Source organism: Cricetulus griseus, chromosome 4, assembly GCF_003668045.3.
Source record: "Cricetulus griseus strain 17A/GY chromosome 4, alternate assembly CriGri-PICRH-1.0, whole genome shotgun sequence".
NCBI lineage: Eukaryota > Metazoa > Chordata > Mammalia > Rodentia > Cricetidae > Cricetulus > Cricetulus griseus.
In genome coordinates, this window is record NC_048597.1 from 211,663,861 (window position 1) to 212,240,576 (window position 576,716).

A 576,716-nucleotide genomic window follows, 5' to 3' on the forward strand; every position below is an offset into this window, starting at 1 on the left:
AACCCTGATAAAGACAACAGGTGACTGATGCAAGGGGGCAGGGCTATGATTGGTTCAGATCACACCCTTTAATGACTGTCATTGGTGTGGAAGAGGTGCTGGCCGCCAGACAGGAGGTCCTGATGGCTCACACTGGCTTTGAGTCTCCCAAACTGGGTTCCAAACACCTTGGAGATCCTCACTTGCATGGTGATTTGCAGCCCCAAGTTTTAGCCTCCTGGACCATATGTTTTGTCAAAGTCTTAAAAACAAGATAGCTTGTATTCCTTTCTTTAAAAAAAATTACATTTATTTATTAACTTCGTTTGTGTGGTGGTAGTTGGGGCATGACACAACGTGCTTGTGTGCAAGTCACAGGACAACTTGTAGGAGGCAATTTTCTCCTTTCACCACGTGAATCCCAGAGACTGAACTCAGCTTGTTAGTCTTGGCAGCAGGTGCCATTACCAGCTGAGCTGTCTCATGGGTCCTTAATAAAAAACAAAGCAAAATGAAACAAAAAACCAACAACCAGTGCCCCAAGTTATATAAGCTGTGGGCTTGTTCCCTGTCTGGGAACTCAATGATGGGAGACAACTTTTCCTGATTTTCTTTGGAGACAGGGTCTCATGTTTCCCAGGCTGGCCTGGAACTCAATATGTAGCCTAGGCTGACCATGGTGATTTGAATAAAAATGGCCCCATAGGCCCATTGGGAGTGGCACTATTAGGAGGTGTGGCCTTGTTGGAGAAAGTGTGTCACTGGGGTGGACTTGGAGGTTTCAGAAGCTCAAACCAGACCTAGTTGTAACATGATAAATAAAAGACCAAGAGACAGATATTGGGGTTCAAGCTTCAAGCTGAAGATCAGAAAAACAAAGCAGCCAGGGCACTAGCTTTTACTGTACCTCATACTGAAAGGTGATCCTGGCTCTACCAAACCTCTGCAGCCTCTCCTCAGCGAGGCTGGAGAATCCTGAAACTTCAATGTCTTCCTCTCTGCAATGTGGCTAGAGAATGAATGCCAGCTCTGAGACCTTGCTCTGTCTTATATATCTCCCTAATGCTGGGATTAAAGGTGTGTGATCCAAGGTGCTGGGATCAAAGGCATGAACTCTTGCTACTCTTCACTACTGTGTAGGCCATGGTGGCCTTGAACTAAGAGATCTGTCTACCTCTGAATCCTGAGTCCAGAAATTAAAGGTGTGTACTACCACTGCCGGATCTCTATAGCTTGAGGCTGGCTTTGCTTTCTGAATCCTCAGGCAAGCTTTAATAAATCATAAATAATATATCACCTCACCTAGTGGCTCATTGACTCTTCCTGCTGCCTGTGGATCCAGATGTAGAACCCTCAAATACTCCAGCACCATGTTGCCTGCATGCTGCCATGCTCCCTACTGTGATGACAATGGACTAAACCTCTGAAACGGTAAGCCAGCCCCAATTAAACGCTTTCCTTTATAAGACTTGCTGTGGTCATGGTGTCTCTTCAAAACAATAGAAACTCAAACTAAGACACTGACCTTAGAATCAGAACTCCTGATTCTCTTGCTCTTACCTGTACTGAAATTACCGTCTTGTGCCACAATGCTCAGTTAATAACAGGCTGTTTTAAATTCTCTGCCCACTGCTGCTGTTTCTTTTTCTTCCACCTCTTCCTCTTCTTCCTCTTCCTCCTTTTTTCCTCCCCCTCCTCTTTTTTACTTCTTTATGGTTGCACAAACAGCACCACAAGTATTCAGGAGAACCAGCTCTGGGTTTGTATGGGTTAGGTTATTTTTATCAATCTGACACAAGCTATACTGGAGAAGACGGAATCTCAATTGTGAAAAGGCCCTATTGGACTGTAGGCAAACTTGTGGGTGGTTTGACTGACGACTGATATAACAGGGCCCAGCCCACTGAGGTCAGTGCCATCCTTGGGCAGGTGGTCCTGGGTATATAAGAAAGCAATCTGAGCAAGCCATGAGCAGCAAGCTAGTAAGCAATGTTATTTCGTGGCCTCTGCGTCAGTTCCTGCCTCTGGGTTCCTGCCCTGACATCCATTCATGATGGACTACAAGCCTAAGCTGAAACAAACCCTCTCCTTACCACAATGCTTGTGATCATTGGGTTTTTTTTTCCCACAGCAATAGAAACTTTAACTAGAGAGCCGGGCGTTGGTGGCACATGCCTTTAATCCCAGCACTCGGGAGGCAGAGGCAGGTGGATTTCTGTGAGTTCAACGCCAGCCTGGTCTACAAGAGCTAGTTCCAGGACAGCCTCCAAAGCCACAGAGAAACCCTGTCTCAAAAAACCAAAATAAATAAATAAAAGAAACCTTAACTAGGCTTCAAATTACCAGGGGGATAGATCTTCCAGTGACAAAATTGAGCCCTGAAGCTCCTCTGGCTATTCCTGTTATACTTAGCTTTTTCATATCTATAGATTTCCCATTTATCCCTACACAGAGGCTTTTAGTGCCTTATTATACAGGCATGTTCAACCTGTAGACCACAGGACGCATGAGCCCCAGGGTAGCTATGAATGCAGCCCAACACACAACTGAAAACTTAATTAAAACATTGAGGCTTTTTTGTTGTATATTCTTTGGTTACTCGATTCTTATTTTTTTTTCAAGCATTAACTTTGTAGATGACAATGTTATGATCCAGTGTCAAAAGGTTGGGCATGCAAGAGAGGGTATATCTGGAAGTGGTTTTATTTCTAGTGGCACATGCCACAATGGTGCATCCTGCAAACACTGATGCCTTGTGTTGCATGTACATATTATATCATAAGGCCCAGGTTCTCCTGGCCCTAAGATAAGGTTATATTCCATTAAATGCATCCGCAATGAGAATACCGGAGGTAAAAATGCACGGGATAACATTATCTATGGAATGTCATAGTTCATCAACACAGCAAACTATAACCCTCATAACCAAGTAGCTGATTTGAACTATGGCTTGCTATCTTGGCCCACCATTGGGAAAGACAATCTTGTCACATTTTGTTAGCCATGGAAAAGATAAAAAATTTTAAATATAAACATAGCTTCCATTGAATTTGTATGACTTCCAAATCACTGTAAAGTACAAATCTCAGTCAAACCATGGGAAGTCAGGGACAGTCTGTATTCAGGTTAGGACCAGGTGAGACCTGCAAGCTTGTTGTAGAGTTTGGACAATATTGTTCCCTGGAAGTCTTATATTCTGGAGATATTAGCTCCCTGTGTTAATCAATGTTCTATTTCTGTGAAAAGACCATGACCGTGGCAACTCTTATAAAGGAAAACATTTAATTGAGGCTGGCATATAGTTTCAAAGGTTTAGTCCATTATCATTATGGCAGGAAGCATGGTGGTGTGCAGGCAGACATGGTTGCTGGAAGTAGTTGAGAGTTGTACATCCAGATTGGGAGTCAGAAGGAAGACAGAGAGACACTGGGCCTGCCTTGAGCATTTGAAACCTCAAAGCCCTCCCTCCAGTGATACACTTCCTCCAATGAGGTTACACCTACTCCAACATGGCCCCACTTCCTAATAGTGCCACTCCCTGGTGACCATGATTTCAAATCTATGAGCCTATGGGGGGCATTCCTATTCAAACTACCACACTTACTGACAGGGAGTTTTTCTTTTTTTTCTTTGTTTCTTTCTTCCCTTTTTCTTTTTTGTTTAGGCAGGGTTTCTCTGTGTAGCCCTGACTATCCTGGAACACTCTCTGTAGACCAAGCTAGCCTTGATGTCCACCTGCCTCTGCCTCCTAAGTGCTGGGATTTGTTATGATAAATCTTTACTCCATCTGCCCGAGCCCCGCCGCCATGTGGGTGCTTTCTGCCAGGCAGCCCGAGTTCTGCCCGATGCCACATTAAGGTCCCAAGTAACACACAGAGACTTATATTAGGTGCAAATGCTGCTTGGCCAAAAGACTAGGATTTCTTATATGCTAGCTCAGTCTTAATTATCATAAATCTATATATTTTATAATACTTATTAAGGATGCCTTCTGCTGTTGTCCTCTTCCCAGGATCACATGGTGGCTCCGTAGAGAAGAGAGCAGGAGGAAGAGAGGAGGAGCAAGAGGACGACTTCCTGTTTGTCCCTGCTTATATATGAGTCTGCCTGCTCTGTCACTTCCTGCCTCTATCACAAGACTTCTTCTTACTACATTTCCCAGAATCCTCTTTGACTCCTAGTCCCGCCTAACTTGCTGCCTCATTAGCCAAACAGTGCTTTATTCAACAATCAATAAGATAAACATACACAGAAGGACATTCACCATCAGGGATTAAAGGCGTGCTCCACCACTGGCTCACTCCAACCTCTTTTGCTTTAGTTGATTCAGTTCCCACACCCCAGAGTTTGTCTAGTTAGGAGATTAAGGAGAAACAGAGAGTATTGCGTGATAAGGGAAACCTGTCATGGGTAACTCAAGAGCTCCCCATTGGGAGAACTCCCTCCAAAAGAGCTAGTTACTAGAAGTAGGGAGGGACAGATTGTCTAAACTAAGTAGGAAGTTCATGAAACTTTTGCAATAGCCACTGGCCAGGAGTTTCAAGAGAGACTTTTCACACATAACCCTACATATATGACTTCAATATGCCCATATGACCATATGCCAGCCCTTTAAACCCACTGTCCATCTTATCCTCTATTCAGCTTGTATTTGTAATACCAAATGTGTAGCCATAAGTCACATGTAGCTACTGAGCTCTTGAAATGATTACTTGAGAAGCAGAGGAACAAAATCTTAAACATCACTTAATTTGTGTTTAGTTGAACTTTGATTTTAAAACTTAAGTGCTGTAAAATGAATGAGAATACTTGAGAAATCTCTGTTCTTATTGAAAAATGGAGAGGTGATTCCCAGTACCCCTTTGAACATGATGTTAATAACACTGGACAAAGAATCAATGAATTTATTGAACTTGTAGGTGTGTGGCTTTGAAATGAATATTGTACCAGGCTTTTTTTGGGGGTTTGGGGCACCAACCAGCTCCCAAATCATGACATGGAGACTTATTATTAGTTATGGATGCTCAGCCTTAGCTCTTATTTCTTGCTAGCTCTTTTAACTTAAATTATCTTGTTTTTCTTTATCTACATTTTTGCCTTGGGACTTTTTACCTTTCCCTCCTCTATAACTTACTTTTCCTGCTTCTTCCATGTCTGTTTGCCTGGCAGCTGCCTGCCTAACTAACCCCGGATGTCTCTTTCTCTTTCTTATGAAAGACCCCTGCCCCTTAGCCCTTTCTTTCTCAAGTTTGTCTCCTCTTCCTCCTGTCGGCGGCTTCCCCGATCCCCACCCCCGGCGGCTTCCACTTCCCCCGCCACCCGCCGCGCCCAGCCCGAGAACGAGCACCAGGTGGGCCGGCACGAGAACAAACACCAAGTGAGCCGGCCTGGAGCCCTGCCCCTGAGCCCCCGCCCGATGAGAAACACTCCGTCCCAAGGTCTCCGCCCCCAAGGTCAGCCATCTGGACACGGAGGGAGGGGGAATTGAGTCTGTTGTACCAGACACCAGACCTTGAGAATATGCTGATCTGGAATGGCTCTGTGTCTCATTTGAACCATCCAATAGAAATGATTCTGTATTTCGCCTCATTTGAAAGACTCTATGTTTCACCTCATTTGAATAACTCTGTACTTTGCCTCATTTGAATAACCCTGTATAGCGCCTCATATACATTGACCAATGGGAATAGCTCTGTACAATGCCTCATTAGAATTATCCAATCGAATCCCTGCTCCTAGCTTGCGCCTTTTTCCCTATATAAGGACCCCTCTCCCTTGGCTCGGGGCGCTTGGCCTCACAGAAGCTAAGTCGCCCGGGTACCCGTATCTCCAATAAAGCCTCTTGCGGTTTTGCATCCAAGCTCGTGGTCTCGCTGATTCCTGGGTGCGGGTCTCCTTCTACGAAAGTACCTCTTCGGGGGGTCTTTCACTTCTTCATTCTATTCTCTCTTCTTCTTGAGCCCAGATTTCTTCTCCCAGTTATTCTCTCTGCCCCCCAACCCCACCTATCCCTCTCCTGCCTAGGTATTGGCTGTTCAGCTTCTTATTAGACCAAATAGGTGCCTTAGGCGGGCAAGGTGAAACAGCAACACATCTTTACATAATTAAACAAATGCAGCATAAACAGATGTAATACAGCTGAAGCAATATTTCTATTCCACACCACAAACAAATGTAACACATCTTGACATAGTTAAATATCCCAGAACATTCTTTTGCTTTCAAAGTCAGATGAACTCTGCTAAAACAGGTGAAGCAGTTATGGGAAATTTTATTTTTAAAGATTCATTTTTATTCTTTTAAATTATGTATATGTGTGTGTATTCCCATGTGGACACGTGCATGTGAGATCAGGTGGCCCAAGAAGCCAGGGGCGTCAGATCCCCAAGAGCTGGAGTTGCAGATGATTGTGAGCTGCCTGACGTGGGTGCTGAGAACTGAACCCTGTCCTCTGAAAGACAGCAAGTGCCCTTAACTGCTAAGCCATCTCTCTAGCCCCCACTTATATCAATATAGATATGAAGACAGAAAACAAGTTTGGGATTCTGTGTTAAGCCTCGAAATATTTTTGAAACAACTTGAATATGTACATTTCTTCCCAAGTAAAAGTTTTATGTGATCTAAATATATACAGATCAAGTAGTTCTGGGAAGGATTCAGTACCCAAATTGAGATAGGCCATCAGGGTAATATGCAAGTCAGATTTGAAGTCTTTGTACCAAGAAAATACTGCAAAATACCACACTGGAGTGCATTGTATGAAAATTCCCAAATAATTAATATAAATGTTAAGTTGGGAAAAAAATTCAAGGGGAATTGACTAAAAAACAATTAAAATATTGGTTACATCATAAATGATAGGAGTTTAAATATATGGCGATCATTCAAATGTGACCAAAATTAATTTCACCTTCTTAACTCACCTCTCCCCCCATTAGAGAATTTAAAGTTATCCATGTAGCTTGCATTCTGTTTCTGTTGGACCATGCTAGAGTAAAGGCGGGTCTGCATTCTGAACATACCGTATTGTTGGTACCTAACACGAGTAGACATGTACCAGGGGCTGTGTAAATCTTTGTGGAGGAAGATAATGTAATCTGGGAGGGAGGAACTACTTACTACTTAGCAGGGTGGTTGCTCATGTGAACTGCTAACCCTCATTTCCTCAGACTATGTAAATCTACAACAATGCTTCCCCAGGACAACTTAGTATCCCAGTAGCTTATCTTGTCTTCTCTGGGTCACCAGAAGTGAAATGACAGGGAGCTATTAGGTTATGGATTTCCTGCCCCCTTTGCTTTGTTTCCTTCTCAAAGCACCCAAAGCACTGCTAAGCGTCTAAAATTTGCAACCTCTTGTTTCATTATCTCAGGTTTGCAAAGTAGGCTGGCTGTTCAGCTTTGGATTATGAGCTTTATTCTCACATTGTTTGTTTGTTTGTTTTGCTTGTTTGGTGTTAATGAGAACTTCAGCTGCAACAATAACAGCAACAACAACAACAACAACAACAACAACAACACCACACACACACACACACACACACACACACACACACACACACACACACAAACTTGCCTGTCCACCTTGTAAAGCTGGCTCTCCTAATAGGCAGCGTGGCTTTTGTGTGGGATGGAGAATTATGCAAAGAGCCTGACTCCCCATGGTGTGAATTACCTTCTGCTCATAGGAAGAGAAAAGAATGCCTCCTCTGGAGCATGATAGGGAAAATTGCATTTTCTGTTGACTGCACAGATCTGTCTATGCTGAGATCCTGTTCAACCTTTTGTTCAAAATAACCAGCCTATATGATCTAATTAAGCCAGTGCCTCCGGCTTCAAAAATAGCTTGCTTTACTGCTTCGCTCCTCCAGCAGGTTGATCTCTGGACCTGCTTCCCTAATTCCTGTGTTGGGGTATCTGGTTATACATCCTAGCTAACCTTCCATGTGTCACTTGAGGTCAGATAACCTTGTGGGGAGCATGAACCATGGAGTACTTCTGCCTGATAGTTTTTAGGGCTGTTAGATAAGCTTATAAATAGTTATTGTAATCACAAGTATGTTGATGTGATTACATGGAGGCTAGAGGCATTGGATCTTATGCAGATAGAGTTAGAGCCACTTGGTATGGAATCCAACTAGGATCCTCTGGATCCTCTTAACACCCGAGCTGTCTTTCCAGTCCCCACTTTCAGATATTATTTTTTGTTGTTGTTGTTGTTAAGACACTATTTGGTATTTGGGCAGTGGTGATGGACACCTTTAGCTCCAGCACTCAGGAGGCAAAGGCAGGCAGATCTCTGAGTTTGAGGTCAGCCTGGTCTATAGAGTTGAGTTCCAGGACAGAGAAACCCTGTTTTGACCTTCCTCCCAAAGACTATCTTGTGCAAACGGGGTGTGGTGATACACGTTTATAATCCCACTACTTGGCGGGTGGAGGGAGGCAGGGGTTCAGGTCATCCTCAGTTACATATCAAGCTTGATATCAGTCTGGGTTACTTGAGACCCTGAGTCAAAAACCAAAACCAAATCAAATCAACAGCCGTAGCAAAAATAAAAAGAACACTGGTATGGTGGTGCATGCCTTTAATCACAGCAATCTGAAGACAAGTGGCTCTCTGTGAGTTCTAGGCCAGATTGGTCTACATAGCAAGTTCTAGGCTAGCCAGGGATACATAGTAAGACCCTGTTTAAAAAAAGAAATGAAGCTGGGCAGTGATGGCACATGCCTTTAACCCCAGCACTTGGGAGGCAGAGGCAGGACGATCTCTGTGAGTTCGAGACCAGCTTGGTCTCCAGAGAGAGTTCCAGGATAGGCTCCAAAGCTACACAGAGAAACCCTGTCTCGAAAAACCAAAAAAAAAAAAAAAAAAAAAAAAAAAGTAAAAAAATCCTTCTACTACGATATGTGTGGCATACTTAAAAACAAACTGGTTTTGTGACAAATTAACCCAAACAGTTTACATTTTTGTTTGCCAGTGGCAACCTTTTATAAGATTCTTTATTTTCACCCAAAGAGGCAATCTACTGGGGCAGAAAGATGGCTCAGCAGGTAAAAGTACTTGCCACCAAATCTAATGACCTAAGTTTGATCCTTAGGATCAACATGGCAGAAGGAAAGATCCAGCTTCTGGAAGTTGTCCTCTGGCCGACACCTGCACCATGCCATGCTCCTCCCAAGAACCAACCAAATGTAATGAAATAAAAACAGGTGACCTGATGGGGGAAGTCCTTCTGTATGTATGTTTCTCTATTGGTTGGTGAATAAAACATTGTTTGGCCAATGAGGCAGGAAGATAGGAGGGACTAGGAGATGAGGAGAATTCTGGGAAAGGTAAGTGGAGAGAGCCTGCCAAACAAGTAACAGGTCTGGGCATTCTCCGGTAAACCAAGACCATGTGGAAATACATAGATTTATAGAAATGGATTAATAATTAAGACAGAGCTAGCCAATAAGAAGCCCTAGCCACCTGCCAACAATTTTATAATTAATATAGCGTCTGTGTTTTTATTTGGGGCTGAGAAGGGCAGCGGGATCTAGCAGGACAAGAAACTTTCATCAACAATGACCCAAGGACTTACTGAAGAACATGGGTATGAGATTTTAAACAAAGACAAGTGTGGTGCTGGGTGCTGTTTGCTGAATCCTGTTGTTGAAAAAGAACTGAAATCACACCTGAATATCTGTTTTTATGCCTTTGATGACAAAATGAATTCAGGGGAGGAGCCCTCAAATGTAAAATGCCATTTTGCTTTGTTAATTCCTTGCTTTGCTGATTCTTTTACAGGCACATTGAATTCCCCACCAAGACTGTCAACCCACAAAGGCAGCAATGTTCTTTTTTATTGGTGTCCTCTAAATCTGCCAAAACATTTGAGCATCGGTCCATGCTCCAAAGCATTGCCAGTAACCTTGAAGTAAAATTCAAGGACAATGCCATCAAAGGATGTGGGGTCCCAAAACCAATGATGTTCCAGCAACCTCATGGGCAGGGGGTGGGGGGGGTGGGGTGGGGGTGTGCACCTGAGTCCAGTGCAGTTGAGTTGCACGGTGTGGAAAGAGAGCTCCAGAACAAATGCTTGTCACCAGCAGCAGCAGCAGCAGCCTCCCCCTCCACCTGTCAGGGAACCACTGCCAATGGGTAATTGTACCATGGTGTTTTGAGAGGAAGCCTGACTTTAAAAAGGAGTTGGCAGCATCCAGGGGCCAGCAGGGCCTCTTCATACCTGCTAATGAAGCCTCGTTAGAAGCAGTAGGAGTCTGTGCTAGGAGCTGGAAGCCGCAGTCAGTCATGGCTCTCCCTGCCAAAAGGTGACTAACTAATTGACTTGCAGCACCTGCTCTGAGCTTGCTGGGCAGGAGAGTCTGAAGTGCGCAGACCCACGCAGTGTGCTTCTGGGAGAAACTCACAGAGTTGCACACATAGACTCCCCCTGCCTGCCAGCGGCTGGGCCGGCTTCCAGATTCTGCACAAAACGCATGGGGTCCTCACCTTCCAGGTCTCAGACTGTGTTGAGGTTGGGAACTGAGATGTTGGTTTGGAGGCAATAATTAATGATAATAAGAAAGAAAGGAAGCCTACCACAGGACCTGCGGCATCCAACATAGTCGAGACAGCTGCACGGTCTTCCTGAGTGGCTCTTGTACCCAGGAGCTGTCTGTAGTATGCAGCTCCAGAGGAAATGGATGGTTGGCTGAAATGGAGCATAAGTGGCAGTCGTGCCTATTTCTGTACTTCACAAATGAACTGAATTATGTAAAGATACTGTGCAGAGTCTAAGTAGCTGGTCTTCTGGGAGACTCATGAATTCAGTTTCTTTGGTCCTGTAGGCTAGCAGGGAAATCCATCTGATACAGTTCCAACAGGACAGCTTGCTTCTTTTTAAAGCTTAAGGGTTTTGTTTTGTTTGTCTGTTTTTAAATAAACAATGTTTATTTGCCTTTTTGGAACATACAAAGGTCTTCAAATGTTCCTACACTGGATGGATGGATCCCCTCTCTTGGGGTGAGCAGCTCACAGTGACAAAGGGGACAAAGGTAACAAAGATTCAACATATATTTTTTGGTCTAATTTGGGATAGCAGGTAGGTGACGGAAACAGAAGTGTGTATTCTTGTGGTGGTGGTGTGTGGTTTTAGAAGCACTGAGGGCCTGTGGTAGGACACAGGTGGTGGTTTCAATTTTAATCTCAAGGCAGGAGAGTCTTGCCTGCATAGGAAGCAGATGCATGAACTATATTTGGCTGGCCCAAGCCTTGAGAGGGCTGGTGTGAGGATCCTGAGGAGAAATTTTGAGGCTACAAGTGTGTGAACAACCACAACTTAATTAGTCCCCCATGGGCTGAAACTGATGGAGGGGTGCTGTGCCATGGGTAAATGAGTTGTGTGTTCATATCAATATGCATACAGGTCATTCACTAGGTCAGAATGCCCTCGATGCCTGTAATTACGGTGTGTTCAACAAAGCAACGGGCTAATCCCTGTTCTGCCAAGTGTGTGTGCATGTGCATGCGTGTATATGTGTGTAAATGTGTGTGTGTGTGTGTGTGTGTGTGTGTGTGTGTGTGTACATCTTTGTGTTACCAGGGCACCTGTCAAAAGCAGAACTTTTGAGTGAACAGCACCTGTGTGCCGATACACCCCAGAAGAGTTGACCCTGAGGCAATGGTGAGACAGGTGTTAATCATTCAAGGTTCCTTCCAGAAGTAATTAAAAATGGTATGGGAGAGTAGCATAGTGACAGGGTATATAAATAGCATGCATGAGGCCCTGGGTTCCATCTCATGAACCAACAAAATAAACACACACACACACACACACACACACACACACACACACTACCAGTGAAAATCCTCAAAGAGCCCTGAGATATGCAGCTAGAACTGCTTTGTCTCTGTACCAACAAGTTAAACACAAAATGGCAGACTAGGAGCTGCACGCAAAGCATTTATTTGGAGAGGCCTAGGTTGTTCCAGCTACAGACTACTTAAATGAGAGCAGAAGGGCCTTCTCCACTCCCAGGAAGTGTTTACGCTCCATCTGAGTCAGTCAGGGAATCCAGCAGCTACAGAAGTTCCTCAAGCATCATCACTGGTGGGCTGCTGAAGAAAGTAGTTTTCTGGGTGGAAGGAGGAAGTTGTTTTTGGTTTACCCGTCAGCTGAAAAGAGACACAGGTGAATCAGAAGCAAGAGAGCCAGATACCAGAAAAGACACCAGGCAGGATTGTGGGAAAGGGAGCTGCGTTACGAGAAAGAATTTGGCTTTTAGAAGAAGACAGTGCCAAGGTTCAGTCCCTATTTTGAGGTTTGATGGATTTGGGGCAAATAACTTCCAGAACTCCGGGATGTGTGTCATGTCAGTAACTAGGGATGTGTGACATTTTGGTGGGCACAGGAAGGAATGGAGGCAGCCAGGGGTGAGGGAGGGCCCGATCTCTGGAGAACGGCCACGCAGCAGGGGCTTATTTCTTGAACTTCACTCCCCCGCCCTCACACCTCCGTGTTTAATTGAAACGGCTTTGTATGTTTACTCAGATGTGATTAGGAATCTGAAAGATTTAGTTTTGTTAGGAACATTTGGCTTTCACATTCCTCAGAAAGCAACTGGACAAAAGAACATGGGGGAGGGGCCTGGAAGGTTTGCAGGTGACTCTCTGGTCATTCCTCAAACGGGATGCTATGCTCTCTGGGAGAGGGCCCAGAAGCCTGGTCTCAGAGTTGTTTCAACCTCCATGTGTGACCACAGACAAATCCCTCCCCACTTGGGCCTTCCCATTCTCTCTTGAGAAGGACTATGTGACCCCTAAGTTGGCTTTTGTAGTTTATTAAATAAAAAATAAATAAAATTTGGTTTTATACACACACACACACACACACACACACACACACACACACACACACACACGAATGCACAGCCCATGTATCCAAACTGGAGAACATTTCATGAAATCAATTCTCCCCTACTTTTCTGTAGATTCTGGGGGTTGAACTCAGGGTGTTAGGCTTGTGCAACAAGTGCCTTTACCTGCTGATCCATCTCACCAGCCCCCTAAGTTTTCTTAGAGTTGCTGTCCTTTTCTTCTTAAAAATTTTATTTATTTGTTTATTTAGTGTATATGTGTATTTTGTGTGCATCATATGCATGCCTGGTGCCCATGAAGGCCAGAAGAGAGTGTCAGATCTCTTGGGCCTGGAGTTATGGATGTTGTGAGCCACCTTGTGGATTCTGGGAATTGAACCCAGGTCCTCTGGGAAAGCAGCCAGTACCCTTAACTGCTGAGCCCTTTCTTCAGCCCTTACTGTCCAATTCCTAATTCAATGTGCCATAGAGGAGAACTTGGATGGAGGTATGAAGATAGAGAAAATGAAGAAAAATAAAGATTTGGATTTAAGGAAAGAATGCACAATGGCACTAAGCCCCACTGCTGATGCATATGTCTCTGCATGGGCCTATTGGTTAGAGAAGACCTGCATACATGCTCCCAAGTCCGTGTGTGTGTGTGTGTGTGTGTGTGTGTGTGTGTGTGTGTGTGTGTGTGTGTGTGATTTTGGCAGACATGGCTGGCCAACTCCATTGTCATTCCCAACACCTTGCTTGCCTCCTCTATAGAGTCCAAATTAAACAATATTTTCTCAGCATCCCTTATAGGCAGGTATGATCAGTCAGTCAGATAAAAGAAAGTCAACATGAAGCCTCCTAAAAATGTTTGAGAGCTGGGCTAGAGAGACCACTGGCAGTTAAGAGCTCTGGCTGGGACCTGGGTTCAATCCCCAGTACCCACGTGGCAGCTCACAGCTGTCTGACTCCAGTCCCCTTTTCTGATATCCATGGGCACTGCACACAGGTGGTGCATAGACTCACAACCAGGTGGAACACCCATGTACATAAAAGAAACAAATAAAAACGTCAACTTTTTTAAAGTTTAAGAGTCACTCAAGAAAAAGGCTTTTGTCACTCCTTCTTCCCTCCCTCTGGTCTTGAATGAAATGTGACGTGTGGGGTCATCGTGAAGAGTTCTTTGCACTGCTGGGGCTTGAACCCAGGGCTTTGTGTATTCTAGGCCAGCTCTGTACCCACCCAGCCCCACCCCACTCTCCATGTGCATCCTTCCCGAAGATAAAGCAGAACTGGGCCTACTTACTTGCCCTCCTCTCTGTCCAGCAGGGCATGGTAGGACGCCACATCCTTCTGCAGCTGGCTCTTGCATGCCAACAGGTGTGCCCGCTCCTGCTGCTGCTGCTCCGTCTCCGAGCGGATCTCTGCCAGCTCTGCCTCCAGCCTGCCCACAACAGCACCCAGGTTCTGCAGTTCCATGTCATGCCAATGCTTAGAGTCATGCAAGGTGTTTTCCAGGCCTCGTTTCTACAAAAGAGTGAAGGTCGTTGGGCTGGGCCCTCCAGATAGGAAATGGACAACTGACTAGCTCTGCCCATTTTCTTTTTTTGGGGGTGGGGGGGGGGGGGGGACGACAATGATGTACTAGCTCTAGGGAAACGTAAGAAGGTGAAGCTCTGCCTCATGGACTTTTTGTGTGACAGGCAGGAGGGAATGGGCAGGAGGGAGGTGAAATGGATGTGTATGACCTTTACCACTCAGCATTTTTTTTCTGTGGGGTTTGGAAATGCATCTTTGCCCAGCCCTGTCCCTCTGCTGCTTGGTGGCTTCCCACTGTCCCATCCGGAGCTAGAGATCCTCGGGCAGGGACTCTGGGTCTGCATGGCTGATGACCTCCTCACTCAGGTTGCTAGCAGTCATGACTCCTGCACTGGTACCAATAGCACAGCTCTCTCCCTCAGCTATGGGCCTGCTGCTGAAAGTCTTATTAGGAGCATATACAGAGACCTTCAAAACGGGGCCACTGGCTTCCTTTGAACCCTTGGCCTCTCCTCTTTGGTATATCATCTGGAGAAACCAGGGGAAGATGTGTCCTGGATGTCCCCTTCAGTCATCACTGTCACTTATGGATTCTGAGTCCTGCCTCTTACATCTCCTTTGAGGTTTTCTGGGTTTTCCCATTCACGGTCACTTTTCTTCTCCCAACACCATGGCCTGGGACTGGATATTTATCCCCTGAGGTCAGCTCAGTAACCTCTTTGCTCATCACCCTGATTTTAGTTTCCGCCCTTCCTATACTTCTCACACAGCTCCTAAGGTGCCTTGGCTGAAGCACACATCTGAGCTTCTATCTCCTCTACTTAAACCTCACAACAGTGGCTCCCAAGGACCCCTAGTACGGTTCCCATGGCGACTTTCCATTCATCTCCTACTCTGCACTAGTGTCAACATTTCTGGTCATAGAAGCTTATTGGATTCATACTGTTTCTCTTCCTCCTTCCTTCCTTCCACCCACCTGCTGGGATTAAAGGTGTACACCACTATGCACGGCCTCATATTGTTTCTTATGGCTGGAGCCTTCTCAGTTGCTTCATTCCTATTCATCCCCAAGTTCAAGTTCAGGGGTCACTTCTCTGGTAAGCCTTCCTTGATGCACCTTAGTCCTTACTACAAACAAGTTGGGTTAGGAGCTCCCTTGTGTTTCTATGGCTCCCCAAGCACATGCATGTGTTTGAACTCACCACCTGGTGAGTGCCTATCCGACAAGATGGTGAGACCTGGAGAGAAACTTGTCCCTGTATCCTCAGTACCAGGAAAGGGTCTGTGCAGACCCAGAAACATGTGTTGCCTGGGTGAAGGGCGTCTGCTCCATGGTTACATTTATTGTCCCACTGATCTCTTTTCCCAGCAGTTAAAAATGGTTCTCAAACAAAGGGTAGAGACCCCTCGAGGGATTGCATATCATATATCCTGCAGATAAGATATTTAAATTATGATTCATAACAGCAGCAAAATTACAATTATGAAATAGCAACAAAATAATCTTATAGTTGGGAAACACCATAAACAACTGTATTAAAGGGTTCACAGGGTTAGGAAGGTTGAGAACCATTGAGTTAGACTGCAAACATCTCTCTTCTCATCTTCCTGTGTACTGTGCCCTGAAAGATAGCGTCGGCCAGTAAAAAACTAAACATCAATGTGCCCATGTTTAATAGTTTCAGGTATGGTGGCCTATAATCTAGTACCTAGCTTTGAAGAGATTTATCTCTTTATTTTTATTATTTATTTTATTTTATGCATATATGCATATTTAAGTGTATGTCCATCACATGTGTGCAGAATCCCCGAGAGGTCAGAAGAGGCACCCGATCCCCTGGAACTGATGTTACGGACAGTGGTGAGCTGCCCTGTGGGTGTTGGGAACAGAACCTGGGTCCTCTACAAGAGAAGTAAGTCCTCTTGATTCCTAAGCCATCTCTCCAGCCAACATTTTGTTGTTTTTAATTTATGAATTCATGTGTGTCTGCATGTATGTCTGCATGACCTGTGGAGGTCAGATGATCCCCTGGAGCTGGAGTGACAGATGACTGTAAGTCACCTGACATGGGTTTCAGTAACTGAACTTGGGTCTTCTGCAAGAGTAGCATAAACTCGTAACTGCTGAGCCAATTCTCCATTTCTGCAGCCTCAGTACATGTTTGTTTTTTTTTTGGGGGGGGGTCCTCACCATATAGCTTTGGCTGTCCTGGAACTCATTATGTAGGCCAGGCTGACCTTGAACTCACAGAGAGAGCCTGCCTCTGCCTCCCTCTGGTCTCAGTTGCTATTTGGCCAGTAGGATCTAAGACCCTTTTACAATGGTGAACATGCAGAAATGGCTTAGACTCTGAGAATCATTTGTTCCCACCTTGGGTTTTCTCTTTTGTTTTTGTTTTTTTAAAATAGGAATTAGATTTTTGTCTTGAACAGACTTCTAAACCTGTGTTCCCTTTGTGAGTTGCTGTTGACACTGGATCTGTAACATCTGTGATTTAGAGAAACACTTCACAGGACATACTTGGACTGTCTGTCTATAGCTTTTGGCCCACTTTCTAGTCCTATGGACCTTCTATCCCACCCTTAGAGTCATGTCCAGCCTGTTCACCTAAGTTCCTGACATTCATTCTTTACTCCTTCCTCCACATCAGAGTCTCATCATATATATAGTCCTGATGATCCTGAAACTCGTGTAGACCAGGCTGACCTCAAAGCCACAGAGATCTACCTGTTTCTGCCTCCCAAGGGCTGGGTTTAAAGGTGTGTGCCACTGTGCAGAGCCAAGCTCCTGACACTCTAGAAGGACATGCTTGCTTCTTCCTAGAGCCTGAGCAGCTACGGCCAGGCCTATGTTATATAGCTTCTTTAGTCCTAGGGACATTGGCAGCACCAGTCACACCCTGAGACCACAGAGGCTCATGGTTCCTCCAGGTATCTGAAGACTGGAAAGAACTTTCTTGGATTGCAAACTCCCCCAGAAAGCAAGATAATTATTTTTGGCAAATTCTGGGCTTGGATTCCACTCAATATAGAGTTCAGTAGGCTTAATGGTATCTGGCTTCCAATATAAACAGTGCCCAAGTGGCAAACGGGGCTGACCATCTGGCCAGCAAAGCTGTCTGACTTGCAAGAGGGATGGGCACTGTGTACACACAGGTTGTTATGACTCAGGCTAGCTGCATGAACTATCCCCCTCCCCCGTTCTCAGTCTGTGCTCCTCATCTTGGCTGTAAGGCATAGTGATGGGAATGTTAATCTATTGGAACCCACAGGGGACAGAGCTAGCCCATCTTGAGTCATGAGCATAGGTAGAATGCCATTACTCTGAAGTCTTCTGGTTGGCGTCAGTTCTTTTTCCATTTGTCCCAACAGTTAGGAGCATGGGGTTGAAGTGAGGTGACCAGGTGGCTGATGATGCCAACTTTGGGGCTTTTGAGTTGGTGGCTATAGTTTTGCACGATAAGTTACAATAGATGCCAATTGCTGACTGCTTGCCTATGTCAGGCACAGTGTAAAAGGCTTGACATACATTATCTCATTAGTCATCCCAGTGACTTTCTGAGGTCAGTTCTATTCTGATCTTAGGATAGATCACATTTCCAAAGGCAGCTGCAACAATTGTCACCACCCCACATGGTCCTTCTCAATGTGACCTTGCTAAGAGTTGGGCCTCATTGGATCTCACTGCCCTTGTGATTGCTTTGGCCAACAGAGTAAGATATATGTGATGTTCAGAAACTCTAAAGCTAAGAGGTCAGGGGGCTGATAGATTTCTGCTCACTCTACAGTGGAAGCAAAGCTCCACATCAGAAGTCTGACTGCAATAATAATACCACCACAGTACAAGGAAACCCAAGCTAGCTATGTGGAGAGGTTTCAGAGCAGAACACAGACTCACAATTGAGGCATCTCCCGTGTGAGTTGAAGAAGCCTCTTGTGGGTGTCCCAACCCCAGCAGACATCATGAGGGATAGGGAAACCTGTCCCTGATGACCTTTGCCTAAATCATAGGACAATGGAGCGCCAGTATTAAGCCAACAAGACAGCAGGTAAATAGGACAACTAAAATAGATCCTTACTAGACAAATGAGAAAATAGAAGTTTAGAGGGCCATGTGACCAGTGAAGAGATAAACCTGGGATTCAAGATCACAGTCTAAGAAACACTTCCCAATTTCCCAGGACTGCTGTGCCTAGGAGAAGAGTAGAGGCAGATGTAAACTTGATGGTGGGTGGGATTTTTCTATACTCTGCCCTGACTCTGCCCTTCTCCATACCCACCAAAAAGTAAACATATTGACTCCCATTGTGGGGCTGGTCTCCCTCTTGTCACTCCCTCACATGCTGAGCCTTGTTAATGTGACATCAATTCCTCTACAGAAGTCGCTGATTCCCTGGAGGGTAAAGGCCGTGTCTAATTAGTCTTATGTCCCCAAAGCTCTTGGTATAGCTCCTGGAACATGGTGAGTTCTTGTGAGTGATATATAGAAGCATGCTAACGCTCGCGCGCGCGCGCGCGCGCGCACACACACACACACACACACACACACACACTCACACTCACACAGGGTCCAACAATGCTTTGTAGTTAGAATGTTGAAGGAGATGTCATATCTCAATAGAGTTCAGTCCCACCCAGACCGAAAGGTGGAGCTTAATTCAGTCTACTTAGGAGCTTGTGTCAGGTGGTTTCAGGATGCTGTGCATACCTAAACTGACAGATGCAAATCTCTTACAGAAAAGTGATATAATATGCACATATAACTGACCCAATCCTCCTGCATATTTCCTTAAATCTCAGTGAAGTATCTCTAGATGACTTTTATGTGATACAATGTACAGCTCTATAGATGACCGGGCTGTTGTTTAGGGAACAATGATAAGAAATAAAGGCTGCGCAAATGCAGAGCAGGTGCAATGTTTTTCCTGAATATTTCCAGTCCAAAGTTGATTGAATCCACAGATGGAGAAACCATGGATACAGAGGGCTGACTGTAATTATTTTAATTACTAATAATTAGTAGTTTCCAAGCACCTGCTTGCAAACCACAGTGAGTCTGAGCTTACTAGGTGTTTGAGGTTGAGGCAAGGATCCTGGAGCTTATACCCAATTGCAGGATTACTGTCAGGAAAAGAGGGATTGATCAGGACAAAGGAGACAGGGCAGGGATGATGCTAAGCAAGGAAGTAGCCTCTCTGAAAACTAGCTCCTGCCTGATCCTATGGAGAGCTCTGTACAGCTGTTTCCACTGTGAAGTTAGCAGGCTGGGCTTTCAAAAACATCAGTCTGTCACTGTCTGGGGCAGGGGCATGGCCTGACTTCTTGGATCAGGAGTCCTCTGTTTGGCTGATGGCAATTGTCTGAAGAAACGGGGCAGCTGAGACAGGGCAGCTGCAAGTGTTAGCGGCCGACTGGCATTCTCAGCAGTGGCAGGCAAGGGGTATTTCTACAGGCCCTGCTGTGTCCACCATACTTGTTAGGTCTGAGTCAGTATCTGGTAATCCTCAGAGGTCAGAAGACACTTCAGGCGCCAAACCACACCCTGTGAGAAGGAAGCCCTTTGTGAAGTATGAACTGTGAAACTTCAGACTGACAGTTGAGAGTTAAACATAAAACCGTCAAGGCCTTTTTTTTTTTTTTTTTTTTTTTTTTTTTTTTTTTTTTTTTTTTTTGGCACACTCACCAGAGCTCGTAAAGATTCCATCTCAGCCTGGAGACTTTGGACTTGGCATGAAGCGTCGTGTAACTCTACGCTGAGGGCAGCGGCCAGCTTTTCTTCTTGGGTCTGAGATACATGGGCCACTTCTGTCTGTTGCTGTAAAGAGTCAGGTCTTAGGGTGAGCGGGATGAGTTAAAATCCTGAACCCACCCTTTCTCCTTGGCCCCTTCTAAACTGACTCTCTGCCACACTAAAAACATACACCTTTTTATAAACCTGCTAACCAATTCATATACCAAAAACTGTTTTGAACCTTTGATGCCTACAACTAAAATAACATTCAAAAGATGTACTAAAGGCTTAGCTCAGTGGTAAATACTTGCTTAGTATGCATGTGAACCTGGGTTCGATCTGAGCACACACTCTCTCCTCTCTCTCCCTCCTTTCCTCCCTATGGTCTAATCACACCGTTTTCCTGTTTCTAGTTTCTTATATCTCCTTTCAGAAATATTTCATGCACTGATTAATGGCATGGAGCGTGTCTGAGATCTGTAAGGGTATTTTTGCTGTTATGTGAACATTGCAGAAATGTGCCCACACAAGTGAAGGTGGCTGTGATATCACTAGGCAATGAAATCTCACAGGCCCAATGTTGCATATTTAATCTGTCATTGACCATGACATCCGTTTTTAGTGCACAGTTGCATTTGTAAATACATAGTAGTTACTGTCTTCTCTTGTTTGCTACAGTACTTCCTATATGTTAGAAACCGGTTTCTGCTGGGTGATTGTAGTCTTCGAGCAGCTACATAGCATTGCCTTGATTGGAGGTACTATGATTCATTTAGAAATTCCCTATTGGTGGACACTTCAATTGTGTCCAGATTTTCCCTATTTCAAAAAATAACCCTTGATGCTTCATTTTTCCATCCAAGAGGGCATCTCCGAGGGATACATACTTTAGACAAACTATGTATGTAGGTAAAGACAGGATCTTCTCATGTACCCCTGAACTCTCAGTCTTCCTGCTTCAGCCTCCAAGTGGTGAGATGACACACCTGCCCGGAACTTAGGATACTCACAAATTATCCTTTGGAGATTTGTAACTCTTTCAACACTGGGAGACAGTACCAGGTCCCCACACTGTCCTCACACAAGGGGTTACATTTATTCATTTTATTTTTATGTGTGTTTTTCTGGCATATAAGTATGAGTACCATGTGCATGCTTGATGCCCGTGGAGGTCAGAAGACAGTATTGAATCCCCTGAAAATGGAGTTACCAATGGCTGTGAACCAACATGTACCTGGGAAATGTGCCTGGGTCCTCTGCAAGAGCAACAAGTGCTCTTAACTGCCAAGCCATCTCTCCTGCCACAAGTTTTCTATCTGGATCTCTACAGCTGACAGTCCTTCTCTCCTTTAAAATTAAAAAAAAAAATCCCTTTATATATTTGTATGTGGGGGGGCATATTTGTGTGAGTGGACACCTGCTGTGGCTCATTTGGGTATGTGTTTCATGGCTCATGTGATGGTCAGAGGACATTCTACAGGAGCCAGTTTTCCTTCTACCATGTGGGCTCCAGGGACTGAACTCAGGTCACCAGGCTTGGTGGCAAGTGCCTTCACCTGCTGGGCCATCTCTCTGGCCCCAGTCCCCTTTACGTTGTACAAACCAGTACAGATGCAATTGTGACTATAAGGGGGCAGTCTGTGTTCTGAACCTCTTTTTCTGGAGGGCGATAGGTGGGCTCTGATTCCTCCTAATGCATTCTGGGGAGCAGGTCCCCTGCTGGTGGATGATAAAATGAGGCCACCCTCTTTTTTCTTTTCTTTCTTTCTTTTTTTTTTTCTTTTTCAGTATCTTCTGATGTGGTTGTCTCTGAGCCAATGCTGTAAGCAGAAAGGTTGAGGAAGCCTCTGTTTTCTCTGCAGATTCCTACCTTCTTGAAAGGGTCATTTGGAGCCATGTATGAACATTTACAGAGGCATGCACAGAATCTTCCAACCTAATTGTCTGCCTAAGAAGCCCCCACCAAGATGCTCCCATCAGTAGCAGGAACACTAATCTTTGGGAGACTCTATACCATGTGAGCTCTGGGGATTGGACTTGGAGGGGTAAAGTTTGACAGAAGTACCACCTGCTGAGTCACCCCTATCGTTTTTATATATAAATGGGGCTGTAGCTCAAAGGGAAGGCACTTGCCTAGAATGTACAAAGTCTTGGGTTTGATCTTCGCTAGCACAAAAAAGTAATAACTACCAAGAAATGAGTTTGCAAAATCCACTATGTGTTGAATACAACAACAGCTACTGCTATTACTATGAGTAATTAATATGCATTAGGCTCTTATTCTATGCCATGGATAACTCTAAGTCCATTATCTCACGGTCTCTTTACAACTTTGTGAAATTACATGTCATTATTATCCTCAGTTGATACAAGGAAATGGAGCCTAAGCAATTTGCTCATGATCATGTGACCTCTGAGAGTCTGAAGCAGCTGTATACCCACGACATGCTTTCAGCCCTGTTAATGCAGCTGTCTCTGCCAGCCTGTTGACTTAAGACCTTTGATACTTGGAGGTGCCTCCCTCAGATTTTCTTGGATCACCTCATTTTAATACATTAATAGGCTTCAGTATCACCCGGGAATTTGAAAATGGAGGCTGTGATGCGGGAGACCCCGAATGGAGCTTGGGAGTCTGCATTGCTCAGTCTCAGGGATGCTTGGTCCATGGAATCAGAGCTGTAGGCTGCTAAAGGAACTGATAAAACATCCTCACTCACCTTACACAAAAGATGACTGGAACATTCATAAAACAAGAACAAAGTAATATTAGTCAATTCTGTTGCCTGTTGCCTGCCTGGCGGCTGAGTTTCACAGCCTGGCTTTCTGCTGAAAGGGAAGATTACCAAGTACTGCAGAGGTTAGAAAGATCATCCAGCACTAGCCAGAGGTTTCTTTCTGGTTGGAGGTTGGAAGAGAAAAATAGAATATTATTCGATCACTGTGTATTCCTGCATCATTTACTGTTGTAACCCTGCCCTTCAAATCACAGCACATGAGATGCTCACAGCCAAATGCTTAACTCCTAAAATTATTACATGTTCTTCTCCAATGGCTCCGTAGGATTCTGTTTTCTGGCAACTGTAATAATTCTGTTTCCACTTCAACCCCATGCCTGCATATTTCTCCTTACAGACTGAACAAATGGTCTTGGGATCCCAGTCACCAAGAGGGTAGGATTTGGTATATTTGTTTAGGGTATGTGGTAGGTTTCAAATATATTGGTACCCATGCTCTGATCTAGAAGAGAAGGGCACAGCACTTTGCTTTAGAACAGTGATCCTCAACCTATGGGTCATGACTCCCTGGGGAGTTGAACGACCCTTTCACAGGGGTCTCCTAAGACATCAGAAAACATAGATGTGTACATTACAATTCATAACAGTGGCAAAATTACAGTTATGAAGTAGCAACAAGAATAATTTTAGGTTGGGTGTCACCACAACATGAGGAACTGTATTAAAGGGTCACAACATTAGGAAGATTGAGAACCACTGGTCTAGAAACATCCTGACAGAGGCCCAGCATATCTTTAACCCCAGCATAGATGCCCCATCTCACAGCCTATAAGATGTTCCTGGCTCATTTTTTTTTTCTTAATGCAGGGTTTCTCTCTGTAATAGCCCAGACTGTCCTGGAACTGACTCTGTAGACCAGGTTGGCCTCAAACTCACAAAGATCTGCCTGCCTCTGCCTCTGCCTCTGCCTCCAGAGTGCTGGGATTAAAGGAGTGCACTACCCCTGCCCAGCATCCCTTGCTCATTCTTAAGGAAGTGAATCACAGTCTGTCTCCCATCTATGATCTGTCTGTCCATCTGAGTCTAGCAGTTATATGTTAATCCTGACCTGGCTATGGTGCCACACATCTGTAATCCCAGCACTTGGGTACAGAGACAGGAGGAATGGGAGTTTAATGTCATCCTCATCGCCACAGTCTCTCCAAGGCCAGCTTGGTCTACAGGGGACCGTATCTCAAAACAAAAGTAGAAAAGAAGCAACAGAGTGTCGATCCTGTCACTAGACTGGTTCTGCTCCACTCTACATGAACGGTCTTAGGTATTACTCATATCAGGATGGATTGAGAGCTTATCTGTCCAATTCTTGGAGCAGTCTCTGTCACCTGGTAACCCTCAGGAAATGATCTTTCCTGGCAGGTCTCATCTTGCTGTGTGGAATGGTGGCCTGTCTTTTGCTTCCCACCCACCCCATCCTCACTAGATGGTAGGAACTGGGTATGCAGTGATTACCTCTTATCCCTTCTGGGTAGCTTAATAGCTCTTCACAGCCAGGGCACACTCAGCAACCTTCACAAAGGTCAACAATGTGGGCCCAACACACTCTTGGGACTTGAGGAAGAAGTTCTCTTGTGAATGGGACTAGATCAGATCTTTCCTCCATTAGGAAGACCAGCTACTATAATTATAAGCCTTATAAAACACTTAGTCATGTGGTACCATGTGTTACTTAGCTGTGGAGAGCTTTTGACAGGCAGGCCATGCATTCTTGACTTGGCCCCTCCCTCTTTCGTGCAGGATTTATTTGGGAGATGTCTGGATGCTATTCAGCCTGTCTCAGTGACACAGGGCTTCCTTATGGGTATATTAAAAAGTAGTGTGACTCTCAGTGAAACTTCAATATGAGCAGAATGCTGGTCTGGTGAGGCAGGGTCACATTGCTCCTAGAGAGGACATAAGAGCTGCCTGGCTTCTGAAGTTTTTCCCCTGAGGTGGAGGACCCATTCCAAGACCATGTGGAAGCTGCCAAAAGAAACATCTGAGGTAATGGCCTCGTGGACTTGCAGACCCACTCCTTTCTTGGATGTAATTAAGCGTACTATACTGCTAGAAGCGGCAGAAGAAACTTACCAATGGGCCTAGGGAGGAAAAATAGGTTTTTCTTAATTATCAGAGAAGTCTAAATTATAGTATTTTTGTCTTTGTTTATTAGGATCATCCTATTCTTAAGGGATTTGTTTGTTTGTTTCCTAGGAGACAGCTATGTGTGGAATATGAGTGACAGTGCCTTAATTCTCTAGGGATGGTTTGAGTTGTTTCATCTTTGAAAATCTCCTATTTTAGGAATGGGATCTTTATATCTTTTATGGGAACAGCCAATTAAAAGTATCTATGGGATGCTTTGAGGTCAGACAAACCAGGTAGTCAGGGACAGGCATCCTTCTGAGGCAGGGACTGTGCACAGAATCAACCAAAGCCTCAGACCTGTCGGGAACTCTACCTGTGGGCTGTGAATGCTTGAGTGAGTGGGAATCCTGCAACGGACAGTGAGAAGGCAGTCAGCTATTCAACTGCTGGTTGTCGACCACTGGAGGGCTTGAAAACATGATGAGCCTGAGCTTGACCTTTTCAATGTCTGTTTTTTTCTTCACTGAGGAATCAAAGGGCAGGAGGGAACTACTCCACAAGAAGTCTCTATTTTCTCTTCCAGAAGCTACTCTGATTATCTTCCCCTACCAAGCAGTGCCACAAATGTAGCATGCAATAGGAGCTCAGTGCTGGAACACACACACACACACACACACACACACACACACACACACACACACACTCCCTTACATCACAGGCACAGACACACGCACAGACATACACTCAGACACAGACACACCTTACATTGCAGACACACACCTTATATCACAGACACAGACATACACACATACTTTACATCACAGACACACACACACACACACACTTACATCCCACAGACAGGACTGACTTATCTTCTTTCTGTTTGGCAAGGTCTCACTCCATAGCTCAGGTGGGCCTTGAACTTGCAGGGATCCTGCTGCCCCAACCTCCTGAGTGAAGTGATTATAGTCAACCAGGCATGGTGGTACATGCCTGGTTGACAGACTAGTTTCTGTGATATAAAAAGAGCCACAATAAAACAAAGCAAAAAGTCCAAAACATATGTGAAAATGGCAAAGGCACGATCTGCCAGTACATGGAAAAGCAAATTTGTATGAAATCCAGTATATTGAGAGAATCTCTGCCTCCTTAAAACATGAGAAATGTAAATTAGAACTGCACTGAAGAATAATTTTCTTACCTAAAATACTGAGCACACACGATCAGTGAGGATGTGGGGAAAAGGGTGTTCTCAGATATATTTTTGACAGGAATATAAATTCTTGTTCTACTCTCTAATTTCTCAGTTTTGAGACTATTACCATCCAGAACCCTCACAATTTGTTTCCATCTACCCACATCTTTTCATTCTTGATAGTGTGTCCAGTCTGTCATCCCAACTGTGAAAGGCATGATGGTGGTGGCCATTTAGAGAAAGCTGCCTGAGGCAGGTGTGGACCTCTTGTCTGAGCACAGCAGGGGAAAGATCTGCTTGTTAAGGGGCTGAAGCCCCAGGGACCAAGTCCTCTCTCACCCACATGGCTCCTAGTATGGAGTGGTGGGAATGGAACAAGTCTTAGTTTCTGCACACTGTTCAGAGGTGGAGAGCAAAGGAAGGGCTGAGACTTCAGGAGACTGGGCTGTGCAGCTGGCTTTGGGCAGAAGGAACATCTCAGGGAGGAGGGTAAGATGAAAGGACAGAGCTGGATAAACAGAGAAGACTGCACACCTAGCTCGGGATAAGGGAGCAAAGGCCTGCCGGTGGCCAGGCTGGGACCATGGATACAGAAGAGAGGAGCTCTCTTCCCCAGTGGGAGGTAGGCTGAAGGTGGTAAGAGGCAGACGATGGACAATTTCCTCTCTGCTTCCGTGGTAGTGGAGTGGAGGGTGGGGTTCTTAGAAGGCCTCTACTGTCTCTGCCCTCTGAAATCAGCTTATGACTAGTTGTCTTGGTTTGGGTTTTTATTGCTATGAAGAGACACCGTGACCATGGCAACTCTTATAAAGGAAACCATTTCATTGAGGCAATAGCTTACAGTTTCAGAGGTTTAATTCATTATCATCATGGCGGGGGAACACGGTGCTGGAGGAGGAGCCACTACATGCTGATAAGCAGGCAACAGGAAGTAGACTGACACGCTGGGTGGTGCCTTGAGACTAGAAGACCTCAGAGGCACACTTCCTCCAACAAGGCTACACCCACTCCAACAATGCCACCCCTCCTAATAGTGCCACTCCCTTTGACTCCGGCATTTGTTTTTCCCCCAAACCACCACTAAGGGCCTAAAACAGATGCTTTTCTTCTGTTGGCTTAAAAGGGCACTGTGTTTTTTTAATTGATTAATTTTATTATACGTATGGGTATTTTTCCTATATGTATATGCACCATGTGCATGCCTGGTACTCTTGGAGGTCAAAAGAAGGCAACTGGTCTCTTACAGCTGGATTTACAGACAGTTGTGAGCTGCCATGTGAGTGCTGGTAACAGCCTTCTACAAGAGCAGCAAGTGCTTTCAACTGCTGAGCAATCTCTCTAGCCCCCCAAAACACAGTACTTTTGAAAGTGTGTTTTGGGCTGCCCAGAGCATCATTTTTATGTTGCTCAAAGAGCACCACTGAAATGATCACATTCTGTGATAGAAAAGCGTACACAAAATTAGGGAAACCAGTGGATTCTCCCTCTTTCTTCCCTCCCTTCCACGTCCTCCCCCATCCTTTCCAACAAATATATCTGTGAAATCCGAGTGGTTGTGATCTGAGTGTGAACTGCCCTGCACAAACTCATGTGTTTGAATGCTTGGTCCCCAGTTTGGGCTCCTTTTGGAGGTGGAGGGTCTCACCACAGTATCTGTGGATTACAGACCAGCCCTGCTTTTGTGTTAGCATTCTGCTTCCTGGTCTGGTTTGGAACTAGGGGAATGACAGCAGGCATGTCAACAGTTTATCAAGGTGGCCTTCATAAGGTCATTTGGATGCAGATTGGAGAATATACTCCATTGTATGATCTTGTGACATAATGAAATATATTTTATATTTTTGGTCTTTGTCTCCGGCTCCCAGCCAGAGCTCTTAAAAACCCTGGCAACTTCCTAGATGATGAGAGCTGAAGGAGCATTCTCAGTTCTGATTAGTTTTTGTTTCTAGATCCTGAAATAGCTCCACAGTGAAAAAAAATAAAAGGAATGTGTTTTTCTATCATTGTTAACAAACCTCTTTCAACAACACCCAAGTTTATGTTAAAGAGATGTCTTTGGTAAGACCCTAAGGGGTGTCGGGGTTGGTGGCTACTTACCCGACCACTCCCCTGTGATTAGAAGATAGAGCTTTTACCCTCCCTCAGGGAGGGGAGAGGGGCTGAATCAATGAGAGCTGACTTAATTGCTAATGGTGATTTAATCAATTATGTCTAAAAGGAAGGTAGCATGAAGCCCAGAAGGCCAAGCAAGGACTGGGGAGCTTCCAGGCTGGGAGGCAGTGGAGGTGTGGGGAGGGAGCATGATGGGCCAGGAGAGGACACAGCTCTGCAGCTCCATCACACATCTGGGCTCAGGCATCTCTCCTCTGGACTGTTCTGAGTTGTCCACCATAGGGAATGGGAGAAGACAAGGGAACAATTTCCTTGGGTTCTACTTGCTGTTCTGGCAACTAATGGAGTCTGAGGATCGGATTATCGTACCTCCCAGCACTAATGGTTGGTCAGAATTGGGGGGGGGGCAGACTTGATTGGCCTCTGTAGTCAAGGGAGGTCTTGTAGAACTGTCCCCTTAACCTATATATAGAATCTGGTGAAAACCTCAGGTATACAGAACCAAATCAAATTGTAGGACATGTGGTTTGATATTTGAAGAATTTCTTGGTGTGGAAGAGATGTAGACATTTAGTGTATTTTAAAAAAAAAATACATAGCTTGGTGTGGTGACAAATACCTATGCCCAGGAACTTAGAAGGCACAAGCTGAAGGTCTATGAGTTGGAGCCCAGACTGGGCTATATAGCAAGAACCTGACTCAATAAGAAGCAAATAAATAAGATTAAAATTCAAAAAGATAAAAAGTATAAGCCACTGTTTTCAAACAAGTTCCTTTGGAAGGCCTCAGCATACCAGAAGAAATAAAATAAAAATGGTGTCATTTTTGCTCAAAATTCCACCCTATGGAGTGAAACTCAGCTCATAGTCTGACTATGAGAAATCAAGGTTAACCACATCACTGCCAAATCTCCAGGCTACTGTTAATTGGATGACGATGATGCTCTTTAGAGTTAATCCAGAAACACATCAAAAGTTAACCTTGACCTATCCAATCAGTTGTTGCTCTCTTGTTCTGTCTCCCTGTCCTCAGTTTGCAAGTCAAGTGACCTTGAAGTGACTGATCCTTCTGTCTTTTGTTCGAGCTGTCTCCAATCCTGTTCTGTAAAAGCAGTCTCCTCTGCTCATTGCAACTCATTGCACTGTTCTAGAACTGAATAAAGGAGGCTGTACTAGGGATGTCTGCACTGCTGCAAGCAGATGCCTGATGTGGACCCTGGTTTCAGAGGGCCAGTCCCCACTACAAACACAGAAAGAGGGCTATGGTGATAGCAGTAAAGTGTTTGCCCTGAAAGCATGAGGGCTTCAATCCCCAGAACCCACGTCAAAAACAAACACACCCACAAAGCCAGGTGCTGCACACTTGTAATCCCAGTGCTAGGGAGACAGAGGAAGAGTGGACTCCCTTGGGGCTTGCTGGCCTGCCTGTGTAGTCTAATTAGTACATTCCAGGGCAGTGAGAGACACTGACTCAAGCAAACAAACAAAAACCCCAAAACAAACAAACAAAAAAACCCCAAATACCCCCAGCAGGGTAGATGGCATTCCTCAGGTAGTTGAGCTTGTCCTCTGCAAAACACATACACACATACATACATACACACACACACACACACACACACACACACACACACACACGTTCCTATATATATATAGGACATCTGAACACATACCTGTACACACACACACCTGTACACACACACACATATATTCCTTTATATATGTACACATACCTGTACACACACACACTCCTGTATACACACACACACAGACACTCCTGTATATACACACACACATCTGAACACTTACCTGTACACACACACCTGTACACACACACACACCTGTACACACACACAGAGACACACACACACACATACTCCTGTACACACATAACAGACAAATACACACACACACACTCCTGTACACACACAACAGACACACACACGCGTGTGCCTGTACACACACAGACACACAGACACAGACACACACAGACACAGACACACACACACACACACACCAACAACCAACAAACACCAGAAAGAGCTGGGCCTGTAGTTACCTCAGATGCTCATGGCCTGTCTTCACCCTCAGGCCTTCCAAGTTTTGTGTTCCCAGCTCCCCACTGCCCAGCTCTGCATCTATGCCTGAGCTTGCCCTGAAGCTTTGGACAGGTCACTTGGCTAGCAGATAGCTGCAGCTCCCTTGCCTCCTTCCTTCTGCAAGCTGCACCATTTCTCAGCATCCCTCTGAGCTTCTGCTCCAATCTCAGCTGCTCTCAAAGACAGTCTTTGTTGTTCCCTTCTCTGCTTCTGCTTTATGCTTCTCCCACCCCTGACTCACCCACTAATTCCAAATAAATCACCGCCACTCCAATATTTATCTCTAGATCTGCTTCTAGGGAAGCATAAACTAAGACATAAATTAATCATGTTAATTAATTTTCAGCCTCCTTGGGCCAAAAGGTAATTAAATGCGTGTTTTTCTTCCCTTTCTGGAGGCCTTTGGAAGCAGTACTGAGCCATTCCCACTTGGCTTTGCTGCCAAGTAACAGACATGAGATGCTCAGGGCAGGCAAATGTCAACCCCCGAGGGCACAGCCACAGCCGACAAAGCTATTTATTGCAGGAATTCTGGCTGTCAGTTCTGATCTTTGTTGACAATCAGAGGAATTCACTCGTTCTGCAAATATTTTCTGAGTTCTGCATCTCTGCAAGAGGCCCAGGCAGCACTGGCCAAATGAAAACAAATCCTGTGTGTCTTCTGTGAGATGTGGCTTTCAGATCGCTCTGTTAAAAACACTAATGGATCTGTTTGGAATTACTGTTTGAGCTGATGATGATTATCAGATGAGGGATGAATGGTAATTGCCAGTTTTGTGGTTTTTTTTTTTAATTTTCACACTAGGCAGGATTTATTTTTTTGACAACTATAATGACCCCGTCCATTTTAAAAGAGACAGTCATTCAGTGTGGTGTGCACTCCGGCAGTGATCAGTGGGGAGGTCAGGCTGCAAACTGCTGGGGTTTCCTGGGGTTTAGTTTTGGAAACAGAGCTAGGAAAGACACAGCCAGCCAGGTGTGGTGGTGCACACCTGTTATCTTTTTTCAATCTCGCATAATCTCAGTGGTAACTAACGCTATCCTTTTTTCTGTTATTCCTCACTCTTGCATTGCATGTTGACAGCAGTTTCCTTCACTTGACTCTCCCCAGTCCTCCTCCCCACCCCTCCTTTCCTCCATATCCACTCCTCCCTTCAAAAAAAGAGTCCTTCCAGGGATATCAAACAAACAGGCATAACAAGTCATAGTGAGACTAGGCACCAACTCTCATATCAAGGATGGATGAGGCAATCTAGTAGGAGGAAAAGGGTCCCAAGCTTAGGCAAAAGAGTCAGAGACAACCCCCCACCCCCAGCTCCCGTCCAGCTACACAACTGTCTTTGTTAGGGTTTCCATTGCTGTGAAGAGACACCATGACCACAACAACTCTTCTAAAGGAAAACATTTAATTGGTTTCAGAGATTTAGTCCATTATCATCATGGTGAGACATGGTGGTTTGCAAGCAGATATGGTGCTATAAAAGGAGCTGAGAGTGGAGAGGAAGTTCATCTTGATCCCATAGGCAACAGGAAGTGGTCTGAGATACTGGATATGGCTTGAGCATATATGAGATCTCAAAGCCAGTTTCCTCAGTGACACACTTTCTCCAACAAGGCTGTATCTACTCCAACAAACCACACCTCCCAATAGCACCATTTCTCTTAAGCTTATGGGGCCAATTACATTCAAGCTACCATAACAACCATAAGGTATACAGGCAGAGGACCTAGCGGGTCCGAGATTGTTGCTTCAGGTTCTGTGAGTCTGTAGAAGCCCTGCTTAGTTGATTCTGTGGTCTGATGTTTTTGTGGCACAGTTTTCATCTTAGCACACAGGAAGCTGAAACAGGAGGCTGGGGAGGTCAAGTACAGCCTGGGCTACACAGGGAGACCGCATTTCCAACAAGCAAATGGACAAGGTGGGTGTGGTGGTGAACACCTGTCATCCTAGCACTGAGGAGGCGGAAGCAGGAGTTTCAAGAGTTCAAGGTTGGCCCTGGAGGGATGGCTCAGTGGCTAAGGGTACTCACTGCTCTTGTAGAAGACCTGCTGTTGTGGAAGACCATGTGGGTTCCCAGTACCTACGTGGTAGCTCACAACCGCCTGTAATTCCAGTTTCCGGGGTTTTGATGCCCTCTTCTGGTGTTCTCTGGCACCATGCATGCGGTGCACATACACACAGGTGCACATGCATACACATAAATAAATAACAAATAAATAACGAAGAGCTCACCATTGGCTACATATGGGGTTTGAGGTCAGCTTATGATATATGAGACCCTGTTTTAAAAACTTTAAAAAAGGAAGGATAATTAATAATAATAACAATAATAATAACAATAATAATGAATAAACATGTTGATGTTAGAGGAGGAAGCTGCTCGTGGACTGGGAGCCAGCGGAGTAGAGCCTGGTGCCAGCAATCAGCAGAATGACCTTGGGCACTCACTTAACTCTCTGGGTCTCAGTTTCCTCATCTCTTCAATACAACTCAGTACTTGAGGGAATGTTTTTAGATGGTCCCCAAGGATCATACAGTATTCACAAATCTCTTTTCAGAAGAGGCAGACTCAGAGCCGTGGTTTGACTTCTCGTTACTCTGTGTAGTAATATCTCTCAACAGAGAGGGTGGAGGTAGAAATGGAGAAATAGGGGTGGGGTAGAAGTGAACATTCGAGGGATGCAGAATTTGTGAAGATCCTGCTGGAGTGGTCCTGTTGGTCATTGGGGATTGAGGGTCAAGGAGAGGCAAGTGGTGAAGGGGCCTCCTTTTGTCTTTGGCAGCTCTTAGGACTGTCATGGTCCTCAAGGCTGATGGAAGGTCAGAGCTGTACAAAGAACTTTAAAAACATGACTTACTTCAGTATTTGTGTGTCCATGTGTATGTGTGCATGTGTGCACGTGTGTGTGTGTGTGTGTGTGTGTGTGTGTGTGTGTGTGTGTACCTGTGGATGCAAGTGCATCAGAGATCAGAAGAGGATGTTGTGTTCCCTGGAACAGGAGTTACAGCTGGTTGTGAGTGGTCTGAAATGGGTGCAGTATGTGTTTTTTTTTTTTTTTTTTTTTTTTTTTGAGACAGGGTTTCCCTGTGTAGCCTTGGCTGTCCTGGAACTCACAGAAATCATCAGGCTTCCCAAGTCTAAAGCACTCACTATTTAATTAAACAAGGCAAAACAAAACACAACAACAACAACCTTCTTGTCACTCCCTGGTATATACCATCCTGTAATTGCTTTCCTTCCATTTTACCTTCCATGGGCTTTTCCCTGTGGTTTTACAATTACTTCATAAGTATCATTTCTAATAACAGGTTTCATTGCACATAACATAGTCAAGTGGAGCTATAGTTTTTCTCTTATGGTGAGACATTTATATATTTTTACCACCTTTTTATTCAACCCTTAGAATGCTTCAGGGAGTATGTTTAGACACAAACTCCCCCCATCTCCCTCCATCTCCCCCTGCTTCTTTTTTCTTTCTCTCTCTTCACTCTTTCACTGAGCTGCATTCTTACCTCTTGTATTCCTATTTTTTTTTTTTAAGGATGCTGTTCAGATTGTTCAGCCAATGGGTAGCAGGTAGTGGCTAGTAGGTAGGTAGGAGCAGAAAATAAAAGCCCTTAGTAAAAGATTGGACAGCAACTTATGCCTTACATCTTTGATGGTGCAGCAGAAAATCCTTTACACGTTTGCCAGGATTAAACATTGTCATTTTAAACATTTTCTTATTTCAGAGAGGCAAACAAGCATTATTACTTTCATTTGCCTTTCTCCTCTTTATGCAGGGACCAAGCTTGTTGCTAAATGGCTGCTTTTCTTCTACATGCTGGCTGCCTCCATCTTGCTTGGCCTCCTTCTTTCCAGGCCCCGGGGAAAGATGCTGTCCTGTCCCTTACCTTAGCTTGGAGCAAGGCTCCTGCTTCTGCTCGGTTCTTTTCCACATCTCTCTCCCACTGAATTCGGATTGTCTCAAGGACATCATCCAGACCAGTGCCCATGGGAACATCTGTTTGCTCCAGCTCAGATCCTGCCAACTGTTTGTACAGAATCTTCACATCCTGAAAGCAACAGTGGACACCTTAGGTAAGCTCCAGGGGGGAAAGAACAGATGTACAATTCTAGCCAGCAGCACTGGCTTGTGGTGCTACTCTGCATCTCTGTCTGTCTGTCTGTCTATCTATCATTTTCTATATCATCTATCTATCCAATCTATCTTTCTGTCTATCTTATCTGTCATCTGTTTATCCACGTATCTATTCTATCTTTCCTATCTATCCTCTCTCTCTCTCTCTCTCTCTCTCTCTCTCTCTCTCTCTCTCATCTATTTATCTACCTACATACCTATGTGTGTGTTTATTTTGCACCATGGATGAGCATCACAGAGACTGGCAAAGTCCAAGATCTTCTAGGTGTAGGTATCATTTTCTTTTCCCAAGGACACATTTCTTAGATCTTTGCAAGCCCATTCCCATGCCCAAAGCAAAAAACTAAATGAACACATAATCAAAAGTAATTATACAGTAGAATAACATACAGTAAGTAACTCCAACAAGTGGAAGTTGGGCAAAAATCAGGATATACTAAAGGAGATTGAAGCTAACTCTGGAGTCTAAGGGGTTCCTGCTGGAGCGTGGTCTTCAGGAACTGAACCAGAAACTCGAAGGAGTGTCTATATAGTCACTGTCTGCTTCAGGCTGGACACTGGAGGGACTTGCCAGTGTGAGCATGGTTCAGTGAGGTGTGATGCTCAGCTTGAAGCACCCTGTACCATGAGTCAGGGAGTGATGTGTGTGTGTGGTGGCTTAATGTTTCCTGTAGGTGATGAGACCACATCCCTGCTGGAGGTGTCCTCTGGTCCTGACACTTAAAGATGTAGCCTTCTTTTGCTAATGAGTGTATGGTAACTTCAGCGTGGGTCTGTCTTAGAATTATACAGTGTATCCTGTTCATGTAGTATTGAAAAAAAATCTGAAATACAACACTTTAGGGAGACTTCCCCCAGTTCCAAGTAGTCCTAACAGTCGCTTCCACTTATATACTACCCTGGTCCTTGAAGGCTTTTGAGTTTGAGACTTTTGCAGGGGGTAATCTGACCCATGACAAAGACTTCAAGGTCCTTTACTAACATTTTCCCTGTTGGCCTGTGTGAGTAACAAAGGGAAGAGTCCCCAACACCTGTGTTAGGAGATTACAACCTCACAGGTGAGCACCTTGCTTTGGGGGGAGGCAGCCTAGCACCCCTAGCCCCACCTACCTCTTCATAGCTCCTTTTCAGAAAGCCCATTTCTTCTTTCAGGCTTTCTATTTGATGCTCCAGATCTGTCTTTGTCAAATTAGCTTCATCAATGACTTTGTACAGGGAGCTTATTTCCTCTTCCGCGGCTTTCCGGAACGGCTGCTCATTTTCATATCTGCAGACAAAGGAACTTAATCAGCATAGCTGGGTAGTCCCCAAAGGGGAAACAAACCAGATTGTAGACACTACCCAAAGGCCCCCATGTGATAGGCAAAGAATGCTGAAAGCTAGTGTTCCAGTAGCTTTGGGGACACTGTTACTGCTACTGCTGCAGGAGTATTAGCATGAACACATTAGCTTCTGGGAACACAGCTTCGTGCAGCCTTTGGAGCCAGGCACTCTCAGGAGTTTCTTAGCACTGAAAGGCAATATCACATCTTTGTCACTACACTGAGCAGTCCTCTTCCTTATCAAGGATCGTTTACCATCGTTTACCTGCTGGGGATCCAGAAATGAGCAACATACTGCAATTCTTGACAGTGGCTGCAAACTCAAGTAGGTAGTGTAAAGGAGGAGCCACGACAAGGAATGGGCACAGATTATTCCTATCAGAGTCCATACTTCACTTAACCTACAGGGGGCACTGCTGCCTAGCTCCGCCCATATCAATTGTGTAGCAAGGTGCATCTGGCTTGGCCTAGCTCTCTTCAGGGGAAGAGAGCTTTATCTATCCAGAGATTTAAATGACAGATCAGTAGTAGAACACTCTCCTTGCTTGTAAGGGGCCTGAGTTGAATACCCACATCACAAACAAATACAACTAACCAACCAACCAACCAACCAAACAACAGAAAGCAAACGGCTTCTAAAATAATGAATATGTGTGTGACATGTTTGTATCAAAACTGTCCATGCTGAGTTTTAGCCCTCAGACATCAGATGTCACTACCTGACATCCCTGCTGATTTTTCCTGGTGCCCTTTCCTCATACAGTGGTCGTACCACTCAGCCGAATTTCCAATCTTGCCTCCATACATCCACAGGAGGGCAAATCCACGTCCCTGTTCCAGGAAGTGCCTTCAGGTTTTAGAGTTATAAGTCTTCACTTAAAGGTGTGTGTGTGTGTGTGTGTGTGTGTGTGTGTGTGTGTGGTGTGTGGTGGTGGTGGTGGGGCAAGGCACTGCGGATCGAGCAGGCCAAGCAAGCACTGTCTCCTGAGCTGCAGCACCAATCTCTGTAATGGATTTTTTAAGAGATTTATTTATTTATTATGTGTACAGCTTTCTGTCTGCATGTATCCATGCAAGCCAGAAGAGGGCACAAAATCTCATTATAAACGGTTGTAAGCCACTATGTGGGTGCTGGGAATTGAACTTTGAACCTCTGGAAGAGCAGCCAGTGCTCTTAACTTCTCAGCCATCTCTCCAGCCCCTGTAATGGATTTTAATATTCAGAATTCCCAGGGACATCCTTTGAAGACATTTGTGACGGCTGAGTTTGTTGGAGCCTCTACTTGTATGTTCTGGGTGCTGGGGAACTCATTCCCTCTCAAGGCCAATGGTCCATTGTTCTAACAGTTGCTTATTTCTTTGTATAAAAGCTTAAACCTATAGTCCTACAAAAAGGTGAGTTTGACCTTGGGAATACCCAAAGTCACTCACTACTTTGGTAGTCCTACAAAGCATATAGAGTGAGGGTTCAGGGCTATTCTGGCCCGTAGAGTGAAATCCCATCTCAAAATAAACCAAGCATGGCAGACCATGCCTAGAGTCACCACACTTGGAAGTTGGAGGTAGAAGGATCAGTTGTTCAAGGTTGTCTTTGGCTACATAGTGACTTCAAGGCCAACCTTAACTCCATGAGACCTTATCTTAAATAACAACAACAACAACAAAATAACCCCCAAACTAAAGGAAACAAACCAAATTTTAAAAGGGCTGGCAAGATGTCTCAGTATGCAAAGAGGCTTGCTGCCAAGCCTGAGTACCTGAGTGCAATCCCTGGTAGGAGAGAAGCAACTCTCACATGTTGTATTCTGACTTCCACATGTGTGCCATGGTAAATGTATACACACACACACACACACACACACACACACACACACACACACACACACACACACACTAATAATAAACAATTTTTCTTTAAAAAGACCCTTTCTAAAGCAAGTGATACTGGGCATAGTCTTTGAACCCCTAAGTCCTGATTTTCTGTGGCTCTGGGTTCTCCTGGAGTTTCTCTTGTCTCAGGCCACCTTTCTATTGTGAAAGAAGGGACTTGTGTGTACTCTGGGGCAGCATTATCTGTGAGGGTCTGGAGTTGGGGTAAGCAGGGAGGGAGGACCCCTTGCTGCAGAGTGTTACCTCTCTTTAAAGTCATCGGCACCAGCTTGGATTGTCTCCATCTGCAGCATAAGCCGAGCATTTTCCAAGACAGCCTCTCCCACCTGAAACAAAGAGAAGAGAGTGCTTAGCAGTGGCTTGTGTGAGGCCCAGAGCTCTGGAGAACTGGATGAAGCTTCATAGAAGCTTGTCTTTTCAGGGTGCGTCTCCCTCTCTGAAGGTAAGGAGGAGGAAAAGATAAGAAGGCATAAATCTGGGTGTCTTTAAGAGTGAAATTTAGAGTAAGATTTTAGGGATAAAATGGTGATTCAAAAGCAGACAAGTTCATAACACTGCCACAGCCCGGAGCTCTCAACTCATCCAGGAAAGTGCTTTAGCTCCTTCAGTGATGCCTCACTGGCTTTGTATAGCAGGTGTGTGTGTGTGTGTGTGTGTGTGTGTGTGTGTGTGTGTGTGTGTGTACATGCACATTCATATATAATACACACACACGTTCAAGGTTATTTTTAGGAATAGTTGTTAATGGGGCTGGAGAGATGCTCAGCAGCTAAGAGCATTGGCTGTACCTCCTGAGGACCTGAGTTTGATTTCCGGTACCCACATGGTAGCTCACAACAGTCTGTAACTCCAAACCCAGGGAATCTGACATCTCCTGGCCTCTTCGAGCACCAGATATGCATGTGGTACACAGACATATACACAGGCAAAATACCAATACACACAAAAATAATAAAAAGAACCTAAAAGAACCTGTACTTATTTATTTTGTTTTTGAGACAGGATCTCGCTGTATAGTGCAGGGTAGCCTCAAACTTATGATCTCCGCCCCACTAGCCCAGGGATCGCAGTCATGTTCCCCCACATCTAGCCAAGAATTTTAATTTTTAGTTGGCAATAGCTGCATATTTATAGAGTACCATCTGAGGTTTTAATGTAGGCTTTACATTGTGGAATGATTATATCAAGCTAATTAGCATGCTCAGCATCACTGATCATCAGGGGAATGCAAATGAAAACCACAGCAAGGTATCACCTCCTACCAGGAAGGTACATGCTCTCCAGAAGCTGCATAGTAACAAGTTCTGGCAAGGATGTGGAGTGATTGCACATCATTGTGGCAAGGGGAATTAATGCAGCTGTTATGGAAAGCAATGTGGAGGTTCCTCAGAAAACCATAGGAACAACAACAAGAAGCCCCATGAAACTAAAAATAGGAGCAACCACCCTATAGTTTAGCTAAATATACACTACTGGGTATATAGGTTTCATAAATACACACTGCTGGGCATAAAGTTTTCAGTTCTTTATTGAGTAGGAGGTGAAAGACAGGAATATGGTTAGAAGATGAGAAATTCATGGGCAAGAAGACAGTCTACTTCATCTGTTGGCCAGTGTGCTCAAGGGCCAGCTCAAGACCAGAAAATTTGATCTTTGCTAGTGGGAAATTCAATGAAATGGAACGAAATTGGATGGTCATATCGGGATAAGGGAGTATAATCATTGCTTCTCCCACAAATGCAACTTGGTGACCCAGAGAGATGGGCTGGCAGTTAGGAGTGTTTGTGGATCTTCCAGAGGACCTGAGTTCTGTTTCCAGAAATCCAGTGTCTCACAACTGCCTGTAACTCCAGCTCCAGGGTATCTGATGCCCTCTGCCTCTCTCCCTCACCTCTTCCTCTCCCTCCCCCTCTCCTTCCTCTCTCTCTCTCTCTCTCTCTCTCTCTCTCTCCTCTCTCTCTCTCTCTCTCTCTCTCTCTCACACACACACACACACACAAAACACACACACCCCAAAATAAATCTTAAAAAAAAGGACTTTCTCTCATTAACCCACACTCTCTTGTCCCACTAGTTTAAGATGCCCCTCCCCCTCCCCCAAGTGTCAGCTTCTTGTTTATTGCTGTGTCTCCAAGGCTGGGCTGGGACTTACAATTTTTCCCCCTCAGTGCTGAAGATTGAATCCAGGGACTTATGCATGCTAGGCAAGTGCTCTACCACTATGTATCTCCAGATTGTTTGGTACATTTTATTTCGAGATAGGGTTCCCTAAGTTGTACAGGCTGTCCCTGAATTCATTCTGTAGCCCAGGAAGGCCTTGGCATCGGAGTTCTCCTGCCTCCACATCCTGAGCAGCCAGGATTACAGGTCTCTGCCAGTAGGCCGACATTCTTCACTTCTACTTTTGTGAGACAGGGAACTCCCCTCAAGGCCAGGCAGGCTCTGAACTTTTTGAAGTCCCCCCTGCCTCTGCCTGAGTGTTGGCATTACAGGCATGTGCCACCTTGTCCAGGCTGGCTGCCATGCTTAAAAATTTGTTGAATGAATGCATGAATAAATGAATGGTGTGACTACAGGGGACAGGTCTCAGGCATTCCCTGGCTCTGGTTTGAATTTCATTAAGAAGGGAGTTTCCAAATGTTCCTGGGATTTTTTTTTCCATGTTGGTCCTTGGGTTCAAGTTTGCATCATCAGGCTTGGGTGGCAAGCATTTTATGCATCTAGCCATCTCACCGGCTCTTTACTTCTGTTTTGAGACTAGGTCTCACAATGTTGCTCAGGCTTGTATTGAACTCACTGTACAGTTCAAACAGGTCTTGAACTTTTTTTTTTTTCTCGAGACAGGGTTTCTCTGTGTAGCTTTGGAGCCTATCCTGGCACTCACTCTGGAGACCAGGCTGGCCTTGAACTCACAGAGATCCGCCTGCCTCTGCCTCTGCCTCCCAAGTGCTGGGATTAAAGGTGTGGGCCACCAATGCCTGGCGCTTTTAAATTTTTGTATAGCAAATTTTATCTAAAAAAGAAAGGAAAAAGTCAAAGAAACAAGCCAAGTATATGTGTGAGTATGTATGTGCTTGTGTGTGTGTATGTGTGTGTGTATGTGTGAGTGTCTAGGTATGTGCATATGTGTGAATCGCGTGTTCCCTTGCAGAGAGTTACTTTTTGGTCCAGCCAACAAGATTTAAGGCAAAGGCTCTCGTTCTCTCTCTCCTCTATCTCTCTGAGTGTGTGTGTGTGTGTGTGTGTGTGTGTGTGTGTAGAGGGCAAGATACATACAGTTGGTGGAACCATGGCTATTTCAAGTCTTCCCAGGCAGAACTTACAATGGGCTTTGTAAGACAAGCTTATGATCCCAACAGCTTTTCTTTACTTTGCTACAACACTGTGAGGCACATGGCTTTGTGACCTTTCCCATCCATTACAAATTCCTCATATTAATTAATTCAAAGATGCTCAAAGCCATGTCCAAAGACACCAGGTAAAAAGGTAGAGTTCTCAGAGGTGAGACAAGGCTGGCGACCTTGTTTTACTCCTTGGTGGCCTTTGAGTTTTCATTCTGGGCTGAGAATGGGAATAATTTGGATGTTGCCTGCCAGGTTGATGGGGTGGCTGTGTCCAAATCTCTATCTTTGGAAGCTGTGCTGGCCCAGGGCTGCAGGAGTCTGGAGGCCTTCCTGCTTTTTGCTGTTGTTTAGTAACAATCAAGGGTTTATTCCACCCTCAAGTGGAGGCTAATTATAGCCCCTGGCTTGCCAAAGTACAGTCTGTTGGTCCCACTTTCCCACTCCCTTCCCTGACTGAGATTCTAAAATAAACTAAGTCTCCACTCTCACCACTGAGGGCTCTGTGGACCCATCGATGCCTTCCCTAACCAGGCACAGACATCTCCATCTCTGGGGTTGGTGGCTCCGGAGCATCCACAGCTTGGGGGTGGGGGGAGGCCAGTTATGTGGTATGAGGAGGGCTGTAATCTTTGCTGGGGTTTAGCACAGACTCAGACCCGGTATGGTGGCCCAGAGGGGTCCTGAACAAAGGCAAAGAAGGGAGCCTGAAGGAAAAACCTTCAGGAAAATTCCCCAGAGCTGAAGAAAGGAAGAAGGAAGGGAAGTTGTGTTTATTGACTGCCTAAGTGTGTGCCTGAGCTGGATTATTCTGACTGTGAAAGTGAATCATTAAATATTTTAGAAGTTCTGTGAGGTGGTTGTTAAACACAACATCATGAAAAGTTAAATTAAATGAGCTGGCAATGAAGCAATTTCAAAACAAAGGCAACACATACTCAGAATAAAAAGGCAGTTAACACTGGCCCCCCAAATGTGGTCTGAATGTTATATCTGATTTTGAGGCTATCTGCTTTGACTGTGTCTGGATGGTGGAAATGCTATATTATAGTACCCTGAATCCCTTTCCAGCCCTGCATTTACTGAGATGCTGATAGCTTGATATTGTTCAAGGTCAAGAGTATTTACACCAGGGAAATTGGCAAACACTATAAGCCACAGGGCTTATTTGTGAGGTAACAATTGTTCACACTGATGATGTACCACCTTGACATCAATACTGGGTGCTCACAACTTCATTAAATGTATGTGGCACCCTTTTAAAGCTCTTAACACATTCGATTCACCAATGACAATAATAGTGCTCAGAGAGCTGAAGTTTCCCCAAAGTATTAGAGCCAGAATGCCACTGAAAGTCAGCATGCCTCAAAAGGGTGTGTGTGTGTGTGTGTGTGTGTGTGTGTGTGTGTGTGTGTGTGTGCATATGAGTGTGTGTATGTATGTATGCATGGGCAGATAAACCTGTGTGTGCTTGTGCACATAAGTCTGCGTCTGTGTATGTATATTATATGAGTGTGTGTATATGTGCGTGTGTGTGTGTGTGTGTGTGTGTGTGTGTGTGTGTGTGTGTGTGTGTGTTATAAGCTAAAAGACTCATCAGAATTTAGAGGTCCTTCTAGACTGCTTCCTCCCTGGTTCCCCGCCATGCAGACAGCTAGGACTCCTGCTTCCTCTTTGGGTTGTGTCATGAAGCTAAAGAGATCTCTTTCCCGCAGATTCTGAGATCACTAGGCCAACCCCACTAACTCAATCATCTCTCATTTCACACCCCCACCCCTAGCCTTCCTTTCAGATCCCCATGAGTGGATAAGGTCTGGGGGAAGAGCTATGTATATACCCAGGGAACTTCTCTGCTGAGCATTTTTCCTGGAGAAGAAGGAGCGTTTCTATTTTAAGCAATGTACATTAATTATCTGGTCCTCACTGATTTATGGCTGAAGAGGATGCAAATTAGCATAGCTTCTCCGATCAACTCTTTTCTAGGGGAGAAGGTAAAGAAAATACCAAATGTCACAGTATACAGCCATTGGGAGGATGCTATGTCCACAAGAATAGCTACCCATGACCCTGGAACCACGAGGCCCTACGCTCTAGGAGAAAACTGTAGAAATGAATGAATAGTGGTCTTCAGAAGCAACATTGAAAGGTAGGCAGGCTGGCAGCTTGCTACAGGGAGTGCTGGGAGGACCTGAGCTGTCATTGTCACTATCACATATCACTATCACATATGCCATATCAAAGCTACGTTTTAATGCCAGGTTCCTTGCTAAGAGACTGCACGTGATGGTTTCAATATATAATGCCTCCCCACTCAGTGTTATAGCCTTGGTCCTTGGCTGGTGGTACTATTTTGGAAGGTATTAGAAGCTGAAGGAGATTGGAGCCTAGTTAAGAAGTAGTCCCCTGGGGTATATTCTTGAGGTTATATCTTCCCCTGACTTTCCCTTGTCTCCACTTCCTGGCTGTCTTGAGGTTAGCAACTTTCCCTTCCATCATGATGCCCTGCCTCACAACAGCCCAGAAAACAATGAAGCTGGCTGACTGGACCGAGAGCCCTCAAACTGAGACCCCCAAAGAAGCATTTCTTCCATTTAAGTTGATCATTTAGGTATTTGGATACAGCAACTCAAGCCTGACTAACTCACTCAATCAGAGCAGCACCAGTGTGAACTGATTGTTGGGATTGGTGGTCTTGAGAGAAGGGACTCGGAACCTGTAAGTGCTGATGGAGGGAGAAACCAGAGCTCTTTTCAGAGAGGACATCTTGGATGAGTTCCAGTGATGGGCAGTGAGGGGCTGTGGTGGGTTATAGATTAAGTTCTGAGAGGCTGGTGCAGCATGGAGGAAGTAGGGACACTCGGCCATTGAGGGAGGGATGGCTGTCAGGGAAGGGTGGGTGTCAGAAGGATTTTTCCTCTGACCCTCCTCATGGAAATGTCCTTAGGGTACCTTATCCAGTGGTTCTTCAAGAGTAATCCCTAGCATCCCAAGGAGCAGAGGGAAATTCAAATGATCATACCCTGCCTCAAGGTAAGAATCAGGATTTCTGAGTCTGGCTCACAAACAACTTAGGTTTTATCCACCCATCTCTCCCTCGTGTGAAATGCTTTGCACAAAGAGGTAATCACGGCCATCATATAATGACTACCATTCATGGTCTCCTCAGTCTGTGCCAGGCAGCCTGCTGGACTGGGGCTTCCACACACACACAGCTTCGAGAATCAGTGTTTTCTAGAGCATTGCCCCCAGCATGCCCTTGCTCTTATTCATGTGGTTGCCTAGGACACCAGGAAAACCTGCGATACCTCACAGCCCTGGCTGTCTAAGAAATCCCACTCTAATGTTTAGTTCATAATGGCTTTCTCTGTATAGCCTTCTTCATTCTTGCCTTTGTCTCTTCTGCAGATGATTATTGGTTACCCGACATCAGGTTCTGCACATGTTGGAGCATGAGCAGCTATTATGGGAGATGAGGTTTAAAAGGCAAGCAAAGGCCATCTACGGCAAAGGCCTCAGAGATGATGGGAAGGGGTGGGGATTTCCTGGGAAGCCATAGGAGGATTTTTGAGCATGGTACCGATGTGATCTGGGTTATGAGAGAAGGGTAGATCACAGGACCTAGAGAGGATGCTTGGGAAGACTGCTGAAGCTAGAGAGGATGCTGAGGACCAGAGGAGGCTCTTGTGCTTGTATGGGTCATTTATCTTCCTAATGATGAATGATGGTGGCATTGACAAAGTTGGTTGTGGAGGGTAAAGAGAAGAGTGGACATAGTAGACACTTCTTGATGATGGAATAGTCTTTGTAGGCTGAGCTACTGAAAGCCTGGGATGAATGTTGCTGACTCTGTTCCTCTTCCCATGGGAGTCACTCCACCCCCATTCAATATAAATAGCCTGTAGGCAACGGCACAATTCTCTTACTCTTACACCTAGCGTTTCTCCTCATCACAGAGTGAGAACTCTAAGATTTGATTTCCTCATCCACAGTAACGCTTCCTCCCTGGGTTAGTTGTGAGAATCCAATGACTCAACGGGTGGAAACCACTCAGCAGTCTGCCTGGCACAGGGAGAGTATTCCACACCTGGTGGTCATTATTATCATGGTTATTTGTCTTTTGTTCAAAGCAACTGTTCAACGAGTGTGGGATGAATTAGATTGGTTTGTGCATTCAGCCATTGCTCCCACTCCATCTGTTCTTTGTTTTTGTGCTGGGGATTGAACCCAAGGTCTCACACATGCTAGGCACTCACTCTACCACTGAGCTACACTCTGGCCTTGTGTCTTTTTCTAATGCACAGGCAGTTGAATGAAGGCTTCCATCTAGTGGCTTGATACATTTTTTTTCCTACAGTTTCTCCTGTCTGTGGTCCTTGGGTAAACTCCAGTCTTGCTTACTCCGACATTCTGAATTTTATCTCTTCCTGTTGTTGCTTCACTGGGGACATAGTTATTAAAATAAATGGAGCTGGTGGTGGCAGGTGAGGGATTGAACCATGATTGTGATTTTTTAAAAAGGCAAAGACAAGCAGCATTTTAAAACAGGCCATCATGTGAGCCCAACAGTACCATTAATACTTTATTTAGAGTTAAAGATATTGGCGTTCCAGCAGCCAGAACTGCAGGTTTAAGGAGGAATTGGGCAAGAATGGACTCCTGGGAAATTAACTCAGTTGGCACAGTGATGCGAGATTCCCTTGGAAACATCTTCGCTTTTATTTGACTTCATGTAAGGGTGGATGCTCAGCGTGACTTGCTTCTAGCAACAAATGAACAAGAAGCCAAAATCTATCCCAAGCTCCCCAGCCATACATAACGTTGAAGACAGCCGTCTTGCCAAGCCCCCACTCTAAGGTGTCATGAAGGATGCACTCTTGCCCCTTGGCTTCCATGACACTCCTCTCCTGCCCTTCCTGTCATGTTGATTAGTTCTCTGTTGTCAGAGCTCTAAAGCTGCTGGTTCTCAGGGTTGGGTCTCGGGGCTTCTTTTCATCGGGAATCGATCTCATCTATCCCCAGGGATTTATATGAAATGAAATTGTGTGTGCTACTGGTGTCCTTATCCGTTTATTTACTTACTTTATTTTACTTTTGAAATAGGATTTCCCTGTATAGACCAGGCTGGCCTCACAGAGATCTGCCTGCCTCTGCCTCTTGAGTGCTGGGATTAAAGGTGTGTGCCATCATGCCCGGCTGACTTCCACATTTATACCTTCAGTTCTGGAATTCCCTTTCAACTCCAGCCAAGCACACCCACTTTCTCTTTACGTGGCAGCTGCACGGACATCGCAAACTTAACATCTTGACCTCTCATCTCCCACATTTAATCCTACACTAAGTCTGGTCCATTCTACCCCCATGAGGCCCCTCTGTCTGTCTCTATTTCTCCCACGTCCATTGTGCACATCACTGCCCTCCTAGGTGATCTCACCCAGTGTTTGCTTCTTCAGTGTGCTTTTATTTTGATGGTGGTGATGGCAATTGGAAGCGAGTACAGGCAAGTTGTCTAGCACTGAGCTATACCTTAAACGTTCTTTCTATGCTGTCTATATATTCTGCTTCCAGAGTGTTCTTAAAACCCCCAGATGAGATCATATCACTCCAACTTCACTGAATCAAACTCTTCAAAGGTGCCTCTTATATTAGTGTCCTGATTAGGGTTACTATTGCTGTGATGGAACACCATGACTAAAAGCACCGTGGGGAGGAAAGGGATGACTCACTCACAATTCCACATAACAGTGCATTATCCAAAGCAGTGAGGGCAGGAACTCCAGCACAGCAGGAACCTGGGTGCAGGATGCCATGGAGGGGTGCTGCTTACTGGCTTGCTCACATAGCTTGCTCAGCCTGCTTTCTTATAGAACCCAGTACCACCAACCCACAGGTGGCCCTTCTTCTGGCCCTCTCATGTCAATCACTAAGTAAGAAAATGCCCTACTGGCTTGCCTACAGCCCTATATTATGGAGGCATTTTCTCAAGGCTCCTTCCTCTCCAATGACTCTAGCTTGTGCCAAGTTGACATAAATGTAGCCAGCACAATTAGGAATAAAGCTTGAGTCCAAGACAGTGCCCTTCAAGGCACTACATGCTTGTTTGTATTCCAGTTGTTCACAGGTTCAGTCACTCTGGGTCTGGTTATTCTAGGTCACACTGGTCTATATGGATCACACTGGTCTACATGAATCACACTGGCCTGCCTTTCTGGGTCACACTGGTCTATATGGATCACACTGGTCTATGTGGATTACACTGGTCTATATGGATCACACTGGTCTATGTGGATTACACTGGTCTATATGGATCACACTGGTCTGTCTTTTTGGATCACACTGGACTTTCTGTACCACACTGGTCTTCCTTTCTGCCTCTGCCTGGATCTCTCCTCATCTGGACCACCTCACCTCAGGTGGAACTTGCTCTTCTCTGCTCAACTCTGCCTAGTTGCTTTCTCTGAATCATTTATTATGGTTTGTGATGACGATCAAGGTTTTGTTTCCAGATAGAATCTTACTATGTAGCCCAGGCTAGCCTAGAACTTGCATGTTTCCTGCCTCAGCCTGCAGAATACTGGGATCAGTATTCTTATATTGCTCTTACTGGTTCTTGCTGCTGACTGGCTAGGGAAACCCCCTATTATTGGCTGTGTGGGGTCTGGTACAGTAGACATCAGCTGAGTTGACAGGCTGCCAATACTCATTTGTGGAGGACCAAAGCTGGGCTTGCTTCCTAAACTCAGAGATGTCAGAGGCCCCACCTGAGTCCAACCTTGGAATCACTCTCATCACTTCCTCATCTGAATGGCTCCTAAGAAATCTGTGTTGAGCACCTGGCACATCAAGACCCAGTGGCCTTGGGGACTCTGTTGGGTAGCCAACTGAACTCCCTCTTACTGTCCATTTCTGCTTTCCAACCCCTGTCCCTTCTACTTGACCAGTGCTTCTTAACCTTTCTAATGCTGTGACTCTTTCCTACAGTTCCTCATGCGGTGGTGACCCCAATCATAAAACTATCTCCATTGCTACTTCATAACTGTAGTTTTGCTGTTATGAATAATAACATAAATATCTGATATGCAGGACATCTGATACGCAACCCTTGTGAAAGGGTCAGTTGATCCCCAATGGGGTTGTGACCCATAGGTTGAGAAGCACTGCCCTAGACTATCCTGAGGTGTGCTCCTGAGAAACCCTCCCTCTCTAACTGGCTGTACAAGGCCCCTTATAACTTGTCCTTACTCATGTCTAGCTTTACCTCTTCTGATCAGTGATGGAACTGTTTTTGGCTAGCTCATTTAGATTCCAGCTCTTGCCTTACTCTAACTCCCTAGAGATGTCATGGGCAAACCTTACCCAGCCCTGCCTGTATACTTCCTTTTGCTAGGTGAGCTCCTATCCATCCCTTAAAGCTCATCCCAGGGTGCCCTGGGCATCTCTGCAGCGGGCATGCCATTTTGTATCCTCCTCTTTTTCCATCTTTCTTCACCACTGGCCTTTGCGCCCCTCTACCAGTGACTGTCTTTCATTCCTGCCTCAGCATCCAGTTTAGTGCTGAGATGACAGCCTCAGGCTTCCTCAACTGGCTCTTCTGTTTTTACCAACAACAGTTTTAAAAAGCAAACATATATATTATGGAAAGTTTAAATACATATAATGATGCAGTGATATAGAGAGATCAAAATTAAAACTTCCCGTATGTGTTTCAGCACTTAAAATCCTATGTCTGATTAAAAAAAAAAAAAATGCTCTGCTGTCATCAGCGTCTGTCCTCACTTCAGATGTCACTCTGCACACCTCATTTGGAATATCTGTCAGCATTTCATTGATCTTTGTTGTTTTTATATTTCAGTTTTTAAGATTGTCAAGATACCACATACAGCTAGGCATGGTGGTACATATACTATGGTCACACATGGTGGTATACAGTACTTGGGAGACTGAGACAGGAGGATCACAAGTTTATGGTGGGCTACAGTAACAAGGGCTTGTCTTGAAACAAAACAAAAAAGGAGGGAAAATACCCATAAAAATGTCCCTGACACGTGGGCACACATATACATTTGACTTAGAATTCAACAGCCCCAAAGACTTCATGATGCGGCATTCTCCTGCCTGAGTGCTTTCCCCCTGACTGACACCCCCTTCAGCAGCCTCTGATTTTCTTTGGTCCGATTCCTGTCTCATCCCTCCATCTTTTTGAATGTCATAATTTCCAGCCTCTAACATTGTGTTCGGACTTCCAGGCTGACTATCTGTTTGTCACAGGCCACCTTCCTTCCTTTTTACTGGCTATTTTGGTGTCTATAAATAGCCCCATTTCTTGTTGTATCAGCTAAGGACAGTTCTCTTCTCATATACTGCCCCCTATTATAATCACAGGTATTTTATTTTTCTAAGGTCAAAAGGCAGGACAGAAAAACTGGTTTAATCACCAGACGACTGTATTATGGGTGCCAGCATGAAATAGAGTTCCTTTCTGCTGAGAATTACGATGTAGGTGCCCCTGGCTGTCAGACACTTTGGGCAGACGGCCAGCTTGTTGTTTTACTTCCCAGATGAGCATCCTCAGCCTGCAAAAATGCTTCCAGCTAGTTGGTTATTTTTCATCGTGCTCCCTCTCCAGGGCAGGCCATCAAAATCTACGCTCAGACATTTGCCTTTCCACCGTTATTAAACCACAGTCCTAACATCAAATAGTACTGCCTCACTTCTCTTCTTATGAAACAGGGCAGCTTTATCTCAGCAGTACCAGGGGCATGCTAATCTATTAATAAATATCTAGTATATCGATGAATAAGTGATATATATTTAGAGAGTCAAGCATGTGAGACAGGGAGAAATCAGTTCACAAACACTGGGCCAAGGCCAAAGAGAATAGTGAGAGGAGCATATGAAGAAGGCAGAATTTTTCCTGACGGTACTGTGGTTCTGTTTGCATACTGCCCACTGCAGGCCTAGAACTTTGCTATCAATGGCCAGATGAGATGTATTTCAGGCTTCATGGGTCATGTATCTTTGCTGCAATGCACAATTCCACCCCTCTTGGTGTGGAAGAAGTTGGAGATGGGAAGGACTGTGTTTTAATAAAATGTGATTCACAGGGCTGGAGAGTTGGCTCGGTGGGTAAAGTGCAAGCACGAGGATCTAGGTTCGGATCCCAGATCGTATGTAAAACAGCTGGGCATGGAGGCATACCCCTGGAGCTTACCTGCCAGCTTAGCCAGAGCAGTGAGTTCCAGGTTCAATGAGAGACCCTGTCTCAAAAAATAAGGTAGAGAGTCACTGAGGTAGACAATGTGATGGTCAAGTCTGTATGTTGCTTGGCTGGGTTGTAGTGCCTGGGTGTTTGGTTGATCATTATTCTGGATGTTCCTATGAGGTTAATTTTAGGTAAGATTAACATGGACATGGTGCTTGCTTGTTATTCTAACTGCTTTGTAGTCTGAGAAAGGAGGATGGCAGACTCAAGGCATGCCTGAACTATAGGATAAGTTCAAGGCTAGGCCTGAGGATTTTAGTGAGACCCCGTCTTAAAATAGAAAGTAAAGAGGCTGGGGTTGCAGAGTACCTGACTAATGTGTGCCAGGTCCCAGGTTCTATCTCAGCATCACCACAACACTGGTGGTGATGATAACGATGATGTCCACATCGTTATTATATTATTGTTATTATTTGTAGTTTTTTCAAGACAGAGTTTCTCGTGTAGCCCTTGGCTGACCTGGAACTCGCTCTGTAGACCAGGTTGGCCTCTGACTCAGATCCACCTGCCTTTGTCTCCTCAGTGCTGGGATTAAAGGTGTGTGCCACCACTGCCTGGTCATTATTATATACATTATATTAATATAATATATATATTACTTTCTGTAATGTGAATGAGCACCCTCCAGTTAGCTATATGATTGGATAAAATAGACACCAGCATTCCCTGAAAAAACTGGACCCTGCAGACACTATGCAGATTGAATTGCAACTTCAGCTTTTCCATGCACAAGGGGGTTTCAATTATATCTAAACTCTTTGAGAAGCTTTGCTTAAAACAAAGTGTGGCATATTTAACATTGAGGGTTGACATTCTGGGTGCCCTTTTCATATTGAAATATTTCATAATTAAGAAAAAATGAGGTGACATACACAACGTCAACTAGAAAAAAATAGTAATTGGTTCAGTGGTCAACACATTATGGTACTTACCAGTTGGTCCAGGCTGCCTGGCCAGGGATCCTTGTGTCTCCTAAACTCTGAAATTGCGAGCATGTATTGGGGCCATGCCAGGGAGATGGCTCTGCAGGTAAAAGTACTTGCTAAGGAAGCCTGATGACCTGAGTTTCGTACTCACAATAAGCCATATGTATCACCATGTTGTTTTTAGTTACTAGTGATCAGATAAAAATCATGACACCACTTGTATTTCCACTCAATGTCAGCAACAGTGTGTGTCTTCCACTGAGTGGGTTAAAAAGGAACCAGGGAGAGGTCCTTGTGTTTTGACCACACCTCTGGAGTCCTTCCTGGTCCATATACAGTTGACATCTGACGCATGCCCAGCACTGTGCTGGCACATCACAATGTGCTTGGACCAGTGTGTGAATGTATGTGTTGATTCATCATTCTTCCTGGACTCTAGGGCCCAGGGTGTAAGACTCTGACTCTTTAATATGTGAATTCTCATAGTGCCTGGCACATGGCAGACTGCATTCAAAGCCTCAGAAATGAACAGAATAAAAGGGAATCTGTGACAGCCCCATAGTAACTACTGTGATAAATGCTACACTGTCAGGCTGCTGCAAGGAAGGAGGCAGGGCCAGTGCACGCCACCATTGTGAAAGATTCTGTACTTAAGTGTGACGCTAATTACACACACAGGCTGAGAAGTGGTATTCTAATCTGACACTGACAAAGCCTCCCTCCCTCCCGCTATATTCCTTTAAGCTTCAGAAGGGCCACCGCCATGATGGCAGCTGCAATTATCTCCTTCCTCTTCAGAGGGGGAGGCGAAGGTGGGCGGTACTAAGAACCTGGGAAAATATGTGAAACACAGGATTCAGACCTTGAACTCTGCCGCTAAATTCAAGCTCTGGCCTGAACCCCAAAAGCAACACAAAATGAAACTCAGAGAGTGAAGGAGTTTCTTCTGTCCCAAACAGCCACAGCAGAGAACAGGGACAGACGTACCGGCTGTGCAAAGTCTCAGACAGATGGAGATTTTACGGCTGAATTTGAATTTGTAAGAAATCGAGACCTGTAGTGGAGATTCCGTTGTGATCGGATTGGCTAGAGTGTGGCATGGATTGTGCGGCTGGCCCCCCAAATCAAGGTGGCTCTAATAGAGAGATGGATGACTCTACGAGTCTAGGATTTGACACACAAGGGACATTGTGCAAGAGGAAAGAGGATGGAGATGCTCAATTTGCAAGACTGCTCCCAGAGCAGCCGGAAGGTGGCGCCACTTGCTAAGAGGCAACAGCTCAGGACTTTCCCCCCAACCCCCACCCCATCTCATGGATGATCTCCTTCAGCTCTGAGGCCACTCTGGGATTGCTGGCCACAAAGAGACACTAGGGGCCCATCCCTATGTATACATCTATCCATGTATACTATCTCTACTCCTTCCCCCATGAAGTCTGCTGGGCAGATGGGCTAGAAGGGCTATGCAATGTTCACTTATTATTATTTAACATTCACAAATGATGGCACCCATTACTCAAAGTTAATTTGAATGCTTGTTGCCTCCAGGCAATAAAGGCTTGAGATAAATTAAGTTCCACAACAACTGTGTGGTATGAATACTACCTTGGTTTTACAGATCACAATGTTGCATTCAGAGAGCTTAAGGTTATGAGGTCACAAAGTCAGTCAATGGCAAAGCCAGGATGTGAACTCAGCTCTTTGGGGATCTGTGGTGTGCACTACAAGCTGCTGCCATGTATTGACTCATCTTCCTTCCTGCCTGACTTCTGCTTTGTCTTCCCTTGTCTTCCTGTCTTCCTTCAGTCCTTTCCTGTTTCCTGGAATCATGCCATTGTTGCAAAACACAAGGAAGACCATACCACAGTCTGATATTGGGGATTCTCAGTGTTCCCAGCAGGCTCCTCCATGGGGGAACCAGGGTTGGGATGGTCATGTATAGAGGAGGATAAGGTCAGCTCATGAATATTCATTGCCACCTACATGCAGGCACAATGCTAGGGCTGGCCAACCCAGGAATCCCAGCTGTGTACTGGCTTAATTTAGTCTGGGTTTGTGTGACCTCTCATCATGTATGGACTTTGCTTGCTCTCATTTACTCCATAGACAAGTTTATCTGGCAACACCTGAGAGATATCTTGGCAGGTATGTGAGGTTAACAAAACACATGTTTCATCACTTCTGGGGGGCACAGGTCACCATCAGAATCTTAGGAATGAAAGGACCACACGTGCTAAACATTCCCAGTCTGGCCAGCCACTAAGGCAGATTTCAATGAACTGGGTGGGGTGTGTGTGTGTGGGTGTCCTCTTCCTCTTAGGTTTTGACCACAGCACAGAAGGCAGAATGGTCTGTCATGTGAGGCTTGGGAGGTCAGGGAATTCTGCCCTCTGATTTTACAAATGGGCCTCTGAGGAAAAGGGATTTTTTTTTTTTTTTTTTTTTTGATGGGCTCAAAGCCAGGTAGCAGCCAGAAGGAGGGTCAAGTGGAACTCGTCCCTTCAGGCCCATGAAGAGGACCCTGTCATTTGCCTTCCAGAGTCATCAACTGGAATCTGGCTTACTTCCTGATAACCAGGGGAGCCTGGTTCCTCACTTAACAGTTGAGAAAAGGATTCAGAGAGATGGTGTAACTTGGCCTAGTCACACAGTAACTATGTCCCCTGCACAATGAACAGCTCTTTCCTGGGCAGTCTGCACCACAGTTTGCCCTAGGGAATCCCAACCCCCACGTGATTTGATAGAAGACAGAGTATCATTTCAAATGGAAAAATAAGTAGGTTATATATGAAAATATCAGTAGTTGTGAAATTTTGAAGTGGCATTTGGAGAACTAGAACAGAATGTGCAAAATGAGGAGTATATGATAAAAGAAAAAAAAAAAAAAAACCCCAAATCAAACCAACCAATAGTGACAGTTACGGCTTGCATCATAGACTACCTCGAAGATTCAGTGAAATCCTAACCCTAAGACTTTCTTTGAGATATGTTTTTTGCAGATGTAATAAGTTATGATGATGTCTTTGGGGCAGGACTTGATCTGATTTGAGTGATTTGTGACGTCCTTCATGACAAGGGAGATCTGTGTATAGACATCCAGGGAAAGAGGGCAGGGACTGAGTGATGCAGCTACAAGCCAAGAACAGTCAGCCAGCTCCAGGAACTAGGAGAGTATTTCCTTCAGAGCAAACCCTTACCCTCCCCCCCAACCCCAGCACAGGCTCTCCAGGTTCCTCCTTCAAACACACCAGGTCTTCCCAGAATGCTCCTTTGTGGCAATATGCGCATGTGGTATCATGTTCATGGTCTTGTCCCCTGTGAGAGTATTCTCTGTCATCTTTGGTGGCTTTCAACAGGCTTTCAACATGTCTCACTCCTAGTCTGAGAACCTTGGGGGCCACCATCTAGGCTCCAACACTTGGTGTGACCTCTCACTGCTTTCAAAGAGCCCTCAGCTCTCCAGATTGGCATGAAACTCAGTGTTAGGGAGAAGCAGTCACCCTTAGAGGCCCCAGAACCCATACAGCAATCTTTGGAACCCCCCCCAGCAGGTTCATCTTAAGCAGAAGCCTCCCTCCCACACAAGCTGCTGCCCACCTCCCGTGGAACAGTGGCTTGCTGCAGATGGGACCACGCACCCCAGGGACCCTCTGAATTCCAGTGAGATGAAAGTGTCCTGCCTCGAGGGCTGAGTGCTCGGTACATTATTTCTTTCTGAGCCTGAACGTCATTGAAAAAGACAAAAAGAATCCCAAGGGAGGCCTCGCCATTCCCGGCAAGCAAAGCTATTAAACTTTCACGTCAGCCCGGAGCTGACTGAAGAGCTGGAAGGTGCCCCAGCCGCCTGCGTCCCAGTTACAGCCCTTAGTTCTAGCTGGGGCTGTGCCTGTGCCTGCGGGAAGATCAATCTACCCTTTGTGACATGGACTTCTCGATGAAAAGAGACAGAAAAGGAGAGAGCAGCATAGATGTGTCCCAGAGGTTAAGCACCTCACAGAGGAGAACCCTTGTGGGCACTGCTCCATTTTAAAGGGCCCAGGGTTTTCAAAGCAGACAGTGGGGTTCTAGATAGGTCCCTCTGGATTTATAAATGAAGGTGCCAGGGAGCTTTTTGTAATGCCTTGTGGGGTTTGGAGGCAAACAACATTGAACTGATCCTGCCTGGAATACAAATTCACTGAGGAGTGAATCTCTACAGGCCTCTGCTTTCTTTTATAAATTAGGGGTCAGGAGCTGGAGTGGGAGGATCATGAGTTTGAGACTCCTATTTCAAGAAACCAAATATGATAAACTGGAAATACAATTCAGTTGGAGGTTATGGTCTGAACTGATTCTCCTTGACCCATATGGTGAAGTTCTAATGGATCAGTACCTCAGAATGGGGCCATTTGTGGAGCTAGGATCTTTAAAATGAAGACTGGGCTCAAATGAGGCCACGAAGGTGGCCCAATACAGCAGAAGAATCGTGGACACAGACATGCAGTCATGTGAGGGGTCAGGAAGCAGATGGCTCCTGTCAGGAGAAACACCCTCGCTGACACTTCGGTCTCAGACTTCTGGCCTCCAGGACAGTGAGAAAACGCATTGCTTGGTGGAGCAGCCACTGAGGCTGAGACCTTCATTCTGGCTCTGGGTGATCCTCTCTCTCCAGGGGACTCTATCCACCACCGAGGATCCAAGGAGATATGAAAGAGAGGTCCTGTGAATCAGGGTCCTACTCAAGGCTGTCACCCACAGGAGTCTTATCAAGACACTTGGCTTTGCTACAAAACATTGTGGGGGGACCCTTAGTCCCCAGAGCACCTATGTCCTCCCCACACTAGTCACTGACTGGATAGGAAATGTCCTTGGGAATTCTGGGTCTGTCAAGGCTTTCCCCTGGTTCCTGTCCTGCTCTGGCCTGTGTGTGAGGGGTCTACACTGGAGACCCACAGCTGGGTGCTTCTTTAGCAACTGCAGCTGTGAGAAACACCAGTCAGATTGACTCCCCATGCAGGATTCCTTAGTCACCTCTGGGAACCCTCACAGTGAGTGCCTGAGAGGCCCCAGGGCCTTGCTCTCCTTGTCTGCTTCATTCCTTATAGGAATGGCTACCCATGAGAGACAAGACTGGTTGAAGAACACTATCCCTCAGAGCCAAACAATCACCACCATGGTTCAGCTGTGCTGCCTGCAAAAAATCATCCCAGCTGGGCTTGTTGACGGCTATCACAGAGGGGTGTGGAAGATGATAGGACCCTCACCTGGGCATTCAGCTATTCCCTATCATCCATTGTGTGCAACATTGCCTAATTGCACGTGGTCTCAGGGAGGAGCTAGAGTATACAAGGAGATATGAAAGAGAGGTCCTGTGAATCAGGGTCCTACTCAAGGCTGTCACCCACAGGAGTCTTATCAAGACACTTGGCTTTGCTACAAAACATTGTGGGGGGACTAGGGGTGTGTGGTGTCCATCTTGGTGGTCCTGGGAAAGTCATATCTCTTCTGGGTGAAGCATCCACATTCCAGTAAGTAACCCCTCATCTGGGCTCTGTAAGGAAGCCGGATAAATTCAATAGTCCCTCCCGCCAGTTAAATTGGGGTGTCATTTTGACCATAGGGGGAGGGATAGGCATTGCTTATGTTTCCCCCGGGAAGGAATTTTAGTAAGAGAGTTTCATCTCAATATGCAGATAAATAACCACGGTTCTTGTAAAGACATGCTGGATGCTCCGGTTTCACCGCAAATGAACAATTAAAAAAATGTCACTTGCTAGTTAGTATTGTTCAGAGTTGCCCCTGAGGGGGGTGAGAGGGAAGCTAATGAAAATGTGAAATTTAAGATAGGGGGTGATACCTGGAAAGGCTCTGGCCAGGATGGGACTGGCTGGAGGAACTGGGGAGGAGGGTGAAGGGAGGGAGGACTCAGCCAGTGCTGGACCAGGCAAGTATAGGCAGTTAGTGTTCAGACAGTATCGTGCCCTCTGTACAGTGTCTCCAGAGTCTGCCTAACTCCATTTCTCTCTGCCCTGCAGTGTCTCCTCTGAGACTCACAATTACTCATTGGCCCCGAAATAAATAGATCCATCAATAAATAAAGTGTAAGTTGTTTTTCAGTAGCCAGCCAGTGTGAAAGGGAAGTCCTCCGCAGCGGCTTTTCATTACCACCCGCTAACAGCCAAAGTAACTCCTCATTTCTGCTGAATAATGCGTTTGTGATCGCCAGGCTTGCTCGTTTACAGCAGATAAACGAGTCTTTCTGTGCAGTTCCCCAGGCAGACAAGGATGAACGAGGTTTCATTTGCCTAATGGAGTCCTCAGCTTCAGTGACTCGGCCTCACCCCCAGGGACAGCCGGGGGTGGGGTGGGGGGGAACCCTTGCCACTTTATGCCTACCTCCGTCACTCTCTCAATCTCCCAGAAAGACCTGCCACATTTCTCCTCGGTACTTGTGCCAGCTGCCTGGATTAAGTTTTAATTTAGTTTTTCTGGAGAATTCGGTCTATTAGCAGGTCCCTCTTACTGCTCTTAAATATGGATGTAGGGCTTTTGCTTCCAGAGGAGCCTGTTGAGATAGGCTGGTTCTTCTCCTATGAGGACATATCCATGGATATGTGAGGTTTAGAGAACTTGCCTGCTCTGACTTGGAAGGAGGTAGATTCCTAATAAGCCTTTGTATTTTATAAGGTAAAACATTTTTTTTTTCCTGGTGTTGGGGATTAAGCCTAGGCTTTGCACATGCTAGGCAGGTGCTGGACCTCTGAGCCATCACCCTTAGTCCTAAGGTTATATTCTAACAATGGTAAAGCATACACAGTTGGAAGAAAGCCCATTGCTAAGACAGGTGGGGGAACACCACAACACCCACCAAAAGTCGAGTAAGTTCTGGGCTCTTTACCCATTGTCCTTTAAAAGCAAACTTTTGTAGGGTTGGTTGTAAACTGTTTGGGCCACAAGAATGTCCACAGCTGAAAAGTTCCTTATGTAAACAAAGTGAAAACTAGTGGAATTCAAGAGGGCCATGGAAGCAACAAGTAAAGACAAGGAGGGGGAATGGGGCTGTAGAAAAGTCCCTACAAGGTCTCCCGTTTTATTTGCTCTTGGTTTGGGAGGTCATAGAGCTGGGCAACACATTATTAACATTCCATTGGCTCCTTTATAGGTGACAGCTCCAACGTGTGGGCTAGACTAGTTGCCCATATTCACATTCCTTTGAGGAACTTGAAGGCTGCTTTGCTAAAATGCTGTGTAGTTGAGCCTGTAGTTAACAGATGGAAGCCTGACACCCCTTGCCTTCTTATGCTTGTTTATTGTGGTAGGGATGGAACCCAGGCCTTGGTTCTGCCACTTACTACCTTCCTAGTTCCTTGGTGTTTTGAGGGTGACTTCAACTCACAATCCTCCAGCCTCTGAGTACACAGATTACAGGCTTTTGCCACTGTGCCCTGCTAATTATGAAACTTTATGATATGTTTAAATATCTGCTGCCCCCTTTATTTCCCTCTTGCTCTCCTTTTATATTTTTCTTTTCTGGCTCTTTTTGCCTTTTTGTTTCTACAAATAACACTGATGGTCAACTTACCTAGCTAAAGGTTAGAGAAACTGGAATGAGAATTAGAATTGCAATAAATTTATAAATTAACTCAGGAAGGCTGCTGTCTTTAAGTTATTGGGTCTTTCAATTTAGGTACATGACATTTCATTTGTTCAAGACTTTAGGTTTTTTTCATTGTTTCATTATGGAATTTGGATATTTTTAAAGTTTCTTCAGAGGCATATTAGAGTATGATAAATGAATTTATCACTTCAGATATATACATACGTACATACATACATATATGAACAGCATTTTTTTGGTGGAATTCTACAACCCGTGACTTAATTAAAACTTATTGTTGTACAATTTTTATACTGAGTACTCTGGGTTTTCTAGAAATAACCAACATTTTTCTTTCTAATTCTTATGCTTGTCTCTTCTATTCTGATTGCATAGGCCATCATCTCTGACTGGCGTTACATTGTAGGAGATTAAGCAATACCCTTTCCTCAATTCTAATTTCCCAAGTGGGCCTCTAGTGCATCCCTTTTAGAGACACTTTATCATGTCAAAGACAGCTCCGAAATGCCTCATTATTATGAGAAACTGAGATACACAGACATCCTTGTAGAAGCTGGCTCTAGGCCATGCAGTGGCAAATGGCAGGTTCTGAGCTTGACCTTGGGATTGGTTTAAAAGTTCTCAGTCTTTGTACCACTTCCGTTTTTCATTACGTGGACTGATGTGTCCTCTCATTCTTCAGTGTGAGCCTCTCATTGCATAGTTTCACAAGAGATTTAAGAGGGAGTGGGGTGTATGAGAAGGGCTTGGAGAGAGGTGCTTGAGCAACAGGCTTGTCTTTTCTGTGCTGTCTTCAGCCATTCTCCCAAGGTATACTCTATGTAGCAAAACAAGAGCTCTTAGGAAACCAGAAGTTCCCCTTCTTAGGGAACGACTGACTACCTTCAAGTAGTAGCCTCCTGCTTCCTTTCCTTCCCCCACTTAACTCTTCTTCCAATCTTATTCACCCCTGTCCCTAAGAATTTTCCTGAATCCAACCACATTGTAGTGTCCTACAAAGCTTAGTTGACCGTCACTGCCTCACAGTCTAGCCTGCCAGACAAATTACATTTTATAAGAAATAGATGGATTGATCAAGGTGTGGTGGTGCAGGTCTATATTCTTAGCACCTGGGATTCTGAGACAGGGGGATTCCTTCAAGTTTGAGGCCAGTCTGGGCTTACATAGTAATTGCCCCTCTAGCCAGGACTCTTATTAACAAACACACAGTGCACACATGCACACACACAAGTGTGCACAGTAAACAAGAAAAGGAAAAGCAATGGACTTTCTTTTTTTGGGAAATATATTTGGGCTTTGGTAGCCATTGAAACAGCCAGGCTTCTGTCCTGACCCTCTTGACAACTTTCAGAGACAACAGGTTGTCTGTCAGTCTCCATGTTGATCCCATTGCCCTTTTTCATCCAGTAGGTGGTGTCCCTTCTCAGTGTGGTTGTAATGCTAGGCCCACAGTTTCCATGGTGAGAGAATGGACCCTGAATTGTACCCTCAGGCTTCTAGCAGTTTCTCCAAACAGAAAAATCTCCATCCTATTTGCTGTCTCTCCAAAGGAGAGAAAATAGGGCCATGACAAGCCCATTTACTAGCCCGATTCTCAGGCCTTTCAATAATTTTGATTTCTGTTTGCCTTCTTTCTCCCTGTGGAGAGCCCAGTACCCTCCCTTCTTCATATATAGCTCTAGAGCTCCACACCCGCCTCTCTCCCCAGGCAGTTTCGTTCTCACCCAGGCTTGACTCCCTCCTTTGTACTGACATTCACTACACCAATGCTGCTCTTGGCTGTTTTTTTCTGCAGCTGGGCACAGGAGGTCATTCAGTGCAAAGCTTATGTTTGGCTATTGAGGAGAAAGGGATCTGCAGGACTAGTTCTTGGCATCACCTACATGACAGGAAAAGTCAGGCGCTCAGAGCAAGGAAGCACAGAGCCTTCTCCTGCTGGACCAGGAGTTGGGTTTCCTGTGTCATCTTTGGTCTCAGAGGACACCGCCTGGGGATTTTTCCACTTGCTTTAACTGCTTAGCAGCAGAGGGGCCTGAGTAGTTCTGAGGCTGAGGAGTTAAGAGAGTGAAGCTAAAGATCAAGGAAGAGAACGGGGAGGAGGGGAAGCGTCTGTTCATGTCTATGCTTTCACAGATGCTTTAGAGGAAAATGGCTGCCATTTCGGACTTTGACCACCAGGAGCCAGAAACCTTGGTGTCCATCTGTTCTTCATAGATCTTCTGTTGAGGCATTTTATAGCTGTCTAGTCCATAGGTTATAGAGTTGCTGAATTCTGTAGACATTATTAAATCCAGTTTATAGATGAGAAACGGAGGCTCATGCATTGTAGAAGTGTTTTTTGTTTGTTTGTTTGTTTTTCAAGACAGGGTTTCTCTCTGTAGTTTTGGAGCCTATCCTGGCACTCGCTCTGGAGACCAGGCTGGCCTCCCTCCAGAGTGCTGAGATTAAAGGCGTGCACCACCAGCGCCCCTATAGAAGTTTTTGTAAAACTTCTTTTGTAAAAAGAACAACTTTTTTCTCTTCTGTCTGCATAGCACCGTCTGGCACTATGAAAGCTATCATGCCAATTTCATGGCTGAACTTTCTAACCACGATACTGAGATGTTGGTTCCTTCCTGGCACGTGGGTATCATACCGTCCAGTAGATGCTGCTGAGGTTGGAATATCTGGGATGTTCTAGGGGTTAATATGTCATACAATATTTAAGACTCAGATAGTTTTGTGGATTCCCTGAGGGGTGGCTACCTCTTGGACAGGTTGTGAGGCCCTCCCTGGATGTTTGAGAACAGCTGCACCAGCCAGAAAGATGGTATTGCACCCTCCTTCTCTAGGGGAGGGTGAGGGTGCTGAGAACAGTGAGATGAAATGGGGATTCTGTGTATGCCCCAGGCATCAGCCAACAGTACAGTTTGTAACCTCTCAGGCTGCATGCCTGACTCCAGGGAGCAAATGGGACCAGGATTTGGCTGCTTCTGGCTGGGATAAGAGACTGGTTTAGTGTGCAGGGATCCCAAGGCCAGCATTTGGGGAGAAAGGGGAGAGAGAAGTCGGCTACCCACGGAGTGACCAGCTGAGATAAGCAATGCCAATAGGATTCTAGCCCCGAGGACCACAGCTTACAGGCAGAATTGATGGATGAGCTTGGAGCACTGCAGAAATTGTCTCAGAGAACACGACACAGCCCTGACCAGGTGAGGAAAAGGAGCCCTCTGCATCCCTGCCCAGAAAGATGACTGTCTACTGTACACAGTGATCAGAAGGAATAAAATCCAAGTAACACAAAAAATATCAAGTTCTCAGTCTCATAGCCATAGCCCAAGGACTCGGTTGCCACAGAGGGTGTTGCATAGCTATTTTCTGAATTGTAGTCCCTCTGGGAGGAGATGGTTCCTAAGGTCCAGGAAACTTACAGAGCTTAGGAAGTTGTAAGATTCACCACCCCCAATTATATATGTGATAAACCCTTGTTGGGGAAGGGAGACTTGCATAGGGCTGCCTGCAAATTGGGCAGGGAGCTGCTCCAGGGGTGCAGCTTTCATGAGCATCCCCCATGTGCCTTGATTCTTCCTTTGATTCTGTTATTCTCCTGTAATTAACCCCAATAAACTCATTGGTCCCCAAGCTAGACTTTGGTAGAATCTTTGATCTGTTGATGGTGCCCTGTCTGGGGTGAAAGTACTGGCTCATGTCTGTGCAAGAGGAGTCACACAATAGGTGGCCAATACTGTAAAATGTTTCCATCCACCATCCAGAAAGTTCTATTTAAATCTCCACTGTTGGGCTGGCACTTTTATATTGATTTCATGTTGAAATAATTTTTGCTATCTTGATTTAAATAAGATAATATTAATGCCAACTTCATTTGTGTTTACACATACATACACACACACACACACACACACACACACACACACACACACACGCGCGCGCACAGGCACGCATGTAATAGGAAATTGAAAATTACCAGTATGGTCCATATTCACACTGATACCATGTATGTGGGTACAGGAGCACACCTTCACTTAGTCATCATTTAAAAAAACACATCCATTCAGTGGTATTTGGTTCTATGGTGGCCTGAAAACCTTTTAAGTAACTGTGACAGAGGCAGTCCCAGATAATAGGACCAATGCAACTTTGGAGGAAGGAAAATCCAGGTTAGATAGTGACTGCCCCTCTCTGTTACAGTGGTTCTCAACCTTCTAATGCTGTGACCCTTTAATACAGTTCCTCATGTTGTGGTGGCCCCCAGCCATAAAATTATTTCATTGCTACTTCATAACTGTAATTTGGCCACTGATATGAGTTGTAATGTAAATACCTGATATGCAGGATATCTGCAAAGAAACCCCCAAAGGGGTTACCACCTGCAGGTTGAGAACTGCTACTCTATTAGCTTGTGGACTTGGACCGTGTTACACAGGTTTTCTTATTTGAAAGGTGTATGCCGTGCTAGTTTGGTCACAGAGCACTACTGGAATGTTTTGGGGGTGGTGCATGTGCACCTAGAGGGGTCCTGGCCCCTAGTCAGCCCCAGTGAATGGCAGCCAATGTTACCATTAGACCACCAGCAGTTTTGGTACGAAAGGGGTGAGCTCTCCCGGCCTCAGACTACTCACCACTGTTGCTGTAGCCTCCAACACCCCCTCTCAGGACACTAGCAAGCCTTTAGATGAACAGCTGGAGGACTTACCTGCTGGTAGCTGCTGGCCCAGGAGGCCCGGAGGGCATCCCAGCCTCCAGAGCGTTTGGCCTTGCTCTCCAGGTGAGCCCGCAGCTGTGTTTCCAGCTCCTGGCTGACTTGTTCAAGAGCATGCACTTTGGTCATATATTCCACTAGGCAGCTCCCCAGGTCTTCAACAGCAGTGTGATCCCTTTCTGGGCCTGGAGCAGGGACAGTGGTAAGGCCTGAACTCCGTAGACCTTGCAGGAAGACACTGCTGATGCCCAGAGCCCGACGGGTCACTCGGGCACTGAGGCCACCTATGCACCCACTGGGTGCTACTCCTACATAGACCCCAGGTGCACGGATGAGGCTACCCAGTGCACTGGTCCTGGATGCTGGGGGGCTCTCAAGGGAGGATGGAGACCGTGTCCCCCTGAGGGACACCCTGTGCCTCTGCAGGGGCATGCTGGAGTTGGCTCCAGGGGGCAAGTCCGCTGCCACTCTCCTCTCACTCATCATTCTCTCTGCCTCTGTGGTGCCTGGCAGGTTTACAGAGTTCAGTGGCTTTTGGTTGCTAGTCCCAGCATCCCCATGGCCTGGTCACGGGCCTCTCTGGAAGCTCCTCTGTCCCCGTGTTCTTTGTCTACTGCCTTCCATGAGCTTCTGTTGTTCATTGAGCCAGAAGAGAACCACCCCGCCAGCCTGTGAGAGGCACACAGGCGTTCTCTGATGCTGGGTCATGTGCCCAACCAATCCAGACTTTTCTGCTGGGGTGAGGGTGCTGGAGCAGTGCAGGTTGTGGGAACGGATCCTCTAGATTTGTCTTATTTCTTTTTAGACAGGGTGTCTGAGTCTGGCCTTAAAATCTCTATGTAGCCAGGATGAGCTTGAACTTCTGATCTTTTGCCTCTAATCCCTGCAATAGAATCCAGGGTCTCATGCATACTAGGTGAATACTCTGCGACCTCTATATCCCCAGCCCGTGGGTTTGTGTATGTTACTGCCATAGAGAGAGTCGGGCAGGCAATAAGTGGTTCTGTTTCACCGGTAAGGAAACAGGCTTGAGGACCTTGGGTGACAAGTGTACTGATCACTTTATATCTCACAGCACAAGCTGGGACTCATTGTAGTGGCCTCAGGACCGATTGCAGGACTTTCCACACCCCTTGACGTGCTGAGGTAGGGGTGTGCACATGCGTGTTCATGTTGTACATCCACATAGGATCAGAGGATGGATGTGGATGTGAGCCAGCCATGGACAAAGGTGCAGCCCAGGAGACCCAAGGGAAACAAAGCAACCTGCTGCCCTCAGGTCTGGCAGCCGTTCCAGGCCCCTTCCAGCTTCTCTCTCCCCCCCTCATGTCTGCCCTCTGACACAATGCTTGTCAGCTGCTGGCCCTGGCCATGTTTCTCCTCCTCTAGACCTTGCCGTACATCTGCCTGATTGCTAATTCTGACACATCAGATGCTCTGGAGCCAGTTTAGGACCTGAACTTCTGGGAAGCTGTTTGTTAGGCTCTGCTCTTTTCCACCTCTGTGTCTTCCTCTAATAAGACTAGGAAGTTGAAAACAACAAAACAATTTCTGGAAAGCACTCATGGGTGCTACAAGTTAGGGTTGCTGGGCACCTCAGGTTTTAATCGTTGCTTTTGGCATACTCCAAGTCACACTTTCAACGGTCACATCCCAGTCACTTCTTGGGGGCTTAGAATGGTCCCTCCAGCCTGGGAATGTGCTCAGGTTGTAGTGTATTGGAACTAAGCATCCCAGGTCTAGAGATGGACATACTCCTTGACCCTATAATGTGAGGATGGACCTGAGTCAAGAGACGGGAACGGGAGTCACCTTCTGGTAGGTACTGAGTATACTCAAATTCTGAGCACAGTTCCACTCTTTACCTCACTGACTTTTCAATCCAACTTTAGAAGGCAGGAAAACACAGGGCTGACAAGTACTGCTGTTTGGGTGCACACTGTACAATCCCAGAAGTATTATAGATACCATTACTCCCCTTTGTGACAGGTGACTCTGAGATCCCATGTCCGGAACTTAGCAGAGCTAAGGAAGCCTCTCTGTTCTGGGGACTTACATAGGTTGTCTCTAGCACCTGTCAATCGCCAGGGTCACACAGGTTCTACTCATCTGCTGGAGCACTGTGTGCACTTTTATTGTCTATTTATGAAATCTGCGATCTTTCCCTTCTACTTTGTTTACTTGAGACAATGTGGGGGGCACTTGGTTACTTTTGTGTGTACATGTGGAGGCCAGAGATCAACTTCAGGGGCATCCTTGGGGGCTATCCACCTTATTTTTTCAGGTAGGGTCTCTTACTGGCGTGGAACCCACCAGTTAGGCTAGACTTGCTGGCCAGTGAGCCCCAGGGATCTGCTTGGCTCTGCCTACCCAGTGCTGGGATTGGAGGCATGTGTCACTTCACCCAGGTATTTCACGTGGGTTCTAGGTCTCAAACCTGAATCTTCATGACTGTAAGGCATTTTACTGAGGTGTTTCCCCCACCTTCCAGGAGACACTTCATTAAATTCCAGTGTTGGTTATTTGATTGACAGATTAAGGAGCCAACTGAATCAAGCAAAGGACAGTAGTTTATAGGCCTTAGCTTGCATAGATGTGGTACTCTTCCTATGAATACATCTCCGTGGCTCCCATGGTGCACTGGTAACAGCCTCCTAATACAAGTGGCACAGCTGGGCCCCATGAAACTGCCTTTCAGTCAGTTCCAGGATGTATTGTCCAAGGTTAAATGAAGGGTTCAAGCTGACTGTAAAGGTGTTTTGTGGCCTTAGGCACTGTTACTGCTCAGGGAATGGAAATGTTCAGTGGTTTTAGACACTCTCAGACCCAAAGACATTTATTTCAAATCTTCCCTGTCCCTGGAGATGGGGACAGGCAATGGGAGGCACCTCAATGGACACTAATGTTTCAAAGATCTGAAGGGAGTCTGAATAGACTCTCCCTTGGAAAACCCACCCTCTTGTTCTAAAAGAAATTTTACCAAATGATAACTTGATGACCCTGTTACCTCATCACACTTATAAAATTCAATATAATGTTCAATTAGATAAAAAAGTACACATGGAAATGAGAACCTTATGGGTACCATCAAAGTGGGGGACTTAAATGTCTTTTTTTTTAAAATAAAAAGAATGCAACATATACTAGCAACTTGATCCTCTGGGTAATAAAATAAGTTTATTTATATATACATGGTAGCTGAATTCTGTGGATACGGAAAAATAAGTCATACATCCACAAATGTATATATAACATATGTGACTTTGACATATATTATATATAAATTGTACTTTACAAACAAGTTTTCTCTATACATACTCACACACATTGGTATATTCAATGCAATAGCTAACAGAAATATTAGATAAGGTTAAGGTCAGACAGCAACATGTGAGCGAGGGAAGTCTCGGCACAACATTTAACCTGCTGCTTTTGTGGGTTGAAGTCTTTGAGAAGAGACGAGCAGACTCATGTTAAGTAGGGCCACACAACATTGAGAACACGTGGTAGTTTTGAAGGCCGCCTTCCTTTTTGAAAGGAGAATGGAGGAGGAGAGGAAGTCGTGGTAAGAGGACCACAGCAACAACACAGACATCGAAATCAACAGTCAAGTTCAAGTCCCGATCTGACAATAAGAACATCTATATTCAAAATATACTATCAAACTATTTTTCTTTTAGAGGGGGGGGTGGAAGAAGTTAAATTTCCTAGCCACGGTGGGTGGGTTAGGAAAGGAACAGAGAAAGCTACTGCCTCCAGAATTCCCCCTTGGGTCTCTGAGAGTCTGCTTCCTATTGGCCACACTGGCTGCAGTGTGGGCTGGGAATGCAGCTGGACCTGGACTGGGGGAATGAGAGAGGGGAGGCAGGGGACAGTGAAAGCTGATGGCGAGTTCATGGGCAGGTCTGCAATGCTTCTGCTTCTAGACAGAATGGCACTTCTCTCGAGTGATTCATTTGGCAATTTTCTTTTCTTTAAAGATTTAATGGGGAAGGTTAGAAAAAAAATACTTCTATGCCACAAGGCTTTCTAGATAGACCTGTTTCTGGGGGGGGGGCGCAATATCATTGCCTTCCAAGAAAGCAATATAGAATCCTAATAAACACTTGATTGGCCCTTGAACATGGGCAGGCAAGTATGGCACATTCCCAAGTCCGAAATCTGCATCTGTTCTCCCAGGAAGTGAGGCCTGGGGTGGGGGTGGGGAGTGCATTGGAAAGGGATGCAGGGAAGTGTTTCTAGGGAACACTTTCCTGCCAGACGAAGGCAGCCCTGTTTGTTCTAGCATAGTGGGAGCACCCTGTGGGGTGATATCTGGGGGCTGGAACCCCATGATGCCTTGATGTCTTCTATAGATCCATTAAATTTGACATTCAATGGTGGCAAGTTCCCTTCCGTTTTGTACACTTGCCTGTGTCTTCTGCCTTGGTGCACCAGTTCCCTCCTCTAGTATACATACAAGGAGACAGGAAATGCGTATATATTGAGTCAAGGGAACCATAGCTTCAAGGACAAAGGACCACTCACTTGGCTATCATGACATTAAGCTTCCATGGGAGACTGGTCTCTTTCCTCACCTGCCCAGGGCTCCTGGGACCCCTACATGCCCAGAACAGTCAAGAGAAGCAATCAATGCAACTGCTTTGCTTAGAAATACCTTTATTTTATAAAGCCATGGGTCATTCTGTAAATTTTTTTTTAAACCACACTTGTAAAAAAGATGTTGACAATTCTTAAGAAAAAAAGCTGAAAATGTTTCTTATTAAGTCAGGGTTACACAAAGGTTATATTTATAATATATATATTTGTATATTTATAATTTAGAGACAAAAAATAGGGAGTGGCAACGCGGAGGCTGCTGCATCTAGATCTCAGAGACTTGATCGTTTCCCACGAACAGTGTTTCCTGGCAGAAGGGGTTCACAAGGACCATCCCAGTGTCTCGATAGTCGCCATTGGCTGGGGAGCGGGGTTCTGAGAGCTGGTCCTGGGGAGAGAGGGAGGAAGATGGTGTGAGTTGGGGATGGAAGAAGGCTGACAGCTCTTCAAGAAATGCACTAGTATTAGCTGGGTGTGGTAGCACACACTACTCCAGCATATAGGAGGATGACAAGTTCAAGGCCAACCTGGGCTACATAGTGAGAGACTGCTTCAACAAATCAAACAAATAAGCACACATGCACGCACACTCACCACAATACACATCCACTCTACACACAGACACACAGACTACACTCTACACACAGACACACACCCCACAAACACTACATATACCCTTCACACCACACACACACACACACACACACACACACACCCCTTACTGCCTTAGTGAGCAACACTTGATGCCCTTGGACTCCAGACTCCACTTCCTGCCTCTTCCTCAGGCAAATTCTCAGCTTTTCCTTTTCAAATACACCTATGGGTATCACTTATCCCATAACTACCCTTCAGAGTCTCACAGGCCCACCAGTCTTCAAAACCCAGCGTATCCTCCTCTTACCCCTCTCCCCACCTCCTGCCTGGTGAGAATCACTGCCCCCTTTCTTGTAGCAACACAAGCACCCACATGGACAGACCAGATCTCTGTGCAGCATTATGCTATGCAGTAAGTGAAAACAAGAAAAACAACAAAAACACACCTGCCCCCCAAACTTCAACCTGTCTGTTAAGCCCCAGGGTGGACAAGCCTTTAAATGGGCACTCCACACTGCTCAAGAGGGAATCGGGAGGCTTCCAGAGGGTTTTCATCTCGGCTGCCAAGGGACTACAAGCATTTGTGGGCTACTGATGGCAGTTGTTCCCAGATCCAGGTGTTAACTTAGGGGGAAGACAGACCAGCCAGTGCCTGAGTAAACACCAAACAGCCAAAGTCCCAGAACTTGCAGGCCATTTCAAGGCCCTGTATATGCTTGCCTGGGCTAGACTTCTCAGAAATGGCCTCTTTTTGAAGCCACAATTCATTCCCTGAAGTTTCTCTTTAAACAAGAGACAGTTCCTAAGGAAGAGGACCAGCTGCTTTATGGGTGGCCCAGAGAAGAGGAAACTCTGTTATTGATGTCTTTTCAGGAGACAGGCATATCCCTCAAGGGCTGACCTGACCAAGTCCCACCAGGAGGGTGCATGGAAGCCTGGCCTTTCTAACGAGAAGAGACAGAAGTCCTTTACTGTGCTCTTGGGCTGAGCTGTTGTGAGGGGTTTGGAGGTTGAAGTCTGGCTTTTGTATAGGTCTATGGTTTTAGGTATGGACTAGTGGTGAACCTGGATAGGGGGAATATATGGGGCACTGCATGAAAACAGAAAGGCATTTAGGAAACAAGACAATGGAGGGGGAAGAAGACGGGAGCGAGGAAAGGGAAGAAAAGTATCCAAGCTCCCTTGGGCTCTGTGATCTGCCATTTCATCATCATAGCAGCAAAGAGTAGGGCACAGAGACACTTTCTTAGGCAAGGCATGTGGGGGTGTCTGGACGGTAGGCACATCTTAGGCAGGGCATGTGGGGGCGTCTGGACGGTAGGCACATCTTAGGCAGGGCATGTGGGGGCATCTGGGCAGTAGGCACATCGTAGGCAAGGCATCTGGGGGCGTCTGGACGGTAGGCGCATGTCTCAGGGTGCAGAAGGAAGGAGGATGGGACCATTCTGTGGGTGGTCTACAGGGCATGGATGACCCCAGCAGTTTCCATCCTGGCTCCGAGCGACCTACATTTTGACCTCACACAGCACAAGTTTAGTGCTTTGGAACAGATTATAGTCCTTTTATAAATACAGCAGAACGGAGGGAGTAGATTGGTGGGGGCGGGTGTGTGTGTGTGGGGGTAAGGTACTATTTGAAGCCAAATCTGGCATACTTCCTGCTGTGGCTTTTGTGGTGCCTTCTGTTCTGGAGACTGTGGCTAGGTGGCCCTTCTCCTGGGAGTCCCCTAGTCTGGTGCCACCTGTAGACCAGGAGCCCGGCCCCCAGCCCTTTGGTTCCACAAGTAGAATACCATAGTGTTCTCCAAGCGGAACTTTTCTATCGCGTGTTTATGGGCTCTGCTCTTCAGTGGCCACTTCCCCATTTACAGAGAAAATGCAAGAAATTTAGGCTTCACTGCCCAGATTCAAACCTTTCTCAGGTTTTCCACTTACTTTGTAAGAAAAATATGTGCTGGTTTCTCACCTAAATGAAAGCCTGTCTTACTACCTGCTCTTTGGTTGTTAGCTTTTACTGAGTGGCTACTGTGGTAGGCTCTGAACTGAGTAGGGTGAGTCATGGTGGTTTTGTTCATGCATGGTTCATTCATCTACTGTATGTTTGCTGCAGACCACCATGGGCCATGTCAGGCACAGTTCTAGATGCTGCAAATGGAGAAGAGTGAATTCGATAAACAAGGCTCCTGGCCCCAGACCCTTTTGTTTTAGCAAGGAGAGGGAAATGAATGTGTCAAGAGAGCAGCAGGCGGGCATTCTCCTAGTGAGCAGGGCTGTAAGGAGAAAGCAAGCAGGGCCAGGGATGGATGATGAGGATGTGGCTCTAATGGGCTTAGGGCAGTCTAGGAAGGGCTCCTTAGGGAGACCTACAGGAAGTGTGAGGATCTAGGCATTAGAGGGAGAGGTCCAGTTAAGCTTAAGAGCAAAGCTCTTGTGGGTCAAGGGCTTTCTGTGCAGAGCAGAGAGCCCAGGGTGGCTAGGAGAGACTGGGGGTTGGTAGGGGACTGAGAGACCAGCTCATGAAGGGACTGGAAAGAGGAACTGTGCTGTGTGTGTGTGCATGCGTGCATACATGCATACAATCAACCTGTGTTGTGTAAGAAGTCAGCCTCAGGTGCTTGAAACAGGATCTCTCACTGGGAACTGGAGTTTGTTGATTAGGCTGGCTGGCCAGCAAGTCCCAGGAATCCTCCTGCCTCTACTGGCAAGCTTGTGCACCCTCACACTAGGATTTTTACATGGCTCCTGGGGATTACTCTCTTACTCTTTTCCTTTGTCTCCCCCTCCCATTCTTCCTTTCCCCCCACCGTGTGTGTGTGTGTGTGTGTGTGTGTGTGTGTGTGTGTGTGTGTGTGTGTCTCATGTATGGGAACTGGGATCCATAGCTAGTGGGGTCACACTTTGGAGAGATCATCTGGCTCCTGTCCTCATCAACTGCAGGAGGTGCAGGGGAACGGAAAGGGCATCCTCGGAGCCATCTGCAGCCATCAGAGTGTTAGAGAGGAGAAGGGCCATGTGCAGGCATGAGAGCGGCTCATGCTAAGGGAGAACCAATAGACTCTGCCAACAGACATGCAAGTTGGGGTTGGTGGCTAGAAGTGTCATGTATGCCACGGGGAACAACAGGTGAGCTTGGAGCTGGGGCCAGGAATGGGCATCAAGGGTTCCATATTGGGTCAATGAGACTCTATGAGGCCGGTATGTGGCTGAGTTCAGGGGAGACATCAGAGCTGCAGACAGAGATGTGGCACAACAGCGACTATGTCCTACACCTAAGAGAAACTAGAGGAGCCTCGAGTGGCTGAGCCTGGGACTCAGTGATGGCAGGTCTGACAGCATAGGAATTAAAACCCCCAAACTGAGAAGAAGCTGCCAGGAGTAGGGCCATCAAGCAGGTGGCCCAAGAAGAGGGAGCATGATATTGAGTTAACATCGGGCTGGAACTCTCAAAGTAGCTAAGTAAATAGGCACACAGTACATACCAGGATGGGAAAGCAGGGGTTGTGGGGGAGGGTGGGGGTGGGGAGGGATGCCGAGATGCTCTGGCAAGAGAGCCACATCCAGCCTGGCAGGTTACACCGTGACTTGCAAAGCGGTGTTCTGAAAGTGGGTTAGAGAGGGTGAGCTGGGTGCTTGCTTTGGCAGTACATATACTAGAATTGGAGCAATACAGAGAAGATTAGCATGGCCCCTGTGCAAGATTAAAAAAAAAAAAAAAAAGGTGAGCTGGGGAGGGAGAGAGGACTGTAGGAGAGGGGACAGTTCACACACACAGACTTGTGAGGGGCGCCATGGAGGAAAGAAATATCTGCCATAGATTAATGGAGTTTGCCAAATGAGGAAAAAGGGGTAGGTATCATATGAGGCCACCTTAACCCTTAAGTGGGAAGCTCACCTGGGTTTTGAACAAGGGAACAAAATATTCAGCTACCAAAGCTCACCCTAGATGCCCAGGGAATGGAGGTATGGGGAAGGCAAGGGAACTGTCACAATAACTCGGCTGCTTCTCATCTCCTGGACCATCTCTCCAAGGTATCTGTCTTCCTCTGAGGGCAGACCTAGTGAAACCCAGAAAATCTTCCCTGTGCCTCTTGCAGGGGGGTGGGGGTGGGGCTTTCTCCCCGGGTTTCCGTGGGGCTTCATCTATTACTAGTCTCAATTTGTTTTGCTTTTGAATGACACCAAGCTTCATCTCCCAGCCACAGCTCAGAATTGGAAGTCCCCTGAGAGCAAGCTGTCATCTTCAGTCCTCAGAGACCGCTTGCCTCCAAACAAGTCCTTAACAAACATTTGTTACTTATTCCCAGACTGAGAACAGCTTCCCCACACTTCAGTGTGAAGAAAGTACCCCAGGGGCTCTAGTTTCAGAATCAGATCCCCAGTGCAGTTGGGCTGGGGCCGGGGGAGAAGCTCCTGGCCCACAGAGCACTCTGGAGGAGCAGGCCCTCAGGGCTGAGCAGGCACTCTGCAGCTCTTTCTGTGGAGCGTGGGCGTGGAGGTGTGGGGCTGCTACCTCTGAGGTCTCCAGGGACTGGATCTCCCTTGGCAGCTCCACTGCATGGCGGTTAAAGTAGTCCATGGTGATGGCATTGTTCCAGTAGCTCAGGTTGTTCTCAGGGTTGGCTGTCTTCTTCCTCCTTCTCATGCAGCACACTGTCAACAGGACGGCTGTGGAGAGACTCCCAGTCAGAGAAGCAGAGTTGGAGGGGGACAATTGCCTAAGTCCCAGTGGGGTGCCGAGGAGGTGGTACTGTCCCCACTCACTTATCCCATTCGTTCAGTTAAAAAAAAAAATGGACTCACGTATCCCAAGCTAGCCTTGAATTCACTATGTATCTGAGGATGTCCTGACTTCCTGAGTTCTGGGATCGCAGGTCTGTGTCACCAGGCCTGGTTGTTGCAGGGCTAGCACTGAAACCAGAGCTTTGCTCATGTAAGACAAGCATTCCAATAACTGTGCTAGCCTCCACTTATTTAGTTGATTTTTCAACCACTGCCTTTATGTTGAGTACCTACTGTGTGCTAGAAACTGTTAGTCATCGCTGTTTTTCCTAAACATCCATCCTACTGCGTGCTTGCAGAAAGAGGTCAGGTGATACATGGGTAATAAAATGAATCGGGTGATTTCCATAGGGATGACTATCCAGTGAAGACAAAATGGCCGAGAGAGGCTGCTTTAGTCCTGGTGGTGGCTCATAGCAAGGGAACTGGCATTACAGGGAGGATCTGGCCCCATGCAGAACGGGCAGTATGTTCCAGGGTTTGGGACCAGCACATGCAAAGAAGGGACCAAAGTGTGGACAGCCCAGGAGTGTGTGAGAATATGGCAGAGAGCATGTGGGGAGGTCAGGAGGGGGAGGCCAGGGCAGTGTTAAGAGGCATACCCCAGGGCTTGGGGAAGGGAGGCTGCATGCATTTGGGGGACATTTGTGGTTGTTGCAGTGCTGTGTTTCTAGTGTGAGTCAAGCAAGGGCTTTGCTGGTCTGGTGGAGAGCTCCCCAGAGCCTGCTGCAAAGACCAGTGTGTGCGCCCAGAGCCTTGCTCTTTGGGAAGGTATCAGTATGAGGGTGACAGACACATTAGACAAAACCCCCAGGCTCATTTAGAGAGATCTGAACACTCAGTCATACAGGTCTTACATTCCAGGGACACTGATACTGATTGCCTTAAATTTTCCTTTTGACCTCAAAGGGTCAATGTTAAAAAGTCCATACTTTTCAGATAGAGAAGTAGTAATTTTATCAGTAGGCTTAAGAGCAAATCTGAATGTGTGGAATCCAAAGTTTCTGGTCTTTAACCTGGGTTTCTGCCGGAGAGTTACACTAGGGCTCACTCTGCTAATGTGACTGCAGCACGGCTCTTCTCAGCCTGCCCTCATGCTATGTGACCCCTGCCTGTTCAGTCTCTGAGACTGAAGAGTCCTGGAGGAATAAGTGTGGCTGGGCACTGTTGATGAATCAGGTGCAAACAGTGGCTTTAGTACAGGGAGCGTCTGAGGTTGAAGAGGCAGGTTGCCTTGTCCAGACTCACACAGCAGAATGGTGGTACACCATGGGGGGAGCAGCTAGGGAGGGGTGAGTATGTCCTGCCTCGGTTCACCATCACCAGAACCCTCCACAGTGAAGGGGATGGGTGGGGACTGCATGTACCTGACTGACATCCTGAAGGTGCCACTCATCTCCGTGCCTGGGAATGAGGTCTCAGGCTGCTCTGCTCAGAGGCCAGCACCAGGGGGCAGCAGAGAGCCAGCTCCCTCAGAACTGGTCCAAAGGTTTGAGCAATGTAGGGTGGGTATGTTGTCAGGGTGCAGAGCAGCTGTACAAACAGGCACATTTGTGAGAGCTGAGACCTCAGAGCCTCAGAACCCAGAACCCCTGGGGGCTCACCTGAACATTCTGTCACTTTCCTCCCCACCATTGGCACCCTGGAAATCATCTCCAAACAAGGTCAGGAGGCAGCTCCCATTTGCATTTTGCCTCATTTGTTTTGGACAGAAAGTCTTCTTCCCACAGGCCTCTAAAGCACTGTTGAACAGTCCCTGACACGGGGAGGGGACTGCAGAATGGGCTCAAGGGGATTTCAGAGACTGGATGGCATCAGATTGTTCAAATTTTGTGGATCTGTCTTTCCCTTGAATCCTTCTAAAGCCCTTTCCTCACTGCTTGAAAGAAAGGGTCAGCAGGGGCCACAAAGCCCAATGTGGAAACGGCACAGTTAGGCTGCCTTTTCATTCTTCTGGGAGACACCACAGTCCAAAGAACACAGCCGGCTGCCACTGGTCCCTTCTCTCCCTTCCTGTTAGCTTTATTCCTCAGAGCCACCAGTTTCTCTCTGCCTCTGAAACATCAGGGAGAAAACAGCCAGGGCAATTCAAGCCAGTGAAGCCAAACCCCTACAGAAATGGAACGCGTTGGAAGTCAGAGGTTTTCTCAGCTCTGCTAACGCTGGAGCCCAGGGGAAAGGGGAGCGTTGCCAGAGATAAACAGGCACTTTTCTCTCGCTGCCCTTTGAGGGTAACTGACTTCACATTGCACACTTCATTGCCACAGATTGTGAGTGGGGGAAAATGTCCTCAAAAGCCACGTCTCTAAGGAAGGTGGGGCATCCGTGCCTTGGACCCACTGAGTAGTCACAGGCAAGCAAGCAAGATCAAAGAGACAGAGAAGGAAGTCTTAGAGAATTGCCTAGTCTTGTGGCCAGAGGGCTGTAGAAGTTAGAATTAGGACCCGGACATTAACACAATGCTCGCAAACCTGAGTAAGTCATTTGACCTCATGGCCTCAGTGCAGCTTACACGTACATCCTGCACGCAGCAGAATTCTGTCCGGCATCTGGTGACTTTCCCACCCAACAGTCTGAACAGCAGGGAGTAGAAACCCAGAGAGATGAACTTCGCAAGGCCATGTTGCGGACCTGGCAGAACACGCCCATTGCTGTGTCTAAGACGCTATACCACCACTGTCTCTGAACCCCGGGTATTTGCAAAGTGCAGTGAGCCTGTCTGTGGGAGGTCTGGTGGCTTCTATTTCTCTTGGGAACCACCTAGGACTTCTCACGTACCTACTACAAGAGATGTACATAGAAAGACACAGTAGGCTCCACAACTGTGATGGTCTCAGGCTAATGCTCTTGCCGCGTTTAGAACTTTTATTCCAGTGTTCGGACCTCCATCCAAGAGAGAAAAGTACAGATGGGACTTAAGTAATCTAATATGCACTGAGAACTGTGTAGTTTGCAGGCCTTTTCAGCCCACACAGTCACTGTGACAAAGGCATGGTTACTCTTCCCATGTAGGGAAGAGATAACTGAAGGCTGCTGGAGTTAATGCTGATCCAAGGTCACCCAGCCTGAACCCGGGTTTTGGTAACCTTTAAAGTAGATGCTTATTGTCCCCTGTCCCTCTGAACACTGGAGGGAACACAGTGTGGCCTTAGAAGCCCTTTGTAAGCTACACAGTGAGTACAAGGTGTGACCCATGTATCCATTTAGCCAAAGAACCAACTGCTTCATGTCTCCAAAGGCAACAGCCACCAAGGCTCGACAGGGAATGAGTGGCGCTCCTCTGTCCTGCAGGTCTAGAATCCGATGCCTGCACCATGAATGACTCTGGCAGGGGCATCAGAGCATGCTCAGGAGCCCACCACAGCACCAGGACTCCCACTGGCCCAGGTGAAATGCTCTTAGATGCTCCATCATTAGTCCCCATTTTACTTTCCCGTGGCATGAGGCCTGCATTGCTGCCTATGGCTTGCCTTGCTTACTCTAGCTCTTCCTGGATGTTTTATAGCTGCCTTGCATGCCTGATTCCATCTTGGTGCCTCACGCTTAAAGGGACCTGAACATCCTTTAAGCAGGCACCGCTCTCATCCAAGAGAAGAGAAAGCACAGGAACATAGGTTAAGCCCACAGTCAAGAGGTAAGGGCTGGGTGTGTGGGCAGGTGTGTTTGATTCCATAAGCCATTTCTAGCACTGAAGGGCATTCCATGAAGGATTCAAGTGGCAGCAGATGAGGCCTGGATTTAAGGCCACAAGCCTAAGGAAACTTAGGGGCTTAGTGTCTGGCTCTTCATCCTGGTGTGTGGGAATTAAGTGTTTAGGAATCTTACAGGGGACACTACGTTGAAGCCCAGAGATAACTATTTTAGCTTGACAAGGTTATGGGCAGGGTGACAATCCATGGACAATTCTACCTTGCTGTAGCCTTCTCCCATTTGTCCTCAACAAGCCTAGCCACACTTCCTTTGTGTCAGTCTTTTCTGCTTCATAGGAAGAATCTAACCCAAGTTTTCTTTAAGCGGTAATTACAAGGCCAGGTAGTCGTATGAGTAAAACTTTACCTCTCCCGCACACACACGTACAATGCATATAAAGGTATATGTCTGTGTATTATATGCATTCATAGTTAAAGTCACCGAACAATGAACACAGTGAAGTATCATGGGCCTATAACATGTCTTTTCTTGGAATATCTCACTAATGGCCCATAGTCTAGAGGGATACCTGCTCTGGGGCAAGAAGCATTGCCAAGGTCTGGGAGCTGCTCTCCTTGGCCCTGTCAGGCTGAACTTGGATTGGCGGTGCAGCATACCTGCAGAGTCCCTGGCTTCCTTATCTAATCCTCCCCCAAGCTCCAGCTTCTGGAGGCTATGGCTATGGCTGGGGGGGGGGGAAACAAAACAAAACCAAAAAAACACTCCATAGTGTGAGACAGGCCAGGGAGCTCAGCAGAGTCTCCAAATGGTGACAACCCAGAGGGTGAGCAGTGACCAATGGCTGGCCAGAACCTGCTAACAGGAGGCAGCAGGTTCTGTGCATCCTGATGGTGGCAGCAGAGACCAGCTCAGCAGCCACACAGGGCTCCTGGGCCTAGCTCACAGTGGCCTGGAGCCAACCAATTTCAGTTCTCAGAGCATCTGAAACAGAGTTGGCAGAGAGTGTCTGCCAGTGTTCAGGAGACAAAGCACATCTCAGCCCTTGCACACTGATGCCCTTCCAGCTACTGGGAGGGCTTGTGATGTGGAAGGCGGGTGAGCCGCTGACCCTCCAGGCTCAGAATTCATTAATCTCACCCCTGACTTCCACTAGAACTAGGGGAATAAACCTATGACAAGCAAGCATGGGGTGGAGAAAGTATAGCTAGGGTCGAGTCCCTGTGGCAAGCATGGGGTGGAGAAAGCATAGCTAGGGTCGAGTCCCTACTGCTCTACACAACCTGGCTTCTCTCCTAGTCCCTTCCACCAAGGTGATAAATTCTATACTCACACTTTGCTACCAGCCAGACTGCCTGGAACACCTGTGAGGACTGTAGAGTAGCTTTGGGCTACACAGCCACTAGGGGAGGTTGGAACATTGGCCTTCAGGCCTGGAAAGCTCAGTTTGTGTGGTTACTAGATAAGGTGGGACTCTGGAAACAGATAAAAATGTCTATGAGAGCACCTAAGGTTCTGAGACTGGACAGCTAAATATTCCCTGATTGTGGTCAAAGATGGCTCCTAGAAACTCTGCCTCTGACTAAGGCCACAGAGCTGATGTAGAAGCAGCCAAGGCCCAGGTAGAAGTGAGGAGCCACCCGTATAAATGCAGAAACACCAAGAAAATGGGCTCTGCTGTCCCCAGTGTGAACAAAACCAGATCTTTAGAAAGGGTGTCCTACACTCCCACCCCCAGCAGCTGAAGGCGGCTCGTGTAGCTCTGAACTGTCCTTGAGGTACAGTTCCGGCTGTGTCTCTGTCCCTGCCTTGGTTGGTACCAGTTTACTAACTCAATGGTAGAGTGTGGGTGATGATCACTGTCTCCTGGCACCATGGTGCTGTGTATGCTTGTTTATATTTGTTTTCTCTAGATGGCACAGGGATAGAGTAAGACAAACCTGAACTCCAACGGTAAACTAGAGCTTCCAACACACTCGGAAGATTATAAGGCAGTTACTTCCCACATTAATGAATAATTATTTGCTTATCGATTGTGCTACATTTTCTCCATCTTACCCCTCTTTTAGAAGCTTAAACAATACATGTGTTCCTAGCACAGATAACAGAGCTGCTTTCGTGGAGCATGAGGCACCATCAATTTCACATGTTCCCTGAACTGGAGCGGACGTGTCCCATCCAGCCCTGACACGAAATTTGTCAGCCAAGTGGCATTTGCAGTGGATTGAGTGGAAAGCTGGCCATGTGAAGGGGCTAAGCCTTCAGTGCTGACCTGTGACATGAGGGAAGGGTGGCATTCTGGCTTCACAGCCTTCCTGTGGGAAGCCCCGGGGCTTCATTTAAGGCCACGGTTAGCCCATTGGGTGATTTGAAGCCTGTTTAGCCAACAGGGTTGATGCCAGCACAGGCTCTGTTAATGGTGGCTAATGTGTTCCCTGCTGACTTCCTTGGTATGCCTGGGCATGGGTGGAATGCTGCATTTCCTGGGGAGCATGGGTAAAGAGATGGACTATTCAGAAGTGGCAGGTATAGCAGGTTTGGGCAACACATTTCTATGAAGGAGACCCCGAGGGTCACAGATGCGGTCAAGAATATTGCTCCCCGAGAGCCATTCTGATGCCTCTGGGACTGAGGTGGACATGGCTTAGGGACTACAGGGTAAAAATGACAAGGTATATGAGATTCTCAAGAGCACTGGGCAGAACATGAAAGGTCAGAACAGGAGGTCCAGCAGGAGTGAGGAACCCATTTGAGGTAGGATATGGTCAAGTCCAGCAAACATGCTCTGAGAATGGAGTATGACAAGGGAAGCCATAAGGGAGACCTTATAGTTCTGAGAGGCCATGGCGGGTTCTTGAATGTCCCCTGACTCCTCATTCTTAGAGGACAGGTTGCCACAGGTGCTGGTTGCTATGAAGTAGAGAATTACATGGCGCTCACACAACTATGACCGGTAAAGCACACTGGGTGGTATAGGGACGGAGAAAAGCTAAGATCACTGAATTCAGAGGCTTTAGTTCAGCCTGTGCATTAAGAGCTGTGCTTTGGCCAAGGCTGATGGGACTTCCCAGCCCCCGGGAGCTTTAGCTCTTCTTTCTCAGGGGAAGGAGGGAGAGGTAAAGGGGAGAGAAAAAGACAAGATGGAGAAGCAGGAGAGGATGGTGATGACTTTTCCAGCTGTTGCTTGTTAACTCTGGCCAACTGTTATCCATAGTGTTTGGTTCCTTGAGGACTACAGCCCTGCCAACCACTCCCTGCCACCCAAATCCTAGGCAAGCCGAGTCTCTTAGCTAGTTTGGTGTTTCTATAACACGTGTGGCTGGCCAGCTCTGGAAATTGTGGCTTTATGATCCATGGACATTCGAGCTATACTCAGAACCAGGGATGGGCAGGCCATGATTCTGGCCTTGCTGTCTTGTTTGTGGGGAACCTGGGGCTTTCTGCAGCTCACTCAGTGGGGCTCCCTGACTCAAGGGCAGGAGAATCTGAGGGATGAGGAAGGATAGAAGAGAGCAGGGTACTTACAGCAGGAAGAGATGGGGACACTGATGGCCAGGATGACCCAGACAATATCCATCTTGCTCAAGCAGATGGTGGCTCTATGCTGGGGCTTGTCCCCTTCAGCCACATGGGAGATGTTGCCCACTGTTCCTGGCTTCCAGGTCCCAGCAGGGACCAGGCGGTTGAGGAAGTTTCCTGTGGCTGTGGACAGCACTGTGGAAAGAGCTCTGGGCCCCCTGTCGGTGGTTGTGGGGGAGGCCTCAGCCTTCTCCTCAGCTAGAGAAACAGTGCTTTCTGAGACTCCAGAGGGCCAGGTTGGGGCCTGAGGGGTTGCCGATGTTCCCTGAGGGATGCCCTGGGAAGGGACTGAGACACTGGTATCAAAGGCAGCCTGGGTAGGCCCCGTGGCAGCCGTGAAGACCCTGGAACTGGCAGACAGGGGTCTGTCAGTGTCAGGGGTGACAGCAAGCCAAGAGTCACTGTGGCTAGGGCTGTCCTGCACGTCACCATGAGGACTCTGAGAAGGCACTGGGGCAGGCTGTGTACTGGCAGGAGCACCTGAGGCTGCTGTGGCATCCGGCTCCCCTGCTGCGCTGGTAAATGTGGGGCCACTCCCCTGGTTGGCTCTGATAAGGCCTGGCTTGTCCTTTGCAGGTACCAGGGAGGTTGTGGGGGGCACCCACGAGGTGCTTCTGAGTGCTGTGGCTGGAGACACTGTCTGGGGCTGTGGTGAAGAGGAGTAGCCCCAGAGTGGGGTCCTGGGGCTAAGAGCAGAGGGGTCGGGCTCCACAGATCCTGTAAAGTTACCCTTGTAGATCTGGAAGATTTTCCCCAGAGGGCGCTTCTGCCCCAGGTGTGTTGAGCTCTGATTTCGTCCCCTCTGGCCTTCCTTCCTTGCTGAGTGGCCGCTGGGTACAGGGAGGAGAGGGCGGGATGAACCACTAGCCCCCTTCCTGGAAGAGCCTGGGGGCCTGGGGGCCCTACGAGTGGTGGACCGCGGGGACATTGTGGGGCGGCTGGTGGCTCCTGCTGGCTTTGTTGGCAGGATGGTGGGGGTAGCATCTCCTGGGGGGCGGCCCTCTGAGTGAGAGGCTGTGGTTGCCATGGCAGCTGGAGGGGAACCTGTGGGCAGAGGGCTTTCAGGATGGGGGATGGCAGCTGTCACAACAGTGGACACGGTGTCTGTAGGAGGGTACCCTTCTGGATGAGATACTGTTGTTTCCATAGTAGCTGCAGCCTGTGAGGAGGGTCCATCAGGTTTGGGGTTCCGTGTCATCACAGAGAAGGGTCTGGTAGAGCTGTGAGGTGCTGTCACCATGGTGCCTGGGGGGCTGCCTGAGGGAAGGGTCTGCAGAGATTCCCTGGGAGATGGTTCCTGGACAGTGAGTACCAGTGCTTTGGTCAGGGCCAAGGTCAGGAGAAAGCCTGGAGGAGGAGAAAAAGGAGAGAGGTGAGGAAAGAATGTGTTGCACACACCAGGCCATCCTCACCGAGGACTTGGAGAAAGCTCTGGGGATGCAGGGAGGCCATCTGGAGTGTTCCTTAGGCCACCCTGGCACTCTGAGATACAAGAACTGTGTGTGCAGCTGGGGAGAGTCTATACAGAGGGAGAAGGATGCTACCTATCATGACAGTTAGTAGCACCAGGTGACCCTGAGGCAATCAGATCAGCCAATCCCACTTTTCTCCCAATTCCCTAGAATGCCACCAGCCCTCTCAGTTTGTTGTCTTGGAATGTGAGGGGAAGCCTGGGAGACTTGTCACTTCTTCATCATCTGCCACTGGGGAGTAGTCAAGGCCAGCCTGACCCCTGAGCCACTCAGAGCCAACTATGAAAGGCTTGGGTGGGAGAGCTAACCAACTCTCTTCCTTTTCTTGAACAAGAATGAAGTGTCAATGTCAGACCCCTGCTCATTCAGACTCGATTATCCCACACTACCCTTCCTGGCACCCCAGAGTACAAACAGGGCCACTCCCCAGACCCACAGATGACCTCAAGTAAGGCAGAGATGCCCTGGTGTCATAGGAAGGTGATTGGCAGAAGAGAGGGCACATGTCCAGAGAAGGGCAATCGGTTACAGCTCCTCGAACATCACAGTTGGAATCTGGGATAGGAAATGTTGCAGAAAGACCACTGGCGACTGGAGCACCAAGCACTCCACTGTCACCAAGTGCTTGCCTGTGGTTCCTTATGTAGTTGAACTTAGGGAAGTCCTCACTGGTACTGCTTGGTCATTCTGAGTAGGAGGATCCCCTTCTGAACAATAAAACGAGGGCTGCATAATAAGGTATGCCTTATGACTTTATTGAGAAAATGCAAAACCATAAAACTGAGTTTCAAAGCATTCCTAAATATAAATGATTTTATAATCACAGCACCACGTGCCAGTAACCCTACATGTCAACAGGACATATGGGAACCCTAAGATCATGGGCTGTTGCAGCACATGGGTTAGGGAGAGCTGGTCTCTGTTGCTGCTGGGCGGTGGGACACTTTGATAGGGCCCGATTCTGATTTCTCAATACCTCCATGTTTATATGCAATCCTTTGTCATTCTTGGGCTTCTTTTCAACCCTATGTAGACCCCAGAAAGCAGGGAGAGATCTGACAACTCTCTTAGAGTCTTTCTGCACGCCACCATGCTCTAGTAGGCCAAGTGGTCAGTCACACTGGTGTCATGGGCAGGAGTCCCACATGAATTCTGGGATGGGTAGCAAGGCTGCCAGCAGTGGGAGGCTTGGGGTTCATGGGAGTTTGGTGGAGATGGAGAGACTCTGGCCTAGCATTAAGGTAGCAGGGAGAGAGGAACTCCAGTGTGTCTGGAGCACCATTCAGTGTGTGGTAGTTTTTGGAATAACTTGGACCTAACAGTCACAGCTGAGCCAGTACTGGGGAGGTTGGGACCTTGTCTTTATCAGAGGCAACAGTGCCTACTGTCTCGAGGACCAACGGCCACCTTAAGCAAGCGAGTTTTCTCCACGTTCATTCACAAGTCAGCCCACACACGTGTAGTGCATCCTGCTCATTGCAGTCACCCTGCAATCACTCTAACTTTCAACCTAGCAACTGCTTGACAGGGCAGGAAATGAAAGCCCAGGGAGGCAAGGGGACATGTGTGAAGTCACATAGTCTCAGAAGCATGTAGAACCAGGGCTGTCTCTAAAGCATATGTGTTTCCTAGTTAGCTGCCACCAGTGATGGAGAAGGAGGCAGAGACTCATTGACTGTACCCACAGCAGATGCAATCTGCCACTTTGCTCTGATGTGTTCAGGGTTATTATTCCAGCCCCACAAACCCACCCCTTGCAGTTTGGCACCACGGGGGTGGCCACTGGCGGTGGCAACCTTTGTGTGAGAAACACTGTTACAAGTTGGTCTGATGACTGTTAAGAGCTGAACTAGGCTTCCCCCCTGCCAAATGCCAGAATCTCAGAATGTGAGACTATTTGGAGAAAGGTATTCAAAAGGGAGATTGAAATGAGCAGAGGCCAATGGGACAAACCTTAACCCAATTTGACTGGTACCCTAAGAAGAGATGGGGCACAGAGGATCCTCTTGTTGTGAGGGCACAGCAGTAAGAGGGAGGCTGTCAGTGATGCAAGGATAGGGACCCCCCCTTTGATCTTGAAGCGTTGAGGAAATAAGTGTGGTGTAAGCCATTGAGAGAATGTTATTTTGTTACAGCAGCTGAGTACAAGCATTTTGTATCAGAACCCTTTCCAAAGGGGGGCAATGGAGACAAAGGGCATGTGGGTAAGTGGTTTACATTGGGAGATGTGAGGGCCAGCCAAGGGAGCTGAGATTAGTGTCCCAGGGGAAGCTGTAAGCTGATGGAGAAGCACCCCAGTCTTACTGGGAGCACCTCACATCATGTGCCTTAAAGAGACTCCCCCAGACTCTCACCCCTACTGGATGAGGGCTGCTTCTTGGGTATCACAAGGCTGAGTTATTGAGGTCTTCAACCCAGGGGATGGCAAGTCCTAACTATGTCCATTTGGTGGCTGCTGCAGCAGCAAGAGTTAACTTTAGCAGTCCCCTGAGAACTGCTAAGGTGGAACAGAATGTATCTGGTAGTCAGAGCCCTAGAGCTGAAGAGATTTTATTGTTTTAGCTTCAGAGTCAACAGCACAGAGTTTGGGGAGAGACACCAGGGACAAACCCAGGGACAACCACACAGTGGGAAGGAAGGGCTACCTGGTCTCCCGGAGAATATAAACAGACATCCAGAACCAAGACTTATGCTTCTCCAGGATTTAAATGGTTAGGAAAAGAAATTTCCTTCATCTCTCCACTAGAAGCCTACAGAGGCTCTGATCACCCCAGCCATACCCCTTGGCTGGAGTTCCTGTAGCATCTATTGACTGTCCTTGCTGCTCTTCAGGTACCAGACTCTCCAGACTTTCTTCTTCCGTAAGCAGCCTGTATTCTCCATCATGTATTTAATTTATTCCTGGATGCCATGGGGCTTTGAGCTTTGGCTAACATAGTGAGGAACCCTCAAGTTCATCTAAACCAACCTCTTCACTGTATAGAGAGGTGATCAAGTTGTTTAACGGCACGTGGCTGGCTGGGGAGTATGGTGTAGCCGTTTGCTCTGACTTGAAACATGCCCTCGGATTAAAAAAGACTGAGAGCTCATGGGACACTTCCCCAGGTTTATGCAGGTAACAGATGTTTGTCAAGGGATGGGAGACTGTTAGAATCTGGGGGTGCAGCTTGCCATAACTGTCATTTCAGCCGAGGTGTGGGGCCTTTGAATCACCCGAAACACTACCCATCAGTTCACCAAGTTAGGTTTGGGTGGAATCATTTCTCTGGTTTGCTATTGTGTCCTGAATGGGGTGACTAGATGTTTGTTCATGTCTCCCCAGGAAAAGTCACACAACAAGGAGACAGCCTGGATCACAGCCATTATTTCAAAAATAAAAATTTTCATTTGTATCATAAAATAGCTACAAGGGTTGAACTGTCCAACTCCTTCAACCTCACTGTCACCTTGAATATGGAAATGAGACAAGAGCTTACACCCTTTTTCCTTAGCACAAAAGGTTAGCAAGTGAAGAATGTGATGTGTACTGTCACAATGAATGTGCAGGGCCTTCAACCAGGGGCTCCTCTAACACATGCAAATTTTCATTCAAGGCCCTTTGTACTGGTCTACACACTCCCCTCCCCACAATCTGGAGTGACTGCCTCTTTGCATATCATTTGCATGGATTTGCATAATAGACCCTGGAGACCAATTCCAAATATGTAAGAGTCACTAAAACTAAAATCTAGCTTGACATGCTTAAAATGTAGAGCCAAATTTAAAAATGTGTCAAAGTGAGGATAAGTATGGGGGGATGGGGGACAGTGGGAGCCCACAGACTGATGGGTGCCCAGATGTCACAGGAAGGCCTCCTCCTCCCTAGAATTCCCATGCATGTGTCATCTCAAAGGATGGAGAGGGCATCCTCCTTCTGTGTGTTTGGTTCCTATTGGGTACTGGCATTTGCATCTGGCACAGGCAAGGAAGCTGCTGGAAGGGCAATCCTGTGCAGGCACAGCTGTCCTCACAGCATCTGGAGAGGGGTGCTCTTATTAGCTCCATGCTACCACTGATAGAAGGAAGCCAGTGGACCTTGTTGGTGGCCACCCAGCTGAGCAATGGTGAGCTGGCAAAACCTGGCTCTAATCACATTTTCAACCATTGTCACTTAACATAATCTTTTCATCGTTTGTCAGTGCTGAAGATGGATGCCCCAGAGTCTTAGGTGTGCTAAGCAAACTTTACCACTGAGCTATACTCCTCACCCTTAATTTCCCTCTGCTTGGCCCTCCTCCACCCCCATGTTCTGCAGGGTCAAAGGGCATGAATAATTACCATCTCTGAGAATTCATTTTCTAGGTTGAGTATTCCTCTCTTAGGTGAAAATTGTATGTTTAAAAGTTTGTACACACTTGTTATATTGATAGTTCTTACAAGCAGAACCACATTTAATTTCATCATCATTTTAAGTATCTTCGTAAGTGGATTATTCTTAAACATCCAGTTGATAAAACAGAGCATTCTGTCAACTGGCTTTTAAATCCTATCTCAGGCAATCATGGGTGTCAGAGCTATATTCCATCACTGAGCAAGATGGCAACTTAGACATACCAGATGCCTGATGTGGCTAAGTCCTTTTCCACTTAAAAATGACAACTACTTCCTTTTCATTTGAGCCTAGATAGGCATTTGTGACCACTCTGCCTTTCCATGTCAGGGCAGAGAAGGTCTCATGGCTTCTATATTTCTCTTGGTGACAGTGTTAGTCTTGTATTAAGAGTGTGGAGTGCTCTAGCCTCAGTCAGGCACTCACTGTGATAGTGAAGGGATCTGCAGGATGGCCCTGCCCTGGGCTATACCACTTAGATTGCCACCACAAAGGAGAGCCTAATGAGTGCCGCCTAACAGAGCTCCGTTAAGTCTAAGATTCAGGAACAACCAAAGTGAAGTATTTTTTACAGTGTTAAGCCTCTTCACAGGCATTTTTATTTTATTTCTTTATTCCTTTGAGACAGGATCTCATTATGTAGTCCATACTAGCCTTGAACTTGTAATCCTCCTGAGTGTTGGAATCGATGACTCTGTGCTACCAGAGCTGGTGGACATTTTTATTTTTAAGACTAGAACATAGTATAATGGTTTAAAGGGTCTGCCAAAGGTTACGCGTCATTAACTCATAAAGCCACAGTCTTGGGGACCTGGCCCTAAGACAAAGCATTTGAAACTCGAGGATACAGCCTACAGGAATGTAATGGTCACTTTTGAAGGAGTGGGTTCCTTATTCATCAGTACGTAAGGCCCTCCTTTCCCTCGCCTCTTGTCATTCTCTCACAGGACAGCATAGCACGAGGATCCTTGAGGATACCAGCTCTTGACCTTGCATTTCCAGATTTTAGGATGCTGAGGAAACTGTAAGTTCCCACTTGGGGCAGCACAAAGTATACTAGGACATTTGGGGATGCAGTTTTTGCATTTGATGCACACTTTTGTTGTGTTGCTGGTGCCTCTAGAACAGCAGGTCAGGCTCCAGCTGTTTTCTTCATGGGCAACGAGCTACAGCCTTGCCTAGAAATGAACTTGGTAAATCCACAATTTTCTTGTAATCAGAAAGGGATGTCTGGACCATTGTGTCTGACAGATGAGAAGACAAAGACCTCCAAAATAAAATGACTGCCAGTTAACCACAGCCACACAGTGTTAGACAGAGAAGCAACTCAGGCCAACACACTGCCTGGCTAATCCCACTGATGTTCCCAATTCTTTGGGATCGTTTTACACTCAATGTGTTTCCCGGACTCCAGTGTACTCTGCTCTTTGAATTCCAATGACTCCTTTTATTTTAAAAAACCATGTGTAAACTCTACCTCTTTGGAGTGTGGCTTTAACTTAGAATTAAGTATGCATCATGGAGTTCAGGGGGACCGGGTCACTGCTAAGAGGAGGCAACACAGGCCTCTTGACCTTGACTAAGGAGCCTGTAACACAAATCTTTGGTGCTTTCCCTTCTCCAGGCAGTCACACTCCACATGCTCTCACCCATCAAGTTGGGCATCCACTCTCAGGGCTGAAGGGCAGATGCTCTGCTCAGTACTCTGAGCTAACTGGGGCCATCACCTGGTGGGTTCCAGAAATGTCCAGAGATCACCGGTTCAACAGCCGGACTGATGAGAGCCATGATTCCCAGAGCACAGTCTCTGGAACACACAGGCAAGCAAGAAAACCACATGAGTTGGGTCTGTGCACCCTGGCACACCTGTGGCCTTTGGTCCATGTGAGTTTATCTTGCGCTGCAGCTCTGGGAGGCAGACAGATAACAGCTTTTTAGCCAGACATGAGCATGTACATGTAAGCATGCATGCACACGTGTGTGCTCCCACCACATGTTCATGCCCTCTTGTTTCTCCCTGTTCCTCCTGACCTCACACACATAGAACATAGCCCTTGGAACAAGAAACAGACAAGCATGATAAATTTGTAGGTCATGTTTTCCCTATCCTCTCCAAGCTATCGTATGGTTAAACCATTTGTCTAAGGTCCAAAAGGTGCCACACAGCAGTTCAGGAAAACAGACCAGGTTTTGATCCTAGATGCTCAAGAAAACGATCCTTAAGACTGAGGGACTTTTGATTCACGAAAATGTCCTGCATGAACACAGGAATGTAGGATAAAGACAACATTATTACTACTGAGAATACAACTATTGTTATCCATGACCATAATTTAGAACCCTATGCTCTAAATGCAGCAACACATAGGCCAACTCCTCAGCCTTTTATTTTCAGGCTTTGGTTATCTGCCTTAGTTATTCTGATTTAACCCAAACATTTTCTACTGTGCATGCGTGCGTGCGTGCGTGCGTGCGTGAGCACGCTTATAATCTGAGCTCATCTCTTAATGGAAACAGCCAAGGCTTGGTCTACTTCCCATCTGTGCTCTGTCTAAACCGCCTGTTTTGGGTGGTGTCAGGTTCAGTGTTAATAGTCCTCCTGTCTAGCTTAACACCTGAGCTACTTCAAAGTGACTTTGGCATGCCCGTTGAGCGGCAGTCTTTGTTCTTGACTATGACTTCTGAGGCTAGGCATGAAGGGTGTGGTCTTTTTCATGTGTTCTTGGTGTACTTACTCTTAAAGCCAGTGAGCATGCTCTCTGGAAACCTGAGCAGCCCAGAGAAAGGGTCACGTGGAAGGGAACTGAAGCAGAGCCCTGGCCTTCAGTGCTAGTGAAGGCCACATGCTGCTCAGCAGGGAAGAAGTAGTCATAGCCTTAGCCAAACCACCCAGATACAGCTTTGGCAGAGACAAATGACCCTCGTTTCAAACTCCAGTTTAATGAATGGAATGCGGGATAATTACAGTTTTCAGTCCTACATTTGAGAATGGCTTGCTTTGCTAGGAACAGTAGTGAGTGAAATATCACTCCCACGTGGTATTAAGTGATCATCCTGGGTTTCAACACTGTGTGTGTGTGTGTGTGTGTGTGTGTGTGTGTGTAGAAACAGGCTTTTAAATGTCTTCCTTCTGCCTGCATCTCTCTCTCTCCCCCTCCCTCTCCTTTCTTCTTAAATGAAATTTATTTATCCCAACTGCAGTTTTCCCTCCTTCCTTTTCCTCCTCCCCTCCACCCCCGCCCCATGGACATCGACAAAGCATGGCAAGTAGAGGAGGACCAAGCTCTTCCCCCTGCATCAAGGCTGGGCATGGCAACGCAGCTTGGGAACTAGGTTCCCCAAAGCCAGCTCAAGCGCCAGGGACAGGCCCTGATCCACTGCTAGGGGCTCAAGTTACACAACTGTCACATACATGCACAGGGCCTGGGGCAGTCCCATATACTGTCTGCCTCTTTCTATAGCACCATGATTTCTGTGATAGATGCAGGTTTTCTCTCTACCCTCAAAGAAGGGAACATAGTAGGACTGTCACAAAGCTATCACATGGGACAGAACAAAGCTGGAAGAAACTGGTCCCTGCAGACTGAAGGTGTGGCCTCCCACAGGGCTCTGGTCTAGAAGTGAGTAAAAGCCCAGGGAGCATTTACCAGCAAGCGAAGGGGTCCCTGGGAGACTCCCCAGACATAAAGATGGAATGAATGGATGAGAGAAGGTCAAGGCAGGTGTTAATAAGATGACAGGACCATCGCTATTCAGGGGACATCTTGTTGACATTAGAGGAGAGCCCACCTAATGGGGGGTCCTGAGATGCTGGAGAGGCCAGAGTGGATGGAGTCAGTGGGAAGGAGGGGGGAGCTGTCAGAGTTCCAGTGGAACAGCAAAAGCCCTAAGGTCCTACTGGGCAACATGTGGCTATAGTGAATGACACATTTCAAAATCACCAAAAGAAAGGGTTAAAATTCTGGGTGTGCTGGGGCACACCTTTAATCCCAGCACTTGGGAGGCCCAGGTAGGTTGCATAGGGAAATTATCTCATAAATAAAAAAATGTTAAATGTTTTCACCATGAGGAAGGTATAAATTTTCAAGTCAGTCAAAAATGAAGCAAGACAGCCAGGCATGTCTGGTGGATTTGAGTTCTCGGACAACCAGGGCTACACAGTGAAATCTGTTTCAACCCCCCATCCCCAACACAAGCAAGACTTTAGAGAAAATGTTCCATGTCTTAGAGAGCAGAGCTTGAGGGCTTTAGCCAGGAGACCAAAGTCAACACTGCATGTTACAGTCATGACGACAGTTTACACATTGATATGGGAATGGCATATCAATTTTAGATTGTCCCCTGATGCCTATAATCCCAGTGTAATTACAAAGCAAACAAAAAAACAGGAAAGCTCCAAGTCAGGAACAGTTTACCAATGTCTGGCCCATATTCCTCAGAACTGCCAGGGTTGGGCCAATGGGATGGTTCAGTGGGTAAAAGTGCCACACAGCCTGGCAACCTGAACTCTGCTCCTGGAATCCTCAGAAAGGTGGAAGGAGAGAACCAACTCCATAAAGTTGTCCTCTGATGTCCATACAAGTGCCCCCCCCACACAGTAGTAAAAGAAAATGTCATGTCCATGAGGAGCCTGAGAATCATGAAGACTAATTGTAGTTGTGGACTCCTGGAATGGGTGAAATTGAAGGGAAATGTGACGACAGCAGCACTAATAACAGAGCACATTGTTTTATTAACTGTGACAAATATGTCATGGTATAGATAATGTAGAGACAAAAGGCCAAAAATAATGTTTTCACACCCAGACTATGCCTACAAGGGCCCTGACGCCAGTGACCATAGACAGCTAGTTGGACTGTAACTCCTGATGAAGCATGGCACCCTACCCACAGGGTCAGTGTCAAGAAAAAAATATTTCTACTGTAAAATTGTGAACTTACAAGGACAGACATGGGCCCTGATGGGGAATGTACTTCTGTGTATGTTTATCTTATTGATTGTTGAATAAAGTACTGTTTGGCCAACGAGGCAGCAAGTTAGACGGGTCTAGGAGTCAAAGAGGATTCCGGGAAATGTAGTAGAGAAGTGGTGATCCAGGCAGGAAGTGACATAGCAAGGAGACTCATATTTAAGTGAAGGAGAAACAGGAAGGGCCCCTTTTTCCTGTTCGCCTCCTCCAATGGCACAATGTGATCCACCGGCAAGGAGGGACGCCAATAAGGCGTCCGATAAGATAAGTCTTATAACATATATAGATTTATGATAGTTAAGACTGAGCTAATGGATGAGAAATCCTAGTCATTGGCCAAGCAGCATTTGTACCTAATAGAAGTATGTGTATTATTTTGTTCATCTACGTGGCGGGCAGAACTCGGGGGGCTTTGGCAGATTTATCATAACAGGGCCCCACACAGATGTCCCACAAGATAGTCAACCGTCCCCATTACTATGAAAGAGGCATTGAGTACCACGTCATTGGCCTTCCAGGTACTGTCTTGTGTCTTAGGAAACAAAGAATCTAGCAATCTCACTACAGAGATGAAAGCTCCCTTCTTGGCTCAGGACCTAAGCTTTCAGATAGTCATTTTTGTTGGGGGTGGCTGTGTATGGAAAGCTAACAAGGTAACTCCATGAAGGGCCTCCCCCAAAGAAGCAAGGGACAGGTCTATGGGATGTGTCCAAAATGAGGCAGGAAGAGGGAAGCTCCTTGTCCTAGGATCTGGTATGTGTTCCATGCTGGCTGAGAGCCAAGAAACTTCAACACAACTGGCAACATCAGCATTACCCTTGGAGCTAGTGTGTGCTTTCTGTGCTTGGTATTCCCACGTCAATTTGACACACTCTAGTCATGTGGGGGGAGAGAATGCCCCCACCAGATTGTCCTGTGGTACATTTTCTTGATTGATGTGGGAGGGCCTGGCTCACTGTGGGTGGTGATAGCCCAGGGCAGGTGGTCCTGGGTTCTGTAAGAAAATAGGCCAAGGGGTCCATGGGGACCAAGTAAGTAATCAGTATTTCTCCGTGCCTATAGCTTCAGCTCTTGCCTCCAGGTTCTTGGTCTGTTTGGATTCCTATTCTCACTTCCTCAATGATGGGCTGTGATGGGGAACCACAGCTAAAATAAATATACCCTTTCCTCAAGTTGCTTTTGGTCATAGTGTTTTATCATAGCAATAGAAACCCTACCTAAGATACTGTCCTAAAGATACCTCCAACAATATTAAAAACAGTAACATGCTTACTTACAGCCCCCTGTTTCATGGCTTTGAGTTTATATGTACTCCTTTCTCATCTGCAAATCTAGATAACACACCTTATAAAATTGTCTTACAGTATCATTTACAATAAGAATGTTTACAGTAAACTGGCTCGTATATTTTACGTTATTTGTGTGCACACGTGTGTTGTGTATCTGTGTATATGAATGCATGCTACAGTGTGCAGTGGAGGTCAGAGGGCAACCTTGAGTGTGGGTCTTCGCCCTTTACCTTGTTTGGCCCTTACTTTAATAGTAAGTATGCCAGTTTCATTGGCCTGTCAACTTCTGGGGGTTCTGCTGGCTCTACCTTCATATCCTGGCAGAACTCTCAGGTTAGAGATGCTTACACTGTGTGTCTGGCTTTTATGTGGGTTTCGAGATTTTGAACTCAGACCTTCATGTTTACCTACTGAGCCATCTCCATAGCCCCTTCTACTTTAGTTTTAAACTCTACTTACTATTAAAACTTTGCTTTGCCTTTAAATCTCATTGTCAATTACATCCTTTAAATAATGTAACTTAAAAAGCCACAAATCTGCCTGTGTGATGGCTCAGTTGGTAAAGGTTCTTCCACCATACCCGATGACCTGAATTTGATTCCCGAGACTTACATGGTGGAAGGAGGGAGGCTCTTCTCTGGCTTGCACACATGCTCCATGACACAGTGACATTGAATATATATATATATATATATATATATATATATATATATATATATTCACAATAAATGTAAAGGACCACAGTATCACACATACAGTAATTGAAAGAACATTTGAAGTGTGACTGTCTTGAGAAGCCCACACCTATGCTTGTGTCTCACTTTTCCCTATGTATCTCTGTTTCTCCTCAATAGACACATTAACTCTGCTTCCCGTTGCTTCCTCCTGAAATTTCTTTTCTGTGTCACAGAGTTCTAACTTAAGTGAAGGTCCCTAAATCTGAGCGGAGTGTCTGCAGGCTATTGGTGGCAGTGCTGGGCTATGTCTCTCCGCTACTGCTGACTCAAGGACCTGGTTTAACAGGTCAATATGTAAGTTCCCTTAGAGACTACAATCACATCCTGGGATATGGTCCAGTAGGCCCCTCCATGACTCCCAAAGACTTCTTGAAGTCCTAGACCTGTCCCTAGACACTGGTACCTGCCTGTCCCCAGCTTCAATTCTCCAAACACAGAAGGAACGGGAAAAGACACAAAGCATTGGCTTTGCCATGCCGGAGAATACCTTCCCTAAGGCCAACATGGGGACGTTTGCCATAATATCCTCATGAATTGGGCCAGTAATGTGGTAGTGCCTCATCTCAACACCCCTCCCTGTCCTCACCAAAATGCTTGCTGAAGAGAGGGGAGAAGGTTGGCAGCTGGCAGGTTCATGGCAAAGTCCTTGAGGAGGGAACAGGTGGAGGGGAGGTTGGCCTCGGGGGAGAGAGGCTGCTTCATTTCGTTTTGGCCAGCACCAGAGCCTCCCAGGCTTCTCTAGAGTGTTGCTTCACATTCCCACAGGGTTCTTTCAGGCTGGCTGCAAGGCTGTCTGGCTCTGCCTGCCACACCTGCTGAGGTTTCACCGCCTGCTACAGCTTGTCAGGAACAAAGCTGTTCTGTCAACACAGCTGTGTTTCCTTGTGATGGCATGCCATTTCCCACTTCCAGGCAGGACATCCACACCCCAAGGTCTAATTTCTCTTTTGGGCGTGAGCTGGATTCCACAACTGAATTCTAAAACTCAGCTTTCTTTGCTGTGCATTCATGGGAATTAAATCTTCGCTTCATTTTCTCCCCCTTTTACTATTTGTAGGGAGAGACCCTGGATACCTGTACCCCTGACCACACCCTTTTGGGTGTGGTCAAGGTACATAGAGGGGTAGGATAAAGAGAGGAGAGGAGATGCGCTCTCTCTCTCTCTCTAGGTTCAGCCAGCTCTTGGAAGCATCTGGGATCTTGGTGGCTCGGAGTGCCCGTGTGAGTTGTTATCATTTATAATACACCATCAATAACCATATCTTGTGTAGGTTCCTTATCAACTATTCCTTCCCAGACCCTTATGCTGACCAACACGGATGCCATCATTAGTGCTACGTTTCCATTTATGGAGCACCTACTGTGCCTAGCCCTGTACTAAACATTTTCATTAGTCATCTCAATCTTCATAAAATTGTGAGACAAAAATCTTAACCATCTGCCATATGATCATAGAATCTCCTACCTTTCACATATCTCTCTATGGACTACAAATCTGTAGATTTTGGTACCTGAAAAATTCAAGGTGGACTCAGAGGTCACTTTCTGGTGGAAGTAGTAATAAATCACCATGCCTGTGATGAATTGGAGAGACAAGAACACCACACACAGTGAGGAGAGCACAATGAGAGATGGTACCAGAATAATTCGGGAAGTCTGGCTGCTATTCAGTATGAGAGCCACTAGCAACACGGGACTAATCATGCACAATGTAGTTATATGCTATGAGTTATAATCTCCTCAATTTTGAAGAGCTAAAGTAAGAAAAATAAAAGCATATTCCCTCACATTTTGTATTAATGACACACTGAGATACCAACATGTTGGGCATACTGGTACATAGTCATTAAAATACATCACTAAAAAGTAATCTTCCTTCTCATGTATGACTTCAAATAATATTTGTGGTTTGTATTGTGTTTCTACTGGTCAGTGTTGGTCTAAGTACCTGCTGTAAATAACAAGGAGGAGTATAATAAACACCATGATGGAGGTTCATGCTTTGTCATGAAAATGGTTCCAGGTATGGTCACCAACAGTATCAATGGCACCTGGAGACCTATGTACTAAATGCCTTGGTTTTTAATGGGTTGAGTTAGGTGTCCGGCAAACTCCAGGTGGTTCTGCCCTCAGGACTTCAGAACTAGTTTCTGGTCCTGATGGGAAAGATAACTTTGTGCTCTGCAGCTGTGGCCAAGAGAAGACAGGGTTGGGGAGCCACATAGCAGTGACACTCAGAAAAACCTGACAGAAACACGCAAGTGCCCTACAGCCCATTCCTGTCCCACCCTGCTTGGCTCCTTTGGATATGGCTTTCTCTGGGTGCCATGCCCTCTGGCTGGCTCTCCTGCTCTCTGCACCCTTTTTTAATCTAAAGCACGCCAAGAACAAATGGAGTGGAAGACCGTCTGCCCTTGGTAAGATTAATTTGCATTTGTAAAGCATGACCTCAAAAGCCATGCTTATGATTCCTGGTTGGCTGTGTCCAGCTCAGACTGAATGTGGGGCAGCCAGGCAGCTGAGGGCAAGAAACTGTGAGAGGGAAAGCTGCAGAGAGGGAGGCAGTCCCCGACAAGAGGGCGGGTTCCTGATGGACCTGCTTCCTGAGGACATCACACGCCGGGGAGACTTGGCCGAAAGAGTTGATATTCACATAGTTGCTTTCTACTGTGGATTTATGGTCTTGTTTTCTTTGGAGCTCCCAGTCAGTGGATCTATTTCAATTGGTGAAGCCCAAATTTTGCCTTTGGTCTTCAGTGAGGTCACAAAGAGGGACATGAGTTCAGAGAAGAGCGTGCTCTGAGGGATGGATATGACGGTTATGAAGTAAAGGACTTATCAACCTGATATTTGACAAGGGTGCCAAAACTGAGGCTGAAGAAAAGACAGTTTCTTCATGGCGCTGGGTGAGTGGGATGTGGAAGACTGAAACAGTCCCTCACCCTGCACAAAAATCAATTCAAAGCAGACCAAAGACCTAAATATAAGACCTGAAATAGTGAAACTGCTGGAAAAAAATATACAAGAAACACATTGAGATAGGCATAGGCAAAGAATTTCCCAATAGGACTCCAGTGTAGCTTAGGAAATAACACCAAGAACAGACAAATGTGATACTGTCACATGAAAAAAATCCTATTACCTTTTCCTTTGACATGACAAAATACCTAACAAAAACAAGGAAAGGAAGCAGACTATATAAAGAACTCGAAAACATCGCAAGAATAAAAAGTCCAATAAACAGGCAAATGAAGAGACTGTTGCCCATTTAATTAAAAATGACAAGTAGATGAAAATTTTTTTTGGCCACTGGGAAAATGTAAATCAAACTTATGTTAAGGTGTAATAATAATACTAATAAAAAGGAGGAAGAATACTATATAATTTACATTTCATCTTACCCTAGTTACAATGGCCATCATCAAGAGAACACAAAACATTCTGGCGGTGCAGGGATGGAGGACTGATACAGGGACATTTGTATACTGCTCGTAGGAATGTGAATTCATCCAATCACTACAGAAATCGGCAAGGATGTTTCCTCAAAACACGAATAGTGGGACTGCTGTATGATCCATCTATACCACTTCAAAGCCAGCTTATATTAGAGACTCTTGAAGACCCATTTTTATCACAGCACCATTGACAATAGACGAGGTATGGAATCGGGCTAGGTGGTCACTAGCAGATGAAAGGGCTAACAATTGTGAACATACAGGCAATAGGGTAATGCTTATCCTTAAAGGATGAACTCGGATCATTTTCAGGAAAATTAAAGGATCATCGTAGCCTGCAAGACGAGTCAGACGCAGAAAGGCAAGTCATGTACTTTCTTTCATTATGGAATCTCAATTTTAAAAGGACATTAATTAGAAGGCGGGCTACTTGGGAAGAGGAAAGGTAGCAGTAAAGAGACGAGGGACAAGAAAGGACAACGTGGGGGTAGGTAATAAAAACAGAACAAGATTTACTGAGTTCAGGCCACGCTTTCTTCTTGTGAGTGGGAAGGAACCTAGCTACACCAACATGCTCACTGAGGAGGAGGTGTGGCGTCAATGCAGACGCTGCCTTTGCTCTGCACCCCTCATTTTAATTTCAATTTATAGGCATCTCTACTCACAGTAACAGGGCCACTATACCACTTTCATCGCTGTTGTGGTGAACTCCTCTTGGGCATGAAATGACTACCAGCCATCATAAAGCAGAGTTGCTACGGTGACCTACAGAAGACCTTGGCTTGAAGTCACAGCAAAGAAACAGAGCTGTGACAGCTTGGTCTACGGTGGTGGCTATGCTGATCCTATGGAAGTAGAAGGGCAGTGACATGAGACTCTCATCTGAGATTCTGGTCACCACTCACTACTGTTCCCAGCTTGCATTCAGTTTTGTGGGGTGCTAGGGTACACAGGAAACTAAGGCAGACAAGACACGAGGTTGAGATTCTTCAGTAATACAGCTTTTTCTGAGTTGCTTATGCTCCTGCAAGCAACCTCAATAAAAATCATTAGTTTACCAGGTAGGGCTTCGATGACATCCCTCTTTGGTCTCTGGTGCCTATGTGGGGGTGAATAGACACATTAGGTATCCACAGGAAAACTCACGTGACGCTTGGTGTCCAAACAGGGACAAATGAGGGTGTAAATCTCAGAGTGTCCATCTTTTCCCATGTGGCCTGGGAAGACAAGTCTCCTTGCTGTATTGATAGCTGTGTGGCCCCAGCTATGGGCAATGACACTGAAGTGTCTACACAGAAGGAACTGCCCATGCAAAGTAGAAATATCCAAAGGCAGAGTTATGTGAGTGGCAGACCCAAGCTAGTTTCTTGTTTTGTGAGGAGGAGGATGGGATGGAGCTGTTGGGTATTTTTAGGGTACAGGGGGCATAAAGGAAACAAAATTGGTCTGTGCTAAATAGGCCCTTCTGGGATCCAGAAATTTGGGGCCCCTGGGAAGAGTTGGGTAGTAAGGAAGAACCGAAGAGATAAAAATGACAGTGAGGGAACTGGGCATTAGAGAAGTGGTTTTCATAATTCACCAGGCCAGACAGGGCTGTGGTCACTGGAGAGCTAAGGGAGAAGAAAATTCAGTAGTGGCCTTGGGACTGGTATGGAGCCTTGGTGATGAGATAGAATCTTCATGAGGTAGGAGGGGTTCCAACTTAGGCATGTAAAGTGGGTTTGTAAAGTGCTGTAACAGTCTACAGGCAATGAAGAAAAGGGACAGGAGACAGATGGAGGGGCCCGTGTGGGTCACACAAATGCAAACACAACAAGATTTGTGTTGAGGCAGAGTTCCCAGGGAAGAAGAAAAGACAAAATGCTAAATGTGTTGTCTGTGTACCTCTAGAAGGCTATGAGGCCCAATCAACAGTTCACCAAAGGAGTGGCTCTCCATTGAACACCTTGCAATGGAGGGCAATAAGCCTGAGGGGTGGGAATAATTCCACTTGTCCTTCAAGTGAGATGGCCCAAATTGCCTGAGGGAGAGGGTCATGCAGAATGTACAGAGACCCAACACTGAATTATAGTTTTGCTCATGCCTGATTAATGCACAGAATTTTTGGGCTTTGGTGGATGTGGAGCTTAGCATTATTTAATTTATGGCAGCCCCTAAAGGCACCAGGGCTATAGACAAGAGTGTGTAGACATGGAAATGAGCAGGCATGTGAAAGGGACTGAGCATGTCCTGGGTGTGGAAAAGTTCTTTCCCAGTGTATGTGCACATTTCTCAGCGGAAAGAAAAACATAATGAGGGCGGATGTGCAGCGGAAATGTACCCCACTTATCACCAGTGGAGAGCTCTGCCTCAGGGCGCAGACAGTCCCTAGTCCAAGCAAAATGGCAGCCTATAAAAATGAGATGATTTGCTCAGTCCAAAGCCCTTTCAGCAACCTGGCATGGTCAGTAATGAAGCCAGATTGCTAATGGGGAATGACTGGATTAGAGAGTTACATAAAGTAGTGCCCCCATCCATGCCACTGTACTCATCACTGCTATTCTGGAAGAACAAATGATACAAAAGAACAAGTGATGAGAGAGTTTTTGTGCTGTGTTGGGCACTGGTAACGCTTTTCTTTATCTGACTAATTCACATTGACTTGTTGCAGGTGGTAGTGGACCCTCAGAGATCCTGCTCATGACCTGTAAAAAGGTTTTATTGTGAACCTGAGTGTCTTGCAGATTCAGAAGAGAATTTGTAATAGTAAATACAGCAACGGAGTATTTAAATGCAGAAGGCACTCCTGTTGAAAAAAGGCATGCATATAGAGGATCATTATTACTGAATAAAAATCTCAGTCTTGGGGTGGGATATAACCTAACGAATTGCTGGATACAGGGACACTTGAGGCCCCAGCTGAGCCATTACTGTTATGTGCACACCAGACCTGGACAGTAAATTCCTGTTGGTGAAGATACTTCATATTCTGGATGCAGGGCATAGAGAAAGCAGATTTGGAGTGAGTTGGATGCACCTTGCCTACTGTTCATAGTGCTAGAAGGTGCTAGGTAGTTCTCTGAGGGAGAGTGGCTATGCTCAGCTATGGATGGTATACTATCGGCATGATGGTGTAAGTGTTTGCTGGGGTAATAGTTGCATAACTGTTACAATAATGGCATGGCTATTAAGGGTGCAATCAATTACATTCTGCTTGGCTTTAAAGCATAGTCCACTGGAAGGTACCCACATCTGGTACTTTAACCCAGAGGGAAAACTTATGTCTATGAAAAATCACAGATCTTAGTGGAGAAAGTAATGCTTTTTTTCTGTTTTGGTTAAGTGGTTGTATATACTTGTCAAATTGCCTCCTAAACATTTGTGTTTATACATGTAGGTTAGTGCTGCTGTAGGCCACAGTCAAAGAAAACTCTATTTTATAGTAGACAAAAGCTGTGAGACTCATAATTATTCCAACTACTAAGGATAAATGTCTGTTGCTGTGGATGCAAATATTACTATGGCAAATCAGTCAAATGCTCAGGCTGGGGGAACACATATAAAATCATCCTCTTCAAGATTCAGGGAACACTGTGGAAAAGATGAGAAAGAATGTAAGAGGGCTGGGGCTATGGCTCAGTGGGTAAGAGCATTTGCTGTGCAAGGATGAGGGCCTGAGATTTATCTCCAGTTCCCATGAGGAAGCCGGGCCTGGCCACAGGCACCTAGAACTCCAGCACTATCAGGATAGAAATGGGAAGACTCCTGGGCTTGCTGGCTAGCCAGCCTAGGTGTATAAAGATGAGTTCCAGGTTTAGTGAGAGACCCATCTCAAAGGAATGAAGCAGAGAGCAACAGGGAAGGACACCCAATATCCTCCTCTGTTCTTTTCACCCCCACACATGCCATACACAAGAGATAAAACAGAAGAAAAAAAAGAACGTAAGAGTTGGAGAAAGGAGCATGACATGACTACCACCCACAATGAAGCTGGTCCTTAGAAGAGGGCTTTAGCTCAGATTTGTAGTAATGAAACCAGCAGAACAATAAGGCTAATTACTAATCTATGGTAATGGCATCGAGACTGCCAATGTTCTCTTGGGAAAGGAGGGCCATGAGATGCTCACCCGGGATTTCAGTCATTACTCTTCTCTTGCCCCAGCTGACAGGTCTTGAGGATGCTCAAGTGTGCAGGAGATTGAAGGCTGACTAGAGGTTGAGAACCTTTAACAGTGTGTCTTTCCGAGCTGCCTGTTCTTTAGTTAACCCCAGTAAACTCATTTCACCAGGTTGGATTTGGGTTCAGTTTTTTCTTGATCTAGTGTCCTGTCTGGTTCTTTGTATCTTCCCTGGTAAAGTTACCCATTGTGTATTGTGCTCAAACAAACAAAAAACACCTCTTTTGGCCAGCAAGGTTTTCATTACACTGTTTTCTGAAAGTAGCTAAGGCTCTCACTCACCCATGAAAAATCATTTGGCATAGGTGGCATCAGCTGTCTCTGATTTACTGGCAACAGGGAGAACCCTGACCATAGAAGCCATGGCATGAGAGTGCTGGTGGTAGAGACGTCAGGTGAGGATCTTTTGTTTGGTTCTGCTCTGTCCCAGGTACTGTGTTAAGTGCCATAATATAATACTAGGTTATATTTCCCAAACATGCCTGCATCATCTCATCCCTCTGATTCTTCTTACAATGTGATATAGACTCATCGACAGGGTCTGTGTTCCTTCCCCTTGTATCTGTGACTATGGCAGGAGTGAGTCTGAGTTCCAGGGCTCGGCTATGAGCGAAGACATGCATTGAGTCTGAGAGGAGAGATCACATAGAAGTGGCAGGAGAGTCCAGTGAGCACTTTCCTGGAAGGAACTGCCAGATATTCAAGTGTGAAACCTTCAGGTACATCAGTATAGCTGGCTGAACTGTCCTCCTCCACTCAAGCAAATCTGACTTCACTACAGACTGCCCTGTGGCAGATTTCCCATGGAAGTGTAGTTCTGGTCTTCTGGGGTTGGCTTTTATTCTCTAGAGTACCTGTGAACTTTATCTGTTTGCTGTGCGCATCGGTGGCTTGTTCCTTTGTTCCTGTGGAGTAGTATTCTATGGCATGGACATTTGTCTAACCCTCATCTGATGGATAAACACATTTGTGGTGTTTTCAGCTTCCAATGAGGTTGCTGTGGACAAGGTAGGGCTGGTATGCGGAAGGCCACTATGAGCATTTGGTTACAAATCTGTGTGGACATATGCTTTCATATGTAAACACCCAGAGGTAGAATGGCCGGGGCATATGAAACGGGTATATTTGATTTCCAGAGGATTTTAGTATTTAGTATCTATGTTTTAAAATGTAATTGTTGCTTGACAGACGGATTGTTTGGACAATAAGTTATATTAGCATGATCTATACGTCAATATTGAGAAAATGAGTTGGAAACCTCCCTCTGAGTTTCCCTCCTGCAGCATCCCAGTTCCCCACAGACCTTATGCCCACAGAAACTCATACACCCTTTTTGATCTGCTTGGATGAGTGTGTTCTGGATGACATCACTTTGCTCATAACAGGGTGTCCCAGATACCATTAAGGAGCCAGTTCCCCACCATGTGTCCACTCTGAAGAATTATCAGATGTTTCGTTGGAAAAGAGTTTTCAAATCAAGGAGAAATAAAGTGACCCACTGTGGCAACCTCTCAGAGCCCTGAACTAACTGAAGGTTCTGGCAAGTACTGGATTGAGAGGAGTGCACGCCAACCAGGAAGGCAACAGGCTTCTGTGAAGGACCGGGCACTGAACATCACCTGGGCTCGCTGCAGTCACTCAGTTGAGCTGCTGCATCATGCAGCCAAGACAGCCGCGTGAGGTGAACAAATGAGGCTGCCTGTGTTTCAGTAAAGCTGCCGGGGACAGCGCCTGATCTAGAGCATAGCACATTTGAGGAGTGGAATGTTCTAGTTAGCTCCTAGAGTGGGTTTCAAAGGTCCTCCACGTGTGGTGTGCTTTTCTTCCTACATGCCTCCACTCCCTTCTGCCTCAATAAATCTGCCACCACAGGGTTCAGAAGGAGGACAGGGGTGGATAGAAGCAAGGGAGGCTGGAGTGGGGACGCAAGGGAACACAGGTGAGGGTGGGGAGCACCAGAGCAGAGGTCAAGGGCAGTAAAAGCGACAAGCTCAATGAACAACTGTTCCATCAGAAACCACTTCACCCCTTCTCTCCTCCCCCCCCATTTATTCCTGCTCTCCCCCACTCACCCCTTTTCTTCTTCCCTGAGGCCCAAATTGTCCCCCAGGAGTTGAAGAAAGGCATTGTGCTTCACATTGGCATTAAATCAACGTCCCATGCTTGAGTGAGGATTTGGGGTTCTGGGCCCACCTGTGAGACTTGCTACTTAACAGAGAGAGGTCTCTTTCTAGGGCTCAATGACACCTTGGCTGTGCAAGCCGGACCGTCTGAGGAGGAGTTGAGTCGTGGCTGACTTATCTGAACATGTGCTTCCTCTGAACTCCTGTCACTGAATTCTGTTTCCTCATCTCACAGTCAGCTGGTAGGTGGAATAATTTTTTAGGGATATTCTAGTTCTCTGTTTTAAGCAACCGTGTTCCATCAAATATACGCAGCACTATTGTTTTGTGTAACAGCAAGACAAGGAAAAAAATTCCTGCTGATTAAATCTGACACAATTCTTTCTTACAATGATTATTCTCCATTTATGAGAGTGCCTTTTGGCTTGTCTAGACATTTTTATCACCTCCCCTCCCATTACAGCACATGGCCTGTAACTGCCAATCCTCTCTCAAGCATCTTGGGAACAAAACATAGCCCCTGCTCAGCTGTTTTGACAGCACTGTCTTTTCTCTGGTGTCACATGGAACTTGGCGGTTCCTCTGAAGTACTGAGTGGAAACCATTCTTTCTTTGAACATTTGTTCCAAAACCTCACACTCCCATCTTGCCACTCAGCTTGCAGCCCCTCAGCAGACACTTTGTGCTGAGTCATGGGTCTTTGTGAAGAATTTAGACACAAGAATTTGGCAGTGGAGATGGTTCAGTCTGTAACTGCCTGCTGTGTAAGCCTGAGGACCTGAGTTTGGATCCCATCGTCTACATAGAATCCTAGTGTGTTGGAGCACGCTTGTAATCCCAATGTTAGGAAGATAGAGTCATGAAGATCTCCAGAGCTTGCTGGCCAGCCAGCCTAGCCAATCAGCTAGCTCCAGGTTCAGTGAAGAATCTTGTTTCATAGATTGGAGAGGAAGACACTAGATGTTGCCTTCTACTCTCCATGCATGCCCACACACACACACACACACACACACACACACACACACACACACAGAGCGAGAGAGCGAAACACCTACCCCACACACAGAAACACCCACAGAACACTCCCCAACCCCATTAAGCACAGACAGTGCCTCAAGTGGAGCAATGAAGAGGGGAGTAGTTACCACTAGCATTTACCTTCACCCAGAGGGACCTCGACATGCATCCTGGTTTCAGAAACATTGTTTCTTTAGCAACATAGGAACTAGTTTCTGTAGCAACATAAACCCAGATGAACATATGTCCTTAATTAACAAGGTCCTAATTTTGAACTTTAGGGGGTTTGAAGCTAACTAAACCAATGCTTTTGAGTAAACAGAAGCAGCAGTTTTGTACAATCCAAACACTCTGGGGTGACATTCAGAGCCTTTTGGCTGTGGCCGTGCCCTGGAAGTAAGCAGGTCTAACGACAGGATTCTTGCAGGTGCCAACACACAAAGCACATGTCTGCCCTGCCTCCTCCCTTTCTCTAAGCTCAAACGGGGTCTTGGTTTGCATAATGAATTATTCATAGAGTGAGGTGCTGATCATTTTGAAGAAAATCAAAACTGAACCATAACTAGTTTTTAAAAAGCATGTGCTTAGCGTGTATGCCAAATGAATGTGTAAAGAAAAAAAGCCAAATTAGAAATTTTATATCTCTGTAAGAAAAAAAAGATTCTATGACACATAAAGTAAAATCTGACAGGCTCCTGCCACCAGCCAGGGAGGCTGCCTGGCTCCTTAACCACTCTCTGAACTGGGCCTGCCAACGTGTGCTTGAGGGGTCTAGCAGGATGGTTTGGAGGAGGGGAGCACCATGTTATTCATGAGAGCTCCATCTCCACGTCAGAGGTTAATGTTCACTCCCAGGTCCTTTTGGGCCCAACCTCCGTTCATTCTATTTCATACTGGCTCACAGAGGTATGGCTGTATAACCAAGGCTGATCTTGAACCCTAGTCCTTTTGTCTAAAACTCTGGACCACTTCACTGATTTGTGTGCCATCCTTTCTCAGGGCCCATGCTAATCTCTCTATTGTTCCCACTTCAGGGTATGTGATACTCAGGTGAGTACCACCACAGCCTGTCGTTTCACAGCTCAGGTTCTCACTGGCTTTCTTCAGCTCCTAGAGAAATCGGCTCAAGGTCAAGATCACACATAGGTGGGTAAATGTCTATGATGTAAGAGGTATATATCTTGTCTCTGCCTTCTTTTGTGGACGGTCTCAGTATGAGGGCTGGTTGCTGGGAGAAATAACCAAGTGATTCCAGAGCTGGAATTTTTCAGCACTCAACCCTCTACCTCTGCAAGGGAGTTGGGGTGGTGGCTATGGGCATTTGGGAGCAAGCCGAGGATAGGTCTTAGCAGTCAATGTGTGAACTCTTCACGGCCTGACTTCTGCATAGGGTGCCTGCTGGTCTCCCACATGCCATGTACTTACTTAAGCACTTAATAGAGTGGATCTCCAGTCTTTTCTACTGGTAAAAGAGTATAGACTCCATGCTGTATAGAAGGTGGGAAGGAGGCCCAAAGGTAGGGTCAAACTGTGAGTCACAGGAAGGTTATCTCCAGGACCTAGCAATCAAAAAGGACCTTCCTTTGATTGTATAAACCCTTCTATTAAAGGACTAATGCATATGGATTACATCTCACACACATGGTTATAACAGAGGATCATGCGATGGTCCATGCACAGTAAACATAATGCCATATAACTTAGAGAGATGCCAGTCATATAAGTCAAGATGCCAGTCATATAAGTCAAAGATCCATCCCTTCAGGGAACCCTTCCCTTTTTCACTATAATTAATATAACCTGGGCACACTGGATGGTGGTGGTGGCTTTTGAGCCAGGGTAGAGTGTACCGTTTTGTGTTCACTTTCATCTTTAATACATCTATACTTCTGCTACTGCTTTTCTGTGTCTTGTTCAGTCCGTTGAGACATGCAGACCCTGGATACCATACTACCTCCCCTGTAATAGGAAAGCTCAGAAGGCCAGATTTTTCCTAACAGCCGTTCAGCCAAGCCTCTGGCCTCAGCCCCACTTCAGTGCCCATTTCCAGAGGTTCCTGAAATCACAGGCAACTCCTGAGCCCTGGGGAAATCTGCATTGTCAGTGGGGACTGCTTCTAGTCCCAGGTCAGGATCTGAAGTTACCAGGATGGCATGGAAGCTACCCTTCTCGGTTTGCTTTCTAGCTTCTTGAATTTATGCTGATGTGGTTACTGTCCGATTTTCTTTGGTACTACATAGTAGAGTATTAAAGTGTCTGGGGGCGGTCACTGGGTGGGGGTGGACATTGAAGTTTCAGAAGCTCAAGCCAGGCTCAGTGTCATCTTCTTCTGGCTGCTTGCCAATCCAGACGTAGAACTCTCAGCTACCTCTCCATCACCATGTTTGCCTGCATGCAGCCATGTTTCCCGTCACAATAATGGACTAAAATTTTGAACTATAAGCTGCCACCGGTGGTGATATATTATTTATGATCTATTAAAGCATGTCTGAGGATTAGGAAAGCAAAGCCAGCCTCAAGTTAGAAATCAGGTAGTGGTGATACACACCTTTCCCAGCACTAGGAAGGTGGAGACAGGGGGATATGGCTGGGTGTTGAAAGGAATAATGAGGAGGAGATGGAAATTCAGAGCCTTTTGCCATTTCAGCTTGGCAGAGGTAAGATCTACTGGCTTGGCTGCTTTGTTTCTCTGATCTTCAGCTTGAAGCTTGAACCCCAATATCAGTCTCTGGGTCTTTTATTTTTCATGCAACAGCCACCTCGATTAAATGTTTCCTTTTATGAGATGCTGTTGGCCTGGAAGCCAGGAGAGAATGTCAGAGCAAGAGGCTTGGAAGTGGGGGAGAGAGAGAGAGAGAGAGAGAGAGAGAGAGAGAGAGAGAGAGAGAGCATCACAGTCCGAGCAAGAGGCCCTGAAGCACTGGCAGCAGTGGCTTCCAGAAACTATCTTAAGAAGTGCCTCTGGAGACAGTGTCAGCACCGTGGCAGGCTGTGGGGACAGCAGCAGCCACCAGAAACTATCAGACCACCCAAGCCTCAGCCTCGGCCCTGCCTGCACCTGGAGAAGAGATCATCTGGGCCTTGGGCCCATCTACACACCTGGAGGAGCGATCACCAGAGGCTCAGCCCTACCTGCACTTGAAAGGTCAACACAGCCACAGCCTCCAACTACACCAGTTGGAAGCACAGGCTCAACGTGTACTTGGAGGAAGAGATGGGTAGAAAACAAGGTAAGGTAAGAATACACTCAACACAAAGGGCAATACAGCACCACCGGAACTAGTGTTTCTACAAGCAACAAGACTTCAACAGATGAAGCAGAAGAAAAAGACATTGAAAATAACTTTATGAAGCTGATTGAGGCCCTTAAAGAGGAAATGAAAATTTCCCTTAAAGAAAACCAAGAAAAACCAATCAAACAGGTGAAGGAAATGGTTCAAGACTTGAAAACTGAAATAGAGGCAATAATGTAAACATAGATGGAGGGAACTCCAGAAATGGAAAATCTGGGCAAACAATCAGGAACTACAGATGAAAGCATAAACAACAGAGTACAAGTGGTGGAAGAGAGAATCTCGGGTGCCGAAGATACGATAGAGGAAATAGATTCATTGGTCAAAGAAAATATTAAATCCAACAAATTCTTAACACATGCCTTATGGATACTGTCTGTGTTTATTTATCAAGAGTCTCTTACAGGGTGGTGGTGATAGCCTTTAATCCCAGCACTTGGGAGACAGAGGCAGGTGAATCTCTGATTTCCAGGCCAGCCTGGTCTACAGAGCTAGTTCTAGGACAGCCAGGGCTACACAGAAGAAACCCTGTCACAAAACCTAAAGCAACAGCCAGTCCCTTAGAGGTAAAAGCTGGGAAGCCGGGGTGGAGGGCCCCAGGCTCTGGCTTATATGAAGTAGATACACTGGCCTTACTCTTAAGTGGAAATGGATCTGTTGGTGACACTCAAAGACTACCAAGAATGCTGTGTGATCCTCTGCTCTGGGGAAATTCCTATCATCCAAGGTTGGTGTCTGAAGATTCTACAAAGAAGCAGTAAAGACATTTGTAACCTGTGCTTTGCCACATGGACAGTGGCACTCACTTATTCCATGAAACTGTAACATTTGTACGCACAAAGCTGTGCATACTTTCAGAAAAACATGTAAGATAGGGCTGGGAAACTGCCTAGTCTAGATAGTGACTATTTTAGACATTGTGGGCCAGATGGTTTTATCGCTCCACTGAACTCTGCTGGCAGAGTGGGAAAGCACAGAAACACATAAGAGAATGGGCATGGTTGCCTTCCAGGAAAACTCATTTCTGCATCAACAGGAGGTGGCCAAGAACCAAGCCTCGGTCTGATGACAATGGAAATGTTCTGTGTCTGTGTTGCCCAATATGTCAGATAATAGCTCATCTATGATTAAGAGAAATGCGGCTAGTGTGACTGGCAAGCTAAATATTTAACCTACTAAAGTTAAATTTTGCAGGTGCATTGTCTTGTGTGTTCGTGCGCATGTATGCACAAGGCAGAGGGCAAACTTGTGTGGACAGGCTCTAGTGCTGGCCTGGAGATCACCAATTAGGCTAGACTGGATGATCAGGGAACCCCAGGGATCCATTTGTCCCCACCTCTCCAGAAACCGAAATTCTAAGTATACGTCAACATGATTTCTTTCCATAGGTGATAGGATCAAACACACCAATCCCCACACTTGCATGGCAAGCACTTGATTAAACCAAGCTTTCTCCCCAGTCCCAGATGGAAGTTTCAGAGGCACCAGTGGCTACTGATTTTTGAGGGGGCAGCTCTGAAAGTTCTTAAGGTAGCTGTCTTAAAAAAAACAAAAAACAACAAAAAACAAAAAAACAAAGTCACAGGTTCAACAGACTCACCCAGCATGGAGAGGCCCAACATCCACAGACATTGCTATGGTGCTGTGTGTAGCCTTTCACCCCTGATCTTTCATGGGCATGAGGTTTGGGGACTGAGGAGATGGCTGGACAGTATGACAAAGAATCAGGGATTTGACAGAGCCCAGCAGGAGACAGCCGACTCTCCGTCTCAATTTGTCCTCCTGAAGAAGTTTGCCAAAGTGGCTCTAATGGATCACCCACTTTCCTGGCTACAGGAGCCAGCTGTGCAGTGTGAATAATGACAAGAGAGCTTGGGAGACTGATGACAGCTATAGCAGAGTGGCTTCTTAAGGCACAGGGCTTTCCCTTCTCACCCAAGAAAGGTGGTGAAATATGCCAGCCTCTGCCTCAGGAGCATTCACATTTCCCAGTAAGGCTGGGTGCCTTTTATCGACCCTTCGACAGTGAAGGTCCCACCTGAGGTGGGCTCCTCTGGTTACTTTCCTCACTGTTGGTGTTTGTGGCTGTGCATTCCAACTCCCCTAGGTCTCCCTGCACAGTGAGCACATTAATCAGCCCTTAAAGCCCACCCCCGAGGTGGGGATAGACCTGAACTCAGCACCTGGATTCCAGCAAGTTTTCTGATGTTATTTTTTGTTATAGCTGCTGCAGGAGTCATGCATTTGTAGGACATTCCACATCTTCCAACAGAGCCCTTCCTTCTGGAATCCCCAGTCTAACTCTCCTGCTTTCTCAGACCTCTAAGAGGTAACAGGCATCACTGTCATACGCCCCTTCCAGCAGCACATGGGCATGTCTGCCCCCATGAAGGCTCCTGACCTTCATCTAGGGCATCCCCTGATCGAGAGTCTCCAGCCAGGAAATCCAGTTCTGAATTTTAGAACATATTTTTGACATGAACCAACTTCTGGGACTAGCTTCTTGGTTCTCACTTCCCCATCCACTGTCATTAGAATTCCCCTGATGAATATTAATAAGATGGCTTCCAGGTTCTTGAGTTTTAATTAGACTGGTCCCCAAGGAAATAGGGGAAGCCATGCTTGGGGGAAACAGGACAGAAAGGAACTATCTCCAGTAGGGGTGCCGGGAGTCCTGTGGGTCCTGTGGCCATGTTATAGATAGCACAGATATAGTAGCTAAGGGTGGATTCCAGGGGCCTTCTGCTCCCCAGTGTTAGGTCTTAGAAACCCAGGACAAATGGCTGAGGTGCCAATTAAGATATCAAAGGGCACAATGGCCAGCTCTTCCAGCACTTCACACCCTACCCCTACCAGGGCCTGGGTTTCTGCTTTCTTCCCCCCAGCCTGATCCCTATATAACTCAGCCATTTTGGCTACCGAGTCTTTTGGTCTCTAGGCCCCAGGCCCTGCCTCTCTCCTGTCATGTCCGGCTTAGTCAGCCCAGCCTGGACTCTTCCCTTGTATCTCCAATAAAAATTTCCATATTTTAGGAGTAGTCATGCCATCCTCCTTTTATTTCATGTTTCTCCCTACTTACCCAGACCAATAGAGGCAATGCTTTGGCTATTCAACCCAGATCCTGCAGCCTGCTCAGGCTGTTTCTCCACTTCCATTACAGTGTACCATTAGGAGGCTGAATCGGCCATAAAATCAGCAAGGGAGGACCTAGTGTGGACACAATCCATACTCAAGGGTTTAGATTTTGTTGTTTTCTCCATTGATGAGGTGTCGATGAGAGTCAACATCTCCAAATAAACTATCCACTCATACCAACCACCAGCGTCTCTGCCCACTGTGCCTGCCTGCAGCCTATTTCTTTCCAGCCCATCCATATTTAAAGGTTGAAAGACATATGTACAACTGTTTGAAAAAAATATTACACTTATTTTTTTTTCATGTGTGTGTGCATCTGTGTATGAACACGCCATCATGCATATGTTGGGATCAGAGGACAACTTCTCCGAGTCTATTCTCTCCTTTCACCATGTGGGTCCCCAGGATCAAACCCAGAATATCAGTCTTGGTGGCGAGTACCTTAACCATCTCACCGGCCCTCAAATGTTTATTATTTAAACTGTTTTTGTTATGCACGAGTGTAATGCTATTTAATAGTCGACAGAATAACAACACTGTGAACCATACATATACTAGCTACCACGTCTACTCCTAGCCAGTTCTAGTTCATCTAAACCCCATCCACTTCCCCCCTTTCCCATATTGTTTGATGGTAAAATCTGGGCATCATACAATTCTATTGTAAGGTCCACTCTTAACCCAGCTTCCAGGATATGTCATGTCATAAAAACTTTGCACCTCTTAATGTTTTATTTTGAGGTAAATCCTAAATTTGGCTTGTCTGTAAGGGACCCTTTCCTCCCCTTAGTCTGATACTGTCACAGGCGGTTATTTGTTCACTAGACAGAACCTTATGTGAATGAATACATTAAAACAGCTGTGACAGAAAGCACAAACTGGAATCCAGCAAGGTCAACAAGGTAAGCGCCTTCTAGATGACATGGAACGTAGAGCAAAGACATAGCATGCTGCTTTAGCAAAAACAATGAACCAGCAAAAAAGGTGAAGAGAGACACAGGGCACACCCCACCTGACCACACATGCTCCTGCAAAGCCAGCTGGTCTTGGTGACCAAGATCTCCCTCTTTCCAGAAATGTTTGCCCCTAAGAAAATTATCACCCGTAAAGCTTTGTTTGTTTCTCAGTCACTCTCTCTCCCACTTCTCTCCTTTGTTGCTGTTTTTTCTTCCGTCTCTCTTCTGTCTTTTCCTCCCTCCCTTCCCTCACCCTCTCTCACTTACTTAACCTTTTCTTTGGAGGATCAAGACTTTGCCCAAAGCTCTTCCTAGCTCTGCTTCCTCCTGAAGCTGCTCTCCATGGCAACAGAGGCAGCTCACACTGTGAGGCCCAGTAAGGCAGGGGAGGAGGAGCCTGGCAGTGAACAGGTATCCTCTAAAGGCAAAGGACTTACTTCCAGAAGGTCATTTTGGTGAAGGGAACTGACCCAGTGCATTTCTGCGGAGGTGAATAACTGGAGGTGATGATGGCATTTTAATGTTTCTTTCCCTCGAGTTTGTTTTGACGTTTTTCTCCCCCACCCCAAAGCAAAAACTGTCAGTTATAGAGGAAGCAAAGACAGGAGGACTCATTGCTTACATGCACTCCAATGGTAACCCCCTCCAAGCAAATCTCCCCCTGCAATGTTCTCCCCAAGCAGGAGGAATACAACCCAGGCAGCACGAATCCTCCCATATGGCCCCCTAGCTGCCTCCTTGGGGCCCTGGCCACCTGCAGCCTGTCAGGATGTTTAATCAGCAAGGAAGTGGGTACCATACAGTACCTTTCCTTGGGGGGTGTTGTATGAAGAGGGCCATGGACCTTTGCTTTGTAGTTCCCCACCCCCCCCTTCCTCTCTCCTCCTTCCTGCCCTTTGAATTCCTGGAGTCTGTGAGGAAACCGTTGCAACTTTGACTCTGGCTACATAAACACACAGGAAGGAAGGGAGGCAAGTAAAAGGAAGGCTGGAGGCTGGGCAGATGCCTACCTCATAAGCATCAGGAGCTGGGTTTGGATCTCCAGGAACCAAGTAAAAAGCTGGGTGGGGCAGTGCACATCTCCAGTCCCAGTGCTTGGGAGGTGGAGACAGATGGGACTTACCAGAGGGGACAGAGGAGGATACCTCATGCTGACCTTGGCTTGCACACACACACACTGCACTCCCTCCCATGTACACACACACAGAGGCAAGCACACACACACACACTACAGCCCTCTCTGTCACCTCCAGGATGCTGCTTCTGCTCTTCTGTGGTGCTTTTCTTCTTGCCGTCCAGAAAGTCCTGTCTGCAGACACAATAGCTAGCAAAGCTTTTCATTCGCCTGCCATGCTATCACAGGCCTGAGGCACCAATGAATTCATGACCCAATGTGTCACATGCTTGACCAACAGCACAACATCTTTTTTAGGAAAAGAGGCTCCATCTCATCTGCTGGATTCCTTCTGATTTTAGGGAGATGGACGCCAGGAAAATGACGCCAGGCATTGGGGAAGAGTGGGATGCTCTTCCTGCCTACCACTCATACCAGTGGCTGAATTGAACACAGACAGCTTGTGGGGCACTGAATACTCCTAGACTCCTTCACTCAGTAACTCCACTCACCACTCACCGTATTCCAGGCACCATCCTGATGTGGGATGTCCTTCTGTATGCTGTGAATATGTGTTGCAGCATACAGAAGGCCAGGCAGAATAGAACCAGGTGGGAAATAAAAACAAAGATACTGAGAGAAAGAAGGTGGAATCAGGGAGACACCATGTAGTTTGCCCAAGGAGTAAGATTCCAGAACATTACCAGTAAGCCATGGCCACAGGGTTATACACAGATTACTAAGAAATGGGTTAATTTAATTGTGAGAGCTAGTCAGTAATGCTCCTGAGCCATTACTGCAAGATTTTCTAATCCTATCAGTAGGACTTAACAGTCTGGTAGAGACCCTTGGATGCCCACAATTTCACTCACCCCCATGTATACTCAGTGACCTGCACACTGTCTGAACCATCAAGGCTTCAGAAGGACACCCTGCCTCTGTGGTCATCATTAGAGTGGTTATTTGGGAACTAGCGGGCAGGACAAGAAGCCTCCAACTACACCATCCTGCAGTGTGAAAAGCCCAAAGAAGTGTGAAGACAAATAGTAAGTACCCATTCAAAACAGGACTGGTTAAAATGGACAGATTTAGCATAATGAGACTAATACCACCAATCACCTTCCCTAAACCTCTATATTCCCCCTAACTACTTGGGGAACCTATGGCCCCAAGCCCAAAGATTAAGAAGGCATTGCTCTCTCCATTCAGTACAGTGGATCCAGCTTGCTCCAAGCTTGGACTGCAAAGTAAACTGAACAAATAAACAAAAAACCATTGTGCTCTAGAGCTAGGCTGGTACTATCTACAGCTCAGTGATAGTCTGACAGAACTAAGCATTTGAATAGACCTGCACCTGAGGGGAGGACTAGGTATGTTAGGAGCTATCTAGCAGAGAGGAGTCAATTGAAGGAGACAGAAATGGCCTCGCGGCCTTGGAAGGAAGCATGGTTAGAAAACAGCCAGGAAGATGCTGAATAAAGAAGACTCCAATTTTGAAGCATGGAGAGTTTTTAACGCTATTGAAGATCCACCTGGCAGCCATACTAGGTGGACATGTGCAGAGTTGTCCAGGACCCAAGAGAGGCCCAGGGAAAGTATTTCCTAATGCCACTCATGTTCATTTGCATAACTGATATTTTCATGCTGTCTTCATAATACATCTGGCACCATGATGCTCAGGCCAAGGACCTGAGACAACCAAAAAGAAATAATCACATGTTTTAAACAAATATGGTTTATTTCAAATCAGGTCCTTCACTTTGAAGCTATGAATTTGAATTCCTTTTCTCTTGACATTTAGCATTAGTTGGAAGAGTTCATTACAAAAGCAAATGCCTTTCTCTGGGTGACCAACATTTTTCTTCCAAGTAAGGGCAATGTGAGCCCATTCAACATTTTTGCTTGAAGCAGGCAAAGGCAACTTTCCTTCGGGCAAATGGTCCTACATGAAGATACACAGTTTAGGAAGTCCACCTGAGTGCCTTTGTGCTGGGACAAACATATACAACTCTACCCACTGACAGCTCCTGAGGCACCACACTGCAGAGGACCATCTAGTCAAATTCATCTAGTATTATAGCACATGAGTATGATGGCAACACAGCGGGGGCCTGAGCAATTTCTTTCATTAAACCCTCCTGGTGGACATTGTTGCCATCTTGGGTAAGGAGTTCAAACATTTGCTAAAGACTCTGCAGTTGGGAGGTGATGGATATAGAATTTGAGCCCAGGTTTCTCTGATCCCAAAGCCCCAAAGCCATGTTCTTCCTGTTTCACTTGTGGTAGTTAATCCTGCCAACTTGGCATGATATAGAATCACCTAGGAGTCAAAACTCTGGACGTGTCTGTGAGGGAGTTTCTAGACTGGGTAAACTGAGGAAGGCAGATGCTCCCTAAATGTGGGTGGCACAATTCCATGGGCTGAGGTCTTAGGCTGAATAAAAAGGGGAAAACAAGTGGAGTTATAGCAATGCTCTGTCTGCCTCCTAACCATGCATGGCATGTGACTCACACTCCTGCCACTCTGATGTCCCCTCCATGATGCCGTACTCTCAAACTGTGAGCCCAAAGCAAACCTTCCTTCCTGAAGGAGCTTTAGTCAGGGACTTTGTCACAGCAGTAAGATAACTAAGGTATCATTATTCTGGAATCACAAAGAAACAGGCAGTGGTTCCTTTCTTTGGAGCGGGGAGGGGAGGGACACAATCCAGTGGGGGAGGTAGTCAGGGTCCAGGGAAACTAACAGTTCAAAAGAGAACATTTGAGCAAGGATGCAAGCACAAACCTGTCTTCCTGACTCAGTGGTCAGGGAATCTTCAAATAATATATGCGTGGCTGTGACTATTGCTGTAATGGATTTTAAATATCTATACACTTGCCTTTATTCAGGTCTCTTAAGATTTTCATTACTAAAAAAAAAAAAAAATCAATAACAGGCTCCCCAAGAGAGAGAAATAATTTTTTTTCCCAAGTCTTGAGGACCTTGGCACAGGTGTGAACAATATGAGCTTTATGAAAAGTGAGATTTTCTACCTGTACCTTCAGATTTATACATTATATAGATGTCTTATAGAACAACAGATTAAAAACAGACCATGAATTCTTCACAGAAGCTCAATCAACATCAGACCGATTTTGAACAAGCAGGATAAAACCCTGAAGAGCATTAACAAATAGCAACAGCTTGTAACCTTTAGTGTCATCTTGACTAGCAGTGTCACTTGGTGTGGGTTAAAGGGTTTGTTAATATGAATCCGTGCAGCAGCTGACATGATCTAGTTCCTGTGTGGGGAGGTGGCACCAAGGTAGGAGCTGGGGTCACAGCTGTGAGCAGCAAATCAGACTTAAGTCCCTGGCACCTGTAAGACAGCCATGTGAGGGCGAATAAATAGAAGCTGTGTACTTCTATTTTAATGTACTCACACGTGTTACTATAAGTACCACCTCTTTTACCCCCAAAATGTGTCCCTGTGAAAGCTAGAAGAGTTGTGAAGGGTTGTGGTTCAGCCTGAAAAGGGGGGAAGTGCAGACAGAGCCCAGAGTGAGTGGCAGGAGACAGTTCACCTCTGATCATCATGCTCCCAGTAAAGTGGATGGACTGTGGGGGTCTCCCTCCCAAAAATACTCTTAAAGATATAGTCCATGGTGGTGATCTGGTACACGAAAGAAGGGAAATTAAGAAACAAATTGCATTTTAGACTTAAAAAGTAACTTAGAAGGAGTGTTCTTTTGTGCCAGTTAATGCCATAGACTTTCCAGAAGGTGCATTGTGCATTGGGGTGAAGGCCTTGAGAGACACCACACTTGTCCTTTCAACCTTGGTGAAGGTGCAGAGGAGAAACAAAGAGGGAATGAAGGATGTTGTACACTAGTTTAATTGTCCCTTTAAGAGTTTTTCTTAACTCTTAAAAATTTGATGCTGAAGTGTAGCTCTCCACAATTGATGGCTTCTAGCAGGAGTGTGAGTGGGGAAAGACTCAGTTTTCTTTAAAGGGCTGGCCAGCAGGAGTTTGAACATACTCCAGTATGAGTTTATGGGCAACACAAATTGGACATTTTTATTACTCTTTTTAGGGGGGTGGGGAGGTGAACCTGGGAGGACTAGGAAGTCAGTGTGATCAGGGTTCATGGTGTGAAATTCCCAAATAATCAATAAAAATATTATGTTAAGAAAGTTTTTCTTAGACTTCACCATCTGTTATGTGTTATCATCTTCAAAGCCCATGGTATAGATTCGAAAATTTGAAAATAGCTAAATGTCTTGCTAAAAAGCCATGTTAGTTGCAATTCAAGGATTTAAAGCCAGCTCTGATTCCAAAGTCTGTATCTTTAATGTACTCACACGTGTTACTATAAGTACCACCTCTTTTACCCCCCAAATTCTCTCCTAGATGAGGTATCTTCAATAAATCCAGAACATGGGACACTATATCAGAGAAAATGACCTAGTATTTTGAGAGAATAAATTGCAGGAAAAAGAAAGAAAAGGGAGAGAAAACAACCTATTAATTAAAAATTATTTGAGACATTTCAATGTATAGATTTTATTTAGCTCCTTATTCAAATAAACATGGAAAATAGATGGATGATAGATAGATACTGGTTGACTGATAGAAGAAAGAGGAGGAAAGAAGGCTGGATCTAGGAATTTGAATACTAACAAGGTATTTAGTAATATTAAGAATTTTTATCCACATATGTAATACTATAGTGATTAGGTTTTTCAAGAGAGTCCTTTCAAGGTACATACTAACATATTTCTGGAATATATATGCTGCTTGGGATATGAACATAGTCCTAAAAACTAGAAAGAATAAACAAGCTATACATGTCCTCAACTGCTAAAACTAGGTAATAGACTCATGATGATAGCTGGACTTTTCTTCCCATTTTTTACATATGCTAAAACAACAACAAAAATGTAAAAAGTCTGCCCTCAGCTCCCTGAGAAGCTAGTTGCTCTGACCACCCGCATTCTTGCATCCTTCTATTCCCCTGCAGTAGTACGATAGCCTTGACTGTCAAAGCACAAATGCCAGATCCATTGCTGTCTTGGTTCATAGCAATAGCCTAGACATTGGACTCCTGCCCACAGGAGGCTCCAGTCTTGACTCTACAACCTTAACATAAATAGCCCCAAGGCCCACACACCCAGGGACCCAGGAAGCAGTTCCATGTGGCAAGAAGTGGTCTTGAAAAGACTGAAATTCTGAACTTATTGTTACTGGATTCCTCATGCTATGGAGTTCGCTAGCCTGGGGTCTTTGAACATTTTCCAATCACACCAGTATAGCTGTAACAAATTCCCATTCTTTTGGGATCTATCAGCCCTCCCATCCTAGCCATGCTGGTTTTTTCTGGTGTCATTTCTTTCTTCAATTATGCTTAGAAGGCAACTGAGATCAGTTCTTCCTACACGGGGAATGTTTTTTCTATCAACAACTTGAGCCCTTCTTGGGCTTTCTCCTGACTCAGAATCTAGCTTTTCCTGCCTTCCTTTTAGCCAATTATCCTGGATGACCCACTGGCTTATGATTTAGCATCTCTCCCAGATTGCTTTCCCAGATTGCTTTTGGCTTTCTCTGGAGTGTTGTACACTCATCACCTAGAGCCAAGTGTGTTTACCCACAGGCCTGATTCTTCTCTCCAGGAACTTTGCCAGCTGGTTCCTTTGAGGATAGGAGAAAGGCTCTGACTCAGGCTCATCTCTCAGATGTTCTAGCAGTGCTGACACATCTCCATCCATGAAGAGGAGATGCTCACACAGTAAAAGAACTCGCTTCCCTACCTCTGCCCCTCATCTTGCCTGTGTCAGGCCTCTCTAGTTAAAAACTTGGCATTGTGATGTCACTTAAAGCTCAGTATTCTCAGTGGGGTGGAAGTTAACCTAGGGACACAGCTCCCCCAATGATGATCCTACATGGGGAGGCTCTTCAGTGTGTACCTGTATAACCAGCACACATTTTTCTTAAACAGATACTTTGAAAGTGCAATTAAGTTCTGATAAATAAATAGGCAGGAAAGCTATGGAAAGAAAAGCTGAGTGAATACCCCTTTACCTCTTCATGTATATGTTTCTTATTGTTTTCCTTGCTTTGTGTGATTAATGGGATGCCTAGTAACATACAAAAACAGACTGAGATCAGTTGATATTTAGAAGCAGTGCCTGTCTTTGTATTCACTCTCCTCCCTCCCCTTTAGTTATAGGAAAGGCTTTATGTGGTCGCTGGATTTTCACAGTAGGGAGATCGACTTTAGGAATGTGTTGCTGACCAGAACTGTAGAGCATGTGTGTGTGTGCACAGATGAGAGATGCTACTATGTATCCTGTTTCATTCCATGTCAACATGTATTAGAAAAGTGAAATTGTTTTCAAAAGTTCATTTCCTCAAGATTTTTAAGTTTTAAGATTGGTATCTTTGCTGCTTCCTGCGTCTTTATTTCAGAGTGCTTGAGTTTGGTGTAACCAGCACGCAGGGTGAGTGAGACTTCTTGGGGAAGCTGTGAGCCTGGAAGAGGCAGGGACAGAGAATGTGTGTGACTCATGCTCCCACTTGGACTGACTCATCAAATCTGTTTCTGGCAATTACCAGAGGTCCAAGCACTGGTGGGACTTCAGGGTGAAGAGAGCCAAGTGTTTTTTGTTTGTTTGTTTTCCAAGGACAGAGTTTGGTCCAGTCTCATTCCGTATCTCATTTCTGTATGTCCAAATCCTTCCTCATGATGAACAGACTGGGAGGCATCAGGACTTTCCCCAGGGACATGAAACAAGACTCTTAAGGCTTTGAGTGGTTTTCCTGTGTTGCTGGTCACCCGTCAACTACAGTGTCAGCGAAGAATCTCACTCCTACCTTCATCCATCAAAACAAATTATTCTCTACACCTGCACCTTCTTAGACAGGATCCAGGGTTAGGAAAATACTGAGCTCTCATTAAGTACCTCCAGTGAGCCAGGTATTGCTACAAGCACTTGGTCAGTAGTATGTTATTTAGTTCCCACAACCTGTGCTCAAGATTACATTATTACTTCCATGTGACAGTGGGGAAACTGAGGTACAGTAACGTTAAAGAACTTCAAGATTATATAGCAACAATACCGGGGTGCCAAGTATCTCCCTGGAGATACTTCCCAGAGTATTGAGGGCAGGAGGTAAGACAATTCAAGTAGTTATTGTCATAATTATTCCCATCATATCTTTGTTTCCCTATCCCAATAACCATGGGCTAAGACATTTCAAAGGACCTGGCTATACAAACACTAAACTGAATACATGTCCTTGCTCTGAAGATATTTGAGCAGACCCATCCATCCATGCTTCAGCAAGATCGGACTTCATGCTAGATGGTGTAAGCAGGTCCCTACCAGTCACCGACCTCTGTGACTAGGTGAAGAAATGGATCTAGCAATGTACAGTACAGCTGTCTGGTTACCCTGGTGATTGTGGAGAATATTTTATATGGTCAGAGGCAAAAGTGACTGATAATAAGGGGTCCTGATGGAGACCAGTTGTGCATCCACGGTTTCCCAAAGCACACATGTACTTAGGAAAGCATCCAACTAAGAATTGAGAGTAGTCTAGAATTTTCATTCCATCACCAAGATCATCCCAATAATCGCAAAAGTGCTTTTGAAGGCCAGTTACCATCCTGTTTGGTTTTTGCCTTCAATTAGCATTTCCATAATTTAACCACAAATCTGTCATTCTCTATTAACTGGGTGGGAGCTGGAATGCATTTTGGATTTGTCATCCTTACTTTCCTCAGTGATTAAAAAATATTTTTCTCTAAGTATATCCTTTTCAATTAAGTCTCAGTTGTTTCTTTTGGGAAGCTCATTTATCTTGATGGAATGACACAGAAAAAACCCAAAGCTTTGAACATTCCTTGAGGAGCATAGCCCCATCCATTTATGCATGAACAGGGATGACAGGAATCAAATCAGGGAAGCCTTTGACTGCAGATATTAATAGAACGGCGGAAAGGAGTTAATCTATTAGATTACAGTGGATAGGGAAGCTGTCATCCAATTGGTAGCAGGTTTCTCTAATGCTAATCATCTAGGCAGTAGGGAAAAGGCTTAAATACACATTAGAAAGGTCTGCACCCTTTAATGCCATTATAAATGCTGTCTTCACAGGGGGTAGTTATTACTTGTAGTGCTGTGAGCAGAGGCACAGCTCCATGGGGACTCAGAAAAAAGTGTAAACATGCCTGTCCACAAGAAAAGGAGAATATTTACTAACTATAAGGGGAAAGCGACCTCAGTTGGGTGGTGAAAAGAATGAAGCACATGGAACAGATGGATCTGAGGAGGACACACCATCACCTAGTGGCACACCATTCAGGAGGCCCAACATGGACAGAAGCAGGAGGTCATGCCAGACAAAGAAAAAGCAAAGATCATTTTCACACAAGTATTTTAAAAAGTTAATGTTGAAGGAGATTTTCTAAGCATATCTTGAAGACAAGATTTGAGATTTGTTAGTGTTATGAAAGGCCAAGGGGGCATTACAAGAGTGTTGTGAATTATGAATTCAGGTCAACTGAATGACTTATGTGACCTTGGGTTGGAGTCTGCTCAGGAGGAGAGCATACTATCAGGTGCTTTCTACTTGATACAATTAGGATATGGAAAATGAATTAGAGGGAAGCATCATGACAAAGCTAACTCGAGTGATCTTAGTGGGCTACTGTTTTACATAACAGAATACTTCTTATGCAATGTGTATTCAAGTATTTAAAGGCAAAAGGCATGATAATGGGTAATTCATTCTTGAATAGTTTAGAAATAATTAAATGTTAGCACACCATAAACATCAATGCGGGTAGGGTAAATCCTGCATGGTTCTCCCTACGTGAGGAGTTTTAAGATACTGAGACTCCTAGAACTGGAGGGACCAGGGTTTTCCAGGGGGTTAGGGGAGGCGAGGATGAGAGTTGCTATGTGTCTCTGTGTACCTGCAATGGGAAGTTTGATGGCCTGTAATTTATACTTTAATGAAGTTGTTTACAAAGTCAATAGAAATAGGTTTAGGGGGAAAATGCTATAGATGTCTGCAGATTATCATATGATGGTGGCTTAATGAGGTCTGTCAACTGCTGCTTTGGAAGGAGACAGTTGCAGCCCATTTGTGGCATCAGCTGATGGACTGATGATCACATACATTTTCCTGTCTCCTTTTCTTCCACTACCATCCAACTCAGTCATGTTGGCAAACAATAATTTTGGTTGGATAGTCCCATTTTTCAGATTTGGGCTCAGAAAAGTTGTTAGACTGGTAGAGCTCCACTAATGTGGCTAGAAAGAGCCTAAGCTCATATTGTGACACCTTCTGGAAACAGGAGCTTCCACGTGGCTATGTTGGGTTATGTAACCACAAAGCTGGCAAAAAGCCCCATGCCAGCTATGGTTATAAAGTTACAAACTACACAGACAGAAAACAGTGTTCCAATTTCCTGCTTAGGCAAGAAGAAAATTGTGGCCACACTATCCTAGAACCATTTTTAAAATTCAAACTTGAGGTTCTTCTGTATATTTTTCTCTTATTGGTTGATGAATAAAACACTGATTGGCCAGTAGAGGCAGGAAGATAGGCAGGACTAGGAGAAGAGGAGAATGCTGGGGAGAGAGGCAAAGAGGCACCTTGAGGAGAACCCATGTAGCCAAGGAAGGAGTAACAGGTCCAGACCCTTCTCTAGTAAGATAATACCACATGGAAAAACTTAGATGAATAGAAATGGGTTAACAATTAAGAGAGAGCTAGCTTAATAAGAAGCCTAAGCCATTGGCCAATGGGTTTATAATTAATATAATGTCAATATGTTTATTGGGGCAAAGCAGCCATGGAACCAGTCTGGAAAGAAACTCTAGCTACAAACCTCCATTTTCACCAACTTATAAAAGCACATCAAAACAATAAGTTAAAGTGGAATTGATTTGATTTTGCCTATGATAGCAGAAAGGTTTCCAAAGTGAACTGCCACACAATTTCATGTGATCTTCATCAATCCACACTGGGTTAGTCATTTAACAGTAATCATTTTAAGTGTGTGTGCATGTTTTATGGCCAAGTTGGAATCTCACACGAAGACTGTAAATGTGTTAAGAATGAGCAGTGGGGCTCTGCTGGCCTGACCCCTACCATGGTGAGTGTACCTTCTGCTCCTGCCCTACTCCTACCCAACTTCCCATTCACCCCGCATCGCTCTGTGCCTGTGCCTGCTAAGAGTGGACCCACCCAGGCAGGGAGGAGCTCCCTGAGTCTGGAAACACACCACTCTTCCTTCCCCTTTCTGCCACTGGCCCGACCCTTACCAAGTGAGGAGACTACCATGAGAGGCAAGATCATCCAGAGTTGCAGACATTGAAGTCTTGGCCCCCACACACCACCGGGTGACGAGAGGAGATAGAGAGACCCCACCTGCACCCACTGGAAGAAGACATGGGAAGAAGACTGAATAAGAACACAACAACAGAAAACCCAATATGACTCCACACCAGCAAGATCTGAAAAGCCCAATACAGAGGATGAAGAAGAGATGGACCTCAACAATTATCTTAGGAAGATGATAGAGACCTTTAAAGAGGAAACAAGAAAATCCCTTAAAGAAATAGAATAAAAAACAAGCAAAAAATTACATGAAGTAGAGGAAAAGACAAACCAAAAAAGTCAAGAAATAAATAAATCTCTTAAAGAATCTAAAGAAAGCCAAGAAAACAACCAAACAGTGAAGGAAGCACTCGGAACAGTTCAAGGCATGAAAGCCGAAATAGAAACAATAAAGAAAACACAGAATGAGGCGATGCTGGAAATAGAAAGGCTGGATAAACGATCAGGAACTAAAGATGTGAGTATAACCAATAGAATTCAAGAGATGGAAGAGAGAATCTCAGTTGTTGAAGACTCTCTAGAGGATATAGAGTCATCGACCAAAGAAAATATCAAGCCCAACAAATCCCTAACACAAAATATCCAGGAAATATGGGACACCATGAAAAGGCCGAACCTAAGAATAATAGGTATAGATGAAGGTGAAGAAATACAGCTCAAAGGTACAGAAAACATATTCAACAAAATCATAGAAGAAAACTTCCCCAACCTACAAAAGGGTATGCCTATGAAAGTACAAGAAGCTTACAGAACACCAAACAGACTGGACCACAAAAAGAAGTCCCCTCGACACATAATAATCAAAACACCAAACCTACAGAATAAAGAGAAAATATTAAGAGCAGCAAAGGAAAAAGGCCAAGTTACATATAAAGGCAGACCTATCAGAGTCACTTCCGACTTCTCAATGGAAACTTTGAAAGCCAGAAGGTCCTACAGAGATATCCTACAAACATTAAGGAAGCATGGGTGACAACCCAGACTACTGTACCCAGCAAAACTTTCAATCAATATAGATGGAGAAAACGAGATATTCCATGACAAAACCAGACTTAAACAATACATATCCAGAAATCCAGCACTACAGAAAGTTCTGGAAGGAAAACTCCAACCCAATGAAGATAACTACACTCACAAAAACATAGGCAATAGATAATCCAATTTTACCAAACATGAAAAGAAACAGGAGGGTGAAATCCACAAACAATGACACCGCCACCAATAAATCCAAAACAAACAAGAACCAACAATCAATGGACATTAATATCCCTCAATGTCAATGGTCTTAACCTGCCTATAAAAACACACCTCAACTTCAAAAACAGGCGTTACATCAGAGTAAAGGGTTGGGAAAAGATTTTCCAATCAAACAGGCCCAAGAAACAAGCTGGTGTAGCAATCCTAATATCTAACAAATTAGACCTCAAACTAAAATCAATCAAAAGAGATGAAGAAGGGCATTTCATACTCATCACAGGAAAAAATCCATCAAGATGAAGTCTCAATCCTGAACATCTATGCCCCAAATACAAAGGCACCCATATTTGTAAAAGAAACATTACTAAAGCTCAAACCACACACACTTATAATAGGAGACTTTAACACCCTGTTTTCACCACTAGACAGGACCACCAGGCAGAAACTTAACAAAGAAACAAAGGATCTAACAGAAGCTATGACCCAACTGGGTTTAACAGATATCTATAAAACATTCCATCCAAACACAAAAGAATATACCGTCTTCTCGGTGCCACATGGAACCTTCTCTAAAATTGACCCATAGTTGGCAACAAAGTAAACCTCCACAGATACAAAAAAATTGAAATAACCCCCTGTATCTTATAAGATCACCATGCTTTAAAGTTAGAATTCAACAGCAATACAAATTGCAGAAAACCTACAAACTCGTGGAAATTGAATAACACTCAATTGCACCATTCCTGGGTTGAGGAAGAAATAAAAAAAGAAATTAAAGACTTCCTAGAATTTAATGAGAATGTAGACACAACATACCCAAACTTATGGGACACTCTGAAAGCAGTGCTAAGAGGGAAGTTCATAGCACTAAGTGTCCACATGAAGAAACTAGAGAATAGTCACACTAGAGAATTGACAGAACAACTGAAAGCTTTAGGGCAAAAAGAAGCAAACTCACCCTGGAGGAGTAGACACCAGGAAATAATCAAACTGAGGGCTGAAATCAATAAAGTAGAAACTAGGAAAACATTACAAAAATCAATGAAACAAAGAGTTGGTACTTTGAGAAGATCAACAAGATAGACAAACCTCTAGCCAAACTAACCAAAAGGCAGAGAGAGAGAGCACGCTAATTAACAAAATCAGAAATGAAAAGGGGGATATAACAACAGACACTGAGGAAATCCAGAGAATCATCAGGTCATACTTTGAAAACCTGTACTCCACAAAATTCGAAAATCAAAAGGAAATGGACAATTTTCTGGATAGATATCACTTACCAAAATTAAGCCAAGAACAGATAAGCAGTTTAAATCAACCTATAACCCCTAATGAAATAGAAGAGTCATCAAAAGCCTCCCAACCAAAAAAAAAAAAAAGCCCAGGGCCAGATGGCTTCACTGCAGAATTCTACCAGAAATTCAAACAAGAGCTAATACCAGTACTCCTCAAATTGTTCCACACAATAGAAGCAGAAGGGACATTGCCAAACTCTTTTTATGAGGCTACAATCACTTTGATACCCAAGCCACACAAAGATACAACTAAAAAAGAGAACTACAGACCAGTATCCCTCATGAACATTGATGCAAAAATACTCAACAAAATATTGGCAAATTGAATCCAAGAACACATTAGAAAAATCATTCACCATGATCAAGTAGGCTTCATCCCAGGGATTCAAGGATGGTTCAACATATGAAAATCCATCAATGTAATCCACCATATAAACAAACTGAAAAAGAAAAATCACATGATCGTCTCACTAGATGCTGAAAAAGCCTTTGACAAAATCCAACATCCCTTCATGATAAAGATCTTGGAGATAACAGGAATAACAGGAACATATCTAAACATGATAAAAACAATATAGACCAAGCCAACAGCCAACATCAAACTAAATGGAGAGAAACTCAAAGTGATTCCTCTAAAATCAGGAACAAGGCAAGGCTGTCCACTCTCTCCATATCTCTTCAATATTTTACTTGAAGTTCTAGCTAGAGCAATAAGAGAAGAAAAGGAGATCAAAGGGATACAAATTGGAAAGGAAGAAGTCCAACTTTCACTATTTGCAGATGATATGATAGTCTACATAAGTGACCCGAAAAACTCTACCAGGGAACTCCTACAGCTGATAAACACCTTCAGCAAGGTAGCAGGATACAAAATTAACTAAAAAAATCAGTAGCCCTACTATATACAGATGATAAATGCAATGAGAAAGAAATCAGAGAAACATCACTCTTCACCATATCCACAAGCAACATAAAATATCTTGGAGTAACTCTAACCAAAAAAGTGAAAGACCTACACAGTAAGAACTTTGAGTCTTTAAGAAAGAAGTTAAAGAAGACACCAGAAAATGGAAAGATCTCCCATGCTCTTGGATAGGTAGAATCAACATAGTAAAAACGGCAATCTTGCCAAAAGTAATCTACAGATTCAACGGAATCCCCATCAAAATCCCAACACAGTTCTTCACAGAAATTGAAAGAACAATATTCAACTTTATATGGAAAAACAAAAAACCCAGGATAGCCAAAACAACTCTGTACAATAATGGGTCTTCTGGAGGCATCACCATCCCTGACTTCAAGCTCTATTATAGAGCCATAGTTCTGGAAACAGCTTGGTATTGGCACAAAAATAGACAGGTAGACCAATGGAATCGAATTGACCATATTAACTCACACACCTACGAACACCTTATTTTTGACAAAGATGCTAAATATATACAATGGAAAAAAGATAGCATCTTCAACAAATGGTGCTGGCACAACTGGATTCAGACATGCAGAAGATTGCAGATAGATCCATATCTGTCACCATGCACAAAACTTAAGTGCAAATGGATCAAAGATCTCAACATAAATCCAGCCACACTGAATCTTCTAGAAGAGAAAGTGGGAGTTACCCTTGAACAAATTGGCACAGGAGACTGCTTCCTGAACATTACACCAGTAGCACAGACATTGAGATCTGTAATTAATAAATGGGACCTCCTGAAACTGAGAAGCTTCTGTAAGGCAAAGGACACAGTCAGTAAGACAAATCAACAGCCCACAGAATGGGAAAAGATCTTCACCAACCCCACATCTGACAGAGGGCTAATTTCCAAAATATACAATGAACTCAAGAAGCTACCCACCAAAACGCCAAACAATGAAATTAAAAAGTGGGGTGCAGACCTAAATAGAGAATTCTCAACAGAGGAATCTGAAATAGCTGAAAGACACTTAAGAAAGTGCTCAAAATCCTTGGACATCAGAGAAATGCAACTCAAAACAACTCCGAGATACCATCTTACACCAGCCAGAAAGGCTAAAATCAAAAACACCAATGACAATCTATGATGGACAGGATGTGGAGAAAAAGGAACACTCCTCCATTGCTGGTGGGAGTGAAAACTTATAAGACCAATTTGGAAATCAGTATGGCAGTTGCTCAGAAAAATGGGAATTAGTCTACTTCAAGATCCAGAAATTCCTCTCTTGGGCACATACCCAAATAATGCACGTTCATACAACAAGGACATATGTTCAACCACGTTCATAACAGCATTGTTTGTATTAGCCAGAACCCAGAGGCAACCTAGATGCCCCTCAACTGAAGAATGGATAGAGAAAATGGGGTACATTTATACAATGGAGTACTACTCAGCAGAAAAAAGCAATGGAATCTTGAAATTCGAAGGCAAATGGATGAAACTAGAAGAAATCATCCTGAGTGTGGTAACCCAGTCACAAAAAGACAAACATGCTATGTACTCACTCATATATGAATTTTAGACATAGAACAAAGGATTACCAGCCTACAATCCTCTTCACCAAAGAAACTAGGAAAAAAGAAGGCCTCTAAGGGAAAAATGCATGGACCCCTGAGAATGGGAAGGGGCAGGATCTCCTGAGCTAATTGGGAGCATGAGGGTAGGGGAGAGGGAGCTGCCAGAATGAGAGGAGGAGAAGAGGAGGGGAGAGGAGGAAATGGAATAGCAGAAATGTTGAGTTTTGTGAAGAATAGAGGAGAGCAGGATGAGAGATACCATATCAGAGGGAGCCATTATAGGTCCTAGGAGAGATCTGGCACTAGGGAGATTTCCAGAGATCTACAAGGATGACACAAACTGACAATCTAGGCAATGGTGGAGAGGATAGCCTGAATGCCCTTCCCCTATGATGAGACTGATGACTGCTTTTTATGCCATCCTAGAGCCCTCATCCAGTGGCTGATGGAAGCAGAGGAAGACACCCACAGATGTACACTGAACTGAACTCTGGAACCTAGTTGCAGAGAGGGAGGAATGAAGATCAAAGGGGTCAGTATCAGGCTGGTGAAACCCACAGAATCAGGTGGTCTGAACAAGGGGGAGCACATCAACCCCAGACTGCTGTCTGGGAGGCCAGCATGGGACTGATCCAGACCCCTGAACATGGATGCCAATGAGGAGGCCTCTGCACTCTAGGGGGCCCGTTAGTGGATTAATATTTTTCCCTGGTGTAAGAAGGGACTTTGACAGCCCATCCCACATCTTGGCCTGGACACATGGGGGAGGGCCTAGGCCCGGCCCAGGATGAAGTGATGGACTTTGGGGAGCCCCCGTCGAGGGCCCTACCCAGCCTGGGGAGTGGAGGGTGGATGGGATGAGGGGCAAGGTAGGAGGTTGGGGGGGAGGGTTGGGAGAGGGAGCAGGGATTGACATGTGAAGCAAGCTTGTTCCTAATTTGAACTAATAAAAAATTACAAAAAAAAGAATGAGCAATGGGTAAATATGTGCTTGCTTTGGTGCATAAGTTTCTTGATTTTTAGGATATTTATAAGCTATTTTTACATACTTTCTACCCACGGTGAAATGCTTAGGGAGGCACCAGATAAACGTTGTTTATGGAAGGAAGGCTTCCATCAGACTCAGTGTCCATGGGATGTGTCACCTGTTATGAAACACTCTCTCTCAGAGGTCCAAAACATGCCCACTTGCCTCTTCTGCACAGATGGCTGTTCCCTGTGGGAACCCTGACTGACAATGCTGCTGTGTGACAGAGGGTGTCGCATGAAAATAAAGCAGAAGGGGACTATTTGGGAAGGGTTTGGAAGAGGAAGGGGTTATGAGGGGGTGAATATAATAAAAGCACATTACATACTCGCTTGAAAAGATCATAATGAGACCACTATATACATAGATCTAATATATCCTAATAAAAGTTTTCAAATCTCTGGTTATCACTATAATATATGGGATGTGATTTGGAAATGACAATTCTAAATAATAGATGACTACATACAGCAATTATTCTAGCACTCTGGGCTGCCACTGCTAGCCTTGAAGAATATCTATATAAACTCAGAGGTAAATTTTATGTAAAGATCCCTCACAGAACAGCTTTATTCTGAAATACTCTAAGTTCTGACTATATTTCTTGGACCATTTCAGCAAAACTCAGCAGGAGACAACTGACAGCTGGACAGGGGAGATGAGGGCCATGGCTCTATATAAAACATTTCTTCTGACTTGGGGGTAGTCCACCAAGGAGGGAAATGAGGGGTGCTAAAGGCTTGTTACTTCCCACACTTGAAAGCAAGCACTGTGCATATGTGGAGTATACTGGATATCCAAAGAACCTGGAGGTGAAGACTGGAGTGTCATATTAAACATAGATCAGAAAACTTAGATTTCTAGCTGGTGGTTTTGGAATGTGTTTCTGGGCTTGTAAGGACATGAAAAGTCAGTATGCAGTATGTGTTCAGGCATAGTCTTTTGGTCCCCACCAACATGTCACTTGGGGTTTTAGTGAGATAAGCACAATGATGCCTGAAATCACACATTAGAGCTTCAGACAGTGAAGGTGGCAGGCTCTCAAGTTAATTCCAGTAAGATGCAGGATCTTTAGCAGTTCCTCATCTATCTTCTTTCTCAGCCATCCCACAGCTGTGAATGCAGACTGGAGATGGCAGTAGCATTCTTGGCGGTCATCTGTCACAGCAGATGTAGAGGAAGAGCAGAGCCAGGGTCTCCTATCCCAGGGGGTGGGGAGAATCTCAAGTTACTTTTTCAGTGGCCCTTCCTACTTTGTGCAAATAAAGATACCAGAGGACCACATGGAAGAACAGATAAGGCAGATCCTCCCACATGGTTCTGCCCAACATGCGTTTCTGCCAGGCTCCGAACATCAGAGCTGTGACATCACAGGCAATGAAATTGATGAAGTTAGCTGCATGGGCTTGCAGAGACTATGGAATTGAGAATTCTCAATTACTTGTCTTCTTTCATAATCCCATCCAAACCATCATGCTCATCTCCTAAATATGCATTGTCAAGAATCCCCCAAAGTAATTATTAACACGCAAGCCAGCCGGCACTTGTAAACCATCTTACAAATACAAAGGAAGGCTTTGTAAATGTTTACTCTCATTAACTGAGACTAATTTGCCAACGGCTCGATGCAATGGTCCCACATAACAGTTTCTGGGTGATGCTTACTGTGCATGATGGGAAACAGCATGGAAACACTGTGGTGCGCTCCTGAACACTTGGGTGCCTGGGAGGAGAGCCAATGAGAATGCATCTCTATGTTTCCAAACAGAGACTACAAAAAGGACCAGTTGGGGTCCTGTGCTGTGCTGTCATTCTTTCAAGCCTGTGTTTTGTGGACTGCATGCTGCTACAATACAAAGCACTTCCGTGTTCTTTAGGTCCTGAGGATGAATCTTGAAAGACGAATGGCTCTTCCAGGTGAGGCACCTTGCTTGATGTCAGAACAGATTATAGAGGCTTGCTTGTCATGTGCCTCATATCAAAGGGACAAGAAAAGGGGACATCCTTCTAATGCTGATCTTTACGGCTTCTACATGCTTAGCAAAAACCAGCCCCTGAAACACAGACGTCTCCAATATGAGAGATTTTGCTTGTGTGAATGATAGTCTATGTGTAAAGCCTTCTTTCTCTATACCCATGCTCTGACATCTTGGGTGTCTGAATTTGGGTGGGGCTGTCTTTCCCAGGGTGAGCTTCCTAGACAGCAACTGTATCTATGAACACAGAAAGCATCTTAACAAATCAATCCTTAGTTGATAACTCTATACTCAACTATTTTCCCCAGCTTCTGTAGCATAGTTCACTATCCCTTGATAACCACAATCACTCCACAGTTGGGTACCAGTAATCCAGACCATCTTCACTGCTTAGAGCCCACTAATGTTTCATATTACCTGTCTCCATGACTTACATAGATTTCCCCCATTCTTTCTCATGAAAACCCCAATAACAGCTCTGACATGTACTTCCTCCTCATCAGCCCTGGTACTTTTCAAGTGGCCTGTGGCATCTCCGGCTTCTAGAGATGTGGATGACTTCATGACTTCATGACAAGGCATTTCCTTGTCTGCATGTCTTATGTACCGCACAATTATAATTAAAACATGCCAGGCATGTTTTTCAAAATGGACCAGCAAACAAGACCAATGGTGTGACAATGGTTCTTCTGAACACCCCATTTCCTTGTTTGTACATTCCATTTCACCAGGCCTGCCTGTATGTTGATAGCCAACCCTACCAACTATATATACTGCAAGTAGGCCTGAGGTATTAATCTGTTTCAGACCTTATTAACTTAGGTATTTATTATATATTACCAAAATGTGTATAGACTCAGGATTGGTTAGTTCAAGCACTATGGGTTTGCTCGTAGGCAAGTTTACTATCTAGGAATCAGCTTACTCTGGGCTTTTAGTGTATGTATATGGAGGGCTACATGGGTATGGAGGCCAAAGAAACCACCTTGGGTGTTATCTCGAAAACACCATCTACCTCCTTAGACACAGGTTCTCTCTTTGGCCTGGAGCTTGCTAAGGAGGACAGGCTAGTTGGCCCTCGAGTCTCGGGGATCCTTCTGTCTCCACCCCTCCAGCAATGACATGATAAGTGCCTGCCCTTATACCTGGCATTTTATGTGGGTTCTGGAGGTGGGCCTCAGGCCCTCACGCTTGCGAGGCATGCACTCGGCAGACTGAGCTATCCACCCAGTCCCTTTGGAACGCTCTTTTGAGGATTATAATGACTTGATAAACATCCAGTGAGCTAATGAGCAAGGGGGAAGTGCAGACCTGGGAGGTGGGTTGCTCCTAACCGGGCCCTTAATACAAGGCCCGTCCCTCACTGCAGTTTCCCTGACTGTGCTGGAGGGGAGATCATGTAGTTCTGTCTTCTCACTATGACCACTGCATTCAGAGTCATTATTACCATGTGGCAGGAAGACTTTTAATAAAACCTGCTAATGGAATATGATAATTACATATATAATTAGGGAAGATGGAGAACAGATGTATAACGAGGCGGGGCAGCCACTGGGAAAGTTTGTGTTGGGCTTAAGAGGTATGTTGGTTTGGCTTGCCCAACTGAAGCCATCTTCATTGTTTTCCACTATGCTGTCATCCTGGGCAAGGAGGAAGAGGGGCCCTGGGTAAGATATGAGAAAGAGCAAAGAAATGCTCTGTGAGCCACTATGGTCTCTGATTTTGGCACAATGTCACAACAACAACAACAACAACAACAAAACCCTTAGGTAGCACCCAGCTGATGCTGTCATGAGCCAAGAGAGAGGGGCACCACACCCATCAGCTTCTCAACTGGTATGGTTAAGACAGTCAACTTGGCAGGATCCAGAATCACTTAAGACAGACAGGTCTCAGTGTGTCTTTGAGGGGCCATCTAGATCACATTAACTCTGGCAGGAAGACCACCAGACCACTGGGCTGAATAAAAAGGAGAAGATGTGGGGAACAGAAAGCATTCTCCTCTCTCTGCTTCCTGACTGGATGCAATGTGGCCAGCTGCCTCAAGCCCCTGCCAGATCAACCTCCCCAATATGACAAACCATAGCCTGAAATTCCGAGCAAACACTAACCCTCCCTTCCTCAAGCTGGTTGGGTATTTTATCACAGCAGCAGGAACTTTCAGGTCAAACTGTCCCAGAAGCAAACTGTATGCACAGCTCAAGACATATGGCCCCCACCAATCCTGCCAGCCAAAAGCTGCCCAAAGAAACCCTGGAGAGTAGGACTTGACCTCCAAACCAACTACCTATAGGTTGTCAATACTTGGGCTGAGAGAGGAAGACTAAGAGAGTTATTCTGTTTTCACATCTCCCCCAAAGAAATATAAATACTTGTTTTTGTTTGTTTTGTTTTGTTTTGTTTAGTGTGGCTTTATGGCTGCCAGCCCAGCCAGGAGTTTCAAACTGAGCTCTGGGAGGCACTGTTATTAGCCTAAAATCACCACTATACCTTAAGAGCTATCGTTTACCCTTATTACTTCATTTCGTGGGCACACTGGCTGGGGACCAAATGCTAACACCCTCATGAGAAATGTCCTTATCTGCACTATACTTCAGGCTTTTCCAGTGGGGATTGTAAGAACGGTCACCCCCATCTGTCAGCTCAAAATGGGGAGTGGGGCAGGCAGCTCTCTGGAATATGTAAACGACCCAAAATAATATAAGAGTTACGTGCATAAGACATCCTTTGTGATTGTACTCCAAAAAACTTTATGAGTAGGCTGAATCAGAAAAAGTAGAAAGCTACTTAAGGAACACTGACTGCCAGGGAATGCTGTACACACAGTGAAATAAGTAACTGCAGTAAAGAAAGGGGGAATCCCACCTGCATGAACCCCATCAGCAAGCCCAACTCCCTCTCTTCTTCTGCTGTTGATGTCTTAGCAGTCTCAACAGGAGGCTGTGGCCTCCCTTAAGGGAAAGCACTCTGGACCCAAGGGTCTGTGTGCACAAGGGATTTTTAGTTAACTGGATCATTTGAAGCGGTAAGATCCACCTTAAATCTGGTCCACACCTGGTGGCAGCCTGTATAAAAGAGATGGAAGAAGGAAGCTTTTGCTCTTTGACTTCCTTGCTCACTCCATTACAGCCCACTTCTTCGGGACTCCAGCATATACTGAAGACCAGCTGGCACATCCAGCCTTGTGATGGGTTCTTGGGATTGTCCATCAGTAAAGAGCCATTGTTGGCCTAGCTGGACCACAGCCTGTAAGCCATTCTAATAAATCCCCTTTTATGCACATGGATTCATTCTATCAGTTCAGTTCCTCCAGAGAACCCTGACTAATATGACCTTTTACCTCTCAACCACTATTTTCTTCTTTACCCGACTTGCTCTGTCTTCACTTATTCTCTCCAGTTTCCGTCCCTCACTTTAACAACAAAAATGAAAACCTCTGTCAAATGAAAGGTGGCTGGCAATCTAATGTCACTAATAAACATTCTGGCGCCATTCCAGCGTGATCCCATAGCCGACATCTGTCTCAGTCAGAGGGAAGCACACGCATCTGTCCTGGCAGCCATGGTGGGGCCACAAATGAAACACCCTAAATTAAATTCCAGTGAGCTGCATGTCTAATGAGCATTATTAGCAGATGTGCATGCATTTAAGAAAAAGCTGCTGATGGCCTGATACTGTTCTGACCCTTTCAGAAATACAGAAGACCCAGGAAATGAAGCTGCTATGCAGACCTCTGTCTTGAATGGCTATCTGAGAATCAGCCCTACTGAAGAAGCGGGGACAGCCAATATCCTTACAGGATGGACCACCACCCTCAGGGGTTCTTCCTTGCTATTCTTCCTCCCACTGAAAGAGGAGGTTGGCACTTAGGATTGATGCCTCTGAGTCACTCAGATACACTTTGCATTTAGGTCTTGTTGCTATGGTTATCCTGGACATATCCTCTGGGGTTGCTCTTTCTGTGCTCTCAGCTTAACTGGACACCAATGGCTCCAAGTCACTGCTGCCCTACCCTACTAGCTCTTGACATATGGTTTGTCTTAGTGTAGCCATGTACATCCTCTAAACCTGTACCCTGTCCTGTCCTTTTCCCATGAGCATTGGACAAACACAAGGCTCAATGAAAACATTAGGTTATTATTTTACTTTTCACTACTTTTTTGTTGTTGTTGGTGGGTTTTTGGTTTTGTTTTTGGCAGCCTAGCCACCAGTTATTAATATCTTAATAGTTACATAATATTTCCTGGTGAGTCCAGCTATTTGGTATCTTACATGCTGGAAACACACACAAAAACATGACTCTTTTATGCATAAATACAATTCCTCATGAGGGCTCTAAGCACCCGGTCTCCTGTGTGTATTTCCCACTTAAATGATGCAATGCTTATTTTACATTTAATGAACTCAACAAAGCAAGGGCTTTGGGGGCAGACACTCTAAATCCTGCTTTGCCAACTTTTAATGTATTTTTTTTATTACTAAAGCTTAGTTTGATTTTTAAAGTACCTTTGATATTTTTAACATTCTTTTTGAAATGTAAAACAATAACTATGAGAAAACCAAGAAAGGGAGGACTTGAAACAAAACATAAATGTGGCTCCCACTCAGCCATGCTAGGAACAAGAATGAAGGGATGATGAGAATTTGGGGGAGTCTTGGGCAAAAGTCTTTTTTAGTCTTTCAATTCCAAGTCTAGATTTTTTTATTTTACTGCGGGAGATTCCACTGGACACAGTGTTCAGCCTCTGTTGACAGTACCATGTTTTTACCCAGAGGACCTTGGTGAACCCACTGCACACGGCTTTATTCTCAGTACAGAGCTGTCCCCACGCTCTCCACTCTGCTTCTCTCCATGGGAAGGAGGACCCTATAAGTAATGACTGACATGTCCTGGAGTCAGAGCTTAGTTTTGCTAGGGAATGCTCTGGGGGCAAATCACAGCTCACATCTGTTTTCCTCCTGAAAAGGGAGTAGGGGAATTTTCTAGATAACATTAATACAATGTTAACATTGGGCATGGTAACTCACAAAGGACTTCCAGGATTACTTCATCTCATGCTCACTACTTTCCAGGTTGACAGAGGAGTTATTTCCATCTCTGTGTACACATAAGAAAACGAGGAGCCAAGCAGCTATCTAAGAGACCTGTGGTCACATGACAGGACAGTGGTATTAGAACCTGGACTGGACACGGCTCAGGGCATACCCATCTGTAGCTGTCTTGCTCTTCTCCTTCATGGCTGATTCTGTCTATGGGCTCTAGGCCATCAGACTCTAAGTTATCCGGGGCCACTGATGACAACAGTATGATGGATACACGTTAGCTCAATGGAACCCTCCTCTCCCCTCTCCCTTCATATTCCCTCCTCTCAATGCCCAAGAATCAGACACAGCCTGATTATAAGCACAAATGATGGACTACTCAAGAACTAAACTGACTCAATTGTGAACTAGCCATCCTTGTTAAAGGCAATGGGCTGGCTGATCATGTCTATCAGAATATCACTGTCTCTGTAGTGGCCATTTAACAGATTAAAACATTAACTTCTAATTAGTCTCTATCAATGATATCAGAAGCTTACAAAATAAGGAAAGCTATAAAAACCCATCTTCCTGTTACTTGGTTGAAATTGATTCTATGCTTCTGCAGATAAGGGAATTATCATAGGAGGCCAATCTCCCATCTCCACAAACAATCTTTGGAGCAGTAGTTAAATTAAATTGCTAGCAAATAGTCATATCTGAAGGAAGTAGAGAAAGTATCTTGGGGTGAGTCATCACTGGGGCGATGGCTGTGACATACAGTCATGTGTTTTTGTGTTTTACAATCTTTCTTAGCTTCTTCAAGCTCCTTTTTTTTTTTTTTAAAGCAAAGTAACCAATACAAAAATGGCTCTGTTTTTATCATGACATACCTACAAGACACAGAAAGAATTTTAGAGTAATGTTGCTATCCACTCTAAACAGCTCTGAGGAAGATTTTTATTGGACAATAAAGCTTTCTCCCTCATGTTTGATGCTATTCTTTTTCTTTTTTTTCTGCCAGAAGATACTCTGTATAAAGAGGAGAAACACAAATGCTTATTATCCAACAAAGCAATTCTAGTAAATTAAATTCATTCAGTACACATCAAGTAAGGCATAGAGGACCAACACTTCAGTGAGTGGGAAGCTAATACTCAAACAGGATACATCTGAGACCTTCTGCATCCTACTCAGGTCTATCTTTGGCAAAAGATGGCAACATTCCATCCCAAAGCTTCTCTCCCCAGCGTGTGAAATCTGATTCCACATTGCCAGCCAGTTGTCATTGGAAGCAACTCTAAAATTCACACAGAGCATCTTGTAGCTCTTCTCCTATATTCTGAGCTGACAATTCCCACTTCCAGTCTGAAGTAGACCAGACATTGCTGTAAGATCGGTATTCAGTCACACAAAACTAGCCACATGCTACGTATGCAAGTGCAGAAAGAGGCTGCTCATGTTGTTGGGTTCATGAGCAAAATCATTCAACTGCCAACTCGGGAGCTAAAAATAAGAGTTCTAATTTGTTAGGTGCTTGAAAATTGGCTCTGACTAAACACAGGAAGTTGGCGAGATGAGTCTTTAAGATCCATTCCAATTCCAAGTGAATGTGTGCGGCGCTAATCTTTGGCCTGGAGCATGCATCTAATCCAGTGTTGGCCAGCATCCAACCTTGTTCATTTAATAGCCGTGTGTACCGAGCTGTGTGTTAGGCATGTGTTAGGAGACAGGAAGTGGTAGATTCAAAGGAAGGAGTCTGAAGACCGGCACTATTGACTCTATGTCTTCATGTGTGGGTCTCACTGTTAAAGAAAGTGGCAGGTTGGATGCTCTGATGAGTGGCAGATGGTTTATATGTAAGCTCTATTAAGTGCTCACATTTTCTGAAAGGAGCCACTGCTAAACCAATCTCTGTGACTCAGAAAAAAGCAGCAGTGCACAAGGCTGGATGACAGAAAGTCCTGTTTCCTGTTGTTCTTAAAAAACAAAACCACCACCATTGCTTGTGGCATATAATACTTTTATCAAGACTCCAAAGATCCCATGCTTTATTCCTAGCTATAGAAAGAAAATCAGGTTACTGATGCCAGTTAGCAGGACCAGAAATTGAGATCTAGACCCAGGTTGTCTCGTGGAGCCAGGTGAAGTAAGAAAACAGTACATGAACTAGCACTAGGAGCCAAGCGCTACCTACCCTAAGCTCAGAGTTCCCACAAAGTTTCTCTTGATCAAATTCATGGTAAGAACAAAATTCCACAGCAGGGGAGGTACAGAAAAGAACGAGAAGGCCTTGGCACTTTAAAGTGTGGGAAAGATGCTTGAGAAAATTCTATGGGGGGCCAGGCTAAAAAGCAAAGCCATACAAATCCACTGTGAGTTGCAGAGCATTCTGGGGTGGCTTGGTCCTGCTTGGCATATTTTTAAGCAGTGCAGTTGTGAGTTTCAGCCACACTGTTTATTTTTCTTAAGATGGCAATCAGTGCCAAACAGAGGAACAAGAAGGAGTTGAGTGTGGTGGGAACAAAGGGAAGCTTGGAACCAACCAGTCCAGGGTGATGAACCTAATGAAGTCTGAGCAAGGACCTTGTGACTTGGTTTAGGGTTGAAGCAACAAAGCTACAGGGAGCTAGCTTACCAAGTGAAGCCTTTGTTTGAAGGAGGAGAAGATATTAAAAACACACATTTTTATTTATGTATGTAAGCATACTGTTGTTGTCTGTATATGAATCATGTCCATGCAAAGTTCCTATGGAGGCCAGAAGACGGTGATGGATTCCCCTGGAACTGGGAACCAAACCTGGGTCCTCTGCAAGAGCATCAGGTGCTTTTAGCTATGGAGTCATCTTTGCAACCCTAAGAACACATTTACAAAAGAGCTTCCTCTTCACCTACCCCTTCATACTCGGTATATGTGTGTGTGTGTGGGGGTTATACATTCATGTGGAAGCCAGATGACAACAGTGGGTACAATTCCTCAGGCACCATTCATGTCTGTCTGTCCGTCCATCTGTCCATCTATCCATCCATCTTTCTCATGACAGTGTCTCTCATTGGCCTCAAACTGATCAAGTAGGATAAGCTGTCAGCTAGTCCTCTTGTCTCCACCTCCTCAATGCTGGGATTATAAGTCTGGCTACCACACCTCTTACTTGAGAGCTCTAGGGGTACCAAGATCTCCTGCTTGCCTTGCAAACTCTTTACCAACTGAGCTACTTCTCTGGCTCTTACCAAATGGCTTTTGGAGATCAGTATGAAAACCTGTACTTCCTTGAATTTGTCATCCACATTCCTGTCCCTAGTCTTATAAAAGATACCCCCCAGCCCAAGCATGTGCGACCTAAGTGCACTTCCCTTATGGGCTTGGTGAATCTCAGCTCCCCCTTTAAAGTCCCCTAGCACTTTTTTTTTTTTAAATAAGTCATCAAAGTATCTGTCAAAATACACATTCATGGCTGGGTGGTAGTAGCACACACCTTTAATCTTAGCACTCAGGAGGCTGAAGCAGGTGGATCTCTGTGAGTTCAAGGCCAGCCTGGTCTATAGAGCAAGTTCCAGGACAGCCAGGACTATTACACAGAGAAACCCTGCCTTGAAAAACCAAAACCAAACCAAACCCAAAGAAGAAAAATAAAAACAACACCAAAAAACACTCATGGTCCTCATCTCAAAGCTACTGACCATAGATTTCTGTTGTTACTGAGTGTGGGGGATTCAGATGGTCTGGGGGAAGCTATTGTAGAGCTTGTTCTGCCAAACACCCCCACAGGAGATGATTTACTATGGGACTGTTCCTGAGCTTGCTGGGGTTGGAGGGAGCCAATGATGACAATCTAAGCCTTGGTCAGGAATCCAGAGCTGAGAGAGGATGTTCTGACAGCTGAAGCTGTTCCTGACATGGTAAGAAGCCTGCTTCTGAGCCACAGGAAATGAACTTGATGGCTTCACTAGGGACATAGAAGCCGAGGCACAAAACACAGGAGAGGCTCGCCGTGGACGAACCTTTGTTTTCTCTTGATTGAGGCTCATGGGAGCCCACAGTTCCACAAGGCTGCAGCTTTATGTAAAAATCTCAGTGATGGGTAATTTAAACTTTGTTTTCCACTGATACTTCCATTTATGAGTTTTTTTTTTTTTTTTTTTTTTTTTTTTTTTTTTTTTTTTTTTAAAGGGTGCCGGAAGGAAAACATCCCACTGCTTGTTTTGACTGATAGTTCTAACGGCTTTTAACATTTTCTGTATTGACGCCCTAGTGTTACACATGGCTCAATTAAAAAGAAAAAGAATCCCCTTGTGGCCCTCAACTCACATCTCATAAAGCATCCCATACAGAAGCAAAATATTTCTCCCTGTTACTGTGAGCAGCTGCTGTTCCTGCAGTGTGGATTCCATTTCAGGCCCTAAGCACTCTAGCCGGGGTCATTCAGCATTTCTGCTCACAATAACATGGTATCTTATTTTCATGAGATTCTCAGATCCCTCTTTGTTTCCCACTGCAGCTAAGGTACAGCAGTGGGCTGTCATGCTTTCCTGTCACCTTTGTTACTATGTACTGTAAGTTCAGGGTCTGTTGAATGAAGTGAACAGTGAGAGAATACCGGAGAATTTTTCCTTGCATTAATTATGTAATGCTGACTACTTCTACTGTTGTTTTGTTTTGTTATCAAGCTCTGGTCTTACCAGGCAGCCATCTTAGTGTTGTCTTCCTTGTTTACCTCCCTGCCTGTTATGCGTCTTAGATTGTTCCCAAAGGCCTACTCATCCATGGCAGTATGGGGACATGGTGGAATTTTCAGTAGGTAGGGCCTAGTGGAGAAAGTTAGATTGCTAGTGGTGTGTCATTAATGCATACACTAGGACATGGACCCCTCTTCCTGTTTCTCTCTTTGCTTTCTAACTGCCATGAGGTGAGTAGCTTTGTCCATTGTATGTTTCCCACCACAATATTCTGCTCCACTGTGTGTCCAAAAGCGACAAAGCCAACCAAACATGACTAAAAATGCAAGTCTCTTCTCCTTATGATGACTACCCCAGTGTACTAGTTACTATTCTATTGCTGCAGAGAGAACCACAACGAAAGCAACTCTTATAAAGAAAGCATTTAATTGGAGACTTGCTTACAGTTTTAGAGGGTTAGCCCATGATCTTATGCTGGGAAGCAGACAGACAGGCATGGAGTTTTACATCCTCATCTGTAGGCAGCAGGCAGGCAGGCGCGCGCACACACACACATGCACACACACGCACGCGCACACACACACACACACACACACACACACACACACACACACACACACACACACACACACACACACACACACACACACCCTGGGCCTAGCATGGGCTTTTAAGCCATCAAAGCACACTCCTAGTGACACACTTCCTCCAACAAGACCACAACTCCTAATCTTTATAGTCCTTATCGAACAGTTTCACTCCTGGTAACTGAGCATTCAAGTGGGAGCTGTCTTAGAGTTTCCATTGCTGTGAAGAGACACCACGGCCGCAGCAACTCTTATAAAGGAAACCATCTAATTGGGGCTGACTTACAGTTTCAGAGGTTCAGTCCATTATCATCAGGACAGGGAGCACCGAGGCGTGCAGAACACGTGGTACTTTAATAGTAACTGAAAGTCCTACATCTTGCAGGCAACCAGAAGCCAACTAAGACACTGAGGGGTATCCTGAGCATAGGAAACCTCAAAGTCCATCCCCACAGTGAAGCACTTTCTCCAACAAGGCCAGACCCAGTCCAACAAAGCCACACCTCCTAGTAGTGCCACTGCTTATGAGATTATGGGGGAGGGGCAATGTCATTCAAACTACCACACTCAGATATTCTGTCATAATAACAGAGAGCTGACTGACAAGCTGCTTTACCCATTTCCTGTCTCCTCAGTAGGCTGGCCTCTGTTCTCTTCCAGTGACAATCACACGCTGAATGGGACAGGTTCAAATTCAAGCATCCACAGGGGACAGTGAGTCACAAGGTCCTTGGAGAATTTGTTCTGTATCTTTCTCACCAACATCCAAGGAGGCTCAAGTCCCTTACATAAGATGGAACACTATTTGCATATGAGTCATGAACGTCCGCATGACACTTTAAGTCACTTACAAAATTTAAGTTACTTACACAATTGAATATAGTGTAAATAGTTGTTATCCTGCACTGTTTAATTAAAAATAAGAAAAAAATCTGTACTTAGTGCAGATGTAAATTTCCACTACCTCATCTTTAATTTGTGGTTGACTGAATCCCCTGATGAGGACCCTGTGGATGGTTGTAGAGGGCAGACTATATTTAGCAAACATTTTCCTCATAAGGTACTATGTATTCACCTGCAAGGACAGATGACATTAAAATGTTTATTTCTTAATCATCAGGCAAGCCATGTCAAGTTTAATCTGATTTCTTTGCATAAAGCTCTCTCTCTTATCTCTTTGTACTGCAGATGTTATGGAGTTTTACATAATTAAGTGTATCAGCATAGAGATTATCTGTTGTAGCACAATTATTGAAGAGCCAGGAAAGATCTGTTGAGTGGGGGGAGGTCCAGACTTCCTGAAACTACCCTGAATCATGTTTGAGTGTGAGGGGCACAGATGCCAACCTAGGTTGCTAAATAAGTTATGACATTTACAAATGAACCCAAGAACAAAAAGTAAATGTTTCCTACTAAAATTTCAGGAATGTTCCCCTTCCCTCCTGGGGAGTGATTAAAATGTAACTAAAATTATTCCTATCTTGGATTCCATGGGCCAGTGGCCCCTCCTCTTAGACCCAGCCAAGGGTCTCTGGGGAGCCTAGGATTTTGAGGACATTAAACAGGCCTTTGACTTTTATGTGCAGCAGCAGAACGAGCCATTCAACTTTGTTGAACTTGCTTTCTTTCAAACTGAAGTGATTATCCATGCCCAACAAGGTTAAACAAATTATTGACCTGTGTGTTTGACTTAAGAGTGTGTTTGGCCGAACCATCTGAATGAAAGCCTAACTACAGTCTTGGAGTTTTATTTAGCTCAAGGGTAAAATCTACAATTAAACCATCTATAACCAACATCTGTTTCCTTTAGGTGATGGGCATGTCTTAGATTGGGCAGTTGAATTGAAACCTAATCCACATGCCCTCTCTATAGCATTTATTTTTACTGTCATCTGTCACTAATTATATCATAATTTCCTTGCTTCCTCTTTTCACAGATGATCAGCAATTCCATACAAAGGAGCCAAGGAAAATATTCAGCAAACAGAATGAGCTGGCTGGAAGTGACTCTATTAACCTCCATGACAACTTCCAGAGGACAGGGACCCAGTCAAATCACATTTGTCAACAGCTTGTTCACGGAGCAAACACACACACACACACACACAATCATGCCACACAGCGGGCAACTCAGAGAGCTTTGTTTAAACAGTCTTTACTGGGTTAATGGAATCATAAGGTCACTCCTGACCCTGGATATAGTCAGCTCTGGCTCTTTCTTAAAGGACCTTTATTAAGTAAGATTTTTTGGGGGGGGCGAGGGGATAACTCACTCACTCCATAGAACTGTCAGGAGTGGTGAATTATTAGAAATACCATGGGCCTTCTGGCCAGCCCATTGCAATTCCAGAAGCAGCCACAAGGAGACTAACCTGCTTATTTGTCCAGTTTCTGTCCTTGTTTTTAAAGTAAAGAGGAACAGACCATCCAGTTGTTGAACACATGGGACACTGAAGTATGGGGTTAACTAGAGGCCAATCGGAGGAAAACATTGGATTGGAGAAGGAAACAAAAAATATTATGCAAAGAAAAGAAATATGATCCAGTTCATAATGGCTCTGGGGACAGTAGCTACCTGCACTGGGTACACAGGCAAGCTCAGGACCACAATGCCCCCGAGAGCTCATCACTGCTTCTTTGCTGTTATCCTGAAGCTGATGCAGGTAACAACATACAATGACATCTGGAAGTCCCCTTCATAACCATTGGAAAGCGGAATGTGGCAACTCAGAGATGTCCTGCTACATCTCAGGTTCTTTGTTACATCTTTCATGTAGAGTTCTTCACTATTCACAAAGTCTCTCTGAGGCAGGAAGGGTGTGTGTGTGTGTGTGTGTGTGTGTGTGTGTGTCCATGCTCACCTTTTTACATAGGTGTTAGGATCTGAACTCAAGTCACAGACACAAACTTGGACAAAGTAGCAATGGGTGCTATCACACATTCAGGCAAGCAATTTAGGATAGACCTAGGAAGCTAGTTTGCTTGAGAGAGAGAGGACAATGACACTGGTTCTCACTGACCTCTTGAGATGGTCTTTTCTGTTCATTAACTAACTAGGTTCTGTAACATCTGCACTAGTATAGAGTAGGAAAAGAGGTAGCTGCTGAGATGGGTAGGGAGGAGTTCTAGAGGAGCCAAGCACTGCTGGCATGGCAGTGTCTTATTTAGGACTTCCTGCTGCCTCTCTGGCCAGGAGCAGATAACAGAGGAGACCAAAGGGGAGGATGAGAAAGAAACTCACTTCCAGTCTTTAGACATCACGCTACTTTCCACAGCTCTATGGTCCAAACAATACCATTAGAATCACCTACAACTGAGCCATTTAGAATAGGAACCACCAGGCACATGTGTCTGTGAACTTGGTGTCCAGCTGGTCCACGTGGGCTGGCTGGGAACACTGCCCAGGGCTTCTTTCCTGTGTTCCTTTATCAACAGAGGCTACTGCTGAGGTTTTCTTCTTTTTGGCTCCTGAGATGGTACCAAGTATATGGTAGATGAATTGTAGTTTTCAAAAACACAGAATGCACTATTCAAAATCACTAATAGCTTCATCTTTCTTTGAACTATCCAAAGCCACCTTGGGATTCTACAGTCTCTATTGCAATGGTTCTAAGCACCAGTTGTCAGCAGCTACTACCAGCTACCATAGACACTAATGGTGTGAGAACGACACTTCGTCTGCAGTGACCCCATGGCAGGGCTTGAAAGAGGGTTTCTTGGAAGAGTTCCCTGACTCTGATTCTTATTTGTTTCATCTTCATAAAGCTGCTGGTCATGTGAGCTTCTGGTTGCCCAGATTCGTTCGGGGCGGGAGCTGGGGCATTTTCTTGTAATTAAACAGTAAGAACTAACTATAATTAAACTGTGCTGTCTAGGAGAGATCTGTCACTTCTCAGAGGTAGCTGTGAGGATGAAACTGAAATGTGGGTGTAATTAAGACCTGAGCTGTGAAGGTTTTCAGGGCCCCATGCAGGTTGGAATAGGTGGGTGTTGACTTCCTGCAATCTTTGGCGCCCCTCTCCTCCATCTCCCACCACTGATGGGTCAGAGGGATCATCAGTCTCCCTGCAGAGACGCTGGGCTGCTCATCTGAAGAGGACAGCAAACACCTTTTATTTAATTGCTTATGTCAGTCATATGGGGTACATAACCACAGCACCTTACTTGAGAAATCCCACTGCATTTTTAAATTGCACAAATGACTATATTTTGTTAAGCCCTAAATAGTACAGAAAATGCAAAAACTCTCATTACTTTCCCTAACCTTTAACCACGCAACTGCCACTATTGCTCCCTCTTTGGACCCCCTCCTTGGGCATTTCTCATTCACCTCTCTCTTTTGGAAAGTATTCTAAGTTCACACAGACCATGCTTGATGCTTTTCATTGCCGTGGAGAGTGCCTTTGAATCTGGACCCATTTTATTAAGCCATTTCTTCCACTTTTCAATGTTACAAACAGTACTGCAATGTACCAGCTGTGAATTGAACCTGAAATGTCCCTTGTGGGCTCTTACTTTGAGCACTCATTTCCTTGGCTCTGGTGCTGTGTAGAAGGTCTTTAAGATGGACCGTCTGGCAGTGGAAGTCACCAAGGGTTAGCTTTCAGAGACTGTTCCCACTTCTGATTCTGGCCCGCTGACCTTAGTTCCTGGTTGGCAGTCACATGACATAGCAGAACTTTGGCTCCTGCTACCAAGGACTGTGTGGCTCTCCTTGGCTTTCCCTATCATGGTGGACTGTAACACTCTGAAACCAGATACCAAAGCAACCCTTTCCTTCTTTGTTATTTTTGTCAGGCACTTTGTCATAGTATAAGATAAGTAACTAACACGATATCTCACCAGAGGCAGAAGGTAAGACAGAAGGAACAAGATGGCTATGTTAAGAGCTTGGGTACCTGGTAAGAGATGCCAAGTCTTTGAATCCAGCAGGGAGCACTGTAGCTTTAACCACCAATGGGGAAAACCCAGGAAGAGAGTCTCCTATACCCTGGGAGACCTCCTCTGACTCTTACCTCAAAGAAAAGCAGCAGAAGTTAGGTCCACCAGTAGAAAAGCCAGATAGACCCCAGGACTATATTTTGAAATATCCACCCTTCTGCACTGTCCCTAGTGTATATTATTTAGGTAATCAGTCACCCTTTTTTGGGGTTGTCCGCCCATAATCCAAGTCATGCTACTGAAAGAAACTGTAGGGCTGTTTAAAGCCACCTGCACACTTGGAAGAGCAGACAACTAAGTCACAGAAGTGGCCTTGGGGATGTCACAGAGCTGATTAGTGGACGGGACAAGACTAGGAACGAGGCACCTTGAACTGGCCATTCAATGTACAATGCTTGCTCATCACTACCCAGTGAACTGACTGCTCTGCTGGCTCTGCTGGGGGTGAGGGGGGTGCATTTTTGTGTATCTTTTTCTGAGCCGTGGGACTCAGGAGATTTTGTTTAAATCTCTGTCATTGGTAACTGCAGCAAAAAGATGGCTGGTTGTATCTGCATGCCCCTGTCTGCAGTGCCTCCTCCAAGGTCATTTTTTTAATTCCTCTTGCAAGGGATACCCAGGAAGCATAACTCTCAAACCCTCCCTCCCTCCCTCTCTCCCTCCCTCCTCCCTCTCCTCCCTCCCTCCCTCCCTCCCTCCCTAACTTCCCTGCCCCTGCCCTCACATTCCCTACATCATTCTTCATTTCCCCATCAACACGAGTTCTGTACACTTCAGTGTTCAATAGCCAGACTTTGGCTCTCATGCTTCCTTGCATTTAAACCGGTGAGTCCTTTGATAGCCACTCCCTTTTCTCTCATGCTGGCAATTTAAACATCGTTTACCCTTTCCATTCAGGAACACAACCTTGTGCGGGCCTCTGGGTAGGTTGCGAGATTGGCTTGACTTTTTCCCTGTCCTCTGCAGCACAGCCTTGGAACCATTTCCATTGGCAGCTAAAGTTTTCTGCACCCCCTGAACATGGCCTGGCTTGTGATTTGCTTTGGCCAATAAAGTAAGAAGGAAGGGGAAGAGGCTGGACTCCAAGGCTCTGAGGCCGAACTCCAAGAGGTCTTATATGGTTGCATGTCTTCTCCTGAATACATGCTAAGCCTCAGTGTGAACAAGGCTATATAGCCTGCCAGAGAACGTAGGACACAGAGATCAGAGACAAGTGGTCTCAAATGAGGCCATCTCAAATTAGCTGTCCCTCAATCCCATTTTGGATATGACCAGAGATGCATATGAGAATTTAGCCAGGATCAGAAGTGAAGGGCTCTCTAGCAGGCCCATACATTTCAGGCAGTTTAGCCTTTTCCCCTTCTCTCTCCTTTGCTAAACCATCAGATTACATTCCCTAAGCTAGCCCCCAAGGTCTATTCCCTTATTTGGCCACTGACTCATTCTTGAGACTAAACACCAAGGTCCAACAATCAAAATTCATTATTTGGCTATACTAGCTAACCTGTCCAATCAGGACTTACCAATTCACCCTAACACAGACTCCCCCTTTTTTCTCCTTAAAAACCTACTACTGCAGAAAACACCTGCTGCTTGCTGTCTGCCTTTGTCCGATCCACAGGGACCCTGCTTTGTATTCCTTGGGTAATAAATTACCTTTGTGCTGAGAACTTGGTGTCTGGGGGTGTTCTGAGGTCAACTCAGAGGAGCTACTACTTGTACAGGAAGGACCATGGCAATGATCCCTGTTTTAAGATATTCAGTTTTATACTGTAAGAGATAAAGGATATATTTTCTTAAAAGCAAAGAGGCTATGGCTCTACTCAGTTCTGCCCACTATCTAGGTGAGTAACTGAACTGAAACTGAGAACAGAAATTACTTCCTTAGGGTTGGAGAGATTGCCCAGAGGTTAAAGCACAAGCTGAGTAAGTGTGAAGACCCTAGTTTGAATCCTTAGTACCCATGTAAAAAGACAACTGTGGCAGTAGGGACTTATAATCCCAATGCCAGAGCAGCAAAGACAGGCAGATCTCTGGAGTTTTCTGGCTAGCTAATTGGTGAGCTCCAGGTTCAGTGACAGACATCTTCTCAAAAAATAAGGTGGAAAGTGACTGAGCAAGACTCCTGGTCTTGACCCCTGGCCTCTATGCACAAGCCCGGATAATTCTTATAAAGAAAGCATTTAATTGTGGAGGCTTGCTTACAATTTTAGAGGGAAGCAGACAGACAGGCATGGAGCTGGAGCAGTGGCTGAGAGCTTTATATCTGGTCTGCAGGCAGGCAGGCAGGCAGGCAGGCAGACAGACAGACAGACAGGCACGCACGCACACACACACACACACACACAACACACACACACACACACACACACACACACACACCCACACACATACATCTCCTCAAAGGGGACGCTGGAAGGGCTGATGAATGTCTGGTTTCCATCCTTCCCCTCTCTAAACCCCCCCCCCCAATGCCATAGCCTGTGACAATGATCAGAGTGCACAGAGTGCCCTCAATAATCAACACCAGGCAAGTAAGACAAGAAGGAGAAAACTCCTTTACAAAAGACTGCACAAAGTAATATGCCAGGAAAACCACCCAGGGCCCGGCTTGTCACCCTGTTATTTTTGCCGCCCTGTTTTGCTGCCACTGCCTTAGGGTCTTACCTGTGAGCCTTCCTGTGCCCTTCAAAGAGGCAACATCAAACCCGCCCTGCCACTTTTTGCAGGGCAGGACAGGACCTCCCACCTGGTGCCTGTGACCTGGGCCACTCTAAGCCCTTCAAGGATCTCCATACCAATTTTGAAAGGCTTCTCCCATACTACATTTAGCAGAAACCACTTCCACATCTCATAGTTCAATACAATTTATATGTAACTCTAAGGGTCAAGTGGCCCTTGACTAGTTGAGGCAACACTGTTTCTAGCCCGCTGCTTATACATGCTAGGTCGACTTTACAGCTTGTTTCTAACATTTTGGAACCAATCTTGTTGGTGATGTTCATCTGAAATATCTTCACAGACTGTGCCCACAAGTTCACCTTCTCCTACCCACCCAGTCAGCCAGCAAGCATTTGCTGAGCACTTAATGCCTATAAGGTACTGCAGCGGAAGGCTTCCTGACTTAGTTAGCAGATACTTCAGTGGGCCCTGACAGTGTGCTAAGTGCTAGGAGCATAGGTAACAGCTCCCTAACTCCTGCCTTTGACATCCAGACTTAGCCAACCAAGTTTGGGCTCAAAGTCAAGTAGGTGCAGGCAACTGATAACTAGGAGCCTTTCTTTTGCCCAGCAGAAGGATGTAGGGTCGTGTGAGGGTCACTGCAGCTTTCTATTCTGGTAGCAAATTCCTCCTAGCAGTCGATCTTGGGTTGGGTCCTTACATCGCTTCTCTTAGAACCACTGTGTTTTTATGACAGACACCATGTTTTTCAGGCCAGCTCAGCCTCCAGGACTAAGAGGTGTGCTCCAATGCACAGCTGTTATCCATTTGCAGACAGGCATTTTTTCTCCATGTGCTCAGATCTCTGTGCTGAGGCAGAAGCTGGGGTAGGGTGCCAGCTGATGGCAAGACATAGTTTGTACCTTGAACAGACCACACTGGGAACAACCACACGGTTTCATCTGCCACTCTGAAGGCCCTGCTCTGAGCTGGTTGCTGGGCCTCTCAAAGGTACTGCTTTAAGTATCAACTCAGGGGAGGTGCTTCAGCTCAGAGCTTCACACACTTGCACGGACACCTGATTGAACTGGGAAGGAGGTTCAAACATAGATTCTGTTTCCAGGCTACAGGGAGGCCAATGCTTAACTACCCTGACTACCGCGACTCTCTGATTAGATGGTCTTGCTACCCACAGCTCACCTACAGCCTTCTATTTTGTTCAGTGCACCGACTGGATTAAACATCAGTACTCCCATTTAAGACCCAACAAGTTCAGAGTGGCGTTTTCATCCGAGACTTCTGACCCAACTCCCACATCGTTACAGTTCACTCACGGCCCCAGATGATTTTTCGCTCCACTTTTATCTCCCATGTTTTGCGAGGTCATTCATTTTAAGGTCAAAGTCCTAGGCTCATTTTATCCTTTGCAAATCTTTGAGCCCATAGCTTGACCTTTCTTCTCGTGCTGTTTGGCAGCTGAGAAAGAAAATGATTTTCCAAAGCGTTCTAGGAAGAGCTTGCTGTGATTTGGCCGGAAATGATTATGTCCACGGGGAAGCCAATCCTGCTTGAGAACACTGCTCAGAGTCCTTACACGATCAGGCTTTGTACAGTGGTGGGGGGTGGGGGGGTTGAGATTAGAGGGTTTCAGAAAGGGCAGTGCCTGAGTCTCAATTTGGTATATTTGGTTCCTTGTTTGCCCAGTGAAAACAAAGGACCCTTGGGCCAGCAGGCAGTAGTGCAGTGTTTCCATGGAAACACAAATACATTTGATTGGAGGGATATGGCCTTAGTCTAGTGCTTTGCAACCACCACCACCAATTCTAACAGGAAGGCTGGGAGGCAATAGTACTCCATTTCCAGGATGAGGAGAATGAGGCTCAGCTGAAGAAGTCTTACACAGAACCCCTCACACTCCCTGAAAATGAGTCAGTGAAGGTCTAGGGTGAGAGGCCAAAAGCCACCTCAAGCTGCATCCTGATGGGAGGCAGCATGGACCCTTGTGTCCCCTGTGGCTGTCCTTTTGGAACATCTGGTTTTGGATGGCGTCAGGACACCATTCTTTTCTGTTTTTCTAAAATTAAAATAGTGCAGAAAAAGTTGAAAAAACTTTCTGTGCCCCTTCCAGGCATTTATGAATAGTTAACTAACTTTGCCCCGTTTATGTGCACATGTGCAGGACAACTTTTTTTTTTTTTCCTGAAACATTTGAAATCATAAAGGTAACCTTTCACACTGAAGTTGACACAAAGACATTCTCTTCTCTTCTCTTCTCTTCTCTTCTCTTCTCTTCTCTTCTCTTCTCTTCTCTTCTCTTCTTTTCTCTTCTCTCTGAGACAGGGTTTCTCTGTGTAACCCTAGCTGTCCTGGAACTCTCTCTGTAGACCAAGCTGACCTGGAACTCAGAGATCTGCCTGTCTCTGCCTCCTGTGTCCTGGGATTAAAGGCATGCGCCACCATGCCCAACAAGATTTACAGTGCGAATATTTCCAATCTAAGGAATATTCTTTATCCCGATCCCACCAGCTGTGTTCATAACAGCCTTTCCAGAAACTTATTGTCTGAGCCAGGATTCCAGGCCAACATGAGGCAGGGCTTGCTGTACCCTGTTCATCTCCTATAATCTGGGACAGTTGCCAGGCTGATGGTGGCCCAGCAGCTCCTAAATCACTGTAGTGTATAGGCCATCACAGAAGTCCTTAGGATCTGCAGAATGAGTGGCTACAGTGCTGTTCTCTGTCACATCTGGCCAGCTCTGTTGACATTGAGATGTGTTGTGCCTAAGTGCGGCAGGGGATGCTGGAAAGGCAGCTGCTCAGAGCAACTGAAAGCCACTGCAGATGCAGGCTCATCTGGCTGGGCCAGATGGTTTTGAATACAGCTCTTCCTCTAGGTACCTCTTAATTTCTGAGTCACTCAGAGGAGGAGTTGTGTTCTCAACAAACATACACTACTCCCAACCCTTGTTCATGAAAATCTGATGTTGCTGCCAGGTCACTCTCATTGGCTTTCTCTCTGGAATCCTTGGTGGAGGTCCAGAAGCTTCCAAATCAGAACCCACATGACTGGTTAGTGGCTCATGACCTGAGAAGTTTCCTATGGGCTTCAGGGCAGTGAAGGATGCCTGTTAGACCAGCCTGGGCTCATTAAAGTGTCACCTGCAGTGACCTACCCTATGTGAGGATTGCAATGCCACACGCGGGCTCAATTCTGTGTCCTTACTGTGTCAATTCTGGAGCTAAAGCAGCCAGGTTTCCAGTCTCCTCAACCACCAAGGCAGCTCTGCACTGCCCTGAGCAGACACCATGCAGGACAGCAGCAAAGATCTTTCTTCCAATCCTCCTTGGCAAGCCCCTAGAAAGCGTGTCCTAGTAGCTCAACAGCTTTTGACTTGGAAGAGTTACCCGAGTGAACCCATCAAAGACAGACACCAGGGCATAGCTGACTGCTGATAACTATATCAAATTTGAATGGGGCAGACTAATACTAAATTTTGTTTTTTCTAGTGATCTGGCATCCTGTGTCAGAAGCTAGGTTCCTTGAATCATTCAGCTGCTGTCACTGGTGCGCTTCAAAATAAGGGAGAAGGCTCCATGTTTCATCCATCACTAGCAAGTATATGAATACACTGTTGAATTGGTGCTGGGCCAATTTTTGATGAAATAGCTAAGTAAGTGCCAAAGCTAAGCTCATGCAACTTCCATAGTATGGACCCACAACACTTTATTTATAATTTAAAAAGACAAAATCCTTAAGACAAAAACAAAACAAAACAAAGCCCTGTGAGTTTTCTGTAAGTCAGTAGGCGGCGGCAGCCAGCCTCCACAATGCTATTTAATTGTCTTTGTTTATCTCACTTGGTGTATATTGTTATACTTCTTGCTACAGAAATATTTATTTGTTTGATCATGGGGTGCTATCCCAGAACCTGCCCCCCAAAAGGGGGTTTACACAATGTGTAAACACTGCATTAGCTTTTCAAAATGTGAAAAGTTCTGAATTACCCACCAGACTTTGTAATTTTCAAATAAGGCATCATGGATGAAATAAAACAAATAAGCCAGAAATCAAATTATCATTCTCCTGGCCAATAGACTAGGCATGAGCCAAAAGAGGTGTCCATGCTGCACTTGAATGCTCTGTAAGCATATAATACACATTAGGTTTCAAAAACTTAACATGTGAAAATAATGTAATCTATCAAGTGACATGTTGAAAGGCCGTTTCATATGCACTGGGCCTAATAATTAATTTTAGAAATTAATTTTACTACTAATTAATTTTTAACTACTTAAAAATTTAATTTTAAAATTTCAAAAATTATAAAATTTTACTAAAAATTAATTTTACATGACAACTCATTTTTGATGTGACATGTAGAAAATCTGAAGTTATATTTGTGACTCCTATTTCATTCATTCTGGGAAATACCTAACCAAGGTGCTTTCCCCAGCTAGGGAAATGGGCGAGAACCTGCCTAGGGCATGTGGGCAGTTAGGTCTGAAAGAGGCATCCTCATCTGACTCCTGATGTACTGTCTTTTCCATTTCCCCCCAAGAGATCCATCGGCCATCACGACTTCTAAGGCCAGATTTGGAAGCTGATGCTTTGCTCATGGATTTTGCTATAGGAGCAGGAAAATCAAGACCGCCTTGGTAAGAGTCAGAGAAGCCAATGAAAACGATTATTCATTAAATTTCTATTTGTCATCTCTCAGTAGTTTCAGAGCCCTGGATTTCATGCAGACTTTGATGAAGGCTCCTTTTTCATCTAGAAACTAGTGAGAGATGGAAAAATCACACCTCAAAGGAGGGCGGCTGTGTCTGGACTGTTGGAAAGGGTGCCATATTCAGAGAGAGATTCTCCAGCAAGCCTCTCCTAATGAATGAGCTCCAGGTGAGAGCCCTCCTCTCAAAGAACAAGGTGGTAGGCCACTCCTAAGGGTCAATCCCAGGGTTGTCTTCTAGCCCCCACATACACCTCTCGAGAATACCTACACAAAAGAACTCATGTCCTGTGTCTTCTGCCAGCCTTGATGGGCACTCAGATGATCATATGAGCTGTATCAGCAGGTGGACCTATGCCCATCCCCATCTCAGAAGGGCCAGGACTAAGTGAGTGGGCATTTATAGCTGGGTGGGGGTGGGGGCTGGGTGGTACCTGCTGTATAAGTAAATTCAGAAGTCTGAAGGTACTGGCTGTCTCTGCTCAACATTCCAACTGGCTGAGTGGCTGGGAGCCATCAGGCCAGCAAGGACTTAGTTACTGGGTGCCTGGGTTTGACTCTTTGTCTCAACTGCAAAAGCTAACCTCTTTAAGCCACAGTTTAACAGAGACAAGAAAAACAAGTCCCAGGAGGTCACTGTCAGGAGCAAATGGATAGGAAAGCTCTTGAAGCTCAGCCATTGGTTGAGGCTGAGGGGTCTATACCTGACCATCAGTTTTCTCTCTCTCCTGGGAGTGAGGCTTCTACCTACCTTCCTTTCCTGTCATTTAAAACACGGCAGCAGGGGCATGTTATTCAGCCTTTATTAAGAATAGAAGGACCAGAGTTACTAACATGAGGCATTTTGCTAATTAATGAGTTGCTGAGTCTAAAATGGCTCACTTAGCAAAAAGTTAAAGCCCGGTGTAGGATTTCCAGCCCTTCTAAGATTCAGGACACAGGCGTGCTGCAGGGGCTCTTTGAGCCTAGGAGAGGGGTCCTTGGCAGTGAGCACCCCGAACCCCTCTCCTGTTCAAGTATTGCTAAATGCAGGGCCAGAAAAGAAAGGGAGGGTGCTGGGAGTGGGTCTGGGGGTGTTTGGCTATTGTTAGGAAACCATGGCCATACTTCTCAAGCTATGGATAAAACCTAAGGCTTCTGACTATCAAAGCCTTCTTCTCTGGGGGACATTGTGTCTACTGGATCTGAAAAAAAGAAAACATTTTACCATTCTGTCCACTGGATAGATATAGTGAAGTTTCCTTTAGAAACAAAAACTGTCTGTGATATTCTTTGTTTTTAAAGATTTTATTTATTTATTTATTATGTATACAACATTCTGCTTCCATGTATATCTGCACACCAGAAGAGGCCACCAGATCTCATAACAGATGGTTGTGAGCCACCATGTGGTGTCTGGGAATTGAACTCAGGACCTCTGGAAGAGCAGTCAGTGCTCTTAACCTCTGAGCCATCTCTCCAGCCCCTGTCTGTGATATTCTTATAAAACTGGATTATAGTTACCCAGCATGCCTCTTCAGTGCCTGCCCTAAGTATTAGACACCAAATCAGAGGTCTAGTTAAGATAGAAAACATCCCAGAGGAGGGACTAGTCTGTCTGGTGCTGCTGCTGATAACCTGGGGTCCAAATGGCCTTCAGGGAAACTGAAACTCTGAGCTCAGACATTAAGTCCTTAGCTCCTAGACTTCGAGACCTGGTTTCTAGGTGATCTGATTTTACCAGTGGCTGTTGATGATTTACCAAGCTCCTCCTCGATTCTGAGAATCTGAAGTCTTTGAACACAGCCATCCTTAGGATGTTCTTCTGCTCACTCAGGGAGCAGGGACCCAGAGGGATGGATGCACAGAGACAGGAAGAAGCTGACCAGAAAAGGATAGGACAATTTGGAGGGGCTGGCTTATGACTGTCACATCAAGCTTTGTTCACTCTGGCTCCCAGGGGAGTTGATGGAGTCTGTTAATCTCCTCCTCTCTGCAAATGAGACACTTCCTGAACTCTCACACTAGCCAGGCAGCCCTGTGAAATCCAGCTGAACCATGCTGTTAATGCTTGCTATTTCTCCCTCTCTCTGGTGAGCAGCTTAGAATGGGCAGAAAGATGTAGAAACCACCTGCAATTTTCTCTAGAGATTTAACACCACGTTGGAGATTATTTCCAAGCAATCACTTTTGCAACATGTGCTTTAAATTTTCCTATTGAATAAATGACAGGCCTGCTAATAGAAATGTTTGTGGGCCTTGTAAGAAAGGTTTTGAACACAGTAGTCAGGGTGGGGGAAAAAAGAAAAATCAATACTTTCTAATGACAATGTGACGTAGTTAATTCAACTCCCCAGACTACTTGCTTTTCCAGAGTTTTCAAGCCTATTTTTCAGTCCCCTTCCTGTTTCCTGGTTCTTTGCCTTCTAGGGAAAAAATTTGGTTTTTTTTTTCATTTAAAAATTAATTTTGAAGTGAACATACAAAGTAACGAGTTTCACTATGGCATTTTTCACACATAGGTGTTATTCTATTTATTCTAATAAACCCCTTCTCCCCGACAGCCCTTTCCCATGCCCCACCCGACACTGGTTCCCTTCCTGGCTCCAGATGGCCTCCCATTTTGCTTTCCTGTCTTGGGGATCCTGATGCTCCTAGAGCAAAGTTTTCCAGCTACTTCTTCAACCAGTGACTCAATCCTGCTTGCTTTCTGCAACTGCCTGTGACCCCTTGGGAATGGCAAGGGGTCTGGGCAGGGAGAAAAGACTGGACAGATGTTGGAGGAGGGCTTGGGGATCCTCAGGATAACTATTTGGCTATCTGAAGTAAACAGAGTGGTCAAACCCAAAGCGTCAAATAGCCATGATGGTTCAAAGGTCAAAGTAGTGATTCCATTAAAAGGATGGCTCTGGAAGCTTCAGAGGTCTGAGACTGAACAGGAATCCCCTTGCCCGGGCTACATCAAAGAGAGCTTGGGCTAAGGTTATGACCCCTTTCCTGACAGACTTCAGTGTTGATTTGGGAGCACAAAAGACTGTATATATGTGTGGTGGGGACAGTGTTCTCCAAATAGTCAGTTTATTAAGAATCAGAGAGAAAATCCTGCAGCAGAAATTGGCCTTGATGACCAAGAAAACCAGGTCACAGCCACCTCTGACTGCCAACACCTTCTGAGTGCTGACGGTGCTCACAATACCACCCACTTTTGGACAGGACTCAGAAAATACATCTGCAACTGGGACCAAAAATCCCCAGCCAAAAGGTACAGGCAGGGTGGGAAAGGCAAAAGACTGGATGTCTGGGTTCAAGTGCCAAGTGTTGACTGTGTGTGCAAGTTACTAACCGGAGTTTCACTGTCTGCCACCTATTTCAATAGTATGTATGGAGTGCCTACCACAGGTCAGGCACTTTATGGGGGCCAGGGACACAGTAGTGTACACAGACGACTAAAGGCTTTTTTCTCCTGGAAGGAAGATGATAACAGTAAGTGAATTACATCATCCTGCACAAAGTGACCTGTGACATGAAATGAAACATCTGAGCAAGGTAGGGGACCTGAAAGCTGGTCAGGGGCAGGGGATGGCACAAATTCTTGGACATCTGATTTGTTGACTCTCAGAGAATATCTTCCATAATTTCTTTTTTTTTTAAATTTTATTTTTATTTTACATGTATGGGTGTATGTGTGCCCGTGCCTGCGGAGGCCGGAAGAGGGCACCAGAGCCCCTGAAGTTACAGGCAGTTGTGAGCTGCCTGATGAGGGTACTGGGACCAGAACTCAGGTCCTCTAGAAGATCAGTGGGTACTCTTAACCACTGAGCCATCTCTTCACTCGCTCAAAGAATGTTTTCAAAAGCCAACTTATTTATTTTAGAGAATTTCTTAAAATTAGCACACGAGTATTGGGCTTTACGAGTGCCTTCTCATCATGTGTTATTGTGCTTGTCCAAATTCACTCTCATTATACACTATTGTTCAACGTTCACCAATTCTCCTCTTTCCCCCAAACAGTATCACTTCTTTTTAAAAACCATGGGAGAAGACATGTGATACTGGAGCATTGGGTTTTCCCTTTCTTTCCCATCACTCTTTCTATTGTTCCCCCTCCCTTAAGTCCTTTCCCTGTGACTCGACTGTAAACTTCTAATAAATTAGAGTACGATACTTATTATGATAGCAAAGGAAGAAATTAGAGTTTACCTTTTACAAAACTCGGCAGCAACTTAATTAACGTCTCTTGCCTCATGAACTCATTTCCGTGTGAAGCTAGAGAATGTTATCTTCAGCATTCCCAGAGAGTATGGTGGGAATGATGATGTGGGTGTCCCTGAGGCTCGAGATGGATACTGTACTACAGAGACCCTCTCTGTCCACTCAATTCCAGATATGTCATTTATAGGAGACAGGCAGCTTCGAGACTGACCACCATGGGCTGAGTATTTGCCCACGAGAACCTTGCATTTGCTGGTCAGGTATATGTCCAGCATAGACAGTAGTGGCACCTTTATCTCACTATGAGAAGCCAACCCCAATGGGCCCTACAACTGAACAATGGTACAATGGGGACAATGGCACATTGGGGCTGGAGCACTGAGTCTGGAGAAGGACCAAGCAGAAGAAAGAAGCAGTCTCCCCCTGGCTCTTCCTCTTCTGGATACATCCCAGTGAAGCCATTTAATCTGTAATGAGGTTTGGGGTTGGACGATGTAGTGGGTTGTTTGCAGCCAGCCACCTGTGGTCTTTTGGTGAGTTTATACAAAGTATCTCTCCGAGTTTATACAAAGTATCTCTCCTTTAGTAGCAGAGAGACCAGCGCAAGGAAGGAGAAGAATGAGAGCTGGGCTCTGTCAGGTTTTAAATCCGAAGCCATCAAAGCAGTCAAACATCTCAGGAGGATCTCTGCCTTCTCCATGAATAAAGCTATCTCATGGTAAAGGCTTGTTAGATGTTTTGATGTAGGGTCCTTCCTTCCTTCCTTCCTTCCTTCCTTCCTTCCTTCCTTCCTTCCTTCCTTCCTTCCTTCCTTCCTTCCTCCTTCCCTCCCTCCCTCCCAGCTTTTTTCCCTATCTGTTTCTGTGTGGAGTTGGCTTATCTGAGTCCTGAGATGCAAAAATAATTTATATAATTTTTCTAGCTGCAAAGGGGGAAGGGAGGCATAAACCTGACACTTGAAACATGATGGCAGATGGTACTTGCCAGCCGGCAGGCCAAGAGGACATCACACAATGTGACTGCACTGAAGTGCAAAAACCACTGGACGGGTCTCCTGCTGGCCATAGCACAAATAATGGATTTCCTGGCAAACTTGTGCTGTGACAGGCCCAGGACTTAATTGGCCCCACATCTGATTCCAGAAAAGATAATGCTTGGGAAGGTCACTTGGAAATCAGGAAAATTTCCAGAATGTGTGGAACCTTGTAGTTTTCCAAATTCCTCTACACCTCCTATTGCTTTCCTGGTGTTCCCAATTCTGGAATTTTAAGTATCCTGCTATGTAGGTTCTAAGACAAAAGAAACATGCTGTTTGGAAAATCCTATCAATCTTCACAGTGGGGCAGTAGCAGTTTTCAGTCGGTTTTCCTTGTGGGCATCATTTGTTTACATGGTTATGACTCATAAAAAAAAGGAAGTCTCATTATAAGATCATCTCATATCATTAGCAACAGTGTGTAAATGCCCAATGCTCTTGGGATCCATTCCCTAGATTCTAGTAACACTGTTTACAGGGTCTATGCCAGTTCTGAAGTGGAGGAAGCCCGAGTCAGAAGTAAGGCTCAGTTTCCGGTTTCCTCAGCATCAACATTCAGCATCGTATCCATTGCAGTCTTTACAATGGTATTCCTCAAAAGGAGCCACAGAAATGATGAGATTCAGCACATCTGGGGTGGAACCTGGGATTCCACACACCTGCAAGCTCCCAGATGAGGCCAAAGTTATCTGTTCAGAGGCCACATTTTGAGTAGCCACAGTCTGTATCTTCACAGCCAGCTTCAGGTAGGTTCACATCATCCTGCTGGACGTTCGGTCTGCTTTGCCAGCTCCCCATTCTGCCCAGATCTGACATCACTGATCCCCTTGCTGTTGCTGCAGTGGCTCCCGTAACTGACAGATGAAGGCCCAGCTTCCATGTTTGGACCCTGGGTACCATCTTGACTGGGCCTTGCATCTGCCCAGCTTCTTCTGTCTACCTCAAGCTTTGTATCCTTGTGTGGTGCCCAGCTTCAGCGTCTCCTTAATGGTCTGTGCTTCACACCCCCCCCCCCACTGAACTGGTCTGATCTGTGTAGCTAGTGGAACTTGGATGGTGAGGTGATAAGATGACTTGACTTTCTTTTACTTTGGTGCCTCCTGGATCGCACACTCTGGGAGAAGCCAGATGTATGTCATGTGGGTGTACCTAAGAGGAGACCGCCATGGTAGGGTACCAAGGCCCGCTGTCAATAGACACACCAGTGAGGCATTCTTGAAGCAGACCCTCTACCTCTCATCCAGCCTCTGAGAGCTGCAGGCCCTGCTGGTATCTCCATGGCTGCTGTGTGGGAGTTGCTGAATTAGAACCTCCTGGCTGACTCCTCCCTGAGTTCCTGGTCCTTGGACAGGTGGGCTGTACATTGCCTAAAGGCACTGAGTCTTGAGGATATCTGTTGTGCAGCAGTAACGGATCTGTCTTGTACACAGCGTCATGTACACTTGTCTTGGACACAGCTGACTCTTCTTCTAGGGCACCCCACCCTATTCATCCTTGGAGAATCAGCCCTCTATTCAGTTTCCCGAGGAGGCCTTTAATGCCTTCCACTCTCAAGATTTGGCCAGACGCCACTTCCATAGGCTACCACGATGTGCTGGGCACTTCTCCATCTCCATGTCCGTTATAACATCTAGTCATTATCTATTTGTCTGACAGGTCCACCAGGCGATGCGCTCTCCACAGGCAGGAGGATGAGCCGCTTTGGCATCTTTATGCCAGTCACAGTACCTGGCACACAGCAGGTGCCTCTGCATGCTGGATGAAGAAATGAAGGCAGCTGCCCTGAGATTATGAGAGTGCAGCAACTCATCCATTACCCTGGAGGCTTGGGAGACACCTGCCCCTGCTTGCTCAACCCGCCATCTCATACAGGCCAGCTGAAACCCACATCTTTAACGGTCTCATTTCTGGATTTTGTTCACACCTCTCACTTGTTAACTCACTCCAGGGCCTCTTAGGACAACACTTAGAACCACTTGTGGAGAGTTAACATATCCCAGTCACAAGATGAGCTCCACCTCTCACACGGGCATGCACACACAAGGACAAGGCTGCCTGGGAGAAGAAAATAGGACCTAGGACAGGGGACTGTATGTGAATATATGTTTTTTCAGAGCTTCCTTGGAGTCCAAGGCAAAAACATATCTGGATGGACTGTGTAAATGTCTTTATATAAAAGCAGCACACATAAAGACAGTTTTATTTTTCTTCAGTACTGAATTTTAAGATGCTTTTATTGTATAGGTGCTTCCATTAAGATAACAAACAATATACTGAATGATGTCTTTAATGCTTTTTCTTTTAAAGTACAGAAATGTTTCCTCTACAGCTACTTTTACAAACAGCTAAGAGGCCGGGGAGATGGCTCAGTGGCTAAGAGCTCTCCAGTCCCCAACACCCACAGCCTTCTGTTAACTCCAGTTCCACGGGACCTGATGCTCTCTTCTGACCTCTGTGGGCAATATCATGCATAAGCAGGTAGGCAGGCAGGCAGGCAGGCAGGCAGGCAGGCAGGCAGGCAGGCAGACAGACAGGCAGTCAGGCAGGCAGGCAGGCAGGCAAGCAGCCCCCTCTCTTTAATCTTTTTTCTTTTTTCTGAGACAGGGTTTCTCTGTGTAGCTTTGGAGCCTGTCCTGGAACTCGCTCTGTAGACCAGGCTGTTCTGAACTCATAGAGATCCACCTGCCTCTGACTCCCAAGTGCTGGGATTAAAGGTGTGTGCCACCACCTCACGGCCCTCTCTCTAATCTAAATCCAAAACCCAATGTTAAATTTTAAACTGGGCCTTGTGGTACATGTCCATAATCCTTGTACTTAGGAAGCAGATGCATGGGGAATCAAGAGTTTAAGACATGTCTGAGCTACATGGCAAGATCCTGCCTCACAAACACACACACACAGTGTTAATTCTAGTCTGGAGAAGGCGTTTCTATGACAAGCTCATCAATACAGTGCACAGTTTCCCTGCCACCTGCCCTGAAGTGAGAACTACAGAATCAGGAGAGAAAACAGCAGGGCAGTCCATTCATTTCCAGCTCTCCACAGAAGCTCCCCAGCAGGCAGCTGCCCAACCCCAGCGCCTTACGTGGCAACCGCCACCTGGGGTACCTTCGCTGAACTTCTGCTTGCCAAGGATGGCCAACAGACACTGGAAGAGACAGCCATGATGTAAATGCTAGAACACTGTGTCACAGAGGTTCTTGAACACAGGACTCTGAGGCACTGCAGCCTCAGCCAATGTCAGCCCGCAGTTGGGAGTTCAAGGACAGTTTCTGTTTAAGACAAGGTCTCACTGTCTCAAACATTCTACCTTAAAATTTTGGTAGTTCTAATAAAGTAATTGCATGTGTCTAGTGGCTACCTGGCATACAGCACCCACACTTCTATTAGTGCTGGGAGAATCATCAAGGACACGTCAAGGACAGAATCATCAAGGACAGTTTTTAAAAATGAAATATTCTATAGCTTCAAGGTGGAACATCAAAGCCAGAACGTCGGAGGCGGGAACAGAGAGCTGTCTGGGAAGAGAGGATTTGAAAATGAACATTGTCATCAAAGGACCTGCTCTGCCGCTGTCTGCTGCAATGCTCTTAGCAGCTTTGTGTTAATCCCATCCCTCAGGTGGACGGCATATTTGATTAAAAGTCATCAGAAGGTGTTAAAAAGCCATCATCCTGCTCTTGCTGTTCCTTGTCACTCAAAGGACAACTTTGGGAGCCACAGAAAAGTTGACAATAGGTGCCCATTGGAAGAGGACTGGGATCTGGAGAGTATGCCATGATATCAGCAGTCTGGAAAACTTAGCACGGTTGTAACTTCTATGCACAGATAAGATATGCTGTACTAGTGTCTGCTGTGGTCAGTTTTAATTGTCAACTTGGCACAATCTAGAATCAGCTGGGAATGGAGTCTCAGTGAGGTGCTGTCTACATTAGGGTGGCCTGTGGGCCTATCTGTGGGGCAGTATCTTGATGATGTTAACAGAAGTGAGAAGACCCTCCCACTGTGGGTGGCACCATTCTCTTGGCTGGGTATTCTGGGTTGTAGAAGGGAAAGAGAGCCGACCCTAGCATGCCCTAACTCATTGTTTTCCACTCTTGACTGGGGCTATAATGTGATTAGCTGCTTTAGGTTTCTGCTGCCCTGACTTCCCGATGAGGGTATTCAATGAAAACAACAATAGAAAACCTAAGGTAATTTTAAGCAAAAAAGTTTTCAACAGTGACAGAAATTACTATATAAGCACTGCCCAAAATGGTGGCCACTGGACACTGGATGCTATAGAGCAATTTAAATGTTACTTACATTTTTTAATAAACTAATTTAATTTAAATAATTGCACATATCTAGTGGCTACCATATTGGACAACATAATTCTATCAGCTATGAACTAGTAAATAATAATAAAAAACTCTTCTCTGGCTGGTAGAGGGCATCCCCAAGTAAAGCTGAATATTCCATGGGCAACCTGCTTGTAACCTGTGCTCTGATTTTGGCATTAACATTGGATAAAGGTCAGTTTCGAGACCCCAGCTGGAAAGCAGCTGCTCAGTGTGTTTTTTTGATGTCATTACAAATCATCTGGTAAAAAGATCCCCAAAGAAACAGAAACTGGAGAGCAGGGTGATGCTGCCTAATGTCTGATTATCTAGTGCAACGGTGACTCCCACACACAGGCTGCATCAGGCACCACTGACTTACTTTCCCATTGCGGTGAATAATGATAACTGGGTTTTCCCAGCCTCAATCTCGGTTCCTTCTACACAGAGTATCAAGAAAGCTTAGGGTTGTGTTTCTCAGGTTCTCCTGTGCATTCAGGATGTGTATGCTCCAGGCTGTGGGAGACCTGGCAGGTGAGTGAGAGGCCACTGCCCTGCTTCCACTGTGGCTGGCAGAGCAGGACATGGAGATACGATCAGAATGAGGCAGCCCTAGTTAGCATTGTAGCATCTTGGCTACCACTGCTGGTGGGTGGGTAGAGACCAATGTACTAGGTCTTAGAATCAGGCAGAAGCCATTTCTGGTCTCTGGAATACTACTGTAGGGATGTGTCCTTGGATCCTCCGCAGCCCCTGACCTTACTGTCCTGCTCTGTCCAATGGCTTTGGAAGCATCTAGTTTCTTACATACAATCTGTTTCCACTCCAAATACCTAGGCTGATTTCTATTTCCTGTGCTTATATTTCTGATTGACACATCTGTATTTAATCACACACATCTCATTCAATCACCTTACCTACCCTCAACAATGATAACTTCATCTTTTATTGCTTTGTAGATGACTGTTGGCCCCAGCCCTGAGTCTGTTTGTAGTATGCTCTGGGAAAACCCATCATCTCTCCGTTTCTCCACAAATCCATACCTATGTCATAAATGATTGAAAAAGACGAGGAATGCCCTTTGAATGTCACTGCTTCCTTTTTTGTGATGAGATTATCTCAGACACCGAAAGGAACATAAAATAATGGCATAATGTAGAAGGAATGGTGTTATCTTTGCCAGAAAATGGTAGGGTCACTTGTGAACAAGGTTCAATCCTATGCTAGCTTGCTTCCTGCTGGGGAGATCACAGTTCCAAGTCTGTAGAATGATGTTCTAAGCACAGACACGAGGCTCCAAAGGTGGTTTCTGCTCATGGGCAATCCAGTCAAGTGGATGTGAATGGCTGAAGAGATGTGGACCAACCGGGGAAACAGCTCAAAGGAAAGAGGAGTATTCTCTGCTTTGCCAAAGGGGAACAAGTAAACCTCATGGATTTTCACTTCAGATCCACGATCCTCCTGTGAGACACACACCCATTCCTCCCTTTGCAGAACAAGAAAGGAACCATTCCATAGACAAAACAAATAACCACTCCAAAACAGTTTGTCTTAGGCTTGGGAGAAGAGAGGAAGAATGCCATGCCTTTTTCAGAACTCCTGTTACATACTGTTTGGCAGGTGCTGTGTGCTCTATAGAAAGACAGCAAGACAGACTGACATTCCCTCCCTGTGCTCAATGCTGTCTGCAAGCTTTTAATCCCTGCTGGGTGGTATTGATTTTATGCTCATTCTTCTCCAGCAAATTCTGGACTGCTTGATTATTTAAAAGCCCACCCTTCTTGGGGCTGGGAGGAATGACAAATTAAAACACCAACCCAACCCCTTTGGACTTTTTAGCACCATTAGAATTGCCATGCATTACCACTCCCAAATGCTACCTTTTGCCTTTCTAGTGGCCAAGGAGCAAGAAGGGAATACATTTCATGCTTAAACTTATAAGTCAGATTCTCTAAGAGCCGGAGTGACTCACCCTACTCTCACTGTAATTAGCATAGGATGAAATGAAGAGCATCTCACAGAGCAAATGGTGGCTCATATTTAAGCAGTAGCTTTGCTTCGGAGGTACAGGAGCTCTTTACTTGCTTAATGGAGAAACAGGAAGGAGTGAATTCTTCACCCGTCACTCCAACTCCTTCCCTTTAATTTACCAGTCAGTTCCCAAGAAAGCTGGAGCATGCCCAGCTTCATTACACAGGCTGCCTGGTTCTTGTAAACCCTGTGCCCTCTCCTTCAGCTTGATGACCCCAACAGGCCAGGGTCTTCCCAGGGGCACAAAGCAACCGGTATACAATTCATTAGAAACCATTGCTTATAACCTCTAACAGCAGAGGACTCCCTGCCCCTGAAGGCTTGTTTATTTCCAAGGGAGGCCACCATTTTTGTCTCATTGCCAGGGTATTGATGAAAAACAATTCACGTTATTCCCTAAACCCGAGGACACAGTCTTCTCAAGAGTTCTAAAAAAAAAAAAAAAAATGTCTGGAGAAGATGATTCTATTTGAAAATTCTGTCAAGATTTTTTTTTTCAGAATAACTTGTTTTCTGAAAAAAGGTACAAATACTAGGATGTGAATTCTTTGAAGGCAGCAACTACATCTTCTGCATGTATCCCTAGCATCCAGTAGAATTTGGCACTCAGTGAGGGCTTCCTAAGGTACCATATAAATTGAACTCTCAGGCATCTACTCATGCTACGATACTCTCATCAGTGGAGGCAGTTGATAAATTATGGGCAGCCCCCCCTTCTTCATATTCTGTGTCTTGATTGGTGGGCTCACCACTGAAACCGAAGCTCAGTGCTGCCTGTCTCCCGTTTTTGTCTGAATGATCTTTCTGTTACTATGGTAATGCTTGGTACACAGATGCCCTGTAAATGACAGTGGGAGGAGATCACGAGATACGCACGGTTTGGAGAGGAATCTGCCTGGAGGGCAACCTCCTCAGTAATCTGCAAAGCTTGTGCACATCCCATTTTATAATAATTTCCTTTAAATAAAACATGACAGCATATAGAACAGATGCAATATGCTGAAACTGAGCTCCACCGAGCCCACAGAGACTGTATTAAATATGAGATTAAAAGTGTTTCAAGACATTTGAAAAAAAACTATATGGGGGGAGGGGGAATATGGCCCATAGATAAGACTCTGGTTCATTTAATTCGTAAGATAACAGCAGTAGATTTCAACCCATGACAACGTGAGTCTCCACTGAATAGTGCCTGGAGGAGTACCTGGACATGATTTGAGCAGTGGAGATTAGCTACTGTGAGAGTCGAGGACTTCTTGGTAGAATGGAGACATCTATTTGTAGGACTTGGCCTCTGATATGCAAAACTCTGATGTCATGTATGATCAAGGTAGAGTCAGAGGCAGGGAGGGAACACAACATGGGCATGCCAGGATCTGAGCAAGAAAGTCAAGTTTCTCCACATGGGCTTTGCACTGAGCTGGCCTAAGGCTGGGACAGCATATGACTGCCTGAAGCAGGCACTGTGAACACCATGGGAACCTGCTACCTTGTGGAGAATGTACTGTAGGGACACTTAAAGAAAGCTGCTATGGTTTCTTGATTTGTAGCTTCATTAAAATGTTTGGGATTCAATCCAACATTTATTGGTACTAACAGTTTCTTAAAACGGCAATAGTCAATGATGAGTTAACACAGCTTGGATCTTGGGAAAGGGAAGAACGGAGCACCTCAACACCCCGGGAGCCAGGGATAGTTTCTGCCTCCGGATACTAGTAAGTCTCAGGAATGAATGTGCGGGAAGTAGAGACGTCTGTCTTGGCTTCAAAAACACATTAAGGAAATGGTCTGGATTATTCCTGTGCAAGCCACTCAGAAAGGGCTTATTAAAGGGCTGCCACGTCTATTACAGACATGAACGATGTCCACAGAGACCCAGAAGCTATTAATGAGTGATTCTGACAGCTCCCATGTTCTGAGAGAGTGTCATGGTTTTTACTTTTGATTTCCCACCATTCCTTTGTTTCAACTTCCCCACAATCGTAGATGCTGTGATAGCCAGTCACACCGAGATCACCAAATGTTTACTAATCCCTTTTCATTATAAGCTCAACTAGCGACAAGCACTGTAACTAATGGGGAACTTTGGACCTAAAATCTTTCTGGTTGGGACACCTTTACCCTGATGACTGTGAGGGCTGACTAAACAAGAGCAAATCCCACCCATGGAGGTGGGGGTGGGGGATTTGGCCAAAATGTTTCCTCATCTTCTGAATCATCACCATGACTACCACACTGGTCCAATCATCTCCATGACTACTACACTGGTCCAATCATCTCCATGACTACCACACTGGTCCAAGTTACTGTACCTGACCCCTGGAATCCCCTCCTACTGCTGTCATGACTCTCACCCTCTCTAATCAGTATAATCGTTGCACGAAGCAGCCAGTTATATTTTTGAAATATTATTTCTGTTTATAATTCTCCAGTGACTACAGCAGTAGTCAGACTTGCTGCTACCATGCTGAAATGCTTAACCAAAAAATGACCGAAGGAGGATAGACAGTTCCAGGAGGCTTCAGTTGGTCATGGTGAGGAAAATGTCACGGAGCAGAACAGCCCACCTCATGTGGCCAGAGGACACAGAGATAATGCCTGCAGCGTCTGTAATAATCATAATCCCAAGACAGCCAGAGGCCACACAGGCCCTGTGCTGCCCTGGCGTCCACAGGGGTGGGTGCCACCATGATGAGTAAGTATGTGGTGGAGAGATGGGAGAGAAGGAGAAGCAGAGAGGTTTGTGCAATATGAAGAGGCAGATCTAGAGACACAAGGAAGGAACAGCCCAACATGAGAGGCCTGCACTGCCACCTGAGGCTATGGTGATATCTGGACCAGTTCTGCTGCCAAAGGCCAAATCTGGGTCCATGGCCCTTCTACAGCAGGGGTTTGTGTTGATGTCCATGGCTTGTGTCACCACCAAAGACCATGTGGACCCTCTTGGTCTGGACTTGTGTCTGAGGCCTGAGTACCATGCTGAGCTGGACTTCATCAGCTATCACATGGTGGCGCCAATGTCATGTGGATCCAGGAGAGATGGCCCTGACCCTACCCCTAGCCTGGGCAGCACAGGAGAAGCTGGCTTGGCATGGGAGTAAGAGAGCTGGCCCCAATGGCATGGGTGGGTGCAGGAGAGCATGGGAGAGCTGGCCAGCTGACCAACACAGTTACCACCAGGGGCCCAGAACCAGGGCTTTGGACCTGGCCCACCTCAACACATACCCCCTCTATGAGCTGCTGCAATGAGCGCATGAAGGAGTCAGTCCTGCAGAACCAAAGCCTCAGGATCTATATGACTCAGGGCAACAGCAGGATATCCAAGGGGAGTCTGGGTGAGGGTCCAGTACCAATGGTATAGCAGAAGCTGGCAGAGGCCTTGAAGCAGACCAATGACTCATTTGCAGGTAAAGCTGTTTGGACAAAAGGGTATTCTGTGTGACACACCGTGACACACTGCAGCTCCATAGTGAGATTTTTTTTTAATTTTTATTTTTTGTTTTCTTTTGGGGAAAGGTTATAGGGGCGGAAGGTGGATATGGAAGGGCTGGGAAATGAGTGGGGTTGGGGGTGCATGATATGAAATTTACAAAGAATTGGTTAAAAAATGGGAAAAAGGAACCATAGCCCCACTCCGATGAGCTTTCTCCACTTCCCCTTCTCTTGGACCTGGACTGTCAGTCTATGACATGAGTGAGGTCATGAATTGTCACAGTTGCTCCGTCACAAAGAGTGGAGATGCCCTGCTTTCCCCGGAGATGCGCCAGGGAAATGCTCTGAACTTTTCATGCTGTAGGCAGAACATAAGCGACTGAGAAATTAAACGGCGGTCATGTCTGTTACAGACTTTAACCTAGGTAGTATCCAGAGAGGCGTGACTTTGTGATGATCTGTTTGTGAAGATGTCCACAAGGATACAGGTGTGTCCTAAGTCTTCCTTCCTTAGTGAACTCTTTCTGGAAACATCCAGAGGCAGGCTCTGCTAATGCCCTAGGTCCTTCTCAATCCAATCCAGCTGACAATGAAGAATAGCCACCAGGATGTTCTTTCCTAATCCTGGGCAAGGAAGGCTGCTTTCCGGCATTGGTATTTCAGGCTGACACCATGTGCTCTGGGATGCCTTCCTTGATGACCTGCTATACTGATAACTTTGTCAACTCTCTCCATAGTGGGGTTCTCCTGGTTTAATTTTTAAAATTATTTTCTAGTTCCCCAATAGTTTACAAGCTCCAGAGCTCTTGTTGATCTTAGTAGTCACTAGAATAATGTTGAGCACGCAGTAGGTGTTTCATATTCTTACAGAAAAAAGAAACAAGATCTAAGCAGTTGCAGGTGGGTAGTTTACAAGTAACAGTGAATGCAGTAATGCAGGTTTGTGAACTAGACTAGGTATGAGGCAGATACCCAACAGCCAGCTCAAGGTATACATGAGTGGTTCGGTTGCTGTGTTGTCCTACCTGGTGGGAGCCCCTGAGCTGTCGTGTCCACAAAATCAGTTCTAAGTCTCCTTGACACTGAGCTCAGCAGGTTCTCTCCTGAGCTCTGTCTTGAGGAGTCTAGAACCTTACATGAGAACCCACTTGTTCAGCGCAACCTAGGAGCTGCCTCCCTGTCCTCTGGAGAACTCAGCTCCTGTCAGACCCATTTCTCTGAGGCTTGTGTTGTTTGCAAAAGTCTTATTACTCTCTGGGTACTGAAGACTTTTCTTTGCACCAGTGTTCAAGTGTCTTCCTATGAAGTCACCAAGTCCCACATCAGGACTCAAATAGGCCCTTTCTTTGCAAGACTCACATGTTCTTTTTGGTGACCCATTCCCTATAAGCGCTGACATAGCATAGCCAAAGGAGTCCTGAGCGTGAAGTCAGAGACCATGGGGAAGGTTGATTCTACTGTTCACTTGCAGCCAACTCAACCCCAAGTGTATGACTTGACCTCACTGGGCCTCTGCTTCTTCATCGGCACTGGAATGAGATGCGAAGCTTCTGCTTTCTAAGCATTCTGCACCGAGGAGCTCTGGAGGGAGGCAAGTCCAGAATGTCAGGACTTGCCATTTCTCAGTAGCTTCCTCCACGTTTCCTCTAGTATTTTATAAGGGAGTGATTCTCCTAGAACCTCATAATGGGGGGGTGTTCCACAGCACCATAAGTCTAGTTCTCAGATAGCAAGGGATGGTCTCTCACTCCAGGCTGCAGAAGCATGAGCAGCAAACCAGACATCCCTGTCAGAGCTCCAAGCCATTGCAGCACTGAACTGAGAGGACCCTGACTCAGGAGCAGGCATACATTAAGCAGCAGGCAGGTGCCACTGGAGACAGGGAGTTATGAGTGGGCCTGCTAGCTCATGAGGAAAAAAAAAAAAAACTATGATAAAGCAAAGAGTAAAGTCAGGTCAAATGACATGCATGTGTGGACGTGCCATAAGGAAAGTCATGACTTTGTATGCTTACTTTAAAGGACAAAATACATAAAGGAGAAGGTAAGCAGAAGAGAGCCAAGAAAAAAAGAAACGTGGATAGGAATGTCTGCCAACTCACAGGCAAGTGAGCCTGTCGACACTGAAAATCTGTTATCTTCCTATCACTAGTGCACAAAGAGTGAAATTTCCTTCTCCCAGCCCTACACTTGAATTCTTCTAATGTCTCCCAAGACACACGGAAGTACAGGTCAGCAGACTGCTCCCTTCACAGCAACTCTGAGAACTCTTTTCTCTCCAAATAATTCCTGAAGCAACAAGGTCCCCTGTGATGCTCTGGCCTGTAACTAGCCAGGTTCTATGCTCAATAACAAGCCATGGTACTGCAAAGAAGTTGACTCCAAATTATTGGACACTTGCTACAAAATCTCACGTTCTTCAACAGAATAGGGGAGTCAGAGGAGTGTCGGGGGAGTGGGGGGAGAGAACAGTAAATGTGGGCACCAGATACTCTATACCCCGCTGTGCAGACCTTTGCACTCACTGTTTCACTGGGCATCCCAGATACAGGTATGCCTCTTCCTGTTTAATCATGAAGGAAAGGATAGAAGGTCTCCCTGCTAGGAAACTGTAGTGTCAGGAATGGAAATACATGGTCTTCTGCATCACACGGCCTCCTAGGTTCCTCTTATTGACACTGCTGATACAGTTTATTAGATCTAGGAATCCTAAGAAGGTTTTGGAAGTAGGAAAGGGAGTTCAATTCTCAGACAACTTTATCTGGCAGCTGCACACACTGTCTTCTCACTGTATCATCACAGTGGGAGGGCTGAGGTGGTTTTCTGGGGCTCCTGTAATAAGGGTACTAACCCCCTCATGGTTTACTCACCTCCCAAAGTGCCCTTTTCTTAGTAATGTCACCTCAGGGGTTAAGATTTTTACCAGGTGACTTTGGGAGGGGGCCACAGACATTTAACACATAGCAAGTGTGAGTGGCATTTTCACTATGGGATCCAGAGGCTTGAGACCTGTTCTAGCCATTGCCTTTCCTGTAAGGTCCCTAGGGGAAGATAGGAAAGCAACTGTTCATATAGAAGACCTCTTCCCAACTGGATCCTCCTCCATGTTGGGGTTCTGGTAAAGTCTTCTGGGATCACGGACATCTACAAGAGGGGTGTTGCTCACTGTTGGGTGCCCAGAAGACAGGGTACCACCTTTAAGAGAAGTCCCCACACTTACCTTCTGGATCACATGGTTCTGCCCAGTTTACAGCTTTCTAGTATTGATTTATCCAGTGTAGATAAACAAACCCATCTCATTACTTATGTCTATCTCATGTCAAAGGTTTCTTTATCCAATAAGAGCTCTCAAAGAGAAGAAGGGCAAAGGTAGATCAAGGTTTTTAATCTTCAGCCTAATTTGTCAATGCAAGCTTTAAGATATTATCAAATAAAAGATGGGCAGAGCCAAAGAACAGGAAGGAGAAACAGGATACTTCTTCAGACTTTGTTTCAAGAAGATCAAGTTACTAGAGACACTGTTATTACGAAGCCAGACTCCACTCTTCAAGCAATGTTCCCGAATCAGGCATCAATGTCCTGCTTTCCTAAGGATTATTAATAATACATTTGCAGTGACTCAGAAGCGGGCCATAAACTCTCAGTGACAGAATGAGAATGCAATCTGTCCACGGCAATGGAGACGAATCACTTTGATAAATTCTTGATGCTGCTGCCTCACTTCTCTGGGATGGTTTCTGAGTCTACAGTTAATCCTTCAGTAACCCCACAGCACTTCATTCCTCACCAGAGTGTGACATCTTGGGTCACGAAAGAGGTGCTATTGTCTAACACAGGAACTCTGTAGAAGACCCAGGTCATGAATATTAAGAGACACAGCGTCAAAGGGGCATCAGTAAAGGCTTCCAGTTGCCTCTACCCCTGTAGACAGGTAAGAAGATGCTGTAGGTCTTGCAGGCATTTTGACATCAGGATTGACAGATACAGACATGGTGTCTTTTGTTAGTATTATGTTCAGCCATCCCTCCCACCAGGCTGCAATGCCACAACTGTGGTCACCAGTAAGGTTAACTGAGTGACTTCTGTCTCTCATCCTTTTCTGTTGTTTGCTCTAATGTATGGTTTTATACATTTAGTGGTGGGGCACTTAATTGGTCAGTTTAGTTCATTTATATTTACTGTACTTTTTGATATTTGGGGTTATTTCTGCCTTCTCTTAACTTTCTCTCTGCCCCATTTTCTCCCTTCTTGATTGTGTTCCTGTGGGCTCTGAAAATTCTATTATTTTTATTTTGTTGAGTAGATTTTACTAGTTTGGAATTCATGAATCTTATTTCTACCATTTAGAAAATTTTGCCACCTTTGTGGCAGCGTCACTTTGTCTAAGAAAAAAAAATCAATGCATTTTTAATTTTCTTGAATGATACAAGAAACTTAAATGAGCGAATTTTCCAAATTCCTCCAAGTTTCAATGTGTTATGAAAAACAAAAAAAAAAGTTGCTTGGGTGTCATCAGATCTACACATGACAGTTGTTTAAAAAAATCAGAAAGGGATTGTAAGTAAAGACACATGAATCTTCTTCAGTTAGCCCTCCCCATCATTGCTGCTCAGGGAAATCCTTAGCTTTTCAATTTTGGTCAGAGTCATGCAGAAAATGGAAGCACAGGGCCCCTCTAACTGGCTTTGTGAACTCTACTCTGGCTGCAGGAGGAATCCTCAATGCCACTCATTAATTTCACCGTTTTCATTGCTGACTAATGTTAGCTCTTAGTCATCTAGAGAAGTGTGCTCCCAGTGTCTAGTGTATGTTGCTCAATAATTATACATATTAAACAATATTTTTTGAGACAGGGTTTCTCTCTGTAGCTTTGGAGGCTGTTCTGGAACTCACTGTAGACCAGGATGGCCTTGAACTCACAGAGATCTACCTGCCTCTGCCTCCCAAATGCTGGGATGAAAGGCGTGTGTCACCACCATTGGTTCATATTAAAGATTTTTTAAAAGACAGTGATAGATCTGATATCACATTGCTTCTGGTAGATTCTATGGAGTATGGAAAGTAGCCCATCAGAAATTTGAAAGACTAAATTGTAAAAATGACTGTAGCATCAGATGTGTCAATTTCCTGTAAAGGAACATGTAAAATACGTTTTATATGTATTTGCAGGTTAAATGACTATCCAGGAAAAGACAGAGCCTGTGACAGGGGAAGCCAATGTGCATACCTGTCAATGACTGTGACTTTGTCACAACAGAAACCTCTGTTGAGCGCTATAGTAATGGATAGATGCACCTTCTCATGACCTAGGTTATTAGTTTGTGTTAAATATGGCACATGAGTAATTCGAGAAAGGTATGTGAATAGACATGGTTCCTGTGGGTAGCCTGAGGACCAGCCACCATATGGGAAGACGCTGAAACTGGTGAACCCAGTCAAGGTTCACCCAACCACATCAACACAAGCTACTTGATTCTGCATCATCTTGAGAGCAGCCAGAAATGGGGGATTTTCTTGTTAAGGAGGCGTTCTCTTATAAGCAGCCTCCAGATGGCTTTGGATTAACTTGAGCCATGTATGAGATATCACCCAAGAGTTACCTGATATACAAGGAAATAATCCAAGATGTGCATGAGTCAGACAAGTAGAGGATTGATTGATGACAGACTGATTGACTGGCTACCTTGTTTAAAAAAAGAACTTCAGATATTGTAATTAATTGCCAGGTACCAAAACATGAACTATCAGATTACTCAGTGTTTTCATAGGTGGTATGATGGTATGAGAATCATCCACGAGGCAAGCCTCTGGGCATACCTGGAAGGTACTTTCTTGACTAGGTTAACTGAAGTCAGAAGACCTCCCTAAATGTAGGCAGCACCTTCTCAGCATACCCAGATATAAAGAGGCCTGAGGAAAATGCTTCTGCTTTTGCTGGCTTGCCTTCACATCTTGGTAGTGAGGCCACCTATTCAATTTGTCTTGTTGCTGAGCTGCCTGCCACTGGTATTACATCAGGGCCAACCACCAGTGGTTCTCGAGGAATGTTCTAGACCCTTGGCATCAGGATGGGATTACTGAGGCATCTAGCCCTATGGACTCAGGTGGTACCAGGTTCTCACCTCTCTTGCATGCATTCAGCCATTGTTTGAGTACCCAGATTGCATTGTATATAGCCAATCCGATAAGCCTCCCTTATGAGATATTCATTCTATTGGTTCTTTTCTTTTCCTCTAGAAACCTGATTAATGCAGGTGAATAAATGAAAATGCTTTATAAATGGGCCCAGCAAAGCTCGGTAGGTGAGAGGATCAAGAGCAGGTTACCAGCACAGCCAGAACTAGAATCCACATCTCTGACTTTCAGATGATTTGTTCTTACCATTGAGCTACCACAGAACTGGATTTATTAAGCAAACTGCACCTTCTTCAGCGAGCTTCTCTGCAGCCATCAATGGACACAGAGACCTTGTCTAAGCCCCCATCTTTCAGATGAGCGATTAGAGGTCAGAGTGGTCGCCCATCCATCCATGTGGTTCTAAAGAGGACAGGATTCTATGCCCCTGTCATCGTCAATTGTTTCTCCCCTTCTTGTAATGCTCTTAGCTCTTGACTTTCCATCTCTCCACAGAAAAATAACAACAGTTGCTATGATGCAAGACTTCTTCACAGGCAGTTTCAAGAAAAGAACTGATCAGAGCTAACCTCAGCACAGCCTAAAAGGAAGCTACCAGCTGATCCAGCTTATGGTGCCAGATTCACGCACGAGCTGCTGTTTTTCTAATTATTCCTCTACTGAACTTTTCATTCAGGTCCTTCATTGAGTAGTCACATAACTCCAGGAGGACCCATCCCACAGCCTGCAATGTAAGCATTGTCCCTGGGTTGTGCAGCATGCAACAGGGATAATTATAGACAGTGGCCTCATTTCCATTCACCCCACACTTCCCACTCTTTCCATACTACTGCAGTGGAGTTGAAATGTCTCACAATTTACTTTTCAACTGCACAAAAGTAATATTTACCCCACAAGTCTGTCAAAATGTGAAATTAAGGTGTTTCTGATCACTCATTCATGGATTTCCAGGATACCCACCCACACCAGGAGACCTGTGATGATGACAGTAATGGCAACAGAACTCTGTAACGGGAAGCCATTATAATGACACAGTGCTTAGGAGCTCCATGGCAACCGGATTAGAACTTGCTATGTCTGAGAGACATATCAACGGTTGTAATTTTTCTCCGTGCCACAGGCTGTCAGACAAATTCAACACTTGACAGACTGTCTCATTTTATTAGTTACTCTCTAGAGTTTTATGATTAATGCAAAGAATATAGAAATTACTATGTTTTTACTCACAATGTGTGTTTCCCTCTCATAGTAGATTTGTTCTTGGGAGGCAGATGCCAAACCACAGACATTCGCAGTCTTCCTGCATCTGATGGGGGCCATGCCATCAGATCCACACAGTGGAGCAGATATTTATGTACATCACTTCAAGGCTAGGGAGGAGACAAATGTGGGCTCTCTCCTCTCTCTGTCATGACCTTGGAGGTCAAGCATTGATGAGAGTAGGATCGTAAGATGAAAGAAGCTTCAGTTCCTGAGCATACTTCAGAGGTAGTCAGAGCTGAGACTTGTAAGAAAGAAACCTCTGTGGGCTGGAGAGATGCCTCAGCAGGCTGAGGTGCTTCTGCCAAGGCCTGACAACCTTGGATCCCACAGACAGTTGGAGAGGACAACCAGTAGCTATCCTCTGATCAACACACACACACACACACACACACACACACACACACACACACACACACTGTAAACTAAACAAATAAAACTGATTTTTTTTAAAAATTAAGAGAAATTAATTGTTTTTATTTTAGGTCATGGTGGTCTAAGTGTTACCACCAATGGTCTACTGATAAAACCAAAACCAAAAACCAAAAACCAACCCCAAAATCAACTAAACAAACAAACAAAAAACCAACCAGATATCTACTGGTTGTCTGCATGAAGCTTTAAAAACTTCAGCAATTTTCCTATGTAGTTGAGTCTAGCCTAGAACTTGCTCTAGTGACCAGGTTGGCATTGAACTCATCAGAAATCCTCCCACCTCTGCTTCCCTCATGCTTGGATTTAAGTGTGGCATGAAACTCTTTTAAGAGACCCTGTCTTCTTGCCGAGGCTCCATAGTAAGTTCTTCTAAAGGCCTGTGAAAATTTGCTTTGAAAATATTCAAGCCACCCTTCTCTCAGAGGTTAAAAATTGATCTGTTTGAATTTACAAAGACATGCCCAGGATTTCACACATAGCTTATAAAGGCTCTCAAGTATCTGCTGCATGCATGCATGCATATCTTCCGATCTGATTCACTTCCAGAAATGGCCGGCTGTTCACTGACTGCTAGCCTAGAAGGTCACCAGCTCACTAATCTAACCTAGGGCTGCGCAGTCAAGAAGAGTCCTCAAAGTAAACAAGCAAACAGAAGCCCAGCACTTCTTGCCCCAGGAATGTGCGCTATGATTTTTAAACCAATGGCTCCAAGTCAAATAGACCTGCTTTTCAAGATGAGAGAGAAAAAGGAAGAAAACCGAGAAGCAAAGTATACCAAGGTTGAGAAGATGGCTATTAAAAAAGTCTCCTCCTCCTTGCAGTCAGAGTTTATGATAATGCCTTGTACCACACAGCTGCATTCAGGACAGCTTGCAGAAGTGGGGAAGACCCAGAGTAGTCTGTCCATACCCATTGCATACCCATTTGATAATTTGGAAACGTACTGAGAAAACACTACTGCTGCTAACCACACAAGTGGCCTGGCTAGCACTGGGAGCATTATGTGTTGAAGCCCATCCTGCAGCACAGTCCTGTATACGCATGAGCCCGGGGCTTCTATTTCTAGATTACTGTACTGACACTCCACGAAGGTATATTTCTTGAGGCATATATATATATAATTTTTCATAAACTAAAATTTATTTTTCTTACTAAAGTTTTCTACCTCATGCACATTAACCACATATTTAGAGCTTAAACGTCCTTTGTTCCTTAAAAGAAAACGTATGCAGTACAAAAGAGAATTTAAGAAAATGGAGCCTCTGACAGCTGAGTCCATAGTTTGAAATGTCATCCGTTGCAGGAAAAGGATGCTCAGGGCTATCGTTCGTGGCAACAGAGTAGCCATGGCAACAGAGTAGTCATGGCAACAGAAAACACAGTAGCCGATTTCATTAGTGTAGGTGCTTTTGCTGAACTTGAAAACACATCACTAAGGCGTGGCTGCTCTCTTCCGAGTGTTTCTGATACAAGCACTTATGCACAATGAGTAGAGCCATTGCTGAGTTTCAGACCCTGTACACATGACAAATTGTGCATTAAGCAGAGGAAGCTCAGGGGCCAATCAAAGGTTTTTTGCAAGACGTTTACAATTCTTCAAATGTCAAAACATCAGCACTCTAAGACTACTATCCAGTGTGGGTGTCTGAAGATTCTTATGCTATTATGTTCAATTTATTGAACAGTAAATCAAAACAGTGATGAAAAACTGTCCATATTGTTATGGAAGAGTGGGGACGGTTGAAACACTTCTCCATCTTCTCATGTGCTTGTTTACAACAACTCTGAATTCAATAATGACCTCTTCCATGATTTCTTTATGCTGAGACTCTAGGCTTATTTAGTACTTTTGCTTGGTTTTGAGACAGGTTTTTGCTATGACCTGAGACTCACACTCTACCTGCCTCAGTCAGCTTCCTGCACGCTGGGATCACAGGTGTGCTCCAGCAAACCTAGCTTTGCAAAATATTATTACTTCCTTTCTCTTTACTGAATCACATTATCTTTCTCCTGCAGGAATGGAATTTAAAAAAAGAAATAAAAGAAAGGAGGAAAGAGAGAGGAAGGAAAGAAGGAAGGAAGGAGGGAAGGAAGGCAAAAATAAATTTTTGTGCTTTTCAGATACTGCGTACTAGAACACTAGTGAGCCGTGCGCCATAGGCATGGAGGTGGGCACTGAGGATGTGGAAGAGCTAAGGCCATTCAGAAGGAAAGCAACCTGGCTGCAGACAGTGCGTCGGGTGACATCGCATCCACAATGTGCACAAGGGACTAGAACACTCAACTTTAATCTGTGCCAGAAACACCAGCTCAGTTGTGGAGTCTGAGCTGAGGCAATACCCAAAGAATCAAGGCAAGTCAGCATCTCTGTCACTGAGCTAGGTGAGCATTCTGTGGAAGGCAGGCCTTCAGAGCTGGGGGCCTACAGGACAGTCAATCAAACTCCTTGTGGAAGAAGACATCCACAGAGACTCAGCAGGAAACCCCAAGCTGAGTTTATAGCAGGCTTCTGAGATCTGTTGAAGCCTGGCTTGCTAATGGAGAAAGGGCAGAAATCTAAGGTGGAGGAGAAGGAGGAGGGGGGAACCTCACACTCTGAATTTCAGCCATCCACCTTTCTGTGTGTCCTTTCCTCACTTTAGTCCTCAGACGCAATGGGTACCTAGAATCAGCTGGACGAATAGGAGAGCCAGCAATGACACGAAACTCCGTCATCCAGGAGCTCCCTGGGCAACCTCACAAGAGCGGGAGCTTCATTCAGCAGCAGGGGCAGGTGCAGCCTCTGTTGAGGGCTGGATGAAGGCAAATTTAATCTAAGAAATAATTAAGCGGATGTTACAGTGGGAGCCAGATTTCTTTTCCCATCTTTTTTTGAAGTTTCTATAATAATCTAGGATTTCTAAAAATATAGACATAAGGATGGCAAACCAGAGCTTGTGAACCAAAAAATAACAACTAAAAAAAAGCTACAGATCAATCAGCTTACAAAAGAAATGCCCTGATGCCTTTAGGTTGCAATCATTATTTTTTGCCAAATATTGCCCAGCCAATGTCTGAATTCAGAGCCAATCCTGCTACTTATATCTTCGAACAGATCTGGGGTGGGGGTGTGGACAACAAGACTAGCTAACTGCCAGGCTGTTAAGACAAGCTAATGCAGACTGCAAGAAGGAGGAGAGAGGAATTCACTGGCTGGGGTTGCCAAAGCTATTAGAAAAACTCTACTCGGATGGCACCACTTTCTTCAAGGGGTTGTGTGATCTTCCTATTGCAAAAGCTGTGATTCAGAACTATATTGTGGGAAGAGTCTAAGCTTGAAGATAGAGAACATGGATCTAAGATCACTCCTAATTCTGCTGTCTTGGGCATGACACTTGGCTTTTTGGGTTTGCCTTTCCATCTCCTGCCATAGGGTCTCAGATAACTCAGGCTGGCCTCAAACTCAGTATGTATCTGAGGATGACCTTGAACCATGATCTGTCTACCTCCTCCTCACTGCTGGAATTATAATGTATGCCACCATGTCTGGCTTATAATTTCTTATTAGTAACATGGTGATAGACACTCGTCACCAGATTGTCAGAAGTAATGGATGTCAGTGTGTTGGATGAAAGACAGCTTGGTAAGTATAAAAGGCTTTTCCTGTCACTTCTAATGGTGGTTTGGGGGAACAATAATTGCTATTTCATAAGTTTGGAACCAATTAAAACATATGATGAAGAATCAGAAAGTGGATTCTTATGTTGTCTTTTTTACTAGTTAAAGTGCATTCAAGAACAGGCTTGATCTATAGCTTTTTATTATATTCTATAATATGGCATCCTTATATTTTCACATTTCATACCTGTCCTCTTGATTACACACATCTGGAGAGTGGGAAGTATACATTGTATCTATAATCCTACAGTTTTCCACAAAGCTATCTAGCAGGCATTCCCAGGAGGGGACAGCAATGAATGATGCTTGTGCTACAGTTCTTTTGTGAGATATCTCTATCCAGGAGCTTTGGAGCTCTCAGGTCAGGGCTTATGTATGGAAGACTGAACACAGGACCTCTCTTGTATGAGAGGCGAGCACTCTGTCACTGAGTTATATACCCCATCTCTGGGCTCATGACATTTTATTCCAAGAATCATGTCTAACACAGACCAGGTTCTTTATTAAAGTGTGTTGAATCTGGGTGAGGTGTAATGTCTGCACTCAGGAGATAGGGGCAGCATAAGCAGTCCAAGTCTAATCTCATCTGAGTTTGGAGTCAGCCTGGTCTACATAAGATATCCCTCCCACCTTCTCTCAAAAGAAGCCAGGTATAGAGTACATGCCTATACTCCTAGCACCTAAGAGGCTGAGGCAGGAGAACTACTTTGAGTTTGAGATCAGCTAGGACTGCATAGAACTGCCTTAAAATAGTCTGTTAAAAGACAATGAAAACAGAAAGGAACCTACTAGTCCCATCCCCACCCCCCAGGAGTTACAGAGAAGGTTCTAAAGTCCCATTTTCTTCTAAGGATTCCATTCTTGACAGTTCGTTCCACTGGGAAAGAACTCTCTCCTGCGAGCTCTCTCTCTGGAAGGTTCAACTCTTGGTAACTTGCGCCATGTCAAGCTTCAGCCCTAGCTAGCCCTGTGTCTGTCAGGCACCCTGGTCATCTGCACATGTGGCTCTGGACATCTCAATTAGAATTAGTCTGCTAATGCCTTTAGCGGATGAGAACTGTCATTTTGTAATTAACTTAGAGCCGTGACAGAAGCCTGTGACATTGATGACTCAGAATGTAACACTGACCCTTGTTCTTCTCCCGAGGGACTTACATATCATGAAACAATATTTTTTTTTTGAATTGTTGGTGTAATAACCTTGTAGATGGAAAATCAGGAAGGGTTGACATGAAGAGGCTTTCCCTGAAGGAGTGGGGCCTAGCAAGAGAATGCACCTCCTCAGGGCATTGAGAAATCCATCTTCCTGCAGAGAAGCACCCTGTCTCCATGGAGTGGGTGTGAAGCCTCTGGAATAAGCCTCTCTGTGGGTCTCCAGAGGGCTGTTTTGTGTTTGGCACTGGATGACCGTGATCCATGGACCTTGTAAGGACCCTGGCTCTGCTCTTTCCAGAACAAACCAGAATTAAAACAACATAGCTCTCAAGCTCTTAAAATGATCTCTCTACTTCTCTCTCTTCACACGTCAGCCAAGAAGTTGATGGGATGTAGACCCAGTCCCAGAACCTCTTCTGCCCACGTGGGACTCTGTCCTCATGAAGAAAATGCAAGGTAGGAAGAGCCGCAAGGCCTTCATCAGCAACAGTCTGAAGCAACTGACACAGACCCAAAATGGTGCTGGTGTAAAAAGAGGGACCAATTTTAAAATCTCCCTTAATTTTAATTCAGTCAAAATTTAAAACTGATAATTTGGTTATAAAAAATAAATCTAAAAACCTACTCTTACAACTATCAATTTTGCGCCCATATGTGTGCTTGTATCTATGAACATATGTATATATGTGCTTGTATGTGTGCATGCAAGTGTGTGGTAGTATGTGTGCATGTGTGTGCTTGTGTGCGTGCCCATGGAGGCCAGCTGCGTGTCTTCTATCACCCTTCCTTGTGTTTTGAGACAGCATTTCTCATTGAACTTGGAGCTCACCGATCACCTAGACTGGCCACCTAGCAAGCCAGGGGAATCTTTCTGTTTCTATCTTGCCAACCCTGGGATTATGATATGGGTCACCATACCTGGCTTTCATTCCCCAGGGATCCCAGGATAGAATCATGTCCTTGAGTTTGAGTGGCAAAGCATTCTACTGTCTGGGCCATCTCCCCAGCAGCACCCCTCATTCCCAACCACTATCAATTTTATGACTTCGAAATGCCAAATACTTCTGACAAAAATTTAGTATTTAAGTTGAGATGTGTTCTAAAACTGTCCACAGGATTTCAAAGGACTGGTAGGCGCATGTGAGAGGAAGCAAAATAACTAACTACTTTTTAGTATTGTTCTCATATGGAAATAATATTTTGGATGCGCCAGTGTAGGTACTAAGTGAAGTCCTGAGTGAATGCGCACGGTTTGACGTGAACACAGCATTGTCAAGGACTCCACAGTCTCAGCCCCATGGAAGTGGCAATGTCTTCAGCTCAGCGGGATGACAAGACCTTCCCCCAGTTCTCATGCAAATGCTGACAGTATGTGCAGAAAATGTATGCCATGTCTTTCGTAGCTTTTCCTTCTAGATGTTTAAGGCCTGAAGACTTCTCCCCTATAGAGGATGCTTCTATGAAGATCAGCTAAAACTACCTCCTTGTTCAGATATATATATATATATATATATATATATATATATTATATATATATATACTATCCTTGACCTTGATTATTTGGATGTAATCCTGCTATTTCAGCTATGGCAACAACCTCACCTCTCTGCTCAATTACATATAACAAACATGCTGAGCTTCCTGGGTGCTGCAGCTTCTCCATCAGCGAGCTGAGACCATCCAACCCTGTCCATGTGTCCATTGTTGGTTCTTTCTTCATTCCCTTGTTGGCCCTAGTCAGGGCCAACTCATGACTCTGAGACCAGAGTCATAGAAGGACACAACACACTGTATTAAATAGAATGTGATATTGGAATTGATTTCACTCATTTCTTTTAGTTTTTTTTTTTCAAATGTAGCTACTAGAAAAATGTAAATGAGCCATGTGGCTTGTGTTGCCTGTCTGGGAATACACATGACATACATCATGATTGTGGTTCTCTCTGACTATCCAACAGTCTGCTCATTGCTCCTCTGTCCAGTTCATTTCACTGCTAATGCAGCTGTCACCAGGAGAGGGTGGAACACCCAAGCGCCAGGGATTCTTTCTTATAGGCTGAAAATAGCTTGTGCTGGCTTTTAGCTGACAGTCCAAAGGGACATGGCAAGTGATAAACAGATCCAGTCAAGAGAAGCATCACGTCGCTGCATGGCATGTAGTACTCGAGGGAAGTGTGACAGAGAGACTAGGATGTGGCATGCTGGGTTGTAGGACTCGAGTCTGAACTGCAGGGGACAGGAATGCCAGGATGGTATGAATCACTGGCCCCAAAGCCCTGAGCAGAGAACAGGCTAAAGTGTTAGTAAGAAGAAGCAAAGCTGGTATGACTGAGCATAGGTCAGGGGTGGGGTGGGGTGACAGGAGAGGATACCCAGCAGGCACCCTGCCTCTAAGGCACTTAATTTTCTTTCCTTTCCTCCTATCTGCCAGGCTGGGGGCCTAGCCATGTTGCTTATCCATTCAGGGTAGCCACTAATCTTTATTTATTTATCCATTTATGCAGTGGCCATTACTACTTGGTCTTCCTTTTGTCTGTGAGAATATATGATTTCCAAATAAGCTAAAGAATAAAGCTCCTTCCAGAAGATGAAAGAAAAGGGCAGCAAATGGCTACACTCTGACCAATGGCAGTTGAAATTTAGCAACAGTGTCTCTTACACTTTCTTCTCCTGCCTTTTGTTCCCTTCTAAAAGTAAAGGTCTGGCAGTCATCCAACTCAGTCTCAAGGAGCATTGAAGTCAACTTCTCTATTCCTTATTGGATACATAAGGATACGTGTCCATCAAGATTTCCTCATGGGAACATCTGCACGGCTATTTCCACCTTCCTTCATAGTTACACTGTAACTTGCCTTAGAAATCTATAAGTAACTTTGTTTTTCATAAGTTCATGGCTTAAATTTTTATTACAATTATTTGGTGTGTATGTTTGTGTGTGTGTGTGTGTGTGTGTGTGTGTATGTGTGTGTAATCCTGTCATTATGTGGAGGTCAGAGGACAACTTCTGAGAGTTTGTTATCTCTGTCTCACATGTGTGTCCCAGGGACTGAACACAGGTCATCAGGATTGGCAGCAAGTACTTTCCCCTGCTGAGCCATCTCACTGTCTCTAGAACTTTATAAAGTATTCATGGACTGGGAAGAAATGTGGATTTTGAGATTGGTGATGATTCTAAACACCTGCCTGCCATGTAAAGGTCTGTGGTTCAACCCCCTGGCCTACAAATAATAATAAAGATAATAATGGCTACTCATGATGATAAATACATAGCTTTGAGGCAGAATGCTTGCTTGGCATGTGCAAGATCCTATGTTCAGTCCCCGCCACCACCAACCCAAAAGAGCTTCTTCTCATCTGTGAGATGGCATTGCTAAAGAAACGTAGGTTCCACAGGGAATGAATGAAAGAATAAAATATGCGGTTATATTAATCATTACAATGTAATAAAGCAGGGGTGTCATATCCAGGAGCAGTTTCAATCACATCTCTGGCCAAGCGGTGAAGTTGATGCATCAAGAGCAGACTGCTTAACCGTCAGCTTTTACCAGCCATCCCCGCAATGGAAGACAAGTGATCTCTTACTAAATTTATACCCAGAGAAATGGGAGGGGAGGAGGGAGGTGATGTGGACAGTAAGGAGAATGGCCCAGTGTTTATGGTACCATCCTGAATGTTCGGCATGTATGTTAACATGTGACTCAACAAGCTTATGTGTACAGTGCCTGGCATGTCCTTGTCTTTCTCAGCTAGTGACTGGCATACCCAGGAATACAGACTTCAGCTCTGCCTCAATAAGAGAGACAGTCCACAGTGGGAGCTCTCTTACCAGAGCTTGTAAGACAGACGCTCCACCCTTGCTGGGCTTCCTGCCCTCCCTAGGCCCACTCCTCTATGGCTCTATGGGTTATTCCTGGGGACCCCTTTTTAATAGGCTGACCCACAGGACTCCCTCAGGACTCAAGCCACTTTCTATGACACTTGTCATAGATATGATATCCTGCCAGTATCAGACTAAGTGAAATATGGGATTGTTTTTCTGGATGAAATTTCTATAGCTAGCCTATTTAGGTAAGTTATTGTGTTTTACTTTTTAGTTCCATCATTTAATACCTACACTTATGGTAAAATACCGTAATATATGAATGAAATGGGCTGACTATTTATCGGAGCATCCTTTCTCCCTGGGAATTCTTTTGTCGTGTGAGAACTGCTTAGCTACGACTCCATGTATTCAGGAAAGCCACCCTAGTCACTCTGGCTTTCTCTCAGGGTGGAGGGCTGCCTATGCCTCACAGAGATCTTCAGGAAAGCAGCTGGCATCTTGGTCATCACTGTATCTGTGCGGTGGGCGTTTCCCTTCAGAGCATACAACCCTCCCATCTCATTTACCTTCTGCTGCAAAGACAAATGCAGAGTGTCTTCTAGCAGGCACCCAGGGAATGATTCTGGTCTGCTATTTTGGAAACTCCCCAAGCCACAGTTCCTGGTAGTGCTCCGGTGCAGCTTGAGCAAAGCCACGTTCACCTGAGAGGCACTGCCAGGATGCTTGTGGCAGGAGAGCACCAGACCCAAGAGAGGAGAGGCTGGCAAACTGCCACACCGAAGAGCAACCACAAGGAAAAGGCTGCCAATGACAACAGCTCAAGAAGAGGCAGGGATGAGAGGAGGGAGGGACTGGATGGAGAGGCTGCAGAGGCAATGGGTTTGGAAACTTTCTGGGTTCTGCCCTGAAAAATCTCCACTATCTACCACACATTAACAAAGCTGGTGACTCAGGTCTCTGAAAACTCTGAGATTAATTACAGATGAGTATAGAATTGATGGAGAAAATGTCTTTTAAAATTGAAAAACAACAAAACAAATCCTGCTTAAACTTCTCTTTTTCAACCCCCCCCAGAGTTTTAACATGTCTCGTTGAACAAGGCAACACACACACACACACACACAGACACACACACACACACACACACACACACACACACACACACACACACACACTACAGTACTCAGTTTATGTACTTTTTGTAGAGTGAGGAGGACCCATCTGAGTTGTCAACTTGGCAGAGTAATATAGACTATCTCTCTCCTGTCTTTCAAGTAGGATTGCTAAGCAAATAGATGTTAATTACTAAATATCACTAACTTCTGACAATGCAACAGCTCATATTTGAAGGACATTTTATAACACTGGAATATTTTATGCCCTTATCATTTATCTCTCATGAGTACATATCAAGGTAGCTATTATCTCTCATCTAGGCATCACAGTTGAGGAATCACTCTGTGAAGTTACATGATTGGTCCGAAGATAGGGGAGAGATCAGAATACATCATTTATCTCAGAGTATAATCTTTACAGCCAAACCCTACATTTTTTCCTTCCATATATTTTAGTAGAGTGTCTTTTGTATAGAAAACTGATTTATAAGAGCCAACAGGGTTCCTAAATGTGAGCACAACTTCCCTTGGACATTCCCTGTCAATCCTATAATGAAAGGTATTTAAAGCCATAAAAAGGTGTTAAACCAATATTGGCCCTTTAAAAACTATGTATGCCCAGGGTCACAATTTACAGTATTTTTGCCTCAAATGTGTGTGAATGACTTCAGAGACACAGAGACATGTCTAATTCCTAGAGAGTGCTTTCAAATCTCTTAATGAAGGGAAAATATCCAGCCTCCAATTTTTGATTTGAAAAAAGCAAGCAAGCAAACACTCAGCACGAAGTAAAGAAGAAATAGAAACCCAAGTTCTAACATGTTCCCACAGCAGTGACTAATTAGGGTCAAGAGTTTTCACAGCTGCTGGGCTGGTAAAGCTTGAGGGAGAGATGGTCCAGCAGCTGTTAAGTCATGAAAGCATGCTCAAATTGCTATGTTTTGTTTAGAAATTGATCTCAATAATTTAGAAGGGCCAGGATTTGAACTCATTCATTCTTCATCCAGAAGCCAGCACTGCCACACTCCATGGCAGCTGGGACCAGGCAGTGTCAGTGGCAGGGGAAGATACTCTTTTGCAAACTATGAGAGGTGATGCTCCCATCACCCCAACCTTGGGAATGCCCCTCAGTAGTTGTGTGTTTGCCTGTAACATCTGAAAGGCAAGATTCAGAATCAATAGTTGTTTGGACCTAAACAGTGTGTCAGTTACAATTTACATCAGTTCCCCTCTTCAGTCCTAGGGAAGATTTCCCCTCACTTGTTAGGAGAAACAAACCATGAAGACAGAATACATGAGCTGACCTCAGTGTGTGATGACCCAGTTCCTCTGATCTCTCTCCAGCTTCCAAAGGACCAACCAGAACTACAGATGGCTTTGATGAGGGTTGGCCCTAAAGGAGAACTAAGTGACAAAGACTTGATTACGTTGCCCAGTTAGCCACAATCCAGCTACTAATTATGTATGTTATCCATGCACCTGTTTCTAGAGTATAAGATGGTGACAATATGTGAAAGCTTAAAAAACACATTTTCTTAGTGGTTCATGAATAACAGTGCATCCTACATTAATGATATCTTAGATTTTATGGAGAATGATCATAAAAATAAATCCTTATGGATAAATAAAATAAATAAAAATAAATAAAAATAAATCCTGTATGATCCAAGCCCTAGGTTGGATTGACTGAGGAAGATGTGTTTGCTATGGATGCATTGAGGACCTGGGTTTAGATTCCCAGAACCTACGTAAAAGCCAGGTGTGGTGTTGGAGGAGTAGTTGAGACTCCTGAATTTATAGGCAACAGGAAGTTGATTCATACACTGGCCAGTATTCTGAGCATAGGAAATCACAAAGCCCACCCCCATAGTGACACAATTCTTCCAACAAGTCCCTACCCACTCCAACAAAGTCATACCTCCTAATAGTTCCACTCCCTATATGATTGTGGGGGCCAATTACATCCAAACTACCACAGTTAATACCTGGATGCCAATATATATATGGCATATATGAATCTTTATCCATGTCAATAATCGGGAGGTTTAGTGATGGTTACGAACTACCCCTAACTACCAAAGAGCTGCCTCATTAGTGCTATTTGAGTCCCTCAGCATCTCTGCAAACATGGACCATTGGTGCTTGTAGCTGTCCAGGTGATGCCTGACCCCTCTGACTTTTATAGTGCTCAGTTTAGAGTTTAGAAGAATGGACACTGTGTATCATTTGGCCTAACTCTGAATGGTAGAATAATTTGTCCAATGCATTTGAGATAATGCATGGCTTTAAGTAATAGGCAGACATGGGACATACACTCAGCATAGGTAATTCCTCAAACATATTTCTACCTCTCAAATTTGCTATGTTGCTTTGCCGTGTCCCAATTCTCTTGCAATGAAGCCCACCTCCCCTTCTTTGAGGTATAGCATGTGTGTGTATGGGGGGAATTATTTATCTTTCATAGGTCCCCTTTCCCATCAAGGTAGACTTAATCATTCTTTATGGCATAGCCTCTTCTGTCTGTAAAGCCCCCTCTCTAACAGATAAGCTTGAGAGAGAGAAAGAGAGAGAGAGAGAGAGAGAGAGAGAGAGAGAGAGAGAGAGAGAGAGAGAGAGAGACAACACTATGGTCCCATAGATCACACAGAAAAAGGAACAGAAGAATGTCCCCATAAATCCTGGCAACTTTCCAGCAGGCTGAAGAAGCCTTATGAGTTTCTGGGATTAGAATTCAGCAGAAGAAATGAGCCAATTAAAACGCTTGGCCCAAAACCGTGTGTAGATAAAGAGCTTTGCACAAGCTACAACAATCTAACCTAGGTCAGAAATTCTGCTGGCTGACTGCCTAGTGATTTGCATCTCAAATGTTTTCATTTGATTCATTTTATTCTCTCAGCAAAAGTCAGGCCCTGCCAGTTTAGGAAAGACCTGTCTTCCGTCTGCCTCCCCACCAGGCTAGACAAACACAATGAGCTCCATGCACAAGGCTTCCAATTCAGTGGCTCTGCTATGACTCAGAGTGGCCAGTGTCTGTTGTGCCAAGTGAGTTGTCCAGAGCATCAAAAGCATGGGCTGCACTGGGCTTTACATTCAACTCAATAGTTATTCCCATCCCAAGTACCATCATTGGCTGTTCTTTGCCGTGTCCCAATTCTCTTGCAATGAAGCCCACCTCCCCGAAAGTACAGAAGCAACACACAGAAAGTCAGACTTCTTATCTGCTGCAAACCAAGAAACCACATTTATTCCACGCATTCCATGTTTGAGAAGCATGCAGAACTATGCATCACATTCCAAGCCAAAGGCTCTGCGGTCCCCAAAGACTATCAGGTTCCATGTGACAAAAAACCCAGGAAATACCATCTACCAGTTCTTTCCCATGATGAATCAACACAAGATCATACCACCACACCTTATATTGTACCATGGAACAAAGAACGATCGCACATTTTTTGGGGGTGTGCAATTAGAACTAATGATACTTAAGTCACACTAGAATTATAATGGGGTCTACATGTATGATGGATGCCTAAGACATGAGATCAACTTGATGTGTGGTGGCTTATCTAGATGAGGCAGAGGGAAAATGACCCAACCCTGGTCTTCCTCCACAGAGATCCTGGAGCTCAGTAAGTGATAACCTTAGCATCATATTCCAAGTAAAGAATAAACACGCCATGCACTTACTTAACAGTTGGCAATAGAGGGCCTGTAAACTTCTCTTCATGGTATCATCTGGTCCTGCTTATCCTCCCGTTTATTCATGATTCTGTCTAGGAAAACGGGAGAAGACATTGTTACATTAAGGGACATAAATTCCTTACTGGAAGAGTACCATTTGAATGTGCGCATGGTAGTACATACATAGCTGTACTTGAAACAGAAAAATCTTGAAAACATTTTAATTTATAATGTTCCATGTTATATAACCACCACTGACCCTTTGATCAAATCCCCAAACTTTATTAACCCCCTTGGAAGACAACCCCTATGGGTAGAAAGTGAGAACATGGCTTTGAAGGATTTTTATAGCTCTCCTGACACTCCAGTCCAGTGGTTTTCAACCTGTGGGTCCTGGCCCGTGAGGGGCTTGAACAATCCTTTCATCGGAGTCACCTGTTACCATCAGAAAACACAGATATTTATGATTCACAACGACAGCAGAATTACACTTATGAAGTAGCAACAAAACTTCTATAGTTGGGGGTCCCTACAGCACGAAGAACTGTATCAAAGGGTCACAGCATGAGGAAGGTTGAGAGTCACTGGTCTAGTCCTAGGAGAAGAACAAGGACCCTTGCCTTTTCTAATCTTATTCCTGCTGAGGGGTTCACGAAGCCAAAACAAGAACCAGAAAGCTTTCTCACAGTTGAAAATGCAGGACACCAAATGAATTTGTTAGCTGGGCATAGTGGCTCACACCTGTAATTCTGACACCCAGGGTACAAAAGCATGAGGAGGAAAGAGCTCAAGGGTAGCCTGGGCTACATATCACAACCTTGTTTCAAACAAGCAAAAATAATAAGTAACATTTAAAAGTAAAAAACTGAAATAATTTATTATCATAAAGGACACTATTATGGAGTATTTGGAAATCATAGTTATCTGAAAATATAAATATAATCAAGAAAGCACAAATATATTATCCTGCCAATATGAGGCAATCACTCAGACATGGGAATGTATCTTTCTGGGCTTTGCAAATGCACTTCATAAGTCTGTTGTATTTTATATACTTCTCACTCTGACTTTTCTCCCTAGCAGCAAGCGCATGCTGCAGTGTCAACAGGACTTTACTACCTGCTACTTAAGTAGCAAATATTGATTTAAAAGAAGTTCCTAGAAATGAAAATGCAGGGAAACAATATAAATCTTTGGAGAAGCTATAAAATTTCTCTTGAGAGCCAGTATCAGAATAACCATTTAGACTACATTCTACCCAAGAATGGAAACTTAGAATTTCTTCTCATGCTTCCAGGTAAATAAATATTCCATCTCATTGCTTTAATTTGTACTTTATACAGTTAGTAATCATTTACCTTAAAGTGTTCTTTGATCATTCTTTAACTGTATGCCAGATTTTCATTTTCTTATAAATACCCCAAGTAGAACTTTCCTTAATATCTTTTAAAAATCGATACAAATTGATATATCAAAAAACCCTGCCTTTAATGTATACAACTAGCTGGTGAACCCTTATCAGAGAGCTTCCATTGGCAGTAGGTGGTGACTGACACAGAGACTCACAGCTGATCCATATGCAGCAAGTAAGAGATTGAGGAGTGCCCAGTCCTAAATGGGAAATCTGTATCACACCCTCTCCCCCAAGGCTCAGGGATCATTGTATAAGGGGGGGGCAGGGAGATAAGAAACAGAGATAATGGAAGACTGACACAAAACAGTGTTACTAAGGTGTAGTGAGGCTGTTGTACACATGCACTTACACTGGCAGTGACTGCATGCATAAGACCAGTACAAGATCAAGCCAACTCAAAGAGTAGCACTTAAGGGGAAGGGCTCACAAGGTCCCACCCAGAAACTGATGACTTCTGGGGAAAGGAGAGTCAGTTTTCTTCAGCAATTCAAGCCCTGATAGATTGTCCATGCTCCAGTGGATGGCCTTGCATATATGTAGTTACTGTTGGTACAAAGGGAACTAAGTGGGTTTGAAAAAGCATACACTCCTTTAGGGAGGAGTGGTAGTAGGGATATGGGAAGGATTACAGCAGAGGAAGTTGGGGATAGATTTGACCAAACCACATTATGTGCACATATGAAATTCTCAAGCAATAAAGTTTTTAAAAGCTGCTCTGACCACCATCACTACCTATTCCAGAACATTTCATCACTGTTTACACTACTCAGTGTTAAGTCATTTGTCTGATTCTCTGATGACCACTAGCTGTCCCTTTAGGTTTGCCTTATCCTACTTTGGGTGGTTTGAATAAACATAATCATACAATACATGGCATTTGTATCTGGCTCCTTTTACTTAGCATAGTGCTTCTGAGCTTTACTCTTGTGTGGGACATCCCGCATTTAAACAACAGATTTATTAAGAATGCTGCTCATTTTCCCATGGTTAGAAAGACCTTCATTGGTCTCTTGTTCCAAAAATATTTCTCTGTATTTTTCTCTTGGTATTTCATACTGCATTCATTATTTTCTAAATGCTCTTCTATTCTTAATTGAGTTTCTGGACTTTGTGATGTTTTCAATTTCTGTTTTCTCATTCTACCATTGGAGTGGTATTTATATTAAACCATTAGTACAGTTATCTTTCTATTATCATTCTTTTTGAGATTTGTCTTATTGTTTTTTAAATGATTTCAATGTAATTAACTTTAAGGAGATTACATTAAAGAAAAATATGGGGACTCTAGTTGGAGATCTCTTTTATTTGCTTAGAAAAGACTTGGTATCTTCAAAATCCCAATGCAGTAAGAGGAAAGAAAAATATTATAAAACATGCTGTGGATATCAGAATGTCTCCCAAAGGGTGAGAAGTTCTCTTTTCAGGACCACAGCATCATAACAGTGTCCTTAGTTAGGCAAATAAAAACTATAAACCCCTAAGAGTAAGGAGAGACAGAGATCATTTCATTTACTGTAGTTAAAAATAAATATACTTGAGCTTCTAAATATTAGTGTTGGGGAGATGTGTTACAGAGGAGGTCCAGAAATGGCAGAGGCTGACATGATAAACAGGAGATGATAAAAAAATAGGAAGAGGCAATCCCAAACCATGCTGGCAAGTTATATGAAAGATAAAGGGTGGGATGAGAAATGGCCCACAAGGGATGCCCATGAACTTAGTCTCCCTCTGCTTCTTGTTTCGCAGTCTTTACTCACAGTCTCTATCTGTATTCCTTCTCCAACAGTGCTCATCCACGAAGAAGAGCATCCTTGAAACCTTATAATAAACCTTGGATAAAATAGCCCACTGCTACCAGGGCTTCACGGGGACGGTGTGAGACAAAAGATCATGTTCTGAGCCAAGGGCAGCTTCCAGAGGCCACCCCACTGCCAGCAGTCATAGCAATGGCCAGTGGGCATCTGTGGAGTACTTAGGACATGGTAAGCACTTACTAAACATCGAGTGATTAGGGTGTAAGTGAATATGTAGATGACCAAGTAATAAGAGAACAGAAAATAATTGTGGTTAACTTTGATCAAGGGGAACATTAGCCCCCCAGTCATCTCTAGAAATGATTAGGGGTTTTTGAAGAAGCAAGCAATGTCCCCTAATATAAGGAATTAGTGAGCCATCAAAGAAATAATTGAGCCAGAAAATCTCAGAGATTTGGGACTCTCTGGGTTACACAGGGCTATCCCAACAACAGACACCATCTGGCATCCTATTTATTCAAAATTCATCTTGATTCAAGTCCTTTGATGGAGCTTCATAATTGTTTTTTCTTCATTTACATCCTATTGTCTTATCAAATAAATTGGTATAAGCATTTTACATGTATCTTTTTGCCACTGTGGCGAGTTCCTGTTACTATTTGATTCTCTAATGACTTTGACATGGAAATGATTGGCTTCTGTACATTCATTTTGTGACCCGTCTTAAGTCACTTGCTGTTCTAATGATGGCTTCGAAGCTGAGTCTCTTGGGTCAATTGTGTTACTTTGAATAGAGGGAGAGGCATAGCTGGATTCTATCAAAAGCTGTTTTTTTAAATTACATTTTATTTATTTTGTATGTGTGTGTGTGGCAGGGGCTGCTTGTGGTACAGTCACATGTATGGAGGTCACAGGACCATGTGGATCGAGGGGAATGGAACTCAGGTCATCAGGCCTGGTACAAGTACCTTTACTGTCTGAGCCATCTCACCAGTCTCTGAAGCTACCTTTTTAACCATGTAGTAGAAAATATTAACTATATCACAAAGACCCCCAAAAGAGAAACTGCAGACCCTGTTAACTCAAAGTGTCAGGAAGCAGCCAACCCTCAATCACCAACAGTTTCAGACACCTAAGTTTGAGACCTATAGTACTGGTTGCTGTCAAGAGCTGGAGAATCCCAACACTTTAGGTCTGGAAGCTTCTGCAAGTCATTGCTTATAGTTGGGTTATCCTCATACTTAAATCCAGACAGTGTAATGACAGTCACTGCCAAAGACTGTGGAACCTTGACTTTCTAGATCCTCAATTCCCTTGCAAAGGGTTGCAACACTCGCTGGAGAAGAGTCCTGATACCTCAGTATCTATGAGAGCTGGAACATGAGAGGCCCCATCTGTTGCTGCTCCTGTCTGTCTGCTGCTGTCATGCCATGTCAAATACTGAGGACTTACAGGCTGCCAAAGACTAGAACTAAGGAACGTTTCTTTGCCTCCTCATAATTACCATCCAGTAAAGTGAAAGTACCACTGCTAGACAACTAGAAATAAAATCTTAGCCAGGTGTGGTGGTGCACACCTTTAATCCCAGTACTCAGGAGGCAAGCGGATCTCTGAGTTTGAAGCCAGCCTGGGCTACAAAGTGAGTTCCAGGGAAGTCAAGGCTACAAAGAGAAACCCTATTTCCCAAACAAACAAAATCAACCAACCAACCAACCAAAAAATCTTAACCAAAGTTAAAAAAAAAAGAACACTCAAAGAAATAAAATCAGAGGTGTCTAAGGTCCATGATCAAGTTGGTTTTATCCTAAGGATGCAAGGATGGTTCAACATATGCAAATTCATAAGCTTATTTCATCAATCAACGGAACGAAGGTTAACAATCATACAATCATCTTAATATATGAAAAAATCCCTCCATGATAAGGAAATGTGGATAGATTAGTTATAGAACTGTACCTAATATACCAAGGGACACTACAAACCTATGGCAACATCACGACAACTGGTGAACAGCTGAAGCATTCCCTTTAATATCAGGAAGGAAAAAGTGTTCCCTCTCATTGCTTTTATATACGCAGGGCTAGAAAGCCCAAATAAAATGAGGCAAGTGAAAACAAAAGTCATACAAGAAGAAAAGTCAAACCAGGCGGTGGTGGCATGCAACTTTAGTCCCAGCACTAGGGAGGCAAAGGCAAGTGGAACTCTGTGAGTTCGAGACCAGCCTGGTCCACAGAACCTGTTCCAGGAAAGAGTCCAAAACTACACAGAGAAACCCTGTCTTGAAAAATCACAATAAATAAATAAGTCAAATTTCCTATTTGCATATATGACTATATATAAATTCAGCCCCTTTCAAAAGACTGTTAGAATTTAGCAAAATAGGACACAAAACCAACACATAAAAACCAGTAGCTTTTCCATATATTAAAAATACACATGTTGAAAAAGAAATCTTGAAAGCAATTCAATTCAAAATAGCTATCAAAAATAAATAAAGAAGTAAAAAGCCTTTAAGATGAAAATTATAGAACTCTCATGAAAGAAATTAGAGAAAACATACAAACATAACTAGAAGGTCTCTGATCCTCATGGATTGGAATAATTAATACTGTTAAAATGTCCATGCTACTCAAAGTGATTGACAGGTTCAGAGTCTCCGCAGAAATAGCGATTATGCTCTTCACAGTACAGCAGGAGAGAGTTCCACCATTCATATGGAAGCATGATCTGAATAGTCAAAGCAATTTTGAGCAAAGAGAATAAACAGGAGACATTATAATACTTTAGTATCTATTACAGAGCCATAGTAATTAAAACAGCACGGTGCTGAACAAACAGAGACACAGACCAATGGAACTGAACAGAGAACCCAGAGCTGAGTCCACATTTCTACAGCCAATTAGTTCTTGACAAAGACACTAAATGTATGTACATTGGAGAATGGGTAATAATTCTGGGAAAACTGTGGCTATCCATGTGCACAGGATTGAAAACTACACCCTTTTACTTCATGACTTATTGTGATAGAATATTATTTTAAGGTGTGATTTTTGTTTATGCTGCATTTGTTTAACTGTGTGAAGCTGTGTTACTGTACCTGTCTAAAACATCGGATGGTCTAATAAAGAGCTGAATGGCCAATTGTGAGGCAGGAGCAAAGATATGAGGGGCTGGTGATAAATAGAAGGAGAGGAAGGAAAGAACAAGGAGAGGAAGACAAGGAGGACGTCAGTGGCCAGCCACTCAGCTGCACAGAAATCCACAGTGTTAAGAGCAAGATGACAGGAGTAACAGAACAGGAAAGACCCAGAGGCTAAAGGTAGACAGGCTAATTTAAGTTAAGAAAAGCTGGCTAGAAACAAGCCAAGCTAAGGCAGGGCATTCATAACTAAAGATAAGCCTCTGTGTGTGATTCATTTGGGAGCTGGGTGGTCCCCCCCTTCAAATTCTTACTACAACTTATAAAAATCAATCTAAAAGATGGTAGCAACCTGAATGTAAAACCTCATACCCTGAAAACACTAAAACAAAATGGGAACTATTGCAAGACACTGTTTGGAGACGGTGGTTTTCTACATAGGATCCTACAAGCATAGAAAACAAAAGCAAACAGAATGGAGTGGCATTACATTAGAAAGCTCTGCACAGCAATCAAAACTCAACAGAGCACGGGGGCAGCCTGCAGAGTGGGAGAAAATGCCTGCCAACGAGTCACCTGACAGAGTAATCCAATTATAGTTGGGCAGATGATCAGATCACAATAGACCCCTCTCAAAGATGAAATATGAATGGCCAAGAAATATATGAAAAGTGTTCAGTATCATTAGGCATCAGGAAAATACAAATCAAAACTACAATGAGATACTGCCTCAGTGCAATTAGAATGGACAATATATTAAAAAATAATAAGTAACAAATGCTGGTGAGGGTGTGAGGAAAAAGGAACTAACACTTCTGGTAGGAATGTAAATTAATAAATACTGTTAAAGAAAATGATATGGTGGTTTCTGAAAAAAAAAAAACCTAAAATAGACCTATGTGATCCAGGTAGCTATATGAAATCAGAATTCTAAAGACACATTTGCACACCCATATTAACTGTGGCATTATACACAAATCTGAAGATGCAGCATCATCCTAGGTAGCCATCCACACATAAATAGAGAAAATACACTTCATTTTCCTTACAGGAACAACGGAGTATTAATCATAAAGAATGAAATCCTGTCATTGCCACCAAATGGATAAAACTGGAGAATGTCATGCTAAATGAAATACGTTAGACCCAGAGAATACTATATGTCCTCTATGCGAGCTAAAAGAGGTGATCTTAGCGTATAACAGTAGGGAAGAAGTCAGACAAGAGAAGTTAGATTTGATCAGAAGTCACCAAAACAAAAGTAGAACCAGCCAAAGAATTTAGGAAAGTTGCAATTACTGTTTTCCCAACCTTTCTTCTTAGTAACAGTGCGAACACTATCAGAAGAGAAACCAAGCAAAGAATTCTACCTGAAATACCTACCTAACAGCTTCCATCCACTGTGTGGGCATTCGGAGTAACAAATAATTTAGTCACTGAAGCACAGTGTAGATGGACAGGACAGCGTCCAACGTTGTTCCTGATCTCATACCACACACATGTCCTTTCCATGTATTATCTTGTACTGTGTGTTTTGCTGACTTTCCTATTGGAAAGGCTCCCCAAAATAGTGCTGACTGACATTCCTTCTAGTGTTCTTAAGCTCTTAAGTTCCTAAGGATGTGGAGTGGGAGGCTGGGATGTGTTTGGCAGAGAGTACATAAACCACACAAGCTTTGTTAATGAACCAACAGTATGTATGAAATAAGATGCCTTTAGACAGAAATGCACATAAAAACAAGGCGATGTAATAACCATATGACAAGAGACTGGGAGAGGCTTTCGGGAACCTCTTGCTGTGTTTCCCTTATGAGAAATGATTCTATAGTCACTAATTCAATGTTCATGGTCATTTATAGGATATAATTACTGTGAATAATGACAACTGACTGTATTTCAGTTGCGCTTCAAAATATTTTCCAAAACAAGGAATGATAGTGATCTGGCCAGTAGGGGAGTTTGGGTAAACAAGAGCATGGTTCTGGAGCAGAAGGAAGATTTGATGGAGCTGGTAGCAGAAATGACCAAGAGGGCTCTCAGAGAAGATAATGGAGGGAGAGTTAGCGCACAGATAAACCTACCTTTGAACCTAGTTCCTTATGGCTGGGGAGAGTGGACAGAAGGATCTAATTACTTGGGCCTGAGGAACCAGAAAAGGGCCTATCTCTCTGTCTGCAGGCGTGGACATGGGCAAATGCTTGGGTTTCTTCTTCAAAGGGTAAACATGGCTCCAGCTATGCTTGCTGCAGAGATTTAGGGACACATACAAAGGCACTGCCACTGGCGCAGGGTCTGCCCACTGTGCTTTGGCAAGAGCTCAATGTGAGCTGTCAACTGGCATGAACCAGCAGAATGCCAGGTGTGGCTGACCAGGTCTGATCTCACCAGCTGCCTCTTCATTCTGCTTCTGGGTCTAAAGTGAGCCGGAAGCATTGGGGCCATTCCCCTCCAGTGCATCTTGTTAAATTCATTGTCCTGTTTAAGCTGGATTTATAACTTATTCTCAGGAGCATATACTGGATATGGTCTTATTTAAAATTTATGTCTGTGTTCTCTTTACAAAGAATCCAAAACGGTGTAACTTCTGCAGTAGAATTACCCACCCATTGGATGGCATGGCTCAGTGGTTAAGAGCACTGGCTGCTCTTCCAGAGGACCTGGGGGAGACTGATTCCCAGCACCGATATGGCAGCTCACAACCATCTGTAACTCCCAGTTCTAGGGGTTCTGACGCCCTCTTCTGGCCTCTGTAGACAATGCATGCAAGTGTCCCACGGATGCACATGCAAGCAAAACTCACACAAAAGATAAAATTTTAAAAAATAATTAACTCAGCCAGGTGGTGGTGCATGCACCCGGGAGGCAGAGGCAGGTGGATCTCTGTGAGTTCAAGACCAGCCTGGTCTACAAGAGCAAGTTCCAGGACAGCCTCCAAAGCCACAGAGAAACCCTGTCTCAAAACAATAATAATAATAATAATAATAATAATAATAATAATAATAATAATAATAAACTTGACAAAGCCCAACAACTACCTCAGAAAATGTCCAAAATTATGTGGAAGATGGAAGAGGACAGTGTATTTCCCTCGGAGCTAGCTGCTTACAGATGATTAAAAGGACAGCCAGTGCCATTTATTTCTGCCCGTGTAAACAGAACTTTGTATATATTTTCTTCATAGATCAAACATCGTTTGCCACTAATTTCTAAGAAAAAGTTCTAGGTGATGTGATGGTTTGAATCTACGATGTCCCCACAGGCTTGGGGTTTGAATGTTTGATCACCAGTTGGTGGTGCTGTACTCCAAGGCTATTGCCGCAGCTTTTGGGAGGTATGGTCGAGTTGGCAGAAGTGAATCACCAGTGGTGGACCTCTGAAGGCTACAGCCTGGCCCATAACTCCAGCCACTCTCTCTGTGTGTTGGTTCACTTCAGGGTTGTGAACAGCTTCTGCATCACACTCCCACAGCCACAGACAGAGTTGTCCTGTCTAGAATTCGCCAAATCCCTAAGCCGGCAACTCTCAGCCTGTAAGTCCCAACCCCACAAAGAGCATCAGAAAACACATATATTTTCATGGTGATTTATAACAGTAGCAAAATTACAGTTAGGGAGTAGAAACAAAACTAATTTTATGGTTGGGGGTGACCACAGCATGAGGAGCTGTATTAAAGGGTTGCAGCATGAGGAAGATTGAGAACCACTGCCTTAAGCCAAAGTAATTCTCCCCTGAGTTGTTTCTGCCTGATATTTTCATCACAAACATGCAAAAGTGATTTTATACAGACATCCCTTTAATAGCCTATAGTATCCCCAAGCAGCTGAACAGACCATGGAGAGATTATTCTTGCTATGGATATTCCTTCTCAACCATGACAAAAGCTAAGCACTGGAAGCCAGACTGTCTTGGAGACACTCAGGAAGAGACACCTGTTACTTAATTGGCATTGCTGAGTGACCTTGAGGAGTCACTTCTCTGAGCATCTGTAAAGAGAGATCTTATTAGGTACCTGTGGCGCTGATCACGCCCATTTGGGTGTGGCCACAGGTGTGTAAGGGGTGTGGGGTGTAGGCCTGGGGAGAGGAAGCACAGGTCTCTCTTGGGGTTCAGGTTGGGTCTTGGAGAGCAGCTGAGACTGGATGCTCGGAGCACTGAGCGTGGGTTATCGGTTTCTCATGTAAGTGATTTCTCTTCAATAAAATTAACCTACGACACCTTACCCCACGTATGGTAATCTTTCTCTTACAAGCTTCAATATTCTCATCTTTAAATGGGATGACTCTCAAAGCAGAGGACTCAGGAAATCAAATGAAGCGAAACACTGTGCCTTCTGCATTTTGGGTCTCTCCCTTCCTTGGGAAGTAATGAGATAACAGTAAAGCAAGGCTGCTTTTGGTTATAGAGGATGAAGGGAACTAGAGAAATAGAACAGGAGATTTTGTAGGCTACCCCAGAATCTGAGAGCCTTAGCATGAGCAATGATTTGCTCCAGGAAGGCAACGATGAAGGTTTCTCAGACTTAGCATAAGTCAGGAATGAATACATGTACCCACAGGGCTGAGGGTGGCTTACAATGGTATTTTTAGTCAAATTCTTAGCTAGCCACTACACATATTAAACCCAGGGAACCCTTTACTTCCATAAAGAAATGGACGTCCTTTCTTTTTTCTTGAAAAATGTAGCTCCCTTATGTTGGACATTTTGTAGTTTTATGGAAGAAACATTTTATGTTCCTCCAAACCTACAGCTAGTCATGAGAGCACAACCACCCCAGCTGCCATTCTGTCACTTACAGGAGCTTATAGGCAACAGGGATCTCATGGTACAAGGGGGGGGGGCAAGAACGGTGCCAACCAAGGCTTAACAGCAATACAGAACTTTCTTCTTAAATGTAACATTTCAAAAACTCTATAAATTTTAAAGAGAAGTTGAGTTCAGACATTTAGATAAAGGTCTACCTTCTGAACAGTGTTGCCAGTTAAATTCATGTGGGCCCAGTCTACCATTCTAATAAAGACAGACCCTGTGGTTTCTGGCTTCTATAGGCTCTCCTGCTGCAGACACCACAGGGGCACACCCTTGGGTCCCAGTAAATTAAGGAGCACTGTCTGGGGTCAGGCACCATGGGAGAGATGTGGGGCATTTCCTTCAGTCACCCTGGGCCAGGCACTCACTCTTAAGGGAAGAGAACTTCAACAGAGCCCCTTCCCTCACCCCCTCCTCCACACTTCCATCTCTAAAAGAAGCAGTTGTCAGACCCACCAAGAAGCTGCATCACCAAGCCATCCATCTCCTGCTAAGGAAAAGACTATAAAAGGAATCTAGCACTTCAAGCTCTGTTGGAAACAGGGCAGCATGTGCCCTGGGCTCCTCACAAGCAGAGTCAGCAAGGTCACCAAGGGTAAAAACTGTCAGCAAGGTCACAGTGGGTGGGAGAGATAGCTTGGGCACTGGAGTGCTTGTGTATGAGAGTGAGGCCCAAACTAGGATCCTTAGCTCCACATATGATGGAGGGAACAAGGATATCCATCTGCAAATCCAGCACTGGGTGACAGAGCCATATGAGAAGATGATAACTGACATTGACCTCTGGCCTCCACACATGCATTTATATATACATGTGTACACATATGAACACATATGCCCCCTGCTGTGGGCACATATATATGATGTTTTCTAGACTGATACAGATCCTCCTCTTCTGGCATGCAAGTGTGTTAGAACCATTTGTCTCATTTTAGGAGACAGTCTGGAGCTTGTGTGAGGCCAAGAATGCATATCACATTTCCTCTTTTACAGTTTTGATATTAAAGACAGGATATTGAGGTCGGTGAATTAAGTAATACTGTAAAGCTGCCAACTACTAACAGAGAGAGTCTGCGGTGTCATTTAGACCGCAGTGCTTATGAAAGATTATTTCTTAGCCATAGTAAACTCACTCATTTTTCTTTTTCCTTTTATGGTGCCTGAAGAATGCCTCCAGAAATTGAATTTGGGTACCTACAAATGTGTGGATGCTTCCTTTGGGCAGTAGGCATTTGTTCCAGAAAGATATGCTGATGTTTTCAGAGCCAAAGGGTGGCAAGGCTGTAAGAAATAGGCAAAACTTTCAACAGAACGTTTATCTATGGAAAGAATATGGAAACCATGCATGGGTCATGAATTGAAGAGGCAGTGGATTTCAGATTCACAACATCACAGTCCTCAGTCAACTTTGTTTTTTGTTTTTTTTTTTTTTTTTTGAGCAATAATTTCAAATCCTTCCGTTCTCTTCCCTTAGCTTCTCTAATTCCACTTGAATGCTCAGAAAGGCTTCTTTAATTCTCCAGATAGTAGAGTTTTAATTTGTGATTCTGGTTTAATACTTTGGAATACATAATTTGTATCAAGTCATTCCACAAGAGACATAGTTTATGGGATGTCAGCTGGAATCAAAATAATGAGAAAAAGCAACGTCATTGTGGGCAGCAGTGGTGTGGGCCAATGTAAACTCCCTTTACCTGCAGTGCAGAGTTAGCTCAGGTTAGACCTGCACTGAGAGTCACACCCAATCTCACCAAAGAAGTTCAGAGACAAAACTAGTCAAGCATTTCTGAGGCGTCTCATACTGATGCCTTTCTTCAGAAAGCAGTAGCTTTGATATTAACTGTGAAGACCTCCAATAGTTTGAAATGAAGATGTTGATTCTACCTTGCTCTGGTGACTGGGTTAGAACAAAACTTTCAGAGGCTTTTAGACTAATGGTTTCCCAAACTAACTGCCCATCAAGACAGATGCTTTCCCAGAGGTGACCAGTCTCTCTCTCTCTCTCTCTCTCTCTCTCTCTCTCCTCCTCCTCCCTCCCTCCCTCCTCCCTCCCTCCCTCCTCCCTCCTCCCTCCCTCCTTCTCTCTCTCTCTCTCTCTCTCTCTCTCTCTTCTCTCTGTGTGTGTGTGTGTGTGTGTGTGTGTGTGTGTGTGTGTGTGTTGGAAGCAGAGGTCAGCCTCAGGTTGTCATTCCTCTGCACTGGTCAACCTTGTTTTGGGAGACAGGCTATCTCACTGGTCTGGAGCTGCCATGTAGACCAGGCTAGCCAGCCAGCAGATTCCTGGGTCCCTCTGTCTCCCTGGCGCTGGGATTGTAAGCACATTCCATCCATTGCATCCAGCTGTCTCACATGGGTTCTGGGGCCACTGCTAATTCAAGCCGTTACTACCTTCACAGCCTGCACTTTATCATCTGGGCTACCTCCCCAGTCCCAGAATCTATTTTAAAAATAAATTCTTAGTCCTTCCCTCAGGAGTTCTAACACCCAGGTTCCGGGATAGGGCAATTTGAAAAGGCTCTCAGGATTAGCCAGGTTTAACAGTGAGAACTGAACCTCAGAACACAGGAAATTGGGCTCCCCAAATACCAAGGGGACCTCCACAGGGACCACTGTGTCACTGCAGTGATGACTAGGGTTCCTGCCTCAGCTTCAAACAGTGCTCAGGCAGAGCGAGGCCAGGCCCACTCCTTCTCTCCTGCAAGTGGCGGTTTTATGAGAGGAGGTGGGATGATGAATGAAACCACATTTGCAAGTCACATTCAACACAGAGAAGGAGTGCGTCAGTGTTTCTTAAATATTTAGATCCTTGTCTCTCCCGCAGTCCCCATTTGGAGCAATGTGTGCCGAGCGCTGAAGTGATTTCTCATCCTCCTCTGACTTTGATTAACCTCTCAGTGTTCCTGCACCAGGCTTCACCAGGTGTTTGGAACAGCAAAGTGATGATGACTAAAAGGGAGAGAGCAGAGGCTCGGGGAAGGAAAAGTGTGTGGGAAGCCACACAGATGCAGGCCTGGCAAGGAGCAGAAGCCTCCAGAATCGCTTGCTATGAAGGTGGAGTAAGTGCTTTTCTTCCCACAGCCTGCACCATGCTGGGCGGCCAACTGAAGTGAGCTGAGGCCAGCTGGGGATAACATCAGGGGCTGCACTCATGGTCCCCCTTCCTTGCCATGGCCCACAGGCAACTGCAAGGAGAGAAGCCAGCCGAAGGTGGCAGAGTGTGGGGAAGGCAGCCAGGAGGTCAGTCTGGAAACCCCGAGTGCCATAAGGTAACAGTTCTGTTTGGAGTAGGACCTGGAGGTGTGAACATAAGCAAATGAGAGGTCCCCTTGGCTCTCAAAGAACAGACGGTTTAGAATATCTTGTCTAATATTAGAATATTAGAATATCCTATCTAAGATGGGAGAGAATATCTTATCAAAAATCACTAGACAGCAGCAAATGTGGCTCGCTCCTGCAATAACAATACTCCAGAAGCTGAGATAGGAGGATTGTAAGTTCGAGACTGGTTCGGGTTAGTTAGTATATTCCAGGTCCATCTACTTGATTGACAAAGTGAGATCCTGTCTCAAGATGAAAACAAAATAGGGATGGAAAGGGTGGTTATATAGCTTAGTCACAGGGAGCTTATGTAGGATACACAGGGCCCTGTATTTAAACAAAGACCCAAAACCAATGATAATAAAAACAACAACAATAACAAAAAACCATCCCAGCTATCTATCCTCTGCTGTGTTAGACAACTAACATTGCTAATTATTATTGGTAATTACAACAAATTAGAAGACATGTCACCCTCCTGGAGCCATGGAAGCCCTACCATGACATATCACATGCCGAAGAGCTGGTATGAGGCCTGGAGCACAGCTGAGTGCAAGTGTGCCTGACCCTTTGAGGGACACAAAACTGTACTCAGCAGAGTGGCAGGAGAAGTGTTAGAGGGAAAGAATACAAGCTAAGCCTTGGGAGTTAAAACAGATTTCTGACTGGTGGACATGGTAGGGTGTAAAAGCCCAGAGGCACGATGATGAGGTAGGTGTGTGAAGATGAGAAGGTTACACAAGTTTTACCACCGCTGGCTGAAAAATCCTACCACCGTGCAATTTGGGATATAGTACACTGCAGCTTCTGACACAGAGTTGCTCCTATCTGTTGGGGAAGGGTGGGATATAGACAGTAGAGGTAAAGGCAAACTCGGAAGTAGGTTGCTGGGACTCAAAATTCAGTCTTGCCAGAGCCAGCTGAATGAACCATGAGACAGCTGGAGAGTCAAAGAGATCCAGGAGTCTCAGCTACAGGACTCAAAGCCATTCCCATTCATGGTGAAACAGCATGTATGTCACTAGGTGGTGCCAAACCCTAGTTTAGATCTGGATGGATATGGATACCCCTGCTGGATCATCAGAACCCTAGACTGTTAATTGGGTAGACCAGTTCTCTCCCCTTAATCTACTACTGTCATAATACTATAACTGCATGACTACACATGTGGTCCTTAAGATACAGTCCTCACACTATTAGAGGCACCAGGAAATTTACTAGATGTACATATTATCAGGTTCTACCCCTAGCCAGAATCAGAAATTCAGGGTGGGGACCCAGAAATAAACTTCGAGCCCTTCAAAATGTACCATAAATTAAAGCAGAGGATCTTGATGGGGGATGTCCTTCTGTATGTATGTTTCTTTTACTGGTTGATGAATAAAACACTCTTTGGTCAATAGTCAGACAGGAAGGCTAGGCAGAGCTACCAGACCAGGAAGGCCGGGGAGAGGAAGGCAGAGAGAGGGAGCAAAGAGACGCCATGCTGCCGAAGGAGTAACACGCCAGATTAAGGTAAGCCACAGCCACGTGGCAATAGATTAATAGAAATGGGTTAATAATTAAGACAGAGCTAGCCAATAAGAAGCCTTAGCCATTGACCAACAGTTTATAAACTAATGTCTTTGTGGGTTTATTTGGGACAAAGAAGCTGTGGGACCAGGCAGGACAGAAACCTCCATCTACACCCGCCCCCCCCTTTATTCACAAATTTCTCTGCCTCAATATTATGGTATGGCAGAATTATACAACTGTGACCTTGAACACATCATATACATCTCCAAAGGATCAATGAGATGAGGAAAGAGGTATTTGGGTGGACCAACCTCCAAGGTCCATGTCAGCTGCACCATACTGTAACCCAGAAGTTCACCAGGAGGGTAGTACAGGCACTCAGTGATCCTGCTGGAAGCATCTAGTGTAGCGTGTCTGCTTTCCAGTGGCTAATTCAGAAATATCACGTGTCTCCATGGTTCAACTTCTTGGGCTAGTGATGCTACTGCTCTTTGAGAAACTCCAAGTGTAAAGTAGAATTTAGACCCAGGGTTTGTGAGCAGGTAAAGCAACATAAGGTCATCAGGCTTGGCGGCAGATGCTTTTACCCACTGAACCATCTCCCAGGATGGAATTGATCCAAGTAGTTAAATCTGAGAACAACTACTTTCAAATAAACCTTCCTCCCAGAACCCAAAAGACTAACAGTGACAGTCGACATGTGAAGGTAAATAAAACATGTTACCTATTTCTGTCTTACAAATCAGTGTCTAACCCAGGATCTATAAACTGGACAGAACAAACAACCACCACAACTGAATTACACCCAAAGAAGTCAAACTGAGCTTGAGCCAGAAGTTAAACATCAAGACATCTGCTTGCCACAGCTGTCCCTCGTTAATCCATTGATAACACACGCACATCTAGACTTAATGTGAAGTTCTAGAAGGCAAAATGTTTGTCTCTGCCCCATGCTGGGAGATATCTAGTGTTCAGAATACCAGCACATAGTAGGAGTTTGGTGCCTGACCAAGGGGGATGTCTAGTATTCAGATTACCAACACATAGTGTTTGGTGCCTGTCTGAATACAGGCGTAGATGATTGACTACAAGACTGGTATAAGGGGCTGTCCAATAGAAATATTTGAGAACACAGAAATACTTCAAAAGTTGTATTGTCTACAGGTGGCTACTGACCACTTAAACTGAGGCTAGTTTAACTGGGGATGTAAGCTCTAAGTTTTAATTAATTTAACTCGAGACACACTGATTCTTCCCACTAAAGGCTGTGACTGTGCTGCTAGGCAGAGAGAAATGAGTTTGAAATTCAAGGAGAGACTATTGGTGGTGGTGTTGAACCCATGGACACCACTGCAGGCGGGAGGATGACTGACTGGCAGGTGACTGATGTGCATTCGGCCAGGGACAAGAAGCCAAGGCAGCAAAGCACCCAAAGCACCCAGGACTTCCCTTACCTGTGCACGCTCTCAGGCTGTGAAGCTTACCCATTGATTTTCATTCATTCAAGCAATTTTCTAACCTGTTTTTCTATTTTCTTTTTGAGGGGGCACTATGCCAAAAGCTGACCCTGGGGATAGGTTATGCTATGCCTTGAGGTTCTGGGGCTTGCTACACAAGGTAGGGAAACGCAAAGATGAGAAGGCTATATTGCAAAATGAGATGATGACAAGAGAGCCATTTATTTTCAATTTCAAGAAAAATGAGGTTCATTTTGGTTCCTACTCAAACAAGAGAAGACTGCCTGCCATAAAGGCTTAATACTATGCATGGCCTGGACATTCACAGGGCCCAGCCACAGCTCCTTTCCTCTCTCTCCATGGATAAGACCTGGCGGCCAAGCAGCTTCCTTACTAACAGGAGTAGGCGCAGTTCCTTTACCACCAGTGGGATTATTTCTTCAGGCGTTATGAACACTGCCTCTGGTAGCACCTGCTGTTCATCTGTTTTCAGCTGTGATTCCCAAGGCCCTGCCTGGGTGCAGACTTTCCTCCCAGGCTATGGGCAAAGGGGACTACAGCTGCTGATTTTGTCATCTACCCAGTATCAGTGTTGTGTGCTTGGCCATCTCCACACACCTATAACCTTCCCTTCCCATGGGGTAAGTAAGATGCAGGTGACTTCAATATTACAGGTATTTTTATAAATGCCTGATTAGATACTGTTGGGCCAGGTACCACTGACAGTTACTTGGGATAACCCCATCCTTTTAGTTTCCATGACCCTGCAGGGTCATGAGGCATGGAAGTTTCATTTACCAGGAACCTTTATATCAGGATTCTTATTGGGTCTCACCAACTGGAGCCATCTGTATGACTTGGTTAAACAGCAACAGAGCAAAGACATAATTCTCCAGTAGCAGCTGAGGAGAGCACAAGTCAAGGCATGGAAGGCTAGTGCATGCTCCCTAGAGCCCACCAGACACCTGCAGGCATGGCCCTTAGCGGTCCCTTCTCTACAGCTCTTTGATGTCCTGCTTTCTGAAACACTCTATGGTGCATACCTGAGTGCCCCGATTCATGCCTTCTTACCTTCACTTCTGATTTTAGCTGCAACCACACGGTTCCATGTGAGCTTCAGCTCCCACGGGGCCTGCAGCTGTCTGCCTGAAGTGTGAACTACACACTTTCGTTCTGGGTTTTAGGATTCCTCTAAAACTGCAAGAGCCATGGGAATTAGCCAGGCTCACACACACATGTGCTGCTTAAAAAACACATGAGGTTAATATCCCTAAGGCAACATTTGGCAAGTCTACCCTCTGACTTGTGACCATTGTGGAGACAAATCTAGGAGGCACCCCTCACTTCCCAGCAGATGCTGATAGAAGCAAATGTCTACTTCTCCAATACAACCTCAATAACTTATTACCCTGTTGGCCACTCCTCTTGCTCATTCTCCTTCTGATCTCTGGGCTCACTTGCCAAATAAACCCCTTGCTTCTTAATCCTTGCTCTGCTCTAAGAGGATCTAAAGCAAGACAAGAGGCCTTCCTGACCTCATTCACTTAGCCCTCCACAGGTTGTAGAAGTTCTGTGAATTCAAATGTCTCCTATCTGAAGACTTTTCTATTTTTCTGACCAAGTCATAACCAATGTAGTTATATAGTGGTCCATGCTGGGTCACTGTATATTCCGTGGTTCTGGGTCAACACACATGACTTTGTCATTTTATTTCTGCCAGGATGGGTATGCTGATTACTGTGGAAGGTATTATTAGCTACTTTTGCACTAGTTATTCTTTGAATTTCACCTACAAACAAAATCCAAATTTTGATTAATCGAGAAACATATTTGATACAAATTTCAATTTCCTATTCTTTTCTGCCTACAGTAGAGGAGACTCATGTCTACTTGGATTTCCCTGGGTAATTTTCATTCCTTTGGTTTTTATTTTCTTTCTATAGTGGCAGGGACATGAAGCCTGGGTCAGCGGAGGCTCCTGGGACATCGAAGTCACTCTGGATCTTCTTCAGCAGCCCTTAATGCTGGTCTCCTCACTTCTCACATGAGAAGGATAAATGCCTATTTTGTAGAGCTGCTGTAACGTTGCTGGGACACGGATGAGTGCAGTCCCCTCTCTGACACACACAGCATTCATATTTCTAACTTTAAAATGACTTGCTTTGAACACATTCCCAGAAGGAAACTGCCATATCAAAAAAGGCGTAAACATATGCTAATTTCTGATACAAGTTGCTAAATTACTTTCCAAAAGAGACACATCAATCTATCTGGCCATGGCCTCTTCTGAAGCTGTGGATCCTGGGAAGGAACCATTTGTGTCTTTTTAATTATCTTGCTAGCTGGTTTCCATTTTGATTAGCAATTTAATACACAGTAAGTTCCAAGCACATAGGCTACAGGGTGATAAAAGGCTCTGTGGGAATCCTACTCAAATGAACTCTGTCTTCTGACCACTGAGAAAAGCAGCACACACCTACAGCAATTGCATCAAGAATCAACAGTCAAGACGGCCAGTGCCGTCTCCTTCCGTTGAACCACCACTCATTAAACACCCGTGTTAGGAAAACAGAGAGATGGGAAGACAGAAAACACTGAGAAGATGATCAATGAAAAGGAGATCAATTAGGCCAATAGCCAAACAGCTGTCAAAGAATCTGCTGGACCTGTGAAAGGCAGAAGAAACAAAGGGGACATTCTTTTACTATTGCAATTAGATAGCAAAGAACAGAGTGGGCCGTTTCTGTCTGTCAACTCCAGAGCTACTGTGCTCTTCGAGAGCGCATCATGCAGAAAGAAATGAAAATGACAATGGTGAGGAGAGGACCCGTGCCAGACAGGTGTGCTTACCAAGGTCAGCCATGCCTTGTGTCTGTAGTTTAAGGCTCCATGTCAGCTTGTATCTGAGATCTTTTCTCCTCTTAACTGACATCCTTCGATGACTTGTCCCAACACTGTAAGTGTCATGGAAGAGATCCCTGAAGCACCATTCATTCAGTTATCCACTAACTCCTTCACAATCCCTGGACCCAAGGAGTTTACCATCTGGGAGTGGTAACACCACCTACAGTAACCTAAGGTTAAGAACTGTATCAGCCAGGTATTGTTGCGTGGTATTTGTCTGCACTGACACCATGAAAGACTGCCAATAAAGTTTATTTTGAATCAAAAGGTGTGGTCTGTGACTGGCTGACCAGAATTAGCCATAGAGGTTGGGGGGGGGCTCAGATAGGGGGGTACAGGAAGAGATTGGGGAGGTGCTTAGCGAGATTCATGGTCTTTTTCTGTCTGAGGTGCATGGAGAGGCAGTCAGCTGATCGTTCTTCCACCGCTCTTTGCTCTATCAGGTTTCTAACCTAATATCTGACTAACAAGTTTTTTTTTTATCAATAATAGAACATTATAAGTAAAGGCTTCAAGGTATGGTGGCACACACCTGTAATTCTAGTATTTGGAAGGCAGACACAGAAGGACTGCTGAGCTTGAGGGCAACTTGGTCTGTAGAGTGAGTTCTAGGCCAACGAAGGTTACACAGTGAGAGTATGTCTCAAAATAACAGAAGTACGGAAGGCTCCAGAAGTGAGAAGAGGAAGAACTTTGCCCCGATGGATTGACAGAGTCCAACATGAAGAAGACAGCTGTGCTGAATTCCGTCGGGTAGGTGGGATATCCAAAGGAAAACTCAAAAGAGAACTTGTAACTGTGGTGGGAAAGTGTAGGTTGCAAATATGAGACTTTGAGTTTTGTCCCAGTCCTTCTCTTAGGGAGACAGAATGTACAAAAATTAAGAATGTACTTAGGTTTTTGTAAGCCTCAGTTTTATTTAGAAGTAAAAGTGTGATTGTTATTATTCTTTGGGGACCACTCACGGCAAGTACTGAATTAAGTAATACATGTGGGAACAGCTTATTAATTATAAAGAGGTAAATATAATTGGTTTTCTTTTTAGGATTACTTTGGTTTGCTATTTTGTGCACACCAAAAAAAAAAACTATTTAAAAGTTCAAATTTGTTCTTTACAGATTTAAGATCATTTGTGAGTTACATAATTGAGTAGTTGAAAGACCTTCCTTATCTTTACACACACACTCACACCACTCGCCTTCTCAAAAGCTTGTTCCTGGGGTCAGATACTAATATCAGAGTATATAGCACCCAGGTATGTAGCACCCTAACCCCATCCTGACTGACTATCTTGGCTATATTGAATGGGATTAAAGAGGTTAGAATTTCATGATAACCAATTTATAACTGAGAAGCAGGTTTCTTTTTTCTTTTTGTTCATTGAAACTGTATTTTAATTACACCATTTTCCTGTTGGCTTTCTTTTTTAATTGTTGCTGACTTTTAAGCTATGGCTATTCTATTCAAACAACTGTCACAGTAGCCACAGTAGCTAGCATCAGCTAGGCCTCAAGACCTGAAGCCTGAGGAATTCTGTTCCCTCAGGCACCAATTCTTTCAAAAAAAAAAAAAAAAAAAAAAAAAAAGAAAACTTACTAAAATCTCTGTCCTGCTAAAGAACTCAAGATTCAAAGGTTGAGGTAGAATCCTGCTTCCCAGAGAGGCTGAATAGCAAGCAGCTCACCTAACTTACCTCCTCATGTCTCCCAAGAAGTCCTAGCCCCTCCTTATAAACCCTTCTCCAGCTGGCTCCTCCCTACAGCTTCCTGTCAGCTAATTGCTGACCCAGCCTCCTGACTGCAGGTGAATTTCATTTAATCAAACACATCTTTACATTATTAAACAAATGTTCCAGAGCATAAACAAAAGTAACACACCTTAAATTAACATTCTATGGGGGCTGGAGAGATGGCTCAGAGGTTAAGAGCACTGGCTGCTCTTTCTAGAGGTCATGAGTTCAATTCCCAGCAACTACATGGAGGCTCACAACCATCCATAATGAGATTTGGTGCCCTCTTCTGGCTCACAGGCATACAAGGAGGCAGAATGTTGTATACATAATAAATAAATAAAATCTTTTAAAAATTTAACATTCTACAATATTTTCTCCTTTCCTTTCCCCCCAAAACCCTCCCACACACCCCTCTTGCTCTCCTTCAAATTCCTGGCCTCTTTTTTCATTAATTATTAATGCATACATATATACATTTGTATATACACATACATTGCTAAATATAACCTGTTGAATCCATATGCTACCTATTCGAGGATGGCTGTTTGGCATTGAATGAGCAATTGTATTCTTCCCTGGGGAAGAAACTTCACAAAATTTCCATAAATACATTATAAGATTTCAAGCAAGTGTCCAGTGAAATTACTCATTCATTCCTGGGTAAAGGAGTGGGGTTAAATTAGAAGTTGGTATGATTTAAAAAATCATTATCTCTATGATTCCTGAGTATTTGCATTTTATTAAATATGTAATTACATTTTATGAATGAGTCCATCTACTGTTTATATTTTATCAGTTTAATAATAATAATAAAATCAATTTTATGTAAAAGCTCATGTAGAAAAACATGCCCATCTTTCTTCTTCTAGCTAATCAGGAACAGACCTGAAGGTATTTTAGGACCCACCACTCACCTATGTGGGTGCCTCTCTATAACTTTAAGTAACAAAAGGAAATTTACATTTATTGAGTAATGACAACCTGGTGACATGCCAAATGTCACTGTCTTAGTGCTGTCTTCAAATCACCCTCATAAAGCAGACAATGGTAGCCTTACTCTCTTGGAGAACTCAGAAAATCTGAGTCCAAATCATAAGGCTAGCTTATGGTGAAGCCACAATTCCAAACCATGACTTTATACCAATCTCACTGTTCTTAACTAAGCCATGCTAGGTAAAGGACATGCATGCCTTCCCGAAAACTAGTCTTGAAAATGCAAACCTGTATCGCCAGTATTCACACAAGTTCCCAAGAAGTGCTTTTCACTCATTGCTTTGGTGGTAGCACACCTTTAGTTCCAGCACTCAGGATGTAGAAGCAGGCGGGTCTCTGTAAGTTCAAGACCAGGCTGGTCTAAAGAGTGAATTTCGGGACAGCCAGAGCTATGCAAAGAAACCCTGTCTCAAAAAAAACAAAAAAAACAAAAAAACAAAAACAAACAAACAAAAAACAACCCCCCCAAAAAAAACCCAAAAAACCCAAAAAACCCCAAACCAAACCAAACAAAAAAACCAAATAGACCAAACAAACAAAGCCCAAAAGCAACTGTTCAAAACCCTGTTCTAGTTTTAGAGAAAATTTACCTCTTATTTAGCCTCCCATACTGGAGACTGGATCCATACATTAGTATCCCCTTTGTTATAAGAGAGGGGACACTGCTGTATACAGCAAGAGTCAAATCCTTTTCTAGAACCTCTTCCAGGGTCAAGTTGCATCACCAGCGAGATCCTGCAAGAGTTTTGGCATGGAGTCCTCAAAAAGATTTCTCACCGAGTTTTCTCCTTTCTTCTGATGCTAATGGCTTCATTTTCTGTAAACACACACACACACACACACACACACACACACACACACACACACACACACACACCCCACAGACTATAAATTCCCTTTACAAGAATCTATATAGATTTCCTTTTGCCTAATTTATCAATTTTTCTCAGCACATCTCATCTCACCTTTCATTGCTTTCCGATACATTCTTCCGTGTCAGGCTGGCATCCTCCCGTCATCCTCCGTACACACCGACTTACAAGCCTCTCCACTCATTTCCACTTTAATATTAATCTCCCATAGTGAATATCCTCCTTCCTTCCCTCTGGCACTTCAAGTGTGACTGCTGTTTCCTGCTACCCATCGGGGGTAGCAGCCATCCCCTCAGATACTAAATTGTATGGACACCCAAGACTCTAACATAAAAGGTTCCGTATTTGCATATAGTCGCTCTAAATTATATATCCTCCCAGATACTTTAAACCATTTCTGGATCACTTATAATATCTAATGCCATGTAAATGTTATGTAAATAGGGCTAAACTGAATTATTTAGGAAGTAATGACAAGGAAAAAGAGTCTGAACTTGTTCAGCAAACACACACACACACACACACACACACACACACACACACACACACACACACACACACTCTACCCTGACTCCTGGAATATTTGTTATCCACAGTTGGCTGAATCTGGGTGTGGAAAACCCCAGGTACAGCTGGCCAAGTGAAGCTGTGGAAACAGAGTGCAACTGCTCTCTCAAGACTCACTTACATCCTCCTTAGCCTACTGTGACGAACTGAAAGAAAATGGACCCCAAAGGGAGTGGCACTATTAGGAGGTGTAGCTTTGTTAGAGTAGGTGTGGTCTTGTTGGAGAAAGTGTGTTACCAGGAGGTGCCTGCCTTTGAGATCTCATCTATGCTCAAGCTACTTCCAGTGATACAGCCCACTTCCTGTTGCATGAAAGATAAGAGCTCTCTGCATGCTGCCAGGTCCTATTGCTCCACCTACATACTACCATGATAATGGACTGAACCTCTGAAAATTTAAGCTGCCACCTCAACTGAAGTTTTCATTTATAAGAGTTGCCATGGTCATGGTGTTTCATCACAGCAATAGAAACCCTAACTAAGACTCCTACATCCTCCAACAATCATATGACCATCATTCACAGACTTAAAATTCCAGGGTTGCATGGAACCACAAAGGGCATCTGCTTAAATTCTTACCACAACACAAAAAATCCTCCTGACAATACTCCCAGTTGGCTCTCAAAGGGACTGGGGAGATGACTTAGTGGGTAAAGCACTTCCAAGACTGCCTATCTGAGTTAGGATCCTCAGAACCCAGGCAAAGCTCCAGAGACATTAATGCACGCCTCTGTACTGCCAGCACACCTTACTGGGAGATGGGAGACACAGAAAGGAGACCTCTTCCCCCCTCCCCCCCAGGAAGCTTGAAGGCCAGCTAACCAGACATCCACAGCAGTAAACAATAGAGTTCATTTCAAACAAGGTAAAAGGTAAGGAACAACCGACACCCAAGGTCATCCTCTGACCTCTGCATATATACTATGGTCTGTGTGTAGCTCTCACAGACACACACAAAATGGCTCCCAGAAAGGGACAAGTAAGAGAAATTCCCCATGCTAGGAAAGAGATGGCCACATGCAAAGCACAAGTCACATATATTGATTGCTTAACCTCCCTCCAGGCACCCCCAATTTTCATCCGGTTAGGACTAAATCCTCTGTGCTTATAATATACAATATGAGCTATTGTATATTGTCAACAAGAACCATCTCAGTTCCCTATCATATGAGCCAGGGAGCCAGAGAAGTCAGTCTGCGGGATGCATGAAAGACAGCCTGAGCTTGGTCTCAATGGTCAGTTGACTGCACACAGGAATCAATACAACCTGTGCATTTAATAGGAGACTCACTCCCTTATCCAGCTCTTCCCTGTCCTTCCCAGTTTATTATCTGTCTCTTCTTCCTGTGTTGACTCTCAGGCCTTCCCCCCATCCTGACCCTACTCCATTCTTCCTATCAGTGTTCCTCTGGACACCGTCTTCTTAATCTGTGGAAGAGGATATGACGTCACAAAAGATCTGAAAACTCTATAAGGTTTGTGACTACACAGCAACCAAAAATCAAATGTGCAATGAATCTGGGGTGTGTGGATCTGGGTGGTTTGGGCAGCGTGAATCTGTGTTCGTCACATGATGTCACTGAAGTCTGGGCTCTGAATGTGAAACACACATGTTTCACATTGTGCACATCATCAAGCTGTGCAAAACCAACAAATGCAGCCCCCAAACCCCTCAGCTCAGATTTGACACTGAAGGGACCAGCTCCCCATCTCGGCAGCTATGACAGTAACACGTGCTCTATGACCTTGTTTTAGTTACTAGAGGTTAGGTGCCTGCCTCCTGACTAGGAACCAATCAGAAGTTAGCTGGTGGTGCTATGCTTTATGACCTGGGTATATTTTACAGACAAGCACACAGCAATGATGCAGAGCATAGCAACCACCCTGGGAGGGCCTATGGGCCATAACAACCAGTTGACCAATCAACACAGGGCAAGCCCTCCAAGCCTGGAGGCACACCAACAGTGAGCCTGTGCATACCCCTAGACACTCCCCTTATGCTGCCCTACAAGATCTCTTGGGAGGCCCTAGGAGTTGTCTTTTGGATGGCGGGTGGGTGAAAGACCCGAGCTAACATGGGGTTAGCTCGTTAAATTACAATAAAGCCTCGTGCAGTTTGCATCAAGCTCTCGAATCCGCTTGGTGATTGGGGTGACCGCGGTCATGGCCTGGGACCCCAGATACCTGAGTTTTCCGGGGGTCTAACACTACTGGGTATTATCAACTACAGGGTTTGAACTATATAATTTTTTTTTGCCTTGAGAGAAACACAATGATTTAATTATAGAAAATAAAGACAATATTTTCTAGCCATTATTTCTTAGCATATAAATATCAAATTAATAGTCTTGAGATTATAGTATGTTAGAACATTTGGTTTTAAAAATTGCTGTTTGAGCTGCTGAACTAAATTTCATTAAAAAATTATCCAATGAATTTTGGTTACAGATAAGGATAAAATTTCTAATAATTTATCTGGTGACCTCTAATACATATGTGCCATGTTTTTGTACTATGTAATTTTGTGAAGTTGCATTCGCACCATGGACAGTTAGAAAGTCAAAACAGCAATTGACTCTGAAATACGTAAAAGAGGCTCTACATTCTGAAGTGTAGCCAAGATCTAATTCTTTATGTAAAACAAACATAAACATCTTATTAGTATGCAAATTTGCTTCTGTCTTTAATTAATGACAAACTTACATGTACACCAAAGAATTATTTTGAAATAAACTTTATGCTACACTGCCAGTAAATGTTTGATTTACACATCTATTTCACATACCTACATACTTGGAGCTGTGTAAAAACGTCTCTGGTGGGAAAAGTTAAGCTTGGTTTATGGGATCCCTTTTAACTCCTTCATTCTAGTTCTCTGCCTGTGCCGAGCTTCTGGCTGTAGTTGCCCTCTGCTGTTTCCCAGAGGCTGGGTAATCTCAGGGCGTCCCATGTCATCTCAATGTGGCTAAAGAAGCGAATATTAGCTCTATACATATTCCAACTGCTTTCCTGGCTTTTCCAATGTCCGCAGTGAAGAATGCTCTCAACTGTCAGAGTGGACACAACCCCCCATTCCCCCCTACCCCTGGCCTACATGCTATCAGGGCCTCCTTAATCTTTCTCCTATGTCCAAGCATTGGTCCTTCAAGTGTCAGCTAGTGTTTGTTGTCTTAGGTTGTGAAGCACAGGGAGTGTACAGGTCTCTCTCAGCAAAAGAGCCTGCTGGAAAGAGAAAGACCCTGGGTCAGGTTGGAGGGTGGGGTCTGGGAGATACTGGTGGCTGGAGAGCCTGATGCTGAGCAGTCAGCCGCTCTGCCATGTGGCCACTGTGTGGCCACTCTGGCAGGTTGGGCACTTTGGCAGTCAGGTTTTAAACAACAGAGTGACAGAAACAGGATTTCACCCTCCAGTTCATTCACAGCAGGGTCTGAGGTTGGCAGTACAAAACTCAGAGTCTCCAGCTGCTTCCCCCTGCCCTGCCTCATGATTTCTGAAAACTGAACTGATCCCTGCAACACCACATCTAGGATTCTTTAGTGGCTCCCCGCTGGGCACTGACAATGAGTCCTGGCCTCCTTGAAGCAGGAAACTGGGAAGCAAATCTTAAGATTCAGGGAATAACATTAACATCCATTAACAAAAGGGAATTTCCCTCTATAGCACATACTGGCCAGCTTCCAGGTGGAGGTGACATCATCTCCTAGGCTATGAGATGGGATGACATCAAGCAGAGCTGGGACCCATCCTGGTTGACAGGTTGGCATGAGTGACAGACCACTGTGGATTGTCACTGACTGCTGCTCTGTGATTAGCTGTTACCCCAACATGCACAGAATGATATATGCAGTGGCTCTTAAAGTAGTTCCATTTCACACTAAAGCAGGTGAAAGTTTGCTTACCAAAGAATGTAGAGCAGAGGAGCAAGCTTTGGGGACTCTAGGAGCCAGTGCTTTAATGACTTGTTCCTCTCCTCTCCTCTCCTCTCCTCTCCTCTCCTCTCCTCTCCTCTCCTCTCCTCTCCTCTCCTCTCCTCTCCTCTCCTCTCCTCTCCTCTCTCCCCTCCCTCCCTCCCCTCTCCCTCCCCTCCCCTCCCCTCCCTCCCCCTCCCTCCCTCCCCCTCCCCTCCCCTCCTCTCCCTCCCTTCCCCTCTCCTCCCTCTCTCCCCCTCTCCCCTCCCTCTCCCTCCTCCTCCTCTCCTCTCCCCTCCCCTCCCCCTCTCCCCTCTCCCCTTTCCTCCCCTCCCCTCCTCTCCTCTCCCCTCCCTCCTCTCCCCTCTCCCCCTCCCTCCCCTCTCCCTTCTCTCCTCTCTTCTTCCTCCCCTCTCCTCCTTTCCTCTGACTTTCCCTCCTCACAAATTTTTCTCAACAGAACCATCTCCACCTGGTTGTTGTATAGACTCCACCCCCCCCCCCGCCCCCAGGTGCTGTTCACAGTGACACTGCCCATGTCCTCCAATTAATTCTGAGTGGAAAATGACTATGGTTTTTTATTATTAAAAATAAAGCTGAGGGCTAATTTCCCCACCATTTTCACTTGGTGGGAAAAATCTTTGCATTGGAAGTGCGAGGTGCCGAGTTTGGGTGCCCAGAACCTACTAAGATCAATGTGGTAGCAAATGTCTGTGATCTCAGAGCTGTTCCTATGGAGAAACAGGAGGCAGAGGCAGGGAAACCTTGGAAGTGCGCTTAGAGCGGGGAGCCTGGTGCTCAGGCTGGTGCTCACAGCAGCAGTGAACAAAGAGACTGTCTCAAACAAAGCAGAAGGTAAGGGACCAACCTGAGAGTGCCTCTGACCTCCACCATGCCCACACCCACAAACACACTCAAAGACTAAGAAAAAAAAATCCAGATTGGCACTGATGGGATTCCTTTTTCTTCTCAAAGAATTACTATTTAACAAACAAACAACAAAAAGCAAAACAAACAAACAAAACCCAGCTCCTTCAATATTCCTGAGTCATATGCTCTGAAGGACTCAGGCACCAAGGGCCTTGGAATATGTAAATGTTTAGTTTAGAATCTCTCATTAACCCTGCCTGAGCCAATGCCTCTTTTCATTCACAAGAGTCCCAAACAAAACCCACGCTGGTCTCTGAGTGCTTGAGGCAGCTAGCACAGTGCCTGTCACAGTATGACTAGCTTGTGTTAGGTCTCTTTGTCTACCCAGGTCCTCCCCTGCATCTCTGCTGAGCGGATATAGCACTAGGTGTGTTGTACAAGCCTGTAGTCCCAGCTCCTAGGAGATAGAAGAGGGTCAGGAGTTGAAGGTTGGCTTGGACTACATGAGATCCTATGTAAGATGGGTGCGGGGACAGCAATCTTCTGGTTTTAAAGCAAAGAGTGTATGATTCTCTACAGCATAGTTCACAGGGAAGCTGGTTTCCAGGCTTCCTAAGCAAAATTGCCCTGTCTTAAAAGGGTTAATGACAAAAGGAGGCCACTGACTTAGCAGGAAAAGGGGACAGCAATGTCTAATGCAGAGCATTTTAATTAGTTCTTCCCTCACCCCCATTTCTGAGGGCCTGATAATATTCTGGGAAGTTCAAAAAGTGAAACATCTTATCCTTCTATCCTTGAGATGCCTCTGGAATAAAAATAAGGTCATTGTTATTGGTAGGAAATAGTATATTGCATGATCCGAATGCTGCTTCTTGTCCTGATGTACTTAAAATCAAGGCTGACATATTAAAAGTCCTGAGGTCTTTATGCTGGACCCTTGGCCCTTGGCCCAGATATGCTAACAAAACTGTGATCAAAGGTCACTCCTGCATTCACAAAATTGCAGTCCTCAAGACTACAGAAACAATAATTTTCATGTGATGTCAAGTTAAAAGTTGAGGTCTGTTACCATGGAGATGTGATTTGTCTTGCAGTGCTGGCCTTTCCAGGCAGATGGAGTCAGTACCCTAATCAATAAGAAAGCAATACTTCCTTGTCTGCAGCCTTCTTGGGGTGCAAATTCTAAGCCTAAGCACAAAGAGTCATATTTGATGAGCCCAAGATGTCCATGTCTACAATTTCCCCTGTGAAGACTTGCATTCTCCATAGAGATGCTAACTAGTGTCTTCACTGTGCTTTGCTGAAAGATCTACAAGATGCTAAAGTAGACAAGCCAAATACTCACATGCATACAGTATCGTTTGGCTCCTACCAGCTTCTGTAAATATGTTTCTCTACTTTTTGTCTTCTTCCTTCAGTGAGTGAATACTTCATGTGTCTATATGGCTTCCTGACCAAGAATCAGCTTGAGCTGAGGATTCTGTGTATACTACATGTTGGTGTAGTGTAGGGGAATGAATGAATCTCTTTAGATTAATTCTCAGTCTCAAGTTGGTATCAAGTAGAATTGTACTACTGGATATCATGATAGCTTTTAATCTCATTATAACTAATGTTGAAATCTGTCTGGCTTTTAATTTTGCTCATTTGGGCATCACCTTATCTCAAAGTCTTAGAATTTTTATTTTGCTCATCTGGACATCTTCTGGTTATCTCAAAGTTCTAGAATTCTTTCTCCTCCCCAACAGAGGAACAACTTGCTTTGTGCCCAATACAGTAATAAATGCTATCACTGTTACTTTCATTTTCTCATATACGAAGTTTGTCTGTCTACCTATCTGTCTATCAGGCATCTCTCTCCACTCCCAGAAAAATTCCTTAAAAATATGGAGACCCAAGCAGGTTCTCTATTTCACTATGCTTACCCTTGATAGCGGCGAAACCCTCCTCTATTGTATCTTCTAAATTATCTTCCTGAGAAAAGCAAGTGAGAGGACATAGGGATTGATGGAGATGTCCTTCTGTATGCTGTGAATATGTTTCTCTTATTGGTTGACGAATAAATGCTGATTGGCCAGTAGCCAGGCAGGAAGTATAGGTGGGGCTACCAGACTGGGAGAATTCTGGGAAGAGGGAAGGCAGGGAGGAGTCTCCAGAGGGAGATGCCATGTAGACACCAGGAAGGTAGGATGCCTGTGAATTCTCCAGTAAGCCAAGAGCACATGGAGATACACAAATGAATAGAAATGGGTTAATAATTAAGAGAAAGCCATCCAATAAGAAGCCTGAGCCAGCCGGGCATTGGTGGTGCACGCCTTTCATCCCAGGACTCCGGAGGCAGAGGCAGGCAGATCTCTGTGAGTTCGAGGCCAGCCTGGTCTACAGAGCGAGATCCAGGACAACCTCCCAAAGCAACACAGAGAAACCTGTCTCAAAAAACAAAACAAAACAAAAACAAACAAACAAACAAACAAAAGGCCTGAGCCATTGGGCAAACAGTCTATAATTAATATAAGTCTTTGTGTGCATATTTGGGACAGCAGAGGGATCAGCTGGGACAGAAACTTCTGCCTACAAGGGATGAAGAATGGATGCCTAATCCATTGTATAAATGCCTGGAAATATCCCATTGTAACACTAAGTCTATATTTGTAGCAAGAGAGAAGGGAACCATGCAAAGTTGAGAGTCTGTGTTCACCAAACTCATTTCTTCTTTCTCTTCTATCTCCACATCCTGGAACCAAATATATTCCTAAAGCTCCCTGGCACTAAGGTGGACTCTAGGCAATGTCTTGGAAGACCTACCTAGCCTTCACCTGCACAACCTCCTACAAGATTTCACTAAGAGATTTCACTACAAGATTTCACGGAACACTGCTGGGACCTCAAAGTTAGCCAACCTATATTATAGACAAATTCTGGGCCCCTAAAAGGCCATTTAATTCCCCTAGCTCACTTGTTTCCAAACTGTATTAGGCTTGGATAGGAAAAATTAATAACTTTTTTTTTATCATGTCAACTTCTGAGATTTTAAGATTTTTCTCAAAGCAACTAACATGGCCTACTCTGACTAAAATGGGAAGCCTAATGTATTCTAAATATTGTTCTTTCAATACGCTCAGTTCACCTGCAAAAGCCAGAGTCTGCAATGAATCCTAACTAATTCAAATTAGAATTCTGAACTTGGTACACAGACAGTATTAGTTAATTCTCTGGGTTTAAGGTGCTGGAAACATTTTAAATAGAATAAATGTGAAATTTGTGACAAAATAAAATACAAAACTTCTTCCTACTAACTTCTGCCAACATCCCATTCCTATGAGGAAAGGAACAAAGTAAAAACGACCTAACGCGTCATCTTTGAAATCTTGAACCCACGCTGTTATTTTAGAGTGGGGGAGGGAGGACAAGGGATGGGAGGAAGCACCAGAGCAAGAGAAGGAGAGGAACAGTCACGGGAAGGGGACAAAGAGCTTTGTATGGGTCTGGGGACCGGAATGAGGTCCTCTAGGCTTGTGAGGCAAGGGCTTTACCCACTGAAACATCTCTCTGGTCCCCATTTCCCTTTTCTGACAACCGGGGTTCTGATATATGGAAAGCCTATAGGAAAGTGGAGAGACAGTCTCTTGAAAGTGGGTGGAGACTTGGAAAGCAGCCTGTTGCTCTCAGATCACTATCAAGACCACACCTTATGCTAATGAGCCAGGGACAGCAGCTGTTACTGGAGTCCAAACTGTGTCACATTGTTGTATTATGTAGCTTCTTATCTGAGATTTCTAAATATTGCTACTGGCAGGAATAGTAGTGGTAAAGACTGACTTTAGGGTATGTACAAGGAATTCAGTCAAAAAGACTTTAATCTTCTAATACTTCTTTACATATATTAAAATTTAACAAATTATGCAGGAACCATATTCTAGGCTCTCAAGACATAAAACCTTAGTCAATTCTATCTGTGTGTGAAGGACACAAACAAACCTGTGGACTCAAAATTCTTTCCCAGTAAACAAAGAGAATGTTGCAAGTAGGAAGAGTTGAAATAAAATCCAATACAGGCCCTTCCCATTACAGTGTAAAAAGACAGTGCTTAGGAAGTGACTCACTGTACATGATTCTCTGCTGTGAATGACCGAGCTGATGTACACATTCCCAGACATATTCCTCCACATGGGGACAGGGAGAAGGGATGGCATACATTTATGTGCATGTTAAGCCCTCAGGTGTCTGGAAGCAATAGGGTGGTATTTAGAGCATCAGACCCTTAATGTATGCACCATCTAGCAAAATGTAAGACTTGAGACCTAGGATTGGAAAGGCCCATGCCAATGTTTTATCAGGAGAGAAATTTGGACTGGAAAGCCTTCCTTCCTTCCCTGAGCTTCCAAGGGGTAATGACACAAAGCATTCCTATTACATAGTGCTCAGGCATGGTTTGCAGCTAGAACAGTAATGAACACATGACCAAGTTGTGTTTATACTAGAGATAGAAGTGGACATATTGGTCAAATCATTTCGGGGAGCTCATCAATTCAAAAGTGTGTCAATAAGGAGACCACAAATAAAATGAAATCAGCCTAACAGAGCCTAGCAAGTGGCTCTTGAGAAAAAAATGCCAAAACCAAACAACACAAAGTTGTTCTTTGCCCCAACATCCAGCCTGGAAGGAGTTCGGCTCTGCTCTATTGACTGCATCTTCTGCCTTATTAGAAGTTTCAGGATCTTCATTCAGAAGCTGGAAGGACACTGGGTGAAGGAGTTAAACGTGACCACTCCTGGAGCTAGGCAGAAGTAGAGGTAGAGTAGGGAGGAAGAAATGGAAATATAGCAAACTGAAAACATGAATATGTCATCCAACGGGGAAACCACTGATGAATGAGTCTGCAGCTTGGACCCAATCAAGTAGTTACTTTCCCCAACAAAAGTGGCTTAAACATTTCCAGTGTGGTCTATAGGCAGTGTGTGTGGGTGGGGGGGCAGGGTTCGGGACTTGTGTTAAAAGGAGACACAGATTAGAAAACACAGAGTCAACGAGGTGTCAAGTTGATTGCTGTGTGTGTGCGTGTGTGTGCGTGTGTGTGTGTGTGTGTGTGTGTGTGTGTGTGTGTGTGTGTGTGTGTGTAGAAAGTGCTTTCTACCCTTAAATTTCTTTGCAAGTATCTTAAAGAGTTCTTCACGCAGCCCAGAAAGCACAGGTTGAAGCTGCAGATTTTTCATGAGAAGGCAGGTTTATTCTAGAAAGCAGCAGCTGAGAGCTCTAATTGCAAGAGAAATAAGCAAAAAAATTTGTTTTTAGAAAGGTCTTAGCCCTAGATGAAAAGATTTCTAATGTAGATTTACATTAAATTAGCATAAAATGTTTAAATTATAGATGGGTTCATTCATTACTTATGCTTCTGTTTTAATCACTTTTTAAAAAATTGACTCTGATCACATCTGATGCATTAGCTTTTACTGTAACTGAATGACCAATCCAACTAAAAACTTGGCTCAATTCAGTAATTTAGACAAAAGGTTGATTAGAAAATGTTCAGACCACCTGATATCTTCCTCTCTTCCTACAGTGGCATCCCAGCTGCCCCAGTCTTTGGTGGGACATGGGAAGCAGACACTGAGCTAAGCCTTTATTATACACTGCCAGACATCCAGTGCCCCACAGAAATGGCCCTTGTTTCCTGCATCCTTAAGTCCTTTTGGTCTCTGGTGGTGAAATGCAAGCTTAGCCACTTCTTTCATATCCAGCCATGCTACCATCTGCCCCTAGGGCTCATCCCTTCCTCAGCCCTGGCTGGCTGCAGACCCTGGAGACTGTGCCACACACCAGGCAGCCCCTGCCCAGTGGCCCACCCTCACATCTGTGCAGCTGCTCACCCAGCACCCCTGTTGCATGCTAACTATTGCCACTCACAGGCTGGAACAGGCTCTGGGGCCAGGCCTGGACCCATGCGTTCACAGGAGAATCTCATGCCTACAAGCTTTTGGGTGGCTGTCTCCAACACTGAAACTCAGAGACCTCTAGAGATGTCCATGTCCTCTTATTTCTCCTCCTATCTCTACCCTGCAGGACAGAGGCAGGCTATTTCTTTATTTTTCTTGTAGTATATTATCGATTTTGCTGGCTAATCTTTTTCTAGACAGTCTGTTGAGCTGACTCCTCCATATCTTAGTGGCAGATAAAGAAACCAGAACCAGGAACCAGACTTGGTCCAATGTCAGTTTCCATTGCTGGAGCAGTAACTTCAATCATGTGCCCATGGAGTAAGACATGATTTTAAGGAGGCTGAGTGCTGTTTAATACTCGTACTTATTTGCTTTCGGTTATTTATTACTTTTAGTCCAGAGTGAGAGTTCAAATATTGCCAACAAATACTTCAGTTGCTATTATGAAGCCTCCTCTATCTCCAGCTGAAGAGTAACATTGGCTGTTGTTACCCTGCAGTGTCTCACTGGACAGTACAGCAAGGATGCTGATGACAGAGAAGACAAAATCAAATTATGCCATAATGTTAATACACAACAGGCATCTTCCTAGACCTTTGGCGGGTCCATAGACAGGACAGGTGGATACACACCTTAGCTGGGTCCTGTGTTCCTTGGATGAGAGAAGAATGAGCTTTCCTGGACGTGAGACTCCTCCAGCACGCAAACGTTAACACACAATGCAGTGTGCTTAAAGCCACAAGGCTGTGAAAACACAATCATGTCCTGAACCTTCAGACCAAGTCATATAAAACCTCAGCACAATAACCGTGTGCCAGTTCTTAATGTTCCTGGGACTTCCTGGTCCCTGTCTCATGTTTTGCTAATGTTCAAATGTGCCAAATGATAGTGCTTCACTGGAACCCCAGGTTATTCTCTCTTAAGGGGATCCCCAGCAGGTCTTCTGAGGGAACCTTTTCACATTCATACTTAGACAGGCTCTCTGGGGAGAGCTTAACCCAGCATGTTCCTGGACACAAGTGGACACAAGTGGAGATCTCATCTTTTATATATAACTTGGGATTGTTACCAAAGGGAAACTTAACCTTCCTTCAGAATGGACCGGCCACTGAGAGGGACAAGCTCTGTGGCCACTAAACTGCAATGAAATCCACTATGCATAGACAACTAGGCCTGGAAAGATTTGTTAGATAATAGCTGGAAGATGGTAGATCAAGCCAGGTGGGGTGGCCCAGGTAGGGCATGAACTTTGGGATGGACTTATGGATGGGCAGATTTGAGACTGAGTAATAGAGTCTATTACCCAAGGCCATTTATCTGTGGTTTAAAAATACTGCTCTGGCCAAAAAGATATCCTAGGATATTTGCCTTCTGTTTCAATGCCAATCTTGTTCCAATTTTCAGGGCCCAACACATAAATGGTGAAGTTTAATTCTACTTAATTTAATCACTGCCAGGCTATGTGGCAACATTTCCTCAAACTAGACTCAGCATAACTAAGCTGGATAATCAGTTAGTCTTGATTCCAGCTACCAAAGTCCAAAGTTTATGTGGTGATGATGAATAGTCTTCTGTTGAACTGAAATATGTGTTCTGGGTTTAATCTGGTGAATTTAATATTCCTAGAACATAATTACTTTCTTCTATTTTTGTTAAATCTCAGTTCCATTTAAATGTTCTTAAAATTGCCTCCCCTCCCATGCCCAATTAAAGTCCCTCCACCATCGTCCCCATTTTCCCTTTTATGGTACCTGTGTCCTACTATCCCCTCTCTAAAGGAGGGAAGAGGGAGGGTGAAACAGAGGGAGAGGAAGCAAAGAGGGATAAATAACACTAAGGAGGTTTGAAAAGTTCATAGGCAAATATGGAGTTATAAGTTTACTAACAATACTCATCTAGTATCTATGTGTCAATATATATCATCCAAATGGAATGACACCACATGGGGTGACAATGTTCCCTGCAAGAGCCATAGATGCTAACAAAAATCCTAATGCCATGCAGGGGGAATCTCCCCTCTACCTGTTGGTCAAGGGAACCAAAAGTCTCCCCAAACAACATAAGCTATAGCCATTGCCCCTGCATGCTTCCATAAGTTGAAGATAAGACCTTACTGCTGAAGACACCACACACTTCACATGGGAAATGGAAGAATCAAGCTGGGACTGACCTGGCTGCCTCCTCCCTGAGAACATAGTGTCATCACGTGCTATGCAAGCTGCAAAGGAGGAAAAGCAGTCAGCAGTCCTACCCAGATGTAAAGCTTATGAACCACAATGACCAGCCAGGCAAGAGAGTCCCAGCGGCGCAAAAGCAGCATTTTTATCTTGGGAGATAACCAGTAGCTATTTAATTAGAAGAGGAGGGAATTCATGCCTCGAAAACCTACTCAACTACTCATGACTGGAGATGCCACAGACCCCAGAGAAGAACATACTATTGCCATTTTCCTAAACCAATATAATTTCTAATTGCATTCTAAATATTTATACAGATATTATAAGTGTGGTTCTCACCCCTTATCAATAAGGATTTTTCCCCCCAGCAGTTGGAGACTGTTACAGAGATCCAGAATTGGCCACAATGTAGAGGATAAATGACAGTGGGGTCCCTAGCTCTGCTTTATACAATGCACCTTCTATACTTAAGTCTCTCTGATGGGGGGGTGGAAAGACTGCAAGAACCAGAAGGACCATGATGCCTGCTTCTAGACACAATAAGGATGCTACACCCCTGACATCTTAACAATATGGTTGGCTAAACAAAACCAGACATGTCAACATGGATAAGGGGGAATTTCACAAGGCCCCACCCCCTGGATGATCACCTACAGGCAATAAATGGCTGCCAAGAAAGGGCTAATCAGTTTTCTCTAGGGATAAGCTCCATAATGACACCAAGTGGTCAGCCCTAAACACGAGTACATACAAACAACACTAAGTGGACTCAGGAGGGTGTGTGTATATATGTATGTGTATAGACATAGACATATATAGCAATAATTTAAGAAGTAGGAAGTAATGAATTTGAGGGCAGACAAGACAGTAGTAGATGGGAAAATAAATGGATGGAAGTAATGTAAATATGGCACCTGTGAATGAAAAATCTCAAAAAAATTAAATTAAAAACAAAACACAGGAAGAAAGAGACTTTTGATAGTTTCTTTCTTTGCAATGATATAGGATGATCCCTGGGCCCAGCATATGGGAAAGCCAATGTCAGAGATGACGAAGTGACTCTCAGTTTGGTGCGACTTTGGAAGCTATATAGGTTTTTGTTGGGAGCTGCAAAGTACAGCACCCAAAAGATGGCGCCGGTTTCTGCCTTCCGCCAGCCTGACGGTGAGTGCTCTCTGTGGTAAACAACTCCTAATTTGGTAAAGGCCATGTATCCTCTTAATTCTGCTTGGAGACAACCTATCTTGGCGCACCACGTAGGGTTAGGTGATTGGTAGATGTAGACTATATCAGGCCCCGTCTTCCTCTACACAGGGCCACCATTCATTGTAAAGCAAGGTTCCCGAATAAAACTGTGTGAAGAAGATTCCTCGGTGTTGCGTCGTTCTTGCTGGTCAAGGGTGGACGCGACAGGTTTTGCCACCATGGGACATACACTGAGGAAGGAGGCTGTCAGCTGGAGAGGAAGTCCCTGCATACTTTCTGATATAAAATGAAGTTCAGAGCAGTTGTAGGAGGGACAAGTCCCCATGTGACTGCTAGGACAGGCTCGCTCTTTCCCTATGATTGGGGGATAAAGAAGCCCGGAGTGATGAGCACAGACAGATGCTCAATCCTGGCTGGACTTACAATGTCTCTGACACTTGGCAGCATCAAGTTCCTACAGCTTCTTGGATTACTGCACCAGGGAGACTGGTGATAACTGTCAAATGTACCACTTATCTAACACAGGTTGTCTTTATCTTATTCCCCAAAAGACAAAGCAATCAAGTGCTTTTGGGTGTGTAATTTTGAACCAAGCTGCCATACAATATCCTTAATCCCAGGGAAGACGTTCATAATGTAATTGTAATGAAACCACTTTAGAAATTTCACTTCAGGGCTCATCTTCATAAGCCAGGTGGCACCTAGCATGGCACTATTGTCTAATTCTACCAGATACTTTGTGGACAGTCACTTGTATGATTTCAGCACTTTGCCAACATCACTTGTCGTGGCTGCATGGACACTAGTTTTAAAACAGTAAATGTCCAAGTATTTCTCTTCGGAGAAGCAGGGGTGTTACTTGAAATAGGACTCTGGAGCAAGATTGTCCAGGATCCATTCATTCTTGGTTCTGCCTTTTGTAAGCTGCATGCCCTTGGAAATGCTGTAAAAGGGGCTGATGCCGATGGTGACTTTTGGAAGAATTGTTGTTTTGGAAGAAGAATAGAATTGCTGGAAGGGTGAATTGGGAGAACTCAGAGCAGTATCGAGCATCTGGAAAATGCTGAATAGGTGTTAACTATCACTGAAGTCTATATCAGTGTGAGAACTTTGCACACCAAAAGCAATACATTGGTCTCAAAAAATAGGATAACAAGGAAACTCAAAGTTCTTAAGAAGAAAATTAAGAGAATACAGCCTTTTGTATCTGTTTAATTCTAAGTCTTGAATTGCCACAAATGAGATGATTAGCTATGTGTGGCTCATTCAAGAGTCACTTCAGAATTTGTAACAAATGGAGTCATTCCATGGCTGTGACTAAATAGATGTCTGTTGAATTTTTAGGAGATTACTCTCAAGCTCCTATGCAGAGTTTTTCAAAGCTTTTTTGCAATGAATAATTAACAAATTGGGAAACCCAGAAGAAATGTATCAATTCCTACACACCTATAACCTACCAAGACTGAAAAAGAAGGAATAGAAAATCTAAACAGACCAATGAGTAGTGAACTGAAGCAATAATTAAAAAGTCTTCCCTCAAAATCAAGTACAAGATCTGAGAGGTATATAACTGGGTTCTATAAAACACTCAGAAGAAAAGATTATTTTTTCTCTATTAAAAAACAAACAAACTGTTCCTTGCAGGTTATACTATCCTGTTGCTGTGATAAAACACCATGGACAAAGACGAAACAGTTTATGTTGGCTTATGGTTCCAGAGAGAGATATTCCCCAATGGTAGGGAGGCGTGGCAGTGGGCAGCTAGAGCAGGAAGCCGAGAGATCACATTTTCCAACCATTAACATAAAGCAGAGAGAAGACACAGGAGGGAGGGGAAGGGAGGGGAAGGAAAAGGAAAAGCTAGTGAGCTAGCTGGAAGTGGGATGAGGCTATAAGCTCCCAAAGCTCACCCCTAGTGTATTTCCTCCAGCATAGCTTCACTACCTAAACCCTCCTGAACAGCGCCACCAACTGGGAGCCAAGTGTTCAAATGTGTGAGCTTATTGGGGGGTATTGCCCATTCAAATCATCATAAAGTTCAAACAAAAAGGAAAGAACTTTGCCAAACTGTTTTTTTGCAAGGCTAATGCTACCCCGACATTAAAACCAGACCAGGATGTATGTATGTGTGTGTGTGTGTGTGTGTGTGTGTGTGTGTGTGTGTGTGTGTTATATATATATATATATATATATATATATATATATAATATATATATATCCCTGATGAACATGCATGCAAAAATTCTCAATAAACCAACAAACTGAAGCCAACAGTGCATAGGAAAAGGTCATACACCATGGTCAAACAGGAGTTATGCAGAGATGATCTAACACACACAAATAATAAGCATACTACTTCTCACCAAGAGACTGCAGAACAAAACATGATCACAATAGACACAGACAGAGCATTTGCTGAGATTCAACACACCTTTGTGATAAAACCCCTAACAAATTAAGTTTTGAAGGAACATACCTCATAATAATAAAAGCTACATAATAAGAACCTACAGGCAATATCCTTCTGAAGGGAAAAGGCATTTCCTCTAAGATCTAGAATGAGACAAGGAATGTACTTTCAATTCTTTACAGTCTGTGTTAGAAGTCTTAGCTCCAGCAATTAGCAAAATAAAAGGTACTCAAATTGGAAAGAAGGATGTAAAATTATTCATGTTTGTAAAGATATGATTATACATAGTGAAACTTAAATATTTCATTAAAAAGCTATTAGAATCAACAAAATTCAATAAGATTGAAGGATAGAAAATTAGTGTAAAAAAGGCAGCATTTTCATTTACCAACAATAAACCCGATGAGTAGAAAATCAAGAAAGCAATACAAGTCATAAAAGCTGCCAAAATAAAGTATTTAAGATTGAATTTTACTAAGGAATGAAAGATCTTTATAATGAAAAATGATAAAATACTGATCAAAGAAACTATACAACATAGAGACACCTGCACACACACATAAACACACACATACATATACATACATACAAAATATACAAACACAATATAAATACATATAAACATAAAAACACACATGCACACACACAAAACTAGCCCATATTCAGGAACTAAAAAAAAAAAAAAAAGCAATAGTGTTAAAATGACTATGCCACACAAAGTGAGCTATAAACTGAAGGCCATTAGGATACCAGTGACTGTTTTCACAGAAATAGAAAAACTACCATGAAACTTGTGGAATCACAAAAGACCCAGGAAAACCAAAGCAATGCTGTGGGGGAGGGTGCCTTCATTAGTTTTGCCTCAAGTCAAATTGACACAGCCCCTCTGACACCCCACCACCCTTACCCTACAGCTCCCTACCCTAAGTGCATTTACCCTACAACTGCTCCTCTCTACCTACTTCTTGTGGGCAAACTAACATGGAGACACCAAACAACGGGAGGTCAGTTACTACAATTACCATCTAACCGGAGCTGAGTTAGCCAATGCCAGGGAGGTTTCGCCAGAACCAATGACCTCAGGCTCACAAAGAAGCTAATGATGATTTTTAAAAATCAAGTCATAGACAAGTTGGTGCAACTTGTCAATCATAGTTACTGTCTTTCCTGGCCTAATCTTTATCACCTGAACATTACAAACATGGGTGAGGGCAGGATGGGCTTCAATTCTTGATTATAAAGAAGTCAGATTAATCGTGTCTCTCAAAATATGTACTGATAATGAATTTGTCAAAAAGAATCCCACAGCTCAGAAACAGTATTGCCGTCTCTGAAGGTCACGGGGATATATATGAACAGGTACGATCTCTTACCATACCTGAAATGAATGCTCCCCTTCCTTTTAAAGAAGCAGTAGAGTTAAGCAGAATTTGATCTTCTCCAAAGGTCTCTTCATTGAAGAACTAAAATGATGTTTACAGCTTGCATGACATCCATAGTTAAATGCTTGGGGTTGATGCGTTTGAATTCTGATATTTCTAATATATTGGGTACACTTTAAACTTAATATATTGATGCTTTCAAATTTTGACAATGCAGTTTGCTAGGTTTGGTCTAACTGTTTCAAATTACCTGTAGTCTTTCTTCTCTGTACTCAGGGCCCAGTTAACTGACAGGGGCTGTAGCAGGGCTCAGCCGGCAGTATCCTAGAAAATCGCAGCCCCTCCTTTTCTAAAACCAAATACAACTGGAATGGTATCCTAATTTTTTTTTTTTGAGTGGCTTTGGTCATTTTTCATTTTTCGTGCAGCATAGTTCATTGTATGCACCACATAGCAGACACCAGTGCTTTCACAGCCACGTAAACAGAGCCTTTAAATGCTTAATTTGGGGTAAAACAAAACCCTCCCAGGAAGCAGACATTACTGTTCTTTACAACCGGATGGAACCTAACACTGTCATTTCCTACCATAAAATATAAGGAAAACACATAAAAGCAAGTATGTTGTGGTATAGGAGGTGGCGCTCTTTCCTTATCTCTCCACTATTTTCCCCAGAGCAGTACAGAAATAATGAATGCATTGTTAATGAACCCAAGAAAATAAAGACATTAAGATCTGCTCCTGCCCTTGTTTCCAGTGCATCTGCACAGAGAGGGCCTGTTGCTACTCAACCAGCTAATCACCAGCTTTTGTTCGAGTCTCTGTGTTTTTGCTCATTGGGGCTAATCTACATAGCCATCTGGTATTTGATAGATAATTGCCTTTTCCAAGTCCCAGGAGCGTAAATGACATGTCAGGAAACTGAACCAGACAGACTCTTCCCAGGTAAAAACAACTGGAGCCCGCATGCAGGGAGCAAGGGGGGCGGGGCGTTCAACTGCAACACAGATTCTGCCCCTTGTAAGAAGCCACAATGTAGATGGTGGCTCTTGCAAAGCTTTCTATCATGACTTACTCTAGGGCCAGTTTCTATCTTCCTTGGCAGCTTCATCTTCTCCCAGACCAACTGAATTAGCATTTCCAGGAGCAAGGCTCAGAAACTGGGACTGTTCACAGCCCCGAGATGCCCCCCGGTGCACAGAAACTGGGGACAAAAATAATGAACAGCACAAGTCCCTTTCCTATAGAGATGATATTTTAGAGCTTCATTTATGTTAGGGTTTTGTTTATAATAATTGCATTTCTGAGTACAAAAGAAATGCTTGAAAAACACAGAACATATCCAATTGTAACATGGCTGTGCTGGGTGTAAACTCATACAGACTTCTTCCCAAAAGTCAGCCACATAGAAGAGTCCACAGAGGAGATTATAGTGGGATATTGCCTTTTTGATTATCTGCAAATCTTTTTTGTTTGTTTTTTTGAGACAGGGTTTCTCTGTGTAGCTTTGAAGCCTATCCTGGCACTCGCTCTGGAGACCAGGCTGGCCTCGAACTCACAGAGATCCACCTGCCTCTGCCTCCCCAGTGCTGGGATTAAAGGCGTGCGCCACCAACACCCAGCTATTTGCAAATCTTTACATGGCTCAGTGTGTGTGTGTGTGTGTGTGTGTGTGTGTGTGTACAGACTGGCCTGCAGTTTACACATTAGATTAGACTGGTTGGCTGGTGAGCCCCTGACATCTTCTTGTCTATTTCTCCAAGGCTGAGAATACAAACATCACCACTATGCCCAGCTTTATCACATGGGTTCTGGGAATCGAACTCAGATCCTCAGGTTTGCCAAGGTAAACTTTATAGACTAAGATGTCTCCCTAGCCCTGTAAAATATCTTTATTGTTTATTGACAATGTAAAATGTCCCCAGGCACTTTGAATAATATAATACTTAGTGCTTCTAAGTCCAGCCTAGTCTGACTCCTTTGGTATTCAGCCCTTCAGAAAGATCTCAAAGAATGCAAGTAGGGCCCCAAAGGTGACCTCCTTGTATTCTCTGGTGCTGCTCTCTCCCTCCGTTTTAGTGTGGCTTGGAAAAACAGACTGTTCACGTAGACATGATGCCTCTTTAGTTAGCAGTCTTCCCAGATGCTCAAATAAGAACACAGAAAAATAACACAAAAGAAAGCCAGGTAGGATTTTACTATTAATCTCTAATAAATATATAACATCCATAAGTGGCAGTAGTCATTTTTTTCTGCTTTGCTGTTGTATGAGTAAAAAAAAAAAAAAGAGAAATCCCCCATATGATCTACATTCTCCATCTACACAACTCTGAGCTTTCCTTTTTTGGTATGGTGCTATAGCTGGCTACTTTCATGTTCTCCTATGTGGATTTATACACAGCATTGATGCTATTCTCAGTAAAAATGTTATGTTGTGAATCCTCAAAGGTCACAAAATAACTGACTTTCATTGATCTTTTGAATGAGAGTCAAACAATGCACTCACATAATCAGGGGTGTCACCTGACCCCATGCACAACTGTACCAGCAATGCCAACCACAGAGCCCAGTACAAAGAAGTCATCAACAGCTAAACTATTGTGTTAAATGCCTTGAGTATACCTTGTGGTCAGTAAGCTGGCCAAGTAGAATAACCCCAGACTCTCAGTCCAAGCTCAATGTTTCTTTCGCTGTATCCACCGCCCCACTGTCTGCTTAAGCTCCAGAGAGAGGTTTTTGTTGTTGTTGTTCATTCCCAAGAGTCTCAGGTCATTGGGCTCTTTACATTCCACTCAAAGCCTCCATGTATCCAAGCATTTGCTCTAGGCACCAGGCTTTCTCTTACCACTCAGGAGACAGACTGGTCCAAGGACTTTGCTCAAACACTAGTGCATGTTCCATCATGAGAACGCGCCCTTGTTGCAGGCATTTGGGGGAGTCAAGGAGAAAGTCTAGCTCCTACCATCCCATGACTCGACACTTGCTTTTATCTGCTGAGATTTATTTTTGCTGTCTGAGAGACAAAGTCCCTATGGATAGTTTGTTTAAAAGCAGGCTCACAGGGAGGGCCAAGCTGGCTGCTGTGTAAGTCAATCCTGGATATTCTGAAAAAAGGGAAGCAAGGAGCAGGCAGTGATAGCTCATCTCTGAATGAAGTTACAAGATGAAACCTAGGGGAGCAGTGCTGTGGGAATTAATTTAAGTAAAGATAGATGTGTTACATTTGTTTATGCTGTAGACTATGACTCTAACTGGGTAAAGGTGTGTTACTTTTGTTTATGCTGCCTTTGTTTAATGATGTAAGGATGTGTGTTTAATTATGTATGCTGCATTTGTTTCACCTGGCCTGCCTAAGGCACCTGATTGGTCTAATAAAAAGCTGAAGTGTCAATAATGAAGCAGGAGAGAGGTAGGCAGAGTTGACCTGCACGGAGAATAAATAGGAGAAATCTAGAGGGAAGAAAGAGTGACAGTGGGGGGGGGCAGGGGAGAGGGGGAGAGAGAAAGGGGGGAGGGACACACACCTGGGCCAGAAGCCAGGCAGTTGTCAGCCAGCAAGACATTGGAGAAAGCAGGAAAGTAAGACATACAGAAAGAAAGGTAAAAAGCCCAGAGGTAAAAGATAAATAGAAATAGATTAATTTAAGAGGGCCAGCCAGAAATGAGCCTAAGCTAGGCTGAGCATTCATAACTAATAAGAAGTCTCTATGTCATGATTTGGCAACTGGTTGGGGGCCCAAAAGAAAAAGCTTGCTACAGAGAGGGACTAGAAACAGGCAGGCAAGATTCGAGCTTAGAACAGTGAAATTATGAAAACTACAAACCTAAAGCTCAGACATAGAGCTGTTACATTTAAATTTGTGTGGGGCTGACTGGGGCATCTGCCAGCATCCAAGCTATGAGAAACCCCTGTGGCCCATGTTCATTTGGAAGCAGAGGGTAGAGAAAATGAGTAGAGATGGAAGTCCATCTACTGCAGTTTCTAAAGGTCCCCATGCCCTGGTGAAAAAGGCTGTTAACCCTTCTACCCTCAGCAAGTCAAGGGATAAAGCAGCCCCCCCCCCATCTGTAGTTTCAAGACTGCAGCTGTATTCTGTGTAAATCTGGTTTGCCAGTGCAGGACTATTCAGGGGTTGACAGGAGGCACTTGGAACCCTTGAGTGAGTCTAGGACAGTCATCACTGGCCTGGATAGGACATCTCATGAGGCATATGTGGGCACTGAAGCTATGAATGATACATGTTGGGCTGGGAAACCCCTATACCATCTTGGGGAACCCACTGTTGCTTTCCACATTATCCTGATATGAGGCTATTGTATCTGTTAACTTCCTCAAAGCGAGTGGACTAGAAGATGAGGAAAGCCAGGCAACATGCCAAAAGCCCATCTGAGAAAAAGGGTTTCCTGACCTTGGCTTTCTGAAGTTCAGTCCCTCATGAATATTCACGCCCAGCTCTTTTCCTTTGGCAGGATATGGAGGCTCAAGACTGTGGCTGGGAGTAAAACAGAACTGCCAGGCATGTGTCTGGACAGCAGGACACAGTCACGAAACCCACGTTCTTTAGCTGCAGACCTCCAGCTGACCCTACATGTGGCAGGAGAAAGCCCCGGCTCTAGATGTTGCCATCACACCCACCTTACCTTCTAGAAAGCACGTGCTCAACAGACTGCTTCACAGGCTTCCAGAAATAGAAGGCAGCCGGGGAGCTCTGAGCCGTGCCGCTCTGCAAATCATTTAACTGCATACAAATGATAGCTATTATTCAGCTGGGATCCCCCAGGGAAATAATTCCTATTCCCAGCTGTGCTCATAACCTGATGAGTCAGTTGAGGTCAGCATGGAGCAGTGTGCTAATGAAGCCCAGGGCTCAGAAAAAGATGCTCTGGCCGACCCAGAGATGCAGCTGGGGGAGCCCTGATGTCCCCGAGATGACATCCTGTAATCTTAAGCATCTGTCCTGCAAATGGGTGTCAGACATAAGGGAGTTGAACAAAGGGCACTGATGGCTGTGGGAGACAAGACACACTTCTGAAGAAATGATTTGGGGTGAAACCAGACCCCAGGAGTTCTTGGTCATCCCTGGTCTGCTCACGCCAGGCCAACTGGTATCATGTTCTTTTAAGTCTGACAGCTCCTTGTCTCTCAGCTTGTTTCTAATTAGCGGTAATTAAAAATGAAATAATAAAGCATGTTAGTAACTGCATCTCAAAGCATCAATTAGGTTCTAAGTGAGTGGCTACAGGATAGATATGTGGTGTTGGTATATCCACCTCGGGACAGTAGAGCCCTCCTCCAATCCTGGCTCAGTGCCTGTCAGAGGATACCACAAAGGAGATCGACTTTCATGTAATGAACAGAGGTACCTAGCATTTAGAACTCCTCCGGTTCAGCTTATTTACTGTAGCATTCCTTAAATAACACTCAGATTAGAATTCACTAGAAACTTTGCAACTTTACCTCCCTCCCCACCACACACATAGCTCCATAGGAGTAGCAGACGTGAAAATAATCAAGGGGTCACTCTGAGGATTCCCAGCCTCTTCTACAACACCCCCGTCACTCCAGGTTCCAAGCTTGCTGCCTGGCTCCTGATGGTTGAGGTGAGGTCTTTGGGTAAGCGCTGGGAAGGTAGGAAGGTGCTGGTTGATACACTGTGTCAGAGATCTCAAGACTGGACTTCAGTGTTGTGTTGTAGGTGGAAAACAGACCATTACATTGGGGCATTTTCTTGGCAGAGGGAAAGAGTTGTGCCTGCAGTCTTCTCTGAGCACATCACTGCAAATAATCCCACACAGATGGAACCCCAGTTATACCAGAACCTCACACCTGTGTTTTTATCTACTAGAACTAATAATAGATAACATGTGTGGGGCATTTCCCCCAAGGCAGTCATTGGATGTATATCAACCAAACCCTGGGCTTTTCAGGCCTTATTCTCAGCATGGCAGACACAACAGAAAGGGCATGAAGTGGATTTTTAATGGAAGGAAATGGATGATAGGCAGCATACTTCCAAGCGTGACTGCGTGGGAGTAGCAGAGGGCCTTGTAAGATGACGTTAGCTGAGATCTGATGGCTGGGGAAGCCGGCCATGAGAAAGGACGACAGACAGACATGCCAGGACATAGAAAGAGCGAGCCTGCATGTGAGCGCCAGTGTGGCTGCATGAAGCGCTATAAAGGAAGAACAAAGTGGCTGTGCTTAGTCAAAAGGGAAAGGCTGGTAGAAGATGACATCCAGGACAGAGGCTAAGCAGGCTGGGGTGAGACGCTATTCAACACCCTCGAGAAATCACTGTAGGATTTTCAACCAAGAAGGGACACGATGGAGCTTCCATTCCGAAAAGATCATAGAAAATTGCTTTTGGGGGCCAATGGGAGAGAGAATGAAAGGCCAGTGTGAGGGTCATTACTGGGTGATAGTTTAATACTGATGTTAGATGCTATGCTTCGTCTGCAGCCGTTTTCAAAGGACACCATGAAGAGGTGGACAACAGACAGAGTAGTATATGAACCTGACACACGATGGCGCTGGGCTGACCCAGATAATTTAAGAAATGGGGCCGAGTGAGTGGGACTTGCAGGTAGGTTCTAACAGCCAGCGAAAGTGTAAGGACATAGCCAGGTTAGCAGTGACAGCAAGGTGGAGACAGCTAACTAGACCCCTGGAGATGTTCTACCAGCTTCCCCTTTTCTTTTTCTACAAGACCTCATGTAGTCCCGGCTGGTCTCAAATTCACTATATAGCTAAGGATGACCTTAAACATTTCATTTTCCTGCCTTCACCTCCTGAATTTGGTATTACAAGAGTAACACACTATACCTAACTTGCATAATGCTGGGGACAAACCCAGGGTTTCCATGCCAACAAACTCTCCACAAAATAAGCCACATCCCTAGCTCTCTACCATCTCTTCTACAAATGGCAAGTTTGGGCATGTGGACCCTTTTTTCTTTCTTTCTTTCTTTCTGACAGGGTTCACTGTGTAGCCTTAGCTGGCCCAGAACTTGCTGTATAGTCCAGGTTGGTCTCAAAATCACAAATATCTACCTGCCTCTGACTCCTGAGTGCTGGGATGGAAGGTGAACACCACCACACCCTACAGGTTATAAAAACTGTTTGGAAAGAATGCTATCAGAGAGACCAGGTAAGGTAGGAGGACCCTCAAAACTACAAAGTTGAAGTGGCCATGTCTTTCCTAGCAGAAGGATGACAGTAATAAGTCATTTTGGAGCATAAATAAATAAATTCAGTGAAGCGGAAGTGAAAAAAATGCCCAGGTGAGTTGATGTTTTAAAATATCAAAATTTCAAGGCAATGGCCTGTGGGGATTTACCTAACTTAATTAGGAGAAGTCAAATTAAAAAAACGAGTGTATAGGCAGAAAGCTGTGGGATTTGTCAGTAAGGAACTTGTATTTATCACTGTTCAAGAAGCACAAGTGACATGCTGAGTTTCCTACCCACTTCCTTACCCCGGGGACATTGTGAGAGCTATCAGAAACAATGAAAATCTGAAGTGAGGGGCTGGAGAGCTGATGGATACAATGTTTCCTCTTTCCCACTGGGGAGACTGGTGGAATTTCTTAAGCTGGATGAACATAGTTGGAGGTTAAGCTGCTGTGAGCCACTTTTAAACCAGCCTCAATTAGCAGTCGGCCAGACCCTGCCACACGAACCATGAATCTAAAAATGCCCCCACAGGATTGCATATAGGCCAATCTGATAGGGGCACTTTATCACTTGAGGTTCCTTCTCAGATGACTAGCCTGTGCCAAGGTGACAGAAAACTAAGCAAAACAGTGACTGGTCCAGTACTCGGCTTTGCCAGGCAAGCTCTGCTCTATAAAAGACAAGTTATTCTTTTCATCCTAAGGAGATGAAAAATGCCCATCTCAGTCTCCAGTACTGGTACCCACCAGCATTCATCAGAGTCATGGAAGGCTGGCCATTCTTCTGGAACACTCAGTCTGAGAGTGGCATTCAACGGAATACAGGAGATCCTAACTCTAATGACTTGGACCATCATCAGAGCCTGTGACTAAAGATCAGAATGCTTCTATTCTTTTTAGAGTACAGTTTAAAGTGGCTTTGCCTCATGCCGAATCCAAGAGGATCTGTAACCCCAAACTTCTAAACAACCATTCTTACCCTGATGTTTCTTGCATGGTGTTCATGTGTAGGTCTGTGGTCACATGGGCTAAAGTAAGCCCAATTTTCTGTAAGTGAGAAAAGCTTGCCAAAAAGAGTAAGAACTCAAAACCGAAGCAAGAATTTACTTTTTAAGATGAGGGTACAGTCCATGTGTGTCACTCAATAAAGTATATATAGTGACATCTACAGACTAGGTGTGTGTGTGTGTGTGTGTGTGTGTGTGTGTGTGTGTGTGTACATGAAAGTTTGTCATTGGTTATAATCAACCACTATTCATTATTTCTAATGTTGATATGATCTACTTAGAAATTGTATCCTGACCAACAGCCCATCAGTTAAATTGAATCTGGAAGGCAGGGTGGAAAAGCCTGTTCTGTTCTTGGTCTATAAATTGAATACTTGGTAAGAAAGATAAGAGCAAGTTAGGATTGGTTTGAGGTTATTATCTATTGGAAAAGTGTACCCCCCCAAACCAATTCCAGTACAGAGGAGGCAATACACCAAGAGCCCCAACAGGTGCTTAAGTGATATTAGCGACAGTGAGGTGCATTCTAGCCAGAACATGTCAGGAGAGTGTTGCAGTAACAGCCGAGGAAATGACATTAACACGATACATTTCTTTCTTGCTGTGTTCCCCACGTAACATTAGTTATCTGGAGGCTCTGTGCACCAGGGCTACTTAAGGCTGATTAAGGCTGGGCTTTGCTTCTGCAGTCACACAATGACACACAAAGAAGGGGAAAGTGGTGAGTCACACACAGTCTCCTAAGAGCCTTTAACTGGAAATGATGAATGTTGACTTGGGCCTATGTTTCCTGTCCGGAATGAGTTATGCACCTGTATCCCAAGAGTTTGGATTCAGCAGCCCGTTTATAAACAAAATGACCAAGGCTCAGAGCGATCAATTTGCTTAAATCACATCAATAGCAAGGAAAAAGATTTTGGAGTGGTATATTCTTTGAGTTAGGAGACTACTGAAGTGTAAATTTAGTTTTGAGATATGGTCTTCTGTAGTCCAGGCTGGCCTCTGTTCACTATGTAGTCCAGGCTAGCTTTGAACTACTGATTCACCTGCTTCCATGCCCCGAGTGAAGGAATTAGAGGTGTGTGACACTGTGCTGGCTGGGGTGCAAATGTTTATATCCATAATTAGAGTCATATTCTAACTTCTAGTTTTTATTAATATTATTCATTAAACATAGTACATGACACTACTTATCTCTTTATGTATCTATTAACCCCCACACAGTACACGTCTAACAAACTCCGTGTCTCCTAAATATTTATTCTCAGACAGTTCTTGGCATTTGCTACAGTTTCTCAGCTGCAGTGAAAAGCCATAAAAGGTTTTGTTGACTTTTAAAATAATTACAGAGTCACACTATTGACTAAATACTAAGACCAGGTTTTGAGCATCTTGGGGGTCAGAAGCCACCAATAAATAAAGTGTAGGGAGAATCCAGGTCTGCTGCATTTGGTAATGCTCTCCAGATGTCACCTGCCTCTCAAGGCACAAGGCCTCACAGAAGCACCACAGGTGTGGCTTTATACACACATGCTTCCCCCTTTTATATCCTGTCAAATCACAGAACACAGCCCCGACTGCTTACCGAAGTCTCCACAGGCTTCCCTTAACTCTGACACCGAGATTTTCTCTTTGTGAATCCACTGAAAGACGCCGCCCGATACAGTGTCAGAATTCCTGCTGAAAACACCGCAATGAGCACAGAGCTTCCACACAAGGCCACACAGGATGGCTTGAAAGCCAAGCGCTTGATCAGCAGAGATGCTGATAAAAGCAGGGGGGATGACATGGAAAAGAGTTCCCTCCTAGCTCCTCTGATCAGTCTGAAATCTAACCAGAGACGGAGCTCACCTGCAGCAGGCTGATTAACTTTCCCCGGCCTCCTCTTTATAAAAGTGAAGCAATAACTAACAGCACTGATCTCATAGGACTTCTGTGAAGGATTAAATGGAATAATGCACTTAAACCACTTAGAATACATGGTAAGCACTCAGTAACTGTTACTGCAATTCCTTTTCTTTTCGTTTTGCCAAATGCCTCTACTCGAGCCAGTGGAGCTCAGATATGAAGAGATAATTAAATTTTAGGCCTAGGAGGGGCTTTGGAATGCACCTGCTCCTCAGAAATTCAAGGGTTTTGCTTGGACTCATCACAAATGGCTGTCGGGGGTTCTTTGGCTCTATTCTATAGACACCATGGATAAGCAAAGGGGAAGCTCTTTGCATTGTGGCTGTGAATTCCAGAAGTTCTGGGACTGGGCTTCCAGATGCAGGGGCTTTTAAAGCTTAGCCTCTAGGAAGCAGAGGCTTTGGGCTCCAAGCTTGCCAGGCCAGAGGCTTATTGTCCATGGCTTAGAGGACCTCCATGCAGCAGCCAGACACACAGCTCTGGGGAGGGGCTGCAAAGACTCTAGGTTGGCTCTGTCTTTTGAACTCTTCTACAGACCAGAGCTTGCAACTTTTGTAGCTTAGCTCTTTGTTATTCACAGCCTCTCATCTTCACTTGCCAGTTTTAGCTTCTGGGATGATTCCCACCTACTTCACACCTCTGTCTTTAGCTTCTTGAAGATTCTGCCCTCAGTCACTTTCTTAGCTCTTCGGCCATTTTGCTTCCTAGTGTTGCAGCTCAGAACTTTGGTTATTGGAGTCCTTAACTCTTGGAGGCTTCTGGATGTCACATCTCTGAGCCCAGGTCCTCTAGCTCTCATTGACTCTTTGGGATCCGGAGTCTCCTCTTGGTGTTTCAGCTCCGGGCATCAGGACCCTCAGCTCCAGGTGTGACTCTGGAATTTAGCCACCTCCTTACTGCTACTCCCAGGAATGGAAGTCCTGGGTTTTTGCCTGCATTTCATGTAACCATCCCAGCCTATTCTATCCATGATAAAGACAAAAGTATATAAAAGGCCATTTAGGGGAGGTCTTTATGAGGACCTAACACTGCAGTACTGGATGTTCAGAGGAAGTAAATAAAAGTTAAAGTGGAGAGAACAGCCTGGTTATACAATCCAATAGGGGCTATTACAGGCATGCCATGTCATTGTCAGACTATAATTTGCATCAATCACAGCACAGCTTCCAGTTTCCCTGACTATTCACAACTCTTACATAAAGATCAGACTCAGCTTTAAGTAAGAACCAACCACAAGCCATGTATAGATACAGCTCAGCATTGGCCAATCATGAACTATCTGCTGGGTCACTGTGGGGAGCGCTTTCCTCTTGACCTAATTTGATACTACTGCCACAAGGTCCAGCCTAGCCAGGGCTGGGCCTCAAGGGCAGTCATGGGCAAGACCATTTGGAGGTTAATAGAGTTGTTTGAGCAGTACTGCAAGGCTGTAGCACATGAGTGAAGCTGTGACTGCAATAAGGACTCCCAAAGCAGAGCCCACTGACAGCTACTGAGGGTACTGAGTTACTACAGCCCAGGTAGTTTCCTCAAGACATTCATGAACTGTTTAAAGCAATTGGGTTACCATGACAACAGTCCAGTGGTTGCCAAAAGACGGACTATTTGGTGTGCAATTTCCTGCTTATGGCAGTCAGGTGCAAGGGAAGGTCATGGAAACTGTCAGAGTCACACCAGGCCTCCAGAAGTCTGATCTGTCAATCAGAGTCACACCAGGCCTCCACAAGTCTGATCTGTCAATCAGAGTCACACCAGGCATCCAGAAGCCTGATCTGAAAAGTAGACATAAAAGTGTTCTTACAATAAAGACTTATTACTAACATGGTGTTTGTCTGTCTGTGTATTCATGTATGTATTGGTCCATGTGTGTGATGTATGTGTACATGTGTAGAGGCGCATGTAGAAACCAAAGAACAACCCTGTCATTCTTCAGGGAACATCCATGACTTACTCTTTATGAATGAGACAGAGTCCCTCACTAACCTGGAACTCACTGAGTTGACTAAGATGGCTGGCCAATGCAATCCCAGGATCCACCTGTGTCCAACTCCTGTGTCAGAATTACACGTGTACACCACCATGTCCAGTGATTTTATAAGTGTGGCTTCCAGGAAATCAAACTCAAATCCTCATAGTTGGAAGGGCAGAATTTTACCATCTGAGCTATCACCCAGCCCAACACCAGCCTCCATTGAAAAATAAGTATGATACATGTTTGAGTGTTTTGTCTGATTATGCATGCCTGGTAACCACAGAAGACAAATACCCTGGGACTTGAGTTACAGATGCTTGTGAGTCACCATGTGGGTGCTGGGAATTGAACCCAGGTCCTCTGGGAGAACAGCCAGCACTCCTAAGCACTGAGCCATCTCTTCAGTCCCATTAACATTCTTAATGGTATTTAACAGTACTTAATGCCCAGCTACATACTCTCGGGATTACAGGGGTCATTCCATCTTATCTCAGAATCATACATCTGGGCCTCTTGATTATTGTCTCGTGCTATTTTCTGGCCAGTGGGAACATCTTGTCTGGACCAGTTTTTGACATATTTATCTACTCAGTTCTGCTCAAATCAAGGTTGGTTTTCTTGGGATCAATTTTCATTTCTTCTGAAAAAAAAAATCTGCCTAGTTAAATTTACTTACACTGCCCAATTCTGGCCTGAGCACAAAAGGAACCAAGCCTAAATGCTGAATCAAAGCTCTCTGCAGCCTAGAGGTAGGCCTCCAGTCTGAAATTAAATCTATTTTCTCACCAGCTTAATGACACTGTTAGTTGTTTTTAATTAAGTCACCCTAAATTGCTACACTGAATGAATTTTCAGAGCTCGTGGAAATGCTGTGTTCCAATGTATTTTAACATGAAAAAAAAAAAAAAACTGAATTGGTTCTTGTCTGGCAGGCTTAGGTAAGGGTATTTTTAAAAAGCAGCTTAAAAGCATTTTCCAACTAATAAAGTCTAGACATTCCAGAATGTTTTCCATGTCTTCCAGTCTCTGGGAGTTAAATTCTTATTCTTCCAAAGCAAATTGGTGAATATCCTTATTTGTCAAAGAAAATCATGACTCTGGTAAGCAAGGGGGCTATGACAGGACCAGGAAACAAAGTTTACACCCAAACAGATGACACTAATTTTTTAAGGCAACGGTAAAGATGGATTTCCTTGTTTTATTCCCTTTAACTTCCCACAATCACTATCCGAGGGAAGGCAGGTTGGCCATTCCCTTCTGTCAGCCTTAACAGAGGCTCATTGTAGATAACTCTTGACCGAAAGAGATAGACTACAATGTCACCATTATAATGAGAAACAGAAACCACCACCACCTCTTTCTGGAGAGACAACCTGGCTGAAGCAGTAATGTCAATTCCCAGCAGACCCATTGTTTGCACAAAAATAAGCCACTTCTGTTTCTTAGCAACTAATGCTGGTCTTCAAAGGCTCTGTGGCGAAGAGCTGAAGACCTTCTCCTGCCCCTTGCATCTAACAAGTAGCCAGACACCCTGGTGGGCTGGACTGTGCCACTGGCATCTTGGAAGCACTCACCAAGCCATGGAGTTAAGAAGTTAGCCTCTGCTTTAATCTCTGAGCCACCAAATCAATGCACCAACCATCAGTCAGCGTGTGCAGACCACATGGAGGCATATGACAGGTCCCTCTGGTTGGCATTTACTATGGCATTCAATTCTCAACACCCATTTATCATCTCCTTTTCCTACTCCGCCTCTGACAGAGACCAGTGAAATATGAGGTAAAGTAGGATACTGAGATGCCATGGAATGTTTAAACAAAGAAACCTCAATTACTTCAAGTGACATGGTATCACACATTTGACAACCTGTGGTTAAAAATATTTAGTAATGGTTCTATTGATATCCAAACACAATCAGAAGGAAGATATATTCCCCAGTGCTTCATTAAATAAGGTAATAAGGTGTGTGTGTGTGTGTGTGTGTGTGTGTGTGTGTGTGTGTGTATGTGTGTGTGTGTGTGTGTACATATAGAGGCCAGAAGTCAACTCTGGGTATCTTCGTGAGAAGAGGGTGTCTCACTGAATCTAAATTTCAACATTTTGGCTACCCTGACTGGTCAGTGAGCCTCTGGGATCTACCTGTCTCTGCTTCCTCATTGCTGGGGCTGTAGGCATGCATCTCCACTCCTGGGTTTTTACATAGGTTCTGGGATCCAGACTCAGGTTGTCACACCTGCCCAACTAGCACTTTACCCACTAGCATTAAACTCCTAGATGAATGTCCATTACTTCCTCTCCTCCCAAGTTTCTATTAGACTGTCTTCTTGATGTGCAAAGACTTTCTTGTTACATATGGCACACAATGACTCTACAAAGCTGATTTATGCTGCACAGCAGACATGGACTGTATGGCAGTTTGAGTTCCATGGTGGTTTTCCCACATGAAAACTATCTGGAATGGGATGTGGAAAGTGAGCATCTGGTTCAGATCAATACTGCTCACATGCTCGTTCATTTGTATATTTAATCTGTTTGTCATTTATCCGACAAGCATTTATTGAGCACCTTGTTGCCATGAACTAGATTACGGGCCAGAGATACAGCAAGACAAAACTTTCTCCTGACCTCTAAACATAAGTACAGACACACACACACACACACACACACACACACACACACACACACACACACACACACCCCATAGGCATAGAGAGTAACAGTCAAAAACAATATGGTATACTAATGCTAATGAGGGAACTATCAGGGTAGATGCCAAAGGAGCATCTTTGCACCTCCTTAAAGGAGGAACACTTCCTCCTTTAGACCTAGAGAGGCTAAGGGAAGACTTCCTGGAGGGGATAGTGATGGAACAGGACTAAAGGCATGTAGAAGCATTCTGAGAAGAGTGGTGGATGCCCAGGCTGATTGGAGGTGGAGACAGATGACATGGTTGGGAATGAAAGAAAAGCAGCTCACTCCCAGTATAGATAGGTTGGCAAAATGTTATCAAGGGAAGTAAACCGGGGACAAATCATAAAGAAGCCAAGAGAGGGGAAGCCATCAAAAGGTTCTTGGGAGGAAGAGGGTATTTGTAGGCATGTTCTAGTCCCACAGCCATCTAGTTTCTGCCAGAGAGCTGACGTACCACGAGACTACTTCTCCCCTCACATAAACACTCACTCCACCCTACCTCAGAGACCACTCAGTACCCGACAGCACTGAATAGCTCCTCCATTTTTCATCATAAAATAGTATGTGTTTTAGAAGCTAGGAGTCAGAGAGATGACTCAGTGGGTAAATGGGCTTACCATGCATGCCCAATGACCCGAGTTCAGTCCTCAGAACTCACAGCTGAAGAAGAGAACTGATACCCAGATGTCCTCTGATCTCAATAGTCCCACTGTGGTGTGAATATTCCCTCCTACACACACACACACACACACACACACCTCACACACAACAATAAACAATGTTTTAAAGTTGGACTCCTTATGTTCTTTATTGTAAAAGTACTTTAAAGACCTTATGCTCTAGCTCGTCTCACTTTTTAGGTAACAGAGGTTATAAAAAGAAACTATGGTCTTAAGATTATGACACCAAAAGCACATAGAAATCAATGGCAAAAAAGAAAACATTAAAAATTCTCAAAGAGCCAGGGCAAGGGCTCATCCCTGTAATACCAGCACTTAGGAGCCAGAGGCAGGAGGATTAGGAGTTCAATCTAGCCTGGCCTCCATAGTGAATTCAAGTCTAGCCTGGGTTCCATGAGGCAGTTTTAAAAACAGCACAAAAATGGCAAAGAACTTTTAAAAAGTCCCTTTCCTGGGAAGATGTTTGGCACCTTCCCCAGATGACAGCTCTGGGCAAGGTGCTTAACATCATTAGTTGTTAGAGAAATGCTAATCAAATCCATACTGAGGCATCTCCTTACACTAGGTGGGCTATTATGGGGGAAGGTAAGGCTGTATGCTATCGGTGGGAAAGCAAATTGGTGGAGCTATTACGGGAGACAGTATGGAATGTCTCACAAACTAAAAATAGAATTGGAATATGATCCTAGATCCCATTAGTGGGTATTTACCCAACGGAAATCAATCAGGACGTCAAAGAGAGAGCTGCACTCAGCAAAGAGTTGCACTGCAGCCCTATTCACAACAGTCAAGACATGGAAACAGCCTGTGTCCATCAACAGACAGGTGGATAAAAGAGAATGTGCCATGTACTCGTAATAGGGTATTATCCAGTCTTGACAATGCAGAGGACCCTGCCTTTGTGGCAACCTGAGAGAATCTGGAGGATGTTACAGCAGCTGAAATAAGGCAAACACAGAAAGGTAACTACTGTTCTACTGTTTGATAAACACTGCATACTCTGTGGACTTTAAGGAAGGTGAACTTAGAAACAGTAACAGTGGCTCCCAGGAGCTGCAGCGGGAAAAATGGAGAACTTGGGTGAAAAAGTTCCATTAGAAGATGAATACATCCTGGTGCTCAAATGTGCAGTGTGGCAACTACTGTTAATGTATCAGCTACTTTACTCAACTGCTGTCACAAAATATCTAACAGTATGTAAGGGAAGGGTTAATTCTGGCTCTCGGTCTTGAGAGGACACAGTCCATCTTGACAGAGAAGTCACCGGGGTGGGAGCATGAGGTGGTTGGTTACACTGTGTCTACAGTCAGAAAGGGGAGTGAGATGAATGTTGGTCCCCAGCTCACATCCCTTCACCCACTTTCAGCCTAGAGTCACCCCCATTGAGGATGGATCTTCCCTCTTCAGTTTTAAACTTCTGGAAATGCCTTCACAGCCATACCCAGAGGTATGTCTCCTAGGTAGTTCCACATCCAACCAGGTTGACAATGAAGATCAGTCATCACTAGTAGCAATATATTGTAGACTTAAAACTTACTGGGGTAGACCTGAGGTTTTCTAAATATAAGTACATACACCACGGCAAGCAGATAAGGTGACAGATGCATTAATTACCTTAATTTACAATTCATCTTGTATCTAAACATCACATTGTATACATTAAGTACTTTCAGCTTTTACTTGTCAGTTATGGTTTAGGCAAAGCATGTGGGAATAAACAAATGTGAACAGTTTCTTTGAAGACCTGCAAGATTCTGAGTTTTCAATAAAAGCCAGAAGCCATACTCCTGGTAGAAATTCCTCTCTGTAGCAGCAACTAGAGAGAGGGCAGAGTTTGATTTGATTGACTTGGCTGCTTTCTTCCCCTGCCATATAAGCATATGACATAACATGTTTCCAATAAATTTGAAAGCTGAGATACCCTTGTGATGCTTTTCATCAGGAATGTCATTTGAGAAAACCTGTGCTAGGATCTGCCAAGGCCATGTTTTATATTTTGGATGCACGGAAGACCTGTAATAGAAACCTCAAAGTTTCTCCAGTGTTAGCATCATCAAATTAAAACATAATGATGTCATGCAAGCAGTATCTTCATGGAAGTATCTTAAGGAAAAATAATGTGCCTGGAAACAAAACCAACACAGCAAAACCAGACTCTTTGGCTCCTGAGTCATCTTGTGTATTTCCTCCTGTCTCAAGACAAACAGCTATTACATGCTTTAATTATTGCTTACAACGTTTCCTGAAAAGACCAATGAAAGCCATGAACTTTTCGGGCAACATGTATCCACCGTACAATTTAATCACTGCCTAAGAGGTTGATCTTAGAACCTGGGAGAATGTTGGACAGAAACTCAAACATGACGCAGTCATGGCTCTTCTAACTTTAACTTTCAAAGCCCTTGAAAGGGCTTCTAAGAAAGCATGGAAAATTCCAGACCTGATTTTATCTACAATGAAATCAATCATATGAACTATGGCCCACATCTCTCTAAGACACAGTCCCTGAGGATTCTGTTCAAGAGTTTAAAGCATTTTGGGGAAAATGGTACCCTGCGTGCCTATAGACCCCTTACCATGGGCCTAACCCACCTCCAGAGTAAGGCATAGCTCAGGAATACTTTTAAAAACAAATGAAAATATATAAAGCTAAATGTACTCTTTTAGAAAGTATATTTCAATAACAGTGCAGTTTTCTCTCTCATAATTCTTTGGAATCAACTGGTATGAAAAACAGACTCTTCTTTTGTAGAATGTGTATAATTGGGTAACATACATATCTCAAAGGACATGCCTGTTCTGAGTTATGCCCCTGTTTTTGGTCTACAAGAAAAACCCTAGGAAATAGAGAGAAACAAAAAAAGTGTAGGAAATAATTTTATTTATATTTATATTCTTTTGGAGTCTTCTGCTTGTGTATGTGTGTATAGTGTACATTGTATGTATAGTGTACATTTATATGTGTAAGCATGTTCAAATGTGGGGTGCATGTCTGTATACATATGTGTAAGTTCCTGTGGGTCTGCATGTGGAGGCTGAAGTTTTAACATCATGTATTTTCCACAATCCCTCTCTACTTCATATAAGCAGTCTCTGAACCTAGCACTCAGGGGTTCAGCTCCTCTCTTTGGGCTTTCCTCCTACACATGAGGAATACAAGCAAGGCAACCACACCCACCCAACTTTGATGTGGATTCTGGGGATCTGAATTCTGATCCTCATGATTGTATAATAAGTGCTTTATTTAGTCTCTGATCTAGCTCCCTGGTGCCCCCTCTCCCCACTTTTGTGATAGGCCACTCTGAAGGGTTCGAGGAAGTTGCCAGGCCCAGAGCCTTCCTCTTCCATACAGAGGGTTCCTAAATTGGAACATCAGAGATGCAAAGAGTGGCACCAATTGGTAGGGGGTGCAATGAGGGCAGGGCATGCACCCCAGTGCAGGGTGCAGCCTGGTCTCCCCCCTTTCCTCATTTGCTACAACAGATTTGGGGGCTTCCCAGAGGCTTCAGGAGTTACACAGCAAATGCTGCTTCCACCACCCTGGGCAACTGGCTTCGTCTCTCTGTTTCTGTTTTCTTACCTGTAAACAGGACTGCAGCATCTTTCATGCCACAAAGCAATAATAAAAGGAAAGGAATGGAGGAGATTAATGAAAAGTCTTCTGCTTCCTAAGTGGTTTTGCTTTTGAGCTGTTACAAGGATAAAATTCAATGATGCTGTTAAAGATGAACTATACAAACACACACCATTTTTTTTGTTGTTTTTTTTGTTTTTTTTCCTTTCAGACATCTCCAGATGAATGCACCGGAGCTGTAGGAACTCAGGAGTGTGGATTAAATATATCAATCTGTAAGATAAGGGGAAAATCATATTCAAATGTCTTATTTCAAAAGATTCAGACTAAAGTGACACCTACGAATAGCACTCAACAAACCTAAGTGGTATAAGCTCCAGTGCCAATTAATGCCCTGCACTGCTAAGTATTAACATTTCTTGCCATAATAAAGGGCTACCCATCTTCTTATTGTAAATTCTGTTTGTTCAAGAGAGCTATTGAACATTTTCTCTTGAAATCAATGGAACACTCCATGTTCAAATGCTTTGTCTTCTCCAAGCTTTATAGAACATGGAAAGCAATTCAGGCACCAAGGAAACCTGTCACCTAGGCACCTTTACACATGTCTTTGTTTCTTGGTGGCTTGGTAGTTGGATCATCCTCAGTGATTAGTTAATATTAAATCAATAGAAAAAAAAAACAACAAATGCCCATATTTCTACAGCAGACATATTGGTTGTGTAATCTCTGTTCGTAGGATAAGGACAACCAGAAATTTAGTTGTGTGTATGTGTATGTGTACCATGTGCACACATATGCATACATGTGTGCACATGTGTGTATGAAGGCCAGAGGTTGATGTCCAGGTATCTTCCTCAATTGTTATCCATCTTTTTGTTTGTTTGTTCGTTTTGGGACAGGGATTCTCCGTGTAGCCTTGGCGGTCTTGGAACTCACTTTATAGACCAGGCTGGGTTCAAACTCAGACTCAGCAATCTGCTTGCCTCTGCCTCTCTGCCTTCCGAGTGCTGGGATTAAAAGCATGTGCCATCAATGCCCAGCTTTTCCATCCTATTTTTTGAGACAGCATCTCTCATTGAACCTGAAGTTCACTGACTTGATAAGAACAGCTGGTCAGCAAGCCCCAGGAATCCTCCTATCTCCACCAACCAGTGCTGGGATCATGGGCACACACCACTGTGATTGCCTGTTTACATGAGTGCTGAAGATATGAACTCGGGTCCACATGCTTCCACAACAAGCATTTCACCCACTGAGCCATCACACCACCCCATCCAGAACTGGAAGTGATTTTAAAACATCACTGATAAATGCCCGAGTTGGCATTTAAAAAGCAGTTTAAAATGAAGACTATGACAGGGCTGGCTGGAGTCCTGGAGCAAGTCTCTTCTTCAGGTGTTACTGAAGACCACATCTAGGGGCCAGGTGCAGAGGCAAGGTATCTGCACCAAGGGAGAGCACCTGGGGCCAGACTATTCATCACGGAAGCCACATCTGTTCTCTGAAACGAGAGGAGACACTGAAACATGCCTGAGGCAGCATGCTACAAATTTTACCACTAATTATACCTGGATTTGAACTGGGGCCAACAATTAACTGCTTGGAGCCCGTGGTGCTTTCCCAAGCCTCTCTGAGAATCTGACACAATAGACTAATGTAACCAAACAGAGAGAACATCCCAAGCTGCTCCAATGTGCTCACCCACTCCATGCCTTGCACTCTGCCTTACTGATGCCACCTGGAGGCCTGTGCTGACAGAAATGGACATGGTTCCTCGGCAAATGCAGAGCTGGATCTCATATCATCCTTGTGTTATAACTATAGCAAAAAAAACCCTTCAGGCCTCAGTCTGCAATTTAACAACCCCAAGCCTACCTTTCAGCCAGGATGTGATTCATTTCTGCCTGACACTTTCCCTCCTGAGTCACTCCTTCGATCTGATATTTAATAGTAGCAGATCAGAGCCACGCACAGTGGGGTACCATGGGTCAGCCACCATGACAACGGAAGAGACTGGGGCTTGAATTAGATCGTGATGCTGCTGGACAGGGGACAGATAGACAAATAAAACACTGGATGGAACAAGAGTTGGCTCCCCACACCCTGTTATCTCCCTTTCCTCTGTTAAGGGAAGCCCAACTGTGATGATATCCTCTACTAGCTAGAGGGGTCCTCCTGGCACCAGGAGGTAGGGGAATTTTTGCTCAGGTTGATAGACTAGTATATTTGAAGACATGGCCAAGTCATGGACAGTCAAGAGACTGTCCTCTTCCTCTCAGCAGAGCCTACTGCAATGATTACAAGTGACTGAGCTGTCAGTCACTGAATCACACTGATGACCCACACATCTAACAGAAAGCCCTCCCCTGGGCTCACAGGCCAGGATGTGGTGTCTAAGGGGAAGTGATCTTGCTAGCTAAAAACAGCAGAGAGGAAGCATAAGCCCTGGAAATACATTTTTAATTAAACGAAGGCGTTTTTTCCCTCTCCCATCTTCCTTCTTCTGCTCTGCACCTCTGACTTTCCTATCCCTTTCCTGTGGCACCAGACTTTCTTCAACCCCCCGGGGGCATACTGTCACATCACTGTTAAGGCAAAAAATAGACCAATAAGTGGTCCACCTCTTACTGCTAAGAGCAACCACACTCAACAGCAATGATTTTAAAACAGCAGTGAAGGTGGCACTCAATTTCAAATCCTTGCTCTAGACTTCAACTAAAGGTACCTGTTCATTGATCACTGCCCTAGACTGCAACTGAAAGCCACCTGCTCATTGATTACTGTCCTATACTTCAACTGAAAGCTAGCTGTTCATTGATTCCTTCCTGGACTTCAACTGAAAGCCACCTGCTCATGGATTACTGCCCTAGACTTCAACTGAAAGCTAACTATTCATCAACTACATTCATTTACTGCTGAAATTCCATACTCTGCACCCTGATGTGGTGATCTCCCTTCTAATTCAGAAATTAGAAGCCATGGCCATGAGAAACTGTCATTGAGTTCTCAGTGGTTATCCCCAATAGGGGCAGTTCTGCTTCTTGTAAACTTAGCCCCCCATTTGTCCTGAGCACAGGGCAAAACTTCTGTTACCAACTAGATTTATTCTCTTCCACCAGAGATGGCCTTCTCTCCCAAAACACAAACACACACCCCATCCTGCGCTCATGGTCCAATAAACAGAGTCTCTAGGTATAGATGGAGGTTTCTGTCCCACCTGGTCCCACAGCGGTTTAGTCCCAAATAAACACACAAAGGCTTATATTAATTATAAACTATTTGGCCGATGGCTAGGGCTTCTTATTGGCTAGCTTTCTCTTACCTATTAACCCATTTCTATTAATCTGTGTATTCCCACATGGTCTTGTCTTACTGGTGATGCCTGAACTTCTTGCTCTCTCAGCAGCTACATGGTGTTCATTTGACTTCACCGACTACCTTTTCTTTATCCCTGTTTGAAATTCCTGCCTGGCTAAATCCTGCCTTCCATTGGCTGAAACAGCTTTATTCATCAACCAAAAGAGAAACATATATTCACAGCATACAGAAGGACATCCCCATCACCCAGGGCCATACCCTTCAATCCTCTGCCTTACTTTTTAAATATCATTGCAGATTTTAGATTTTCTCTTCATTATACTTGCTTTGCCTTGGTCAATTCCAATAACTACTGCCCCATGCCTTCCATGTTGTCAGACATTTCACCCCTAAAGAATGTATCTAATCTTCTAACCCCTCCCACCTGAAAGCTGCCCCCATTCTCTCTCTGCTTGAGTTTAGTATTTAAGGTTCTTCCCACCCCACTAGCTAGCTTACATCTCTAGCTCCATCTGGCATCAACTCAGCCCTAAACCCCAGCCAGCCCACGAGGATTTATGAGTGTTGTGTGAATGCATTCATAGCCTCTCATCATTTCAGGCGCTCTCTCTCTCTCTCTCTCTCTCTCTCTCTCTCTCTCTCTCTCTCTCTCTCTCTCCTGTTAGAGTTGCCTCCTGATGAGAAGCTTCTCTCTCTGCTCTCATTGCTTCATCCTAACCTCTAATTCCGTACTTGAGTTACACTGTAACTGTGTATTTTACAGGAGCATATTGTATCTTTGATAAGTACCGTAAGGTTTACTGTGAGAAAAAAATCCACTTAAGGAAATCTAATATACATACTTTACCCAAAAAGGGAAATGGTCCCAGATGGAAAATGACAATGAGAAGACAGTAGCAGACAGATAGGTGGAAGCAAGCAGACATTATTCAAAGATGTATAATTTGTGAAGGAAAAGTAAGGACACTTGAGGGATGGAAGCGTTTGCATTATGGAGCACTAAAGGTAACAAGCCCATTAAACAGAGACATTTTAAAGGGGGGCACCAGGGGGAGCTTCAGTTTCACATTACTAAGGCATCATCAACATGGTTGCCCCAGAACATTCCTGGTTAGATTTTCCTGCATAGTTTCCCCACAAATTCTAAGCAGATGAAACCATTAGAATGGTATGTGGGGCTGTACGCCAGACCCTAGTACCAGGATGGGCCAGACTCTGATACGGTTTAAGACTCATCAGATAGATTCCACCCAGGATGGTCCTAAGTAATATATACACTCCTTCTGGTGATCCAAACTGCAGGGACCCAGATGGTTCTGCTGCCACACAGGAACACACTTCTGTTAGTAAGTCCCCAAATAAGCTGAGCTCTGTCTGAGCCTGGGATGTCTGCCTGTCTTCCCTCAGCCTCATGGCACACTGGCACTCTTCCCCATACACTGGAACCAGGTCATTTGAGAAATGATGTGTTAAAATAGAAAAGGCAGCTTCTTAAGGGTAGGCACAAAGCAAGTAACCTACTAAGTAGCTGGAAAATTGGAATAAGAAGAGAAAAATTGCCAGTTAAAAAGACAGCAAGAACAGAAGGCAATATAACATACAATATTTATATACAATATATCCTATATTATATTGTAGTAGAGGCTCTTTATTATAGAGAATTATTTAAGGACTTTAATGATGGCAAAGAGAGTTGGGATTATAACTCAGTGGTAGTGTGCTTTCTTAACATATCCAGGGACCTAGATTTAGTCCCCAGTACTGAAAAATAAAGGAAATAAGTGAAGGTAAGCATGGTGAATGGTGATACAAGCCTGAAATTTCAGCACTTGAGAAGTAGAAATGGGACAATTGGAAGTTCAAGGCCAGGCTCAGCTACATGGTGAGGCAGGGTCAGCCTTGGCTATATAAAAGTTTTTCCCACAATAATAGTGATAGAATATATAAAAATATATTAATTTTAGTAAATGTAAATAGGAGAAAATACCAAAAAGGATTAAATAACTTAGAATGAACAAAAATGCAGCAAAAGTTGCAAGATAACACCTAAAACATGGGAAAAGTCTAATTATGAGTCGATAGGTACCCACTAAGATTCCATCCAAATATACATGTCAAAAAGTGACAAGGTAAAGGGGAAAAACACACCACCTTAGCCCTCGCTTCCATAGTACTTTTAAGAACTAAAGTGTGGGTGGTTTTCCATTTTACACAACCATCTCATTCTCTGTGAACACCAACTGAGTGTCTTACAGTTCTCATCAATCCTGACAGTGCTTGGAGTTAGCATCTGGTTCTATAGGTCTAAGGACCCAGTATCACCCAGCTGTTTTCACTACAGGTGTGAACCACAATTCCCAGTTTTCCCTGGAACCAGCTAAAAACCAAGGGTTCGCACCATGTTCTCCTCCAGTCGGATACCTTCCTAGAAATGCCCACAGAGCTCAGGAAGGCACATTACCTAACATCTGCTAGTTCATTACAAGGCTACAACAAGGAAGCATCCAATGGAAGAGATATGTAGGGAAGGAGAAGGGGGTGTGTTTGTGTAGACGTCCCATGCCCACTGTGTATATACCAAATATTTCCATGCATTCTCTAAGATGGAAACTCCCTAAACCCCATCTTTAGGGATTATTTTAATGTAAACATCCCAAAGGCTTAAGTGTTTATTAACTCAGTCTCCAGCACCTCTATTTTCCAGGGTATCAGAGGCAGAGCAGAAATTTCCCAACTTCCATCACAGTTTAGCCTTCCTGCTGAATAGCTCTGATCTTGAAACTATCCAGAAACACACTGAAGGCTGCCTCATTTGGTAAAAATACACTCTTATCACAAAAGAGATTCCAAAGAATTCAGGGGCTGTCTGGCAGACACACTAGTCATCAGCATCACTCAGGAAATGGGTTGGTTTTAGGAGATCTGTGTCAGTGGCCAATGTCAAAGGCCAAGAAAAGAAAAGAAGATGTTCCTGACACTCCCTAACCCAGAAAATTTAAAGCATTTTAGGAACTCTGTATCAAGAGCAGGAGGTGCGACCAGATATTTATTTATCATACCACATACAGACAAATTCATCAGCAGGGGGAGAAATTCCAGTACAAATCTTTCGATATCAGCTTCAGCAGGTAGGAAACCAGTAAGGAAGGAAGACTTACACAGCTTAGTACTATACTGCATTTTCTCTTCCTTTTAAAGATCTTTGTTTATGCGTGTGTCTGTGAATGCATGTGCAGGCTCACAGAGGATAGAAAGGGATGCTGGATCCTCTGGAGCCAGTGTTACCAGCCTTTGTGAGCCACCTGATTTGGATACTAGGATCTACACTCTGGTTCTCTGCTTGAGCAGTAAACGCTGTTAACCACTGAGACATCACTCCTGCCCAATACTGTACTTTTAAGTACATAAGACATATAAGAAATATTGCAAGTAGTAATTAGTGAGCTATAAAACAACTCTGAAGGTTGACAAGCTATAAAGATGGCTTCAAGGAATTCAGAAGGTTGGTATACACATCGATTGCAACCCTTTATGGTACAACAGAACATATTCTTTGAAGATAACTAGAATGGGGAAAGAAAACATGGTATGTACATAATGGAATCTATGGTGCCTTTAAACAGAAGGTAATCCTGTCATTTGTGATAACATGGATGAAACTGGCAAACATAAAATGAAATAAGCCAGGCAGGGAAACAAATATCACATGACCACACATGTGAAATTGTAAAATCGAACTTGGAACATACAAAAGCAGGAAATGAACTGGTGATTATTGGAGTTTTGAGTATTAGGATCATGTAGTGATGTAAGGAAGGGTAGAGGGGTGTGTCTGTGCAAAACTTCCCTCTCTGGGAACAGTGCTCTCTTAGCATATCAGTGTGGTGAATACACTGGAATTCACCAGGGGCCAGGGTAAAGAGTATTAGGAAGATGCTGATCAAAGGATACAGAGTACCAGTTAGATGGGTGATCATGTTCAAGAGATTATTACAAAGCACGATTTCTAGAGTTAATAGCCATGTGTATTCTTGAGTATCACTAAGATTAGATCCAAAGTATTCCCACCATGAATAGGTGTGTGAGGTAAGATATATATTAATTAGCTCAATTTATGTATGCATATTTGAAAGCATCGGTTGTACCCCATACAGTTTTGTCAATTAAGACAAATAGTTGTTTTAAAAGAAAACTAGACATTGCCATTCTGAAACAACTCACAACCAAAGAAGAAACAAAACTGAAAATTGTACTTTCATATAAAATAGATTTGCATAAAAATAATCATAGAAGAATGTAAGGAACAGAGTGAAACTGATACTTAGAAGGAAGCTTATAACTTTACATGTCTATATCAGAAGAGTTCAAAATTAATAAGGTAAGCATTCAGCCTAATAAGGTGGAGAGGAAACTAAAAAATAAAACAAAAAGAAAGAGAACAGAGGCAAACATTTAATAGGAATAGCCAATGAAGCCAAATAATGGGGTTATCAGTTGCATTTCTGTTGCTATGATTAAATACCATGATCAAAGGTAATTAGGAAGGATTTTATTTGTTTGAACTGACAGGTGGAAAGGGCCAGATGCCCATAATGGTGAGGAGGCCTGGTGGCAGGCTGGCAGAGCAGAAAGCCGGGAGATCACAGCTCAGCAGCATACAGGAAGCATGGCATGAACTAGAAAATGGGGTGAGGCTACAAACCCTCAAAACCTGCCCCAGTGACATACTTCTTCCAACAAGGCTGCACCTCCTAAAGGTTCTAAAACCTCTCCAAAAACAGTGCCACCAACTGGTGACCAAGTGTTCAAATACCTGACTCTATGGGAGACATTTCTTATTCAAAACACAGTGTGTGTGTGTGTGTGTGTGTGTGTGTGTGTGTGTGTGTGTGTGTGTGTAAACTAAGAAAAAAGACAATTAATGGCATCATTAATAAAGAGGGAGATGAAAGCAAGCCCACTGGGGTGGTTCATGCCTACAGTACCAGAATGTGGGAGGTCAAATCAGGAAGATCCCAAGTTCAAAGCTAACCTGAGATACAAAAGCAAGACCTTGTCTGACCTATTACTGCCCCCCCCACATACAAACTACCAAAAAATAAATCATTAGGTTCATTGATTTATTTTAAGATCAAATTATGTAGTATTCATGTAACAAAAATCCCACCTTACTCTTCCAATATTATAGGGGCAAGAAAAAGAAAGGGTACCTACCCCCCAATGCTTGATATCACCTTGATTCCAAACTAAGACAGAAACAAGATGAGAAAAGTGTGTTATAGGTGAATCTTACACAGCTGAGATAATCTTAAGTACATCACTAGTAATCCAAATTGTTTGACCATATCAGGGTTACCACAGGAAAGAAAGTTAAATAATTACAAAACTGATTAACAGATTTCACCACAAAAACAAATTGGAAAAACTAATGATCAAATCATTAGTTCTAGAAAAGCATTTGGTCAAAGTCAGCGTTCATTCACAAGTTTGTTTTATTCTTGATGGTGATGGGCCTTGTGCATTCCAGGCAAGGGCTCTACCAGTGAATGACATCCATAGCCTTTTCTTTTGCTGCTTATAAAACTAACAAACTAAAATAAAATAATTTCTTGATCTGATAAAGAGACCATAAAAATAATCATAAAGTGTACAATAAACATCCTGTGCTTGATTGTTAAAATATATTTTAAAATTTCCTTTAATATCAGATGTAAGACTATCATGTTGGCTATCACTTACATGTGTTCAACACCCTGCAAGTCCTGGCCAGAACACAAAGATAGAGAATATATAAAAATGATCGTGGGGACTATAAAACATTATTTATATGTATGCTTTTGTAGAAGCCCCACAGAACATAAAAATAAATAGTTTCCCAGTTTAACCAAAATATTTGGAACCAGATGTATTTTAGATTTCTTTCCCTTTTGCCCCCTAAATTTTTCAAACATTCGCATGTGTATAATGAGATGGAGGGTAGGGGCCCAGATCTAAGTACATAATTCATTTATGTTTCACACAACCTTACTTTGGATCAGGAATATCCATTAACACCTATATATCCTGGGCTTGGTCCTCATCCCATGGAATTACTGGGGTTGATGGAACCTTGAAGAGGTGGGAGGCTTGTGCGATCAGTGTGTGCCCTTGAAGATTTTTGGATCCTTGTGTCTTTCTCTCTGCCTCTATTTGCCCTTGGATAAGAGGTGAATGGGTTTCCTCCAGCACATGCTTGTGCCATGATGTATATGCATTGTGCTATCATAGCTCCAAAGTGACAGCATTCATTGATCATGGACTCAACCTCCAAACCTGTGAGCCCTAGTCAACCTTCCTCTTTCTGAACAGATTATCTTGGGTATTGGTTATATTAACAAAAAGCTTCTAGCACAGCACTTCACTTTGACAGCTCAACCCTCATGCAAGATGTTTACTGCACTCACATTTCAACTATGACCTGGGCCATAAGGTCATATGTGGAATTTTTCATTTGTGGTATTAAGCAATGTTTAATAATTTCGATGTTGGACCACTTTAGGCTTTTGACTAGGGATGCTCAATTTGTAATTAGTAAATTAAGCCAATTTAACTGTCTTCAAAGCAATATATACATAATATAGGAATCAACTGTGTGTTGATGTTCATTATGACTCTCTTAGGAAGGCATGCCAAAGACACCATCATCAATAGCGGCAAAAATATAAAGAACCTAGCAATACATTTTTAAAAATTCTGATTTTTATGTGAAATATTTTGGGGTTGTGGCTGCTATCTGTTTACTCAGGTTTGGGGTTTCCTAATTGTCTGTTTCTGTTCCCGATGTCAGGGATTGAATCTCAGACCTTATACATTCTGCCATTGATCTACAACTCTGTAAAGCTTAAGTTGAATTGAAAGGTATGATATCTCTGTCATTCTCTCTTAAATGAGGATCTTATCAAAGAGACGGAACATTGTAAAAGGAAAAAAGGAGGTACATTTATGCAAAAGTTGGGGTGGGTCTGACTTCTATGGGGGAGCATTACAGGAAGTGATGCTTTGCTTCTGAACTTCCAGGACATGTATCTTTACCCCTGTTGTTAGCTCATTAAATATTGCTCATGAATTAAAATACTATTTTGTATGGATGTCATGCTTTCATTTTAGTAAAGGCCTAGAACAAATGCTATGTCCCAAGACAGGGTTCTCGGGTTTTCCACGTATAGCCTGAAGAAGACACTGGTTTTGTAAACGTTCAGAAACCTGGCTTGAATGATCATTGCATTTCCTGAGGAGGAGGTCGCAGGTGCAATGAAAGATGGAAGCCAGCTCTTGGGAGCATGCAGCATTCAGGTTGAGCAACCGTCATCATGTTTTAGTTTTAAATGGAAAGGTTCCTGTGCTAAGCTGTTTATGTAACCATCAGTTATCCATCCCCACCCCCCTCCATACACACACCAGGTAGCTAATAGGAAACCTGACTGCAGTCCATAAAAATGTTAACCGGGAAACAGCTCACAAAGGAGGTAAAAGTTCGACATAGGCCTCAGTTCTTCACCTCGTAATCTGGGGGTGCTTCACAAGTCACTTGGTTACAACAGTAAACAGATTGCCAAAAATTTGCAGACGACTCACTTTTCTGAAAAGCGTAAATTATAGTGGAATAAATAAGATCCATTTACATGCCAATATGCTCCCTTGAGTGGGAGAGAAAGGCCCAGGGTGGCATCTGGTCTCCTGCATATAGCCCACAGCCTGCTTTCTCCCTGTGGCAGTCTGTAATTTCCAAAAATAGCTATGGTAAGGCTTTTCCGGACACTCTGAGCTGCTCTATAAAGGTGCGGAACCCACTTCCACTCTCTTGTACCTGAGTGGGCTTTGTGATAGCCTCAGGGAACAGAGCACAGAGGAGCGATGCTGGATAATTTGGTTACAAAAGATGGCAATGCCCCTGCCTGGCTCTCTTCCTCCAGGGCTGTGTGCTAGGCTGGTGTAGGAAGGAGCTGGGTTACCCTGAAGCTGTTCCTCCAGAGATCACAAGGAAGCCCAGCTACTCTGGTCCCAGCCCAGGCTGCTCTCTCTCTTCCCCCTTCTCTCTCTCTCTCTCTCTCTCTCTCTCTCTCTCTCTCTCTCTCTCTCTCTCTCTCACACACACACACACACACACACACACACACACACAGTGGGTTAACTTCACACCATACCTGCCATTGGCTGCTCATTCAACCCAAAGGATCACAGTAGAGCAGAGGTGAGCTGTCCCCACTGAACTCACCTTAGTGTCAGAGTGGTTTGTAACAAATCACTAGATAGTGATAACAGGGAGTTGCCATGACTCGGGAAAGGACACTGAATGCACACATATGCCCTCATCTGCCCAAAAGATGAGGAACTTAGAACAACTAAATAGCAATGTTACCTAAAACCCTAGATAAAGGCTCTATATTTTAACCCAAAAGAAACAAAAGTTAAATTCAATTTAGGACTTGTCTGCCTTTTGCCACTGACAATGCTAATTGGTGGACATGTGAATGAATCTATTATTTGCAAAACCAGTCTCTCCAATGCTTTTGATTTTAATTGTTTCAGAGACTTGCTGACAACCTGTGCTTCTCAGTGAGATGGACTCAGCTATGCATCTACTTTTTGTTTCCATCTACATTGGCAGCTACAGTTTGAGATTGGAGTCCTCAGATTCAATGAAATCCAGCATAGCCACTGGGCTTACATTGCCATCTGTTATTGTGCACTAGTGGAAAGTAACCAGATTACAGCTAAACAGGAACCCTGGCACACTGTCTTGCTGTGTGACCCTAGGCAAAGTGCTGAGTGCTTCAATTCATCTCTAAAATGGAAATAATGGCTATTTATCTTGCTGGGTGGTTACAGAAATAAACAGGCCAATAAACAGACCACTGTATATCAAATATCTAACATGCCTGCTACGTTACAGGCAATCAACATGTTTCCTTGGGACCCCAGCCAAGCTTTTAACTAGAAAAAACATGAAGACCCAGGATTTATCTCAGATAGTATTTCCTATTTCGGCTTTCCGGAATAGGAAAACCACACCCTCTCCTTCTGTGTGAGTGATGCTCCAGTACCTGGAAGAGGGCTCCAAACTACAATGGAAATTTCCACAAGAATAGCTATGGGACCCTTTTGCTCTGTTTATTGTAAATGATCCAATTTAACATGGTAGTCCAGTAATAGCTCCCCCCTTTGCTATCATTTAACTTATCTTTCTAATTCTTATTCTTTGGAAATTACAGATATGTGTACAATGTACCTTATCAAGCCTAACCCTCATCCCCCCCCCCAACTCACTTCTGGAGCTCCTGTTATATCCCTGTCCCAACTTCATGTCCTTATTTATTTATTAGCTCACTGGGTTCAGATAGAGCTTTTTTTATGCTCATGGGTATAGGGTCATCCACAGGGGAACAGGGGAACCCAGAAACCTAGTTCAAACTTGGTACCAGTTGCCACACTCCTAAGGGAAAGCAACCCTCCCTCTTGCAGCTGCCAGCAACACCAAAACCTCCTCAGCTAGGGGCAGGACCTCTGGAACTTCCTCCCCATTCCAGCTGCAGCTACCCACAGCCATTGAGTTCATACAGGCAACAACCATGTCATAGCAGATGTTCAGAGAACATCTCATAGCATTCCTCCTCATTGTCTTGCTCTTACATTCCTTCTTGAGACAGGTTCTCAGTCTGCAGTCCTGGCTGACTTGGAACTCATGGTGATCCCTCTGCCTCAGACTGTCACATACTAGGACTGTATGTATGAACCATTCATTAAACTTGGGTTACTATCATGGATCAGGCTACTGGAGGCCTTTATGCTGTAGAAGTAACCGAGCTCAACTTCTGACTACTTAGAGAGGGGAAAGTCTCAGAAAGCCTATGCTTTAAAGATTTGTCCAAGCAGACAAAATGAAAGCTGTACAGACAGAACAGAGATCAGTGACCCATTTGAATACCATTCTTCCATTCAAACTCAGTCCAGGCTTTGCAGGCCTTCATTTGATGTGACCAAAAGACAGCAAGGCCACCCAGCCCAAAGCTCTGACTTAGCTGGTAAGAAATGAGCAATTCTCCAGCTTTGCTGCTGTCACGTGTGACCCTTTTGGTGAGTGAACTTGGGACTGGCTTTAAAAGTTTTCTCTGGTACACATCCCACGAGCCTCAGCCTTCTGATGGCAATGTGAACCGGGTACAACATGTATTCCTATTCTGATTAACTTAGAAGGGCTCAAGGGGTCCCAGGCTTATCTCCAAGTTTCAAATCTAGCTAGCTTCCTTGCCAAGGGAGGACTGGTTATTGTCTTGGACAAGAGCCCACCCAGAAGCCAAGGCCTTTGCTCTATAAATCCGAAGAAGCTCTGCCAATGACTTTCACCTGAAACATTCTAAGACACAGAAGATGAATTTTATTAATATTCTGGTGGATTCTATCCCTGGAAAGTGGACATCTCCCAACAGGAAGTGACAGGCTCCTGCCTTCTATAGCCTGCTAATGAGCAGGGTCACTATTATATTCTATGACAAATGGGTGAGAGTCAAGCAAAATGCATGTCAAAAATTCTGTCAAGGCTGTGGGTAAGTCAGTGCTTAACCACCCACCAGGAGTAAGCACTTTGCAATTCCTCCTGTCTAGAGACCACCTGTGTTCTTTAGGCTTCAGACTGTGTGATCATAGACTGACCATTCTAAATAACTCTGCTCTATCCAAAGCAAGGTCTGTAGGCCTATGCACCATACAAACCTAAGGCAAGGGATAAAGGAGGCAAACATTCTATCTTATTTAAGTCTATCTTATTTAAAGCCACCTAAATCAACACAGACTGTGATAGACATGACTTTAATTAGGCACCACACTGGGATTTGAATAGTTGACTACTGAAGTTAGGTGAGAAAGAAATGGCCAACAGCTGTGGGGACTGAAACAATGAGCAAGATAAAGGGGTTGTCCAACCAGGAAGCATACTGAGATAATGGAAAGGAGGCAGCCGAGCCAAGGATGGGGGAGGCAACCCAAGGCTGGCATGTTCTTATCTGCAGTGAAGACAATGATTTGGGAGCAAGGGTGGAGAGAGTTGGGTCACCGGGCAGATAGCTCTGACAGGCCTGTGTTTGATGGGAATTTCCTCTTAAGAGTGTAAACTCTATACACCAACACTTAGAAAGTGGGATTCTCCCTCTTGCAGATACCCTTCGTGTGTTTCCCAGTCTGAGCCATGGGAACCAGGATGAGTGGACAGCATGCCTCTCCATTGACTTAGATGCTCCTTAGTGTGATGGTGGAGATTGATTTCATGTTATATATCATGAAATTGAATCCTACTTAAAACTAAATTTACATTTAGAATGGACTCTTTGAGGCTCATATTTGAGGTTCTTCTTATGTTTTATTTGACATCATTGCTGTAGATTCCCACTGTTCTAGATTTTCGCTGCTTTAGATGTTAGGAGATGTTGATAGAAAAACCATTCTTTAAGAGATTACAATTGGTGTGTGTTTTGGCATCTTTGTCAGAATCATACAAGTGTACTTCATCTGAAGAGCTTGGTGACAGTCTTTCTTATTGGATGACACTCAAATCAGTAAATAAAAGTTTGGGAGTCTACAAGTGTGCTCCCAATTTGTGGATTCGGATCAATCTGCCAGCTCTTAGTAATTCTAAAGTTGCAAAAACATTGTTGGTTCAGAGCAGAGAAACTGACTCTGCCCCCAAACAACAGTGACTTAAGACTCCTTAAGAATGTATGCAACACTAGAATACAAAGATTTGACAATAAAAATATTCAGTTTTCCTTTACATGATCCATTCTTCCAATCAAAACCAACCAACCAACCAACAAAAATCACATTAAAAGGTGGGTCTTGTCTCATAGGCCTGTTATCAACTGGAGAGGTTAATGCAGGGGGATATGAAGATAGTCTGGTCTACAAAGTGAGTTCAAGGCCAGCATATACAACTTAGTGAAACCATGTTTTAAAACAAACAAATTTAAATGTGGTAGAGCATTTGCCTAGGCATACAAGGTCCTAGGTTCTATTCAAAAACACACAGAGAAACAGTGATGAATCATACCAATCCTATCTCTATTCATATTTTAAAGAAGTTTTAAATGTCCTCTGAACATCTGAAAATGAATCAAATACATGACAAACAATAACAAATCCACACGTACTTCCTATGTACAAGGAAAACCTCATGACAATAAGAAAACTCCACTGAAGATTGTGAACTAAAAGACTGGAAGCCTTACTCACCAACCCTATCAAGGGACAGCAAAGCCACTTATCACCACTGTCCGTAGCCATGGCAAAGCAACTAGTCACTACTGTTACCACTGTCTGCAGCCACAGTGAAGCCACTCATCCCCACTGCCTGCAGCTTGGAGCTTCTGTGTTTCCCCTATGAGTCATATCTAAGTGAAAAGAACATCCGAGTTTACACCATTCCAGCTAGCAAGGAAGCTATCACCTCCCACCTCAGAGCTAGAAACTGACTCATCCCAGAGACGCCAACAAGCACATTCAACAGCTGCTAATGGCCACTTATTTCAGCACAAACTCAAAATCTGTCCTCCCCCAAAGTGCCACCCTGTGACAGGGTGCCTGATCCTAAAAGCCCCACCAGAGGGTTGTTCAAGGCTTCCTATCAGGAGCACAGTTTGGCCCATTGTGCTTTTTTCTCCCTATGAATCTGAATTGGATAAATACAGGATATTTCGTTAATAATAAATCTTTAATTACCACCTTTGTTGCCTCATGAACTAAAATGAAGACATAAGCTGGCATAATATTTACATAAATACCAAATACCTACCTTCAGACTAAGTGGTCTTTCTCAGTGACTTGCATTATTTTAAGTTCCTATCTATTTTAAATCTGTTTTTTTTTCCCCCAGAGTCTAATTGGAATTCTCCCTGACTTAAAACCAGATTGTAAATTCTCCTACAAGCTATCAGGTCTTCAGGGTAGCTGCAACGATCACACTTCTCCCATTTTTGAATACACATAGCATCTGGGGCTTCACCTGCCGAAGTCTTGCAGGTCATCACAGGATGCTCTGTCCTTACCCCTTTACCCCCCCTCACCCCTTCAGGGGCTTTTGCTCCTTCCTCCCTGGGCTTACCTCGGCTCCACCACCCACAGTGTGTTTCCATTCCCAAGCAGAAGGAGCCATGGATGCTGCAGGCTTACTCTCCCCACTCTGTGGCCTTGTTCCAATCATGGAAACATTCCTATGGCAACCAACAAGCACCCCCATCTCACTCCCCTTCCATGAAAGTTTCCCTATTTGCAAGGCAGGCATTTGGCAAGGACACTGAATTACTTTAGCTTGCCTAGCAACTACCAACCTGCTCCAGTCCTCTTAATGGGGATTGGCTTTTCCCTCCTTGTGGATGTAAAGATTAAGATACATGGGACTGGGATAGATATAGGTTAATTTTATTGGGGAGAAGTCACTTACATGAGAAACTGATAAACCACAAGTTCTGGCTCCGAGGATCAATGCCCAGCTTCTCTCTATGACCTGACAGGAACCAAGAGAGACCAAGCCTGTCCCAGACCCCAGACCAAATCCCACACCTCACATACATACCTGTGACCACACATGGTCAGGTCACAGGTGTGTAGTTGGATCTCTCACTACAATTCCCCTTTTAGCCTAAAGAAAAAGATTTAGACTTGGTGCAGGCTACATACAAAGATAACAAATATCAAGTATGCACTAGGAGAAGAAAAAGTAAGAACATACACTCTAAGACCTATTGCCAATGAAGCAACAAGAGCAAATGGCAAGAACTACACCCCATTTTACCGTTAACACACTCTCAGGAGCCTGTTGGTGTCTGTGAAAAGGACAGCTGTCAGTTAGGCCTCAGTGGGCACTGGCCAGGAGAGCAGACTGCTGTTGAACAACCTGGAACCGTGCTCTTGTCCCGAGGTAAAAAAAAAAAAAATACCCACAGGCTCGGGTCAATGTATTGATCATGGACAACTCTAAGATCATCGCTTGGGTAGCTTCAGGGAAATTTTAATTCTTAAGGAACTCAAGATCTTCCTCATACTTAGCTAAACAAAGAGTTAAAATATCTAAAGCTGCCTCCATTTAGAAAACCAAGTTTAGGGGCTAGGGAGCTGGTTCAGTTGGTAAAGTGTTTGCCTTACAACTACAAGGATCTGAGTTTGATGTCTAGAACCCACAGAAAAAGCCAGTCTTTGTAACACATACCCAGAAATGGGGAGGTAGAGGCAGGAGGATCTCTGGAGATTACTGGCTAGCCAAGCTATCCAAATACAACAGCTCCAGATTTAAAGGAGGGAGAGAGACAGAGGGAGAGGAGACAGACAGACAGACAGACAGACAGACGCGCGCGCCGCGCGCACAGACACACACACAACACACACACACACACACACACACACACACCAGAGAGAGAGAGAGAGAGAGGGAGAGAGAGAGAGAGAACACTACACAGAGACTGTCTAAAAACAAAACAAAAAACAAGGAAGAGAGCAACTGAGGAAGACACTTATGGTTGACCCCTGGCCTCGGTGCACAACCTTATTCTCACAAATCTACCAGGATTTATTCACCCATTATTTGTATATTTGGGACCCCTATTTTATTTAATATCTAGCATGTAGGTATTTCAACTTACAGGTTGTACCTTATTCCCTTAGTTTATGGTCACAGGAAGAACATAGTCTCAAATGACTAATGCTGCTGTATTCATTTCTTGATCTAACACACCTATAAACTAATTTGGGTGCCTCGGGTGAAATAACCTCCCTGACAATCTCTGCTGGAGGAGAAGCTTAAAACAATGAATTGGCTCTTGGGGACACTCTGCCTGAACAATCCTACACATGCCTGGTGGCCTTTTGGGAAAGATGCCAATAGTGGGTGAGTATGAGTGCTTGCTTCTGACTGCAATACCAGCACCCAACAGCAAGCCAGGTCCAGGAGAAAGATGGAAACTACTAGAAAAGCATTTCTCCTACAGCCATCTGCTCACTACAAGGAAACTGAGGCAAGTGCTGCAGAAGGGGAGAGTTGCCAAGTTTGGAAAGGAAGAAGCAGAACCCAGAGTGAACACAGGTAGACACCATCTGTGTGAGAAGGGGTGGACACTGCCCATGGTGCATGGGTAGACACCATCCATGTGGGCTTGGGCAGACACATCTATGTGGGCTTGGGCAGACACATCATGTGGGCATGGGCAGACACATCCATATGGGCGTGGGCAGTCACATCCATGTGGGCGTGGGCAGACACATCCATGTGGGCAGGGGCAATCATTGCCCCTGCTTTAGGAGACAGTGCCTTCCCACCAGTAGAGAACAAAAGACCCATATCTTCTATCACTGACAGCTTTGAGCATCTTCTAAAATATTTTACTATCATGACTTTTACAAGACAAGGACCACTTCCCAGTCCAATAAGGAGACACAGTATATGTTCACTGAATAATTATTGAAAGAAATTTTAGACATGGCAGCTACTGAAGACATATACTGAAATTTGATCCTATCTTCACCATCAGATTCACAAACTCAAATTGCTGTCATATTCATTGTTGATAATAATACAGAGAAAAGGACATTCCCATACACCATTAGGGGAAATATAAATTAGTGTAATCACTTTAGAGGACAATTTTGCAGAAGTAGAAAATGCTAAAGATACACATTCTATTTTATCAGTGAGTCTCTTACAGTACCTGACAGGCCTACAAAAACAAAAGGGTATTTCTAGGGAAGCTTAGTGGAGAACTGGAACAGAATAAAACTAGACAATCTAAGTGTCATTAAACTATAGCATTCGAACACAATGGAGTACTCAACAGTCATTCAAAATGAGGTGAGTCTGCATACTGATAAGGGCAGACCTCCAACATCCATGGCTGAGAATGTGTACCATACAACAGAATCCCTACATTTACATAAGCAGGCGTGTAAAGAAATGCTCTCTCCAATTTTATCCCATGTAAAACAAGATGCTTCCATGAGCATCTCCACAAACCCTGAACATATCATTCAAAAGACAAAAAATTGAATCAAGATGGCAGATGAATTTGTAGGAGTTGACTCTTTGATCAGAGACCTAACTTTCCCTCCAAAGCTGCCAAGGACAGATTGTAGACTGAAAAGGAAATTGAACCACACGCTGAATAAGGGATATAGTTGGTTATTTATTATGGGAAATTACTCACAAGAGAAGCTGATAACCCAGGTTAGCCTCTGCAGCCTTCCGAGACCCCACTGGAACCGAAAGAGACCTGCCTGCTGTTACCTGTGACCACACCCATTTGGTACCTGGGATATCTACAGGTACCTGGGATATCTCCCTACAGTAGATGTTAACAAAGGAGAAGAGAATAAACTGGGCATTTGCTGTGGTTTGAATGAGAAGCCTCTTCTGTAGGCTCCTGTTTTGAACACACAGTTGCTGGTGTTTGCTTGGGAAGCTGAGGCAATGAGCACATCTGCTTGGAGAATGTCTCTTGAAGTAGAACTTGGAAAAGTGTATTTCAAGGCCTCAGATTTTACCTCTCTTTCTCTGCCTCCTGGTCCATGATATAACAACCTCTGCCTCGTGTGCTCACTACCATGATCTAAGCTGTTCCACTGTGCTTCCATGCATGCTAGACCGAGCCTTGTAAAACTATGGGCCCAAATAAACCTTTCTGCCCCTAAGTTGCTTCTTGTCTCGGGTATTTTGTTACAGTGAAGCAAAAGTAACTAATACAGTGTTTGTTGGTATTTACATGGACTTAGCTATCAAATAAGACACACTGTAACACTTCTCAATAGCTGCTCAATGTCCCCAAGATTCCAAATCTCACATCAGACTGAGGTCCAAGTCTGCAACATAGATCTACAGGTCAGATGAAGAGGAAGGTTACAGCATGCTTCTGGACAAAGAGTCCTGGGCCAGGACTCAGAGCCTCTGGGCTCAAACACTGAACAGTTGGGGACAGATATATTAGGTCAAATGCAGCCAGGGAGGTATAGTCTGAAAGTTACAGGATGCCAAAAAGCCTTACTATGAAGATAAGCAACAGTTTTCCTTTTTGTAATAATGCTGAATAAACATATCTGAATGACTGACTCTGTTTCTTTATCTATAAATTGGAACAAACACTCACTTCAAGGATATGGAATGATGAAAAGAGAGCATAGATAAAATATTTTTAGGACAGTATCTGCCATATTGTGAGCAAATATTCAAAAGAAAAATTAGCCATTTCCTTAGTCCAAAGCTACTGTATTTACCTAGTGCTGTAGAGCCCAAGTACTGGAGAGACTCCAGATGTGACAGAATTCACAACTATCCTTGTAACATCACAAATAGCCACAGCAGGATGGCTGAGATAGGACTCAGAACACAGGAATGGACAACTGAATACAAGGGACAGAAGGCTGACTCCATCTCTCTTAAACCCTAAAAGGGAGCTGTACTGGGGAAGGGTCTTCCTTTTCTCTCTGTGGCTGGCAGGGGTAGGGGAGACATCTGAAGCTGTCTGTGTGCAATTTCTATCACAACACTGACTGCTTGATATAAAAAGGCAGTCCTTAGGTAACACAATAGGAATCCAAAAAGATAAATGGGCACACATGACTTAGTAGTTCGTTCACTAGGTATTCACTGCAGACTATTCTTCTGCAGAGTTCTTTAGGAATAACAAAGCTTATTTTCTGCCATTAAAGAAATCCAGCCAAGTTGTTTTTCTGTTTTGTTTTGTTTGTTTGTTTGTTTGTTTGTTTTTTTTCTCTCTTTTCATCATCCCATATCCATGAAGTGAGAGCTTGTTCCAATTTATAGATAAGGAAACAGAGTCATTCAGATGTGTTTATTCAGCATAGTTGGCCACTGTTTCCCACTTAAGTCTAGATATTGTAGGGTCAACTAATTGTATTTCTCCAAGTTGGGTTTTACAGGCAATCCTGTTCTTCATCTAAATGTTTGAGTGCCAGGATAAGTTTATCCTAAAAGATGGAGAAACATGGAAAATCTTGCTCAAAAGTGTGTAATTGTATCCAACAGTATCTAAGGCATATAGGGGAATATAATTAATGCTGATATTTTTTAGCAAGTTCATAAGGGTGAAAAATAAATGTGCATGAAAATACTGAATTATGGTGAGTCAAAGAAGTGGAGTTTTATTAGAGTAATTCAAATTAAGTGCTAATAAAATATCAAGTAGCATCCCTCCAAGGACTATCTTAATGGCAGAAATCACTCATAATCTGTACACGGTTAGGATGCAGACACAAGGAAGGCTTTTCAAAGCATCTCTCCTTCTCAAGCAGGTTAATGTGTTTCTTAGCAAATGTGTTTACACTGGGAACTTGCTCTGTGGGTCCCCCTTTGTAGACAAAATAAAGCCAAGCAGATTTACCCCAGAGGAAGTACTGAGGATCCTGAATGAATGAAGTCTTAATGAACTGTGTTTTTAAAGCGAGCAGGCTCTGTCAGATGGTTGGAGCCAACTGCATCTGGATGTTTGGGGAAATGAGTGTTTATCCTCCATGCTAACACGCGAGCTTCTGTCTTTGCATACAAAGCAGGAGAGAGCTGCTGAATGGAGACCTATCATATGCTGAATGGGTCACTGAGTGGGTGGAAGGGAGAGCACGGCCCCTTTTCTCTCACTTTTCCTTCCCCTCTTCTCTGATGCGGTAATCTCAGACCCTCGCAAACTGGAGCACCCCAGAGAGATGACATACCCCCCCAAATATGCCCCCCCTGCAAATACACCTGATAGATATCCTTTAACAGTCTATGTCCCATTTCATACCCACATTTCCAAAGCCCTGAAGAGTCTGCAAAGAATGCTGACAAACACCACCTGCATTTAGCATCACCTGTGAGACAGAGAAGGCCAGGGTCTTCATACTAAAGAAAAGTAGTCAGGGAGGGGAGGGCGAAGGGGAGGGGGAGAAAGGAAAGATGGCTCTCTCACTGAGATGGAGCCAGAAGTAGGTAGGCTTGGAAGAACAAAGGAAAGGTGGCTCTGAAATATTTTGCAACCACAAATGCATAATTAAATTAACACTGAAGTTTCTCTTATTCTTCCCCTTGGAGAGAAGAAGTTTCCATTTAAGGGCTTATCAAGCCATGTTACAGTACTGTACTAAAGTGAAACGTAATTAATGTGGACTGCAATGGAGTCAGAGCAAGTCTGATCAGCAGACGTTTATTAGAAAAGTACTCACGCGACAGAGTCAATCTTGTACAACCAGGCAGGTCAGGGAACAGAGAGAGCCGCATGCGTGCGACCCTCATATCTAAAGTCTTGCTTTGTCACTCTGACCATGCCCAAGTGTGTGTGGTTTGCATCACCTGTGCCAGCCCTCAAGAGGGCGTGGCCAGCATTTCCCCCTATACTCTACAACCATTAAATACTGAACTAACATGGGGGAAAACAACATTTTCCTGGGAGACAGAAAAACAACACACCCTGATAAACTGCAATATCACTTTAGATTATGGCAAAACCTCAAGACTGGGGAGCATTAAGGTGTTTTTGACACTAGCATCTGCATGTTGGGTTAGCTGGGCTGTGGGAAACTACACAAACCTGAGCATCATGTGGCTCTCTGGCCCCCAGAAAGCCTTTGTTGTTATTGTTGCACCCCAAACTAGCTTCAGATTGACTTTGAATTGCTGGTTTTCCTGCCTCTGTCCTGAGTGCTAGGATAACAGGCATGAACCACTGAGCTTGGCTATCAGGCAGAGGGGCTTTGTGGTGGTTTGAAAGAAAATGACCCCCAAAGATAGTGGCACTCTTAGGAGGTGTGGCCTTGTTGGAGTGGATGTGGTCTTGTTGGAGGAAGTGTGTCACTGTGGAGGAGGGCTTTGAGAGCTCATCTATGCTCAAGCCACACCCAGTGAGACAGACCACTTCCTGTTGCCTTCCAGTCAAGATGTAGGAATCTTAGCTACTTTAGCATCATGTCTGCATGATATCATGTCTCACCGAAATAATGGACTAAACCCCTGAAAATGTAAGTCACCCCCGTTTAAATGTGTTTCCTTAAAGAGAGTTGCTGTGGTCATGGGGCTTTTTCATAGCAATAGAAACCCTAAGATGGGGCTTTTAATAATCAACCCCAAGAAAGGAGGTTTTTTTTTTTCCTTGTGTGTGTCCAAGTGTTTTGTATATATGAGCTTGTATGGGTGTTTGCATATATATGGCATGTGCAGGCTATATGGGCCAGAGGTTATCAGAGGTATTTTTCTTACTTGATCTCCATCTTATTTTTTTGAGAGAGTCTCTCACTGAATCTGGAGCTTGTAAGCAAGTCTGGATAGGCTGGCTGCCCACCCCCCAGTACTGGGGTTTACAGACATATACTATTTGCACCCAACTTTTTTTTTTTTTTTTTACACGAGTGCTGAGGATCTGAACGTGGGTCCTTGTGTCTGTATATCAAGTACTTTATCGACTGAGCCATTTCCTCAGCCCCAAATTGGTATTTTAAAATAGTTTCTCCCAATCATGGGATTCTGTATATTTGATAGTAGCAAACCTCATACACATGTGGATTACACCAAAGAGCTGGAGCTGTTGAAGAAAACAAGTAGTGAACAGTGAGAACTTCAGAGATATTTTGAGAACATGTCTTCTGGCATGTCTGATTTTTTTTTTCTCTCACAGATATAGTACATTCATCACAATGCCACAAACCTTTGTTTAGCATCTATTAGGTATAAAGCATTCATGTCTCCTGACCTGTGAATATTTTGTACCTGGAGTAAAGTATAATAATTGAACCCCCACCAAATGTAGAGACACACAGATGTACAAATGGACACCGATTAATACCCCCAACCCCAACCCTTAACAAATAAATTGCAAGTCCACCTGTTAAGGAGAAGGTCATTATGAAGTACCTGCAATGTCAGCAGTGATCACCATGGAAACAGCAGCCAATGGCACTGGGCAATACTCAGCTCCTGGTACACTGATGTGAAATTTGAATCTTCCTTGGGAGGTTTTGTTGGCTTGTGCAAGGAGCCTAGACTGACTAGAGGTCCTTCATCAGGCATTTGTGGAATGCACAAGAGAGTAACACACTTATTTTAAAGGACTGGTCACAGCTCAGATGCAAAACAGGGAAGAGAGTTTCTGAGCTGTTACTGACTCATTCTGTTCTTGAGTAAACAGTTATCAGAAGCTATCCTGTTACAGCCTATCAAAAGCCATTATGTCACCACAAGGAATGGCTCTCTGAAACATCAGACCAAGTGTCAATATCACTGTCCATTTTGGCACCAATATCTACTTGATGCTACACATACATACCATCTGTGATGTGGTCTGAAAATTCTTTTCTTGCTCTCTCTCTCTCTCTCTCTCTCTCTCTCTCTCTCTCTCTCTCTCTCTCTCTCTGTGTGTGTGTGTGTGTGTTTTGAGACAGGGATTTTTCTGTGTAACAGTCTTGGCTGTTCTTTTACTTTGGAGATAGGCTAGCCTCAATCTCCCAGAGATCCACCTTCCTCTATCTCCGAGTGCAGGGATTAAAGGCATGTGCCACCACCACCTGGCTGGGTTGGCATTCCCTAATTTCTAGCACAGACAGGCGAATGAATGCTACAAGAATTAAATATAAATACATGAAAACACTAGTATCTTCTTACACTCAATGCTACCCAACTCCCATCTGACATTAAGAGCATCTGACAGAGGGTTTCAAGTTATGTTGGACTTGTGTCAGGTTATAACTTGACTGACTTTGAAGACATAGTATCCACCCTAAGGGGTGACGGCATCCAACAGATTCTTCTTCAGAGCCAGGGTGCAAAAAGAATGCATGTAGTGTGACCTTCAATAATTTATGACAGTAAGTGCATATGTGTACATACATCTGTACACATCCATTCAGGTAGACACATAAGGCATATCTAGAACACTAGACTAGCATGACAAAGCTTTAAGACCATCAATAAAATCAGTAGAATGATGTATAATTTCTATTCTGACATATTCTCTCATTTTGTTGCCTCAGGACTCTTGAGTTTATCATGACATATTATCTTCACTGATTCTGGCAAGACCCTTTCTTGCCTTGTTTATTTATTGTTCTGCTTTTTCTGTATATTTATTTTTCTGCTCCTCTATATGCTTCACAGACCAGTCAAGCATCCTGTCTTTAACATTTTCCCCATGGGCACTCAGAAAACACAAACCATCCTGTGTGCGGGTACTGAACTTGAGGCAATGGGCCTTTGCTGTATGGTGTGGCTCTTATTGCTTTTCTCAGTTGGCACTATGTCCCTGAGATCTGTCCATAAATATTCATCTAGCCATTGGTTTCTCAATGACACTGAAGCTACCTACAAATACCTCATGACCACAAGAACCCTGTGCAAGCATTTTATTTTATATTACCGCCACAATTTCTTTTCACTCATCTCTAAGGATCTCACTGGTAGGTCAGGGGCAACTGACTATTTGCAGGTGGTACCACATAATAGCATCAGATATAGATGGGGCCCTAGAAACATTTGGCAAAATTTAATTCTCTAATATGCTATACAAATAATATATTGCTATGATTTAATTTGTATTCCTCTCATTGCTGGTGAATTGACTTTATCTTTCCCAATGGCTGCTATTTATATATTTTTTCATTCTGAGGCAGGGTTTCACTATGCAGTCTCTCAAACTGATCATTCTCTTGCCTCAGCTTCCTGAGTGCTGGGATTGCAGGTGTGTGTGTGTGTGTGTGTGTGTGTGTGTGTGTGTGTGTGATGTCTGGCTGCCGATGGCCTTTTGAGTATCCTCCCCTGTAGGCTGCCAATTCAAATCCTTTGCTTAAATTTTCTACAAATAGTCTGCATTGCTTTAAAAATAGTCCCCTACCCTGTATGAAATCAGATGAATAAAACAGGCAATAAGAAAAACCCACACTTGACAACAGATGGTAGTGCATCTATCTTCTGAAAATGGTAGGGACTTGAGAGTCAATGGTGAACTTGACAAGTGCATGGTGACAACATCAGGGGCAGTGACAGATGAAGCACTGCTGGTCACATAGTGTGTGCATCAAACACCTCTTCCCTCCCCCTTCCAAGAGTTTCATTAAGAAAAAAAAAAAACTGTGAGAAAGGAAACACACGTGTTATTTTTATTCTCCTCTAACAGACAACAAAGCTGCTTGGAGGAAGATCTGTTTAGTGAGAGGCGGGCCTAACTCCTGTGCCTTTGGTTCCTCCCTTCTTTCTGTATCAGGAGAGCAAGCTTGGAATTGGATACCCCAGCTCTGCACCTCAGCATCCCACCTTAGCTATTTGGTCTTCCATCCCTTTACAATAGCAACTAACAACATAAAATATCTTGGGGTAGCACTAACCAAAAAACAAGAAAGACCTGTATAGTAAGAATTTTGAGTCTTTAAAGAAAGAAATTAAAGAATATACCAGAAAATGGAAAGATCTCCCATGCTCTTGGATAGGTAGAATCAACATAGTAAAAATGGCAACCTTGCCAAAAGCAGTCTACAGAGTCAATGAAATCCCCATCAAAATCCCAACACAATTCTTCACAGACCTTGAAAGAATAGTACTCAACTTCATATGGAAAAACAAAAAAACCCAGGATAGCCAAAACAACCCTGAAACTTCTGGAGGCATCACCATCCCTGACTTGAGCTCTATTATAGAGCCATAGTCCTGAAAACAGCTTGGTATTGGCACAAAAATAGACAGGTTGACCAATAGAATCGAATTGAAAACCCTGATATTAACCCACACACCTATGAACATCTGATTTTTGACAAGCTACATTTATACAATGGAAAAAAGAAAGCATCTTCAACAAATGGTGCTGAAATAACTGGATTCGGACATGCAGAAGATTGCAGATTGATCCATATCTATCGCCATGCACTAAACTTAAATCCAAATGGATCAAAGACCTCAACATAAATTCAGCCACACTGAACCTCCTAGAAGAGAAGGTAGGTGGCACCTTTGAACAAATTGGTACAGGACACCGCTTTCAGAACATAACACCAGTAGCTCAAACATTGAGATCGACAATTAATAAATGGGACCTCCTGAAAATGAGAAGCTTCTGTAAAGCAAAGGACACAGTCAGCAAGACAAAACACCAGCCCACAGATTGAGAAAAGATATTCACCAACCCCACATCTAACAGAGGACTGATCACCAAAATATACAATGAACTCAACAAGCTAGCCACCAAAACAACAAACAATGCAATTAAAAGATGGAGTGCAGAACTAAATAGAAAATTCTCAACAGAGGAATCCAAAATGACTGAAAGACACTTAAGAAAGTGCTCAATATCCTTAGCCATCAGGGAAATGCAACTTAAAACCACTCTGGGATACCATCTTACTCCTGTCAACATGGCTAAAATCAATAATACCAATGACAATCTATGCTGGAGAGGATGTGGAGAAAAAGGAACTCTCCTCCATTGTTGGTGGGAGTGCAAACTTGTACAACCACTTTGGAAATCATTATGGTGGTTTCTCAGGAAAATGGGAATCAGTCTACCTCAAGATCCAGCAATCCCTCTCTTGGGCATATACCCAAAGAATGCACACTTATACAATAAGGACATATGTTCAACTATGTTCATAGCAGAACCTAGCCAGAACCTAGAAACAACCTAGATGACCTTCAATTGAAGAATGGATAGAGAAAATGTGGTATATTTACACAATGGAGTACTACTCAGCAGAAAAAAACAATGGAATCTTGAAATTCGCAGGCAAATGGATGGAACTAGAAGAAACCATCCTCAGTGAGGTAACCCAATCACAAAAAGATAAACATGGTATGTACTCACTCATTTTTGATGTTTAGACATTGAGCAAAGGATCACTAGCCTACATTCCACACTTCCAGAGGAGCTAGGAAACAAGGAGGACCCCAAAAGGAGATTGCATAGTCCCTTGAAGAAGGGGATGGGGACAAGAACCCGTGACCAAATTGGAGTCCAGGGGCAGAGGAGGAAGGAGGGTCTTCATCCAGTTGCTGTTTGAAGCAGTAACAGCTAAGCACTGAGCCATACTACTAGAATTCAGTTGTGGAGAGGGAGGAGGGTTGAGCAAAGGAGCCAAGATGGGGATGGAGAGACCTGTAGAAACAGTGGACCTGACCTACTGAGAGCATGGAGACCCTAGTCATAAAGCTGGGGAAACAGCATTGGACCAAACCAAACCCTCTGAATGTGGGTACCAGCTAGGAGCCCAAGACAGTCTAAGGTTCCTCTAACAGCGGAGCCAGTGTTTATCCCTAGAGCACAAATGGACTTTGGGAGCCCATTCCCTATGGAGGGATACTACTGCAGCCCAGATACAGCAAGGAGGGCCTCAAGGATATGACAGACTTTGAAGGTCCTTGGTGGAAAGCCTCCCTATCCTTAGGGAGGAGTTGGGGGATGGGTTGGGGTGGGTTGGGTGGGGGACATGGGAGGATGGGAGGGTGAGGGAATGGGGGAGATGGATATGTAAATATAAGTAATTAAAAATAATTAGGCCGGGCAGTGGTGGTACATGCCTTTAATCCCAGCACTCAGGAGGCAGAGGCAGGCGGATCTCTGTGAGTTCAAGACCAGCCTGGTCTACAAGAGCTAGTTCCAGGACAGCCTCCAAAGGCACAGAGAAAACCTGTCTTGAAAAACCCAATGGGGACACCAATGACAACTTCCTCACAGACACTGCATTAAATGAGTCCATGTGAGCCATTCGGAACAGTGCCTGGCACTTAGGCTGTTCTCTCTGAGTTTTGGTTGTGCTGCAATTTCTCGTTTTATTCGATCACCCAGTGTCACATGTGTTTGTCAGCAACCCCAATGTACACACGAGACTCCAGCTGTCATGTCTAATAGGAAGACAATATTCTGGGTCTAATTCAATCTATAGGAAATAGCCAGGTGCTCCCTCGTAGCACCAAAATTATAGGGACACCTTTCCTATAGGGGGCTTTTTCTTCTTCTCAAAGTTGACCTGAAAGATAAAACTCCAGAGAGCGCCAGAATTAACAGGGATACACTCTGATGCACAATCTTCTCGCAGATGTCCAATATACACAGACATGTCCTGACGTCAACAAAGACAACCCAAGGACCACATCTCTCTGCCCCCACTCCAACAATAGCCCGTTAACAAATGAGCATCCATGTACCTCACCAATACTACATCTTCTCGGACCATCAATCAATTAGAATCTTTGGGTAGAAAATGACATGTAGACATCAAGGACTGGACCCCAACGTGGATCTCAGCTCAAGAGCAGGATTGACATGGGGTCATCTTTACAAGTCCATGAGGAGACACGGGAGATTTTTATGTAACCTTCAAATGATTAAGATGTGTTTGTTTTGTGGGGCTGAGAAGGGACTTTTATGAGACATTTAATATAAATACATTTAAAAGCCTCCCTTACACGACTCCAAATTTCACAGATAGCCATTATGCATTTTGTAAAGCTGAGGGCAAATTGATTGCTAAACCAATTTTGTTATAATGCCTATGTTGGAAAGATAAATTGGTATTTGTGCAAATGCTAAATCGGGGACAAGAATAATAAGGAAAAATAGCTTTGAGCTAGTTCATTCATCTGTGACCCCCCAAAACCACTTCTTCTAGAATCAGGCATATGCACACACCTTGAGACAAGGTCTCTCCCATGTAGCTAAAGCTGGTGGGGACCACACAGTCTTCCTGCCTCCACCTAAGTGCTGGGATCACCAGTGCCTGCCTCTAATACCCACCCTAGCTCACAAGCCTGTGGGTCCCCATCCATACCTGCCCTTTCTGTCACAGCTGTCCCTCTAATGTCAGACAACCCTTCCTCTGGCCCTCCACAGTAATTGGAGAAAAAGCGCCCTTCCAGTGCCTCTCCCACGGCAAGCTTAAGGACTTCGAGAAGGAAAAGTCCACAGCCTTTCCATAGTCTCACCGTTTCAACATGCTAACCCTATCACCATTTTTATTGGTTTTTAATTAAATTTACTCTTTTATAATTTCATATATAAATGAGGTGTTTTTTGGTCAAAGCCCCCTCCCATTATTCAATCTCCCTCCCACCAAATCTGTGCTTTCCAATCCCCTTTCCATTTTACTTTATGCTTTATTTAGTTTTATTTTATGTGAACCAGCATTCTTATTGCGTGTGTACGAGTGTAATTTATGTGTACCCGGTGCCCACAGAGACCGGAAGAGGATGTTGGATCCCATGGATCTGGAGTTATAGCTTATTGTGTACCACGATGTGGCTGCCAGGAACTGAGCCTCACTACTCTGGAAGAGCAGTAAGCGCTCTTAACCTGTGAGCCATCTCTCCTCCTCCCTCTTTAGTCTCTCTCTCTCTCTCTCTCTCTCTCTCTCTCTCTCTCTCTCTCTCTCTCCCTCTCTCTTCCTGTGTGTGTGTGTATGTGTGTGTGTGTGTGTGTGTGTATGTGTATCCCATTTAATTATAATTGCCTATATGAGCACAGTACATAGGCACAATATACCAGTGGCTACAGAACTGAGGAATATGACTCCCGCAACCTTTAACTGTCTGTAAGTTGCTGAATTCTATGGGCACCAGCAGCTCCTGCCACCCCCCCACACACACACACATACACTAACATCCAAGCCTGTGGTTTGCTCTGCACAGCTTTGTACAGCACAGTGTTTTTCAAGAACATGAATGCCACTTAATAGCAGGACAGACTGTGTCCTGCACTCCAAACTCTCCAGTTTCTCCCCAAGGCTGCAATGTTTGCAATCATTTACTTTCAACCGCCAAACAGATTTACCTGCTTGCTCCTGGAACTTGGTCTGCCTCCCACTGGAGCTCCAAGGCGCTGGACAGTTCTGACTCTTATAGATCCCCATGAGAACATTCCTGTTTGATTAGTCACCGCCAGTGGGGCTGGAGGAAGGCTCGCCTGACTGTAGCCATGGCCCTCATTCTCAATTCCTCAGCATTCCTCCCATGGATATTAAATATAAGAAAGTTTCTCTCTGATAACAGGGCAGGTTGCATGACTGAGACCACTCAGAAGCGACCCAGTTGTTGCAGACCTTCAGCAAACATCATTATCGTTCTCTGAGAGTAATGATCTCAAATACCCTTGGGCTGTGAATGAAGTCATTAAGAAACACGGGAGGATTCTATGGCATATTCCACTACCCCGCTTGGTAATTACAAAACAAAGCTCGGTGGGGAAGCAGTTAGTTCAGTTGGTAAAGTGCTTGTGTGCGAATATGAGGACCTGAGTTCGATTCTCCAGCTGGGTGTCATGATGTGTATTTATCAGCCTCGTCCTGGGAGGTAGAGAGGATCCCTTGAGAATCACTGGCCAGCTAGTCTGATCTATTAAGCGAGTTCCTGGCCAATCAGAAGAATTGCCTCTAAAAGCAAGGTGGATGGTGCCTGAGACACCTTGGGTTGACATCAGACTACTACACATACAGCATATACATATCTGTACACATATACATATCATCGTGAACATGAAACTAACACACACACACACACACACACACACAGAGACAGAGACAGAGAGACAGAGAGAGACAGAGAGAGAGACACACACACACACACACACACACACACACACACAGAGAGAGAGAGAGAGAGAGAGAGAGAGAGAGAGAGAGAGAGAGAGAGAGAGAGAGAATTATTTTATATTTCCCCAGAGCTATGTCCTTCCTGGCACAGTCATGGTCACCATTTTTCCTCTTGTGAATTCCAGTTCAATGCTTCATTACAGCCTTCAGCTACAGATGGCAGAATTTGTGTCTTAGTGTCTCTGGGGTTTTCCCCATGCAAAAATGTACTGTTTTCTACAGGAGAGAAGAAAAGGACCTCTTCACTATTACTGTGGGCAGAGTGCAAGAGCATGCTGCAGAGCCTGTAGGGTTTGTCCCGTCCTCCAGTAGATGAGGGGGCACTAGAGTCTCACCCACTGCCTCCTATCAGATCTCCTCCAATATGGTGAGGGGCTGGATGCTGGCAGGGTAAGTTTCAATTCCACCTACCAGCAACAGTCCAGGGCATAGCTGAAACCCAGGACAAGCCCTTAGCCTCCAGAGATACAATCTTATAGATATTCCTGTAAGGCATAGCTTTTCTTACTTAATTACATGGCCTTTTGTCTTAGCATGAAAATATGGGCCTCATTATGACTTTTTCATATCCGCTTTATTTATGTTCATCTTCCTGTCTCCCTGCCCTCCTCCTGATGGTCCCTTTTTCTCTGCCAAATTCCCCTTTCCCCTTTCGAGCCACATGTATTCCACCCTGAGACCCCCTTGTCCCTGTGATGGTCCCCTTTCTGGTTTTATCACATGCTAACACACACACACACACACACACACACACACACACACATTCCCTTATATATACACACATGCACACACACACACACACACACATTAAAATTTAAGACATGAATATAGGAGAGAACATGGGGTGTTTGTCTTTGTCAGACTGTGTTATTTCACTTATAATGGAAACTTCTAGTTCCCCCACCCCACTCTCTCATAAGTGTCATGGCTGCATTTTTCTTTAAGGCTGAATGAATTTCCACTTATGTACATACCATACTTATCATTATCCATTCACTTGTTGACAGACACCTAGGCTGTCTCCAGTCCCTTGCTTTTGTGAGCAGTGCAGCAATAAGCATGGGTGAGCAGGTAGCTCTCGATCCAGGATAGGCTGGTGAGATGCTGATATCCCCGTATAGTCCTTTAGGTCTGTGGCCAGGAGTGGGACAGCTGGGTCACGGAGCCTTTCTAGTTTGAGCTATTTATTTGTTTGTTTGAGAAACCTCCACACTCACTGACTTCCATAATGACTGCATCAGCTCTCATTCCGACCAGCAGTAAGTAAGGATTCCTCTTTCTTCACATTCTATCAGCATTTGCTGTTTGCGTGATGTTGGCCATTCTGACTGGGGCAAGAAGGAACCACCTCGAAGTAGTTTCAATTTGCATTTCCTCAAAAGGTTAAGGATGTTGAACATTTAAAAAAAATATTTATCAGCCATGTGGTTTGCTTTTTTGTTGTTGCTTTTGTGCACTGTCTGTTCAAATAATTAGCCTACAGCCTGAAAGATTAGGCCTCTCAGTATTCAATTTTTGCAATTCCTTCTGTAGTACAGAAATTAATATTAGCCCATCAGAAATATGTCCGGCTGAGCTTCTCTCCCATACCATGGCTGTCTCTCTGAGTTTCCTTTGTTGGAAAGAGTGTTTTGCTTTCACATAACCCCTCCTGTCAAGTCTTGGTGTTAGTTCTGTTTCAGAAAGTTCTTGCCTATGTCTATCACTCTTGATATGTTTTTCCTGTTCTTTTTCCAGAAGTTGCCTTTTTTTTTTTTTTTGAAGGGTGGTCTTACATTAAGGTTTTGGTCTGTTTTGAATGGATTTCCACGCAGGTCAGGTATTGTGACATACTTTCTGTTTAGGACTGCATTGCCTACTCAGGATATTTTGTGTTTCCACGTGAAATTTAGTATCTTTTTCTAATTAGGAAAAATGTCATTGGAACTTTGACAGAGATAGCACGGAGTCTGCTTTTAGTCATACAGCCATTTTCTCATTATTCATTCTGCCAATATACAAGCATGGCAGATTTCCCCATCTTCTTGTGCCTTCTTCAGTTTCTCTTCTCAGTGTCTTAAAGTTTTCATTCCAGGGTATAGCTTTTGAAACTGTGGGTTGTGACCCCATAAGGGGTTATTTAATCGAATATGGGAACTGCAAAAATCTTTGCAACACTAAAAAGTTTCTGGATGTGCAATGGCCAAAAGTTAATTCCAAATCGAACACAGGATGAACACGAGGTGTCTATGAGGCATCCATCTGGGCTGTAGCATCAACTTCACCACAGCCTTATTCATGAGCACGCAAGAAGCGAGCAGTTTGTGGTGCTTATGATGTCACACTGCTCAGTGCCCAAGAACAATGCCTGAAACACCACAGCTCAGATTAAGGCTGCAGTATGTTATGAACGGCACTGATCACTAAGGAAATGTTTTACAGTCTTGCCTAGTTACAGCCCGATCTTGTGGAGGGATTTTCTCAATTGAGATTCCCACCTCTCCAATGACTTGCTTGTGTCAAGTTGACATAAAAACCAGTCAGGAAAATACAATCCAAACACCGCTGGTCAGGACTTGAGAGATGGTTCAGTGGTTAAGAGCACTGGCTGCTCTTCAAAGGAACCGGATTCAATTCCCAGCACCCACATGGCAGCTCGCAACTGTCTATAATTCCAGGTCCAGGGGACCTGACACTTTTGCACAGACATATATGCTGGCAGAATACCAATGTATATAAAAATAAGTAAATCTTTTTTTTTTTAAAAAAAAACTGTAGTTCATAACATGCCTTAGTTTACAACATAACAATCTCAACTCCACAGCTCAAGACATGGAGCTTACTTCAACATCTGTTCCCAGACAGAGTTTAGAATCCTAGGGCTCTTTAAGCCCTGCTGGGCTACGGTTCACACCATCTTCAGGTGGTAGAGAGTGAGATGCTGGTCATCTAACAATACGGAGCACTGCTTCAGGAGGTCCTGAACAGTTCGCCATCTAGAAATATCCCTCGCATGCCTCACAAATGGAATGTGAAAGCTGATGAGTGGAAAACAGCAGAGGTTATAGTCCTCGTAGAGAGAAGCATAGAAGGAAAAGAAATCAATGCTCTTGAATGTGTAAACAGGGTTCACAGTGGAGGACTGGGGAAGAAACACTTCTCTTCAAACATGTGGCATTACTGACTTCCTGTCGTTCCATCTGCTGGGTGTCAGAAATTGAGGCTACATTCTCAAGCAGCCATTGTACCCCGAGACCACTTCCCTTCCCACTCCTCAGCCTATATCATCTCAGATGGCCCAGGTTTGTTTTTAAAAGATTCATTTTATTACTTTTAATTTCATGTATATATAAGTAGATGGGTAGGTATATACACATGAGTATACGCCACCATGGATGTCAGAGGAGGGTGGTGGGATGCAGCCCCAGGGCTGGAGTTATAGGTGGCTGTGAGCTGCCCAGTACAGGCACTAGAGACCAAGCTGTGTCTTCTGCAAGAGCAGCACCTGCTCTTAACCAATGAGCCAGCTCTCCAGCCCAAGAGGTTGATAGTATATCATGACATCTAAGCCTCTTCTTGTTCTCCCTTTTCAGAAATGTCTTCACATGAGTGTCTGGTTGCAAGGAAGAAAGAGACAAAAAGGAAAAAAAAAAACAAAAACATCCAGACAAACTATTTAAGCCTGGCAAAGAAAATAAGCAAGTATAGTAGAAGCTAAAATACAGAAGACATGATTAATTAGTGGGTGTCAGGTATTCTGTAAGAGATCCGTAAAGTTCATCTTCACTTACCAATCCTGAAAAGAAACCCTATAATAACTCCAAATTGAAATTCCCAAGTACTACATGCATATACACATATGTATATATGTTTGTTTGTGTAACAACAAAACAGAAAAAAATCCCTCTGATTATTAGGCAGGAGGCTGCAACTCCTGCTAAGTGTAAAGAAGATGCTAGCCCTCATAATCCATTAAAATTACAATTTTTAAGAATAAAAAGTGTAACAAAGAATGTTTATGGCACAGATTCACTTATTTGTGCACTACAAATTCATGCAATGGCAGCCTTTCTAAGTTTTTCCACTGTAATTCTCAAATGCCTTAGAAATTAAAAACTTCTTACAATGACAAAGTAATGCCTTACACAGAAAACTCTGGACAGCAGTTAGCAAGTGAATATTTATTATGCCTAAAACAGAGTACAAAGTTTCCAATGAACATTTTTGCCTCCCATATCTGTCCCTTTAAAGATGGAGTCAAGTTATCACTCTATGCTCTTCTCCAGGAATGCAGGCTATCTCAGTTTTGATGAAAATATTTCGGAGTCACATGTCTAGCTATAACTAAAATGAACCCTCAAAGCCACCCACCCAATCCTCCCTTACTTTATAGGAATTCAAAGAACAATTCAAAGACTTGTCCAAGATCAGACAGCTCTTGTTGGTCTAGCAAGAACTAGCACTTTCCTTCTAGACTCTCAACCTATTGCACTGTCCACTGTATCATTCTGTCTTGGAGGTCCAACCACAGTCAACCAGGCACGAGAGACTGTGTGATCTGCAGAACCAACTACACCCATGACAAAACAAAGTCATATTCAGAGACAAAGTACCTATCAATCACTAGCCTTTAGAAGGGTCAAGCTAAATAAAAAGCTATAGGCCCTCCTTTGGCCCTTCCCCTAAGATTTAGATTTTGCCTTCACTAACAAGGAAAGAATTCCCTCCACCCACTCATCCGTCTGAGACACTTGAGGCTTAGAAACTATGGCTGTTTGCTGACAGGGCTATTATGGAGCAGGCCTTCCAAGCCTAAAGGGCTCATAGGATTTCTCCTGGACATCCTACTAAATAAGGGCCCATCACTCTTTGGGCAAGTTACTTGATGACAAGGTCTTGAAGACAATGACAATCCTCACCCCTTTGTATCTGGACTCCACAGAAGTAAAGGAGAGACCTTCAGATCCAAGTCCGCTACTAGACACTATTCCTGCAATGTCTGGGCTTGACTGAAATCTGACCGTTACCTGCTCACATGCCATTGGTGCTCTGTCCTGATGGTAACCACAGATCTCTCTCTGGCACTCCTCAGAGAGTTCTCTGTTATTAGATTATTCTGTTGGTTAAATGCAGGGTTATTCTGTATAGTCCAGTTGGGCTCTAACCTGCAATCCCCCTATTTCAGTCTCCCATGTGCAGAAATTGGGGTTACATCGGTGTGCACCATCACACCCTGCTGCTCTGGCACTCTTGGGAAAAATTACCTCATCTTTTACTCGCTCATCCAGCCCTGTCTAGATGCTGCTATTGGATCACTACACAACTCAGAGAAAGATAGGATACGATTCCTATAACCACAATAAAAAGTCGATAAACACATTAAGGTTTCCAGGCCAAAAGAAAAGAAAATGCTCAAGACGAAGGATTTTGGGGGTACGTAATTCCTCAGGGACTGTTCTCCAGATTCAAATGACATGGAATTTGGGTCATCTGTAAATACTCCAATGCAAGAGCCTCTCCAATAGTCTGTTTCTCTAAGCACTCTACTGTTTTAAGCCTCTCAGTGCCTCTTCATGCCTACAGAATGAAAAACACAGCTTCTAGGCAGGCAGGCAAGTTGTTTTAACCATCAGTTCAACACCATCTAAACAATATTGCTCATAGTCTATGCTGTATTAGCCTTCGACTTGGTGTGAAATAAATTAAGCCAATTTTTATTTTTCAAACAAAAACAAACCTTGAGTATGCCGCACAGTATGTATGGGGGATGGAGCTGAGAGAAGCTGAATTGGTTAGCTCCAGCTCTGGTCTCCTGTGAGGTTTCCCATGCTGTACAGGATGGCAGCCATCTGAAGGCTGGACTCTCCTCTGAAGGTAGCCTCCCCCCCCCAGGATACTTCAGTGTCTTGAAGACAGTGGATATGAAAAGCAAGCAGCCAATGCCTGCCATGAATCAGTCTCAGAATTCTGTAGCATCACTTCTGCACTATTAGCCAAGCAAGTCATTCTTATTCAGCTGAAGAAGACTCTAGAAAAAGGGGTGACTGCCAATAGGTGGGGCTCTGAGAGGCCACACTGATGACTAGTTATCATACGCTCTGTGAGCTGAATCCAACCACATGGCTTCTGCCATGTAGATTTCTTAGTAGGTGGGCCTCGCCTCTCACCAGCGTGAGAACTGGTGAAAGTGGGCTCAGTCTCCACTAGGGCAGCACTGGAATCTGATTTCCTCCAAGCCTTGGTCTTAGCTCTCATATCTTTAACACAACTACTCTAATCCCTAAAACAAGAAGTCACTGTGAGAACTATGAAATCCAACACAGAAAAGTACTTCGTATTTTGTGATTACATAAAATAATTCTCAGCAACCACTTGTTCTATGAAGACAAACTGTATGTACTCAAATATTTGTTTTATTTTATGTGAGTGTTTGCTCCATGTATGTCTGTGTAGGCCTGGTATCAGTGGACGCAAGAAGAGGGCATGGGATCCCTTGGAACTGTAGTCATAGATGGTGGGTGCTACACTATGGGTGCTGGGAATCCAACCCAGGTCCTTTGGAAGATCTCCTATAGTTTTGTAAAGCTGTCTCTATCGGAAGCCCAAGCTTTTTCATCTGGGCTCTGACTGCATTGCACTGTGTGTACCCTATGAAACATTTCTCCATTCCACACTGGTTTAACGGATGGTCACCCCTACAGGGTTGTAAATTCCCAAAAGGGCAGAATCTCCAAAACATTGTTGGAGAAGAGTCAGTAAAGGTTTGACTAACAGAACTGGCCAGCATTCAAAAGCTCCCTCGCCCTCAACTTCTCCTCAGAGAAAAGAAAACCCTTCCTGCACACACTGTCCATGGAGAACACATGAAGAGAAGGTTGACTTTAGTCTCATACACCCAAAGCACCTCAAGTCTGTGGCCAAGAAAACATTTAATACTCTCCAAAGTTCTGAGGTAGCAAACGCCAAAGGCTCAAGCATAAACAATGGTTTTTGATGAATACACACCTGTCCAGCTTTTCTTTCTCCCTATGAGAACAAGTGCTGGAGGTCTTCGGTAAATGTAAATGTATGATGACAGACTTCCTAATTTTTAAATATTTACTCATTTATTGTGTTGGAGCCACACACATGTGTAGAGGTCAGAGGACAACATCCAGGAGTCAGTTCTCTTCTACCATGTGGGTCCCAGGGACCAAACTCATGCTGTACCCTGGGCTGCAGGTACTTTTATCTACTGAGCCATCTCATTGGCCAAAGATGCTAGAATTCTTCACACACACACACACACACACACACACACACACACACACACACACTTACTTCAATTTCTTGTATTGTCTGTTCAGTCAACTACTTAATACAGATGCAGTGATGGAGTACCTTTGTAGACAGAATTAAGGCTAAGAATGATTTTAAGACAGGTGTGTGTGGGGTGTGTGTGGGGTATGGGTGTATGACAATGCCATTGTCTGGGTCCTAAAAGCACCAGTGAGAAAAGCCAATGAGAGAGATGCATGAAAGAAAGGAAGCAAGGAGGCACAGCAGTGGGGAAGCTGGTGAGATTCAAAGCATGACAGGAACTTAGTTCACCACTGCAGGCTTGGCAGATGGAGAAGGAAGGCAATCCAAGGAATGTGGGCAGCTTCTAAAGGAGAGTGACCCTGACTGACAGCAAGCAGGAAATGAGAATCTGGGTGTCCCAAACACAAGACACCAGATGCTGCTGGCCCATCTGGTGAATCTGTAAGTATGCCTTCATTTCAGCTTTGTGAAGTCTTCCCATGTGTCCCAAGAATTGTGAATGCGGCCATCAGCATCGTGGTGGGTTGTGTGTTTATGAGTGCATTCCAGAGTAGGAGAAAGAGATGACAGATGAGAAGGGACACAGGTTGTGAGAGAGTGAGAAACACAGACCTACATATTTTCACATCATACATAAGTATTCTTTGAAAGTAAGGACTGAACTGAAGAACTCGGCTAGGTATTTACTGTCTGTGCTATGGTTGATGTATGGTCTTCTGAGATCATGGAACCCTGGTGCCTGCCTCATGCATTCTCTCACCCTGTCTTCACTTGCTATTGATGAAAATGACAGCTTCCCAGGTGGCCAGGGCCTGATTTCTCAATAACACAAAAAGAATCACAGCTACCCATCAGATAATGCTACCTTTATACGCTCTTTGAATTGGGCCACTCAAGCCACCTCGGCTAAATGTTCTGAGCTCCTGATTTGATGATGTTTTGCTATCTCTGCTACTCGATACTTATTCTTTTATCTTTTGCTTGCTATATACTTAATAAACCCACTCTTTCGGAATCGAAGTGACAGCTACTACAGATCGTCGCCCAGACCATACAGAATAATAGTCTAGTCAGTGCGGCCAGGTTTACCCCTTATAGTGTTGGTGTGTGAAGAACAAGATGTTCAAATGGACTGTTCGCATTACATCACCTGCACAAGGTTGAGTCCTTCAACATTTCATCATGGAAAGGCCGTGTGTCATGAGGCCCCACCCATCCCTGGAGGAATACAGATAAGCTGGGGGAAGGGCTGTCACTTTCCTCAGCTGTGTAGCCACTGATAAGTTGCCCATGTGCCTGTAAATAACTTCCTACCTGTGCTCAGGAAAGCAACTCTCACTAAACTCAATGGATCCCACCCACTCACAAGTCATGAGGCTAGGAGGTGGACATGCTGGTGAGGAAAAGGATTTGGTGAAAGAATATGGTAGAAGAGACAGGGAGACAAGTGGTGAGCATGACTAAAATTCACTTGGCAAAGAATAAAAAATTAAAAATAAGAATTAATTATAACAAAGATTATGTTTCACTGCATTTTATTTAAAATACAATTTTTATTTTTATTCCTTATTTCTAATAAAGACTTTCTTTTTTAATAAAGAAATAAACATATGGTACATTAAAGTCACAGAAAAGACATAGCATTTAGACTAATATATTGATCCCACAAAGAATCTGGCACATTCCAATGGTAACCACCCATGCATCAATGTGCAGTGTCCAAGGGCTCAATGAATAGATGATTGCTCAACCAATCTTAATGACAGACTAAGCCTCCCCAGTTGGTGCCAAGTAACAATGTCAAAGCTGTCTTAGTGCCCAAGTACAATGCCACAGCTCTTAGAGTCGATCTAGCAAGTAGCTATTCAAATGTCTATTATCAACCAGAAATGTTCTTAAAGAGTAATTGATGCTTCTATTTATTCCAATTCAAACATCCAAACACAGTGTGAAAGTACTGCTCAGTACCATGAATCATTCAAAACCCCTCTTTGTGTGATGAACTGTTAGTGTGGATCTATAAAAATGAATTACAGTTGTTTTAGGAGGGAAATAAGGTTTGCTTTTCGAAAGAGCAGCCCAGCAGAGATCTCCCCACAAAGACTTCCTGCCCTTATAAGGTGGATCTCACGTCACCGTCACTAAAACATTTGCTCTTATCTTCAAACCCTGCATGCTGGGAATTACTGCCATTTATGTTTTATAACTAATCTCAATTTACTCAGCATTACTTAGTGTCACCCTCTCTCCCTTTCATCCCATTTTTTCCTACTTGCTTCCTTCAAATATGCCCTGCATAAGAAAGAGCCCTTTCTTCACTATGTGATGAGGGGTTTTTCTTTTGTCCAATTGCAGAGAAAGAGGACTGATGAGCAAAGGGGTCCAGACCAGGCTGGTGAAACCCACAGCAACAGCTGACCTGAACAAGGGAGAGCTCTTGGTCCCCAAACTGATAGCTGGGAAACCAGCATGGGACTGATCCAGATCCCCTTGAATCTTGTGGGTGTCAGTGAGAAGACCTTGGAAATCTATGGGGCCCCTTGTAGTGGATCAGTACTTATCCCTAGCATAGGAATGGACTTTGGGAGCCCACCCCACAGGGAGGGATACACCCTCAGCCTAGACACAAGGGGGTTGGCCTAGGCCCTATCCCAAAGGATATGACAGACTCTGAAGACCCCCTGCGGAAGGCCTCACCTTCCCTCGGGAGCAGAAAGAGTATGGGATAGGTAGGGTGTTAGTTGAGGGGAGGCAGGGGAGGCGGGGAGGGAGAGGGACCTGGGATTGACATGTAATCTTCTTTCTAATTAAAATTTAAAAATTATATAAAAAAGAAAGAGCCTTTTCATTTTTGGTCTCCTTCCTCAAAGCTCTTCTCCTCTCTACCCTCAGGGATCACCCCCATATGTGAAGATCTGACATAAGACTTCATTCATATCCCCCACCTGTGTGAAGTCTTTCTGGCCAGTCTGTTAATCTCACAAGCCAGACCACACAGCCCAGAACTTCATTGCCATGGCCCTGGCATTGCTAGTCAGCTCTTCTAGGATTTGCCTTGCTAACAGGACTACAGATACCATGAGAGCAAGGAGCATGGCCATCTTATTTGCAACCTGAGCTGATGGGGTTAGTATCTCTTCACTATGGCAACCAAAGGCTGCCAGACTGCCTTTTTATTTGCTTTTGTTTGTTTTTTTCTGGCCCAGCCACCATCTGGTCCCAAATGACAATACCAAAGGCTATCATAATGCCACAGATTCATGACATTTTTTAAGAGCCAGCATTAAAAAAAAAAACACAAAAAAACAAATAAGAATCAAGAAAGAAGAGAACACCATTTTCCAAGTCAGTACAAACCAGTATTTATTCTCCCAAACTCAGGCTGAGCAATAGAACAAGAGAACAAGGTGTCACCTCCAGTAATCATAAGACATGGAGTCTAGGAGGTTGTTTGAGAAGACTTATCTTTGGAAGTTATCACATATGAACAAGAAAAGAAAACTAGCAGGGGATGGTAAGGTACAAAGGAACTCCCTCAGCAGCACTGAGAACTCACTTAGGCCTGACTGTGAAGAACAGGTCAAGGAGACATAAGGCAGTTACTGCCAGAGAACACTGGAAGGGCCCAGAGAAGAGGAGGACAAGCTGAGTCACACACACCTCTAAAGAGTGCCATTTGCAGTTAACCGCTGATGGCCCTTCCTAAGGAAAAAGTCAAGCGGATCCATGGTCCTACAGCTGGACGTTTCTCCTCAGGACTTTATTTCCATTTTCTAGGCTGGAACTCAGTTGGCAAAATGTTTGCCTAGCATACCCAAAGCCTTGGGTTGGGTCCCCAGCACCACATAAACTGGGTGGGGTGGTGTCCATCTGTAATCCCAGTATTGAGAGTGTATATACAGGAGGGTCACAAATTCAAGGTTTTGTTATTTTAAAAAGACAAAGTAGACCCCGACCACACCCCCATAGCAGAATTGCTGTAAAGGGCTGAACAGCTAATGCACAGGGTTGCCCAACCATACTACAGGGACACAGGGCTCTGGGTTTGGGTCAACATTAACCTAGCAGAATGGGATGTCCTCTCTCCTCCAGTGTGTGACTGCTGACAGTGAACACAAGCCCAATTTATCAGCTCTGCACAAGCATGGCTCTGCCCACCTCCCCACACTGTGCTCGAATCTTGTCTAACGGGCACGGGGTCATTTCCCGTGGATGGTACTGAAGAGAGTTCTAATCTCCTAGATTTAATAAACTACTCAACTGTTTTATGTGATGTGAGTATCTGTCTTATATTTAACAATAAAAGGTTTATTGAACAAGGCAGCTATAGCTTGCAGGTGTGCAATGGTCTAGTTTGTATCCTCCAAATGTCTACAGGAACTTACTCTTAAAAATCCTATCTTCACGGGATTTGAGGTAGGACTTTTGGAAAGTGATCAGCATTAGAAGGGGTCACATGAGACAGGAGCCTCTGTGATGACATCAGTGCCCACAACTGTAAGAGGCAGACAGACCTGAGCCGATGCAAGCCTGCTCTCATCAGCCCATGCCCTCCTCCACCACATGCAATGAGAAGTGCTCTCAGGAGGTTGAGCAGATGCTCACACTTTGCTCTCTTAACTTCCTAGGCTTCAGAAGCACGGGTGCAACATCCTCCATTCTTTATAAATAAGCCTGTCTGTAGTGAGCAGTTACACAAGGTATAAATAAACAGAATCCATGGTAGAAGCCATTCAACAACTATTAAACCCCGCTATTGCTTCAGGTCCTGCGCTGCTGGGATGTAGAGGTTTTACTCAATCTTCATCAAACTTACAAAGGCCATTTTAAATCCATTTTACAGATGACAAGAAATAAACAAACCTCTTGAGTCCTTCAGAGAGTAAAACATAAGAGGTGACACCAGGCATATCTAGCTCTAGACAGAGGGTGTAAGCTGCTCTAGCCAGCTTCAGAGGCAGGGGTGGGGCAGGAGTGGGCCCTTCTGGACATCTGTCACTAGGCATGCCATCCCATCACCACTTCTAGGTAAGGTCAGCCCTGAGAACCCTTGCCTTTGGTTTTCAAACAAAATATCTTTAATAAGCAAATACAGTGTTTTCTCCCTTCTCTTGTTTTTAAAATACAGCTAGGTAGCTGAAGAGAGAAATCAGTTTAAGAGCTTAGCCAGAGAAAGGATGATATAAGTAAAATATAGAAGCCCTTGATTTAGGAAATACATAAATTCCTTTTCCAGAATAAGGTTCCATTCTAAAAATAATGTTTTTGAAGTCTGACTTAAAAAAAAATCACAAATGGTACAGTGATCCAACTAAAACCTTTCAGCCTTTTATAAAATGTCCTAAAATCTATATAATTTAAGCCATTATATTTTTCACAAAGGAAAAAAAAAGAAATGACTACCAAAGAAAGAAAAAGTAGTCAGAAAGTACAATATGACATCTTGAGATGTCACAGAAAAGAAGAAAGGACTCAAAGACTAATGGGGTTATTCAAAAGGACACAGGGACCACAACGAAGGGGTTCCCAGTGGCCAATTTTGCTCCGAACAATAAGGACTATAGTTGATTATATTGGGTGGGTAAAATCTCATGTGTATGGAGTGGCAGGTATCATAAAAACCAAAGGAGTAAGACAATCTTCCTATCTCAGCCTTATCCCATCTGTCCCAGTGCCTCTGACTGCCAAGCGGTGATCTGTTTCCCTGTTCCTTTCTCATTGACTTTTTGCTGTGAACAGGCTTTTTCCATTACAAAAGCAATGTAAGAACATGGATAAGCACCACAGTGGGCAATGCCTTAGGTGGCAGGGGATGACATCATTCTTCACACACCCAGTGCCTTTGAGGCTATAGGTGGAGGAAATGGAAAAAGAGTAAGGAAAACAATTCATTTTATGTGGGGGAATTTCAAATAAAGGGGCAAGAGACTCTTCTGATTTTACATTGGCTTTGGGGCATGTTTGGTCTCCACAGTGCATAGTCTCTGGCAGAGTTCAATCCACTGCAGTTACAATAGAACAAGAGGGAGGGAGGGAGGTGAGGGGGTAGGAGAAAGGCAGAGAGAGGAGAGAGAGAGAGAGAGAGAGAGAGAGAGAGAGAGAGAGAGAGAGAGAGAGAGAGAGAGAGAGAGGAGAGAGAGAGAGAGAGAGAGAGAGAGAGAGAGAGAGAGAGAGAGAGGGAGATGGGCAGGCAGACAAAGAGACAGACAGGGTACATATTCTAGAGAGGCAGAGATAGTGAGAGAAGAGTCAGAATATGCCCCTCCCACCATTTCAGGTGAGACCCCTGCCCACAGCACACACATACACCCCTCCCCAAGTCCTCCCCAAGGTGCTGCTCTTAGGGGTGGGAGAAGTACGACGTCTACCTCACTGCTTTCTATTCCTACAGAAAATGAGGAACATATCCCCTGGTAGTGAAGATGAAAGTAGGAGGTAGCCAAAGTCCAATAGGCCCATGACCAGCTTCTAAGAACAGTCCCAGGCCACTGCCACTCATGATAAGACTTGGAGAAATCCTCTTTGTTCCTGGAGCTACAGCTTCCTGACTAAAGGAGTTAATCTCAATGGCCTCACTACCCCGCCCCCCCCAACATCTCACTACCTTCCTGAGCCTCAAGTTCTGCATCTATAAAATACAGGGTGCCCCAAGTTCCTGTATCTCACTGGGCTGCTATGAGAACTAACAGGTTTATCTATTGAAAGTATTTGAAGCTGTGCATCACATGTAACACACATGACAAAATGCTAGCTGTTGTCATTATGGCAACAAGTATGATTATTAAAAGCTCTATTACGTGTCCCCAAAGTATCTCCCAAAGCTAAGTTTCACAGGAATGAGCCCTTGTCATTCCAGAAGAGGTCACTTCCACCTGCCACACTCTTTCCAAACTGTTGTCTTGCCAGCTCATGCCCCTCCCACCATTTCAGGTGAGACCCCTGCCCACAGCACACACATAACCCCTCCCCAAGTCCTCCCCAAGGTGCTGCTCCTTAGGGGTGGGAGAAGAGCGGCGTCTACCTCACTGCTTTCTATTCCTACAGAAAATGAGGAACATATCCAAAAGGAGAGCCAAGCACAGAAAGAAAATCGGCAGACGGGACCCCCTTCAAGAAGGCAGGTGTAGGTGCACAACCAATACAGGTGTGCAAGGACTGCAGCTGGGTCACGTGGTACCCAGTGCTCTTTGCTTCTGTTTCTACCTAGATAAATATGTTCTACTTGGTGTTTTTTTTTTTTTTTCTTACAGGAAAAGGTGGGAGCTGTTGCAACTGTCTTATTCTCTATGATGTTGAGGCACACTCTACAGGTAACAAAAGCTCCTGGCTAATGGGGAACTCCGCTCTTCTCTGTTCCCAAGAAGCACATGGAGAGGTTTGCCTGTGGTGGTGAAGAAATCTATGGAAGACCTCAGCTACAATCATGCTGGGAGCAGGCTGCTCTAAGACTGATGCTTGTATGTTCCTTTTTAATACTCCCTCAAGGTTTCTACAAAGAAACTATATATTTCTTTTACATTCCCACCAGAAAGGGGGAAACAATACCATTAAAACAGAGAAAACCCCACCTTTATGTCCCTCCAAATTACCCAAATGTCCTGTCCCTTTCAAAGTCCCTTCATAAGCTTAAGGCTGGACTTTTAAAAATAAAATTATGTATTACTTCATTTAAAAATCTTCTGAAATAGCTTTGTCTTTGGGTTGCCCTCCGGGCTAGAACTATCTAAAAATAAAACACTACTGCAGAGACATGAAAAGAAATAGAAATTTCCTGATGAATGCGATGCCACCAGGAGGACTGCACAAAACCAAATTATGGGATATATTCCTCACAGATGTTCATTTTTAGTTCCAGCCCCCAGTTTGGTAGGTCTGGGGACAGTGCTGAGCCAGGGAAACTAGACAGTGGCATCTGAAGGATAGGCAAGGGCAGAATCATCTAGAAATGGGCAAAAGGACCTGCTGCGAGTCTGCTTCTGGTTTATGCCCATGTGCCTACACTGACGACCCCCTCTGCAGATGTGTTCATTTATCAGATTAACTGACCTGTACCATATGTGAGGTGCTGGGAGGGTCTTGGGGATGAGGAGGGAGCACTCCTAGTGTCCTCGCAGTTTGTCACAATGCAGGTACATATAGGAGAGAAGGATCACACAGGAAATGGCCCAGCCAGAGTGAGGGGTAGGGCAGGGGTGAAAGGAGAGTTCCCCAAGTTTGCAGCCTAGGACCATGGCCTCAGGGTCCTTGAGTACATTATTCCACCTCCACCTTACTTCTCATTCTAAAACTGATCCATGTTTTAAGTCACTATTTCTATAGTTAGTCTGCAGTAGGTGAGCATTTTATGGACAATGCTTAGATCAGTGTTTGGCAAACAAGTGACCATATGATATATTGTCTAAACTGGGACATTCCTGAGCATAAAAAAAAGGATATAAATAATTACCCTGGGACAAGAGGAGAGACTTGGGACTGTGGAAGGCAAATCAGGACATTTGGTCACTCTCTATATATGCACTCATAGTTACTGAAGGATGCCAGCCAAGCGAAGAAGTAAATGGTGCAAGAGGGAATGACAGATGCAGTGACACTGGGGCAAGAGACTGTGACAGGTTCAAGGAGTTCGTGGTCATTTGTCACTCACTCCCATGGGATGGTCTCCCTTTCCCTTCAGGCCCTTCCAGTGCAATTGGCAGTGCTGCAATCTTCATTATAGACATGCAGATAACACTTGCTTCTCCCATTAGATTGTCAGCACAGAGAACCCTAGTTATGATTGGCAAATTATGAGCATAAAGTAGGCACTTGGCATGCTGAAAGAATGAAGACTTCAGCAGCCCTGAAGGGTGTTGCTCAGATTTGTTTTCTGGGGAGAATGTTGCCCATGTCACCAGGAGGTAATGTCAAGGGACCTAACTATACTGTTTCCCCAGGAAAAATTCCTGTGTTGAAGCCCTGATGTGATGTTTGGAGATGGGCCTTTTGTTCATTAGAGTTAGTGTGTGATAACATTAATGCCATTATAAGAAGAGACATGAGGAGACTTGGAGAGAGTTATATCAAACTTGTCTCTTCTGAGGTTCATGTCAAGTGCCCTGAGCAGCCAACATACACCCTTAGAAGGAGATATGGCAAAGATACAGATGTATAGCTTAATTTTAGCATCCTACCTACATAAATTCATTATTTAAGAACACCCAAAATTACCCAGAAAATAAAGAATTCTAAATTAACACTTGAGTGTCACATGCTCATGGCCACTTAACACAATGTATTCCTAATCTAAAACGATGAATGAAAGGGTGTGTATGGCTGGGGCAGAGGCAGCCAACAGTGGACACCCTACCGCTTCTCTGTGGGCCTTTTGGCAATGTAGCTGGTAGTCTCCAATCTGGGTTATCCTTCTGTCTTTTTATTGTGTGGGGCAACTTCAGCAGCTTGTACCTTGGTCTGAAGCAAGAGGCATCTGAGGGAAACTTGGATCTCACTGACCTCCCTGGGCTGAGGACTCAGGTTCTGCTTCATCTTTAGGACCCTTCCTGAACAAGGTGTATCCAGCACCACTGTGGGTCAGTAGTCAGAGCTGATTTCTGTGCATTAGTCTTTTCTAGAATGTCTTCATAGCGCCCTTCTTGCCTTAGAGGAGCCATTAGCTCTTAACTGTAATTCCTTGTCTGTAATTACATGTTTGTGTCCCTCCGTCCCCAAACTTCCATCTTCAAACCTAACTGGAGGTTTGGGGACAGAGTGACACTCAAAGTTGGGACTACTGGGAATTTCTTGGGACATTAGGGCAGAATCATCTAGATTTGGATTAGTGCCATTATGAAAGGAACCCTAATAGACTCTTTTGGCTACTTCTACAGGGTAAGGGTGCAATGACAAATAGCCACCCAATGAGCCAAGGACCTAAAATTGTTAGTGCTCTGATCTCAAGAGTATTCACATTCTGTGGGAAGCAAACTTCTGCTATTCATAAACTCCCCAGCCTCTGGTATTCTATTAGAGCAGCCCCAAAGCCCTATGGTAGCTACAAAGTGAAGACAACAAGAAATATTCATCAATCCCCAAGAGGCACTGAGCAATTCACAAGACTCAACCCCTGCAAGCTCCTTTCAGTGCACTGAGCCCAGGATGAATGCATACCATATCATACATACAAGCTACCATCTTGCTTGGATGGTCTTGAAGACCCTTCTTCAGGGATGGGGAACAAACCCAGGGGGAAACAGGCTACTCAGTAAAACAGCCATCAATTCTGCCCTTCATACCACCTGTGTATTCCTTCATCTTCATTAGCTACACAACCAGAATATATCATATATATATATATATATATATATAATATATATATATATATATATATATGATACTGCACACATGGCAATGAAAAATTGTCTTATTTTATGCAATTATTCTAACTGCATAGACAATTTCCGATCTTAAATCTCTTCCAGACAAAGATACCTCAAACTCCTAATTATTTCCTAATAAGCTGTATTTATGGTTCTGTTGATTAACCACTTAAAATTATTAAGTCCCTATGAATAATTAAAATATAAATATATAACAAGTCTGTGGCTTCTTAGAAGATCACAGTCTTCTGTCTGTGGCTTTGATGTTCCCTGCCCTCCTGAGCTTGCTCTAACTGGTCACTCAGCTCAGCTCTACAGAGTAGCAGCATCTGCTTGCTGGCAGGGATCAGGCTTGGCCTTGCCTGGAGCTGGAAGGACCCTGCTGTTCTAGGGCTGGAGAATTAGACAGGAAGGCTAGATAAATGTTAAATATGTAGATCTCCCAATGAGCTAAGAAGGGCCGTTTCCTATGGTCCACAAGAAAGCAAGTCGAGAGCACGTACATGGAGAGCTAAAACTGAAACCTGTGACCCACGCAGGATGAGCTGCAAACTTCACCGCTTTCATCCAGTGACGTGCCAATGACGGTGGATGAGGGAACTTGTACAAGACCCTGTCCCTGAATGAAGAGCTTCAGGCAACGAACGACCGTAAGTAGGGGTCTTCTTCAGGGATGACCTCCCTAATTCATCCAAAACTAACCAAAGTTAACTAGCTAACTTTAAACCAAGTAGTCATCCCTAAAATGGCATACATATGGACTCAGCAAGTTTGGATTCATTTATATATACATACATATATATGCACTCATATTTGTGTTCATGTGTGCGTGTGCGTGTGCGTGTGTGTGTGTGCGTGTGTGTGCGTGTGTGTGCGTGTGTGCGTGTGTGCGTGTGTGCGTGTGTGCGTGTGTGCGTGTGTGCGTGTGTGCGTGTGTGTGTGTGTGTGTGTAACAAAAATAAAAGGGGAAAAAAGAAGGTGTGGGAGGTGAATCTGGGAGAAGTTAGGAGATGGAATGAGATGGGTGAATATGTTCAAACCACACTGCATGACATTCTCAAAGAATTCATATAACATTACATTAAAATTATTATTTTAATTATGTGCATTCATATATGTCTATGTATGGATATAGGTAAACAACTACAGGTTCCCAAAGAGGTCAGGAGAGGTGTCAGATACCCTGGTTCTGGAGTTGCAGGTGATTGTGAGCTAAGTGACTTAGGTCTTCAGAAGTCCAGGCTTTTAACTGGTAAGCCATCTCTCCAGCCTGGGTGCACCAATTTTTTTTTTTTTTTTTTTTAAGCAAAGTTCAGTTCCCAGCACCACCTTGCTACAGATTTCTCTTCAAGGAGCTTTCTCAAAGGCTGGGGTCACTTTACCTAGAATTCAGGGCTGAGGACACAAGAAGCCAGCTGGCAGCTCTTAGGGTTGACTTCTGAGAAGGCTGTTAGGGAGGGCACACACCCCTGTGTCCTCAGAGGATGGCAGATCTCATTCTGCCTGGACCTTCATAAGTGAACTGCTCCTTCTGCAGAGGAAGCTGGTCCAGAGAACAGGAAGTTGCCTGGGTACAGGAAGCCTACAGAACAAGGGTATTTGGGTGGGAGAAGAGAAGCTGATGTGTCTTCATGTCGTCTCCCCAGTTTAAGAATGTTGGAGGCCTGTCTTGGAGAAGAACTGTGACCCCAACATCCCTCTTAAAGACAAGGGGTTGCCTTTGTTTTTGCTCAAGATTGCACAAGATCCAGCCTTTTCTCCAAGGAGCAAGTGGAGAGAACAGAGAATTGACCCTCACAGGAAGGACAGCTTGCTGGACCATGCCCTCATCTACTATGCTCCAGGAGCACCTGCTGGTCCTGGCATCGCCTCTGTGTCATGTGGCTGGCACTCTAAACACCACTGCAGTCATTACAATAAAAAAGAGAAAGAACAGTAGGAGAAACACAGAGAACAATGAAGTAGCCAAATTCCTCTCTCTGCAAAATACAGCCTAAGACCTTAGAGTTTTCACCCTACAATTTATAAATGTCAACTGCCTCCCTGTGTATCCCAGCATAGTGACAAATGGTGAGGTACCTACTCATTTCTCATGCCCTGTGCAAGCCTTGTTCTGTCTGGCTTGGTCAAAAAGTGAGGAACCATGGTGGCTCGGACCCATGGGTCTATCTGCCCTTGGGCTCTGGCATGACTACCTCATATGCAGAGGCAGAGCACAGCTCCAGTCTTCAAAGCTTACAATACACCGTTCCTAGCTGTGATTCATGACTCAATTCTGATGTGTTGGCCAAGCTTTGATTTCTTTTCATCGGCCTGTCCCTAGACACGGATCAGTCCCTTCCATCAGGCTGACTCTAGCCATCCCCGTAGAGCAGATGCAGATTGCACAGCCTCACCGTCCTTTGACAGATTTGCCAAGCAGAGCTACCAGCCTCTGCCAAGGGCCTCTCATGATTCACCCTGAAAACTCTCATTTGCTTCTGCTGAAAGAGATGGCCAGACAAGATAAAGCCCAGGTAGTCAGCTCAACCATTCTGACTATTTGGACTAGAAAACATGAAGGAAATAGTCGAAAGTGGAAGAACAGGGCTTTGGGCTTTGCGGGGCACAATAGCTTCCTTTTATCATAGCCTGTTTCTTAGGGATCTCTTACATTTGCCTTCTGTCCCTTCGTGATCTCCAGTTTACAGTCAACAACCGGACAGGTGGGCTGGGCTCTCACACCCCAAGCTAGTGGAAAGTGACAGATATGGAAGATGCGACTGTAGAGATCAGCTCCTAGGAGACCCCGAGGAAGTCCCAGCTGCCATCTGCAGCACAGCCTACCTGCACAGCAAGGATGTGGTAGCCCTGACTCCTCAGAGATGAAAAAGCATGCAAGGCTACAAAACAACAGACATACGTTACTATTACTTGCCCTTTTAAAATGTTCAGCTTAATGAGGTGTAACAGACATTAAAATGTATACATATGCACGCATGCCCGCAGTTAAGGCATGCACCTTGATGAATGTGGACAAACACTCATGTGCCATACTGCAACCAAGGTGCAGGACATATGTATACCTCAAACTTTTCCTTGTATTCTTCTTTGTGTTTGGGGGATTAAAATATTTAACACGTGTCCCCTTATCTTTTAAAGTGAATAATGCCATGTGGTTAGGTATAGGGACTGTACTGAAGAACAGATTTAACACCCTCTGAAGAATGAGAATCCATTTCTCCCTGTCGCTGGCAAGGATTAGTAGAAATTTCTGTTCCTGTAAATGTATTTCAAAAACCTCACAGTGAAATCACATGATGTTTGTGCTTTTGTGACTGGTTAGTATACAGTTCTTTCTCTGTGCTAATCCATGTTGTCAAAAATGGCAGGATTTCCTTTTCATTAGGTTGAATATATGTTTTCCTTAACCTATTCATCAGCTGCTGTTTAGGTTTGCCTCCTTATCTTGGCTATTCATAATGCTGTAATGGACATGTAGGTGTGGATATCTGTGAAGAGTTCTTAATTTAAATAATTTGAGCATTCAAATGACCCTCACCTCACAATGAATCAGCTTATAATTTTTGACCTCACAAAGGTAATAAAGGTGATAATCATTCCAGCTTTCACTGTTCACCCCCTTTTCCTATGCACAAGCCTCATCACCCGGATGGAGTTCCCAGGGCTCAAGGGTCATGTCTCATACACCAGGCACAAGGAGAGTCTCTCAGTCTGTGGCAGGTTACAGAATGGTCTAAGTCACATTAGGAGAGTGTGGCAGTGACCTCTAAGTGACATTGGAGGTGTCATTCAGGGCCCCGGGGACACAGGAAGAGGACTGAGTGTTTATCAAAGTCCAGCTGAATATAACCAGACTCAACACTCCCTTACACTCCCAGGAGCCTCCGTTGACATGTGACCAGCAGAGGGGATACAATGAGACGTTCTGAGTCAGCAGAGAAGAGTGGGCAAAACGTAACAGTAGACCTGCCTAAGATGGCCCGAAACCTAGAAGAGACATTTTAATAAGGACAGGGGAGGAGATTGGTACTGTCAGAATAATTCAATCACATTTTCATGATTACAAGTAGTATACACTAAGTAGACAAATCCAAAATTCATAAACACATAAAATACTGGGAAAAGGTAGACCAGGAAACATCATTCTTGGGAGCGTAAGAGTGAGGTGAGTCCAGTTATATCCCTGGACTTCAACCAAACAGACAAAGACTGGCTGGACTGTGTGCCACCCCAGGCACAGCATGGTGTGGTAAAGTGACAAACATAGGAAGTGAAGGGAGAGGCCAGGATGGAGTCACATTCCCACCTTAAAGACAGGTCCAGGGGCCTTGCAGCACTGTCGGCCTCATCCCCTTCTTCCCGAGTATCCTGCCTCAGCCAAGTTCACCTGCCCAAGGCCCTCCCTGGGCAACTCCAACCAAAGTTCACTCCTGCAGGCCTCAGCGTCTCTGTGCTGACACTGCATCCACACTGTGAATTTCACAGCATTTTAGTTTACCTACGTATAGCTCTGTCGTCCTTGCCACCACTTCATGACCTTGACATTCTCTGAGAGTATCGCTCATGTTCTGCACAGGTGCGCTGCCAAGCAACCTTCTGATTTCCATGACGGGAATCCAGAAAAAACATTAAGTGAAGAAATTTAAAAGCTAGCAAATGTTTTTGACAAATAATTGCGTCTAATGGTGGGCTGTGTGGTAATGCCCTGCATCCATCGCGGGATGACTGAGTCAAGGGACTAACATACTCATCACTTCCAGTGGCCACCATGCACCCCTCCTCTGACTGCAGCTTTGCTCCTTGGAACCATCATCTCCCCACCCCACCTCCAATTTCCTGGAACCACCTTTCTATGCTCTGCTTCTGTGGCTCCCACAATTTTTGCTTTCTCGTGTGAGAACATGCTGGGTTTTTTTTTGGTCCAACTTGAATGATTTCACTATAACGTCCCCCAGATTTATTCATTTGCTGCAAATGAATCCCCTTCTTTCCCAAAGCTGAAGTGTATTCCATGGTGTGTATGGATAATTATATGTAAAAATATACCATATACACATTTTCCTTATTAATCAGTTAATAGACACTTTGTATAGACTCCCCATATTAATACTGTAAATAATGCTGCAGTGCACACACAGAGCAGACATGTCTGCAACAAGCTGACTTCAAGTCCTCAGGATCGATCTAACCGGACGTGGGCTCACTGGGTCACATGGTTCTATTTTAGCTTTGAAGGAACATCCACAGTTTCCCATCCGTGGATGGACTCACTAATATTCCCACTGTCAATATTATCTGTCATCTTCCTAGCGGGAAATAGGGTTTTCTCACTTGGAGTGATCTAGTTCTGCACTTCAGATACTAATCCATTATCATAGGTATCATTTGCAAGTATTTTCTCCCAACCTGTAGGTGGCTGTCTCTACTGTCCCCCTACCGTGCAGAAGCTGTTTAGTCTGATGTAATCCGTCTGTCCATCTTTGATTGTGTTGCCTAAGCTTTGGGGACTTAAATTGAAAACATCATCATCCAGGCTGACGGCTGCTCCCTGCAATGCTTCCCACTCGTATTTAACAGTCTCAACCTTACATTAAGTTCTTCAATATATTTTGAGTTTTCACATGTAGTATGAGTACAACTTTATCTTCCTGCAGATGGACACGATGCCCAATTTCTCTGATGTCATTTAATTAAAAGTATACCTCTATCTCCAGTGTTTTATTGCCATCTTTATGGAAAACAAACTGACCCTAAATGAATAGGTCCCTTTGAACTCTATTTTGTTCCACTGGTCATTGTTTCTCTTTTTACACCAGCATCATGCTGTTTTGATTACTATACCTTTTGAGTATGTGCACACATGATGTATTTTAATTATGTGTATTATGTGGCTATGCACATGTGAGCGCAGGTGCCTGAGGAGGCTGGAGGCATCGAATCCCCCTCATAGTTGCAGTTATAAACAGTTACAGCACTCCAAGCAAGGGTTCTGGGAACTGAACTCTCATCTGCTGTCAGAAAAGTCCATGTTCTGAACCAATGATCTCTCTCCAGCCCCTCCTTTAGTATGTGTGTGTGTTTTTTTTTAATGTTCATTGGTATTTTGCCTGTATAATTGTCTTCGTAAGGGTGCCAGAAGCCCTGGAACTGAAGTTACAAACAGGCATGAGCATGCCATGACAGTAGTATGTTTTGAAGGCAAGAAGTGAAATGCTGATAGCCTTATTCTTTTTAAGATTGTTTTGGCTATGTGAGGTTTCTGTTGTTGTTGCTGCTCTGCTTGAATTTTAGCATCTTTTTTCTATATCTATAAAACAGGACACTGATTTGTATGTTATTTGAGAAAACTATCCCTGAAAGAAGACATCTGAGAATTCTCTAAATGTCTAACCCATGCAGGTGGCAGCAGGCTAACATCTGGGGCACTGAGACAAGAGGAAGTCTAACTCCAGGGGTCAGCATCTGAAGCCCTGACGGGAAGTTGGGTCACCCTGTTGCCAGGACTTCTGCCTTGGCAGTAGTTTCACAAGAAATTCATTGAATAGGTAAGATGAGTTCACAGGCAAAGATGCTTGCACACGCGTGCGCGCGCGCGCACACACACACACACACACACACACATTTAAAATAAAGGAAAAATGACATTAAGAGTCTGTGAATTGTCCACTTGATAGGTAAGTATTCAGTGTCATTCTGACAGTACCAAGTGCTATACAGAAATAGACTAGGAAAGCTCTCATTTCACTAGTAGGAGTGTAAAATGGTTATACTCACTTTAGTAAACAATTTGACACGATTTAGCAAGGCTGAATAACAGATACAGTTCTCAAGGCATAACATAATTACAGTGTCGTGCATCTCATATGTGTTTACTTATGGAAGACACACACAGGAAGGCATGTACCAGGAGACATGAGAAAACTGACAGCTCTGCTCACTGTTTAACAGGGAATTGATGAACAGCACATACAAACACATAAAAACGTGCTGTAGGCATAAACTTCAGCATGACCTCAAACAACGCTGAACAAAGACGATGGGAAAACAGGCATATCAGGCTTTATTTTTGCTTACGAGTATATTAAAAAGCCTTAAAACTAAAGAACTCTAAAGGAGACCTGGATTTTGGTCAACTAGTAGGAAGACTAGCGAGGGCCTTGCCAGTGAAAAAGGGGAGGATGGACTTCAAAGGGAGTATAAATGCAGAAGAAGTCTTATTCATTATCCTTCATAATAATGTGTATTATAACTATGGGACTTGCTATTTAAATATTGACCGACACTGAGCAAATCACAGATGAGTGAAGATGAGCAGTCTGTTCTCATACTAAGGACATAGTATAACAGAAATTCCCTTCGACATGGTTAGGAAGCCCCACACCTCACACACAGGTCCCCAGAGCAAGCTCCATCTCAGCAGCTTGCAAGTTTCAAAGCTCCACCTGTGCCTTTTCTTCTCCACTCTTAAATTGCAAGTTGTCATAGTTTATGCCTCTCCGAGAACTACCATAAATCCTTCTGATAATGAAAAGTATCTAAAATAAATGAGATGTACATAAGAAGTAATGATATGGTAATACAAAACAGACTGGAGAGATCATCTCACCAACAGGCACACACAGACCGTGAAAGCAGCTTGTGCCAGATGGCAGTGGGAATGAAGCTGGTGGCTGTCCCGATACAATACTGATCAAACTTCAAGCTCTGGGAAAACTGTTACTTTGCAGGGAAAAAAAATGAAATTTACCTAACTCAAAAGGAATCTAGTGAGGGATGTCATGTTCCAGCTGCCAAACAGAGGAAGGGAATTGGAGGGTAAGCGTACAGGAAGAATTGTAATCAGAAAAAAGAGCCCGTAGAAACAGCAGTAAAGAAGCAAAGAGCAACAGCTTTGCACTACTATAGGGCCGTCTGGAATCCTTACACTTAATTTAGGAAGCTTCCAGAACAGTCTATTTCCTTGTTTGTTGAACCAAAAGTGCCGTGCATTAATAACCCCACAATCACACTGAGAAATTCTAACATGCCATCCCCGCCCACTTTAAGCCTGGAAAACAGCTGAACTCTGTAGAAACAGGCTCATGTTGGCATTTCAATTTTCACTTTTAAACGATATTTTTATTCCTAGAATGCCACGTACAAATACTCATATCTACACGGGTGCCATATGGACGTACAATTTTTTTTTTAATTTGAAAAGAACTGGCCCAGTTATGAATAAAACAACTTGTTGAAAATAAGGTCAAGGAGTTATTTAATAAATGCTGCATACAAGTTCTTAATTAAGCGGTGCGGGGCTGGAAGTGTGGCTCTATTGGCAGACTGCTTGCCTAGTATTCGAAAGGCTCTGCAATCCTCTCTGCAGCATAGCATGCATCAGGTGTGGTGACATAGGCCTGTAATCCCAGCACTTAGGAGGGGCATGCATAAGATGGTCATCCAGCCTCTGCTACATAGCAAATTTGAGGGCAGCCTGGGCTCATGATGGCAGCAACAAAGCCAGGAATATGTACTCCATGATAAAATCCTTCTCTCCCTCCCTTTCTCCATCCCTCCCTCCCTCCCTCTTTCCCTCCTTGCTTTCTCTCTCCCACTCCCTCCTCCCTTCCTTCCTTCATTTCTTTTCAGCAATAAGGAATGTTTCTGCAATGTGGAGGGGGAAAGCTTAGTTTCTACTGTATTAACTATAGCTAAACAATGCTCAGCTAGGTGAGAGGTGGAAAGATTCGGCTTATGCCACTAGAAGCAGACAAGATGCCATGTTTACCTTTCTATGCACTGTAATTTTTTAACTTCCTGAGACCAAGTTGATTGTTTTCTCTAAGAAACAAAAGACAAATAATTGGTAGACGCAATTATATTTACAGTGAACGCACTTACCACCCATCACCAGGGCGCGCAACGGTCTGGGTAGTTGGACTCCACGCAAGCCAGAGTCAGTACAGTTTCTCTGTACGTTAGTGTTGGGACTTGTACGTGTGTACATCTCAGAGCTCCACTTGTGCACCCCGAGGATTCAGACAGGAACACAGAACAGTTAACACGGTGGCGATTTAATTCACTTAGCAAACACGCACTGACTCTGTCTATATTCAAGGACCACACCCCTGCAGCTTTGTCAGTCTGACCTTCCCAGAGAGAGAAATCATTTCTTCAAAACCACTGAGTAAGACAAAGGCCTGGCCCTGCTTCTGCAGTCTCCATCCTGACACAGGCCTGATTTCACTTCGCTGTCTCCAGACTTTCTAGAGTTTCTGGAAGCTTCCACAGCTAGGAAGACATGTTAGTGCAAAGTTCTGGCTGAGTAAAAAAAAGTTCAGAAAAGGAATACCACCCTGGCTGTGGTATTTACAGGCTGTGAAAATGGTCACTAGGACAGATGTCTTTGAAAGGAGGAAGGGGTGGTTACCTTTGAAAAAGCCAGATACCAGGAACACCACTTCCATCTCATGCCATCTCTCCAACTTTTACTGAGAGCTGTATTTTACAAAATAGCAAAGGTGTCCTTTTCTAGTGACATTTATATTCACCTCTGCTCCTTCACTCTGTTTTAAAAATTATGATTCACATCTGAGAAGCCCCCTTACATGCAAGGTGGACCTATCCAAGTGAAAGGTGGTCACTGCTCCCATGGAGTGACATTTCTGTGTGATGGAGGAAGAAGAAACCCAGAAAAAGGAACGAGAAGTAAGTTAGGTCCTTTGTAAATCCCCCTCCCTTGGGTTTCTTTATTTGCTAGAGCCTGTCTGGGGTCAGCAGAGTGTGACACAGAGAATGGAGACGCTAGAGCCTGACCATTGGAGGAGATGTCAGGACCTGTCCTGGGGTGCTTTCTGTTTTACCTCCAACACTCACAGAGGTAAATATGAATTACTTTCCCCAAATAGATTACCATTACTCAACATCCACTAAGATGTTTATTACTTTTTTGGAAACCCTCCCTGGGCTAAGCAGACAGTGGAGCTGAATGGTGGTCAGGTCAGTAGAAGTGATCTCTGGCTTTAGGCACTGATGTCTTGAGAAGAGTTAGGGGGCACCACAACTCACAGAATGGCATACAACATAATTTTCATCAACCCAGGTACAGCGAGCGGGGAGAGAAGAAGCAAACCATGAAGGAAGGTTCTTTATCAGGTGAGAATAGTCATGGTAATACAGCATAGTCTAAGGGGATGCTATCTGCCTGGAGAAGTGCTAACACTTTTTAGAGCTGTGTTACGCAGGAGAGCCTTCCATGACCTCTGCCATTCATGACTCTTCCCTGGGCATAGGGAGAGCCTTTGACTAAAGCCAGCGGTGGCTCTTGTGGCTGCAGTTAGATTGGAGTTCTACATAAATGATGTAAGGCCATTCCAAGTAGGAGCCCAGGGAGCGTCCCAAATGCTTGAGTGTTGCCCTTTCATACCCACAGCCCTGGTAGAGAGCAGATTCCATCACTTCCACCTGTCAATAACAGGCACAATGAAGTCCAGGGCTTCCATCTGTCACCCTTCAGCCTTTCTCACCAGAGGGTCCCTTGCATTCTTTTCCCTGATGCTGTTTCTCACCCTCCATAGTACCTTCAGCTCCAGGGTTGTATTCTCCAGAAGTGCAATATCTGCCCCTATTTCCTGGTACCCTTCCGGAACAATACCCCTGTCTTGACTAAAGCTTGGCTTTCCCCGAGGACACCTGCTCACCCACTAAGCCCACACCAAGGACTCTTAGGCAGTGACTTTCCCCTGGGCTGTGGAACTTGGGTGTGGCGGGGGCGTCTTTGCTGCTTTTTGTTAGCACATCAAGACCGCTAATCCCCCCTTCCACTTATGTAAAACCCTGAGTTTTGAGTCATGCACCATCAGACTATCCCACCCACTCCATCTCATTCTGGGAAGCCCTGGGTTGCTGGCCCCCTCATTGTCACTCTGCTTCATGCCAGCGGCTCTGGCCCTAGGTGAACTCAGAACCACACTGATGAGTCTGCTCTCTGTACACTTCTCCAAGGTCATACACCAGTCCTTTCCTGTAATACCTCTGAGCCCCTATCCACCCACCATTTCCCCGTCAGTCTGGACACCTGGAACCCCAGTTTCAACATTCCGGTCCTGTTGAGACCCATGGCGCACTGGCCCACTACCCTTCCCTGTCCCTTAGTTTCCTCATAATGGGCTTCACCTCATCAGTCACTTTAATTCCACAGCCAATTACCAGAACTGTGCCCTTCCATATGCCTTGGGCTCCGTCTCCACTCTAGTTCACGAGGAAAAAACAATACCTCATTAACTCAGCCCTCCACTCACTCACTTGTGGGCCCAGAGGGACAGAAAGGAGACAACTCCATGAATGTCCTCATTATTAATTCAGAATCTTGAATTTTGACAACTCTCAAAATCTCTTCCCCTCTCTCTAGATATACAGGGGCGGTTCATTCTTTTCAGAAATGTACTGACATCAACCATCATAGAATTTCAGAAAAAAAGACAAATTTAATTCTGTAAAAGTAAATTTTAATAAGACTTCCTTCAAGTTTCTAGGGAGGCACGTATGTTCTGAGTGAGACTATTTTGTCCAGATTCCCCTTGGCATCAATTTTTATGATGATGCTAAAAGAGATCGCATAGCTGAGTGTTCCGAAGATTTCCCTGCCATGGCTTGAAACCACTGCCTATCGCAAACCGTAAACTACATCTCCAACTCCCTTTACACCTTTTGTTAATCTAGAGACAGAGTACCAAGAAGCCATCCAGGCTGACGTTGGATTCACTTTGTAACCCAAGCAGGCCTTGAACTTATGGTCTTTCTGCCTCAGTTTTCCAAGTAGCCAGGACTACAACCCAATCCTTAGTCTACAGATTCAGGGTCACTAGCCATCTTTCTTTAAACCTACCCTGATTTTTAGAATGGGGGCCAGTGAATACTGGGCTCCGAATAATAACCAGTGACTACCAACAAGCATTTTTAGCCTTTTGAGTGTGACTAGATTGACAACTTCAAATTATGGGATTTGAGACAAGACTATGAATTATCAAAAAAATTTAAAAAGCTTTCCTGGCTACTGTTTGTACATCAGGTCAACAGGTTGTGATTCTTCAAGGTCAAAAATTAATATTCTTTTGCTAGAAATGCTCACTTCAGAGAATGGAGCCTTGGGTTGAGAATGACTGAAAACAGACTTTATTTGCAAGTCGAGTAGGTGCCCTTTCCTCCTGGGGAATGCATTGTCTGTCTTTCTCTCCAGCATTTCACACAGAAGCCTCGGTGTCCAGCCCGCAGATTCAAATTGCAGGTTCTTAGGGTGCCTAATGAATCGCCAATGGAGAAAATTGCTAGTTCCTTTAAAAATAAATGCCTAGAGTGGTAACAACACTCAGTTAAACAGTACTGGCAGCCTGCAAATTGTGCCTAAATTCCTCTTTCAGTGTGAGACACCGATTTTCCTCTCATATCGGAGGTAAATGGTCAAGGAAAGTGTTGAACTAGAATATATACCTGCTGTCCCCAGCATCAGGACCTTATATAGTCCACTCCGCATCTCCTCCATAACATAGACCCTGGAATTAATTATTCTATACTTTAAGCTTCTGGGGAATTGGATACACTGGTCAATGCTCATATTAGCCCAGTGTCATAGCAGATTTGGTTGAATTTAGTAAAGACTCTATTCAGCTCATGTCTATTTCTCTCCACTGCCTTGTTATGAATGACGATGTGACACAGCTTATGGATTTGAGAAGAAAGGAAATCATAGATGCCAAACAGAAGCAAAAATGGGAAGTGTTAATTACCACAACTTTATCTGGGCACACTGTGTGCACGTGTATCACACTTGAATTATTTTCCTCAAGGCAACTTAAAGAAGGGTTTATGTTGGCTCGTTAATGGAGGGCATGTAGATCTACCGAGGTGGTAAGGTATGATAGGAGGCAGAGGCAGGAGCATGAGGCTACCTGCTCACACTGTCACAGGGCGGGCAGCAGAGAAAGGGAAGCACTGGTACTCATCTGGCTTTGTCCTTTTCCCCTCTTTATTCCACCCAGAATCCTATCCCATGATACTGTGTGGCCTGCATTGAAGAAGCCCTTCCTTCCTCAGTCAGTCCTCTCTAGAAATAAGCCCAAGGTGTACCTCCCAGGCTATTCTAAATCAAACTGACAATGAAGACTATAGTCCACTAATATGGGCAATTTACCCATGTAAATAAACATAAAATTTAAAACATATCAACTGCTGCAAATACTTGGGTCAGCAGGGATAGACATGTTTTAAATACTGTTGTGTGTGTGTGTGTGTGTGTGTGTGTGTGTGTTTATGTATGTATATATGTATATTTGTGTGTATACAAGTGTGTGTGTGTGTGTGTGTGTGTGTGTGTGTGTGTGTTTTCCCTGGTAAATGAGCAGAAGCCAGAGGTTCTCTCTTTCCATCCTGATCTCTCATGCTCTCTGCTTTATTCCTTTGAGACAGGGTCTCTCACTGAACCCGGAGCTAGACTGTTGGCAAGCAAGGCTACTGGCCAGCAAGGCCCAGTGATCCTGAGGTATCCAGCCATCACCCTGTATGTACATATAAGGATGAAGTTACAGGCACATGTAACCATATTCACATTTTGTTTTGCCTACCTAAGTTCTGGTTATTCGATTTCGTGATTTCTTCAAATTTGTGCATCAAGCATTATTACCCACTGAGCCATTTCCATCCCTAAGTTTTTAATTATTATGTTTCGAAACAAAAAAGTTTCTTTCACAGTTTGATTTCCATGACATGTAGATAGATTTCATCAGCTCAAACTTTTTAAAGTCTGATATTTTCTGATGGTTCCAGTATTATAAACTTTTGTGTGATCAGAAACCTCTTTTGAGAAGCTTGTGAAATCAGATCTAACCAGAAAATGTCCTTAAATATAAAACTTTTGCAGACAATTTCACAGCTCAGAAACTCATTAGCCAGATTAATGATGTTAACAGCAATGGGAATGAAGACATCATCGAGTGTGATCTTGGAACAAATCGCATTTTCCATACCTGTTATGTTTCTCTGCAAGGGGATGACAAATTCTTCCATGTACAAGTATAATACACGACACCCATCACAGGTGTAGGTCAGGCTGGTCCTTCCAACACCCCCTCCATCCGCATCACCTCATCCCCATGCCCACCACATCTACAATGTTTGAGTAACATGCAAAGCAGGCTTGGCTTTAGTTTTACCAGGCGGCATGTCTGGTTGAGCCCACACATATACAGGGGTCTGCACAATTGGGAAACAATAACAAAATTCTCCCCTTCTATCGGCAAGTGGCAAGCTTGTTTCAGAGCCTTAGAGTTTGCTCAGTAGCTTAAAACTACTTAAGCCCTTTTCTGCCCATCACTTATCTCTGGCCACTCATGATTTCTATAAACCCTAGATCTTCAATTTTAATCACTTCATAGAGAAGGATTGAAAAACAAAACCCTAGTGACGTGGGTAATCGGGGGAGACAGATACAGGGAAGTAGGCTTATAAAGGACGACCATCCAGGATTGTAAAGACTAACAGAGAGGATACAATAACCAGTCTGGGAGGTGAGGGAGCAAGAAGTTAAACACCGATTCATGAGCAGCATGGAAGGAAATGCTCTGAGTGTTTCTCCTTCTCAAAGAAGCAGCATTTGTCCTCATCCTTCTGGGCTGCTGAGGCAAAGTACTTAGACAGGGTGACTTACAGTACTAGAGGTTGAAGTCCATCATCAGGGTGTGTCCTAATTTTAGCTTTAACTGTCAACTCCACACAGCCTAGAGTCACCTGAGAAGGGAGTCTCAGTTGAGGGATTCCCCAGCCTGGCCTGGCCTGTGGCTGTGTACACATTGATAGTTACTTGTGGAAAAGGGCCCAGCCCACTGTGGGCAGCACCTCCCTATGTAGGTGATCTGGGGTGGCACAAGAAAGCCAGCTAGGCATGGGATGATGAGTGGCACAGTCAACAATATTCCTCCTCTGCCATTTCTGTTTTACATTCCTACTTGGGTTCCTGCTCTGATTTCTTTCAATGAACAACAATGACCTGAAGTATAAGCCAAATAAATCCTATGCTCATCTAAGTTACTTTGGTTAGAATGTTTTATCACAGCAACACAAAGGAAACTAGAACAGAATGCCATCGTGGTCAAGTTCTGATGGGAGTCTTCTAGGTTGCAGGCTGGTGACTTATTGCTGTGTCCTTAGATGGTAGAAAGGGGGCACGCTGGCCTCTGGTGGTAAGGGCAGCAATCTCTTTCAGGGCTCCACCTCACAATTGATTTCTCTCCAAGGCCCTTCCTCTGAGCATCATCATATTAGGGCTTAGATTTTAGATGAGCCACCCTCTACTACAATGATCAAGATGTAAACTGTTCCAGCCCAAAGGTCCAAATGAGATTCAAGATGACCAAAGTATTCAGTGGTGAGTGTTTTCACAGAACCTCCATAGAACTCAGAGGCGTGATCGCAGGGCCTAGAAATTTGTGCATAAGTTTCTGTCTGACCTTGAACAAGTAAGTCTCTTGCTTCCTTGGTCTGGTAATCATCAGTTTCAATATCACAGTCTCATAAAAACCTTCCTGTACCCAGAGGCAGCTTCCCAGTGTGGATTTCTGTCAGTACTTTACACTCGAACCAGATAACAATCTCTCTCTGTCTCTGTCCCCTCCATTGATAGCTCCTTTGGACTCCCTGAGCCTTACACAGTGCCTGACACAGAGGTGAGTAAAATAGGAATGGAGAGATAAGAAATGAAATTCATAAAATAGTATCTTAACACTATGGTCAATCTGTATATCCCCAGGATGTGTTTACATGCTCGAGTAGGTAAGGGCATTTATTTCTCTCCAATTATACGAAGGCTTAGGTCTAATTAGATTAAATCGTTTATGGACCACTACCTATTTTGATTGCTCGCTATAAGGAATAAAATGTACTTGAGAATATATGAGAAGTAGGTCTTGTCTCTGTTCTTCAAAGAAATGGGTCTGGCCATGGAAAAGTAAAATGTGTTCGATAACCAGGACAAGGGACTAGCACTCTCATGAAAATGCTGACCTCACCAGTGTACTAGAGATTTAAGCAGCCAAGTGATCTTAGTGGTTATGAGCCTAAGCCACATTCTCCAAGAACACACTGCACCAGAGCAGTGACCTGTCCACCCTGTAGACAGACAGCCAACCTGTATGAGACCAGTGGAAATAACCCAAGCCCCAACCTGACCCCCAGTCAACAGGAACTCTTTCCAGTTTGAAGTAGGGCTCATGGGATTACAGGTTCTTCCCAGGGTTACCAGATAGGGTTATACAGTCCACATGCATATACCACACACACATAAGTAACCAGAAGAGTTCAATCCACAGAATACATAAAAGGCCAAAGAATGCAGAAGGATTCAGTTGTAAAGACATTGCCTCACTCATAAACTGGTGGGCGAGATAAGAAGAGATGATTAATTCAAAAAGAACCACCACATACATGACAATACCAGGCCATATTAATAATGAAAAACCAAAGATCAAAGTAGAAAAACATCACAAGCAATAGGTTATTGTTGCTTGGAGTAGAGAAAGGCAAGCCTTCCTTTGGTACTTAGGAGTATAGGGAAGATAGAAGAAACATTGGGATAAGAAAGAAAATGGACAGGGGAAATAGCTTTTGTGAAACTAAAATTTTAGGCCGCACATGAGGCTTTATCATGAGTGAGAGAGGGTGAGGGTAATGTTTTAAACAGAATGAACAAAAGCAACGCTGATCTGCTGTCGGCTGGGCAGTGAGACAAGGGCAGAGCTGCCAGCCAGGCTGCATTGTTCGAGAACGCTGGCAGGTACATCCATGCTAAATGTGCTGTAATTGAGAATCGATACAAGGCAGAGTCAGCTTTAAATAAACTCCAAGGGCTTACCCGAGCATCGCCGTTAATGTCATGTTGCATTTTATACAATGGTGTTCAGAATAAAATGCTCTACATTTGGGTACTGGAAAACATCATTTTAAAGAAATATTTCTACAACAGACACTTAGCTGCTGCCTTTACTATGAAGCAGATTCTTCACTTGGGTCCATGAGGCAAATACAAGGCAGATGAGAGTCTGGAGCCTCTGCCTTCCTTCATTGTGTACCTGTACTCTGGCTGAAGGCACCGAAATAAATTCTTGTCCTTGACCTCTCTTCTGGAGTCACCTTGGGTTCTAGAAAGAGCAACACCTTACAGGACAGACAGACAACTCACATATCCAGATGAGAAAAATTACCTAGGAGGGCAAGGTTGCACACTCAGCCATTCACAGCTACCAAGTAAACAGCTTATCCCAACACCAGGCCGAGTAGACCTGAGCAGAGACCATACCTTGACCACCAAATATACAAACCTCTTGTCCTCAATTTACATCCTAACCCTGTGCCCCTCTCTTAGAGATGAACTTGGGGATCCCTGAACATCTTTATCTGTTGCTTCCGTTCCCAAAGTGGCAACACTGAACTTTCTCTATTTTTTTTTTTTTTTTTTACTATTTATCTCTTTAATTGGTATATTGGAGGCTGCTGGAGTGCAGGCTTTTATCATACAAACTCCAGTAACAGTTTTTGGTAATGACGGCTGTAACCCCAACATTTAGTCTTCACAACAACTCTCATCTTACATGAAAGGAAACAGATATTTGGCTCTAAACTGTGCAGTATAGCCATGAAATTGTTGTCAATTTCTAATGTGGACAAATAGACCAAGATACCAGGAGAGTCCGTGAGCAAAATTTTCAAGCTCATAGGGAAAAGTCAAAGAGAGCATTAGCAGCTAAAAATATGAAGTCCAAGGGACATTAACACTTTACCTAAAGTCTCATTTCTAAAATCTGATAAACATGGGATACATTGCAGTCCCATTTGTCTATAGTGTCAAAGTCTATAAATGCCTCACATGGCCACTGGAAAAAAAATAAGACAATCCATGGAGGGAGGAGAGAAGAGGATTGAAGATCAGCCAGGTGAAGTATGAGTTTGTGTGGAGAAAGACCAGAAAGAAATAGGCAAAGGACACGGGTTTACCTGTGTACAGCCTTCGTGCTGTCCAGGAAGCACTGGCTACAGCCAGCTGGGAACCCCAGAACTGTGGAACGAGAGTTTTCTCCTAAGATTTTTTTTTTCCTGAAGAAACAAAGCAAAGACAATGGAAGAGACTAAATAGTGTGGTGAGGTTAACAAATGGAAGAGGCAAAGAAGCACAAGAAGAAACTCCGGAGAAAGAGAAAATACAATTGTAGGGCAGTCACAAATGCAACATTGGTATCATCCCCCTTCCAAAGCCCAGAGACAACCATAGAAGAGGGGTCAGAAAGATTGTGAGGGCCAAAGTGGAGGGGGACAAGAGCAAAACAGTGTCTTCTGGACATGCAGGACTAAGTGTACTCATGAACTCACAGCAGCTGTGGCTGCTTGGCAAGACCTGCACAAGATCGAGCCCCTCAAAATGCAGCATGGCGTGGAAGCGGTTCATAAGCCTCCATCCCTAAGTGAGGAGCTATGGACGGACGATGGCTTCCGGGAGAGGAGTCGTCGATTGTCTTTAATGGTGTGGCCCCTGGGTAGGTCAGCCATGCTCCAGTGGATAGCCCCACAGCCATGAGGGTAAGGGCAGTACAAATTGGACTTAATGAGTTACTAAAAATAGATAAAAGAGGAATGCAGTCAGAAGTTGAGGGATAGGAAAGTGGGGAGGATCTGGGAGCAGTAAGAGGGGGAAATGGGAGGATGAATGAGATCAAAATACATTGTATAAAATTCTCATAGAATAAAAACGTAACTATCTCTAAATTCTAGGCCTATCTTAATATGGAATCTCCCAGAAAAGACACATCACTTTCTGAGCGGAGGGTTTTTAAATAACACACTGTCATTAAATACTCACCAAATACTGTAGTAATACAATACCAATGAGTAAATATTTCAGAATGATCCATCCAAAGGGAAAGGGGCAGATACCATGGCTAGAGGAAGTGCACCCATCTCTGTTGGCCTGCTTCCTGGTCCTCAATGGGTGCTCTAATGGGTATGTTGACAGGAATGGGTCACCCATGTCAACACAGCAGCCACGCTTCACTTCTTTGAAAGCAAATGCCAAGACTCACTGATAGACCCAAAGAAAAAGGCTGAGCAGAGTCCATCATCTCTTCCTGCCACTCAGAGGATGGGGCAGGTAGCTCCAAGCTGGAGGACTCAGTCTAAGATGCTTGAAAAAGAATCTACACCCCAAAATCTATGTTCCCTGGGGCATTTAACCTCTTAGGAGCCTCATAAGGTTTGTGGCATGAATGGTTTAAAAAATTCAAGAGCTGGACACTCATTTCATCCCTCAGAATCTCTTTATTCTCTGAAGAAAGCAGATGCCATTATTGTGATTACAGCATGGGCACCAAGGGGCTGCAAATTAATACCTAATGCTAAGAGAACTCATTAACTTTGTTTCATTTTTTGTTATAAAAATGGCATTTGCACGCATTTGAGTTACTTTGCCTTTAGCTTATACTGCAAGATTACTGAGTCCTTAAATCTTAAATAGATTTTAATCTTCTGGTAACACATAGTTACCTAAACACATACACACACACACATACATACATACATACACACACACACACACACACACACACACACACACACACACACAGAGAGAGAGAGAGAGAGAGAGAGAGAGAGAGAGAGAGAGAGAGAGAGAGAGAGAGAAAGAGAGACAGACTTTTCCCCTTTTCCCTTTGGAAGAAACATGAATACATGTTCAAATTCATTGGATGCAATTCTATATATTCCCCCTTTACATTATGTTTAATTCAATGAATGGGACAGATACCTTCCCTGAGTCAGAAGAGAAACTGGAGCATTTGATGTACATCTGCTCTTTCACCTGGGTCAGCAGCTGGATGAGAAAACGGTCCCAGCCACCCTTCAGTAACTAATGCCATCCTTTCCCCAGCCAGCACTCAGAGAAGCCCTGCTGAATTCCTTTTCTTTGGAGCTTTTTTCAACAGAAGCTGTGTCCCTTTAAGAAAATACAGACTCTCTGTCCCGTGGTCTGGCTGCTTGTAGAGAAGTCTTAGTCTTAAATGGATTCAATGGGATGATGGGCTGCTTGTACTGCCCTGGATCACTTCACGCACAGCTGTGTGGGTCCAAATGGAGCCGGGACCACGTCTGCCCCCACACAGAATCATAAATAAAGGCTGAGCCTTCTGTGATAGTGGGATACATCCCCTCACAAAGCACTCAATCACCGGTGCAAAGGGAAGGAATGCCCCAGGGTCAGGCCTTGAGACGTGAACAAAACACACTGTCTAAAAAAATTAAGCCCATTTCAGTTCAGCCAGTCATTCCCCACATAACAGCCCTTGTATGTGATTTATTTTTGGAGTAAAAAGCCAAGTTATTTTCATTTATCAGAGCTGGAATCTTACTCACCCAGCTGTTGAGTAACACTTGTCAAAGATGTCAAAACGTCTTTCAACATTTAGACAGCCACCTAGCTATTATTCCTGGGGGACACGTGGTTAGCTTAAAGAGTCACATCTGACAGATGCAAAAAATGAAAAAGATAGATATTTTGTGGAAGCCACAACTCTCATTTCCCAGTCACCCACCCCGGCCATCACACCACTCTGCACCGTGAGATACCCAGCCTTCTCTTCACAATAACTGCTGAGAGTCTGTGGGTTTTCTCTTTTTGGCTAATCTTATGATTCCTTACTACACCCATAACTCCAATCTCTGTTGATATAATTTCTAGCTAGGAGTGAAGAACTCAGGGTCTCATATCCAGTCAGTCTACTGCACCACTACTGTGAAAGCTGCAGGACTGTCACCCTTACTGAAGCCATCTATCCAGAGCCACAGCTATTTAGACCAAGACAGAGCATCAGCATCCCTAAAATGGCCAGGAAAGAGGGTTTTGACAAGTAGGGGTGATAGTCCCTGAGGATTATGAATGGATCTCTATATAGCTATACTGTTCCTTTTATTCTTTGGGGGCTGGTCTGTAGTCACCAGTTCAATCAGTAGGTACAAGAAAGGAAAGCAAGAACAGAAGGAGCCAAGAGAAGTCAAAACGGAAATGTTGGGCCCAGTTAATGACCAAGAAGTAAAACATGGACCAACCAACTGCAGTCAGTGAAAACACAGCCTCGAACTGCAACAGGTCGAAAACGCTCTTCCTCCTCCTCTCAGAGGCCCTAAATGCATTAGATCTGGCAAGGTTACATGTAGCCTCTTCCTTGAAGGCCTGCCTTTGATCCACCTCTACTCCCCTCCCTACCTAAAAGGCACACACCAAGCTCATCTCTCCAGCAGTGCTCTTCTCAGTAATAACCATTTAAAGATCAGCTGGCTCAATGTCTTGATTAGAATGGTATGGGAAGTTAGTATCTGGGAATACTAAACATGACACAATGGATGGGAAAGTTCAACACAATAGTGACCCATTCTATCGAAATGCTAGTAGCACTCCTTACCCCTTGAGAAAACTGGATCTCCCCCAACAGTCGGGACAGACAGAAGATCAGGAAAATATGGAAGAGAAAAAGGTATATGAAACCTCTATAATTAATAAGCAGCTTTCCTATTGTGACCAAAAGTAAGAGAACATATCTCTGATACCAATTAACTCCAACATTTCTACTAAAAATCCCCTCTAAAGCAGTCAGAAAATAATATTAGATATACAGGTTAGTGACAGAAAGTACTCAGGGAGAAACTTAACCATGGGCCAAGCAGATTTTTATTAAACCTGCCAGGCTACCCTCAGGGTGGAAAGAGAATACAGCCCAGGGCAGAGTTACAGAAATGAGCTATAGGCTTGAGGTTAGCTTCTCAGGTCCTGACTGGCTGCAGGTAGAATACTGCTAAACAAGGGTATGGGAATATGCTGCCTAATTCGGCCTGGAACAAAGTTGGGAATGTGGAAGATGTCAGGTTTCATCTTTCTGGGAGGGGTGTATCTGTAAGAGGAATTGAAACCCTCTACTGTCGTGTAAGCTACTCATAGGTAAATGCACTGAGACAAAATGGTGCCACCAATGTTAAGCTCTGTCATTCGTGCCTTTAAGTCATAAGGAATAAGGTGAAGTGTTCCCTTCTCTAGCTACTTCCCATGGACTCTGGATGTAGTACAGGGCAGGCTAAGGAATGGTGAGCCCCTTTGGTAGTGATTGACACCCTCTGGTCATGAAGATCTCTGTCACCCCCTGATTGGTGAAGGCCTGTATGTGCTCACGTAAAAGAGCAAAAGAGGCGTGGCCCAAAGAATAGGACCAAAGTTATGATAGCGAGGGAGACTCTTGGGGTAGGAGCCAGGAGAGAAATGAGCCAAAGAAGTTCCAGAAAGACTGCTGGATTTGGAGTTACTCATCTGGCTTTCTTGCCCACTCCCTTAGCTTAGGTGTTGCATTCTGAACCAGGCCTGACTGATTATGGTAGAAATAGTGCTTCTTGCCCCAGGGTTAAGTAGAAGTCATCATTTTCTGTCACGATGAGATCCAGGCCTCTGCAATTTTGGAGGAACATTCCTACCTACCAGGGAGTCCAGCTGTTACAGTTCTGGGTCCTGAAGCGAATATCTAGAGTGGCAAGAAGAGGGATGGGTTGAACGGCCCATTAGTCCCTCCCTTACAGGTCACCTGACCTGCCTTAGAAGTTTAGGGGAACATATCTCTTTTAACTGCTTTGAGGTGACAAAGGGAGTGATGTAGAAAGGGCAGCAGTTAGTGTGCCTCCAATGAGGGTCCATCTAAAATGCCACAGTAAAACTTAACAGATGGCAAAAACCCAGAACATAAGATAGCCATGGAATGATAGCATGCACCCTTGGAGTACACTGTACGAGTGAGTAGCTATAACACACAAATGTGAGACTATTAGACCTTGTGTAATTCCTACTGAGATCATAGTTAAGAAGAGTTAGGGCAGCTTTGTCCTTGCTGAAGAAAGAAAACCATCTAAGGAACCCTTGGTGTGCTTTGTCACAGGTATTAGAAAGACTGACAGCTTTTGTCACTGTTGTCAATTATAAGATGTAAGGGGTATCGGTTTGGTAGACTTAAGACATTTTTCTTTGGTCAGCATAAAGTTCAGAATTGACCATCGGGTCTCCTCTATCACAACCCTGTGGGGGAACATTAAGAGATGAAGTTAATGAGGAAAAAAGGTTTTGCTTCTCAATTAAGTTTTGATTAGTAAGGTGAAATGTAAGTGTACAACTGGCTAGACCATGCACCAGAGCGCCGTAGAAGGCTAAGGTAACTGCGTAATCAGCAGTTTGCAAGAGAAGTCAGTTAAGTCAGCATCTTTTACAGAATTGTCTAGCAAAGTTCCAAGGACAACAACACTTGGATATCTTGAGTAATTTCCCATACCCGTGAGTTTAATAACAGATTATTTTGGCATTCCCCTTCAATCATGGAAAACCGATGGCCAGGGTTCAGAAAGACACATTACAGCATCTGTGCTAAGTACTCTTCCAGACAGAGTGCTATGGTTGGTTAGTACAACTTTTAGCTTTGGCTTCAGTGTTTAATAAAACAGGCCTGTATCTCAGCTGTGGATAGACACTGCAGTGCTGAGGCAAGCCAAGGAAGGTCTTGTCTTCTATACGTAATCAGGAAGAGAATCATTCGTGAGAAACGGTTGTTCAGATAGCAGTTCATATAGCTGAGTATATGTCTTTGGACTGTAGTCCCCTGAATTGTTACAGAAGCATCCTGATCATTTTCATCTTGATTACACTTTCCTGCTGGGTGTTTAGGATCATGTAGGTAGCCACAATTAATTTTTCCTTTGGTGCTGTCAAAGCCAAATGAGGGCCCAGTCCTCAGAAATCACTTGGGATTATGAGAAATCTGTGATTCCTCAACCCTTTCCTACTGTTGTTCATTTTTGTGACAATAAGTCAACGGCCTGGCTTGACCTGACTGTTCCTTCCCAGAGAAACATTTCTCTTGTGTTGACCATCCTCTAATACACTGGATGCTGGCTAGAATTCACTGTGTGGGGTCTCTGTGACCCACCCCTGAACAAGAGAGCAGGTGATTTTTCACAGACCAGAACATTTCTAGAGATGGTCTACAATCCCCTATGACCTCATTGACGAGGGGGAAATAGTCTCCATTTTAGTTGCTCTGACCACATTAGAACAACCACCAAGTATGGTTACTAAACACAGAAGATCAGTTACACAAGTAGATCCCTATAACTACTGAATAATATGCTAATAGCCATGTATTTTAAAATAAACTCGATTAGACATACATTTTTAGCAGTTTATGGAATATTTTTAACCTTAGAAACTTTAAGTCTCCACATACCTTAAATGACTTACTCAGAATTTTATAACTTGCAAAAGCCCTTTAGGTTTTATTCCCATTCTGTAAGCATGCATTCATCTTAATTTTCACATACAAATCTTTTTCAACTAAATTAATTTTCATCATTTTATCATTTATAACTTTTTAAAATTTCTTAATACCATGAGATATAATAGCATTAACAAATGAACTTACTATCTGCTGAGGGAATTTTCTCCCTGAGGGAAGGGGTAGCTAAGCAATGTCTATCCTCTCTTCATTAGCTCCCAAAGACAAAACCAAAGTTCAATTTCAAAACTACCTTGGAGAACCAATGAGTTTATTGGGCTTACTTATCAGCCTCACTTTCCTTACATCTGGTGCCAAAAACCAAGCTCCTCGTAGGGTCCTTTGGGCAGAAAGTCCTCTTTTCTCTCCACAGGGGTCATTCCTTGAGGAGCACAGACTCTCACTGGGCTCACTATTTTGGCCTAAACACCCACCAGTCACCTGAGATCTCTGTGCAAACCTCATTTGGAGGTTTTATTGGCACTCTATATAATCCCAGCCTGGTGCCATTCCCTTACTCTCCTCCAAGTACCCGCTCCCCTCCTTCCTTCCCAGAGTCTTTGGTGTCTATACTGGAGGCCCTTTACCATGCACTCAAATTCTTCAGGACAAGGTAAACTCTCTAGGTCCGTCTCAGAGGTCCCCTAAGCAGACTTCAGACTCCCCAGGAACTTCACATTCCTCTCATCACCCAGTCACAAAACCTGGAGGTTAGGTGAAGCTCTCAAGTTTGACTTTGTGATTCTTCTGAGTCTTTCCAGCACAGGGAAGCCAGCTCCTGAGATTTGGGTCATTTTTCCTCTTCTCCCTAAGTCTGGAGGATGTCTCAGGTGGCAGGATCAGACTCTGTACCAGTTCTGGCCATTCCATTCAAAATCACTGCATATCTAAAACCCAAATTTCCATGAAACAGGCTCTAAATTGTCCATCCCAGGGGATATTCCTTTGGCCTATCTCAAGACAATCTCCAAGAATCTCTTCTTATCAGATTCCAGCCTTCCAAACTCATTTGGCTACCCACCTAAATCTGGCCTCAACTTGGAATGTTTGTTCTCAATATTCTCACCTTTCCAGACATCCTTGGATAAAACAATAAATGGTCCAATGTCCCTTGCCTTTTTTGCCTTCATTTTCACTCCTCTCTGCAACTCCTGCTCTGCCTTCCAGATCCTCCTTTGCCACCAAAAGGCCGATCCCAGATCCAGCTCTTACCCAACTCCAGTTTCCTGGCTTTCAATCCCACTGAGGAACCTCCTCCCCACACTGCCCCCAGCTTCCCTACCTCCTCAATCCCCAGGCCTCTCCCTCCTCCAACTCCTACCAGCCCATTAGTCTCACATACCTCAAATCCACAGATCTCCATAGACAACCCCAATCATCTTTGCCCTTATCCTCCCTTCCCCACACCCAATCCAGAGTAACTATGTTCCCTCTACATAAGGGGGCAGGAAGGGATGGCCCCACCTGAGTCCATGTGCCTTTCATCCTGGTGGAAATGGACGTTATTGAATAAAAACCTAGATTGTTCTCTGAAAACCAACTCCATTTATAAAAACAATTCACTCAGATAACTCAAATCTATGGACTCACTGGGATTATATACACTATATCCTGACCTCTACCCTCACACAAGATCAAAAAGACTGCATCTGGAATGCAGCCCAGGGCCAGACCCATAAACTCCATCAACAGAGTGATCCCTCCCCAGAGGAGATAAAGCAATCTCTTTCAGAGACCCATTTAGAATTATCAAAACTCTGGCACTGGGACTCACCACCTACAATTGATGGTAAATTGGTTAGCTGAGGGAATGCAACAAAATGTCTATTCTACAGCTAACTTTAACAAACTAAAAGAGGTCACCCAGAGCCATGGTGAAAACTCCACCTTCCTAAAGCATCTCACAAGGCAATCGCTAAACACATCAATGTGGACATCAACTTCCCTGAGAATAATCTATTACTTCATGTTCATTAGAACATTAGATGAAAACTACAAAGACAAAAAAAAAAGGATCTTTAACTCCTCAAAATGAACTTTTAGATATGGCCTTTAAAGTATTCAACACAGAGAGGAGACCAAAAAGGAACAGAAAAGAGACCTCAAAAGGGATAGGAAGGAGTACTATGCCAGCTTCTAATACATGGCAGCAACTCTCAACAAATCCTCACCCAAACATTTGGTCCATCACCAGCTGTTCCAAGGAGGCAGGGTCAGCCTCACCTCCTTGTTTTTGATGTACTCAAACTGATCACCTGGCTAAGGATGCCCTAACCCACAGCTGCTCACCAAGAAGGCTTGAACAAACTACAGACAATGGGACCATTAGAAGATGGACTGTTGTGTCACACTAATGTCTCCTCTGACCTCTGTCAACAACCCTCATCCCCCACCTTGGTTCTGTAAAGGGACCCAAATTCTTGACCCCTAACCAAGCTTCAGCACTACCTTAGCTCATCAGAACTCAGGGTGAACAGTCCAATGGCTGGTAGAAAAACCTCTTTCACACTAGACCGGAGGCCTCTTTTTCCCTCTTTACTGAAAGGCATGGACCAACCTAACATACTAACTAACAATAACAGGAGTCATAGGCATTCCCCATAATCCACTCTGTACACATAACTTTGTCTACCAGCTTGGCAACACAACCTCCAGCCACTCTTTTACACAAATGCCAATGCCCACTCCCACTGTTAGACTGAGATCTCTTAAGGTTTCTATACGTGTCCCTTCCCCCTAAAGATATCCACCATATTCCTCAGCCCAGACTTGGGTGATGCTCCTGTCCAAACTCAAACTTCCACCCATAGCCTCTTGTCTTCGGTCAACCCTCTCGTCTACAGCACATCAAACCCTTCAGTAGATTCCCATCACAGTCCTATCCTCATAACCTTGAGAAACTCTACCTTCATCAGCCAGGACCAGTGCCCTCTCACCACTACCACACGCCTCAGCCACAAGCCCACTGTTGAGTAGCTATTGCAAGAAACACTTTTAAGTTCCATCAATTCCCTTCACAAAACTCCTATCTGCAGTGCCAAGAAGCCCAATGGTACTTATTGACTGGTCTAGGACCTCCAACATATCAACCAAACCATTGTTCCTTCCTTCCCATCACACTCCTCTCCATCCCCTCCTTGGCTGCCTTCTTTTCCATGTTCAACCTTAACAATGCCATCTTTACCATCTTCCTGCACCCATCCTCCCAAGCCTTGTTTCATTTCCCTGGGAAGACCCAGACATTCTTGCATGCCCAGAAACTCACTTAGATGCTGTCACCCATGGATTCTGAGATAACCCTCATTACTTTAGACATGCCCTACAGAAGGACCTCACCAAACTATATTTACCATCTAATTTACTTCTCCAGTATGATTCCTTCTTATGCAGGCCGTCCCCACAGACCAATCTCCAACACACCCAATCCTTTTCAACTCTCTGACCTCTTGAGGCTATGGAGTCTTCCAAGATAAGGCCCAGATCTGCCAATCCTTGGTCACCTATCCGTGCCTCTCAATATCATGAAAAGGGAGAACTATACCCCAAGCCAGCGTGGAAGAAGTTTTTGCCCATCTCCTTCCCGAAACTAAATGTGAATGCTCACACTGGGCCTTTGTAACTTCTTCCGTATCTGAGTTCCCAACCTCTCCCTCATTATGCAGCATCTCTATGAGGCTGCTAAAGGGCCCATAGAAGAATCACTGCTATCCCCCATTCCTCCTTTCTCCCATAAACCTACTCAAGTCCATCTCCTGTGCCTCTACCCTAGCCCTTCCAGACCTACACAAACCCTTCTGTCTCTTCCTACAAATCAATCAGGGATAGGCCCTTGTAATATTGTGTTGGGGGGAAAGATTCCATGTCATCCATAGCTTATTTCTCCAAAGAGCTAGACATTGCCACCAGAGGCTGCCTGTCCTGCCGCCAGACCTTAGCTACCATAGACCTGTTTGTCCTGGGGCAAACAAAATCTCCTTTCACAGCCCCCTACACATCCTTCATTACACACTCAGGAACCTCACCAGCCACTGCCAGCATCTAATTATATTGGGGCAAAGGTTTGGTTATAGAAGAAAATGGGATGCCTTAGTTTGACAATGTCTCAGAGCCCCAGGGCTCGGAGGTCAGAAAGTAGACACTCAAGATGGGAGGGAGAGGAAAATATAGAATTAGTGGGTCCTCTGCTCAGGGTGAGTGAGAGGGGACGCCCTAGTTGAAGGAGGACAAGAAATGGAGGGTAGCCTGAAGGTCTGGGTGCTCCTGATGAGCACCAACAAGTGAGTCCTCACCAAAGACAGGGGCAGAGGGAGGAGTCCTCAGCCAGGTGCCTGGGCCTCGGAGTGAGGAAATCCATAGGAAGAGGAAAAGCCCCTAAAAACTCATTCGGAGATTAGGACTACAGCAGCATTCAGAGTCAGCAAGGGGAAATGGGCAGGAAGAAGGGCTTGACCCCAGAGAGATGGTAGGTCATCCAAAGGACTGGGGTAGAGTCCCTCCGGGGAAAGCTAAGCAGGTGCTGAGCAGGCTTTCATGAAATCCACCAGCCTGGACTCAGGGAGGAAAGGAATGCAGCCTGGGGAGAGTCAAAGAAGCTAGCAGTATAGGAGTAGGGTTAGAGCAGGATTGCGGCTAGCTCGTCAGCACTGACTGGCTGGAGATGGAGCACTGCTACATGAGGGTGTGGGAGCATGAGGTCTAAGGCAGCCTGCTGCAGAAGTGGAATTCAGAAGGTGATAGGTTTCATTTTCCTGGGAGAGGTGTGTCATCAGAGGAATTGAAACCCACCACACTCTTAAAAGCAACTCATGGGTGGACTGAGACAAAATGACGTCACCAATGGTAAGCCCTATCAACTTAGTAAGAAAGAAAATCACCTTTGTTCACAGATGACATCACTGCCTACACACATACACACACACACACACACACACACACACCAAAAACAAAACAAAAACACAGAAGAGAGAACCCTCCTGGAGCCAGTGAACAACCACAGCAAGGTTGCAGGGCTCAAGGATCTACACAGAAGCCAAGCAGGCAATCACACTCTTAGATAGATGTCTTGGGTGGACAAGTACAGTCAGAAATTTAAAACCATATAGTATATTATCAGTACTCACACAAATTCAGTACTTAGGCATAAATCTTAAAATATGTACAAGTCTATGAAGAAAATATCCTAACTCTGAAGAAATCCAAGAACAATGAAATAGAGAGATATTCCTACTTATGGACTAGAATATTAGATGTTAGTTGTTCCTTCCTGCATCCACAGATTAGCATGTTACTGGTCTCACTGCTGTGAAAAAATACCTGTTAAGAAAGTATTTGCAAAGGTCATTTATGAGGAAAGATTCAAAATATAAAAGTCCTTAAAAGTCAGTAAGAAGCAGGACATTGGTGGCTCATGTCTTTAATCCCAGCACTCAGGAGGCAGAGGCAGGTGGATCTCTGTGAGTTCGAGGCCAGCCTAGTCTACAGAGCCAGTTCCAGGATAACCTCTAAAGCAATACAGAGAAACCCCGTCTTGAAAAACTGAAAACAAAAAAGTCAGTAAGAAAACACAAAACCTCACTATAAAAACTGACCAAAAACCTTTAGTAGACATTTCACCAAAAAGATACATACATGGCAAATGTAGACATAAAATGACGTTACACACACATCAAGGAAATGCACATTAGAACAATGAGACATTATTACCAGGCCTGTTTTCAGATGCCTCAAATCCAGAGCCCTGACAATACCCAGGACTGGTCTAGAGGAGCACACTGAAACCCTCATTACTTGCTGGTGGGGAATGTAAATGGCACAGCCATCCTAGAAGAAGACAGTTTTTCAGTTTCTTACAAAACAAAACATTCTTACAAAAAGTATCCAGGAGTGACATCACTTGATATTTACCCAAAATAGAGGAACTCCTGTCCACCCAAAAGCCTGCTCATGGACGTTTAGGGTATCTCTATTTAAAATGGCCCAACTTTGAGAGCAACTAAGATATCCAGGAAGTTCTGGAATCCAGTACACAAAAGAAATGAGTAATCAAGCCACAAAAAGAGGGAAAGAAACTTGTGTTTACTGAGTGAAAAGTCACTTCAAAGGGTTACCTATGTGTGACTCCAACTGCATGAAAAACAAAACTGTGGCCATAAGAAGATTAATCGCTTCTATTAGTTGAGAGGTGGGGGAGGGGAAGGAGCTATGACTAAATAGGACACGGAGGGGTTTTAGAGAAACAAAAATAATGCCTGGGATTATAATCATGAACATGTGTCATCACGCATTAGTCCAAATCCAAGGAATGTACAGCTTCCCAGACTATACTCTAATGTAAACCACTGTCTTGGGGTAATTATGATGTAAATATAGGTTCGTAGACCTCAACAGAAAAGCAAATCTGGTGGTGGTGGTGGGGGGACAGTGGCAACAGGGACAGACAAGCATATGTAGGAGGGGGAGGGACAGAGGATCTTTGTATTTTCCTTTCTACATTCTGCTTCTACCTAAAACCACCCAAAACAGTCTTTAAAAAACAAAACAAACAAAAAGAACCTAACAAATCTCTGAGTTCCAGGCCAGTCTGGTCTACAGAGCAAGTTCCAGAACAGCCAGAGCTACACAGAGAACCCTGTCTTGAAAAAACAAAAACACAAAGAAGGAAAAAAGCAAGCACTGTGTCATCCTCCCAACCGCCCCTCTTCCACCACCAAGTGAATCATCCACAGGACCAATCCCACCCCAGCCTCCCGTCCTTCCCCAGACATCCTACTAAAGGCACACAAACTTCTCATTCAAATTTCCTCTGTCAGGCAGAACAACCTTGGGCTCATAGGCTTTAAATTACATCTCTTAAAAATGTCTTTATTTCCCTATCTCTTCATTTGTTCAAATGAAAATTTCTGAGCAACTAATATTGGTAATATTAATAGATAATATCAACAGAAAGCCTTCCGTGCTACTCAAGGGCTTAATCACTAAAGCTATGCTGTAATAGATCGGTGGAAAATTAGAGATTTGTTCTTCAAGGGATAACTCCTCAGAGGTTAGGCTTGTGAATTAAGACCCTCCCATGAAACACTTTTCTGTACCAAGTCGAGGCTTGGAAGGAGAGGTGAAAATTCTCTTCTAGCTTCTTCTAGACTCTTTGTAGAGCTCTAGGCAATCTCAAAAAAACAAAAAACAAAAAACAAAAAACAAAAGGCATGCTGCACAAACTAGCTGAGGGTCAGTCAAAGAGAAAAAAATGGACAGAGACAGTTCCGCAGCCCTAGACTAAAGGGCAAATATTTTAGAGAGGGTACATTCTGTCATGTCAGAGGGACAGACCCATGGCACTGCCTATAGCCAGCAAATGTTGCAGCATCATTAAAAAAAATTCAGCAAGACATACAAATATCTTACTAGAATAGACATGTTCTAAAAGAATTCTGTTTTACATGAACTGATATATTTTATTTATTTATTTATTTATTTATTTATTTGGCTTTTCGAGACAGGGTTTCTCTGCATTGCTTTGATATCTTTTTATAACAAGAATGCATGGTCACTACAAATGTTGCCTTCTAACACACTGGGAGCCTTAGGAGCTAAAGCAGCAGTGTCTAGTGGAATGTTCTCCAATGATTGACGTGTTATATGTCTACACTATCAAAGACAGCAGCCAGAAACATGTGGCTATGGGCTCTTGAAATGGGATAAGATCAAATGAAGAACTGAATTATAAATCTAAATAACTTAAATAGTCACACATGACTAGTGGCTACTCCTAGGACAAAGTTCAGACCCTTTTGGGAAAATGACATAAGATGTTAGCATGAGAAAATCCTATGTCTATTCTAAGAACTTAGAAACATACTTCTCTGTACTTTCCCCACCACAGACACAAATATACCATGTGAGATGCCATGACATAAGCCATGGAAAAGAACAATGATTTTCCACAAGTCACCTTGGGGCCTGGTTAAACTAGTTCACAAAGACTACTCTGAGACTTTGGATCCTAAAAGTAACAAGAAACCAAGCAATGCTGACGACTGTCCTGGGGACAGAATTTTGAGTAGCACTAGAAAAATATAGTAGGAATGGCCTATGCCTACCAAGATAAGCATTGTACTTGTCCACTCCCTTTTCATGGAAGAGCTTCATTCCTTAAAATACACAGACTCCTTTCCAGGCCTTCTCACACACATGCAGGCACACAGGCATGCACACACCCCAGAAGCCAAAGAAACCAGACTTCCTACCACAGCCTCCCATACACTAGATCCAAGGCAGAGAACAGGGGCAAATATTTCATGAACCAGAAACACAGCAAAGAGAACTCAAAAAAAAAAAAAAAAAAGCCTACAGTTTATATCTAATCCCTGCAGTGGCCATGTCCAGTAGTGGGACTGAAGCTCTTTGCTAAAATAGAATAGCTTTTACAAATTAGTTCAGAATTATGGCCTTCTTTTCCTGTTCCAAGACACAACACTGGGAAATCCTAAAGAACGTGTGTTTGATGAAAACATGTTATTTATCACTCTGAGGGTGTACATTGAAGAAGCCTTTTTTCATATTCCATATTCTCAAAGGAAAAAAAAGAAAAGAAATGTAAAAAGTTCTAGAGTAATAGTGAGCTTCTCTAAGTAGTCAGTGTCTTTATATGACTCACAAAAATTCATCTGGATTGTCAGTCACACAGAGGAAATTTTTAGTTTGGGCAATTACCTCTCTATGTCCTTTGGTCTAATTATATGTGAGTCATTTTAACATTAAGAAATCACCTGACAGATGCAATTTCCATGACTACTCTTTGCAATAGCCATCTTTTTGCCTCGTGCCCTCTGTTGGTCCTTAACTTTGCAAAGGAAAGCTTTCATCCAGAATACATTGCTGCAGTGAGACAGAACACACCTTCCAATGATCTCAGCATCTAGGCCTGCACTAGATTACTGTGCACACTACTTACATCACCAATCTTTAACTCCCATTGCTCCCCCTTTTACTGACATCAGGAGGATTCTTGGGACCTAAGTATCTGGGAGACAGTTACCACTTAGTATTTACAGAAACCCTCATCAACCACTCGGTACTATGTACCTTGCTTTCCCAGGCTGAGTTACCATGGCATACCTATTTTATAGGGAGGGAAACTGTGAGGACAAAAGGAATTAGGCAGATTAAAACACAGCCCTAGAGAAATCCAGAATGAGATTAAATCACTGTATCCTCTCAGCTGTGGCAATCCTATCTACCAAGAAACATTTAACAATACCCAGAGACCTTTCTGGTGGTCGTGACTGCTTGGGGAGCTATTGGCATTTAGTGGGGAGAGGCTAAGGGCAAGGGCACACCATACATCACCCTACAATGCACAGCCACAACCACACAAGAACTGCCCCCACTGAAATCAGTACTGCCCGGTGCCCTGGTAACTCTCACACCACTTTCTTTGGCCCTTTATCAGTGGTTAAAGAATGGTTGCCTACACAATTTGATCCTTGTACAGTATTTACACAGAAACATGCTAGCTGATTGCTTTTTTTTTAATGTAAAAGACTTCTCAGATACATTTAAAATAGAGGTAACATGATAAAAAGCCACAGATAAAACAGAGTAGCCCCAAGATAAGCAAAATTCTTTTAGGGACAAAATTGAACAAGAACACTCCTCTCATGAGTGACCTCCAGGCTCCGGGCTGAGGTCTGTGCCAGCTGGTCACCTGGGCTCCTGACCTCCCAGCTGCATCTCACTTCCTCATCCCTAAGCATGTGGGTCACTCAAGAGCAGCAACGATGCACACTTGCGGGAATCTCCAGGGATCTGAAACCCTTAATCGTCTATATTGTTCAGTAAATTGTACTCATTAGTGAGCCACATGAGGCACAGATTTACAGGCAGCCTTTCCGGGTGCCCTCAGTCTAGCAAGGCCTCATGACATTGAACCCACTGGCTGAAAACAGTCCTCCCTCTAAGTTAAAGAAAAAAAATCCTGCCACTGCTCCTGTTCCTCTCTAACCATTCTTAGCTCTGCTTGAAATAGTATTAGTCATGATTCCTTCTTCAAGAAGTCTATTTTTTTTTTGTTCAAGTGCAGAAGTTGGACAGCCTAGAAAAGAAGTAGTATTCCTCCCTGGACCTCCGCCTAGACTCAGAAGGGTTCACCAAATATTACATCCTACTAAGTCTTGAATTATCTATTTGCCACAAACAAAAACTCCAAATCAGGTTTGATTACCAAATCCCCAGTAATAGCGTACAATATACCAGTAACTACAAACAGCTAAGGGGCTGGGTATGTGGCTTCCAGGGATAGCAGATGGGAAACTATGGCATGGGCAGAATACTGTGCTTTAAGCTACTAGGGGCACCACAGCAGGGACTTCAGCTCTGACCAGCTATTTCCTTCACAAACAGTGATCATGAAGGAGAATTCCAGTGACTGACTCATGGAGGAGGAGGATGGTGGGAAGGAATTACCAGGCTATTACCAATATGCTATCACTTCAGGAAAAAGGGAAGCCTTAACAAGCCTACTTGTACAAATCACATCCCATACATACTCACTCAACAACCCTATGTAGAGATACCTCCATGCACAGAACTCAGCCCATCCTTGGTCACCATTTCTCATAATTATTGACTTGAGTCCAAGATTTCAATAAAGAAAGCTTTAGAAGCTTTTCAGAGACACAGCATCCCATTGCACTGACTCCAAGAAGCTGGTGAGACAAGAACATCTATGATTCAGCAAAGCCAGCAAAATACTGCATGCATTTGCCTTACCCTGGAGGAGAGTGTGTGGAAGCCTTCAAACGCTCTTACATCCTCGCAACCCATCGGATCCGCTGCTTTTCACTCCACACTCACTTCTGCATGCTGGACCACAGCCAAGCAATCTGCCAAAGACAAAACCAAATGAATACAATGGGCCAATTTAGCTACAACTTCATCTCCAAAGCCATTGTTGAAAGGAATCTGTTAAAAATGAACTTCATGCTTAACACATAGGCCCCAGCCTCTATAATGGTTCGTGGTCTACACAAGGGGTTCCCATATACATCCTGGACAGGTGGAAAGTCAGGAGAGATGGGTTTGATGCAGAAACCAAAGTACTCAGGCTCCTGCAAGTTCTACATCTTCACAATAAAATCTTCAAGGTTCCTCTAAGGGGTTCCTCCATCCCAGTGATCTAAGGATGGAAAATAGCATGGAAGGACTTGCAAAGACATTTGCATACACAGCCATATGCATACAGATACACATACTAATACTGCCTTCTTCCCCAAAAATAGTAGACACTTTTCCACTTCTGCTCACTTTCGATTGGCTACTCAACGTCATACAGTCGCACTTAAGCCCGTGGGCAGGGCAGTGAGCTCTCTCGGGTAAGGCTCACTCCAGTCTAACTAAGACAGCATTAGGTTTAGAACAGAGCACCCTCAGTAAGATGCTATCACAGTGACCTTGACCTAGTTACTTTACTACTGTGGGTCTCAGCTTCCTCCTCTGGAAAACATCATGCCTCCCTTACAGGGTCTCTACCAGGCTCCACATGGAAGGGAGCAGCACTTCTCAGACGCTCCTGGGGGGTGCATGTCATCGGGGCATTTTGATAAAATGTAGGTTCTGAGTTGAAAGGTCATAGGTAAGGCCTGACCTTCTCTAATCCTAACAAGCCCTAAAGCGGTGGTTCTCAACCTTCCTATTGCTGCAACCCTTTAACAAAGTTCCTCATGTTGTGGTGACCCCCAACCATAAAATCATCTCATAACTGTAATTTTGCTCCTGCTATGAATCAGTATGCAAGTATCTGATATGCAGGAGATCTGATATTCAACTCCTGTGAAAAGGTCATTCAACACCACAAAGGGGTCTTAAACCACAGGTTGAGAACCACTGTCCTAGGGGATCCTGATTCTGCTGTTCAGTGGCCACTCTGTGATTAGAAAAGAATATTTGGCAAACTTTGTACACAAAGTGATTTTCACATATATGAAAGTTTTATATAAGCGTTGTTTCTGCTCCTGAATGAGTTTTCAACTAGCAGCATTTTAAACATCTACTTAGTTTGGATCTCTGATATAATTCCACAGACTCGCCCAATTTTAGAAAATGGTTAGAACTTAAGGGATGACTGTTCCTTTTCCTCTTTTAAAACAGACTCAGGGATGTGATGGGTGCCCCTTTCCCCATCAAATTTCATAACAACCCAGTGGTAGAAATTTGACCTTGGAAGCAACAATTTGACTTTGTTCTCTAGCATCTGAATTTGCTCAATAAAGCGGGAAGGAAAAAAAAATTATTCTTCCACTAAAGCAAAAACAAAGATCACACTGCCTTATGGTCAAAAGGGTAGCAGAAGGTGACATCTACCAGCATGGGCCACTGCAGTATAAAGGGTAAGCAATAAATCACAGGACACAGATCCTGAGGTTTGTCAAACAATAGTCTCCAGAACAACAAAGTTACCACCCCCATCCCCACGCCACCACCCCCTTACCCTCCCACCTCCCTGTCCAAAGTGGGAATGGAACACAAAGTAACGCCTGCATAGCTTCTGGTAACAATGAGAATTTTTATTCCTAAACCATACAAATTCTGAGTTCCTCCTATCTAAAGGCAATTAGAAAAAGTATTTGGGATTGCAAATAGTTAGGGAAGATACAACAACTAGCCACAGTGCATCTTGGGTACTGATAAAGGCAACTAGTGATGTCTTTGAAGTTCTACCACTTAAACTGCTTTACATAAGATCCTGGCAAATTTAGGATCTTAGGGTACAATGCATAGTAGATACATGTAGCCAGATGTCGCAGCTCATAAATGAAAGGAATGAGAGTCTAAATTTCATGTCAATGTCACAGACTGGGAAAGGGCCCATGAGGCCCTGCCCCTCACGGAGGATTTATAAGCAGTTGGAGATGGCTAGAAGGGAGGGACTCAGGAGGCTCTATCCCTCATTTAGGATCTAGAAGCAGTTAATGGGTGCTGGAAAGGGAAAGACATTTTTTGAGTAGTGTAGCCATGGGTAAGTTTCTCGTGCTCCTGTGCATAGACTCTCACTGATGCTCCTTTAAGCATCTCCAATTAAACATGTGCACGTACATCCCTACCCTCCACCCATCACACACAAAACATGACAACAGGAGCTAAAAGTTAGCTGGGAAGAGGAAAGGGATTGGATCATCAGGAGTAGAAGAGAAACAAGAGAGGGTAATAGTGGAGGCAAATATAATCAAAATCCATATACATATGAGAATGTTGTAATATAATCCATTAGCTACACTTAATATATGCTAATAAGAACTTAAAAATCTTCATGTCATAAATCAGAAAGATAATGAATATATGGACCCCAAATTGGATAATGAGAGCTGGGTGTCCCTTGTGCATGTTACTGCCAGCAAGGCAGCATAACCCTGAAAGCATTCTGGTGAAATTAGGAAGGTCCAGAGAAAGGAATGATACATGGAAATCAATACCTGCATATCCATTATTAAGGTGGGTAAAATGCTTTTCTTGGCCTCTTCATTGGGGGAACAATTTTAATAAAGGTACAATATCCCTAAGCATTCACAGCTTAACTTCTTCATTCCATTCCCAACTTTCACCTACCATTACATTAGCTTATCAATTAAGAATTCTCCCTTTGGGACTGGGGAAAGGACTTAGATGGTAAAGTGAATTCAAGCCTCAGAACCCATGTCATAAAGCTGGGTATGGTGGTATACACATGTCATAACAGCACTGGCAGGGGTGGGGGAGGAGGGAGGCAGGGACAGTCAGATCTCTGGGGCTCACTGTCCAGCTAGCCTAGCAAAATCCTGGAACTCCAGGCCAATGAGAGATCCTGTCTCAAAAAAAAAAAAAAAAAAAAAAAAAAAACACGGTACATGGCTCCTGAGAAATGATACCCCACAACTATCTCCTAGCCTCCGTGCACTCATGCATCCCCTCCCGCCCCCCCCGTCCATGCATGTGTGTATGTGCGTGTGTGTTCATGCATGCATGCATGCACACAAATTCTCCCCTTTAAAGCCTGGTGTAGTGATGCACACACACATATAATGCTAGCACTTGGGAGGCAAAGACAGAAGAATCACAACTTCAAGGATACACTGGCCACACAGCGAGTTCAAGAGTGGTATGGCCTACTTGGGACCCTGCCCCATCAGAACAAGACAAAAGATCCCCTTTTGTCAATCCTCCAGGAGCTACTCTATAGTCAAATTCTTATCCTGCTTTTGTGCCATGGAGCCATCTGGTTCTGTTGAAGCCTAAGGCCCTCTTCTCAAAGACACTAAAAAGAGCTGGAGAAATGACTGGCGAGGACTTGAGATCAACTCCCTAACATGAACACTAACACTTATACACAGGTGTGCTGGCACAGGCCTCTATGCCTGCCAGTGGGGTGGGGTGGCAGAGTCGGAAGAATCTCTAGGGCTCACTGACCAGGACACCCAAATCAGTTATCTTCAGGCTCAGTGAGATACTCTCTCAAAAACTAAAGTGGGATTGGATTGAGAAAGACCCAATGTCCACTTCTGGCCTCTACAATCACCACATACCCTGGCCCAACTCTGTAGACAGACAGACAGACAGACACAAACACACACCCCAAAATGTATAAGGACAAAGACATGAAATTACAGAGGCAAATTACATAACACATACTCTCTGAACCACACAGACTTAGTGACACCATGGACTCAATTTAAGAACCTCGCATTGTACAAAAACTGTTCTAGGATGATAAAAGTCTTTTCTTACAGAAAACGGTATTACAGAAAAAGTTAAAATAAATAAATAAAGAACCAAAGACATACAGGAAAGAGTACAGCTCAGGGTCAGCCAGAGAAAAAAGAAAAAGCTAAAAGGAAAAGCCCATGCCAAAGCTACTCACGCTGTGACTTTAATCCCACATCAAGGAATTCCTCAGATAACTTCCCTGACTGGGCCCTGTAGACACAGCGCTGATTCCTAAGCATGGGTGAAGGGAGGCAGTGTCTGGGAAGGGGGTCTGCAGTTGTCCCAAGCTCAGGTCCTCCCTCATCCTCCGAGTGCTCTTCCACCACCAAGCTCTATTAGCTTGGGAAATCACTCCATTTGTGTTAAAATGTGGGAAGGTTAAGTTAACCACCCCTGGGGCTTCTTCTGTCTCTGAACCATAGGACCCTGATGGAAGCACCCCAGTTTCTACAGAGGAGGGAGAGTTCTAGCAAAGTGCCTTCTTGTCCTAGCTTCAGAGCACAGACACACCACTGACAGGAGCACTATCTGGAGGCTTCAGAAAGACCTCATGGGAATGCACCAGCCAAAGAACTCCAGACTCAGAAAGATAGTTAAGTTGCATTCACTCGACAAACCCAGTAAAGATAAGAAAATAACAGCCAGAAAGACAGACTGATTTATGGCCACAAATTGAGGCAGTGTGGATGATTTGTGACTACTGCTGTCTTGCAACAATGGGATTTTGGGATTTGCCACTGATAGGGAAAGAAAACACAATAAAACAGTTTATCAGTTCACTCCAAGAGACAGAATAAACCCCAAAGAAGATGAGCTCCAGGGTGACAGCAGCAGAGCGAGCAGGTGAACTGGGGTAGTGGCTCCCAGAGGTCATGTCATACAGTTTGGACAGGAGCAGAGCTAAAACTTTCCCCAACACTGTGACTTCTTTGTCTGTGGCTAAAGCACCAACTTCCTTTGCACTTAGTGTCCACAAAACCCACCTCAGAAAGTAGTCTGGAAGAAAGAACAAAGTTACTACTTATTTCAAAACTGAAGGATGTATGAACGAACTCCAGTTGAAAGGTTTTTTTTGTTTTTTTTTTTTTTGGTTTTTTTTTTGTTGTTGTTCTTGGTTTTTCGAGATAGGGTTTCTCTGTGGCTTTGGAGGCTGTCCTGGAACTAGCTCTTGTAGACCAGGCTGGTCTTGAACTCATAGAGATCCGCCTGCCTCTGCCTCCCGAGTGCTGGGATTAAAGGCGTGTGCCCACCACCACCTGTCAAAAGTATTTTTTTTTTTAATGTTCAAGTTTTGAGGGTTGCTACAGACTTGAGGGTCAGAATTAGCTAAGACAATCTATAAACACTTGTTAGTAATTCTCAAGTCCTAAAAGAAAGTGATCTCTTAAAATGATTTGACCTACCTTTTTGGACAATCTTGGGATATAATGATTTAACATTATTTTCACGAAAACTCTCACTGCTACCTTCAGGACATGTATTACTGACTACATACGGGGTTTAAAATCACACGAAAATGTCATAGAGTCATCCTTGTGTGGAGACAAGCTTTGCATGAAAATAATTAGAAATGAAGTATTGGAATGAACATCCAGTCATAACCTCAACATTATATCTGCTTAACCAGCGGTGTGTATACAAAGTGCTCTTAAAGCTTGTATTACCATGCTTGTTAATTCATGACCTCTGGATCAGAAAACACTCGCGCGCGCGTGTGCGCGCGCGCGCACACACACACACAAACACACACACACACACACACACACACACACACACACACGAGAGAGAGAGAGAGAGAGAGAGAGAGAGAGAGTATAAATTCTCACCCCACCCCATTATTCTCATATAAACAGTTAAGTGCTCAAAACTTTATTATTAATTATTATTATTATTATTATTATTATTATTATTATTATTATTATTATTATTATTATTATTATTATTATTATTATTATTATTTAACCTGGGAGCTAGCACAGCCTATCCAAAATCTACACAAAATCCACACTATTGCTGACAACGTCATAGCCCTCCTCTTCATGAATTCCCAGAGGCAAGAGCGCCATCTACTGGTAGGGAGGGTACAACTTGTTTGAGGGAAACCTGTAGATGACTCGAGCTAAGGACGGGAAAGACAGGCATCCTAGACCTAAGGTCATAGTGGGGCTCTTTTCTAGAGAGCATTGTAGGGATAACTGACACAGCCTGAGTACCATAACCTTCCCAGGAGCCTCTGTCACGTGATCCGGAGGGCTTCTGGAAGCCATGCAAAGGCCAGGCAGGCTAGACAATAATGAGGCAGCTTTGCCTGGAGACATCGCAGCAGAGCCTGGCTGAACTCAAGCATTCCAGGCTCTCCTTCACCCCAGCAGATGAGCCCACCCAGCCCCCACCTGTGGCAGTGGAAGCAGCTTTATCCTACAGTGTGCATCCTAGGGAGGTCTCCTAGGCACCCACCAGGGAGATTTTACACAATGTGACATAGATCTTCCCCAAAGAGCACACCTGCTTAGGCACGCAGGTCTGACTATAATCTATCTCCTTAGTTCTTCATCCTACTTGTCTGTGACCCAGGGGACAGAAACAACAGAAAGAAAATGATTTTGTGCCTGTCTTGAAAGAAGAACTAGGGGCTTTTATTAAATTGGAGGACAAAGACCCTGCCTTACAGGACAAGATGTACCCTGGGTCCGTCAAGTTGAACCACACCTGTCAATTTTTCTGTTGGTCCTTTAGACCCTAACTAGAGTTCTTTCAGCCTCCTAGACACAGCTGACTTGACTTTCACCGGTTAAACAAACAACCATGGCCTCTGCATAGCTTACATGTAGCTTACATGAAGAAAAAAAAAAAAAAAAGCCCATTTTCCCTCTAAAAAACAAAAATGCATGCTTTTCTCTAACCATGCCACCACCTTAGTTTCTAAACGCCCTTTCCTTCCCCATGGTATATCAGCTTCTGTTTTTAAGTTATTCCCACTACTTTGCTGTGTTTCAATCTATCAGACAAGAACTTTGATTGTGCTTTACTGCGGTCATCTGTGGTGTTCCCAGTATGCCTTACAGCAGAGCCCGTTCTTTTATTTTCATCTCAGGAAACCACCAAAAGTTTACTGGGGCAGCTGAGAAGCCCAGGTTTGATTTCTCTATTCTAGCAAAGGGAAGGGGTGCCTTCTCAAAAAAAAAAAAAAAAATTAACTTGCTTAGTAAATTGAAATTTCAGCAAGTAAACTAATTGAATTTTGTGTAATTCAATAAATTAAAATGAATATTTTGCTGGCACGGGATATGGTTGTTTTAGATGTCTAACAGAAAAAAAAAAAAACAACTTCACACGGGGAAGGAAGGGCTTTACAGCAGCATCAGAGTGTCTCCAAAGAGTCAGGTAAAGGCCAACCAACACTGTAGGTTCTGAATGGGTGGTTACAGAGTAACACAGTTAAGTTCTAAGTGGGTTACACTGAAACTCGGGAGCACAGAATCTTCTGGCAATTAGCGGAACCATTTCCACCGCACCGGGTGCATCAAACTAGTTAACCAGGGGAAAATCCCAGGGGTCTTTTAAGTTTTCCCATAAGATGTCCTGCGTGTCATTACTGCGCTATGTCTTGGGAGATGCTTATGCTTTTAACCACCACATTAAGCTCCTAGACACGCCCTCCCTCTTCTAAAGAAGGGTTCCAGGGAGAGTCCTCGTCCCCTGTCCCTCTCCCCATCTCTTCTGGCAGCCAAATGGCCTTTTTTTTTTTTTTTAAACATACACTTTTTCAAAGAATTAAAAAGTGCATCTTAGATCCTACATCACCCTTCCTACACTGTCCTCCAACGGACTGAAAATAAGTAGCCTTTTTGAACAGGCCTAGAAAGTCACAGAACCACCCCCACTCCGCTTCTTGTATCTTCTTGAAGAAGCCTCTCAGTACGCTGTCTGGTCTGCAGTTCACTGCAGGCAATTCCCTCACCATTTCCCAGTCATCAGTTAAACACTGTCTCTGGAAACCTTTTTGTGTGTGTGACCTGCTCTACCTAATTGCTTTAAAGGGGGGGGGGGGAATTAAAGCTTTTTAAGGCATCTCCAGATTCTCTCCACAGGCTCCGAACGTTGGGTTTCGGTGAAAGTCTGGGGTGAGGGCAGACGCGAGGTCCAGCGGACAGACAGGGCACCCTTCCCGGGGCAGCACAGGCTCGGTACCCCCGCGATGCCCGCGCCCGCATCGAGGCACAAGGATCAGCAGATGCGCTAGGAATTTCGCTTCGCTCGCAGCCGCCGGATTAGTTCGAGTCTCAAGGGCTCAAACCAAAGTGACACTACGTTTTTCCCCTTTCGTTCTCCCATGCGACAGGTCCCGCTGCATAGAAGCCACCTTCTTCCCAGCCCGGGTGCAGCTCCTGTGGCATCCCCGCAGCGCCTCCCGCGCCCTTCCCTTGGGGAAGGGACCGGTGGCAGCATCCCTCCGGGGCGGGAAACAAAGGCGGAGGCGAGCTGGCCAGGTGGGCAAGCCTCCTCCGGTACAGCCGCGGGGAGGATGGGGAAATATATCAGAGGGTGGGAAAGGGGAAACCGAGGCACGGAGGCTGGCGAATGAATTTGCCCAGCATCCTCCCCAGTGCAGGGCTCCCGGGGCATACGAACCCCGAGCCATCCCCCGCCGCTCCCCAGGACCCGGCATCCGAGGGATCGCCCCGCTCCGCTCACCTCGGGAGAAGCGCTCCCGCTCCCTCCGACGGCTCCGGAGAAAGCCCCGCCGCTCGCGCACGCGCACTCGCGCACTCGCGCCTTCGCCCCTCCGGCCCCCGCTGGCGCCCCTCCGACCGGGTTCTGGCCCGCCCCGGCCCTGTCCGTCAGCGTCCGCAAGAACCAATCCTGTCGCGTGGCAGGCCCAGCGTTGGTCACGTGGCCGCACGAGCCAATCACCAAATTGCCCTCGGCAAGCGCCTGGCTCCGATGTCCCCAGGGGTTCGGTTGCTACCGAGCAGAGCGGGTGCGAGGCGGGCACAAAGGGCTGAGTCCCTTATTTCCGCCGATGAGTGGCGTCCAGCTGATCAATGCCTACATCGATTGATTTCTCAGATCCTAGTTTAAATGAGAATCACCTGGGAGTCTTGTTAAAGTCTGGGGGGGAGCCTCGAGATTCTGAATTTCTAACAAGCCCCAAGTGGGGAGGAAGCTTCTCTTGGTCCAAGGCCATGTTTTTAGGGAGCATTATCAAAAAAAAAAAAAAAAAAAATCCCTGCTCGATTTTTTTGGCAGTTTTACGACCTTTCTTGTCCTTCAATGATGAAGAGCATTCAGAGGACTGCCTTAACATGGGGTGATCTGATGATGAACCCTATGGTCTGGGCAGCAGCTGAGGAAGGGCTATGGAGTGGCCACGTGGACCAACTTCGTGCATATGGAACAGACACGCAGAGACGATGACAACACTAGGTCTGCCTCCACAGTAAAGAGCTGGGCGACAGTGGCTGGAGACTTGACCAGATGAGAGGAACCGTCCAAGTGATCCCAGCCTTGTGGATAAACAGCCTGTCAGAAACTCAGAAAAATGTTTTAAACGGAGGGGGATATAACTAACACTTCGGGCAATTTATTCATGAACCACAGAGCTTAGAATCTAATTTCCTTGAGGGTTTTTAAAATTAACCAAATACTTCTCTGTCCCTATATCAGACACCCAATGGCTCTGCTACCTCAAATTTGACTTGTTTTTAGACTGGACAGCTAGCACATTTGTTACCCAGCATCGCCAATCTAATTACTCAATGATGTCTCAAAGTAGTTCAAGAGTCAACACACACACACACACACACACACACACACACACACCCACCTACCTCCCTGTGTAGTCTAGGTTGGCCTGGAATTTATGAACCTCTTCCAGAGTCCCAAATGCTGGGATTATGGGCATGCTCCACCATGCCCCATGCCCTGCTTTCAAAAGTCTTTTAAATATTAAGCTTTCCAAATCCTTCTACCAGCTCTCTGGCCAAGAGATAGCAACATGGTGCTGAGTAGTTTTATTTTACTCTTTATAGAAGTGCACAAGCTGAAACCTAGAGAAAATCTCACCCTTGTATGCCTGGTGCATCCGGCTTCTCAGCCAGAAGTGAGGCCCATTTAACAGTCTCAGGCATGATTCTTCAAACTGCTTGATCAGAGGTGGACTAACCCAAATTCAGACTTTCAGCGGTACTCTGAGGCTACCACAACAATGGTTCCACGGGCCTGGACAATAGGAGCAAGAAGATGCCTAAACCGGAAAAAGAGGTGTCAGAGATTCTTCTGCTCTTAGGAAACCAGTGTTCTCAAGCCTGATTTGCATGTTGCAGTTTTTCAGAAAACAAATTGTGAGAGCCTTCATCTGGAGAGTCTGACCGAAAGGCTACACATTTCACAAGCTCCACGGTTTGTGATTCACACCCAATGGTCACTGAGAATGCCTGTATGAGCTGCTACAGTGAGGATGGAGTTTAATCTGTTTGTTTTTGTTTTGAGACACTGAGTCTCATGTAGTCCATTCTGGCCTCCAATTTTCTAATGAAGCTGAGGATGACCTTGGACTCCTGAGTCTCCTGCCTCTACCTTCTAAGTGGAGGAATTATAGTTTTTAACAAGGAAAAAACAATTAACCCAGGAACATAAATCACTAAGAACATCAGCATGCTGTAAATAGAGGGATGTTCCCACAACATTTGTGAAAATAGATTTTCAAAGGCTCAAAATAGCTCATAGGTAATAAATACTACCAAAGCTATTCAACAGTACAAACTGAGATGCCAAATCTGCAACTAGGATTGATTCCAGTGGGCTGACTAAATATTTCAGAAAGAACCTATTGCCTCTGTTAACCACACCAAATTTGTTGGCTCTCTGGTGATAAGGTCGAATGTTTGATGCCCTTAACTGAAACACATTTCTCTTTTTTTTTGCATTTTTTATTTGAATTGGAAACAAGATTGTTTTACATGACAATCCCAGTTCTCTCTCCCTCCTGTCCTCCCCTATCACTCCCCCACTAAAACCCTACCTATCACATATCCTTTCTGCTTCCCCTGGATGGTGAGGCCTTCCACAGGGTGTCATCAGAGTCTATCACATCCTTTGGAATAGGGCCTAGGCCCACCCCTGTGTTCTTGGCTCAGGGAGTATTCCTCTACGTGGAATGGGCTCCCAAAGTCCACACCTATGCTAGGGATAAGTACTGAACTACTACAGCAGGTCCTGTAGATTTCCAAGGTTTCCTCACTGAAACCCAAGTTCCTGAGGTCTGGATTAGTCCCATGCTGGTATCCCAGCTATCAGTCTGGGGAGCAAGAGTTCCCCGGTGTTCAGGTCAGCTGTTTCTGTGGGGTTCACCAGCATGGTCTGGACCCCTTTGCTCATCACTCGTCCTTCTCTGCATCTGGATTCCAGTTCAGATCAGTGATTAGTTGTGGGTGTCTGCTTCTACTTTCACCAGCTGCTGGATGAGGTCTATTGGGTGGCATGTAAGTCAGTCATCAATCTCATTATCAGGGGAGAGCATTTAAGGTAGCCTCTCCTCTGTTACTTAGATTGTTAGCTGGTGTCATCTTTGTAGATCTCCAGACATTTCCTTAGTGCCTGATTTCTCTGTAAACCACATTTCTATTTGAGATTTTGTTTGTTTGTTTGTTTTTTTCGAGACAGGGTTTCTCTGTGTAGCTTTGGAGCCTATCCTGGCACTTGCTCTGGAGACCAGGCTGGGCTCGAACTCACAGAGATCCACCTGCCTCTGCCTCCTGAGTTCTGGGATTAAAGGCATGTGCCACCAACGCCCGGCTTCTATTTGAGATTTATGGAAAGTTTAGTCTCTGAGGCTTTCCCCAAAGCATGCAGCAAGTACCACCTGAGATAGATGCTAAAACACAGACTCCCAGGGCCAAAGAAGAGCTTCCTCCAGTGTATGTACGAATTCTGAAGCCAGTGGTGGTTGAATGTGAGTCTAGGCTGTACCTCCACATATGGATCATCTGCATACAAGCAAACCCCAAAGCCAAACAGCTGTGCTGTTCATTTAGCTTGCGGTACTAGCTAAATAAGGGGGATGAGTTTTATTAAAAAGGAGTAGAGATTCTCTTCACTCGGGCTTTACCAAATTCTGTTACTTTGTGTAGTAAGATGACGAGTACCAGAGTCTTCGAACATGGTTGTTGCCTAGTTTATCTGTGGAATGGTATTTGCCACAGTGGGGTATGACCTAGTTTTTAGATGAATCAGAGGTCCCCTCAGAACACTCAACAGCCATCTTGCTGGTAACTGACTTCATGTGCAGTACCAGAAATACAGAAGCCCTGTGTGTGAGCCTGAACGCTAGCTTCCCTCCTCTGACACTTTAAAAATATATTTCACAGCAACCAAGTGGGGGAGAATTTTTCTCACCCTTGTAAACTTGCAACTTTATCTATTGGGGGAAAATCAGGACAGTTTTAACAGATATTTAACTAGCATGACTGATGTCAACTTTTAACTATAGAAAAGCATTTCCCTTCTCCCCGTGGGCATCATCATTACAGAAAGGGGTGTGAGAAGAAAAAGAACCCTTGCTTGAGGATGTGGATTTGAAAAGAAAAGAAAAACATCCACGATGCCAGCCACTTTCCATTCCTCAGTCAGCTTGCTTCCTAGACACAACCCAGCTATCCTGTCCGTGGACATGGGTGTGTTAATATCTGACAGGGGTCAGCTCAGGCAAGGTTCTCTAACCCGGAAATTGCTCAGTAAGAGATTTACGTATATTGGAAAAGAAAAGATAAAATACCAACCACCCCACCCCGTTGCCAACTCCCAGAAACCCATAGTTGCTTCATTATAATCAGAACTCCACCAACGTTTTATCAGCGCTAATTGCATTTTTATCTCATCATAAATAGCTTTTCTAAACTTAATTGACTTCATTCATGAAGACCCATAGATTAGGCAAGATTCTAGTTTCCATCTGTCATATGAATCCAGCCAGGATAATAGGTTTTATCTGTGTATCCATGTTTTAATAACTGGTACTTCTTCCCATTTAGTGTGACTGTGTACATATCTAACACAAGATATTTTTGCAGAAAGGTTAATTTTTAATGAAAAATTATTATAAAACATAAAAGCAACATTCTGGTATGTTTGATAAACTATTTTGACATTAAATGCATTTAAACACTGTATCTCCTCTACACTTAAGAAACATTATAAATACCATCAAAGCCCCCATGTGACCCTCCCAACAATAGGCATGTTAGATAAAGATTACACACTGCCCTGCTTAGGTATGAAAAGGGGAGATTAATGGAAGAGAATATAAGATTGTATGTATGTAAGACCCAACACAGGGTAAGTAGACAAAATTCTTACCGAATAAAACATTTAGAAGTCCTAAGCTAATATAAGAGAAAAATAAGAAGGCTAAGACCTCACATGGCATAAAGCCCATGTTTTACATGACAGATTTGGACCCAGAAAGCAGGTCCTTTTGAGAAAACAACACAGGTAATATGGTCTACAGATAAGATGACGCCCGCCCCTGTTCTCACTCATTTAGCAAACATATGCTACATGAGTGTTGCTTTATAGACCATCTCAAAAGACGTAAGCTATCAAAATGGTGTGTGTTGCAGGCAAGCAGAGTGCTGACTCTGGTGGAAACTGAGCCTTACCATAAAAAGTGTAGCCTGCTTTGAATTCCAAAGAATTCAAAAGAGTTGGCCTACTGGTTTTTTTATTTAAATTCTTTAATTACTACTCATATTTACATATCCATCCCCCCATTCCCTCCCCCTCCCATCTTCCCATGTTTCGCCCTAACCCCCCCAACCCATCCCCCAACTCCTCCCCAGGGATGGTGAGGCCCTCCACCAGGGATCTTCAAAGTCTGTCATATCGTTTGGGGGAGGGCCTAGGCCCTCCTTGTTATATCTGGGCTGCAATAGTATCCCTCCATAGGGAATGGGCTCCCAAAGTCCATTTGTGCTCTAGGGTTAAAGACTGGCTCCTCTGTTAGAGGTCCCATAGACTGACTGTCTTGGCCTCCTACCTGGCACCCACATTCAAAGGGCTTGGTTTGGTCCAATGCTGTTCCTGAAGCTTTATGATTGGGGTCTTCATGCTCTCATTAGGTCAGGTCAACTGTTTCTGCGGGTTTCTGCAGCACCATCTTGGCTTCTATGCTCACCCCTCCTCCCTCTCCATAATTGGTTTCCAGGAGTATGGTTCAGTGCTTAGCTGTGGATGCCTGTTTCTGCTTCAAACAGCTACTGGATGAAGGCTCTAGGAATGGTAACCAAGGTAGACACCAATCTCATTATAGGAGAAGGGCATCAATGGCATTTTCTCCACCACTGCTTGGATTCTTAGTTGGGGTCATCTCTGTGGATCCCCTAACATTTCCCCTGTGCCAGACCTCTCTCCAAACCTGTACTGTCTCCCTCTATCAAGGCATCTCCTTTCTTGCCATCCTCTATTCCTCACCTGTCTCAGTTCTCTTGTTCTCCTCCCCCTCCCCTTCTTCCCTTCCTACCTCCTTCCTCTCCACCCTGCCCTGTGCTCCCACATTGTTCAGGGGTTCTTGTCCCCCTCCTCTTCTTCGAGGGACTATGCAATCTTCTCTTGGGGTCCTCCTTGTTTCTTGGCTCCTCTGGCAGTGTAGATTGTAGACTGGCAATCCTTTGCTCTATGTCTTAAAAATCATTTATGAGTGAGTACATACCATTTTTATCTTTTTTGTGACTGGATTACCTCACTCAGGATGGTTTTTTCTAGTTCCATTTATTTGCCTGCAAATTTCAAGATTCCATTTTTTTTTCTGCTGAGTAGTACTCCATTGTGTAAATGTACCACATTTTCTCTATCCATTCTTCAGTTGAGAGACATCTAGGTTGTTTCCATGTTCTGGCTATTACAAATAATACTGTTATGAACGTATGTCCTAGTATGAATGTTCATTCTTTGGGTATATGCCCAAGAGAGGGATTGCTGAATCTTGAGGTAGACTGATTCCCAATTTCCTGAGAAACTGCCATACTGATTTCCAAAGTGGTTGTACAAGTTTGCACTCCCACCAGCAATGGAGGAGAGTTCCTTTTTCTCCACATCCTCTCCAGCATAGACTGTCATTGGTGTTACTGATTTTAGCCATTCTGATAGGAGTAAGATGGTATCTCAGAGTAGTTTTGAGCTGCATTTCCCTGATGGCTAAGGATATTGAGCACTTTCTCAAGAGTCTTTCAGCCATTTTAGATTCCTCTGTTGAGAATTGTCTATTTAGTTCTGCACTCTACTTTTTAATTGCATTGTTTGGTGTTTTGGTGACTAGCTTCTTGAGTTCATTTTGAGTATATTTTGGAGATCAGCCCTCTGTCAGATGTGGAGTAGGTGAGTATCTTTTCCCATTCTGTGGGCTTGTGTTTTGTCTTGCTGACTGTGTCCTTTGCCTTACAGAAGCTTCTCAGTTTCAGGAGGTCCCATTTATTAATTGTCAATCTCAATGTTTGTGCTACTGGTGTTATGTTCAGAAAGCAGTCTCCTGCACCAATTTGTTCGAGGGTACAACCTACCTTATCTTCTAGGAGGTTCAATGTGGTTGAATTTATGTTGAGGTCTTTGATCCATTGGGATTTAAGTTTTGTGCAAGGCAATAGATATGGATCTATCTGCAGTCCTCTACATGTCCGAATCCAGTTATGAGTTGGCCTACTGTTATGGACTGAACGCTCCCCCTACCTCCCTCACGCCCACCCCCCACCCCCATCCCTGCTCCAAAAGTCACATCTGAAACTCCACATGCTGCCCCAGCATGGTGTTATTAGAAGTCAAAGTCTGGGGGAGACCATTTGGATTTGTAAAAGTGGACTTTTCATAAACAAGATTATTTACTAAAATTGTGATAATTTCATAATTCACAATCCTTCCAAAGTCACAAAGAATTGCTTTCACTGTGCCATATACAAATGCAAACAAAAAAGGTAGTTCTATAATCCAGGATTGGGCACTAGACCCTGAGCAGGCTGGCATCTGTCCTTCAATCTCTAGACTTTTGAGGGAAAAGAAATCAGACGTTTCTAAGCCAGGCAGGATGTAGCACTTGGTTATACCATCCCGAATGGACTAAGGCCCCAGTGTGGGACAGGGTGGGGGATGTCCCATAAAAACACAAGGGCAAGGACCTGGAGGACGACTAGGAATCTAAGCAATAATGGAGAGGCTACCTTAAGTGCCCTTCCCCTATAATGAGACTGATGACTTATATGCCATCCTAGAGCCTTCATCCAGTAGCTGATGGAATCAGAAGCAGAGATCCACAGCTAAGCACTGAGCCAAACTCCTGGAATCCAGTTGTAGAGAGGGAGGAGTGATGAGCAAAGGGGTCAAGACCATGCTGGGAAAACCCACAGAAATAGTTGACCTGAGCAAGTGGGAACTCATGGACCCCAGTCTGACAGCTGGGGAACCAACATAGGACCGAACCAGGGCCCCTGAATGTGAGTGTCAGCTAGGAGGCCTGGGCAGTCTATGGGGCCTCTGGCAGTGGAACCAGGATGTATCCCCAGTGTACCAACAGACTTCCAGGGGCCCATTGCCCATGGAGGAATACTCCCTTAGCCTGGATACACAGCGGAGGGCCTAGGCCCTGCTCCAAATGACTTGACAGATTTTGATGAATCCTTATGGAAGGCCTCACCCTCCCTGGATGGGGCATGGGTTGGGGGTAGATGGGGGCTATGGGAAGATGGAAGGGAGAGGGAACTGGGATTGATACGTAAAATAAGATTGTTTCTAATTTAAATAAAATTTATTTAAAAAAAAGAACCCCAGGGAAGTGAAAGCATATGAAATCAATCAGATAAGTGGTGAAGGGAGAAAACCAATGATTTCGAGATGGATAAAGATCAGAATTTATAATTAAGAAGTGTATCACCGGCCACCCCTCCCTCTTTCTGTGCCTGTTTAATCAATCATGGCTTTGAACTCTACTGTGTTGATTGGAAGTGGAATGTGGACCGGTCCCAGCTCCTCCACACACCTGCTAGTTAAACCAGGGCAGTTTGGCCTTTGGAAGTGGTTGGCATGGCAACAATGGAATGCAAGTACTTGACTCCTATAGTTGATAACAAACCATAAATAATGTAACGTGATAAAGTGGTGCTAAAACATGTCAGTCAGTTGGTTCTCCCAAACCAACATGATCTCAGTCAGTTGAGTATGACTGACATCCCATTTGAATCAATCAGAACTGGCATCTCCTGGACCCTCCTAGTCACCCTTGGTACCCAAGACAGCTCTGGATGACAGATGATCCTGATGTCACTCAGTTTCTATAGATCAGAAACAAGTTCTCTATGATGAAATTTCCTTTCGGTCCTAAATGAAGTCATGAAATATTTCCACAGACATGGCCATTTTCTCTAAGTATCTTTTTCACTTCTCTTTTTTCTCTATAATACACACCATACTTGAACGACTCTGCTCTATGCTTATGTTTCTATTTCCTCTGAATGACTATGCCTCCTGGACATCTGAACTGTATTCTAGCCAACTTGCCACCCCTGAGCACAAGAACTTGGCATCATTTTGGGGCTCATAGCTTCTACCCAATGATGGCTAAAAATTCTCAAGACAGATTTCTGGCCTAGGAGGGCTTCCATGCATGCACTCATCCCCACTCAGAAACACTTCTAGGCTCCACCATGGTGACAGGAAACAGACTTAGCTAGTGAGGATTCAGGGCCAGAAAAAAGACATGCGGTTGCCTCTAGGCTTGACGTAGGGAAAGGAAGTCCTATCCTCCAAGTTCTGGGGTGGTTCTGTTGGTACCTTGGCAAGATCTCCTTGTACCCTTTTCCAAATTCTGAGCACCTGTCCCTCAGCCTTTGCTGTGACCTTCAATGTCTACCTTTAGACATTTTCATCTTCGTTTGTATATTCAGGGAACACATACATGCCACAGCACATATGGAAGTCAGGATACAACCTCAAGTCTTCATCTTCTACCTTATTTGAGGAACAGTCTCCTTGCTGTTTGCCTCTGTACACCAGGCTAGCCAGCCCATGAGCTAGGAATTCTGACTCTGTCTCCCATCTCACCATGAGAGCTCCAAGATTCGAAAATACATTCTACCTTACATGGGCTCTGGGGGCCCAGACTCAGGTCCTCTTCCTTGCATGGCAAGAGCTTTACCCACTAAATTAGCTCCCAAATGCAAAGGATTAACTTTGACACTGGAGCCATATCATTTGGTTGGGAAACCCAAAATAGTCAAGAACATGCCACCCTATTGGGTAGCCGTAGCTAGGAAGTAGCAGGTGTCCATTCACAAAACCTGAGCCCATTTTCTCCTAAGTGTGTAAAGTTCTGGGGCTCATTCATACTAGAAAGCTCCCTGCATGATCAGGCTGTCTGTTGCCCTGACATGTTTCTTGTGAGTTCCTTCGGAGAGCTTTGTCTTTGAAGTCACTCACACCTGAAAGCTTGGCTGGGGTCTGCTTCCAGGCATATGGTCATCCCCTTGATAATGATTAAGGTGTAATTTTGCACTGTATTTACATTTAAATTATATTATGCACTCTGTATTGTATGATGCACCAGGGCAGAGACCATGATTCACTCCTCCTTGACTCACCAGAGCCATGATACTATATAAATGGAGATCATCAAATCTCTGGTGAACTGTCCTGAACAGAAATGTCTTCTCTCTCCACACCATTTCCACCCAATCTCTGGCCACTTCTCCTCCTCATCACGCCTTCATAATGTAGCTCCGCCCACAGTGGAAACCTCACCAGTTGGAATGCCATGCCCCGCACCCCATCCCCTGGTCCTTGTCTCTGCATCTGCAGGGTCTTTCTCTCTAAATTCAGGTCTATGCTCACAAGAGTCCTAGACAGAGAGAGCTTTTCTGATCCAATAAACCAAAGAGCTACCCCACCCACACCCACAACTGGTTCCCTTTAGCCAACCTTTCTCAATAGGGTCTCCTGAGATAATTAAGCAAGTCCTACAGAAAAATCACATAATATTGTTTTCTTGAGTCTCCCAAGGATGGTACACCGATGGTATCATTCTCATCACATAGGACAGAGGCTGATTCACTCAGTATAGAGGATCCCAAGAGCATCACAGTTGAATTCCTCAGTAGAAATGGGAGGAAATGGCTGCTCTAAAGTCTTAACCTATGCCATTCTTTTAAAGGGAGAGTTTTTAATCAGCATACAAAATAATAGTTTTCATTATCACATTTTCATGCCCTACCCATTTCTCTCTCCCATCTCCCTGTCCCTCTGCACTCTTGCTCTCTCTAGTATTCTAGTTTCCATGTCACATGTATGGTATGACCATCTTCTCCCTCTCCGTTCCTTGCAAACTCTTTTTCCCCACTCAGACTCGATGAAGCAACCCAGATTCAGAGAGTCACATGTGGTATGTGGCATGTTTTCTGTTTATAATTTTAATATTTATAAATATGTGTGCATATATATAATAAATATGTGTGCATATATATATATATATATATATATATATTATATATATATATGTTGGTTGGTTATTGGACATGGAACTATATGATGTTGTTAACATCTGATGAAATTTTGCTATGTTGCCCCCCATCTTTCTAGAATATAAGAGCATGAAGTTTGGTTTTGGCCCCTGCTCATCCTTAGGATTCAGAACTGGTATATAGTTGGTAGTCAAAAGCAATTTTGTTTTTGTTAGGACTGGCGAGATGGCTCCCCAATTAAGAGAGCATGACTACTGCTCTTGCACAGGACCTGAGTGTGTTTCCCAGCACTCATTCATTCATGTGGGGCATGAGTGTCTGGAGCTCCGGCAGCATGAAGATCAGATGCCTCTGAGGACATCTGCACTCACTCACAACACCCCCCCCCACACACACACAACATAACTAAAGCTGATAAAATAAATCTTTGAAGATATTGTTGAATGGACATCACAGGATTCATGGTAATTTTTGTGACTTTGCAATTAGAAAAATAATTCATGTTTACACTTCACCACACAGGAAAGAAATGTGTATTATAGGTTACTTCAGAGGAATAATGACAGAAAATACTAGGTGGAACTTGAAAAAAATGTCCAGATAATAATGACAGCTTTAATTATCCAAGCACAGTGTGGCTAAATGCTCCATCAGTTTGAGTGGGGTGAGTGCGTGATGGGTGGACATCAATAAAGTGAGGAGGCTGCCCTGAGTCCAGTAGGAAATAAGAGGGAGTTCCATCCTAAACAGTAGAAAAATCAACCCCAGAGAATGCTGTGGGTCAGCCACAGAGTGAAGACTCATAACATAATTACATTCTGCAGCCTCGTAGGACAGGGGGAAGCCAAGAAACAAATTTCATACACTTTAGGTTTTTAAAGGGAGAAATATGATAAATACAGATCCCACTTACGAGACAGCTGAAGTAAAGGACTTCAACAAAAAAAGTCGACAACCCACAAGAAAGGTCTGTTTACTTTGTCATTTGCCTTGCATAAAAAGATTATGCCAAGAAATAAAAACAGCCAACATTTGAGGACAGGGGCTAAGAAGAGAACTGTTGGGGTCTATAAACTGTCAGAGAAGAAAACAGGGTTACCCCACCCCAGACTGGCAGTTCATGTGAAGAAAATAAGGAAACTTGATCAATTATAAATGAAGAGAATAATCAGGACAACAAAAAGACTCGGGGTGCACCTTGCAAGTGTCTCCAAAGCCAATAAAGGAGATCATTTTAATAAGCCAGAAAGAATGGCGGCACTCAAAGACTCAAAAGGACCGTTTGATCTAGGATGAAGGAGTTTGTTCAAGACTGGAAACGGGCATCTTTCACAGGCTGATTTAGTTACCCCCAATTAAAATATTGAACAAATAACAGAGACTTCCTCTCCTTGTGACATTCCCGTTAGAATTAATTGGTGGCAGTGGAGGTATGCAGTACTTCTCAGGGCACCTTGCAAAGTGGGTCAAAATCAGGGTGGGCAAACCATGACGGCCCGGACACAGGAATCCTCAGCCCATGTGGGTGACTTTTGTCTGTAAATGTGCAGCTGTCTTCCATGCATATGTTTGTGGGTACATCAAAGAGATGATCTTAAATATTCGACTTTAACCTCAATATAGGTTTTGTGAGTTTTGCCCAAATTAAGGTGAGAACTATGTGATTAGTCCTGAGAATTTTGTAAACATTCATTTATTGATTTACTTGTGTGTGTGTGTGTGTGTGTGTGTGTGTGTGTGTGTGTGTGTGTGTGTGTGTATGCATGTGGAGGTCAGGGAACAACTTGTAGAAATTAATTCTCTCCTACTATGTAAATTCCTGGGCTCAAACTTGGCTCATCAGGCTTGGCAGCTTTACCTGCTGAGCCATCTTGCTTATCTCCTGATAAGAATTTTATGTGCCCATGTTTTTTCTCTTTTTTCTTATCTCTTGGTATCAACTACTTATAAATTTATTGACCATATAGCTCAAGTTATAGTTTTAAGATGAACTGAAAGCTGAGCACAAAATAACCATTTAATAAATGTTCTTTGTTTTTAAATGGATTTTTTTCAGTAGGTAAGTACAAAATAATAAAATAAATCTTGTTTACTCCTCCTTTTTTTTTCTGTGCTGAACTTTCTCCTGGAATTTTATCAGAAATCTTGAGCTATCCCAGCAATAGTCCTTCTACAAAATTTCCTATGAACAAGGGGCCATAAAAACGACCCTCATATATTTTTGTAGTCAGTTAGGCTTAAAAATTCCTTCAGAGAAAATCTGGGAGAAGCCAGCCTACTAGGAAGAATTTTGTGTCATCTCTTTTTAAAGATTATGAAAATCAAAAATGGCATAAAAAGTATTCATTTTTCTCTTAGCTAGAGCTGTAAGTGTGGTGATTTCCTGTACTTCCCATGGCTAGCTCTCAGGCTTCAAAGACAGTCCTAAAGTCAGTCCTACAGGATTTAAGTCCCCATGGCCCACCATTGCTCTGTTCTGTTGCTTGCCCTCAAAGCACAACTATTTCCCATTAAGACTCCAAAGTGAGATGAACATTTCTCATCTCAGTAATAAATGAGCTTGAGGAAGGCTGCTGAGCTAGCTTAGCAAGGAAAGGCAGGCACAATCAAGCCTGACAGCCTGAGTTCAATCCTGGGAGAGAACCAACTCCTTAAAGTTGTCTTCCCACCACCACACAAGCACTGTGACACACACACACACACACACACACACACACACACACACACACACACACAAGTAAATATAAAACATACTTTGCTAATACGAAAGCTAGTTTTAATTCTCAACATGACACAATCTACACAATCTATAATCACTTGGGAAGGGAGTATCAATGAAGGATTATGTAGATTTGGTTGTCCTCTGGACCTGTCTGTGGGAATTATGTTGATTAATGGGAAGTCCTGCCCATGGTGGGTGGCTCCATTCCCTAGGTAGAAATCTTGGGTTGTGTAACAGTGGAGTGAACTGAGCATAGGCATACATGCATGCATTGGTTGATTGCTCTCTGCCCTTTACTGTGAATATCATGTAACCAGTTGCCTCCAGCTCATAACATCTTGATGCATCTGAAGTAATGGAACCAAATAAATCCCTTCTCCCTTATGTTGCTTTATTTAGGATAACAATAGAAAATGAAATTAAGATAACTAATTTCCTTCAGTTTTCTTCTGGAACAGGTTTTCTTTGTAACCACCATGGTTGTTTCTAAGACATCCATGCCCTAATTCTGGGGACAGCATATACCCATGCTCCCTTGGGTACGTTGGCCTTCTAAAATGGTCAACATCACGTTGTCTTCTCAGTAGTACATGAACCCCACTAGACTAAGTTCTGTGAGGGCAGGAACCTTTTCTCTATTGTCCATCACTGTTTCCTGACCTTTGAATAAATGCTTTATAAATGTATGTTCATTGAATAAAAGCTCTCATTCTGTGAACCCTCCTTCTACTTCTTGGGCATCTCTGCTAATATCCCACACTAAAATGAAAGATTACTATGAGCTAAAAGTAGGGCCTACCATCAGTATTTCTTTACATTCCTTTCCCTTTCAGGGATCTTTGCTCTCTCTGGTAATATGTACATGTATAAATAATTAAACTTCCTCTCAGGTTAAATTTACTTCTCCATTATCACATTTCTTCTTTTTGCCTGGCTAATTTTAGTGAGATGATCAAACCTAGATATTCATACCAGATATTAATGCGTCCAGTATGAGCAATTGACCTTCTGTATAAACTGCTAGTGATTGTGTCAATAGCTATAATACCTCGACAAACAAAAAAAATCCAAGGTGTTCTTAATATCTCATTTTCCAAATTTTATAATCCTAAGGGGAAATTTTCTTTATTGCAATTTTTTTTCTATGCCATCATATCTCATGTACTTACTTTTTCTATAAAGTAGTTTCAAACTTGAAAATGCATCAGGGATTTTAAAACAAAATGTGGAGTCCCAGCTCTAAAGCTTCTTGATCAGTATATCTGGTGAAGAACAAGCATTTCTGTTGGGTAATGTTGATGCTTTGGCCTGAGCACTACCATTTAGCATCAAAATACGGTGTCAAAAGCAGTGTGTTTAAATGACATGCTAACAACGTAAGACAAAGGAAAAGTTAATTTAATAACCCAAAGTCTGGCTGCAAAAGAAATTCCTCTTTGATTGGTTATGGCCAAAGAAATCAGTTATTTTAGAATGTCACTCTAACATAACACCTCAGCTCTAATGATGTTTGGTGTCATTAAAAGAACTTTGTATATTTCTTTCCAATAAATAGATTGGCTACTGAGATTCAAGGAAGCTGAGTTGGGTTCTAGAGATGCATTGTGAAGAGCAGTGTTCCCTTCTGGAGGAAGGAGGAGGACCTGTAAGACTCAAGAAGTAGACAACATATATGGTCTGGGTCTATTTTTAACCTATAAGGCTAAGAGAATTCCCAAGGCTATATAAGCAACAATAATGGCTGGGGAGAGGAGACTTTCTGATGGAGCTGCCTGCAAGTTGTTCAGGGAGCCATACAGATGCAGTTTTCATCATCTATCACCCATGTTTGGGTGGGCTTTTGGTGTTACCATGGCCTTTGACACAGGAATGTTCCTGTAAATAACCCCAGTAAATTCTCACAGTGGCGGGATTTCTTCTCTGACCCATCATTGTCATGCTACTTTGGGTGAACAGGCATTTTACACAACCCCAGGAAAAGTCACACAATGGGTGATGAGGATGATGGAAGGTAGGGGTTCCCTTAGACAGGAATCTGGTTAATAAAGCCAAGTGGAGGAAGGCAGGGAATTCCTCACCTGAGAAGAACTGGGCAATCAGAGTCTCTAAGGGCAGGAACAGTCCAGACAGACTGATCACCTTATTCTGAAACACTGTAGGTCAAGGTTCTGAAATTTGAACTTAAGATTTGAAGATCTTACTGTCTTTTCCAATGGCATCATTTCTTGTTCTGATGAGCTCAAAATAAAATGGAAGGGAAACAAGCAAATACATTCATCAAATAGATGAGTGATAGAACAATACATTACTCAAAATAGAAAGAATTGGCCCATAACACAAAAGGGAGGGCAGTTACCACCTCATCACATATCTCCTATAGTTGCTTTTGGCAAATGAATATGACACATATTCCTTGAGTTTGGTTCTATTCATGTGCCTGGATGAGCAAGCTAAGACATTTAGACTTAATGGGGCCCATGTCCTTTGAAACAGGGTCTAGAGCCCAAGTTGAAGACTCAAAATTGAAAATATTATAGATAATGAATAATAATCCTATCACGCAATCACTTCTGTGCCAGCTTTGAGAAAGCCTACTCTAGGCACGATATTTAGGCATCCTGATAATTTGGTGATGTTTAAGAATACCCTTTTGATCCAGCTAAGAGGCAAGAATGGATAAAGCATGGTATAAGATATAGTAAAGGAGAAAAGGGCTAAAGGGCAAGAAGCCATGTGAAGAAGACTGTTAAAAGGATGGAGACAGTGGGAAGAGAAAGCTAGGCTAGGAAGTCCAGCTGTACCAGCCATAACTGGAAGCTCAGCTTTTGCCTGGTTTTTCACAGTGTAACAGATGTGCTTGCCCTGTCATTGTCCTGGTCTCAAGACAAACAAATGTCTGAGAAGTTATTGGATTTAAATTTCTTAGGGAGATAACCTTGAATTCAAAAGCTGCATGGACCCAGCAGACATTTCTCATTTACATGTCAATGGCTATCTAATTTGAGGAGCTAACAACTGTACTTCTTAAATTTTATTTTAACGTTTAAAAAGTTTATCCTTGGAGTATTTCATAAATATATACAATGAAATATGATCATAAACGTCCTCCAATTATTCCTGGATCCTCTTCAATATGTCCCTCTCCCAACTTCCTATTTTTAATTTTCTTTAAATAACCAAACTAAGTCCAAGGCTCCTATACATGCCAGAGGGTGGGGCCATCCACCAGAGAATGAGACACAGCCCCCAAAAGAATGATTCTTTTCTCCCCAGTAGCTACTAACTGCTAATAGAACTTCAGTTATGGGTGGGGCCTCATAAGCTCCTTCTCTCTGGAAGTGTGGCTGGCATGATCTTAAATGCAGTTATTTTAAACCCGAAAGACAGAAGGTCTTTCAGAAATGATGCAACTGGTAAGTACTGATTTGATCTCCAGTGCTGCCTTACTATCTCCAACATTTTTTGTTTTTTGTTTTTTGAGACAGGGTTTCTCTATGTAGCTTTGGATCCTATCCTGGCCCTCACTCTGGAGACCAGGTTGGCCTCGAACTCACAGAGATCCGCCTGCCTCTGTGTCCCAAGTGCTGGGACTAAAGGCGTGTGCCACCACCACCTGGCTATCTCCCACATTTTAACCTTGTCCTGGATAAAATAAGTGGGAGACATCTACTTCACACCCTTGGGAGGGTTTTCTGTAGCCTTGAGCTATATGGATTCAATGCTGATTTCATCCACTGTTCATTTTTTTTCAATTTCATGATGATCAGGGATGTACTTAACCTTTTTTCTTTTTAAAAACTATTTATTTATTTATTTTTACATTCCAATCCCAGTTCCCCCTCCCTCCTCTCCTCCCACTTTCCCCTCCTTTTCCCCATCCCCAGAGAGGGTAAAGCCTCCCCTAGGATGTCAACTAAGTCTGTCCCATCACCTCATTGAGGCAGGACCAAGGCACCCCCTGCCATGTCTAGGCTGAGCAAGGTTTGTTTTATTTTATTCAATGGGAAGAAGCAGAAACCATTTGTTTCCATTTTTCCTTTTTATCCAGTTCTCAGTACTTTATCTGTCTTCCTGTTTGGTGAGGGGGCTCTTATTTATTTTTTTTTTTGTTACTGGGGATGGGTGTTCACCACAGCTCATGTATGGAAGTCAGAGGACAACTTCCCAGAGTCGGTTCTCTCCTACCATGTGGGTTTAGGCATTGAACTCAGGTGACCTGGCTTGGAAGTCTTCACCTTGAATCATCTTGCTCACCCTAATGATGTCTTTTGGGTTCTGTATCTCTAGTCACCAAGGTTTTCCAGAGCTATCCAGGGAGTGTGGAAATATGGATGTAAGTCCACAAGCATACATGGAACTCTTAGTGCTAGCTTTCTCCCTCTGGGACAACTCTTCTTGAGCCTCCATCTGTCTCTTCAAAGAGGGTTACCAAAGCCTGTGTTTCAGTCTAGTCACGACTCCTTGGAGTGTATCCTTCATTACTTTTTAGTGAGTCGTATCAAGACCCTGTCCTTTCCTATGACTTTAGGGGGTATCTTTTTTTCTCATCTTGGTATTACAAAGCAAGAATCAGATGGCAATCATTTTTTTTTCCCTGTCAATCCTGATGTTTCACTTCAGCAACACATGCTGCCTCATGAATCAAATCCTCAATTGAGAATTTTAAACTCACAAGATACAAAGGCTTCTCTATATCAGACAGATGTTTCTTTGGATAAATCCAGCTCTGTGGCTTGTGAAAAAGGAGTTGTGGTTGGGGAATGATTAAGGTAGTATAGGACCTATATGAGGTCATTGCTGCAGGTCAGGTTTTCCTGGCAAGCAGACTCTGCTGTCAAGTTGATTGTGAAGAGCTTTTGAGATCAACACCCATGGGTAAGAAGAAGAACTGGGGCAATGGTTTATATAGTCACAAGGCCTCAAACTATCTGAAGCCCACCCTTCAGAGTCATTCTCTGTTGTGGTGAGAGGGCAGGCTTTTTATACTACCTTTTCAACCAATGACTGGATTATGGACTGCCTACCAGGAAAGGGGCATGACCTAGTGTGGGATGTCTGTCTTCAGTTGAAGGTAATTCTCAGGAATGCTGACAGCCCAGGAGATTCATCTACCAACAGTCCTAGCTGTTGGGATCAGCTTGGCCAGTCAAGACTTACAGAGGATTAGGAAGTGTGATGATTACTGGTAACTGTCAACCTCATTTGTTCTGGAATCACTTGGGAAATGGGTCTTGTGGTGTTGTCTTTATTCTGCTGCTAATTAAGAAAGAAAGACATACCCACACTGAGTGACACCATTTCCTGACTGGGATCCTGTACTGTATAAATGAATAAAGAGGGCTGAGCACCAACACTCATGTATTACTATGATTGTGGATGTGATGTGACCAGCTGTTTCAGTCATCTGCCATCCTGATATTCCTGCCTTGATGGACTGTCTTGATCTGTGACACAATAAGCTCTTTCTCCCTTAAGTTGTTTTTGTCAGGGTACTTTATGACAACAACAGGAAAAGAGAAGGAAGTTTATCACAATGGCCATCCAGATGTCAAGAACCCATACTCCTACCTTTCTGCTATGCCATTCTTAGCGTGTAACTTTCATGCTTATTATTGCCTCATGAGCTCACCATGACTTATTTCTGAACTCTGGACGGGAAAAAGAAGCAAAAAGAAGGAAGAAGTAGCAGGAAAGCAAACAATAACCAGGAACACCCGTGAAATCTTCCATTTATACCTCATTGACCAGAATTTTCCATATGATGCTCTATCTGCAAGAGATGCCAGTAAATATGGTTTAAACAAGCACATTGCCTCAACTGCTCATCAGTTGTACTACTACCCAATCACTGGAGATTGGACTTGATTCTCTCTCTCTCTCTCTCTCTCTCTCTCTCTCTCTCTCTCTCTCTCTCTCTGTGTGTGTGTGTGTGTGTGTGTGTGTGTGTGTGCATGATATACATGCCAAAGTCAGAGGAAGGTGTGTTGCTACCCTGCTCTATCACCCCCACCTTATAACCTTGAAATAAGGTATCTCACTAAATCTGGAGTTCCTTGGAACTGTGAGTCAAAATCAACCTCTTCCTTCCTTAAACTGCTATGTCAGATATTTTTGTTGAAGCAACCAGACAAGTAACTAATACCATAGGGAACTCCACTAATATAAATTGACCATGAATGCTTGTACTGTATTTAGCAACTGGAAATAGAATATGTCAGTTAAATTTGAATTTCAGATAAATAATACATGATTTTATACTTGGACAAATCGAATGGTGCATAACGGATACTAAAATATATTTATTTTCTGCTTATTTGCAACTCAAATTTAACTGGATGTCCTATATCTCATCTGGCCATTTTACCAGGAGCAAGAGTATTCACACTGCTATGGAGTTAGATGTGATCCCAGTACCCAGCTACTGTAGCTATTGACTTTAACCACTGGAGCTTTTCCACAAGCAACTAGTTTGAGAACAGCTGTTCATTATATTTGGAGACTCATCAATCAATACAGTTAAAAGCTGAAGAATTTTTGTAGCAAAATACATTTTTCATATGTCCTAGAGCAAAGACCCCTGAGGGTGGGGTATGTGGATAGGTTTCAATGGGTTTCTCAATCTACTGAAATTGTGTGGTAAGTACTATGCCTACAGACTTTTGGACATTCTAGAGAGGAGGCTTGTAGTTTTGGTCCCACTCTCAGAGATACAGAGATGACTTAAAAACTCATCCTATGGCACAAGGACCTCAGTGATTGCTTATTTGGGGATCAAAGTAGAACTACCAGTCATGGAACAAGTACCTTTGATTCTTTCCTGAAGAGCAAAATGGAACACATATAAGAAAAACTCATTTATTTATCTATTTAAAAATCAATTCTCAAACTAGACATTACTCAGAAGTGTTTTTTAGAAAAGCCTCCTAGTCACAGAAATCACTCAATGTCTGCTCATCCTTCCTGTGGGTGAGGTTTCTCTCCTTTAACTCTTGGGCTGTGTCACAGGGCAGAGAGTAGTTATCGCTGTCTTTCCTCCCCATCTCCTGTCTTTGATGAGCAGATAAAAGAGTTTGTCTATAGGTTACACCTTAGATGAAACTCACTATTTCCCCCTTAGGTGTCTTGTTTATTCATGTTGCTTGACAACAACTTCCAATTGCAATGTTCTGATCCTCATGTATATTCTGATGTCTTATAGAAAATGCTACAAAGTAGAAAACATAGAGCAGCCTTCTGGTTTAATATAAGAAAGTGGCACACCCCAGACTCCTTTCTCCTTTCCAGTTCTCAGTAAATTGGAATGGCCAATCCCTCAAAGCATGATGCTCTAACTAGTTTCTGAATCCATAGACTCATAAATTATTCACTTATTATACTTTGGCAATTGTCAAGAAAAATCCAAATCACAGCTGTGGTATTCCTAAAGCAACACAGGAATATCACTGCCCTTTACTATAATAACATCCCAGAGGGGTTATATTCAGCATACTATGAGCATCTCTGAGATTTTATTTATATACACTTCCTGAACCTAGTTTAGTGTCCTGGGAATAACAAGGAATCATAAATGTTCAATGAATGATTAAATGAAAAATGGGAGGATGGATGGGTAGGTAGAAGACAGATGGAGGGAGAGGAAGGAAGAATAGGTAGATATTAGGTGTTGTGCAAGACCACAAGTAGCTTCTGTAGTGTGGTTAGGGACCAATGCCAATGTTTCCTTTCCTGGTTGAAGAGCTCTCTGCTAGAAACCCAGAATATAAAGCCATTCCCCTTTAGCCCCTAGAAATAACAAAACAGGCTTAGAATTTTTTTTTTACTTACTCTACTCCCAAGGCATTCTTCTTTTTATTTTGAATATTTTGGTGAGTTTATTTGGGAAAAAGAAACAGAAGACAGATTCTCAGATACCAAATCCATCTTGAAATCATGTTTAGGAGCTAGGAAGATGGCTCAGTGTATAAAGCATTTGCTGAGAAAGTGTGAGGACTAGAATTTGAAACCAGAACCCACATTAAAGCAGTAACACGTATCTTTCATTCTAGTACTCCTATAGAAGATAAGATACAGAGAATCCCTAGGAATGTACAAGCCAGCTATCCTGCCTACAGAGGTTAACAACAAAGAAGAGTTATTGTCCTAACCAAGGTGGGAAGTAAGGGCCAATGCCTGAGATTGTTATTTGGCATGTCCCCATGTGAGCACTCATACATCTGAACACACACACACACACACACACACACACACACACACACACACACACGGACACACACACACACACACACACACACACACACACACACACACACTCCAAACTATCTTTTTGTTTGTTTTTTCGAGACAGGGTTTCTCTTTGTAGCTTTGGAGCCTATCCTGGTACTCACTCTGAAGACCAGGCTGGCCTCGAACTCACAGAGAGCCTCCTGCCTCTGCCTCCCAAGTGCTGGGATTAAAGGCATGCGCCACCAATGCCCGGCCACTCCAAACTATCTTATCAGGACAACTGGAGCAGGACTCAGGACCTGGAGGGCAGGACAGGTTTCTAGAAGGCAGTTTTCTAAGCTGTGGCTGCCCAGATGGAGAGGTTTTTTTTTTAAGTAAACAAGGTAGTAAGTGTCATAACAGGGGGGAATCATGTGTTCCAAGCAGAGGAGCATAGTGGACACTAAAGTTATAGGGCAAGACAACGCATTTGAGACAGACCAAATAGGGCTTATAGAGCAAGTCCAGAAGCTGTGCTTTCTGCCACCAGCAAGTTCCTATCTCCCATTCCCATCTTGGGTTTGGGTACATGCCTCAGTGGTCTGAGCTTTGCATATGTATAAATAGGTCCAGTGTTTGTTCTGACACCACGATAGTGAGGATATTATTCCTCCTAATAGGAGACTCATAGAACCCAGAGCTTTCTAATGGAACATGCAGAGTGCAGAGGTCTCTGCAAACTTCATGGGCAACAGAGAGATTAGCTGCAGGAGGTAAGAAGGCAGTTAGGCACAGCAGGAGTCAGTAGCCAGTGTTGGTTCAAACCTCAGGAGTCTGATGCTGAATGGGTTTATTTCAGACTTGAACAGAGTACAGTTTGGTGAAAACTGTTCTTGTGTTTAACCTATTCCCACAAGCAAAGCATCCTTAAATCTCTTTAAGGAACAAAGTAAGCAAAATACAGATCTGACATGACTACATGGAAATTCTTCATCAAGTACACATATACCATCAGTAAAGACAGGTGCTTTAGATTGACTAAGAAAAACAAATTTCTGAGAATGGGGTCCAGAGGATGAAATGGCACTGGAAAGTCAAATGGATTGTGTAAAGGCCACCAGACTTGAAAGCACAGCTGCTTCAGCCTTTTGGGTAGAAAATGGGTTTTGCATTCCTTCCCTTGAAGGAACAACACTGTGTGCTTAACACCCCAGGTGCCCCTAGTGCATGTCTGTGTGCACAAAGACCTCTGTGCCCCTCTAGAGCAGAGTTTTTCTATGTCTTGTGTAGGGATGAGCTATGATTCAGGAAGCAACTGGAATAAGGTTATGGAGCTCCAGAAATCAAACTAAAGGGAGCTTTCAGGGCAGGACCCAGACCCAGACCCAGACCCAGGACCCAGGACCCAGGACCCAGGACCCAGGACCCAGGTCTGAGGTCTGCTAGTCCGGTTGGCAGGTGCAGCATTTCTTGTGTGGGATCTCATGAGGCTGCCTCGTGGGAATGATGCTAATAGGTCCTCCTTAAATAATTCAAACTGCTAGTATATATACAGAGGTCACACAAAATCTATTTGCCCAGGGTCTGTACACCAATGGGTGGCTTTGCTGTGGAATTTGCACTTTTCTCCAAGACTAAGAGAAAAAGTAGAATCACATGATTCAACCACCATTTTGTCAAACCTCTTTTTTCCTCAATTAAAAAAATCCAATGAGTAAAATGCAAGTACCATTAATAAAACACATTTAACCACTTTTAAGAATGTAGTTCTGTGACATCAACATTTTTAAGAAATCATTAAATCTCTCTATTTTGGTAGAATTCATTTTGCTTTTTATTTAAAACTTTTAAAACTTTATTTAAAAGGCAATATATTTTCATCATGTTTCCCATCCCTTCAATTCCTCCCAGATCCTCCTCACCTCCCTACATAAGGCTTATTTCTCTGGTAGAATAAGAAACAAAAGTCCAGAGAGGTCACTTGGCTTGTCAGCGTCCCACAAGTAAATAGCAGAAGATCTTTGCCCTGTGACCTCAGTGCTTGCCCATATGCCCAATTCATTCTCTCAATGACGAGGGGTGCTGAGTCCTCAAGTGCAAAGTGACCCTATTCACGTCAGGAGCAGGGCTACCGAGCCCTTCTGACCTCTAGCCAGGGTGCTACTCTCTCCATCTCGATATGTCTGCCCTCACTCTCTCCTGTCTCCAGATCCTTCCGCTGCAAATACGAGCTTTCCTTGCAAGGAAATGTGAGTTTCACACAGCCAATTATCACCTAAAAATGCTTTTCTAAATTGGTGCTTGGGGGAGTGTCGCATCCATTGGCTGCAATATGTCTTCACACCAGACTTCAAGAGTTTCAGTTGAGACTTGAAGAAGCTACTTGGCCACCATTTCCAATCCCTGCTACCGCTCTTGATGTACTGTTTTTGGCCGCAAGTCAATTTTAAGAACTCCATTGATTACTGGAGATTATCTCCAGTGCTTGAGGCACAGGAGGATTGTGTGACCAAGTGAGAGTGTCTAGGATGTAGTAGGTGATACAATATACTCAATGGAGGAATGCTGTAGGAATTGTGTTTATTGTTTTCCTTCAGAAAGGTGAGGAATAGTTTCAATATAGTGAAGGTCATCTTGTAGGTGCAGAGTTCTCAGGGCCTGAGACCTTATTTCAAAAACTTGGTAAGAGTGATTGAAGAGGACACTTGGTGTCCACCTCCGGGCTCCACATGCATGGAACACTGTTCATGCACACCTGCACATAATATGTACACATGCAAAGTCATTTATTTAAATGAACACAGAGATGACTAATCTACAAAATATTTTCACTTTCTCCCACCTAATAATAACTTAGAAATCTTATATCAGCATGTGTAAAGGGGTGTTTATAAAAATTACATTTTATTTACTTGTCACCTCCGTGTGTGTGTGTGTGTGTGTGTGTGTGTGTGTGTGTGTGTGTGTGTGTGTGTTCATGCCAAGGCACATGTGTGGCAGCCAGAAGACAACTTGTAGGGATTGGTTTTCTCCTCCAACCACCTGGATCCCAGGAGTTGAACGTGGGTCATCAGGTTTGACAGCAAGCACCCTTCCCTGCTGAGCCATCTTGCTGGCCCTTGGTTAGTTTTGCATATAGTCTATTTTGTCAGCTGCTGACTTTTCCTGATCCCTTCTACTTGGAATACTTATCTCCACACATCCACTCTAAGGCAATGAGGGAGACGTACAGTGTCCATCAGCCTTCCAGGTTATGAATGTATCTAAACTTTACCCCACTGGTCTCCCAAGGTGAAGGACCCTTTGATTTCCGCCACCTTTACATCATTGCAAACATTCTACGATGACTGTTCCTAAGCCTAGATCTTTGTGAAATTGTACCAATGAGTTCACAGCAGGCCAAGGCTCGACACATTGTAACAAAGCTGCACGGATATTGCTACATTGCCCTCCAATAACCTGGCCAGGTTTTCACGGTGATGTGTGTCCTGTCAGCCAGGCCGTTTCCACACCCTCTCACCATCACTAGGTAGCATCAGTCTTTTCAAATCTTTTGCCCCTGGGGAAGAATGTTATCTTGTTTAGATTTTCATTTATTTAATTACAATTTTTAAGGCTTAAAAAATTCTTTGCAGCAAATATATTTTTGGAATTCATTTCAAACCTCTTTTGAATTAATGTAGGTTATAAACATTTTTATATATTGCATTTATTTAAAGCACCGAAAAACCAGCTTTCCTGCCTCTAACTCAGTAGTTCTCCATCCTGGCTGCATACTGAAACACCTGGAGTGCTTTTTTAAAAATACTTTTGCCTGGGTCTTGTCCCAGACCAATTAAGTCAGAATTTCTCTGGTGGGACTTGGCCTTGATAGTTCTTAAAAGCTCCTAAGGTGATTCACAGATGCATCTAAGATTGAGAACCACTGCTCCAAATGTATTATACGGGATGTTATAAATACGATGCTCACAAGGCTGAGGGCTCCAGTCTCAGTGCCCACTGAATGTGGAAGCATGCAGCCTTTTCAAACAAACACACAAAAAAATCAAGAGTCTCACACATTCTTGGAGCTGAGGTCACAGCCCTCTTGCTCAGCCACCATCCTCCTCCGCCGCCGCCGCCCCACCCTGCCAACACTTAGTAAGAAATAAGAAACTTACAGTTTACAAGTTAATAATTGATGTGTCCAAAGTAAAGAAAGTAAGTAGCAGGTGGTGGTTGATCTTTGTATGATCAAAGGGCATAAGCGCCTTTTCTGGCAGGCTATGACTGTAATTGGTTCATCTCGTAGACACAGGGAAAGAAACAGACCACTGTAGGAAGGAGACTCTTTAAAGTCTGCTGTCACTTTTCGGCTTCCCTGGCTCTTGTGACAAATGTGTCACAAGCTGTCATCTTACTCGTTGGAGCTAAACCATGAGAGTTTCCCCTGCCAACTCAGCAGAGACCTAATAGAGAAAAGGTAGCTGGGAAATGATCCAGCTTATTGATTCAATTTGAATTTTCCATATTATCAAAAACAGGTGAGACATCACCACAATAACTTATTAGAGGGTTTCTGAATATATTTACATTCTTTTCTACTTCTTAGAGATTATATTGGCAAACATTTACATGTTAAAAACTTAATACCTAATAACTGCACATATTTGTCATGTGATAATGTGATGCAGGTATACAGTGATCAAATCAGGCTAATTAGAATTTTCTTGGGTTAAACGTTTATCACTATTATTTCATTCATTTGTAGAGCTTTGAATTCCTATTTCTGGTTTTCTACTAATACATAATAAGCTTTTGAAAGTTATTGTCAGACTGATGTGCTGTAGCAAGTACTTGTATTTACAATTTTTTTGGTAATGTGAGTGAGGAAATAATTGTCAATTCTTGTAATTCAAATATTTCTGATTTCCTGTAGATAACTTATTTCATCCAGGCTCTCAAGGAAGAAGATAGTGTTTTTTCAAGCAAAAGGTGTTCAAAATGTCACAGACCCAGCCAGCCATGGTGCCCACAGACAGATGAGAGGACAAATAAATTCGCTCTATATTCACATGTAATGCTATTCAGCTGTGAAAGTATTGGAACTGCGTCATCCACAGACCAGTGGGTGGAACTGGAGAGCATCATGCTATCCAAAGCCAATCAGACTCAGAACACCGAGTGTCGCATGCCTTTCTTCTCTATAGAATCTTGGAAGAGGAGGGAGCCCAGAAGGAGGACAGAGGAGAAGGAACAAGAGGGAGGATGAGAGGGCAATGAGATGTATACAAAGTGCCTTATATACACTCATAATGACGTCTGTGCTGGTTGCCTTTGTCAACTTGATTAAAAAAAAAAAAAACCCTGGATATATCTAAGAAGAGGGAATCTTGATTGAGAAAATGTCTCCATCATATTGACCTGTTGGCAAGTCTGTGGGGGTATTGTCTTGATTAATGATCGATATGGTAGGGTCCAGATCACAGTAGGTGGTGCCATTCCTGGGCAGGTGGTGGTCCTTGGGGCTATAAGAAAGAAGGCTGAGCAAGTCCCAGAGAGCAAGCCAGTAAACAGTGTTCTTCCATAGTCTCTGCTTCAGTTCCTGCCTCCAGGTTCCTGTTTTGAGTTCCTGCCCTGACATCCCTGGATGATGGACTACAAGCTATAAGACAAAATAAACTCTTTCCTCTCCAAGTTGCTTTTGGTCATGGTGTTTGATCACAGTACTAGAAACCATATCTATGAAAAAGATCCATTTTTTTGTTTGTTTTTCGAGACAGGGTTTCTCTGTGTAGCTTTTGAGCACTCACTCTGTGGACCATGCTGGCCTCAAACTCACAGAGATCCACCTGCCTCTGCTTCCCAAGTGCTGGGATTAAAGGCATGTGCCACCAACGCCTGGCAAGATCCATTATTTTATATAATTAACATTTGCTCATTTTAAAAAGTCATTATTAGGAAATAAGTATAACACAGAAACCACACAAAAATACACTGAATAACTAACCACTGTAAAGTCCACATTAATTACTATGTCATTTCCCAACAACATAACCTGTGAAAGAGAATGTTTGGAATATCAGTTGTTTTTTTTAACCAAATTGTGGTATCACTTGGACATATAAGGACATAAATTAAAACTGCACGGTTCGATCAGGTTTTATAGCTACTGAAGCCATCACAGTCAAGATAAAAAATGTCTCAATTGCTCCCCACAGTTTCTCCACAGGCACCTTTGTGGTCCTTGTTTCCACCGTGGGTCTCCATGCCATCTGCTTCTGACTTAAATGGTCTATATTTTCTTTCCACGTGAATGGAATCATGTAATGGGGATGCTTGTGTGACCCCTTTTGCTCATCAAATACTATAACTGTATGCAGGTCACAGTTTATATCGCCCTCCCTTTCTTTTTATTGCAGGCTACTATTCCAGTATGGATAGATTCCAGTGCGTTACATGTTCACCTGATGACGGACTTTGGACAGTTTAAAGACTGGAGCTATAAGAATGACAATGCTCTGAGTATTCTTGCATATGTGTTTTAGAGGACACAAAATATTTTAAGATGTTAATATCCATATATGCATAGCTAAAGCCTAATGTGCATATATATATATATATATATATATATATATATATAGTTTCATTGATTTGAAAGGAGATTTTTATAAAACTCAGCCACAATGATTTCCCATGGTAGGTCAGGGGCTCTTTATGCACTGACTTGCTCCGTCCCAGACAACAAAACTTTCAGGTTGTACTCACACAGCTCTACTGAGTACCATGTACTTCGTTACCTACCATGTTTGTTGCAATAGAAGGCTTTAACTGGTTCTCTTTCAGAGTGGCCACAAAATCTCACCATGTCTGTCTATTCCATTATAAGAATCATGGCAAGCTAATCCTTCTATACACGTTCACGATCTGGTCATATGTAAGGATGGTTCATAAACCAAGAGTCATCACTTCTGTGTTGAGGAGTTATCAGCATTCCCATGCCCACACAGCATTCTTTACAATAGCAAAGCAATGGGATTGGCCCAAGAGTCCATCAGTGGATGAACAAGGAACTGTGATCTCTACCTACACCACCGGATACTGTTCAGTTTTAAAATGGAAATGCTGTTGTTTTTCCACAGTATGGATGAGCACAGAGGATGTTGTGTTAAGCAAGATAAGACAGACACAAGCATACAAATTTAACTAACTTACATGGGGAATCTGAAAGCGGGGAGGGTAGAGCGATGGTTGCCAGGGGCTGAGAGGTTGTAGGTAAGATTAAGGAAATGTTCATCAAAGGAATAACATTTCAATTGGAGGAGCTGGTGTGAGACAGTTGTACAACTAAACTTAACAACCAATGAACAGTGTTCTCAAAGTTGCTACACATTTTTTTTTTGGCCACAAAGAATTTCCTACCACAAAATAACAATTTGTGAGGCAATGAAAATGCCAATTAGCTTGACTTAGTCATTGCATGATATCCACATTCTTAAAAAGTATCTCGTATACCATCAATGTACAATTTTAATTCCTCAGTGAAGATAAACTACCACCCCCCCCCACACACACATCCACAAATTCTCAGTATCACCTTCTGCCTTTGCTCTGTCTGGTGTGTGAACCACATGGATGAGTTCCCACACCAAAGAAGTCAGAACCGTTTCTCGTGGCTCTTTAATATAACTCAGTTGTGTCAGAGACAGCCTCTCTGCCATTCTCACAAGCCACCAGCTTGTCTTTGGGTGCTTATCCCAGCCTTGCTGTTCCCCTCCCAATCCAGCTTCCTTCAAACCTTTTTCTGCCACTCACTTCCATCCCTATCTTGTGGGTGCCTCCTTCTCTACCCTCCAGAAGTCCTGGTTGGCATGCTCTATACCCCACGATTTACTCTTTAGCTAATTCCCCACACTTGCATAATCTGACTCAGATGTCAATCTCAGATGTCTTTATATTATGAAGACATCAATATAAAATGACTGTCTTAGTCCATTTGCACTGCTGAAATGAAATATTGCTGACTAGGTAATGTCTATTTATACTCATGAACAAGATCTTGCTGGATAGCTAATACTAGCCTAGGTTGGCTTCAAACTGTCAATCCCCCCATCTCAGCTCCCAGTGCTGGGTTCATAAACCCGTGTTACCATACCTGGCCTAGGTAATTTATAATGAACAGAAATTTATATTTTTTTTTCATGAAAGTTGGGAGCTCAAGATCAAGGTGACAGCAAGATTAATTCTTTTGACTCCAAGATGGTACTCGAAGGGAGGCTGTGCCTTCTTCACCTGGGAGAGGGCAGAGGCTGAAGTGGCATGCATGAGAGGATGTAAAAGTCCTTTTACATAACATCATGAATGACACTCCATGAAGGTGGAACCCAGAAGATCTAATCACCACTTAAAAGTCTAATGTCTAGTGACACAGTTACAGCAGCAATCAAATTCCAGTCAGCTTTGGAAGGGACAAACATTCACTCCATAGCAATGGCAAGCTCCATGTACTTCCTTGAACACTTAACTCCAAAGAGCTGTTGCAATATTAACCGAGCAGACCACATTTAATGTCTCTTTGAATACACCAATAGTTTACATCATTTTGTAAGATCTTCCCATTGTCCCATGCTTAGCTAGCCTGAACCAAGCCTTAGTCACACATAAAACAGATTCTAGTTCTTAACTTTTCAAAATCAAATTATCTATTAGTGTGTGTGTGTGTGTGTGTGTGTGTGTGTGTGTGTGTGTGTGTGTGTGTGTGTGTGTGTGTGTGTGTGTGTGTGTGTGTGTGTGTGTGTGTGTGTACACTCATGTGGGAATTCATTGCAGTGCATGGAAGTTAGAGGACACAGCTCAGGAATCTATTCTCCCCTTCCATCCTGGGATTCAGTGGTCACATTCAGGTCACCAACTTTGCACAGAAAGTGATTTTACCTGCTGAGCCATCTCACTGGCCCTAGTCCTATTTTGAATTTTTAGAGCTCGTCTCTGGATAAAAAAAAAAAAAAAAGGTATGCATCAGAAGAGTTTTCATAAGGACAGGCTGGTGATGGCTCGATCTTTAGAGACCTTTGATTGCCCTGGAGCCTATATCCTGAGAGCATCGAGCAAATGGGGCCAGAATTGCTGATACCAACAACTCCCTTTTAGCAAAGTGTATTGAGCCCAAATAGACTTAGAAAGCTATTTTTAAAAGCCCTTCGTTCTGTGCCTGCTTTATACAGCAGACACTAAAAATATTAATAAGTAGAAACAGTGCTGATCCCTGGACATGATGAGCTTTCTGTTTCTGGAGCCCCAAGGTGACAGACTGCCATGGAGATGTTTGCGCCCTCATCACATCCAGCTCCGAAGAAGACAACAGTGGTATTTCAAGTCCTAGATTGGCATTTAGCTGTGTTAAGTCATTCTGTTCCACTGGCAACTCTAAAATAGCCTTAAAAATAAATAATTAAAAAACAGATTGTACTACATGTCACAAAAGCCTTCACATAAATGCTTTTAAGTCCAAGGGGGAACCAGCATGGCTGCCAATGAGTTCCCTATGGTAGATTTCTCCTCTGCAACTTCATCCAGCTATGTGGATACAGGTCAAAGGCTGGTAAACAGAGATGCTTGGGCGGCAGGGCACCAGCAAGAGAAACACTCTCTGAAACAGTGCATCACATGGCAGGGATTTAATCAAGGAAAACAAGAGTTGGCAAACAGACCTGTCCCCAGACCAATTTTTACCAACCCATCCTTGCCAGGAAAGCCAGGTGCATCTTTACCCACGCGGCTTGAGTAAACCATTATAATAATTATAAATAGAAAGCCAAACCAAGGTATGAGCATTCTGGAAGGAGTTCGGCAGTGCTTAATAAAGCTGAGGATGCTGACCCTCTCCTGACCCAGCGGTTCCATCCCTAGGTGCACGCCCGGCAGAAGCGCATGCTCCTGTGTTCTGGAAGACTGCAGTAAGAAGGCTCAGAGTGGCGTCCTTTGCAGTAGCCTCTAACTAGAAAGAACCAGATGTCTGGTAATAAGAAAATGCATAAACAGAGATAGATCTCAAACGACAATCAAATTTAGCAAACTGCCACAATACGATGCATGCCAGAAACTCTAGTGAGTTTGAATGTTAAATTAGACGCCCTAGAGTATACAATGTCTAATTGGCCCTAACTATGGTGCTCAGTAATACAAAATTCGGTGGTGAAACTATAGAGTATAGCAAAGGTGTGAATGGCGAACATTTAGGATAGTGGCTTCTCAAAGAGAAAGATGGACTCACCACAAGGAGAGACCCTGAGCATCCCTACCTAACCCGGATAGGGAAACTTGATTTTGTTTTCCTACAATCTGTGAATCTATCTGGAGCACATTTCAGTACAAGTGTAACACTTCAATTTTTTTTAAAGAAGCAAAAATAGGAGAGATAAATTTGGGGTCCCTAACAAAATTATTTCTGATGGGTGGTGGTGGCTCATACCTTTAATCCCTCCCACTTGGGAGGCAGAGACAGGTGGATTTCAGTAAGTTCCAGGCCAGCCTGGTCTACAGAGCTAGTTCCAGGACAGCCAGGACTGTCTCACAGAGAAACACTGTCTCAAAACAACAACAACAATATATATTTTTTCACTCTCATGCTGCCAGGAGAACTGAACAATAAATGGTTTCTTTATATCTGCACATGAACATTCTTAGAGGAAAATCACCAAAAATTCTGCTTGACAAAAATCTATTCAGATTTTTGAACAGGAACGAGTTAGAATACAAGAAATCTGTTTTATTTTTTTTAATGAAATCACTGTCTTTGATCTAAAAGAAGAAAAGCTAGAAATAATTTCTGGAAGTCGTCACTTGAAAGGCGTCCAAGGATTCTGATTTCTGGATGGCTGCAGGGAGCAGGAACTCTACCATATGCACTTTTCCTTTTAAGCAGACCGTCTCATTCCCTCCTCTCTCAGTGCCTGACCTCTTTCTGGTAGACCACAAGTGTGGAGTGTGCACGGGTCATTGATCTACCCACAGGCCTGAGAGATGAATCTTCAGAGCCCAGGATCCCACAGGGCTGGTATCTTGGCAAGTGCCCCTAGCAACTAGGAGACCCTGCTTCCTCTCCTCATTATTAAATTGAGGTCATAACCATCATCCTTTGTCTTGCTGTCTCAGCACACAGATTCACTATTGAAGGCCAAGAAATTACTTCGATTAAAAAAATGCCTATATTCATAGTAAATTTTCCTATACTCATGATAGTGCTTGTTTTATTTTATTGTGCTACGTCACCGGGGCCATTTTTATGTAAACAGATAATACACTCTGAGCAACCCCCCCCTTAGACACAATGGTTCCCTCATTTCTTCTCCCTCCCCCATTAGTCCCTTTTGTCTCCTGGGTAGTTTTGCCTCCATTCCATGTCATGTCTACACATATGATCTTATCTATATAAACTTGAGGATTTTCAAAAAAATGTATGTTTTAAAAAACATCTTCACTAGTTTTATTCTCTGTCTTTATGAGTAGACTTTGGCTCCTTCATCAGAAAGTTTTAAATTTTGTAGCTTCTGCCAGATTTGGGGCATTTCTATTCTTTTATATATTACTGAAGGAACTTTGCTTGCTCTTCTCTTTTCTTACTAAATGCCCTGGAATTTGGGATTGTAATTGGTGGGTGAGTATGAGCAAAATGGAGGGAGTCAGAATAAATAGGGAGGCATGCAAAGTGAGGGTGGTTGTTCTTTGAACTTGAAAGCCTTTGCAGTGATGCTGCGAGGCCAGAGAGATGTCACTTTCCAACTGAAAAATGTGATTTTGACTCTCTGAACATATTCCCAGTGCTCTTTATTTATGCATCAGATAGAAATAGAGACACCAGCACCTCATTTCTTTAAAGATAAAAGCTGTCATGTCAAATGAGTAGACATTCAAGGGAAATAAAATATAGGTACATAGAACAGATAGAGAGAATTACCACCACCACCCCCAACTACCCCGAACACTTTAATACGGAGTTAAGATATTTGATCTATATAAAAAGCTCATGGAGCAAGACACACAGACCTAGATTTTGCTTTCTGTCTTCACTGGTTTTAAATCATAAACATCTTAGAGGATCTAGAGAAAATTATGAATAGTACCTCACCCCAGAGAATATGTACACAAACAGTCTTATTTACACTAGTAGATGATTTATAAATGTGCTCCTGACCAAAAGATAGGGGTCACTCCTCCCTTCCTGTATTTCTGAATTTATGTCTTTTATTGTTTCCTGTAATCCCTGAGAATGTCCCTTAGCATTTCCTATTGTGGCAGCATTATTTATAACAGCAAAACAAACAAGAGATCCTCCAAAAGTCCACAGATGAAAGAATGGATTACTAAAGAAGTTATTTTCACACAACAGAATAATGTAACACTGCAAATTAATCTATCATACTACACAGAGAGGCACACACAGCACTCGGGTTTTAAGCACCTTGGATTTTGTTCTTGAGATAATAATTCGTTGTAGTGTGGGAGAAGAGGAAGTCTATTATCTAACACATTTTAACGGAATTATTCTTGGTTCTGTGTTGAGGATAGACTTCAAGAGAACGGGGGGGGGGGGGAAGGACAGAAATTGGCAGGCTACTGGAGTAATTCAGACAAGAAATGGTGTTGTCTTAGACTGAGATGATGTCGGTAAAAATGGTGATAAGTGACGGAACTCTGGATGTACTTTGAAAACACAACTCACAAAATTTGATGGATGTCAGTAAAAAAAAAGAGAAAAGAAATGGGTATCAGAATGAAAGACAAGTCATTTCTAATAATAATACCACAACCATATATAATGGTATTGCAAATATTGGGAGAATGGAAAGAGAATCATTGTCCCAGAGACTGTTGTCAGAATGAAGTATCATAGTCTGGTTGTCTCCCCTTGTCTCTGGGGACTCGGTCTAAGATTCATGTGGGTGCCTGAAGCTACACAGACAGTGCAGATCCTTGCATGCACTTTTGTTTTCCTGTACATATCTATACCTATAATGGAGTTTAATTTTGACACCAGACACAAGAGACTAGCAGCAACATCCAACAAGGAAATAAAACAATTACAGCAATACTCTGCAATAAAATTATGTAAATGTGATTTCCCTTCCTAACAATATCTTATTGTACTGTAGATGAGAGCAACTTCAGTGTATGATTTTTATTTCCTTTTCTTATAAAGTGGATCATTTTTGTGGCTTCCCTTAAAGCAAACACTTTATGGCTTCTCTTTGTAGTATTCCAATGGCCACTGTTACAGTTCTTATGCTTTATGTCATTGTTAAGCAAAACAAGGGCTCCTTGAGCATAACCACTGATACACTGAACAAATCCATCTTAAAAGTAAGATGGCTACTGAGTAACTAACAGACAGGTAGCCCGTGCCATGGGGATACACTGGGGAAAAGGCATCACCATCCAGACTCTTCCTTCTAATTGCTATAACCTCCTCAAATATAACCACTTACTCAGGAAAAAACACACCCAAAATGTGAAGTTTTTGAGGAACATTTAGATTCAAACCATTTAATATGCAGTGTTGTTAGTGGCCTACATTGCACCAGAATTTAAGGAAGGCCTGGTGTTTTCAGCATTATACATAACTGCAACCTTGGTCAACCCTATCAAGAATCCATTCCTATCAGCTCCCTACCTTGTGATCCTAGAAGATGTTATACAGTTTTACTGGGGGAGAAATGACATCAACAGTCTTATTCAGCTATGAAGCCTCTGTGTAATAATAGTGACCAACCAGGCAAGATGAACCTACTAGGACAACAGTGGTGAGTCTATTATGGAAGTAACCAACTGCTTTCTCACTGGATTTGATGTCCACTTCACGGGAGGAAATTCATATCTGGTACTGTAAACCCAGTTAAAGCCAGTGAATGAGGAGGTCATAGGTTCTAGGAGGGAAGCTAAGCTGTAGTTTAGCTAAGTGGACATGATTTACCCACACACACACACACTTTTTGTTTCTGTCAGGTATTTTGATCACAACATCTAATGCCAAATTTCTGGTGACTAATACTAAAAATTAGTGCCAGAGATGTGGGATCATTGCTATTATGAAGTCTGGACACATGGTTCTTAGGTTTCAGAACTGGTTTGTGGAATGACCATGAAAGAGTTTGGAACTACAGGCCAGAGAAGTCCCATAATGCTGTGAGCAGAGTCAAATTGGGCATTCTGTTGAGAGTCTTGCAGCCCCAAATGCTGACAAAAATCATGAGGTTTCAGATGCTAATAGTGACTTGTGAAAACTGGACATAGAGTGAAAACTATGGTACATGCTGGTAAAGACTCTGGCTATAACTTCTGAATTTGAGTGATGTTAAATGAAAAAGAAATGGACTTTTTATTGGTGGAGCAATGAAGACAGCATAACATTCAGGCCTTGGCATGGTCACTGATCACTGCTTTTAGTCAGATATAAAATGAGAAGTGAAAGCAAAAAGGAAGTAGGAAGTTTTAAACCCCTGCTATTTAGGAGTGTGAGGACATTTAAAGTAGTGCACCAAAAAAAAATTGGGACAAATCGTTTAATTATTAAAGTGTTTTGAGCCATTGAGGAGAATCTACACACATCACCAGATTGATAGGAAAGGTTCATTTAGGTCTGGGACCACCCCACCAAAGGTGCCAAGAATGTAATCTCATATCAAAGAGGAGTGTCTAAAATGTGAGTGTGGATGGGACACTGTGCTGTAAAATGACTGCCTGGGGGAAGTGTTTTCCAATCTTCAGTCATGCAGGTACACAGAGCTTATGAACCCTTCCCTGCTCTTTCTACCACAGGACACTGTAACTTCTGAAATTGTGAGCCAGAACTATTTCCTTTTATAAAGTAGTACTATCAAGTAATGGGGTTACAATGATGTAAAGGTAGCTAGCACACAAAAGCCACTTATAAAAGTCCCTGGGAGTATAGTTAGTGCTGTATATGTGTTAGCTGTTGTGAATAGTAGTACTATCATAATGTATTATAATGGCTATTGTTATTGGCCATTATTAGTCGGTATTGGGCCAGGGCAAAATAGGACTATATCCCCACAGAAAGCTAGCTGGAGTAACACAGCATATATTATTTTAATGGATGTCTTATATGCTTTATCCTATTTCTCTGGTTAGTTCTTTCAAATCATCTATTATGGTTGCAATTATACATGTCATTTTTTTCCTGTTTCTTATTTTCCTTCTTCCATTTGTGTTCTAAACTCTCTGAAGCTAAGGATGAGGTGTTTTATTGACAACTACATGCCCAATTTTCAGCACACTGCCTAGCACAGTGGGCATTCAACACAGCATGGTGAATGGATGCCAATTGAGAATAGACCAGTCTTCTTCAAGGGCCAGACTTTGTGGGAGAAGTCAGAGAAGCCTGTAATGTTCATGTGTCCTTGGTGAGAGGCAGAATGAGAGGCTGAGCTCCCCCACTGCTCTGCTCCCCCGCTGGGGATCAGGAGAACATTCAGCCTGATAACAGCATCAACAACGGCAGGTGAGTTTAGACACCTAGCTAAGGCAGCTTGTGAGGGTCCATGGGAAAGCGTGACAGCATCCTGCAAGTATCTGGAGTCTTCTGGTCAATAGACTAAATGGAGCTGTATGAGAGGCTCAAATAGATCCATTTTTCTCAATTCCTTCAGACAAACTCCCCAAATCCTCTTCCTTAAATGCCCTATTGCTTTTCAATACCAGGGAATGGAGTATAATCTCAACTATGACCAATCCTAAACTCTACCATGTTCGTGACAGAATAATTTTGAGCTATAGCTTGAAGACATAGGGATAGTAACTATGTGTTATGGGATCTGGGTTCTTAACCAGCTGGATAATAATATCAAAGAGCCAGCCATAGTATCACATGCATGTATCTGCCTTGTTACTTATAAGATGGGATTTAAAAACATGGCAAGTCCTGACCATTTCTTTCTTATCTAGGGATCTGTAGGACTCTAACTTAACACCTAGATATTGGGGGTTTGGAAGATGTAAGCTGCTGAGCCAGAATCTACAGGGCCTTCTGATGGGGAATGTACTTCTGTGTATGTTCATCTTATTGATTGTTGAATAAAGTACTGTTTGGCCAATGAGACAGCAAGTTAGACGGGTCTAGGAGTCAAAGAGGATTCTGGGAAATGTAGTAAAGAAGTGATGATCCAGGCAGGAAATGACATAGCAGGGAGACTCATACTTAAACAAGAAAAGAAGAAAGTGGGCCCTCTCTTCCTCCAGATTCTCGATGTGATCCACCAGCAAGGGAGGATGCCAATGGAAGGTGTCTGATAAGATAAGTCTTATAAAATATATAGATTTATGATAATTAAGACTGAGCTAACAGATGAGAATCCTAGTCATTGGCCAAGCAGCATTTGTACCTAATATAAGTCTCTGTGCATTAATTGGGGCCCTAATTTGGAGGGCAGAACTCAGGTGGCTGGCAGAGACCACCCACGTGGCAGTAGGGCTGGGGTGGCTTTTGGCAGAAAGATTTATCATAACAGCTTTCTTTCAGTATGAGTTCACAAAACACAAGTACTCATTGTTTGGGCTATGAGATAAAATGCAAGGGAGAGTTTTGATACAGTGGCCTTGACACTTAACCATATTTTACTCCTGAGGAGCAAAGGATGAAGGGCCTAGAGTGAGCCATCAGAAGTAGTCCCTTGGTGCTTTTGTCTACCGGTGGTCAGCCTGAAAATGCCCTCACGAACAGAATATCTGAGGTCAAGGAAACAAAGGTTCTTCTCCAGCCTGTGAACCTCATATAACCACATATGCATATGCATGGGCACACATCTGTCCTGATGAGTATACTGTAAGCACTTCTTACTCATGTGCTGTCCTAACGAGCTACTGCTCAAAAGTGGCTACTACTTCAACATCTGTGACAGGCTATGGTCTCCAAAGACGGTTGCACCGATATCTCCCATACCACATGTACTTCTAGAACATTCCATTCCTTCATCAGTAGATGGGGTCTGTGTCTCCCCTTCTTAAGGCCGGGTAGGACTCTGACTACTTTAACTGAAAGGGCATGGTAGAAGTAACTCCTGGATTCCAAGGCTAGATCACAAAATGCCATGCCTTCTTCTCTGGGACACTCTTTTGGCAACTCAACAATAAAGTCCAAGTAGAAGTGAAGGGGCCACAGCAGAGGAAGTGAGACCTCCACCCTACATCCCTAGCTGGGTTCCTGTCTGACAGGTTGTTGTGTGACTACACATATGAGTCATCTTTCAATCACTGTAATAAAATACCTGATATAATGAACTTATTAAGGAAAGGGTTTATTTTAGTTCGCAATACTGGAGATTCCAGTCCATGATAGATTGACTCATTATTTTGGGCCTGTGGTAAGGTGGGAACATCTGACATATCAAAATATCTGATGGTTCTAAACACTTCAAGGAGGACAAGGAGAGGAAGAGGCTAATCCCTGGTGGGGGCACTACGCAATGACCTAACAGCCTTCCACTAGGTTCCACTTCCCAATAAGATCACCCCAGAGGCCAGGCTGTTAACACATCATGGTCCATTCAGCATCCTATGGCAGGAGCTACATAGAGAGTATATCAATCGTCTTTTTTATTAAGATGCCAGGACTCGCGTTGCATAAAAAGGAGACAACGCATCCCTTCCAACCTTCATTCAAGCTTAGGATTTGAAAACAAAATAAGTAAGTTTTCAACCAACTTGTTTTGGGAGTAGTTTCCTATTGTTTTTTGTTTTTGTTTTTGTTTTTTTTTTTTTGCTTGTTTGTTGTTGCTGTTGTTTTGTTAACTTTACCCAAGCTAGAGTTATTTGGGAAGAGGGATCAATTGGGGAAAATGTCTCCATAGGGTTCACTTTCTTAATGATTGATTGATGTGTGAGGGTCCAGCCCACTATTGGTGTTATCATCCCTGGGCTCGTGGTCCTAAGTGCTATAAGCAAGTGGGCTGAGCAATCCATGTAGGAATAAGCCAGTAAGTTGCATTCCTTCCTGGTTTATGCTTTACTTCCTACCTCCAGGTTCCTGCCTTGAGTTCCTGCACTGACTTTCCCAGATGACGAACTCTATGCCTGCCGTAGGATGGAATTAACCCATTCCTCCCCAAGTTGCTTTTGGTTGTTGTGATGTTTTGTCACAACAATAGAAACCCTAAGATATCTATGCAGAAATACAGGATACTTAATATCTAGTCAATGTAAGTCTTAGAGGCAGATGCATCATAGAGGCAGTGTGAGAACTGGAGTAAGGCACCTTACTGGACTACAGGAATGAACTTGAGTTATGGATATCAACAGCTCTTCTGTCCATAAAACAGTTACTCTGCCGTGTGACTTTCCACAACTAGCATGTCCTCTTCAGCTCCAACAATAAAAGAAAGGGAGGAGGTGGGATGCCGCAATTAGGTCTATAACTGGATACCACGTGAAAAGGAATTTCACTCTGCTGGGGATAATGGATGAAGTGTTGATCATCAGGCCTGAGCTTAAAATGACTTTGTAAATCTTTCAGAGTACCACAGTGGTTATGACACCTCCTTCTTCAAATATTTCTCTCTTAGTCATCAAATCCTGTCAGATAGTTGGTTCAAAACTATCTGTAATGCTCCACTTGTAGGTTCTCTGCTTGGGCTACCATTTGTCCATTTCTCTCCCTTGCTTTTCATGTGGCCTTTTAGACCCTGGAGGCTTTTTATGGATCAAAACAGTTGCAGAAATAGATGTTGAAAGCATCTCTATGGGTGGATTAGAAGTGATGCCATGGACCATTATAACAGGGGTGATTTGGGAAGCTCATTGGGGATCCCAGGACCATCCCAGGTTCACCCCTCTGCAAAATCCAGAGACTTTATGGAGGTGTGGAGAAACTGGGCAGAGGGGAATCCATACTTAAGTATGCCTCTGCATCAAAGTTGAGCCATGTTGAGCCTTATTGCTGTAATTTTGACACAAGTATGCAGCTGAGGCCTCTACCTGCCTGCTATTCCTACTTAAATCATCATTGTGATCTGTTGGTTTTGTCCAGGTTATTATTAAATTCCCCTTAATAATATCTACAGAAAGCCCGCTCCCCACTAACACATATATACGATGTACTACATACCATATGTTATATAGTATGTATATATACTACTTGGAAATTCTTGGTAAACTTTGACTGTATATGTGTACATATTCATGTGTGTGTACATGTATGAATAGGTCAGAGGTTAAAGTCAGGAGTCTTCTCTCTTGATCTTCACCTTATTTTCTGAGTCTGGGTTTCTCATGGAACCTGGAGCTCTGGAACTTTCCAATTAAGCTAGACAAGCAGGCAAGCAAGCCTGTAGGATTCATCTGTCTCTGCCTCCTCATTGCTGGACTTGTAAGTATACCATGCCTGCCATGAAGGGTTCTGAGGCTTGAACTCAGAGCCCCATGTTTGCATAGCAAGCGCTTTTTCTGAAGAATTATCATTCATTAGCTGGGGAACCTGCATAAGACAGAAATGGGCCCCCTGAACATGGGTTGGGGGGCTTGGGCAGACTATGCAGCTGCTGGCCGCATAGTGGAACCAGTATTTATCCCTAGTGCATGAACTGGCTTTTTGTAGCCCTTTCCCTATGGAAGGATACCTTGCTCAGCCTAGATACAGGGGCGAGGGCCTTGGTCCTGCCCCAAATGGTGTGACAGATTTTGATGATTCCCCCATGGGAGGCTTCGCCCTCTCTGAAGGGTGGATGGGGGTGGGATGGGGAGAGAGCCGGGGGAGTGGGAAAACAGGAGGGAGAGGGAACTGGGATTGGTATGCAAAATAAGATTGTTTTAAAACTAAAAAGGTTTAAAAAAGGATGTGACCGGTATGTGTGATATCAAGACATTGGGAATGAGCTGACCAAAATGAGAATGTCATAACTAATATCTGGGGACCTGAGGAATAAAAGTGGAAAAAGAAAAAAATCATCCATTATTCAATTTAATAAAACAAACAGTTCATCTGTTATTTAGGTGTTTTCTATAGTCTCCTAAAATAGATTTCAATATTTTTAAATTTTATTTATTTATTTATTTTATATGCCTGCCACAGTTTCCCCTCCCTCCTCTCCTCCCAGTCCCTTCCTATCACCCCTCCGCCACCCCGTCATTCCCAGCCCCCAATCCAATCTTTCTCCATTACTGTTCAGGAAAGGACAGGCCTCCCTTGGATATCAACGAAACATGGCATAATTAGTTGCAGTAAAACTAAGCACCTTCTCATGTATTAAGACTGGACAAGGCAACCCAGTACAAGGAATAGGGTCCTGAAAGCCAGCAAGAGTCAGAGACAGCCTCCACTGTTAGGAGTCCCACAAAAAGATCAAGTTACACAACTGTAACACATATGCAGAGTTCCTAGGTCAGTCCCATGCAGGCTCTCTGGTTGTTGGTTCTGTCTCTGTGGGCCCCTAAGATCCCAGGTTAGTTGAGTCTGTGGGTTTTCTTGTGGTATTCTTGACCTCTTTGGGTCCTACGATCCTTTCTTCCCCTTTTCTGCAGGATTCCCAATATAATACAAGAGATGGAAGAAAGAATCTCAGATGTTAAAGACACAGTAAAGGAAATACATTCATCAGTCAAAGAAAGTATTCAATTTAAAAAATTCCTAACATAAAAAAATTCCTAACACAAAGCAACCAAGAAATCTGGAACACTATAAAAAGACCAAAGCTAAGAATAATAGGAAAACAAGGAGGAGCCTCCCAGTTTAAAAACCCAGAGAATATACTTAAGAAAATCATAGAAGAAAATTTTCCCAACCTAAAGAAGGACATGCCCATAAAGGTACAAGAAGCTTACAGAACACCAAATAGATTGGATCAGAAAAGACAATCCGTGTGCCACATAATAATCAAAAATTAAAAATACAGAACAAAGACAGAATATTAAAAGTGTCAATGGAAAAAGACCAAGTAACATATAAAGGCAGACCTATTAGAATCACATCTGACTTTTCAACAGAGACCCTAAAATCGAGAAGGGCCTGGACAGACATCTTGCAGACTCTAAGAGACTACAGATGCTAGCCTAGACTACTATACTCAGCAAAACTTTCAGTCACCAAACATGGAGAAAACAAGATATTTCATGACAAAGTCAAACTTAAACAATATCTATCCACAAATCCATCCCTACTCAAGGTACTAGAAGGAAAAACTCTAACCCAAGGAAGTTAGCTACACCCACAAAAATATAGGCAATAGATAATTTCACACCAAAAAAACCAAAGAAGGGAGACACACACACACACACACACACTCACTCACTCACTCACAAACACTACCATCATCATCACTAGCAACACCACCAACAACAAAATAACAATCAATGTTATTAATATCCCAAGATATCAATTTGGACTCAATTTGTCAATAAAAAGACACAAGCTAATAGAATAGACAGGAAAACAGGATCCATCCCTTCTGCTTCATGGAAGCACTTTAACAACAAAACCCTCTCTACAGAACCCTCATAAATTTTTAAAAGTATATTATACATATAGAAACGCATACATGAAGAACATACACAATTCCGTAGGACACGACCACATAACCAAATCTGATATCACCGAGCAGCATCTCCAGTGTCCTAAAAGCTCCCTTCACATTCCCTCCCAGTCCCATTTGACTCTCCACAGCGTGAGTGGTTGAGACTTTATAGAGTAGAATTCCATGTTCAGAATTGGATCACCCCTAAGCCATGCTTAAGATTGCACAGAGCTCTTGTCCTCTGTCACATCATTTCTCCTTATTTTAAAATTATGGGATGCCATCCTGAGGATTTTTCAGTAGATCATGATTGGTGAGCAAAGACAAAGAATGAATCTTCAGGTCTGGAGGGGATATTAGAGACAGAGTACCACTCCATCTCACTCAATGTATAGAAAGAAAGCTGTCCCAGGGAGTCCAAGTGGGCTACTTTTGATCACCACAACTAGGTAATGAGGTTCAGGCTCATAACTCTTTCTGCTACACAGCAATGTCTGCCCATGTACCTTCTAACTCATCTATGAAAGGAGGAACAGACAAACCAACTCCCTTACATGGATGCTATCCTTATGAGAAGAAGGCAGACCCATGATATTCTCCCAGCAGAGGCCACCCCTCCCCCTGAGACACAAAGAGTTTCTGAGAGAGGAAACTTACTTCCCAAATTCATCTATTTGTTCTCTCATTGATTCAGTTCTTTGCATTTTCCAAGTGTTTACAGAGTATACATCTGGTGTTTGGTATCATTCTACTTTCTGGAGGTTCATACATCAATAAATAAAAATACAGTGTAACCTGGCTCAGCAGGTAAAAGCACATGCTGCCAAGTCAAATAATGACTTGAGTTCAATTCTCTGGGACCCACACAGTTAGAAGAGAGAACTGACTCCAAAAGTTGTCATCTGACCTCTTCATAGATGCCATGGCACATGTGTGCATTCCTAGAACAAACAATAAACAAACGTAATGAAAATTTTAAAGGAAAACTCATGTTCTCATCTAGCTTACATTTTAATGTAGTCAAGAAATGAGACAAATCAGAAACTACATTTTGAAGGAGGTAGTGTCTGGAGTGCTGGGAAAACCAAAGCAAAGAAGAGAATACAAGGGGCTAAGCAAGCTAGGGTCCCACTGAGGTAGTGTTCTGATTTGAATATTACACTAGTTGGGGCTTTCTAGAGGAAGAGACAGGTAGAATACAAACATTAGAAGGTTGATTGGTTTGGCTTACATGATGGAGCCAGGTAGTCTAGGAATGGCCATCAGCATGCTGGAGAGGCAGAGCCCCCAGGAGCTGCTCAATCCAAGCAGCTCCATGTTTCAACAGCTCCAACCTGGCACTGGTAGCATGGATTGCTCCCTGAAGAGTCACTTGTATTCAGTCCACATGGAATGGCCAAAGAAACTGCAGTTAGACGGCAGCGGATGAAGGCAGCAACCACTGACCCAGTAAAAACACCACTGGCCCATTCACTCACACAACCTGCCCCGGCTTCCTTCCATCACCAACTTCACCCAGCCTTGTGTGCAATCTGTCACTCGTTACTGAAAATGCCCCCACAGACACACAGCGGCCCTAGACCTCTCTTAATCCAGTCTAGCTGACAACCAAGAACACAAATGTGAAATGTTCCTCCACCCCCGGGCTCATGTGTTAAAGCTTACATCCTAGCTGGTGATACTATACTGGGAAGTTCTAGAAACTTCTAGAGAGGTGAAGCCTACCTGGAGAAAGTGGGTGTCTAGAGGTAGGTCCTTGGTATTATCTTGTTCACTGGCCCCCTTCCTTCCTTTATTCCTTCCTTCCTTCCTTCCTTCCTTCCTTCCTTCCTTCCTTCCTTCCTTCCTCTCTCTGCTTCCTGTCCAGCAGGAATATACTCATGTCAAAGTGATGGTTTGCCGATGTCTATGGGTCCAAGAACCATGGACTGTGTCCTTCGAAAATGTAAACAAGACAACCGTGTCCTCTCTCTAAGTGGTTTCTGTCTGGTATCTGGTAATGATGCTAAAGTCTACTGATGCAGGTAGCATGTAATCCAATTCCTGAAGTGGGTAAATCATGATGGCATATGGATGGAAAGCACCCCAGCAGAGACAGCAATATGACTCCACGTGGGTGGAGCAGTAGGAACAAAGAGGAAAGTAGTAGAAGAGGTTGACAAAGTAATATCAGGGAACCAAATGTGTAGCCTTGTGTGTTACCATCAGAGCTCATTCTGTTATGTGTAAACAATGGGAGCCTCTGAGAGTTTACACCAAGGAGCACTATATTGTAATGGTTAAATAGGAACCCCCTGTCAACTTCATGGAATTGGTTCTAAGAGGGGTAAGATGGAAGCAGGGATTCCTGCTAATTGTGGATTACAATACCACAGAGGAAAAATTTGGGGATTAATCCTGTCACAATGAGTGGTGAGAAGTAATTAAGCTGGGGTTCATTTCAGCCTAAAAGTTTTTGGTTGCAACAAAGATGAGTCTGTCCAACTGCGGTGGTAAAGTAAAGCTGAGATGCTTTACTGTGGCTCACACATTGAGGGACTGTATCTCTTCTTGAATGCGAAGGTTATGACTATGCTGGCAACTGCACAGGAGAACTGGTATCCAGTGTCCTTTGAGCTGACTCATTATCTTCCTAGTCTTTGTGATGCCTGGATCCTTCAGATACCTGACTTTCATGCTGTGAGAAGCTCACACAACAAAGGCAGGTCAAGGCACATGAGTTCTAGCACACAGACCCCCACAGAATCCAGCTCTTGGTGATTCCAGTCCAGGCACAGGAATTTGGAAGACAGAGATTTGGACTGCCAAGTGTCTTTTCCCTCAATCTCATCCTTAATGAAACCCACAAGATGAGATGGTCTTAGATTTATCCAGTATTAAGAGGACCATAAGCAATTTCTGTAGAAATACACTTGGACCATGGCTCCAAAGATATTTCACAGAGAAAGGGAGGTCAAGATTGCCTGAGTGTGCTGGCACTTCTTTAAAATATTCATTTATTATTAAAGGATTTCTTTAAAATATACACTGGGAAAAATAAACACTGGGTAGTGGGCACCCTCAGACAGCCCAGAGTGATGCTGATGAGACCTCAGATGTAGAGGCGGGTCCCTCTCCAACAGCAAAGGGTAGCGAAGAAGCTGCAAAGGTGGGTGGGCAGAGAGGACCCTGACGGAGGGGACCCTGACGGAGGGGAGCTGGTGAGGCTGATGTGCCCTCTCTGCTGACAAGCAGCGTGGCTGACAGAAGTGAAAATGAGTAAGTGAAAATCTTACCCTGGCTTTGAGTTCTGAAAGGTAGCTTTCCCTCCATCAAAGCAGTGATGTGCAGACAATGATACAGGCAGCTGTAATAGGGCCCAGGGGACTTTAACGGAGCTAAACAGAGCCCTGGATTTGAGGGCAGCTGGAGTTTACCTAATCTCTCCTACTTTCTTCAGAATTTGGAAGAACAAAAATAATGTATACTACTTATCAACAACACCATCAGAAGAAAATAATATATGACTTCTTACTATTTACTGAAGGGCTCCTGAACCACACCGTGAGCTGAACAATTTGTGTATACCCTTGTAGGTATTTGCTATATACTTTCCTGTGTGTTTATTGTCTTACACACTGGCTTTCTAGACAGCTTTCACTTGGAAAGAACACCCTGTCTTAGGTTAGAGAACTGCCCTTTTATGGCTAGAGCATGTTTATCTGCTCTCAAGTGTGTGTAACAGTGTCTGGGAATTGATAGCCCTTTGGATCAGCCTCTGCCTCATGACTTAGAGGGGTGGGAATGTAAACACCTTAGGAGACTAAATCCTCCAATTCCCTTCTGCCTCTGTGATGTTGTTACATTCTTCAAAGAAACCTTGTGGGGTTAAGATAAAGTTCCTCCCCTGGCTTGATATCTCACTCTCTTGGTCCTCCTGTCCCTGGCTGTCTTGGTTTTCCAAGGCTGCACTCTTTTTTCACTCATGAAATATCCTAATAAACAGTTTCCACATTCAGTTGATTTCAGAGTTTGCTCCAGAGGAAAAACATGGTCTTCTGTAGGCTCCACTCCTACCCTCACACGTCAGCAGGATAAACCCCATTTCAGAGACTTGGAAACTTTGAGTGGACATCAGTAGCTACAACATACCTTGGTTTTCAAACTTGTTCTTTCTCTGCTCTATTGTACTGATTTAGAGACATAACTTGTCTTATTTTTTACCTGATACATGTCTTGGGAATCCCCATATCCCTTGGCTTATCAAGGCTTGGCAACTGGTCAAGCACGGACTCTAAGCAACACAGAACCTGAAGTAAAGATGGTCTTCATCGTGTCATCTTCCCAGACTAGAATGTAGTGGATTAAAGGTAACCCGGGTTCTTTGACATTCCTCTCACAGAATGAGTGCACCTCTCCTTGAATCTTGGCTAGCCTACAACGTCTGTGGCATAAGAACTTGGGAGGTGTGATCTGAAACTAGCATCTGGCTTAGTCTTCTGGAACCCTAAAAATCCATGTAAAAAGCCAACCTGTCCTAGCACTTCAGCTAGCCACTGAAGAGTTTGTGATTGGATAAAGATGTCTAACAACCTCTAACCTTTAGAGCCACCCCAGCTAGGTCCTCTGCATCACAGAACAGAGATGAGTCATTTGTACCAGGCCTTGTCTGAATTCCTGACATGCAAATTCCATGATCATAAACCAAAGAAACTATTTAAATACCACTAAGTCTTGGATAGTTTTTATATCAACAGATGACTGTTAATACACAGAAATGCGGATTGGTGTGGGAAGCACCTGGGTTGGTCTATAGCCACTAGCATGAGCATCCTCAGTAATACCTGGGTTGGTCCATAACTCACACTGAGCATCTTCAGCATTTCCACATCATTCTTCCACCTGTCTCTTTCTCAAGCTTCCTCACCCTGGACTTAAACTTGGGAAAAGATGAAATCCTTTGAGTATCATCCACTCAAATCTGACTTTTAACAGGACATTTGATCTGAAACAGAGGACTGCTATTTGGGATCAACTAATCCTGTATAAATTGGTTCTGGAGTCTGTGTCCCATCAGCAACAAAAATCTTTCTTTTTACTTTCTAATTACCCTAAAATTATCTGACTGTTGTGGATGGAACTCTAACACCAGGACACAATGAAACGTGTTCTCATTTGAACAAAAGGCACTACATAGGCATTGCATTCCCCCCTAACGTTGCCATTCTTCCACCTTGGACAAGACACAGGTTCTCCAAGCTTCCTAGCCTAGTTTCTGAAATAGGATGGTTGACCTATGAAGCATTTTATGGTCTCCCTAGGATAATGAGTTACTCAGAGGGCAGATTTTTTGTGGCCCTCCGCACATGTTCATGCTATAAATCATCCCACATACAACACACACACACACACACACACACACACACACACACACACACACACACACACACATTTTAGCCCTCTTCTATAGCACAGACTCTGCAGAAAGTCCAGTGTAGGCTGTGATCCGGGCACTGAGGCAGATCTGGGTTTGCCATTTACTACCTGAGTGACCTTGAAGAAAATATTTACCTCTCAAATACAAAGTTTACTTCCATACAAAATGAGGATTTTCATGCTTACCTTGGACAGTAGCAGGTAAGAACAGCTGAGGACCAAGTTGACTAAAAAAGAAGAGCAGTGACTGCTGATATTCTTAGCCTGAAAACTGCTTTTGTAAATAATTCATGGTACTATTTACTTCTACTTACACTTCATTGGTCTGAAGCAAAAATTATGACCCTATAAACAGACAGCTTAAAGAATGCTATCAATTACTACACCCAAAGTAATAGGGCATGCTCATTTTGAGTCTACAGGAAAGCAAACACTTTGCAAGTCACAGACTAATTCACACAGCACAGAGCTGCTCCTGCCCAATCCCAGCCTGTCAAAGAGGCAAGGCTACCTCACACAGGCCTGGCAGGCATCCTTCAGCTTTGGTCTGAGGTCACCTTCTCCTCCCTCAAAAGCTTTTGAAGAAATGTCAACAGAGAAGCAGGTCTCAGACATTTCCACAGTCTGCCCAGTAAGCTGGGGCAAGATAAGCCTTGTTCATCTTAAGATCTCTGTGTCTGTTAGAAAAATCAGGCTCAGCAAAATCTGGTTCATAGCCAAGCAAGAGAGAAGCCAGGGTCCTGGGACTGCATGAGGATGCCAACCAGCACGAGTGGCCTCAGTAACCCAGCCCTGCTTGGTCTGCTCAGCACTTGGCCTGTGAGTTTGCCTTACCTTGTTTCTACGCCCCCCATCCCAGCTTTCTCGAGGACTTCCAGAGATAAGGCTCATTTTTCTCATCCTTCTGATGAAAAAAACAACTTACGGGAGAAAGGAGAGAGAGAGAGAGGGAAAGAGAGAGAGACGAGCACTGGCCTTCAGCTCACCTTATCATTTTTCCATTTTATTTAGTCTGAATTCATAGGAAGTGAGTATTTTGGGTGGTCCTGCCCATAGTCAGGTTTCCTCCACCCCAGTTAAACCTCTCTGAAGATGCCTTCACAGATACATTCAGAGGTGTCTCCCAGGTGACTCCAAATCTCATCACACTGACAAGGATGGTTAACCATCTCATCATCTTAAAACACAGTACCAAGGCAGCTGTCAAGGTGTATTTAATGACTGAATGAGTGATGAAATGAATGAGTGTGCTGAGTGCATAGGCTAGCTTTTGTCCATTCCACTACTAACATTGCCTCTTCCTCGTACCTCTTGAACTCATACTGAAGTGTAGGGAGAAAAAAAAAGTTTTAAAACCCTTGCCATCTACACTCCGTACTTACCATCACTTTTTCCCCCCTGAGTTCCATTTTATGAGGAAAAAAGAAAGTGAAAAAGCAGTAGTTCATCCAAGCTCCCAGACAATGGGATGACAACGGCAGGGTTCAAACACTTCCAAGCGTATAGGTCTTTCTGGTATCATTTCTCAGAATTGGGGGAGGTGCCAGTTCGTAGAAACAAAAAGGACGAGGTGTGCGACCCTTAGTCAAACTCCAGATCTGAACGGCATCTCAGTCTGTTTAGATGGGTGAGGGCCTCTCTTCTTGTCCCAGAGATTCTAGAATACAGACAAGCAGTCACTCGACAGAGCTTGCCGGGGCAACCTCTAGACTCCTGGCACCACCCAAGACAGATAAATCAGTCCTCACGTTGGCTCTGAAGCAACTGTTGACAAAAGCTTCCTTGGCCTCTCCTTTTAGGGAATTATTAAAAATGAATCTGCAGAATTTGTGTTTGCATGAGAAGCATGGGAAAAAGTGATGACTGCAGAGGTGGGTACCAGTTTGGAATTTTAATTTACATCAGAGGAATTTGCACAGGAGAGAGGGGAAGGGTGGTTATCATATGGAACAATAGTTAGTAACCAGAGGAAATTTCTAAAATTAGCATCACGGGTTGGTGAGGAGGATTCTGGAAAGCTCCAGATTGCTGGCATACACAGCCTGTGCCATTCCTCTCCATCACCATCGACCATCAGGTCAAACCATTCTGGAGCAGAACCTAGCAGATTTCTGCCTGGAGGGAGTTTCAAGGACCTAAGTTGAAAGACTGCTGCATGTTTGGTCTCTGCACAGAGTAACTCTTAAACACCAAGCAGCTGTTACTGGCCCCATTTCCCTTGTCACCCAAGGTTCAAAAATATCTCAAGAAATACTTGACTGAATCTGAAGGGATGGGGTTGGAGCTCTTTATCCTGAGCATACACACCCTGGGAGATCTTATTTTCTGGAAAGCTTCCAGCTTCAGTGAAGATAATGTGGAGCAGAAAGTCAGAAACTCCGTTTTTATCTGCTTCGGACATGTCACTGTCCTTCTGCTTCTGTGTCTCACGCCTGGCTTCATATCTTTATCCTCTAACACCTGGGGAGACACTGACGTTTTACTCAGACTACTTGAGAATCTCAGAGGGAAGGGAAGTGGATGACTGTGTATCACACACACACACACACACACACACACACACGTGTGTGTGTGTGTGTGTGTGTGTGTGTGTGTGTGTGTGCTCATGTGAGTGTATATGTGTGTGTGGTGTATATGTCTAAGTGTGTGTATATGTGTGTGAGTGTGTGTGTGTGTGTGCTCATGTGAGTGTATGTGTGTATATGTCTAAGTGTGTGTATATGTGTGTGAGTGTGTGTGTGTATGTGTGTGTGTGTGTGTGTGTGAGAGAGAGAGAGAGAGAGAGAGAGAGAGAGAGAGAGAGAGAGAGAGAGAGAGAGATTGCTTATTTCTCTGAAGCAGGGTCTCATGTATCCAAGGTTGGCCTTGAATACTATGTAACCAAGGATAAGTTTGAATTCCTGATCTTCCTGCTTCCACCTCCAAAGTGTGGTCTATACTACCACACCCAGCCTCTGCTTCCTTTTTAAAATAACCAGACAGAAAATATTCTAGAATTTTTAAGGGTTAAAATATTTTCTTGTGGGACTCCTAACAATGGGAGTGAGGATGCCTGCTCTTGGAACTCTTTTCCTCCTACTGGGTTGCTTTGTCTAGGCTTGATATGAGAGTTTGTGCCTAGTCTTATTTTGGGGGAGCCAAAGATCTCACGGCTTGGCATGAGATCCTAGGTCATTCTTGACCAGCCACATAGTTGTATATTAACCTTTACATAGCAGCTCCTTAGAACCTCAGCTCAAGAAAAGAAACAACCTGACCCAGTCCTCCACCCACAGGCTCAGTCACCTAGGCAACCCTTCCTGGACCTCTTATTCATGAACTCTTTACCCTGCCAAACATCCTCTTTGTGGCTTCCTAATACCCTGCCTACACTAACACCTGGTGCACAAACAACCCATTCTACCCCTCCCCATATCCTGCTCTACTGACTGTATAGGCTAACTGAGAAAATAAAGTTTGCCACTTGATCAGAATCCTGTCTTGTGGTCGTTCTTTCTGGGTCTCTTGTCCCCATTCCCTATCCCTGACTCTCTTGCCCCAGGTTGATGTCCTGCAGGTCGGGACACTTATTGTAACTTGTTATGCCATGTTTGGTTGGTATCCCCAAGAGACCCTCCCTCTCTCTCTCTCTCTCTCTCTCTCTCTCTCTCTCTCTCTCTCTCTGAGAAACAGAGCAAGTGTAGATCTGGGGGAGAGGAGAGGTTTGGGGGAAGACTGGGAAGAGTAGAGGGAGAGGAGACTGCTGTGGTTAGGATATAATATATGAAGGAATAATAAAAAAAACAACTAAACAGAAAATGTTCTAGAATTTTTAAGGGTAAAGATTTATAAAGACATTCCATCACAATCTTACTTAGGAGGTTCATACTATCTCAACTGGCCATTGGGTTTTAAAGACTGGGTCACATTTTGTAGCTCAGTCTGACCTGGAACTCATTGTGTAGCTGGCTTCAAACTCAGAACCTCTACATCTCACATGTACAACCAGACAAAGATGAGGTGCCATAGAAGGACCTATGTCTCGACCTGGGACATCCGGATACCACAGGATTCATTCCACATCTGTACCCATTTACTCAAGATTTGCAGAGGAGTGCTGATAGGGAATCATAGGGTAGGAGAACAATAGAGGAAAACTGTCAGCACTGACCCCTTGCCTCCACACACATGTGTACACATATGCAGGTGTATCTGTGCACACCACACACACACACACACACACACACACACACACACACACACACTTCATCCAGCACATCAAGGTCCTTGAGATCTGACTAGCTGTGGTGGGGGAATGAAGAAAGAACAGGTACACAGACACCCAGTTCCCCATGTACAGAAGAGCTGGGATCAGGCGGGCTGTACTGCTCTGATGGAGCACACCTACCACTGCACAATCACTGGGAACTTGCTGCTGTTATTATGCCCAGCACAGAGGGCAGGAGTCACACAGTCTCAGTAGGAGGTGTCCCTGAGCAAGCAGTCTCAAGCTATAAACATCCAGGAGGATCAAGCTGCAACTGACGTTTTTTGCACACACTGCCCACACTCAGATTCAGATTAGTGAAATGCTTTGACAAATTCCCATGGGCCTGAGACCGTGTTCCTTGACAGGGTGTACCCATCTCAATAATACACATCACTCAAGGCTTGCTTGCTTACCCCTCCCCACAAGAGGCATCCACCGACAGAATGAGAATTATAGTCCCACTATGCTTCCATTTGAATGAAAGTATTATCCGTTGATATGGTAATGAAAGACAAGTAATTTCAAAATATCTTATAGAAAGATAAAAGGAGGCACTAGGTTTTTCTGTGTGGCTCCAGAAGCATAATATTTGAGTTTGCTTGAAGGCTGAGTGAATCATGTCTATTTTCAACATCTGAAGGTGGAGATGGTGGGTGGACTCGGATAGAGAAGGAGAGCAGGGTCCCCTTTGTAGAACTAAATGCTGATGGGTGTAAGACCTGAATATTCTGAGTGAAAACAAGAAGTATTTAAATATGAGACACTGACTCTCTCAAAGAACTGTGAACCTCAAAAATCCTTGTTTGGGTCAGTAAGTATCATGGCCACCATCTTGTGTCTTTCCAAGGACTGCCCAGAAGGAAAGCTTTGAGGGCCTGTGAGTAGCATTCATACCTCCTACTACCTCTCAGAATGTTCTGTCAGGAGTGATGAGTCTACCAAGGGAGCAACTGCAGAGAATAGCCAGCATTACACCAAGAGCCCAAAGCCTACCTGGCCATGGGGACAGACTTTGAGTGGTCTGACAGAAAGACAAGCAAGATGAAGAATTCCCTTGTTCTGCAATGGCCAGCATGTTCCTCCTCCTCCTCTTCATCTCCCTCTTCTTCCTCCCCTCAACTCCTCTTCTTCCTCCCTTTCCTCCTCTCTCCTCCTCCTTCTTCTCTTTTAAACTTTTTAAATAAGAAAAATTCAAAATATATCAAAGTAAAAATGTAGTCCACTGAACATCATTTGCCTGTCCCCTGAATCCAACATTATCAACATTTTAACCCAAGCATCCTGCCCATTTCTCTCTTATTATTCAACTTTTATATCAATCATTTCAAACCAGTTCAAAATAAACCACAAACACCTAGCAGTTTACCACATACATCCAAAAGATAAAGGTGTTTTCTTAGAACCCACTTTGCAGTTGAGGAAATTGCCCAGTTCCTGGAGATCTCTTTGACATGGGCAAGGAAGCTGATCCCTGCTGCAGGTGGCTGTTGGGAGTCAGTGGAAGGAGGTGAGGAGTGCCACTGAGCCATGGCACTCTCAGAGCCATGACAGCTCTCAGAGAAACTCACTGATATATGAGAAATACATAGCACTTTTACTTTCCATTAAAAAAAATACCCTAAAAAAGTGAGAAGACAACCAAGGCCTTAAAAAGTCCATCCTACTCAGTTACATAGTCTTCATTTGAGAAGAACACTTCCAGAACAATCCAAAGATGAGCATCTTATTTTGAAATGGAATATTTTAAAGTTGCCTATTATTTCACCAGCCTTTCTTTGCCTAATTTTCCTTTGGTACCATATCCTCTACCATCTGACAGAGCTGTGGTTCTGCCCTCCCTGACACAAGAACAGGCATGTGACTAGAATGTCTCAGCCAACCAAAGTGCTGTAAGCTGCTGCACCTACAGGGAAATGAACCAAGACTGCCGCTGCTCATCCCGCCAAACCCCACACTTTCGTACTTTTGTTGTTGTTGCTGTTGGAACCATTGGCTATACTCATCATGGGGGGTTGGAGCCATTTTCCTTTATTTATTTTTCTTTATCTTTAACTGTGGAACATAGACATAATGTAAAATTAACATCTTGAGGCTGGAAAGACTGCTTAGTGGTTGAGAGCATTGGCTATTCTTGCAGAGGACCAGGGTTGAGTTCCCAGCACCCACAGGGCAGCTTCCATTAGTCTGTAACTCCAACTACAGAAGACCTCATACCCTCTATGGCCTCCCCAGGAAACTGCACACATGTGGTGTACCAATATGCATGCAGTCAAAACACTCAAACACAATTTTTAAAATCTTCTTAAAAATAAAGAAAACAGAATTAACAATCTACACCATGTCCAACCCCTGTCAAACACATGGCCACTGTTGTGCAACCAGTAATGTTTTCCATCCCCAGAATTCCATGTTTCTTGCAAAAACTGAAGCCCAAAGTTAGTTTTGCTACCACATGGGGACATATAACTAAGGAGAGACAAAGGTGAGGAGAGAGGGAGGGAGGAAGGAAAGGAGGGAGTAAGGGAGGAAGACTATTTGAGGATGAGATGCATGGTTATAAAGTAGTCTGGGGTCTGTTACGATAAATCTTTCTGCCAAAAGTCACTGAGCCCCACCACCACATGTGTGCTTTATGCCAGCCACCAGCCCGAGTTAGGCCCAAATGAATACACAGAAACTTGTATTAGGTTCAAATGCTGCTTGGCCAATGACTAGGATTCTTATCTGTTAGCTCAGTCTTAATTATCATAAATCTATATATTTTATAAGACTTATCTTAGCGGACGCCTTATTGGCGTCCCTCCTTGTCAGTGGCTCACATCCTGCTGCTCGAGGAGGCGAAGGGGAAAAGGGGACCTTTCCTGTTTCTCCTTGCTATGTCACTTCCTGCCTGGAACACCACTTCTCTATTACATTTCCCAGAATTCTCTTTGACTCCTAGTCCTGCCTAATTTGCTGCCATTGGCCAAACAGTATTTTATTCAACAATCAATAAGATAAACATATACAGTACATTCCCCATCAGGGGGTCCTTGAGTTTATTGGGTTCTTCCAGTCACAGTAAGAGAATATGGTATGATATACTTATTACTGGACCACAAGAACAGCAAACAATAATGTCCCACAACCCAGTTGCCAACACAGGAACAGTCTCACCCCCACCAGTACCAACAACAACAAAACAGAAGCAAATTTAAAATGAGTCTGTTTTTATAATCATGCTATTAAAGACAAAAAGGCTGATGAGTTCTGGGAAAGTGTAGAGCATGTATCTCCGTCATCAGATGGAGAAGAAACTGATAACTTTCTGCAGGATGGTCTGCTAACACCGGCACTGTTTCGTACATTCCCCTCCTTAAGGGATTTACACCTAGGGAATAATAGGGATACTTCTGAAACTTCTGAAATAGTTTGAGAGAGAGAGAGAGAGAGAGAGAGAGAGAGAGAGAGAGAGAGAGATTCCAAGCAGCTAACAATAGAAGACTGACTTTACAAAATAAGTCTTGTGCATCCATTAAATTAAACACCACGCAGATTTAGTTGCTATGATCCCAGTCTCAGCTCACTGGTTTCTCGCTAGGAAGAATTCTCAGCATGGGCTCTGGTAGGTCATCCTGAGGTCAGAATCTGCTCTGCAGAAAATGACTATCAAGCCAAGCTTCAGCCTGTTCTCCTTCACCTACACCTAATACCATAACTAAGATGAAAGAAGGTTCACACATAGTTGTACATCAATGCTGTTGTGAGTGGGGACTGCCAGGGTTTGAACTTGACTCTGGATCTTCCTCATGTGATATAACCCCATGTGCCTCGATATCATTATCTTGGAAATATGAATAAAAATACCTACATTATTGTTTGGGGGCAAATGGTTATAGGTGCCAAGCCTTTGGTGTAGCATTAGACATAGGATCCCACTACTTCATACAAACATGCTTGATGCATGTTATGATGACAACACAGATTTCAGCACACCAGACCATCCAGATTGGAGACTGATCCAAAGTTTCCTCTTAGCAGATAGCCAGGGCTCACCCAACTGCTTCCAATCCTGTCTGGGATGGAGCACTTTCTCTGAGCAGTTCCAAGGGCAGACCAGATGAAGGTGCATCAATCCTAGTTAATCCTAAAATAACTGCTTTGATATTTGGTTTCCAGTCTAAAAAAGTATATAGGCTTATTGTAGATGTGGTGACTCACTATTTGGACAGGAGTTTTGGACACTATTAAAGACTATGTGGCCAGTGTGCTTGGTTAATAGGCATTGTACTACAGTGTGAGATTTCATTGCAAATGAACAGTTCCCAATATATCTCTAAAAAGAGACAAACTAGGAATATGTGTGGCTATCCTAAGAACATATAGCATATTTTTCAGGAATGTGTCTTTTGTAATCACTCTCAATTTCTACAGCAGAACGATGTTCTGAACTGGCATTGTGTGATTTCCTCTGTGAACTCTATTTCAAAAGCAGTGAGTCCCTCAATGTTGTATGCCAACTACAGAAAGGACAGACTGTGAAATGACTTGCCTAGGCTCGTGTGTTGGAACACTTGGTGCCCACCTAGCAGTGCTATTTGAGAATCCTGTAGAAACTGGAGGAGGAGGAGCCTAGATGGAGGAAGTGAGTCACTTGGGGGCAGGCCTTGAAGGGTTATAGTACTGCTTTACTTCCTGTTTACTCTGAGCTTTTTGACTGCTGGTGTAGTATGACTTGTCTTCCTGGCTTCTTCCTGCTACTGTGTCTTTCCCTGCTATGATGGGATGATGCCCTTGAACTGTGAGTCGGAATGAATTCTTTCCCTCTTGAGTTGTTTTGGTCACATTATTTTATCACAGCAACAGGCAAAGTGACAAATGCTCAGAACCTGACATAGAAGTTCACAAAGCATGCCAACAATTAATTTGGAAAGATATGCAAAAAAACCCACAGAGGAAAAGGAACATGCATTTGTGTATTAGCCAGGGCTCTAGAGAGGAACAGAAACTGTGGGATGAATGTGTATGTATTAAAGAATTCATTAAATCAGCTTAAGCCAAAATAGCAATAGCAGCTGAATCACACCTGAGGCTGAGAAGCTGGAAGTTGCTCAGTCCTTGCAGCTGGGGTCCTCTCAGGAAGAAAAAACCCAAAAACTAAACCAGTAGTTGTTCAGCCCACAGCCCAATCTGATGCAGAAAACCTACAAGGTCCTTGAGAGCTGGTGGCCCTCAATCCATGATAGAATCCTGAATGCCGGAAGTGCTGGTTGTGAGATGAACAAAGGGATCAGCAGCAGCAGCAGCTGCCACCTCCACAGGGCAAATCAACTCAGTGGCAAGAGGAAAGACAAAGAGACTGCTACTAGAAGGTACCCATCAGGATGGGTCTCCCCGCATCCATTAAGGCAATTCAGACAGTTCTTTGGGTGCAGGTCCCTATTCCGGTGTTTCTAATTTGTGAGAAGTTGCCATTAAAACCAGCCATGATACTTGGACACATCAGGACGACCACCGATAGACCTCTGCTCCAGAGCTGACCCTACCATCAACTGTGTGTGTGTGTGTGTGTGTATGTGTGATGTACTCACGTGTGTGTGTGTGTGTGTGTGTGTGTGTGTGTGTGTGTGTGTGTGTGTGTGTGTGTGAGTTTACTGAATAGCAGGATGTTTTTACTTCCTAGCAACAGCCACCCATTGTTTTGCCCTGGCCAGGCATGATAGGGACAAATCCTTCTGAGCATCCAGGCATCAAAAGTCTCCACATCGTTGGGCTTCCAAATCTGAAGTGATGTGTGCACATGTGGCTTATGAAGCATATGACTTTCTGCACAAAAGAGTTTCACATAATAAAGTCCTTGACACCTCCAGTAATGCATGCATCTGGGTCAAAGCTGCCTGCCTGGGAAAGCGATCCTCATTATTAACCAAATGAATCAGTGTGGAAACTTAGGAGACTTTCATTTTGACATGAAGTAGAAAATACCTGAAGGTCCTCTGGCCCAATTCCCCCATTTTAAGAGAAAGACGAGCCCATATATCCAAACCCACACAGAAAGTGACTGAGCATTTAGCAGAACCAAACCCTTCCAGTTATTTGCCTCCAGGCGGTGTGTGTTCATCCACCAGCTGGATGATCAGCACCCCAGTCTGCATCTCGTGCATTCTTGCCTTCCTCTGGTGGATTCTGATGCCCTGAGTTACCATCCCCAGCACCCTTCTGGCTGTGGGACCACAATGTTCTGCTGATAAATATCCATAGAAGGGAGTTCATCTTAACACAAGCACTTGGAGTACTTTTAAAGCTGATTTGGATAACCTCCACCATCATTCCACCCCGTTAAAGTGAATCACCAGGAGCAAACTTGTGCATTCTCATTGAAATGAAATCTTCCAGGCCCTTCCTGTCTGGCCCGTGAGACAAGAGAACACATCCACAGAGGCATAGCTATTCCCAGTTTCACACCTTTCTTCCACTCCACTCTGAGATAAATCTTTATACTGGTTTATGTCTTTTTGGATTATTTCATCCCATAGTTTAATCTTTCAGGTCTTCTGGGTGTTTGTCCTATAGTTTAATCTTTCAGGTCTTCTGGGTGTTTTTCATGGGCCACCATGGCCACCAAAGCTGATACATGAGGCAAGTAAAGGGAATCGATGCCAAAGACATACATAAGAGACTTCCGGTGCAAAGAAGAGCTATCTCTAGGAAAGAGTCTAAGGTGTATAGCTTCATTTCTGAATGGTCTTGTTCTATTATCTACATGAAAGCATATACTGTGCACATAAGACAGTCATGTTTTCCTTATCACTGACTCAAAGAAGGAAAAAAAATGAATCAGCAGGAATGGAATGTTTACCACACAGCTCACCTCTGTTCTGAAGGCCTGCAGCACTTAAGGCATTCTTCTCTCAGGCCTTACCTTCTATGGCTCAGAAGCAGCCTTTCCCAAGTTAGTTCCCCTCCTTCATGCTTGTTTTCTGAAGTTGGTACATTTTATCACTTATCCCCACTCTCTAGTTGACTGTTCTTCATGCCTTTAGCCTCTACATTTTGGAGCGGCCTACAACTCAGTCCTAGATCTACCGTGTGTGTGCATGAGTACATATTGTGTGTATGAATGTATGTTTGTAATGCATTTGTGTATATGTGTACTTACGCCTGTGTTGCATTTGAGTGTATGTGTATCTGTGTTGCATGCAGGCGTGTGTGTGTGTGTGTGTGTGTGTGTGTGTGTGTGTGTGTGTGTGTGTGTGTGCGTTGCATGTAAGTATTCTGTGGGTATGTTGGTGGGGCCATGCTCAGCCATATGGAGGCCAGAGCAGGACATTGGGACATAAGCTGTTCTTCTCTTGCTCTCCGTTGCTTTAAGACAGCCTCTCACTGAGCCAGAAGCTTGCACAGTCTACAATAATGGGGTTAAAAGCATCTGCAAACAAGTCTGGCCTTTTACATGGATGCAGGAGATTTGAACTCAGGTTCTCATGCTTGCATAGCAAGTACTCTTAGCCACTGGTCCAACTGCCCTATCCCCATCCTTTTCTACACTTTTGCATACCCCTGGTTCCCTGCCAATCTCAGCGAGTCACCGGTTCCTTATATCTCGTTTGAACTTCTGACTGCTGATTCAATGGCCTACTTTGATTTTCATGTGGGCATGTAATGGCCAGCTCTAACTCAACATAAATAAAAGTGAGCTCTTCTTTGTCCCCTTCCCTTTCAGCTCTGTTCTTTCAGTTATCCAGGTCACATCCATGGGAGACAGCTCTGTTTATCCATACTTGGGTATGGACAACATTCTAGGACATTCGGGAATCCTAGGACAAAGGAAACCTGAATTTCTAAATAGGCTACAGCCACCTAGCAAAGAGAGCCACCAGCCACTAGACTGCTAATAAGAAAAGTTCTACATTCTAGAAGCCACAGTTTTTGGACCTCCTTGTCTCAAGCAGTTTGTTTACGTCTTATGCCCTAACTAACACAGGAAGCAGAAGCTGTGACTGTAGAAACCACTCTTTTAATAAGTCTGAGTGTGTGGGAAGGAGAGGCATAAATAAGACAGTTGCTGGAATGTTTTATCGCAAAGGCGAGAGGAAGGTTGGCTGCAGGGGAAGCTGTGGCCCTCCGTTCAGCTCTCTTTGCTCTGACTCAATCAATTTGCTCATGTCCATCAGGGAATTCATGCCTCTCAGGACCTCGAGGCAGGATAGACCTAGCTGGGCTTGACTAACTGAGTCCCCTTTTCCATTGACTCCTTTTCTGGAAGTAATATACACTATAAAATGTATAATAGTGTGTGATCTAGTTATAGGAATCACAGCTTGAATTTTTAACTTCTTTATATTTTATTTTAAAGAAAAGTGTGTGTGTGTGTGTGTGTGTGTGTGTGTGTGTCTGTGTGACTTCATGTGTGTAGGTGCACACACAGACACTGGTGTACACATGTGTAATGTATGTGTGGACATCAGAGAACAGCCTTGAGTGTAGGACCTGATGCCTTCCACCCTTTGAGTGAAATGTGGTCTCTCATGACCTAGAACTTCACCATGTACCCTAAGCTGGCTGGCCGATGAGCTTCCAGGGACCCTCCTGCCTCTGCCTCCAAAATCAGTGACCTTCCATGCATGGCTTTTTGTGTGGCTTCTGAGGGTACCTTCAAGCCCTTATGCTTGCCCAGACATGTGCTGTAGTTACTGAGTCCTCCCCCAGTTCTGATCATTTAATGCTTACATGAACACCATTCTAGATGAACCACCCATGTCCAGGATTACCTCTTATAGCAAAAGGAACACACCTGCCCTGTGCATTAGGGGGGTGGGGAGAAGAGCAAAGGAACATTTTAAAAGACCAACAGCTCTCAGTTATTAAGCTCTTCAAATGTCTCTGTTCTATGTGAGGACTGTCTGCAAAACCTGCAAACCAGGTCTCACCACTAACAGCAACTCTTTCTAGAATTGTTCCTTGGTAGCCTGGGCCAAACTTATATGGCTTAGTCTCATGTAAATTAGACCTTGACAGTTTGTCCTTGACTGGCCATTTACTTCTATTAAGGCCCATTCATAAATATTACAGTTAATAGGAACTGTTGAGTTGCATGTCAAAAATTGAAAAAGGCTAAGCTTGAAAATGGATCCACATTTATAAAGTACTGAAATCAATTCTTTGTATGTATCTTTTAGACCCTCAAAAGAAGCTTGACCAATAAAGTTGTGAAAATCTGTAAGCCTTATATCTAAAGTAAAAATTACACTTATATCTAAAGTAGAAATTTTGGAGCATAGTAAATATTCTAAATGAACACTGTATGGGACTCATTGAAGAATTCTATGTGTTTGCTGAAATGGCAGGTGGAAGTCATATTGCGAGCCTGAGTGCCTTTAGGGTCTTGGTGATGGATGACCCACCGAAGCTGAGCTGGATACTTAACAGACTGTGGCAGTTTGAATCCAATTGGCCCCATAAGCTCATAGGGAGTGTGGCACTATTAGGATGTCTGGCTTTGTTGGAGTAGGTATGCCCTTGTTGGAAGAAGTGTGTCACTGTGGAGGTGGGCTTTGAGGTCTCATATATGCCCAATACACGTCCAATGTCTGAGACTATTTCCTGTTGCCTTCTGATCAAGATGTAGCCAGCACCACGTCTGCCTAGATGCTGCCATGCTCCCCGCCATAATGATAATGGCCTGAACCTTCGAACTGTAAGCTGCCACCTCAAGTAGATGGTTCCCTTTATAAAAGGTGCCATGGTCATGGTGTCTCTTCATAGCACTAGAAACCCTAACTAAGACACAGACCTATAAAGATGGGGACATAGATCAAGTTCAGAAATTGCATCTGTGATCCTCAGAAAGCATGTGCCTTAGCCTGGCTTTCAGGAGAGAGAAGGGTAAAGAGATAAAACTATAGAACCAAGGTTTAGAGTGGCTCGGGAGATGGCTGTGAAGTACTGAGTTTCTCCCATGGTGAGAGTATGACAAATATTTATACATGTTTGGAGGACTTCTTTATAGCAATTTTATCATTAGCCTAGAAGAGACAAGGTCTCTTGGGATTCGCATTAGTCAGGGTTCCCAGACAAACAGATTCAATAGCATCTATTTTTCTATATCTTATCATTTTAACCTTGTTTCTTTTTTTCTTTTTTTTTTGCTGAACACAGGTCTGGTAGATGCTAGACAAGTGCTCTGCCACTGAGCTACATCCCCAGCCCTTGTGTCTATTTATCTCAGGAGGTTTGTTCTAAAGAACTGGCTCACATGATCATGGCTGCTGAGCAGTCCTGTGATCTATTATCTGAAGGCTGGAGGCTCAGGAAAGCTGACAATGTAATTCAGTCTCAGTCCAAATGCCTGAGAACTGGAGAAACCAATGTTGTAAATCACAGTCCGGGGCTGGCACTGATGAGAAATATCTCAGCTGAGGTGGTGAAGCAGGAAATAAAGAGCCAATTCCTCCTTCCTCTACCTATTGTCTATTCTAGCACTCAGTGGTCAGAGTGAGGCCCACCCACATCAAAAAAGCAGTTTACTCTGCTGAGCTCATCCACTCACGTAGGTGTTAATCTCATTCAGAAACACCCTCACTTTCATCTGTAGCCAGACAAGCCAGCAGATAGAATTACTACCTATCACACAAGGCCACTGTCTCTTGATGAGGCTATAACACAGCCCTGGTGGGAGCCTGTGAAGAGTGATGGAGACTGAGACCAGGAGAGGTCACATTCTCAGCCCAGAGCCACATTTTCAGAACCAGTAGACTTTACAGGTAGATCCACCCATCATCAAAGAAAGGAAGCCTGCTTCTTCCTTTTACCCATGCAAAAGGGAGAGGCAAAAACAGCTGCTTACTCCAAATTGACTTGATATCTAGGATCGTAAGTGAGTATTTCACTGGCTAGAACTCCACCCATGACACTCGAGACCCACCTGTCAGTATGCAATAATGAGTTCATCAAGAAAAAACTGTTATCTGGTCACTTTACATACTTTCCTTGGGACAAAGGGAGGCAAACATATGGTCACAAATGGAATGATGGTTAGAATTTAGTAATTCTCAAGTGGTTAGCTTACTGTTCATGGTAAGAAATATATTCACACACACACACACACACACACACACACACACACACACACATATATTTAACACTGCATTAAAAGGGTGACGTGTGATACACTTGAGATTCTCTATTCTGTTTCAAAATTACTTATTGGACCAACTTGCCAGTTTTGTAGAGTACTCACAGGGTGGTCAGATGTGGTTCTACAAATGACAGTTTGGGTCATCAGAATGGAAGGATTCCTATAGGTTAGCTGACTAACAATTGAGGGCCTTTTTCTTGCTGGTTTTCTAGATTTAGCCTTCCCTTCCTTTGGAACTTGTCCCTCCTCTATGAACTTTCAAAGTACTTATCCTGTATCTAAACAACTGCCAATCAGCAGCTGGCTATTGTTGGCGTGGACTTGGACCTGCCCATGGACGTCTGTAGAAGACAACAAATGGAATGCATAATGGAGAAGGAGACAGGGTGTTGACATGGTTAGAGCAAGCCAGAAGCTATGGACAAAGGCAAGAAGATGTTCAAATCTCACCCATCAGGAAGTTCTAGAAGAGAATCATAGACAACGATAGAAAGGAGAAGATATATTGGGAAGAGCCTGGTACCTTTCATAACTCATTTCACTCTTCCATCCTGTCAACTTGGCAGCCCCGTATCGTTGCATGGACCTGGAGCTGCCCATACAGATCCTGAGGAAGGGGCAGAACAGAGAGTGAAGCCCAGATACTGCTGGGTGGAGTACACGGCTGAGGCTGTGGGCCGAAGAGGGAGCCATCAGAATCCAAAAGTGAAATCCTGATGACCTCCTGGCTGGCTGCACTGTAGCCAGCTGCTTACAGATGTTCCTTCTTCATCAGAGGAAAAAGATAACCAGATAGGCATGGTGCCCTGTCCCTCAGGGCCAGGTTCAATTCTACCTCCTCCTCCTCCTGCTTTAAAGAAAAGTGAAAAAGAAGGAGAGATCCCTGCCTTTTACTCCAACATATTTAACTGTCACATCCAGGCATCACATTACCCAACAGACTTATCCATGAAAATAGTTGGACTGTCATTGTGGCTCAAGGGAAGAGAGCCTGCCTGGTATGCTTGGGGATGTTGTTTTGATCCCAGCAGTGAAGAAAAAGAAAAGAAGAGAAAAAGATAGGAGAGGAAATAGATTTGATTTTACAATTTATCCAACCAATCTTATTACCCCCAGAACTCCCTGCTAGTACTGTTATCGAGACCAGGATGAGCTCCCTGGCCTAAACCTACCATTGGCACTGTGCAGGCAGACTCAGATAAATGGGGCACTTCTAGCAAGGAGGAACCAACAGCAACTGCTGCAAAGCCAGTCACAACACAAATAACAATAACCCACAATTCCCTGTTGATGGTCAGGTAGGCACTGTGCTCGCATCCGTCAGTTTTTCCTCACTGTCTGTGTACCTGGGAGGAACGATTTCAAAGGAGGCAAGAATGAATTTTTTTTTTTTTTAAGCTTAGAGAATCAGAGGCTTTAGACCATGGTCAGCTTCTCCACTGCTTTTTGTTCATGGCAAGGCAGAAACGTGGAGAAAGGGTAGAAGAGGCAGATTGTTCACCTTACAAAGGCCAGGAAGCAGAGGAGGAAGCAGAAGGGGCAGAGGACGAGATACATGCAGGGCAAACCCATGTGATCTACTTTCTCTAAGGCTATCATATTATGAATTGATCAAGGGATCAGTCCATTGATTAGGCTGATTACTTCTCAAAATACCCTCAGCCGGTAACCACACCCTTAGTATGTGAGCCTGTGGAGGAAACATCATATCTGCACCATAGCATGCATACTGCACCTTAGGTCACCCCATGTTCATAAAATTTCTGTGGGCGATACTACTTTACATCATTTGTTTTTGGTACAGGATACAGCTGTGAGCCATGATAGTGTAGGGATGTGATTGACAGTTCCAACTCTAAGATTAAATTCTTTCATCTAAGCCACGCTAGCTTTAGTAGTTAAATAAAGATGTCACAGAGTTAATTGGAGGCACAGATCTGGTTGGCTATATATAGTTCATGGTAACTTAACGTACACAGAATCCTTCAGCAGGTCCCATCAAGGAGGCTCATATGCAGCTCTACTTAGTTCAGTGTGAGGACGGAAGACGGCTGAATGCCAGCTTATTCAGAGAGATGATGCAACATCTGAAAGTTCTTACACCCACATAGCTGACAGGGAAAGGCTACAATTACAGATTAAAGTGGGAGAGACGAAGACATACACAGCACTTTAGAGCAAGGTAAAGGCATACATAATGCAGCCAAAATACAAAACAAATCAAACAACAGAACCAAACCCTAAAACTAAAACCATTTTGTCTCTAAGTTTAAAAGGACAGTTTTCCTTTGTTTAGGGTCTCACTAAGAGCCCCTCCCCAACTTCCTGGCTGGCCTGGAGCTTGCTAACGTAGATCAGACTGACCTCAGTATCATACTAATCACCCTGGCTACCTATTGAATGCTGGAATTACAGGCATGTGCCACCATGCCTGGCCCTGAAGTCATTTTTTTTTTTGAAACCACCAATTTTCATTCATTTGACCAATGCTCCCGCAACCACCACAAATCCTAAACAGGCTATGCACCTCCAACAGGGGACAGAAAAGTTTTCTGGGCATTGGGTTAGTTCTCCCAGAAAACCTTTATTTGTCTGGGGACCTTTGTATACTCTAAATTTGAAGGGGATGTAGGAGGTGTTTTATTTTGTTTAAGATGTATAAGGGGACTGTAAAGGGCTACCCCTGTGCGGTCCATGGATGTGACCACAGTGAACGAGATGTGTAGATCTTGCATTTCAAGGGAACTAAGAGTGTACTCAATGGCTTGCTGCCTTTCGTCACAAGGTTTGGTAAGCAGTCAGTCAACAGCAATGAATGGAAATGAGCAGCCCATAGAAGAAATCCTATACAAAATGACCGGTATCTGGCAGGCCTGGGCAAAAGTGGAGCAGGACCATGAGCACTGCACACCCGCCACATACACACACGCACACGCACATACAGGTGTAGGGAGACACTGTAACCACGCCTCCTAAGGGCTGGCTACAGGTGTGCCTGACCACGCCTGTCAAGGCATGGTCAAGGTGAGTTCAGGGTGGTGTGCTAGGGGCTCTTAAGCAACTGCGAGCACATGGAACCCCCTCTTCTGCTGCTGCTGCCCCTTCTCCCTGGCCTCACTGCTCTGGCTTGCGTTTGGCGGGTATTTATCTGAATAAAGGTATCTTGAATCTACAAGCTTTTTCCTTCATACAGGCATGCATACACATACATGCACTCACTGTTCCCTGTGTGTTTAAGCCACAGGAGCAGCTCTGCTCTGCCTCTGTGTCTTGGTACTCCTAACACTAACACAGTCCCACCTTCACTGCTGATGAGTTCTGCCATCTAACTTGTGCCATTAGCCCCCTATGCCTCTCCAATAGAGAGCAAGAGGCAGGAGAAAAGGATGGAAATGACATAAGTTGATATCAGTCACATTTTTCTTGGGAGTAAAGGAACTTTGGGCAGCATCCAGAGTTACTTGTGTTGTTTTGATTCATCGTTCCAACACACTTTCAGAGTGGAATTCACATTAGCATCCTTAGTGAGTTGCAGTCTCCTCCATAGCTCTCCCTCAACTTGGCACTGATACCAAAGACTCTAATCAAAGAAAGTGTAACTGGATAAGACACATGATCAAACGCTAGAGGCAATCATTGTTATTAGCATAATCTTGCTCGCTCACAAGACTATAGAACAAAGCATGACAGTTCTTGACAAAGAGAGGGCAGGTTCATGGTCTGTCCTAGGAGGCTGGTGCTGATGGTGGAGAAAGTACTCCATGATGCCTAGGGTGGTTCGAAACAGACTTTAGGTATTCAGTACATCTTTTGCAATGATATTTTTCAGTGTTAAAAATATTATCATGTGCTGAAACAGAAAGTTTTTAAAAAAGAAAAATCCTCTTGGGATGCATCAATCCCTTGCCAGTTACGCAAGGATCATGGCTGGCACAACTTCAGTTGTCAGGCTTATGTTCTTATAGAAAGTAGATGCTAGGAGAAAAAAATGATAAAAATGACATTAATATTACATTTTTTAAAAAAAATACAAAATGGAGAAGTTCTAGAAAGTACCCAGATTCCAAATCAGCCAGCATTTCTTACCTGATCCCTTTGCTACTGTTTGGAGAATATCGCCAGGGCTCTGTGACCTGGAAGGACAGGGGCACTCAGAAAATTTAAGTTTTGTGCATTCAACATTTCTGAAAGGTTTTAATATTGGCCCTTCTGGACTGAAATTTAATACCTCTATGCTTGCATTCTTCTTATTTTCAGTTCTGAGAGCATCAGCAAAATGCTTGCATAATCCCCATAATGTTCAGAAAGTCTGGTGCTGCCCAAGGGTGCAATTTCTGGGCTCCTTCTGCATTTACACCGGGGGATGGCACACAAGCAGAAATCAGCACGTGCAGATCCTTTTGTGTCGCTTTCAGGAGGGCGACAAACAATGTGTTTCATCTGCTTTGGGAACTGAGAGGAGTAGCTCAAACACTGGCCTGTGCTTTGTGTTGTGGAACTCATAGGCTGTTACAGCCAAGGTCAGAGGGCCTTTCACTGTTCCCTAAATGGTCCGCGCACTGCATTTCCAGTGCCAGATTGACTGGCAATGACTGCCCGGAACTTCCACAGTGAGGCCACATCAAAGCATTCAGGAAGAGAGTTGATCAGGGCTACTGCTCTGGAGGGAAGATGGGGACTGAAAAGCAGAAATGGATTGTATTTGCTAGCCCTAAACACGCTCTCCTCTAAATTTTTTTTTTAAAAAATAAAGCCTCCCTAAAGAACTATTAACTTATAATCCATACCATATATATTACATCAGGTTAGATATTATGAGTTTCATAGTACACCTTTTTCATTTATAATAGCTACCATGAATGGGTCCAGGTAACTCTCACCCACCCTACACACTCTTGTCCTGTCCATCTTTAGGTTATTTTCCATTGCACCCATTCATTGTGCCGTTTCTTCCTTTCTCTCCTCTGTTTGAAATACTTATTCACTAGTTTGATGATTAGATCAACACTCCAGTCTTCCATGTAGCAACCCCATGGCACCAAGGATCCTTCATGTCTTCATGCTGCTCTCCCACTCCCCCACCCCCACCCCCCATATGCCTGTCGTGGTCCCTGGCACTCAACAGATATTCCCTACACATTTGCTGAATGTCTTGAAGAGCAAGGATTCACCTATTTTCTCAGAAATATCTCTCCAATCCATCTCCTTCTAGGAGACAAGAGCCAACAGATCAAAACTCAAGTCTTCACCCTGCCATTTATTAGTTTAGTGACCTTGGGAATTAGAATATGGGTCCCTCATCATTAAAATAAAGGAGAAGAGGTGATGGCTTTCAAAAATCACTTCCTGTAATGCCCTCACTCTTTAATATAAATACCTCACAAGGCTCACAGAAAGCCACAGCATGGTAAAGGGAGGAGGCATATCTTCTGGGAGTGAAGGTGTATGACGGAAGGCTCCAGTGATTGTTCCTACACAGCCTGCCAAGATGACAGCAAAGAATACAGAAACACCATTTAAAAATCTCTAAGCATTTAAACAAGCATGAATCTACTGGGAGTGGTGAAAATAGTACAAAGAAATCCTGTGCACCTTCACCCAGGCAGGCAGATCTCAGTGAATTCAAGGACAGCCTGGTCTGCACAATGAGTTCCAGGATAGCAGGGGCTACATAGCCAGGCTCTAACTCAAATCAAAATTAAGATGGTAAATGTATGCTTTGTGTTTTAAAATCCCATCAAAACTGTAAAAACCAACCTCAAAAAATAGGTATTTACTAGATGGTTCTCCATGGTTGACCAACTACAAAACTCTGGGATTGCATGAATGATTTAAGGTTGTAGCTGGGGGTGGTGGCACAAGCATGCACTAGAGGCTGAGGTAGGTGTGACAGTTTTGAGGCCAGCCCTGACTCATAAGGAGACCCAGCAGTTCATGCACAAACAAGAAGCAAGCACACCGATGCTGTGCCGTGCCCACTGCACTCTAGACTCCAGAGTGCTGGACAAACCTCCAGAAGGAGGGAAGATGCCACCCAAGTGAAGTTTAAGGAGGAGCTTGAATCCGGCTCTAGCAAACGGGTTCCCACTGATGGTTTTATTATTTTCTGTTTCCATTTTTTTTCTACTAGTAATTCCCTGTTGACTTTTTTATGGTCTCCAGAAGCAGGTTCATCAGGTTTACTTAACTCCTTTTGATTTATTGAATGGAGGAAACGCATTCGTTTCCCTCCGCCTGTAGAATGGTCTTGGTGTTCTTGCCTTATTATGTTTTCCATTTGTAATGTCATATCAGTGTTTATGGCCACACCAAGATATGCTGGCAACACTGAAATGATCATGGCCCACTGAGACTCACTTCCCCTCTTCTGCTTGTTGTTTTTTCTTCTAAGATATTCATACATAAAGAAGCACATATAAGTTACATAAATTCAGTATGTGTGATCATACCATGTGTTCTGATTTGAAAATACAGTGTTTCATTTGACTTGCCTTTCCCTTCCTGTGTATTGACCGCTCAATCTACATTATCTCTTTACAGACAGCGAGTTCCTCGTATTAAAAGCCTACACTATATACTATGATATTGTTCTTTATGCTCATGTGCTCCAAAATGAATGGCTATGTATAATATACAAACACTTACACTGCGTATATGAATATAAATATATCCAGAGAGAGCTTTGGTCATTACTTTTTGAAATTGGAACATGCACATATTTTCAAATCTTGCTTTTTCTTAATAATAACTCTTGAGTGACTGAATAGCATCTTATTCTGCAATATGTTGTAATTTATTCAACCATTGCCTTGCTGATGAGTAATCCCACTGTTTCTACTTATTTTATTTAGTGCCTCTGAAATAATGCTATAATAAACAAACATATGTATGTATGTACAGATTCTGGGTTTTTCTTCCTATGGTCAGTGATTCCTAGAAGAAGCATGTCAGTGAAAAATAAATGCACAATCGCAGGTGTGTGTGTGTGTGTGTGCGCGCGCACGCGTACACACACACACACACACACACACACACACACACACACACACACACAGGTAGCATCAGAAGACATCCTAATAGTATTGGTCAGTAAGTAATAGAGCCTTTGCCTACCATGCATGAGACCCTGGGTTCAAGTCCCCTTCTCTCTTTCTCTCTGCCTCCCCCCACTACCATTACCTGAAGCAATTCACCTCACCAACTCTATATGGTATAAATACAATTCCTCCATGAAGACATTCCCTAATCAACAGTAAAGGCTGCCAATCTTATTGCTTCCTGACAGTCTCAAGTGACACTTTTATATATTACTTTGAGAATATTTTCACACTGTGACCCATTTGGACCCTGCAGTTTTACTATTGAGTTCTGTGCCCCATCCTTTACATTTTTCATACCTCTTTTTCATTAGAAATCTCTGTTGCTTTGTGGCAAACATTTGTTCCTTGTCTATTTTGTTGATTGACTTTGTTTATAGTATTTTTAGGGATTATTTATCTGCTGTGTGGCAGCCAGACTGGACTGAGGGTATAACATTGCACAAAATAAACAAAATTCCTTCTGTCTTCTGCATATTTGAATAAAGAAAGCTATTTAAAAATTAAGTGAATATTGTTTATAGCATTTCCCTGTGACTTGTGAAAGTTTATGCAGGCAAGCAGGCCTGGAACTCCTGGCTCTCTTAGCTCTAGCTGCGAACAAGTTTACTTCAGTTTTCTTGTACTAGTCTGCTTTTAAGACATGACAGATATGAGACTCCAGGTTGAAATTAAATAGCTGCAGGACTGGAGAGATGGCTCAGCAGTTAAGAATATCAGCTGCTCTTCCAGGGGACCCAGATTCAATTTCCAGCACCCACATGGTGGCTCACAATCATCTGTAACTCCAGTCCCAGGGATCCAGCGACCTCTTCTGGTCTCCAAAGGCACTGCACGCACTTCATGCACATACATACATATGAGCAAAACACCCATACACATCAAATTAAATTACCTCGAGTTCTCAGAATTTTGTTGAACTATTTTGTCATGATGACATTAACTCTTTCCTTTCTGCTGCGATTCAAAGCTATACCCTTTTCTTGTAATCTATCAAGGACATTATAACAAAGCACAGAGAATCATTAACTACACTGCATCATAAGAAGCTTCCATTTTGCAGATAAAACTGTGGTTGAATGCCAGCAGTTACACATGGTTTAATCGACAGATAAGAAATGGAAATTAAATATTCATTAAAGGAAACTGCACACTTGATACTGTGGCATCATTTAATGGACAGTATTTCATTTGCTTCTGCTCTGGGGATAATGTGAGCTTCACTTTAAGAGAGAACATGCTTATTGATGTGGGTGCTCATGGTGTGGCTACGATGAGGAGCTGGAGTTGACCTCACTTGATTAACATCAAGCACATCCTCTGTGGCTTGAGAATCCAATTTAACACAAACTTTTCAAGCACTCTCCAGGGTCTTGGATGGTACTGAGGACTTTAAAAATAGTGCACAGGTTCCACACCTAAAACAGACTCCAAGTCAAAGATATCCAGGAAATATGTTAAACAGGGTCCTTATTCTGCAAGAAATTATATAGTAAAAAGGAAATAAAACATGCAGAATTAATGCAACAGGGATTCCAGGTGTCTCCTGGCTGGTACTGATTAAATACATGTTTCCATTTGTCTTGTGCTTTCTAGGTATAAACATCATTTAAGCATAGGTATAATGTAGTTCTCAGTACATAGTAGGCATGGAATGATTAATTTGTTCAATTAACAAAATAAACCAACCTACTGGAAAACAGAGAATTATAAAGAAAAGTTTAATGCAATTTATAATTCCACCATTCACACACAGATTTAAATTTTCATTATTTTTAATTCCTTAATTTAGATAATATGAATTATTTCTATTTATCTTAATTTGACATTCAATATTAAATAGCTTCTTATACCATTAAATGCTCCTATAAAATATACTATTGGTGGCTACAAATGGTTTATTATATAGATTAAATTAGTTTGATTAATTACTGTTTTTCCCTTTAAATATCTAAAGCTGAAGTTCTCAACCAATTTGGGGTTCAAAAAACCCTTTCATCGGGGTTGCCTGAGACCACTGGAAAACACAGATATTTACATTTCAATTCATAAAAATGTCAAAATTACAGTTATGAAGTAGCAACAAAATAACTTTATGATTGGGGGTCCACCACAACACGTGGAATTATATTAAAGGGTCACAGCATTGAGAAGTTGAGAACCACTGATCTAAAGATTTTCCCCAAGCTATCATCACAAACACTACCATGATAAGCAAGCCTGTGTGCAGGTCTTTGTCCACATTTCTGTGTATTTTCTTAGAATAGGTTTCTGGCACTGGAATGGTGAGTCCAATCTTGTGAGTTCTGTCAGGTATCTTCATACACATTCTCAATTGCCCTTCAGAAATAGACTACCATGAGAGGATTCTTTTAAAATTGCAGTGGGGACTGACAAGAGGGCTCCGTGGGTAAAGGTGCTTGCCATCCAGCCGGTGGACTTGAATTTGATCATCAGACCCTTCATGATAGAAGAAGAAAACTAACTCCCACAAGTTGTCCTCTGATCTCAACATGTGTGCTGTGGCATGAACACACACACACACACACACACACACACACACACACATACACACACACACACACTAATTAGTTAATGTAAAATTTCACTGGGCTTGTAGCCCAGTGGTAAGGTGCCTGCCTGGTTAGTATGTGTGAAGCCCTGGGTTTAGTCACCAGTGTCAAATAATAAAATTTAAAGGAATGTAAATAATAAAATAAAATAAATTAAATTAAATAATTTATTTAATAATAAAATTTAATAATTTTAAAGTTTTACACTTGCATATGGGTATGTTTAGTATTATGAAAATGTATTTCAAATAAATCTTAGAACACTGAGAACAGAAAATCATTAGATTTAATTAGGGTTCTCCTTACCTTGACTCTCCACTGAACTCCCCGTATCACTTCAAGTAAAAAGGCTTAGCTATATCTTTTGACTGACTGGCTGCCAAGTTGGAGTTCAAGGACCTATTTTAAGGAGTATATGAACTCCTAAATACTACATACAAGTTCAGAGAGCTTCACATTAGCCATATCCTCTAATGTCCCATAATCATTGGGGGAGGATGATATAGGTCGGGTTTCAAAGGATTGCTTTCTTGGAACTGCATAAAAGTAAAATAAACTGTGAGAATAGAACAAACAGAGCATAAGAGGCAGTAGCAAAATGCCCTGTGAAACTTGGAGCAGAGAAGGGTGGAGGGCAGTCCAGCCTGTGGCTAAGCAGAGTACGCACTCATTGGTGATGTTTGCTTGCTGACAAACTGAAGGATGGCAATCGTTGAGTAACAGTGGTGTTCTGTGTCACCTTGCAGTCCTCATCAAACACAGCACCATTTAATCTCTCTTTCGTACAGAACATCTTTTTCAAACTACTGCTTCAAAGCTGCAGGCCTCTTTTCCCACCTCATTGTACCTCTAACTCAGACTAATTACAAAGAAATGAATATTTTATCATCTTTCTTATGATAACCTGAGGCTATTGAATCTCGGAGTTGGAGCCACTGTTTAATTCCATCTTTTAAAAATGCTATTAAAAACGACTTTCTTCATCCATAAAATGCACATGAGTATTTGATAAAATTTCCTGCTATTTAAAGTAGGAGGTCTGATTTTGTTCTAGAGAACCAGCCACACGGGGACACAATTAAAAACGAGAGATCCCTCATAGTCACGCTGATTAGGAGTCTGTCCTCTCTTCCTTGTGGTTGCTTTTTAATTAGTTGGTACCAAAGCCTTAACTTGGCCTAAAATTCCCTCCTCCCCTTTTATGGGAATAAAACCACTCCACTCTCCCTGCTACATAATCACACCTTTGTGTGTTCTTTACCATGCATGTCCTTCAAGCAAATATCAGAGCAATCATTAGCATAGGGTATCTTTTCCCTGTATGACTGGGAACCCTCTAAGGGTTAGGAAGGTATGTCCCACTTACAGATATCTGCCTCTCTGCACACCTTGAAAAGGCAAAAAAAAAAACAAAAAAAAACAGCCCTTAGAAAAGGGCAGACAATATCCTACACAACAGGAACCAATAAATAAATAAATAATAAAAGCAAGCATATGAAAACTTTTCTCATCCCTCTCTGCAAACCAAATAGCTCTGAGACACTTATCCTTTACAATGTGTGGTTCCCAGCCCCATCTGTAATGGAGGACATGAGTGTGTGTGTCTGTGTGTGTGTGTGTGTGTGTGTGTGTGTGTGTGTGTGTGTCTGATGGCAATGGTATACTCCTACCAACACCATTGCATGTGTCATGGAAGATGGACTTTATTGGGCTACTTATATGCTCTGCAGGTCTCATTACCTGTGTCTCTGCATAAAGCTCATTCTCCTTTTAAAGGTTATTTTCCTTTATGTATAAGTGTTTGCCCACACGTGTGTGTGTGCCACATGCATGCCTGGTGCCAGAGACGAGGAGATCATTTCATCTTCCTCTGTAATTGAGTTACAGATGGTTGTAAGCCACCCTGTGGGTGCTGGGAACAGAATACAGGCATATCTGGTGGCCAACTTAACCTGTCACTAGACTAGGGCAGGAGTTGCCCCGACATTACTTCATTCTAAGTGTGTCCCATGAGGGTGAGCTTAGGTGGGGTCTTCATCTAGATTTAGCCTTAGGTGGAGTCTTCATCTGAATCAACAGACTGAGTAGAGCAGATTGCCCACACAATGTGGGAGGGCCTTCTCCAATCTGCTTCTTGAAAGCTTAGAGACAGGTTCTTCCATGGAAGTGAGTTTATTTGAGAATGACAATTGTTTATGGAGTTTGTAATTTGTACTGAGATCACCATAAATCACATTCCTCCAGTTACAGATGAGTCAGGAAAAGGGGGATTCTTTTCAAAATCAAGAACCTCATACAAACTCTATTGAAGCCAAACGTTGCAAAGGTTAAAGGTCACAGAGGTTGTTTCAGGAGTTGGTGCTGGCTTATGGCTGAAAAGTCCATACTATGTGCTCCAAGCAGTTTGTTTGCATTGACATTGGTGAGAAGGTTCTTGTGATGAGTCCTATTGTAAGTTTGTGTATAAGAATGCCTGTGGTAAATCTTGCTAGAGTCCTTTGTAAGTGAAATCTTTTTTGTGGTGTACTCTGACTCCTCTTTGATACAGTGACAGAGATGTGATTGCAATAAAAGTATTTGCTCTCTCTACTCGACTACTTTGAAGCTGAGACGTTGATCTATTGAATTCAATCTGACACTGATACCATTGGCTGCTGTGGCTCTCAGGCCTGCAGACCTGAAGCTGGTTGTAGCTTGAGAGTCTGTGGGACTTCTTAGCCCCCACAACCACATGAGATAATTACTTATGAAAATCTTGTCTCTCTCTCTCTCTGTCTCTCTGTCTCTGTCTCTGTCTCTCTCTCTCTGTCTCTCTCTCTCTGAGTGTGTGTGTGTGTGTGTGTGTGTGATATTGAAAGACCCCTGCCCCTTAGCTCTTAAGTTTGCCTCCTCCTCCGGTCGGCAGCTGATGGGGCGCGCGCGGCGGATGCCTTGCTCCTGCGCCTCCCTGATCTCCACCCCCGCCGGCCTCCACTTCCCCCGCTGCCGCACGTCTGGCCACCGGTTCCCTCCAAAGCTGGTCCACCCCGGCGGGGCCCCCGCGCCCCCTGCCCGCCCGCCTGGCACCGCGCCCCGGGGCTGGGGCCGAGCAAGGAGCCCGAGAGGAGACCCGAGGGCGAGCACCAGGTGGGCCGGCACGAGGGCGAAAACCAGGTGAGCCGGCCTGGGGCCCTGCCCCCGAGCCCCTGCCCGATGAGGAACACTCCGTCCCAAGGTCTCCGCCCCCAAGGTCAGCCATCTGGACGCGGAGGGGGGAATTGAGTCTGTTGTACCAGACACCAGACCTTGAGAATATGCTGGTCTGGAATGGCTCTGTGCTTCATTTGAACCATCCAATAGAAATGACTCTGTATTTCACCTCATTTGAATGACTCTATACTTCGCCTCATTTGAATAACCCTGAGTAGCGCCTCATTTACATTGGCCAATGGGAATAGCTCTGTACTGCGCCTCATTTGAATTATCCAATAGAATCCCTGCTTCTCGCTTGCGCTTTTTGCTATATAAGGACCCCTCTCCCTTGGCTCGGCGCGCTTGGCCTCACAGAAGCTAAGTCGCCCCGGGTACCCGTGTATCCAATAAAGCCTCTTGCTATTTGCATCCAAGTTCGTGGTCTCGCTGATTCTTGGGTACGGGTCTCCTACGAAAGTACCTCTTCGGGGTCTTTCAATATTAGTGTATTAGTTCTGTTTATGGAGAACCCTAACTATATAGCATACTGTTGTTGTCTTTATTTTGCAAATGACAGAATTCAGTCTCATGAGAGTTTACCCTCATGAGGGTCAGGTCCATGTTCACAGAGAAAGCAGCTAATCTTGGATTTGCTGGATCTCCTTGGCATGTGGAACTATGCTCTTAATTATGACTTCAATGCACTGCTTTGACTGTCACCGGCGAGTGGTTCACTGGTTTCTAGGAGGGTAGTGGGTGGGCAACTGAAGCTTGGTAGGAACAACAAACAAAACAGTGTCTTTAAATGGTCTTGGGCTCCTTCCCCTAAAATGAGATTGATGACTTCTCTTTATGCCATCCTAGAGCCCTCACCCAGTGGCTGAAGGAAGCAGAGACAGACATCCACAGATATACACTGAGCTGAAATCAGGAATTTAGTTGAAGAGAGGGAGGAATGAAGAACGAAAGGGTCTGTACCAGGTTGGAGAAACCCACAGGAACAGTTGACCTGAACAAGGGAGAGCACATCGACCCCAGATGCTGTCGGGGAGGCCAGTACAAGACTGATCCAGACCCCTGAACATGGATGTCAATAAGGAGGCCTCTGCACTCCAGGGAGCCTCTGGTGGTGGATTAGTATTTTTCCCTGGTGCAAGAAGGGACTTTGAGAGCCCATCCCACGTGAAGGGATACACTCTGGCCCTGGACACATGGGGAAGGGCCCAGGCCCAGCCCAGGAAGATTTGGTGGACTTTGCAGAGCCCCTGTTGAGGGCCCTACCCTGCCTGGGGAGTGGTGGGTGGATGGGTGGGGGGTGGGCTGGGGGTGGGGGAGGAGGGTTGGGGGTGAGGGGAGGGAGAGGGAGAAAGGACTTGAAATAAGCTTGTTCCCTAACTAGAACTAATAAAATAAAATAAAATAAATGGTCTTGGGCTCAACATTATATAGCAATTTAAGATAGGTCTGATTCAAAAAAGCAGAATGATAATGATGTGAAATAAGCAATTGGCTACGGGAATTTGAACTCAAGCCATTGGACATTGCGTGTGGAACCGAGGTCTCTGTCTCTGATGGGCCTGAAGTGTCTGCAGAGTAGGGGGGCTGATAATGGGGGAGAAGAACCAGGTGTGGAGCAAGAACAAGAAGGAATGGCTAGAATCTGCACGACCCTTATTGCCCCCAGCTTTGAGGACATAAAATGATGCAGAGAATGCCAGTGCCTTTTGCTGTGTTGATGCAAATACACCACGATTGGGAATTGAGGGAGTGAAAGATAAGATCTGGTAGAATGGGGAGACTGCAGAGGTGGCTGTGGCCCTTTGCCAACAAGGTGAGCCAGCAAGTTTATGTCGATGTCCTTGGGCTGAGGTAAGGCACGGTGACCTAAGCTGACCTGGCTCCATCACGTCCCCTCTCCACATCGCATGCAAACGTCTCCTGAGGCCAAGCCTCTTCCAGGCCACCCAGGAAAAGGAATTTAGGGGATAAAATTCTTTATTAGTTAACCAACACAGTGCAGCCCAGCCACAAGGAACCATTAACGCAAGTAGATAACTGCAGACCTCTATGTAGCGCACACCCGTCTCCGTTCAGAATGCCTCCACCCCTTGGTTTTGCTAATGGACTAGATACTCAACTGACCCGGTGAATGAGAGAGATGGTCCCTGTCTGAATTAATTACTTTTCTGTTATTACAAAACATCATGACCAAGGTTAACTTAAGGAAGACACATCAGCAAGCAGCATGTCGGGAAACAGGCAGGGGGCTGAGAGACTGACCACATCATCAACAGCAACCATGATGCAGAGAGAGCAAACAGAAGTAGGGAGAAGGTATAGAATCTCAAAGCCCACCCCCCAATAATGTAATTCCTTAAGCCAGGCTATAATTCCTAAACCTCCCCAGTAGTGCCACCATCTAGGGACCAAGTGTTTGAATATCTGAGAAATGGGGGACAGTTCTCATTCAAACCACCACATCTATCTTCATAGAACTTACACCAGTCTAGGGAGTTCTAAGACTCAAGTTATTAAATCCATATACATGGGTCACTGTTTGATGCAGGTTTGCCATGAATTATATCACTTTAATTACAAAGACATTTTAAAGACATTGGTGACTGCTGACTTTGCCCACATTTTTGGAAAATTACCTACCTACTCTCTTCAAAATTCACTGAAAACTCCCTGCAAACACACTCAGCTATTTGCTCAGTTTGCTGATATTCCACATGAAAACTTGCCTGAAATTTGTAAGAAAGTCTATGTGCAGAAAAGTTCCCTCCGGCTCAACCAGGACCTCTCTTAGAAGATAATAAATATAAGCAATGGAATGATGGTCTTAGGTTGGTGTTTTATAAAGGCTTATGTGGTAAATATAGACTAGGAGGTGATTGTTAGACTTGTCGTGGTAAGTCTGGTCATTTCTGCAATAAAGGTCATGGTGGGGATGGATTTCAGAAACACTCTAGAAAATAAATTATTAAGTTCTGGTGATGAATTAGGGATGAGGTAAGGGAATAAAATCTTTCTAAGAAAGAATGATTTGAAGGTCCCTGGCTCACACGAAGAGATAGATGGAAACCAGGTGTTTTGCAGGAAAGATCACAGGCCAGCCGTGGACACTCAAGACACTCTGAAACATCTTTCCAATCCCAAGAACCTGTTTTGTTTCTGGGAACCAAATAGAGATTTCAGTCAAGAAGTTGTATATTTCAGACCTGGACCTCAGAAGGAAAAGTTGTCCTGAGACATATGCTTACAAGTCAAGTATGAATGAGTGGCAATCAAAGCAATAAAAGAGAAGATATTTTCTTTTAAAGAGAAAAATAATATGAAGTAGTTATAGTATATAGGGTGGTAGACAGTTTTTTACATCATTTTCATTTTGAGTGGAATTATCTCTCCTGGGTTGGATATTTGCCTTCCACACTCTGGAAGAATAGAGAATGGGCATGAGACTTTGACACTGACATGGTATGTGGGGATTCTTCAGAATTTATTTGGTGGTGACAATCACAGCAGCAAACATGAAGCAAGTTGGACAGGCAAGGTCTCTGGAAAGAATGTCCCTGCAAGTGTGTTCCCATGGTGTGGCTGTGGCATGTTCTTGGTTACCTGGCATCTATTGGATCCTCTATAATGGAACTGCATGAGTCTGTGCTGCCCTCTGCATATATGTTGTGGTTGTGTAGCTTGGTGTTTTTGTGGGACTCCTAACAGTGGGAGTAGGGGTGTCTCAGACTCTTTTGCCTGCTCTTGGGACATTTTCTTCCTATTGGGCTGCTTCACTCAGCTGTAGTATGAGGGTTTGTGCCTATCTTATTGCATCTCTTCGTGCTGTGTTCTGGGAGGCCGGCTCTTTTCTAAAGGGAAACAGAGGAGGAGTGGATTTTGCAGAAAGGGAAGGTGGCAGGACCTGGGAGGAGTGGAAGGAGGGGAAGCTTTGGTTGTGATGTATTGTATGAGAGAAGAATTAATTAATTAATTAATTAATTAAAAACCAAAACAGGTTCTTTGAATTGGAAAGATGGCTCAGTGGTTAAGAATGTATACTGACTGTTCTTACAGAGGATAAGAGTTCAGTTCCCAGCACTTATGTCAGGCAACTTACAACTGCTTGCAACTTCAACTCCAGGGGATTACTTCTGACCTCCACAGGCACATACACCCTGCCATGTCCTGTCCTGCCCTGCCCTGCCCTGCCCCTAACACACACACATATAATTAGGAGAAACATCTTCAAAAGTGGGTTCCTCTTCTTCCTATTGCATCTGTGAGTTGAGTGGTACAATAATAAAGTAAGGCTGAGTGTGCTTTTTCAAATAAGAACTTTACTTATATAATGTGGATTGTGTGTGTGCACACTCTGTTGTAGAAATTAACACATTACAGTGTAATAATACATTTATACTTCTGCCTCCCTGTAAACTCTTTTTTTAAAACTATAGTTTGTGACTCACTTAGTAACTTGTAGTTCAGTTTAATCAATTTCAATGAACTAGAATAGCATGCCAGTGAAAATAAAAGGAAAGTAACAGAATAGAGAAGAAAAATCAGACTAAGTAATTTTTTTGTTCAGCTGTTATATGTTATATTGATTGCTTGCATTTGGTAGTGACACAAATCAAAGAGCACAAACTTCTTCTAAAGCAATGGTTCTCAACCTTCCTATTACTGCAACCCTTCCAACCATTAAATTATTTTTGTTGCTATTTCATAACTGTAATTTTGATTTGTTATGAGTCATAATGTGAATAGCTATGTTTTCTGATGGTCTTTTGGGGGTTGGGAACCACTGCTCTAAAGATATAAAAAAAAAAATTCAAAAAATGTTACTTAACCCTAACAATCAGAAAAACTTACATAACCTACAATTTCATTACTTTTCTGGAACCCATTAAAGAGGTGAGATTTCCATGTAACCAGCTAACAGGAATTACAAAGGACAGCAACAACAAAGCCCCTTCCAAAGACTGATAGGAGCCACCACAGAAGCACCTTGGACAGTGCATGAGGAGAGAGGAAGGCAAGGTAAGTCAATTGTAAATAAGAAGCAAAAGGGGAGAAAGGGACATCTCCCAGCAAGGCCGACTGTGAGTAGAAACATTTACATCTCCTACTGTTGGAAACTATGCTCATTTGAGGCAATTACGAAGGCTACATCAACCCCCACAATGTTACCAATGGTCTATTTCAAAATAACATTCAGAAACACCCAGGAAAGTAGCACATTCCCATCTATAGAGTAGATATGATCCAGAAAAGACACACACTGCTAAAAACATTAGCCACTTCAGGGCTGGAGGGATGGTTCAGTGGTTAAGAGCACCTGCTGCTCTGACAGGGGACCAGGGTTTAGTTCCCAGCACCCACATGGCAGCTCACAAACATCTGAAACCCCAGTTTCAGGAGATCCAGTGCCCTCTTCTGGCCTCTGAGGGCACTACACACAGGAGATCTAATGTGACAGCCTCCCCAGACATTGCTTACACACGATGTGCAGATGTACACATGAGTAAGACACCCCCATAAACACAAAATAAAAATAAATAACCATTCTTAAAGCTATCCAAGTAAATCATTCCCTTTGATTGTCATCACTAGCAATGCTGATATCAGTTTCTCAGTCAAGTGACCCTCTAGCTTAATGTTTCTCTACTTCCTCTCTTCTTCCAAATGAATTAATTATCAAAGCATCAAAAACATCTTAAATGGAAGGCATTTTTCCAGGAATGTGAAAGTCATTTCTAAAATTAGCAATGGTCTCTAAATTTATATTCTTCAAATGGAGGACACTGATTCTCCCATTTAACAAACTGTAAGGGAAATAGTGTTGGGTGGTAATGATGTTATTCAAAATATAAATAATTGTGTTCTATTGGGGTCATCCAAAAGGTCATCTGGTGCTTTTAAAGATACTGTTTTATTAGAAAGCCAAGCAATTATTACAAGAATGTAAACAAATGTCTTGTCATTTTCCACTTAAATGTCTTGAAAAGTAAAAATAATATGTGGAGAGATTAATTATGTGTCATTGTCAATGATTTCCTTTGATGGCTGCATCAGTTACTTTTATGCCATTGTGATCAAAATACTTGACAAAAATGGCCTCAGGGAGGGAAGGTTTGTTTGGCCCACAGTTTCAGTTCATCACAATGGGGAAAGTATGGCGGGTGGAGCAGCTCAGTTCCCAGAGGTGGGGGCGTGTGGCGTAGACTCTTCACACCGTGGTGGACAGGGAAGCAGATATTGTGATGGGAATCTACACGTCTCCAACATTCTCATGGGTCCTCTGCTAGTGACTGACTTCCCTTAGATAAACCCTACCTATCAGAGCATCCACAGATTTCCAAAATAACACCTCCAGCTAAAGAATGGTTGTTTAAAACTCGGACCTTGGTGACAACATCTCAGATTTAAATCACAACTTCTGAGAAGTTAAATGTGTGGTCTTCTGTGGCTCTCTGCTTCTCCATTTCTTTGCAACATTAGTAGTTGTTATCACTTCCCTGCTAAATGCAATTTTCCTCTTTCTTCAATGGTTGTGTTAATTGACAGTTGCTCAGTCAGAATTTCCAGGGGTTTCCCATTGACATTCCAGTTCTGTCTCCTCCCAAATGTTTTATGAGTTTTGCCAGATCTTATAATGCCCTCTCCCAACATGGCTTCCTTTCTATGTTCATGTTGTCCTCCGAAACCCATACTCTGTTGAGTTGAATTTCTTTTGGTGCCTTGAACAGGCTGTCCCCTTTCTCCTCCAGACAATTTAACACAGTCTGGGGGAAATGGACTTGAAGTATAAAGTGAGCCTTACAGTTTCTCCATATAAGTAAATGAAGAAATCCTCAGAGAAATACCTACCATCTAACCTAAAATGTCCCAAGTGTTATTCTTGCTTCATGCCTCTCCTCCCTCATATATACATCATAGCCCTGACCTGGAGTTCCATGGTACTTTGGGGAAAGCTGATTGGGACATTATATACTGGGTAACCACAAAATTCTCTGGAAGCCATAGATTCCATCCCATCATGTAGGATACATCCATTAGTAAGAGATTCCATTCCAAGGGACATCCTGCCATATCATTTTGGCCCTTCCCCTGAACATTTTGGACATGCCCATGGTCCCCAGGCCTGAGAAATACTTCTAAATCATGTCAACCAAATAAGAATAATCTGGAGCAGTGACAACAGAGATAGAAGAGTCATTTTCCAGACAGGCAAATTGGATAGACAGAGTGAGAAAACTGGATATGGGTATGAAGGAAAATATGGATCCAAACATGGCTTTGGTGAAAAGTCCATTAGCCAAGAAAGAACATGGAAATAGGGGCAGGGCAAATGATTGCATGTCCACCATGTCACAAACTGGTTTAAGCTCTAAGGATAAAGCACTGTACTGGAGAAAAGGTATTTATGCTGATCTGCTGAAATTACAGTGAAATAAATTTTTTATCTGAGGCCACCTGGAAATTAATAAATGGTTTTAGGCAGACAGGATTACATAAGCAAACAGACTGAAAACCATTCTTGCAAATTTATTTCTTGAACACTCCTCTCTCTTTATTAAAATTCCGCCTCTTAATCTACTGCCAAGAAGACATGTGCTGTCTGCCCTGAGGTGTTCTGCAGAGACTCCTGGGTTTAAAGCACAGGCAATGGGCAGAGGGAGAGAAGGAGCTGTGGTTTCTGTCTTTCTAACAAAAACAGCTAAATAGCTTTTGATGTGATGGGCATGCGATCAGCATGCTGGGTGTGCCCCTCCCATAGAAGGTGTGGGATTCAGTGGTGGGTGTTTGCGTGTGTGCCTTCCCATTTCCCAAAGGCATGGCATTTTTAACCCAACAAAGAACTGAGAATGTATTATTTTACAGGAGGGAAATGTGAAATTTGAAAATGAACCACTAGACACATGCCAACATATGTCTGTGCCATTCACTATAATTTCTAAACCGTCTTTTAAAGACTTACACAAGTAAAATTTCAACAAGAGCCTTGCTATGTGTTTCTGTGGTAAATTGTTGCTAAGACATAGAGAAAGAAAATGTATACCAAAGACAGAGGAAGATGCTATATCACACCATTCAACAATGTGATAGTTAACCAAGGGTGTTTTCTCCTGAGTAACCAAGAAGGGAGGCCAACAAATGTACTTCTTTTTTCTTTTCTCCCTTACTGTTCTCTATGTTTTATAATTTTTCTTATAAGGAAAATACATTAGTTTTAGCAAGGCAGGAAAAGCGTATTTTGGTAAAATCTATTAAAGCCTCAAATATTAAGATTTTTAAAAACCAGACACTAAAATGAATTTTGATTTGTATATTCGTGTATGTGCTTATGTGTGCATCTAGTATGGTGCATACAGGTATACATGTGTGTATGAATGTATGTGAAGGTCAGAGGTTAAGGTTCAATGTCTTCCTTAGCCATTCTTCATGTTTTTTGAAGCAGGGTCTCTCACTGAACCTAGAACTTGCCAATTTAAATATACTGTCTGCCCAGTGAGCTCCAGGATCCCTGTCTCTGCCTCTCCAAAACTGGGGTTATAGGTATATGCTATATGCTTGACTCTTTATAGTGGTTACTGGCAGGGGTGGGGGTTGAACTTGGGTCCTCATGTTTGTGCAGGAATCACTCTCCTTAATTGAGCCAACTCCTCAGCCCCAATATTGATTTTTTAAATGTAATGAAACAGCCACAGAAACACCATGTTCGATTAAAGGAGCTCTGCTTCTTTAAGATGAAAGAGTTCCTCAGAAAAGTTTGAGGTGTGCATCTACCTTGTAGCCGGTGCATTCACCCCCTCCTCCCGTTCCGAGATGGTGATAATGAGAGTGCATTTCTATGTGCAAATCTATGTGGCCAGTGCGTGCTTTTGATGTAGAGTGCTTGTAATTACAGTTATTTAAAATAGCCATAAGCTTTAACAGGGCTATGTCTCCCAGAAGCAAATCAAAGACACAGAACTCTGAAGAGCTGATTCACCATTTTCATTCATGACTAATAGCAAGAAAGAGTCAAGATGCATGAAAACATTTTTCAAAGCCTGAAAAAGATCAGCTGTAACTGCAAGAATCAAATCCAGATGACTCCAAGGGGAAGCCTAAAAAGAACTGAAAGAAGTAACAGAGACCTTGAAGGCAGGAGTCTGAGTCCCAGCTGTCTGGGTTTGGATCTGGGTTAAGTGCCCCACAAAGGTTCATGTGCTGGAATCTTGGCCATCAGTGTGGATGTATTAAGAAAGAGGACATGCACTTCGCCTGGGCAGCACAATAGAGCCAGCCAATCCTGTTGGCGGAGTATGGGTGAGCCAGCCCCGAAATCGTGAGCCTGGGAGAGCTATCCCATTACTCATCTGTCACGTGGCAGCATGGGCAGGGGAGATCTCCCCCCCCCCCCATCAAAGTCTAAGGCAGGTCAGAGAGATGGCCCTGAGGTCACATGAGCCGGAGAGCTGCTCCTGCCCCTCATTAGCTGCAGCACTTGGGAGAGTGGCCCCTATACACCATGGCTGGGAAACAACAGTAGACCTGGCTCTGAAAGTGTTGCTGTGGGAGAACAAATTCTGAGGTTGTGAAAGCAGAACTGTCGCCTTCCCTTGCTCATCACTGCGAGGAGTGAACTTGCCAGGGGGTTGCAAGAGAGCTCACCCTGGTGGTGAGAACAAGGAAGAGCTGGTGGTCTGACCTTCCCTGCAACGACCCAGGCGCAGAACCAGGGTTATGAGTTGGCCCACCCCAATATCCACTCCATCTGTGATCTGATAGAACGTGTAAAGGAACCAGTTCTGCAGACCCAAAACTGCAGGATTTCACAACACAGGGTAACAACAGGATACCCCAGAGGAGTCCCAGGGAGGGCCCAGCATCAACAGTGTAGCAGACACCAGAGGGCTCGCTCCAGACCAATGACTCTCCGCAAAGAACACTTGCAAGTAAAGACATATGGGTAAAAGGGTTTAGTGCATGGCTCACTGTGTCTGTCACACTATAGCTTCTATGAGGACATTGACTTTTCTTTTTTATGTTTTTTCTCTTAAATTTTATTTTATTTTGGGAGGAGGTTGCAAGGTCAGAGGGCAGTAAGAAGGGAAGGGAAAATGAATGGGATGGAGATGCATGATATGAAAAACACAGGAACAAATAAGAAGAGAGGGTTTTTTTTTAAAGAAAAGAAAGAGGAGAATGTTTGAGAAGCATACCTCAGTGGGACGTGACTAGGTCGCTGGGGCCTCTGTTCTCAGTGGGTACTCTTACCATTTTCATAGAACACCACTTAGTTGCAGCTGGAGAGGTGTTATAAAGGGGTGGGACTGGCCCTCCCCCGGTCTGGCCCTCCCCCGGTCTGGCCCTCCCCCGGTCTGGCCCTCCCCCGGTCTGGCCCTCCCCCGGTCTGGCTCCTCCCCCGGTCTGGCCCCGTGCCCACCAGTGCCTTCTGCATTTGCTCCCACATTGATGCCATCCACCCTGAGAAACCCTGTAGAGTCAAAATGATGCTGGGGCTATGCCACTGAACCTCCAAAAGCAAGAACTAAATAAAACTCTTTTCTTTATTAGAAACGCAGACCTGGGTTTTGCTATAGCAAGGGCGGATACACCAGCTTTGTCACCAGACACATTTTCCACCTCGTGAACCTCAGTCTCTTTATTGGTGAGATGAAGAATATGGTAAAATGGCTGTAAGGATTAAGGGGTGTGACATAGATACCACGGTGATACAAAACGGTTGTTAAAAGAAAAACTAACCCTTCACTTGGAGGAGGATTCGGGTTGTTTGGAATAGCCTGTGTAATATATGTGATGGCACCTGGAACACAGAGGCTGTTCAATATTCAGCATGCCAATTATTATTCTCATCGAGTTCTCACGTCCTCACTCATCTGGACCTACACAGACTCAGCCACTGCCCACGGGAATATACATGACCATCTTCAGACTTGAGTTCCTGACAAAGAGGACCAGGCAGATCTGCTTTAAAAATAGCAGAAACCCCAGAGAGGCAAAGAAGAAACAATAATCTCTTCACATGTTTCTATCACTTCTGTTGTTTCTATCTCTGTGGGTCACTGACAATGCAAGTATATAAATTTATAGGAAACGCCAGACCTAAAATTGAATGTGTCCGGGTCACTGAATCCTCAAAGGGTTCAAACCAGAACCCTCTGAGTTCTGAAGGCCAAAGGTCTTTCATGATGACCTAACAGAATGGAACATGTTCCCTGAGTGACACCCACTTTCCCACAGCAGAGAAAGGATGAAGACATCAATGACAACGTACCAATTTCTCCATTCATTAATACCTATGCATCCTGCCTACCCTATGCTACAGTAGGCTTGCCGAGGCCTCCTTATATAGGAAGGATGTTGTTCCTTCCATTCCCTTTATAGAGGTCCACTAATTGAGGCTGGTGAGATAACTCACAAGTAAAGTATTTGTCGTGCAATCGTGAAAACCTGTCCTCAATCCCCAGATGTGCCAGAAGAAAAAGCTTAGCATAGTGGCTCATGTGAGGGATTGTAATCAGCTGGACACTCACAGATGGATCCCTGGAGCCTTCTAGACAGCCAGCCCACCATGGCAAGTTCCATGTCAGTGAAAGACCCTGAATTAAGGAAACATAGTGGATGGTGACTGAGGAATGACACTTGGAAATTGACCTCTGGTACACACACACACACACACACACACACACACACACACACACACACACACACACGTTTATTATGCAAATATATTTTTTCTAATGAAAAATTAGTTTCTTCATATTATATCTGAGGGTCTTTTTGTAGTTTTTTCCATGTGGCTGTCTAAGGCAACATATGATGTTCATGAAGAAAATAATATTGATTTTTAAAATTGTGAAGACTTATATAAAATCACCATTATTAATTTGTTTAAAACTTAAGATGGTGGGATGGATGGTGATATTATGTACAGTGGTGTGGGTAATTTATTCACCCTGAATTGGGGATGATTAAAATGCAAGTTTAAGTTATGTGTATCGTATCACAATTTTAAAATTAATACTCATTGTTTTTTTCTGAACTTCATGTGTCACCCTAGACCTCTACAAAGAAAGAATATGACAGCAAGGCCCTCTATCACACTCATGCATAACCAAATTTACATAGAAGAATATATATATTTCACGATTACACTAAGCATTAGAAAAATGTGAGTGAAATGCTTTTGTGGTCCCTCGTCAAGGTTCCATAAGTTTGGATTTTCCAGATTCAAACAGTCCATGTCATTGAGCCTGAAAGGACTCCGAGCTGTAGAGATATTCCCAGCAGCATATCAAATCATGCTTGGATACATCTTGCCTTCCACGAGGAAATTATAATTTTTGACTAGTGCATTTGTGCCTTTATAAGATAATTGTGGATTTCTACTTTTTACACCACCAACATAAGCTGTTCTCTTATTCTGCTATTCCAGTTTCCTGGAAATGCTAATGCAGCCTTCTATTCATGGATTCATCTTAAAATTCTGCCAATAACACAGACTAGAGAATACACAAAGACTCCTATCACTGCAGCAGAAACCTGGAGGCACATTAGAAAGGACTCAGACATTTCCTCAATGATTGCTTGCTTGCCGCCACCCAAATGGGTCTCAGAAGCATCTTCCTGATGATTCCACTCCCTGGGAGCTTTGCCATGTCTCTGCTTTTGACTCAGAGGAATTGGGCCAAATCTGAGGCAGAATATATGCATGAGAGACTAGGGGGAAAAGTCATTTTTAGGTTGTTAGTTAGTAAGTTGTCTTTCCCTTCTGCTGGCATGTGGACTTGAAAGCTAGCTCCATATCCATTTGGTTTCACTTCTAGAGTCATCGGACTGTGTGAACCTTCATTGCATTCTATAAAGAAAGAACCTTCTTGAACTACAGAAAAATAATGGCCCACTATATATGCAGAGTAGGTTTCTTGCACGTAAAAAAAATGGTTTTGCAGGTTTTAGTGATTATCACAAGCTCCATACATCATGGGGTGTTCCAGGTCTTCTCTCAATGCCCAGTGGTACTGCAGAGTCTGCCTACCACCAGTTATCACAGAGCTCTGAAAATCAGGCTCCAACTCTGCCCCCTGGTTTCTCTTTGGCATCCATAGTCCCTTCCCAGCCCCATTTGATTCAACTTAGACTGCCATTCAAAACATGACTATTGGAAGGGGAGGGTACCTGGTTAGTGTCTGGAAGACAAAGTACGGACAAAATCATCACTCAAGAATTCCAGGGACTGAGCCACCCCTGGTAAAACCATGTCTGGTGAGATTGCTTAAGTAGCATTTGGGAGCACGGACCCTGGAGCCAGATTATCTGGTATAATCCCTGGCTTTATCACTTAACTATGTGATGCAATGTGAGTAATTTAGCATCCTTCCAGCTCAATTTCCCCATCAGAAAACTTGTACTAATAATAGGACTCACAAGGATGCTTGGATTAAATGAATTAGTGCCTATGATGCACTTCAAACCACACTGAACAAATTCTCATGTGATACACAGGAAGTATTATGCCAAGCGCAGTCTCATTCCACCTTCTTATAACCCCATCCCCTGTTCTGTCACTTGCTAGATTCCCTTGACTTACTTTCCAAACACCTCTCAAATATGTGCCCTTCTCTGGTCTCCCAGCAGTAAGCTTGGCCTAGAAGCTTGTCATTTCTTGCCTAATGCCTGTAGCCTCCTCCTCACTGGTGTCTTTGACACCATTTGTTCCCATCCACAACTACCAGAGGCATCATTAGGCAATCTAATGACATCATTTCCCTTCTTCTAATGACTTCTCATCAAGGAAAGGGGATATCCAAACCCATGGCACCCCAGGCTCCCTTATTATACTACCATTATATTCTTCCAGGGTACCTCCTGTTATTATGTCCTATAGCCTAGATAATACCCCTTTACATAGTGTTTCCCAATAGCCTGTGGTATCCTGTCTACTTTTCCCAAGTTCTAGCTCAATCATCCCTTCCTTGGTAAAACATCCCCTGACTTCTCCTGGGAAATGAACCCACTCTATAAATTATGGTTGTTTCAAATTTCATCAATGAAGCCACTTATCATACTCGTACTCTACAAGCTGCTTGAAGGTAAAGATGTAACCCTTCTCACTTATATTCACTTATTCAATCACAATAGGTAATATTTCTCTACCCTCAGTGCTGATGCTGGTACCTGGCTCAAAACAGATGTCTGTGAAATCATTATTAAGTCAATAAACTAATAAAACCATTGTCATACACCATCTAAATGCATCACTTTTATAATGTGTTAGGGAGGAAAGCATAGACTTCTCCTTGAGAACTCACATGGTTGAACCAGTGAAATGGCTCAGAGGCAGGTGAAGGTGCTTTCTACCAAGCCTGAAGGCCCAACTTTGATCACTGGAGCCCACAAGTAGGAGGAGAAAAGTGACTCATACAAGTTGTCCTTTGACTTAACATGTACATGGTGACACACACCACCCCAGTCATGTAACTGGAGGCATGTCCTCGAAATGGAATATGGACAGGTCCTTATCTTACTGCTACGAACCTACAAACAGACCAAATTACCCAACAGTCACAAACATGCAAAGGGCCTAGGAAAGTCCCATGCAGGCTCCCTAACTGTTGGTTCAGAGTCCATGTGCTTCCACAATCTCAGGTCAGCTGTCTCTTTGGGCTCCCCCATCATGACTTTGACCAGCCTGGCTTGTACAATCCCTCTTCCCTTTCTTCAGGAGGACTCTGGAGCTCGGCCCAATTCTTGGTTGTGGATCTCTGCATCTGCTTCCATCAGTTACTGGGTAAAGGAACCTGTTCCCCATGCTGGATTACCTCCCCTAGCCTTTATGCAGGGGGAGGAGCTTGGTCCTACCTCAATTTGATGTGCCATACTTTGTTCAAGCCCATGGGAGGCCTATCTCTTTCTGAATGAAGAGGAGTGGATGGGGAGAGGGGTAAGACATGAGTGACAGGGGAGGGGACAGGATGAGAGGAGGGAGGGGAAAACTGGATGGTATATAAAATAAATGAAAAAACTTTAATTAAATTAAAAGTGTTAATTAAATAAAAAAGAAAGAAATGGAGTGTGGAGCCCAGTTGGTCCAGGGCCCACATTTTGAGACCCAACACTCACCTTACGAGTACTTCAGATCTCATGCTAATCTGGGACCCGGACTTAGAGCCTACAAATTGACATCTTTGTCTGATGTAGAGTCATATTTCCTGAGGGACTGACATTTCTCTCTGAATCTACATCAGTAACTTGCCTCGTCTAAGTTGATGAACAGCCAGGCTTGGGAATATCTCCACAGCAAACCAACAGTTGCCATAGTAATTCTTTTTCTAGGGATATATTTGCACAGGACTTGGAATTAGAGTTGAAAATGAAATCAATCACTTGATAAATAAAGAGTAATCACAAGGGTCTCTCCTGATCTAGCTTCATCAAGGAGGGTTTTTCTGGTTACCAGACTACAATTAGCAGACAAGGTAGCAACTGTAAATCCACTGCAGGGCCAAGGAAGTCAGAGCTCCCTGATGGGGCTACAGGTCTTCAGTGGCAATTAGACTTTATGCCCTGGCAGGCTGAATGTGTTTTCTTTTTGCAGTCCACACAACTGGCAGCTCAATTGCACATCCTTCGTGGAGATCCCAGGAAGCCCCAGAGAATTATAGTTCATACAAACTAATGGAAGTTCCAGGTTGACCCTCAGGAGACACTGGATATTCCCATGGGAGACGATGGAAGTACATCTTCAGGTGCCCTTTCTAGGGACAACGAATCCTATTTATGTGGGAGGAGCCATCCTGACCCAATAACCCTTTGAAGACTCTGCCTGTTTGTACTGCCCATTACAGCTCAACATACGTATTGTGGAGAGTATGTCTTCAAACCACAGCACATGGGAACTGCACGTGTGGTTCCTGCTTGGACAGCTGCCATGATCAAGGTCAGCAAATGCAAAGCTTAGGAGCAGAGTTTGGAGCCAAACAGATCAGAGGTCAAATCATCCCCATACTGTGTATTATTGGGTTCCTTAACAATAATTTTCTACCACCTATAAATATTTCAATGTTATGACTCAGAGGCTTCTCAGAATAAAAGTAGGTAATGTTTTTGGAACCATAACTGGTATCTATGAAACATTACTCAATGACAGACTACTAATTTCCCCAGATATTATAGTTTTTTGAATATAGAATTATTGGGAGAAATACACAACACCACTTGAAAAGGGCTATATCAAGATAATATATGTGAACATAGCTCTATATTTTAGGTTACAATAAAGTATGTCAATCAAAGAGGTGATTTTTTTAAACAGTCATCTAATCCTTGTAATTTAACATCTTAATACCCAAACCAAAGCTTATACCAACTTTGCACTTGCCCTCTTGTTTTTAGATACACTTGCCCCCTTTATAAACTGGCTAGCTTATACCAGTTGTTTCTTTTTTCTATTATCTTCTTTAATTACTACTCATATTTACATATCTACCCCCCATTCCCTCACCCTCCCATCCTCCCATGTTCCCCCAACCCCCCAACTCCTACCCAGGGATAGTGAGGCCCTCCACAGGGGACCTTCAAAGTCCGTCATATCATTCAGGGGAGGGCCTAGGCCCTCCTTGTTGTATCTGGGCTGCAGTAGTATCCCTCCATAGGGAATGGGCTCCCAAAATCCATTTGTGCTCTAGGGTTAAACACTGGCTCCACTGTTAGAGGTCCCATAGATTGTCTTGGACTCCTAGCTGGCACCCACATTCAGAGGGCTTGATCCGATCCAATACTGTTTCCCCAGCTTTATGACTAGGGTCTCCATGCTCTCAGTAGATCAGGTCAACTGTTTCTGTGGGTTTCTCTAGCACCATCTTGGCTCCTTTGCTCATCCCTCCTCCCTCTCCACAACTGAATTTCAGGAGTATGGTTCAGTACTTAGCTGTGGGTGCCTGTTTCTGCTTGGAACAGCTACTGGGTGAAGGCTCTAGGAATGGTAACCAAGGTAGACATCAATCTCATTATAGGGGAAGGGCATCAATGTCATTTTCTCCACCACTGCCTGGATTCTTAGTTGGGGTCATCCCTGTGGATCCCCTAACATTTCCCCTGTGCCAGACCTCTCTCCAAACCTGTACTGTCTCCCTCTATCAAGGCATCTCCTTTCTTGCCCTCCTCTATTCCTCCCCTGTCTCAGGCCTCTTGTTCTCCTTCCCCCTAAATCAGAAATGAAAAGGGGGACATAACAATATCAGTTGTTTCTTGAGCAGGGGTGGACAGTTGAAAGATTTGAGATAAGTATGATTCCAAAACTTTCCAAACTCTCTCTCAGCTGTTTGTGACTATCTTTCCCATTGCTTTGAAAACAAGTGTACATTTCTCTCAACCTATATCAAGACCGAGCAGGAACACAATCAAGACATGTCCTTCCTGCTCTTATCTGACCCGCCCTGTCTACGCAGCTGGGAGAAGAGCCAGTGTTGCAATGCATGTCTCCCCCTCCACAGGGAGGCTGCTTTCACAATCCACTGGGAGTTATTTTCCACTGGATTAAAGAAGTCTTTTTTTTACTTGAGATTATATCCAGCCCTGGTGTCTTCTCTGCTGAGGCTGCCCAAGTAACTTGTAAGTGTTGTCATTTAGACATAAATCACACAGAAGGGGCAGCAAATGGCAACTTTAGATACTATCTTTTCTAACTCAACCCTCCCAGGTAGAGAATGTGTTTCTGACATAATGGCTTTAATGCATGCTCTTTCACACGACTGTCGTAAAGTTCTGCATCCATACATGTGTCTCTACATGTGTTTTAAAGATTCTGGAATAGAAGAAACTCTAAATATATTGTGGTTGTTCTTACACTCTTACAGGCATCAGAAGAACCATTTGAATGGCTATAGAACCCTGCCTCCCCTCCGTCTTCTTCTCCTATCCCAGGGCTATACAATAGAACCCTGCCTCCCCTCTCTCTCACACTTTCCAGTGAGCAGACCTGGTGTGGACAAGAGGACTCACCTTTTCTACAAGCACATGGGCTGCTGCTATTGCTGTTGACCCAGGGACCATATTCTGAGCACATCATTCAAGAAGTGCAGCTACTCTATCTGGTGACCCAGATTCTGATAGAGACATCATTGATAGCTACAGTCAAACAAATCAGTTTCCATTGTTCAACTCCTGAATGAAGACTACCTCTGAAACCTCAACCACAACCAATGCTAGCCTGTTCAGGTTTTTGCTTTTTGTACAGACTCTTGTTGCCTAGGGATCAGACTTAGCCAGAGGACTTTTTCTTTCTTTCTTTCTTTCTTTCTTTCTTTCTTTCTTTCTTTCTTTCTTTTTTATTTGAATTAGAAGCAAGGTTTTTTTTTACATGTGAATCCCAATTCCCTCTCCCTCCCCTCCTCCCCTACCACCCCCCCAACTAAAACCCTACCTATCACATATCCTTTCTGTTCCCCAGGGAGAGTGAGGCCTTCCATAGGGTGTCATCAGAGTCTATCATGTCCTTTGGGATAGGGCCTAGGCTCACCCCCATGTGTCTTGGCTCAGGGAGTATCCCTCTATGTGGAATGGTCTCCCAAGGTCCACACCTATGCTAGGGATAAGTACTGAACTACTACAGGAGGTCCTGTAGATTTCTGAGGTTTCCTCACTGAAACCCATGTTCCTGGGGTCTGGATCAGTCCCATGCTGGTTTCCCAGCTATCAGTCTAGGGAGCAAGAGTTCCCCATTGTTCAGGTCAGCTGTTTCTGTGGGTTTTGGCAGCCTGGTCTGGACCCCTTTGCTCATCACTCGTCCTTCTCTGCAACTGGATTCCAGTTCAGTTCAGTGATAAGTTGTGGGTGTCTGCTTCTACTTCCACCAGCTGCTGGATGAAGGCTATAGGATGGCATATAAGTCAGTCATCAATCTCATTATCAGGGGAGGGCATTTAAGGTTAGCCACTCCTCTGTTGCTTAGATTGTCAGCTGGTGTCATCTTTGTAGATCTCCAGACATTTCCCTAGTGCCTGATTTCTCTGTAAACCTAAAATGTCTCCCTCTCCTTTGTTTTCTTCTATTCTTCCCCTGACTCAACCTTTCTGCTCCCTCATGTCCTACTCACCCCTCCTCTTCTCCCCTTCTCATTCTCCTAGCTCCCTCCCCCCTCCTCCCGTGCTCCCAATTTGTTCAGGAGATCTTGTCCCTTCCCCCTTCTCCAGGGGACCATGTATGTCGCCAGAGGACTTTCTTAACTGGAGTTGCCCCTTCAAGATTTTACTTCCTTAACCTAAGATGTCTTCAATAACTTCAAGTAAGTTATTTATATTTTCTTTATCTGTTACCAAATCTAAGAAACACAAAGACACACACACACACAGGTACATGCAGACACAAGTAAATATATAGACACACATATACAGACATACAAAGGTGCACACAGAGATACACATAAGATACGCACACTCATACACACACACATTTACAGACACACAGATATACACACAGAGACTCATATATATATAAACACACAGATACATATAAACACACACACACTCACACATAGATACATGAAGAAACACTCATACAGACACACACAGAAACACATGCACACACACAGAGTCCATGTACTGTATAACACTTCGTCAATGGTAGACTACATATATGATGGTGCCTCTTCTCATTTGCTTTTTGCTGCTGTGATAATCAATGAACAAAACCAACTTGGGGAGAAATGGAATAATTTAGCTTACAGGTTACAGTCCATCATTGGGGGGAAACTAAGACAGAAACTCAAGGCAAGAACCTGGAGGCAGGAACTGAAGCATTGTCTGTGGAGGGGTATTGCTTGCTGGCTTGCTCCCTTATAGCTTGCTCAGTTTGTTTTTTTATACCATCCAGGACCACCTGCCCTGGTGGAGTGACAGTGCCCACAGTGGCACTTTAAAAAAAAATCAATTGGAACTTAAAAAAAAAAATGACCCATAGACTTGATCACAGGCCAATTTGGTGGAGACAGTTCCTCAACTGAGCAACCCTCTTCTTGAATTTGTGTCAACAGTACCTCCTTAGAATAACATCACTTACTGATATCCTAGCCATCTTGTTCTGTATGAGCACACCTATGAGGCTAACACAGCATTTATCATCTTAACGAGTCTCTCAGAATCCATACCCGTGTTAAGCAATGTGTGGCTGCATCGATCTATTTGTATACATATACCCACCCTTGTTTCTACATGACAAAAAGAAAAATATGCTTCATATCCATGTGCATTTGGATAATAGCAATTTTGGACTCAGTGAGTTATATTTAAAAAAAATAAGAGGCACAAAGTTGGGAAGGGAATATGGGGGACTGGGAGAAGGGGGACTGGGGGGGATATATGATTAAATACCCTGTATGCTTGCATGAAATTCTCAAGGAATTCTAAAAAGCAAAAGAATGCATGGGACTCTCTACATAGAGGCTCATTTGCTGCCCACTGAGCTTATGGAGACACACAGAGTAAGGAATGTGTCACCATGTATTTACTTTTCAATAAATACTTTGGCAGGGTACTGTAACCCAGCAAACTATAGGTACAGCTATGACTTTATAGAACACATGTGCTTAAAAAAAAAAAACTAGATGTAAGTGAACCTGAATGTCGAATCAATTCTTTCACTGGTTCAAATTATGAAATTAATATAGGATCCTTTGGATAAAAATTGACATGGTAACATAACAAAAACTCATACCTAAAAATGTGATAAAATTGTTTAAATCTTAAAAAATGGCAATTTCTGACAAAAATAAGACCATCCAATGTGTGACGAAAATTCTGAATACAAAGTAGTCACTGGGGTCATTCTGCATTTGATGGGCTTGCTTACAAGTCAAAACGAAAACCAAGTGGGAGGCTGGCTTTGAGGAGCTTCCAGAGTGAGAACCTCAAGACTCACACTGCATGCTGGGAAATTCACTCCATTGATTAGATCTGTGGTGCCTGGTGGGGGTGAGAGGCTTTAAAATAAAGTCCTCTTCCATTATGGAAAGAGAACTAAGAGACCAACAATGATCAGTTATAGCCCTGGATGTTAAGAAAGCAATAGTCAATGGTATTTTCATCCCATGGCCTATTTAGTCTTGAAAAGATGAGAAGACCTTTCTGATTTGGATTTGCAGACCAGCTAGTGCCCTCATAATATTCTAGAAAGGTCTTCATTCCATGCATTCAAAGTCAACTTCATCTGCCTCCCTTTTAACAGTCTTATGTATAGAAACTAAAAGAGGTAGAAATCTCCAGAATACTAATTGGCTCCTCCCAGACATTCTTTTGTTAAAATTGGAAGTCAAGCCTGTGCATGGCTGACTGCTGGAATCTTTGTGTGTGCCAAGCTGAACCTTCATTTTGGCTCAGTTGTCACTAGGAAATATTTTTATCATTGTTCCCAAGTTAAGTCCTATCATATATAATACATCACCAGCAACAAATAATGTACATTTTTCTTGAAGAAGTGTGGATGGAGGCTTTGCTATGCTGCCCTCATGTACTTCCTTGAGGAGAAATGTTAGGTTCAAAGGTGATATTTGAGCTCAGCTTCCTATGGGGAATATTTCAATTGCTATTACTGTTTCAGAATGTGTTCTATTTTTTCTCTACAAGTTAAAAAAATAGTAGTCCATACTTTCATTCAGGCCTTATTTATCCCTCTAATTTAATTGTTTTGAGAAATTTGGTGCTCTGGCATTGGGTAAACAAACATTTTCACTGGTTACTTCTTTGTAACTCAATCTTTGATCAATATGTAATGACTTTACATCCTACAATTTGTATCTTTATGCTTTTTATTTTCATTTTGAATGACATGAGATTAATGACTTCTTATTACTTCTGGCTTCTGTTTAAAGAGAATATCTGTTTCTATCATTTCCCTTGCAGTCTGTGTGCACCTCTACTGAAGTAGGGAATGAACATGAACAGTATTGTCAAGTCTTGTTTCTGTGTCCATTCTGCCAATTTGCATTTTTGTCAATGGGGAATTCTAGGTTATTATAAATACATAAGAAATGATATGATTCTGTTATTTATGACATATCTTTTTTACACTGGCTCTTGTCTGATATTCTAAACAGTATTTCTCATTTGATCAAATGCTTTTGGGGATTGAACCCCAAAAAATAGTAGTCCATTTTTCTTAGTGTTTAAAGACGTATTGATTTTATTTATTGTGTGTGTGCTTATCTGTATGTGTACTATATGCATGCATGTGCCACTGGAGCCAGAAGAGGGCACTGGATCCCCTGGAACTAGAGTTACGGGCGCTCGTAATCGGCTCAGTGTGGGTGCTGAGAACCAAACCCAGATCCTCTGTTAGAGCAGCCCGTGCTCTTCACTATTCAACTATTGCTCCCACCTCTAGTTTTTCATTTGTAAAGGATCTGGTTTCATTTCTAAATCTCCACAGTCAAGGATAAATTAAATACCTTTAGTCTCAGCAGCTTTGCCATCACACACTTCTACCAAGATGCTGAGGAGACACCATAAGCATCATGATTTAACACACCTGTTAGAAATATATTTTCCCATAATATGGATGGTATTTCTGCTGGATATTTATGGAAACAAACACATAACCTACAGTGAGACTGCCTCATTTCTCACATACACACACACACACACACACACACACACACACACACACACGTATCAGAGGTAAAGTGACAGCAAAAAGGAGAATTTCAGTATAACATACTCTTAGCAAATTGAGTGTGTATTCTGGAACTTTCCAGCTTTGTTTGGTTTTTGCCTTATAAACAGTCACAAGTCCTCCAACTATTAGTTCTTTATTCTTCAATCCCTGGCACTCAATTAACTATGTATTATTTCTTATTCGTTGGACACATTGAAACTATAAAGAGAATAGGGTTAAACTGGGTGGTATATAAAAGTCCTGAATATGATTTCATTTATCTATCTTCTGTCTGTAACTCTAAGATCTGACACTCTCACACAGACATGCATGCAGGCAAAATGCACATAAAATAAAATAAAAATAAATAAAAAAATTAAAATGACAGTAGCTTGCTGCTATGGCCAGTCTCTACGCTGTTTCACATTGTGGGGTTGGTGTCATTAATCCTCCATTACTCCATTATAATCCCCAGAATCTGGCTCAAAATCTCAAGAGTTTCTATGTTTGTGATTCGACCGCTAACTTGAGAAAAGTCAAAGGCAGTTGGGAGATTTCTGTGTGGCGATATCTTGCTTGTACAAATAAAGCCTGTCTGAAGGTCAGAGAATGGAGCTTGTCACTAGCTAACCATAGAAGTCTGGAGGTCTGTATAGACAGACAGGAAGTGATATGGCTGGGTAGAATCAGGACATAAGTGGGGAGAAACAGGAATTCTCTCTCTCTCTCTCTCTCTCTCTCTCTCTCTCTCTCTCTCCTGTTTTCTGAGACACTAAGGAGGTAAGGTGTGGCGGTGGTTTTCTCCACTTACATTGCTTAGATAATGTACAAATGGGAGAAGAGATGGACAAACAAGGCTTAGAAGCTTTGGGAACCAGGGAGATCCTACAAAAAGAAGTATGAAGAACTCAAGGACTTTCTTTTAAGTGCTGCCATCCTATGACTCAGCTCCAAGCTCCTGTCTGTGGACATCTTCCCTGGACACTCAGAACCACAGAAGAGAGGGACTTGTCCAGGATGGGTCCTAGACCTAGCCTGTAAGTCATAAGTGAGAGGATAAAGGGCCCCAGGGATGAAAAGAGTTCATCAGAGGACAGGATGAGATTAGACAACGTGACAGGTGTTCTTTACTAAAAGTTTACCTTGAAATTGTCAGCTTTTACCCTTGACATTTATAGGCATATGTCAGCTACCTTTTCATTACTGCAGCCAAATATTTGACAAGTAGTAGCCTAAGGGTTGAAGGGTTGGTTCTGTTTTCACAGTTTTAGAGGATGCATCCGTTATGTCAAGGAAGACAAGGCAACAAAAAGCATGAGGCTTCTGAGTACATGGCACTTACAAGATGGGCATCAAAGAACAGATAAGGACTAGGGCTGAGCTATGAAACCTCAAGACTCATTGGTAGTGAGCCACTTCCTGTAGTGAGGCTCCACCTCCTAAAGGCACCGCAACTTTCCAAAACAGCTCCACCAACTGGGGATCAAATGTTCAAACACATGAACCTATGGGGACATTTCACATTTAAACCACTACATTCTGTCATTTTCCTCTTAGGCCCATGACCATCCCATGATATAAAATACACCTAGTCCAATTTCAAAAGTCCTCATAGTCTTTAAGCATCCCAACACTATCCATCCCAACACTATCCAAAAACCAAATGACTTGGTACAATCTCTCAACTATGAACCCTTTAAAATCAAAACACAATTTAAATATTTCTGATGTACCATATCCAAAAGTGAGATACAGGGGAATAGTAAGAGATCAGACAAAGCAATTTCCAAACCCCAGTAGGGTAATCACAAAACCCTGCAGCTCCATATCCAAAACCTGGGGCTCTTGATGAACTCATCTGAACTCCAATGACCTTGGGCAGCTCTGCCCTTCCAGCTCTGCTGTTTGCACATGTGACCTCTCCCTTGGGCTAGCTCCATTCTGTGTCTGCAGCTTTCCTTGGCAGAGGTCCCATAGATCTGGCATCTCCAGTGTCCTGGGATCTCCTGCAATATCGGCATCACCTTCACAGCCTCATGTGATGGCCTTTCAGGGCATCTGTGCAGGAAATCTGGTCTTCCACATATTGCTGGCTCAGCTGCTTTCTGGAACCATGGAAATAGCCTCTATAACCTCTTCATTCTTTTGCTTAGTGTGCATATAAAACCAGCATCATGTAGCCAACACTGCCAAGTTATACTGCCAGCTTGAGGTGTAACCTGAGTCCTTCTCTTATATTTGCATTGACCTCTGTTTGCCTTGGTGGTGGAATCTAAGAAAATACTTTCCTAGGTAGTTTATTTGGAGCAGGGAACACTTTCAGTGACATGCTCATTTGGGGCTCTCCTAGTTTAAAAGAACTTGTATTTTCACAGTTTGGAACCTTGGATGGGTGCATTCTTGCCCTTGATGTTGTTCCAGTGCAAAGCACAATATTTCTTTTTAATGCTGCCAATATCTCAACAATTACAGCTACCTTTGCATCCACCTTGTCCCCCATTTTAAAGTTTTTCATGCTACTTTCTTTTCAGAACAAGGTCTCAGAACAAGAGTGAAATGAAGCCATATTCTTGTGGGATTGTGACAGGAATGGCTTCTAATCCAGGCCTCAAAAAGAGTTCTTATTTCCCCTTTGAAACTTTAGGACCCAGGCCTCCACTGTCTGCATTTGCTTCAGAATTCTGAACTTTCGAATGCCCACCAGACTAGCCCACTAATCTCTTCTTATAGCATTCTAAGGATTCTCCAGCCCACAGCTCCAAACTTCTTGATATGCCTCACACAAACCAGTCCCAAAGCATAAGACTCACATGGTCAGGTTTATCACAGCAATGACCCACTCGTGGTTCCAATTTCCTGTATTATTTTCTCATTGGTCTGACTAAATACCTGCAAAGAAGAAAGTTATGAGAGGAAGGGTTTGTGGGGTAGGGCCTTATAGTTTGAAAAGATATGTTCTATCATTGTGGGGAAGACACTAGTGAGCAAAACAGTAAAGCAACTAGCCATAGTTCATCCATGGTCAGAAAACAGACTCAGTAGGAAGGGAGTCCCCTGGCTATAAATCCTTTAAGCCCTGTGTGGTGGTTTGAAAGAAAATGGCCCCCAAAAGGAGTGGCACTATTAGGAGGTGTGGCTTTGTTGGAGTAGGTGTGGCCTTGTTGGAGAAAGTGTGTCACTGTGGGGGTGGGTTTTGAGGTCTCCTTTGCTGAAGCTATTCTCAGTATGACACACATTTCACTTCCTGTTGCGTGTGGATCAAAATGTAGAACTCTCGACTCCTCCTCCAGCACCATGTCTGCCTGCATGCCACCATGTTTCCCACCATGATGTTAATGGACTAAACCTATGAAACTATAAACCAGCCCCAATTAAATGTTTTCCTTTATAAGAGTTGCTGTAGTCATGGTATCTCTTCATAGCAATAGATAACCTTAGACACCCTACCTACTTCCTCTTATGAACTCCACATCCTAAATGTTCCGCAAACTTCCAAAACAGCTCCACTGACTAGGAACAAAATATCCAAACATAGGAACCTCTGAGAGACATTTCAAACTCAAACACCAAGGGCCAAGTCTTTGAATTTGTAGACACTCTAAGAATGAGCCCATTGCCTAATAATAGACCCATTTTAACATTTGCAGTCAGCCAGATGCCTAATTTACTCATGGAATAGAAAATGCAAATCTCAGGTATGTTTGTTGTTTAAGCTGATCTGACTGGCACACAGTTTACTTTTAGACAAACCACATGTCAACTGAACAGAGTTATTTATTTTGTGAGTATGAAATTAGAACCAAGAGTATCATTTGAGAGCTGTTTTACCCAAAACAGGTGCCACTGGGATTAGATATTTTGACAAGTATCTCTCTACCAAGACGTTCTATTGGGGGCTACTGCTGAAGCAATTTGAGGTACATTTTGTTTCTTTGGGATTGATCTATGAAAAGAAGTGGGGGAGGAAGTGATAAGGGGCAGAGGAAGAGATTGGACTGTAAAGTTGACCAGGCTAAGCCTTGTATCTCTCATCGGGGAGCTCTGGTACATTCCCTACTCATCAGAATTGCCTCACGTCAAGCTGAAGTCCACCAGGCCTTTGTGTTCCTGCCTTCTTCTGCCACTGAATTTGGATATTGCTGGAGAGACAAGGCCTTGAAGGAATAGAGTGACATATAGTCATATTCGTCACACTCAGTGGGCCTAACCTACGCATCCCTCACCATTTCTAAGTAAGTGTTTGCAGTCTGCTGGGTTCTAGTTTATTGACATGATGCTTCCTGCCATGCCTTGACAGCGCTTGCCTGCCATGCTTCTTTAAAAATGTTCTTTTCTGTTCAGGCCACCTTGGTTCAAAAGATGGTGTACAGCACAAATAATTCCCTAAAATATGCCATCACTGTATGCTGGTAAGTCGTGAAGGTGACTGCTGAAGTATTGTCATGGGGATTTAATCTTCCAGACACACAGGGCAGCCTCCTTTTTGCTGTCACTTATAGTAATGGATCCAACAAGGGTAGATGTCACTCTATTGTCTCTAAGATGACTTTGGTTGCAAAAACCAGACATTAGTGTTCTAATGCCATTGTTCTTTTTCTCATCTTTTTCTCCTCCTCCCTCACCCGTGTGTGTGTGTGTGTGTGTGTGTGTGTGTGTGTGTGTGAATTTACAATTAACAGACCATTTAAGAATGGACTAGACCTTGTGAAAAACCCAGTTTGGCCTGGTATGTGGTGTCCTTTCAACTGAGACTAATTTTAGGCTGGACACTGCCATATATGCTTTGAATTTAACTGAACCAGAACAAATGATAAAGTGAACAGTGCTTCTAATATCAAGACAAAAGAACCACATACAAAATGCACATGTGATAAAATGGTAGCAATATTTGCATTTCAAGAAACATAGACAATGATGTCACTGTCAATTTAATAAATCCAGTTATTTTATTTGTTGCTATAAAATCATCCATAAAAACCCAAGTTAAAGTTGACATGTTATTACTTGGTGAAGACATTGTAGGGGCCTCTAGGCATGATTCACAGCTCATGTTATTCATGGATCACAAAGGGAAAGGCTAGCACTGGGAGGCTGTATCTCAGTTACTTTCAGTAATCAAATTACCAGCTTTAACACATACGTATAAGTATGCACGCACCAAAATATAAGCCATTTGAGCGGAATATCAAATTAACTGAAATCTATCTTAATTCCACCTTGTGCAAGGTAATGTTCAAGAAATATTTCTGCAATTGTTATCATTAGCCTGCCATCATGCATGAATATTTATTCAACACTCACCCTGCCTCTAGACGCCTTCCTTAACTGCCTTTCCAAGCCTCGAGCTCCCTGATGCCTTCCTTTTCTTCCACAATTCTCTCCCTTATGATAAACCCATTATACCTTGGAGCAAGCATTCTCTCCATTGGAAATTGCCTCTTTCCAGTTGGCAACCCAAAATGTAAGCATCACAGAACAGAAGGACAACATCATGGCTCAATCAGCCAACGCTTCACTAGTTAACCAAGTTTGAGGCCCATAAAACAGTAACACATGCATGTTTAATTTTCACTTCCATACTACTTCATAAACACCCCCATCAAAGCCTATAGGGGGCCCATTTGAACAATAAGTCTGAGGGTTTGTGTTTGTGCACAAACAGAGACACAAAGGTTTTATTTCCCGAGTATGTTCAGTTCTGGGAATTCAGAGAAGCTGATGCAAAGTGTTTGCCCACTCCAATTAAGCTGCCTGGACTGCCAGAGCTCAGTTTCAGCTGTGTAAAATTTGGGCCCCATTCAGTTGGCTTACACAGCAGAATAATAGAAAAAAATGGTCTGGGCATTTGTGGCTGCCTTTTGCCACCTGCCATTTCAGGCAATCAAGCGCTGACGCTGCTGCCCTAAATGAAGTTCCCTGCATTGATTTATTTCTTGTGGAATGTGGAGTTATGATCTTTCACTTCTTTCTTTCTTTCTTTTATCAGCTAGACTGTGTAATGCGTTCCCTTCAAAAATCCCCTGTGAGCACTCAAACTTTCCAAGACCAATAATCAATCTGTATTGCCTCGAGAAATGTTCCCAGGTACAAGGGTCTAAATCAGACTATTACATATTGTGTGTGTGTCCACACCACTGTGTGCATTGTGTGCTTGTGCATGTGTGTGTCTGCACCAGTGTGTGTGTGTGTGTGTGTGTGTGTGTGTGTGTGTGTGTGTTCTGTCTGTGAATCTTTGTCTTGTGCTATTTTGCTGTAGCTACACAGAAAGAAGACATTTCAGAAGCAACAATCAGAAGTCTGTTCAAGGCTCCAAAGATGACAAGGAATGAAAAACAGCTCTAGAGTTTCCAAAATTTCTAGACCCTTAAATGCTCACAACTGTCTCCTTTCTCATAGATTTCTTCCTAGCAAAGACAGACACACTCTTTACATGCCAGATGACATCAGTTTAGTTGATATATTTCCCTTATCTCGCAAATCAAGTCGACCTTATGTCATTTGAAGAATTCCTCACTAATATGAAATGTCAGTCTCTGTCCTGTCAACTTGTACCTCGCCTAATACAAATTTTTGTGCGGGGGAGGTGGTGAGGGGAAGTTGTCAGTGGCACTCCTCTATACACTATGCATTGGTTTTGATGGTGTTGTCTTGGTTTCCAAACTCTGTGACTGTGTTAAAACTCAAAGATCTTTGCATTCGCTCAAAGGACTGGGTTTTGCTATATACAAATTATATTTTAGTAACTCTGGCTTTTAAAGAATGATCCAGATTGTATATTGTGAATCTATTTACATGGAACTCTAAATCAGGAAGTGTTAACCTTCCACGGGGTTCTGAAATTCTTTACTACTGATCTTTTTAATTCAGTGGATCCTTGTGGTGCACGGGATACCCTGGTTGTAGAAGGCTCTGCTCTTTAAAGAGCTCTAAGCTTCTCTCTACTACAACCATCTTGAATCTCTTAACAATTTTTAAAAGACTGATTTTTAATTATGTGGATTATGTGCAGATGTCCATAGAAGCCAGAGGTATCAGTTGATTACATTGGTTATAATGTTGATGCTGAGAGTTGAACCTCGATTCTCTGCAAGAGTAGTACACTCTCTTAACTGTTGAGGCATCTCTCCAGCTCTGCACTTAGGTTTTGTAAATAAATCACAAAGAGATCATTGGACATGCACATGAGCAGTGGAGAAACACCAGAAGACTTTGGCCTTGTATGTAGGCTCAGGCACAAGCCTGGTAAGTAGCAAATGATACGAACACCAACCAGTGCCCGCAGGCACACCTACGGTATTCTGAAGTGCTGTGGTAACCCAAAGAGGATGCCAGATCTGGGAAATGACAGCAGTAGCAGCAGATGGCAGAAGTGGCCATGCCGCAGGAAACTGGAAGAATTTCATGTGGGACAGTCCTAAAGCCCGCAGGGGACGAACAGCTTGCTTGTCCCCAGAGCACAGCTTTGCATTATCTGTACAAATGTTAATATCACAGTCCAAATATTAGGACAGAAAAAAATAAATTATTAGAAGACAAAAGCACGTGAACAGGCTACAATCACGAGTCATTTCCTGGAGGCACTTGACTTCAAAGGGTTTTGAGTTTTGGTTTGAAAAGCCATAGTCCTATAGCAACTTTGAAACACAAGTGTCTGTGGGCTTCAATATAAATATCAAATTTAAAATGCATTATATTGGAAGGAAAGAAATGACTTTTTATGTGAAACTTCAGATGAGCCAAATTTTGTATGTGTTTATATGTGAATCGTATGAGCATGTGTGTGCTCATGTTCCCGGATGTGGGCACCCATCTCTGTATGAGTGCTTTCCACTACTTTTTCCACCTTACATACTGATGCAGGGTATCTCACTTGAACCAAGAGCTTGCCAATTTGGCTATTCTTGCTAGCCAGCTTGCTTTGGGACTCCCCTATCTCGGCCTCCTGAGCAACTGGGGTTACAGACAGGCCATCATACCTACCTGGCATTTATGTGGGTACTGGGGATTTGAACCCCAGTCCTTACTCTTGCAAAGCAAATTCTTTACCCCCTGAGTCATTTTCTCAGTGTCAAGGTAAGCCAAATTTTAATGAGGAAGACTGCCTTTGTTTTTGTTAAATGAAGATATCTTTAAAAGTAGCATTCACTTGTAAATTAGTCAACTGTAATGGGATGTATCAACATAATTTTGAACTATTTATACCAATAAAGCTGCTTTTGGTTTTCACACATATAACGAAACACTAAAATGGATGCTATAAATTCACATTTACAATCAAGTTCAGACTTAGGTTAAACTAATTTATTAATAACTAATTCTAAAATAATTTAAAGTCGTGTGTGTGTGTGTGTGTGTGTGTGTGTGTGTGTGTGTGTGTGTGTGCGCGCGCGCGCCACATGCATGCAGTGCCCATGAAAGCCTGAAGGGGATGTCATACAGTCAATTGCCATGTGGATGGTAGGAATGGAACTCAGTCCTTTGGAACAACAGCCTGTGCTCTTAATCACTCAGCCATCTCTCCATGGCCACAGTTGAATCTTTATAGAGAAGTTGTTTTCCAACTGTGAACTCTAGATGACTAAAATGTATGTTTTGAACTAATCTATCAGAATTTGTCCCAATGCTGTCATAGCTGTAAAATTACTCAATTTGAGTACCAGCTCCTTCAGATGATCCTTCTCAAAATAAGAAGTCATCAAAAATCATCTGTAGTCTTGTATTTGACAAGAGTGACAAATGTCACTTTCAATTACACCAATTGAAAATGTAGTCACTGAAAGTATACATTTTGATGACTTAATAATTTGCATAAAAGCAAGTCAAAAAAATTGTATGATGAACCAAGATCACAGGAACAAGATAGTATAATGGACCATGTTAATATAAAATTATAACATCACACTATGTTTCTACAATCTGTACAGTATATTTGTACAAATTATCACTGCTACCCCTGGTATTTAATAAACTCTGAAGGTAAGTGGAGGCTTGGATAGAACTTTTTGAAAACTCTTTTCATTTCTGAATTCCATGGTTCACTCATCAATATGTCTGATACAGCCTTCCAAATGGAGCCAAGCCTTATTTCCTAGAATAATGCCTACACATCTTTCTATCAATTTGAGCCCAGAACCAACATTTGTCAATACCTTGTACACAAACTGTGTGGCTAACAATTTGTTTATTCTGGTAAGTGGGGTATACGTGACTAAACTATTCTTTTGGAAACCTATTTGAAGACAGGCTCATGAGTAAAACATTTTAAACCAAGTACAAACCTCTCACATCCAAAGCAGAGAAATGCCTGTGGCTGGAGGTTGTGAATTTGGTGCTGAGTTTGTAGGCAGAAAGCTAGGTTTGTAAGATGAAAGGATGAAGATCCTTGATTCCCAAACCAGCCAATGATGCACTGCTGACTTGGCTAGAAGCCACTCGTATTGCTGAAGGAAGTCCCTCTTAAAAGCAACAGCCAGCACATCTGCTTTAGGTGGGGATGCCTCCTCATAGCAGCAGGTCAGCAACGGTGGACCTTTGCGTGTATGTTGGGGAGGGAAGTGTACTTATGTGGATATGGATATGAAAGACAGAAGTTAAAACTGGGTGCCTTTATTGACCACGCTCCATCATATGTTTCGAGACAGGGTCTCTCACTCAATCTGGAGCTCACCGATTCACTTAGACTAGCTGGCCAGTGAGCCCCAGGAGCCCTTCTGTCCCGGATTCCCCAGTGTTGATATTACAGGTACATGCTGAAATGCCTGACTTTACTCCATTTTCCTGACGTAATTTGTTATTCTTTGTAGATAAATAATGTTCAAGTTCTTGCTATTTGTTTATTAGCTAATGGACTGGCATCTAGGTTGTGCTCATATATTGTCCCTTGAGAATAACAACACAGTAAGCATAGATTCCCTGTCTTTAGGATAAATTTTAGAAGCATGTTTGTGGGTCAAAGCACTCACAATAATTACGACATGTCTTCCTACACTTCTGCCCAGGTATCACTGTTCTAGCAGAACACTGCACGTGGTGAGCTTTTTAACCTTTGGCAGTCTGAGAAGGAACGTCACCTCCTGGAAAGTTCATCCATCACCTCTCCACTCTCATTGTCATTAGCTTAACTCAGACCACTAACATCTCCCATGTTGAGCACAACTGTTGCTCAAGTTCCTTCCCAGCTCTGGAACACATAAACAAGGCCTACCTGTCCTCCTAAGGTCCTAATGGCAAACCAAGGCATGGTTCCCCCAACATTCACTCTGGGGAACAGAAGAATTTATTGAGCTTCCTTATAGAGCATAGTCAAGGGGTTACTCACCTGGGGTATGAATGTTCCTCCTATGACCGGCTATACCTGGAAAGCCTTTAGTCAACAGGGACAAATGAAGACCTCCACATGCTGTAGAGACAGAACCTCCTGCCTCTAGTCTTTCCTAGCCTATATAAGCTAGAAAATCTCCAAGGCCACGTGGGATTAAGGCAGTGTAGCATATAAGCAGGGGGTAGAGAGCAGCTGTGTACTCAGGTGAGCATACACAGGTGAGGGTCTTGTGACCTTCCCTGCCTCTCTGTGACAGGGTGTAAACAGTCAATAAGCCCAGCTGGGCTGATCTTTTTGCAAAGGGGGCACAGCTGAACTCTATAAGATGGTCGTTGTTAGGTTCACAGGACAGCCACACACAACTATGATCCAAATGCGGTCTGTTAGAACATGGCAACAAAAGAGAGTCCCTCTCAAGATGTCACTTCCTGCCCAAATCACCCGGATGCTCCTGAATTCCAGGATTGCACTCAAACTCTTTGACCCACATTCTTCCTCCTTCATCTAATAACACCCCCACACTCTGGGTTGTAATGGTGAACCCATCAAATCTCAGGCACACAGACCATGCCAGTTACAACCACCTGCCTTTGGTAAGCCTTTGCATCTTCCACAAGCTTCTATGGGAGACAGTGGACAGGATACATTGGTTGAAACCCAGGGGACTCCACTTCTTGTACCATGGACATCCCACTGGTTCAGAAGGGAGACATGGGACTCTGTTCTTTCAATGGAAAGGAGTGAAATAAATCTTTCCCTGCCTATGAGCCACCTTCACAAAGCTGCTCCTTTATGTGGTGGATTTAGATGAGGGCCTCAGAGTTACAGGATTGACTGCTGGACCTCAGCAGTTCCTTCGGACATGCTCCTTGCCCTCTCTAGAATAAGCCACTTGCCAACCACTGAGGAGGCAGGGAAGGGTCTGCTTCACATGTCGTGACACTAATTTGTCTCTCCTTGGGGAGCAGATGCGTAGCCTTCTCAACTTTGTGTTTCTAATGTCTAGGGCAGCGTAAAGCAGCAGTAGATTTTAGAAACGATTGGCTCATTTCTATGGACTATGGTTGTAGTGGGGATTTGCTCTGCCCATGACCTGGGCTCTGCCCATGACCTTGGGCTATCTGGCCTGATAGAGGCGGTGCTTCTCACCTGCCAAATAGACCTCTTAAAAAGGAAGGAGGTGGGGTAGCCCTGCTCTCTTGAGTGGTGAAGACACTGCTCTCTTGAGTGGTGAAGACATGGGCAGGCAGTGTGAATCAGTGTGTGATTGGTCCCCAGATTTCCAAGGACTCTGCAACTGAATTTACTATATCCTTTATTTGTCAGAGCATTTCCCCCCTTTTTATATCTTAATAGGTTCTTGATACCCTTTAAATAGACACGTGGATTTCTCACTACATGTGGTAGTTTTTTTGGGTTTTTTTTTTTCTTTTTGCAGAGTCACACATTATGGAATAGTTAAATCCACTTTAAGACAGCAGGGAAGACTCACAGATGTGGATTCCACCCCCAATTTTGTGGCTTATTACATCTCCTTGTCTCTAAAGAGAGGCAAGTGTTTTCTTCCTTATTTTTGGTTATTTTATTCTTTTATTGACTTACTTGTTTTTGGTAGAGACTATATTGAATCAGAATGAGAAAATGATAGATTTTGTAAAAGTATCTACCACAATTTTAGCATCCCCCCCCAAAAAAAATTAATAGTAATACTCATACTGGGCCAGACTGAACTTAATTATTAAAACAAGAAGGATTTTAGCTCTAAGTAAACAGCTATGAAAGTTAATTTCCAAAGGTATTATGCAGCACTTTCTGGGTAGAAAGTAAGAGAAAATAATGAGATTTAATTTTGGCTGAAGGGGGAATTTATTGTGAAGGTGGGATGTAAGAATGGCCTTGTGGAAGCCAGAGGCAGAGGGATCACTGGAATCAGAAACACTCGAGACCTGGAGGCTGCTCCACAGAGTCCTGGTCAAACTGCTGAAAATGTTCAGTTACCTGCCCTGTCTGGGAGTCTGTCGCTGAGGCGTGTGGCCTCTAACATTGATGGTTTCCCCATCTTCAAGTCTTCAATCCTGCTTACTCTAAGTTCCAAGTTTTCATTTGCAACAAGCATCCCCATCCACTGAGTGATGTCACCATGTATATGGATGAGGTAAGCTAGTCCTTAGAGGTAGAGGTGGGTAACTGGACTTCTAAACTAATAGATATGCAGGGCAGATTCCCAAGGACTTATCTTAGGAAAACTTCCATCTCAGAATCTTGACAGTCAGTTTATCTATTAAAACTGGCATCACCCACTCTGTTATTACTCTGAAGCAATTTCTATTCTATCCAAAGATTTGGGAATCCCCTTGCTGAACAGGAAAACCCCACTGTGTAACTTCCTGCTATTTATACCATAGGGTTCAGTCCACAGTTGCTGTTCCACATTAAATAAGAGACAGAAAACAACAACACAACATCTCCAAGTAGAAATGATTCTTACAATCAAATTTGAAACTCAACCAAACTCCAAATTCACTGGGCATCATTCCTGGGCATAGCTGTCGGAGAGCTCAGCAGGAGTCTAATCAGAAATTATTTTTGACCCAGAGAAAAGTCATTTATTCTTTTCCATTTGGGAATAGATGTGTAATATAAACATGTCGTCATTCTGGCAATGATGCTAATCTCTTTTAAATTAAATTAGGCTCCCTGACTACTAAACACCACCAATCAGACTCCTCCTTTTCATGACCACATTAAAGTCTGCAAAACAATCCTGCTTTGCCTCCCTGGAATGTTTGTTTACATTTCTTGTGTTTCTCTTTGGTTCTCAGTTGTACCCAGATCTTGCAGAGTCTATCATCCTGTTCTGCACCAAGTTCCATCTACCTATAAGTATTAAGGGTGTAGTGAATTCTAAGAGGACTGAGAGAGTCTTGAAGAATATCAAGGTAGTTGACAGCAAGCATAGGGCTGCTCTTCTAGCAGAATGCATCCCCCATATTGAGCTTCCTTCTGAAACAAATGTGACAAGCACAGGTGATCTAAGGTCTGAGTTGCTAGGTGAGTTCTAGAAGTATGCATGGCATACTTTATGTATGCTCACACCATCAGAAATAATATGCAGGCCTGAGCTCATGGCAGCTGAGGCTTGATGGGGATGTCCTCTGTATATATGTTTCTCTTATTGCTTGATGAATAAAACACTGTTTGGCCAATAGCCAGTAGAGGCAGGAAGATAGGCGGGACTAGGAGATGAGGAGAATTCTGGGAAAGGTAGACAGAGAAGTGCTGCAATAGGACACCATGTAGCCCGCCAAAGGACTAACAGGTCCGGGAATTCTCCAGTAAGCCAAGACCATGTGGAGATGCATAGATTAATAGAAACTGGTTAATAATTAAGACAGGGCTAGCTAATAAGATGCCCTAGCCATCAGCCAACAGTTTAATAATTAATATAGCCTCTCTGTGTGCTTATTTGGGGCTGAATCTGTGGGACCTGGAGGGACAAGAAACCTCCATCAACAGTGGCTGCCTGCACCTGCCCTGCACAAGACTGCCTGTCAACATCCAGTCACTGTGGCAGAAGGGCTCCCAGGGTTCTGCCCCTTCTGTCAGAGTATTTGGCTGTTGATGGATGCTGAAAGAGGAGCATCATTGTCCTCATTGCTGTTGTGGGATATTTTGCACAGTGTGAAGGTGTATTGCTGTGATCGTTGTAATAAAAAGCTGAACAGCCAATAGATAGGCAGGAGGTACAAGTGGGACTTCCAGACAAAGAAAGGAAGAGGAAGAGATAATCAAAGCACAGAAGAGACACCAACAAGACATGGAGGGAATCAGACATACAGAATGAAAGAAATGTAAAAAGCCACGTGGTAGAACATAGACTAATAAAAATATGAATTTAAGTTATAAGAGCTAGTTAGGAACAAGCCTAAACTGAAGGCCGAGTTTTCATAATTAATAATGTCTCCATGTCATTATTTGGGAGCTGGCTGGCTGGCTGGCCAGACGGAGAAAGACTCACTACACAGTGCTATAACCATTGGTGAGTTTCACTTGCTCCAGTGGATACCTCCATGATCATGTTGCTTGGTCCTTGTTAAACTCAGTGGGTCACAAAACAAAATCAAAATGGCAGAAGGAGCTGAGGAGATGACTCAGTGGGAGCCATGAGGCTCTGAGCTAGCATACCCAGGTAACAAATACATGGGAACCTGAATTAGAATGCCCAGCACCTACATAAAATCCTGAGCATGACATAAACCCAGTGTTGGCGAGGAAGAGACAGGTGGATCCTGAGAGTTCACTGGCCAGCCAGCCTGTCCAAAAGAACCAGATTTCACTCACTCAAAGACCATGTCTCAGGACATTAGAGACACACAGAGATAACCCACCCACATCCTGGTGGGGGAGGTCCTTCTGTGTATGTTTATCTTCTTATTGGTAGCTGAATAAAGTACTGTTTGGCCAATGAGGCAGTAAGTTAGGCGGGACTAGGAGTCGAGGAGGATTCTGAGGAACGTAGTTAAGAAGTCTTGTGATCCAGGCAGGAAGTGACATAGCAGGCAGACTCATATATAAGCAAGGACAAGAAGAAAGTCATCCATTTCTCTTGCTCTTCCTCCTGGTCTCTGCTCTGAAGTCACCATGTGATCTGCCGGCAAGAGAGGGCACCAGCAGGAAGTGTCCTCGATAAGATAAGTCTTATAAAATATATAGGTTTATGATAATTAAGACTGAGCTAGCAGATGAGAAATCCTAGTCATTGGCCAAGCAGCATTTGTACCTAATATAAGTCTCTGTGTGTTACTTGGGGCCTTAACATGGCAGTGGGCAGAACTTGGGTGGCCTGGCAGAAAGTGCCCATGTGGCTGCAGGGCTCAGGCAGCTTGGTGGAAAGACTTATTGTTACAACATCCTGCTCTGGTCTCCACTGGAGTATACATGGTCATGTACACTTAAATAGTCAGATGCACGAAGCTCACACACACACACACACACACACACACACACACACACACACACACACACACACACACACACACACACACACACCATAGAGAAGCAGGAAGGGGACTTGGGAGGAAAGAGGTAATGGCAATGGCAGGAAAGGGGGAATAAGTGTAAAAGTGTAAGCATAATACATGTACATACATTATACATACATAATACATTCATTATATGCATTATGAAATCTTCAAATAATAAATTTTAAAATTTCAAAAGAAGCAATGTGTGTGATGTTTGTTTGATGAAGCAATTCTGCACTTGCTTTTTAGGGACAAATAATTGTAGTATAACAAATGTAACCCCTGTAATTGGCTAAACATGGGGTGACCACATGACACAAACCCCAGGGTCTCCCTGCTTCTGAGCACTTGGCTACATCATTGTGTCTGAAAATAAATATCCATGAAGCTGAATGGTAATTCTCTCGATGTTTCATGAATACACCTGTTTGGAAAACCACAGCACAACCAGTCATTCCTATGACATTTTTGCATTCAGGTCAGAGAGTATTTGTCATTACAGCGGATTAAAGGCATGGGGGCCAGAGGCCGGCAAGGGAGCTGTTGTTTGGACACAGTACATAATCTGAAGCTATAATTGTCTCCCTTTGCTCCTCTATGTGTAGCCCGAGACCCTTTGGGACACAATCTGTAGCTCTTTGTTCTAACACATTGCTATCTTTTTAACTTTAGGTGAGATCACATTGACCTATTTATATTTATGGGACATCTGTCGCTCTGAAAATCCTTGGTAAAAAAGAATGAATCAGACCATGTGAGACCAAGCCAGTTCTGAGCAAGAGCACACTCTCTCCCTATGAGAGGACTAAGGAATGCCCTAAAAAGAATGCCCTTTTCTGTTAGTCCTGGGATCTAGCACCATTTGAAGGAGGAGATTTGATGGCTCTTGGAATGGGAAAAAGAGGGAATTATTTTTCTCTAGGGCCTTAATCCAAACTAAATCAGTTATAATGGAGAGGGGTAGATCATGAAATGGCAGAATACAGAGAAAGCACCTTGGCAGCCCAGACCCTGTGAAACACAAGGACCCACAGCACAGAGAAATGGCTACTGTGAAACCCTTGCTGGTAGACAGACTTCTCCAAAGCAGGCAGTAGCTGTGTGTTCTGAGATCCAGCTAACCAAACATCATTATTCCAGGCTCTAACATGTGATCATGTCTTTACTGTTATGAGTAAATATTATATTGCCCATTCCTTTATTTTCTTTAATCCATAAATAATAATCCCAAGCCAAAAGATTTGATAGGCTGTCCATCTCCTACTTTGGAAAACACTCCTGAAGACATGTTATTTTTTATTCTGAGTATAGTTTACAGTCTTTAAAATCATGAGAGAGAGAGAGAGAGAAAGAGAGAGAGAGAGAGAGAGAGAGAGAGAGAAACAAATGAGGGAGAATTCAAAAGTTGTATGGAGAAATTGCTTTTTAAAATATATTTATCTAATAACTGTAATGTGCCTATTAAAACTATGGCTTCCAAGAATATTTGATGTTTGAAAATGTGATAAATTATTTTTAAAAGCACAGTAAAATGTCTGTATGTATTGATTTTACTTTCCAAGTGAATATTTATGCCCAGAGAAAAGAGCTCTAGAAAGGAACCAACAAATGGCCAATACTAATTCTTGCTCAGTTAATACAGGTAAAAATGGATGTTTCATTTCTTCTTTGCTTTTTCAGTTTTCAAATTTTAAAGTGATAAGTGGGTCCTTCTCTCTTAATGACAAAAGACAGAAAACTCTAGAACAACCTGAGCATATGATTCGGTGATAGAGAGTTTGAGAGGCTCTGCAAGAGGCTCTAGGTTCAGGCACCCCAGAATCAGAAGAGAAACAATAATAACAGACTATAGGGATCTGTCGTTATGAAGATGGAGAGTGGGAACAAATGAGCAAGTGAGACAGGACCTGGAAGGTCCGCCATAACTTAAATGGCAATTAACCAGTCTCCAAAGTCAACTATTTTCATACATTAAGTATGTGGGACACTGTCTGCATGTCAAATACACTTCAGTAAAATGACATTAATAAAGAACTTTGATGAAAAACAAGCAGTGATTGGATTAGGATGAAGAGACACTGCTTTAACTTCTCATTTATCTGATGTCAGGATGCTTCTTTTATAATGCAAAAGCTCAAATAAAAATAACCCTTTAATGTAGTTTGTAGAAGCACTGAATTAAAATTTTAAAGTATAAAGATTTAGTTCAGAAACAGAGTCAGCAGCCAGGGGGGGAGATGTCAAATTCTTTTCTCTGTAATACCAGCATATCAACAACAAAACAAGAGCCAGCCTATCTGGACATGGTATCACCGGAGTGAGAGAAGGTCACCAGCTCTGGAGGCAGGGAACTGAGCCACCACAGGCTTGGGCCAGCCTTCCTAGACTTCAATTGGAAATCCAGAACTTTCTAGGATGTGCCAACCATTAGTAGCTTGCTGTCCTGAGTGCTGGTTTCCTCACCCAAAAGGTAGAGGTGAAGCGGCCATCATCAGGGTTGGGGAACCAAGAGAATGAATGCACAGGAAAGAGCTTTTAACATTTCCAAACATTACTAGATCAGTGACTGTCATACCCACCTCCTAATAACTAATGCATTCTTCATGAAGAAAAAGTCTCCCTTTCCCTATTGCTTGGCCTAAATTTTGTCACATCAGTTCTAAGCGCCACTCACGTAAAGATTAATTTCTCTACCTCTGCAGTCATTTTGAATCCTCATCCCCCCTGACCCGTACTTTTAAAATGGAAATATAACCAGGCACAGTGAGACACACCTGTAAACCCAGCACTCGAGAATCAGGGGTAGGAGGATAAAAAAAATTCAAGTTCATTCTTGGCTAGCAAGTTTGAGGCCACCCTGGGCTCCCTGAAACTCTATCTCAACAAAAAGAAAAAACAAAACCAGGAAAAACATGAAGTATATGTAAAATTCAATGAAATCTCACAAAGTGAAGATATCTATATGATCATTATCTGGATTGAAACCTGGGTCCCTGCTAGGGATACTTGGAGCACCCAGTTCCTGTCGCTTCCATCTGGTTCTACCCCTGTTGCTGAAAGATAAGCAGCTCTGATTTTTAACATCTAAGATTTGTTTTTATTTTCCTAAGTATAGGATTGATTTTGCATATGAGAGATTTATCCTTGTGTGATGCAATAGTCTACTCATTGCTGTTGCTGGATGGTGTTCTGTTTTATAAACCCAACACAATTTGTGTGTTCATCATGAGTCTCATGGTAGACAAATGCACTCAGTTATCTCAGTAATCACTATGGAATGGCACTGCTGATTTGGAGGAGACACATACTGTGTACATCTTTAATTGATACTTCCAAACTACATCCCAAAGCATCTCCCATTCCTCCTCCCCCCAAAAAACAATGCTCTGTAATCTGTCTCTATGAATCTGACATCATAAGTTGACCCATCCAGCAGGTCCAGTTATTCAGGGTCTGAAGAGGTACTGCCTGAAAGAGAGTCATGGGTGGGAGAAAGAAAGGAGACCAAGCTAGCATCAGTTTTGTCAAGGTCTCACTTTATTGAGGGAATAATAAGACTTATATAGGGATGTGGCAAGGAGGGAGTGTAGAGGAAGGGAGGAGAGAAAGGGGAGCAAGGCCGCTGGTGGTGGGGCTCCCGGAACGGGCCGCGGAAGGGAGGTGAGGAACAGAGGAAGAAGATAGTATATTTGATGCAAGCGCCTATCTAAAGAACGTCCGTTGCCTGAAAGCCTCCTACGTTTCTTGTCCTCGGAGCTGCTTATCTCTTCCTGGGATAGAACAGCCAGTGGCAGCAGTTGCCAGGTGGCAAGTCCTTGAAGGACCTGTAGTTTTCCACTGCTCTGAATGGCCCCATAACTTATGGCTCCCAACAATAAGTACCACATGCAAGTAGAGTCACACAGTATGTGTGCCTTTGAACCTGGTGTATTTCACTTAGCACAATGAACTCCTCCATCCTTACTGTAACTTGTGTTTCAATTTCTTCCCCTTTCAAGGATGAATGTATACACCACATTTTTGTTATTCATCTGTCCACCAATGAACCCATCTGTTGCTTCCATTTCTGACTACAGTAAATACTACTGTGAATTCAAGTACCCAAATATGCAAACACTCGCTTTTGATTCTTCTAACTACATACTCAAAATTGGAACTGCAGGATCATTTGGTAGGGATAGACTTTCAAAGGAGCTGCCATTTTCCCTGTTTTTAAAGATTTCTTTATTTTAATTTTATGTGTATGGCTGTTGTGCCTACTGGTATATTTGTGTACCATGTGCATGCAATGTCCATGGATACCATAAGAGGGCATTAGATCCCCTAGAACTGGAGTAACAGATGGTTGTGAGCCACCATGAGCCCTGGGAACTGAGCCCAGGTCCTCTGGAAGTGCAGCAAGAGCTCTTAAGCACTGAGCCACCTCTCTAGCCCCAGACCTATTTGTTTTAGCACGTGCACCATCCCTTCTTATTTTAACAGTTGTCTTAAGACCATCTCAATGTCCCATCCATCTTTGAGACTCTATGTGTCAGCTCTGGCTGTCTGTACAATATGGCTGAGTAAGGAAATCAAGATTGGCCATGGAAGAAGGTCCTTCTAGTTCTGCTCCCACTCACACCAAGTTAAGTATGAAACAAAAGCACTCCCAGGCATTCTGAAGTTTAACTTAAGAACACAAGTTAGGAAAAGACAGGCAAAACCCTTTATTTAACCCAGATATCCAGAACACGTTCTTACATTCGTAAGAATTTACTCCAGATAGACTGAGTCACGTGGCACATCTAGAAATAAAATCTACTTTATGCCTCTCACTTTGTCCTCTCCAGAATCGAAACTCAAATAAAAACCTTGGATCCACAAATGTTAGATAATATTTGATATTTGTCTTTCTGAGTCAGTGTTTTTCACTTAAAATTGTCGTTGTGTCCATTCTTAACAAAGTATGCAACATCATTTTTTTATGGCTGAAAAAAAAGTCCTCTGCCACCCAATAGCCCTCATCCAGCAGCTGGTAGAAGTAGAAGCAGACACCCACAACTAATCACTGAACTGAACTGGAATCCAGATGCAGAGAAGGACGAGTGAAGAGCAAAAGGGGTCCAGACCAGGCTGGTGAAACCCACAGAAACAACTGTCCTGAACATCAGGGAACTCTTGCTCCCCAGACTGATAGCTGGGATACCAGCATGGGACTGATCCAGACCCCAGGAATATGGGTTTCATTGAGGAAACCTCGGAAATCTACAGGACTTCCTGTAGTAGTTCAGTTCTTATCCCTAGCATAGGTGTGGACTTTGGGAGCCCATTCCACATAGAGGAATACTCCCTGAGCCAAGACACACGGGGGTGGGCCTAGTCCCTATCCCAAAGGATACAATAGACTCTAATGACCCCCCCTCCGTGGAAGGCCTCACCATCCAGGCGGAGCTGAAAGGATATGAGATAGGTAGGGTGTTAGTTGTGGGGGGTAGGGGAGGACAGGGAGGGAGAAGGGAACTGGGATTATCATGTAAAACAATCTTGTTTCTAATTCAAATAAAAAATATCTGAAAAAAAAGTCCTCTGTGTATCCCTCAAAGCTCAGGGACCATTGCAGAAGAGGGGGTGAAAAGATTGTAAGAGCCAGAGGACTGTGAGGACTTCCATGAGATAGTGTTCTCTAAACAGGACAAGAATGTTGGCAGCTGTGGCTACTTTTACACAACCTGTTCCAAATCCAAGCAGTCAACATTTCTGTGTGGGTAGAGAAAGGGCTCACAGGCCCCCACTCCTGTCAGGGAACTACAGGCAGCCAACAGCTGCTGGAGGAGAATCAATTTTCTTCATGGATGTGGCCCTGATAGGTTGCCAATGTCCAATGGCCAGCTCTACACCCATGTACATATGGGCAGCACCAACTAGACACAGGAAGTGTGTGTGTGTGTGTGTGTGTGTGTGTGTGTGTGTGTGTGTGTGTAATTTTTAAATAGAACAAAAAGACATAAAGTTGGGAAGATGGAGGGGGGAAATTGGTGGGGTTATGTGAGAGAGATATATACGATCAAATTGGATAAAATTCTCAAAGAAAAAGCAAGTGTCAGGTGTCTCTACACCACATTTTCTTTGTCCATTCATCTTCTGAAAAGTACCTAGGCTAATTCCATAATTTGGCCATTGTGAATAGTGTCGTGATAAACATGGATATGAAAGGAGCTCCATGGTAGGTTGACTTACAGTCCTTTGGGTATACACCCAGGAATATTAGCTAGGCCATATGGTAGTTGTGCTTTCTGGTTTTTTCAGGAGCCTCCATAGTGATTTCTGTAATGGTTGGACTAATTCACAGCCCGCCCCCCCCCAGCAGTGTACAAGGCTCCCTTTTCATAGCATCCCTGCTAGCATTCTTATTTGTTTTCTTTATGATGAACATCCTGACTGGAATGAGATTAAAACCCAATGCACTTTTAATTTTCATTTCCCTGTTAGCTAAAAATGCTGAAGACTATTTTTACACTTTCATTGGCCATCTGTACTTCACTTTATGATGACTCTCTGTTCATTTCCTTAGTCTACTTACTGACTGGGTTGTTTGATTTTGTTTTTACTTCTGTATATGTCTTGGATAATAACCCTCTGTCAGATGTACATCTGGCAAAGATTTTTCTCATACTGTGGGCTGCCTCTTCACTCAACTATGTGTTTCATTGTTGGTGTCAAACTTTTTCTTATTTCATATGATCTAATATTTATTTTGAAAAATTTCCAAATTCACTGAGAATTTGCCAAAATGCTCTTACACCCTTCATCTAGACATCAATTGCTACATCTGTCTTATCTTTCTTTCTCTATTTGTGAAAATAGGTTTTGATGCATCATTGAGAATTGAACTAGTCCTGTTCATAAATATCTCAGCATGTATCCATCCAGAATAAACACTCTTCGATGTAAGCACAGTGCAATGTCATGTTTAGAAAATAGAGCATCCGTTTGTTATTTAGCACATTTGCCACATTCAGATTTCCACAGTTGTGCCAACATTGTCCTTTATAGTTGGTGGTTGACCTAGTTTGGTTTCTATTGCTGTGATAAATACCATGATCAAAAGCAACTCGGTGAGGGAAGGATTTATTTCACCTCACAGTTGTTGTCCATAGTGAAGGGAAGTCACAACAGGAACTAAAGGCAGGAGCCTGGAGGCGGGGACTGAAGCATGAGTCATGAAGGAATACTGTTCGCTGGCTCTTTCAGTCTGCTTTCTTGTAGCACCCAGGAGTGGCACCACCTCCAATAGGCTGGGACCCACCACGTCAATCATTAATCAAAAAAATGTCCTACAGACTAGCCTGATGGAGTCTACTACAGTCTGATGGAGGCATTTTCTCAATTGACATTCCCTCTTCCTAGCAGTTTCCAACTGTGTGAAGCTTAGAAAAGCCTACAGAGGGCAGAGGTGGTAGATGTTTAGGTCTGAATATCTCTTCCACATTCTTGTATCAAAACAATCATCAGTGATAGTGTTAAGAGGTAGGGTCTGTAGGGGGTGACCCACAGAGCCCCCTCACCCCCGAATTGGACCAGGGGCTCTTTTCATGGAGTATCATTGTTAGTTGAATAGACAGTTAAATTACAGTTATTTATTTGCCAAATAATTTCTCCAAACTAATGTGTCATATCAAGACAGACAACTCAGATGCCCTGGAGAGATGCTCAGCTGGTTTGAGACCTGAATTCAGTTCCTCAGCATACATAATAAGAAGGCAGCTGTGATGGCACACTTCTGCAATCGTAGAGTAGGAGGCAGAGGTAGGATGACCCCTGGGACTCACTGGTTATCCACTGAGCTCTGGGCTGAGAGAGCCTGTCTTAAGAACCGAAGTGGGAAGCAATAGAGGAAGAACATGTGACACCATCTTCTGGCCTCCAGATGCACATTCCTACATGTACACATGTGTACACCATGCGCTCACACACACACACACACACACACACACACACACACACACACTCATGCACATGCACGCATGCATACACCACACACACATAAGCAGGCACATATCCATGCATATGCAGAAAGGAAGGAAGGAAAGTAAAAAGGCAAGAAGCCAATGTGCAGGATGTCACCACTGGTAAAATTCATGCATCAAATAAAAGTTAGGGTTCTAGAAAAATTGTTTCTGCCACAACTGGCTTCACAGCTTCCTGGTATTTGATGGGTTTTCTAATTTAGTCGGTGTTAATATTAAGGAATATGATTTTAAATGTGGTATAATTAAATGTGTCAACATTGGAAAGACCTTACAGCTCAATGAATCAATATTTTCTAAATGAACAATGGGTATTGTGACAAAAACCATATGTAAAATGCATTGAAAGTACAAGATTACATAATGAAAGTTAATGTAATTTTAAAATAGGGAAAATGTGCTGCTGAGGTTTGTGGCTAATCTTTATGGCATGGTCACCTGATGGGCTTCAGTAATATACCAGAAAGAATTCGCACAGTTATATGAATTGGCTTTCTAGAGGCATCTCTCTTTTCCAATTACACATCTGGGAGAGGACAGATGGCCTTCACATATTTCAACCAAAACAACAACAACAAACACATACACTCTCACAAGATCCCCGACCTCATTTTGTTGTTGTTGTTGTTTATTAAGCTATACCTTACAGAGGTCAGCAAGTATGGAAAAATGGGGGGCATGGGAGGATGGGAGGCAGAGGGAACTGGGATTGGCATATTCTTCCTAATAATTTCCTGCTTGGGAATAGGTAGGATTTTTTTTTTTCTCTTAAGAATGCATTCTTTGTATCTACCTATAATGGATTCATTACACTATTTTAGGGAAAGTGGATGAATAATAATACTCTAATTTCAAGTTTTAATTTGTTTACATTTAGTTGTTGTGAATAGAAGATGACTTGAAGGTGTCAGCTCTCTCCTTGCATCACGTGGGTCCTGGGGATCAAACTTGGGTCTTTAGGCTTGGCTGCAGGTTCCTCTACTTCCTGAGCCATCTCATCATTTCCCAAGTTTTCATTTGTAATGAATGTATATAGATAGTCATGACTCACATAAGCAAAGGCTCTCTGTGGCAGCATCACAGGATCATAAGACTAAAAGAATACTGAGGAGTCCCACTCTACCTACTCTAGACTCTAAGCTTTGTGAGGGAAGAGCTGGGTCCGCTTGGATCACTGAATACATCTCCTCTGTGGAAAGTATTTGAGACATGGCCAGCAATACTTGTGTAAAAGGTGACTGACTAAATGAATAAATGAATGAATGTCACTTAGCCTGGACCTCACAAGGCATTCCAGACAGAAGTAAAAGGAATATTAAAAAAAAAAAAAGATGGGGTCAGAATCAAGGAAGGATGTCAGGAAAATGGTGAGTGACTTCATGTGGCAAACAGCACATTGGCTAAGGCATAGGCTAGGAAATAAAGAGTTCTGAGTTCAGAAAATTCTGGCTCCAATCATTGTGGGCAAAGTCACTTTGGGCAAATCAGCTACTCTGAGCTTTAGCTGTTGAGTTGTGTGGATTGGGACAAATTGCTACCTCTCTGTGCCTCTAGTTCCCTTGAAGTAGTCTAGTGCTAAGAGCAACATTATTGCCCATGGCAGCCACACATGTGGTAGGGTGACTGAGAAACTAAAATTATATTTAATTTTAATTGATTGAAATAGAGCTTTATATTTTTAAATTGGCAACGTAAATGAGGCTAGAAAAATAAAAATTTAGAAAGTTTTAATTTATTCTCTGATAATTTCATGCATTGATCATATCCATCTTCAACTTCTCCTTCCCCTCCCTCAAACACTTCCCAAACTACCCCCGTCCACCTTCATGTCCTTTGCTGTTCTTTCTTTCTCATTCTTCATCTCTCTCTCTCCCTTCCTTCCTTCCTTCCTTCCTTCCTTTCTTCCTTCCTTCCTTTCTTCCTTTATTTTTCTTTCTCTTTGATTTTTGTAACCCATTGAGACCAATTAGTGCTGGGATACTGGCTAGTGTTATTGGGATGACCTTGTCCAAGGAACCACAATTGTTGAGTTCGTGAGTGCTATGACCATGTTATATCCAACAGATAGCATTTCTTTGAGCCTTGGGGTATGAGTGAGTGTGTGTGTGTGTGTGTGTGTGTGTGTGTGTGTGTGTGTGTGTGTGTATTGATATCAATGTTCCAATTTTGTCAGAGAACTCTACATTTACTCTTAGCACTTAAAGCAGTTACAGGTCTCTGTATTAGCTGCGGCCCACTTGGGAAGCTTTTCTGGTCAAGGGTAAAAATCCATGATAATTTATGGGTATAGACATTAATATTTAGAAGGTAGTTTGATAATGTGTCCATTCAGTAAAACAACAGTACTGGGTCCCCCTCCACCTAGGGCCTATGATCTCCCCAGTCATGGGCCTTTGACGAGGTTTACAGTATCAGGCATGAATTTCCTACTTTGGAATAGGCCTTGGATCCCATCAGAAAGTGTTTGGTTACTCCCATAACCTTCATTCCACTATTGCACCACTGGGTACAACTTACATGTCAGGTTGGTATTGCAGCATTCATAGTTCACTACTTAGCAATGCCATCAACGATTTTACTCCCCCAGCAGTCTGCGTTTGCACCTTCTGGTGCTATGGAAGCTAGCCAGCAGAGAAGTTTTTGGGTCAGTTCCAGCTCAATTTCTCTTTGTCCTACAACAAAAGTGTGTATGGCCTCACCAACTGGTGTCTTACCATATAGTTATAGTGTGAAGTTATCAACAATAGAAATGGCCTTTGATAGACACAGTCAACAAGACAAAATGGCAGCCCACAGACTGGGAAAAGATCTTCACCAACCCCACATCTGACAGAGGGCTGATCTCCAAAATATACAAAGAACTCAAGAAGTTAGTCTCCAAAACACCAAACAATCCAGTTAAAAAGTGGGGTACAGAGCTAAACAGACAATTCTCAATAGAGGAATCTAAAATGGCTGAAAGACACTTAAGAAAGTGTTCAACATCCTTAGCCATCAGGGAAATGCAAATCAAAACAACTCTGAGATACCATCTTACTCCTGTCAGAATTGCCAAAATCAAAAACACCAATGACAGTTTATGCTGGAGAGGATGTGGAGAAAGGGAAACACTCCTCCACTGCTGGTGGGAGTGCCAACTTGTACAGCCACTTTGGAAATCAGTATGGCAACTCCTCAAGAAAATGGGAATCAGTCTACCACAAGATCCAGCAATTCCACTCTTAGGCATATACCCAAATGATGCACATTCATACAGCAAGGACATCTGTTCAATGATGTTCACAGCAGCACTATTTGTAATAGCCAGAAACTGGAAACAGCCTAGATGCCCCTCAACTAAAGAATGGATAGAGAAAATGTGGTACATTTATACAACGGAGTGCTATTCAGTGGGAAAAAAACAATGGAATCTTGAAATTTGCAGGAAAATGGATGGAACTAGAAGAAACCATTCTGAGCGAGGTAACCCAATCACAAAAAGACAAACATGATATGTACTCACTCATATGTGGATTTTAGACATAGAGTAAAGGATTACCAGCCTACAATCCACACTGCCAGAGAAGCTAGGAAACAAGGAGGACCCTAAGAGAGACATACATGGTCCCCTGGAGAAGGGGAAAGGGTCAAGATCCAAGCAAATTGAGAGCATGGGAAGAGGGGGGAGGGAGCTACGAAAATGAGAAGGGAAGAAGAGGAAGGATGCAGAGGTCATGAGGGAGCAGAAAGGTTGAGTCAGGGGAAGAATAGAAGAAAGGATATGTGATAGGTAGGGTTAGTTGGGGGAGGGTGGTAGGGGAAGACGGGAGGGAGAAGGGAACTGGGATTGTCATGTAAAACAATCTTGTTTCTAATTCAAATAAAAAATGATTAAAAAAAAAAGAAATAGCCTTTGTTGTTTTGGGAGTGACTGTGGCCCTTCTTGACCAGTAACTCAGAAAGAGAGTTTCCATACCTGGCACCAAAATTTTCATTTAACAACCTGTGGTGTCTTCTGGAGAAAATGCCCACCTATGAAAAGGAAATTATCTTTGTATCAATTCATACAATGAAATTCCAAGTATGTTTGAAAGGGAAACGGGTAAATTATCTACTATTTTTACTGTACATTTAATGAAAGCTAAAATGCTGATGATCTATTTTCAATGAAAATTAGTATCCCTGAGATATGCTTTAGGTATACAATACTTATGACTTTGAATGACTTGATATTAGAAACAAGAATGAAATATCCTGTTAATAATTTCATATTGGTTATATGCTCACTGGCAAAATATGTTATTACAATCAATTGCATCAGTTTTTCATTTTAAATGTGGTTATTTAAAATCTAAAATTAGACATATGTCACACATATTCTATCTGAACAATGGTTTATTATATTTCAAGTAGCATATAAAACATAAGCAATATTTATATTATCATTAATATTTGCTCCAATGTGTTGTATTTATTATTGTATGTGTGTATGATATGTATGCATGGGTATGGATGTGTCATGGAACCCATGAGGCTGTCAGAGGAAAACTCTTCTGGAGTTAGTTTTCTCCTTCCACCTATACACAAGATCCAAGGATTTATTTAACTCAGGTCATCAGTTTGCACAGCATGTACTTTTACCCATTTAGCCATCTTGTCAGTGTCCTGTTTTTCATTATTTTATTTCTTGTATAAAATCTTATAAAAATAAAATGTGATACTATGTGAAGCTCTTAGCATGCATTAAGGGCATGGGAGTGGTAACTTTGCCTTGGTGAATATAAGACATTGTGTGTTCATGGAGCAGACCTAGTGGGTGATGGGATTGGAAATCCAAGTGCAGACAGGGTAATCTAAAAGTTTCGAAAACCAGGCAGAGGAGTTGGGGCTTAATTCTCTATGCAGCTGGAAGCCACTGAAGCACATGACCTGAGATGTGTTTTAGAGAGATAACTCTGACAGCATGTACCCTCAGAAGTGGGATGTGGGTTCTGAAAAACATTCTCAGGCATCCGGAGCTCAGTCTGCTGAGCAGGGTGGGTGGTCAAGCTGGGAAACGCTGTCAGAAGTTACACACTAAGTCTCAGCTTGAGTGATGAGTCTGGTTTCATAGACGGCTCCTAATCCAGCATTGCAGCTAATTCTGAAAGAGCACATTTGAAAAGTGACAGCATCGTTGCCTTAAATAAATCACTTTTAACGGTGACTACTGTATGCCAAGATGTGTGTGTGTGTGTGTGTGTGTGTGTGTGTGTGTGTGTGTGTGTGTGTGTGTGTGTGTTGATGTGTTTAAGCAATCAAGCAAATCCACAGTCTTTGTCGTCTAGTTTACTTCTTACAGCAAAGTGGGGGCACTTGTTAGAGCATAAAATGCCCTGATCTCCAAACCCTCATTTGTCTCAGTTTCTTGTTTTGTATTAATGAGCTGGATCTTCCCAAGAAGATCCAGAACACCAATCAGGCAGAGCTGGCCTGTGTGTTAATGTGATAGGATACACACACATTTTACCTAGACGTTTGCTATCTTGAATTATAGCTTTTGAATAGTTAAGTATGTGGTTTCATAGATCAACATTTGTGTCTTTGCCTAGGACACCATAAATATTAGGTATGCATGAAATTCTAGTTCCCAGTTCTTGAGAAGAGGAACACTTAACTGTGTGCTATGTTGCATTGTAATTAACTATAATACAAATACTGAAACTGAAAAGGATGGGTGAAGGCCCATTGTGGTGGCTTTTATAATATGCTCTGTCTTAATGTATATTTCATAGAACATTTCCCGAGATTAAGAATCTGTAACCATCAACTGAACATGAATGCATATAGTATATATGTGTTAGAGTAACTACTGTACCTCCAAGTTATTAAAACTTTTGCCTTACAAAATGAAAGAAAACATTTTCAAGAGACTATAACATTACTGGAAATATTGTACAGGGTGCACTTTGGGAAAAAATAATTATAGTGGTCCCTGTTGGTTATCCATATGGGTTCCTCTTACTGGAGTGGTGTTCTGATGTCCCAGACTCTTTGAGTGTTGGCTGTTGATGGACAGAGCAAAGCCTGACCTCTTCTCTAAAGCATTGCCCATGGCTAACATGATTAGATTTCCCCAAAAGTTACTCTCCACCCCTACTCCACCTTATGGGCAGATGAAACACAATCCTCTCCTCTCAAGGTGTAACATCTGTGCAGTGCTGTGCTCACAGTTCCTTGTGAGTGAGAACAAGGTTTCTCTTCACCAGAGACCACATCTCTGCTGGTCCTGACTCACTCTCTTCTCTGTGGATTTCCCCTCATGGTACATTCAGTACATCTGGACACCTGAATTCCTGACTTGGTCTCTGTTTGTACAACTGACAAGATGACTGGGTTTAGGAAGGTTCAAGGAATGAAGAGTGAGTTCCTCCGTATCTCCATTATATACCTATTTTGGTGATTTCAGAATTTAAAACTTCTCCATTGGTGTAAGGCATACTAAAGTCCCTGCAGTGTGGAAGGAAGTGAAGGGAAGGTTGGCTTCATCATCCCCCTCATCGTTTCTTCCACCCACAGTCCTGCTCCAGGTTCCCCATGGAGTGGGAATGGAACTAGATAAAGATTATCAAAGCTGCTCCTTTATGAGTTCAATTGCCTGGCTGCTGCCCCTGGCTGGGAAGGATATCCAAATGCTGACTCTTCCTCCCTGTGCCCTTTAAACTCCCTAGGGACACTGTCTTTGTTTTTAATTCTGTTGCTGTGATACAATGTCCCCCAAAAGTAACTGAATAGAGAAAAGATTAATTTGGCACACAGTTCCAGGTTAGGTCCATCACTGTGGAGAAGGCAGGGGAACAGGAATTAGTCAGAATTCACCCATAATCAAGACAGGGAGCAATGGATCCATGCATGAACGTGTGTGCTCAGCTCCCTTTTCCCTCTTCATTCATCCCAGAGCCCAGCCCATTACATGGTGCTGTTCACATCCAGGGTGGGTATTCCCGCTCAGCCAACCCAATAAGAAAACCCCACACAGGCATGGCCACCGGCCTTCCTAATATAAAAAATTTATCATCATGACTCCTTCCCAAGTGATTCTACATTGTGTCAAGTTGACAAAACTAACCACCACAGACATGTAGACATGCATGCTCACATGAGCCTGTGTGAACACACAAACACACGCACACACACGCACACATGTACACGCACACACTAGGAGTTAAGGGTGTAAGAAAGTGTGTTCAACTGCAATCCCTTTATGTGATGATGATGCTTTCCATAACCACTACCCCCACCCACTCTCAGCTCCTATTCGTAGTGGTACCCAGTCCCTTTCTGCCCAGGTCTTCTCAACCTAGGAAGGATGCTGTCATTCTGGTGGGAAGCATCCTTTCTGAGAGTTCTTCATCTTCTCCCTCCAGCTCTACATAGTGTCCTCCTTCCCTGTGTTTCCTTCTGTTTCTCTGCTCTTGTCCCTTTGACTACAGCTCTCTCCCATAGGTTCTCCCAAATCTGAACGTTAATTGTCTTTCCTCAGGGTACAGGCTAAGCTCTCTGGGTGCATTGATGAACCATTATTCTTATGTGGTTTGCTGTGACACAGATGAATCTCTCTTCCCAAGAAAACAGAAGCACTATAGTCCTGCAACAGTTCTTTCTGAAATCCTTGCTGTCCATCACTGCACTTTCAGCCTCCCTGAGTCTAACAGAACCCAGCTCTCACCGTTTCCTTTGTAACACAGGAGGTCTGGATAGAAGCCCTGGCTAGTGAGTTAAGACACTGTTGGAATATGGGGCACTTTGCCTTACTGGCTGAACAGACCCACATCCTAATCTGTATGACAATAAGAACAGCTAAGTCTCTATCAGGCTTACTAATGCTTGAGACCCTCTTCCTAGTCTCTCCCTGCATCAAGCCTCCTCAGCCCCTGCACTCTCTATACCTAGTTGCAGCTGTCATCTTCATTTTACAGATGTGGAAAACAAGGCACAGAGGAGTCAATTCTTCCCAGGAAATAGAATCCAGGGTCTCTGGTGGAATCCAGAGGGCCCTGGTTCTCCTTCCCTAAGTGACCTCTGAGTTAGTTTGTCCCACCAAGGGTCACCTTCCTGCAAGGTGCCCACTGAAATAGCCAACCATACACTGGATTTCTCCTTGAAACAGCCTGCTCCTCTTCCACCCGAAATGTCTTCAAACAAAAGTGCTTGTCAGCAGTTGGAAAGCCACTACCAGTTTTCCATAAGTTTCAGAAAGTATTTTGAGCTGTCTTGTGAAGTTTCTTTTTCCAGATCAGCAGCTTCTCTGGGTGATGAATGTCCCTAAACCCATATGGTCACTGGGGTGAGAACCCAGATTCCTGACTACACAGAAAGGGGCTCTCTGTTTCTGCAGTTTGGGATTGGAGAGCAAAGCTGTGCCCTTGGCTAAGGCAGCTAAGGACCTTCCTACATCACAGGGAGAAGACCCATGGCTTTCTTTCTTACTTTTCTTTTCATCCATACCCCATACCCTCCTGACCTTGAGGACTTTGTGGTGTTATTACAATATGAGTTAACTTATAGACAGGGCAGAAGTCATCTAAACTTTGAGACAAGAAGGCGGATTTAGGAAATATGTAATATATATATATATATATATATATATATATATATATATATATATATATATATATATTTGGGAGGGTAGGTTGCTACTTGTAGGCCAGGTTGACCTCAGATTTGCATTGATCTTCTGCTTCAGACATTCAGGTTGCTGGTATTGCAGGTATGAGGCACGGTAGCTAACTAAAACATTTGTTATTGTATATACTAGCAAACATACATGTAGTTATATGTAATGCAGTATATTCATTGGGCAGCAAGGAACAAGTATGGCCAGCATAGTTGGAAATGAATCCAGAATTGTTGCTTCCCTGGAGTGGAGAAGCTTCACTGAGTCCCTGTCTGAGCATAGGTGGGAGTTCTGTAGGTTACTCAAGCAGAAACTGGGTGAACTGACTTACAGGTAAAAATGGGATTTACACCAAGAAATTGTATCAGAGTTCAGATCTCTGGCTGTCCCAGGAAATGTGATTTTTTTTCTGTTGTTGACTGTAGCATAGGGGACCTGATTTCAAACCCCTCTAGAACTGATTGTCTATTTTGCAAACAGGCCTGGGTCAGTCATTAGATGCCCGGAGCCCTGAAACCTAGCTTGTTGCTCTTTAGCACTCATCAACAGGGAAGGAAAACTCACAGGACAAAGAAACAGAAACAATGGAGGCTGCAATAGCATAGTAGATAGGAGTTGAAGCTGGGGAGTCCCCTGTGAGTTCCAGGTCCTTATTAAGCACTAGGTCTTTATTGCCAAAGCAGGAAGAGAGGGGCAGGCAGCCAGAGTCAGACTCTGCACAATGCCAAGGTCAGATGAACCCTTCTGCCCTGTGATCTGCAACTGAAAATGGCATCTTGGCTGTACACTTTCTGTTCCCAGGCCCCTCGTAGAACATCACAGGAAAAAGCAGAACCTTAGCCCTGAGCCATATTCCTTAGGACCTGCCTGTTGAACACTTTGGAGCTTCAGAACTAGCCCCAAATTTACCCCTCCAAACAGGATAACCCTCGGGATTCTCAGGGAAGATGAATTCTCTGACATCTGATGAATGGTGCTAAGTGTTGTTTCTAACGATTTTTGGCAGGAGTGCTTCGGATATGTAGCGTGAGGCTTTCTGGAGCCCATTTATCTGATCGATTAATCAGCACTGTATGTCAGGCACTGTGTCAGGTTCTTTGTTGTTTGTTGTCTAAAACCTTTCAGATAACCCCATCATATAACACACTCTTGATCTGGACAGGGTGGCCTCCTATTTGCAGAAAGCAAGACAAAGTCTCCACTCTTATCACCTACCTAAAAACCTCTCCAAGATTCATTTTGCAAGAGGTGGGGGAATCAGAGAGCTCTTCCATCTCATGTACTCTTGCAACTCTATACTTAATTACAAACATGGTGTGAGAGAGTACAGTGAGAGTATCTCTGAATAGTAGCCCTGAGATCTGGGTTCTGGTTTGGCTTTGAGATCTTGACCAGGCTTCATGCCCATGGTTGTGGTCAGCACACAGTGATGGTCAGTAAGAGGCAGTGTCTAATTCTCATTGTTATTATGCATACCTGACCAAGTACTCAACATTCCATACATGGTGGTCATTAGGACCAAGTCCTCTGCATGGTTAAGCAGTGTATGCCCAACCTGGTGACAGAGAGCATCCAGTGTCATCAAAGACAAATGTCAGACATTCAGAAGGTAGAGAGTAGGACAGTTTCCATTTTGCACCTGTGTCAATTCATCATACACTATTGTGCTGTACTGTGGATGGTATTGGAGACCTCTGATTTGTGTAGGATTGGTAGAAAAGCAAGTGTTGGTTCTAATCATCAGATACACAATGAAATAGGATAGTCTTACTTCTCAGAATTTATGATGGAATGTGATTCAATCACTCAAAGATGAAGTCTTTGCTTTGAAAGCCCTCCTTGTAGATGCTGACCCCATACTTGACTTAGATGCTAATCCTCATGTTTAGGAGATGGAAAGGAAAATCGGATGCAGTGTTTTCTTGTGTTAACCTCCCCCTGTGCCTCCATCCAAGATCCTGATCAGCCTGTGAGCCAATGGAGGCATCCTTACAGTTCCTTGTGCTATGGTGCTCAGTGGGCTTCCAGTGTCCCTGGCAACGTGGAATTAACCACCATCTCCTAGCAACCTCCTCAAATGCTGTCCTAAAGATACTTCCCAGCTAGCAGGGGAGATGCCAAAGACAAAGGTGAGAGATTACAGTTGGAGGAAGAAATAAAACCATGTTTAGGAGGCAGACCAAATTGAAGAATGGAAGACAGATTTCAAAACCCTCCTTCAAAGTAAGACAGCAGTGGGGACACATCACAGATGACAGCAGTGGGTACACATCACAGTCTGCAGTGGGGACACACTGATGCACGAGTGCACTGTGAATCACATCCTTCTATGAAACTTGGCTGTAATGGCAAGAGGGGAGGAAGAGGGCATCAGGTTGGGCTCCCAGCTCTTTCAATGATCTGGGAGATTTTATGATGCGTAGGCTCCTTGCAAAGCACTTTGGTGAAAGTGACATAAATATTATGTACACACATGAGTTTGAATTCGCCTATGACAAATATTCAGATAACAGTCAATGCTTATGCTTATCAAGGCAAGAATTACCATCTAGATGTTCCCTGGGCTTTTCCACCTTCACATGCTTAAGAACGTATTAGCCTGGATTTGACCTCTGACACCCTGCTTGTCAATGCTCGGTCAGCTCAGCACATTGCTGGACTCAGATCACTTTAACTATAAAATGCAGCCTCTTGATCTTTGGTCATCTTCTCCAAACCCATGGATGGCTAACTGACCTCATCACTATTCAGACTCCTTTTATGGGGAAGTGACTCTCGTCTTTGCTTACTTGACCCTGTCTGTGGTCTGACCCTTCCCTTTCCCCGTCATTGTCTATAGGAGTCCTAGAGAACAGTCACTGTATGTCCAAATGCCTTCAGTAAGTTTGTTCTTCCTGGAGTTCTTTGCCCCATGCCATCCCTCTCTAGAGTCCTTCACCAGGTAACTTCTACCCAACCTGTAAGACACTTCCTGCATAGAACACTCCCAAGCTCCACCTCCCCTGCTACACTCCCGCAGGCAGCTTCAGTAGTTCCACCATCCTGCACAGCCACACTGTAAGCACTCACTCCTTTAAGCTGTGTCTGCTGCCTGGGCCAGGGTGTAGACTGCCCACCTGAGAGAACAGGGTGTAGACTGCCCACCTGAGAGAACAGGGTGTAGACTGCCCACCTGAGAGAACAGGGTGTAGACTGCCCACCTGAGAGAACAGGGTGTAGACTGCCCATCTGAGAGAAGGTGTGGAGCTGGCCTTGGGGCTCAATGGTAGAGTGTTTTCCTGGCACACATGAGGCCACCACAAAAAGAAATAAGAGAGGAATAAAGAAGAGGGGGGGGGAGAATAGAAGAGGAGGGAAGGAGAGGGCAGGGGAGGTTGGGAAAAAGAGACTAGGTATGTTCCTGTATCTACTACCTAGCAGAACCATGGACCCACACCAGCTACTTAAAAAATTCATTCATATTTTTCTCTGGCTCCAGAAATGGCATTGATCTAGAGCAGAACACAACCATGATAAAGGCATCTAAATCTATTTGATAAAGACAAACCGAGGTGGGCAGAGATGGAAGCCCTGTGCCCTAAACATATGTTAGGGCTTTGGACTGCAGCTGCATGTGGCTGACACTGAACTGGGACAGTTGAGCCTATGCTGACACATTGTCTTTGAGGCTGAGCCATTTTGACAGGCATATCGTTCCAAGTGAAAACCATATATGGCAGATGCTGCATTAAGGTAATTATTTTATACAAATGTAATCGATCTCTCCGTCTGCTTTCTTTCCAGCAAACGGTTGTATACAAAGCAAAGCTGAATGCTTTGGCTTGACAAGATGCCTTTTTCTGGGATGGCAAAAGAAATGCTCTGGAGATCTTGCCAGAAATCTCCAGATATTACCATATGATGTTGGTCAGTTTCCATTGGCTCCTACCTCCACAGGCATCTCAGTTCCCTTGCAAATCCTCCCTTGCTCTAGGCTTATTCCTTCCATCTGCAAAGTGAAGATGGATTGGGTTATCTCTCAGATATCTTTCCAACCCTTAAATTCTAAAGTTTCAGGATTCTTTGTTCTGTTTTCTATCTGATCTCTTGAAAAGTCAGTGGGAGGTACTGAAAAACTGGCAAAATAAATTAATTTGGGGATTATTCTTTGTACAACACTAATCCTTTTTTGCTTTATAGGATTTACCTCTATATCAACCCCCTGGCTTTTTTGAAATAGATTTGACTACAGTACTTGACTTGCATACCTGACCTTTGTTACACAAAGCAGCACTTATTTTCATGACAGGTCACATGACTGGTGGTTGTAGGGGAAGCTGTAGCCACGCCTACTTAGGGGCTGGCTACAGATGTGCTTGTGAGGGCATGGTCAGGGTGACGTAGAGCGATACTTACATGGGACTGCGTTTTTTCTTTTGGTTTTACTTTGGTACTTGCTGTACAGACTGCTGTCATGCTGGCTGGCTAGGTTGCTCTGTAAGTAAGGCTTTTCCCTATTAAATACCCTTATATTTCTACCTGACTCCATATCGGTAATTTCCCACTATATCTGGTGAAAGAAGTGGGATACTGGAAACCTACACCCCATTTGGGACAGGCTATGGGTCCCACCGGGCCTGCGGCCTTGGCGGGGAAAGGTCCCTCTCTTCACAGGTGTTCCCAGCTCCCAGCCGACCCATTGCCGCTGAGCTGCTCCCAGCTTGGAGACTCACACAGACCTCCTATGGTTTTACCACCGTGCACTCCGGACCAGCTCAGACTGCTGCCTACCTGCATCCAGAGGCCTCCAGCCCTTAAACCGACTGCCACCCTCCACTGCCAAACGCCTGGGTCTAACTAAACACCTGTGCCACCCAATATAGGTGGTACCCAATACAAAATTAAAATTCCAGGCCCGGGTTTGAAAAACTAACAAGAATTTCAAGTAGTGATAGCAGAGCATTAACTAAGACAGAGCCTTGTGTGAGTGACAAGCCTTGAGCCAGCCCTTTACATCTGGGCTAGTCTCCATATACTTCAGGTAGGCAACCAATGTGCCTATTAGAAATAAGTATGTATGATCATGTCCCCCAAACACTATGCTCTAAACAAACCTAACAATGAAGAATAGAAATGCACAGGGTGGTAGCAAGAGGCTAAAGATGGACCACAATCTAAGTTCCTATATGTACATTCAATGGAGAGCTCTGCCTGAAGTCAGCCTTGGGGGCCATGTGTAGTTGTGCTCACTGACAAGACTAAGGTTGATTCCCTGGACTCCCTGGCCACCGTTTTCCCCTCAGTAAATCGAGGGCCCTTGCTTTTGTCATCAGAAATCTGTGACTCTTCGCTTACTTTCTGACCTCAAGGCTCATCTCTCTGGCAATGTACTCCTTTCACGTACAGAAAAGTGCTCATGTTATGTGTGCCAAGCTCAGTGTGTTCTTAGAAACAGCATGCTGGTACAAAATGATCCCGAGTCAAAATCTAGAAGACCCAAATCTCAAAATCCCATCACATGTTCCTCCAGGCCACAGCTCCTAGATCCCATAGGGTGACCACTAAACAGACTTTTAATAATCTATATTAACTTGTTCATCTTTGAACTTCAAATATATTGGATCGTGCAATGTGTATGCCTCTGACTTCTTGGGCTCTGTATTAGGCTTTAAAATTCAGACACATTCGCTCTGGTTCAGTGTTCTGTTGTTTGCTGTAGCACAGCTGAGAGGTCTTTCTACAGTGATGGGCACACTGTAGAACTCCCTTAGGGCTGCTCATATAATTTTGTGACTTACTAGACATTTCTACCATTTCTGATTCTCAAGAATTTTATTATGAGTGAAAATCAGTTCATTTTCTTTGAATTCATGAACAATGGACTGGAAATGCCCTCATTCAGGATTTTCACAAACCTTAGCCACCCTTTATTTATACCCAAAAGTGAACAATGGGCCGAGGATAATGTTCTCATTCCTCTTTCATCTTAGTTTCAGAGTGACATGTCAGTTATAGGTATGATTTCCTGGGCAGTAGGAAAAGCCCATGAGTCATTATGACCAAACCCAAATAATGACAAGACAAATGGCTTCTGGGTTTGTAAGGAGAAAATACTTCCTTCCAAAGATCACAACCTCTGTGATACACCGAGAGCTTACATCATGGTTGCTCTATGCAGCTGTATCCATCCATTCCACTACCCAGGATTGGCACTTGTCACCGAACACTGTTCTGGAGGCTTCCATCAGGGAAGCTCTTGAACAATTTTCACTTGGGTAATAAAAAATAAATAAATCTACTTAATGGGTCACTGACACCTTTGTAACCAGAATTGCCAATGTGATCTTGTAAGAATGTGATTCACAAAGTTACTGCCTGGGACAAACCATTGAGACTTGCCAAGGCCACTAATCAACTCCAAGCAAGGACAGACTGAGGCCCAAGACTTCCTGAATCACAGCCTTGCCTTTTGTGTTACATCAGGTTTATTCCTGCTTCCAATGTTCCATGCTGCAGCCAGAAGGAAAACAAAAATCCTCCCCTGTTCTTTCTTATTTACAACCCAAGATTCATCTCAAATGCCCATGTTTCTCTGAGAACCTTTGGAATAGTCGTAATTGTTAAAGCCATATCTCTTTGAACCTAAACACATTTTCTACTACTTAGGTTATTTAAGGTATGCTAACCATTATTCTCAAGCCATTTTTCTGATTTCAAAGATCTCTTTGTAGTTTTCCATTATGTGTTTGTGGGAGGTATGTGCATGTGAGTGCAGTTGCCCACAGAGGCCAACAGAGGGCGCTAGATTTCCCACGAGGTGGATTTACTGGTGCTGTGAGCCAACCAACCTGGATGCAGTTGAACTGAAGTCCTCGGTAAGAGGAGCATACACTCCTGACCACTGAGCCGTCCCTCCAGTCCCTCAGCCAATTTTTATTTCTTCTAGGGAAGATATGATTGTGTGGACTTAAGATAGAGCTATAATCCTTGACCAGTTTTTATACTTTCACATATGAAGGCCTAAAAGTCTAAAGATTGACTTGCTTATATATCACTGTTATTGTCCAATTCTGCATGTTTCTTTGTAGTTTAAATATAACTCTGACTAGAAGACGTAGTAGACAGAATTTAATCTCATTTGTTGTGGTACATAAGAAATAAGGCAAAGGTTTAATTAGTTTTAGGAAATTCTGCTCTTTGGATATAAAACTAACTCACTCTCCTTTTTCCCTCTCTTTCCCTTTTCCTCTCTCTTTCCCTCTCTCTCTCTCTTTCTCTCTCTCTGTATGTATTTGTGTATACCTACAAACACATGCAAATATACAAAATTACCCAATCATTTAAAATCATTTTTATTCAGCTGAATGAAACTATGAAATATTAACAGTGACTATATCTGGGTGGTAGAAATGTAACTCATTTATAGTTTATTCCTTCTTGTATATCTTAACTTTCTACTATGATGCATTGATTTTTATAACCAGAAGTCAAAATAAATTCTTAATTTAAAAATCTTAATTCCTAAAAGAAATGTTGAAAACCCACAGAGACTTGCTCAAATTAGTTGCCACAGCCAAAAAAAATTGGCTCAAATGTAAGCCTGTTTCCCATGGTAATTGCCCCTTTCTTCCCTAGCTACAACTCAAAATTCATTTCAAATACCAACTTTTTTCTGAGGACCCTTAAAATACTGCGTAGAGAAAGTCAGTAAGAAAAATCCCTGTAGACAGTGCTAGATTGAAAAGCTGTCCCTGAATGGATGTCTTATGGGCCAAACATTTCATTTTTAGAAACTCTGGAAATACAATTTCCAAAAATACTTCGTGTATAACTATACATATAGGTGGATATATGACTATTTTAAACTAATAATATATTAGCTTTCTGAGATGGACTACTTGGTTTTGATTGGGCAATTTTCCCTAGTGGAGATTTGTAACATCATTGTTGAGGAGTTTTGTTCCTATCCTTTTTATATCTAAGCCAGAGTCTTTTACCCATAGTGGGGTACACATGAGGAGGGCACATCAAGCTTTTGTGGGTCAGGACTCTGTAATCACAGACTCTAGAATCAGAAAAGCCTTAAAAAATCACTTCTCTCATCTGCTTTTCAAAAAGACATTTCCTGATTGAGACTGATGCTCAGCCCAGATCAATGGGGGATGAGAATCAGATTTCACCTCTCATTTGATGAACTAGCAGAGAATATCCAGCCAGGTTTAAATTTTTACAGTCACGGGAGCCACTATGGAGGCTTGTTGTTGATACAACCCTCTGCCACAGAGAAGGAGAGAGTGGGACAGCAGGGCTGTGTCTTGCAAGCTATGTCTTGCTCCAGTAGATGCCTCTGAGTGTTTCAAGGGTCCAATGGCCTTAAATTGGACTGAAGGGCTTTGGAGTCAAACAGCTCTACTTTCAAATCCCAGTTCTTCCACTGACCCATTGAGTCACTTTAAGCATTTTGTTGGGTAGCCCCTACCTGGGAGGATCCAGCATTTCCTTAAGCTCCATAAAAATACAGAGATGAGAAATAGCAGCCAGTTTTTACAAAATTTAAAGAAACTGGTGATGTCGTGAGCCTAACTTCCTTAAGAGAGAGGTTATAAACATCTCTGGGAAGCTTAGCCAAAGTTTCTAGGTTAGTCTTACAACTATATATGTTCATCTCTGTTTTGACATTTCCCTGCCTTCTATTTCATTACAGCCCAAATTCCATCAGAAACAGTTGAATAAGTAGCAGGTAAGATGCACTGTTAGCCATCAACAGTTGATTATACCTAATGCCTGTCAATAATGGCAAGGTTTCCAGAAAATTCTGGATTCATTGACATCTCTTCACATTCAGTGGATAGATAGACAAGGTTTTACAGATCCATTGGGAGAAAGAAAGCAAAGGTAAAACATTTATTTTATTATTCTTCTCTCATACAATATATCCCAACTACAGCCTTCCCTCCCCTTCTCCCAACCTCACCCACCTCCCTCTCCCCCAGATCCACTGCCCCTGTTTCCCTTCAGAAAAGAGCAGGCCTCCCAGTGACATCAATCAAACTTGACATAATAAGATGTAATAAGACTAGGTCTATGCCTTCATATCAAGGCAGGACAAGGCAACCTGGCAGGAGAAAATAGGTCCCACAAACAGGCAAAAGAATCAGAGACACCACTCACCACTCCCACCATTAAGAATCCAACAAAAACCCCAAGCTAAAGAACCACAGCAGGTATGCAGAGGACCTGATGCTGTGCTGACCCATGCAGGCTCTGTGGTTGCTGTTTCAGTCTCCATGAGCCCCTTTAAACCCTGCTTGGTTAGCCATGTTCTCCTGGTGTCTTTGAACTCTCTAGCTCCTACAATCTTTCTTCCCCTTCTTCTTTGGAGTTCCCTGAGCTCTGCCTAGTGTTAAAGTCAATGAAACGATTCCTAATGATATTCTATTATACCCATAGGATCATAGGATCAGCACCTAGCCCAATCAGTACCTAGTCATCCTAGGGGCTTCCTCCAGCAGCTAATGGGAGCAGATACAAGGCAGAACATTTAAGGAGGAAATACAGATGATAACAAATTAGCCCTCTTTAACATGTGAGGAAGTGCAGAACAGCAGGGTCAACATTGTGAGGGATATTTCAGTGCAAGAATACAGGTTACACTAGTAAACAGTAAATAGAATCTAAGTGTCTGTGGTGGTTTCAATGAAAAGTGTAACTCACAGGCTCCATGCTTTGTCCCTAGTTGATGACTCTGAGGACACTTAGGAGGTGCCGCCTTGCTGGGGGAAATACATCACTGGTGCAGGCTTTGAGGTGATATCTCCTGGCCCTACTTCTGATTTGCTCTCTTGACTTTGTGTTTGCATTTGAGAACGTGGGCTCTCAGCTTCCCACTTCCGACAACACCATGCCTGTGGCTTGCTGCTGTGCTCCCTGCCATGCCGAACCCTTACCCTCTAGAACAGTAAGCTGAATAAACTCTTCCTCCTGTAAGCTGTTTATGATAATGTCGTTGTATTACTGCAACAGCAAAGTGACTAGTACAGCCCTCAAGATACCGAACAAGGAGAATGAACTGATTTCCTTTAGCATTTGATCCAACGTCCCCTTGATGATCCTAGAATACTCTTCCTCACTTTTTCTCTGCTCATTGTATTTGGTAAAGGCATATTTTAAGGAACCCTCTCCTCTGTGGTTTCAGCATACCTACCAGCAGCTCCTGGAACTGACATTTTCTAGGTTTAAAACTGCAGGAGCTCCCCTGCTGTTTCTCAGAATTCCAGAAGTCAAAATCATCTCAAAAGGATATTTGTAGCTACCTACACACCAATAGACATTAAATTTTATATAGAAAGGTTCAAGAGGTAGAAGAGCTAAGAAAAATGATAAGAACAAAGTCGGAAGAATTGTTCTTCCGACTGACAAGACTTACTAGTCAGGCATCAGTGGCTCATGCCTTTAGTCCCAGCACTCTGGAGGCAGAGGCAAGTGGATCTCTGTGAGTTTGAGACCAATCTAGTCTACAAAGCTACGCAGAGAAACCCTGCCTTAAAAAATTAAAAAAAATTACTGGAAAGTTGCAATAATCAACTCAGTATATTTTGAGGGACACAGATCAACAGAATGGGCCTCTGAAGCAGTTCAGAAATAGTCAAATAGGACTATTTGACTCTTGACAAAATAATGCCAGCAAACTCACATATCTCAAAAAAGATTGGAATTCAAAATATACAAAGAGCCCTCAAAACTTAACAATGAGGAGACAACTCAATTTTTTTCTTAAAACAGACATAATTTAGACATTTCTTTAAAGAAGAAATAAATTGGCAAATAGGCTCATGGGAAGATGTTTAACATCATTAGGGAGATACAAATTAAAACTAATATTCTCATACTAGACTAAAAGAAACAATCCTGCTCCTAAATGTGGCACAATTAGGACACCCCAGGGTGTGGATGAGGGATATAATAGCAGCATTACATTTACATTCTAGCTTGCTGTAGGGTTTGCAGGAGCTCTCCTACTTCCCACCAAAGCTTCTCTGAAAGTCTATCTCAGCTTCTCCTTTGTCATATCAAACTAATGACAATGGTCTTAGTGAGTTATTGAGAAAAGTAAATAATAGTGTAGACAAATATTCTGATTCATAACAAGAATGTACAATTGACTTGACTGCCTTGTGTTTAGTAACCTATGGTATGTCTGAACTCTCACCTGCCTGCCTTTTCTCAAAGTGTGAGCACTTCCTAACTTTGGAATAACTTAAAACTGAGAGCAGAGAGATGGATGTTTTTAAAGAGAGATGAGCAGGGTCACACCATGTCACAAGGGATGCTCCTGAGATGTGGTAGCCTCCAACAAGAAAAGTCTGTTTGTGAGCTATATTTTATTTCTATAATCTAATGCTAATACCCTCAAGATTTTTTAAGGCAAATAGATATATTTTCTCTGCCTCCCCATAGATTTACATCCCCAACATCACATGACTGTGCCTTCTCCATGGCCATAATAAATAGCTAATGAGACAGACTACAGTGGAATAATCATTTATAAACCTGTTAGTTTATGGTTCTTTGTTTGTTTGTTTTTTGTTTGTTTTATTTGTTTGTTTTTACCACTGTGATACATGGTAAAAAACCTGTAAGAAACCATTTAAAAGAAGAAAATGTATTTAGGTCATAGTTTCAAAAATTTTAGTTCAAGGTCACTTGTACTATTCCTTTAAGCTACAGGTAAGACAGAGTATCAAGAATGAGTATGCCTTGTGGTGATGGCAGAAATCAGAGGAGGGGACAGGATGGGGTCAAAGACAAGGTTTGCCCTTGAAAGCCACAACAAGGAGACCACTCCCTGCAACCAGGCTCCATTTAGTTGCACAATTCTACCACCTCCAAATAGTCTACAAAAGTTTTAAATCTATCAATGGATGAAGCCATTCATTAGGTTAGAGCCCTTGTGATCTGCTTCTAAAATGTCTCCCAGTCCAATCATATAGATAATCAAGACTGACCATCAACATGCACTTGCTTTTTTGTTCAAATATCACTTGCCTACTATTTGCTAGGCCTCAAATGCAATCCCAGAGACACAAACACAGATCAGCCTCCATCCTGACTATACCCTGAGATCAGGATGCCAGGACTATAACATGCCTGTCACTTATAGAGTCGTAATAAATCACATGTAAACAAAATGCAACATGAAGAAAGAACATAGAGATGCTAGATGACTGTAGTAAGGGTAAGAGAGAGACTGCATCTCTTGGCCTTCTAAAAGAGGTGTCAGGACCACTGCTGAGAGTGAAAGTGGCCAGAGTGGTGTTTCCCAGTGAGAGAGGTTGGTCAGGAGTGAAGAGGTGACACACAGAAGCACCAGGGATGGCCTGGGCAGTGCTAGATAACAGGCCTTGGGATCAATGTAGCAAGGCTTTGCGCTGTCCTTCAGGAATTCTTGGCAATCCCAGACAGCAAGAAATAAAAGCTGATGGGAGTTGCTGAGGGCAGGAGCTGGCACTCATACAGCAAGACAAGGTGGTACCAAACTTTCTAACCATCCAGCACACCCATATCTGATTGATGAGGCTCACAGTGCTGGATGCCTAGGGCACCCTCCTTGTTTAAAAAGGACACTCTCTTCAGTCCTGCTGAGTGGAGCCATCACTCTCAGCAGTATGCACCACACTCTCACCTGATCTAAAAGCACAAACCACAGTGTGATAGAAGGACTGTTCTTGGAGATCAAGGTCTGAATGTTTCCCTCCAAGCTCTTTGATTTTGTGGGGGCTCATGGGAGGCCTTGGAAGGGAGCTAGGCAATGAGTCAGCTGGAGGGAGAATCAAGGATGGCATTGGTTATCGATGCCCCACAAAGCCTGTGAGATGTGTTATCGTCTCCCAATTCCTCCAGTTTCAACACAACACTCCTAAAATCTTTTCATCAGCTGAATTGCCTTGGGTGCTACTTTAACCAGCCCTCCAGTCCCAGCCCAGAGTCTATTAGGTCCAGACTGGGTCCTTCTCTCTTTCAAATTCTCTCTTAATCTCTCTCTCTCTCTCTCTCTCTCTCTCTCTCTCTCTCTCCTCTCTCTCTCTCTCTGACACACACACACACACACACACACACACACACACACACGAATATATATATATATATACATCGATAACCATATATATATATATATATATATATATATACATTACAATACAACCTGCTTGGTCTGTAAAATGTTATTTGTATGTATATTTTCAGAACTGACCATCTGCTTATTGGACAACCAAGCAGTGTTCTCTTCCCTGGTGAAGACTATTTCTCCTACTCTCAAGCATTCAAAACTTATTGAGTGACTACTGTATGTACTTACTCTGACCCAGGGTAGATACTCCTACCCACAAGAGATGCTAATGAGTAACAAGCAATGTGCTAACACAATTCATGTCCTGATAGAAGTTTCTAATGACAGGGTCCAACTACTACAACCACCTCAGGAGTAAACCACCACAAACTGCAGTGTATTCTATGAAATAAAATTATACAGGGTTGTTAGAGGGCCTATGTGGTGATTTGAAAGAAAATGGCTCCTAAAAGGAGTGGCACTATTAGGAAGTGTGGTCTTGCTGAAGGAAGTCTGTCATTGTGAAGGTGGGCTTTGAGGTCTCAGGTATGCCTGGGAAAGCCCAGACAGTGAAGGCGGGACATATATGATAAAATGAAGCCTGAAGTCACCCTTGAGGTACAAGGACTTCATAGGATGAGAAGAACAGAGTTCTGTGGCCCATGCACCTCTTCTTCCCTCTGAACCCCACTGTGTCCACTGTGGTAGGAAGCCAGCAGTGAGCTTTGTCAGCTGAGGGAAGGTATGCCAGCCAGGGAGTGGTGGGTGTGTCTCTGTCAGTGACTGACACTCTTTGGGCTTTAAAGCTCTCATCTTCAAATTTCTATAATTGTTTCTGTAATTTCCCCAGAATCAGGCTCCTGGAGCTTAGTGGGAGTTGGAAACAACCTGCTGGAATCTTCTGGAATGATTTAAAAATAACTCTCTCATTTCTGGGCATTCGCTTTTAACTGGATGAAGATGCAGCCTAGGAACCAGGCTTTGTGAAACTCCCCAGGCATTTCCAATGTGTGGCCAAAGTTAAGAGTTGATAGCTGGAGGTACCTTGAGTGGCTCCTCTGGTTGGCTTTAGTAGTCAAGTCCTGTGGCAATGACTACCAAAGATCTCAAAGTCATGAGTCTATTATTGGCTTCTAAATCAAAGCGATCCAAACTCCAGCTAAAAATGGATTCTATCTTCAGCAAGTCTCCCAGAATGCATCTGTTTCAATCTGAGCACAGTTCACCTTGCTGGGCAAATACAGAATATTATGAATATATTATATTATGAGTTGTGAATATAGCATATTGTGGAATTTTATTCAACTTGAACTCTCACTGCAGTGCTCCATAGAACTTGACTATGATCAAAGTTTCTTTCCAGAGTCCGTGGGCCCTGCTGATAGCACCTGTGACTATTTTGTTCAAAACTTAGGAGCAATGCAAAGCCAGTGCCTGGAGAATGAGCTGAAAACACTCTTCACTCTGACAGTTTGCCTGCTTTGCTTTCCAGAGTTAATGGAATCTAGAAGTTAGAAACTAGAACCTCTGCTTTTAACACCTTCTTTTTACTTTGTCTCAGGCTAAAGTCCATTCTGTAAATGTGTCTCATATTGACTTGGGCTCAGGTAGAAGTCTACAGTTACAGCTCATCTGTCACTGGTTAGATTAGGAGTTAGCTACAGGACTAACACCTGGTTTGTGATAGCTAGCAGCATTTTGCCTTGATCATGGTGACTGTCCACCTCCCTCCCTTTGTTACTATCTGATAATGCTGGTGATGCACATGAATTTTTACCAGTCAGAGCCAGCACTCCATGTAGGCAAAAAGCAATCACCAGAATATTATTATTTGGCATAATTTGCAATTTTTAACCACCTTTTCCAAAGGTAGCTTCACATCATCATCCCCTAACAAAACATGCCTGCCTCAAGTCTTTCCACCGTTTCAGCTGAGAAGGCTGTGGTATGTGAGTGGATCCAGAAAACCCTGGATCCTTGGATCAGATTTATATTTTGCCACCATTAAGTCTCTAAGTAAATCAACTCTCAGAGTTGCCTGTCAGTAAAAGAGAAATCATAACCCAAGCGCTGCTGAGCTCACCACACAGGTGCATCAGAGTGACCTCTCCCTCATACACTCAGAGTGTCTGACCACAGCTCTGGAGTGGAAATTGAGCATTTGCAGTCCCCACAGGCTCCCAGTGATGCCTCTCAGAGAGGGGCTTGAACAGTAATAGGTGTTCTTTGCCTTATCTGAAAGAGAATCCAGCCTTCAGAAAATTAAAACAGAGGCTGTATAATCCATCCAATTATTGTTTTCCTCATTTTAAACCCAGAAGTTCCTCACTTAATTGTCACATCTGCAAAGGTCTTTGCATATCTATGGATATCGAAGTTAATCGAGTTGGCTCAAGGTGTTTTCCATTCAAGAGACCAAGAGTAGATGAGGATTTCTGATGTGCAGGTGCAGATGTTCTGATATCATTTCAGGCTGTAAATTCTCTTGTTTTATCCTCACTGTGTGCCCAGTGTACACATTTCATTGTACTGGCATAGGGCAAAGTGAAAGAGTTCCTTCCCATCATCCTTCAGGCCTTGGTGTAACTCCACACCTTTTCTTCGCCTTACATCTCACCCCACTGCCTGGAATATTCCTTCTTCTCTTGTTCTCTAGTCAACTCCATTTTTCCTCCAGACTCTAGCTAAGTTGTTACAACAGCAGAGAAGCCTCCCCTGACCTCCTATCTAGACCAGATTCCATAAGATAGCCTCTCATAGCACTATGTAACCCCCTCCACAGAGTTTGAGTTTGTGCTACATTTAAACGTAATGCTTTCAGACCATTCAAGTGAACTCATATTGTGGAAGATCATGTCTATCTTTTTTTTCAAACAGTTCATACTCTGGTCTTGGTAGCATGATACACAGTAAGTGCTCAATAAATTAGGACATCTGACATCTTGCAGTAGCTTCAGAGGAAGCTGCAGACCCAAGCTGGGGACCAGATGTGGCCTCAGGTTAGTCCACGGGTGTGAGGAAAGCTCCACATCTCTCAAAAGCTCCAGCAGTTGCTGCCTACCCCTAGGCAGACTAGTCCTGCTAGGGACTAGACAGCTCTCAAACCTCAAGAGCAAAGTGCAATGGATGGTGGTCAACACAGAACCTCACAACTGGTCCAAGTGCAGAGAATCTAAGTGTGTTCAGCCACAAATGGGATATCTGTATCATGCTCCTCCATAAAGTTCAAGGATCATCACAGAAGAGGGAGGTCAAGGAGACCCAGAGGTCAGGGAGAACCAGAGTGAAATTGTGTCTTCTAGATATGACAGGACTCCTGCACTCGTGAACTAAGAGCAGTGTGGTATCTTGCAGAAGACCTGTACAAGATCGAGCCAGTCAGCATGTTAGCATGGGAGGAGGCTCATGACCCCCCACCCCCCCCACACACACACTCCTAACTGAGGAATCATTGACAGTTAATGGCTTCCAGAGGAAAAGAGTCCGTTTTCTTTAGGGGTGTGCCCCCTGGTAGGTTGATCACCCTCCAGTGGATGGGACAATGACCAGTGTATGGACTGCACAAGTTAGTTAATGGGGTTATTGGATTTAAAGAGACATGAAAATGGGAGTGTGGGGGGCAAATTGCAGACTGCAATGGGAGTGTAGAACAGTGACAACGAATGTTTAACAAGCTGACCCACTAGACATTGCTGGGAGTCCTACTTGGTAAAGCTGACTGGATGACTAGTTGTTCCTATAACTTTCTCAGGTGCCACTGCTATGCCTCCCTAATAAGAACAGCTGTGGGGTTCTTTCCACAGCCCTTTGGTGGTGTGTTTTATACTTGTTGGGCACAAATATAACTGTGGATAGTCAAAAAGGTGATGCTTAGGCTGCATAATTTTGATGAATAGAAATAACACTAGGATATTGTACATTGCTCAGACTGACATAGGATTCTCAGTCACAAAGACAGCCTTTTACACAGACAAGCTAACTTTACACTTCAGTACAAATTCAAATCAGGCTGGTTTGCCCCTGGAGACAAAGTCTGGTTGCCCCTAGAGACAAATATAGGAGGTCATTTTTCCAGGTGTTGTTTTGCTGATTCAAGGCCAAAGCTTAAAGCAACTTTAGTCTGCACATATTCCTCAGCCTCAAGGTCCAGCTAATTAACTTATTTTAAGCCTTGATTTCCAATGCCAACTTCTGTCTGGGAACCCTCACCAACTTAGAGCTATGTATGTGCAAGGCCATGGCTGCTCACTGGCCGGTCATTGTGGCATTCCTAGTCTAAGAGAAACTACATGACTTATCTTGGGTTTTGAGAAAGGGTTAGGCCCTAAAAATGGAACTTAATTGTCCAGAGTTTGGACAGTTTGTGAGAGAGCAGCAGAGAAGAAGCAATGGAGAAGGCAGAGGCAGCAGAGGCAGCAGGGGCAGCAGCAATGCAGAGGAAGAAAGACAACAGCAAAGGCAGGCAGAGAGAGAGAAGGAGAGAGCAAAGAGAAGGATGTAGAACTAAGAGAAAAGCTGCTGAATAGAACATTGGGAGGAGAGAGAGATTTTTCAGAGAGATTTTTCAAGATCAAGTAAAGAGAAAGTTGTCATCAGAAAGCTTCTGTGTTTCCTTATTTTCCCCCTCAGGTAGAAAAGTCTAGTCCTCACCATATCGGTGATTTTTTTTTTTTTACATACCCTGGTGCTGACTAAGGGCTGCCCCCCTCCGAATAGTCAGCTATAGTAAATCTGAAAGGAGTTAAGGGAGGAAGTTGGAGTTGAATATGGTCAACGTAATTGTATGAAAATCTCAAAGAATTTTTTAGAGGAAATAATATGTTTTAATTGGGACTGGGATTTTCCTTTGGGGGGGACTGATTTTTGAGACAGGGATTCTCTGTGTAGGTTTGGATTTTGTCCTCACTCTGTAGACCAAGCTGGCCTCAAACTCACACAGATCCACCTGCCTGAGTACTGGGATTAAAGGCGTGCAACACCACCCAGCTTCAATTTTCCTATTGATTGTGGATTGATTCCCCCTGGAAGCAGGGCAGAAATACTTTACTTTTCTCCTTATCTCTATTTGACTAGTGAAATCAGAACCACCCGTGTATTGGGAACCTGCACAATTGATGAGTGTGGGACTGGAAAGTCAATCCCTCCTGGCTGGGTCTCAGGGATCCCCCACACCCTCCTCCCATCTCTATGAGCCTAATAAACCCTTCTGGTAAAACATCAAACACATTGAAAACTCACATAGGGCTGGAGAGATGGTTCAGCGGGTAAAATACTTGCTATGCAAGCATGGGGACCTAAGTTTGGGTCCCCAGCATCCATATAAAAGCTGGGCATGGCAGCATACAACTGTAATAGCAGTGCTTAGGCAGGGGTGAGAGCAGGTAGATCCCTGGGGGTTGTAGGCCAGCCAATCTAGGGAGCTTCCGGTTCCGTGAGAGAACTTACTTCAAAAATAAGATAGAGAATTGACTGAGGAACACACTCAACATCAAACCCTGGCTTACATATACACAAAGAGAGGAGGAGAGAGGGAGAGAGGGGGGAGAGAGAGGAAGAGAAAGAGACTCAAGTGAAGTTTTCTAGGAAGAGAAAAATGAAAAGAAGGTACAAGCTACAGTCTTTAAACAGCTGCGCTCAGATATCTGGGTTGGGAAATGTCAGATCGGATAGTCCCCAAGACCTTGAAAAGGACAAAGAGACTATGAACTCCACAATTACATAACCAATGCAAAGCTGCCACCTTCTTTGTTCAGTCTCTCTCCTTGAGATAAGCAGGCATCAAAGCTGACTGACGATGTTGCTACTGGTTTAAAGCTGGAAGTTTAAGAAGTGGGCGCCTGTTTGACTTCACATAATAAAACATTAATTGAACTTCACAGTTGAGAAAAGTAAGGATATGCTTTCTTGCATAATGAGAACTGTCTCATGTCTTCAGTAAATCTTTGATATCAAGACTCAGCACAGGCTTCCATGGGGATAGTGGCTGGAACAGGGTAAAGCTGCTATTTAGGGAAGCAGCAGATTGGGGTATCTTTCCCCTACCAGCTTCTCTTTGAAAGCATCAACCCCAGGCTTAATCCTGCAGGCTTATGGTGTCTGATTGGATGGAAGAGGCGGTGTGCCCTAGTTTTGGCTGAAGCATAGAGTCTCAAACTCTGTCTCTGCAATTTATACTCAACTGCAAGGAAAATGACATACAAATGCTTAATTGCCTCTGTGTGTTGCTCGGAACCTAGAGTCTGAGTTTATCAGAAGTGAACAGTTCTAAACACATCCCACCTCAACAAATCCTCTCTTAATCGATTTCTAGTAACCCCTACATCTCTACATCCTTGTGGATTGGTGGGTCGAGGGCCAAGTCACGGAAACAGCCTCACTTTGGATGAGTGAATACAGAGGGAAGTCGGGGTGATCCAAATAGCTGTTCCAACTGGCTGGACAACAAGATTCAAGGACTAGGTTAGGTATGGTGGTACAAACCTGTAATCCCAGCACTTGGGAAGTAGAAGCAGGTCAGTCAGGGGTTCAAGACCAGTCTTGGGTACTGAGAGAGTTCCAGGCCAGCCTGGACTATAAGAGACTTTGTAGAAGAAAAAGAAGATAGAGAAGGAGAAAGAGGAAATGGGATAAAGAGGAGGAAGGGAGGAAGAAAGGAAGGAAGAGGCAGAGGAGGAAGGGAAACAAAAAGATCTAAGGACTTAAGCCACCCCCCTGAATGTACTTGCCCCCAGAAAGGGGACAGTAAGAGCCACTGCAATAATTTGGATATTTGCAAACCTCGTGAAGTAATGAGTGAGGTATTTTAAAGGACTCCAGGAGATGATGGAGTGTGAATATAGCTGTATGGATATTGCTTTGTGGTACGTGTCAATAGACTAAGCTCAGAGAGTAGACAGCAGAGGCACACAGCTTCAAGGACAATTTTCTCTAAAATATTACAGTGAAGATGCCTGGGCATGGATCTGTAGGGAAGATGAAGACCAAAGGGAGTCAAGGAAAGTTGCTGCCATACAGCTTTAGGGGAAAAATTAAGCAATTTTAGATAAGGTTTAATTGCCAAAGTATGTTCCTTGGCTGTTTTCCATGCTTACAGTGGGAAATGACTCACTCACAGCAACCTACATGGTTTCAGTGGGGCAGTGGGAAACAGCAACCTCCCAGCACAGGCCAATGGGCCCTTGTCTTTGGAATCTGGAACCAGAACACGGAGATGCCATGTGTTTTAGTTTTTCTGTCTTTAGTTGAGATGCAAGCCTGGGATTTGTCAGCAGTAGCCATGAACCTTCCATGTGCACTAGAGAACAGTGACAACAGGGGCAAACCAAGTAGAAGAAGAGAAGCATACAGAAAAATAGGGACCTGACACAGAAGGTGCTCTGGTCCCCATCATCTTCCACTCCTGGATCCCTGAGACCCAACAGTATCATTGAGCTTAAAGTGTGTGAAATGCACTTCAGTTCTTGGGTTCATCCCCACATCTGCCCAAGCTGACCTGTGAGTCTTCCTGTTGTAAGCTACACCTATGGAGTATCCTGCCTAACATGTATAATGGCAAAGTACTAGCTCCAGTAATGAGTGCCCTGTGAAGATAAATCAAGACCACCCTGAATCTTGTTTATTCATTTTGGTATAGAGGGAGCCAGCCAACATCTCTCATGATTGACAGTCTTCAGAGGCAGGCAAGGCAATAGGAAATTTTATGTGAAAACAAGATAGGATGCCATGCTCTGATTGAAGACTTTTCACATGGGGATGCTAGCACAGGCCAACCAGAAGCAGGACAACTTTCATAATTTATATGGGTAACATATTTAACTTCTTTTGGTTGGCCCTCAATTGGAAGATGGGAGGAAAGGGAAGCTGGGAGTTGCTGAGTGGGTCTTGACAATTTTAGGCTGGTTACTATGATTAGGAGTTCTGCTGTGGTACAAAGTCTGACCACTATCAGCTTCTATGTTCCGTCTCTGACAACATGTATTCACTGAGTGACTTTGAACTGATGAAACTGCCAGTATCTGGGCTTGAGATATGGGTTAGTTAATAAAGTGTCTAGTGTGCAAGCATAAGAACCTGAATTCATATCATACAGAAGGATCTCAGGAGGTCCCTGGGCAGTCACTGTAGTCAATCAATGAGGGCTGGGTTCAATGAAGCATGTTAGTGGAAGACATTCAAATTTAATCTCTGGCCTTCTCACACATGTGTATGAGCACCCCTGTGCATATGTGCACACAGATACAGACACTCTCACTCACAACCATCTGACAGGCTCACAGCTGAGCTGGCTGCATATAAGAATAACCAGGGAAAACTTTAATAGCCATAGCTGATCAAATTAAACCAGACCCTCTGAGGCTGTAGCCCACACCTTGGGTTCTATCAGTTTTCCAGATAATTCCAAGGCACGGCCATGGTTAACAAGCAAAGGAATGAAAACTGAGCACACTCTTCAGTAAGGCTGCTGAATTCTCTGCTGATTGCCTCTGAAAGACATGTGATTGGCATGGGCTTACAGAAATGCAGCCTGCTGGTAAGACTCAGGAGCCAGGAAATGAGGGAAATGGCTTCACCAGCATGAAGCAAGCTCTTCCTAAGTATGTGCTCCAGAGAGAGTGCATGCCCTACTAATGTGCATTTATAAGCCTGTTCCCTGGGGAAAGAGGCTCCATAGGGCTCTGAAAAGGAGCTGTGAAGGGTTTCACACCATTCCTATCATCTGTTTGGCACATTCCAGGGTCTAGTCTTAATACAAACGTTTTTTCCACTTGTTATTTCCAAAATAACAAAATTTTTTTCCAAAAATGCAGAGTTGACCCTCAGGTACTATTTGTTCCCAATTTTAGATAATTGAATTATTTAGTTAGCATTCATTTATTTAGCACTTACTATGTGCCAGCATTCTGTCAAATTCTGGAATATGGTAGTGGAAATAATAGACATAGTTCTGTCTTCCTGGAATGCTGTGGGATGCTATTCTCTGAGTATAACGGCACAACCCTCTTAACCAGAGTGGCTATGGTGACCTGGCAGAGGTCTTCAAAATTAGACCTACAGACATTATATCATTAGAGGGAGTTGAGGAAAAAAATCACCCAGTGGGTGGAGGCCACTAAGCCCTAAGCCTGACAATCTGAGTTCAATCCCCATGATTCACATGGTGGATAGAGAGAACCAACTGCTGAGAGTTGCCCTCTGACCTCCACACACGCTGTGACACGTGTGTGGCCACACACTAAATAAATAAATAAATAAATAAATAAATAAATAAAGTAAACTTAAAAGGGAGTAGAGAGGGGCATTAGCTCCTCCCTACCACCTATATACCCTTTCCAGCTATAGGTAATTCTGACTGACATGCATGTGCTCTCAGGAAATATTGAAATATATAGAAAGTGAGAGGTTGACTAAAGGTGTTGACATAAGCCTCCACTTATGCAGCTATGAGCAAGTAATCTCATGCTGGGCTAGGACTTTTCAGTGATAGAGCTCTTTCGGGTCACCCACATTCTGTAAGTAATCCCACACCTATTCTCCTAGAAGTCAAGTTAATAAACTCACTGGTTTACCAAGCTAGACTTAAGTGAAATACTTTGGCCTGTCCTTTGTGCCCTATCTGGGGTGAATAAATATTTATTCATATCTCCCAAGGAAAAAAAATTATACAACATGGAGCTTAATTTTTAAGTGTGAGAGATTATCATAAATATATTAAATTTTTGAAGACATTGCTATTGGCCAGTCTGTCCATAACATTTATAACTCTTCTAATGACCTTCTTACCTCCAACAATCCATCTCCATGTCCCCTTGAGTCTCACATCTGAGACCTAATAATTGCCAAACATTTTTCAGAATGGCTCTAAGAGTATTTGTTTTTATTTATGATATGGTGTGAGGACTAAATAGTCTTTACTGTCACTATTCACCCTGCCATTGTGTTGCAAGAGCAGCCATAGAAAATATGTGAATGAGGGGTATGCATGGATTTCAATAAAATGTTATTTGTAAAGACAGACAGGCTGGCTGCAATTGCTCCAGGGAAATGACAGTGAGCAAACTTCTCCAAATGAGAGGAATCAGAAAGAAGGATGTGGCATTGGTTTTTTAATCCCATCTTGTCATTCAAGAACCAGGAGTTTCCAATAAATGGATTTTTCTGCAAAACTAACTCTGGAGTTTCAAAGAAAATGACATTATTGTCATTTTGGAGCTTTTTAAGCCCTCAGAAATTATCAAGTATCAAAACTGTTTCATGTTCAATCTTTTACTGTTAGTTCAGTTTTAGTCAATTTTATCTAGCAATAAACTGGCTATTACACTATTTTATTTTTATCGATTATATCTTCAAATAACTCACAAAAGAATAATCTTTGCTTAATGACTATTCCATAGATTAATATTTTCATTTCACTTTAGTAATAGGTTTATATATGTTTGTATTTAAAATGTATTAAATATTAAGTTTGCATTTTTATTCAAATGAATTATTGAAGTCACTATAATTCATTTGAGGCTTATAGAAGCCCTATGAGGTGGGCATTAGTATTTTCTCTAATTGCAAATAATACTGGGAACCCAGAGAGGTTAAGGAACTTGACCAAGGTCACGGAGTAGCAAATGGCAGGAGTTGAGGCTAGAAGCGAGGCTTCTTGCCTTCAGATCATGTTTTCAGCCACTGTGCTATGCTGATGCTTTCTGAAAAATAAATAATAGTGTTAGAACTGGAAACAAAGGCAGCCTCTGCTGTGTCAGCATTGTTATTTCATCTGTCTGTTGTAGTTACTACATCTGAACTGTGGGAAGTGGTTTGGGGTGGAGCAAAGTGGGAGGAGCCACACCATGGTGAAGATTCCATAAGGGACTGATTAGGACATCCTGATTGTGGAGAATTGGAATGTTGTGGATCCAGATCCTAATATCTTCAATCCCCTTGACAGCTATTCACCACCCACCTCTGTGTTGGACTTAACATCCTCTCAGATAAAACCTTTGGAATGTATTCTTAGCATACACCCAGCTTCTACCAACCCAAAAGCTAAGACTGTCATCACAAAGCATCTAAAATCCAGAGCACAACTTCCCTTGCTTTGCTGTAACCGCCTACCTGATGTTCCCGCCATCATATTTGAAATGGGTCATGATTTCTGACTTTCTATTGTTACTGTAACTACAGAAAGTTTGTGAAAACACTTCCATGTTGGAGTATGGGGTTTAAGGCACCTGAATCTGTGTCCCAGGCTTCAGTCACTCATTTTTGGCTCAAAATAAATTATTTCTTATTCCTTATAAGGCAAAGGCTGTGTTGCAGATCTACAAAAGAATATAGGATAAGCAATCCTTAGCTTAGCAAAAGTGAGGGGAAGGAGGTTCCAGATAGGGCAATAGCAAAATCTGAGGCAGGGGCTACTATGGCCTACAAAAGGAAAGGAAAGGAGGTATCTAGTGGTGGCCACCTGTGTACATCCAGGATGTTCCTATGATGTCACTGTACAGCCAGAGCTTTAGTGTAGGTAAAAAATAAAACTATTGTCAACCTGACATAAACTAAAGTCATCAGAGAGAAGGGAGCCTCAATTGAGAAAATGCCTCCATAAGATCCAGCTTACAGGGCATTGGACCAGTTGTTCTGGGTACATAAGCAGCCTGAGTAAGTCATGAGGAGCAAGCCAGCAAGCAGCTCTCCTCCATGGCCTCTACATCATCTCCTGCCTGCAGATTCCTGTCTTGTTTGAATTCCTGTCCTGACTTCCTTCAATGATGAACTGTGATGTAGAAGTATAAGCCAAATAAACTCTTTTCTGCCCCAACTTGCTTTTGGTCATGGTGTTTCATCACAGAAATAGTTACCTAAGATATTTGTGTTTTCATATATTGCCATATTGTAAATAGCAATTTTTACCACAGTGCAATCAGACTTCATGGAAGATGTCCATCAGAGAGTGTAGAATTTGCATAGTGAGGGACACCAAGCAGGAGTAAATGCTGGTAGAGGCCAAGAGTACGGGAAGGGAGGAGATGATAGATAATCTACTGATGTGATCTAAAGACCCTAAGCTCAAATCACTCATTGCAACATTTTTCACTGTCAACTTGCCTGGATTGAGAAGCACAATGGAAATAAACCTTCCCCACAACGATGGACTGTATTCCCTCATAAATCATGAGCCAAGAGAAATCACCTCTTCCTCAAGTCACTTTGGTCAAGTATTTCATCACAGCAATGTGAAAAAGCAAATAAACATGCTCATCCGATTAGCAAGTATTGCTTTTCCTAAACACAGCTAGACATGCCCACTGTGTGTGCCCCTCAGCTCGAGGTCTTTCACCTTCCACACTGCCCTGCTGAGTCACAGAGAAAGAAATTTCTGCCCCAAGACCTTATAAACTTAGTGAAAGTCTCAATCTAGCACACCCCCAGTCAAATGACTCCTGCATTCTGCAGTAGACAGTCAGGCCTGCTTGGACTGACATGCCAGGACACCTGCTCCTTCTCTTTTAGATAGCTTCCTTTCCAAGCCTGTCTGGCTCCACACTCCACCCCAGTCACAGTGAAGTAAAGCACTTCCCTGATGGGCTGGCCCAGGGCCACCTTTGGAGAATGTTCACCTGGGTCAGACATTTCCTTCACAGTTTCAAACATACAAGCATACATGATCTGTTGTGGAGGTGCCTCTTGGGGAGATACATTCTACATTGATGATGGCAGATTGCTACCTTCCCCTCTTTGACGAGCATGGATACCTCAGTCCCTGGGGATAGGAGGACTGCAATTCCTTCTCTGTAGTGGAATAATCTTTTTGTACACTGTGAAGATGCTGTTTGTATTCAGGCATCTGCACTGGCCTTTCCTTGGGGTTCTGACAGGATACGCCCTCAGCTGCAGCCACTAAGAGCACCACCTGTGCACATTCACTATGTTACCTTTTAAACGGGCCCTGCCCACCTCTCTGCCTTCTCTCCCTCTCCCTCTCCCTCCCCCTCTCCCTCTCTCCCTCTCTCCCTCTCTCCCCCTCTCCCTCTCCCCCTTCCCCCACTCCCCCACTCCCCTTTTCCCCCTCTCTCCCCTCTCTTCCCTCTTTCCCCTTTCCTCCCTCTCCCTTCTCTCCTCTCTCCTGCTGCTCCTGTCCCTGAGGGCAGGTCTCCCCCTTCTCTTTCCACTTTTTATGATACCTTTCCCTAATAGAAACCCCCTCTGCTTGAAGCCTGATACATGGTGTCTTTGTCCTGAATGCTGCTTTTTTAAATTATAGGAGATATGTCTCTCTGATGGTTTAATAAAAAGATATGCAGCACATGAGGGGGCAGAACGGTTGAGTAAGGAGAAGAATAGAAGATAACAAGAATGGAGATACCATAATAGAGGGAGACATTTTAGGTTTAAAGAGAAATCAGGCACTAGGGATATGTCTGGAGATCTACAAAGATGACACCAGCTAACAATCTAAGCAACAGAGGAGAGGCTACCTTAAATGCCCTCCCCTGATAATGAGATTGATGACTAACTTATATGCCACCCAATAGCCCTCATCCAGCAGCTGGTGGAAATAGAAGCAGACACCCACAACTAATTACTGAAATGAACTGTAATCCAGTTGCAGAGAAGGACGAGTGAAGAGCAAAGGGGTCCAGACCAGGCTGGTGAAACCCACAGAAACAGCTGACCTGAACATCAGGGAACTCTTGCTCCCCAGACTGATAGCTGGGATACCAGCATGGGACTGATCCAGACCCCAGGAACATTGAGATTCAGTGAGGAAACCTCAAAAATCTACAGGACCTCCTGTAGTAGTTCAGTACTTATCCCTCGCATATGTGCGGACTTTGGGAGCCCATTCCACATAGAGGAATACTCCCTGAGCCAAGACACACGGGGGTGGGCCTAGGCCCTATCCCAAAGGATACAATAGACTCTGATGACACCCTATGGAAGGCCTCACCATCCAGGGGGAGCAGAAAGGGTATGGGATAGGTAGGGTTTTAGTTGGGGAGGTGGCAGGAGAGGACGGGAGGGAGAGGGAACTGGGGTTGTCATGTAAAACAATCTTGTTTCTAATTCAAATAAAAAAATCTGGAAAGAAAATAAGCAGCCAATAGCTAGGCAGGATTTTTGAGGCACAGAGGGTGCCAGGAAGAAGGGTAAAGTCACCAGCCAGTCTCAGAGGAAGCATGGCATGTTGAAGATGAGGTAACAAGCCATGAGCCTTGTGGCACATGTAAATTAATAGAAACTTGTTCATTTAAGTTATAAGAGCTAGTTACAGACAAGCCTAAGCTATTGGCTGGGCTTTCATAATTAATAAGAAGTCTCCGTGTGGTTATTTGGAAGCTGGCAGGCAGGACAGAGAAAGACTCACTACACTTCTCAGTTGCTGTAGTGACTGCAGTGGCATACTGATGCCCTGAGTCCTGCTGTCTGCCCACTTCTGCAGCCTGAGCCATCCTACTCTCCCACAGAAGATGGGGAGCCATCCCTCCATCCCCACAAAGGACTTACTCCAAACCCATGCAATAATTTCCCTTCCCCATCCTGGTGTCTTATATTGCCTCAAGGACACTAATGTTCCAATCTGATTCTTTCTTTGGGATTAAATCACCAAAAGTGTGGCTTCGTAAGTATGTTACATATAAAACCATCATTCATTCATTATTGTATTCATTCATCAAACATGTCTGCAGTGTTTACCATCCACCATCCACTCTGCCAACCAGGAAAGAATAAGCCAGGTACTACCCACCTAGCTGCTAGGCATTGGATGGGAACAGACTCCTAAGCAGATAATTAGAACACAGACACAATGGCAGTAGTACCACCTCCCGAGCTTTTGTTCTGATACTTTGCATCGAGCTTCTACGGAAGTAGATTGTGGTTCAACTTTGTTTTTTCTGGCAGGCATGTTGTATTTTATATAGGTGTTTGTAGAACTATTTATTATCAGAAATCTTGATTTTAAAAAAATTGGGGGTACTTATGTGAAAACAAACAAACCTTGAATCTGGTTTGGCAACTGAAGCCAGAATGATCAGCTACTTAACACCTGGCCAATTTATCATGTCATGGAACAGGTGTGGAGAGAGAAGTGCTTGTCTGTAGCAATTAGTGGAACAATCATCTTTTTTTTTAAAAAAAAAAAAAAAAAGAAAATAAAGTAACAATAATGGGGAACCCACAGAGGGGACCAGAGTAGCAGTTTTACTTGGGTAATTAATAATCGCAAACAAATGAGTCAAAGACTGCCAAATTTATCAGAATAATTCACCTACTAAATGGTGGACAGCCCAGCTCAGCTCTGAGGTCAGCCACGCTGCAACAAATGTAACTCCAGAGACCACCTCCACAGATGCTGTCCGGAGTCTGACTGAGCTTTCTCTCCATGGATGAGCTTCCCAGGGCTGAACTTCCAGCATCTTTCCCACTGCAGACATTATATCACGGAATAAACAATACTAACCTCTGTTGGAAATGGTCCATCTTCTAGTTGTTCTCAAGGACACAAGATTTACTCTCAGACACCTTTGCTCTTCCTTCCTTGTCATAAAGTTAGGAGGGCCGGCCTATCCTCTAACAAGAGGTGTTGGCGAACACTTGACCTAAAGCCTGCTTGGGTTCAAGGGGGAGGCACAATCTATTGTGCATGACTGTCCTCCAACCAAGCAACCACCATATTGGGGCGTTCAGCTACACCCCATGCAAAAGCATCATCCCAGCTAGAACTGTTCCCTGTTTACATCACTCATGGGGCAATGGGGAGGGTCAAGAGACTCTCACCTGACTACACAGCTGCTCCCTACCACCTGTTATATGTAACTCTGCCTTAATTGCTTGCAGCTTCGGGGAGGGGCTAGTTTATACAAGCCTGGGAAAGAATGGGGCTAGGGGGAGGTTCCATCTACATGGCTTTCATCACAGCTGGGTAAAGGCTTTCCAGGTGTAGCCTGTTGAGGGAGGAGCACCCACACCTCTAAGTAACCCCTCTCCTATGCTCTGTAAGGAAACCCAATGAACTCGTCTCGTTCATTCCCCAAAGTGAATTTTGGAGGGAACGGTGCCTTCATTTGTCCCCGGAACCATAGAAGGAAGAGGAGACATTGGTGATCTCTCCCCTGGGAAGGAATTTTAGAAACACAGCCCCAATTCTGGGGCCAGCTTCTCAGTGACCGCCAAGAGTATATGTCAGATCACCAATAACGCGCATGACAGGGTGGACCACTGCTTCCGAGACACCAATAAATTACACGACATGGTAGACCACTGCTTTACTTCTGAATGAACTGGTGGACTTGTGTAACCCGAATCTCTGAGGCCACCTCCAGGGTTCCTAAAGCAGCAATTCTGAAATGAGGGCCCCCCCCCCAGACACCAATTTCTAAAGTTCCCATGTGGATCTGCTGCCGCTGGACAGGAGTCGTTCTTTGAAGACTATGGTTACAGACCCTGGCTTATCATGAACCTCACTTAGAGAGTTTTTAAAACAGTGCCCAGGCCTTTTCAGAACAATTAAGTCAGCATTGGCAGAGGCACTCCATGGCAGTAGTATACTTTTAAAGCTCCAAAATGATCCTACTACAGAGCTAAAGCTGAGAACCTCTAGGTAGTAACTGTGCCAACAGGAAACACACAGACAACTCCTAACTGGAAAGATGTTACAATAAATCTTTCCGCCAAAAGCCGCTGAGCCCCACCGCCACATGTACACTTTATGCTAGCCGCCCGCCCGAGTTAGGCCCAAATGAATACACAGAAACTTGTGTTAGGTACAATGTTGCTTGGCCAATGACTAGGATTCTCATCTGTTAGTTTAGTCTTAACTATCATAAACCTATATATTTTATAAGATTTATTTTATCGGACGCCTTATTGGCATTCCTCCTTGCCGGTGGCTCACATCCTGCCGCTGGAGGAGGCGAACGGAAAAAAGAGGGTCCTTCCTGTTTCTCCTTCACTTAAATATGAGTCTCCTTGCTATGTCACTTCCTGCCTGGATCAGCACTTCTCTACTACATTTCCCAGAATCCTCTTTGACTCCTAGTCCTTGCTTGCTATTGGCCAAACAGGATTTTATTTAACAATTGGCAAAAAGATTAATCGTAACAGTGTGAGAATGCTTATATGGTAGGAAAGAACACTTGAGGATTAAAAGCTCCATGTGGATCCAGCTTGACATTGCTGCAGCCATCTTGATTTCAACCTGCCATGATTGCCCCACAGAACAACCGTCAGCAATTCTTCCTGCAGGTTCCCCAGCAAACTGTTAGATGTTATATGGAACTTCCCAACCAAGCCCTAGCTTCAGGAATGTGCCTGACTTGCTGATGCTAGTTTAAGATAACCAGGTATACTTAAGTCAGGATCAAGTCACTTCTGTCTGAAGCCATAGATAGGCAAGTCCTCTTTCTCCTCCGATGGAGAGCCAACTGGTCTTGCAGCTGCCCAGAAGCATGCTTCTGTAAGTAACCGCAATACATTGCACCCTGTGAGCCTGGATCTGATTGCTTGTCTTTCAGGCCCACAGTCTATCGGTCCCCACATACTAGGACTAAATTGTCCTGAAACAGACTCAATCAAAACCCCAGGTGGGGCTTTCAGAAGCTGAACATCAATTTAGGGTAACTGATTCTCAGAAAGTTCCAAGGAAAACATCTTTACCATGGGAACAGGAAAAGAATTTACCTAAATCTGATGTGCAATTCAAGGAGTGCTCCAGAGTAGTAGAACTTATACAGTGTGTGTGTGTGTGTATGTGCACATTATAATATATTCTCTATATATGTATGTATATATTTTAATAAATCATATATGTTACATGTATATATACATGGGATATATCATATATATACATATATATTTTTATTAGAATGACTTACAGGGTTTTTTTTGTTTTTGTTTTTTTTTTGGTTTTTCGAGACAGGGTTTCTCTGTGTAGCTTTGGAGCCTATCCTGGCACTCACTCTGGAGACCAGGCTGGCCTTGAACTCACAGAGATCCGCCTGCCTCTGCCTCCAGAGTGCTGGGATTAAAGGCGTGCGCCACCAACGCCCCGCTGATTTACAGGTTATGGTCCAGCTAATCCAACAATGGCTGGCTATAAACAGAAAACCCAAGAATCAAGAAGTTGCTCAGTCCATGAGTCTGGATGTCTGAGCTGGTCTTCAGTATATACTGGAATTCTGAAGAAGTAGCCTCTAATGCTAGTGAAGGAATGTACTTGCCAGCAAGGGGCGAGCAAGCAAAAAGAAAAGAGCTTCCTTCTTCCATGTCTTTACATAGGCTTCCAGCAGAAGTTCTGGCCCAGATTACACATGTGTCTTCCCACCTCAAGATCCAAATTAAAAGTGAATCTCTCATTGGTGTGCCTCCATTTCTGAATTTTAGTAAATTACAGATGTTACAGCTGTAGCCAAATTGACAACCAAGAGTAACCATCACAAAGGGTGCCCTGGAGTTTCTATTTCTGTGATAAATCCCATGACCAAAAACAACTTGGAAAGGAAAGGGTTTATTTCAGTTTACAACTCCCAGGTCACACTCCATCACTAAAGGAAGCCAGGACAGGAACTTGAGGCAGAACTGATGCAGAGTCCATGGAAGAACACTACTTACTGGCTTGCTCCCTCTGGCTTGCTCAGCTTGCTTTCTTATATATTCCTGGACCATCTGCCCAGGGGTGAAACTACCACAGTAGGCTGGGCCCTCCCACATCAATCATTAACAAGCCAATATCCTACAGCCTTGCCTTCAGGCCAATTTTCTCAACTACTGTTCCTTCTTCCTTGACCTGTGCCTCCTATGATTTTAAGGGTAAGTTTTGAAACTTGGGCGTTGTGGTTTTCAGTGTCTGTACCCTCACCCCAAACTGTAGTCTTTAGAGTCATGTGCACTGCATGTTGGATGAGCCAGGGAAATTATTAACAAATAAGTATTTTATGTGTATCTAGTGGTTGCTTTGAACTGAGAGAAAAGCTTTGAGATGGGATTAAATGGTGACCTTTGACTCTATTTGGGAGAAACAGGAAAAGTACAGTTAATCTCTAGTTAAAAATGAGCAGTTTCCCAACTTTTACACTTAAATATAATTTCAAGATGTTTAGATAACTGTGTCTTACATTTGACATGTTCACTCCTCCCCCAATATTATAGTTTATTCTTTGATGACTTTTTCACTCGGACATGATAGCTTATGCTTTAGATTTGGGTTGCTATCTTGCCAAAATAAGTGCTACAGTGTTTCAAGCTTCCTTTTGCCCCCTCAAATTTTGTCTTAAAGGGATATTTGAATTACTAATTCTGAGTCAGAACATGTATTTTGGTATTAAGACTTGATATATGTTTTTACTTTACAATGAATATAGCTGGGTACCTGAAACGTCCGTATGATGGCCACTGGGTGGGAGCTAATGTGAAGTCCAACACATTCAGAGTCTTGGACTTCAGAGCCACTACCACAAGCTGTTGTAAAGTCCATCTGCGTTTTTGACTGTATCTGAATACTTGTCTGCAACATTAGAAACTTAGAATCCATTCATTTCTACAAAGTGCATTCTGGACATCGAGAACCCTTATTGTTAATTTGTGTGGCATCCCAGCTCATACATCATGTGTCATCCTCACAGATTATAAGGATTAAATAACAAATATGCATATAACTTTTCTACATTGAAATTATAGAAACATTTGCTAAATTTAAATCTTTGATAAGAGTCTATTGAGTGTGGAACAGGAGCCACACACCAGAATGGTATCAAAGAAAAGAGGTATTTGCAAACTCACATGTCACCTAGATTTCTGATTCTTTGTTGAAGGGCCAGCCCATTTGTCTCAGTTTTCTGAGATTCTCCAGTAGATCGGCCCATTCAGGGTCGGGCTGGTAAGATCATACATATCTTGACGCTGTTGCTGTTTCTCAAACTGCCAGGTTTTTCAACAATGAGGAGGGGGCTTGATGTCAACTACTCTTCAGTATGGTGCAAAAGAGAGGAATTCAAATTTACAACATCTGCACAGAGATTAACCTTATACAAGTAATCTTTCATGGCTCTATTGAGTTGTCTTCAATCTTTTCTGCTTCAAAGAGCTACATTGCTTGATTAAAACAATGTTTAAAAATAGTCCTCATCCCAGATATGTCTATGTTTGTATCAAGCTGACAAAAGCCAACCAGGACAGAAGGGGTGGTGCCACTAAAAGGAAAATCCCTTTGACCAATTAAATGGCATAGAGTTGGAATAAAGTATAATGAAAACAAAATCTATGAGAATTGGCAGCAGCTAAGGCAAGTTCTGCCAGCTCCAACTAGGGAAGGGGTCTGAGAGCATTTATAAAAAACAAAAACAGAGGTGAGCCATAGAAGACAATTGAGCTGGCTGAGGCCCAGTCAACTAGTCTAGTTGAAGTTTAACTAGTTGTCCCCAACATAATTATCTAGTTACACTGCTTCCTGAACACCACCAAAGCTCAGTTATTAGGAATGAACTCTGATGGCTTGGTCTGTGGGGTCTAGGACAGATTCCAGGTTCAAATACAGAGCCTTCCATCAAATATTATCTACTACTATTGTCTCAGTTGGGTTTTCTATTTCAGTCATAGAATACCATGACCAAAAACAATTTGGGGAGGAAAGGTTTAGTGGTTTGTTTTAGGTTGCTTTTGTTTGTTTGTTTGTTTTTTCCAGTTTCTAGTTCCAGATCACAGTCTGTCATAGAAGGAGGGCAGAGCAGGAAATGAAGCAGAGGCAATGCAGAAGTTCTGCTTACTGGTTTCTTCCTCATGACTTGCTCGGCCTGCTTTCTTATATCACGAAGGACCACCAGCCCAGGGGTGACATCACTCCCAGTGGGCTGGGCCCTCTCCTATCAATAATCAGTCAAGAAAACTCAACTATAAGCTTTCCCACAGGCCAGTCTGGTGGGGGCATTTTCTCAATTGAAGTTCCCTCTTCCAAAATGACTCTAGGTTGTGTCAAACTGTCATAAAACTAGATAGCACAAGCACTTTGGGTTGATTCACTGTAGAAAGAATTATGCAACCTGGAAAAAACCTGAGAAATTAGCTCCCCAAATATAAACAGCCACTACACAGGACGGGCTTGTAATCTTGGTTGTGTAAACTTGTAGGTTCCCTCTGTAATCCACACACTAACGGCAATGCCTGTCACTCCCGGCCCATTCTACTAAGGCCTTGCGAAGAAGGGTGGATCTATAGAGCCCAAAGTTTTAGTCTTTGGTCTGCCCTGCTCCTCCAGCCCAAATGCTTGTGCCTGAGATGAACATGTGTCACAGAAACTGGGTTCTGCCTTGAAGGTGCAACCCAAGCAGGGATGATGGTTCTCTGCTGAGTCAGTCAGATCTATTCTTTCTTCATTGAACCTGGAAGCAGCAGCAGCAGTAGAAGGCGATTTATGTAGGATGATTGCGGGCATGCCTGAGAGATGTGAAGGCAAGAAAAGCTGGGTGTTCACAACTGGGGACCCCAAGAGCAGACCCCTCAAATTTCTTGAACTTCCTTCATCCCTATCCCTCTCCACCTTCTGGATCCAAGAAGTCCAGATCCTCTGAGTGGATTCAAATACAATTGTTTTCTTCTGTCCCTGTCTTCATTTGGGTTCACATTGATGTGACGAGAATCCATGACCACGGCAACTCTTATAAAGGAAAACACTTCATTGGGGTGGCTCACTTATAGTTCAGAGGTCCAGACAATTACCATCATGGCAGAGAGCATGCAGGCAGACACAGTGCTGGAGAAGGAGCTGACAGCCCAGTATCTTGCAGGCAACAAGAAGTCAACTGAAACACTGGGCAGTATCCTGAGTGTAGGAAACCTCAAAGTCCACCCCCACAGTGACACACTTCCTCCAACAAGGCCACACCCACTCCAACAAAGTCACACCTGCTAATAGTGACACTCCCTATGATATTATGGGGGCCAATTACATTCAAACTACCACAGTCCCCATGCCCATGGAGCTGTAGAAAAGCGGTCCCTTTTCTGGGGTTACCTGAGTCACTGCTATTGTGGACTAGAAGCAAGGGAAGAGTCTTCCATCACACTGTCTTCTCTGACGTCTGTGCAGTCGTCCTGTCTTGTGGCCCCACTCTTGTCTAAGGACAAGAATGTGGATCTGTTGAGATTTGAACTCAGTCTGTGGTGTTGGGAGCGGTTGTCTTTTTTAAGTGTCTTGTTGGAACTTTTCCACCCACATAAACCTGTGACAATGATGTAGAAAGTCATGCTAAGCATTTGAAAGAATTACATGTCACACAAAATACACTCTGGAACCAGACTATCCAGTTTTAAAACTCAGCCTGGCTGGCATCTTACTTGCAAAGCGGCTTTGAGTAGGTTACTTAGCAGCTGTGAGTCCAAAGCTAACAACAAAAGCATACTCATCAAGGCGGAAAAGTAAAATAGCTATGTAAAATCTTAGCCCAGAGCCTGGTACAAGAATTTCATCAGAGGTAGCCGTTTGACTGCTCAATTCCAGGAAAGTATTTACACATTTTTAAGGGTTCTCTGGAGAGAAATGGATCTTCAGTTAGTGGCCGATACAATGCTTGACAACTGGATTGTTCTTACCTACAGGGCCCTTCCCTGATGAGTTAAAATGGTGGTCACAGGAACCATTTGGAACTTCTGCATAAGCAGCAATCAACCATGGCTGGGCCTCTGTTGGGGCTTTGTGAACCCTTCAGCTAGGAAGCAAGTCTGCCCCACAGCAATTAAAATACCATTGTGGGGCTAAGAAAAGGCTGCTAATTAACACGTGGTCATGAGCGGCTGAGCAGCCCACCTGTGAACTTACACTTGTTTCATCCTTTCTGAGATTTGAAGCTCCGGGTGTTGCCTCCTGGGACCTGATGCAGACTCCTGGGGTTCCAGAAGGGAAAAACAAGCTAGAAGCCCGCCAGGCTTAGAAAGTTTCTTTCCAACACCAGCCTCCTTCAGTGAGGGAGCTCACGCAGTCAGAAGTGACAGTCCCTAACAGCTCCTTGTTTGGAAGGCGTGCTGTGAAAAGGCAGTGACAAAAGTGGGGTTTGCTGAGCCTCTGTCCATGAAAACTGCTCTTCCAGGTTCTGGTTGTTAAGTGTGAAGGAGTGAGGTGAGAAACACGAGAGAAGTAAGCTAAAGGGCTTGCAGCTGGGCAGGAGATAGTCAAAGGACCACATAAAAGGAAAGAGAATTCTGGGAGAAATAACAAAGTCAGTCTCAGCAGACACTGACCAGCTTCTGTAATGTCCTCCCAGGAATACAATCAAGTCATCGTTGCCCTTTACCTTAGTAAACTTCTCAAATTTATGGGTAGTCACAGATTCTACATATCCCTGTATCTGATGCATCTAATGGTAAGAGACTGAATTGTGGGTAAGTGTTTAGGAAGTCTTCTGATAGTCCAAGAAGGAAACCACCCCACAGACAGAGAAATGGCGATTGAAGATTTGTTAAGTCCAGATGCCAGAGGTGGCCCTCCACAGCTTCGGCTCCACTTGACTGCCTTGGCTCTGGGAGACACTCTTTACTTTTGCTTTCTTGTCTGCTAAAAAGAAGCCTTGACTTCTATCTCAGTCTACCTGTGCCCTGGAGTGAACTCTTCTCTTTCAGGGGCATAAGAGAGGAGACTGTGCCCACAGTTGGGATCAGAGGGAAGGAGGGGGGTGCATCTCCTCATAGGAACACCATCATCCACATAAAAGCTCAAAATGAAATTGCAAAACGTACAGTGGGGCCAGACAGATGGCTCAGCAGTTAAAAGCACTCGCTGCTCTTCCCGAGGACCCGGCTTTGGTTCCCACCACCCACATGGTGACTCACAACCACCATGAGTCCAGTCCCAGTGGGCACGCACTTAAATACATATAGCCACTCATACATGATAGATAGATAGATAGATAGATAGATAGATAGATAGATAGATAGATAGGTTAAAAGTAGCTATCAAATGTATACATGATATCATTTAAAATTGAAGACTTCCTGAATAGGAAGGTAAAAGACTGTGGCATCTGGGCTGCTAGATAATTAAAATACAGTTACATTCAAAGTATTAAAATTGAGTTGAGTTTGGATCAGTTATATATAAAAGGCTACACTGGGATGATAGGGGCCACAGTGGTAGAATTATCTATAATAAGATGCCCCATCTGCTTAATTCAATGTGGTGGCAAATGTATAGCAACACATGACTAATCTGATTGAGACACTGTATTTTTCCATTTTACTTAATTTTAGTTAGTTTGACTTTAAGTACGCACAGGTAACTAGTGGCTGCCATTTTTGTAAATTGAAGAATTATTGAAGAACAGGTCACCTGATGAAGGGCTTTGTGACATTTCAGAATCAACACTTAGTGCAAGTAATCTACTGATCCTTGACCATCTCAACACACCAAATAAATCTCTACATGAATTCCACATATCCAATCAAAATCAGCCACCTGAGCTTTTGGTTAGGCTTGGATTTCAGCTAAAAGAGGGATTTGACACATATAATTATCAAAAGAATATTACATAAGACATAGAATTCTAAAACTGAAAGAGACTTTAGAGATTATGCTGGGTGTACAAAATTCAGATTGTTTGGATCTACTGAGAGATCTTCAGGACTATTACGTGGCCTGGGAGATGGCAATGGTGAGAGACCAGATATGTTAAATGTCCTGCCAGACACAGGGCAGTCTCCTGTGTGTAGCAATCATCTTGCCTCACCTCCAATTATCACCCCACTGCTAATACTTTCTATCCAACAGCTTCTTCTAAAAACTGGGAATTTTTCCCAGAAGATTAATAGATCCAGTTGCTGGTAAAAGTCAGTTTTCTAGGTCATGGCAGGGGAAGCCAGGCACAGCTGGAGAAAGTGCACTGGCTTTTTCTAATAAATTGAGGCTGTTTCTACTCAGCACAGGATATTTACACTCTGAGTAAAGCTTAAAGAAAAAGGCAACCTTCTGGAAATGTGTGATGCCTGATAGCCTGGCACATTGGCACCTAGGGAAAGTGTTCTTGGCTCTTTCTACCTTAGTGACAGAGTTCATTGTTGTGGCAGTGATTATTTGACTTAAGGAATCTCAAGTATTACTACTTGTCACTTTCAGGAAAAAAGTTTATTCCTGTAATCCTAGCACCCGGGGAGCCAATGGCAGAAAGATCTCAAGTTCAGACCAGTCTGAGCTACATGGTGAGACTCTGTTTCAGAAAAAAAAAAAACAAGTGGTGTGGCTGTAGGTCAGTGGTAGAGCCATTACCCAGCATGTGTCAGACCCTGGGTAAAATCCCCAACACCACACACACACACACACACACACACACACACACACACACACACGCACGCACATACACAGAGAGAGAGAGAGAGACAGAGACAGAGACAGAGAGACAGAGACAGTGAGAGACAGAGACAGAGAGAGAGAGAGAGAGAGAGAGAGAGAGAGAGAGAGTTTACAAACTGCGATATTAACCATCAAGCTGTACAGCTTCTAAGCTACTGGTATAAGAACCAAGGACTATGGGAGTGTTGCAGAGCTACTACAAGAGGAGCAAGGAAAGAGTCCCAGGAAAATAGATAACAGAGGATAGATAGTTGGGCAATGACATACTAACAGATTGAGTTGTGTCTCCTTGACAGATTCAAAGCCCTAACCCCCATACTCCAATAATGCCAATAAAGAGATGATGAGGTTAAACTTGGGTGGTTTGAGCTGAGGATGTCGCTCAGTGGTAGAGTGCTTGCCTAGCATATGCAAGGCCATGGCTTCGGTACTCAACGACAGAGAGAAGACAATGAAAGAGAGAAAAGCTGATATTGTTCACGTGGGCCTTGATCTAATTAGACTAGTGCCATCTTGAGAAAAGATGAGGGCACACCCAGAGACACCAGGGATCCTGTGTACAGAGAGATGCCATGTGAAAATACAGCAGGAAGTGGTCATCCACAAACCAAGGATGATGTCTCAGAGGAAAGCAGCACTACTGACACCTTGACCTGAACTTCCACCCTCCATACCACTGAGAAGTACATTTCTATTGTTTGAGGCTCACAGTCTAGAGGCTGGAGAGATAGCTCAGTGGTCAAGGCCACTTGCTGTTCTTACAGAGTGACAAGAGTTCTATTCCCAGCACCCATGACAGGTGGCCCATGACCCCTGTTACTTCAGCTTTAGGGGATCTGACACCCTTTTGGCCTCTGTGGGTACACACACACACACACACACACACACACACACACACACACAGAGAGAGAGAAAGAGAGAGAGAGAGAGAGAGAGAGAGAGAGAGAGAGAGAGAGAGAGAGAGAATGAATTTGTTATGGCCATCCTGAAAAGGTAATTTTGGATCAGAGAGATAAGCATGGCCAGGTCCTCAGACACATAAAGTTAAGAGTCTTGGTTCAAGTGATTAAAATGTATCATTGGAGCATTAAGAGTGCAGGAGCTAGTGAGGAAAATTAGAAGGAAGAAGAACCGCAAATGACATTGACACAGTATTCACTGGATTCCCCTGAGCAGAGAGGGAGCTAGGATTTGACTTCTAGACTGTTAAGTCTAGTGGCAGATGAGAGAGGGGAGATGGAAGATAGCAGAGCAGGGAAGCTTAAAATTTTTGAGCAAGAAATGAGAACATAAACCATGGTATTACCCAAGGGAAGCACTCAGAGGGAAAAGATTGAAAGGATTTGTTGGCCTAGAGCATTCTGTTGTTGGGGATGGAGAAAGTGGCACAGCAAAACTCTATCCAAAATAAAATCCCTGTGGCCAGAAGCTTGACTGTTGTCTTCAACCCAACTGCACATCCCTTACTTGCCCCCAAATTATTGAAAATGACATTATAAAAGGCCAAAAATTACACTGACCTTTTAAGGTGGATTAGAATACTAAATAGCACAAGTGGAAAGAATTTCTGAATAGAGAGAAAAGTCAGATATTTTATAAATGAGAGAAGGAGATAAATGAAACACATATTTAAAACTAGTTATAACAACAAAAGATAGCCCATCAATACAAGTATTTGGAAGTGTTGAAATGATGGGTTCATGAGTTACCAGGAAACAGAGATGGATGGCAGCTTTAAAAATGAGTTCGGCTTTCATGAAGCTGGCGTAGGAATTTATTACTCTAATATAAATTTTCAACAGATGCCAGAGTTTTAAATAGTAACATTATTACTGCACAAAACAAGAGTGCCTCATCCTACATGGAAACATTTGTTCTTGGTAAGGTGATGGTCTTGGAAACTGACAGCCTTGAATGTGCAGATTTCATTTCTAAGTGAAATGGAGCCAAAAGGAAAATCAACCTGAGGATACCTTGGCTTGCAGCAGCCTCATCCAAAGGGCTCCCACTGCCATCAAACAGCACAGTTCTCTTGTTTCTGCTACAAATGCCTTGTGAGTTGCCATCAGGGATGTGGGTTAGAGAAGAAGCCCCCCCCCCCCGCCCCAGGTTCCAGTTGGTGTGATAAGAGGAAATGATACATAGAGAAATGTATCCTGACTCTTCACACTTTCATCCAGGAAGAGTAAAAATCATCCCAAGGTCTTCAAAGCCTCCCAGTCATCTATATAATCGTGTTGGGGTGGGGGTGGGGGGCTTATGAACTTTTTGCAAGGAACCCATCTTAAGTGATCGTTTTAATGAAATGTAGAGAGAAGGTACGCAACAATGTCTTTTTTAATCATCCGTTTATAATCTCAAAAAAATAGTAATAGCCAAAAGAATAAAAATGTAATTGCTGACATTTACTGAATTCCAACTGCATGCATACCAGGCTCTATTCTAAACACTGTCCCAGTTAACCTCATCACAACAAGCTACAGTATTATCACCACTTTATAGAGGCTTATGGAAATTAAGGGTTTTATGAAGATTATATATACCATGTAAGTGGCAAAGTTGAGCATTCAAAGCCAAGCAAAGCCAGTTATACCTCCAGGATGTAACTGCTTAAGAATTCTGTTTGTACAATGAATAATAAGGAATACGGCAGTTGCTGATATGGTGTTACATAGTGATTTAAAGGAATAAACTAGACAGGTATTAATGTGAATTAATGTCATTAATTAGATGCTGGCATCTGCAATGATTAATCTTGGTGACTTGATTATACTAAGAGAGGTACCCAGATGATTAACCAAGTGCATTGTTGGACTTGCATATGTTTCCTTAGAAGGTAGGTATAAGAGACAGCAATGTAAACCAAAGGTAAATGAGGAATGTAACTGCACCTTGAAAGTAAGAGGCCCCATCAAGCAGGCTAGGGACCCAAATAAAACCAAAGCAAAGCAAAGGAGGGAGCCAGGCAGCATGTGCAAGCTGCTTTCTTCTTGAGCAAGCAAGATGATGTCACCATTGTCTATGGACATCAGACTCCAGTTTCTTTAGCCCTCAGTACGAACTCACACCATCAGCTCTCCAGAGAGCAAACAACAGGCAGACTTGGACTGGGGCTGCATCATTCAGCTCCCTTGTATGAAACTTCTACCTTCCTGGGCTGAGCAACATGGTGTTCTTTGCCTCTCTAGTTCTTTGCCACTGCTGGTGGGTATCTGGGGCAAGTCAGCCTACAATGACGCAAGTCAGTCTTCTTGTAAACTAAAAATAGCTCTGCCACATGACCCAACTGTGCCACTTAGCCAGAGGACTCCAAGTCAGTGTGTCACAGAGACACTGGCACATCAGTGTTTAGTGCAGCACTGTTTACAACACCTAAGCCATAGAACCACCCCAAGTATCCTTCAACAGGGGGCCAAGGAAGTAAAGCTAGATACACAATGGAAATTGTCAGTCGTAAATGGCTGCAAGTGAACATCATTGTATTATGCAAATTAAGTTCATCCTGGAAATGTAAATACTGCATGCTTCCCGAATGTGTAGGCCCTATATGACATATCATATTCTCGGGGTTGGGCAGAAGGCTCAGAGGTTAAGTGCACTTGCTGCTCTTAACCAGGGTTTGGTTTCCTAGCAACCACATGGTAGGACACAGCCATCTGCAAGTCCAGCTCCAGCTGACCTGATGTCCTCTTCTCACCTCTGTGGGCACCCGGCATGCACATGGTGCACATACAAACACACGGGTAAAGCTTTCACACATATAGATAAACTAATAAACCTAATTTTTAAAAAACATACATTTAAATATGGCATAAAAGTGGAAATGAAATTGCCTAGAGCAGCGCTTCTCAACCTTCCTAATGCTGTGACACTTTAATATAGTCCCTCATGTGGTGACCCCAACCATGAAATTATTTCATTGCTACCTCACAACTGTTATGAATTGTAGAGTTAAAATATCTGAAATGCAGGATATCTGACGTGTGACTCCTGTGAAAGACTCGGTTGACCTGCAAAAGGACCGTGCCCCACAGGTCTGAACCACTGGCCTAGAAGAACAAGCAGAGTTAATAAGAGAATGGGAGGGTGAAAAGAGGAGTGAAGGGAAATATGATCAAAGCTAGTTACATAATCATACAAGAATGTCCTTATTAAAAGAACAGCTACAGTGGAAACAATGGAGCAGAGCAACAAACGCCCTTTCAGAATAATAATATGCAATATGTGTTCTGTTGGCCCAGTTCCTCTAGAGAACCCTGCATGACACAACATGCTAAAAGAAAAAAATGCTCATTTAACGTAACAGTCACTTAAAAGGTTGGAAGACAGCACAACAGCTGGACTGGCCCCAGCAAACACATACACAGTTGCTGGACAAGCTGTGGTCACTCAGGCTGCGGAGCTGGCTCCTCCTAAGGCAGAACCGCAAGAGAATGGCGACCACAGAGGAGTCAAAGTGAAAGTAGCCTGCAATTAGCCCAGCCACACTAGGCGCTGCCAGCCGAATCATCCAGACATCACAGGGAACCCCTGTTCGGACAGTGACCGTAGTACAACAGGCACTATTAGGTCAACACCAGCTTCCAATAAAAACTGTAACGCAAAATGGAACTCATGTGGTATTAACGCCTACAGCAGTGCACAGCCAGGTGAACAACGCGGTTGCGAGTCCTCTCCATCTGTTGGCAACCCATGCATCAGCATCGGCATCCCTGCCCACAAAGCGCCAGAATGGCGACCAGGCAGAGCAGCAGGAGCTCAAGCGAATTTAAAGCAGAAGATGGCGAGAGCATTGTCATTGCCCTGAGCATGGATGCACCACCAGCAGCTATGAGAGAAAAGGGGATCCAGAACTAGCTGCTGGGAGACCTTTTCTTCAGACATCAACTTTGTGGTGCCAAAAGGAGATGCTGCCTCTTACTGAAGCAGGGAGCATATCCCCAGTGAGTAAGGGGCCCTGCGATTGGACTCCACCTCTTAGCACTGAAAACACGAACCCAGGTGGCCTTAAAATTCCTTAATTTAAAGACAAGTTACACTTGAACAGACCCACAACAGCAACCCTGGTTCCAGAGGTGGTGCCTCCTACAGAGCACTCGCTGGGCTGTGGGCTCAGCTTTTACTACAAGCAAGAACTCCAGGTCACAAAGGACTGAGTCTCTTGTGCGGGTGCAGCAACTGTTGCAAGTGGATCTCTCTTGCTTTCCTTAGGGGACAGAGCCACAGCCACCTGCTGCCCTCATAGGACCTGCTGGCTACGACTGAGAGACAAGACAGTATTTTGTTGTCCACATGTGGAATTAGAGTACTTGGAGATGTCCTTTCTTAGCTAAATAATGGGGTCTTTGACATTTCTTATCGCTCCATTTCTACTCTGGAAATTTGAGATTCATTTGGGGGAAAGAACGTCATTCTGTTTGTTTCTGTGGTTTGTTTTCAGCCCATGGGATGGTTTGCTCTAGTCTTTCCTGCCTGTGTTTGGGTGGCACTCCCTTAGGACACCTACTTGCCCATTTCTGTTCAGAGCAGTTACCTGATGAATTTGACCTACCCTGTAGAGGGTGGGTGGACTGAGGCTGCATGTATCCATGAGGCCAGGGGCATCAGGACAAGGGACCCCGGGAGCCTTCTGGCCTCTGGGCTGCATGTACCTGCTCTTGTGGGTTTTGTTGTCTGTTTCTTTATGTTGACTTTGTCCTTGGCATAATTTCCCACGCTAGTAAAACGAGTCTCCTACATATTGTGTATGCTTAAAGCAACAGATCCCTTTGTCCCTCCCTTGGAAACAGATCCAGGCTTTTGTCACACCTTTTCAGACCAAGGTCATAGATCTCTCCCAGAACCTGGGGAGTCTTAGGGGTCAGCTCTGGCTTCTGGCATCTGACTGGTTATCTGCATGGCACACTCATGGCAAGAGCTGTCGAGATGTTGCCAGTTAACTTGAGGGTCTGGAAGACCCAGTGGCCAAGTATCAAGCATCCAGGCCATTTTTCTGATTCTCAAGAGGTTTTTCTGGCTTTCCAGAATGAAGTCCCACACTAAGTCTGACTTATATAGTAAGTAAAGTTTAAGAGGGAAGGGTGAGGAAGGGTGGGAGGCCAGGAACCCAGCCCACACTCAGGATCACCGCTCACCTTTCCAGAGCATTCTGGACTTAAGAGCTGAGCAGCAGGAAGAGGGCATTAGCCTCATTGTGAGTTTGTTTGTTTTTTTAATGTCATCATCATAACATTATTTATTTAAATGTAATTATTTTGGTATTTAATTTTTTAAGAGAGGGGGAAAACCCTATATTTTCCTGGTAGAATGAAATGGCTCAGAATGTTATATTTAGGCAATTTAAAACATTATTTACATAAAGACCAAATATGATTTTAAAAAAAAGACAGCACAACAAACAACCACAGCAACAAAAGTTAGGTGCATATTTGACTGGAGTAGTCTTTCAGTAGTAGGCAATAAAAGGGGGGTTTATAATGATTTGATATTTCCTTTATATTGCCAACAACATTTCAATATTCACATATTTTCAGAAAATATGCACATTTTTCCTGATTTCTTACATCATCTTCCTCCATAAAATAATCAGGAACTAGTATTTTGTTGTTGTTTAACATTCCATTTCCCTAATAAACTATTTTTTTATTTTTTTTATTAGTTCAAATTAGGAACAAGCTTGTTTCACATGTCAATCCCTTCTCCCTCTCCCTCTCCCTCTCCCTCCTCTCACCCACACCCCTCTTATTTAATCTTCTAAGCACCAAATGTGTTTGGAAACTTAAGTGTAATTTCTCTATTTTAATAAGGTTCTGACTCTCTTAGATCAAGGTGAAGACCAATTACTGCTGTAACCATGCAGTAAAATCTCCACTTTCTTCTCAAAATCACCCTTCCCATTTTCTGCCCACTCCTAACATGGTGACCCCTAGACTCTCTTGCACAAAATTTGGCTTCAGTTAAGAGGGCCAGTGACGTTTACAAACTATCCACACTGTCAGGTAAGTTCCAGAGTGAGTGACTGATTCATGCTGCCTACTTGTCCTTCATCAGGAATTGGGTATCTGAAAACAAAGTGAGTCCATCTCTCTCCATGTGACTAAAACTATAAGTAAAAAACCTGGGTAGATCCTATTAACAGTCATATTTTCTTCTCGTGAGAGAAGAGCAATCCAGGAGAAATAATAAGCTAGGAATGAGGTAGAAAACTAAAGGCTGTCTCAGTTGGGTTTCCATTGCTGAGATAGAACACCATGACCAAAAGTAACTTGGAGAGAATCGGATGCATTTCATCTTACACTTCTAGGAATAGTCTGCCACTGGGGCAGGAACCTGGGGGCAGGAACTGAAGCAGAGGACATGGAGGAAACCTGCTTACAAGCTTGCTCAGTTCTTATACAACTTAAGCCAACCTGCCCAGGGGTGGCACAGTCCCTGATGGGCTGGGCCTTCACACATCAATCATTAATCATTAAAATGCCCTGCAGGTTTACCCATTGACCCAGCTGGTGGGGGAAACTTCTCAATTGAGATTTCATTTTCCCAAATGACTCTGGCATTTGTAAATGGATGTTTCCTGTCCTGACTGCCCAGTACCAAATGACCAACTCAGGCTGAGTATGAATTATAAATACACTGGGCATTGGTGGCACATACCTTTAATCCCAGCACTCTGGAGGTAGATACAGGAGGATCTCTGTGAGTTCGAGACCAGCCTGGTCTACAGAGCGAGTGCCAGGATAGGCTCAAAAGCTACACAGAGAAACCCTGTCTCGGGAAAAAAAAAAAAAAAAAAAAGGAATTCAAATGATGCTTGACCGATAGCTCAGGCTTGTTATTAGCTAACTCTTATGTTTAAATTAACCCCCATATTTCTGTTTATGCTTTACCATGCGGCTCATGGCTCGTTACCTCATTTTTTACAGGTCCTGCTTGCTCAGCAACTGTCTGGCATCTCCCCTGGCCCCGCCCTCCTTCCCATCATTCTCAGCTTGACTTTCCTGCCTAACTTCCTACCAGGCTACTGGCCTGTCAGCTTTTTTTTTTAACCAATGGGAGTAATACATATTCACAGAGTGCAGAAGGATTATTCCACAATAGGCTTGAGTCAAGTTGACCAAATAAACTAACCATGATAGAGGCAAAAGGTCAAGAGACCTATGGGACATTGGCCACCTTCACCTCTGCCCTTGAATCTGTGGGAGGCCACAGCATCTCTGCTTCATTCACTCTGCTTGGCTTTCTATTTCTGTAACCAAAGACATTGTAATTACTACAACCAATGTCTAAGATTCCCTACGCACTGCTATACTATTGGAACATCTCAAAGGGGAACATATGTGCAGTCATGGATTTTGTGACTCATCAAGGAAAATGAAGCCATCTAAATTGAACAGAAGGCAAAAGGGATCACATGATGGGTAATCACCCACACAGTGCAACCTCAAGGAAAAGGCTGATTCCAGGTTTTCTCTCATTTTTTTCCTTGTGGAAAAGGAAAAAAGCATAAAGAGACAAGACCCAGGCTGAAGAGAGAGATGGCTCAGCGGGTAAGAGCGTTTACTGTGCAAGCATGAGAACCTGAATTTGGATTCCACGTATAGGCATGCATACCTGCACACACAGGAGCATACACCAAACATACATGACAGAGAGAGGCAGAGACAGGAGAGGGAGGAGCCCGTGTGGTGTCAAGTTATTACTCACAAACTAGCACTAGTAGGCTAGCAACCATGTGGAGCAAGGTATCAAGTGAGAAAACACAGTTTGAGCACCCCTAGTGAATGGAGAGCCTTTAAGGAACGGTCTCCTCTGACGCTTCTTGTAACCTGTCCATTCCACCGAGATTACAATGAGATTTCATCTTTTGGGACAGGAAACTTCCTCCTCAAGAACTGATTATGAAACCGGTCACCAGGGTTCCCCCTCCACAGTCGTGAATCTCCAGAGTTTGGTGAGGGCCAGGCTTTACCTGTGAAGTTCTCCTAGCCCTCTTCCCTCTTTTCACTTGTATGTGGGTGCACCTGTGTGCATCTGAAGAGGCTAAAGGTTGACGTTGGGTGTCTTCCTTGATCACTCTCTATCTTATATATTGGAGCAGGGTCTCATTTGACCAGGAGCTCAGTGAATCGGCTAGTCTAGCTCTCCAGAATGTTTCGGGATCCCTTGTCTCTATCGCTCTTGAAGTGGGATTATAGGTAGGCCACCACAGCCATATGCATTTTCTGGGGACCCAAACTCTGGTCCTCACACAGCATAGCATGCTCCTAGCCATGGATTGATATCCATGTCCCAGACCCAACTTCTTCCTTCAAGTCCCTTAAATTATACACACTCTGTAGCCATGCTGCCAGTGTACAGAATGGATAATTAGATGAGTTTCTAGTTTTGAACAAAAAGAAGTCCTATTTCATCATTACCAATTGAACCAGTCCTTAATTCTTTGCATTGCTGGGAATAAATTGTAAATTATCCCAAGCAGCACTAATTCCAACTTTTCCACTTAAATCAGCTTATCTGCTTCGTAAGTGTTCTAACATCCTTTCCCAAATGTTCTGCCGCAGGTATCGAGTAGAGGCAGGTGAATCTCTATAAGTTCAAGGCCAGTCTAGACTACAAAGTGAGTTCCAGGATAGGCCCCAAAGCTACACAGAGAAACCTAGTAACTGTGAGATGGTGCAAGTTACCATCAGACATAAAATGATGTTTGGATCATGAGGTTTACTCTTTTTCAGTAAACAGTCAAAAATTTACTGCATCCATTTTTCTCACATAGTTGTATGCTCAGGCATAGCCAGTCACACACCTATAACAAACCCAGAAATGCTAACTCACCTCTTTCTTTGACTCTGTTGCTACAATTGAACAAGACGAGCAAGACTCAAGAGAAAATGCTAGCCCCTATTTTGTGAAGAATTCTCTACTAGCCTTGGTCTATACCAAAGAAGAATGTGAGGCATAAACATTTCCTTGCCTGTTGGTGCACTATGGTTCCCCGGCAGTGAGAGCACAGGACAGGGAAGAGACAGGGCCAACACAAAGGTGTGTTACTGACTTGGCCATTTCTGCCAGCACCTTCTGCTTGACCTACCAGGATACCCCCCAAGGAGCCTTAGAAACTGCATCTTACAGGTTGTCTACCCTAGAGCTAAACTAGAGCTTGTATCCACATCCTTCTCTCTCCCATTGGTCAAGGGTGGCTCACATCAGAAAGGAAGGTCCAGAAATTGCATATTTTAGATATGGAGCTGAACTCCAGGCTATGATATCGGAAAGCTGTATGGCAGGAAGCTTGGAGTGCATGGCCGTAGCAAGGCTCCTTCTAACTCTACCTGTTTGAGGCAGATTAAAGTCTACAGGAACTACCAATCACAAAGGTAGCTTAAGAAAGAAGTGGCTCCTTAGTAACCTTTTCTGGAAGACACAAAAGCTGGCCAATGGGAATAAAGAGATTTCTTTCAAAGCAGTTTCTGGGAATGCAATTTTTGTTAAAAGTCATACTTCTGCTCACAAGTATGTTCCCATTGTCCTTGTGTTAGCTAAAGAGGGGTGCAGCATTTCCTTGGGGCTGCTCCTGCAGCAGCTCGAATCTAGCATGCTCTTCTAGCATCTGAGAGGAAGGAAGGCAGATGGCATTTTCTTAGCTATATGTGATCATTGGGTGGGGAGTTCAAAGACAGAATACCTCAGGCTCAACAAATATGAGATCATGAGTAGCTAAAAACACTCAATATCAAATTTAAAAAAGAATTAAGAAGTTCTTGAGTAATGATTATTTTTATGAAGGGCAACTAAGTATAAAAAAAATACTTCCCACTGTTTACCAAGTCAGCCTGGACCCCACAATCTTCTCATAGTGCCCTCCATTCCCTTGGATGCCTGCATTAGCCTGGCCAAATCTCAACATTTGTAGAACTTGATGCTCCAGTATTCTAAGAACCCAATATTTCAAGATTGATTAAAATAAAGTCAGTAGATGAAATTCAATATCACCTGTGTGATACTTAGAAAACTAAAAACATCTGGTTCATGTAAATTCCATGGGAAGTTGTTATCAACAGGAAATCTTTGCCAGTTAGATGTCTGATAGAGGATTAATAATCAGAATAAAGAAAGAACCCAAAAAACTAAACATCAAGAAAATAAATATTCAAATCAAAAACATAAGCCATGGAATTAAATAGTGAGTTCTCACAAGAAGAAATGCTAATGACTAATAAATATTTTAAAATGTTCAGCATCAGACCAAGTATGATGAGACACATGCTTTTAATCCCAATATTTGGGAAGCAGAGGCAGATAGATGTCTATGAGTTCAATGCCAGCCTGGTCTACATAGCTATCTCCAGATCAGTCAGGGCTACACAGTGAGGTCCTGTCTCAATCAAATAAAATAAAAGTGTTTAAGATATTTAGCCATCAGGAAAATGCTAATTAAAATGGCTTTGCTTTCTTGTCACATGCCAAAACGTCATGACAAGTGCTGGTAAGTATGAGGGGAAAGGGAAACCTTCTACATTGTTTCTGGGAATATAAACTGTTATAGTCACTATTTAAATCAGTGTGGTTCTTTAAAAGTTAAAAAGTGGATCTGCCCTATGATGCAACCATCCCTTGGGAAAGGGCTGTAATACAGATACCTACATATCTGTATTTATTGCTGCTCTATTCACAAGAGCTAGGAAGTAGAACCACCATAGATGTCTCAGATGAAAGGATAATGAAAATATAATGCACTTACACAATGGTATTTTATTCAGCAATTAAAAGTGAAATTTGCCAAAAAAAATTAATGCAACTAGAAAATATACTGAATGAGGCACCCTGGGCCCAGAGAGATAAGTGCCTTAGATTCTCACTCATATTCAAACCTTAGACTCACATCTTAGAGAGCTATGTTTATGTTGAAGTGAGTACCAGAAGAAGCCACATATCAAGAGAAGCATCATGAGAGTTGGGAGGCAGGGAGGAGATCTAAAGAGAGGTATGTATGGTAAAGCATGTAAAATGTTGGATGTATGGAGGAACACTAGGGGAAGAAAGGCTTAAAAAGGACTAAGGTGGGAGAATAAGAGAAAGGTGGTATTGAGGAGAGTTAAGCAAAACTAAGGATATATGAAATAGGCATATAGAACCCTACTGCTGAGGCAGGCAGATCTCTGTGAGTTTGAGGCCAACCTGGTCTACAGAGCAAGTTCCAGGACAACTTCCAAAGCAACATGGAGAAACCCTTTCTGGGAAAAAAAAGCTAACAGACTGTATTTTTGGATGACTGTCCTCATATACCTGTTTCCCCTTACAATGTGGTTGGTACTTCTGCCCCTGAAATGTGGCACCAATATCCGGATCTTGGATAAGCTTAAGAATTCCCCTGCCATTATAATATATCAGAAGTGATACTGTGTGACTTCTGATGTTAGGTCACAGGAGAACATGAAGTATATACCTAGCTCTCTGTTTAAATATAGTCACTCTTGAACACCAACTGTTCTATTATAAGTCAGACCCCACTCCTGGTACCAATTTTGGTATTAGTTAATATTTATATTACTGTGATAAAACACCATGACCAAAAGCAATATGGGGAAGGAAGGGTTGGTTTATTTTATCTTACAGCTCTCAAGTCACATTCATCACTGAGGGAAATAAAAAGAGGAAATTAGATATAGGAACTGAAGCAGAAGTCATGGAGAAGAGTGCTGTTTACTTGGTTATTGCCCAGGACTTGCTTTCTTATACAATCCAGGACCACCTACCCAGGGTGGCATCTCCCACAGTGGGCTAGGCACTACCACCTCAATTATTAATCAATAAATCACCCTAAACACTTGCCTACAGCCAATCTGATGTAGCCATTTTCTCAACTGAAGTTCCCTTTTCCCAGAAGTACCTAGCCTGTGTCAAGTTGACATAACACATAACATCCAGCACAGGAGGTTATTTGACACATAGAAACTCAGTTGTCTAATAGTCTACAGTTCCAATATTCCAAGGCTGATTAAAGCAAAGTCAATCAATGAAATTCAGCCTCAGCATGATACTTTTAAAACTGCAAAGCTCTGGTCTATGAAAACCCCATTAAGTTTTGGGATCAATATTAATACTTTATGAGCTAGGAACTTTTGGGGAAAAAAAGAAGAATCCTTCTTTTTATTTTGTGTCATCTTACTTGGGAGGTCTAATGGGGAGCCTAGTACTTTCTCTGATGGGAGAGTACATAGGCAAAGCCAACAATACAGATATGTGCAAAAGCCCTATGGAGTGAAACTAAACTACTGTCTGCTGGGTGAGGTAGGTGAGCTAGCTAGCAAGTGAGCCTCCAGAAGTTTCCAGCTGTCAAATTTCCTGTCTCCTATCCTGATGCCCGTGACATTATGGAGTGAGATAAGTCACCCCTGCTGTGTCTAATCCAAATTCATTATCAACAGGATTTGTCTGTTTTATTTCACTGAAGTTTAGAGCTGTTTATATACCCGTAATGACTAGGAAAAAAATAAACATTTGCAGGTACAATATCTTTGGCTTCATCTTTCTGTTATTCACAGACTGACTTTTTCAAACAACCTGGAGATCATATGATCAGAGCTAGATCAGTGGGGGAATGATTTCTGTCTACACACAATTCAACAATGTCAAGTTTTATTTCTCTGGCTGGAAGATGAAGGTGGTTCCCAAGGTCATGGATTAAAGCAAAGCAGTTGGCATGCTTCTTATCTTTTCTTCCCATAGGAGGACAGGACTTTTTAAAATGGTTCCTCACAATGATGAGATCCAAGAGACCACGAATGATGTCTTTGTTCTTATGCCACCCTCCATGCCTTCCTCTTAACTTCTAAAGAATTGAAAGGACTAGAAACCAGTTTGTAGCTTCAGTGCCTGTTAATCTATGAGGACTCCAGAGCAAGTGGTGTGCAGTTCTGGTTTGCATCCTAGAGACACAATGAAGAAATTCCTTAGCAAGACATGTGTATGTGAAGAGCAGGCTAGAAAGGGCATGTTCTTACTGTTCAACAGTAAGAACAGAATAAAGGCTTCCAACAATCTTCCAGTCATCAACACTAGTTTGCACTTTAAGCCACGTTACATCAGCTGGGGAGGTCTCATTGCTCTTCCTTCTCTCCCTACACCTCTGCTCCTTGAAGCATGCTCCTTTCACTCTGCTTTTACCTCCGCTCATCTCTGAACTGCCGCTCACATATCTGTCTGTCCATCTAGCATCTCTTTTCATACCAACTCACTTCATCCAAAACATCGACTCCCGATGTTCTTTCCCAAGCCTACCCTTCTTGCCATCTCTATCTTGGTGAACGGTGATTCTGTTCCACTGGCTCAAGAGAAAGCCACTGACACAAACAACAGCCCATCTGTCAGCAAGTGCTGTAGGTTATATGTCAAATAAAACCTCTTCTGATGAGCCCCACTGTAGGGGAAGCTGTAGTCACGCCTTCTTAGGGGCTGGCTACAGGTGTGCCTGACCAGGCTGGTGAGGGAGTGGTCAGAGTGGCGTAGTGTGACTGCGTTTGCGGTTTCGGTTTCTCTTTGCTTCTTGCTGTACAGACTGCTACTGTGCCGGCTGGCTAGGTCGCTCTGTAAGTAAGGCTTTTCCCTATTAAATACCCTTATATTTCTACCTGACTCCGTATTGGTAATTTCCCACTATACCCCACCACTACTGAGCACACCTAAACTGAGCCTCTTGCCTAGACTATTGTGTCAGCCTGCTAACTGGTCTCCATGCTTCCATGAGGCCTTTTCAGAAGCCAGAATGAGCCCTTAAAATAACAAATCCAGTCATGTACTTTGTCTCCAGTGGCTTTGGATGTCACTCCGAATAAAATCCAAACTCCTTAGGTTGGTACAGAATCCATGATTGGTTCACTATGGCTCCTGTCCACTATTCCTCTCTTCTGGTCCAGCTTGCTCCAAGCTCACTGGCATCCAAACTCTTCCTGGAAGATACCCAAACTCTCTAATCCCCCACTGCTTCTGATTCCTGCTGTCTCTGGCTAGAGCCTCTATCTCCTAGCTTGTCCCAGGTCTGTGTAGTTCATTGCTCTCCTTCATTTATGAATTCTACAGATTGAGAAAGTGGCAAGTTCTTCCTTCACCATCTATAGAGAGACAGCCACCATGTTCTAGAGACCCGTGTTTCTCTTCTGTTTCATTTTTCTCCAAAACGCTTGCTGACCAGAACATTAAATAGGTAAATGAACTTGCTGTCCATCCTCCTGAGTCAAAAATGTCTGTTCTATCGGGGCAGATCTCCCTCCCTCCCTCCCCCCTCTTTCTCCCTTCCTCCCTCCCCCCTCTCTGTCTCTCTCTGTGTCTCTGTCTCTGTCTCTGTCTCTCTCTCTCTCTCTCTCTCTCTCTCTCTCTCTCTCTCTCTCTCTCTCTCTCCGCTCTCTCCCCACCCCCTCTCTCTCCCCATATTACAAACTGCTGACTTTCCAGTGCCCAGAATACTTTCTGTCTTATGGGAGTCACATAAGTGGCTAGAACAGCACAACCTGTTCACAACTGAATCAATAAAGAAAGAACTCAGTCCACGGCCAAGAGCCACCTGGACAGAAGGCAGAAAGCATATGGACTGCTTCAGTGAAGGCACACATCTGTTCACCTTGAGTCTCAAGTTGCTCTGGATACTCTCCAGAGCAGTCACAAGATGAGAGGTTCCTACATTTCCCTTTGTCTGGGGACATAGTATTACCCCACTAGAAGTGAACTCTTCAGTACCATGGGTCTGATTTTTTTAAAGTCCACATTGTGTTTCTGTTTCTTGAACTATAGAAGATAACGGAAGCTATTTTCATAGGAGATGCAATAAAAACTAAATGAGCTTTTTCTCTCTCTCTCACTCTCTCATACACACATACACACATGATTGCATAACAGAATAATTTTGACTCAGCCTACTTAGCAACTGACATTCATATATATACTGATTGTAATGAATAGCTATGTTAACATATGGACACACAATTGGCCAAAATGACTTCTTAGTTCCTGCTGTAAAACATACTTACCTAAAAGAAGGAGGAACGGACAATATTTTAGCACTCCACAAATGATGGTTATTTTATTTTATCCTAATAAAAATGTTGAAAAGTGATATTGCAGCAGTCTTTTTAAAGTGGTAATTGAAGCTCAGAGAGTTTAACTAACCTGTCAAAACTCACATAGTCATGCAGTCAGAAATTAGAAAGCTATTTCCAAAAGACCAAGTCATTCTCTTTAGATTTTTAAAATTAGCCTCTCTATCAATGATTTTTCCAATCTTTTAAAGTTTAATTAAAATTCATGGAAAATGAAGACTGCCTGATACAAAAGGATATATGCTGTATAACTGCATTGCTATGAAATTTGAAACAAGTTGTGTTTGATCCGTCCTTGTGTGTGGAGGAACAAGGGTGGGTTGGGGAAGGGCGAAAGTGAACTTCTAAGGAGACACAAATCTCCTTGTGCTTGATAGTGGATTATATGATATATGTGTTTGTCAAAACTCATCAACGCACATACTAAAAATCTGTGCATTTCGCTGTATATAAATTACATTTCCATTTTTAAAGTTTAAGGCCATAGAAGAGAAAAATGAATTAGTCTTGAATCTAAAGTGAAAAATAATAGCACTGTTTGGGGAGCTTTTATTAAACCTCAGAAATAGCCAAGATCAAACTCTTCTTTGCTGGGAAGAAGCTGAAAGATAGCATGCTAGGTGGCCTTTTGGCCAACACAGTCATGTGATGAGCCATCCCCCACCTCGACTGTCACTGAGAAGGGCTATCATGGCAGGGTGAAGCTGGAATGTGACAATATTTGGACTCATTGTTCCAAACGGCCCTCATGATTTTAACCTCTGGATGGTGTGGGTAAGGAGACAACATAAATGACAGTCAGTCAGTCTTGTGGAAGACTATATTCCAAGAGGTAATTTAGTAAAATATCACAAGGACAGATACTAATCTGTGTAGCCTAGGGATAAAAAAATAAAGATGAGGGGTTTTTTCTAACATGCCATAATATACTTTATTTCTGTTTATTCCTGTTTCCTGTTATTTAGTACTTTTTAAAATTAATTTCATCTTCAGAGTATTCCTATGAGGCAAACACACAGCTTCCAGTTGAAATGAAGATTAAACTTTACATTGGCTAGCCACCATAATCTATCTTAAGACATTTCAAATGAACCTTATTCAAAATCTTGTGGAAGCTTTAGCCGCACTGAACTGTGTGGTCTATTTTTGGTGCACACAAGCTCTTATTTAAGGTGGGAGAAGAGTAAGAATAAAAAATGTCACAGCACAGTTAGGAGCGTTACCGTGCATCATTTCCCAGTCGTCCCCTTCTTGAATGACTGAGTTCTCTACCTCTTCTATATCAAGGCAATTTAAATTCACACAACCATGCAAAGGCATGCAGAAATAACTCATTGGGAAGATACCAGCCACCGAAAAGAAACAATAGAAAATAAGCAGCAGACTCTTGCTTACCTCCAACTATAACAGATAAATAGTCCCTTGATGTTTTCCTCAGATGGCGCATTAAACAAAAGGCCTTAAAGAAAAGAGCATTTATTTGGCTGAGAGAAATAGAAAAGTTGTATGATGTGAATCAGAGCCTCTTAATCTGTGGGCTGCAATGACCAGGTGGGGGTCACATAACTGAATGTGGGTGTGGTCACATGGTTGGCACACAATGACCAAAAATTAATTCAAAATCAAGCAGGCAACCAGTCCAAGGTGCTTCTGTACCACTCAGCCAAGTTACACCTAGATGGTTCTGCAGCCTTGGCTCTGAATACACCACAGACAGGAAATGCTGACAGCACTGCCTGAAACACCGTGGCTCAGACACAAGTCTACTGCAGTGTTATACTGTACATACAATATGGCAGCCACTCAACCATACACATAGCTAGTAGAGCACTTGAAACATGGCTAACATGACTGAAGAACTAAATTTTGAGTTTCATTTCATTTTAATTCAGTTTCATGTTGACTGGTGGCTATTGTGTTGGATAGCACAGCCCAAGAATGTTAGCAGAGAAATTAACGGTGACTCTGACCTTATGTTCAGAGAAGACATGTTGTCTCTGTCATTTCCCTCTTGGACTTTGGGACATTAGACTTACATCTATGTGACTTTGGCATGGCTATTTGTTGGAGACACCTGCTATTCCCTGGGGAGAGACTTCAGCCATGTCTGATGAGTACTTCCTCACAGTCATGAAATGGTTTGTGACATGTGGAAACATTCTCTTTCCTCCTCTTGACCCAAGAGACTCCAGAGCGTGCCCTTGTAGATAGTTGGTACAGCCTTTTTTCTGGCTTAAATTCTAAACCACGGAAATAACAAGGTCTCCCAGTGGGTTTCATGAGAAGAAAATAAAATAGGTGTGCAGCCTGCCTCACTTTGGTAAGAATGCGTTGATATCCCTAGCAGCTTCTCCCTGTGTGGTCAGTCTCTCCCTATGCAGCAACAACAGCCCTGCTAGGCTCCCTTCCCAGCCTCTCTGAATGAAAGCAGCCCTTGGTGGGAACCAACTTTGCGATCTACTCTCAAAATTCCCTGCAAGTGAGCAAAGCATTAAGCTTTGATTTTGAACTAGGTCACAGAATTAGCTAGAGAAGGAATCAGATTCCGTTGAATTGACTAATCATCCTGCCTGGAGCAGTTACTACTAACAAATGAGTAATAGCCTGAGGCGCCTTGGTAGAAAATGATGCTGTAGCCATTTAGTAATGTCTTCACGGGTTCATAGATAAGGATCTGTGTTTGCAGCTTCTGTGCAGCCTCTGTGCCTTCCCTACAGGTTGGGATGCAAGCAAAGACACTCAAAGGAGTGGAACAACACAAACACATTGGCTACTAAACAGCCTGAGGAAGCACTGACAGTGCAGTAGGCATGGAGAGATACTGGAGACCAATTGCAACCGGAAGCATGGAAAGAATGAGGGAAGAGTAAATAAGGAGAATGAAGGTGTGAACCAGGATGGATGACACAGTGATGAGACCCAGGAGATGGCTCAGCAGGTAAAGGCACTGGGGGCCTAGTCTGATGCCCTGAGTTCTATCCTTAGGTTCCACAAGATGGAGAGAGAGAACCAACTCCTGAAAGTTGTCCTCTGACATAGACAGACACACAAACACATACACACAAATAAGTAAATAAATAAATGTAGTCTTTAAAATTAAAATAAAAAGACACACCTCTCCTTCTGCAGGGGAGAGGTGCAGAAAGAGGATCTAATTGCTATTAATTGCTGTGACAAAATATCCAACCACAAACAACTTAAGGGAAGAAAGGATTGTTTTGGCTCATAGTTCAGGGGCTCATTCAATCGTAGTGGGGAGGGCCTGGTGTCAGGGGCTTGGGCAGCTGGTGACATCATGACAGTCAAGAGGCAGAGAGGATAAGTGCTGATATTCACCTTTTATGCAGTAAAGGACCCTGGCCCACAGATGGTAATCCTCCCATCTCAATTAAACTAATCCAGAGAGGGCCCGCACTGACATGCTTCATCTCTAAGGGGAGTCCTGGAATTTGTTTCATAGGGAAGCAAATGTGTTTCAGCCAAGTTATGGTTAATCTTTACTGTCAACTTGCCTGGATTTGGAATCTCTCAGAGACACACCTTTGGGCATGTCTGGGAGGGGTTTCCTTAAAGATGCGTCTAAGGAGGGAAGGAAGGAAGACCCACTGTGAATGCAGGAGATACAAGTATCTCCTACATTATATTTATATAGGAGAGAGACCATGTATTTAGTCTAGCTGCCAAAAAAAAAAAAAAAAAAAAGCTGTATATGAGAATGGGTTGCCTGGAACAGTGGCAGCCACCTTATAAAAACAAGGTATCAAATGGCATTTGAACACACACACACACACACACACACACACACACACACACACACCTACATACAATGGCATGATAGTGAGGAAAGACAAAAAATGGGTCTTTGATCATTGGGGAACTTCTATCACATGAAATGACAGACTGTGTTGATTAGGCTAATATGAGTTACAAAAATGTGTATGCTTCCTACACACATATATATTTTAGGGGATTTGTATGTGTGTATATATTCTATATGTACACATGTATATGAAAGACTCAAACTGGACCAAACATGATACCACAGTTCTGAGATGCTGAAACAGGCAGTGCAGGGTCCTAACCCTCAAGAGGAAGGAAACCCATGTGCTTTGGCTCATTCACCTGGCTCTTTATTTGGTAGTGTCATCTATTCCTCAGGGCCAACAGACAAAGGGTGAGATGGGAGCAGATGTTAGGGACTGTGTTGGCTAGTTTTTCAAACTAACTTAACACAGGCTAGGGTCATCTGGGAAGAGGGAAAGTCAATTGAAAAAGTACCTACAGCAAATTGCCTACAGGCAAGTCTATAGAGCATTTTTTTAATTGGTGATCAATATGGAAGGACCCAGCCCACTGTGGGTGGTATCTCCCCCAAGCAATAAGAAAGCAGGTTGAGCAAGCCATGGAGAGCAAGCCAGTAAGCAAAATTCCTCCATGCTTCTGCAAGTTCCTGCCTTGACTTCCCTTCATATGGGATAATAAGCCTTAGACAGTTGCTGAGGGAATTGAAACAGGTATCAGAGAGGATAAAATTGTTTTGTTGTGGAAAAGACTCTAGATTTCCCTCTGGTTGTTAACTAGAAAACTAGGCTTCATGTTTAGGGTAAGAGCCCAGGAGATCTAAAAGGCAGGTCTAACAGTGATTTACTGTACATAGTCAAGTTTTTCAGTGTTGGCAGGAGGAGCCACATCTCTGCTAGAATAGAGAGACTTCAGGGCTGGGTACATAGACCAAGGTGGCAGAGCACATATCTGAGATGCACAGGGATCTAGGTTCAGGCAGGAGCACCACCAAAAGGAAAGACAATGATGCAGGCGAGACTTCATTGACTAGCTCAAGTGATCCAGACATGTGATGCCAGTGGGCAGAGAACTAGATCAATGAAACAGGTCAGAGAGTCCAGAAACAGACTACGTACTCAAATTCAAATTGATTTTGGACAACAGAAATAAGATAATTCAAGACAGTACAACCAAATATGTGGGGAAATATAAGTAGGAGATGAATCATAAGCCTAACTGCAAAAGCTCCTGAGAGACCACAGATGGGCTGGACTTGTTTGTATTTTGAACCAGTTTCTCAGCTGCTGGCCATAATTCTGGTCCAGAATCTAAGCTTTTCCTTTTATTTCAGACAATATCTCACTAGAGTCAAACTCTTGGTCCTCCTGGCTCAGCCTCCTCAACACAAGGATTATCGGCATGTGCCACCAGATCTGATAATAAGCCATATTTTTTTCATTTTAACATTACTTTAAAAAAAGATTTATTCGTTTCATTTTTCTGAATGCCTTGCCTGCAGGTACATCTCTGCACTGTGTGTTTGCATGGGATCCTCTGCAACTATAGCTGCCGACAACTGTGACTAGAACCTAGGTCTTCTAGCAGAGCAGCCAGTGCTCTTGATCTCTGGGTCATCTCCCCATCCCAGGAAACCATTTTTGGAGATGGCCGATGGCTGGGATATTGTATCCAGGAGAAATTTATTGTGCCTTTACTGCAATATGGCATACACCAACTCAAAGAAGAGATAACAATGCATTTACTATGCACCCTTGCCTACAACAGAGTGTGAAGCTAAGATATTCAAAGTGATTCTCCCTGTGGCTGTCTGCTGTGTTGCATTTCATGACGTAATACCTCTGTTATTCCCTGAGATATAAAATGCCCTCTGCCTACAGAGTTTTGTGTAACTATGCATTTCTTCTTACTGTTGCTGGCTGCCCTCTCTGTGTGTGTTTAGGTTGCGCCCCTGCTGTCTGCATTACTGCCAGCTCCTTAGAGCAACAAAAAGGCTCCAAAAAAAAAAAAAAAAAAAAAAAAAAAAAAAAAAACAAGGAGGCAGTCAGAAATTTCAGATTGTCTTCCAGGTAGGTTCGAAGGTTGGAAGAATTAGAGCCAGGATATGGCTTGAGAGTCTTGAGTTTAAATTCTGAGCCACACTGTTTGGCTAGAAATGATTTAATCAGCAATCTCTCCTACCACTTTTAGCCTCAGTTTCCCCATCTGTAGCAATCGTCCCTGTGAAAATTAATTGAGAAAATGTACAGGAAGTCCCAGTGCTCGGCCTGAGCCACAGTGAGGAACTATACTAAGTGTTAGTAGGACAGGTACTTTGAACCAAATAAATGAGCATGTTTATGTTTTCACAGGAAGCTTCTCCTCAGTCAGCATGAGCATTAAACTGGGAGGGGGGCAGAGACAACAGGGCATGTGGAGTAGAAAGGGGGAGGTGAGGCAATTGGAGAAACACTGCAGAACTGTGAAGAAAGACAGTCCATATTTAGTCCCAGGCAGCCAGTATAGAATGTTTTAAGCACACAGAGACATGGAGACTGGATTGAATGTGGGCATACTTGGGACAGAAGAGGATGTTCTAAATTCCTCTCACTCGTCTTTAACAAATCACACAGTACGCCTGGAAGGTGACAGCACACACTGTTACTTGAGGCCCAATAAGGAGAGAAAGAGCAGATGGTCCCCAGGAGTCCCAAGCTTTCCACAGCTGACGCTGTGACTGCTGGAAGACAGTTGGGAGAGGTGGTCCCCGTCGAAGTGTACCCAACATTGAAGGAAGGAGGGGCAGGAAGAGACCCTCATCTCACAGCACCCACAGATGCCCTCACCAGAGAAGCTGCTGGCTGATCATGTGACAAATACTTACGATGAAACAGAACCAGAAACACAAGATGGGAGCCAGTGAAGAACCCAGAGGAACCACTGATGGAGACGCACCCATCAAACCCTAAGGCTCCCTTAAGTATCCTCCAGAGGGACTGGGCCACAGAGAGGCAGGAAAGCACATTCTAGAGCAACCGACATGCACAGCACAGGCTCCTGATTCTCAGTGATGACAGGGAAGAGTGATGGGGCTTTCCAAACAGCTGCTGATCTAATGAGTAGTTTGGGCCCTGACCCTGCAAATCACTACGAGGGAAATAATAGAGGGCCCAGCGTAGCTGAGCCTATTTCAGCCAGACAATGTGGAAAGGGGCCAAAAATATTAGAGAGAAAGTGACTCAGGGCTTGAAAACACCAGAAAAAAATCAATGAGACAGAAATGGCTTAGTGGCAATAAAAGCCCTGAATGATGGTTTAGAACTTGAGGACTCTTGCCTCTTTCAAGACCAAATGTGTCACCCTATGAAGATAAGTTTTCTGGGCCCCGGTCTTCTCCAGTTTTTAATAAGGGAGTAGGTTTAAATTATCTATGCAGAATGGGGCAAAATGGAATTTGAGATCTTTCTAAGGGAGAAGAAGGAAGGGAAAACGTGATACATTGAGCCTGCTCGAATCTAGATCCAAATGTGCAGTTAGACACCAAGATAGTCCTGGGGGAGATCAAAGACCAGCATCTGTCTCCTCAGAAATGGGTCAGAGGTGAACCTGAGCTGAGCCCCAGTCAGGAAACGGCCTTGGATAAAGTCATTGGTCCACTAAGCTACACTTTGAGTGGAATCATTGTATCTGTCATGGTTCCCTACCTGAGGCCTTTAGACATTTGTTCATGTCTCCACAGGGAAAGTCACACAACGGCTATCAGAACAGAGAAGTTGACATTTTAAATGTTAGTGTTAGTAGGTACAAATTTAAACTTACGCAGTTAGGAATTTTAAGACACAAGTGTTCCTAGTTCCCCGACCTCAATGAAGAAGCTTTACACAAACATGCAAGGTGGGAGCTCATCGTGCCCAAAATCCTGCTAGCCATCGACACGGACCTTTCAGAATGACAGAAGGAGCCTCTCAACCCAGATGGGCGCAGTCCGGGGCCTCAGGGTCCGGACAACCAGTGGTCACCTGAAACATGCTCCCAGCTACTGTCTGCCCAGTCAGTTGTCTCAACTCAGTGAGGAATATGCAACGTGAACATGGGTGTGTCAAATCAAAGGCACATTTCTTAAGGAAAATTAAGAAAAAGTGAGAAAGTCCCCAAAGGGTGGGACAAGTCCCAAGGGAGAGCTACCACTGGACAGTCGGATACAGAAGTAATTTCTGTTGAGATTTGTTAATTTTCTGGGTGCATGTGGAGCCAAGCCAGTGGAGGGGAGGCTGACACTGTTCATGCCCCTGTGGCCCAACAGGAGAGATGACTCTGCACTGTTTGCCCATTAGAGGGCAGGATTGGCCATTGGAGCCCCACCCTGTCCATTTTCAGTTGTTTTGTTTGCTACTGGCCTTGTACATGTTGCTGGTTGCCAACCTTGACTTGCTTTGCTGGCTATTAATAAAACTGCATTCTCTTTGTTCTGTTGCTACATTACTGACTTGTTACCATGGGTCCTTGTCCTTCCTGACTGTGGGGAGCTAACTCCTGCCTCAGCAGGACTCACAAGGCATGTAATAACTAGCAGAGTGCAGCATCTGTAACTCCACTGAGTTCCCCACTTCCATTCCACCACAATGGACTCCAAACCTTCCTCAAATGGTCAGAGAACATCTTCACAAGTGCACTGGCTTCTCTGACTCACAGGCAAGGTGACTGACTGTCCTAGTTCCAATTCGATTGCTGTGATGGAATGACATGACCAAGAGCTGCTTCGTAAAGAAAGGGCTTTCTTTGGCTTATCACTCTAGGCTACAGTCCATTATTGTAGAGAAATCAAGCATCATGTCCATGGTCAAGACCAGAGAGAGACAAATGCACCCATGCTGTCTGCTTACTTTCATCTAGTTCTCTCCTCTCTTAAATAATTCAGGAACCCTGACTGGGGAATGGTGATACCCATGATGGTCTGGGTCTTCCTACATCAATTAACAGTGAAGACAATCACCCATAGATATGCCCACAGACCAACCTGACCTGAATTCTCTACCCACGTGATTCTAGGTTTTAACAAGTTGATATTTAAAACTAGACACCAAAGTGTCCATCTGGCCTATCTTGACCTACCATAACTTGAAGAATTAAGGGGATACTGTTAGTTATATAGAATACCCTAGATTATTCTGGGAAATCAGAGATACCCTGCAACAGATCTTTCCACTCAGCTAAACTGATCTTCTTACAGACCAAGGACAAATGTCATCCTTTATATAAGAGCCATCCTTTCATGGAGATCTAGACAAAGGAAGATGAACGAGAAGAAAGTAAGAAAACTGGACAGGTGTGGAGGCACACCTGTAATTCCAATACTCAGAATGCTGAGGCAAGAGGATTGCAAGTTCAAGGGTAACTTGGACTACATAGCAAGTATTAGGCTAGCCTGGACTATGTGGCCAGACTTCTTCAAAAAAATTATGAGTTAATGAATAAAAAAATATATAACTGATAAATATCTGAAGGAAACTTTAAAAGCAAATCAAGTGATATAGCGTCTGGCAAGAGTGGCCAGGAAAACCTGCTTGAGAAGAGGACATTTGGCTAAATGTACTCAGTTGTGCCAAGATATGGAGACAGGGGAGTCCTCACAGGGGATTGGTCCAGGCACAACCCATAGAACATGAGCTGTGGTCGAAACAAGGTACCCTATGAACTGGGAAATCTGCTGGAGAGTCTGAGCAGGGATAACCTGACATGGATCACAGTTAGGGGAAGGAGACTACGGGAGAAGACAAGTGAGGAAGCAGAGGAAGGGTGCACCCTAGAACAGGAGTCAAGGCAGAGAGGGGGGGGGCTATGGAAATGACTCCAGGGTAGACAAGGTGGAACTGGAGGGCATTGACACACAGGCTTATCTGTCAGCAAACAAATTTCCCTACAACTTCAGGATTACAAAGAGAGTCAGCAAGGTGACCTGGAATTCAAGAAATGTCACCTGGTAAAGAAAGAATCAAACGGAATTTGCTTTTAAATATTCGCTAGGATTAATTTTTAGAAGATTTTTGCTTTTATTTTTGCATGTGTTATGTTCCTGCATATAGAGGCCAAAGGCTAGCCTCAGGTATCAGTCCTTAGGTGCTATGCACCATGTTTTTTTGTTTTGTTTTTTGAGACAGGGTTTCTCTGTGTAACAGCCCCCATTGTCCTGGAACTAGCTCTATAGACCAGACTGGCCTTGAACTCACAGAGTTCTGCTTGCCTCTGCCTCCCAAGTGCTGAGGATAAAGGCGTGTGCCACCATCACCCAGCATATCATGTTTTTTGAAACAGGGTTTCTTCCTGGCATGGAGTTCACTGGCCAGTGAGTCTCAGGAACCCTCCGGTTCCACCTCCCCAACCCTGAGATGGTAGGTACATGCTACCATGCCTGCTCAATTTCTTAACATGAATTTGAAGGATCAAACTCAGATCCTGTGGCTTGCAAAGCAAGCTCTGTTACTGGCTGAGCTATCTCCACAATCTGCTGAATAAATTTTATCTCAGGCTAAGTAAATCTCACTTCTCAGCCCGTGGGCTGCAACCCACAAGGCTCACATAGTATATATTTTATATATCAGATACTTGTATTATGATCCACAACAATAGCAAATTACAGTTATGAGGTAGCAATGAAATGATTTTATGATTGGGGTCACCACAGCATTAGGAACTGTATTAAGGGTCTCAGCATTAGGAAGGTTGAGAACCACTGCTGTTAGATAGAAGAGGTAATCTGGTTTCTTGGATACTCCTTCTGTGTCTCTACAGAAATGCCCTGGAGTAGTAACTAACTGTTTTACAGTTCTGTCTGGGCTGGGCTCTGCACTGTGTTCCTTTCAATCAAGTAGTTGTCGTTTCTTCATTAACACTGTATTGTGTGGTGATATCTTGCTTGTGCAAATAAAGCTTGTCTGAAGGTCAGAGAATGGAGCTTGCCTAGCTAACCATAGAGGTCTGGAGGTCTGTACAGACAGACACACAGGAAGCGGGATAGCTGGGTGGGAACATAAGCAGGCAGAAACAGGAACTCCCTCTCTTGTCTGCTGAGACACTAAGGAGGTAAGGTGTGGCTTTGGCTTGCTCCTTCTCTCTGATCTTTCAGCATTTTCTTCTATATCTGACTCTGGGTTTTTATTACTTAGACCTACTAAGAACTTCATTTACAGTATTGATTTGCAATGGATAACAAACACTTCAATATACACTAACTCTTTTGTACTTTTTCAAAGGCTTTTCCTCTCTCTCCTGTGATTCCCTGTTTTAAAATTTTGTTTTAGTACTTGATGAGATTTTTTTCTGTTTATTAAATATAGCTGGTTCATCTGCCTTTATCAAGAAGAGAAAAGTTTAAAAAGATGAGTCATTGGGTAAGAAATGTTTTGTTAGAAATGGTCCCTGAGGACCAAGGGACCCTGACTCTGCTGAGATTGCTGGGCTATTCTGCCCCCAGGCAGTGCAGAGTGCAGAGTGTGCAGGGGTGAGCTGCTTTTGCTTGTAAAAGACTTTAGATAGATCCATGTCTATCGCCATGCACAAAACTTAAGTCCAAATGGATCAAAGACCTCAGCATAAACCCAACCACACTGAACTTATTAGAAGAGAAAGTAGGAAATACCCTTGAACCAATTGGTACAGGAGACCGATTCCTGAACATAGCACCAATAGCACAGACACCGAGATCCACAATTAATAAATGAGACCTCCTGAAACTGAGAAGCTTCTGTAAGGCCAAGGACACAGTCAACAAGACCAAACAACAGCCCACAGATTGGGAAAAGATATTCACCAACCCCACATCTGACAGAGGGCTGATCTCCAAAAATTTACAAAGAACTCAAGAAGCTAGTCTCCAAAACACCAAATAATCCAATTAAAAAGTGGGGTATAGAACTAAATAGACAATTCTCAATAGAGGAATCTAAAATGGCTAAAAGACACATAAAAAAGTGCTCAACATCCTTAGCCATCAGGGAAATGCAAATCAAAACAACTCTGAGATACCATCTTACACCTGTCAGAATGGCTAAAATCAAAAACAACAATGACAGTTTATACTGGAGAGCTTGTGGAAAAAGGGGAACACTCCTCCACTGCTGGTGGGAGTGCCAACTCGTACAGCCACTTTGGAAATCTGTATGGCGATTCCTCAGGAAAATGGGAATCTGTCTTCCACAAGATTCAGCAATTCCACTCTTAGGCATATACCCAAAAGAAGTACGATCCTACAACAAGGGCATCTGTTCAACGATGTTCATAGCAGCATTATTTGTAATAGCCAGAACCTGGAAACAACCTAGATGTCCCTCAACTGAAGAATGGGTAGAGATAATGTGGTACATTTACACAGCAGGCAAATGGATGGAACTAGAAGAAACCATTCTGAGCAAGGTAACCCAGTCACAAAAAGACAGGCATTGTATGTACTCACTCATATGTGGATTTTAGACATAGAGTAAAGGATTGCCAGCCTGAAGCCCAGGCTGCCAGAGAGGCTGGTAAACAAGGAGAACCTAAGAGAGACATACATGGTCCCCTGGAGAAGGGGAAAGGGACAAGATCTCCTGAGAAAATTGGGAGCATGGGGGAGGGGGAGGGAGCTAGGAGAATGAGAAGGGGAGAAGAGGAGGGATGAGGAGGACATGATGGGACAGGGAGGTTGAGCTGGGGGAAGAACAGAAGAGAGCAAGATAAGAGATAATATAATAGAGGGAGACATTATAAATTCAAAGAGAAATCAGGCGCTAGGGAAATGTCTGGAGAGCTACAAAGATGACACCAACTAACAATCTAAGCAACAGAGGAGAGGCTACCTTAAATGCCCTCCCCTGATAATGAGATTGATGACTAATTCATATGCCATCCTATAGCCTTCATCCAGCAGCTGGTGGAAGTAAAAGCAGACACCACAGCTAAACCTTGAACTCAACTGAAATCCAGTTGCAGAGAAGAACAAGTGATGAGCAAAGGGGTCCAGACCAGGCTGGTGAAGCCCACAGAAACAGCTGACCTGAACAAGGGAGAACTCTTGGTCCCTACACTGATAGCTGGGAAACCAGCATGGGACTGATTCAGACCCCCTGAATGTGGGTGTCAGTGAGGAGGCCTTGGAAATCTATGGGGCCTCTTGTAGTGGATCAGTACTATCGCTAACCATAGGAATGGACTGAAAGAGCCCATCCCACATAGAGGGATGCTCCCTGAGCCTAGACACAGGGGGTTGGCCTAGGCCCTATCCCAAAGGAATCAACAGACTTTAAAGACCCCCTGTGGAAGGCCTTGCCCTCCCTATGGAGCAGAAAGGATATTGGATAGGAAGGGCGTTAGTTGGGGGAAAGAGGAGGAGGGGAGGGAGAGGGAACCTGGGTTTGACATGTAAAATAATTTTCTTTCTAATAAAAAAATAAAATAATAAAAAAATATTTTGGCAGCAAACGACAAGAGTCTGTCGTTTCAGAGCCTTACACCAAGAGGGGCTTATGTTTTGCTACAAGACCAGAAGTCTGAAGACTGGGCTGGGCTAGAATCAGTTCACTGGTTCACCAATGTTGGGACCAAGTTCCTGGGAGTAGGGGAGTGGGGTACAGGGTGTTTGTTAGCCTTTGTCTCCGGACCACAAAATGACAGCTACGGCCATCTTGTCCTACCAAGGTACTCAAAAAGGGAAAGCAGGGGAGAGGCTCTGGGGCGTGTGCTGCCTTATCCTGAACTGGGTCAGGTCTCCTTGGGCTGTAAGGCTTGTGCCTTTCAGCCTGTTTTACATACTTAGGCTAGGAAGAGTGGAGGCTGGTGTGGGAGTTGGGGTGCCAGTCGTTGCATCTGCCACACAGACTGGTGAGAGGTTACAGGAAACACATTTTCACTGAAGTCTGCCATTAAAAACAAATCAGCAAGAGACCCGTGAAAGGAGACCATCTTAAGCTACATCCCCTTCCTTCTTGATGCTCCATGGGATCCTTCTCAGAACCTCCTGATTTCAGCCTCCTACTGATAGACCTCATTCTCCACCAGCCTTCCAGAGTCAGAGGGATCAATTAGGAGAATAAGTCTAGTCTACTGCTGTGGTGGTTTGAATAAGAACAGCCTCCCCCCCATTAGGCTCATAGATCTGAATGTTTGGGGAGTGGCGATAACTTGGCTACTTGATAGGGATTAGGAGGAGTGGCCTTGCTGGAATAGGTGTGGCCTTATTGGAGGAAGTATGTCACTAGGGCTTGGCTTTGGGGTTTCAAAATCTCAAGCCAGGCCCAGTGTGGAACTCTCAGCTCCTCCAGTACCACATCTGACAGTGCTCAGCCATGCTTCCCACCATGGTGACAACAGACTAAAGCTCTAAAACTGTAAGCCAGCCCCAATTAAATGCTTCCTTTTTATAAGAGTTGCCATGGTTATGCCATCTCTTCACAGCAACAGAACACTGACTAGGACAATTGCTAACAGAGATTGGGTGCATGCAGGTGATACCCATATGAGCCTAACCTATTACTAGAGACCAAGTGTGGCATTGTGCTCAGGAGAGAGTGTAGCTCTCTTTAATGACTTTTTGAAGAATGTTGGAGTTCAGTGTATGTTTATAGATCACCCATTCCAGTCCCTGAATGTGGAGAACTGGGTGTGTCCTATCTCTCACACATCATATTCCTGTGTGCAGGGCACTAGGGGAAGACGGCATTTTTCTTTCCTTTATTGTGACTGTTTTCTGTCTTGTGGTCTTGGATTATTCTCTGAGTGTCTCTATGGGTATGCATGTGTGGAAGCATGTGAAGGAACTCATCAAATCTTCAGAGACCATGGCATCACTACTCCAGCACCTTTCACCCTCCTTCGAAGGCCATGGAAAGCACTACTCACCCCCTGTTGAGAAGGCAGGCATGTCTCGGGGCTTCTCTGTAAAGAGCACTGCCTGCTTAACAATGATGCATGTCTCGGGTTCCCACCTACAAATTATCATGTTTTATTGAGGATTCGGAAGCTACATTCAGCTTATCCAAGCAAAGTGAAGTGGACAAAGTCTACCAAGTCATAGATTAGCCACCTGTATTCAACCACCAAGTGCTGCCAAAACATAGATGCTGGGTAACTGAAAGTAGATGCTGGGAGTGAGCTCAACCCTGGTGAATCCAGTGCTTCGTGATCACTCTGCTTATGTTAAACGATACATCTTGAAGCATGGCTTAGAAGAAAAATGAAATTGTAATTGTCTCTTATAATTTGTACAGGATGTCCTTGTGGACTGAATGTTTGCCTCCTCCAAAATTCTTAAGTTGAAATGCTGCCAACAAAACAATGGCTGGAAGATGGGGCTTTGGGGAAGTAATTAGATGTCACTCCCAGCCTCCAGAACTGTGAGCAATAACTTTTTGCTGTTTTGAAGGCATCCAATTTGTAGTGTCTTGTTGCAGTTTCCCAGGCAGACTGAGATATCAAATGACTAGCTCTATTTTTCAGGGCAATTAACTAGAAAGAATGGTATTTAAAGACTATGGCACACAAGGGCCTCTAGACACCGTAACACAAAATTTCTAACAATGTTTTGTATGACTGAAATCCTTCATTGGGAAACTCTGCTCTTCAGAGCTCAACAAGGGAGTCACACAGTGCTGGAAAGTGGATCCCAGGATAAGCCACACTTTGAGCTGTCAGAGAAAGAAACACACGGAAACAGAAGTGTGCCATCTGCAGGAACCAAAGGCTAACTGGTGTGAACCAACATTGTGGTTTCTGAATGTTCTCCTGAGAACAAAGTACTTTAAACTATGATGGTGGCAATTCCCTCTAGACAGCGTTCCCTTGTCCTAGTGGGGAACTGTGGTTTTCTCTTTATGTAATTTTCTTCTTTTTTTATGTCACCAAATGCCTTGTGATATTGTGCTTGATGGATCTCTTATTGGCAAGTTTTTGGGCACCAAAAGATAATTAACTCCACTCTCCAGGTATGTAAAGAGAGAGTGAAATATTTATCACTCATTAGAAACACGCTCCAACCTCCATGAAATTTACTGAGGCTGTGTGTGCGCATGTGTACATGTTCACAGGTTCATGCATGTATGTGCATGTACATGTGGAGGCCAGAAGTTGATGTGGGTGTCTTCCTCAGTCTCCCTTCACCTTGTTTGTTCAGTGAGTGTCTCTCACTGATCCAGCTAGGCTAGCTTTCAGCAAACCCCAGAGTTCCTCCTTTCTCCACCTCCCCAGAGTTGGGATTACAGGCATTTGCTGATGCACCCAGATTTTGCATGGGTGACAGGGATCCTAATTCATGCTTGCATAGCATACACTTTTCCAGGGCTGAGGTATCTCCCCAGCCCTGAGCAATTCTGAATCTTTGAGAAAGCTATGTGCAACTGGCCATAAACTGAACAGTTCGCACAGCTGACACTTTCTTCCCAGAATTCTGGAGGTTGAAGGTCTGGCCTCAGGATGCTAACAGATTTCATGCCTAGTAAAACCTTTTCCAGGATGCAAAGCACTAGCTTCTCATAGCATCACATAGGAAATGACACGAGAGCCACCTCTGTGTCCTTCCCTTTTAGCTAGTCTCCATTCACAGTGCCTCCACCCTCAAAGGCCCCGCCTCCAAATGCTATCCCATCAGGAATTAGATTGAGCTTTGGGGGTAAGTAAACATTCGAGCAGTAACAATAGGGAATCGACAAATGTTCACGAGCTGTCTATTCAGTCAGGCACATGGCCAAACTCTGAGGATATAAAGATGTTTGAGAGCTACGGGAATTCGTAATCTGCTCAGAGAGGAGAATGTAAGTCTTACATGGAGCAAAAAGAAATCAGTGTGTGTAGAAGTGTGTGTGTGTGTGTGTGTGTGTGTGTGTGTGTGTGTGTGTGTGTGTGTGTAAATTTGTTAGAAAGGAAAGTTCTCAGCCCCCACCCAACCCCTCCTAAGTCATGGTTGGCGGAGCTGGCCACCATAACATCTATGTGCTTCTGATATGCATAGGTGTTTGGAAATCGTTGGTTTAACAAAGCCTTTCTTCCTCTACATAAATAGAAAAGGCAGGGGAAGGAAAGGAGGGAGGATAGGCCTGGTTTGGAAAGGAAGTTCTGTAATCTGTACCAAAACACAATTGAGGAGGGGAGGGGATTTGTGAGGAGAGGAGCTGGTTCCAGACCACCTGTGGAGAGGATGGCCTCTCTCAAAAAACAAGAATTAACTTGTGTGTCACTCTTTGGCTCCAAGAGTCCAACTCTATCTGCCATCTTCTGGCTGTGAGTCTAGGATTCTCTTCCAGAACCCAAACTGTAACAAATTGGAAACTGCAGTTATTAAACACCTGCTTGCTCACCACTGGATTTAAGATGGTTACAGGGGTCACATCTTAGCTGTTGGCACTCTCGCTGCCACAGTAGAGTGCTGTATCAGCACTTGCATGAGAATTTACTGAGTGCTAGGTGGTGCCAGCCAGTCCATCTGAGGTTTCTGGCAAAGAGGAGCCTTAAAGGACTTTGAAGGCAGAGATCTTCAAAACTTAAAGTTACAAATAAAGAATGGGCCTAAACACCTGTAGTTTCCCTCATCAGAGTCTATCATAAATGAGTGACTGAACTAGTTTATATTTGTCTTTGCTTCTTGGGGTGACTATTCTTCATTGCTAGGCACAGACCTTCCATTTGATCCATAATTCTGCTCCTGGGCATATACAATGGCAATACAGGTCCCAAAAAGTTCTTCACAGATGCCCTTGGCAGCAGGATCCACAACAGTCCAAACAGGTGGTAATAATACAAGCATCTGTCTGTGCTGGCTCGCTTTTTGTCAACTTGACAAAAGCTAAGACAAAGCTTCCATCAGGTTGACCTATAGGCGTGTCTGTAGGAAGTTTTCTTGACTCATGATTGATGATTGATAGGGGAGGGGCCTGCCCACTGTGGCAGTGCCATCCAGGGAAGGTGGTCCTGAGGTGAATAAGAAAGCAGTCTGAGCAAGCCATGTGAAGACCACCAGTAAATAACATTCCTCCATGGTTCTGCACCAGTTCCTGCCTCCAGGCTACTGCCTTGAGCCCCTGCCCTGCCCTGACTTCCCATCATGATGGACTCTAAACTGTAAGGTGAGAGATAACCCTTTTCATCACAAAGTTGCTTTTGGTCATGGTCTTTAATAGCAGTAGAAAGGTACTAAGGGACTGGAGAAATAGCTCAGTGGTTAAGTGTGGTGACATATTGTTTGTGACCTAATAAAGCTTACCTGAAGATCGGAGAAGCAAAGCAGCCAGCCACTAGCTCTCACTTCTGCCACAGACTAAAAGGGTAAGCCTGTCTCCACGAATCCTCAGCATGGCTGGAGACTGAATGCCGAAGACTGAACACTGAGAACCTGAATTAGACACTGAGTTCCTGTCTTATATTCCTCTCTAATGCTGAGATTAAAGGCTTGCACCACCACTGCCCAGCCTTTATGGCTAACTAGTGTGGCTGTGGGGTGTGGTGATATATTATTTATTATTTATTAAAGTTTGCCTGAGGATTCAGGAAGCAAAGTAAGCCACAAGCCATAGAAGCCAGGCACATACTTTTAATCCCAACAGCCAGAAGCTAGGTGGTGGTGGTGAGTCCAAGGCCACCCAGATCTACACGAGATTGATCCAGGCCTAAAGAGAAACAGCTCACACAAAGATGATCTCAGCACCTGGGATCACACACCTTTAATCCCAGCACTAGAGGGGTATAAAGGATAGGAGCAGGGTCTTCAGTGGTCAGTATCAGAAATTCATTCTCAAACCACACTGAGGATAAGAGGTCACTGAAGTGTCAGGATTCTCCAGCCACACTGAGGAGAGGTTATAGTCTGAGGTTTGGTGGAGCCAGGATCGCCTTTCAGTCTGAGACAGAGTAAGAACTAGTGACTGGCTACTTTGCTTTTCTGATCCTCAGCTTGAAGTTTGAACCCTAATATCCATCTCTGGGTCCCCCTCCCCCTGCAACAACTGGGATTAAAGGTGTGTACCTCCGCTGCCTGGTCTCTATGGCTGGGGCTAGCTTTGCATTCTGGGTGCCTCTTCCAGAGAACCCTGATTCAATTCCCAGCACCTACATGGTGGCCCACAACTATCTATAACTCCAGTAGTAGGGGATTTAATGCCCTCCTCTGGTTTGATGTACCAGGAACACACGTGGTGCAGACATACGTGCAGGTTAGACATCCATATACATGAAATATCTTTTTTAAAAAAGAATAGCTAATAATCTCCATCAGTGATAAGTGTTAACAAATTGTTATGTGAGATAGTTCATATGGGAAGTGGGATATTCTTCAAAGAGAGAAAAGAATAAAGTATACATAAAATGGATGAACCTACAAAATACTGTGCTACCTTTCAAAAGGCAACCAATGAGACTAAATATCATATGATTCCATGTCTACAGGTACCTAAAATAGGTCAATTGATAAATATCTATGGAGACAGAAAGTAGATTCATGGACAAGAAGACTGGGATAAATGGATATGATGAGGTTTCTTTGTGGGATGATGCAAGTGTTCTGAAGTCAGCCGTGGTGGCATTGCATCTATCTGTATATACACTGGAACCCTGTGAACTGCACAGTTTAAGTGGATGAGTTTTACAATGTGTTAGTTACCATCCCAAAGCTTTAGTTTTGTTTTGTTTTGTTTTGTTTTGTTTTATTGCTCTGACAATACATTTAGCCATTGGCTTACAATCTTAGCAGATACAGTCCATCATGGTGGGAAAGCCACCGCAGCCAGAGCATGAGGCAGCATTGTACCCACATTCAGGAAGGAGAGAGAGACAGGTGTTAGACCCCCGAAAACTCAAGTATCCGGGGTCTCAGGCCAGGTTCGCAGTCACCCCAATCACCAGGCGGATTCGAGAGCTTGCTGCAAACTGCACGAGGCTTTATTGTAATTTAACGAGCTAACCCCATGTTAGCTCGGGTCTTTCACCCACCCGCCATGGCGGACAGCTAGAAAAGACGGCTCCTTGGGTCTCCCAAAAGATCTTATAGGGCAGCATAAGGGGGGTGTCTAGGGGTATGCACAGGCTTACGCACAGGCTCACGATTGGTGTGCTTTCAGGCTTGGAGGGCTTGCCCTGTGTTGATTGGTCAACTGGTTGTTATGGCCCATAGGCCCTCCCAGGGTGGTTGCTATGCTCTCTACGTCATTGTCGTGCGCTTGTCCGTAAAGCACACCCAGGGTCGTAAAGCATAGCGCCACCAGCTAACTTCCGATTGGCTCCTTGTCACGAGACAGGCATCTGACCTCTAAGTGACCAAGGCAGGTTTATGGCAAGCACATGTTCGGCTGTTATGGCTGCCAAAAGGGAAGCCGGTTCCTTCACAGGGATGATGGTACTCCACCTACATTCTCCTTCATCCCACGGGATACTCACATCCATATTTGTGTTGGGTGTTCCCTGAATAAATTCCTCCGGAAACACTCTCACAGATAGGCTAGCAGTTTGTTGTCAAGTTGACATTCAAAATTGACTATCACACTCAACAAAACTATTAACAACCACAGCAGAGCTCTTCCTGCTGTTCCACTACCCCCAAGGCATGTTCAATGACCATCATTAGGACTGGATGAGCTATGACTGTTGTGTTGGGAATGATACACAATCCTACCTCAATCACCATTTCAATACTCGAGCAACGTGGACACAGTGTAGATTAGCCACCAGATAATTGTATTTTGTTTTTTTATTCAAATCCAACCTAAAAAATACTGGAAGCTGGCTCATTTTTTATGATTATAATACAAATGACCACTCTCAGTTAATGGCATATTGTAAATTGAGCATAAGTCATAACATCTATGGAATGAGCAAATGTCTTTTTTCAATTTTTCCTTTAATTCTTGAACTCATTAAGCATGAATTATAAAAAGTTATTGTGAATATTTTTTAGAGAAAAGGGAGAAGAAAAGAAACTCTATCCCTTCTGAAGGTCATTTTTAAATCACACACACACACACACACACACACACACACACACTTTGAAACCCTGCACTAAATTATTTATGTGAAAAGAAACAATCTAAGAAGTAAATTTCTGCAAGTCTACAATGATGAGGCTTAACTGGCATCCTAAGTCAGGCTTTGTGAAACACGTAGAGACTGCAGCAATCGTCCCCACTACTTTATTTGCTCAGGCTTCAGGTAAGCCAAAGACATTCATTGTGAAAGGTTCCATGACTAATTTTTCCTTAATCAAATCAGAAATGTAAATTCCCATCCCTGAGAGCACAGAGCCAAAGGATATGATCTTCATTATAGAAGGCTCTGGATGCATGCATGAGAACATTCTATAAATCTGGGCCAAATAGTATTTTAAGACATCAAGAGCTAGTAAGAATTTGTATTATATTTAACTGCACATTACAGTAAAATAGAATTGCTAAGAAGTGAGAGCATGAATAGTTGATTCCTGTTAGTTTATTATACTCTTCCTACCAGGCTGCCCAGAAGTTACATCTTTAGACATGTTCTTTGCATAATTTGAATATTTGGGGAGATGAAGGACTACATCAAGAAGATAATATTTGGGGCAGGAAAGATAGCACAGTCTGTATACTTGCTACACAAGGACCTGAGTTTGAGCCCCAGCACTCAAAAAAAGTCCAGGCCATGGGGCACCAGCCTGTAATCCTATTTGTGGGCAGGCAGCGGTAGGATTCTAGGGTGTGCTGGGAAGCTAGTTTAGCAGAGCCAGTGAGCTGCAAGTCCAGGAAAAGAACCTATCTCAAAAATAAATTGGACAGTGACTGAAGAAGATACACAATGTTGACCTCTGGTCTCCACACATGCATGCAAAATGTATGGCCACATATACATACAAGCACATAACACACAAAAGAGAAAGCTTAAAAAATGTATAGACTCCAACCTCATAAAAACATAAGCAGGCAAAAAAAAATTAATGTAACTTCAAGAACATTTCCCAAAAGAGTTCCAAAGATACCAAGAAGAAGCCAAGAAAAAAAATTAAAGAACCAGATTTACCTACCACAATATACCTTGGCTACCATGAATATAGGTCTGACAACACCAAATGTTAGAAAGGATATGGGAACACAAGAAACTGAATTCCCCATACATTTTAAGACACTGATAAATTTCAATAAAGCTAAATAAACATCATCTATACCATGCCCAGTAATCTCACTCATAGGTAGCTATCCAAAAATATTGAAGACACATATTCATACAAAGACTTATATAAAACTGGGTGCATTACTGAATATTCACATAGTGGAAGTGGTCTTCTGCAAGGACAGGATGCAGTCCATGAGGGGGTCTGCCTTCACAAGATAATCACATCCCCAAAGTCCCACATTCTAGTCCCTATGCATAGGGAGTTCAAGTACTATGAACGAACATTTCCAGAAAGAAGTAGCAGCTTCACATTAACTTTCTGCAAAGCTGACTAGCTGATTAGAACTGCAATTATTATGAAGAAATTGGAATGTTACAAGTCCGGAGCCTAATTATAATTCCTCTTGAGCTATCTTTAGCCCCTTAAAAGTCATTCCTCACCCACCTCGATGTCTGATCTAGTATCGGTGTGACTAGCAGGGGAACTTTCTTTGAATATATTAGTTTTAGAAGAACCTTAGTTTTGGGGGGTTGTTTGTTTTTTGGTTTTGATTTTGGTTTTTTGAGACAGGGTTTCTCTGTGAAGGTTGGCTGTCCTGGAACTCTCTCTGTAGACCAGGTTGGCCTTGAACTCACAGAGATCCACCTGCCTCTGCCTCCCAAGTGCTGGGATTTAAGGTGTGTGTGTGAGGGTGCCTGGCCAAACCCTTAGTTTTTATCAACACAAAAGTTAAGGAGCCACAGGGTGCCCAAGCATTGACTCACACATTATTCTGGCTGTCTCCACAGGGTGTTTTGGAAGTAGATGAATGACGGAGGCTGCAGGTGTAGCTCCATGAGGGAGCCTCATCCAGATTAACATTTGACTCAATACAGCAGCTTTCTCTCCCTTGTGGAGTCGAGACTCATCTAAGCTGAAAACAAAATACTGTTTTTTTTAAGGGAACATTAATCAACAGAATGCCAGAGTACCACAAGAGGCTGATTTTTCTATGGGGAAAAAAGAGCTCCTGGTGCCTGGCTGTCTTGAACTGGAGCTTCAGTGAGGAAGTATCTTTCTGGGTCTCCAGCCTGCTTTTGGACCTGGAACAGATGCATTGATTCTCCTGAGTTTCCTAGGCTGCCTGATCTCATCACCATCAGCCTCCATAAGCCCAGCTTGTGAGTGTGTGTGTGTGTGTGTGAGTGTGTGTGTGTGTGTGTGTGTGAGAGAGAGAGAGAGAGAGTGAGTGTGTGTGTGAGTGTGTGTGTGAGTGTGTGAGTGAGTGTGTGTGTGTGTGTGTGTGTGGGTGTGTATGTGTGTGTGTGAGTGTGTGTGTGAGTGTGTGTGTGTATGTGTGTATGTGAGTGTGTGTGTGAGTGTGTGTGTGAGTGTGTGTGTGAGTGTGTATGTGTGTGTGTGAGTGTGTGTGAGTGTGTATGTGTGTGTGAGTGTGTGTGTGTGTGTGAGTGTGTGTGTGTGTGTGTGTGTGTGTGTGTGTGTGTGTGTGTGTGTGTGTGTGCATGCATGTTTGTGCATCGGCATGTGTGAATGCAGGCCCATAGATGGAGATCAAAAGTTAATCTTTGCCTTCCACCTTGGTGCAGAGATTCTCTCCTTTATTTCTGCATACACCAGGCCAATGTATACATTGGCCCTTGAGCTTCCCCAATAATTCTCCTGTTTCTGCCTCGTGTCCCCCAAGGGGTACTCTGGAATTGTAGATGTGTGAACTGCTGCATCTGGCTTTTACGAAGGCTCTGTGGGTCCAAACTCAGGCCAGCACAGACTTCATGCAAGCATTTTATCCACCAAGCCATTGCCACAGCCTGAGCTGATTTTTTTTTTTTTTTTTTTTTAATGAATCTGTATTTGCCTCTGCATTTGGTGCTGTTTCTATGGTGAACTCTGACTACTATAGAGTTGCTGGTAAAGCAGGGCGATCCTATGATAGTAAAGGCGGCCCAGTTAACCCTTCCTAGGTTGGACATGGACTTCCTAGTCCATAGCAATGATGGAGTTACCTGAGGTTTATGAGTTTGCTTTATATAGTAATAGGATTTTAGATGCTGATCCATCTCCACTTTATACACCAACCATTTTATGATTTTCATTCCCCACAGACCCCTGTCTCAAAAATCTAAAAATTCTGAGTAAGTATTCCAAGAGCAAATCCAGGGTCATTACTACTAAAAGCTTTTCAGAGGTGGGCCTCTGCTAGGAAATCTCATTAGTCTGTTTACCACAAGGTCAATTGTCTACATGTTTATAAAAATTACATCAGATCGTTTCTTTCTTTTTCCTCTCAAGAGTGTTGTCCTAGCAACAGAGAGAACTGGACCATAGGCCAGACGCTTGACTTCTGTCCACACCCCAGGACTGACATGAAGTGGCACACTATGGAGCACCACCCATCCTGCCACGTAAAAGTTCTCAGACTCTCTAGCCACTGGGGGTTTTCCATGAAGGGTCTGGAAGGCAGCTTTAAGATCTGCCATTCCAACGATTGGGGAGTAGCGGCCATTGTGCCAGTGGTGATTTAGGGAAGAGAGCAAGGGATCTGTGCCACATAAACAAAGCAGTGAATACGAGAATCTGTGTTAAATGTATTCACTACCACAGGCTTATCCTGGAGTGTAACCTTTGTTTTTCCATGGTATATCTGAGGCTCAGATTCAATAACTTGTTCAAGGTAATTTCTACTATTTTATATAAACAATGCTAATTTATTTCATTCAACAACATTTTAAGGTCCACCCATGTTGTTGTATTATAAACTGAGTGATCATTCCACAGAGTGTCACTTCATGTCAGTCCTGGGGTGTGGACAGAAGACTAGCAGATGACCTTGGTCCAGTTCACTTCTGTTGCTAGGACAACACTCTTGAGAGAAAAAATAATAATTTGATGTAATTTCCTTATAAACATGGCAATAACTGCTGACCTTATAGTGAATAAAATAATGAGATTTCTTAGGAGAGGCCCTATGGATCCCATCGAGCCCGAGGCATTCATCTGTCTTTGCCTCCCACACCTAGTGCTGGGGACCCAACTCAAGTCCTTATGCTTGCTCAGCAAATGTTTTACTGAGTCATCTTCCTGAATCAGGGAGATGTGTAAAACTTTGAGGGACAAGTACCTAGAAGTGAAGATGAGTGGTGTTTTGGGTTGTGAGCCTAGCCTTTAATGGCTGAGCCATCTCTCTAGCCCAATGATGGTGTTTTTAAACAAACCTGCATACATGAAGGGTATTGTCCAGTTCCTGCTGTCAGCTCAGTGTTAGAAAAGATACATGATGTACGCTCCCAGTTCACTTGGTATTGATCCAGTGCTTTGTCCTGTGTTCACTTTATGTTGTTGTTTGTTCTGAAATTGGGTTTTGCTCTGTCACAAGACTGATCTTGCCCCTAAGATCTTCCTGCCTTAGGCTCTCTCTTGCAGCTCATATTTGCAGGCCTCTGCCACCATGCCAGGCTGGTCTTATTCTTAAGAATCAAATTGGTCAACAGAGCATGTTCCAGGACAGCCAGGACTGTTACAAGAGAAACCCTGTCTCAAACCCCACCCTCCCCTGGAAAACAAATTGATAGACAAAGTACAATATCTGAGGTCAGAAGACCATGTCAAGCTCTGACACACAAGTGTATAGTCTAAGTGTGGTTTTGTCTTTGTTTTTGTTTTTGTTTTTGTTCATTTCACAGTTTCTGCCTGTGCTGGGGCAGCGTGGGACTCGGGCAGGAAGCAGACCTCCCAGACCTTAAGTTATATCATCCATCCCCAATCTAGAAGCTTCATCGGGAGCTTTTCACTCAATGCAAAACAAGATAGAAAAAAAAAGTAGACCTACAACCAGCTAAGCACCTGGAGTCCCTAATCATCTGCTTATCTCCAGCCTTAAGTCCAAGGCGATATGAGTGCATAGAGGTGATACTCCTTGCTCTCTATCGAGAATAATCTTTGTCCCACACAACACACAGATTAAGGTTATTTCAAACAATGATGAGCAATTTTTGGACAAAAATAAATCAGACAATATTGTTCATGCGTGGATGTGTAAAGAAAACTCATTAGGAGGAGAAAGAATTCAGAGTCACTAGGGAGGAGTTTCTTGGGGTGGTTTTGTGGGTTGTTTGAGGGTTTTGGGGGTTTTTTGTTTCGTTTTTTTTTAATTATTAAATTAACAGTCATTTATGGTTATATCTTAAGACAGGGCACAATGAGCCAACTTACTTCGGCTGTGTAAACTTAAGGCAAAGAAAAATAAAAATCTTAAGACAAGGACGATTCACATGGGATTGTGAATGAGGCTGGCACTGTGAATGCACCTGGAGTGGGCTGTTGAGAAATGAATCAGCAGAGTGCTGCTAGCAAGCAAATAAGGACTTCCTGCTTTTGTTTTGTTTTTCCTTCTGGAAATTAACTTTTTTTGAAAAATGGATCAAAATGAATTAACTCTCTTGGGGCCAGGAGCATATGAACTGTTTCTTTAGGCCAGGATGACTTCAGTAGTAAAGATTTCCTGGTTAAATCCACAGTGAAAATTGTGGAAAGAACCTTTCCACCTAACTCAGCCCACTATAAAGGACCCAGGAAATGTCAAATAAATTCACCAGAAGAACAAATGGTCCAATCAATAAATGGACAAATGAACTGAACAGACAGTTCTCAAATGAAGTACAAATGACCAGTAAATACGTGAAAACGTGTTTGACATCCTTAGCCATGAGGGAACACAAATCAATACAACATTGAGATTCCATCTCCTCCCAGTCAGAGTGTCTGTCATCCTGAAAACAAGAGAACAATAAACACTCCTGAGGCTGGGAGGCCAGGAGAGGAAGCCTTGCACAGCACTGGCGGGAGTGTGAACTAGTGCATCCACTGTGGGAATGAGTCCAGAGGCCCCTTAACATGAATAGACTTACCATGTGGTCTAGCTCTGTCACCTGGGTGTTGTGTCTAAGTCAAGCATAGCAAGGATGCCTGCATACCCACATTTATCACTCTGTGATTCCCCACAGCTAAATCCTGCAACCCGCCCAGGGCAGCCTGTGTGGAGAGGAATGAAGGGTTTGTCCACTGTCATAGGTTCCATCCGAGATCGCCTCCCGTGAAGGCCGTGTGGTAAGGGCTTGGTCACTAGCCTGTGGTGTCACTGAAAGACGGGGCAACCTTTGTTGTGCATAATAGGAATTAGGTCATTCAGACCATACTCTTTTATATATATATATATATATATATTATCTCTCTTTTTTTTTCTTTTTCTTTTTTTTTTTATTAGTTCAAGTTAGGGAACAAGCTTGTTTCACATGTAGTCCCTTCTCCCTCTCCCTCTCCTCTCACCCCCATCCCTCCTCCCCCACCCCCAACCTACTACCCCACCCCATCCACCCTCTACTCCCCAAGCAGGTTTTTTGTTTGTTTGTTTGTTTGTTTTTGTTTTTCGAGACATGGTTTCTCTGTGTAGCTTTGGAGCCTATCCTGGCACTCACTCTGGAGACCAGGCTGGTCTCGAACTCACAGAGATCCCCCTGCCTCTGCCCCCCTTTCCCCCCCACCCCCCGAGAGTGCTGGGATTAAAGGCATACACCACCAATGCCCCAGACCATACTCTTAGAGACTCTGAGCTCTTCCTCTCTCCTCCTGCTTTCCAGTTCTGAGGTAGATTACTCCACCCCTCACTCTCCACCAGAATGTTCAGCCCCACCCAAGGGCAAGACAATTAGACTGAGTAAACCGAAAGTCTCTGACTCGTTATCCAAAACTATCTTTCTTTTGTTGTTTCTTTGTGTGTGTGTGTGTGTGTGTGTGTGTGTGTGTGTGTGTGTGTGTGTGCATAGAGGACAGCTTCATAGAGGAGTGCCATCTACCATATTTTTTTTAAGTTTAAAAACTGTATATTCAGTAGACAACATAAATGAGTTAATAAATGCCTGAGCTCCCAAGTGGGTAAAGCATGTCCAAAACAGGAAGATATGTGGGTTAGAATTATTATAAGAATTGCTGGAGCATCTATCATATTTTTGAGGTAGGGTCTTTCATTGGCCTAGGGCTAGCTCATTAGGCTGGACTGTTTAACTGGCAAGTCCCAGGGACCTACCTCCCTGACTGTTTCCGAAGCTTGAGTACACCATAAACCAGTTCTGGGGATAGAACCCAGGTCCTCATGCTTTCACAGCACATACTTTACCACCTGAGCCATCCCCCAGCCCAGCCTTTCCTCACACCATTAACTGGCTCAGTGACAGAAGCTGAAGAACGGTCCTAGCGGGGTTAGGGAATTTCAAGGAAGAAAGCCATAGACTGATGCCAAAGAACTGAACTCCAGGATCTCAACTCAAGGTGGGTTTCTGCCTTGGGTTTTTGGGAACTCAAATGTCTCTGGACAGATAGATGTGGCAGTAGCCCCAAGAGGAGCATAGTCCTGGATAGAAGCCCAGGGTCTATAAACCCCATGTGTCTGAATCAAAAATTCCTAAGTGTTTCATGAAAACCAGGCCCCGAGCTTTCTATGTTCCCTAAGTCAACCAGTTCCCATCCTCCAGTCTCAATATCAGAGCATTCACCCAATTCTTCTTCCCTCCCCCTCCTTGTGACAGAAATGAAGCAGAGAGGCAGACAGACTTAATCTCAATAGTCAAGAAAGCTTTATTGGAACAGCAATAACATCTGCAGGATGAAAGTTGGACAGACTTAGAAGAGCTGGGTGACATGTACATATACATAGGTAACTACCACAAAGTCACAGCTATGTGTGTGTGTGGTTTGACTGGGAACAAGTAGGTTGTTTTTGATACTCAGACATTGTTTCTACAGATAGAGTGGAACAGTCAGGCTGGAGCTAAGCCATTCCTTCTGGCTAGAGGCTACTGCCCATTGCAGCCTAACTCAGTTCCTCATGCCCCGAAGCTGTTACCCCACACTGCATATCGCATTTTTCCTTTTTTGCAGTATTGGGGATAGAACCCAGGACCTAGTGTACATTAGGAAAGCACTTCACCGTGGAGCTTTATCTCCAGCCGACATTTTTCCCTTAGGTCTAATCAGTTCTCTCCATCTCTACAATGACGCCACATTATGCCAGTCATGCTTTGTGTGGGTTCCAAAGTATAATCTCTCCACAAGCCACTCTTGCCTCTACAGTCTGTTTTCTACTTCATGGCCAGAGTGGGCATCTTTCAAAAATGCAAATGGGGTCAAATAATGCCATGGTCAAAACCCTGAGAGGAGATGTCTTGCCACAGTTTACAAAGCTGGGACTGCTCCAGCACACACACACACACACCTCCCCCCAGCCTCCATGTTCCCCTCCATCCGTCCTTTAGCAATCTATGCGATTGTTTTTAAAGTCCTTTGCACTCAGCTAAATTCCATCTGGCCGAGACCGCCTTTCCATTTAGGAACTCTGTCTCAGCCTTTCCGGCCTTGGCTCAGAAGTTTCTCTCCAGGACAGCTTTTTCTGGTGGCCCTGCCTGGGTCCTAGGATTCTCTCCTATGTGAGCTCTGCTTGCAGTTGAGGTTTTACAGGTACTCATAATTCGCTGTTTGTATTAGCTAGTTTATTGGAGCCACTTAAGGAAGGAAGGGGTTATTTGGGCTCAGTTTAAGAAGGAATATAATCCATCATAGTGCAGACAGGAAGTAGGGCCAGGAAATGAAACTTGAACCTCCCCTCCCTGACCCAGTGAGCCACCTCTTCCAGTGAAGTTTCACCTCCCAACAGTTCCACAACCCCTAAAAACAGCACCACCAACTAAGAATCAAGTGTTCAGACACATGAGCCTATGGGGGAACATTTCACATCCAAACTGTTACCTGATTTAGGGGCCACAGCCTATGACCCAACAAGCCAGTTCAGCCACCAGTCCTCAATAATCCAAAAAGAGCCACTTTAATAGTGAAAAATAGAAAAAAGAGATTTGGTCAATGTGGACATATTGAGGTGAAAGAAAAGGAGAGGAGGTGACTCCCCCAAGACCATCTTCTGGAGCCCTGAAATGAGGATAAGATTTAAATAGAAAGCAAGAGGTATGCATAGCTGACCAGTCCAGCCAAGGTGTGGACCCTGGCCGCCATTGCCTCAGCTCCAAGCCTACCCTGCAAGGTCATCACACAAGCTGTGAAGTTTTCTCCAGGAGGCAAGTTCCCCCTCCAGATACCACCAGAGCTTCAGCCATTTCTTCTTCCAACGGAAGATTGGGGAAATCTAATTTATTGGGGTTCATTCTTTCAGTAGTCCGATAGGGAAATATCCCTTTAGGATAAATTCATCCCTGCCAAACAGCTGCGTTATAAAACCACAGTACTTTTATTACTGTTGCTATTCCTCCTCTAGATGCCATCAGTACTAGGTGACTCTCTCCATTATCACGGGAAGCACAGTTCTCAGAAGCTAGGAAACAACCAAGCACTGCTGAAAATTAGATGAATTTCACAGCTATGAAGGTCTGAAGAAGAGTCCGCGCCATCTTCCTGCATCTGCTCTCTTTCCTGCAGGACTGGGCTAAAGCAAATGTGTGGCCTATTTGTCCATGCAGCACTGACTCCCTGACTTGGGAACTGCTTGGTGAACAGCCTAAACACAGCTGCAGCAGGATGAGGTCCCAGAAGAACCAGCGAGGAGAGAAGGCTCTAGCCTTCTAGATTCCTTCTTCTCTTCTCCACAGTGCAAGACACTCCCTTCCTCACCCATAATGCCTTAAAGTATCTTTCTTTATTTTCTATACTCCCTCTGGCATTAAAAAATTATTTGTGACCCCAAGGGATGATCTGTGTCCCTGTTGTATCTGAGACCTACTATCAACAACTTTGTGAAGCAGCTATTTCTATACTATTTCTGTTCCTGCTCTACCATTTAAAAAAATAATAATTCTGACAAAACACTAAGACTTCAGAGTGTCAACAAAATTGCTTGAGTTTGTATCCATTAAGGATAATAACCTTGCTTAAATACAAGGTTAGTCTGAAATGGAACAATTATCATGTGAATAAACTAAATTGTTGATTGTTGATTGATTTTAGCGCAGTTGCTGAGGGCTTGGCTTTACCATCCAAATATGCACGGCAACCTAAAATAAGGACCGAGAGAAGGAAAAAAACTACAGAACAAACAAGATGTTGATTAACACATCATCCTTTCCATCCCAAATAAAGATTTCCATTTTTTCTCACTCATATAATTATAATTCAAAAGCTCAAAAAAGAACCCTGTAGAAAATATCAATTAATGGTTTTCTGTGTATAAATTTTAATTGGTCTCTGATTAATGTTCTGGAAACATGTGGATTGGTCCCAGCAAAATGGTCTCTCCTGGTTGCTAAATTTCGGGTATTACAAACCTAAAATACAAAAGAGGAGATGAGGCTATAACTCAGCAAGGTGCCTTTGGTGTAAGCAACAGGAAGGACCTGCTCAGCCCCTCAGAACCTACATAAAAAGCCAAGTGTGGCAGAGTGAAAGAACTTCCCAGTCAAGGAACAAAATCTCTCTGGCATGAGTGGAGACCTGCGGGTTCAGTTGGGCTGTTCCCTTCACCTGACCCAGAGAACACCCTTAGGAAAGCAGGCTCACCTTCATCTATGCCAAAGAGGGAGGCAGAATAATTAGTCCTTCAATGAGATACTATCCTTTTCCTCCACAGAATCCTCACCCCTAGTGCTGTAGCCTACTGGGCCTCAGGACTTCAGCAATGCAGCCAACATGTAGCTTGTAAGCCTGCTGCTCTTCTGAATCCTTCAGAAAAGCACAGCTTCTCTTTTTCTTCTTCTATCTCTTTTCCAAGCCTGCTTTCTTTAACACTTCAGCCTTTCCCCCAACATTGTAGACTTCCTTCCTCTTTCTCTAAAGCCTCCCTCTCAGGCAGTCACTTATGACCTCCACGCCAGCTTAAATGGCATAGTCTTTTTTCCTTTTCTCCTCTATTTCCTTTCTCCAACTAGCAGCTGAAGTTTAGCTAGCCTGCCCTGGGACTTTTCTTTTATTATTATTTTTAAATTTGTATTGTTTTGTGTGTATAGATATTTGCTTGCATGTATATGTGCGGGCCTTGTGCATGGTGCATGCCTTGACAATAGAGGCCAGAAGTGGGTGTTAGAAGTGGGTTTGTAACTGGAGTTACAGACTGTTGTGAGCTATCATGTGGGTGCTAGGAATTGAACCCAGGTCCTCTGCAAGAGCAGCCAGCGCTCTTAACAGCTGAGCCATCTCTTCGGCCCCAGGCTTTTTCTTTTAAACTTCAATAAAATTATCCTCGGGCTTCCATCTGTGTCTATTCTTAAATTCTTTTAATGAGACTAAGAACCCTAAGAGGGAACCCTGACTTCTGCTTTATCATCAGCATGTGCCTGCAACCGCAGTGCTAGCAGAGATGGGGACAAGTGGGCCTTGCTGACCAGCCAGTCTAGCCAAACTGGTGAGCTCTGGGTTCTGTGAGAGACCTGGTCTCAAAAAATAACGTGAAAAGTGATTGGGAAAGATGTAGAATATTATTTTAAATAGGCAAAGATGTGTTCCATTTGTTGATGCTGCACAACATTAACTGTGTAAAGGTGTGCTACTTTTGCTTATGCAGCATTTGTTTAGCAATGTAAAGATGTTTGTTTAATTATATAAAGATGCGTTGCATTTGTTTCAACCCACCTGTCTAAGGCACCTGACCGGTCTAATAAAGCGCTGAACGGCCAGTAGCTAGGCAGAGAAAGGACAGGCAGGAATGCCAGGCAGAGAGACTAAATAGGAGGAGAAATGTAGGCTAGAGAGGAGTGAGAGAAGAAAGAGGGGGAGAGAATGAGGCAGACAGAGACGCTTGGGGCAAGAAGCCAGGCAGCCGCTGTCACCAGCCATAGAGAAGCAGTGAAGGTAAGATATACAAAAGTAAGAAAGGTAATAAGCCCCAAAGCAAAAGGCAGATAAGAGAAACAGGTTAGTTTAAGTTAAAAGAGGCAGCCAGAAATGTGCCTAAGCTAGGCGAGCATTCAAAGCTAATAAGTCTCTGTGTCATGATTTGGGAACTGGTTAGTGGCCCAAAAGGAAAAGCCTGGGACAGAATTATACCCAGTGCCAACCTGTGACCTCACACACAGGTACACATGTGAATGTGCACTTTTGATATGTCCACAAATAAACACATAAAAGCAAACAGAATTCAATAGAAATAAATCTAATAATTGGGACATTGGGTGATTGTCACCATTCTGCTTGCTCAACTTCCTCCTGGAGCTTCAACTCTGAGACAGTTTCTTCTTAGCTACTTCTATCTTAGCTAACTTTGCTAAGTTTGCTAAGGTGCTGCATTTGGGCTTAGAGTTGTGAGGCAATTGCCAGAGTCAGCACGTTCTTCCAGTATTTGTCAGAGACCATCTTTAAATCTACACATTATGTAGCTGTACCCCCACTCAACCGTCCTATGCCAGCAAGACCTTTGATGTCCTTATTTTATTTTTTTAAAGATTTTATTTATTTATTTATTTATTTATTTATTTATTATGTATACAGTATTCTGCCCACATGCCAGCAGAGGGCACCAGATCTCATTCAAGGTGGTTGTGAGCCACCATGTGGTTGCCGGAAATTGAACTCAGGACCTCTGGAAGAGCAGTCAGTGCTCTTAACTGCTGAGCCATTTCTCCAGCCCTGATGTCTTTCTTGATACAGCCAAGATCACTGCTTCATAGAAGCATCATAAAGTGCATTCCAAATAGTTCTGTGGCAGCCACTCTGCTGACCTGATACCTGACCCTTGCTAATATCAAAGCAAGACTGGTAAGGTTCTAGAATGTTCTGATGTGGCCTGCCTTTCTTTGTCAGTTAAGCAGCCACAGTTCTGGTTTTAGAATTCTCTCTTGGGAGCACTTCCAAATCCCCTGAGAGCAAGTGCAATATTTTTCTTTTGACCTAGAAAAAGGAAACTATAATAGGTTTCCTGCTGAGTTAACTCTCTAAAAAAGAACTGTTGGGTAAATTTAGCTGTTTAACAACATCTCTATTTCCATTTTCATTAAGAAAAACTGTGGTAAGATGAAAAACAAAAAACAACCTCAGTTTGACCTTGTTCATGAATGGAGTAGCTGAAACCCCTCTCTAGCCTTGGGTCACAGGGGTAACTTTGTAGGGACCCTAGACACCAACCTAACCATTCATTCTTTCCACACACCGAGGGCTTAGGCACTGTCTCTCATGGCTGAGTTTATTCAAATGGGCTCAGAGTAGAAGTCCCATAGTAACTCATGCAGATTATCTGCATACATGGACATTGGCTCAAATGTTTTAAAAGTAGACACTTAATTTAATAAATTGGCCAAAGAAGATGCCAATATGGGCATTGCACTTTATTCTGTGAGAATCTAATTGGAAGGTTTTAATGTTCTGTAGAAGGGAGTGATGGGATCAAAACACAGGCAGCTGTGCTAAACTGAGATCATTGACTTAAATACAGCGGATGTACTTTGAACACTGTTTGCTCTGAGTCTTACTTCTTGATCAATTTTCAGACATCCTGAAAGAATTTTAGATCCCCCATCTTCTGTTATTCCCCCAGCTTCCGCCTAGCTGAGATACCTTGTCACTAATTGGCAGCTGTTTGAACTGTAAGAAATGGGTCTGGGGTCTCATGAAAATGGCTATACGATCCAAAGTATTTCAACAAGGCAAAAAGTTTTACTCCTGCAGAAGGAGGCATACCTATGTCAAATCAAACAGGCAGGTCAAATTGGGTTTCTATCCCGATGCAAAGGGTTCCTCCACCTCTCTCTGAATGGTCAGAGCTCCACCTCGAATTCTTCCAAGGCTGGCCCACTTAAAGCAGTACAGTTGATAAGCAGAGTGCAATTTTGAGCCTGGGGTGCAACTTTGAGCATATATATTTTGATTTCAAGAAATGCTGACCCTGGAGGAATTTGAATTTCTGCCAAGTGGCTTCTTTGCCTTTTCGTTTTTTCAATATGGAGTTTGTCTCATTTAACCCTTCGACAGAAAACACATTTCAACTTTTTTACATTTCCCACATTACCCAACTCATCATAAGATATATCTAGATAGTGACAGGCTTGCACACGGTTCACAGAAAGCGACTTGCTCCGCAAAGGTCAGTGGGGCTGGGCCATCACTCACGCCCCGTGGTAATTAAGAGTGTAGGTAGCCTGTGTGCACGGCCGTTGCTTCATCAATTCAGCTAGACACTTGGGCAGACAGAACAGAGCAGAGGGAGACTCGGGATGCAGCACCGGCTCGCTTCTGATTTAAAAGCGCCGTGCCTCTGACAGCTCTGCGCAGAGCTTTTTATTGCTTTGTTTACCTTGTTCTAAAATTAAATGACAATTCATTTTTCACAAATAAGCTGAAGACTCTTTGCAGCAAATATTTTCTTTTCCTTGAAGTAAATTTAAAAGAGGCTCGGGGATGCATTTCTATTTTCTTCTTAAACAGCAAGAGGACAATCCCTCCTAAAGCTTTGCATTCCGACTTCCGGTATGGAAGACCTGCAAAATGAGGTCCAGACAGTGGGCAAATGGCAAACTTCCGGAAGACCTCGTTTGTTCTTCTTTATGAACAGTTTTTCATGTACTACATTGTGGTAGCCTGTTGCATTAGTTATTTTTGTTGATGCTGAGTGGTCGTGTTTTTGTAATTGTTATTGAAAAAGGATCTCACTCTGTAGTCTAATCTATCCTGGAACTCACTATGTTGGCCAGACTGACCTCAGATCATAGGGATCCTCCTGCCTCTGCCTGCTGATCACTGGGAATACAGTGTGAGTCACCATACTTGGTAAAATCATTGTTTTAGAGTGGAAAGACGTGTTAGCGCTTGGACTAATGGGCTGAGTGCTGGAGTGTATATTTGAAGCTAAAAGTAGGCCTAGCATGTGACTCAGCAATACCACTCCTTAGCATATGCCTGACAGACTCAACACCGTACTCCACAGATCCTTATCAGCCATGTTCATTGCTGCTCTATTCAAATAGTTATGAATTGGAAATGACCTAAATGTCCTTCAACTGGTAAAATGTGTTTAGAATTTGTATCCAAACTGCCCTTATTTAGTGGGGAGCTAGGATATAGCCAGAGGAGACAGCAAGTGTTTCAATGTTATGATCTAAACCTACATAATAGTTTTTAGGAAATAACTTGTTTGTGAGGAAACACTGACGCTTTTCAGACCTTGGTACTGACACCCCAAACGCTAAGCAAACTAATCTTTAAATCTTTCAAGTACACAATGAATCCATGATGTCATAATTCAAAAGATATAACTTCATATGAGTACAATGTTTTATATGTGTGATGAATATTTGTGGGTTTTGGTGTAACTACCAACAGAGGGAGCATTCATGGTAAAGCTTCAAAGAGCATAAGTGATGGCTAATCTTGGCCGTCCACTTGACATATCCGGGAGGAAGAAACCTCAATGGAAGAATTGCCTCCATCAGACTGGTCTGTGAGCATGTCTGTGGGGCATTTTCTTCGTTTATGTAGAAGCGTTCAGTCCTCTGTAGGTCATGCCAAGCTTAGGCAAGTGGGCCTGAGCTGTATATAGGAAAAGTGAGCAAGCCAGAGAGAGAGAGAGCAAGCTAGTAAGCTGCATTCTTTGTGGTCCCTGCTTCAGCTCCTGCCTCCAGGTTCCTTCCTTGAATTTCTGCCCTGGCTTCCCTTGATGATGGACTATCAGCTATAAGCTGGAATAAACCCTTTTCTCACCAGGATGCTTTTGGTCATGGTGTTTATCACAGTGGCAAGAAGTAAGCAGGGGAGAGCACAGTGTGTCTTCAGAGTGCCAGGAGAGCACAGTGTGTCTTCAGAATACGTCTTCTTCTTTGAGACTCTCCTTCCTTCTTTACTCTTCCAAGACTGTTACAGATAATGGCAGCTAAATCTGGTTTTGGTGATACAACTTGTGTCATTGGGAATTGTTTTTCTTAAATATAATAACTTTGCTATAAAAATGAAACGATATGTGCATATCTACTACATGTTTATCTCCTACAAATATGTAAAGGGAAAGGAGAGGGCTTGCCTAGCATATAATATGTATTCCAGAATAACTTACAGGCAGAGCAGTTCCCATTTAATTATACTCTCACTCAGGCATCTCGTAAATTTTTAATACTGATCTGTATTTCAGACAGAGAAACAAGCTGAGGACAAACATTAGACTCATGAATATACAGCAATTGCTGAGCAGATCAAACACAAAAGCCCTCACTCTTCCATCCTTGTGAATGATGTTATGCCTCACCTGTCTGTGCGACCTTCCCCGTCTCTGAGTTTTTACAACTGTACACTAATAAACATCTTCATATCACTAACAAGAAATTTTACTAGGTCTACTAACAACATTAAAAGTCACATGTAAACATTCTCACCAAAAACTGAGTGATAATGGTGTGAAATAAGTGGCTAATACCCTTCAGATGTTCCTGGGAGAGATTCAAAAGGAGTAAAGTAAGGCCCCTAAAAATAAGTAATGCCTAAGTGAAGAGTACATATGAATGAACCACTCTGGATGAGGAAAGTAAGGCTGATAAATCTATTTTAAAAGTTCAATTTGGGGCTAGAGATGGCTCATCAGCTAATAGAACTGATAGTTATTCCAGAAGACAAGATTTGATTGCCAGCACCCACATGGCAGCTTACAATCATCTGTAACTCCAGTTCCAGGGGCCCCAATACCCATGGCAAAACACTAATGCATATAAAAAAAAACAAAAGAGTTCCAATTTGATAATAGATTTAAAAATGGGGTACATATCTAAACAGAGAAATCTCAACAGGAGAATCTCAAATGGCCAAAAGACATTTAAGGAATTGCTCAACATCCTTCGTTATCAGGGAAATGCAAATCAAAAAGACTCTGAATGGCTAAGATCAAAAACATGGATGACAGCTTATGCTGGAGAGAATGTGGAGTAAGGGGAACACTCCTCCACTGCTGGTGGAAATGCAAACTTGTACAGCTGCTCTGGAAATCAGTATGGTGGTTTCCCCAATAATCAGGAATCAACCAACCTCAAGACCCAGCAATACCACTCTTGGGCATATACCCAAAGGATACTCAATCATACCACAAGGACACTTGGTCAACTATGTTCATAGCAACATTATTCATAATAGCCAGAACCTGGAAACAACCTAAATTCCCCTCAACCAAAGAATGGATAAATAAAATGTGGTACATTTACACAGTGGAATATTACTTAGCTGTAAAAAAAAAATGACATCATGAAATTTGCAGGCAAATGGATGGAACTAGGAAAAAAAAATCATCCTGAGTGAGGTAACCCAGACCCAAAAAGACAAATATAGTATTATTCACTCATAAGTGGATATTAGATGTCAAGCAAAGGATAACCAGGCTACAATCCACAGCCACAAAGAAGCTAGGTGACAAGGAGAACCCAAGAGGGATGCATGGGTCACCCTGGGAAAGGGAAATAGATAAGATCTCCTGGGTAAGGGGGGAGGCAGGGAGGGTGTAGAGAGGAGGAAATGGAGGATGAGAACATGAGGGAACTGGATGGTTGGGTTGGGGGAGGAATGGAGGGGGAGAGAAATGAAAGAGATATCTTAATAAAGGGAGCCATTATGGAGTTAGGGAAAAACCTGGTGCTAGGGAAATTCCCAGGAATCCATAAGGATGACCCCAGCTAAGACTCCTAGCAATAGTGGAGAGGGTGCCTGAACTGGCCTTCTCCTGTAATAAGATTAGTGACTACCCTAATTTTCATCATAGAACCTTCCTGCAGTAATTGATAGAAGCAAATGCAGAGATCCACAGCCAAGCACTAAGCCAAGCTCCTAGTGTCCAGTGGAAGAAAGGGAGGAGGGATTATATGAGCAAGGGGGGATCAAGATCATTACAGGGAAACCCACAGAAACAGCTTATCTGAGCTAGTAGAAGTTCACAGACCCTGGACTGACAACTAGGGAGCCTGCATGGGACCAACTAGGTCCTCTGAATGTGGGCGAAAGTTGTATGGCTTTGAGCTGTTTGGGGGTCCCCTGGCAGTGGGACCAGGATTTATCTGGGGTGCATGAGCTGGCTTTCTGGAGCTCATTCCCTATGGCTGGATGCCTTGCTCAGCCTTGATGCAGCAGGGAGGGGCTTGGACCTGCCTCAACTTGATTTGTCAGACTTTGTTGACTCCCATGGGAGGCCTTACCCTCTCTGAGGAGTAGATGGGGAGAGGGTGGGAGGTGAGATGCAGGAGGAGGGGAGGGAGGGAAGGGGAACTGTAGTTGTTATGTAAAATGAATAAAAGGATCTTTTTTTAAAAAAAGTAAAAGTAAAAAAATTGATAATAGAAGGAATACTAAGTGATATTACAAAAAAAATACCTTTTTAAACAGGTTAAGAAAGGTAACACTTGATGACAGGACAAGATGAGCTAAGCATTATAATAGTGCTCCAGGGAATTTATTTTATTAATTAATTCACTAATTGGTGCTGGGGATTAAGCACAGTGCTTTGCATATGCTAAGCACATATTTTACTATCCAGCTACATCCTTCATCCAAGCTGGAGGGTGTCTCAATGATTAAATTCTTCTCTGGAATGCATTTGAGAACATGATGACTATCAAGAGACTCAAGACAGTTCATACCATTTGGCCCAGTAATTCATCTTGGAGAAATCAGTCCAAGAGGCACATCCATATGCAAAAAAGTATATATATATTTTTTTGCAAATACTATTGGGAGAGAACAAATTAAATATTACAAAACAAAGGAAGGCTTAAATACATAATGCCTTATCTGTGCCACAGAAAGTCAAAACACCCTGCAATGTTACTAAGGACATATTTTCAATGATGTGTGAAGAAGGTGATGAAATAGCCTCAGAGGTAGAAGCAAGTGTCAAAGCTCTATAAACAGCATGAGCTCAAGTTTGTTAATATTAAGATACTCCTTAGACCTAAACAAACAAATGAAAAATAACCATAAATCCTTTAAAAGAAAACAGAGAAAATGTTTCCATAGTGTTATGTGGACCTTATAAGAAAAATGTAGACCAAGATAACCAAGAAGAAAACTTTTGAAAAACTAGACTTCATCAAAATTGAAAACTCATACTCATCAGAAAAAGAATAATCAGGAGGGCTTAACTAAAACAAAGGGAATGTGAAAAAATAAGAAAACCTATTGTCATCTAACCCAATTAAAAACATATTAAAGGGCTGGAGAGGTGGCTCAGCAGTTAAGAGCACTGGCTGCTATTCCAGAGGTCCTGGGTTCAATTCCCAGCAACCACACATGACAGCTCACAACTGTCTGTAATTCCAGTTCCAGAGATCTGACACCCTCACATAAAAATAAACAAGTCTTAAAAAAAGAAAATATTTAAAAAAATAGTTCAGAGAAAAATAACCTTTGTAGTGACATAATGCTGTCCCTGGAAGCAGTGAGACACTAAACAAAGACCCCAGTCCCTAGTGTACACTGCCTTCTTAGGAGCTGTTGGCCAAAGACCTGATATTAGTTACATTTCTGTTATTATGGGAAAATAACAAAACCAAGAGCAAGTTATAGAATAAAGAGTTGATTTGTGCTCACAGTTCCAGAAGTGTGGTGGTATGGATGAGAGAGACCTCCATAGTGATAAATCCCCACCACCACGTGGGAGCCCAAAATAACACACAGAGTCTTATATTAATTACAATGCTGCTGGCCAATGACTAGGATTTTTTATCTGCTATCTCTGTCTTAAGTATCAACCATAATTATTAATCTATATATTTTATAAAGACTTATCTGATCGAGGATGCTGGTGGCATGCATCCTCTCTTGTCGGGCTCACATGGCAGCTCCCAGAGAAGCAAGGAGGAGGAAGAGAAGAGAGTGATTTCCTGCTTGTCCCTGGTTATATTCTGAGTCTGCCTGTTATGTCACTTCCTGCCTGGATCACAAGACTTCTCTTTACTACATTTCCCAGAATTCTCCTTGACTCCTAGTTCCACATAACTTGCTTCCCTATTGGCCAACAGGACTTTATTTATCAACCAATAAGACAAGCATATGCACAGAAGGACTTTCCCCATCAGACCTCCACATGCTCTTACATTTGAATGCTTCATCCCTAGTTAGGAGAATTATTTGAGAAGGATTAGGAGGTGTGGCTTTGTTGAAGTAGGTGTGACCTTGTTGGAGGAGGTGTGTCACTGGGGGTGAGCTTTGAGGTTTAAAAAGCCCATGCTAGGCCAGTCTCTTCCCCCCCCCCATCTGCCTGCAACTTGTAGATCAAATGAGAGCTTTCCATCACCATTTCAGCACTATGCCTACCTACCTGCCTGCTGCCATGCTCCCTGCCATGATGATCATGGATTAACCCTCTGAAACTGTAAGCAAGTTCCTAAATTAAATGTTTTCTTTTAAAAGTTGCCTTGGTCCTGGTGTCTCCTCACAGCAATACAACAGTTTCTAAGACAATAAGTGTAGTCCAAAATGGTGAAGCAGGCATTGCAGCAGGCAACTGGAGCAGCAAGCTGGGTGATCGTATCTTCAACCACAAATACAAAGTAGAGATATCAAACTGGACATGGGTGAGGCTATATGGTAAGAATATAAACTCTCAAGGCCCAACCCCAGTGGCATACTTCCTCCAGCAAGGTTCCAACTCCTAAAGGCTCCGTAACCAATCAGTACCACAAAGTGGGAACCATGTGTTCAGTACCTGAGTATGAGGAACAGTTCTCATTCAAATCACCACAGGCCTCCAAAAAAACCCAACAAAACCAAAAACAAAAAAAACCAAAAAACAAAAAACAGGCTCTTGCCTTTTCACTTGGTTACCCAATAAGAACTAAATTATAATTATAAGAACTCCATTACTGATGATGCTATGTACCTTGTTTGCAAGACATGAATAAATCAATAAGCTGGAAACCTCATCCTAATGGCTAGCTTTCAAAATGTGAAAGATGTTATGCAGACTTCTGGGAAGACATTAATGATCTAATGAAAAATTAACTCTACAAACTACGATATCAACATGCCAGACAAGTTGTGCTAACATGTACAATAGAGGCATCACTGTTATGGAGGTAACCAGCCATTTTATGGCCGGATTTTCGACCTGCTCCACAGAGGAATCTATCCCTAATAGTATAAACCTTGTCAAAAACCCATGCCTCAATAGGTCATGGGTCCTGGGGATATTTTCTATTGCCATTTAGCTAAATAGTTATACTAGCAAACTGCCTTCTAAACATCCTTATACCCTTCGACAAAAGTTACTCTCAAGTCCAATGAGGGAAGCCTCTCTTTGCAGTGAACAGTGGTAAATGCAGAGTTCACAGCTGCCCAATACTGAGAATAAGTGAAAGAAGAGAGCTCAGCCCTAAACTAGTCATTTACACCATCCTCTGGAAGACTCTGGGAACATTACAGAAGAGTGACAAAACAGGATATAAGAGCCAGAAGACAAGGAGAAGGACAATGAAACACCACTCTCTTGACAAAACACAATCAATGTAATCATGAACTCATGTCAGCTAAGGTTACTTGAAAGAGACAGACCCTTTTAACAGTCAATCATGGACAAGAGGGAGGCTCATGAGACCATACCCCTTACTGCGAAACTATAGGTGACTAATAGACTTTAGGTGAGAGGGAACCACTGTCTTCAGTTGTGTACCCACTGGTGAACCTGCCAGGCTTCAATGAAAAGTTCCAATCCCATGTCCATACAGTCTTGGTCAAACCCAGGGCGGGACATGAACCAAACAAAAAGACATGAATTTTGGGAAGACAATGGGGAGTGACTATATGAGATAGGAGGGAGATAACATGGGATAGGAGTAACAGCATTATATACATGTATGAGAGTTTCCAAAAGCAAATTCAATTAATTTTTTAAAAGAAAAGGAATAGACATGCCACAGAAATACAGAAAGTATCCTAAGCCATGAGTGTGACAAAGGATTTATATCCAGACATGCAATGAATTGCAACAAGTTATTAATAACAATCAATTGAAAATAGGCAAAAATACTGAAGACATTTCACAAAGGAAAATAAACAAATGACTAATGTGCAAATTCAAAGGTAAAATTAAAATATTATCTCCATCATTAGTACATATTAAGAAACTATAAGCTAAAGTCCCTATGAGGCATCACTATACAGTCCATGGCTAAAACATACATGGCCTCTTTGATCCAACAATTTCATCATGGCTAGACATTTATCCAAGAGAAATTCAAACTTCTGTCTACTAAAAGAATTATAGTATAATCTATAGGGCCTCTGGTAGTGGATGAGTATTTATCCCTAGTATACAAATGGCCTTTGGGCGCCTACTCCACATAGAGAGATACTCTCTCAGCCTAGACACACAGGGGAGAACCTAGGTCCTGCTCCAAATGATATGACAGACTTTGTAGATTCCCCCCTTGGAAGGCCTCACCCTCCCTGGGGAGCGAAAAGGGGATGATGGGATAGGGGGCCAGTGGGGGGTAAGGGAGGAGGGGGAGAGAGAACTGGGATTGACATATAAAACAAGTTGTTTCTAATTTAAATAAAAACTTCACAAAAAAAGAATTATAATAATACTCAAAATAGTTTTACTCACAATAACCAAAAGCTGAACCCACATGTGCCTACAACTCATGTGAGAACAAATAAATTACGATACATTCATGTAATTGAAAGCTATGGGTCACTAAAAAGTAATGAACTGTTTACTACATAACAACATAGTCTTAGAGGCATGACATGGAGTAAAAGAAACAACAAAAGTAACACACTAAATTATGTCATTTCCATAAATTTTTAAAAGAGACAACACTAATATAAGGTGTGATGGTTAGTGTTAATTGCCAAGTTGGCAGAATCTAGAGTCACTTAAGAGAGATGTGTCTCTGGGTATGCCTACTGAGGATTATCTTGATTATATTAGTTGATGTAGGAAGATCCATCTTACGGGCAAGATTGTTCCCTGAGCAGGGGATCCTGTTGCCTGAGCTGTACTAGCCTGCATACATCACCTTCTGCCTCTTGACTGGGGATGAAATATGTTCAGCTCCCTCAAGCTTCCGCCTGTGTGGCTTCCCCCATAATGGGCTGTAACTTGAGACTGAGAACTAAATGAACCCTTCCTCCCTTAAGTTGCTTTTGTCAGTATTTTATCACAGCAACAAAACAAACAACATACACACAAACAAACAAAAAATTAAAACACTGCCTAGAGAGCAGGAAAAAGAAGATTGTCAGGGTAGATTAAGGTATCCCCTAGGGATTGTCTGGGTGGATTAAGATTCCCTAACAATTTGCTGAGCATGTATTAGTCTTCCAGAACTACTGTAACAAAATACCGTAGACAGGTAGCTTAAAGAACATCAATTTATTTCTTGAGTTTTAGAGGTTGAGAAGTCTAGGCTAAGGGTGGTGCTTCCAGCTCTCTCCCTGCAGCCCTAAAGGTCAAAAGTCAATCCTTATGACTTTTGTCATCTCCTTACAGTCTCTGGCACAAATAGAGTCAGCCTAGGAATTAAGGCTTCAGTAGTAAATCTGGAGTTGACACAATTTAGTCTTTAACAGCATGGATATACAAATAGATCCATTTGTCACAATTGTACAGTTAAGATTTGTTTTTCAATGTTTATAAATTTTATCTTAAAATGTTTGTAAAAAAAAAAAAGGGGGGGCTGGAGAGATGGTTCAGTGGTTAAGAGTCCTGGCTGTTCTTTCAGAGGTCCTGAGTTTAATTCCCAGCAACCGCGTGGTGGCTCACAACCATCTATAATGAGATCTGGTGCCCTCTTCTGGCCTGCAGGCAGAACACTGCTTACATAATAAATAAATCTTTTTTTAAAAAAATTGTAAAAATAACTATTGAGGATTAGTGATTGGGTTTGAGATCATATAAAATAATTATTAATTTAAATAAAATTCAAATAGTGGATGGGTGTTTTTAGGTTGGATGATGTGGATGATTGGGGGGGTTCATTATGATACCTACTGTGTCTATATAAGTCATTCTATTTACTTTACATATGTTTGAGACTGGTTTAAAAGAAAAGGTTTAATAATAAAAGAAAAATGTCACTCATGGTAAACAATGCTTTCTTGGTAGAGATGAAAATTCTGTGGCATTCTCCTGAATTAAGATCAACCTCAGTGCTGTCTGTAGTGAACTCGGCTTATGTATTGATTGCTTTTCTATTGCTGTTTCAAAACCATGACCAAGGCAACTTATAGAAGAGTCTATTTGTGTTCCCAGTTTCAGAGAGTTAGAGTCCATGATGGTGGGATGCAAACATGGCAGCAGGAGCATGAAGCTGAGGCTCACATCTTGAACCACAAACACAAAGCAGAGACAATGAACTCAAAACAATGAGTCTTTAACCTCTCAAAGCCCACCTCCAGTGACATAGTTCCTCCAACAAGGCTATGCCTCTTAAGCCTCCCCAACAGTTCCACACCTGGGAACCAAGCATTCAAATGCCCAAGGCAGTAGAGGTCATCACATTTAATCCACAGCTCACTTCTCAGGAGTGGATCCATCATACAGAGGTATTATAACCATTTGTAAGTTATAAATTCAGGTTCCCTTTCTTTTGATACAGCTGCTTGTCAATACTTTTTACTCTTATAATTTAGCTTTTACCTGTGGAGGTAAGACTCTGTGGGCCAAGGTAGCAGTCATCTTTCAGCAGAATTTTTTTAATGGAAATCTTTTGATTCAGTGGGGTTTCTGAAAGATTAATATGCCTAGGAAAATAAATGACAATGTGGAGAATGTTATGAAATGAAAAGACTATTTCAATGAATTAAATTAAAATTCTAGTACAATGAGCAAATATAACTAAATGAGTAAATTCAATATATGAATTCAATAGAGTATTCTAAAGACAAATAAAATAAATATTGCCAGAAGCAAAGAGATTCCATCATAAGATATTCAGACTGTAGAATAATCTTAAAATTCTTACAGAAAACAAGACAAATAAAATAGAGTTTAAAAGGTCACACATATATTTAACCAAAGAACGAAAATAAAATGAGATAGGAAATGTAGCAAAGACAATACATAAAAAGGGGTTGGCTGAGAGTTTGCAAAAATTGTCAAGCTAAAATATCAAACCAAATTCCAAGCAAAATGCCCATAGTCTGAAAGTGAG

General features: G+C 43.6%; 2 protein-coding genes, 1 long non-coding RNA gene, 1 other non-coding gene and 1 pseudogene across 13 annotated transcripts in view; 1 reads left to right on the forward strand and 4 right to left on the reverse strand.

Moving 5' to 3' along the window:
• Nucleotides 1–12,131: 12,131 nt before the first annotated feature.
• On the reverse strand, nt 12,132–64,006 carry Bfsp2 (beaded filament structural protein 2). The gene is made up of 7 exons (XM_027414760.2): nt 63,518–64,006; nt 37,945–38,027; nt 35,600–35,756; nt 34,242–34,403; nt 20,035–20,166; nt 14,119–14,339; nt 12,132–12,135 (listed from the first exon to the last, which is right to left on the reverse strand). Exons 1-7 carry the CDS (start codon nt 64,004–64,006, stop codon nt 12,132–12,134), a joined length of 1,248 nt encoding a protein of 415 aa, XP_027270561.1.
• Nucleotides 64,007–68,165: 4,159 nt separating this feature from the next.
• Nucleotides 68,166–344,920, reverse strand: Tmem108 (transmembrane protein 108). 10 transcript variants are annotated; one of them, XM_035443900.1, is made up of 7 exons: nt 344,790–344,920; nt 336,129–336,241; nt 253,133–253,249; nt 190,071–190,156; nt 80,668–82,068; nt 73,226–73,380; nt 68,166–68,510 (listed from the first exon to the last, which is right to left on the reverse strand). In XM_035443900.1, the coding sequence occupies exons 4-7, from the start codon at nt 190,108–190,110 to the stop codon at nt 68,388–68,390; spliced, it is 1,719 nt and encodes a 572-aa protein (XP_035299791.1). In that variant the 5' UTR covers nt 190,111–190,156; nt 253,133–253,249; nt 336,129–336,241; nt 344,790–344,920; the 3' UTR covers nt 68,166–68,387. The 10 variants fall into 10 exon arrangements, with proteins under 10 accessions (XP_035299791.1, XP_027270143.1, XP_027270142.1 ...); XM_027414342.2 differs by lacking the exon at nt 253,133–253,249 and having other exon boundaries at nt 190,071–190,152; XM_027414341.2 differs by lacking the exon at nt 253,133–253,249.
• Nucleotides 72,342–72,440, forward strand: LOC113833591 (annotated as a pseudogene).
• Nucleotides 105,264–105,370, reverse strand: LOC113833594. The gene has a single exon (XR_003485163.1). It is a non-coding gene; the product is annotated as a U6 spliceosomal RNA (small nuclear RNA).
• Nucleotides 344,921–532,146: 187,226 nt separating the features above from the next.
• Nucleotides 532,147–576,716, reverse strand: part of LOC113833589 — a 59,526-nt gene continuing 14,956 nt past the window's right edge. Inside the window, exons 3-4 of the long non-coding RNA XR_003485159.2 lie at nt 576,203–576,306; nt 532,147–532,212 (exon numbers count right to left, since the gene is read on the reverse strand). This is a non-coding gene — a long non-coding RNA (uncharacterized LOC113833589). The remainder of the gene's footprint in view (nt 532,213–576,202; nt 576,307–576,716) is intronic.

Coding starts and splice junctions, on each gene's coding strand:
- Bfsp2 (XM_027414760.2), bottom strand. CDS start 64,006: ATGAGTGAGAGGAGAGTGGCAGCGGACTTGCCCCCTGGAGCCAACTCC. Junction 34,404..35,599: donor TGAAAAGGAGCTATGAAGAG/GTAGGTGGGGCT, acceptor TGTTGCTTTCAG/GATGTGAAGATTCTGTACAA. Junction 14,340..20,034: donor TGGAATCTTTACGAGCTCTG/GTGAGTGTGCCA, acceptor ACTCTTTTGTAG/AAACGAGGCCTGGAAAACAC.
- Tmem108 (XM_027414342.2), bottom strand. CDS start 190,110: ATGAAGAGAAGTTTACAGGCCCTCTATTGCCAACTGTTAA. Junction 82,069..190,070: donor CCTCTATTGCCAACTGTTAA/GTAAGTGCATGG, acceptor CTCCTCCTCCAG/GCTTTCTCCTGACCTTGGCC. Junction 73,381..80,667: donor TGTCCCCATCTCTTCCTGCT/GTAAGTACCCTG, acceptor GTCTCTCCACAG/CCGTCCTGTTGACAGTGTGC.